We start from the raw sequence: 576,716 nt of genomic DNA on the forward strand, positions 1-576,716 counted from the left end.
CCCCCACTAGCAGTTAAAAGGAAGAAGCAGCTGCAATCTCACATCACTCTGAGAAGCAAGAGCCGAAGACAGAAGCCTGAAGATGATGAATGAGACTTCATCGAAACGTTGCCTAGATACTTCCAATCTTACGCGGGAGAAAACCCGAACAACCAAAGATCCACATACAAATACCCGCGAGAACCTCAGAAAACATACACACATATATATATATATATATGAATGATAGAATGCATATAATACAATTGGATTTTGAGGAATAAATGCTGGTTAATTGACTATAAATTTACAAATTAGGAGATGAAGATTCCTAAATTTATATGCTTGCATGCATGCAAAAATTGAAGAGTTAAGGTATTTAATTTAATATATAAATGTTTAATATTTGTTCTGTCATCAACTATCATAACAACATTTAAATACTGGTCCCATGAAGAAAAACAAGCAAGCAAGCAAACAGTGCAGAATCTGGTGCATGAATGTATCAGAAAATCTGTAACAATTCTAAACAACAGTGAGAAAAAAATGAAATAAAGAATAAATAAGCAATGTGCAATTAAGATGTGTCATGGATTTTTTTTTTGCGTGAGTAAGCAAAAAAGATATGTAATGTGATTTTAAAATTCACTTTGCTTAACTCAGAATAAATCTCTAAGCAAAGTGAACTTTTTTATGAATCAGAACTTTAAATGTTCTCTTTCTTTTAAAATCATCACCATTATAACTACTGTACTGTCCTCTTTGATATGAATGTTTTTGCTGTACCTTTTCCTAAGGCTATTACATCAAAACACACAATTTAAAGATAACCCTGAAAATGAGAAAGCAAGATGTATTAATTGTACATGATTTATATGCCTGTACATGTCAGCTGCAAAAAAATAATTAAAATAGTTTTTTAGTATTAGTTGTGATCATTGGTTGGAGACCTGAACTTCAGAATCTAGGTATGAGTGTTATTTATTTATTTGAGGGGTCCTTGATGCTCTCTAAGTTTGGGGGGGTTGCAGATGTTTCATTACCCAAAACTAGCATCATTACCCAAAACAGCATCATTGCTACATCAGAATATTGATTATGGTATCTAATTTGGCCCAACCAAGCTCAGAGTACCAAAGGCCCCTCATTTCAATCCTGGTGTGTGTGTGTGTGTGTGTGTGTGTGTGTGCATTTCTTATGTTTTCATGGGTATTTATATGTATGGTATTCAACTTTGTTCGGGTATTTTCCCACGTCTTTATAGTTCTGCTTTTAAAGTTGTAGCAACGTTTCAGCAGAATCTCATCTGCCATCATCAGGCTCATGTGTTGGGTTCGTCTTCGTCATGTGTGTCAGGCTGTTTTAAATTTGGTGCTAGCTTCGTGCTTTGTTTGAATGGTTTTTTCTTCATCCTGATTGGTTGGGAGTCTTGGTTTGTGTTTATCGGTCTTGGAGTTGGCTGTGTTCTGCTTGATTGGTCTTCTCTCTGTTTTGTAGCATTTTTTTGTCTTGATTAGCTGGTGACATTGTGTTTTGTGTATTGGGGGCTTTCAGGGTGGCTTGGCTTTGTGTGAATGGCCGGCTGTTGTTTATTAAGAAGCTAGGTTTCATCTGGGTGCCTGGTTGGGGTGTGGGCTGGAGGTATCAGGGGGTGTCACTTTGTGCCCAGGTGCTTGCTTGGCTTGTGGTGTGGAGATTTTTTTTTTGTTTGTGAGTGCAGGCTTTCAGATAAATGACAGTCTCGTGGAACTAGCAGAACACTGCTTAACCAACACATATTTCATATACAAAGGACAAAGATATAAGCAGACTGAAGGAGCCCCCATGGGATCACCACTGTCACCCGTTATTGCAAACCTGTTCATGAAAGAATTCAAATCCAGAGCCCTGGCCAATGCCATCCTCAAACCCAAACTATGGTTAAGATACATTGATGACACATTTGTTATTTGGTCCCATGGAAAAGAAAACCTGAACAATTTCCTAACACACCTAAACAGCACACATACCAAAATCAAATTCACCATGGAAACAGAAATAAACAAACAACTACCATTCCTAGATGTACTAATCTACAAAAAAACAGATGGCACACTAGGGCACACCATATACCAGAAGAAAACACACACCAACCACTACAACGCCCAATCCCACCACCACCCAGCACAGATAAACTCCGTGGCCAAAACACTAATCGCCAGAACCAAACGCCTGGCAGACAATACACACATAAAGACTGAACTATGCACCCTGACTAAAGTACTGACAGCCAACGGCTTCCACAAAAGCCAACTCACTGGCTTGATCCACAAAAACACACTGAGACATAATAGAGACCCAGAAGATGAACAGACCTAAGGAACAGCTGTCCTGCCCTACATAAGAGGTACTACAGACAAAATTAGTAAGATACTACACAGACATCACATCAAGACTGCCTTCAAAACAGACAGAAAAATAGCAGCCATCCTTAGAAACCCCAAAGATAAAATTGACCTGGAAAACCAAGGCATATACGAAGTCCCCTGTGCATCATGCCCTGCCACATACATTGGACAGACCAATAGAAGAATAAGTACCCGCCTGGATGAACACAAAAATGCAGTCAAAAAGCTGGAACACACCTCCTCACTAGTCCAACACATGGAAGCCACAGGTCATAGCATCAACTTCAATGGCACCAAAACCCTAGCCACTATAGAAAACCACAGCCACAGAATTATCAGAGAAGCCATAGAGATTGAAAAAAAGACCTGAAAGCATGAATAGAAGAGATGATTCCACCAGACTGTCAATCATTTGGAAACCTGCACTCACAAACAAAAAAATCTCCACACCACTAGCCAGGCAAACACCTGGGTACAAACAGATCCCCCCTGATACCTCCAGCTCAAACACACCCCAACCAGACACCCAGATGAAACCTAGCTTCCTAACTAATGATAGCCATCCATTTACCCAGAGCCAAGCTGCACTAAAGGCCTCCAATAAAGTAACACAATGTTGCCAGCCAATCAAGATACAAAAAGAGCCACAAAACAGACAGAAGATATTAGAAACACCAATCAAGCAGAACACAGCAAACTCCAAGACCAATAAACACAGACCAAGACTCCCAACCAATCAGGATGAAGAAAAAACCATTCTGGCACAGCAATAGGCTGCCCCAAATTTAAATCTGAAACCACTGGAAAAGTCTGACTCACAGATGAACACTATACAGAAGCCTGATGATGGCAGATGAGATTCTGCCGAAACGTTGCTCCAATTTTAAAAGCACAACTACAATGACGTGGGAAAATACCCCAACAAAGTCAAATGCCATATATATATATATATATATATATATATATATATATATATATATATATATATATATATATATATATATTTGATTCTGAGGTTCTCGCAGGTATTTGTATGTGGATTTCTGGTTATTCGGGTTTTCTCCCGCGTAAGATTGGAAGTATCTAGGCAACGTTTCGATGAAGTCTCATTCATCATCTTCAGGCTTCTGTCTCCGGCTCTGTGCTTCTCAGAGTAATGTGAGATTGCAGCTGCTTCCTCTTTTTAACTGCCAGTGGGGGTGGGACTTGATTGGGTGGGGGCTTGGCTGTGTTCTGATTGGGTGGGGGTGTGTTCTCATTGGTAGGGGGTTTGGCTGTGTTCTGATTGGTTGGGGGGTTAGCCGTGTTCTGATTGGTTGGAGGCGTGTTCTGTTCAGGTGGGGGCTTGGTTGTGCTCAGGTTAGTCTTAGTTGCTGGGGGATTTGAGCTGGTGAGTTGTGATCTTGCTGTTTGGCTTCTAGTTCGTGGTCCTGCTGCATCTTCATAGTGGGTGTTGGTTTGCTTCATGTATGGCTCGGGGGGGTTTGAAGTGGGTAGTGATGCAGCTGCAGTGCAGCTTATGGTCCATGGTCGTGTCTCATCTTCTGAGTGGGTGGGAGTCTGTTTTCTACATGGAAGTGTGGTGGTGGCATCTTGTGTGGCTCTCATGGGTGTGGGTCTGGTGTCCTTCTTCATGTTAGGTACTCGTCTGTTCATGAGGGCAGGTTTCCAAATGGCTGGAAGGCGGGAGGTGTCATCTCGTTTGTTCATGCTGTGTGGAAACAGAAGCCAACAACCAACTTCCCTTCCTAGATGTCTTGGTATACAAAAGATCCAATGGCTCCCTAGGACACACCATCTACCAGAAGAAAACACATACTAACCGCTATCTACATGCACTCTCACACCACCACCCAGCACAGATCAATTCCGTAGCCAAGACACTCATCTCCAGAACAAAATGCTTGGCCGATGAACAACACCAAAAAACCGAACTACACACTCTCACCAACGTACTCACAGCCAATGGATTCCAAAGAAAGAAGATTACCCACCTAATCCAAAAAGAAACCCCAACCAAAATCCAAGACAGAGAACAAGAAAACGGCAAAGCCCTCCTCCCATATATAAAAGGCACTACAGACAAAATTAGCAAGATCCTCCAAAAACACAACATCAAAACAGCATTCTGCACAAACAGAAAAATATCCACCATCCTAAGAAACCCCAAAGACAAAATCGAATTAGAAAACCAAGGAGTATACGAAATCCCCTGCACTGCCTGCCCTACCACATACATTGGACAAACTAACAAAAGAATAAGTGCACGCATTGAAGAACATAAGAACTCAATCAAAAAGAAGAAATGACCTCTTCCCTGGTCCAACACCTCAAAGCCACAGGACATGAAATTGATTTTAAAAATACCAGAACTATTGCCAAAACTGAACACTTCAACAGCAGAATAATCAGAGAAGCCATAGAGATAGAAAATGCCCACACAGCATGAACAAACGAGATGACACCTCCCGCCTTCCAGCCATTTGGAAACCCGCCTCATGAACAGACGAGTACCCAACATGAAGAAGGACACCAGACCCACACCCATGAGAGCCACACAAGATGCCACCACCACACTTCCATGTAGAAAACAGACTCACACCCACTCAGAAGATGAGACACCACCATGGACCAGAAGCTGCACTGCAGCTGCATCACTACCCACTTCAAACCCCCAGCCATACATGAAGCAAACCGACACCACTATGAAGATGCAGCAGGACCACGAACTAGAAGCCAAACAGCAAGATCACAACTCACCAGCTCAAATCCCAGCAACTAAGACTAACCTGAGCACAACCAAGCCCCCACCTGAACAGAACACGCTCCAACCAATCAGAACACGGCTAACCCCCAACCAATCAGAACACAGCCAAACCCCTACCAATGAGAACACACCCCACAATCAGAACACAGCCAAGCCCCCACCAATCAAGTCCCACCCCACTGGCAGTTAAAAGAGGAAGCAGCTGCAATCTCACATACTCTGAGAAGCACAGAGCCGGAGACAGAAGCCTGAAGATGATGAATGAGACTTCATCAAACGTTGCCTCAACCCCGCCACAGATACTTCAAACTCACCAGTCAAATCAACAAGACTAACCTACAACAAGCCCCACCGAACAGACACTACGCCCCACCCACGTCCCCCCCTCAGTTAAAAGAGGAAGCAGCTTCTCAAATCTGAGAAAACCCGCTAACAACCAAAAGATCACATCACCATATATATATATATATATATATATATATATATATATATATATATATATATATATATATATATATTTCAAGGCAGTAAACATATTTAATATTTCCTCATATTTTCCTCATAACAACAACGATTTGAAATGGGTTGGACTAAGAGACTGCGACTACTAGCTACATTTAGAAGGAACAATACTAATCACATTTATTAAGGTGTGAAGAGAAGAGAGAAGAGAAGACTTTATTTGGCTCTGATTAGACACACAAGAAGTTTGTCTCCCATGCAGAAGCTTTCAGTGTACATACAAAGCAACAGAATATTAATAATACTCATAATAATAATACCAATAGGAGGCTGGAGCAAAGAACATAGTAAAAAGGCTATCTTGACTAGCAAAAATATTTATCCTAAGCTATTACGCCATATGTAGAGCTCTTAGTTTTTCTGGTAGAGAGAAATTCCCTGAGGGTAGGCTCCAGTAGAAATCTGAAAGCTTGGAAGACTAAACCTCTGATCCCAGTGACTAAGCCAGATTGGATCCTGCAATACTGAGTTTCCCTGTTATAGATAGTTGGAGATAGAGGGCACACATGTTGAGATGATTCTTTCAGTGAGTTCCCAGGCCAGTTGAGATAAATGCCATCTAAAATGTGACCTCTTGAAAATTCTTCCTGAATTTCCTATCTTAACTAATACTGGGACATCATTTCAGAACATGTAAGATCTAAATATATTTTGTAAGAATAGGACACCAAATCCCAGCAACCCTTCTAAAATTATAAAATATCAACTCCTAAAATATTCAGAGATGGGACATTTAAAAAAAAACCAATGTGAACTGGATGAGACACAGGTTAAGTATGGCAAAAGGCTAAGTATGAAAAAACGGTATAAATAACTCCACTCAAAATGCAATTGGTGCTTCAAAATTCAGGAGCTAAAAATACTATTATGTTACACATTACAAAATGTACAAAGTCTTTGTTTACTTTTATAGGGAATAATGGATTTAAAAGTTAAGGTTTCTGCATCCCCATACTTCATTATTGTTAAGCTGGATTGATTTTTTCAGATCACCTTTGGCTGGGAAAGGATATATCCAGGAAAACATTCAAGAGATTTAACTTACTCAATTCCTTAATAAAGGTACCCTTTCTGAAATTATATCTAATTAATTTATACAAAGAATATTCTTTTCCCATGTTTCCCCAATTATAGTAATAATTCTATACATGTCTGCAGTCATTTCCTGTCAATATTCTTAATAGATTTTGACCTAATTCACATTGATATCATTAATTCTACACTAGAACCAAACTTTACTGGTTGACTTATTAAATAATATATACAGTACACACACAGAAGTACAGTGAGTAGAAAGAGAGGAAAAAGAGTAAAGCAAATGCACAATGTCTTAGAGAAATGAGCATGAAAATAATAAAATTTTGTAAACTATTTTGAAATTGAGTAACTCTTAGTTGTTCCCTTAATGGTCAACTATAGTAAACAAAAACAAGAAATGTACCAGAATGATATAATTCTGTAAGCACTTAACAGTAGAATGGAATTTTGTCAATATTTAAAATGGGGCCCACATAAAGACCCCATCAGGCATTTAGAAAACAACCAGCCCTTATAGACTTCAACTGCTTTTTCAAAATGTGAATGGAAAAAGTTTTATACCACTCCTTGAAGAGACAAAGGATGGAAAATGTCAAAGTAGAAAGAGTTAACCCTGTTAGAATAAACTCAAAAGAGCAGCCTCTAAAATCCCTGTTCTCAAGCAGACTATTTTCTACTGGGCTTGCGGCGATGAGGAAAGTGGTGCTTCTTCTCTTTTGCCCAGCACACCAGGTGTCTTTGACTGTCGTTGGCCACTTTAGAAAACACACTATCAACAGCACCAGCAGGAGATTCAAAACTGGAAAAAAAGACATGGCTTCAGTTTCATTTTTATAAGCATATGATTCATTTAAGTTCCTTTATGCTCCAACTTTTGAAAGACTTAAGCTGGACGAAAATCAATTGCGCCTTTGTACGGCTTTTCTGAATGCATCCTTGTTAAGAGACAGCTGAGGAACTTAATATTGTGAGCCTGGAAGCTGGGGTATCAGTTAAGGAATCACTTGATCTTCCCTTCATTCCAGGCTACCTACAATAAAGCTGCCAGGTCACCACTGCTGTCCTTGTAGAAATAAAAAAAAAACCGAATAGAGCTTTTGACAATAGCACATTGTTTCTTTCTCAGAGTAGTGGTATGTTCATGCTCTGCAACTTTTGATCACATTAATTTATTTTATTTAATATAGTCATTTATTATTACAATCCCAATTAATTTATTAAGATTGTAGCCACTCCAGCATTATTTTATCTTTGATGGCTAATTTGATCTTTTGTATAGTTTTGTGATCATATTAAAAGAGCCATGATGGTGCAGTGATTAGAATGCAGTATTGCAGGCTAATTCTGATGACTGCTGACTGCCAACAGTTCGATTCTCACCGGGTCAAGGTTGATTCAGCCTTCCATCCTTCCAAGGTGGATAAAATGAAGACCCAGGGCTATATGCTGACTCTGTAAACTGTTTACAGAGGGTTGAAAGCACTATGAAGCTGTATATAAGTCTAAGTGCTACTGCCATAAGCTTCTAATCATATGTGATCACAGTTCAGGCCATTCTTTTAATAATAAGGAATTGTTAGCTCAAGACAACATGGTCTATCTAAAGACTAAAATATATATTGAAAGATATATCATGGTAGAAGAATAACAGGAAAAAGAGGGGAATATTAATTCTCATATTAAAAAAAGTTGTATGAAGTTTCAATGGGCTGACCACATTTGAATAATATTAACTTGAAATACTTAATTGAAATTAAATAAACTTGAAATATTAAACCAAGCTAAGTGTTTTGAATACCGTAAAAGAGATTCATAAGCCATTGGTTAATTTAGTGGACATTCTAGCGTTGCACAGCCTCAAACATAGCTGCAGTTTTTACATGAGTTAAACAGCCATCCAATGAATTTTATTTCCACAATACCTGTCTGTTAAAATCTTTGGGGAATGTTGCTCTGCTATTTATGCCTGTTTCTTTGGTTAGAATTTATTTAGACAGGGAAAGAAAAACATGAGATAATTATATTGCTACTCTTCCACATTTCCTAAATCTTTGCAAAATTTCTTAACTCATAGACTATCTGCTCTGAACTTTAGTTTCTGTTAGATTCTATCAAGCTTTTCTTTATATCTCAAGAAAAAAAGTTTATTATTTAGACAAAATTAATAACACATTTCTCAGATGCCTAAGTAATTATTAAAGAAACAATATGTAATGTATAATTGCCAGAAGAAATTAACTCTGCCAATGAGCCATGTCAATCAGCAGATTTAAAAATATAAGCAATTAGTGATGATGGACTCTTAATCTTTGCTGAAGGTTTACTCTTTTTTTAATTAAAGTTTTGTTTTTGATCATCTCAAAATCTGTGACCGATTTTGGTCAAGTTGTTTCCATTTAAACAATTATTGATTTTAAAAACTAATAATTTAGAAACTGCCATGAACCAAATGGTCCAAAAATTCCTCTCTTTCTGAAGTTTTTATGATGCATTGTAATTATCTTTCTTTTACTAGTAAACTTAAATAGCTAATTGAAACAAACGGTTCTGTGACTATTGTGAAAGCCTTTCCCTTTTTAAGTTAGAGTAGAACTCTTAATGCGTGGTTTAGCATAACTCTTTTAGAAGATTTTCATTGCATTATTTGGAGCCTGCTATGCTTTCTTCATTTCCGCTATTACAACTTTAAAAGATGTGCAAAAGGAGTATTTCAAAAATTATCAGATTTACATATTCCAAGCTCTCTGGGTGAAGGTCTTATAGGCTTGCTATCCTTGAAAGGATCTGTTATTTTCAGTCTATAATGCCAAAAAAGAAATTACCTGTTTAAATGTTGTCCCTTCAGAGTCTAAAGATAAACCTGAAATGAAATCTTGAACAATTAAATTGGGATCTCATTGATTTTCAATTTCAAATTACAGATTTGAATGACGCCTTGCCAATTGTAAATCTTGAATTTGAACCGAACTTTTTCTGATCTGCATCTCCTTATCATATAATAGCCATCTGGCATAGATTGCAATGGTCCAACATTTTTTTAATGCAGAGATCATGTCCCAACAAAATATGAGCATTAAGATTCCTCTGCAAATTCAAGTTTATGCTAAATATTTTTAAGAAATATGAAGAAATATGGTCAATTAAAGAGGGACTGAGGAACCCTTAAGCTATTGAACTCAAACCAGTTCTCCTGGGTTAGCATATTGTTAGGGAAGCAGCTTCTCTCCCTTACTTAATTTTTTTCTACTCTCTTACTATAGCTTCAGCCTCATACTGAGTTATCTTATAAGATAAATTATGAGACCAAATTAGAATTGAAGCAACAGAAAAAGTTGGTATAGAGCATCCACTTCTTCCTTATGTGATAGAAGCTTTGCTGGCTTGGACTATTGAAGCTGCCCCTGATTTGCCTCTACACTCCAAACTCTTTCTGGCAAGGCTTCAGTTTCTCTGCCCTTTGCAGTTCTACTTCTGTAAATACTTTATTTCTTATTATAAATGAACATTGAACTGCTAACCTCTGTTCTATTATTTTTGATTCAGGATATTATTCTTTTCAGAACTTGTGCATTTATTTCAGATATTCTCCTCTTGTTGGACTTCATTTGTAATAACAGATCATTATTTCTTTGTTTTCAATCTTTGTATATGTGTGATGGATAAATCACTTTTCTTCCAGTAAACCTGCAGCTGCTGGGCTTGATTTTTCAGCTAAAATCCTGAGTTCTGAAGCCCGTTTGTCACAGATATCCAGGAATTCCAATACCTTAAGTTCTTCTGACCACAGGTGATGATCAATCCAGTATGGGTTCCTCTAAATTATGTCCCATCCTATTGTTTATGGGACAGACACTCTTTATCTGGTTCCTCTGAAGGGGCCTTTTCAATTACAGTTGAATTTCTCATTGTCATCAGAGCACATATGCTTCACAGTCATGGCAAGGTGGTGTCTCACAGAGGGATTATTAGTGCAATGAATTAGAGTAGTTGAATGAGGTTTTTATGACAATTCCATTATTAGAGGATCACTATAGAACAAATGCCAGGATAAACATTTGTCAAAATTGTTAATTGTAGGAATCATTGTCCAAAACTGATTCATGTCTTAATCAATAGGTTGGCAGAAGAGCATGGTAAAGTTGATTGACCAATCTTGTTGAGGGGAATGGGCAAGGAAGGGAAGTTTGAAAAGGCTAATGCAGAACTGAAATACATCAAAACAGATAAAAGTAATTTAGTGAAATGGCAGAATAAACATAACTGTCATGAAAGTACTTTTAGTACTATTTATTTACTCTCTCAGAAGAGAAAAGGTGTTATGAAGTTATTTAATTTGACAGAAATACAAAATGAAGCTTCTTTGCTGACATTTATATGTTCTTCAGTTTGCATCTCTAAATAAGAAAGCAAGTTCTCTGTCACCCTTTATTAAAAGGGTGGTGAAATGGCTATTGACAAGAAATTCTATCTAATTGCTTTCAGTGTGGGAAAGTTCATTTTTATGGCTTGTTTAGAATTCTCTGAAAAGTCCTTAATAATCCTACAATGTTTGTGGCCAGATTTATTTATTACTTGTAAAAGTAGACCAAAACAGTGAGGCATTTCTAGTAAATTATCTCAGTGTAAGATAATAAGCTGCATTCTATGTCATTAATGTAACATGTAGTGTGATCCTCTAACTCATAAAAGCAAACTGACTGGCCAAGACTTGATATATTAAGCTGAATGTAACTTTAAAATTTACCAATGCAATATATATACTAAAAAATGTAGGCACCTTGAGAGGCATTTATTGTGCTGTGTAAAGAACTGCAGGGGTTTTATGAATTCTCAAGATAAGAATTGGAACAAACAAAAAAGTAACCTGAAAAATTTATCAGAAGATATTTTAATGTAGATGACCTTCTGTTTTCACTGTTTAACGTAGATTTAAACAAACAAACAAACAACTATTGCTTTAAGACGGCTATCATTACTTCAAGTTATATTTAAACTTTTGTTCTACAGTACATGTATATGACACTGTGTATGCATTTGTGTGTGTGTGTATATATACATATACATATACACACACACATATATACACACAAACACACACACACACATGTGTGTGTGTGTGTGTGTGTATGTATATCTATGCATTTAAGCAATATTTATCAGCCTTCATAATCCATTCAGACTGTATGCATTGCAGAGTAGTAAAATACAATAAAACTAAGCACTAAAAGGTTTATATATCGGAAGAATAAATCTGCCTGGTTTGCTCTTGTAAACTCAAGTATTCTCAGTCTTCAGTTGGCAATTTCAACTAAAAACCAACCAAACAGAATTCTCACCACCAGCATCAAAACTGAGTTGATTAATGTTATGAAATTTCATGAAGAAGAGTAATCTATTTCAGTTGACTCTCATCTTAACTCTTCTCCTATGTTTGTACTTTGTGAGGAATTTCCTTCTTTGGTGCCTAATAATTTGCCTACTTTTAATAGTCTTTGAGAAGTAAAATTGCCTGGATGATATAGATTATTCAGGAATGCAATTTATATTGGTTGATAGAGCCTTGAGGAATAGAATTCAACAAGCTAGTCTCTTCTTCCATTTCAAGTATAGCCATATCAAGTTTGAGAAAATCTGATGAATTCCATTAATCATACTACATACCAGACTGAAGAATTTCTAGTATCACGCAGGGTGATATTAATCTTCTCTTCAACTGCCATCAACATTATGCTGCATAGATAGATAATATTGATCCCTGGAAGGTTATTTACTATATGAGTCACAGCTAAGGGTCAGCATGTGTTGTCAGAACAAGACAATTTCTGTTGGCATGTTCCAGTATCTAGATCATACTGTATATTGCACAATAGAAAGTGCATTCATGTGGTGGAACAGCCAATTATTATGAGCATTATCAAGACTGAGTTTTATAAATTTAAAGCAGCATGCTCGGGTTAAACAAATTAATTAAACAGCCAGGTACAGGCTGTTATCATGCTAAATTTACAATATATTTAGTATTAAGGCTGCATTCATATAATAAAATGAGGCATTAATTTTGCATGGGAGGAAATAAACTTGTATAAAAGCTGTAATGAACTTTTCAAAGGGGATTCGTAAAGGATAGACATGTTAAGCAAATGTTGTCCATCACTAATAGCGTGGTTTGATTTTCCTGGGAGGAGGGAGTGGTAAAACCAGCCAACCAAACAGAAACACCACCACCCCCTCGCAAATACAACTTAATTGCCAATTATTTGAAGCACTAGAGAGAAATCATTTTCTAGTTTAAGAAAGAAAAACATTATTTGCCATGGAACAAAACAATTTCTTTCCATTGAAATTAAATGGGAATTGTTAGACAAACACACAAAAATGATGCAGAATAAAATGTCAGTCCAACACTAACAAGGATCCAGAATAAAAATATTTCCTGGTCTAGAGGGACATGCAAAACAGGTCTGGAACTTATCAGTGGTTTCATGAGAGATCATTTAAGCTGAGTTCCATGAAAAAAAGGCTTTAAACAGAGCAATCTTTTTCATGTTTACTCCAAAATAAACCTATAGTTTCAGTGGTGTTATATCAAACTAAGTATATACATAAGACATTCTGAAACCATGCAATGGTAAATCAACATGTTTTCCCCTGAAATTCTATTTTCTCAGAATGAATGAATTGGCCTTTGAATTGGCAGGGTTGTCTGCTGAGTGGCTGAGAAGTGAACAGCAAAGTTGTTTGTCAATGACTCATCTCTTAACTACTCTACAAAAAAGGGATGTTACCAAATAATAATAGCAATGACAATAACAGCATAGCAGAAACAACAATAAAGCTGCAGCAAGCACTGCTTTCTCCAGAAACTTTTCCTCTGCCCTGAACAAGACACTATTCAGCTTTGGATCACTGCAACATGTTTGACAAAAGCCATCAAGGCATCATATTGTTCAGATCGCAACAGAGAAGGATGAACTTGCTAACATATATTTTATATTTCTGATGAGCTTTAGTGCACATGGATGTAACACTTGACAAATTGAAGCCTGTTCCATTTGTAAAGGAGGCAGACAGCCCTGTGCAAGAGTCTCTCAATGCTGCTATTGAGTCACAACTTTGACCTGCAATTCCTTCTGCTGCTTTGGGGCTTGGCCAAGCTTTAGAAGACAAGCCAGGCATGCTGAACTGGGCCAGACTCCAACAGACAGAAAAAAAATCCAGTGGCCTTCGGGAAAGGCTTGGAGTATTAATATTAATGGCTTAGCCACAATTGTAGGGAGGGAAAGCTTGCTAGAGTAAGGCAGGTGCTCTCTCCAGAGATACTGAAATGGGGGTTAGTTAAATTCCATTGTTTCTACTGTGGCTTGTTTATAAATGCTTGTTTGGACTCCATGGCTGAAGCCAGGTGATATTTCTCATTGTGAAGCTCCCCAGATAAGCTTTCATATTAATTGAGAGCAGATTTTTTTTTAATGAAATTCTACAGGAAAGATGGTTGTCACAGGGCATCTCAAAATAGATGACTATTATATTTTAGATAGCTACATTTCTGCATATAGTTATCATTTCAAAATATGCCTTCCAGTTTTCTTTTATGTTTATGGCCCTTCAAGACCTTTCTTTTCAAAGCAAGCTAGAAATATGATAGAGAAATAGATGTGCAAAAATGATAATTCTAAGAGTTCATGAATAAATTAAAATTTAGATGTACTTATTTTCCATACTGAAAGAGGCAGAAACTGTATCTGCAATAGTTAACCTGCGATGGCCATTTTACCCACTGATGTTACTGTATGATATCTGAAAGCAAGAATAGGGTTGATCCCAAATTGTTGGATATCTTTGGTAATTTTTTGTGGAAGATAAAACATGCTTCTGGTTTGTTAAAACTACTAATATTTTGTGTACAAAAGTGGTGGCAATGTTTGCACATTTCTCTTTCAACAACATTACTACCATTAGCTTCAAATATTCATATTAGTTTGCTTATTCAATTACCTGTAGTCCTATTTGACCACTAGCATCATGGTTAATTATTATCACATGATATAAAATGAATACAACCAGGGGTGGGCTGCTGGAGGTTTGCAGGAGTTCAGGAGAGCCCCTAGCTAAGATTCTGTGCAGTTCAGGGAACCCCAAAATCCCACTCCTGGCTGGACCCACCCACCACACTCCGCCCCTCCCAGGAGTCCCCACGCTGCCCATTTTGGATTCAGGTAAGTGCAGGGCATGTACGGACATTTGAGGAGGGTGAAAAAATGGGCCTCCTGGAAGTTCAGGAGCCATTTCTGGCTTCCAGAGAGCCTGCGGTACCAGGGGAAGCTGTTTTCTCCCTCCCGGAGGCTCGAGGAAAATATATGGAACACAGGGAGGACAAAAACATACCCCTCACTGTGGTGCAGGAGGCCGGCTAGGCCATGCCCACCATGGCCACACTCACCCAGCAACCAAGCAGAGAACCGTTTGCTAAAATTTTTGAAGCCCACCCCTGAATACAACTGCTTTGAGCTCCAAAGAAATTAAAATAACACAACATAAATAAGTGAGGCTGAGAATACGAGGAAACAATAAAATAGGCATATGCAAATTTGTGCCCACTACACCCCTTGATAGCTCAAAGTAACTATCAGAGAGGGAAGGTCTAACACTATAAAACTATTTTTGTGTTTTAGTGGGAGACTTGGTGGAGTTTTAAGTAACGTAGTAAGTTAATCTGGAAAGGATCAAGGCTTTTCCAACTGAGAGGATTAGAAAGCAAAACTGAAACTTTAGCCATCTGCAAGATGTGAGGTACAGGTGTCCTTGTATTTCAGCCACTCATTCAGAAACTATTCAAGCTTGCAACAGTTCTGATGGGGACTTAAAATGGGCCCTCAAAGTTCTGACCATAACATGATTACAGGTCCTTGTGGACATATGATCATGATTTCTGATATTCCCTGCCAGCTTCCCAAAAACAAAGTCAATGAGGAAGCGACCAGGAAGTCATGGGAGGTCCTCACTTAATTGCCTACATGGTTCTTGTTTAATAGGTAGTGAATTTGCCTCAATCAGGATGAACAAGGGCTGTTTCTGCTTGGCTTAATCATTGAAGGACTTTTTAGCTTGAGTTCTCATGTGAACAGAGAGTGCCCTGTTTCAGAAGGGGAAAATATTTTCATTTGTAACTAAGTATTTTTGGCTTTTAAATAGGGGTTTGTGTTACTTGTGAGTAAGTGATTTTTCATTGCTGGCAAAGGCTGGATCAGAACAATAAGTCAATTTTTTCAGAAACTTTAATTGGTCATTAAATGAATGGCTGTAAATTGAGAACTATCTGTAGAGTAATTTTATTATTTTCATCCACTTCAATTCTACCATTTTTTAAAAAAGAGATTAAAATTACAGAATATTTAGCCTTGTCATGATGAGCATATTGCATCAATTGCTTGTGTAATTAAGCATGAATGGCTTTGCTGAAAACATTAATTCAGACAGATAATTTGAATTAAATGAGATTTTAAGGTAACATACCTGCTCTGCTCTGTGATTTATTTTGAGTATAGGTTTCAGTTTTAAAAAATTGAAACTCTTCCATCATTTTGGAATTTCAGAATAGGCAGGCATCTGTCTCATGACTTACTTTGCCTGTCATATATAAAGGAATACATTATTTGGGGACAGCTATAGTCCCACAGCATGCCTGATGTTTCTTTCCAGTAATAGTTTGGGAAATGTAAAATTTGATTTTTGGGGGGTTGCGGGGGGGACTAGTATGTGCAATAAAAAAAGAGAAGCAACATGTCTTACAAGTTGCCATGATTTTTAATCACAACACATCTTAGATGTGTTTGATAGACTTCTCAAGCCACTCAAATTATACTATCACTTCTACAAAGATTGGAATCTTTAGAATAACAGGAGTAGGTTTCTGAAGCTTTGAATGCTGGATGGTATGCCTTCAGAGACTTATAAAATGGATGGGATGCCTTCAGAGGCTTATAAAAGGTTTGTGTATTTTGGTTTATAAAAGGTTTGTAGATTTTGATTTTTTTTTTTAACAATTTGGGTTAGCAGGGCTTCAAATGAGCATTTATATGAACTGAGATTGGGCAGGCACTAAATAACATGATGCCCATGAAGTTTTCTAATGGAAAAAAAGTCTTTTCCCCCTTCCTATTAGTTAGGATAATGTTAAATAAATAATTTCTTCTGGCAAAAGTGAGAACTGAATAATTTTTCAGAGAGTTATAACTATAGAAGTGAAAACCATTAATAACAACAGAAATGAAAGTAAACCATAACAGATAAGATGAATTTAACATTGATTCTTAGGAACTAGTTCTTCTACTAGATCAGGATTGTTCCGGACTAGCAGGCTCGAAAGCCTGCAACTCTGATTGGCCTGCGAATAGCAGATTGTGATTGGTCGCCACAGACTGATGCGATTGGTTAGTAAACGGGCTGCCGCGATTGGCCCTACCAAGAGCGGCAAACTCAAATCACTTTCATTGGCTGCCTAGCCGCAGCCAGCCCTATATAAGGGGCTGCTGTGGCTGGGATATTTCGCTCAGATCTGAAGTCACTAATAAAGAGCTGTTGTTGTTATCTGAGTCTTGCCTCCATTCTTGAACCATCCTCCCAGATCTAACAAGGATAGTCCATGAAGCCCTTCCTTCCTTCCTTCCTTCCTTCCTTCCTTCCTTCCTTCCTTCCTTCCTTCCTTCCTTCCTTCCTTCCTTCCTTCCTTCCTTTCCTTCCTTCCATGAAAGTGCTGTTGCTTGCATTTGCTGCAGAGGGTTTATGGATTTTTTTGAATCTGTGCATCAACATGCAACATTTTGTCCCATCAATTATTGACAAATTTTGTTTTTGTATTCTGCTTGGAAAATGAGATAAATGAATCGTTGGACATTAATTTGCATGTTTTTATTTAAGGAGATGAAAATAATTGTATTTCAGGAATTCTTATTGTTGCTTTGGTCCATAAATAATAAGAATGCAAAGGACTGAGAAGGACTGGTTGAGTTTTTGAATGACAAACAAAGACACTTTTATTTTTTTATTATTACTTTCAAAATAGCTTATTTCTTACCTATTTCAATTGGAACTGAATTTTTTCTGGCATCCTAACCCTACAGGAATTTCATCTTTATATATGTTTGGCAGACGATTCTGAGATGGAACAACCCAGCTGCTCCTAAGGTGGTGCCTGCCATTCTCATTTTTATCTCTTTGGAAGTAGGACCCAAAGTCCATTGGGCAGTGATATCCTCAGCTGTCTTTAGTTAAAAGAAGCCCCAATGTGACTACCTCTTCTGTGAAAGTTGTTCAGTATATTGTTCCCTTCTCTGTGCACAGTATGACTACTATCCTTTGGCTACTCCTTGCAATTGAACCCCAAACCTCAACTGGATTCCCAGGGGTACACTCTTCCCCTGAAATGTTCCCTTATCTTGTGATCTTTACCAAGGAATTGTCAACTAGTGCTTACTAGCTTCTGGGTCCTTGGTTGTCTGTCTCTTCTGAAGATGCCTAGGTGAACTCACCTTGTGCCAGCAGACATGTTCTTGACTGAGTCAGGCTGATTCAATCCTCACATTGCAATCCCGGATAATCCCCCAAATGTATTGCCTTTAAATCCAAGCATCTGAGTTTGGCTTGGAGATAATAAGAATCTGATCCCTGAATTTGAGAGCATTTATTGGGGTTGGGGCATATGTCTATGTCTTTTTATAGGACACAGAAACAAGTTATACAAATGTTCGATATATGTGATGTGTCAATAAACAAATGGTCAAACAATACATTGATTGTGTGTGAAGTAAAGTCAGGATAATGCAACTGACGATCCATCAGCAGTTTCCAATCAAGCATCACTATTAGGCAGAAGGAGGAGGGAAGATAAGATGGTTCCTGGGAACTCTACAGCAACAGGTCTCATGAAGAAGAGGTCGAATAAATGGAACCAAACTTCAGGACTCAAAGAAAAGAGGCAAATTAAAAGACAGGCAGCCATGATGAGAAAGAGGCAATGGGAAAGGAGGCAGCAGCAGCAGAGAGAGAGAGAGAGAGAGAGAGAGAGAGAGAGAGAGAGAGTGAGAGTGAGTCAACTTTACAGAAAAAGGAATATAGCATTACAGGGAACAATAGAGATACACAGGGAATAAGACAACAGAAATATAGAAGTCAGCTATAAATAAGTATATTAGAAATATAGAATGGAAAGGTATGATAATACACTGAAGTTGGACTTAGATGATTTTGGTATAGATAAACAGACTACAGAAAGTAGTTAAAAAGAATATAATTTTATTTTTGATACAATATAATCACAGATAAGCCTATTGATGGATAAATTAATCTTCATATTTTTCACCAAAATACCATGAAAAATTAGATTGGTTTATCTGTGGGTGGTGCATTGATTATGGTACTTTAGTTAGAAATTAAAGGCACACTCTGAAGCTTCAAACCATTATTTGAGACTCGGGTTTTTTTTCAAAAAAATATGTCATTTGGTATTGCAACCATGAAGAATGGAAAGGCAATATAGAGAAGAGTGCCAAGGAAGAGTGCCTAGTCATGTCTACAGGGATGATGGAAATAATTCATGTACTATAAAGACTGTGGCTCAGTTCTGTGGAAGAGATATCAGATGAAAGAATGCAGGTGGAAAACCTGAGGTAAGTAGGCTCATACATTGTTACTTGGTGGTATTAATGAGACATTTTTCTCAATTACCTTACTTCCAAGGCAAAGAAAGTAAAAGAAACGGGATTTTTATTTTTCTAGATCATTAAATTATAAATCTTATCACTTATTTTCAGTCTGTGACTGGAAAGCCTTGTTATCAAATTGGCAATATACACCTTGGCATATTAGAGATAGAGCAAGAGACATCAAGAGACAACATCCATGGAATTCCACCAAATTGACCCCAAAACTAGAAAGTCTAAAAGATTCTTACCTATCTTTTTTCTTCTTGTAATCAGTTATGAAAGAAATATAAAGGTAAAAAGGGAAGGGGGAGATGAAAGAATGCTCAGAGGAAAAGACACACCCAGATGATATCTTCTTTTCCTGAGATAAAATAATTCTTCCATTATTTGCACTTTCCCTCTGTACATTGAGCCTATTTCCATCAGTAGCCTCGGTGAGATAGAGTAAAATGTAATAGGCATTTGATGCAATTTCAGAGGCATCCACATATTTCTTATAATATGTGAAAAGTGAGCATATTTCTTAAAATGAGAGGAACATGTACATCAAGAATTCCTTCCATTTAGCATGCTTGCATTTGCAAAATGTATCTCCAGTACAAATAACATATAAAGAATTCTAATAAAGAAATGATTTCTTGATCTGTATAGTACACTAGAACGGTGGAATACATAATGGAAATTAGACAAAATTAAGCTAAAATTTCAAAATTGCATTTTCTCCAGCTTTAGGTTACTATCTATTGGTTTAGATGACATTTGCTTTTATATAAATGTCCTCTGGAAAATCAGAAATGGTCTTAACACCAGATCACATTTATCCTTGTATTGTCTGCTCTGAATGCCCTTGATGATCTCATTCTTTTTTTAAAACTGCTGACAGTAAAGCTTGAACTTGGGAATTCCTGCATGCAAAGCATGCTCTTGCCTACTGAGCTAAATGTCCATAAAATAGAAAATGCAGATGGTATATAGCCTTTCAACCCTGAATCACCACTGCTGGCTTGCTAGCTAGCATTCAGAACTCTAGTACTTTGACACGGGAAGCAATCACTCCAGAACAGAAGTTTTAGTTCACTCTGTTTGGGGGAAAATCAAACTCTTTCTGTCTTTCTGGCTCTCTCCCTCCATACAAGCTAGGCAGCTTTAGTGACAGATTTAATTTCTGGTTTTTCTTCCTGTAGGAATAAATACATCTTTCAACTGACAAAAATCCTTATGTTTTATATCTCTTCTAAAAATGAAAGACATTTCCAGTACAGCTATTCATTGGTCATTCAACTTTAATTGGCCAATTTTTGTTTAAAATCCAAGTTGCCTGTTTCCTGGGGAAGAGATAAGTCACTTGACAGTCAAATCTGTCCCAATTTTTCTTCCCTCCTCAATGTTTCATTGTATTACAGTGGATTTGTGAACTTTACAAAACATTCCTGTCTGATACACAAATATTAACCTAGAGAGATGTGGCACCCTGTGGTTGCTTGCATCTGCTATTCAATTGCTGAAGGATTCACAGTAACAAAGGAAACCAAATACTTTTACAAGCCAATATTCTCCAACTCTCTTGCTCTTAGCATGGATGAATGAGTAAGAAATAAATACAAATGTAGGCATTCAGAAAAGATATAATTCTTCAAAGAGCACATTTTGAAATAAGGAACTATAGAATGGATTTTAAAGAGGGGGAAATTCTCTCACCATGCAATCCATAGCAAACTCCACTTTGTAATGCCGGTGCTTACTATGCTACACTGAAAAGCACTAAGGGAAAAAGAATGTATGTCTAAAAGGAAATAGAAACAGGTTTAATTTTTAATCTTGTGCCAAAATTCATTTAACAATCACTTGGCCTGTGGCCATTCACAGTGGAAATCAACATGAAGATTTGTCAAAGTTGGTTAACATTAAGACTACTCTAAATTGGGTATGAATTGGAATCTTTATTTTTGGGAGAATAAGGAAGTGGGAGAAGGCAATATTTCCTTTAAAATGTTAGGGGAATGGAAATTGGGCAATTCAAATTGTATAGCAGACAGATACTCAAAATTTAAGAGGAATCAGAGCAAATGCATAAATATTATCAGATTTATTATTATTATTATTATTATTATTATTATTATTATTATTATTATTATTAATTTATGTAAGCATTTTTTCATCCATCGTGTTAAGAGAAGGAAATTATTGTTCCCAGCCACTTCGTGTTTAGTTTTCTTCTTACATATCAGGTTGCTATATATTCTCATTTGATGAACCAAACATGATGTTTATCTGAGTGGCAGCAACTCTTGTTATGTGATGCTCTTATTTATTTAAAGTTTTGAAATTCCTGTTGACTGAACTTTCATTATTTAGAACTATTGCAATGTTTCATGGACTCTGGAAGTATCATTTAGCTGTAGCTACTTCTATTCCATGGAGCAAAATGCTTCTCAATACTCAGCTTGCTACCTATCTAAACCCCACAACAAGACAATTAGCCCAACTATAGCATTAGTTAGTAACCTGGAATTTTAAGTACATGCAAAGATTGGGATGATAATACCTCCTGGCAGAATTCACAAGTATTCTTGCTAGAAGTATTAGAAAGGGGCAGGCAAAGAGTGGTGATGCACTATAATATCAAAATTCATAATCCTCTTAATATTTGTTTGCAAGATCAGGACCAAGTTTGACGTGAGATGACATGGCCATTTTATTTTCATGGTGGTTAAGACTTACACCTATAGCTCTTACTGTTTTAAGATTCTCTGTTCTAAAATCCTGAAACTCTTTGGGGACTATACTATGTAAGAATTAATATAGGAAACTGCATATGGGTGTTTTACCAGCTTTCCATGTACATCATGACTAAATGTTACTTATGATTGAAAAACATATCTGTATATAACATATCTGTATATAACAATTCAAGGCTAACAATTCAACAAGTACATTCACAAGGCATAGACACTAACCTAGCCTTAATTATAGAACCCTATCATTTTTCTATATAAAAAAAACATAAGCACACAATTCTGGATTTTGAGAGGAACCATATCATTCAATGATATTACAATACTTTGGATTGGTGGGAATTGTACTTAAAACCAGTGGTGAGATTCAATTTTTTTTTATTACTGGTTCTGTGGGCATGGCATGGTGGGTGCGGCATGGCTTGGTGGGTGTGGCATGGTGGGAGTAGCAAGGGAAGTATACTGCAAAACCTTCATTCCCACCCCACTCCAGTGGGAAGGTTACCACCAGTTCTCTGAACTTCTCAAAATTTCCACTACCGGTTCTCCAGAACTGGTCAGAACCTGCTGAATATCACCTCTGCTTAAAACTAAGTAACAGTAGAAATAGGAAGAGCCATTTATTTAATCTGGAGTTCATGGAGCAACAATGAAGTTTCCAATCTTCAACCCAAGTAATTACACAAGTTTATGCTTTTATGAATGAAATGAGGAGATATTCCGGATTCCATCTTGAAGTCTTTGAGACAAGAGGGAGATCAACATAACAATAAATTAATAAAACATAAATAATTGAACTTGTTGCTAGATTGAACAACCTCAAGTTTGCAGAAAAGAAACTGAAGTGAACCTGAGTTCATTTACCCTGCATTGGGCAACCTTATGACTCTTTCTATTGCTGAACAAAAATGATATTAAAACAAAGGGAGAATCTTATTAGACTACTTGCTCCTGAAGAAAATGCAGGGTAGCAATCTAATGAGCAAACAGGATTAAATAACATGGAAATGTTTGCATATTCATTTGCATATATGTGCACACATATGCATAAACATACTACTGTTGCGGTTGCCATAATATGATAGATAGAATATAGAATAACAGAGTTGGAAGGGACCTTGGAGGTCTTCCAGTCTAACCCGTGCTCAAACAAGAGAACCTAAACCACCATTCCAGACAAATGGCTGTCCAATTTCTTCTTAGAAACGTCTAGTGATGGAGCATTCACAACTTCTGAAAGCAAGCCATTCCACTGATGAATTGTTCTCAGTGATAGGAAATTTCTCTGATTCTAGTTTGGATCTTTCTTTATTTCCATCTGTTACTTCGTGTCTTGTTCTCAGGTGCTTTGGAGAATAGGTTGACATCCCACCCTTGACAGTCCCTTAAACATTGAAAGCCTGCTATCATGTCACTACGAGTCCTTCTCTTTGTTAGACTAGACATTCCCAGTTCCCACAAGCTATTTTTTCTTTTGTATTATTATTATTATATTTATTTTCAAAACATATATTCATTTACATTTTAATAGTGCTGTGTCAAGCATTTACATATATTTACAATTATTTTCCATATTAAACCTTATTTCTTTTCTCTAACCATATATACATTTCCCATACCTCATAAAACTCAGACTCCTCTTTACTTTTCAATATCTTCGTAAGCCTATCCATTTTGGCACAATCAAGTATTTTATTTATTATCATATTCTCAGAAGGCACATCCTCAACTTTCCAGCTCTGGGCATAAGCAATCCTTGCCGCTGTTATTATATGTTGTATGACATATTGGATACGTTTCTTTAAATTTCCTTTAATCATCCCCAAAATGTTTCTGGTTTAAGTTCAATATCATATCCTTTAATTTGTATCCATTTCCTCAATTTTTTTCCAGTATTTTTTTTTAGCTTTGGGGCATTGCCACCACATGTGATAGTATGTTCTGTCCATAAGCTTACATTTCCAGCATTCTGGTTTCATGCTTGGATATATTTTAGCCAACCTCGCTGGTGTCAAATGCCATTATAAAATCCCACAAGCTATTTCAATATACAGTTTAGCCTCCAGTCCCCTCATCATCTTGGTTGTTCTTCTCTGCACTCTTTCTAGAGTCTCAGCACCAGCACATATATTCTAGTGAATCTATCTGGTGAAACCTGCTGATTAGAACTTTGAGAAGCTATTGGGATAAAGAAAAAGTTTGTTTTAAGATCCACCAGTTGCTATATTTTAAATTATAAATGAAACTTTTCGCATCTGAAGGATGTTAATAGGAGTCTCCACTCAGAAGAGACGAAGGGCAGGGTTTCGGTTTTGCAAGCCTGGGTGCCATCTTGACTTTTGACATGCATGCCATGGCAGCTTCTGAATAGGAAGGAAGGAAGGGAGGGAGGGAGGGATTCTGTATTTGCATTGTACCAGTGTGTAAGGTAAAATAGGCAAATGCATAGTAATATCAATCTCGCCTTAAATTCCATAGAAGGATCTCCTCCTGATCTCTTCTTAATCTTTCTCTTATGAAAAAACTGATTTGCTCCCCAGACAAAGATTTGTTTTTTAAATCTCCCTGATTTTAGATTCTTAATATTTTTGCTTTCTTTCCTGCTTACATTTGGAATAGTTATAGTATTTCTCAACAACCAAGAGCCACAAAGGCAGAACTGGAAAGATGGATATTCCAAGACAATGATTGTTATGCATCCAACAACTAACCTGTGGTTTTCTGTTTCATATTGAATAATTGGCTTGGTTCATCAAAACATACTAAATCATAAACCTTAATTTGCAATTCAGAGTGCTGGGTTTAAAAATCCACAAACACACTATAGTATAGTGTACTGTGTTGTTTGAACACAGTCTGCATTATATATTTCTGACATATAGGGAAATAAATCGGGCATAATCCTTGTATGAATCATAATCTTTGGTTACTTTTCCTGGAAGATGGACAAATTTGTTGAGTTAATATCATAATCAGTAACCCTCAAAATTTAGAGATTTACAACTTTAGGATTTGATTTGAATTTTTCCCAATTCTCTGAATTTCATGATGGAAAGTATACAAAGGGACAACTATGAATAAAAATTATTCTTTCACTACCACCATGTAAAGGATATTCTTGTGAATTCTGGTAAAATTAAGATGTCTGCAAACATTCTTCAAGTTAGAATGGTGCAGGTTAATGTGTTAACACTCTTCTTATTTCAGCAAGTCAAATTATTCATTTCTTCTATATTTTCTAATTTGCCAAACATGCCAAGCATTGTTTTTTGAAGAGGGGGAATAAAGGGGAAAGCAGAACAGATGATAATATAAAAACTATATATTTAATATAAAATCTACTTTCCCCAGGGTAAATCTACTTTGCTTAAACCAATCATTTGGACACTGTTTTTCTGATCTTTCACATGACAAACACAGTCATAGTTTTAGGATAAAGAAAAAAATAAGAAATGTATTTCATTTCTTCACTGTCAGATACTGGATGTTATTCATCTGTGTTTCTATCATTAATTGGTATTGTTCTTAATGTCTAATAAATGGAGGTTCCTAACTCAGATTATACACATATTTATATGATGTTCAATTTAGCTTTTCCAGTCATGTTAGGGATGATAAATATCTTATGTTTATTTCAGTTTTTTATTTTTCTAACTTCTTGTTTAATTTTGGTAATTTTTGCATCAGTGTGTATATAGTTTTTCTTTTGTTTTTTTTACAAAACCTGGTATAGATATTTTTCAAAATATGTGTGTTTTTCAAATCATTCTCTTGGATGCATTTCTGTGCTTCCTTTTACCATTAGAACCACAATTTCCTTTCCTAGACATTTGGAGAATGTCCCATTGCAATTGGATAATAGCATTTCACTTCATATAGAGTGAGAGCTGAAATACAACCCCTCATCTCTACTCTGCAGAAGGGAACATTATCTGCACTAAAAAGATTCTAAGCTTGGTTTTTGACATTGAAGCTAAAAAGGTCAATTTATGAGAATGCCCTTTGCTTAGAGTCCAGTATCATCAATTAAAATTAAGATTATATTTGGCTAAATGAATATATACTCTGTCCTGGACTAAGTCAAGTTCTTATTTATAAGAACTATATAACCTCCTTAACTTTCTGCAAATAACCTCCTTGACTTTCTGCAAATTAGGGACAGATACCTAAAACAGGCATAAAGAGTTATATTTTTTTTCTTTCAAGTCAAAAAGGATAACTTTCTTAGATTTTTAGGAGGAAAAAAAACAGTTTGGTCCATATGCTGAGGCACTGTTTCATCCCAATGAAATTGGTCCACTGGCCTGAATCCCCAATGGGGTTGCTCTATGCCAGGCGTAGCTGACAGAGTAGAGAGAGGGTTCACCCCTATGTTGCTCATCCTCTTGATTTGTTGTTTCCATGTAATCCTTGTTAATTGCAATCATTTTATAGTATCTTTTTATCATTTTGCAAGCTGCACAGGATCTCTTCAACAGTGAGATGGGCAGCATATACATTTAATAAATAACTGAAATGCGTGTGCCATCAGCATGGATAAACATATTCTTGTCCTTGTTTCATTATTCAGATCCTCTGTACCTATTTATCTGCATTTTAAAGAAATGCAGTGTACTCACAATGAAAATAATGATGTCATGTTAATTCCAAGCCATCATTATTCAACTACTTTAACTTACCAACCACAGAACCTACCAGTTCTGAGTTGCAGACTGGAAGCTTATCTACATGTGAATAGGAGCTTTGCAAATGGAAGATTTTTTTTTTTAATCCTGGAATATAAGTCAAATACTGTAGTCGTCTCCATCACACCAACAAATTTGCAAAAGGGGGCTGAATAAAACCTTATGCAATTGGTGGTTACATGTGCTGGAACTGAATATATTTTGCAATGATTATGGTCCCTATGCATTTTGCAGGATTATATATAACGTTTCTAAACCACACATTTTTATATGGTTTCCAAATAGGACATGATTTTGGAGGATTATACGATTTGTTTTCACCAAAAGGTTCTGCAGCTATAGCTGCCATATCCAGTAAATTTGGACAAAAAGGCAGGTTTCATATTCTTAAGTCTTGCTATAAGAGGTCTGGATGTAATTAAAGAAAAATTGCATTTAAACAGATTGGGAATTGTAATTTACAGGAAGTGGGATTGTCTGGCTTTCTTTCAAACAAAGAATCCCTATACTCTAATTATTTAGGCAAGCCCCAAATTGTTTCTGTTTTGAGATTTGTTGAGAACATACCATGATTTAAAACTATTTATTTATATTTTCCATATGGAATTATGTGAAAAGGCATGGTTTTGTAGTCTGCCTTTTTACAGTCTTTTAAGACTTTTATTAGATAAAAAGCAAGTGAAAATTCTTCTAATGTTTGTTGTTTGTAATGTATATGTAGAAACATCTTATATCTACATATTACTTGTACATGGAATCTGTCTCTTCCACCAAGAAATCTTAAACGACTCCTTCATAACTAATATTTCCTTGTTGTCATTATTGTATGGAATTAAGTATTATTTGTTACTGGACTCAGTTGAATGGATAACTGAAATTGCATCCACTTAAAATGATCTAATAACCATGTTCTGTAGTACAATTTATATTATTGTAGCATTTTTAGAATTTTGCACATGATATATTTCTTATAATATGCAGAAGTGAACAATTTGTTTCACTGTCAGTTTCACAGGTGTCTGTTCTCCCCTATTCACAAATCAATCAATGAAATTAATTAAGTGCATCCAGCAAGAACACTAATTACATACCTTCAACAAGAGAGTGTAAAAAGTCACATTATTTTTAAACATATATTTCACAGAATGTGCTTGTATGTATCTTTTCCTGAGTTTTAACTTTAATACTTGTATTATATAATCCTGGATCTTTCCTTTTTAACAAGGAATTGAATTGTTCAATTCAGAGAAGTGCAAAACCAAAAGAAAAGTTCAACCCAAAGCAAGTATTAGTCCTAAAAATCTCTTTATATACCAATACTTACCTGATACAGGTAGTTCTTGACTTCTGACTGGTTGCTTAGCAAATGTTCAAAATTACAACAGGCCACGCAATAGGTACATACATTTCAAAATTATGGCACTTGCAGTATCTCCATGGTCTTTCACCTTTACAACTAATTGCAGGAATGCTACACCTCTACACTCTCCCCCCCGCCTCCCGCTGGCTCCTGCAGACCATCTGCCTGCTTCCACCACATCTACATCACTGATCATGCAATTTTGCCCCTTGATGTCCCTGGGCCTCTTGTCTTCATCCCAGAAGCAGGTGGTATTTTTCTGAGCACTAATGAAATAGCAACTTAATCACCTTCTCAAATGGCTTCCCTACCACTGTTTCCCTCCTGGTAATGGCTTTCCCTATCACAGCTTTTGCTTGTCTCCTCCACTACTGGGGTTGGATTTAGCCCCAAGCCGGCACAATTCAGGGCCTTGGTCCTACCCATTTGCCATTGTTATGGACTTTGCTATGGACTCCATTGCTATGGACTCTCTAAGGGCTACTAGTTCAAAAGAAATAAACAAAAATCCACCAGAGTCTACGGGGGGGGGGAGGGGCAGTGGGAGAAGAGCTTTCAAAAAAGATGAAGGCTTCTTTCAGAAGCATGTACAAACACACACACACACACACACACACACACACACAGTCACACACCTCAAATACTCCTGGCAGTGACTAAAGGAAGATGTGTGAGCATGTATGTGCCATTTCCCCAAAGAAGCTTTATTCTTTTCCTTCCAGGGCTTTAATGTCTAGTGGTTAAGACACCAATTCAAGTAAATTTTACTAATAATTTCCAAAGTATTTAATTGAACAAGACTGGTTATAAGTCAGAACTTGAAGAAAGGACACAATTGCAAAATGCATATTCATATTATGAAGGGAAGAAATACAAGTAATTTTCATTTAGTCATTGCAATTAGGACTCACAAAGTGGTTGCTAAGTGAAAAATTATATGATCAACAACTTCATTTATAATTATATTACAAGTTTCCTTTGCTTTACCGTGTCAGAAGGATACAACCTATACACCCAGGTGAACCCAAACATATAACATAGTCCTTGGAGATCTTCTAGTCAAATCCTCTGTTTGAGCAGGAGACCCTATACCATTTCAGACAAGTCTAATCTCTTCTTAAAAGCCTCCAGCAGTGGAGCGCCCACAACTTCTGAAGGCAAGGCATTCTACTGGTTAATTGTTCTTACTGTTAGAAAATTTCTCCTTTGTTCTAGGGTGCTTTTCTCCTTGAGTAGTTTCCATCCATTGTTTCTTGTCTTGCCTTCTGGTACTTTGGAAATTAAGTTGACCCACTCATCATTGTGGTAGACCCTCAAATATTGAAACACTGCTATCATGTCTTCCCATCTTTTCATTAGAATAGACATACCTAATCTTCAACCATTCTTCATAAGTTTTAGCTCCAGCCCCCTAAATTTCCTTGTTGCTCTTCTGTGCAATTTTTCAATTATTTTCCATTGTTTCAACATCCTTTTTATGTTGTTGTGACCAAAACTGGATGCAGTATTCCAAGTGTAGCCTTTGTACTAATACTTCAAGTGATCTTGATTTTATCTTGATTCAAATAGTGAGAAAGGTTGCTGGAACGTAACTCATAAAGAAGCTAAATAAAAGGGCAAATCTTACACCTTTTTCCCCCCACTCCCTGATCTTTGGAATGCTTCCCCCAAAAGTTGGGATAATTAGCAAGAAGAGAATTCATGTTTTATTTATATTTATTGGAGAGGAAGTGGTTATAAAAGACTAAGCAGGTACACAATACAGAATATACAAAGAAAGGAATGCACTAGTGCTGTTTGCCTGGTGCCCTTGCAGCTGTGAACCACTAGAGGCAGAGGAGGCAAAAAAGTCTTCAGTGTGAAATTTATTAAGGTCTTGCCAATATCAGGCAGCAAATGTGAGCAGCCAGAGGATTCTAATTATTTAATTAAGGTTATAGAGCTGAGCTTGTAGTTAGCAGTTTTTAGGGACAGGCTAAACTAGGATGAAAAGCAGCTCAAGAAAAAAAAAGGGGGGGGGGAACAGATAGGTATAAAATAATTCATATTAACTGATAATGGAAAACACATGACAGAGAAATCCTTCAAAAATGAGGGCATTGGTCAAAAAGTTACTTTTTCATTTGTAGCCACAAATGGTCACTGTCTGAGCTAATTTCTAAACTAGGATTACTTGTATATCTATATCTATATCTATATATCTATATATATTCTTAAGTTTTCGTGGGTACTTACATGTATGGCATTCAGCTTTGTTCGGGTATTTTCCCACGTCATTGTAGTTGTGCTTTTAAAGTTGTAGCAACGTTTTGGCAGAATCTCATCTGCCATCATCAGGGTTCTGTATACATATATATATTCAGTTTATACAAGTAATCCTAGTTATACACACACACACACACACACACACACACACACACACACACACACACACACACACACACACACACACAAATATATATATATATATATATTTATTTTCTGATATTTCATGTATTTGTATGTGTGGATCTTTGGTTGTTGGGTTTCTCGCGTAAGATTGAGTATCTAGGCAGCGTTTGATGAAGTCTCATTCATCATCTTCTGGCTTCTGTCTCCGGCTCTGTGCTTCTCAGAGTAAGCACTGAGAAGCACAGAGCCGGAGACAGAAGCCTGAAGATGATGAATGAGACTTCATCGAAACGCTGCTCAGATACTGAATCTTACGCGAGAAAACCCGAACAACAAAGATCATTATATATATATATATATATATATATATATATATATATATATATATATATATATATATATATATATATATATTCTGGAATCAGAGATCTTCCTGGAGTTAGAGATATATAGTGAGGAAGAGGGGTCAGCAATATCATAGTGATAAGTATGACTTAGAGATTAAAACACCACCCCTGTTCAATATGGATTGCATGTATCCTATGCAAGGAAAAAAGGTGGATCTTCAATCTTATCACAGCCCTTCATTATCAGTCATCATAATAAAAAATATAGAAATATTCATTCTCCTGGATTTGATGTGTTAGTTTTATTGGAAGGTTCCACAAAGCAAAAGGATACATTTGGAAGGAATGAGAGGGAGGGACGGAGGGAGGGAGGGAGGGAAGGAAGGAGAGAGAGAGAGCAAGAGAGAGAGAGAGAGAATCTTATTAAACTGAAGCTGTTATTGTCAGGCTGAACTGCAGGTCCAAATAAATATAGAATTCGAAACACTTTACAATTCATTTAGATATAAACAGGTAGGTTGCCTTATGATTGTTGAGACAGGATGTGTGTTCAGATACCAAACAAAATCTTGAATACCTCTAATAATACATCAGTCAAAACCCTGAATAGCAAGTACATATGTTAATTCATGAGGTAAGGCATTGGCTTTGTGTTCTAATTTTAAAATACATTTTTGTAATTATTAACTTAAATATATAATTATTCCTTTAGTTCTAGTTCCATATTTGCAATTTTATTTATTAACTTCATGACCAGCTCAGTAACTTTACAATCAAGAGTTGATACATTAAAATTGATACATGCTTTTTGTTGGAAACTGAATCCTAATTTAGATTATTATTAAGTTATTATGATTTGTTTTTTCCAAGAATAAATTGCAATTTATGCTCTTGATATATGAAAGAGGAAATTGTGGTTTAGACCATACTTTTCAGTTTACTGATTATATCTCTTAACATCTGTTTTCAGAATCAGTGCAGCACTTGATGGTTAGAACAGAGAATTGTTTTCACCATAACAGTGATAGCTTCATCCACCACACTGATAGCAATAATTTTTTTGAGAGGGAAAGGCTGCTAATGATTGGGACTTATGTCCTGAAGTATATGAATATTTAAAGTAGAGAATACTGAATACATTGAAGTCTTGGTTGTTTTAAAGTAAAATTTCAAATCTATATTTTACCATTTAGGTCAAAGTTCACATGCTTCTCATCTATTCAGCTCATTCTTTAAAAGCAGAGTGATCTGTTTGGGGAAATCCTTTATCAAATGGCCATAATACATAACCATTGATTCCTCAAAAGGGGTAGTTTTGAGAAACTCAATTGAAAATTATCCCTATTGGTAACTGATATGTCAGTGGCGAAAGCTGGAAGTTGAATATGACAACAGAGTAAATAAAGTAGTTTAAGTTAACTTTCCAAATCAGATGAAAGAAGATGTATTTTCTCTCCCATTTCCATTTAGCAATTTCAACATTTATATAGGCACACTGTCAGAGAATGAGACTAACTAGAGTACATATACAATACACATATACACTGTCTGCTAGTCTGTTCACATAGCACACTGTAGGTATATTCATCAAACACTGTTCAATCAGTGTCCACCTAGATATGTTAGATAAGAAAGAAGGAAATATTAGCCTAACTGGGATAGCTAACGCTGCAGTCAAACATTATTTTTATTTAGTTTAATTACCTTTTGATTTTGTTAACTATCATTTAAATATGTTGATTAAAATTTGCTGTTAATCTTTTCATTTATGATTTAATTTTTCTGTTAATTTTATGGTTACATATACTTTAGAATGTGAGCCATCCAAGCATCGGTTATGCTGTGGATTATGAATTCAGCTAAACTTGATATAAAAGTTTTGTGAACAGGAAATCAAAAATTATGCAAGAATTGATTCTAACAGACATCTCTCAAGAAATGTTATTCAGTTTGGCCCTTTCTTCACGATACAATATTCCTTATGAAAATAACCCTGGTGGTACAACTAGACTGTACATTTATTTATTATGATTATTTGCATATCGTTTACTCAAATCACCTTAGGCAGCTTATTATAGTTATATTTTAAAAAGTCATGTATTGCACATATGATTTATCTTTAAAATAACTACAAATGTTTATTATCCTGTCTGACAGTGTAAGGCAATTGGTTTCATGTTATTATTTCAAACACTGTCCCTGAGACTTCTATTTTAAATCATCACCCAAAAATTTAAATTTGCCTGGATACTCTTGATAGAATATCCTGGCTCTTTTCTAAGATTTACAACTATGAGGTTTTGGCTAAGACATATAGTCTATTTCTTAGAGTTTTATGTTTTGTCATTATTTAGCAGTTCTATTGATGGCAATAGATTTTACACTTGAATGTAAAAGTTTAGGCATCCTGATCAAACTGTATGTTTCAATGAAATCCCTAAGTGAACAGAAGCTGACACCACCTCTATATTGTACAAAATTAAATATGATACCTTTCTACAAATTTGAATGCATACTTACTATTTATGAGCAATTGTTCACAGATTCAAAATAAGAAAACATGAATCTGAAAAATGCAGAAGTTGGATTTTCTTTCAGTTTATTCATCTCTGTCTCTAAAGTTAATGCAGAAACATATGATTGACTCATTAGCCTACAATTAACCAGGTGAGGACAATTCTACAAATAACTTTTCATGTTGTGATTGATTGTTCTGTCTGCTTTAAACAATCATGGATTCCTCTAAGCAGCTTTCTTAACATTTGAAAATGAAGATAATCCACTCTTACAGTGTAACAAACAAGAATAGCTATTTGTTTGTGTTTGTTTGTGCGGTATAGAATCCAAAGAAGGAATGGATGACAAAACCTAAATAAGAAAAATCAGGAAAGATTTATTGATTCATTCTGCATACTTACATAGGAGACAATTCTTTTTCCAATCAACTACAATGGGTGCAAGCAGTGGAAAAAGTCAGCCATAGTGAAATGTGTTAGGAAAATTGTAAAGCTGTTCAGCCTGTCACATATATACACTCCTTCTGGATGCTGAGATTGCTTTTGGGAAAATAAGTCAGGAAATAGCTGCATAGCTTAGGCCTTAGGACCACTGATGGTGCAGTACTTAGAATACAGGATTGCAGGCTAACTCTGTCCACAGCCTGGAGTTCAATCCTGATGGGTTTAAGGTTGAGTCAGCCTTCCATCCATCTGAGACTGATAAAATGAAGACCCAGACAGTTGAGGGCAACATGCTAACATTGTAAACCGCTGAGAGTGCTGTAAAGCACTATGAAGAGGTATATAAGTCTAAGAGCTATCGTTATCAATAAGGGAAGATGGCAGCTTAGCAATAATTGGCTAATTATGACAGGTGTCGCTAATTGAGGGAAAATCAAGAAATAATTGTCTAAGTGGGGAATTGTGGAAGTCAAGGCAAGATCTAGAAAATCAAGACCAAGCAAAGCCTCTGCTAGGGCTGTCCGAATGTTGGTAAAATCGATAAAGGTCCAATAAGTAAAGGCAGACTGCTGAAAACTCTAGTTATTACTGGAATAGTTGTCCACCATACAGAATTATTTATACAGGATGACTTGCAAAAAGAGTTGTCAGGAGGAAATCTTTTATCTGACTCCATCACAAAAGTCATTATCTCAGATATTCAATAGAAAACCTTGATAAGCTTCAAAAGTTTTGGACAGATGAAACAAAAGTTGAATTGTTCAGCCAAAACTATCTACTGGAAGAATGCCAAGTTTGAAGTATTGGGGGTGAGGGGTGACTCAGTTAGGCTCTTCAGTGGTGGGGCAGCTGGTATTACAAGAAAAACTGAGCATATAGAAGGCAGAAGAGCTCCAGTTAAAATATCACCAAATCCCAGAAGCTATTACTCCACATTCAGTGAAAGAATTGAAAAAAAAAATAATGACTATTTCAGGAAGACAATGATCTGAAACATATCTCCAAATCTCCTATGAAGCATTTAGAGAAAAGAAGGCAAAGGTTTTGGAATAGTTTTCACATTTGCCAAACTTAAATATAATTGAAAATCTGTTGGGAGAGCTACATCATGCAGTGCATGCAAGAAATTGTTAAGAATATTTTTGAATTGGAAGAGTTCTGCAAAGAAAAGTAAGAAAAAAAATCCAAAAGTAGGAATAGAAAGATTTTTAGCCGGTTATAGGAAACATTTGGAAGCTGTTATTTCTGCCGAAGGAGGTGTTATAAAAAATACTGATGAAAAGGATGTCCAAACGTCTGCACTTGTAATAATCACCATGTCTAATTCTGAATCTGTTAACAACTGTGAATAAATTGTAAGCATGCATCAAATTTGGCAGATGTTATATTGGTATAATGTAAAGGTTGTGTCAGATTCTGTTCACTTAGGGATTAATTGAAATATATAATTTGTGCAGGAACATTCAAACTTTTGTGTGACTGGCTAAATCAATCTCTGGGACTACCTAACCTTGAGGAATCCCAAATTAATTTGATCCTGAATGTTGAATTTTTGAGCTATAACGGCATTAACAAAATCAAAACTGTTTGGGGTCCCCCCCCATACCACACATAGTTTAAGACATGTAGGTCTTCTTAGTGCAGTGAATTAATACCATGTTTGAATTTGCATTATTCAAAGTGGTATTTCTATAGAAAATAATGATGGTTTCTGGAAAATATTGATTCCAGATTGGTGGAAATAAAGAATGAAATTTTTAAACATAAAAATTTTCATATTACAGTAAAGGATATCAAGAATATACTTATAATTTAAATGTATGCTTAACCAAAAATAATTATAGAAGCTCATAACAAAAATATCTAACAATATCATTCCTAAAGGTAAGCTTACATTGACAAAAACAATTTTATTGCCCCTCAGAATATTTTAGCAGCACAGTTTGAACTGTTTGCACTTTCTTTAAATCTTCATACATATGCTGGTAGATGCAGAATACTTTAGCCATATCTCAGTCTATTTGTAGGTTTCCGTAGGGATAAGGTCAGCATTCATAATTGTTTGGTTCATGACTTCTACAGCTGAAAATGTAGCTTTAAATTTCTTGAAAGTGAACTCTTTTCTTTGCCCATTGCTATATTCCTCTGATGGAATCTTCCTTTCTTTCATTTAGCACACATAGAGGTTAGCAGCATCTAAAATCCCAACTGAAACTGCATATTCACTAGCCTCAATTGTGCATGCCCTGGCGTCATGTTAACTGACTTTTTGGTCACATTAAATTTGATCTGGTGTCAATTTTACAATTCATAGTAAATTAAATATCACATTATTCAAACTTGTACCAATTCCTATATCAAGGTAGAATTTATAATGCACTATACAAACATGGAAAAAAACGATCCTTACATGCTAAACAATATGTGATTGTATTACATTCTTTTGATATGTGCTAGGTCACTCTTACACATTGTTTTAAAATTGTGAAACCCATAAGCTTGGAGAACAAACCTTTACCCTAAAGCTATGATAAAGATATTACACAAAAACTGATTTACTTCCAAACAAAATGCAGACTTATGATCATTTTATATATATATAGAAAGAGTATGAAAAAAGAGGCAGAGAACCCAAAGTAGTGTAAAAAGAGATTGGATGAGGCCAAAGATCAAATAGTTGTGGAAAAGGGTACATTTCCTAACACTGCTTAAAACTTGCAGTCAAAATTGTTGTAGATGTGAAGCAACGAGTACCACAGAAATAGAGCAGTAAGCAAGAAAAGTTTTAAGGTGATCCAGGTTCACAAAGAAAGGAGAAGAAAAGATTAGAATGCAAGGAGGACAAGGGGAAAGAAAATAGAAGGCATATAGGAACAAACATAAATTGATTTAATAAAACCTTGTACTATGCATTTATGTTATATAACTTTTAGACTAAATTTCTCAAGGTGGTTCAGAGCATATTACAATATATTCATCATATTACAAGTCACAAAACCACAATCTATAAAGGACAAATGGCTGTAAAATATAATGATAGTATAATAGCAGCAGTTATATGGTATCAGTGGAGCGTGACAACATAAATACTTTTAAAAAAGAACAGATAGAGCTAACAATTTTAAAATAGCCAAATCTCACTTGTTGATCTGAATTATTAGAAAATGTGGTTTTTGGAAAATCTCACATAGAAATGTTGGGAGTTAGACATTGAAGTCATGGAGAAGACAAATTAAATCTTCTCTGTTTTCCATATTAGAGTCCAAATACTCTGAGTTATTTTAGCTTGAACTGTTATGCTCAGTTCCTCAGGAATAAGTCCCATTGACCTCAGAGTGACAAACTCTTGAGTCACATCTATAGGATGTGCAGTAGGAAAAATGGCCTATCTGTTAAGTTCATTTTTACAGTATCACATAACTTTGGCAATCCTAATGATAGACATGAGGTCAGAGGCATAGTTCCCATGACTAGTCTGCTTCATTTTAGAATAATAATTTTATATAGGATCCCATATTAGAGTAGATTAACTTTTCTCTAATGAATGTGAAAGAAAAGCAGGTGGATTTTTTAAAAAAAACAACAACAGAGAGGCTCTTTACTTTAGAGTCACAGCATAAACTTTCCAGGCTGAAGGTCCTATATTCAAACCTAACATGTGAGAAAATAAGTATTACCTTTCCCTGAGATATTGGGCTCAAAACAAACTAGATACTTCTACAATTAAATCTCATAAAATACAGACAAATTAAATCATTCCCATGAATAGCTACTAAAGCAGTGGAAAGTTTAGAATAAAATTATACTAATTTGCAACACTTCATTTAAGATAGAAAAAATATTTTGTCTAATATAGTACAGATGATTGATTTGTTTAGCTTGTGACAATGGAAAAAATGATATTCTGAAACTGGGATACAAATAAACACAAACGCTTTTCTTGCCTTTAGCTAATTTACTTCAGCATCATCTAGTTTGTTTTGAGCCCAATATCTCAGGGAAAGGTAATACTTATTTTCTCACATGAGATTTAATTGTAGAAGGATGTACTAGATTTCAAGGAGCTAGAAAGTCAATATTATTTATTCTCCCAGGTTTTAAAAAAATGAATAAAATAATAATGCACAGATGTGATCCAAAAACTTTATTGCATAACTATCACCCTGCACTGCACATGATCCTAAATTTTCACTTAGGAAAGAAGCACAGGAATAGAAACAGATTATTATTAAAATTATACAAGAAACAAAAGGGCAAAAGTTATTCATTTTGGCTTGATATCCATTATATAGTGATACAGAGAAAAACTCCTGTTCAGTAGCTATATTGCCTTTAAGCAAATGCTTAGTTTCTCAATCTAAAATTTCTAAACTTATGACACCTCTAGAAGTTCTTCAAAACATTTTGAATATTCCCAGCATTTATTTTTGCAGTATATGAAATGAATATAGTCCTGTTCCAATCAAAATATGCTCCATATATTTAAATACTTATCTAAATATGTCTAGTACATCCCAGAATACTGCATTTTGGTATGATTTTAGCCTCAAAAGCAGACCTCTTGCAGTCCATAGTAACTATGTCAGCCATGATATATCAAAGGTGTGTCTCTGAGTACATCTGCATTCTTTGCTAATGAATCTGATAGTTAGCAACTCCTGATAATTAAATATAGGGAGAAATTAATAACCTCATCAGTTATATCATATTATAATTAATCAGATAATTAATTACATCAAATCACATTCAGACATTTCCTTCTCATAACTTTGTTTACTTGGGGAATGTAAACCCCTCCCCAGCATATGAATAAACACCATTTAGAGCTTATTGTGCCCCTCTGTTCCAACCCAAAATTATTATCTCTGCTTCAGATTAATAATGATAGGATATTTTTTTAAAAAAATATTTAGTTCAGGTACTTCCTTGGAGGAATTAGTTATTGTCTTGAGAAATGTGGAAGAGAGCATGGTCTCTTCCTTCTTCAGGAAATATGCTGTGATCAATTAAAACATGGGAAGCAGATTCTCTTGTATACTTTGTATCATTACCAGTTCTGGTTTGGGCGGGGGTGTTCCTCTCCTTTTTTTCCCTTTTAGAATCTCTGTATATCTATTTCCCATCTATCATTCACCACAGAGGTAGGTATTCTTTGAGAAACAGTCACCATCTGCATTCCAAATATTGAGAGTTATGTACAGGTAATACCAATGAGGGAAAGCAGGTCTTCCTTAAAATATGAAAATGAAATGTTGATATCCATCATTGTGAAGGGCATCATACTGCAGAGTTATGGCTATGAGGCTTTCTGGGAAGTATGCATTATAACTCATAGCTTATTTTAGTCACAGGGAACATTTTTAAGAATGATGGTTTTAGCCACTAACCACAGTATATAAAAAATTTACGTTGTGCAACTGGAAATCCAGCTGTCAGACATAATCCACTCAGTCTGACGAGAGAAGAGTCATTACTGGTTCCCTCAATACAGATGCTATCTGTCCCCCAGCCCAGATGGCTTTGACTGTTCTTTTGTATGTGGTGGCCCTTTTGTCATTGGTTTTACAAATTCTGGGCTGCCTGGTGTAGGTAGGACTGCAGATGGACTGCATCTGGTTTTATTGCGCTGTTCAGCAGCCTATTTATTCAACAAATTCCCAAAACTTCATTTCCCTCAAATATGTTTTTTGAAACCAAAAACATTCAAGATTATTTCCCATCACTTGGAAGGTTCCTGAGAATTTCTCCTCTCCCGGATTCCCAAAATGAGTACTAGCAGTCACAAGCCAAAAACTTAATTTTGGATTTCTGCCTTAGAAACCATCTGGATGTTCATTTGAAGGACATAGGAGGGAACTTTCCATCAAGTAATGGAATTCCATGTCAACATCATGGAATTGGGCACTTTTCAACAATTTGCTGTGGGTAAGAGCCAGGTGTTAATCTATTTTGACTTAGTCTATGAAACTATAAAACAAATAATTGTTTTTGGAGAGTATCCCTGTCCTCCACAGATTTTAGCCTACATCCCCCAAAATCTCAGTCAGATAAGTTTTCTAAATAATCATACCATGCTACTATTTGTGAGTTATTACCTAATTTAGCTAACTATTCTTATGACAATAACTAGTTCTATCCTGATTCTTCGTCTTTCAGTTTAGCAAGCTACTGGATTCTTGTGCTGAATCTTATTTAGTGGAGTACTGGATTAGCCTTCTTCTTAAACTACAAGAAGACTTAAAGTGCATGGTTGTAGAGAAAGCAGCTAGTGATGCACAGCTAATTTTAATAGCTCAGTTCACTTTGAGTTTGTGAGTTCTCCATCCTTCCTCTTTGCTGAGTCTCTATCAGAGCAAGAATGTGGAACTGGTTTAGAGGAATCAGATCGAGCCATCTAGATATCATTTCCTTGCCTTCCTATGGAAAAATGTTGCTGATTTCTAGCTAACCAATATGGCAGAGAGAACTGACTCCATCTCACAATTGTAAGCATCTAGCCAATGAAGCAATGGTGTTGGGTGTAAACTATTGGGGGGGGGGGATATCCCATATGATAATTCTTAAAAGGAGGTATGAACACAATGTTTAATTAGGCTACTTGAAAGATTTCATAGTTTGGAAAAAAACATTATTTGGAATACAAAATATACTTGTTAAGAATATTAACAGATGACTTATAATTTCTATACATTTGAGGGAAAGAGTAAATATTTTAAGAGAAATTTCATTACCAATTCATTGGATATATTTTAAGAATATTGAAAACTATTGAGGAAATTTCTGTGGTTGAACTGGAATATCCAACAGGGGGTCACAAGCATCATAATAGAAGAGTTTGGGTTGAAGATATAAGTTTGATTTTTGTTCTTATAAGAAATGGACTCTCTGAAAGAATTACAATTTACATGTGGCATGTAATTTTTCTTTGGAGAGAGGGTAGGAAGCACCTGGATAGAAAGAGAATCAATACTTTTGATCAGTTGATCATTAAAGATTAAAGAAGCTAAGTTACTACAAAAAGAATTTGAATTGTCTAAAAATGTTTAATGGCCACATATCCAATTAAAACAATTACTGATCTCTCCGTTTTGATCTGACAGATTGTCAGCCTCTAAAACTCTTCAATTTTGGGGCATATTGGAAAAGATCTCAATGGACTCCAAACTCACAGATCAGTCATATTAATAATTAAACAGCATTATTAAAATAGTAATTGATAACTTTGCAACAAAGTTTAATTTCCTATTTTATCAAATCAGTAGTTTTGGGTTCTAAAGAATGTCAGATAGGTGTCTTAAGGTCTTAAGATGAGATGAATTCATCAACATTTATATGGTATATTTCATTTTGGACAATGCAGCAGATGTTCAAGAGAGGTTTCCTTCATTATTTTTTCTTTCTTTTATGCTAGTTTGAAGGAACTTTGTAACATATATGCTTTTGATTTGTTCTTTGGTTCTCCCATTTTGCTTGCTTATACACACCACTGAAAAATTTAAGGCTTAAAGTTGTGCATGGAATATTAAATTAAATACTAAAAATATGAAATGTATTACACTGTGAGAAACTTTGGGTATTAATCTTGGGTTATAGCAAAGAAGATAATAAAGCATAACTACAAAGAAGCTACATCTCAGCTGTAAAATCTGGGACTAAAAATATCTTCAGTTTTTGCTTTTGAACTGACCCTGGAAAGTCTGATCAATATGACTTTGGTCAAGTTCAGATATTTTTTGCTCAAAAAATAAGGCCCTCTGTAATGTATTTCTATTTTATATATAGGTTTTGATGTGTATCTTCTTCGTACGTATTATTTCTTCTTTTCTCTTGTATATTACAAAACAAAATAATAAAAAGATTTCTAAAATCAATTTAATCTATTTTATATAAATATATTAAATTCCCATTTCCCAGAACAAAATGAGGAACAGAATCTAAACTGAAATACGTATTGAAAATTATACTTTCCTGTATAATCCTTAAAACTAAATTGGTCCTGATCTGCCGACATTTGAAAAGCTTTAAAATCTTGGTTGTGTCACCTGTCTTAGAGGTCAAGCGGTTAGTCCATGTGGTGTTTTTCTTTAATTGTAGACTGGGTTTGACCTCAGCTGTCATTATTGGTTTTATATATAGTTTTCTTTCAATGCCATTTTTATGCTGTTTATATGCCACCCCAGGTCGCTATGACGAAATGGGTGGCCATCAAAATAAATAAATAAATATTCAGATTTTAAAAAGTATTTTAATAATTATTTAAAAAGTAAATGCATACCAAAATTAAACATATTAAGAGAAAATACATATAGATATTCTAGAAAAACCTATGCATAAATATGATCAGTTTCATAATAGAAGTGCTTTGATTGTCATTTGTTAAAAGGACTAATATACAACTAACTATATTTTATATAATTTGTCATTGTAATCTATGATTCAGTTTAATTTGCATACTCAAAATCAAAGTACTATTAAGGAAATGTGTCCTAAGTAGTGTTTGAGAAATTAAATGCAAATTTAACGCTTTTAAAATAAACTATTTCACTTATTCCTATGCTTTAGATTTAGATCAGCTATATCAGTACCAATAGACACACACGTGTGTGTGTGTGTGTGTGTGTGTGTGTGTGTAGTAGATCATGATTATTCAAATAACACTTGAAAAGTTGAAGGAAGAAGCGGGTAGCAAGGGATGAAATGAACATGACCTTGTGTGAGATTTAAGTGACATTTCAAAAAGTCTATGCTCCATATATCCATTAAAAAATAACTTGTGAGTATATGTAAGAGAGTATTAAGATGCAGAGGGCAGCTGGGCCTTTCTGCTTTGCACACAATATTGCTTTGCAGTTTTCAATCTAAGATCCAATCTAAACTAAAAAATAAATGTTCAAATCATGGATAAATAGAAAGAAAATTTTATAGACTGGCATTGGCTGCAAAGCATTGTTAGTTTGATCTGTGGTCCATTATCACTGTTATAATCACAGTGATAGATTGTCCATCACTGATGATGAATGGGCTGTGGGTAAAGTAGAAATGTGTGACACTTGATAGAATGAGCTTAACGTTGTGCCACAGTCAACAAACCATGCAACATTAGTCTGATGCAACATCAAGTTCTCAGGTAAAGAAACAATGACAGAAAATGGCAAAAGTGCTTTTAAGCTGAGAATTTTTGCTAGACTGATGCTTACTGCCTTTGGATGTCCTATGAACGATTAATCTTTATTTATTTATATTTCCTTTTTCTAAACTATCCATCTTGACAATATGTTCCAAGTTTATCTTGCATCCAACCTCCAAGCTTCTGCAGAAAAACCCAATCCCTCTGAACCCAACTCCTTTAAAAAAGAAAAGACTCATTTCCTCCACATTTCGAGGAGTGTTGTGCTTAAACGACATCCTCCCAAATCAGTTTAAAAATTTCAGTGCAAGTACACTTGTACCAAACCCAATAAGGATCTTGGTTTTGTTAATCAAAGGAACATATTGATGCAGATTAACAGAGTTGGAAGGGACCTTGTAAGTCAGCTAGTCCAACCCTCACCCAACCAGACCCTAAACCATTTTTGACAGATGGCAGTCCAGTCACCTTCTTGAAAGCTTCCAGTGATGAAGCTCCCATAACTTCTGAAGGCAAGCTGTTCCATTGGGTGATTGTTTTCACTGTCAGAAAATTTATCCTTATTTAGGACATAAATAAATTTAGGCATAAATAAATTTAGGGCATAAATTCCCTTTATATAGGACAAAGAGGTACCCATAAATTTCCTAGCCCTGAATGGGTCTGAGAGTAGAAGTAAGTAAGAAATGAAAGCACAGATTAACACTGAGAAATACTTCTTCAAAATAATTTCTGAGTTCATTGGACTTGCTTTCACGTAAGTAGGTATAAGATTATAAATAGAATGCCAATGATAGAGATAACCAGGCCAGATATACACCTATTCTAAAAGGTGTGCTACTTTTCAAAAGACATGATAAGCTGATCTTTTAAAGTTTGTCATATAATATACCTCAGATACCTTCAGTTTTGCTTATCGCACACACGGTAGGTGATGATTCAGTTATATTTATTGAAGCTGATTTCTTCTTCCACAGAGAAGAATTATTTAGTCACCAAGAGGGATCATTTCAAGATGGTAAGGCACAGTCAGGATTAGTAAAACAATTTATATGTCAAGCTAAAAAGAAAAAAAAATCCCAATCATTCTCTCCTATGAAATTATTTTGCCAAATTACATGATTCACTGATAAGATTAAATTTGCAGGTGACAGTAGAAATGATCAACTCACTGGCTAAATGGTCCATATGTTTAGCTTGTAAGTAGTGTATAAGATTGTGGGAAATAAAGAAATAAAAAGAATTGTTTGGCTCCTTGATTCTTTTAACTTTATGATGATAGAGACAAAATGATTACAAGATAATATGAAATTATGTATATCTTAATTTTTTGGGTTCATATATTTAATTGATATATTTAATTGTGGAAGAACATTTTTCTTTGCAGTTATAATCCTTTTCTCACACTGCCATTCTTTCCTATTCTTGCTTGGATATCATACTCATTGTTGATACTGTACATATGGTAGTACATTCTGTAGTCTCCTACAGAAAATAATCAGAAGTAGATAAAGATGTTCACTGTGACATAGCACTTCATGTTTCTGCTGTGAGACTAGTCTGCCTCGTTTTACAGTTGCTGGACCACTGTGAGAATAGATTTCTGGATGAGATAGCCAGTGGTCCCAAGTAGCATGTCACTGTTTATTATCTTTTGTTATTGTTGGCTAATTTGTAGATGTTTGCATGAATCAACGTAGAAAATGCAGATGAAGGACATACATCAAATGAAAATAAAATGGAGCCTCCTCTAAACAAGCAAAAGCTGTAATTATTCCCAGGGAATTGACTGTATAGTTTCTAAGCCTTCCTCTGCTTTGTATTATCCAGTTTCCTTTAAAAAGACCTGAGGCCACTAGAAAGACCAATAGACAAATTTTCCTGTCCCCTTTTCTCCCTTCTATTTCTAATTTATAAGATTATCACTGTGGTTGGGAGTAATAAAGAAACCATGGCTTTCTCTTTTATTTCACAGAGACAGTTCAGAGAGCATCCTTCTCTCTATCTGACAGCAGGAACTCAGCAGTCATATTCCCAGCAAGTGATTATGGATTTGCCTGTTTTGTTGCTTTGGGAACCTTTTTCCAATCCAATAGTACTTTCCAATCACCTACTACTCAGTTCCTAATCTTGATGTACTCCTGAATCGGTATAATTTTATATTAAAAATAAACACATTGGAAAATCAATGGAAGTAGTTTTAAATTGTGTATATAATGAAATTGAGGAAATCCACTAAGCAGCACTTCATGGAGAGAATTCATGAACACAATTAAATAAGTGCATATTGTACAAGTGGCAGTGCTATATGTAGCGGATTGGTGTTGTGCTTTCTAAGATGCATCTTAACTTTTTGATGAGCAGTAAACCTTTTGATGGCTGGAGGCTACATTTGACATTTTTAGGTTGGCTGAGATCTAGTGTGGCACAAGAATGCAAATGAGCTGATTGCATTATATACATGATCATCTTTCTTTCTTTCTTTCTTTCTTTCTTTCTTTCTTTCTTTCTTTCTTTCTTTCTTTCTTTCTTTCTTTCTTTCTTTCCTTTTTTCCTATATTTTTTTCTTCCCATGCTATAACAGTTCTATAGTGGCATATCAAAAAGACTCCAAAGCCCATTCAGAAAAAAGGCCAGAGGAGGATAGTTTATTTTCAAAAAGTAATGAGGGTGGGAGGAAGAAAGATCACTAAGTCTTTCCCTTCCAGATTTTTACCCCTTTATTGAAGAAATGTGAGTTTCTCGGGAAGGAAGGGGGTTAAGCAAGGAAAAGGTTTTGGGAAAATTGTCTTGAAATAGCTGCCTTTGCATGCAGGGGGCTGACTTCCCCAAAGAGCCAGGGGAGGTTTGGGATCTTCTGATGGCCAGCTGATTGGGGTAGAGGCCAGCCCACAAGCTCAACTTCATTGGCTAAGCATGGAGCTTCTTGGGGAACGTCTCTGGCATTAGAACGTGGCACCGGGCCCTAATCTACCTGAGCATTTCCCCCTGCTGACTTCTTTTTGGCTTTGCAAAACTTTTTGCTGCTTGTCTGTCTCCTCTATGGTCCCAGGTGGGCAGCAGGCCTCCCAGGGCTTCTCCTACTCATGAGATATCCCATGCTCACTTATGTTTATTTAATGGTGACATCAGGAAGAGCAAGGGCTGGGAATCTTTAGGGAGGTTGCTCGTTTAACAATTGTCACCGCTTGTGACTGTAATGGGACAGACACCATTGTGGTCAAGGACTGCCTAAATATTTCATCATGCAAGATACTTTACTACACCCTAGGTTCTGGGAAAGAACTTGATGCAAATGAAGACCAACATCAGTTAAATAATTGGCAGGCGTGATTTCATGTTGTTCAGTGGTGGGATTTAGCCAGTTTGCACCACTTTGAGAGAACTGGTTGTTAACTTTCTGAGCCGTTTGGTGAACTGGTTGTTGGAAGAAATCATTAGGGCAGAGAACTAGTTGTTAATTATTTGTATCCCACCTCTGATGTTGTTACATAAATAACAACATTTGCTTATCTCAGATCTTTGGGAAGGAGTTGGTAGGTGGATAAAAATATCAAATTCAGTTTAAATATCTGGCTGCCTATGTGAGTAACCATAAAAATAAAAATATCAATGTGCCAGTATGTTAACTCATTATTTTTAGTATTACTATTTTAGTATCAAATAATTTAAACAAAACTAAGAAATGTTTCACATTAGGACCATCTGGCCAGCTGAACTGAAGTTATTGTCAAGAGCAAGAATAAAAAAGGACCTTAACATTTGTAAGCAAAGAAGCCCTCCTTTGCCTTTAACAGCAGAATGCTATATGACCTTATCTAATAGGATCTCTCTGGCAAATTGAAAGAAAAAAAGGACAAGTACAAAAAATTAAAAGAAGGACATACAACTAAGGCAGAATATCAGCAGATAGCCAGAATCTGAAAGATGAAGTCAGAATAGCAAAGGCTCAGAATGAACAAAGACTTGCAACAAAAGTCAAAGATAATTAAAAAAAAGTTTCTTCCAACATATAAATAACAAGAAAAGAATCAAGGAAACAGTCGGTCCACTAAAGATAGAAGATGGCAAGGAAGTAACAGGCAACAGAGAGAAAGCAGAACTGCTTAACTCATTCTTTGCATCAGCCTTCACACAAAAAGAAACTATAGCTCAACCCACCCAAAACATAACTGTAAAAGATAGATCAGAAATAAAAGTTAAAATAAGCAAAAAAAAATAGTAAGAGAACACCTGTCTGAACTTGATGAAACAAATCACTGGGGCCTGATGGATTACATCCCAGAGTTTTAAAGGAGCTGGCAGAGGTCACCTCAGAACCACTGCACCATAGCTTTCAAAAATCCTGGAGCACTGGGGAACTACCAAGGACTAGAAAAGAGCTGATGTGGTTCCCATCTTCAAAAAAGGAAAAAAATACAGACCCAGGAAACTATAGACCAATCAGCCTAACATCAATACCCGGGAAGATACTGGAAAAGATAATAAAAAACCAGATCTGCCAACATCTAGAAACAAGGAAAGTAATAACTAGCAGTCAGCATGGGTTTGTTAAAAACAGATCATGCCAAACCAATCTTATTTCATTCTTCAACACAGTGACTAAATTAGTAGACCAGCAAAATACTGTGGACATAATATATTTAGATTTCAGCAAGACATTTGACAAAGAAAACTACAAGCTACTTCTTAGTAAGCTAGAAAAAAAGTGGAATAGATAGCACTATCACTAGATGGACTCACAACTGGCTGGCAAACTGTACTCAACGAGTAGTCTTTAATGGGTCTAAATCTACATGGACGGAAGTAAGTTGTGGGTGCCACAAGGTTCTGTCTTAGGCCCAGTACTCTTCAATATCTTCATTAACGACTTAGATGAGGGAATAGAAGGGGAACTTACCAAATTTGCAGATGATACTAAGCTGGCAGGAATAGCTAACACCCAAGAAGATAGGCTCAAGATCCAGATGGATCTTGACAGACTAGAACACTGGGCCATATCTAACTAAATGAAATTTATTGTAGAGAAAAGTAAAGTCCTACACTTATGCAAGAAAAACCAAAAGTACACATATAGACTGGATGAAACCAGGCTCAATAGCAGTAACTGTGAGAGGGATCTTGGAGTCTTAGTCGACAACCAGCTAAATATGAGCCAGCAGTGTGCAGCAGCAGCCAAAAAAGCTAATGCAATCCTAAATTGTATTAACAGAGGGATACAATCAAGATCAAGGGAAGTACTAATACCACTCTATAAATCCTTAGTAAGACCACACCTAGAGTACTGCATCCAATTTTGCTCACCATATTATAAAAAAAATGTTGAGACTCTAGAAAAAGTGCAGAGAAGAGCAACCAGGATGATTAGGGGACTGGAGGCTAAAACATACAACGAATGGTTGCAGGAACTGGACTTGGCTAGTCTAGTAAAGAGAAGGACCAGGGGAGACATAATCGGTCTTCCAATATTTGATGGGCTGCCACAGGGAGGAAGGGGTCAAGATATTTTCTAAAGTGCCTGTAGTCCAGACAAGGAACAATGGATGGAAACTGAACAAGGAGAGATTTAACCTGGAAATAAGGAGAAACTTTCTGACAGTGAGAACAATCAACCAATGGAACAGCTTGCCCTCGGAAGTTGTGGGAGTGCCATCACTTGAGGATCACATTTTAAGGGTCTGGCAGCAGGTGCTTTCCACATACTAATTTCTACTTACCATTCTGGCACTGTTCAGAACAACCAATATTTGACACACCTTAAGAGGTTACTAAAATATTATTTGTGCTTAAAACAAGAGCCTTATCCATAACATCCTCTCATTTTTATTTGTCTCCCCTCAGTGCAAGGAAGTCAAAATTCTACATATCCCTCATTATTACAATTTCTATTTTTACAAATTGGGGTGAAGTGCCAGGTAACTTACAGACTATCCAAAAGCCCTTGGAAATAAAAGGAAGATAATTTATTGACTCTGTAAAATTTCTGGTCAACTGCAGATGAACTCTGTTAAATACATGTGGCAAGCTCACTATTAATACCTTTGTCAATGTTTACAATGGAATTGATTATATCAAACCAGAATATTGCATTGGCCTGTATGATCTAGAGAGTGACACTGAAGTTGTACTTCTTAATCACTGTGGGCATTACCTCAATATTGCTAGTGGGTGTTTTAAGGAGAATAATAACATGGAAAAAACAGTAATGAAATTTCTATTCATGAAAGCTCTGGGTTCTAACTGTGTGTGTTGCTCAAATCTTCAAATGGTCAGTTTGCTAAGATGAAGATTCAAATAAAAGAGGCTTTTAAAAAGCTATGACATCCTGCTTCTCACTGGAGTGACTTTCTTTGCCAGTCTGAAGCAATACATGTTCCATTGGAGCAAAATAATGTTGATTGAATACGCCATGATTTATGTAGTTTAAATTGCTTTGTATTACAGATTGAAGATCTTTCAAGAAAAAAAAATCATGATTCTATTTTGCTCCACAACATATGTTATTATGTGCATATACAAGTTGTCCTCAATTTACAACTACAATTGAGCCCAAAATGTATGTTGTTAAGGAGAGAAAAATTTTCAGTGAATTCTGCCCCATTTTACAACTTTTCTCACCAGATTTTTAAGTAAATCACTGCGGTTCTTAAATAAGTAACACAGTTGTTTAGTGAATCTGATTTCCCCTTGACTTTGCTGGTAAGACGGCCACACAAGAGGATCACATGACTCTGGGACACTGAAACCATCATAAATGTGAGTCAATTATCAAGCATCCAAATGTAACCATGGGGGTGCTACAATTGTCATAAGTGTGAAAAATGGTAAAAAATGGCATTCAGTAACATTGTAACTTCAAACAGTCACTAAATGAATTGCTGTAAGTCAAGGACTACCTGTAGTGTAATACATTAATGTACTAATGTACATGTACTAATACTAAGGGACAAAATGTATGGTAGTATTCTGTATTAGTTCACAACAATAAAATATTTTCAAAACTCTTCTATCATAATATTTCTCTAATCATACTTTGCCTTCCAAAATTATGGCTGATCATGTTGCTATCTGTATTGGAGTGTTCCTTCCAAACTATATACATCCAACTAAATAAAGCTACAACAGCAGCCGTGAGAGCTAAGCTATGGTTGAAACTCCTTTTTTTCCAGGTGTTCCAATATTCCTTTTAATGAACTTAGTGAAATCACCACTTACAGAGACCAAAAACGGCCATTATCAAAATGTCCAACATTTGCAACATGCCCACAAAATTTAAAGTAAACCGGAACTCGTGCCCCAAATTATATCTTCACCTGGGGAGGGTTGAAATTCCCGTAGCTTATTATCTACATTAAGAATGTTGTGCTTCCTAAAAAAACTGAAAGCATTGGAAGCTCGGATACCAAAAGTTGTACAAAACACAAACCCTAGACAATCAAACAATATACATTGCTTTAAGACAAGGCCTTTAAGAACAGGAAACTAGAGAAATTTTTTATTGAAATGAAAGGAACAAAGGTAGAAACTATCATTGGTTGGCTTCTATTGAGAGCAGTGAATTTTTTTATGTAAAAATCTTATCTAAAATATAAAAATATAAAAAACGTATATAAAAATTTTATATGAATCTCCTTTTTTATATAACACTAGCTGTAGAAGAATACAAACCTTGATTTATTGCAGGCTTGTGGATAACACTAGGTTATCTGATGAGATGAACAGAATGATGACATTAATAGAAATATGCAGAAGGGCCAAAAATATTTCCCAAACTAGGTAATGTTTGGAAGTGATTCAAACAGACAGCACAATCAGACTTGCAAGATTCTCTCATTATAGCTAATCTCAATAAAAGTAGCTTTAGGACTTCCAGAGGAAAATGATGAACTGAAGAAAGTGAGGATCAACCATATGGTGTACTTAAAAGAAGTCTCAAGTCTTCTCCTTGTTAGAGTGGATTTGCAAAAGATTGATCTATTCTCTAGCTCTTCATTCTGCCACACTTGTGAGCCCTGCTTTTAATAGAGCTGTCTTCAGTTTTCCATTTCTTGCCTGGAAGTCCTTTTCTTTTTCTTATCTATATTCTTATTTTTCCTCTTTCTTTTCTTCTTTTCTGAATACTCTATATTTTTCTCTTTTTTTCCTGCATCTTATGCTTTTTGAAAAACTATTTTATTATTAGTTTGCATTAGTTTTTTAATCATTGGACATTTTTAATAATATCACTATTAAAAAATAATTAAAGTAGTTTGAGTCCTCCTATGAGGCTCAGGGTTTGGTTTAGCTCGTGGGACTAACAATAGGAATTAATTATTGAGAAAAAAAATGAGGTTAGATCTAGACTTAGAGTATACCTCTTGATCTCAATAGATTTGAATTATTCATTGTCAGTTCCAGTTTCACTGATTTCAGTCAGACTGTCTATTGATTTTAGCACATTTTTATTGCATAAATGACATTTTTCCCAAATAGACATTTCTATCTTTGACCATGCTGAATATCCTCTTGTGGTATCTTAGTGGCTGTTAGTGCTTGGATGGGATAGTCCCTTTTTACTGTTTGAAGATTGTATGCCACCTTACAATACATTAAGTATTGTCAGGGTTCCGACCAATGCCTCAGGCCAAACTTCAAAAGAAATCCAGTTGTTTATTAGCAGTTTCATGTTGGCACAGACCAAGTGAAAACAACTCTGACCTCTCTTAATTTGTACCTTGGCTTTGACTCTGTTTCCCCCTCCCCCCCAAGGTGTGCCATCCGTCACATTCCCCAACGAAGCAATTTCGCAGGTTGCAGAAGTCACTTTCCGGCCACTGTGGATCACCGTGGAGATGACCTTGATGTTGCCGCCCAAATGTGCTTTCTTTTGGCTGAAATGCAAATTCCTCGATACAGCTGCAAGGCTCGATTCCTCATCCCCCTGCCTATGGCAACTCAAGAGCAGGTCAGGAATGCTTCACAAGTTGACAGGCACAATTATTTTTGGAATAGAAATTAATCATTTCAAGAGAATTATCAATCCTTATGTGCAGAGGAAAATTACAGAAAGTAAGAGATTAACAGCCATGTCTGGATATTTCCGACTAAATCTCCTACAGAAGATTTAGATTTTTTTTAGATTTTGCCATGGGGTCAGTAAGAGTTAAAGTACAAAATGTCTTAAAATTACTTACCTTTTCTCTATACAAACTTGTATACATCTGTCTTTTTGATTTGGAAAAAAAGTCCTCTTTTCTTGAGAACAGTGAAAATGTATAGATGTAGCAAAGTTGCATTTAGGAACATTAACTGACTTACCTGATTTTCTTCTCACTTGAGATAAGATGTTTTATTTACATCTTACTTGTATCCACCTGGGATTCCATATTGACATAAAGAACCTTTGAAAAAGCTGTGCCACTCAAAGCAATACCTTTCAGTGTTTCAGTATTTGAATTGAGAATCTCTGTAGAAAATCAGAAAAATGCTCCAGATTGACTCTTGATATCCTAAGAACCCTAAAGCTTTTCAGGGATTTGTTGAAAACTATAGACCTCCAGAATATCTTGTGAAGGAGAACTACATGTCACATTTATATTGTGCTATTCTTCTTTTCCATTCTAATTGGGTTTGAAACCCAGTATTTCATAAACGTTCTGATGAATTAGTTTGTTGGGATAATTATTTTCAAAGACAAATCGTGTAAACCAAATAACATGTGTAACAAGATTAATTATGATTTTTCCCCTGATCATCATTCTCATTGTATTCTGAGGGCATTTTAGGTCACATCCTAAATGAAAATAGTTTAGATAGTTCTTGACTCTTGACTCTTTTATATATACTGACAGCATTTGCACCAAGACAAATTCCTTGTGTGTCCAATCACACTTGGCCAATAAAAAATTCTATTCTAGATTAGGAAGAAAACTACCCCAGTATTTTAAATGAATTAAAGAGGAAGCATATAAGTTCAATATAAATTTAAAAGCCTATTAGTTATATCATTTTGACAACAGCTTGGTTTAATCCTCTTGAGAACAAAGGTCTTGTGGCCTGACAGATTTGGACAGTGAGGAGGTTGGAGCATGGGCCAGTCCTGGAGTCCTGGAATCTGAGGAAGGCTCTGATGAGTGCTCTGTGCTGGAGGCAGAGATGGGGCCAAGGCCATCTGACAGTTATCAGCTGCCTTCGTAGTTAGACATCAGTGAGGCAGAAGAACAGTTAGAGCCTGTTCCCAATGTGTGCATGCACAGAGTTGCCACATGAAGGGAACAGCTGAGGAACAAGGACCAACTTGGGAGTAAAGCCATAGGTGGACAGTGAATGGCCCCTGCCCTAGAGTATAAAAGAGGAGCGAAAGGAGAGTTTTTCAGGAAACAATTAGTTCATTCTGGCATGCTTGCCAAGTATTGCGGCATCTGAAAGATATAGGCCTGGCCCCTCTCCAAGCCTGATAAAGGTTTGTAATTGGGAGCTATCATGAAAGATTGTTGGCCAGGACTTTGTTGGAGAGGAAATGCATTGTAAATCAAATAAAAGGGGTTTATCGGGATGAAGACTCAGCTTTGTGCTGTTGGGGGGAGCCTAGATCAGAACAAAAGGAGAAGAAAAAGAAATAGATTAGGCACATCCTAATTTAAGGAGGTATATATTCTATGAACAGTGGATATGTATGCAGACTGAAGAGCCAGTTTGGTGTAATGGCTTTGGCATTAAGCTAAAAACCAAGAGACCATTAGTTCTAGTCCCATGTTGGGCACAAAGCCATGCGTGAATTTGAGCCAATCATTTTTTTCTCAGTCCTAGGACAGAGGTAATGGCAAGCCACTTCCAAAAGTCTCTTTGATTCCTCTTTCAAACCAGTGGTCCAAAGTTCACATTCTGGTTTGAAAGAGGAATCAAAGAGGCCATCTATGTTAAAACTAAACAGCCTTCCCTCAACAGAGAGGTAGAGTTATGACACCACTTATTCCATTTACAACAGGCCAAGAAGATTCCACACCTATTTGTGCTCTGATTCAGGTGATTCTGAGGATACAGATAAACCCCCAAGTGGCCTCAACTACTCTCAGTCCTAATGACCAGAGGAATGCAAAGAATATAAATCCTTCCATTCCCATCCAGTAAATTTAGAACTGAAGAAGCTTTTTGGATGAGAAGTGAAATATTTTCAAAGTAAAAACAAAACAAAACAAAGTTGCCTTTTGGAAAAAAAAAACATCTTTGTGATTTTGCAATAAGACCACTAACTTAAAAAAAATGGTTATAATGAAATTGTAATGAAATAATTAGCATTTTTGCTTTAGGAAGTTATCTGTTTGATTTATTCTGAATAAATATAGTACGATTAGTTCACTGTATATCCTTGGTATGACTACTGCTGAGTAGTGTTCCTTGAAGGCAGCACTTCTATAGAAATATAACATGAGAATACTTTATTAACACAATAGAGTTTATTTCTGAATAGAATTGAATTGTCGGTTAAGGATGCTTCAGGCATTTGACCTGAATTTCAGTTCTAATTGACCAATTCTAATGGTTGGCATCACTATAGAGAGAAGCCTCTTTGGTTAAAGAGAGGCACTGAATCTATAGATCAGAGAAAAAAAATAACATTTGGAACAAATCTGATCAATGTGCCAGATTTCAAGTGTTTCTTATTATGGGCAAAGGTATCTCAAGAGAGAATGGGATATTTATTTAAATTGTATACTTAAATACATTATTGTGCAGACTTGTGTAAATATGCATGGAAATTATTTTGCAAAAAAAAAAAAGGGAGGGGTAAGATATATGGAGAAAAGGGAGAAACACAAAACTGAATGAATCATTCTGAAAAATGGAATAAGCCAATTCACCTTTTACTATCCTCAGTCTTCAGTCACATTTGAATTTTAAGTCAAACAGATGAAGACATTTATTAGTAATAAAATATACTTATATTTTAATATGCAATTCTGGCTATGGTTGATGAGGGTTTTAACATTCTGAATTTGACAGTTCTCATTTGGTAAATTTTCTGTTTGAAATGTCTTATGTGCAAAATGAACATAAGAGCATGTACATTCACACAATGTTGAACAGGTGGCTATAATGTGTCAATTACTATGCCAGAGTTCTCTCCCGAAACCTTGGATATTATTATTTCAACACATTACAAATTCATTGTGGTGGTAATTTACAATGACTGTACTTAATCTGTTCGACTGATGCCAGTAGCACATGGCTTTGCAGCTACTGTATTAAGACCTAAGCATTCACATTGTTTTTACAAAGTAAATCATGAAGTGTGAGCTGATGATGGATTTAATGACTGTGAGAATTTGAAATAAATTGAGTAGTCTAGTTGGTTTGTTAGTAATACTTGAAATATTTTGATTCTTATTAGAAACTAATATTTATCTATAATATGTTTAGTAGTTTTTCTCCATTTTAAAAATAATAGAGATTTTTGCACTTAGGTAAGATATTTAAATTCTTGCATCATTAAAACAATACATTTAAATATAATTTAATATTTGCATGATTAATTTCTAATCAAAGATATGAGATAAATTGATGGCTTCATGAATTTCCCGTAGCTTCTAGTTAAAACTACTTGAAACTGAATTAGCTCAATTTTATTTATGTACATTGGTGTGTGTGTGTGAGATACTGTATTTAGGCTCAGGTCACTGCAAATAGCAAAACCTTTTTCTAATAAAAATAAATCTAGTTATGATAGGCTACTCTTTAAATAAAACAAATGTTAAATTAGTTTATTAATTATTGCTCTTCTCAGTACTTTCATAGACATAATGTACCAGGAAACAGATGGTATTTGACTCCTTTCCTTCTTCTAAAAAAAGGAAATCACTTCAAATTTCAATCAACTTCCGTATTTGAATACTTCATAGAGACTCTCTACCAAAGTATATTCAGTATCTATAAATAAAGAAAACTTGATTCTTTAAAATGGTTGCTTATAATATATAACCAATAGGTTAGGAAACACTTGTTTTTAAATAATAGAAATAAATAATATTCTTAAATTGTTCATAGAACTCTTGTCCTAAATCCCTACCAAAGCTACAAACATCATTGAATTTGACTTGTCCACTAGGAAAAAAACATATTATTTTTTCCCTCTAATTCACTTCAAATAAATGACTTCTAGTACTTTTTGAACCTTATTTTGTACCTTCTTAATCCAAAAGTTATTCATCTCAATTCAACAACAAACCAAGCAGTACTAAAGGAGATAGTTTAAGGTCCAGTAAATCTTGACAAGCTCAAGAATAGCCAAATCTTTGAAATGGAAGTAAGTTTTTGAAAAATTTGTGGGACAGATATTTTTTTAATTTATGATTAAAAAAAGATTATATATCAACGTTTATAGAGTACTTCAGGGACCACTGTTAATATAATTATATTAGTCTGTCTTTGGCAAAAGGTTAAACAGACCCATAACAAAAAATGTTTAACTGCTAATATTAGATTAAAATGCTATGAAATTCCTTAACTGTACTTATTTCAGCTATTTTTGCTCAATAAAAATATGCAATAAATCTGTTTTTCAGAACTACACAGAATTCAAACCCATTTTTAAGATTACCAAAGCTACAACTGGCCTTAACTGGCAAAATGTAATTCCGCTTCTTTGCTGCTATTTCAAGGGGAAAAACAGATGAAAATTCTAATGTAGGAGTTCAGATATACATAAGAATTACCCCCCGAAATTGAACTTCCCTAAAAAATCTAGGAACAAACAAACAAACCCAGAGCTGCTGAGATGACTGAAGTATCTATATTGTTGCCAACCGATAGCCCTTGGCTTTTCAATAAACTTTTGTTATAGCTCTGTAACATTGCTTGTTCATGTTATAAAGCTTTGAGTTATTTTCTACATTCAGGACTTAATATCTGCTATGCACATCCCAGACTCCTTTGTATTTTTCATTCAACCCCTTTTTCTATTTATCTCAATTTCGGCTATTATAAAAACAGAATATTGGGTTTTGTTTCAAGAAAATGTAAGTGCAGGATGAGGAAATCTGTTATTTTTTCTATTTATTATTATTTTATTTCCAATTCCAATAAAATGATCACTTTGATTATGATAATGATGGTAATAATGATTTGTACTGTATGCTTAGTTCTAAAAAAACAATAATGGTTTTGTTGGATAGCAAGCTTGAACAATCAGAAAAATTACAAGTTATGACACAATGATAAATAGGAGCTTAGAAAAGGTATTTCCATGCTCAAATCACATTTCTCTGTGTAAAGGTTGATGTATATTTAGTATTTATAACAGGCAAGATTACTCCTAAATATGGGTAGGTTTTACATTAAACACTATGAAGATAGAGTAGGAAACTTAACATTTGGCTGCCATGGAAATAATTTATCTCAGGATATCAGAAAAATAGTTTTATATCCTAAAGTCTGTGGGTTTATAGCTCTCATAAAAAGATTTTAGCCGAACTCTTGCTGTTCTCATTATTCATATAAATGTCATATATATTTAATACATTCCAGTACTTTCATGTTTCAAAAATAGTTGAAGTATAATAACCAAACTAGAAAAGTGGTTAGGCAAGTAGCAATAATTCTTCTAGCGGTCATAGAGAAGAACATGTGATCTACAACCAAGCCAACATACCTAATGAGAAGGGATGCATCTCACCATTCACTTCAATAGGAATTTCACAGTATTCCTCCTCAAGTCCCCCCCCACCTGCATTAAACAGTGAATATAGTACAACTTTGGCTGATTCTTTCCCAAGTGGAAACACAAACCTATATTTCATTTTCATCTTGATGGATAAAAACTTTCTCTCGTAGTCAGTTTTATGTGAAATGAAAAGTGTGTCCATGGCCAGATCAATCTTTCATAATTCATACATGGATTTATGGAAGCAAATAGATTGTACAAAATAAGATGAATACATCCTTCTGCCAAAAAGAGAATAAAATATAGTTATCATGTGAATTTGCACTACTTTGGATTCAGTGTCTGTTTCTCTCAAACAATAAGTTGGACACAGTTTGATTATAAGTCATTGTAGGCAGGCCACAGGTTGCCAGTAAGATAAAAAGAGATCTTATTCTTCATCTTTGTTCTTAGAGGCTCATAAAAAGAAGGAAATTTATATTATCTAAATTGTTTGCTACAAAAAAGACAATGCTCTTTATTGTGACACGTACTCAGGAACTCATACTCAGTTCCTGTTGAAATACACATGTTCTCATACATCATCATTTTCTAAAAATGTAGTACCAAAAATGCACACCTATTATTTTTGAACAACAATAACTTGCAAACTTATCTTCAGATACAATGCAGAAGTTACTTTATTTTTTATCTCTTTTAATTATGCATCTTTTTACTTAACAAAAGCTGTAGCCTAGTGGTAGGAAATGTTGCCTGCAGTTGAAAATATGGTTCAAATCTCCTTTAAATTCCAGTTAAAAGATGAAAATTGCCTCCATCTGCGTAATCACTAGACAGCTTCTGCCAGGCAGAACAAATAGAGAAATAGCCTGATCTGATACTTTCTATATCCTTGATCTGAATAGTTAATTTTGCATGCATCTTTAATCCAAGTATTGATTCAGTTCACACACTTCCTTAATTTCACTAATCTTTTCAACTGCACACTTTATAGAGCAATCACTGGGCTTTATCCAATACTTTGCTCATCACTAAAGCATGCTTTGTGTACTTTCAGAGAAAGAGTTTGCTAGCCTGAAATCGCTACAGGGTAGCTCTGTGCCATGATGGTCAACACAGGGTGCCTGCTGCCTGCCCACCAGTCTGGCCTTGCCATTTCTTTTCTAAAAATGCCTGACTGAATGAATAAAACATTCATTTTAACCTTGTCATACCACAAATAGCCTTGCCATCCAAATATTAATTCATGACCCTCCAGCTTGAGTAACCTCTTATTCTGGAGAGTAACCCACTCTTTAAGCCAAACCAAACAACAAGCATCAAAGTACGATTTCAAATCTGGTAATTCCAATCCTTCTCTTTCTTTAGCATCTTGCAATAATTTTTATATCTAATGCTTGGGGTTTTTTTTTCCTTCTCTTGCCGTATGAACTTAGAGATCTCCATTTGCCATTGTTTAAATGGAATATCAATTATAAGTTGGTAAAGTCTGAAATAGAATACCTGGGAAGATCTCAAATGTGGTGATTACATGACTCCAGATTACATGACTCCACTGCAATCGTAAATACATACCAGTTGCCAAGCACTCAAATTTTGATCACGTGACAGTGCTTGATGCTATGATGGTCCTAAGTGTGAGGACCAATCATAAGTCACTTTTTTCAGTGCCATTGTAACTTCAAATAGTTACTAAACTAATGACTGTAACTCAAGGACTACTATCAAACCAGGTCTCCTTCATCTTGCACTTGTGCTTTTCATTTTCCCTACTCAGGTTCAGAACTTTCCTTTCTTGCTATTCAATTCTTTCATATTCATTCAGCTACTATTCAAACCTACCTAGATTCTTTTGATTATTATTATTATTTTTTGCTCTCTCTCCTCTGAAGTAATAGCCAACCCTCGCAGCTTTGTACCATCTGCAGACTTGATAAAAGACAAACCTACACTGGCTTTTGTTAATTGTAGCATGTATAGCCATATCTTCATAAATATACTACTTGATTGTTTGAAAGCTATTCAATACAGAATCAAGCTGAAAATCTCTAAAGTCCCAACTGATGTTTTAAGGTACCTTTGCCCAGTCTAACAACCTTAACAATCCCAAAATTCTGACCTCACAATACCCAAAATGTTTGGACAGTGCAGGATGATGAGGATTATTTTAAAAGTGGGGAGTGGAGGATAGGTAAAGAGAAGAGCAACAGTTTTGCTCTGGGAACTGTGGTTACAATGCATATTCACAACACAATTGCACATGAATATTCAAACACCTACCTATTCATACATTCAAGGTCTTTAGAAAGGGAGAATTCATGCTTTTCTTATCAGCTGCAGATTATTAATAGTAATAAAATAAGTCAACAGAAAGACTTCCATTTTATTTCTATTAACTAGTTTGTTGCTGATATTAGTGGTAGGAAAGCTTACTATCAACCCTGGTAAAACTGATAAAACTAATCCTCTTCCTGGAAAGAAGAGCAAATGGGATTCCTGATGGCAACTTCAAGGCATACGGGATTTCATGTGGCCACAGGTTGCCCATTTATGTTTTTAAGCAAAACTGCAATCTTTGTTTCTCTTTTTTTGGACTTCATATACCAGAATACTGAACAGATTTTGGGAACAAGGTTAACTCAGAAGATTAACAAATTTTATTAAGAATACACAGCAAACATCAATAAACTATATACATCTCCTTCACACTTCAGTCAGTTGAAAAAACTGAGTATGGCATTTATCCATGTCTTCTGTGCACTGCTATATGTGTGCAGAAAGCACTATTAGCAAAGAGAAGTAACCAATTGATGTAGATAGTGAAAAGGGGTTTGGCAAGGCATTTTGTCATGTTATGAGGAACTTCATGTTATAAGCACCTGAGGGACTTGTCCTTGGAGACTGTCAAATAAGCCCTTTTGAATGAGCTCTCTTGAAAGTGAACTACAGACATAAAGACTTCCCATTCAAGTGTTATTAAAGCAACATTGTTTATTGTGACACTGACATGAATTGTAGATTTAGAGTGTCAAACTGAGCTAGGCACAAGTCCTAAAGCCTGCCTGATATCTCACTAAATTGATTTATTCATAGAAGATCTCTCATCCTGATGGTACTTTTCCCTCTGTAGTGCTACGGAAGAGATATTACAAAAATTCCTTATTTAGAAATATTGTCTCTTATCAGGATGGGCAGGTAGAAACAACTGAACATATTTTAAGGTGGAAACTAACTGAGCACATCAATATTGTAGCTATTTATGAAATAAATGTATTATATCATTACCAGCAGATTTCCTGTTTTGCCCTTGCATTTTTATATATCTCTCCTAATGTTCAACATGAATACTACCTCAACATATAAGGTTGTGAAAATTTTAGTGTGGCAACATAAAAGATCAGGAAGATATTGGTTTCTATAAAATGTTAAGATTATTCTTCTCCTCAATATGTTTGCCCATTTTTATTTTTTTTTACTTTTTATGCTGTATGTTTATTTTTTATAATCTTTATGCAGTATGCTGATTTTATGATTTTTATTTTGCAATAATCAAATCATTTACTCCTAGGACTGCATATAATAGACAAATTTAAATAAAAATAATCATTAAAAGAAATCTGCCTCTTTCAAACCTACTTGGTTGGAACAGACAATCAGAAAATGAGTTAGAGAATGAAAATTTGGCAAAAGAGAAAAAAGTTTCAAAGAAGATTGGTGCATATATGTACATTTATGCTTCTGGATTAATCCGCTTCTTACTTTAATTCCATTCCTTCAATTCCTCAAATTTCCTGAAGGAAATTTAGCCCTCCATGAGAAAAAAAAAACTTGTTCTATTTTAAAGGTATAGAAACATTAATGGGAAAAAAAGTGAATGAGGGATATTGCAGACAAAACAAGCAAATATATCTACATTGTGGAGAGTTCAATTACAATAACTTAAGCTAGCACCATAGTGCTCGGGTTTTCAAGAAATGTAACCTGCTTCTCTATGCACTTTATTATACTGGAATAAAATGGTAGAGTGGCAACCTGACTATCTCCATTGTATACAGTGCTATAACAGATGCAATAGGTAAATGTTTCAAAGCCATCGAGAATGTGTTTCTTTTCACAAAAATCCTCTGCATCCATTGTGGTTAATCCAACAGCAAATGTCTTTTCTCACACTCTGATCTAGTAACTAGGTAGCTTGACTTTGAACTCCTTCCTTTTTTGTAGAAAGCAGAAAAGGTCAAACTAATTGATTAAAGTACCATCTAACAGAGTCCATATAATGTGGTTACAAGGAGGCCCCCAGTAGTTGCCATGTGTATCTCATTAGATCTAATTACATTGAAGTGAGCCTTAAGTTTCTTAATCAAAACCAGCTGACAGAAGAGATCTTCTTGCACAAAAGACATTCAGGTATGTGACTCCAGATAATTGTTACTGAGTGTACACTCAACATGCCCATCTTGGGTCTCAAATAAGTATTTTATATAACATCCAAGAACCAACCTGTTTTTGGTTCCTTTGCACATTACGTTTTAATATATACCTATGTCTCTGGAAATAATTAGGTCTAAACATTTGGGTTGCTTCAAAGAAAAATCCAGAATTTATTATATTAAAAAAAAAATTCCATCACAGATGAGGAAACAGAGCAATCATGATGTTCACCAATACCACTTCATAACCCCAATAATTAACAGGAGTCCACTTCAGAGTTTGCCTTCCAATATTTTTAATTGCTTCCTTCTATGGTTTTATGATAATGCTATCTTTAATATAAGGATCAATTTGATTAATTACTTCTATAATGTTTTAAAATGGGAGAGGGTTGCTGTTGAAAGAGGGCAGCATCCAAAGACTTCTGCTATATAAAATCTTATTTAAATGGATTAGCAAATAATTGAAAAATCTTCCTAACTGCAGCTCAAATATGGCCAAAACCCAGTATTTTCTGCTTATGTTCTCATGTCATTGTCTTTATCTCATCCCCAAGCTATAGCCCAGGCAATCCTATGTCACTGTTACATATTTTAATTTTAGTTAAATTTTAACTTTTTTCCTGGTATCATTTTTACTGTGGATACAATCTGGAAAAATTCATCCGTACTATAACTGTGGATGCAGTCAGGGGTTGAAATATATTATTGGCCACCTAAATTATTACAGATACGACCCCACCACTCCAGTTGCTGAAAGGTGCCATCCATGGCTAATTTGGCATGGTCTGCAAAACAAACCGCACATCTAGGTAGCACAGCTGTATACCAAGCCATCACTTTCTAAACTGCTTATCAGGTCTTATATAGACTCTTTAAAAATTGGTCTAACGCTATTTTGAAACAGCATTCCTTCTGCTCTTTAAACATAGAAGTAACATTCTTTTTTGTTTAAAAACAACTCTTAAGAGAGCACTAGTCATAAGCTATCAAGAAACATAGGTTTTACTAGTTTTTTGCTATTAAATTTGTCACTATATGTGCATTACAGGTGGCCATACTGTTTACATCAGGAAGTTGACTTTCTACTGATATAATTCCAGTTTTGACAAGGCATGGTGATGATTAAAGTAACCACAATTGTATATTCTCCATAAGTAGCTATCAGTTACTTCTGGGTATGAGGTCAGAACACTCTTTGCCAGAGGGAGTGTATACATCATCATTTCATTCCCCACCACCCACCCACATGCTTGTGAGTGGTGAGTTGGGTTACTTTAGGACACAATTTAAGCACTCTTTCAGAAGGACAATGGAATTAGCCAACCTGATAGGTCTCAGATATTGGGTGAGATTATACCAAGCAAAAACTTTGGAAAGAGGAAGGTGTCTGCCCTTCTTACTCCTCCTGCTTATGAAATTTTAGGTTGGCTTCTTGACAAATGACTAAAGCTGTTGCTTTAAGCAACTACCTACTACCACTCAATCATCCTCATGGAGAGGGATTAGTGAATGTTTTACCATCAGCATGGGAGGAGAAACAAAATAGAATAGAATACCTTTATTGTCATTGCATTCCACGAATACAATGAAATTTGAAAGCTACTCCAGAACAGTAAAGAAATCAACAATCCCTTCCTTAAGCTAACTGTCAGTAGATATATAATGATAAGGCCTTTCACCAGCCTCATTACTGTTTCAAAATTATGACTGGCAAAGGGATCAATTCAATTAATGTCAGCATATTTTTCTGCCAGATCAGGATTAGTGTATAGCATTTTAACATAATCAATTCTGAAGGAGATGGGTGGTTCAGAATTGTGGGGAAAAAAAGTAAACTCTTGGAGTTAAGGCAAAGGACACTCCCTAATTTGAGGCTTAAATACCTAAGTCGGGAATAGCAAGTTATGGTTATGGCTTTCAAATGCTTTGGATTTTTATTTCCATAACTTTCAGACAACATTGGCCATAGTTCTGTTGTTGTGGAAATTACAGCTCCAGCCATCTGGAATGTTATACCTACCCTTCTTATGTAGTTGATTACAAGTACATCTTATGAAATGCTTTAAGTGTAACTGGTTTTTACTATCTAGTAAGCTATTTATAAAATGGTTTAAAAATGAATAAGATCTAAGACTGCAATTCTTGATTTGATGAAGTATTAGGTGGGAAGACAGCCTGGAGATAATAATAATTAGGCAAGGAGAAATTATGGAGATAATAACTTGTGTCTTATAAAAGTAATTTTTGTAGACTTCAGCTTGGGATTCAACACCATTATCCAGAAATTCTTCAGTCTAAACAGACTCAGCTAGCTGTGCCTGTCCACACCTGTAGGTGGATTATAAGCTTTCTGACACATAGAAGGCAGCAGATGAAGCTAGGTAAAATTGAACACCCACAGGTGCCCCCACCCCTTGTGTGCTCTCTCCATTACTCTTTTCTCTATATATCAATGACTGCATCTCAAAGAATCCCTCTGTTATACTGGAGTTTGCAGATGATACAATGGTCATCGGTCTCATTCAAGATCATGATGAGTCTGCATATAGACAGGAAGTTAAACAAGTGGCCCTGGGGTACAGCCAGAACAAACTGGAGCTGAACACACTTAAAACTGTAGAGATGAAGGTTTTAGAGGGGTTTTCCTATTCTACCACCTCTTACAATATAAGACCACATGATATCAACAGTTTCTGGGTTTTATAATCTTCCAGGATTTGAAATGGACACCTAACATTATAACTATCATTAAAAAGACAGTAAGAGTGTTCTTTCTGTGTCAACTCAGAAACTTCAGATTGCCCCAGGAGATGTTGATATAGTTCTACAGAGGAATTATTGAATCTGTCATTTGTACTTTGATACCTATCTGGTTTGATACAGCAATCAAACGGGGCAGGTACAGACTTCTGTGGATAGTTAGGACTACAGAAAATACAATTGCAACCATCCTGCTTTCCATTGAGGACCTGTACATTGCACAGGTTAGAAAGAGAGCTGAGAAAATATTTACAGACCCCACTGTTTCAACTCCTCCCCTCTGGATGCCGCTGTAGAGCATTGTATGCCAAAACAACTAGACACAAAGACAATTTCCCCCCTCATGCCATCACTCTGCTAAACACCTAATTGCCATAATACTGTCTTATGTCTAAGGATATTTTCTCATATAGTACGGCTATATTACTATTATCCTTCTTATCTTTTCTATTAGCTTCTCCTACTGGTATCTTATGATTCGATTACTTTGTTGTTTGTATATACACTGAGAGTTTATGCACCAGAGACAAATTCATTGAATGTCCAATCACACTTGGTCAATAAAGTATTCTATTCTACTATATTCTATTTTCTATTAATTATATGGAGGAAGGATTTGAGGCTGCATTCTCTGGATTCATTTTCACTCCATATCACCCTTGAAACAGACTCTTAAGATTACAATGACTTATCCAATATAAATGATAAAAGATGTTCAAAGATTAAAGCAAGGTAGGACTATAAATTAGGAGCAACCTTTCTGTCCAGTTATTGTGACTAAATCATAAGATTATAAGTTACATGGGATCAACAAAAGGATCATATGACTGGCAAAGTTCATGTCATTGTGCGCTTTCAAGCATTGTTAATTCCAATGCAGAATGAAATCTTTAAAAATAATAATATTGAAAATGATAATATTGAAAAGGCCAATAACTCTCTAGACAAAACCAAAGCAAAGAGGTGAGAAGGCTAGTACAAAATAAAGGTGGTTGTATTTCATTTCAATATAATTTTTAAAGGGGATATACTTTTATAATGACATTTCTGTAGCATTAATAATTGCAATTTGGTAGCAACTTGTATGGGAATTCTGGAGGCTACACTCAAGTCTTCAATGGAAGCCAAAATATATCCACCCCTGTGTTTAGGCATAGATTTCAGATAATACGGCCTTTGACTAGTTAATCAATGAATCGATCTCATCTTTATTTTGGTAACTGACAGCGTAGCATTATGCAATGAACCTAATAATTTGATCAGAACAAAATTGTCAAAGCCAGAAACTCTGATCTTGAAGATGAGATCAGATCAGTAAGTAACAGAATGAAACAAAATACGTATTTTCACTAAGACTAAAATAACTTTTAATGATAGTTATGATGTAATAATGAAAATATATTCTGTAATTCCAATTCATCTTGTATGTATGAATCTATGACTATGTAAACTGGTGGTTAGACTTAAGATACATAAGTCAAGAAAAAAACTTAAATTTAAATTTTCCATAATCATGAAGCCAAAGGAGCAATCATTTTTCTTCTAACTTAACTAGCATTATAAAGTTTACCAGCATCATAAATCTCGCAATCCTCAGAGAAATACTAATTGATCTGATAAGAGGAATTCTATATAAAATAAATAGGCACAATTTAGATATTTTCTTAAAAGGGATAAAATAAAATGAACAATTTCTTCATAGAACTAGCAGTAGAGTAATATGTTCCATATCACCTATATCATATTGTCATAATGGAAGGGCATATGGCACTTTCTAGTATCGTTCTTCAAGGACTACTGAGGGTAAAGTATTAAATTGATTCAGCATAAAGTCTCTCCTCAAATTAGAAACTATGATGGAATTTAATTATCTCCCTTAATCAAAGGTTTGGCTATTCAGAAAAAGCATTTTTGGGCAGGCAGGACTGATCTTGTTTTTCTATGCTGAGAACATGTATCATTATCTCTTGCATGCTTATACTTCATAGGCAGTAGGGCTTCCTGAAAGAGTCTGTAAAAATGATATTTATTATAAATTTGGGAGCTGAGACATGATTTGATTGGAGGACTTTAATTAGAGGGAAATTGTGCAAGAAAAATATTCTATTGTTTCTCAAAATCTCAGTAAGCAAATATTTTTCTTTTAACAGTAATCTCAGAACAAGGCCCCTTATCCTAAAAAGGAATCACTGCTATTCAGTAAGTTCTGTTTCAGTGTCTCATCAAATGGCAGCCCTTAGCTGACACTGCCTAGATTCTGATATTAAGCAGGGTTGGATCTAAGTAGAACTTGGAAAGGAGGTGTCTAGGAAATGCCTAGAATTTTCAGACAATACGTATTTTGACAACTCATGTACCAATTAAACAGTGGCAGAGGGAAAAGCATGAGTTAAATATAGGTTGTTACAAGAGGCAAAAGAAAAAGGTTGGTAAATGAGATAGAACTCATTGAAATGGCCAGACGTTTACATTCACTGCTGATTGGAAATTCCTTATGGTCTTTTTTTGGTAAATAAGAAGAAAATGAATTGTTGTTGTTGTTATTGTTGTTGTTTGTTATTATTATTATTTAGCATAGATTATAGAAAGAATAGAGTCATGATGCAACTTTAGAGAAAGAGATAAATTTATAATTATATTTGTAACTGCTGTAAAGAAGATTGGAAGCCTCTTTCTTTCTTTCTTTCTTTCTTTCTTTCTTTCTTTCTTTCTTTCTTTCTTTCTTTCTTTCTTTTCTTTTCTTTCTTTCTCTCTCTTCCTACCATCTCTCTGTCTCGGTCTCTGTCTCTCTCTCTCTCTCTGTCTCTCTCTTTCTCAAAGGACATTTTATTTTAATGCTTTGAGAAGTTGCCAATATCCTCTATGTAAAAGAAAAACACTAACCACGAAAGTGCTAATGCAAGAAGTTTGAGCAGTCTTCTAGGTTCATTAGCCAACATTTTTTTAAACAAATTTCAATTATATCCCAACATAGCTTGACGATTTAAAAAAAGACTTCATAACCTTTAAAAAAAGTTACAAGCTAGATAATACCATCCTTCCTTTTCAATATGAGTACACACACACACACACACACACACACACACAGAGTACTCATGGCACAGGAATTCCTTCATAATTTTATATGCTGTGGCCTTTTAGAAAGAGATGCAATACTTGTTAAATGTCCCCAAAGAAGACATAAAAACCCAAAATATATCAATAAATGTGTAAGTACTCCCTGGAAAGACAATGACAGTCATACAGAAATGTCTTTATAGTACCACCATCATCAGTAGATTTAGATACCGAACATGAGGGGGAAATAAATATTGATCACTCCATGCTTATGAACTAACTTGCTTATCTGAAAAGGTTACTTTTGAATTCAGTTTTGGGTGCTCCCACATTTTTATAGCTATACATTATCATTTTAAAAAATGCAGAAAGAATTTTGTTGTCATGTAGCAACTAGTAACATGTTGAAACTTGTTCTACAAACAATATTTTATGTATAAAAGAACACTAAAATAAATTGCAGAGCTCAGATTCTAAGCAGTACAACTTCGACCATCATTGGTTAAACATCAGTCTGTCACCTGTCAAAAAATCACAACTGTGCTAGGATGTTCTCCACATACAGTATTACTGGACAGTCTCTCTCAGTAGTTTCATGTATTTTTGTTTGCTAACAAAAATTATAAATGGTACCTTGCAGTCACCAATGATCAATAGTCTTATATACTAGTGATAGTGAACTTTGGCAACTTTAAAAAGTGTGGACTTCAGCTTCCACAATTCCCCAGTCAGCATGCTTGGGAATTGTGGGAGGGGAAATCCATACATCTTAAAGGTTGAGAAACACTGGTATATACCACACCTTTCAGTCAATTATTAGATGTTCATGTATAAAAGTTATATGATTGCAGAAGGTGGCACTTGGTTAGGGAAATAGAATCATGAAATAAATATGGGCACCTCACTGCCCAGATCTTTATCATCTCACTGCCCAGATCTTCTCTGCTGCTATATGAAGAATTCAGATTTATAAACATGGAGGGAAAGGGTCTTATTATCACCAGTCCTGTTTTTTTAAGGCATCCTATATGGCTGCTATATAACTATTAGTGAACCCAGTTTTTATCAGCAGTGCTCTCATAAAATTGAGATTGCCACTAAAGCTACTTTAATTCTGTGATTTTGAAAGACAATCTGATTCAACTAGTCTAAGTGTAATGCGTAGAATGAATAACTCTTGAGGAACAGAAGAAGAGCCACAACCAAGGTAATGATCAGATAAAAGAAATCTGAGCATGGAACAGAAATATAAATTGAGAAAGCATCCCAGACATAACCGCCCCTAAGTCTCAGGAAGATAAAAGGAAGGAAGGGAGAAGTACATTCCAACTTGCATGATCTACCCTGAAAGACAAACCAAACTTGGAAACCAATAGTACACAAAGCCAATCTAAGGCATCAGGTAGTAACTAATTCAAGGTCACTCTATTGACTTTGTGCCTAAGGCAGGACTAGATTTGGTCCTGCCTTAGGCACACAACCAATGGGGTGACCTTGAACCAGTCACTCGTTCCCAGCCCTAGGAAGCAGGTAATGGCAGTCCACTTCCAAAATCTTGCCAAGAAAACTGCAAATATCAGTCTAGAGTCTAAACAGCTGCCAGGAGTCAAAACTGACTCAAAGGTACAAAACAAACAAAAAGAAATTGGACTGGAAACCCTTATTCTTTCATTCATGCATCCTCCACCCTTCTACTGTATTAAGGCAGTGGGAAATACAGAGATATTCAATAATTAATAATAGGAAAACAAATTATCCCATTCCTTTTCACATTTATATTGTTAAAAGGAAAAGGGGAAAGAAGGAAAATAAGAAAGAAGGAAAGGCCAATTCTAACTTAGCCCTCATCTGCCAAATTTCACCCCTGAGGAATTTTCACAGCAGAGCTATAAATCCTTGAAATAAGGGATTTGCAGCATAAACACTGACAGAAGCTGAACTATAATAGTTATTGTAGGCCTGGCTATAATATGATTCCTTTATACATCATATATTTGGTTTTTACAAACTTCCACATAATTAAGGTATCTTTTGAATAAAGCCCAAGTATGCCATTGATGAAGGACAAATAGGGGGTTTGCTACTTTATAACTCAGTGCACCTGGAAAGATAACCTAGCCTGTGAATAAAAGAGAATTTGCTTTGAATCCCTGTTTTAGAAAGTGGTTTGAATAAAGTACTGTATATTGTAGGAAGTATGCAGGGGTGGATTTCTACTGGTTCTGTCCACCTTTGTAGAACCGGTAGCTCTGAAGAGCAACCAGTTCTATGGCTGCTGATGTTTTTGCCCACCTGCTCACCTGGGCTCTTACCTGATCTTTATTTCCTGATTTTTCAACTTCAGCTGCCGAACAAGGCACAGCTGCAGTTAAAAAAAGCAGAGAAAGAGGACTGTTTCAAAGGCTGTGTCTTTGCACACAGCATGCTGATGATGATTTACAGGCGCACAGCTCACAGCGTTCAGGGAAGCTCATAAATCCCAAACTGGTAGTTAACCCTGTTGTATCCCCCCCTGGAAGTACGTAGCTAACTTTGAAGAAGGAATGCAACAGTAGTTAAGTAAACATTAACTTAGCCTGGGAAAGAAAAGCAGCTGAGAAAGAAAGATAGACCCATTTTGATTCTCTTTGGTTATAAAAAGGAGTAGAGGGAAGGGCTTTCGATATTATTTAGTATAAAGAAGACCAAGCTAATGACAACAGGTATACCAACCACTTGACAATTAAGACACTGAAGTGGTGGATACCTTCTGCCTTTCCGGATTATTGATCAACAGTAAAGGAACCAGCAGTCAAGAAATATGCTACAAACTAACATTTGGTGTACTAACAGTGGAAATCTGAGATTGGTATGATAGTCAAGAAGACAAACACTTTAGGCACAAATTATCAGGTTCAAATGATCATATTTTGGACACATTGTGTAACAATAGAGCCTCTTTGAGAAGTTCATAACTGTATTGCTTCTTTCTGTATCAGACCATGCCCTCATCAAGCAGTTTTAAGAGCCAAAAGTGGGTTCAGTACATGCACACAAATTCCTTTCAGTTCTTCTAATCAGCTACTGGAAGTTCCCAAACAGTTTATGTTCATGCTTAGCCTTGCTAGCTTTTGTGGGTGCCATGAAAGGTCTTGAAAAGATGCCAAATATTTTAAAATCATGTCATCTGCAATCTTGTTACTTCCATGGAAGTAAGCTTGTCATAATACAATAGAACCTCTGGTCATGACCATAATTCATTGCATAACTTTGGTGATTTCTTCATCTTCTAATGTTTCATCTTCAGAAATTTCTGGGTTAGGGATCATGTTTGATCCCCACCCAAGTATGTATTCATGATCAGATTCAAAAATTTTATGAATTTTTGGGTCGGAACCCGATTTGGTCATGATCAGAAGCATTCATGACAGAGGTTCTACTGTAAATCGTTGCCATCTTACATGGGCTTAATATCCATTCAAAAATCACACAAAGCATTAACATTTTTAAAAAGAATTTTAAATGAGTAGCTCCATAGGAGATAAAATCGGATAATATGTGAACATCTGACACTACGAACTGAAATTCAACTGCTATGAACTGAATTTAAACTGATACAGATAGTCTTATGTGTCTGTCAACCCCCCCAACCATACCTGAGAGGGAAAAAGTTCATTTAAAGAAATTAAAGTCAGTAGCTTCTGACTGTTAGAAAGCTCAGTTGGGGTGCAGAGGTGAGCAAAAAAACCAGTGATGGAGAATGGAGTAGAATAAAACCATTGCATTTTGGCTGCACAAATCACATAATCACTAAACAGCTGAAGGGAAATTTAGTAGTTGCCTGCATGTTTGCAATCTTAGTATGGTAGCCTATATGTTTCATATTTTATGCCAAATCTCCATTAATATTTGTATCGGTGTATTGTGATGATAATATTACTGGTAGGACTGCCAATAATTTTAGTTTAATTTTTATTATCCCATTTCTGCCTTAACAGGCTTTTTTCCCCCAATTTCACCCATTTTGAACCCTTTCATATAATCTTTTGTGGCTTTCCTAATATAATCCTGTTTTCCTTCTGTCTCCTCCCTCAGCTACATTTTGATGTAATGATTTTTTTTGCATTATTTTTCTTGCTGCTCTTTTCCACTCTTTTTTTATAATCTTAATTCTTTGGTATAATGAACACAATTGCCATAATTCTAGACCATTTTTGCTGTAGATTCATTAAATATGAAAAAGACATTACCAAATGAAAATAAATAGGATTTTTTTTTTCATAATCTATTGAAAGATGAGCATTTGTAACAGGCAAAAAATGGACTATCCCCAATTTTCCCTACAGATTTGAACTTTCCTTCTTTTTTGTCCCCAGAAGGATAAAAATATCTCATTCTCTCTTCAAACAAGTCAGATACATTCAGCTCAGATCACAATGACACTGGCTTTGCAGATCCCTAACAGTTGCTTAGCTCTTTGTGAAACTTAGATTCTAAGATTCTTAGATATTTACAACACAGCTAATACTTCTCATACTAATTACAGACCTGTTCATTGGAAAGAGAAGTTGATCTGGTGACCTATAGATGAAATCACTTACGAATCTCCTGAGCTTTTGGATAGACTTCTGTAACCCCTTAACCTACTTAGTGTAAACCTGGATGCATTTTCTTCCCAATCTTCCCAATTCTTTTTTTTATTCTAGTTGAGTTGGAAAACATAGGTCACAACTACTTAAAGCAGTACATCACAGTCAATGGCCACCAGCACATTGTTTTCTCCACAGGGAATACTGGTTGTCTTCTAATTAGTTAATTCACACACACTGCCAGCCAATTCTGACTCTTCCGGAACGGCCTGAGGATGAGTAGAATGCATGGAAGTAAACCAAATACATGATGAATGGCTGGAAAGCAGAGAGAGCAGCCGAAAACTCCTGCAGAGCCAAAACAATCCAGCCAAAGCCAAATAAACAACTGTCAACATACACGGCAGCAGCTGCAGAAAAAGACTAGTGAAAACCCAACTGTGAACAAGTGTTAGCCAGCTCATGGCATTAATCTTGTAGCAACTGATGCTGACACAAGAAGTACTAGCTAATCTACATATGGCCTCTCTCCTTGCACTCCACTTTCTATACAACGTGATGTCTTCATCTTGGATTATATGGTTTATAACAGCAGGTTGCGAGTCAAGAGAATGGGGAAAAATTCATGTTGACCTAATGAATTGTAAATTTGCCATGGAGGACGACAGAACAAAAACATATCATGGGGAAGAACTGTTTCATTTCTTTGGGAAGAACATCCCTCAGTTGTCATGTAATTGAGGAAGGGCCTACATAACACCCCCTGGAATTCTTTGGTGTGTGTGATAACAATATACCAAGCAGTCTTTGCCTGTAGTTCTTCAGACTGAAGGAACATAGTGTTTTCATAGAGAGTAGCACTGTTAGTACTTCTCTTTTGTCTGCCTTAAATTTCCCACCATTCATCTTCTCTGGATAACCACAGTTTTAATGAAAGACAGACAGAATCATATTTCTAATTATGACATAAACCATTAAGAAGTTCCTCCTTTTGCTTGCTTTTCTTTTTTAAATCAGGGCCTTAAGTAACAAGTTGCAAGGTAGACTAGATGCAGGGTAGAATATCATAATTAGTTGCAATCCACCATCCAAAATCCTGTGGGCAACATTTCCAAAGCCCCTTCAAAAATCTACAGTATAATTGTATAACTTTGTAATATAATTCTTTTATTATTAAATTATAATGTAAGTTACATAGTAACAGCATAATTATCCAATATATAAGAGAAAGTGATTACATACATCAAAACTAATGATATTAACTGTTTTTCATTATTTTAATGTAAATTACATTTATGTTTGAATTACACCTAGTTACATTTTTGTTCTAGCTACTTTTTTGCCTTTGCCTCATTCAGACAAATCAGCCATCCACGAACACTATTTAAATCCCATTTTAAAGATACAATGTATCTTTAAAGTGTAAAGGAAGCAAACAAACAGCCCATAATACATCCTCCCTAACAGTCAATATCTAGATATGCAGAAAACAGCAGTATATAAACAATTGAAGAAGATATAACACAATATTCAAGGAATTGTCAATGAAAAAAAACCACACTACGACCAGCAAACTCCATTCTCTGATGATACCAACTAAGCTGATAATAAAATGTCTCTAAGGAAACAACCAGGTTCGGAGAACACTAATATCCTAACATTGGGTCAATGTTAACTACCAACTATATATCACAACTGCAAAATTCCTTTTTGAACAGTTATTCCATCTAAATTTCTACCAGTTTATGTAGTTAAGTTCAATCAGATCTTACATTAATGCCCTGATCCTTAAAAATAATATTAAACTGAAGGTTCTGTGCTTTAACTAAAAATTTGGATACATTAATTCATTTTGCACTGTGGTTGAAATGGACTAAGAGTATACTTAGTAGCTACTGAATGTGGCCTGTGGATCTCAATCCAGAAAATGAATGGCTAGCAATATTAAAACAGATTCAATAGTTTTGTTGAAGATTTTGTCTACTCCACGTTTGGGGGAAAAGTCCACAAAGTGCACCAAAGTGAGACCTGGAGAAAAAGTCACAAAAAGGAAAAGCAGTATAGGATGTAATGGTTTGGGAACTACCATAATAGCCCCAGACAGGTGGAAGATAAGAAGATTGAAGAGAGTCACCAATATCACCATATGATCTAAGTCAGATGCCAAGTCATTTGTCTGAGAGAGAAGAAATGTTTACCAGCAAGTTCTGGAAGCCCTTTTTAAAAATCTGTAGGAATAATTGTTAAAATTAGCAACATAATTTTAGATACACTTTGAAGTTAAACTCATACAATAGTTTCCTAAAATATGATTGCTTAAAATTGTTCTGAAGTTACAAATAAAGAGTACACAAATATATCTGTTTGGTACTTTTTCATCAGGCTAGCATTCAAAAAGGGGAAGTGTTAGTGAAAAACACAAAACTATTACTGAAGTCCAGAGCTGGGAGATGAAACTGCTGCACTGTTCTGATAAAGCTTGGCTGAATTTTTTTTTTCTCATTGTCTTTTATCTGAACTTTTTTTAAAAAAGTAGAGAGGCTGAAGAACTATGTAGCCTGCTTCTTTCAATGAAATCCCTCAAAAGCTTCCACATATCCTGTCACAGTTTAAGGGGTTTATTAATTCCTTTAAAATCAGGTACATTCCAAATCTATTATGTTTACATGGAGTGGGGGGGAGTTTATAGAAAAAGGTTAATACCCGTTTTGTGCAAAATCAACATAAAATTTATATATATTTTAATATATTTTGCACAATATGTTAAGAGCCATGCTATGCCATCTCCTCAGTTATCACACTCCAGAATAATTTGTTGCAAATAGGTCCCTCTATAGATTTTACACACTGTATCTAACAAAATAGTGTTAGCACTAGAATGCTTTTGCAGGAAATGAAAGGAGGTAGCCAGGATAGCTTAGTTCAATTCTTCCTATTACCAAGAGAACAGCTTCAAAAGCTGATGGTTGATTATCTTAAAATAAATCAGTTTGTATTCCTGGTCTGCACTGTGTTAAATATTAAAGCAAAGGCAGGCAATTAGTTCCATGTCTTAATCTCAGCAGGTGGCAGCATCCAGTCAACCTCAGCTGATCTTGGAAGCCAAGCACAACCCCATCTCATAAATGTTCTTGGCAAGAAAACAAGAGGGAATTTTAGAGCTGTTGGTTGGAGTTGAAAGCGGAAAAACCACTGTGGTTCCCCCAACCCCTGGGCTGTGGCCTATTTGCAACTGCACCATGGGCAGTGCACACACACACCTGCACACTTCAACTTACATAAGCAGTAGGCCAGCGCACATGCATATATGTGCTTAGTTCAATTTGCAGCCAAGCTACCTATGCATGCTTATGCATGCTGACCCAGCCCTCATGCAAATTGAACTCCATGCATATGTGCACCAGTCTGCCACTCGTGTGGCCTGATTTCTCTCTCTCTCCCCTGGCCAGGCTGCTAAGCCACATACTGCTTCTGTACAAGACAGCAGCAAAACCAGTTCACAGATCATTAGTAGTATTATGAGTTGAGGGCATTTTTTCCTGTATTTTTATTTCAGTTTCAAACGCTGCTGTATTGATTGGTTGCTTTACAATTAACATTGTATTATCCATCAAATTTACCCACTTTTATGATTTACAGAATAATCTGATTTTACTTAGACTGAATCAGAAGCTACCAAACTGACTTTGGGATCTGAGATAAAACAAGGTCTATGACTCTCATAGACCAGCATGAGAAAAATCTCAACGGAGAAAAATCTCAAGAAGGAATAAAATTTCCATGAACAGAAGATTCATGTGATGACATCAAGTTTGACTGTGTCATTGGAAATAAGTGCAGTGACCTTGAACTTATGCTTCTTTGAATTCTTTTTAAGAAAAAGAACATTATAATGCACTTATCAGGGTTAAGCACTATACAGACTTAATTATCTTTACTTAATGAAAAACACTTTCTAAATACTTGACAAATAAGATCACAAATGTCATTTGAAGAAAAACATGAGAAGTTTTGGATAGTAAAAAAAATGCACAACTATTTATTTAGTAATATTTATCAAAACTGCAAAAATAATAAAAACAGAACCAGATACTTCTAGATAAAAAGGTACAAATATTTGAAATTAGACTTATTTAAATTATGACTTTAAACAATAAATAGCTATAATCTATTGCAGGAGTAGGATAGAATTAAATTCTACTTGTAAATAAATTTGCCCTACTGGGGAGAATGTTGTTCAGTTGTTTAATTCTTCCAACTCTTTGAGTCCCAATGGCCATCCTGTGATTGACCCACATTTTAAATCAATACTTAGAAAAGAGGCTGTTTTTCCAAACTCTGCTTCAACCCTTGTTAGATAATTGTTTTCCTCTTTTGAGTTAACTAGTTACCCAATACCTGCTAAGCATTTAACAATGTAGCTAATTCTCACTCATATGTAATCTTCACTTTCTGGTGTCCAAATTTAGCCACTTGGGAAAGTAGGAAGAGAGAGACATTGATGGACTATAATACCTTCCCAATGAAAGCAACCTCTTTTTGAGTAGATGCCATAGCATTGTCTTCTTGCTCTACTCTGGTTGAGCACAGCAGGCTCTCTGAAGATATAAGTATGAATAAACTTCTATTATTTTTAATCATCTTGGTATCTTCCCCTGTGTATACTGTCTTGGCTACGGAATTGATCTGTGCTGGGTGGTGGTGTGAGAGTGCATGTAGATAGCGGTTGGTATGTGTTTTCTTCTGGTAGATGGTGTGTCCTAGGGAGCCATTGGATCTTTTGTATACCAAGACGTCTAGGAAGGGAAGTTGATTGTTGGCTTCTGTTTCCATGGTGAATTGTATTTTGGGGTGTAGGCTGTTGAGGTGTATGAGGAAGTTGTTCAGTTTTTCTTTCCCGTGTGGCCAGATTATGAAGGTGTCATCTACGTATCTGAGCCAGAGTTTGGGTTTGTAGTCGTATTTTTCTAGAGCTTGTGTTTCAAAGTGTTCCATGTAGAGGTTTGCGATGACAGGTGAGTGGGGTGATCCCATGGGTGCTCCTTCTATTTGTTTGTATTTTTGTCCATTGTAGGTGAAGTATGTATTGGATAGGCAGTGGTTGGTCAGATCTAGGATGTGCTTGGGGGGGTTGTACTTGTTTTGGATGGCTGTCAAGGCTTCTTTTATTGGCACTTGGGTGAAGAGGGATATGACATCGAAGCTTACTAGTAGGTCGCTGGGTTGTAAGTTTTGTTTCTTTATGATCTCGATGAACTGGAATGAGTTTCTTACGTGTGAGTTGATGGATTCTGCATAGGGTTGTAGTTGTTTCGCGAGAAATTTGGCCAGGTTTTGTAGAGGTGAGCCTATGGAGCTGACTATTGGTCTGAGTGGGGTTCCTTCTTTGTGTATCTTGGGGAGACCATAAAGCTTAGGGCATCTGGATGATTTCTCTCTGGGTATGATTCTTTGCTGGATTTCTTCACTGATGGGGAGGCTTTTATTTTGGATTTGGTAGTTTTTCTAGGTAGGTGGTGGGGTCTGTCTTTAGGGGTTTGTATGTGGGGTCTTGGAGTAGGTTGGTTAACTTGGTTTGGTAGTCAGGTGTGTTCATAACCACTGTCGCGTTGCCCTTGTCTGCTGGTAGGATTATTATGCTGGTGTCTTCTTTCAGGTTAAGTAGTGCAGTTAGTTCTTCTTTGGATAAGTTGCTTTTGGGTGGTTTGCTAGTGCAGAGGATGTTGGTGATTTCGAGTCTGATTTTGTTAGCATCGTCAGGGTTGGTTTTGGTCAGGCTGGTTTCAACTCCGCATATGATGGTTTCTGTGGGGATGTGTTTGGGAGTGACAGCAAAGTTGAATCCTTTTGAAAGGACCTTGGTTTCAGCTTCAGTGAGGATCTTGTCTGAGATGTTGTGCACTGTTTGTTTCATGTGTGGCTGTGGGGGGGGGAGGAGTTGGTTTCTGGCGTTGTTGTAGTTTCCTGAGTTTGTTGGTGTGTGTGTCTGTCTTGAGAGTGGTCTGTGTTTCGGCTCTCCAGACAGCGAGTTGTTTGGATTTGTCCCAAAGTAGGGGGTGAATCTTGTTGCTGAGTCTGAGGTGGAGTGTGAGGAGATCTTTGTTGATTTGGTCTAGGAGAAACCTTTTTGTGTGAAGTTCATTTCTAATTAGGGCCAATTCTGTTCTTTTTAGGATGGTTTGGTGGCTGCTGTGTTGGTGTGGAATTTCAATTGGAAGCTTGTGGGAATTAAATTTTGATCTCGACAGTTGCATAGGAATGCAAGGTCACATAAAATGGAAGCTCTTTGGACTTCAAGTTTTTCAATCAAGTCCCACCCCCACTAGCAGTTAAAAGGAAGAAGCAGCTGCAATCTCACATCACTCTGAGAAGCAAGAGCCGAAGACAGAAGCCTGAAGATGATGAATGAGACTTCATCGAAACGTTGCCTAGATACTTCGAATCTTACGCGGGAGAAAACCCGAACAACCAAAGATCCACATACAAATACCCGCGAGAACCTCAGAAAACAAATATATATATTTGTTATACACACACACACACATGCACACACTCACTCACACACACACACACACACATAGTTCATTCATTTTCCAATTTTGAATCATTTAGATCAGGGGTCTGCAACCTTAAACACTCAAAGAGCCATTTGGACCCATTTCTCACAGAAAAGAATTGTTTCCCACAGAAAAGAAAACACCAGGTGCCTCAGAACCTCAACTCAATGTCACTCCCACCCAGTCACATGAACCACCCACCCACCACACTTACCCAGGTTTTGTGGCTCCCAGTGTTTCTGTAAGAAATAGGTCTCTCTCCCTCCCTCTCATTTCTGTTTTACCTTCTCAGGCCAGGCGAGAAGTGACTGGGAGGGGAGGGTGAGGGGCAGGACCAGCCAATGGTGGGATCACCCAACAGGGGCCACAGCAGAGGGCCCAAAGAGCTGCATGTGGCTCCAGAGCCATGTGTTGCTGACACCCAATTTAAGTGCTAGGTATTCCATTTGCTTCTTGATGATTATATAAATTCTTCAATACGGCAGCTGAGATAGTCCAGTTCATCTATGTTTTTAGAGGCTAGTCAGAATTTGTTATGATTTACATAAGGCTCTTTGTATAATAAAAAAGCAGATTTTATGGGTCTTTTAATGTCCATGTCTTTTTTCATGTTATTATTATTCATGGGGTGATCTTGGGTGCTCCTGACTCTTCTGAATCTATACTTACTTTCCAAAACATACACTGACTCTAATTTAGTAATCATAATATATAATCAACTGTAGGATCTTTTCCTCCCAATCCTGGAATATAATTATGCAATATCTTCTTTATATCTTATTTCTACTGTAGGTTTTTTTTTCCCTTCTGACTTTTGTCATATCCTTACATAGAAGAATCAATCCTGGAAGATTAATGGGGTGACAGATGTTACAACCAGATCACCCTCACATCCTTGCATCTAAGATTTCCTTTATTTTTGCAATTTCCTGAAATATCTTTTCATAACATTCTTGTGTGATTATTTTATTTCTTTCTTTTTTTAAAAAATATCCTACTTATTTAGATATAAGTTCTTGAGTGTTCCTGCTCTTTTCTGGCACTCAGCATTTTTTCTGTCTCCTTTGCCCTTTGCTTTCTACTTTTCAGTTATTTTTAATGTATCAGCAGGCACCCATTTTATTTTATTTTGCTTTTTGCATTTCAGAATATTTTTGCTTGCTTCATCTCTAATGATGTCATGAATTCAGAATTCACAGTTCTTCAGGCGGTCTGCTGATCAAATCTAACCTATTAAATCTTTTGTTTAATCTTACTCCATAATCATATGGAATATTTTAGACTGTTGGCAGGAGATATTTGAAATAAACATTGCATTTTCTTGGCAGAGCTCTGTTATTCAGTCTCTTACTTTTTTCATATCTCGAAGTCAAATTTTCCTATTATTCTAACAAAATGTTACCTTTAGTTTTAGTATTTAAGTCTCCCAATTATCTTATTGTGGCATTGTGTTGACAAAGTGCTGCAAACAGAACTTTGCAACTTCCATTTCCTTTGTAGTGATTGGTTTGCTTTAACTTGAACTTAAATCATTCTATCATCAAGGGTGTTGTATCCAAGCATTGACTCTAACACTTTTGGTTCAAAATGATAGCAACTCTATGATCTCTTTGCCCACAGTAAAACATCTGATGCTCTGTGGATGCAAAATAACCCATTCTAAACCATGTTCAGTCTTGGCTTTGCAGCACTGAAAACCTCAACCCTTCCTTAGTTCATGGTTATGACATTCTGCGTAGAAATTTGTGTATGTATGTGTGTATGTATGTGTATGTGTGTATATATATATATATATATATATATATGTTTTCTGAGGTTCTCGCGGGTATTTGTATGTGGATCTTTGGTTGTTGGGTTTTCTCCAGCGTAAGATTCGAGTATCTAGCAAGCGTTTCGATGAAGTCTCATTCATCATCTTCAGGCTTCTGTCTCCGGCTCTGTGCTTCTCAGAGTAATGTGAGATTGCAGCTGCTTCCTCCTTTTAACTGCCAGTAGGGGTGGGACTTGATTGGGTGGGGGCTTGGCTGTGTTCTGATTGGGTGGGGTGTGTTCTCATTGGTAGGGGTTTGGCTGTGTTCTGATTGGTTGGGGGTTAGCCGTGTTCTGATTGGTTGGAGCGTGTTCTGTTCAGGTGGGGGCTTGGTTGTGCTCAGGTTAGTCTTAGTTGCTGGGGATTTGAGCTGGTGAGTTGTGATCTTGCTGTTTGGCTTCTAGTTCGTGGTCCTGCTGCATCTTCATAGTGGGTGTCGGTTTGCTTCATGTATGGCTCAGAGGGGTTTGAAGTGGGTAGTGATGCAGCTGCAGTGCAGCTTCTGGTCCATGGGTGTCTCATTTTCTGAATGGGTGGGAGTCTGTTTTCTATATGGAAGTGTGGTGGTGGCATCTTGTGTGGCTCTCATGGGTGTGGGTCTGGTGTCCTTCTTCATGTTAGGTACTCGTCTGTTCATGAGGGCGGGTTTCCAAATGGCTGGAAGGCGGGAGGTGTCATCTCGCCCACACAGCATGAACAAGCGAGATGACACCTCCCGCCTTCCAGCCATTTGGAAACCCGCCCTCATGAACAGGCGAGTACCTAACATGAAGAAGGACACCAGACCCACACCCATGAGAGCCACACAAAATGCCACCAACACACTTCCATATAGAAAACAGACTCCCACCCATTCAGAAAATGAGACACGACCATGGACCAGAAGCTGCACTGCAGCTGCATCACTACCCACTTCAAACCCCTCTGAGCCATACATGAAGCAAACCGACACCCACTATGAAGATGCAGCAGGACCACGAACTAGAAGCCAAACAGCAAGATCACAACTCACCAGCTCAAATCCCCAGCAACTAAGACTAACCTGAGCACAACCAAGCCCCCACCTGAACAGAACACGCCTCCAACCAATCAGAACAGGCTAACCCCCAACCAATCAGAACACAGCCAAACCCCCTACCAATGAGAACACACCCCCACCCAATCAGAACACAGCCAAGCCCCCACCCAATCAAGTCCCACCCCTACTGGCAGTTAAAAGGAGGAAGCAGCTGCAATCTCACATTACTCTGAGAAGCACAGAGCCGGAGACAGAAGCCTGAAGATGATGAATGAGACTTCATCGAAGCGTTGCCTAGATACTTGAATCTTACGCGGAGAAAACCCGAACAACCAAAGATCCATATATATATATATATATATATATATATATATATATATATATATATATATATATATATATATATATATATATATATATATATATTCTTAAATTTTGGGTACTTACATGTATGGCATTCAACTTTGTTCGGATATTTTCCCAGGTCATTGTAGTTGTGCTTTTAAAGTTGTAGCAATGTTTTGGCAGAATCTCATCTGCCATCATCAGCTTCTGTATTGTATTTGTCTGTGAGTCAGACTTTCACGGCCGTTTCTGTTTTAAATTTGGGGCTAGCCTACTGCTGTGCCAGAATTCTTCATCCTGATTGGTTGGGAGTCTTGGTCTGTGTTTATTGGTCTTGAGTTTGCTGTGTTCTGTTTGATTGGTGTTTCTAATATCTTCTGTCTGTTTTGTAGCTTTTTTTTTTGTCTTGATTGGCTGGCAACATTGTGTTTGCTGTATTGGAGGCTTTTAGTGCAGCTTGGCTCCGAGTAAATGGATGGCTATCATTTATTAGGAATCTAGGTTTCATCTGGGTGCCTGGTTGGGGTGTGTTTGAGCTGGAGGTATCAGGGGGGAATCTGTTTGTGCCCAGGTGTTTGCCTGGCTTGTGGTGTGGAGATTATTTTGTTTGAGAGTGCAGGATTCCAAATAATTGACAGTCTGGTGGAGTCATCTCTTCTATTCATGCTTTCAGGTCTTTTTTCAATCTCTATGGCTTCTCTGATAATTCTGTAGCTGGGGTCTGTAGCTGTGGTCATATAAACATCTAGATCTCATTTTGGCTTTAATTCAGCTATATCATAACCAGTATTACTTGCACTTGCTCTATATTTTTCCCTGTAGATTCTGAGATACCTACTGATCTCAGATGATCTGTGTCTTTCAGTATCATGATTGAGATTGGCAGTTTCCTTTTCTTAGCAGGATCCTGGAGTGGGTTGCCATTTTTTTTTTAGTACATTGTATTTAGTCTAGTTCTAAATTGTCTATGATCTGCCTGTCATAAGTAACTAATATTGGAATTCATAAGCTCCATTACAAGGTAACAATCTATGAAGGGGCTTGTAAAAACAAAGCGTATCAAACAATATAAAATAAATCATATGAAGCATCAGACAGATACATGAAAGAGTTTTGTTTTCTTTAGGGGAATTGGTATTTTAATTTAAGGATGTTTTAGAATAGGGGTTTCCAAGCTTGGCAACTTTAAGACTTGTGGACTTCAACTCCCAGAGTTCCTCAGCCAGCTCTGCTGGCTGAGGAACTCTGGGAGTTGAAGTCCACAAATCTTAAAGTTGCCAAGCTTGGAGACCCCTGTTTTAGAAAGTTACAAAATATTTTGATTTAGTGATGGTCTCTAAAATTGTCAGGGTAAACCTGAATGTAAGTGCCTCAAGCATATATTGGTTTTTGATTAACCTAATTCGGTCATAATCAGTCTGAGGTGTTTAATTCAACTTTGACTTTGAAACTGGATGAATCTGATTTTCTTCTCTAATTATATTAACATTTAGGATGAGTTCGGCTGCAAGAGCTTAGATTAGAGCTGTAACATAAAATACTATTTTATTTATATGTAAAGATAAATCTACAGAAGGTTATATACTGTATAAAGAGGGGGGAAATCATTATTGAGTAAAATACTTTTAAATAACTATTTAATACGCTAGTTCCTGCTTGATAGTATCAGGACTCATTAGAGAACTATTGTGAATGTAGTCCAATATTTTATCATTGCTCTGTAGATTGAAGATGATAAGGTGAGTAGCAAAAAAATTAGGGAATGGAAAGTATGAAAATCTACCGTTCTGTAGTAGCTTTGTGTATCTGCAATAAAGCAGCTTTTCTGTCCAAGCCACTCTTAGCTAGATGCAACCACCTAGCCAGCATGAGAAGAGAACTGCAAGTAGCTTTTATAAAAAAAAATGAAAGAAAGAAGGTTAACATAAAATAATGGGTGATGCTTACACATGCAACCAGATCCTTGAACTGTCAGAAGCTACTCTTCACATTAACTAGAACTATTTAGCCCCAATAAAGGACTTCAAGTTCAGTTTTTGGTTTTCACTGAAACTGCAATTTCCAGAGCCAATTCTTTCTTTCAGAGAAAGAATTATTGTGGGGTCCTGAGGGCAATCTTGTGACAACCGATTTACATTGTCAGCTGTGAGGACTGACAATGCACATGCTGGAAGCAAAGACCCTAAGACCAGACAGGATTACTTTCAAAACCTGAGGCAGGTGTATTGAATGTCCAAGGATGAGAAATGAACAGCATGAAATATGTTTAGCACATCAGGCCAGGAGAAAAAGATGTTAACTTTGAAGCCTTAGGGCTATTATATATAGCAGACTGGATTCCGAACTTCTGTAGTAGTTTTCTGTATCTGCAATAAAACAACTTATCTGTCCAAGCCACTCTTAGCTCCTGAGTGCTGGTTGAGAAATATTTATTGCCAATCCATATATGAAAATCTGATGTCATCCCTTTATATGAAGAAATTCTTAAAACAGGATCAAGGAACATTATTGTTATGCTGACTGTTTTTGTGACAATCATAATACCATAAATATATGAAAGTAATGATTCTCATATTCATTCATTGCACACAAAATAGAACAGACACTGGTGTTCTTAAGAATGCTGTCATTATCTAAGTCACCTTCAAGAATTTTGAACTATGGAAAGACCAAATGAATGGTCACATGTGATCTTTTCCCTAGAGATGAAACAAGTTCTGAAGAAAGCCTTCAGCTGATCAGAGACAGGTGAAGGGAGATTAGAGCATACAGTATGCTCCTCAGTTCCTCCATGGTTGTATATGAAGCAGATTGGAATAACAAACCAAAAGACGGAAACATATCCATAGTATTTTTAAAACTTGCTTATTAGGAAAAGGAAAGGAAATCTAGAAGTGGTAAACCAAGGAAAGCATGTGGAGGAGAAAACCTATATGACAGAATTGCTGTGATCAGACAATTCACAAATTACATTCTTTTATTTTGTGTATGCACGAAATGCTCTTTTCAAAACCTATAGGAGTATATATTTAAGAGGAGAAAAATGTGGTATTTAGTTTTACATTTTGATTTGATGTTAATTTTCCATAATTGATGCATTTTGATTGGCAGGTTTTATTTCTGTGTTGAGAAAGATATAATCAATAGAGGAAAGGATATTCAGTGATTAGAAGACACTTTTCCAAACAGCATCAAAATCTAAATCTGGATATTGGTCTCTAAAATTTATTTTACGGTACTTATTACTACTCTACCAAATCAGCACAAATATTTTTTTTTAAAAAAAAACTCCATGCATAATGGTTTTGGAGGTTGAAGCCTTCTTGAAAATTGCCACCCCTTGTTAAAGTGGGAAATAAACAACAACAACAACCTCTCACTCTGTGAAATAACATCCTGTTTTCTTAACATTCTGTTTTCTTCTGGGTTTTTTTCAGTTGTCTCTATTATTAGTTCATTAATATTTGTTCCAATGCTAAACAGAATATCTTCCAGAACATCTGTTGAACCAGGTTTTGGGGAATGACAATTGGCTACTTATAGCTGCAAAAAAGAAATTATGGGAAGATTGTTTCTGAAGCACAAATGTTTGCTGTTGCTGTTTTCCAACCGTGAATATGATGGGGTGGTGGCATACAAATAAACATTAAGATTGAAGCACTGGGTCTCCCTGCTGTCTGCTTCACATGTTCTATGAATAGGAGCATAATTTGTTACTGCGTATCTAAACAACTGCTTAAGTGATCGATAAAGACCATTATCTTAAATCATAGCATGAATTCCCAATATCATACATATAATCAATAAAACACACAAAGAACACGATGGAAATTTCTCACTAAAATAGAGCCTGCTGCTTTGGAAATAATATTTAGTGGGCTGTATTTTTTTTAATTCCCCCCCCCCCTCTACTAATTATGAGCTCAGTGGCAGTTTATTCTGCAGTAAATCTGCTGGTGTGAGATTAAACCTGTTATTGAACAGAGTTTTGAATCTACTGCAAGGCACTCATCACCGCTGGAGAGTGAACATTGCTGTTATCTCATTTAAAAGTTGGCCAGCAAAGCAGCCCATTTGTTTAAAATGCAATTAAGTCGGTGTCTTGAAGAGAAATTAGCAAGGAGTACTTCATTCTGAAGGCATAACAGGTCTGTTCATAGTCATATTGTCCCTATGATTTGAGTCGCTTTTGCAACCTGGGACCTCCCTTTGAATGAATTTCCTGAGTAGTAATCATGTTCAACTGTTTCAGCCAAAGAAACAAACTGTCTTATGGAACTATAGACAAACAAATCACTACTGCCGTTCAATAATACAAATATTTGCTATAACCATTTGTGTAGACTTCATAGAATTGCACGTCTCTATTTCTTTCATAAAAAGGTATGTACACTGCATAGTAAAATGCAAGAAGATATGTTTTTCACTGATATTTTACCATCCTATCACTCCAAATTATTCACAGGCCATCCTGAAAGTAGAAGTAAAATCTCCTTCAAACTGTGGTCAGTTTTGGGTGAACTTCATGCTGTGGTGTTGTTGTTGTTGTTTTAACAACATATACAAGTGATTTGCTATTGCCCTATTTTATATTTTTTATTTACTTTCCAGTCTAGTCCATCTCCTGATACTAACCATGTCCAATCCTTCTTAACTTTTCCAAGATCGGTCAAGACTAGTTAGGAGAGCCACCCATTGTAGAATCTTAGATGTAAAGATATAAAATAAAACTGTCACAGTTGTGTAAACTAAAATAAATGAGAATGAATATCTGTGGTTAATACAATAACAACAACAAAATTACCCATATCTCAGAATGTAGGCACAGTATTCATGCTCTCTGTATATGCAAATGGCATAGCTATTACCTCACAAAACTGAGTTGTCCTTAGATGATATCTTTGTTGACTTCCATGAAGAACAATAGTTGGCAATTAAATACCAGAAAACTGAAATAGTGATCTTTGATAAAAAGCTTAAAAAATATAAATGGATCATTGAAGGGAAATTGAACAAGTGAAGGATTTCAAATTCTTAAGAGTGGGAAAGTACTATATTTACATGTTACTAGTTCTTGGAAAACCCATATGAGTTACATGACATAAACTCAGCAGCAATAATGAGTTTCCATTACACCCAATTCAGGGAATGTATACTGAAGAGATTTGATGCAAATATTATGACCCAATGCTTTATGATGCTCAGTTAGCACCATTCCGAAATTATAATTCCCTAAGAACAGTCTAAAGTTATTTCCACCAGCAATTTTTAAATGTGTACCGATGGTTTCTGTGGTTGGATGTAGCATCCCCGAATGCAGAAGAAAGGGTGTAGCTACTCATAATTAATGTTTGACTTTCTATAAAAGGCCATTTTTTCCAACATTAATCTCTTGAGTTTTGACAGATCAATTTCAGTGCTCCTGGTAGTACTCAAATACCTTCTCTCTCTTGGTTTTCTTGAGCATGTACTGTCTTCAGAATATAAATAAACCTTCCAAATGATCAAGGCCAGATTGCTTGATATTGAACAACAAAATAAACTGAGTTTAATTTCACATCATTTAGAACACCCAAGATAGGAACCAGATAAATATTTAATCATTCTTATATCCCCGGCTCAGCAATGAGCCGTTTTAGAGCCAGACACGATGCTTTACCTACAGCAGTTCTCAGTGGCAGCTTAGCCAAAATTCCTTTTTCTATAAAAACACATCCCTGTAATTCAATTGCTGTAGAAACCACCCAACATGTTTTGTTGCATTGTTCATATTTTGTCAAGACAGCTGTCAATCTCTCATCTTTCTTGTTGGAACATCTGCCTGGATGATAAGTTTTAGCTTTCTTTTCTCTTATCTGACAATAAGCTAATTTCATATATAGGGGTGCTACATTTTGTGCTGTAGTTATTAAAGTATTCAAACAAATTACTACAGAATTATATCTGCTATAACAAAGAATAAATATTATGCCCAGGCTGAGCTGTGTTATAATATATCACTAGAATTTTACATATGGTTTTCAATTAGTTTTTATTATGCTTTTTTGTGCTTTCTAATCAATTTTTGACTCATGGCAACTGCTGTAGCTTTCTTGGCAAGATTTTGGATGTGGTTTGCCATTGCTGCCTTCTTCCCAGAGCTGAGAGAATGAAGGTCACCAACTTGGCTTTCTGCCTAAGGTGGAACTAGAATTACAGTCTCCTGATTTCTAGCCTGGTGTCTTAACCACTACACCAAACTGGCTCTCATTATTGTGACATAATTTAGCTGTTCAACTCTTTATTGTTTTGTTTATCAATTTGACTAGTGAGATGGTGGCATATAAATTTAATAAATAAATTAGCATGTGTGTGTGAGTGCATGCAGTAATGAATAATAACAAAAACCCCAATATTTATGATACAACTATTTTTCAAATTATATTATATTAAAAAAACACAAACAAAACTTATAGCTTTATTATCATTATTAATAATGATCTCTACATATTTGTGTGCAATCCCTATCAGTTTCACCTTTCACACATGGACAATTGTGCATCCTTTATTACCATGTAAGATAAGGTAAGCACAACCCAATTGCTTCACCATTTCTGTTTCAAATTTATTGAAGTTTTTTTGGTCCTTATTCCATATTGGATTTATTGGATAACAATCTAGATCTTAATCAGATTGTTCTTCTTGAGACCTGCTCATGTTATTTTAATGATCTCAATTCGAAACAACAAAAAATGGTGCTTCTTTTTGAATATGTAGAATAATGCAGGTTGATTAACATTATTTGCTGCAGCTTGACTGATATATATCAATTTCTGTCAGATACATTTTGTAGATAGAAACACACTTGATAAATAAAAATATCTTAAAACATTTTTATTTAAATGTGGGGACTACCAAAGAGGAAGTAGGAACAATAATATGTTACCATAAAGCAGACAGGAGTAAGTTTTGCAGATTTAGTGTGTTAAAAAACTTTTAAAGCAGCTGGGAATTCATCAAAATGATTCCTTACTATGTATTCTTGGTTTTGAATTACTGTTCTGGTATTGTTGACCTGTTTTGAGGCATGTTTATAAGGAACCATGACATATTGATAATACTGTAGTCTTCGTTCTCAAAGGATCTTTAAATATATGGAACCCAAGCTTCCATTCTTCCAAACTGTTTGGATATAAATTACAGTTTATACATTTGTACAAACTCTAGTCTTTCAGCTGTTCATCTGAGCTTTGACACCAGACTATTCCATATAACTTTTTCATCCTAGTTATAAACCCAAAGTTATAAGTTCATACTTTAAACCTATTTATTTGTTTCCCTTAAAGAAGCAAGGCAGTAGGTTAATTTTGAAACTAGTTTTAACATTTTCATGTATTCCTGCACTGATCTCCCATGGGAACATTTCATAACTTTCAAAAGGTACAAGACATAGTGAAGGACTCTGAACACTCTTTTTTGTAGGAAGGATTAAAAAAATAAAATAAAATCCATTTTCAGCACAGAGGAACCTGTGGATTGAAACACAACCTTGAATTTGTAGTGTCAACATGGAAGTCAGCAGAATTAAAATCTTTAACAGTTTCTTTCCCTTCCTTTCCTTCTGTAAAAGGTAGCTTCAAACTCAGATTTGTTTTGTTCAAAACAAAAGGAGCTGTAGCTGCTGTTCTAATGGAGAATGTGTCTCTTTGATAACCTGGAAATTTTATATTCCCAAGGCTTTTTATTCATTTATCTATGAATAAATGACGTACCAACAAAAGGATCTTATTGTTACAGTTACTCCAGACTTAATTCTATCAGGTCAACTCATATGAAACAGGAGTAACTGGAATGGTTGCTTTGCCTGAACCGAGCCCCCACACCTCAAACTACATGATTCCAAAATCTTCCATTGTCCCACCAATATGCAGAATCCCCCTGCCTTTGTGACCCTAAATCATTCTACATGATCTAAACAGCAGTCTGGCATAGTGAGTCAGCAGTTTAGACTAGCAAGGTGGGAATGAGCTTAGAGATCATTTAGTGCAACCTCTTGCTCATTGTAAAATTTGGCAAAGTATTTCTGACATATGACCATCCAAGCTCTTTTTGAGATATCCAACATAGATATCCAACATCACCATTTACAAATATTGATAGTTTATACAGTCCAGTTCCCTTCTTTTCAACTTTTTCACCAGCAAAACAGCAAACAAAATTAACCCCAGGAACAAAAAGAAGTAAGTACTTCTATAGACATGGTTGAGATACAACTTCTAACTTCCCAGGAAACGTGGGACAACAAGGAGGATTGTAGCTTTACAACACTTAGAGTCCCCCATCTTATCCTGTGTTCTTGAATAGGCTATTCAGTGTAGTCTATTCACAAAGGCCATCTAGGATGCCAGGTACACATTTCATTGGGAAAAAAACAAGTAGAAAAAAAATAATGGTGTTTTTTTTTTCATATGGGTATGAGCCTCCAGATAGGGTGGCTTGTCTAGAGTTCCAGCTGCTATTTTGAATGACTAATGGCTGCAGCTATAATGGCTAACTATTGTGTCTAACCATACATTTCATCAGGGCTGCTGCTCACTTTATTTCATAGACCATATCATTATTGTTACACAGTACAATGGTCCTTGTTGCTTACATCTTGAAGTGATTGACTGCATTCTTTTGAAAACTTTCCACAATTTTGGCTCTTTCTTTGTACATAGATTTAAGCTCCCAGTGATGATAGCTCTACTGACTGGGAAATTCTAGGAGTTGAAGACTGCCCAAATGGAAAGACTCCCATTTGGGAAAGAATGTTGTTCCACTTACAGCATTAACCAACCAATTTGATTATTTCTCAAATCCGATTCCTCAAAATGTGGCTACCCATTAAACAGCTACCCTTTTGTTAGGGTAGAACAAATGTCATTGCATTGGTTACAGCTCAAAGATTTCTGTCTTGCCAAGAAAATCTTAGTTGTGTTAAGAGGGCCTTGTACACAGTCAACAGAAATGGGAGTGAAAAGTAAAGGAAAGTTAATTTCTTTTTAATTATCTTTTCTTTCTTTTTAATTATCTTTTGATCACAGATAAGAGGAACAAATTACAAGTGTTTCTCCATTATCAGCAGAGCTTGAGTATGTCTGGGATAACACATTGGTAATGTTTCCAATTTTCTTCAAAACGCACTGACAAAATTGGCAGGGCAGAAGGAAGGGGAAGTGATATAAATTTCAGAAAAGAAAGAAAAATTCAACACACATTAAACTGCCAAGTGCCTTTAGAAAAATACCAGAGGTTAACTGACAATTAATAAAACTGTTAATGAACAGGGCCACTATCATTCATAGTGTTGTTGTTGCTATTTTAAAGAAATAACTATGTGTAAGAAATTTATTAGATACTATTAGCTAGGATGACCAAAAATGCTACCTCTTTTTTTTTTTAAGGAGCAATATATTGTAGCTGCCAAATGCTCTGTTTACAAAAAATAAAGAAAAGATTTCCAAGTGTATCACTGATGGAAAGATGACAGTAAGTACTGCATTTCAGAGTTTAATCTCTTGGGACATTCAACTGTGATGGGCAACAGCCTGCATTATGAAAAGTATGCCACTAACTGAGATAGGATGAGATACATCACAGCTAAATGAATAAACGGGAAACAGCACACAACAAGGATTCAAACCTATGCCCCATTATTGGTCCAAATACAAAACTCACTGATGATTTCAAACTTTGTATATTAGCCTGGGATCGTTAGGTCTGAACAATTCATCAGACAAAATAATGGTCATTTGGCCTTTTGGTATGTTTCTTTCCCATCCCTTGCTTTCCTAATTTATCACTTAGTTGGCATGGATGTTCATTCTGATATTTATATGGATTTTCTCCTTTAAGAGAACATACTCATGTCACTGTTGGACAGTCATTCTTCTTTTGTACACATCATCTGTAAAGACAGCTTGTCAGGTAGAAGTATGAGTGGGATGTGATGGCACTTGTAGATATGAGCAACTGACTTGCATGCAAGAGAAGTCAGGATAAATAAGTACATCCTTGTTCTGAATATATTAAATAGAGTAAATGACCCTGAATAGAATAGAGCCATGGTAGTGCAATGGTTAGAATGCAGTATTGCAGGCTATTTCCACAGACCTCTGGCTGCCAGCAGTTCGGCAGTTCAATTCTCACCAGATCAAGGTTGACTAAACCTGCTATCCTTCCAAAGTTGATAAAATGAAGACCAAGATTTTTGGGGTAAATATGTTGATTCTGTAAACCATTTAAGGCTATAAAGCACTGTGGAGCAGCATAAAAGTCTAAGTGCTATTGTTATGCTATCTCCCACCTTAGGAAAGATCCAGAGACTTACCTCAGAGCAGTATAATAGTGTTTTTGAGTCTGGATGTTTCAAGAATGAAGGCATCACGAAATAAACTCCATTTGTCCATCCATGAAGGTTAAATCTATTTTCCTGACCAGAAATGGTCCTGTTTCTGGCTTCTGGGGGGCCTCCAGAGCCTGGGGGAGGCGATTTTCACCTTCCCAGAGGCCAAAGGGAAGCCTCTGGACCCTTGGAACGGCAAAAAACACCCTTCCTGAAAGTTCTGGTAGGCCACGCCCACCATGGCCACACCCACCCAGCAACTAGGCAGTGAACCAGTTGCTGGGATTTTTGAATCCCACCCCTGTGTAGCATTTATAAAAATATTCTCTCCAGATTGCCTCTGACAATTTGGAAGCATAGATTGCTTTCTAACTACTCTCCATTTCCATGAGGAAGATTGAGATTTTGTCATTTTTAAGGCACCAAAAATATCTGCAAAGCTGAGATTATGACTGCTGCAATTAACTTTTCAGCTGTCAATTTTCAAATATAAGGGGTGCTCAAAAGTTGTGACATGCCTTGGGGATTGTAAATATATTTTGGTTACAGATAGGCTTGGTAAGTAACTACATAAATACCATAACTTTTTAAAATATTTTGTTTATTTCAAATGTGGTGGTACTTTCTTATTGCCACTTCTATTCAATCTCTGTGAGGCTATGGAGAGAAAGACATAAAATAAACTATCCAGAGAAGCCTGTTTCCATGGGGCTACCTAGGACTTCAACTTTACCTTAGAAAGAAGAATAGATAAATAACCCATAAGTAGACTATATATTATACTTAATGGTATATGTTTAGTTTTAAGCAGTGCTGAAGATGTTTTAAACTAAAATGAACTCCTTCTGAATTACAGTAATTATCACAATGATTGAATGAGTTAAGGTGTGTTCACAACACATGAAAACCTTCCGTTGCCCAGTTAAAGATATCATGCAAACATTGGTTGGATTCATGTAACTATCCCCCTAAACCCACATTAAGAAAATGCGCTTCTTTTGTTAATATGTCATGCTATATTTATATCTTCTTGTCTCAGGGGGACTGACTGCAAATGCCCCATGCTTCAAACCGTCCATGCTACCGTGTTTCTCCAACAATACAGCCTCCCCCAATAGGAAGACCCAGCATGTTTTCTAGGCATAAGGTTAAATTAAGCCTCCCCCCCAAAATTTAGGCTAGTTTAAAACATGCGAAATGGGGGGGAGGGTTGGGGGGGAACTTGCCATTAGGAGTGCCCCGCAGGCAGCCATGCCTCGCCACCAACCACTCCTAACGGCCGATCATGGCGGAGCTCGGAGAGCTCCCTACTCCCACCAAGTACCTTTGCTGCCAGGGACTCTTGTGCAGGAAAGATGGGGCCGCACCAAGAGGTGGATGCTTCTGCTTTCCCATCTGTGCAAAGGGCACTGGCTCCCCCCCTCTCCTCCCACAGCCCTGGCATGGGCATGGGAGCTGACTTTAAAATGGACTCCATCCACGTCCCCTCAGGCAGCCAGAGCAGGGCTCAGCAGAGATGCCTCTGGCAGGACCGCAGAAGAGTGAGCTGCCCAGCCTGCTGCTGCCACACCAACCTTTGACCAACACTTCGCTCTGGGCATAAGCGGGCACAGCAGCAACCCAGCCCAGTCCACATGTCCCACTCCTCTCAGGGACTGCAAGCTCACTTGCCCTGCTCAGCCTGGCTTCCAGCGCTACCGCCAGCTGCTCTTACCTTACACAGCAGCAACGCCTCCTCCTGCTGGCCACACCTTGCAGGCTGAAAGCTCAGTGCAGTGGCACCCAAGCCAGGCCTGCACACTTTTGCCCTTACACCCTGCAGAGCCGGAATCCACTGCCCACCACGCAAACCCCAATGAGCAGACTCGCTTGCGCTCAGGGGAAGAGAAACTGCACTCTGCCAGCTCCTTTTCCCCTCAAGCACGGGCGAGGCTGCTTATTGGGTTCGCGTGGCAGGCAGCAGATTCCAGCTTTGCTGGGTCCCAGGACAACAGCAAGCAGCCTCCACTTGGGCTGCACTTTCGGCCTTCCGAGCGCCTGAATGCATCCATTGTGTAGACTTTGGCGGGAGCTCTGTAAGCAGAGAGTCTGTATCCTGTGCATCTTTGGGAGTGCCTGAAGCTTGACAGGGCTTGGTGGTCCCATGCCCTGTTGTGAGCTTGGAGTCCATGGGTTGGAAAACAACCCCTGGACCTCCGAAGAGAACTTGTCAAGGGAAGAGGTCGGGGCAGGTTGGTCGTGGCCACTGCACCTGAATGGCGCAACTACATTCTTTTGGAAAGGTCTGGCTGAGAGACTTGGGAAAATGCCAGGAGGTTAGGGAGGGTAGAACAAAATTGGTGCGTGAGACCGGTCGGCTGGTGTTTGCACTGGGGGAAGAGGAGCTGGCAGAGCGCCAGCCGCAGCAGGAGTGAGTGCCAGAAAGGCAGCCTGCTTGCCTTTGTCTCTCGCGCAGTGACAGGAAGTCGGGCATTGCCAGGGCCAGGGGCTCTAAGCAACCCAGCAGTCAGCAGGGCAGGTTAAGAAAGCAGCCTCCTGAGTAACAGTTCCAAGTGCTACAGCTTAATCCAAGCTCCAGCATGTCCACATGGCATGCCGAATTTGGCGCTTAATGGAGCTCTGCAGGTTTGCCAATGCACTGGACCAAGAACTACCTGCACAGGCTGAGCTGGCATGATGCACAGGATGGAAAGTGGTTGGCTGCGTGGGTATCATGGGAACATGGCCATGCACTGATAAGGGTGTAAATACACACGCACATACACTACCACCAGGCTACGTGTGGGAGGAAAATTAAGACATCCTCGAAAAGACGGGCTAGCTGTTTTTTCGGTCTCAAAAAAAAATAAGACCCGGCCTTATTTTACGAGAAACATGGTACTTGAATTTCAGGATCGACTTTTTTCAGCCACCCTCTTTGAGAGTAAAAGGGTTGCCCACTAGAATAACAGAATAACAACAGAACATCAGAGAGATTCGGTTGGAGTCTCCAGTGGGCAACTCTTTCACCCCACCTGGGCAATTGTTTAACAACTGCAATGAGGGATGTTGGGTTTATAATTGTTGAGTGAAACAATTATATGACGTCTTGCTTAACGGCTGCTTTACTTCAATGGCTGAGAATTCTGATCTCAAACATGACTTGAGGACTATGTATTTGCCAAGTTCGTGGCAAGTTCATGGCAAACAATTAATTGTACCTATTATTATGCAAATGGAGCGCCTAGGGAGCACTGAAATGTTAATCTCTTCAGACAACACATTTCCCTACAAGCTGAATACATGGATTCCATGACTTGTCAATGGACCTGTTATTTTAAATGATGGAGTCTCAGTTGAAGAATAAATGTTACTATTATTTTGGTATTAATCAGAGATGATGTATCCATAGATCGATAGATAGAATATCGCTAACTCATAAATACTGTTTGTGGACATTTATAAAGATATACATTTGTTATCTGGATATACCAGTGAAATCATGTTTCCAAGCGCCTCCTGCAAGAACAGGTTTCCCTCTTCTATTTACTGGATTGGAACAGTCTAGGCACTTCCCCTGGTTTGGGAACAGTCAGAAGCTACAACCCTGGGGCTAGTCATAATAAATATTGGCATAATCAGCACATAATTGGCAGATAAAACAGAACAATTGATGTTGTGCTATGACAAAATGTATGTGGAGTGTTCAAGCATTGCAAGCTGAGATGTTTACATGCCTGGGAGTAAAATGTAATGTTTTCTTGGCCATATAAATATATGGATTTAGAGCTTGAACCAATCCATTCACAGAGCTATGAGGAAATGCAAGGGGAAAACCAAATGAAGTTCCTGGGACTCTTGCTGGTTGCAGATGAGATAATAAATAGGGTAAGAAAGGCTTCATGCAATCAGAAATTGGCTCTGGGCAGAAAAGGCAGCCATCGGTAGTTTATTTCCTCCTGTTAGAAGATTTGACAGGCTAAGCGGACCAGGCAGATTTGCATGCAATCAAAGACCCTAGAAACTATTGTGGCATGTGGATGTATTGCAGGGTCACTCTGCTTTGAAGATGAACAGAAATGCTACATCATAGTATGTTGCCACATGTCTGGAGTCCACTAAATTTATGGATATTCCTGGCTCTGAGCCTTTTGAGTTGGAACTAACACATCAATGGTGGGATTAAAAAAAAAAAATTACTGGTTCTGTGTGCGTGGCTTGGTGGATGTGGCATGGCTTGGTGGGCATGGCAGGGAAAGGATACTGTAAAAATCTCCATTCCCACTCCACTCCAGGTTAAGGATACTGCAAAATCTCATTCCCTTCCCATCCCACTAACCTGCTTTCCAGCTCCATTCTCCTGTGCAGGGCAACAAAAGAAGACCCAGCTGATCAGCTGGGACTCGGGAGGCAGAGAATAGATGTGGAGTGGGGGCAGTCAGAGGTGGCATTTGCTGGTTCTTTGAATTACTCAAAATTTCCACTACCGGTTCTCCAGAACTGGTCAGAACCTACTGAATATCACCTCTATAACTCATTAACCTGACAAATCAGATCTCAGGTGTTTAGAGCATCTGCTTGAAAATCAGTAATAGTATTCAGCAGGTTCTGACCAGTTCTGGAGAAGAAGTAGCAGAAATTTTGAATAGTTTGGAGAATAGGCAAATACCACCTCTGACTGGCCCCACCCCCATCTATTCTCTGCCTCCCGAGTCCCAGTTGATCAGCTGGGTCTTCATTTGTTGCCCTGCAGAGAACAGAGCTGGAAAGCAGGTTAGTGGGGTGGGGAGGGAATGGGGATTTTGCAGTAACCTTTCCCCAGGAGTAGGGAAGGAATGGAGATTTTACAGTATCCTTCCCCTGCCGTGCCCACCAAACCATGCCATGCCCAGCAGGCCATGCCCACAGAACTGGTAGTAAAAAAATTTGAATCCCACCACTGTTGAAAATGTTCCTGTTTCTCACAAGCATGGCACTTGGCTGTTATCTCAGAAGGGGAATCTTATCAGGTCATTTACATGAATAAAGATTCTCCATAATAGAAAAGAAAGAACTTTCATGCACTGTATTTAATTGGCATCTGATGGACCACATCAGTAAGGTACACTCCAAAGTGCAGAGGGTAGATTAGAGGGGGAGGAGTTTATGGCATGTAGAAGGGAATTAAAGAGACTAGTTGTGTCTTCATCTCTTGCCATCTATCAAGTCTGCAATATAGCCCCAAACAGAGTTGGATTACTATAGACCATCTCTCGAAGAATGAGCTTCTCACCTGTAAACTGCTTGTCTAAATGTTGCTCATTCCAGCCCTCATCCTGAGCTAATAAAAGTTGGTTACATAATTTACACATAACACTTAGACTTATTTAGATAGTAGACCTTATGGTTGACTTCATCTGTTTTGTAGAATTGTCAAAATCAGCCCTCACTATGTTGTTCGAATTCAGGCTGCTGTGCAGTAGAAGATTACCATTTCAAGTGTACTTCAGCTTGTAAGCCAACTATAAATCCTACAGTAATCTGTAGCAGTTCTCCAAACTTGAGAACTTGATGTTTGATTTGCATTGCATGAAAAAAGTCATACTTTCAGCAAAATTCCTAAAATATTTGTCAGAAAGGTTGGTATTCAACATCTAAGAACTGCTCTTTTTGCTATCACAGCTTGATTCTTGGTTCAGGGGGAGCCATCTGGGAAAATTTTGAGCCATTTGTTAAGGTATCTGATTTATAATCTTATTAATTGATTGATTTGAGTTGCTTTGTGATTCTGATCCTGGAGCAAGACATTATCAGTATATTCCTAGGGGGTCAGAAGCCAGTTTTAGTTCTGATGTTTTGTATATACTTCTCTTGTACAACTGGAAATAGAAAGATGATCTTCCTGTCAGGATATATTTTGGGTATGGCAATAAATTCATGAGATTAGCAAAGGATTCAAAAATGAAGTTTGAATATATATGTATGTATGTATGTATGTATGTATGTATGTATGTATATGTATATGTATATGTATATGTATATAAAATGTAGAGATCAATCTGTCCTATTTATGATGAAAAGTCTAAGAATCTAGCTTTCTGTTTAATTTATCTCAAGTTCTAAATTCAGAGTGTATTTATTCTTTTGCTTTATCATGTTCTTGCTTGTTCTTGCTCCTAGTTAATGGCACTTGGCCTCCATGTTACAATAACGGTCTTGCTTAATCTTAAACTTTTTGTTTCCAACTTGTTAGCTTTGTCATTCAGATTAGCAGTGGCTTTTGTAAAGCTGGAATTTTTGAGATAGCTTTGCAATTGGGTTGGATCAAGTCCCATTTAATTCTTTATTTAGATCAAGTGTCACGTTAGGACAAGATGCTGCACCAAGTTGAGAGGAAATAGCTTATGCCCTTCGGGTGCTTTTATGAACCTCTACTATCTAAACTATTACTGGAAAAACCATGCATTTTGGAAAACCAGGGAAATGGAATGAAAACTAGTCATGGTCTTCACTTCTGTGGCAATCAAATGATAGTTCATTGAAAACCCAGGAATTTTTCTTTCTTTCTTTGAGTATTAGCATTGGAGTTCCTCTGCATAAAGTATGCAACAGAAATATTGTGTCCTTAAAAAAGATGTTAGAGTACAAGCATCTTAGGTAAGCACTGCAGGTGAGCAATATGCTTTGCAAGCAGAATTCAGCTCAAGGAAGCCATACATGAAACTCTATAATAGAATTGCTAGCCATCATAGATCAAGGATAGGCATTAACTGGCATTGTTAATAACTTCCATTAACTGGCATTGTTGGCATAGGTTTGTTGGAGTTGTAATCCACTACAACTTTAAAAGCACAACTATAATGACATGGGAAAATACCCGAACAAAGCTGAGTACCATACATATAAATACCCGCAAAAACTTAAGAAATCACACAGATAGATAGATAGATAGATAGATAGATAGATAGATAGATAGATAGATAGATATAGATATAGATATAGATATAGATATAGATATAGATATAGATACAGATATAGATATAGATATAGATATAGATATAGATATACTGTAGATATAGAACTAATAAACAAACAATACGTAAACAGTTTCACTACTGGCAAAGATTTGAATGAGGGAGTATTTTAAAGAAGCCTCTGGTCATGGTCTTCACTTCTCTGGCAATCAAATGATAGTTCATTGAAAACCCAGGAATTTTTCTTTATTTCTTTGAGTATTAGCTTTGGAGTTCCTTTGCAGAAAAATAGCATTATTAGCTGTAAGATATCTTAGTGCACTCACTATGTGCTCAAGAAGGTCACTGGCACTATTTTATAAAAATCTATGCAATGAGAAATTGCTACTTTATCCCTTTAAGCCAAATTGGGATATCCTTAATCAGCAGCATTTCCTATGAGGAATGCTAGTACTGAGTATGATGGGTATTTATTTGGATTTTCAACATTTTACCTTAATTTTGTTGAATATAGGAAGGAGGGAGGGATGCTGCCAGTTCGAATATATAAGGGAGAAAAATCCTTTTATGATTTTTACCCTAAGCAAACAGAATGGATTCCCTCTAGTATAATTTATAGCACTTTGTCCCATCTTGTTTGAAAAGTGCCAAGCTATTTGGCATCTACTACCTCTGGGAGACTATCCCATGATTTAATAGATCTTGGTGTTAGGAAATATTCTCTGTACTGCCAGTTTATTCCTTCGGGTGTCTATTTTAGCTGAAGGGAGAAGTCAGATTCTGGATGCTTCTACTGATATTTCAAATACTGGGTTAAGGTAGCCAAACACCATCTGGTTCCCAGCTGGTATTTATATTTTGAGACACCTAAAATTCTTCCAAGCTTCTTTGGCTCATCTCTGCTTCTGAAAACAGCTCCTTAATCATTTTAATCACTGTATTATTTTGCTATCTGGAACATTCCTTTTGTGTATACAATTATTGGAAGGAAGAATTTAATTATAGTTCAGAACCTGTTATTATTATGAACAAAACAGTAGAGTAGCTTTTTTTCACTCTGCATTTCAGCTTAATTATCTTTAACAAGTTTTAATTGTCTTTCTTTCCCCACTCCCCAACAGAGAAATGTACAACATTTCTTGAAAGATATGGAGATGGTTGGAAAGGAATTGAAAACATGGTGCTTTATCTGTACATTACAAAAGGAAACAAACATGGATTTTTTTAAAAAATAAAAGACATAGTAAAATCTTAACAAGTTTTTAAATCTAAACATTTTAAATAATCAAATAGTGATACCAAACTGTGATACCAAATTGAAGAATAGGGAGGAAATTATTCTCCTACCATAAAATAAGAGATAAAAGTCCAAAATCATTTGTTGTTTTGCATGAAAAAGAGTAATAGCCCTTATAAGTGGAGAGTCTTAATTGTCAACCTTGACTGGCAGGGATTTCCAGAGGAAAAAATGGCTGACTGAGGTCAGCTCCATGAAAAGCAGAGCTGATGAAGAATGAACAGCTAATAAGAAGATCACTGTTCAGACCTTTCCAGACAAAAATAGGAGATCACCCACAAGTGTTCCAGAGAGTTGCTCCTCATGAGGGGATCACAAGACAGTAGTCTGCCATGATTTGAGCACTGAGTGATGAGGGAATAATTATCATGCTCGCAACTGCAGTCAGCGCCTTTGAAAGGAATCTACATTTGCAAACTTCCTTTTCTAATCATGTTAGAAAATTCCTTGTTAACTATTTTTCATCTATTGGAAAGACCTTTGGATCAACAAGTCTTAAAACACTGGGTCAGTCTGATTTCAATCCTTAATGAAATAAAATGCTAACTACAAGCTTTAAATACTTAAAAAGTGAAGTAAACAGCAAAAAGCCAATTAAGACATTGATTTTAGAAAGGTATAAATGGATTAAGGGTTCAGATAATTTTGAAATTTGATTTTTGGAATTAAGTATAAAGAATACTTCCCAAGAAAGAGCGGACTTGATTTTATTTTATTTTCTATGACATCATAAAGAAAAGCCATTTTAAAAATTGGATACTAAGCAGAACTAAATATTTTAATTAAAGGAAAAGAATATAAAGCTGATTAATAGCTTAATCCCAATTAAATACAAAATATTACAACACTGGAAATAGTGAGAGACACTTGAAAAATGGAATCAGAGTTTAAGATCAGCAATGTCAATAGAGATGTTTAGTTAACAGATAACAGATAATCAGAGTTGGAAGGGGCCTTGTAGGTCATCTAGTCCAACCCCCATCCAAGAGGGAGACCCTTCACCATTTCTGACAAATGGCAGTCCAATCTCTTTTTGAAAGTCTCAACTGATGGCGCTCCCACAACTTCCAAGGGCAAAATGTTCCATTGGTTGATTGTTCTCACTGGCAGAAAGTTTCTCTTTATTTCCAGGTTAAATCTCTCCTTGTTCAGTTTCCATCCATTATTCCTTGTCTGGTCTATAGGTGCTTTAGAAAATAGATTGACCTCTTTCTCTCCGTGGCAGCTCCTCAAATATTGGAAGACTGCTATCATGTGTCTCCTGGTCCTTCTCTTCACTAGACAAGACAAGCCCAGTTCCTTTAACTGTTCTTCATATGCCTTCTATGGATAGACTTCTATGGATAGACTGTGTCCAAAAGATGTTTGGAAGAAATGGGAGAAGAGGAACAGCAACAACAAAGCTTCTTCCTCAATTTTAGTCACTTTAACAATTCTAGTGGTGACAAGGATGTTTTCCTCTTTGTTTCAACTGTATATTAACTCTACCACTTGTGGTGGCAATAATGGATTTTTTTTCTGACAGCAACTAGCCTCCAACTATTCCAAAATGTTCCAGAGGTAGTCTCATTCTAAAGGGATTATGGGAATAAATTGCTTCACACCAAGTAAATACATATAGAGTGAGTGTCCTTATTAATTAGCCATAGAATGCTGCTGCTTTTATGACATTCAGCACTGGAATGGTAGTAACTAGCTGCTAAAAATTTTATTACAGGCGGGAAACTGATATATACTACTTAAAAGACAAATGAAAGAGAAAAATAATGGCAACTGAAACAACAGTGATGAACTCTTTAAATTTTTGAGGAATTACAATTCAACAAAACAATAAGCTTGCTAATTAAGAATTAATGAGAATGCATTATCTGAATAAATTTTTAAAAATTAATCAGAGATTAAATGCATAAAGATACTAACTATGGCTGTACACCACCTAAATTTACATTGTTTGAGTTGGGAAGCCCTATAGATCTATTAATAAATTAATTAATGATCAGTACTAAATGATTTTTCCACATATGTTTTTCTATGTAATTTAAACCATGAGTTTCAGTTCTAGTATATGAAAAAAATGCAATAACTGGTATTAGTATATCTGGGATACGCTAAGCCATGATTTTATGCAGAAAAGCTATCAATTGAATTATTAGGAGTTGAGCCAACTTGATGGGACACAATCAGTCCACACCATCATTAATGCTCACAAGAAAAAAGAAAAGCTTTCTTCCAGATAACAAAGGAAAGAAGGAAGGGAAGTGCATATATCTGAGCATGCAGTTTCTGCTCTGCTAGCTGTCGCTGATCGAGAAAGAGTTCTGTCTCTAGTAGCCCCAAAAGGAAATCAGTTCTTTTGCATGTGTGCAGCAGATTGGGAAATGATGTGGCATTCACATTAATGCAACAGCAATAAATGAAAGGAAAAAAATTGAACCCAGACTACCTCCACAAAGCAATTTCGCAACAACAGCAAAACTCAATGTCGGCTACCCTTTTAAATGTTCCTGCATTTTTAAGCACTGTTGTACTTCTTCTATCCTCCTTAATGTTTAACAAAAGAAATAGACAAAAGAAGAACCTTATTCAGATGTAAAATTCAGCTAATATGAAATAATTTTTTTGCCACTTTCATAGGCAGACTATGTACATTTTTTTAAAAAAGAACTACCATAAGGGCTGGTTGACTGTTGATGATTGTTCTTCCATTTCATCACCATATTCCAGAAAACCTCTTACTTTGCCTAGGAGCCAAAACCCATTTATCCTCCTAGAAGGCTGAAATCAACAGACTGTAGAGTTTAAGATGCTAAGATTTTATAACTTAATCATGTGCATTAGTAAGTACTATCTTTTTCCATCATGAAATGTATTTGGAAATTAGATGTGTGTGTGTGTGTATGTATGTGTGTGTATGTATGTATATATATATATATATATATATATGTATATATATATATATATATATATATTTATAATATAGCAGTTTGTAGCAGTCAACAAATGCTAATCCTAAAAAAAGTTTTGCTGATCCCATGTTTCTTCTAATGCATTAATTTCTCCAAATAATGGCACCTTCTCTCAAAAAGTTTAAGATGTTGACCCCCAATTTACACAACTTTCCATCATTATGGCCTTGATTAATTAGATCTGTCAAGCAGAAACTGCTGCAAATCCAGCACTTTCTGAGTTCAGGGCACTGAGTTGGGCCCTCATTATGGATATCTGACAGGATAACTCTTTGTTGATCTTTTGGAAGATTTTAAAAACCAGATTGTATCAGACAGCTTTTTTTCTGTTGTGAACATTAGAATTTTCATTTCTGTTTTATTGTTATTACTTTCTCTTCCATGTTTTTTTATTTCTAATGCATTCAGAGTTGTTTTTTTCATACTGCATTAATCTGTAATTGTTCTATAAAAGTCACTAAGAGTCTCTGGATTCTGTGGGTTTAAAAATGTGTTAAATAAAATATCAAATTAGGAACATTTTACTAGGTCAAATTCTTTTCAAAAGACTAGCATTGCTTGTTCTGACTTTCAGTGGCTGTCTAAGGAACCAGTTTTTTCTTCATCTCAGTTATCTGGTGCTTTAAATGGAGATATTCTTTAATTACAAAATGGCCATATAGAGAGAGGCATCTAACTGGATATTTTTGATTCCTAGCTATCCAAAATTCATAAAAACAGAAAAGAAAAAGAAATTACCTGGAACAGATTAAGGACCTGTTCATTCCAACATCCTGTTTCCCACAGAACGACCTGCCAGATGCCTCTAAAAGCTCATAAATAAGGCATGAGCACAATAGGTTCACCCTACCTCTTTTCCCATAACTGGTAGTCAAAGTTATGTCACCAGAGATACAATTATTCATTATGACTGATGGTCTTTCTCTTCACAAATCCCCCTTTTAGTTATATAGGTTGGGGCCCAGCACCTGGTGTTATGGTACCTGCAGAAGATGCTGTCTGCAATTTAAAGTAGGAACTCACTTGAATCCCCAAGTGAGATCACCTAGGCTCACTGAGATAATGCTAATCCATTCCTGTCAGTTTAAGCTTTTCAACAGTGTGGTATGATTTATTTTAATTTTCTCCATTGGATTCTGGAGTTTACTGGCGGGCACAACTTCTGTTTCTCGTTCAGCATTGAGTCGCCTTTGCCACAACTCCTGAATGCTGCTTCAACTTTTGCTATCAGCCTCTCTCCCTACTCCCCTCCCATCACCCAAACCTCCTACTTCAGCATACTTAAATTGTTCTCCCGTTCAACCTCAGGCAGATGCAAAGAGCTCCTGCTGTGCCTTTTGCCCACATTGCAGTAATGACAGGCAGCTTTGGGGCTTTCGAGAACAGCAGGGGTAAATTTTCCATCCTGTCAAAATCAATTCTGCCAGCCGGCTTCTTGATGGGGGATGGTGCTGCCCCCTTCCTTCATCCAGATGGCAATACACTTCTCACATCATCACAGCCCCCTTGAATCCCAATGCACACTCCCTGGGGCAGCCTTAAGCAGAACCAAAGACCATGTCTCCTTCTTTCCTCGAGCCATAGTTCTTCACTCTTTTCAGAATGAGGGAAAGGGGAATAAAGTGTCCTGATTCTGGGAATGTTTTGCTACGCTCGTTCCTGCCATTTCATGTGCTCCCCAGGCTTCTCAATTGACCAAAGATTCACCGTCAGATGCTTCTGATTGCAGCTTTACCCATGAAGTTTGTAGGGCAGGACTAATGTGTGCCATTAATGCATCATATAAAAGAGGATTCTGCAAAGATAGATTGAATCGGGGATGTCTTGTTTTGTTTATGTCTTTCATTAGTAGATTTCTAAATAAATCCCTCGGTGGATTACAAAGTTACTTTAAGCATGTTTTTTTTTTCCCTAAGCAAATGAAAAATGAAAAATAATGAACATGATAGAAAGTTGCAAATAAATAACATGTAAAGCATACAAAATCTGTATTTCGCTGTATAATAGATACCTAAAATCAGACTGGTAAAAGCATTGGAAACATCTAGGGTTAAAGGAATATCTTTGCTGGTGCCGAAAAGATATTAACAAAGCTTAAGCAATTTTATTCCCTCTTTTCCTAGATCAAAAGGGAAGGGAAGGAGGTGATCTTCATGTAGTACTTAACGGATCTACCCCCAAATTATATTACTCTATTAAGTTTAATCGGGAAAGAATAAGAGTCTACTAGTGAATTTTGTGTGAGAGAGAATTGGAGTAATTCTTGTTGCAAAAATTACTAGAATAACATTCCCCAAATTAATGCTTGCCAAATGGGTGTGACCTATGAGTTTCCCATATGTTGAGCCCCCTACACATGACAATGCAATGGGAAACAATCAAACCCAAAGCCCATTTTCCTTCAAGTGGTCAATCAAAATGAAGTGGCCAGATCTTTGCTCTTCTGGAAATGAGAATTACTTTAGCCCATGGTTAGCGACTATCATAGGGCCTAGAAAAGATTTCCTCCCAGTGCTAGATTACTTTGTTTATGCTATATATTGGGCTTGAGTGTTTTGTACTGCCATGTTTTTTGCCTTCCATATGAAATCACCTTATTTGTGCATTTTGATTTCATTTTATTTTCCAGATCAAACTGCATTTCTTTTCTTGTTTCTTTGTTTCGATAAAAGAATAGACATTGAAGAATTCAACCAGACGTCATATGATGGCTTCTGTTCATGTTATGCATGCATAGGAACAACTAAGTACAAATGTAGGATCACTATATCTAAGTTGGAAAAAATCCAGATGACCAAAAGATAGGTAAGAAGATAAATACTTTTACTGCCTTGTAATAATCAAATATATTTTCAGCTCATATATTTTAGTATTAACACATACGACCCCACTATATTTATCTCTGAGGCCAGGCTATGATGGCAATTTCTAATCAATCACTAGCAGTAAACTATCGATAACAGAGTTATAGAAGGATTGTATTTCAATAGGAAAGCACATGCTTTACATGCAGAAAATCCATGGACAATTTCTGGTATTTCTAACAAGATTTGAAAAAAGTCATGTTCACACTCTGCAGAGTTCCTGCCAGTCAATATTAACAATCCTGGAGTAAATGAACCAATCATTTGATTCAATAGAAAACATTGTGCTGTGGTCTTAAAAAGATAATAATGTGGTTTTTAACTGTCTCACTGCTGCCTGGGTACTATACAACCAATTCCTCTGAACATCTTATAAATAGGCATTAAAATTTCTTCATTAGTTTCAACTAAATCAAATTATGTTTTTTTTTCTATAAATGGGTTGTTTAACTAGTTTATTGCTATTTGGCTCTTTCTCCCAGAACTATAGCTAGGCATCGTGTTTATTTTTAATTTACCTGAATTGCATTTGAATTTATAAGTAACATGAATTTTCAAATATGGAAAAAAGTGACTACAAATGATTTTAAAATGCAGACAATGCGAAGCTTAACTCTTCAAGTAATATCTGTCACCCAGATAAGTATAAAATTAGACAATATTTTAATAGAGAACAGCACAAAGACTAATTTAAATAGAATATTTGGCATATATACACTATTAATTAATATAGTAATAGGTGGGCAAACCTTCAAAAACATACACATTCCTACAAAAAATAACACTGAAAGGTTTTAATGCACTTAATGTACTTTATATGACAAGGAATCATTCTGCTGACTTCATTATGTTTAAAACCAGCTTATAGAACTCTGTTATGGATCTTTTTTCTTCTTCTTATATTAACACATTCTACCCACTCTCTAATCTGCATCTATCCTTCCTTACATCTAATCAGCACAGCTTTTAAAAGAATGCAACAAATAAACAATTTCATTAAAAAAAAATCAGCTGTCTGCAATCTAATGATCTTTGTAATACCATGCTCTCTTGGTATGAAAGAGTGGTATTCAAATACATTTAGAGAATGGAAGATTGGAAAAAGCTATAGGATAGTCAATGAACTAAAAATCATAATATACAACAAAGCAGCATTAATATTAATTCTCCATCTGATCCAAAATAAGCCACTGCTGCTTTCTTAATATTGCTGAAACAGGAAGTCTTTCACTCATTTCTAGAAAGGGAGAAGGTAGAGTATGTTGGGAAGATAATATTATCTCAAATAATGTTTTTTAAAGTTTTTTATTAATGAACAACAAAAAGAAAAACACGAATGTGGTGCATACATAACAAAAAGTACAAATTTACATATGTACATAAATATTAATCATTGTTGATACAGTTACTCCTTTCTTTTTTAAACCAGTGGTAAAACTTCTCCCCAATTTTGTAATAATCAGATTCAGTCTTATCTTTTAATTCTTGAGTTACTCTATCCATTTCAGTGCATGTCCAAATTTTTCTGATTATTTCCATCTCTTTTGGCATACCATTACCTTTCCATCTTTGGGCAAGGGCTAATCTTGCAGCAGTGGTGACATGGACTATATAAAGAGATATATTATCTCTTTACTATATTTCCCCACATTGATTCCCAATAGAAAAATTTCAGGTCTAAATTCTATTTTAATCTTACACATCTTTTCTAACCAGTTTCTAATTTTCAGCCAGTATGTTTGGGCTTTTTCACATTTCCACCATTCGTGGTAGTATGTTCCAATTTCTTTGTTGCATTTCCAGCATTTAGGGGATAATTTCAGATACATTCTTGCCAATTTTGATGGTGTGATATGCTACAGGTAAAACATTTTATGTAAGTTTTCTTTATTCAATGCCGCCAAAGTTATTTTTCTATTCCTGTCCCATAACATTTGCCAATCCTCCAAATTTATACCATATCCAAAAATTTTCATCCAGGCCAACATCATCTCTTTTACCTTTTCCTCTTCCAATTTACATTCCAATAATACTTTGTAAAAAGTTTAAATCGATTTCTCATCCGTTCCTAATAATATTTTATCTAATTCTATTTTCCATCTACTAATATCCCATTCTTTCATATCTTTACTGTACCTCAACTAATTATAAATAGGCCCACCATTCTATCTCAAATCCCAAATCTCAAAGAATGTTGAATGTTATCCACACGTTCTCAGCAGACCTGTCACGGCTCAATTTGCTGACAGCTAAAATGATTTGCTTATCCAGAAAAGCTTCACTGAACAACAATGTGCAGCTTCAGAGCTGGCAGAGGAGTATGATTTGTGTGTGTGTGTGTGTGTTGGGAGGGAGTTGTCTTCGGTCAGTCCCACTGAGCTGGTCTTCACTTGGGCTCAGCCATATCTGTTGAATGTTATGTGATCATCTTTCAATCTGCTGCTTATAGTGCAGCATTGTCTGCAACACTTTGGATTACTGGAAAGAGGCCTGAACTCTAACCACTGGGGGACTGCTCCATACACTGCACAAACCTTTCCTTTGGCATATGCTGTTCATTGAGAAAGCAGGCACCACTGTGCTCAACTGTTGAGTGAGAATCACGCTGCATGAGACATTAAGTTAGCAAGTGATTTACATATGTAATTTATTAATGTGTGTGCACCACATGTGTGCCCGAACTAGGCTTTTCCAACACAGGCACACTGAGAAAATTTATGAAAGTTGAGGAATTGCATTTTCCTTCACATGGATTTATATGAACACTCAGGGCCACTCTGTCACAGTGGGGTGGGGTGGGGGGGTTCAGTTTTTTTTCTCTCACCCAACAAATTCCTTTTTCTTAGAAGAGCTAACAAGCATCCAGCAACAAATGACAAGGGGGAAATGCCTGCTTTGCTGCTTGTACATACAGCTCTAACAGTATTGCCCAATATGTGTTCATGTGCAAAATCAAACAAGGAAAGTAATAAATAATAGGTGAAGGTAAAGGTTCCCCTCGCACATACGTGCTAGTCATTTCCAGGTGGTGCTCATCTCTGTTACAAAGCCAAAGAGCCAGCACTGTCCAAAGACATCTCCGTGGTCATGTGGCCGGCATGACTAAATGCCAAAGGCACACGGAACCTTCCCACCAAAGTGATCCCTATTTTTCTAGTTGCATTTTTACATGCTTTCAAACTGCTAGATTGGCAGAAGCTGGGACAAGTAACAGGAGCTCACTCCATTATGTGGTGCTAGGGATTCAAACCGCCAAACTGCTGACCTTTCTGATCGACAAGCTCAGAGTCTTAGCCACTGAGCCACCGCATCCCTTCAATAAATGATAACATGCCAGAATTTACAAAGAGCACTATAGGTAGTCCATAACTGAGGCCAAGTTTCTGCTGCTAAGCAAAACATTTGTTAAGTGAGCTTTTCTCTCATTTTATGACCTTTCTTGCCAAAATTGTTAAGTGAATCACTGCAGTTGTTAAGTTGTTAATGAAGTTATTAAGTGAATCTGGCTTCCCCATTGATTTGCTTGTCAGTAGTTTGCCAAAGGGAATCCCGGTTTTTAATGGAAGGAAGGAGATTTATTTGCATTTCTGTTTTTGTTTTTATAATAATTGTTTCAATGTGGATTTTTATATTTTTGTATAAATGTATTTTAATTTCAAATTCTGTTTTTATATTTTTTTTTATTCAGTGTTTACACAGTGCACATTTTGTATGCTACACAGAGTTGTTTTTTGTAAGATGGGTGAGTATGCAAATTTGTTTAATAAAGGAAATAAATAAATGCAAGATTATTTTATTGCAAGTTCTGCACTTATTGCAATCCATACATTTCACTCCTCTTTCAATATACCCAACAAAGTGCTGCTTCCTTATATATTTCAACTAGAATAGGGTAGCCATTTTAATATAGTACACCAAAACAGCATTTTAAAATTACTGATTGATTATGCTATATAAAAAAAAAACACTATCAACTAAGACTGATAATAAAATTTGATGGATTGCAAGAGAAGAAAACAAGAACATGTTAGCATGGATCTCATTTGAGGTTAAAATCTCCTATGAAGAGTAATATTCAGTATAAGTGATAGCAGATCCGGAACAGATGAGAAAATAATTATGTATGCAGTCATTTTTTTCAGATTGTAAAATAGGAACAAAGGAAGAAGAAAAATATTTCCTTTTCAGTCATGACACTGAGCTTATAAAATGACAGCTTTCATGTAAAGATGTTCCAAATGTGTTACTTAGAAATGCAGAGTTTTTATCATTACATCATTCCTATTTTGAACTATCATATCATTCTTAACTTGACACATGTCTGTCTTGCTGATGGCCTGTTGTTTCCTTCCATTTAGAGTTGCAGTTAAAGATTAGACTATTCTAATTAACAAAATTGAGTATCAGAAGGGACATCTTTAAAGACAAAAACTCAGTCAACTAGAAAAGATTTGATTATTTTATTTTTCCTTCCATTATAGTGTGGTACAGTAGGAAAGACTTACGAGCAAAAAGTGATTCATCCTTTAAGAAATATCAAGCTTATGAGGATGATCTTGACTGGCCCAGACATAATATGAAGACATGATTTGCTTATCTCAACATGTATAGATCAGTCACAACTAATTATATATTGGGGGACAAGAAACCAAATCTGAATTTATAATTTAATGATATTGTATCTTGTAAAATTTAAGAATTCTAAATTTTTGCAGCTTTGAATTACTAATGCAAGGCAAGACTGGTTTGGAAGTGGACAATCAGACTCTGAAGCTGGCAGTTGCCACTCATAACTAAAATCTCAATTTCCCTTCACTTTTTCTTTCATGTGTTTTCCCAAATTGCTTTGCAAGATAATAAAATTCTAAACTGCAGCAATAACATATTCACGATGCCTTGCTCAGAAACTCTATGAAGACTTGTGGGTAAACATAAAGAATCACCAAGACAGCAGTAAATGTTTGCAGTGGGATCTACATTCTTAAATTGAGGGACTATACAATCCTGTTGGTAAAAAAAGGAGCAAATAAAATATAATTTGATGCTAAATTCTTTTAATTTAGACAAGTACATGGTGTACAATGTTTGTATGTATTACAATTTTATCTTGCATATATAAATATCTTATTTTGGAGGTCACACTTTGATGTTCTTTGCTTTAAAAAAAAAGCGCCTTCCCTTCTGACAGTCATAATTTAGTTTTTTCACAAAATTATGGCACATTTTTTTTTTAAAAAAGGAGTAGAAATAAACTGGAGCAACTCTCTGAAAAATGTTTGTAGGAAATCAGATTCCAAAATCTCTCTTTCTCTCTCCCCCTCCCTTCCTCCCTCTCTTTCACATTTCAGTTGTTATAACAGCAAAGAGTAACAATCCTAAATGCAGAAATATGAAATAAACATTCTTCCAGTTTGCACCAAGTTGTGAGCAAGAACATTCTTTTTCAAAGTAATATGTTGATAAACAATATTTATTGCATATTTATGTGAACTGCTTCTACATTATTTTACAGAGAACTCCTGTAGCTGGAGATTTTAGAAAAGAAGTGTATTTTTCTTTGGTTTTGGTTTCAGGGAGAGGACTACTATTGAAGACTGGCTGTACAACTTTTTGCTTGATATTTAAGTTCAAAAACATCTTTGTTCAAAATTTTTACAATCTGGAAGAGGCGACATGTTCTAGGAAAAACCTTTGACCTAGACCTCATTTTTAAAAATATTGCATTATTAAAAACAAGATTTATAAATGAAAAGAAAATCATAATTTTGCTAGTGGAATAATAATCACTTGAAATCACTAGGCAATCATTTGAGAAATGGAGCTGAAAAAGAGGGAAAAGTTCCAAATTAGGAAAGAAACACAAACAAAATAAAAATCATGAATATCAGTGGTGGGATTCAAATTTTTTTACTACCCGTTCTGTAGGCGTGGCTTGGTGGGTGTGGCAGGGGAAGGATACTGTAAAATATCCAGTCAGAGGTGGTATTTGCCGGTTTTCTGAACTACTCAAAATTTCTGCTACTGGTTGTCCAGAACTGGTCAGAACCTGCTGAACACCACCTCTGATAAGTATGAAAATAGAATAAAAGCTCTTGAGAATCTGGAAGGAAAACATAGAATATGAAAGAGTTAAAGTGAAGAAATTCTGTCTGTCTTTAACTGTTATAGCCTTAATAGTCTGCCATTTCCCTGAAAGGTCAAGTCCTCCTACCTATTGGTCCCTCCTAATTTTATCCAAACATTATCCTTGTAGGATGGACTGAACTTACATTCCTGGTCAAGTCTTCCCCTCCCCTGGTCCCTCCGTCTCAGTGTATCCAGAATAAATTTAAGAAAAAAGTTGTTCTCCAGGAGCAGGGTGTCTTTGTTAGAAACAGGCAGATTGGGTCTCTCAAAGGAAAGTGGAGCACTATGCCACTCAAATATTTATTAATTATTTGGGTTTTTTAATCATTAGTGTTAATATTGAACAATTAAAAAATCTCTTTTTCCTCCCCCTGATAATTGCTTCCTTTGAGTGGGTGAAACCCTTACCTTAAAGAAGGGAAACAACCCAAATTTCAATAGACACGTGTCCAGCTAAAGCTGAGATTGAATTCCCATTAGTTCTAGCTATCATGGCTAATGGCAAGAGATTGCTGGAGGTAGAGTTCAAAAGATTAAGAAGGCATCAGAATGCCTTGTCTTGCAGCAGATTGTTTATCAAAACAAAATTATCTCTTTGTGAACATGGATTCCCACTGAGTAGTGTTTTCCAGAAAGAGAAAACAAGATTCACAGCAAGATTCTTTGAGCTAATCTTGATTCCCCACTTTCTTTAAAATATGTTATTTATGATATTTCTATTCTGCTGTATGTAAAAAAAAAAAAAAACAAGGTAGTATACAATAATTCAGAGTCAAGAAACAATAAATATATCATAAAATATTAAAACAATATCCACAGTAATATATTAACATTTTATTTATGAATAAAACGTATTTAATATGCTGTATACATTGTTTTTCAGCCAGAGATTCCCCAATGTGATTTAGAAAATGATAAAATGTGTAAAATGACAAACAATAAAATATATCAGAAATATTTTATTATTTATTTGTGTACATCCCACACATTCATACATGCACACACATTCACGCAGGCATAAGTTTTGTATATTTATATAAAATACATAATATTTCTGTGGAATATTTCCCCTTTCGATCTCTAAGGCAACTAGAATATATTATCTCGGTTACTATATGTCTGCACGTGTCCAGGTGTTTGTATTCCTTATATAACAACTTTAACAATTTTACAAGATGTTTTATATGCACTTCTATGTATATAAAATTCCCTACTAGGTACCATATTTAAAATACATATTTTGATCAGAAAATCCATTCTCAAAATTTGCAGAAAGATGAAAGAGAAAGGTAACTGAATTCCTGTTTTTCTGTGGTAATGAAATATGTTGGGTTTAAACTAGATCTTCTTTGCTAACTCATGGCAATGAAGCTGTTCATTGATTTTACAATCTCAGGTATCTGCCTTCATTTGCAAATAAAACTGTATGCATTATTTCATTACCTTATCCATATTAAAGTTTGCCTAGGCTTTTAGAAAACTTGTGTCAACTGAAAGCAGGGGTGTATATGTAGTGTGTGTATGCATATGTACATATTGCACACACCTCTTAATATTCAAACAACCAATTAAAGACTCTTGAGGAGAGTGACCCCAAAACGTTGAATCATGAAATTTCAATGTCATTTTTTTCACATATTTCCTGCAATTTTTATACGTTTTGTCTAATTATTTTGGAAAGTACATCTGCTTTGACACCTGCAGAATTAATGCAAGCTGTCGTTTTCATTCTGGGGGGCGGGGGGGGATATTTAAATTTTAAATTTGGCACCTGTCAGGCTGTAGTACAACAAACCAGAAACCAGAGGGAGGATGGAATTCATGCTTGCAAATATTATTTTGCAATGGCTAATAATTGCCATGTTTCCGTCAGTCACCCAAAAATGACAAATGGCGCTGCTAGCGTGGAACTTCACGTCAGCAGGACGAGAAGAAAAGGGTGTCCTACAAAGTAACAACTCCTGACATCACAGATTTTATTCTGATTAGTCCACATAAAATGAATTGCTCCAGAAAGAAAACTAAACACTTGACAACACTTGCCTATCACCCACCCCCAAGTCCTGTCAAAAACATTTGCACTGGTCCCAGGAACATGAGTCTCAGTTATAGGTTCTGTTTGACAGACTAGGATATAGGGACCTGTCAGCTGAAGAACAGACGAAGATCATTGTGAAGGGGATTTTGTACTTTGTGTATTTTGCCTAATAGGGGAGCCTGTGCTCAGCATTTCCTGAAGTTAAAGAAGACAGATGAAATCTCTGGGCACTTCATTGCTGCTGCCTCTCAAAGATTTCCTGTCAAAATAGCCTATGAGGGGAGAAAGGGTTGCAATAACATTTTTTTTTAACCTGGCAGGATTTCTAGCCTTGCTATGAAGAGAGTTTGAAGGCGCTGCCTTTGTAAAAACCTCTGCTGCCAAGCTACCAGATGTAGTTGTGTTTAAAAATAAAAAAGCAATATGATTCACATTACCATAGTGTACACTATAAAAGTAGTTTTGATTGACAGCTTATCCATATTTTATGGAGTGCTTCCTACTCCCCACCCCCTTCACCCCATTAAACACAGCAAGGAACTTTGATGTTAGTGCAATTCTCAACTTAAATAAGCCAATGGTTGCCAACAACTTTAGTGGCAGGGTTTCAGCCAAGCATGAAGGGAATGCCATCTACTTTCTCCAAACTGGAAATTGTCTCTTTAGTTTTTCTTTTTCTTTCTGCCTCTCTCCCACTTCCAAGAGAGTAAAAAACAGCCCAACGGGATTCACTAAATTTTGAAGCATCCTCAAATTTGCAGGATAGAGGATTGGGAGCAGGCTGTTACTCATGGCAGAACACAATGGGAAGTGATCTCAACGTGGTTTCCATTGTTGTCCTAGTGTAAAATGAGATGTAGGGAAATCATTCTACATGGGTAGGATTTTCAAATCTATCTCAAAATCTAATTTTTGGACCAGGAGGAACTTTTTTTTTAAAAAAAATTGCATCTGTAGGGTAATGCAGCCTTAGGGGAGAAGGAACATTCATGATAATATAGCCATCTTCCTCTGTAACTTTTGTCAGTTAGAAAGAGGGGTGTTTTTTTTGAAGAATTGAGAATTGCAAACACAGATATTCAAACATTTTTGTAAGGTGGTGTTACTATACTTTCATAACACAGTCTGTCTCTTCATGCTTGCTTGGAAAAGAGCACTATGAAATCAATGAAATGGAGCTTATTTCTCAAGAAAGCTGAGAATTTTGTGATACATTTTTATTGAGACTTAGAGTTTTGGAGTTCAAAACACTAGCGTAGCACATTGATTATTATGTAGGATCAGCTTAAAGAGATACCTGGTACCTGATGTAATATACTCCAATCTTTTCAATTAGAAGAATCAAACTTAGGAGGACTGAAAACACTTAAAGAATGCATTCTTAAAGAACTACACAGTCATGATAGAAATGATTAGGTTACGCTGGTTTACGGGTATCTTAAATATTTTTATTCTGATTCTGTACAATTCATCAGAACAGCCTCTTAAGAGTTGAGATATGAGTTATTTAAAAAAAAAGGTGTGTGTGTGGGAGAATCAAAGGTCAAATTGCAAAGCCACACCATGCATGGACTCAGAAGAGTAAGCAGGATGAAGGCAGATCCAAAAACCTCTGGTCAGGAAATGTTTGCCATCCAACCAGTAGCTGTTTCTTTCTTTTTTATAACATATGTTTGCATTATGGAGAAGAGAAAGCAGAAAAGTAAACAGGCATGATAGTCTTTTATCAGGGAGGATGTAATGATTCCACATTTTGCAGGGGATTCAGCTTGATGGTCTCTTAGGTACTTTCTAACTCCATAATTTTATCATTCTAGGAGTACTGCTGTACATAATACATAATATGTAATGTTTATATGTATGCTAATGTTTATATAAATACTTGGAATCCATCTACAGAAGTACAAAAGTAAGATTTATAAAATAAATCCAGAAGGAAATTTGGTTAAACCCAAGTCATGTGCTAACTAGGAACAGAAGTACTAGCATCCTTGCTTTAAATTTTTATAGTAAGATTTCTGCATATTTCTCAGATATCTGATGAAGGAGGCTGGCTGATAACAGTCTGAGTTTTACTGATAACGTGCAGAAATTACTAAAGAAGGCTGAGTCTGATTCTTGTGAATATTTATGTTCTGTATTTTGCATAGAGGCAGTTAATTTTCCAATTGAAAAATTAATGCTAATTAATTTATTAAATAATTAAGTTGCATGTCTTTCATTTATTTCTTTTTTCTTTTTAATTCTTTAAAATCCTTGGTATTTAAATAAAAGGAAAATACCTTAATATTTGTTTCTCAAGGGCGGTCCTGCTCCAAATTCATCTTTATTTTAGCTATGTGAAACTGAATATATGGGAAACCATTTTGGGAAAGCAAATTTCTACAGATTTTGAATTATGTTAATCATGCCAATGCTACTGTTAGTCTAAATTACACAACAGCTGTTTCTCATTTCCTGTGAGTATTTTCTTCCTGCAGAAAGTCACTCAGGTTTGTAACATGATAGAATAGCCCTTAGACACAGAAACATTAAAACTTTCCTTTTTATAACTATTTCATTATATTTAAATATTTTTGTGAAATATCCTGCAAATATGCTTTTGTCTGGGCCCCTAATACCAAGTTTCTACTATAAAGTTCGAAGGCCTTCTATCAGGATTTGTGTGTATTTGTCTGGTTTTGTGTATTTGCAAAAACACAGAGATATGTTAGCCTGTAATTTGGCCCAATAGGGATCATTAAATTTATTTCTTGATCTGTCTGACAATATGTACAAGTGGTAGAAATATCCTGGAAAAAAAAGCATGGCAATGTGATAAGAAATTTTCTTAATCTGATGTTAGATACAGGTTATGGTAAAGAAAGTTATAAGATTTATATTAAATGATAACATATTATACTGTTGGGGATGGGCTGAAGTAATGAAAAAGCATGTTTAGTTTGTCTAAGAATTAGTTACAAAATTCAAGAACACTAAAATTATTATTACACTAAATTTTAGTGTAATAATACACTAAAATTTATTACACTAAATTTATTACAATAATACACTAAAATTTATTACACAGAATTTTATTACACTAAAATTCAAGAACACATTATTATTATTACAGTTCATAACACAGATGTTTAGACTGGATTTGGCATTTTTATCCATCTAATCAAGTCCTTCCTAAGGAACTGGGATAGGAAGATGTTCTTATTTGATGGTCTTAAGGCTATCATTGCAGCATGTAAGCTATTGTTGTTACTATTATGGTTTGTTGCATGGTGAGCCAACTGTTTAGGCTAGATTTGGCATTTTTATCCGTCTATCAAGTCCTTCCTTAGGACCTGAGATAGGCATATGTTTGATGGTGTTAAAGATAATTTTGAAGAAGAAGAAGAAGAAGAAGAAGAAGAAGAAGAAGAAGAAGAAGAAGAAGAAGAAGAAGAAGAAGAAGAAGAAGAAGAAGAAGAAGAAGAAGAAGAAGAAGAAGAAGAAGAAGAAGAAGAAGAAGAAGAAGAAGAAGAAGAAGAAGAAGATATGATGTATTTTTATATTATACTTGAGGGTAACATTTGCTTGGAATGCACATTTAAATGGTGGAAGTTTTGTTGATAATTTTGAATGTTATCTCCTCATAGATCATTGGAAATTTCTGCTAGTGATGGCTGGTTGGGTTAGTTGATGTCTTTTTGTTTTCTAAGAGATTGTCTTTTCCAGTCTATACTAATGTTCTAATATATAAGTCAGCCAAAACATCCTTGGGATATTTCCAAGAACTGCCTAGAGCCACAGCTGATCCATCATTTTTTTTAGGGCTCTTTGTACCCAGAATGACCCACTGCCCAGATAGGGTTCAAGGATTCAGGCTTAACTTGGAACGTCCTGTTGCTAACCTTTCCTTTAGTATATTGAATTAGCTCATATCAAGCAACACAATATAACAGGGTGGAACATCCTTCAGTCCCAGAGAGCTGGTTCAATGAAAACTGCCCTAAACAAATAAACAAACAGACCCCAAACCAAAGCCAAATGTTTCTTTTCAAAATCTCTTTGCACACGGTCTTTCTTAAAGCAACTTATTCAGCTTTTGGAAGTTTCAGGAAGCGCGGGGGCTAGTAGGGAGACAGTGAATAACTTAAGCCAGTCTATTCAAGAAATATTTTGTGCAATTTGTACTAATGGTGTTTTGAGTATCAGGCATAAATTCTAGCTCAATTCCACCACTAGATTAAGGCTGTAAAACATGGCTTTTATTTATCTTCGTTCTGTACCAAGCAGAGAATCGCTGCTATGGACAGGCATTTCTTAAAAATAAAGGGTAGTGAATTTCCACTTATAAAAATCAATGTAACATCTTGTTGCAGCATCTGGTCCCGTAACAAAGAAAGGTGACAGGATGTGCCTTCAAATGGTTTTCAAGGGTTCTTTTAATGATAAGATGTTTTACCCATTTAGTGAAACAATCAATGAGTTGTTTCAATATCCGTCAATATTCTTTTCTTTTAACTTCCTGGTCTTTGCTCATTTCTCTATTTGAAATACCTCCACAGAGGATGGTAAGTTACATAATGAGAACCATTGTATTTGTGATATCGCCATAAAGTTTCTGGCTGCGGTTTGGTTGCCTGTCTTGAGCTTCAAGCCACACAGCCAATATCATTTGATAGGGTGATCTCACACTATCCCTTGATGAAAATCTAACCACTGAGTTTTGTGAAAATGGATTTGCACTGAGTATAAAATTGCCAGTAGACTAGTTTAGCCTTTCCCAACTAGTATTCTAACAGAATGTCTAGGGAAGATGGGAATTGCAACTTAACATATCAGGAAGGCATCATCTGGACAAGAGATGAGGGAAGGCTGGACAATGGAAAAGCAACATGTTTGGTTTTGGTTTTTCTGAGACCAATTCCAGATACAAAACTAGTTTTTGTAAAAGGAGGCACAATGGAATGTCTTGGATTCCACACACACACCATTTTTTCCCCTTTAGAGTAATTGTATTCAACATTACAATTAAAAAGATTTTTTTTAAAATTAATACAAACTAATAAAAATAAAAGATCACTTCCAGTGAAGAAATAGCAAACTGAAGATGGCTCTGCCAAGAGCAAAGCCAATGACCGTAATAGAATGAAGAGTCAGTGACTGGACTGGCTCTTTAGGTTTCCCCTCTGGACAAGGAGACAACTTGGAATTATGCACAATTGCTTCAGACAGTTGTTCCTCATTACTAGACCCTCTCTGGTGGGTTAATGTCTGGATGACCTTTGGGGTACACAACAAAGAGATGGTGCCTAGGAAACATCAAACAAAAGAGATGGGACCCCTTGTGCAAGTTGTGCATTAATAGTCAAAAGAAGACTCTTAGAAAGGATCCACCTTAATTGATCAGGCAGTTAAAAGTGGTGGATAGGAAATTTGTACTTTCAAACTTGCAAGATTCTGTTACTGTAGCTTTAACATAAACATAAAATTAGCTCATCTAGTTGTATTTTAAAAAATAAAAAGAATAGAATAGAATACTTTTATTGGCCAAGTGTGATTGGACACACAAGAAATTTGTCATGGTGTAAATACTCTCAGTATACAAAAAGAAAAGGTACATTCGTTAAGAATCAAGAATCATAATGTACAACACTTAATGATAGTCATAGGGTACAATCAACAATCAAATCATACTAGGAAACAGTCAATATAAATCGTAAGGATACAAGCAACAAAGTTACAGTCCTAGAATTACAAGTGGGAGGGCATGATGAGGAGTGATGAGAAGATTAACAGTAACAGTAGTGCAGACTTTGTAATAGCTGAACAGTGTTGAGGGAATTATTTGTTTAGCAGAGTGATGGCTTTCGGGGGAAAAACTATTCTTGTGTCTAGTTGTTCTGGTGTGCAGTGCTCTATTGCATCCTTTTGAGGGAAGGAGTTGAAACAGTTTATGTCCGGAATGTGAGGGGTCTCTAAATATTTTCACAGCCCATTTTTTTGACTCGTGCAGTATACAGGTCCTCGATTGAAGGCAGGTGGGTAGTAATTTTTTTTTTCTGCAGTCCTAATTATCCTCTGAAGTCTGTGTCTGTCCTGTTGGGTTGCAGAAACAAAACAGACAGATATAGAGGTACACTTTTCTGTCTGGTTTACCTAGAGGGGTTGATATCAGTCCTGCATTGCTTGTAGTGCTGTACCAATATATTTGTGAACTTGTATGCATTGATTAAATATGATAGGGAAACAAAGTAGTACAGTTTTACTTCACTGTTATAATTTATTTATTGAATTTTAACATTTGCCTGAATAATATCCTATAGTACACAAAAAGAATCACAATTGTTCACTACATTTATCATTATGCAGACATGCATTTTCTCTACATAAAGAGAAGTAAGGCTAGCGTTACTAATCCAAATCTTGGAATTGGAACCAAAGAACTTATCTCATCCACAGGTAGGCTACAAATTAATAAAACGATAGATTTGACCTGTCATGTAGAGTTAAATTAAGCATTCTTATAACGTCAATATTATTAAGAACAAAGCAACAATAATACCCAGGGAAAAGAAGTTTTGAGAGTTAATCTAAATGTGTAGCAATAATGAGGCTTGAACATAACGTTGATGAAATGTTGGCCCGAACGCTACCCTGGTGAGAAAAGCTAAGAAATAAAGCTTGTGCTCTTTTCTCAGTAGTGGAAGCTGCTGTTGAATGTGTGGAACCCTGGTGGAGGCAACCCAAATAAACTTTTTAAGCCCATGAACAGTTCCATTTATTAATTAATCTGCAATTATCCCCTGAGGATAGTTTGCAGCATAGTATATAGGTAAAGCAAATTTTAAACCATGATTGCACAATTAAGTAAATGAAGCACAGAGCTGATTGCTCTGATCAGTAATGAACTTTCAGGAATGCTAGATCACAAAGTTATAGCTTCACATGGAGAGTCGGCTCTAGCAGGGGCTTGGGAAATTGTTGGAATACTGCCAGAATAAAACACATTGTGCTCAGACCAGCCATCTCTAACTTTAGGAAAATAAATAATGTGACTTTCAGTTTTATAAAGTAACTCTTCTGAAATGGTCAGATGATTCCCAAAAAATTTTGGGTGGGGAAATCAGAAATGAAGAAGAAATCTTGTCTGTTTTATTGAGGACTACTTAACTGTTAAGGCAAAGTAAAGATTTGGGAGATCACCAGTGGTGTGATTCAATCAATATAACAACCGGTTTGGTGAGCGTACACTTTGTGTGCTCTGCATTTAAAAAAGCCCGTTTTAAAGTCTAATACTTACCTTCTACTGCAGCACAGTAGTGACTAAAACAGCTTAGGCATGGCAAACTTCTCTATCGCGTGAATCAGCTGTGCTGAAAAACCAGGAAATAAAGCACAGGAAAAAGCAGGGGTGAGGGGAAGGGCGCAAATGCTCACCTGAACTACCAGTTCACCTGAACTGGTTGAACCGGTAGAATCCCACCACTGGAAATCACTACCCTAAATCCTATAGCTCTTAGAAATAGGCCACCTGTTTCTTGTTCAATTAACACTAATATAATTTTTAAGCAGTGCTTCTCTTCCATGGGATTTTGTTTTGCTTAGAATTTATCTGCCGGCATCTGGACAATATAAGAGAGTGGTAATGATTTAGATTTTTCTATATCTCTTTGCTGCCATGTGGTAATATACCAAATTTTTGCAGTCCTAACCTGGCAGTTCATTTAAGATGTTATGCTAAAAGACAGACTATAATAATGAGATAAAATAATAATTGTGGAATCTTGCTTCATAACAGATCACACTCTTTATGATCAGAATCATCAATTCCTACCTGGTTCTTAAATTAGAAAGGGTAGAATAGTATACCTTTTACAACTGAGCTATAGTTGCTTTTCTTCATTCCTGGCATTTGACAAACATTTTTCAGAAGGCACCCTTTGGCCTATCCATTTGTTGCTGGACTCCAGTTCCTGTTATCATTGGCCATGATGTGGGTAATCACACCAACAGCATCTAACACCCTGGTCCTCTTTTTCCTATACATACAGATATCAGATGATAAACCTACTCCAGTTTCCATGCTCCTACTATAACTGTAGCCTGGTTGAAATCCTCGACCATTTTTCTTGGTTAATAAATGTTTCATTTGAAGAGGCTCAAACAGTATCATTTTAATTCTGGTTAGCAGAAGAGCAGAAAAGATTTGGTAAGAGGTCCTTGGTACTCTCTCAGCTTGCTTGTTTTCTTTAAAATGTTTCATTACCCAAACTAGGTAATATCATTAGTGCTAATAAGGAGTGTGGCTTGCTGTCAGTTTATATTCTACTGGCCTGCCCTGTCAGAGTAGATGGGGACTGTTTGCTGTTGGCTTCTTTGGCAGTTTCTTGATTAGGGTATTGTTTACTAGATTGTTGGAGTGAATCTATGCTGATCTGGGTGCTGATTGCTGGTAGAGAGGTGCTTAGCAGAGGTGGTATTCAGCAGGTTCTGGCCAGTTCTGGAGAACCAGTAGCGGAAATTTTGAGTAGTTTGGAGAATCAACAAATACCACATCTGACTGGCCCTGTCTCCATCCATTCTTGATCTCCCAAGTCCCAGCTGATCGGCTGGGTCTTCTTTTGTTGCCCTGCACAGGAAAAAGGAGCTGGAAAGCAGTTTAGTAGGGTGGGGAAAGAATGGGATTTTGCAGTAACCTTCACCCAGGAGTGGGATGGGAATGGAGATTTTGCAGTAACCTTCCCCTGCCACGCCCACCAAGCCATGCCCACCAAGCCATGCCAATAGAACCAGTAGTAAAAAAAAATTGAATCCCACCATTGGTGCTTAGGTCTTTGGGGTATTTTTTAGATGTTGTTGAGTCTGTGTCTATTGAGGGTTAATTTGTCAGACTGTCGAACTCTGGCCTTTTGGGACTTGACTTGGACTAGGATGGTCACATTTTCCCAATTGAAATTATGGTTAAATCTGTTTCTTTGTTATGTAATTAAAAAATAATAATCATGTCTTCTGACGGCTGGTTGGTATTCATGGATGTGTTCGGCCAGTCTTCTGCCTGTTTGTCCTACATAGTAGTTGTTGCAGTCACTATGCTGCATGTTGTAGATGACACCTGGTTGTGTTTTCTTCTTCTGGGGTCTGGTGATATAACCTGTCTTGCCTACAATATTACAAAATACTGGCTAGATTTCCTATTCTTGCTAATCAATACTTCTGGGTTGAGATCCTGAAGTGGGCTTAAGTGTACAGCCTGTGTGCACCCTGTGTGGTGTCACCATACGTTCTTATGGCTATTCTCCATAATGTCATCTGAAAAACAACAGAGTTGGCAAAGCATTTTTAATTTATATAACATATATAGCAAAAAGATAAAAATAATTGAATGTGTCATTTTCCATCAATCTTTAGATTTCTGAGAGAAGAAATCATAATTTTAAATAACAATAATTGTTGTCAAAATTTAAAATTTCTAATTAATGCTGACATTTTAAGAGAAGGAATTTTAAAATGCCTGCTGAAATAAAAGGAGCTCATCTGTGTTCTCATACTAGAAGCTCTGGGAGTGATAATCGTTTTTTCCTTGGGTTATTGTAGATTTTTGCTCTTAATGTCAAGAACTGAGAGTTCTATTTAATGCTATAAAGCAACCCTGAATAAATACAAATAGTTTAATTTTCTTCTGCTGTTACATCCTCCCACAGTGGTGAGTGTAATTAGGAAAAAGCTACATTGCATGTTTGAATAGTGAATACATCTGATTGTTCATCATTATATTTACATAGTTTATATGAAAAATATTTGAATTCATGAATGCCTTGGCTTGCTTTCTTTCTTTCTTTCTTTCTTTCTTTCTTTCTTTCTTTCTTTCTTTCTTTCTTTCTTTCTTTCTTTCTTTCTTTCTTTCTTTCTTTCTTCTCATTAATATTTGAACTGAAGTATTGTAATATTACAAATACAGATTTACACTAAATCTGTAATGCTATATTTGTAGCTTGCTTTCTGCTTTACTGAAAAAAGAAGTAGACATATATTGGGAATATTGAAATAAAAATCAAAGAGACATTATTTGGAGAAACATAGCATCTTATAGAGAGGATAAAAAGAAACATGCATTAATATATGATATATTTGTTAAAGAAATGATAAACTACAATATTTTTTAAAGATAATGGAAAATTACCCCTCTGAAGTTTAATCTGCAAAATACAGAAAACTATCATTCATATTAATTTTATGTACTTTTTCATCAGAAATGTTATTGGTTTCTGTAAAAAGACATTAGATAAAGAATGTATGCAAGACAAAATCTCATCTGTGCAACAAATATAATAACTGTGCCTGCTTTATAAACTGAAGCACAAACAAAATGTAGGAATGCTGTAGCTATTTTTGAAATACAGTAAGACATGTAAACCAATTCCTTATCTTTCAACAACTTCCATCATCTAAAGAAGGGAGAAATTGGGGTAACTGATATTAATAAAACAGTTTAAATATGTCATTTTCATGTATGAAAGTTATATCTAAAATGAATAATGAGTATTGGAAAAGCAAAATGCTTTTGAGTTTTTCTCAGAAATACTGCCACTTTGTTCTGTGACTAAATATTTATTATTAATTTATTACCTTATTTTATTTATTAATTTTATGCCATTTATCTTCCCCCGCAACGTAACTTTTATTAAAAGTATTTTTCTTAATACCATTTTAAAATATCCTCCTGTGTACTTTAAAACATATTTTGGCCCATCATCACATTGCTAATGTAGACATTGAACATCTGTGAAATTACTTTTTCCCAAAAGCAGGCTTTGTAGTGAATATAGTGACATGATGACTTCAGATGAAAATGTTGCATTTTGACCAATGTTCTTTTGACAATTAATTGTTCCCCCCAAAGGATAAGATAGCTCTATAAACAACAATAAATTATATAACTTTAAAGATAAATTTACTGTGCAGATAAAAACATGACACTGATGGCAAAATGGTCTTCCATCAGTGTGCATTCCAATTCATTATTGCCTGTTATCCAATATTCCTAAAGATTTACTTTGCTGCATTCTAAGAAGAACTGCACTGCCTATGGTGGACTTAAGCATAGTACACAAAATTATCTGCTACAATGTCCTACCAGTCAATGACTACTTCAGCTTCAACCGTAACAATGCAAGAGCACACAACAGATACAAACTCAATGTTAATAGCTCTAAACATGATTGCAGAAAGTACGACTTCAGCAACAGAGTGGTCAATGCCTGGAATGCACTACCTGACTCTGTAGTTGCATCCTCAAACCCCCACTCCTTTAACCTCAAACTATCCACTATTGACCTCACCCCATTCCTAAGATGTCTGTAAGGGGCGTGCATAAGTGCACCATCGTGCCTCCTGTCCCCGTTCTATTGTCCCCATTTAATCATACCTGTTTTCTGTATTCTTACTCATGTTTATACTTATACCCATCATTTTTAAGTGATTGACAAATCAAATCAAATAAATAAAAAATAAAATAAAAAGAATGTTATAAATGGCAGTGAGAAGCCTGTTAGAGCCAATATCCAGCCTTCAGGAATCCAAGAGGAAAATATTATTCAGAATGCTTAAGTCCTGGCTGTAGCATCCTATTTCAAGCAACTGTGCTTTTATTAATTGCTACTGTGTAAATCCAGGAAGAGACATATATGGTGTAGGGAAAGTGAGTGTGATGAAAGGTGCTGTAAGTGTACCCATGTATGTGTGCACAGAGTCTTTCTCCCCTTTGCATTCAGATCACTAACTATTATTTAATATAGAATGTGTTAATTCCTCCGAGAGTTCTCTAGCACTTTTGGCTGCTGGCCCATATCTAGACTTTAGAAAATGTTTTTGCTTAAATTTTTGTCCCTCTTCTATTTTTAGCAAATTATCAAACTTGCCATTTATCATGATTTAATCCTATTAGTAGATTCAAGTTCTACTTGCCACACTTCTCCCAGGATCTTTAATAAAAAATTTGCCTTATTATTTTCTACTTTTGGTATCCAATAAACCTAATTTGGTCTGACCATAAGGATCAAAATGAAGTTTTGCTGCTCCAGGATCTGCCAGAATTGTGGGACTGCTGGATATCCTCCAATTTGTAAATGTTGCCAGATACATTGATTGCAAGATGGATTGACCCCTGAAGTTACATTTCCAGTAAGAAAAAACTGCCATTTATTAATTTGAGACAGTTAATTAATTTCAGAATTAATTCAAAGAGATCCTGGAGGTCATCTAGTCCATCTCCCTCCTCCCTGCTTACCCTACACCATTTCAGACAAGTGGCTGTTCAGTCTCTTCTTAGGAAGTTTCTCCTTAATTCTAGGTTGCTTCTCTACTTGATTAGTAACCGTCCCTTATTTCTTATCTTGCCTTCTGGTGCTATGGAAAATAAGTTGACCTACTTGTGGGAGCTCCTCAAATACTAGAACATTGTTATTTTGTCACTCTTAGTCCTTTTTTTCTCCCTCTAGACTAGCCACTGTTAGTTGTTAGAGAGCCAACAACTTACAATATAAATTTAAATCTGGCAGTCATGAGAGCAATTATATCAACTCAAATCTTAAAAGCACAATTGTTACACAATCTAACCAATGGATTAAAAAAATTGAAGATTTTATTTCTTGATTTAAAAGATTTGTATGGCTGCCCATTTTTAACCACAACTCTGGTCAGCTCACAATAATGATAAAAAGATAAAATTGTAAAAACAAAACCTCATAAAAATAAAAACAAAAATAATTGGTGCTTGTTAATGATGAGAAATATATGGGATACAAATATTATTTTCAAAACTAAAGGTATTTATTCAGTTTTATATCACTTTCTTTAAAAATGATAAGGCAACTGTAGAGTTGTAATTGCAGGAATGTTCCAATCTTGGATGGCAAACCTCAGATAAAGAATGTTTCCAAGCAAATACAACTCAGGCAAACAAAGTCACTAATCTATGGATAAAGGAGGATTAGAGAGGGGAAGTAAATATATGTTAGACTTTAACTAGAGATAATTAATTGTATGGATAACTGTACTAAACAGTAACGAAAGTTAAGCAGTAACCAAAGTTAACCAATGATGGAGGATAACTAAAAATGTATATAAATACAAGACTATACTCCAATAAAGATCATCATGATTCAGTTGTTCATGATCAAACAACTCGACCACCTCGTCATTACAACAGGCAACCATCCCTATAAAGTAATATTTGCAATGAAAAGAAAAAAAACATTCAAGGACAAATGCAAAGTATTGGATTAGATTTACAAAAATCAGTGTTTGCACATGCCCAGTTCTACATAGGAATGCGCAGGTCAGTTCAGGGGATAGCTTAATATACTAGAAACGTTTACTGTAAAGAAGGAATGCATATTTCAAAAGTAATCTTCAAAGAAATACTGGCCTTTACATAATGCATCGTTCTGACCTGAGGGAGAATGCTTCACTAGCATTCTTTTGCGTAACTAATTTCTAATATGAGGTGTACTTAAATAACATCCCAAGGCTTTTTAATGATAGCAAAAAAAAAAAGGATATCGGCACTATTTACCTGATGAGCTGAGGTTTCCAAATACCATACTAACTGTCTTGAGGACTGAATCAAAGTTTGCCAGCCCTGTTATTTATATCAGCAATCGAATATAGAATAGTCTTCATGCAGCCTTTACTGATGGCAAGATCTGAAAGTCATTCAAGTCAGATGAAATTTTATGCAGGAACATGTTCCAGCATAGAGGAAGGAAGCAAACAAAAGTGTATTGCTTTGTGCAAAATGCATGACTTTTGAATAAATTTGGATCTTTTGTCACCAGAACCAGGGTATGATGGTGATGATAATATACTGAGCTATATAATGTTTCCATTTCTAAGAAAACAAGTTCCAGAAACTAAGTTTGCAAATGCTGCATCCCCAAGAAAATGATTAGAATGTTAGTCCCCAGGGCATCATTATAGAGTGCAATTTGTATTTAAATTTCTATAACCCTTAAGCACAAAAAAAGTGCTTGTTTATAAGTATGGATATGCTGTTTCCCATTTATGGATGATGTTTATCCTTTTCCCAAGGATCAGCATTTTATTACTTAGGAAGTTTGCATTGCAGATCGCCATATGCTGTTAGCAGTAGTTGTTCTTTTGTTGCTATTTTTTTTTCTTGCTTTACTTTAACATTGTCTTTTCTTGTATGGCCAAGGCTTTTAGTTAAGCCTGTGGATATGATATATTTTTATTATTATTCAGACCCTTTCATTCTGCCTTGTAAAAGGGTAGAAAACAAAGAACTTTACTATGTTTTGAAAATAGCAACATTTTGAAAAGAATCCATACAACTTCAGAAATATTGGTATGATTAATCTGAAGTTATGAGCCAAATGGAAGGCAGAAAATCTGGTAGAGAAGTTGCTTCTTTTTAATTTTATGTTTCAGCAAAAGAAAGAAGGAATATTTGAAAGAACTGTAAATTACTCATGTGTCCATGGATGAAGAGGTCTTGACATTCTATTTTGATTTCAGAATACAAGGGAGAATTTATAAAGCACATTTTTTTAAAAATAAGCCAGCTATCCTCTAATAATATTGAATGAAATCTTCAAAGCAATCAGCACAGCCTTCTTTTTCTTTTGCAAAATCAACGGTAGTTTGTCATCAGGCAGGAATTGATTTTATTTTCTTTGCTATCCAACTTTCTTTTAACCTTTCAAATCGCTTGTATAATTATTTTAATGAAATTACCCCTACCGTTCTGCAGGCTCTGATTGTATTTTACACTGATTAAGAAGCAAAATAACCTCTTCTAAACAGAACACTTTTATGTTCCAACTGCTGTGTTTATGCAAGATAAGACAGAATCTAAATTGGACAACAGAGAATCAAATAATATAGGGAGATGTCCCAAACCCAGCATTTGCTGGCAATCAGTTCAATAGGATTTTCTTTCAGGTATCCATATGAGTGTATTTATGTAGCATTTCGCTAATCTTAGCTGATCCTAAAATGTTAAGCAGAATTGGACCATGTTGGCTTTTGAATGAGAAACCATTTGGGAATCCTACAGCTGTAGATTAGTCTGGAAAGTAAAACAAAACCAAACAAACAAACAAAAAAACCAACCAAAACCAGGAAATAGCACATGACATGCATAACATCGGCAAGAAAGCTACATAAATATGCCCACAGTTAAAGAATCCAGCTGTTCCATAAAATTGTGTTAACCACGTTATCAGAGAAGTAAAAAAATAATCTCCACCTGCTACCACAGTGCTTTAATTTTAGTATTTCTTACTGAAAGTCCACTTTATTTCATAAATGTTGGTCTGAAACAGAATAGTTTTGTGACTGAAAGGCATATCCTTCTTCAGTCTTTCTCTTTTTCAATGTATAGGGGTGTCTTTTTAATCTATTTATACTAGGGTTTTTCAACCTTTGCCACTTTAAGATGTGTGGACTTCAACTCCCCTGAATTCTCCAGCTTGCACAGCCAACTGGGAAATTCTGGGATCTGGAGTTTACACATCTTAAAGCTAAAGTAAGAAACACTGAATTATATAAATGGTTATTTTGGCTATTGCTTCTGCTAAGAGAATCCATACTGGCATCAGAGCTTCTCCCAGCTCTCAGAGCTCACTTTTTACTGACCTACAATATTCCTGTCATTGTATCATCGGTTTCATTGTGGTTGCCATAAAAATGCTTTAGCTACTGGGTATGAATGGAGCTGTAGATAAGACTCCCATTTCTTATTTCTTGCCTGCAATGCACAATGCACAAGTACATAATTGAATGGAATTCATTCAGCACTACTGTCAATGTATCCTAAATTGGACCTTCAGAACCATCTCTTTTGGTCAAGGGCCACATTTGATCAGGGAATGGCATATTAAGGGATCCAATAAAACAAGAAGAAGAAAGAAAGGAGATGCCTGTGTATATGTGAGTTAGTTTTGTGTGTGCAAAAAAGGGCTTAACTAAGAAATGAATTATATATGATGTGTGCATTTAATGAATTTCCCCCATCTGTCACATTACAACCACAATACAGCCACAACTTTTAGAGTCTCTCAGTGAGCCACACACAGTGTTTTTGGGGTGTTATAGGTTATGCTGCTTTAAATGAATCACATCTCTACTTAAAATGTCAGCTGCGGATTAATTGGATTGCTGCTTTATTCTATATACAGTAATGTCACCAGTGGCAAGCCTATATATGTTACTGTCAAAATACTGCACGTAGGTTACCCTCTTGTTCATGATACATAATAATATGCCTTGTTCTTTTTTCCCCCATTAAAAACATGAACAGGAGAGAAGGTTGTGTGAGGCAGAGAGAAAAAAAAAGAGTTTCTTTGGAAGTACAAAGAAAAGACTATTGCAGCGTAGCTTTTCTGTGAGGTTTCCTGTACTTTTCATCAATATGCTTTAAGCTTGATCCGCTTCAGTTGATGGAATAAAGTAATTAAGTCTCTCTGCTCATTACAAAGTAGGTACTTTTGTGAGCTGAGAAGGTCCTTTGAGCCAAACAGCCTGCCAGATGTACGGCAAAGCTCTGTGAAATGTAGGGTTAATACTCCAAGACAGGCAATGCAATCTCTTGGGAGGTGTGCTGGACACTGCAGCCACATCATCCCCTTAACCTATTTGAAAGAACACTACAACTCTTCTCAGCATCTTCTGAAGGTTTCTTTTCTCCTGTCACTTCCAATACTGGCAAAATATAAAGGCATTGAAAAGGCAGCTCTTGAAGTGTTAAAATAGATCAGTCTTTTTCAACCATGGCTACTTTAAGATAGGTACAGTTCAAGCTCCTAGAATCCCCCTATTGCTATCTGAGGGATTCTGGAAGTTGAATTCCAGACAGCTTAATGTTGCCAAGGAAACCATGAGATTACATTGCTGAGATGTGCAAACTAGACCCAATTTATTGAATCTGTAGTATGTAATCATTTGATATTCCAGGTAGTCCTCGACTTACAACAGTTCATTTAGTGACCATTTGAAGTTACAACAGCACTGAAAAAAGTGACTTACAACCATTTTTCACAGTTATGACCATTGCAGAATCCCCATAGTCATGTGATTTACATTCAGATGTTTTATAGCTTTTAAGGAAGGAGCTGAGGGAGACATTCAACAACTAACAATGTTTATTGTAACAAGGAAGCAGGTTACCCATGGCAGCCACTAACTAACAGAATGACCAGCTGACGGGCAACAGTGGATACCGTCTGACAGCTCCCTTTTATAGTTAGCTGTCAGATGGCTCATCCAATAAGAATGAACTCTGGCTCCTGCTCAAAATGCAGACTGGATTGGGAACTTCCATAGAACACAATACTCCTAGGAGCATGCATAGTCATTTAGGTAGGTGGGGCGTCTTCTAGCTCGCTCCAACCTACGCAGTTCAGTTTGAACAGCCGATGGAAAAGGATCTGCTGTAGGACCCACAATCTCTAGTAGAGGCGGCATTGGAGTTCTTGCCAGGGATGACTCAGGTTCGCAGGGAAGACCCTCAGATGGTAGGCCTGCTTCTGAGTGCAGCTAGTTCATCGTCGAGCTCCACGCTTTCTGGTTGCCTTTCCTCTGCATGCTCATTCCCTGAAAGGTGACCTGGGGATGTACTCCAATGACCTCTTAATTGGTCAATATGGCAACGCCATATTCTGCCATCTTGTAAAATTATTTTGTAAGTTTGTAAGTTTGGCCCGTAATAGCTACCATTTGGCCTGGTACCCACAGAGGACTACCTGCAAAATTCCTAGCATAGACAGGATCATCTACCTGGAAAGATCTAACCTTGCTATAAGAATCTGAGGGAATTGACGGTGCCTAGCCTGTCCAAATATTCCTAAGCCTCCTTTCCATTAGTAATTCTGATGGGGAATGATTCATCACCGAACTGGGGATGCTGTGCTGAGACAGTAAATGTTTGGCTAGTTTTGAATGCCAATTCTCACCTCCCAGTCACCCTAAAAATTTTGGCTGACCTCACGGTTCTCTCAGCCTGACCATTCGCTGCCAGATGATAAGGGGCTATCAGGGCATGTCTGACCCACTTCTTGGCTAAAAACAATTCAAAATTAGCCACTGTAAATTGTGAATCATTGTCCGACACAAGAATATCAGGGAACCCATGGATTACAAACAAACACTCTAGTGCTTTGATCATGGCTTCTGATGTAGTGGTGTGCCGGAGGGTTAACTCTACCCATTTGGAATAAGTGTCAACTATAATTAGGAATGTGCAGCCTTGGAAGGGGCCTTCTAAGTCTACATGGATGGTGAGCACAGGGACGTAGCTGATTCCCAGTCTCCTGGACTGGCCACTGGTGGGGCTGGTCTTGATAACTGACATGCTTGGCAAGTTTTGACCTTAGTTGTGATATCTGCATCTATGCCAGGCCACCAAACATAGTTTCTTGCCAGGGCCTTCATCCTGGCTATTCCTGGATGCCCCTCGTGCAGACTATCTATTCTGGGTCTCAATTGCCTAGGGACAATAACTCAGCAACCCCATAATAGACACCCTAGCTGGGTGGATAATTTATGCTGCCTGGCTTGGTGTCTAATGGTCCTTCCGGCCACCCTCTCCTCACCCAGTCCAAAACTTGCAGGATTACTTGTTCTTTAGATGAAAATTGTGCAATATCCGCAGCAGTTAATGGTAATTGTTGATTGTCCAGTAAAAGTACTGCTGTTGAAGGTGTGGGATCTACAACCTAGGTTGGCAAGGGGCAGTGTCTTAGAGCACCTACATGGCTAAGGTGTTTCCCTGCACTGTGTGATAATGTGTAGGAATAGGCAGCAAGGAATAGTGTCCATCGAGTCATTCTAGGAGATAAAACTGTAGGGCTTTGATGATCTCTGGACAGGATGCCTAACATGGGTTTATGGTCAGTCATAAGCTCAAATCAGTGACCATAAAAGAACTCATGAAACTTTTTTACAGAAGTGACGGCTGCTAGGACCTCTTTATCTGACATAATTTCTCTCAGTACTGGACAAAGTTCTTGAAAAATAAGCTGTTGGAGCTTCCAGGCCATTTGGCAATTTGTGTGCAAGAACAGTGCCAGTTTGGGCCATATCAAATTTTGCAAAATGGAGTCCTTTCCCAGTGAGTGCAATAAATGCTGAATTATTGGCATTGGATAGGCGTTGGTTTGCAGGGCCTTATTAATTGTACTCTTATAATCTGCACAAATTCTTATTGAGCCATTGTGCTTGAGTAGAGTTACAATAGGACAGTGATGGCTAACCTTTTCAGCTTGGTGTGTCGAAAATTGGGAAAAAGTGTAGCCTTCCTTGGGTCATGTGTCACTTCAAGAAATATCAATAATTTGGTTTATGACGGACTGGGCTGGGGTGATCACACAGGACTGTGAAACTCATCTCCCTGGTCTCAGGGCTGCAGGTGCAGGATGTGGGGATTGGAAGGCCACCTTACAGGGCTGTGAACCTCATGGATCTCCTTTCCTCCTGTAGCATTCCTGAGGTAATGAAACTGACAAACCTCAGTTTATGGCGGTTAAAACTGGTTCTCTGCTACAAAGATCTTGCGGCAGCAGTGACACCACGCCTCCACGCAACAAGCAGGGAGCAGGGATTGGAGCAGAGCACAGTCAGCCTCTAAATGTGCTGGTTTTCCCCACACCAACAGGCGTGTCAGTCAAAGTGCCTCGGCGTGTCACGAGTGACATGCGTGTCATAGGTTAGCCATCACTGCAATAGGAGTTTCCCATTTTGCAAAATCTATGGGCTCAAGAACCCCTTGGGATTTTAATTTATCCAATTCTTCATCCACTTTTGGCCTTAAGGCAAAAGGGACTCTTCTAGGCTTTAACCTAATTGGTGCTATCTTAGCATCCAAGGTAAATGAAATTGGAGTTCCTACACAGTGACCTAATTCACCATTAAAGTCATTTAACATTTTTAAAGTCATTTAGCAAAATTTCTAGATCCTGGTTTTGAATGGAATGCATTCCAGTTACTTTTAAACCCAATGATTCAAACCAATCTAAACCTAATAAACTAGGTAAGGTGCATTCTACCACTGTAAGGGGTAGGCACCCTTAAATACCTGAAATTGGATACCAAACTTGCCTGTCCCAATGACTGGAATAGAGCGCCCTTGGTAGTCTCTGAGGGACAGTTTGCAGGGTTGGAGCCTTTTCTTTGAGATCATAGGAACCAACCTCTTTAAGGTGCTCCAGAAAATGATGGAAAGAGATGAGCCGGTGTCCATCTCCATCTGGCACTGCTTACCTTCTAAAGAAACATTGACATAAATTTTGTTAGTACATAACTGGTTTGCAAAGTTATTTAGTGATTCAGCATTGTAAGAAGCCCTGGTAATGGTAAAGCATTCCTCTTTTTGATTTTGTGATCTTAGTTGAGGCTGGTATTGAAGAGGTTAATTAAAATTTCTGCTGGATCTGCATACCCTAGCCAAATATCCTTTTCATTGACATTTTAAACAAATGACATTTCTAAATCTGCATGTGGATCTTAGGTGGTTCCCACCACAACTCATGCAGCTCACTAGAGGCTGCATAGATTTTTTTAATCTGGAACTCACTTCTTTTGTTGAGTTGTCTGTTGTCCTCTGAGGCGATTGATGTCTTTGCTGTTATCCAAAAACTCGTCAGTAAAAAAGTCATCGTAATGAATGGCTGTGTTAGGTTTGGCCCCAGCAGTGATGCTACAGCCTTGTATTTCAGCTGCAGAGAGAGTGGACATCTTTACAGCTTGAGACTCTTCAGTAGCCATTTTAAGAGTAAGATCGCCTTTGGCTAAAAGACTCTGAAATCTGAAGTCCCTCACACTACATACCAACTGATCTGTAGCATATCATCAAGATCTCAGAACCCACAATGGAGCACAGCTGTTTGGAGGGCAGCCATGTACATGGTGATGGTCTCTCCTTCAGCTTGGGTTCTCCTTCTGAATGCATGCCATCTCACAATCCGGGAAGGTTTTGGCACATAATGATTGCTGAGAATTTCTTGTGGGTCTTCCCAAGATAGAGCCTTAACTGTCTGAGGCACCAACTGTGCTGTGGTAGTATCAAAAACTGAAGCTCCACAAAAACTTTAAAAGTACACTTTTTTTTTCTGTGATTAGAAATCTCTGTCAGATCAGCGGCATCCAGAAAACAGTCAAAACGATTAATATAAGAGTCCCAAGTTTCTGATGATGGGTGGAAACATGGAATGATGGAGAGGACAACATTTTGTCCTTCAATGAGGGAATGGAGCGATGGTGTCTTCAGCTTTAATTAGTGACCTCAGCTCTTAAATGCCTCCCTTGTTGCCAATTTTATAGCTTTTAAGGAAGGAGCTGAGGCAGACATTCAACAACTAAAAATGTTTATTGTAACAAGGAAACAGGTTAACTGCGGCAGCCGCTAACTAACATGGCCAGCTGACGGGCAACAGCTGATACCATCTGAAAGCTCCCTTTTATAGTTAACTGTTAGATAACTCAGCCAATAGGAATGAATTCCGGCTCCCGCTCGAAGTGTAGACCGGATTGGGAACTTCCATAGACACAATAAGATGCTTGACAGCTGGTTCATATTTATGATGGCTGCAGTGTCCAGAAGGTCACAAAAGGTGACCTTCTGGTAAGCAAAGTCAACAGGAAGGTCAGATTCAATTAACAATGGCATTATTAATTTAATATCTGCAGTGATTCATTTAACAAAATGTAGTAAGAAAAGTTGTAAAATGGGGCAAAACTCACATAACAAATTTCTCACTTAGCAATATAAATTTTGGGCTTGATTGTGGTCATAAGTCGAGGACTACCTGTACTATTTTCTCATCCTGTGTTCTCATCCTGCTGTTACCCTTTTAATATACCCATATAAGAGGTATATTAAAAGCCCTTGGATCATAGGTGGTATTCAGCAGGTTCTGACCAATTCTGGAGAATCAGTAGCAAAAATTTTGAGTAGTTCAGAGAACCAGCAAATACCACCTCTGACTGGAGATTTTACAGTATCCTTCCCCTGCCATGCCCACCAAGCCATGCCCACAGAACCGGTAGTAAAAAATTTGAATCCCATCACTGCCTTAGATAATTTATTGTATAAATTACAGGTAGTTCTCAACTTAAAACTATTCATTTGTTGATTGACAGCAGTGAAAAAAGAGACCTTCGGCTGATCCTCACACTTACAAACATCGCAGCCTCCCAACAGTCATGTGATCAAAACTTGAGCACTTAGTAACATATTTATGAAGGTTGCAAAATCCTAGAGTCATGTGATCACCATTTGTGATCTTCCCAGCTGGCTTCCAACAAGCAAAGTCAATGGAGGAAGCTGGATTGATGTGATTTGCTTCTTCCACAGCAAATAAAGGTCATCAAATTAACCACAATTCACTTAAAACTTAGCAACAGAAATTCTGGTCCCAATTGTGGTTACAAGCCAAAGACTACCTGTAAATTAAGGGATGTGGTGGCTCAGTGGTTAAGACTCTGAGCTTGTCAATCAGAAAGATCAGCAGTTCGGCGGTTCAAATCCCTAGCACCGCTTAATGGAGTGAGCTCCCATTACTTGTCCCAGCTTCTGCCAACCTAGCAGTTCAAAAGCATGTAAAATGCAAGTAGAAAAATAGGGACCGCTTTGGTAACAGCATTCTGTGCGCCTTCAGCATTTAGTCATGCTGGCCACATGACCACAGAGATGTCTTTAGATGGTGTGGGCGCTTCAGCTTTGTAACGGAGATGAGCACCACACCTACAGCCAGAAATCACTAGAATGTATGTGCGAAAGGAACTTTACTTTTACCTTTACATGCTTGAATTGGTTGTCATTTTCTAACAAACACTTCCTTACTTATTTGACAAATGACATTTGAATATTCCTAGAATATTAATTAAGAATAATAATTTGATTAGTCTACAGAGATTGAGTTTTGATAGGCCCTATATAGCCCCAGTGTACTGGGCTTGTGAGATTCTTATCTGTAATGCAATTGAATATTTTTTACCTACCTTTACTCACTGCTTCTCATTCTTTTCCAGCACTTTGCATAATGATGCTTATTTTTCCAAAATGGAATTCTTCTTCTTCTTCTTCTTCTTTTTCTTCAGCGTTTGTCTCGCGCTCGGGCGAGGTCCGCTAATGTCCTTGAGTACTGCTTCCACACCTCTCTGTCTGCCACGTGTGTCGGGTCTGCCTTCACGATCTCTAGGTCGGCCTTGATCGTGTCCATCCAGCGTTGTTTAGGTCTACCACGCGGTCTCGCTCCTCCGACAGTCACCTTCATTACAGATTTGATGATGGATTCTTCCTTGGCGCGGCTCACGTGGCCGAACCATCGTAGCCGGGACTGCCTCATGACCGTGGGGATGGGCACGACGTTGAACCGTCTACGCACTTCTTCGTTCCTGACGCGATCGAGTAGGGTGAGGCCTACCGACCATCGGAGCATTCGCATCTCCATTATCTGGAGTCTGCTTTCGACTTCTTTGGTCGTCGGCCAGCACTCTGCGCCGTATATGGCCACGGGCGCACCACAGAGTTATAGATTTTCGCCTTCAGGCGCATCGGCATCTTCTTGTCACAGAGGACGCCCGTGACGGACTTCCATTTGCCCCACGCTGCATTGATCCTGGCTGCCACCTCAGTTTGTAGTAGGCCTTCTTCCCAAGAGTAGTTCCCAGGTACTTGAAGGTGGAGGCGCGCGGTAGCTCCTGCCCGTTCACGTGGATGGAGCCTGTCATTTCATTGTCAGTGGTCAGGTATTCGGACTTCTTTAGGTTCAGCCGGAGCCCGAACTGCTCGAGGCGGTCATGCCACTGTTGGACTCGGCCAGGAACACATCATCGGCGTAGAGCAGCGTCCATGGGGCGGGCGTGTACAGGTCGTGTGTAATTGTGTCCATCACCAGAATGAACAGCAGTGGTGAGAGAGCAGAGCCCTGGTGTACGCCGACGGTAATATTAAACTCCTCTGATATCCCCGCTGCCGCTTTTACACGGCTTTTGTGACATCTGTATAGGAGTTGGACCCATTGTACGAGCAGCTCAGGCACGCCGTGATCTCACAGTGCGTACCAGATGAGATCGTGCGGGACTCGGTCGAAGGCCTTTTCCAAGTCTAGGAAGGCGGTGTGGAGCGGGATTTTCTTCTCTCTGTGAGCCTCCATCAGCATCCGCACACCGAAGATGGCGTCGGTGGTGCCGCAGTTCTTGATGAATCCAGCCTGGTTGACGCTGATGTCGACGATGTCCCGAATGCGCTTATCAAGGACGCGTTCAAAGATCTTCATAGTGTGTGACAGTAACCTGACCGGTCTGTAGTTGGAGCAGTCCGCTGGGCTGCCCTTTCCCTTCCAGATCGGAACAGTGGTGCTGCGGTACCAGTCGTGTGGCACTTTTCCCGTGGAGACGATGTTGTTGAACAGCTCGCACAGCCACAATGCCGAGCCCGGTAGTGCCTTTTTCCAGAAGTCGGCAGGGATGTCGTCTGGTCCTGTTGCCTTACCGTTTTTCATGGCCCTGATGGCGTCGGCGACCTCGCTGGCATAAATGCCTGAGACTGGGCCTTCAACTGGGTCACCTCGCGGGGTTCGTGGGTGTGGGAACTCCTCGGTGGAGATCTTCTCGAAGTATTGCCGCCACCTCTCTGCAGCGTCTCTGGGGTTGACGATCAAATTTCCCCTTTCGTCGTTGATCCCATGAAACTGGTCAATGTCCAGGGTCTTCCTGTGTTTGCTTTTGGCTAGGCGGTAGATCTCATTCTCGCCTTCTCGCGTGTTCAGCTTCTCGTAGATGTCATCGTAGTGGGAGCTTCTGGCTGTCGCTACTGCTTTCTTGGCTGCCTTTTGGCCACCTTGTATTCGCAGAGCTTCTCGCTGGTCTTGTCCTGAAGAAAGGCCTTGTAGAGCCGTTTCTTCAGGTGTACGGCATCTTGTACTTCCGGTGTCCAGAGCCATGTATCTCGTTCGATGCGTCTCCGTCCTGGCTTGGTGCAACCAAGCTGTTGGCAGCCGGCAGTGTGAACAGTGCTCTTCAGCATGGACCACGCTTCCTGTGGCCCGTCGACCATCTGCAGGAACTGCTCCGGTTTGATGAGGGGTCCCGCCATCTTCTTCTGGTTCCACCACTTGATTCGTGGCTGGTCTGCATTCCTTTTGTCAATCCTGGTCTTGGGCTTGCTGATCCTGATCTTCGCCATCAGCGGCCTGTGCTGACTGCTCGATAAATACGGGTACACCTTGGCGTTGAGCACGTTTTTAGCGGCTCTTGTCAAATGCGATGATGTAGTCGATCTGTGTGTGGTGGCTCCCGTTTCTGCTATGGTAGGTGAGGAGTTGAGATTCTCGCCTAATGAAGCAGGTATTCGTGATGGTCATATCATGGGAGTCGGCAAAGTCCAGGATCCTCTGGCCATTCTCATTCGTATCGCCTGTGCCGTGCCCACCGTGGCACTGGTGTCCGTTTTGTCCCGCCCTACATGACCATTCAGGTGCGCCGAGATGATGATGTCGTCTTCGTGTGGGATCTGCCTGAGTTGGATGTCGAGCAGTTCCCAGAAGGTATCCTTCTCCTCCTCGTGACATCCGGTCTGAGGGCGTGGCGGACAAGATGTGTGGCGCTGCCTCTCGGTCGCTACGACGATTATCATCAGTCGTTCTGTGAGGCGCTTAACTTCTGCGACGGAACTTTGCCAGCTTGGACTGACAACCACAGCTACACCGCCGCGGTTTTCCTTACAGCTGGTGTATATGATCTTGTAGCCGTCTATAGTCGTAGCCTTGTTGCCCTTCCAGCGAGTTTCCTGGAGGCAGCAGATGTCCAGCTTCCTGTCCCGCATGGCCCTGACGATCTCGGTCGAGCGTCCAGTCAGCGAATCCACGTTCCAGGTGGCCACCTTGAGCGTCTGGCAGTCCTCTGTTCCCCGCTTGCGTTTTTTCACACGGATCGGGTAGTCTCCGTGCGCATCGGACCCGGACGCAGTCGCCCCGAACGCGGTAGCATTGGACGTGTGTTTTGTAGTGGACGTTTCCACCATGTTGATGCGGCATTTGAGTACTCCAGCCGGCCTGTCGCGTGGGCCTGTCGTCGGAGGGTCTGCTCTCAGTTACGGTCAGCGTTTGACAGCTTCGCGCATCCAGGGGACACCACTTGGAGGTGGCAGACTGCTCGTCCCCCTTTTCCAAATTTTGGATTTTTTTCCAAAATGGAATTGTGTAATGGATATATAAATATGTATGTATTTCTTGTCTGGTGCTTCTACATCCTTAAGAAAGATTAAGAGAACACTTTCAACTGTTCCTCCCAGGGAAGTATACTTTAAAATATCAAATTTCTCCAGTGGAAGTTGTTGGTTTCTTAAAATCCTTACCTATCCCACCAAGCCTCAAAATACGATTATCTTAATATAAAACAGTAGCTGGTGAAATTGTTTTAAGAGGAAAAACACATATTCTGTATAATCTCTTCTGATGAATACTGTGGTCATAGCATTGCAGATAAGCAGAAGTTTCTTTAGAAATTCTTTTTAAAAGACAACTTCATGCACAGTTTGTAAATGTTAAGTTTTCCTGCCCATTCTGCTCCTTATTTGATATTTATATTTCACATTCTTTTTTTGTTAAGCTGCCATTCACTTCAGCAGATAGAAACTGTGTGGGCAAGTTAATCCTGTGCTTAGTTAGATGCCCTAGACTTAATTTTGAGTACAAAAAGGTGACATATTACAGAGTACAAAAAGGTGATATATTAAAGGGAGCAAATAGTTTCCATGTAATGAAAAAATCAGAAATAATGCAGCAGGCTCTTTCCACTCGATGAGACTTTCTGTGGGTGGGAAAACTCACCCCTGCTCCTGGTGACAGGAAGCATCTCCAGTGTTTTCATGTTACTACTTCAATTCAGACATGATGGGTCAGAGGGTGGAAAAGAAAACCTGGCTCCTCAGAAAAAAATGTCAATGTTTTTTAAAATGTTGTTAAGTTTTTCCAAAGCTGTGTGTGCACCCTCGATGCAGAGGATCAATAGTATGTGGGAGACTGCTTGTGAACGCAATGAACTGAAGTGTGATAAACTCAATAACTATTTCTGGAATGAAGCTTCCCCATTAAAATAGGGGCCACTGAGTTCAAGAAATGTTTTTCAAGCATCCACTGAGATCTTCCTGGCTCCTACATTATTTTTCCTTTTCTAATCATTAGAGTGTCAGTATAATATATCCACCAAAACTGGGGCTTTAAATGAAACACTGGCCACTCCTTTTATTTGGGTGTTCAAATAAAAAAAAAAAAACAGGATTATTTTAATTGTTAGCAAAAAGCCATTCATTGTTGTTGTTATTATCCAAACTGATCCACATAAATCAAACAGTTAAAACAAGAAAGCCTTAGTATTTTTCTTCAAGTTCATTTGCGTGATAATAAGAATAAAATTAAGACTTATTAGGAATAAATGTGTTAAAGCCTATTTTGTCTCAGTAGAGGAGAAGTGCTGAAGAACTTGCAATTAATTCCCTTCCCTATGTAAACACTTGCTCACACCCCTATATATGCTCCAAGTCAGAGTCAGTCCCCTAGTTATCTTGAGTCTTGGCCAGTTGCTGAAGGCTTGCTGTGTCTTAAAGGAACAGGCTGATCATCTAACCAACTGCACTTATTTCACTGATCCAAAATTTTTGTAGTTGTAGTCACCCTCAGATTCCTGCCACCTTCCTGCTTGTTTTGTTCATTGTCATCTTGTGTGATTAAAAAAAAAGACTTTCATAAGAAAGACTTTCATACATTTCTGCAAAGTTTCCTGGAGGAGACAGGGAGAAAGAGAGTGGGGGACGGAAGGAGGTGGGAGGGGGAGAGAGAAATGTAGTGCAGTGTAATGTAAGGTTGCTTGATGTAGCACTGGCAATGCAGTGTTGAACATTAAGGTGATGTCAACCCTAAGGTGGACTTGACTGAGGCCAACTTTCTGGCTTTAGGGTTGCCACAAGGCAGAAGAGGGGATGGGGAGGGGGAAATAGTTAGCTGGGGTTTGCAGTCAAAACAAAAAGTTTTTTCTGTGGGAACCAAGGTCATTCCAATAGGTGGTTGGGAGAGGAGGATTGAAATAACCAGGCAACCAGCCAGCACCTCTGTTGGACAATGTGGCTTGAAGGAAGAGAAAAACTTTCATTTTTAATCAGGTGAAAACCGCAGGAACTTTCAAAGTTAGTTTTCACCAGTTGTGCCAATATGATGTATCCAATAAATTGTTCTTTGAGGAATCTATGTGCCTCGGAGTTCTGCTTTCAATGGATGCATTACTTGGAGTGTTGACAGGTGACATATTTCACTGAAGCTGAAACTAGCTTCTAAATACATGATGGCTGTCACACATTTACAAATTCTGGTATGATACAATTTGGTATTGCAGAAAAGTTGAGCACAAGGCAAGAAAGGATGAATCATTAAACTAAATATGTAGAATGCAGGATGCAAGACTGAAAGATTAGGGAAGAAAAGTATTCCCAGATATATAGGCTTATATTATAGCTTAATTTGTCCTAGCCCCAAGAGGCCTGGCAGTGGGAGTGAGAAAGGATGAATGGATGGGAAAGAAGCAAGCAAATTACTTTGGAGAAGATAAAGAGAGCTAGTTGAGAAATGGGAGTCCATAGAGATGGCTCAAGAGTTTCAAAATGGCAGGCTGTAAGGAGTGACTGTTGACTCTTGAAAACAAAACTCTTGAATATATATATATGTTTTCTTAAGTTTTCACGGGTATTTATATGTATGGTATTCGGCTTTGTTTGGGTATTTTCCCATGTCATTATAGTTGTGCTTTTAAAGTTGTAGCAATGTTTCAGCAGAATGTCATCTGCCATCATTAATACAGAAGCCTGATGATGGCAGATGAGATTCTGCCAAGCGTTGCTACAACTTTAAAAGCACAACTATAATGACGGAAAATACCCAAACAAACTGAATAATATATATATATATATATATATATATATATATATATATATATATATATATATACACACACACACACACACACACACACACACATATGTGTGTGTGTGTGTGTGTGTGTGTGTGTGTGTGCATGTTCCAGCATAACTCTGGAATGCCTCGAGCAATTTGGTACACAGATGACTTAACCTCTGGAAACAAATACTGTGGGGGTAAGACACCCTAACCCCCCGTGTGCATGTGTGCATGTGTGTGTGTGTGTGTGTGTGCGCCTTAAAATGGCTTCTACTGTGCAGCACAGTGGACTTGCCATGGTAATGGCTTCATAGTACGCCACAAGGGGGCTCCCTCTCAGTCCTCCAAGGAAACGTCAGGTGATTGGCCAAGTGCAATCAAAAAAATGAAACACCAACATAGATAAGAAACTCCCAAGGAAAGGAATAGAAGACTTGCTGCGCAAGAGACAGTACAACAGCATGAGTCCCAACTACAGGAGTTTTCTGTCTAATACAGGATTGGGATAAATAAATACCCGAGCAATGCTGGGTTATCAGCTAGTCTAGCTATAATACTGGAATCAGTCCTGACTTTCAAGAGCTTCCTAAAAATGTGGCTATTCTAAGCAGAATCTCTTCCAGCGCATATATAATTTAATTTTATCAAGGCTGTTGTAAAATTTTCAAACACAGCAGGCAGAGCTTTAAGGGACAACTCTCCGGAAATGTCTGTAGGTTGTGTCCAAAATCGTCATCATCACCATCATCACCACCACCACCATCATCCTAGCTTGGATGGTGCAATTGAGCTCCACTCCTTTTCTGTGTGCATATAATAAGAAGGGTAGTTTCAGTTGCACTGTTGGGGATATCACTGTTTTTGGTTTTTCATAAGATGTTATGCAAACAGAGCTAGCATGCTTTATAAACTAGATGACAAAGAATGTAGTGAATCAATGGATAAGAAAAAAATGTAATAAATCAGTAAATATTTTATTTATAGAACATGGGAATTAAAGGCATACTTTGGAATGCTACCAGTGTTATACTTTTGATTTTCACTAAAGCACACTTTGTTTTACTGTCCATAACTACACAGAATATTACAACAAGACACCGTATGGGTAGAAATGTGTGATGATCACTGAGGTATTCAAGACTTGAAAAAAAAATCCTCATGCCTTCTCACCATATGGCAGCCCTGAATTAATTATTAAATGAAACAGCCCTTTGTTTAATACATCAAGGAAAGAAGGGAAACAATTTCCCTTCCCCCAAACTATCAGGCCATCTTAATTTTTTTAATGTTAGTCTTGACTTTAGTTTTCTTTTTCTTTTTTGTATTTGCATTTTCTTCCTGTTATAGAAATTTTATTAAAAGAGTACATTAAAAGGTGTGGACACCACAAATGTTTTCTATTGGTCCAGTTATCAACAAATAATTTGCAGGTATTGTTTACTGCTGTTTATTGTTAAATAAACATTTTTAAAACAAATTTTAAATATGAGAAAATAAATAATAAGTATTTAATATAATGGGGGTGGAAGAGTATCCATCCACCCTCAGGGATGATTTGGGAAAAAATGAATAGGAATAGGAATAGAATGAATGGATAGATAGGTAGATAGATGATAGATAGATAGATAGATAGATAGATAGATAGATAGATAGATAGATGATAGATAGATAGATATGGAAGGCTGACCATTGGTGGGTTGTGTTTAGGGTATTAGTTAACCTTAATCTGGCTCTGTCATATGAGAAAGAGTAGCCAATAGTGTATCAGACCAGCCTAGTGCACACTTATATCCAAACAGCATCCTGATGTCTACACCCAATATTTCTCTTACTCACATGTAGATGCTTCATTTTTTCATCTGCTTTGAAAACACCTCTCAATACATTAAAACTCAAAAAAGTAACAACAGCTATCAACAGTTTCCAACATGTAGTTATTCCAAGTAAAATCGCAAAACATTTATTCAGTCATTTGTGACTAATTTACCCTGCCCTCCACAAAACATTTTTCAGGCAGTGCATAGAGATATAAACAAAAAACCTAAACTAAACAGCTTCGGAAAAAGATTAGTAACAAGAAACAATAGCAAAATTCTATTTAAAAACCCTTATTGTAAAAAATAATAACCCAAAAGTGGGGGAAACTCCAAATCTTAACCTGTTGGGGGAAAAAATAAAGTCTATGTTGTATCTTGCTGATGAATTTTCTTGGCTTCAGCAACATATCTGGATTACCCAAATCCAATGACAAAACTTTTAGTTAACACAGAAGTAAGCAGCATTTGATTCCACAAACAGTAAAGATCTGTGACAAAATACAGGTTGTCCTTGACTTATGATGCCAGTTGAGCCCAAAATTTATGTAGGTAAGTGAGAAATTTGTAAAGTGAATTCTGCCCCATTTTATGACTTTTCTTGCTACATTTGTTAAGTGAATCATTGCAGTTGTTAAGTTATAATTCATTTGAGGTATGGAAAGCCAGAGGAGTTGCAAGCTGGTGAAGAGACAATAATTCAATGAATAAAAAAATATTTATACACACATAGCTCTGAACTTATGACTTCATCAAAGAAACAATTTGATGACTCTTTTTTTTTACTTTTCCAGTTGTGACAAATAAAATGTATCCCTGTTGCTTTCCATTATTCGAAATAATCCTCAGACTTCAGAAATGAACTTTATAAGGAAAAGACAGAATGTCTAACTTGGTCTTTTTCTTTAGAGTCTAGATTTGTCTTGTGATACTCTTCTTCAATCACTGCAACTTGATTGGTTTTCTTTCTCCTGAATTTCTTTGTCCTATCAGGCTTCTAAAGAAAGGTGTGGAGATGCTGCCATTTTGGGAAGGCATTGCTTCTTTAAAATTCACAGCAATTCCTGAAAGAAAGAAAGAAACAAAGATCTTTCCAACATTTACTAACCAACAAGGGAACCAAAACAACCATTTTAGGTGACCAAATCTTATTACAGCCAAATTAACTGTGCTGTCCTTTTAAAAAGTAAACAATACGTGCTACTTGCACACTAAAATCAATCCCACTAGGTCAAAGCAGTCAAATACCAATAAGGAAAATTTTGGTATTTGGCCTTGTCTACATTTTAGAGGAAAAAAATTCCTAATTTTCTCTATGAGAAATCAGGTGACCATTTTATTAGGACCAGAAATCCCTAATAAAAATAAAAAAAGAAAACCACAGTTCCCATCATCCCTGTTAAGCTGGACAGAGAGGTAGAATTAATCTAAAATATCTGACAAATATTGGGCTGCCCACCCTTTCTTTAGGTTATGTTCTTATCCAGATATACTAATTTGGGAGGGGTGGGGTGGATTAAGGGCAATTTAAAATATTTTTTTTAAATAAAATGTATAATTTAGGTTCATGTATATGGACACAAGCACATGTAGATTTTCATGAGGTGCTTTTGAAAGAAAATGCTACTAATTTACAGAAACAAGATGCAGTAGTCTAGACTGATGAAAAACAAAGGTGAATTGATGTAGACCGGAATTAGTGTGATGTATCTATTCTATTTTGTTCCCCTTGTTGTCCTACTGTTAACAGCATTAACATGTAGATAAGAAAAACAGGATGACGAGAATCAGCACTCCAGATGAATCCTTTCCATCATTTGCTTTTCATTTGTTTTGTTTTAAAACAAGGGAATGCTCTTGGCTACAATTCCCCAAAGTCTTCCTAGAGAATAAATCTTATTGAATTCTTGAAGGTTTACACAACTGGAATTTTATTGATAACCAGAGATCTCACATTTGGTTTGGCCCAGAGGATGTACCAGGGAGAACTGATCTATTTTATGCTTTTGAATACATTTCTCTGCTGTCTAATTAAGGAACATGTGCAAGATAAGTCATTGCTTATTTTGTTCTCACAAGCTGGGGCTGGAGAATGAGGTGGGGGGAGTACCAGTTTGCTCGCAAGCTAATATTAGTCTGGTAAGATGACACCATCATTGTATTCCTATCAGCTGGAAGGATGTCACACATTCTCTTGTAAGGAAATTTGCTTTCTCGCTTCCCCCCTCTCATTCTTTTTTATTCAACACAAAGATTTAGCCACAATCTGTGATGCCAGTACTTTGCTGGAAGGAATAGTTCAGGAGCTCTACTGCTGTGTTATTATCTGGGATCCATTATGTTTTACATTTTTCAAAAATCTTTAAGCTAGATCTTTGACATTCAACTGCCTATAAAGACATACACCACCTGATGGGAAGCTTTGATGTGCATTTTGAGGATTAAATAATCTAGATGGAAGGCAATGTGTTTCCAGCCAAGAAGAAAACCATGGAGGAAATTTTGCCTCCTGCCGTTAAGCACCACTGGCAGTCAATACCTTTTAGCTTACCCTCTAAATTTGATTTCATACATATTTACAGACTATTTCTTCCTCTTACGATTAATTCTTTGGAGACCAAATTAAGAACAAAGATAGCAAGAAGAGGCTTCATCAAATAAAAATGTAAATATGCTGCATCTCATTTGCAGATGAAGAAGCTTTATTTAAATATTTTCTCAAACAGAATATCATTATCACTTGCAACTGAAGAACAGTAATAGCCTAACAAGCCAGCAAAAACCCATTGGGATGTCAAGGAATGTATGTGTTCTGGTAATGTCGTTTAAATCCATCCCCCTCCCTGGATTTTTCTGCCTCTTTAGCCAAGCCAGGGGAAAGAAAGATGGTAGGAAAAGCATCAATAATTCTGTGCCAGTGCCGGATACCTAACCTCATTAAGGCAGATGGAATTACAGGATTATTATTGTTATTACTGTTGTCACTTTTAAAATATCACGAGGTATCCTTTGTCATACAAAAGTATCAGTTAGTAATATGACCTTTCAAAACTTGTGAATATATATATATATATATATATATATATATATATATATATATATATATATATATTAGAGTGACTTAAAAGGATATCCCTATTTTGTGGATTATCAGCATCCTGAATGCTTTTAAAGTCAGGTTTTCTTCCTTGTCATGCATTATGCTAAAACATACTTAAAATAAATCATTAGTCTTTTTCCAATCAAGTCCTACTGAAGTTTTTTTTTTTTAAAAAAAACCCAATATTTCAAATTCCAGAATCCTCTTATCAATGGTTAAGATGATTTAAGGAACCCCAGGGAACCTGCATTCTAATTGTTATCATTTTATTTGGTGTATTGTAAAACGGGATTAAAACATGTTAGAACATTAAAAACATAAAATAGAGTATCATTATTTCAATGTTAAAACTTAATAGGAGAAGTCAGTTAATACAAATTTTAAGTGCAGAAAAACTGACATTAGCCAGATTTAGTTTATTCCCTGCCTACTTGAATAATAGGGAATCAGGCCACGGAGAGAATAATGTTATTTACACTTATCCTCTCAATCCTTTTAATTGTGTGCATTTTCTCCAGTATAATACCTCTGAGTCAGTGGTGGGATTCAAATTTTTTTACTACCCGTTCTGTGGGCGTGGCTTGGCCATGACATGGCTTGGTGGGTGTTGCTTGGTGGGCGTAACAGGAGGAGGATACTGCAAAATCCCCATTCCCTCCCCACCCCACTAACCTGCTTTCCAGCTCCATTCTCCAGTGCAGGGCAACAAAAGAAGACCTAGCTTTGACTTGGTAGAGAATAGATGGGGGTGGGGCCAGTTAGAGGTGGCATTTGCCGGTTTTCTGAACTACTCAAAATTTCCACTACCGGTTCTCCAGAACTGGTCAGAACCTGCTAAATACCACCTCTGCTCTGGATGCATACAGTGTTGTGCTCTTCTGAATACTCAGAAAGTTACAGTCAGCATTGCAAAATTCAGAGTAATATACACGGCTGTTGAATAACTATACAATTTTAGAAAATACAAAATAGGCATATTTGTATGAAATCCAATTAATTTGCCCACTTTTGGTCTGTAGAATAGAATAGAGCCGGAAGGGACCTTGGAGGTCTTTTAGTCCAAATCTTGTTCAAACAGGAGAACTGATCCCATTTCAGACAAGTGGCTGTCCAATCTCTTCTTAAAAAGCTCCAGTGATGAAGCACCCATAACATTTTGAAAGCAAACTTTTCCACTGGTTAATTGTTCCCACTATTAGGAAGTTTCTCCTTAATTTGAGGTTGCTTCACTTCTTGATTAGTTTATACCCATTGTTTCTTGTTATGCCCACTGGTTCTTTGGAAAATAAGTTGACCCCCTGTTCTTTGTGGAAGCCCCTCAAATACTAGAATACTACTATCATGTCCTTCATTTCTCTAGGCTACCCAAATCCTATAATTGAATTGATTGAATTGAATTGAATACTTTATTGGCCAAGTGTGATTGGACACACAAGGAATTTGTCTTGGTGTAAATACTCTCACTATACATAAAAGAAAAGATACATTCGTTAAGAATCAAGAATCATAATGTACAACACTTAATGATAGTCATAGGGTACAATCAGCAAACAAATCATACTAGGAAACAGTCAATATAAATTGTAAGGATAGAAGTGACAAAGTTACAGTCCTACAATCACAAGTAGGAGGGGATGGATGATAAGGAATGATGAGAAGATTAACAATAATAGTAGTGCAGACTTTGTAATAGTTAAACAGTGTTGAGGGAATTATTTGTTTAGCAGAGTGATGGCTTTCGGGAAAAATATTCTTGTGTCTAGTTGTTCCGGTGTGCAGTGCTCTATAGCATCGTTTTGAGGGAAGGAGTTGAAACAGTTTATGTCCGGGATGTGAGGGGTCTGTAAATATTTTCACAGCCCTCTTTTTGACTCATGCAGTATACAGGTCCTCGATTGAAGGCAGGTGGGTAGTAATTGTTTTTTCAGTCCTAATTATCCTCTGAAGTCTGTGTCTGTCATGTTGGGTTGCAGAAACAAACCAGACAGTTATAAAGGTGCAGATGATAGACTCAATAATTCCTCTGTACAACTGTATCAGCAGCTCCTCGGACAGTTTGAGCTTTCTGAGTTGGTGCAGAAAGAACATTCTTTATTGTGCTTTAAAAAAAAAAATATTGGTTTTTAAAACAAACATAAACAACCAAAACATAAAAACATCAAACTATCTTCCCTATGTGTACATACAGTGTGCCGGTTGGTTTACAAATTGTTTTGTGCTTCCATTTCGTAGTCTTCAATTACAATTACATTGCATATAATCTCACATTTTCAATCAAAAATTAAATACCTTAGTATCATTATTAATCAATCATTTGACTATACTTTTATTCATTCATGTTTTACAAGATAATCATAATTTACTTAGTTTATTTTATAACAATTCATATTATCATCCCAAATATATCACAAAATATATTTTGTAGATATAATAAGAAAGAAGTACATCTTTATATATTTATTATTTTCTAAAAGTCTACATATTTCATTACTGTATTTTATTCTCTAACCATTGATAGAAAAGATCCCAAATTTTATAAAATTGTTTATCCTCTTGTTCTCTCATTTCAAATGTCAATCTACTCATTTCAGCACATTCCAATATTTTCTTAATGATTTCCTCCTGCGATGGTATTTTCTCATTTTTTCAGTTTTTAGCAAATACAATCCTAGTCACTGTCAATATATTTACAATCAGGTATTTCAAGTCTTTACTATATATTTCAGGTAAAATTCCCAATAAAAATATCTCTGGTTTCAAGTCTATATGTTTTTTTGTCATTTTTTCCAACCACGTGTGGATTTTAGTCCAGTATTTTTTAGCATCCTCACAAGTCCACCACATATGGTAATATGAGCCAGGTGTCTGATGACATTTCCAACATTTTTCGGATTTATTCTTGAACATTCTTGCTATTCTTGTCTGGGGGAAATGCCACCTGTAAAACATCTTATACAAATTTTCTTTATGTGCTGTTGACATTGTCATTTTATAATTTTGAGACCACAATTTTTGCCATTGCTCTAAATCGATCCCATATCCAAAATTCTTCCCCCAAGCAATAATAGTTTCTTTAACTTGTTCTTCTTCTAATTTAATTTCTAATAAATATGATTACAGTTTTTTAATCACCTTTTCATCAGTACCTGTCAAAATCTTATCTAAGTCAGTCAGTTTATCATAGAAACCTTCCATTTTAGAATCTTTATCATATCTTGAATGTATTTGGGCATATGAAAACCAATTCATCTTTATACCTTGTTCCTCTAGTTTTTGTATAGATTTGAGTTCACCCTTTTCATTCAGTTTTTCACCATATCTAACTGTTTGTTCCTTTTTGTATATTATAGGATAAGAAAATTCTTCAATAGTCGATAACCAGACTGGAATTTTCAAATAACATTGTCTTTTAATCTTCTCCCAGTTTAACCACAGAGACTGCCATATATAATGTCTTCTAAAATACCCCTGTGTTTTTTAGTTCCTTTATAACATAAAAAGCATGCCACCCCAACAACAAATCATGTCCTTCTAATTTCAACAATCTAGTATTTCTTAGTGTTATCCATTCCTTAACCCACATCAGATTTGTAGCTTGATAGTACAACTCCCAATTAGGCAAACCAAATCCTCCTCTAATTCTAGCATCTTCCAAAAGTTTTAACTTTATTCTCGCTTTCTTACCTTGCCATATATATTTCAACACAATTTTATTTAAATCTTCAAAGTAATCTTTTCCAAGCCTAATTGGAATTGTTTGAAACAAATATAAAATTCTGGGTAATATATTCATCTTGATTGTTGAAATTCTCCCTATTAGTGACAGTTGTAAATTTTCCCATTTTGCCAGATCTAGCGCTATCTGCTGTTGAAGTTTGATATAATTATTCTCTTTTAATGTACTACATCTTGCTGTCAAATATATCCCCAAGTACTTGATCTTATTCATGACCTGAATTTTCAATAGGTCTTCCAGTTCTTCCTTTTGTCTTAATAGCATATTCTTTGTCAAAATCTTTGTCTTATCTTTGTTTATTTTCAAACCGGCCACCTTTCCATATGTCTCTATCTTTTCTGCCAATTTTGATGCTGTTTCTAAAGGGTCTTCTAAGATGAAAACCAGATCATCTGCAAATGCTTGCAGCTTAAACTCTTCCTTTTTATTTTCATTCCTTTTATATTCTTTTCATCTCTAATATTTCTGTTTAGCACTTCCAAAGTTAACACAAACAACAAAGGTGATAGTAGGCACCCTTGTCTTGTTCCTTTTCTTATATTGATAGAGTCTGTCAGTTCTCCCTCTATCATTACCTTTGTCGTTTGCTTATAGTATATAGCTTCTATTGCTTGAATAAATTTTCTAGCAAAACCCATCTGTTCCAACAATAATAACATGAATCGCCAATTCACATTATCAAATGCCTTCTGTGCATCTAGAAATATCAGAGCCATTTGTTTTTCAGGATGTGCCTCGTAGTATTCCAAGGTGTCCAAGATTACTCTCATATTGTCTTTAATTTGTCTCTTTGGCAGAAATCCATTTTGATCAGGATGAATAAAATTATTTAAATATTTTTTAAGCCTTTCTGCCAATATTGAAGCAAAGATTTTATAATCTGCATTTAGTAGAGAAATGGGTCTATACTTCTTAATTTGTAATGGATCGGCCTCCTCTTTTGGAATAAGTGTAATATAGGCTTCTGACCATGATTTAGGTATCTTCTTTAACATAACTTCATTCATAAGTTCTAGCAATGGAAGATTCAACGATTCTTGTAATGTTTTGTAAAATTCTGCCGGAAGTCCATCTGGGCCTGGTGCCTTTCCATTATTTTGCTTCTTGAGTGCTTCAGTTAACTCCATCATCGTTATACTGCTTTCTAACATTGTTTCAGTCTCTTTAGGTATCCGAGGTAAATTAGCATTCTGTAAGTTAACTCTTTCCTCATCAATATTCTCTCTTATATATAATTTCCCATAGAAGTCTCAAATGATTTCCTTCTTCTCTTTACTACCATAGCAAACTTGGCCTTGGTCATCTATTAATTGTAATATTTTCCTTGATTCTTTCTCCTTTCTCAATTTGTATGCTAACCATCTACCTGGTTTGTTTACGTCTTCAAAGTAGTTCTGTTTAGCACCTCTAATTTTCTGTGCTAATTCTTCTTTTTCTATTTGACCCATTTTGTGTTTAATTATATCCAATTTTAGTTTGATGTCCTTTTCCTGTGGCATTTTCTGTAACTCTTTTTCAAGTCTTTTATACTCATCCTCTAAGGCCTTAGAGGCTAGTCTTTTCATAGTGTTCCTTTTCCTTGTATAGTCTATTATCAAGCCTCTAACATATGCCTTCATTGTATCCCATACATTCTGAATTGATGTATCTTCTTTTTTGTTTTCTCTAAAGAAAAAAGCCAATTCTTTCTCCAATCACTGTGTGAAGTCTTTTTCCTTTAAAATAATATTATTTAACGTCCATCTAGATCTTCTTTTTTGTCCTTTCCATTTAATTGTCATTGGATTGTGATCTGCCCAAGTACTTCTTTCAATATTTATTTCTTGAATGTTAGTTATTAATTCTGTTGACATCCATATCATATCTATTCTGGACCATGATAATTGTCTGTTTGAATAGAAGGTGTATTGTTTAGCTTTAGCATTTCTTCTCTCCATGTATCTTTTAAGTTTATTTCATCTACCATTTTAAAAAAAGATTTAGGGAGAGTCTTTCTGTTTTGCTTTGTTGTTTTCTGTGCTTTTATGGTCCAATTTATTGTCTACAATTCCATTAAAATCTCCCATCATAACTATATTAGCATAGTCCAGTTCAATGATTTTCATATGTAATTTTTTATAGAATTCTTCCTGTTTGTCATTTGGAGCATAGATTGCAATCAGGAGTGTTTTCGTATTATTGTCCATTATTTCCACCATTAGTATTCTTCCATCATCATCGGTATAAATCAATTTTGCTGGGGTGGTCTCTTTAATATATAAAACCACTCCTCTTTTCTTACATTGGGTCAAGGAAGTAAATATTTTCCCTAATTTTGGCTGTATCAACAATTGTTCATATTGTTTTTTAATATGTACTTCTTGTAGACAAATTATATCAAATTTTAATTTCTCTAATTTATGAAAAGTTTTCCTTCTTTTAACAGCTGAGTTAAGTCCATTTATATTAATTGTAATCAGTTTTTTCTCTTCCATGGTTATATTTTGTAGTTAAGTTTAGCAGCTCTTGTAGATCTTAGTTCACATTGTTCTTTGGCTTTCTCCTTTCCACCTACTGCACCTTCTTCTTTTTCAGTCGCCATTTGGCAGTCCTCTTGGATTTCAGTTAGTGAGATCTCTTTTTCTGCCTCTTCCTCTTTCCCTCCCAAAAACTCTGTATAAAATAATTCCGCTTTCTCAATTGAGTCAATTCTATGTCTCTGTTCTTGCCATATGAACATTAAACCTTCTGGAATCAGCCATCTATAATTCACCTCTTTTTTAAGTAGCATTTTAGTCAGGAATCGGTATTCTCTTCTCATCTCTCTCACTCTTCTGGGTATTTGTTTCAAGACCACAATCTCCTTATCTTTATATTTCAATGTTTTCTCTTTTGCCACTTTCAATATTTGCATTTTAATGGCTTTCTTTGTAAATCTAATGTGAACTTCTCTTGGTAAGCTATTTCTCATCGCATATCTTGTGAAAACTCGATAAACCTCATCTATTCCATCCATTATCTTCTCTTGAGTTATTTCCAAAGCTTCAGCCAGTATTTCTATCATTATCTCAGCTAAGTTTTGTCCTTTTTCTTCCTCTACATTTTGGAATCTAAGATAGAATTCTGATCTATCCATCTCCCATCTCAACATACCACTTTTACCTTGTTCAACCACCGTTAATCTATTATTAATATCTCCAATCTTCTTCACTCTTTGTTTATCTTCTTCTTCAATTTTTTGGAATCTCTCATCATACTTCAACATCATTTGTTGGATGTTCTCCACTTTTTCATCAGTTTTCCCTGTTCTTTGTTCAATGTTTTCTGTTCTTTGTTCAATGTTCTCTGTTTTTTGTTCAATGTTCTCTATCCTCTTTTCAGTATTCTCTGATCTTGCTTGAATATTTTGAATTCCTTGCATAATCATCAGCAGAGTCACTTTTTCTTGTTCTTTTTCTTGCTTTAACATTGTCTGTATTGAACGTTGTCCTCCAGATGGTGGAGAGGAAGAAGTAGAAGTTGAAGAACCAGGAGCATTTCCTACTCATTTTAAGCAATTCAAAATCTTCAGGTTCTTCTCAACCTTAATCCAATTGTGAAGTAACCAATTATAGTTCAAAATAAAAATAGTAGAAAAAAGAAGCCCAATAATAATGATAAAAAAGAGGGAAAAAAGGGGAGGACAAAATTTCTTCAGGTTCTTGTATACCTTAATCCAATCAGTAGTTAGATGAAGAAAAAGGCTTAAAAAGGGTGGGGGGGAGGAAAAGGAAAAATTATTCAGGTTCTTCAGCACCTTAATACAATTGAAAGGTCTCAAATAGAAAGAGTGCATAAGAATAAACCAGAAAGGTAGATGAAAAAACAAAAATACCAGGAAAGGGAAAAAAAAAGGCTATTCCCTTAAAAAAAAAAAAGAAAACATTAATACTAAAGGTTTTCCTTTAAAATTAAAAGCAAACATAGAGATTGGACTTCCAAAGAAAAAAAGAAAAACAAAGACAAGTTCCAACAAAGCCAAAAACCCAAATAGTTATTACAAGAAAAAAAAGATAAAATGAAAAACAATAAAGCTGGTGAGGAGGGATAGCAAAACTTAGAAAAAGTAAAAAGAGCACACTGCACTTTGTTTGATTATCCAAGGCTCTTATTATGGCTCTCTTCTCCAAAAACTTATCACCTTTTTTCCCCGAGGTTTCAACACCAGACTCCAGCTGTTGATAAAAACCCAGAAGAGCACCTGCAATAATACTCTCCTATGCTCTTCCCTCTATCTTATCAAATAGCAATGTCCTTGAAAAACAGTCTCAGTTCTTCCTTTCTCAGCTTTGTCTGGTCACAGGGAAATAGAATATTTTCAAGCCTCTAGTTGGCAGTGTTACAAAGTTTCTTTGCTCTCACTTTCCTCCTCCTTTTCCAAGAAAGATATAATAAGAATTAATAAAAAAAGAAAAATATATTTTTTAAAAAAGAAATAACTAAAAGGGAGCCTCTAGCCTAAAATATTACAAAATCAAAAAGGAGAAAAAAAAATAGATGTAAAAGAAAAAACCAGTCCAGTTTCAAAATATAAGATCGTGTATAGAAAATCCAGCAATGAGAAAAAAAAAAACATTACTTTGACATTCCTGTTTAAAATTGCCGCTTAATCACTTCTGTCAAAAACTTTTGCAGATTCTTTCTTTGCCTTAGGGTGTCCTTTCAGATCTTAGAAAAAGAAAAAGTTCTCACCAAACCGGCACACTCTTTCTGTTCTCTTCTGTTTCGGAGCTGTCCCAACTTCAGCAGCTTTAATGGCTGCCCCTTTGCCGCTGGCAAGAAGAGCTTCTCCTGGATCTACCAGGGACTTTGCAGTATCCCTGGGATCAACAGGATACGCTCTTCACATTTACCATCTCTTCGGGATGGTTTAAATCCGATAGGACCGTCCAGGAGCAAAGATATTGGCAGCAATCTCAGACCTCCAAGATCTCATGCCGTATCATCGTGACGCCAGCTCCGCCCTCTTTATTGTGCTTTTTTGATGACCTTTTTGATGTTAGGTGTCCATTTTAGGTCATGTGATATAGTAGAACCTAGAAATTTGAAGGTCTCTACTGTTGATACTGTGTTGTCTAGTATTGTAAGAGGTGGTAGTATGGGAGGGTTTCTTCTAAAGTCTACAGCCATTGCTACGGTTTTGAGTGTGTTCAGTTCCAAATTGTTCCGGTTACACCATGAGGCAAGTTGTATAACCTCCTGTCTTTATGTGGATTTGTCGTTGTCTCAAATGAGACCAATCACTGTTGTGTCATCAGCAAACTTCAGCATTTTAACAGATGGATTGTTTGAGATGCAGTCATTGGTATATAGGGAGAAGAGAAGTAGAGAAAGCACACAGCCTTGGGGGGGGGACTGTGCTGATTGTACAGGTATCGGATGTGATTCTGTCTAGCTTCACCTGCTGCTTCCTGTCTGTTAGGAAGCTTTTGATCCACTTACAAGTGTGTTCAGATACCGCTAGTTGGATTAATTTACTTAGAAGAATGATGTCTGGAATGATGGCATTGAATGAAGTCTACAAAGAGGACCCTTGTGTGGGTATTTGGAGATTCAAGGTGTTGTAGGATGTAATGCAGAACCATGTTAACAACATCATCTGTCAATCTATTTGCTCAGTATGCAAACTGCATGGGATCTAACAGTGGATCTGTGATGGTTTTCAGGTGGGATAGCAAAAGCCTTTCAAAGATTTTCATAACTACAGATGTTAGAGCAACTGGTCTAATTGCTGCAGAGCAAGTGAATACCAGATCATTATGGGATAACTGAGTGAACAAATGAGAAAAAGAGTAAGTGAATAATTAAGTAAATAATGGATAAGCTAAAATATTGCTAAGTAAATGATGAAACTGCACTCCAGAAGGATCTGATTTCAGCTCCCATAGGTTTGGGGTTGTGCGAAATAAAATCAATATGTACATGGATTGTTTTGAATTCTGCAAGATTTATTTATATAATGCTTCTCCTTTTTGTCATTGGAACTTCTTATATATCTTCAAAGATGGCTAAAGTCAAAAACTCAGAAATGGTCATCTAAGCTGCACAACTTCAGATCCAGACAATGACACTTATTTCTCTCTCTCTCTCTCTCTATATATATATACCAACATTTTCAGAAGTTATACTGACGCAGCCCTGTGTAGTTTAGTTAGTCTGAATCTCATCTAAACTCTGTTTTTTAAAAATCCATATTGATGTTCAAATGTAAAAAGTGTCACTGACTAGCTAGTATGGTTCCCTACCCATGATTTCAGAGTAAGCCAATGATTTCAATGTTTGCAAGTTAGTGAACAGAGAGTGAACCAACATTCATTGAGATGTTGGTTATCTCTAAAGCCAAATAAAAATATTTGCTCTATTCAGTCAAGAATGGTAAGAGTAAGGTGTTATATGGTAGGTCTTGCGTTTTCTGGCAAGTGATCCAGGTCAACAGAGAGAGAAATTGAAAGGATAACCATTTCTACCATGTCTCTGAATGAAAAGTAGCATTTTAAGTATTTAAATAAACAAGTAAGAGAATAAGTACTTTGATTAACTAAATCAGTGCTGATGAATTCCATTGTTCTCCTTTCTGAATACTTGATAGGAAGTATTCACATATGGATGATCCCCTTATCAATAGATTCTGGAGATTATTGTTAATTGTTTGTTTTGACTTACATTTCTCTGATGCATATTTTTTTTTAAAAAAGAATGGAACATAATTAGTAAAGGGGAAAAATCATTTTAGTCAGATAATAATAACAACTTTCCAAAGCAAATGTTGCATAAATAGTGAAACAAAATACAATTTTTAACAATATATTATATATTAGACCCCCTTAGTGCTTCATGTTTAGTTTCAAAAACCTGCTTCAAAAATTCAGGAGTTGAAATGTTATTAAAGCAATTGTCTCTTTTCAGTTCAGATAATAACTCCAGAGGTCATCCTCATGATCAGGATAAAAGAAATAGCAGTTGTAAGGTTATGTGGATTGGTGCTATGCTCATAGTTTGCATGTTCCACCACACCTTTCTAGAACCAAAAATGAACTCTGGCAGAACAGTGGTATATATCTTAGATGAAACACATTGATATAAATATTTGAAAAAGAAGAAGAACTAGAAAAACAATCCCTAATTATTCAGAAAAAAAGACCTCTGAACCATTTATACCTTTTTCAAGATTTGTAAAAGGTAAAAATAATATAACTTGGATTTTTATAGTTTAAAAAAATGCTTTGGCATATCCCAAACCTAAAAAGCCATAATATAAACTGACAAGGCTCTAGAACTTTGGTTTGATGAGTTTCACCCAGAGAGAGAGAGAGAGAGGGAGGGAGGGAGGGAGGGAGAGAGAGGGGAGAGAGAGAGAGAGAGAGAGAGAGAGAGAGATGCCCTATTACAATTTTGTAATTGTATTCAGAGAGCAAATATTTTAAATAACCCAGGTTCCTATCACCTGACTTAACAGATGTCACTTTTTGCCAAAATGCAAATTCCTTGAGAAGCAGCATGTGTTCAGGACTCTTTGCCCTGACTGAATTTTTTATATATTTTTTTCTTTTTCTTATTATGGATGCATATTCTTTTGGCTGGCTAAATAGTTGGGTATTCTTACTTTTTATTAATAGTGTCAGTATTTAAGTCTATTAATTCCCTTCAAATTTAATGTCTTTGCCATTGAAAAAAAACAAATCAAAAATTTAAAATGCCTCCTCAAAAACTTACCCTCAAAACTTCCAATGGGTTTTAAATTTATGTGATGCTTAGACTTAAGAACCTGTTTAATGTCTTTGTCACTGCTGGTATATCCATAATTTATGATCTTGACCCAAAGGTTACATCTGCAGATGCAACAAAGGGTAAATAGATTTACAAGATGTCTCTGAACACTGAATCGGTAGAATCTATGTCATCACCAAACTATTGCTAAAAAAATTTAGGGGCAGAATACAGTATGAGTCAGTGGATGAGCACATAATTAAAGTATGTAATTAAAAAAAAATCCAAGTTGGGCAGATTGAAATGATGATACTCTGGTTCTGTAGAAGCTATGGATAGGAATCCATGGACAAAATTATAAACAGTTGAAATCTCCTTTTGTTCTTCTATTATAATTGTGCTTTCAAGATGACTTTTCCAGCTTTCAACTGGAAATCATTGCTCTGATGGCCCTGCATAAATAAACCAAGCCCAGAAATGTATAAATCTCCATCTTTTTAGGAAAATTTTGACAGTAGATAGTAATATATTTGAGGTACAAGGCAGAAGAAAGGGAATGGTGTTTTGATCATGAGAAAGAAAGGGTTAAGGTTGACCTTTTTAGAAATATATTTCATTCAGCCTTTTTTTAAAAAAGTACTAAATTTTCCATTTCTGTGGATGAAATGTGTTCCATGTTAATAAGAAGTTTCCTCAAATGTTAATGTCTAATTCATGAGAGAGAGAAATTGTCACCTACAAGGGTATATTAAAAAAAGGAGAAAGAATATAACTATACAAATAGTTTGTATAATGACTTTACAAACATGAATTATACAAATGAGCATTTCCATATCCTCGAAAGTTTTTTACCAGTAGTAATGAAAAGGAGAATTAAATTGTGCTTTTATTTTGCTGTTCTTATCTCCTGAGGCTAATTTAGGCCTTAAGGAAAAAAAAAGTGTAATACTCATTCATTTTTCTCTGCCATGTTGTATGTTATTTTAAAGGTAATATCTAGGGTGTCCTTGCTTTTAAATGTAGATTTATTCTCTCTGGATGAAGGTAGGTGAAGCAGCTGCAGTAGAAAATATGAAAAATTATCATTATTTTTTTTCTTTGGGAAGCCATCCTTTATCTTACTTCTTCAGATAAAATTAAATCATTGTTAGTGGTTGTAGAGTTGGATGGCCTTAGGCATCAAATGACAGTGTGCCACTGAGACCTTTTGGTATAAACAGTTAACTTTAATTTTAGCCTATATTTTACACCTAGCCAATCCAGCCTGATCTCCAAAAGGTAAGCAGATTGATATTCAAGGAGCTCTATGGTGCAGTGGCATCCATAACAAAGCAGTGACATTAAAATGACATGTCTATCATGATTTCATCCTGCAAATGATGTGATTATGGAGTTACCATAGGGCATCTGATACAAGAATGTGTTATTTGCAAGATCACATCAGGACGCATCATTTCTCTCTTTTTGCTCCCCCATGGATACTGAACTTTGTATGAGCAAATACCAGGGCATTTTTGTGAAGAAGGAAGGAAGGAAGGAAGGAAGGAAGGAAGGAAGGAAGGAAGGAAGGAAGGAAGGACTTGCATATGGCTTCCAGGAACATTGCATACATTTTAGAAACAGCATATAGGATTTATTGTACATTTTCATCACATCTAGAAAATATATTCTTTGGCAGGACAAGCAAGTAGTATATAATGGATATTTTGTGTGTGTGTGTGTTTGTGTGTGTGTGTGTTGTATGTGCGTATACAACTATATATGTCACTCCAGACCTACATTGAAATGGCTTGTGGTTGCAGCATTTAACTAGTGGCCACCCTGACAAGATTTCAGAAACTCAAGTGGGACAAAATTAGTGCCTTAAGCTTTGCAAAAAATATATATATGCATTAATACATAAATAAACTAGATTCATCTGCATAATCTATTTAGGACATATCATCATTACCTTGGTGCAGAATGTTGTTTCCATATTTTTTTTAAAGGAATAGCATATACACACATAATTGCTGTTAAATCATTTAAACTGATACGAATGGACATAGAAGCAAGCATATTTGAGGTCTTGTTTTTCAAAAAGTGATTTTTTTTCTTACAGATTTAATTCACTGTACAGGAAAATTATGTATCCTAGGAAAGATTTAAATGCATCCAAGACTGTGCATGGAATTTGATTTAAAACATTTCCCATTCTGACAAAACTAAATTTATTTGGAAAATACATTAGGAAGAGGAAACCATTTTAAGGCTGACCTGAACAATTTAGGAAATGCTCAAGAATATCATTTTAGCAGTATGCATTTCTGCTTGGAACAATAAATACCTGACATCATTTTTAAACTAAACATTTTTTAAAAATGCACTTGGATCGAGTATTCAAATTGAGGAGAAACTTAAAAAACCAATACAGTGATAGATAATCCATAAGGATAATTTTCTTCCCTCTGAACACAAGCAACTACTTGAAAATGCAATAGTAATAATAAAACAAGTAGCATTATCAATGTATTATTTGGCAACCATTTAGTGTGTTGGCATTTCTTAGTGGATATAAATATTCTGTAAATATGAGAAAAGAGAAGGGAATAACATGGACCACTTAAACCACAAACAAACCCCAATTCAAGCAACTGCGAACTATATTGCTTTAATTTATTAGTTTATTATGTTAGTAATATATACCATAAGACACTCCGAAGTATAAGACGCACCTAGCTTTTGGGGAGGAAAACAAGAAAAAAAAATCTGCCTCTGCCTCCCGTCAATTTGCCCCCTTGTAGCAAACAGCAAACAGCCTGTTTCAGCTTCAGCACAGCCTGATTAACACAAGCAGCTGATTGGATCGGCCTCCTAACAATCAGTTGTTTCAGGCTGCAGGGATTGCCCACTGCTGCTTCCACATCCCATTTTCAGCGTCTGCATGCCCTGTTTTTTGGCCTCTGCATGCCCCATTTTTGCCCCATTCCAGGTGGCAGGGATCGGACCGGCCAGAGAATGGGGCACACAGAGGCCAAAAACGGGACCCACGGAGACTGAAAATGGTATACAGAGGCCAAAAATAGGGTGTATGGATAGGCTATGAAGCAGCCTGAAACAGCTGATCATTGGGAAGTCGATCCTACCAGTAATCAGCTGCTTGTAATCTGCTGCTGTGCTGAAGCTGAAACAGGTTGTTTGCTGTTTGCTTCAAAGAGGCAAATTGCTGGGAGGCAGAAACCAAAGGGTGGGGGCTGGTGGTTAGGTGGGGCTTCAGCAACACTCACTGAAAAGATGCACAGACATTTCCACCCACTTTTGGGATGGAAACAGTGTGTCTTATACTCTGAAAAATATGGTAGTTTCCATTACATGACATTGTAATAGACTATAGTTCAGGGTTTTTTTTTATGGCCCCATTCATTGTCTTTGAAGTGAAAATAGGAACATAAACAATATCCTGCTGAGTCATACCAGATCCCTGGCCCATCTAATACAGCAGTTGTGGGGGGGGGGGGATTTGTCATAGTACACTCTCTCATAGTACACCTGCACAAGGAAGCTCACTAGTTTCCCAATAGACACAATCACACTTTCATGAAGACTAATAGCTATTGATATTCATGACTTCCAACTCTTTTTCTTAAGCCCACCAAAGCTGATGGCCAAAATGTGCTACTTTATACATTATCTTTTTTTAAAAAAACTTTTGTTTGTTCTGATTCTTCCAGAATTTAGGTTCATTGAGTGACCTCAGATTCTAGTACTTTGGGAAGGGAAAAATAGCTTTTCCTCATCCACCTTATCCACACAATGTATGATTTTGTACACCCAAGCAGATCCCTCTTCACTTCCTTTCTATACTAAAAAGCTTCTAATATTGTAACCTTCCTTCAAAGAAATTCTGTTCCAGTCTATTGAACATCTTAGTTGCCTTCATCTAAATCTTATCTAGCTCTGTTGAATACTTTTTTTGACATGTGTCTATGGAGATTCTTAGTTATCCTGGTCATGGTTGTCCAAAAGTACTTTTTTCAAAAGGCAGTTGGACTTTTCCTTGCAGACATTTCACTTTTCATCCAAAAAGCTTTTTCAGTTCAAGAAATTTTGATCCTCTGTACACTTAATTCCATACTTATGGATTTGCTTTCATCAGAATCTCATAGAGATGTCATGGTTGAATAAGATATTCCATAGTCTTTATAAGTCGATGAAAATTTGATCATTCCTTTCCAGCCATGACATTGTGAATTATCTACTCTAGGTTTAGAGAATGGATCTGTCCAGCCTAAGAACCACTGGTCACATTCAGTCAACTATATCCCTTGCATCTTAAGGAAAAAAGCCTGAAGTAAGTGGTCTCCTTTCTATTATACATTCATCTCTAACACACCTTGGAACATTATAATGTGAACCATGCAGAATAAACCAAGTTTTTAATAGTAGAAAAAGCAAAGAACCTGCCAATGATCTGTAGATTATCTGAAGACTGAAGCTTACTAAGTGCAGCAGTAACTCAAAGTTTAACTTGTATTGCAAAGACATACACATACATTACATGGAATGAGTACATCTTTTAAAATAGAAAAGTTCAAGTGAAATGTTTAAAAAAAAGAAATATATCAAACTTTATCTTGTATCAAAATTACAAGTGCTTTAAACTGATACATGTTGTATCAGTAATGTACTTTTGAAATTGATTTCTTTTCCTCTGGTTCAATGGTGAAAGCACTACTTATTGATAGAGCTCATTAATTCAAACTCTTAATTAAGTAGATTAAATGAGGTTTAAATTTAGATTTATTAGTGTACGTCTTTGATGCTAATTAAAGACCAATTGATTATTTTAAAAGATTTTTGCTGAATTTTTAGCTGTTACAACATATAAGTTAGCACAGAGGAAGTGGATGGGAAAGAAGGGAGGGAAAAAGTATTTATTTTTAAGGTAACAACTTAGGTACATGCAACAGTAGAAATGGGTTCAACAAATGCATTTTTCCTTGTCTAATGCTTGTATAACATATAATTGTTCTGTAACACAATTTACAAATCAAAAGTTCTGCTAAATCCATTTAGATTATTTAAAGTGTTAAAATACATTATTAATTATCCAGATACTGTAATCCTGTAAAAATACCAATAAATGTCTATCTGTATTTATTAAGTTTTATAGCTTGGTTTAATGTATGCAGTTGCTAAATTTTATTGGCACATGAGCACAAAGCACAACTATTTAACCATACATAAAGTAAAGATGCTAAAACCAATTCGAGCAGATGGCCAATGATCACAGCAATATAGAAATTCTTGGTATACATCTTATTATATACAATTCATATAACTTTATGCAAATGGTTGTTCAGTCTCTTCTTAAAAACCTCCAGTGATGAAGCACCCACAGCTTCTGAAGGCAAGCTGTTCCACTGGTAAATTGCTCTCACTGTTAGGAAGTTTCTCCTTAATTCTACATTGCGTCTTTCCTTGATTAGTTTCCATTCATTGTTTCTTGTCTTGCTTTCTGGTGTTGTAGAAAATAAGTTGACCCCCTCTTCCTTTTTGGCAGCCCTTCAAATACTGGAACACAGCTAAGATGTCACCCCTAGCCCTTCTTTTATGTTGGCCAGCCATGTTCAATTCTTACTCCTGTTCTTCTTAAGTTTTACTCTCCAGGCCCTTAAACGTCTTAGTTGCTCTTTTTTTAACTTTTCTCAAAGTCTCAATATCTTTTTTGTAATGCGGTGACTAAAACTAGATACAGTTTTCCAGGTATGGTTTCAATAAGCTTTTATAAAGTGGTACTAATACTTCATGTGATCTTGACTCTATGCCTCTGTTTATGGAACCAAAGATTGCATTAGCTTCTGCTGCTGCTGAACATTGCTGTCTCATATTTAAGTGATCCACTAGGTCAACAGAGTACCTCTCACAGTTATTATTTTTGAGCCAGGTTTCACTTAATATGTACTTATACCTTTGGTTTTTCCTGCTTAAGTGTAAAACCTTGTTTTTTTTTTTCTACATAGCATTTCATTTTGTTGGTTCGGGACCATTGTTCAGGTCTGTCAAAATCCTTTTGGATCCTTAGCTTATCTTCTGAGGTGTTGACTATTCCTATTTCATTTAGTGTCAAATGAAAATTTGATGAGTTCCTCTTCCGTTCCCTCATCTAAGTCATTTATGAAGATATTGAAGAGCAACAGTACTAGCCTAAAATGGAACCTTGTGGTACTGCTTACTTCCCCCCATGCAGATGTAATAGCATTAAGGACTACTTATTGAGTATGGTTTGTTAGCCAGCTACAAATCCATCTGGCGGTGATGCTGTCTGTCTTACATTTTTCTTGTTTACCAAGGAGTACATTGTGGTCTATTTTATTGAATGGCTTACTGAAATGTAAGTATACAATGACTACAGCATTTCACATGGACTGGACAAGAACAAATTATGCAATACTAGAGGAAATAAACTAAAACAGTCCAGGAAGCTCTAATAAAGAAACTAGGGCTTAAATATTTTTGACACAGTGTGAAAATAAGAATTATTATCAACAATCCTGATGCTTTAAAAAATTGAAGGTAATTGGAAAGAAGCTGACAAAATACATGATGACTAGTTACTAATGGCACAAGCTAACAAGAATTAAAAGAAAACATTTAATTTAATTTAATTTACATCACACTTTTATTACTTTATTATACTACCTAATACTCCTACTCTTGTGAGATGGATTGGATGGAGAGGAGATGTTGTGAAATTAAAATTTTTAACAACTGCAATTTTGAAAGCCTACCAATGAGACAAATTTTGCAATAATCTTGACACTTGCTCACATCTCTGCTTCAGTTGTTACCTTATCAAAATATTAGTAGGAAGAAGCAATAATAAAAATAAAACTACTTTCCCCAACTTCCTGTCCTCCTCATATATTGGACTTCAAGTCTCCCAAATCTTAGACAAGATAGCCTTTTATTTCAGTTATGACAACTGGAGCCAAGTACCCTTACAGGACACAGATTGAGGAAAAGCTTTTCTAAATGGACATTATATTGAGGCTGTTTATTCATATTGGATGTTGTACAGTAGTAATGTTACTCCCTTGTCACAGGAAATTACACCATCTGCTTAATTCTGTTTAATTCATGTGTCAATACTGAGCTTTTTAGCTGTGACAGAGATGATAGGATTGATTGTCAAAAGAAAAAAAAGAGAAAAATACATTTGTTAAAAAGAACAATATCAGGGGTTTTACTGTTTTACTTTACATTAATGTATAAAAAGTTCATATAGGTCCAAATTCATTCCAGGGTCCCATTTGCTTATGATTTCTCTACTCAAGGATCAAACAAAAGTCCCACATAAGTTGGAACAGATTCTGTACATCAACTTACCCATTAAACCCAATTCATATCCAGAAAATACATGGTCAATAAGATCAAAATAAGATCAAATCAAAAAGAGAACAAAAAGGCCTCTCTTGGGTTGTCTTTCTCCAGGCTATCTATTAAGTGATCAAAACTATTTATTTGTGGACAATTTTAGTTTGAATTTATTTGTCAAAGATGACAATCCTTTAAAAATCCTCAGGCAAGATTGAAACAAAGAGTGAATTAGGTTAGAGACAAAGGTGGGTAAAGGTACATCCTTTGCTGATACCCCCTTATTTATTAACATTAACATTTTATTTAAAAAGCATAAACTTTCATGAGCAGCAATATTCTCTATGATCTGATAACAAAAGCTGCAACTGAAAAAGCCAATGCCTTATTTTTATTTTATTTTATTTTTGCCACTGTAGACTAACACAGTCCTCCTCTTATAAATGTCTTCTTATTTGCTTTATCTTTATAGCAGTCTCCTCTCCCCAGGTAGCTGGCTTGTAGGATAACAGACCATTCCAGAGGTCCGGTGTGATTTTTGTATAGGCCAGAGGACAATATTCACAATCAGAAAGATAGGCTGCTGGGCTCTGGTCTGGATAATCAATGTCCAATAAAAGGCTGGTGTTGGATTGACACCAGTCACTCTTGTTGCTGACTTTACAGTTCAACTATTATTGCTGCTGCCCTGAGATGAGAAATGTGGAAGCTAAATTATTAACTGAACAAATAGTATTAAATAGTCTGCACACAAGATAGCAAGAAACTGCAAAGCTTATAAACAAACATTTATTGATAGAACACAGGGTATGCCTGAACTTATTGTGGTAGGTTGTACACAAAAAGGAACAAAACAATCCTGGCTGAATCCATTCCTGCCTAATCCCATGTTTAACTTCCAGCCTGCAATTAGAATCTGTGACCTTACCTTAAAGTAACACAATCTTAACTCCTTACATAAGGCATAGCATAGTTTCTCACTTCCAGACCGAGTAATCAATTGTTTTGATAATGTTGTTTCCTTTAGGATCTCATTGTGGTACTCATCCTTAACATAGGCACAGGGGGAGAAATAGTTGGGGCCACCTGTTAAGGACTATCTCTGCAGTGCCTTCTTTGGAACAGATTGTATGAGGTTGTGTAAATGATACTTGGCTGATAAAGAAAAGAAGGAAAAGTTGGTCATGAAAAACTGCACCTTGGGACTGAAAAAGTCACTACTTGACTCAAATGAAAAGTCAAGGGCAGGTGAGTGCCTTGCTGGTAGGCATTGTGTCATCTCCAAATCTGTCTATTTCCTATTTGCAAACAGGAGTCCAGGAAATCCCATTGTTGTGGATGTGCCCTACTGTAATTCCCATCATAATTCAGAGTCCTATGGATAAAACAAGTGTAAATTTAAAGACACCAGTACTAGATCTAAATCTCCCTCTCTTTTGAGTTGTGAATCTTTGACTAGAAGTTTCAGACTACAGCTGTATGCTTCAGAAGCGTTAGAATGTTGTCCTTTCAATTATATTTTCCACTACATATGTTAACATGAGGGACTGGCTAAATTAATTCAGGGCTTCCCAGAGGGTTATATGGGTTTTTGTTGAAGGAAATAACCACTCTTTAAGTTAACTGACTGACCAACCAAGGTCAGAAAGAAACTAAAAAAGAAGTGGCCGTGGAACCTGGGTTTCTGATATCACTCATAACCAAAAACTACATTGTAGAATAATCGTCAAGCCCAGAGACCGAGTGGAAGGAAGTGTTTCCACAGCAGAGTTGTCAGATCAATTTTAGCCAAACAAATTATCATCTCCAATCATAGCACCTCAGGACTCTTTCTTCCAGCATCATATGAAAGGTCAGGTGCCAGCGTGAAAGAACAAGTGTCTTTTCACACTGGGACACTTAAAGCCAGACTTAAGCCACCTGAGAAATGGACTGGCAATGGTATAAGGATGGAGTTGTGAGGACACATGTCATTAGAAAACATTAAATGGGGCATGTTCATGCCACAGTAACTAGGATGTATGAGTGAGTCCTTGGAGCAATATTATGCAGGCTTTCGTTGATGTTTTGTGGACTCCATATAGCTTGGTAGCACAACATAGTCTCAATTACTATAGACCTCCTGTGGAGCTTAGGATAGATGAACTTGTCTGGGCTGCATTACTTCTACTCTTTCTTCTTTAAAAAAAAAACTTACAAAAATATATGGATGATTACTTGGCTGAGTTTTCCCTGGTTTTTGGGGAGCACTTCTTGTTCAGTTTGATGAGAATAACTGCTTTTAACATTTCTTGATAATGAGGAAAAAATGAGTAAAATACTCATGGATGAAGTGTAAGATACTTATACTTAGAAAATGGTTGCAACCTGAAAAAGAAATAGAAATACAATCCTATATAGATAACTCATGAAAAGTCCTCAAGACTCAGGCTGAAAAACAGAAGTCTATTTCATAAGATTAGACAAGGTCGAAGAAACTAAATGACAAATTTCAATACAGTATCCATGTAAATACAGCATATAAATGTGTATATTTTCTCTAGAATATTTATTTTTCCAAATGTATGCACACACACACACATGCATACAATATATTTTATTTGTTTAAATACATACAATATATTTTATTTGTTTAAATGGAGAAATTGTTTCAATTGTTGGTGGTGGGGATTGTGAATGTAGGTGAAATTAGCATGAACTACTTGATTTCTAAAGAACAAAGTTTCCAAGTTTCCAGGCTCAAAGCAGTTAAGAAACCAAATATTTACCATCTTTTAAAAGTGTGCACTTCCTGCACACTTAGATAAAATACAGATGCTAAGTCACTGGCCCGCAAGAGCCTTCCACAAATCTATAATAAAAATAATTAAATCAGTGAGCTGTGTTTAGATCAGTTTTTCTTGCCAGTTTCTGAGAACTCTGGGAATTCAGGATCACAAAAGGATCATTTGGAGTCCATTTGGCAAAAATGTCAGAAACTTACTGCTCCTGGGAACATCCTTTTTCAATAACATTAATAGCTCTAGATGGAAGTGAAAAGCACCATACATTAAGAGTTTCCTGCAAAGTTCCCAATAAGAAAGGAAATAAATTCAACTTGTCAGATCAGTTTGTGGGCCAGTCAAGTAGGATTTTATCAGAGCCTTAAGTGGTTTGCAAAACTGTGCAGGTATCAACCAAAAGGTGGATGTAGTTTTTGACATTTCATTTCCCCACCCTTTTCCTGAACGTTCTTATAATCTCAATTATTCAGTGATGTATAATTCACTAGCATTCAGTGTTACAACTTACTTGTGTTTTCTTCAGAACAAGAATTATTTATGATTTTCCATCTGTAAATTCTATTACAGTTCTAGAAAAAATGCCAGCTCACGGAATGTACTGAAGTTACTTAGATAATGAACTCCAGGTTCAGCGTATGGTTTTAGTTCTTTTCTTTCTGTACTGAATTTGCTGCTTTTCAGATGCTCTAAATGTCTGCACTTCTTTCCCACTAGATATTATCAGAACTTCAGAACTTCAACTTGGATCTTGCTACTTTCCAAAAGGAGCCTGAGTGAACAAATAGCACCAAGAGTTAGTGCTTGTTTCATTCATTTCAATATTCTTAGACCAAACTATCATATCTGCTTGTTAGTATGAATCTCCTGTATTTTTAAAGCTTCAATAACTTAAATGTTTCTAAAACCGGGGGTGGGGGGTGGGGGATAGATAGGTTCTGAGTTTATTTCCAATGTAATATTCAGCCTCACAGGGAAAAAGAAAGGTAGTTGTGTTTTCTATTGATTAAACAGTTAGGAAGAATTAGGGCTAGGAAAAAAACGTTAAACTGTTTTTAGACAAATAATCAACTGACAGAAAATTGCTTCTTTAAAAATAAAAATTTGTCCTCTAATCTGGGTGCATTTATGGAACTGATTTCATTTGCACACACAGTATTTAAATACATATCTTTATGGACAGGTATATGTAGATGCATATACAGACACTGCCCTTTGTGTCCTTAGCTTTGACTTGTGCTAATGGAAGTCTGATACCAATTTGGAAACATATCCCTGAGAGCTCCTTGATTTCACTCCATCACTGCACACTAAGCACAGGAGAGAGTTGAAGGAGCGCATTGTCTCACATCCAATATTCATGCTGTTATTGAAGAACACTGCAGTTCTACATTTGCAAACTGTCCATAATAATTTAATTTTGCCTCTTCAATTTATAATATGTTAATTAGACATGAAATTAAATGCTTTTTAACATACAACTGATTATGCCATAATGTATCCAACAAGGTTGATTACTGAATAATAAATTGTGATTTGCATAAGTGTTTTATTTATTTTCTTACCCAAAAGATAACACATTCTGTGAGAGTGGATAGAATATGGAAAAAGGTAGGATCTCAAAACTTGACCAAATAACACATTGTTGGGGTAACAATAACAGTAACAATAATAGATACTTCAGAGTAGCATGTTTGATAAAACAGAGAGGTAGGAATAATGCTTTCAAACAACAATGACAATAATAAGAGAAAGAACTGGAGAATATAACAATATAAAAACACCTGCAAATAGAAATAGAATGGCTGTGGTAAAAGAAAGCAAAAGTAGTGCCAATAATAATAGGTACCTTGGGTGGAATCCCCAAACATCTGGAGTACCATTTGAACACCACTGACATTGACAAAGTCACCATCCATCAATTGTAAAAGGCAGCTTTACTTGGAACAGCTTATATCCTGTAATGGTACTTTTAACATCATCAAACAACAACACCTGCCTGTTCCAAGTCCTTGGGAAGGATTTGATAGGTGGATAAAAAATGCCTGATCCAAACATCTGACTATATGACATAATAATTTTTCTATCTCTATTTATTAAATAAATAAACTAACAAGAGTCCTGCAGGACTGGTACAGAAGGTAACAGCTAGATAGGAACTCAACACTTCCTCAAACAACCACATTTGTTAAAAAAAAATAACAGTAATTCTATGAAAAGAATTATTATCTTCAGGATGTGTTCTTTTCCCTGGCAAAATATCCAAGGTAAACAATAAGACAAAAGAGTGCTGGGATCCATAGACCTGGTGGTTCCCACATATGACACTTCTGCAAGGCCATTGCTCTTCGTGATTCATTTTTATTCTCAGCCCAAATGGTACATATAAGTATTATATCAGTAGAATGCTTTTTAATTTTATTATGAAATACAAAGGAGAGAGCATTTAGGAGGAAAAAAACAAGATAAAAATAATTTCAAAGTACTCTGGGAATTATATTTTATATTTCTTTGATCTCCTGACCACAATATGTATATTGTACTAATGGATACAATAATTATATTCAATTATTGTGGTCTACCCTGGAGACAGCTGCAATGTATGGCTATGAAAGTTGGACCATAAGAAAGGCTGAGCGCCAAAGAATATGGCAGAATATGGCGCCTTTGAACTATGGTGCTGGAGAAGACTCCTGTGAGTCCCTTGGACTGCAAGGTGATCAAACCAGTCAGCCCTAGAGAAGGTCAACCCTGACTATTCTTTAGAAGGCCAGATCCTGAAGTTGAAACCTAATCAGAAGGAAGGACTCACTGGAGAAGAGCCAGGAAAAGTTTGAGGGCAATAGAAGAAGGGGACGACAGAGAATGAGATAGCTGGATGGAATCACTGAAGCAGTAGGTGTTAGCTTAAATGGACTCCAGAGGATGGTAGAGGACAGAAAGGCCTGGAGGAACGTTGTCCATGGGGTCATGATGTGTCAGACATGACTTCACAACTAACAACAACAACCCTGGAGACTAACTAGAGAGATCGGAGCTGGTTTAGTGTAGCTGGTATAACACCAGACTAGAAACCAGGAGACTGTGAGTTATAGTTCTGCCATAAGCATGAAGCCAACTGCGTGACCTTGAGCCAGTCACCACCTCTCAGCCTTAGGAACAAAAATCTTGCCAAGAAATCTTCAGGGACTGGTCCAGGAGTCAACACTGACTGCAAGATTAAACGTCTTTTAATGCTATGGGCTTCTTAGAGGCTAGAAAAGCAGAAAACCCATAGCCAATTTCTCCAGTTCCCCTTTTGTCCAATCCTTTCAATCTGACCTGATGGAACGGAATGTCTTAACATATAAAAGGCTATGCGTTATTACAATTAGCTGAGAAGGGAGTATCACTAGGCACAGATGTTTCCCTAGCAATTTGGAAGTTTGTTTGGGAACTTCCTCCCCACATTATGAATAAGGAGGAAATGTGGACATGCATTAAAAAAAACCCCTCCTTTTTACAGAGGACTCCTATCCTTCAGAAAGGCGATTCTCTCAGAATACCTCAAATCAATAAGGAGATTGTTTGGAGCAGCTGTTGACTTTCCCTGGTTTAGAGCACCCTCAGGCAAGGCTATACTTAGACATAACAGAATACCACAATTTCTCCTCTTCCTCCTCCCTCCTCCCCAAATGCTTGCCTACTGTATTGGGCATAGTTAATAGACAATGACTGGAAATACCATTGCTCTGGCTTCATAAAGACAGCTTTGTCCTTAATCTGGGTGAGGTCACATGGCAGATGCTTGGAGACAGAAGGAAGGCTTAGAGGAAGGGAACTTTTGCTCTGAGTGTTAAAGGTTCAAGAAGCAGATCAGTTGGGATATTAAATAAATAATGAATACACTGTCCACCTTTAAGTGAACTTCTGACCATGACTTAGAGGAAAAGACATTGTGCCATTGCCAGTAATGATGGACATTTCTATAGCTCTTCTAATCCAGAGGCAGGGAACGATGGCCCTTTAGGATTTGTGAACTCCAACTCCCAGAATTCCTAAGCCAGCATGACTGACTCAGGAATTCTGGGAATTGAAGTCTATAAGTCATAAAAGGATCGTTGTCCCCCATCCCTGATCTAATCAGTTATGAAAATAGAATGAGAGATAGTATTTCCTTATTTGCTAGAGTCAACCTTGGATGCCTTACGATTGATTACCCATACTTCTTACAGTCTGATATTTCACGTGGAAAGAAGAAGGAACAGATCAGATGGTTTTAATGCTGTTTTCTTAATTGTGGAATAATTTCCCCTAAGACAATCATTTGATGATATGCTTTGTAGGATTCATCTGAAAGACTCCAAATTATTGAGATCAACTCTATATTATATAAATTCAGCCCAAGGTAAAACTCATCAATAAAAACTGGCAGGACAACGTTTTAATTTATATGTAAAATTCAACAAGGTAAGAAATTCCAAATGGCACAGCTGAAATTTATAAGGGACAGAGACAATTGATTATCTTTTGGGAAGGGAGTGGGGGGAAGTTCCACAATCTGGATGCCAGTGACCGAAAAGGCCGCACATCTTCTCACTTTTATAGTTGGTATTTCCTGTACTTTGACTTTGCATTTATTTATTTATTTGCTGGAAGCTGCTTTGAATTATTAACAGAAAAAGCAAACTATAAATCACAATTCTTCTAACCACAACATTTCTGATATGGCACATGAAGCTGAATAAGCAGAGGCAGCTGTGTCTGCAGGGAGGTGAAAAAAAAAAAGGAGTTGCTGCAGTGTGATCCAAACCCTGCCTCTCCTAAGCCTGTGTGATGTTGACATCTATAAAAAAAGGTGAGGCTTAAATTTCACTGCAACAACTGCCATCTTGATTTTATTAATAACCTCCCTCGTAGATACTGCTAAGTAGAGAGAATTAGAACTTGTTGGTTTTAAAGTGCTTTATAGAGGAGCGTCTCAGATTGAAAAAAATCAGGTTATAGCTCATACAAATTTTCATTAAAGTCCTTTTCATTTCTCAGTCCCAATGAAGAACTAAATTTAAGAAAAGTTTTCTATTTAACCTTCTCATGCTCTTCATCCCGCCCCCCACCAAATTTCTCTGTTCCTGTTTCTCTAACTTCCAAATTCTCCCAGATTATCTCATATGAAAGTCAAAAGAAAATGCACATCTTTGTGTTGCAAAAGGGGGGGAGAGATTATATATATTGACCTTCCAGTAGGCATAATACACTACTTGTGTATTCTCCCACTCCAAAGTGTGACCCCGCCCACAATTAAAATATTTTAGTTCTGTTTTCTTCAGTTATGGCCCTGCAACACTATCACATACCCTGTAACAGCTTGAAATCAATTAAAATGAGTGCAAGGGAATTCTGGGAATTGACGTCCGCACATTTCAAAGTTGCTGAGGCTGAGAAATACCATTTTAGAGTGCTCCATGGACTAGACAAGGGGTGTCCAACCTGGGCAACTTTAAGACTTGTGGACTTCAATTCCCAGAGTTCCTTAGCCAGCTTTGCTGGCTGAGGAACTCTGGGAGTTGAAGTCCACAAGTCTTAAAGTTGCCACGGTTGGACACCCCTGGACTAGACCATTCACACAAGCAATTATTTTCTCGAACCCTCATGGTGCAGATCAGGATGCTGTCTATTTATTTTATTTTTTTCTCCATTTTATTGTGTGTTCTGGAAAGATTACAAAAGATAAACAGAATATAAAAATAAAAGAGGTAAATGTTCCGGACTAGCAGGCTCGTAGCCTGCAAATCTGATTGGCCCGCTGAAAGCCGATCGTGATTGGTCACCATAGACTGATGTGATTGGCCAGTAAACGGGCTGCCGCGATTGGCCCTGCCAAGAGCGGTAAACTCAAATCGCCTTCATTGGCTGCCTAGCCGCAGCCAGCCCTATATAAGGGGCTGCTGCGGCTGGAGTTAGTTGCTCAAATCTGAAGTCACAAATAAAGAGCTTTAGTTACTGTCTGAGTCTTGCCTCCGTTCTTGAACCATCCTCCCAGATATAACATTGGCGATGAGGATGGGATGCGGAGGCAATGAAAGCTATTGAAATTGAGCTAGCCGAAGGAGCAGGTGGCTGACAGAGCGCAACGACAGCGATATGGCCAGCAGCACTATACCACCCGCACCATTCGATCCAGCTAGCGAAGATTGGGACTCATACATGGACAGATTTCAAATGTTCCTGGAGTCCAACAACCTCAAAGATGCCACGCCCAGCAAGAAACGAGCCATTTTTCTAACCCATTGTGGACCAGCCGTTTTTAAGATGGCTAAAGCCTTAGCCAAGCCAGCTGAAGTTAAAACCATGGATTGGGACACCCCTGCTCCCATCCTGCGCAACCATTACGCCCCAGCCATGCCAACTCTCATTCGCAGGCATGAGTTCTACCAGAGGGACCAACGTGAAGGTGAGAGCGTTGGGGATTTTGTGGCAGACCTGAGGAACCTGGGTGGTTTGTGTGGCTTCGCCAACCTCGAAGAAGCCATGAGAGATCGCATCGTCCTTGGCCTCAGAGACCCCACCGTCCAGAGCAAGATCATGGCCAAGGGGGATATCTCGCTTGCAGATGCCATAGCAGACGCCACAGCAGCCGAAGCCACTCGTAAATCAGCAGTGCGAATGCGTCGAACCAGTGGGACCAACTGCCAACCCACCAACGATGCTGGGAAACCTTCAGACAAGTACACATCAACCACCCATCACGAATATGTTGAGTCATCCTCAGACAGCGAGGAAGAAGTTCACAGGCTCCGGTCAGAACGTGAGCAACGGGACCAGCGGGGTCGCAAGTCCAACTACCAATACGCCGGATGTGGGGGAAACCACCCCCGATCCGAATGCAGATTCTTAGATGCCATATGCCATTTTTGCGAGAAACGGGGACACATCACGAAGGTATGCAGAAACAAGAGGAATTCCAGCCCCAGACAGAGAGGGAGCAGCCCAAAGAGAAACGATGGCAATGCCACCACGCAGAGGGACCGCCCTAGCAACCAGTGGAACCGGTACAGCAGACCCCGAAGAACGACGCCCCCAGACGAGAGGAGGCTCATCAAACCATCACCATCGGCCACACTTCATCACTTGACGCTAAAAAGATCCGAGTAGAGGTCACGATTGAAAACAAACCGTGCAACATGGAAGTTGACTCTGGGTCATCTCTATCCATGGTATCCTGGAGAACACTCAAGCAGCTAATCCCCAACATCCGACGCCAAGACCTCAGCAGTCAGAGACTCATACTAAAAGACTATCAAGGCAACCGGATTCCAGTCGCAGGTACCCGCCATGTGCAGGTCTCATTCAAGGGACATAAGGCAATCCTACCACTCACCGTCGTAGACCGAGACCGGCCAAGTCTATTGGGTCTTCAGTGGTTCGCGCCATTAGGAATTGGAATGGCTGGCATCCATCATACTGAAGACAATGACTGGGAGGCGGCTCTCGTCCACGACTTCTGAGAAGTGTTCAACGAAAGCCTAGGCAAGTACAAGGGGTCCCCTATTTCATTTAATCTTTGCCCCGACATAGCACCCATTCGTCTAAAGCCACGCCGAGTTCCCTTTGCTCTTAAATCCAAAATTGACGAGCAACTGGACAAATTAATTGCGCAAGGCGTGTTAGAACCTATTGACCACGCCCGATGGGAGACACCAATTGTCACCCCCATAAAACCTGACGAGTCCATAAGAATCTGCGGTGACTACAAGGCCACCCTCAATCACGCACTACAGCAGAGCGCCTACCCAGTGCCAGTTGTTCAACATCTCCTGCATTCACTTGGGGGTGGCAAAATATTCGCAAAATTAGATCTGCCCAAGCGTATCAACAGCTACCAGTTGATCCCAAGACTGCAGAAGCCCAAACTATAGTCACACATCGTGGTGCATTCAAATGCAACAGGCTCCAGTTTGGTGTAAGCGTAGCCCCAGGCATCTTTCAAAGCCTGATGGAGAGACTATTACAAGGGATAAAAGGGGTCGTGCCCTATTTTGATGACGTACTAATAGCAGCACCCACAAAAACCAATTAGAAAAACGTCTCAGAACAGTCCTACAGAGGTTCAAAAATGCTGGCCTCAAGGTTAAGAAGGAAAAGTGCCAGCTATGCACAGAAAGGGTGGAGTTTCTTGGCTACCTCCTTGACAAGCAAGGAATCCACCCCACAGAAAAAAAATTGGCAGCTATCAAAAACGCCCCAAGACCTAAAAACAAAACCGACCTCCAAACCTTCCTGGGACTTATTAACTTTTATAACATCTTCCTACCCCAGAAGGCGACTGTTGCTGAGCCCCTCCATAGACTACTCGATAAAAGGGCATCCTAGATTTGGGGACGTCGGGAGGAACACGCCTTCCAGCAAGTAAAAGACCTCCTTACCTCAAAGGCAGTACTAATTCAGTATAACAAGACACTACCTTTGACTGTCACGTGTGATGCCTCACCGTTTGGGGTAGGGGCCATCCTGAGCCACGTCCTACCAAACGGCTCAGAAGCACCAATTGCATTTTTTTCACGAACTCTATCAAAAACAGAAAGAAACTATAGCCAATTAGATAAGGAAGCCCTTGCTATTGTCTCTGCAATAAAATGATTTCATGAATATGTTTATGGGAGACCATTTTCTATTATAACGGATCATAAGCCACTACTTGGGATCCTGGCGGGCGACAAACCTACTCCACACATTCTTTCCCCCAGAACGCGATGGTCAGAATTTCTCACCGCCTACGACTATCAATTAAAATACCACCCCGGGAAATCTATTCCCCATGCAGATGCCTTGAGCCGCTCACTGCTACCCGAGCCACAGGAAGACCCAGCTCCCACACTCCCGGTACTGCAAATAGAGACAATGCCATCGCCTCCACTAACGGCTCAAGACATCACCTTTGAAACCAAAAGAGACTCTTGTTTGGCACGAGTTCTTGGCTGGGTGGAGAGGGGATGGCCAGATTATGACACTAAGGAACTGTTTAAGCCATTTAAAAACAGACAAACGGAACTTTTTTCACAAAAAGGGTGCATTTTGTAGGGAGACCGAGTTGTTGTACCAACTAAGTTACAAAAATGGGTCTTGCAAATGCTACACGATGGACACCCGGGCATCGTGCGCATGAAAGCGCTGGCAAGAAGTTACGCCTGGTGGCCTGGTATAGACAAACAAGTCGAAACCTGGGTCGCCTCTTGTAACAAATGCCAGGAAAACCACTCAGCACCACCTAAAGCCCCACCAACAGAATGGGAAACACCCAGGGGTCCTTGGTCTCGCATTCATATTGACTTTGCGGGACCTACAAGAGGCCACACCTTCTTAATAACTGTTGATGCCTACTCAAACTGGCTTGAAGTCAATAAAATGAAAGCAACCACTACTGAGGCGGTCATTAAAAAACTGAACAGACTCTTCGCCACACATGGGTTACCAGATGTCCTGGTTTCTGACAATGGGCCCCAATTTACTGCCTTAGCCTTTGAACAGTATTTAGCGGAACGGGGCATCCGACACGCACTCACATCGCAGGCTCATCCTGCGGCGAATGGCCGGGCTGAACGAATGATTCAGTTTACAAAGAAAACCCTGCAGAAAATGGATCAAAGCAACATCCACGACAAAGTCACTAGAATGCTGCTCCTGCAACACATCACACCAAACAGCACGACCAACAAGAGCCCAGCTGAACTCCTGATGGCCAGGAAACTCAGATCACCTCTAGATCGTTTGCACCCTGCCTACACCCCGGAAAAGCCCCTGGGTTCCAGCAGCAAGCACCGTGTTTTCAAGGTAGGAGACCTTGTTTTCGCAAAAAAATTTCTGGGGATCCCCTTTGGATTCCTGCCCAGGTAACTCAAGTTACGGGTCCCCGCTCCTAACGTCTACTCACCACTGATGGCAGACCATGGAAACACCATATTGACCAACTGCGCTCCAGACTAACCACATTTTCCAACCCTGACCCTAACTTTGACACTAGGGGGGGAGGGGAAGCAGTGAACTCAGAATTAGAACCAACACCTGTTTATTCCGAGCTAACACCGAGATCACCGCACCATGGTTGGCAACACTCACCAGCTGCACCTGAGACTGGACAGTCGAACGCTTCGCCAAGAAGCAGCAACCAGGCTGGTTCAGCGAGCCCCGGGAGCCATGGCAGTAACAGCGAGGCTGAGGACTCCATCATCCCGGGAGCACCAGAGGAGAGCCCTAACCATGACACCGGTTCACCGTTCCTGTTTGATCCAGCAAGTAGTCCATCTGAACCCGGGTTTGAACAGGGTTAAGCGGAACTGCATAAGTCAGGCAGACAGGTGCGAAGACCTGCCTACCTGCGAGACTATATTACTCCACCCCTTAAACGGAACCGAGAGGGGAGGGGTGTTCCGGACTAGCAGGCTCGTAGCCTGCAAATCTGATTGGCCCGCTGAAAGCCGATCGTGATTGGTCGCCATAGACTGATGCGATTGGCCAGTAAACGGGCTGCCGCGATTGGCCCTGCCAAGAGCGGCAAACTCAAATCGCCTTCATTGGCTGCCTAGCCGCAGCCAGCCCTATATAAGAGGCTGCTGCGGCTGGAGTTAGTTGCTCAGATCTGAAGTCACAAATAAAGAGCTTTAGTTACTGTCTGAGTCTTGCCTCCGTTCTTGAACCGTCCTCCCAGATATAACAGTAAACAAACAATAAAGTACTTAAAAGAAGAAAAATAATGAACATTTCAAAAATGTGTTTAATGAGATGATGTTATATTATGTATATTTCTTTCGTTCTCTTTCTCTCTTTTTTAACGAGGAGGTAGATTTAAGGAAGCATGCTCAAGCTCTTATAAAATGTGAATTTCCTTGTTCTGGAAGTGGAATCAAAATAGCCGAACAATATTTTTCCCAGGCCTTGCTGTGTACGGATTGTTCTTATCGGGAGAAAATCCTGAAGAGTTGGGGTGGTATGGAGTGATCTCTCTTGGCCAAGGAAAAGGACATCTGGATTCCACATCAGCCCCACAGTGGATCAGTCAACCCCAATTTTACAGACACAAAATAGGAACACTTAAGAACAATAAGAAGGCAGAATCTGTAACATCTGCATAGCAAATATTCTCCAACTAAATGTCTGCAAGTGCCAAAAAGAAAGATATTATATTCTGCTTGAAGCCATTATATGTCCTCACCCTCATTGGTTCAGACCCTTGTAAGATCAAATCTTTCAAACTCTATATTGTTTGCATTGTCAAGGCTTCTCTAAATCTAAATAGGGCTTAATTTGCAACTCAAAAAACCAGCAAGAAGAAAACAGGGCCCCCATATGAAGAGTTTTAAGGTATCCAATTGGGGAAAGCCTTGGAGGGCAAAAATTTCCCCTGACTGATGATGAGATCATAGGCAAAAACAAATTAACTACATCAACAACACTTGTATCCGGAGAGCATTGTGCAAAATGAAGCTGTGCAATGTCAATGAGAAAGACATCATTGTAATATCCTCTTAGTCAAGATGATAGAATATCAATCCTGTTTTATAACAGGGCAATCCAACATGTCTTTTCAGGGTTTTGAAAAACCGTTTGAAGCCTATCTTGAAACTTACATTATGTTTGTGTGTGTGTGTGTGTGTGTTTGCTGCTTTAAATATTCAAATTATAAAATATTATCTGTAATGAAATCCCTTTGCTGTCTAATGATGCAATTAGGTAAGAGACCCCATCCCTCATCAGTCTTGGATGAAGAGTATGTACCTCCCACAAGATTCCACTCTGCATGACAATTGACTTTAATATGAGTAAATGGAGAAAGTGTGGTTTTTGGATTCTTGCTAAGGAATATAAAATTCTGAAGTCATTTTACTGTCTTCCCATTAAATTGACTAAATCAGTGGTTCTGAACCTATGACATGGTGATCTACCCTTGACATTTCAGGTGAGATGCCATCATTTACTGGCACTCAACAACTATTCTTGAAAGCATGCCCTGCTCTGGCACAATTTTTGGAGGCTAAAAAGGTAACACAGGAATGGGGTGAGCTCTTGCTCAGCCCCTGGGACCCTCCAAAAATAATGCAAGAATGTTCTCTTTTCAAACACTCTTAGTGGCCTCCAGACCCTCCAGACATTGCAAGAGGGCTGTGTTCTCATCTGGCCTTTGGATCCTCGAAAACTCATGGAGAATGAAGAGTGCTTTCATGTGGTTTTCGGAGGCTGAGGAGGCTGCAGAAGAGTATTCTCTGAAACCGCTTCAAAAACAAAAAGGCCTCATACAACCTGGAGCTGCTTTGGGCAGGCCATAGGGACCTGTCATCAGAAAGAGAATACTACCTGAAAGTAACAGTGCACATGAAATCCTGAGGAGAGTTGGGCCTCAGAGCAATTGCACCTTGGTGAATGGCATGAGGTGGCCTCTTTGAGAGACTGCAATGGGACCAAGGGCTCAGGGCCTCTACTTTAGGCCTAGCCTTGGCAGCTGTCACTAAGTGTCAGCTTGTTTCTCTTTTGTTCATGTGTATGTGTGTGTGTTTGTGAGGCATGCCAGCAGAGTCAAATTTGGCATTTTCAGAATTTACTGACATACCCAGTTCATAAGATTTGTTATCACTGGTCTAAACCCACTTCCACGTGAGATCTCTGCTAAAGAATAATAACCAGCACACTAGCCTGGCTAAATCAAATCTCTTCTTGATATTACCTCTATATTATTAGGAAGCAATGGTACAAAAACAAAAACTATATGGAGATCATTACTGAATCTGTTGAAGGATGCAAGTCAACTTACATCTATTGAAATAGTCCCGGGGTGCACTTAGAAGTCTTTCATATAAGAAACACATACATCTTAGAGCTTTCTCAACAAATTCTACTTAACATTCTTCTCAAGGCAAAGAGGACCAATGGATGGGAGAGAGGTGACAGTAGGATAATTCAATAATCACAATTAGTTGTACCCAATAATTTTCTCCTCGCAATCTAACTGTTTTGATTTGGCTTCATGCACACAATGAAGATCCAGGTACACAATCCATGTAACATAAATTAAGGATCCTAAACAAGCATTACGGTATACAACAGAATATCAAAAGGAATTTGAGATTTTTTTTGTACTACGAGCAATACTATTAATACTGTAACAGAACAGTCAATACTCGTTTTTGTATAGGTACATAAAGATAGTAACATAGAAAATAACTTGGGTCAGATTGGCAGGTACCCATTTAATTATTTGAGAGAATACTCTGAGCGCAGAGGGAGAAGAGAGGAACAGGAAGAGACAGGTTGAAGATGCAGACAGTGAGGGGGGAAAGTTGCTTCTTGAATAGACAGAAAGACAGGAAAGTATTTTAAGAGCAAAATTGCTACTTATGATCAGTAGTTGATGGATAAATTCAATCAGAACATAGGCCTTTTTATATACCCTAAAGTTAAGTCAAACAAAATGCACCTGCTGGTAGAAAAACATTCCCCCAGGATCTGGATGGTTTTTCTAATGTCTTAAAAGACCTGTGTCTTGTCATTCATTTAAGTACAGAGGCTGAAAAATAATGCAAGGGTGACTTTTTCATTGCTTTTCAAAAATTAAATGCATTGCATTGTAAACAAAACTGACATGCTTACAACATGGCCAGACAACTAGCTTGTAAAATGTCTGTTTCTGGAAATGAGCTCAAATTCCCTAAAGAGCTTTGCAAAGGCTCAAATGTTTGATTCTTCGGATTCTCTGCTTCAAGGGAACTTGCCACCGAAAAGGTATGAATTGCTTGCTACTAGGTAATCTATCGAGCTGGAGAAGAAGAAAAGAAGCAGACCCATTAAACTGCCATCAGCACAGGCATTTTAATTGCATGCAAACAACAGTACACCTTTTATTATTATGTGTGCTGGGCCCAGCACAGCAGGAGTTCACATTAAGTAAAGACATTCTAGCTGGATTGTATTGTAATTTGAATTTTGGAATCCCAGCCTGAAGTTCCAAGCTCAGTTTTCAGGTCTGAAATTTAATGATTTTGCATTAGCAAAACTGACCAGTCCAAGGAACAGGAATGAGGTGAGGGACACATTGTTGGCTCTCTGATATTTTTCAAAAGAGTGTGAAAACAGCCGTACAATGTATCCTAAAATTTACTTACTGTAGAAGTATTTCCAGTGAAAAACAATAGTGTTGGCCAATGTAATTTAATGTTTTTACAATCTATTGTTATTATGGCAGAAATTCCAGGTAATTAATTTTGCAAACTTTCTACATCTAACATGTAAAATTTTGGTATAGGGAATTGGAGATTATTAAAGGCTGTACGGGTAGTAATCCTAGTTTTTTTTTCTCCTTTCTTCCTAAGTAAGTTCTTGTAACGTAAGCAGGGAGAGATAATCAGCTTTGGAGAAAGTTGAAAATCATAGCAGAGTGAATATTATCAAATAGTTCTCATTATATGCAGGAATTCTATTCCAGCTTAACCCTGAGGATTTCCCAATTGTGGTTAATGAGACTTTGAATGTGGGAATGAGGAGTTAAGTTCCAGAGCTACAGAAGGTGCAATGAAGGTGGCAGATTTGCACAGGGAAGTTTGCAGCAGGATAAGGTGTTGGGAAGACTGGTGGCAAAATGGGGAATTGATCAGAACCACATGCTAAAAATCGTGAATCTATGCAGAAAATGAATCAAATCTGTATTTACCAGAAAAAAATATTCAAAGGGTAGACGATGAGGTAACACATCACAAGGGCCATCCATACTTTATATATATATAAAGTATACATATATATATCTCCAAAATTTGTTTGATTAGAAGATACAGTGTAACAAATGCTGTACTATTATAGTGGAATCACCAGCTGAAGGGGAGGGCCCTGCTAGGGAGAGTAAAGGCTCAGAAATTGTTTAGGGGAGGAAACATCTGAGATCAAATCCTTACATTTATATCTGGCAGATATAGGAAGGTGAAATTCTTGTAATATAGGTGATCTCCAATAAAATATCTGTTTAGACTTATCCATGAGTGGTTCTGGTTGCTTGCGCATGACAATTATACTGCTGTTCTTAGGCTTGTTTTATACAAGGCTTTTGGGACTAAGACCACCGGACTTAGTTTTTTCCCCCTAAATCAGAGGTGGTATCTAGCAGGTTCTGACCAGTTCTGGAGAAGTGGTAGTGGAAATTTTGAGTAGTTCGGAAAACTGGCAAATACCACCTCTAATTGGCCCCGCCCAATCTATTCTCTGGCTCCCGAGTCCCAGCTGATTGGCTGGGTCTTCTTTTGTTGCCCTGCACAGGAAAAAGGAGCTGGAAAGCAGGTTAGTGGAGTGAGGAGGGAATGGGATTTTGCAGTAACCATCCCCCAGGAGTGGGGTGGAAATGGAGATTTTGCAGTAACCTTTCCCTGACATGCCCACCAAGCCATGCCCACCAAGCCACACCCACAGAACTGGTAGTAAAAAAATTTGAATCTCACCACTGCCCTAAATATTAAAGAAGATACAGGAAACACAGTTCTGTATTGAGACCAAGATCTATGAAGACACCACGGGTTACATGCAATTCAAAGGAGAAAGTCTGTAGAGATTCTCAGGCATCCAGGTCATGGTTGTCCCAAAGGTGGTGTTTTCGGGAAGCAACTGGACTTTCTTGTTTTTTCTTTTGAAGACGTTTCACTTCTCATCCAAGAAGCTTCTTCAGCTCTGACAGGATAGTGGAGAATGGAAGGATTTATATTCCTTGCAGACATCTGGTAATCTGCATCCTTTTAGAAGGTCATTGAAATCACTTCTCAGTTGAGAAGTGCTCCTGGTTCCCGTAGTCTTCAATTTTTCCTCTGAAAATCCATTTCTACTCCCACACCATTCAAAGGATGCTCATCCCAAATTGTATAGCTAAAAGACTTTTAGCTATAGTCTTCAAAAAAAAAAACCCACCAAGAAACTTCAATTGCCTCCTGAAAAAGCACCTTTGGAACAATTCAAAAGGGACATTACATTTGCATTGGTTCTAAATAGGCACAGGTAGTCCTCAACATATGGCTGTAACAGAAACTTCTCATTACAGACGTATTTTATATCACATCAGCTATGAAACAGATTAGTCCCACGACTGACCCAATTTTGCTATCTTTTTTGAGGTGTTCATTAAGAGAATGCAATGGCTGTGAAGCAAATGCCGCGGATGTTAAGCAAACCAATGATTCATTATGGACACGATTTTGTCGAAAGCCAGAAGTGCCAGTTGTAAGCAAAAAAAAAAAGTCAGCTTCCACAAAATTGGGAAGGATGTGGTCACTATGTTGAATTCAGGTTTTAATTACTGCAAATCTTATATAAATACATATGGCCTGAAATAAGGCTTGTATTGATATTATAAGCTACCAACCTTGTTATATTACAAAATATGTTGAAACATAAAAGAATACAGGGATGAGGTTCCTTTCACCACTAGAAAAAAAAGCTGCCAAGCTATAATGTACACACTGAAGTTAGGTGTTCCTAATCTGAACTCAGGCTAATTGAGTTTTGTCTATCAGACTAGCAATTTTGTCCATAAATAAAGTATCTCCTGAGTAACTGTGTTCTGACCAAGGCTTCTGAGACTGTAATTACCCATAAACTTATTTTAAAAACAAGTCTTGTTTTATTGCAATGCTGGAAATTATTTTCATTCCCAGGCGGTAATGAATCTTGAACAATCCCTCAAGACAAGCACCCACCTTTCTTTTCTGTGAAGTGCTGCCAATAACAAGTGTCCAGTGAACTAGAAAAAAAACCAAGAATGAATCTGAACCAAATGAACGACTTTGCTTCCTGCAAAGGTTTCATCATCTTTGCCTGTCCTTTATACCTTATGGGAGGAGCAATCTCCTCCCAGCCTTACTCCCAAGTCATCCCTTTTGTTTCAGCTGCTCTTGCCTTCTAGCAGCTCTGCACACATGTGCACTGAGAACAGGCTCCCCTGGGTCCTCTGTGTCACTGCTGCCAGACTCCAAAAGCTCCGGAGGCATCACTCTACTCCCAGATGATCCTGGCCCCATCTCCGCATCAGATGCAGGTCCCTCGTCCAAATTCTCTCCAGACTCCTGGACTGATCCCCTTTCTTCCCCACTGTCCAATTCTGCTGCCGTCTGCACAGGCTACTGGCAAACAACAACAACTGGATGTAAGCAGAACAGATCAGATCTATGGACAAAATGGTTGTCTGGTCATCTACACCAAACATTCTACTTATACGATTGGAGTGACCTGGCAGGTCTTTAATTTTTCATAAATCTGAACTTCAACTAAAGGACACCATTAACCTATTTACTATTCCAATTGGGGTCTCTTCCTTCTCAGGTTGCTTTTCAGATTGACTCTTCCCTTCTTCACCTTGTTATAAAAAGTCACTTCCTCCTTCAATGCTAATCTTCTTTCTCTTCGGAAATGAAAAATTGATGGTCTGACTCCCTTTTCCCCCTTCAGACATGCTTGTGCCATCAATTAAAACACTGTGCCACCTCTGCCTTCAGCCTATTTCAAACAAGCAATATTCATTATTAAGAAATCGCACAAAGTACGAAAACTTGAATACTCTCTTGACATACAATGCTGATTGTTTCCCATTTATATCCATACTTTTTTCAAAAATCGGTCTCAAGACTGGCAAATGAGGGCAATATGCTGACTCTGTAAATTACTTAGAGTACTATAAAACACTGTGAAGCAATATATAAGTCTCAGTACTATTGCCATTTTATTTTGTCCTTGTTGCCTTGATAGCATCAGCTTATACAAGATATAATAAATGTGGGTATCACAGTTAGTATTCATCTATCTATAGACTGACCAGGAATACAATATTCAGATGCACTCCACAATAGAACTCACAGCTTTCCAAAATTAAATAAAAATAATTATATTTTGTTAGTGGCAAACATCATATTAGATTGTCAACTTTAATGACGTTTTCATGAGATTTTGTGCAAGAACACAAACAAGATGTCTCAAGGAGACATCTCATGAAATGTAAGCATTCTTGCATGAGATCTTGGAAAGTCACCAATACATAGAGAGGGGGGACATTTTCAGATGTTGAAATGTGAAATCTGAATATGTTTATGATCGCTAGGTTACCTTGTAATTCTGCCCTCTTAGTAAAAAAAAACATAGGATACACATCCTAAGATCTGGAAAGTAATGGTGACTACAGTCCTATGTATACCTGCGTGTAAAATCCATTGAATCTAAGAAAGCTTCATTCTGAATAGACACAGAGAGAATTCCTCTGTGAGTGAGGTATTTAAAATGAGATAGCAGGTGTGCAGCACGCTCCAGGAGTTGGCATTTTGTTAATGTAGAAATCTGGAGATAGAGTTTTCATTTATCTTTAAAATCCTTTTTTAAGACAGTAATTTCAGCCCACTTTTTCCTCCAAACATCTCCCCTGTCCCCAACAATAGATGCTACATTTTTTCATACCAAAACCACAACCAGTGCAACTTCAAAGAAAAATGCTGGAAACTGGAGCAGGCTAATATTAGCTTCAGACTGTCTCTCCTCCTGAAAGATACTGACTGATAGGTGGGGAGAAGAGAGGAAGATGTCCTTAATTCTCTTTCCCTTTTTCAGGGAGAACACATTATACACATGTTATTTGCATGTCTTACATATGAGCCATTACTCAATGTAAAACATCTTGTTACCATAGTAACTGCCACACACCTGCTGTCTGAGGCTACTGCCATCACCCTAGTTAATGCAGAAATGCAGAGTCACCACAGTAAGTCATAAGAATGTCAGTTTTCATTGGCTATATGAGAAGGACAAAGTACCTTTCATTCCCACCAGCTGTCCCTTCTTTTCTTCCACCCTCCTGATACAGGTTTAAGACACGGTTTTTGTGTCGGAAGAATATTTTTCTTCCCTTCTCCACCATGCAGCAATATGAAAAGAAAATGTGTGCAACTTTAAATGTTCATTTGGATGCCTTGCCAATAATATCGGCATCCTCTCTGCAGTCAGATCCAGCAAATTATGTCAGAACATTTGGTGCTATGGTTTCCTCTCTCCAAGGACATGATTAGTATGAAAATTATGGTAATTAGGGATGTGAAAGACCCATTAGGATATTGGATTTGTGCTCTGCTAAAGTGGAACTGTTCTTTCTGATATAGATCTGTGGTAGAGTTCCAGGAAACCAGTAGTATGTTCCATTCAAGGATGCTACAGTAGGAAATAATTCCGGTTCTCGATACATTACTAAATCTTTGCATCTAAGTTTCCTTTCATAAGCCCAGATAGATGGAAGCAGGTAGATGACCTTGGCTCTTTTTGAAAAGCTGAACACAGTGCAACCTGGCTGGTATTCTGATGAAAGGCAATGAGGACATTCCAGAGCTGTATGCTCTACTGGGAAACTAAGAAAAAAGAAACCACATCCTTCAAGAAAGCAATATCAGACCATTAACTGTGGCCAAGAAAACTGCATGGATATGTCCCCAGGATCACCTGAACTTTGACTCAAACCTTTTTTTTTAGTATTATTTTATAGACCATCTGAAGTAGATTTAATTCCACTTTGTTTTGCATCAATTACTGATGCTAATAACTATTGTTTTTATTGTTTCTATCATTAAATCCCTTTATATTCCATCTTTCATCTGAAAGAAGTGAAAGATAGCCCACAACATGGAACAGCTGACAATCACAGCGAACAAGTATGCTGGAAGGAGATTGCATAATGCAAAGGGAGGGAGGAATCTGCAATACAGGTAGTTCTCAAGTTACCACCATAATGGAGCCCTAGACTTCTGTTGCTAAGCAAGGCATTTAAGTGAACTTTGCCCTATTTTATGATCTTTCTTGCCAGAGTTATTAAGTGAATCACTGCAGGTAAGTTAGTGACATGGTTGTTAAGAGCCACGGTGGTGCAGTGGTTAGAATGCAGTATTGCAGGCTAATTCTGCAGACTGCCAGCAGTTCAGTTCTGTCTGGGTCAAGTTGGAGTCAGCCTTCCATCCTTCTGAGGCCAGTAAAATGAGGACCCAGATTGTTGGGGTGACTCTGTAAACTGCTTATCGGAGGGATGTAAAATACTGTGAAGTAGTATATAAGTCTAAGTGCTATTACTAAGTGAATCTGGCTCCCCCATTGACATTGCTTGTCAGAAGGTCACAAAATGTGATCCAATGACCCCAGAACACAGCAACCGTTATAAATACATGCCAATTGCCAATCATCCAAATTTTGATCATATAACCAGCATGGAGATTGTTATAGTTCGGAACAAAGGGGAGGCCACACCAGAGCATCTCAATAACACACTTTATTCAGGGGAATAAAGGGGGCTGTCGCGTCTGTAAGCTAACAACAGACCTTCCAGCGAACAGCGGCTGGCTCGACCTAGCAGCCGGCTTTTATAGCCGGCTGTCGAAGGGAGCCAGCCAATGGGGGCTGCAAACGCCCCCGCAGTATGAACGGACCTGAGGGGGAACTTGTGTCAGCCCCGAGGACATAACACCCCTTCCCCCTAGATACGAACACGAATAGTCCTTTAAGTAAGCTGGTGGTTTGTGTGAGCGCCCCGACCGGCGCAGTTCTGGCGATGCACAAAGTGGCATAGAGTTCTGGGAGTCAGTAACTGGCCTTGCCGGGCAACAGGGTTGATCTGGAGTCCAGACTGGAGTCTGGGAGTGGTCACAGTCCTCGGGTTGGATTGTTAAATTGTCATTGTCACGCAACCCGGTGGTGTCGTCGGTTGGTACGGCTGATGACTCTGTAGGACGGTCCCGGTCTCACCGTCCGTTCCTCGATTCGGCTGGTGGCGACTGGTCACTCTGGAGGTCCCAGCTAGGATTCGGGTGCGGCGATTGGAGGGTCACTGAAGTCCCTGGGTCAGCGTCGGCATGTTCGCCCTGGCGACTTCTTATCTGGTCCAGATGCCTCCGCCAGATGCACCCGTCCCCCAACTGGATGCGGTATGACCTTGGCCCGGTGATGGCCACGATCTTCCCAGGTACCCACAGGGGATCGCCTGCGTAGTTCCTGACATAAACTTGGTCCTGTAATACAAAACTCCTGACCCTAGTGTTAGAGCCCAATGGTGTGTCTGGGCAATAGTGGGGATGCAGTCTATCCAGCACTGTCCTTAGCCGTCTGCCCATCAGTAATTCGGCTGGGGACTTGTTTGTGACAGTACATGGGGTCGAGTGTTGGCTTAAGAGAAAACGAGAGAGTCTGGAGTGCCAGTCGTCTTGAGTGAATCTTGCCAACGCCTCTTTTGCTGACCTAACGGCTCTCTCCGCCAACCCATTGCTAGCGGGATGGAAAGGGGCCGTTAGGATATGCCGGATGCCCAGGTTGGTGGCATACCGGCTGAATTCTGTGGACGTAAATTGGGGGCCATTGTCTGAGACTATGGTGTCAGGCAGACCGTGTGTGACAAATAAGCGGGTCAGAGCCTGGGCAATTGCTCGGGTGGTGGTTGTGGGTAGGAGAGCTACATCAATCCATTTGGAGAACGAATCCACGCCCACCAGGAAGGTCTTGCCGTGGAATGGCCCGGCCAAGTCAATGTGCAACCGTGACCACGGTGCGTTGGTACTTTCCCATTTGGTTGGGGTGGTGATCGGTGGTGCTGGCCTGGATTGTTGACAGGGGTGGCAGGAGATTACCCATTTCGTGATCTCGTCGTCCATGCCCGGCCACCAGACGTAACTCCGAGCCAACGCTTTCATCCGGACGATGCCAGGGTGCCCCTCGTGTAACGCCTTCAGGACGGGTGTGCGCAGAGGTTTTGGAATGACAACTCTGGTCCTCCATAACAGGCAGCCCTGTAAACTGGAAAGTTCTTGCTGGCGGGTTTTGAACGGTGAGAATTCAGTTGAGAGATTACCGCCCGGCCACCCCCTCCGTACCCAGTCCAGAACCTGGGCGATAAGTTTATCTTTTTTGGAGTGGAGAGCAATGTCGCCAGTGGTGACTGGGATGTCGAACTCACTGGCATCGAAAATGGCATGGACCGGGGCCGGGTCCTCCACGGGTGCTGGCAACGGGCAGCGGCTGAGGGCGTCGGCATGGCTGAGGTTTTTTCCTGGGCGGTGAACCAGTTTGTACGAGTAGGCCACCAGGAATAGGGTCCACCTAGTCATCCTGGGGGACAGGACTTGCGGTGTTTGTTTTTCTCCTGAGAGGAGCCCCAACAGTGGTTTGTGATCTGTGACAAGTTCGAAGTTGTGACCAAAAAGAAATTCATGGAATTTTTTGACCGCAGCAACGGCGGCTAGGGCCTCTTTGTCAATTTGGCTATAATTATGCTCGGTTGTTGACAAGGTTCTAGAAAAGAATGTGATTGGCGCTTCGGAGCCGTTGGGAAGTCTGTGGCTTAAGACAGCCCCGATCCCGAAAGGTGAGGCATCTGCAGCTAAGACTAGAGGAAGGTGCTGGTCAAATTGTATTAGGACAGCGTCCGAAGTGAGTAGCGATTTGACTGCCTTAAAGGCGTATTCCTCTTTGGGACCCCAATGCCACGGAGTGTTTTTGTCTAGAAGTCTATGCAACGGTTCTGCTACTGAGGCTTTGTGGGGTAGGAATGACGCATAGAAGTTTAGCAAACCCAGGAAAGCTTGTAATTCTGATTTGGAAGACGGAGTGGGTGCCTCGTGAATGGCTTTGACTTTAGACTCCACAGGGTGGATGTCAGAGGCGTCTATTTTATACCCAAGAAAGTCCACCTGCCTAGTGGCGATGGCACACTTCTCCCTTTTTAGTTTGAGGCCATGCTGCCTGAACCTATCCAATACCGCTCTGACTCTGAGAAAAAGTTGGGGCCTGTCCCTGGCTGAAATCAAAATGTCATCAAAGTATGGAACTATGCCAGGGAGGCCTTGCAGTATCCGTTCCATTAATGACTGGAAGATTCCTGGGGCGACGCTAACGCCAAATTGGAGGCGCTTGCATCGAAACGCCCCTCTGTGGGTGACAATAGTTTGTAGTTCGGCCGTTTGGTTATCCACAGGAAATTGCTGATAAGCCTGTGACATATCCAATTTGGCGAATATGGATCCCGGCTCAAATGTGTGTAGTAAGTGTTGGATTACTGGGACTGGGTATGCGCTAGTCTGTAGATAGCGGTTAATTGTGGTTTTATAGTCAGAACACATTCTGATACTACCATCTTTTTTAAGGGGTGTGACAATTGGAGTCTCCCATTTAGCAAAATCCGTGGGCTCGATCACCCCTTGTTGGAGCAATTTGTCCAGTTCTGCATCCAGCTTAGCGCGCAGAGCAAATGGTACTCTGCGCGGTTTTAAACGGACGGGAACTGCTTTGGGGTCCACCGAAAAGGAAATGGGCGTACCATTATAACAACCCAATTCATTGCTGAACACATCAGCATAGTCTGAAAATAGTGAGTCGATATCGGAAGGTGAGACAGCATGTACTCCCGTTAAGCTAAGGCCGAGATAGGGGAACCAATCCAACCCCAAAAGGCTAGGGAGGGCACCATCTACCACCACTAAAGGCAGATGGCCTTTAAAGGATTTGAATCTAACGAGGAACTTGCCTGTTCCGAGTACTGGAATATTCTTCCCCTGGTAATCCCTCAAGGTGAGACGACTCTTCTGGAGTTGCTTCCTGGACAGGTTGGGTCGTATTTTCTTAAGTGTGCTCCAAGAGATGATCGATAGTGCCGATCCGGTATCGACTTCCATAAGACAGGGTTTACCTTCTAAATGAATAGAGAGGGTAATTTTATTAGGTGTCAAAAAAGTGTGGTTAGCTTGGTAGCACGTATAACAATTTTCTACTTGCCTGGGTGGCCCCGGAGGGGAGTAAGGGGACGATGACTTTTGTGGAGCCGCGTGCATTGCCTGGCAGGCCCTGGCAATGTGGCCTTTCTTGTCGCAATTGTTGCAGGTGGCATTCCTGAACCTGCAAGTCGTTCTGGCATGGGGCCCCCCCCGCAGGAGAGGCACAACAGGATGTGTTTAGGCACGTTGCCGTTTTTTGGCCTAGCTCCTACCTGTGGCTGTTTGAAAGGTTTGAGGCAATGCACTTCTAAGTGTTCGGTGGGGTCTTCTTCACTCACTGCTTCCTCGGAATGAACAGTGACCGGACTGGGTTTGGCTGCGCTTCCTTGTATTTCAGTGGCCGATTGTGTCGCTAGTTCAGCGGCCAAAGCTTCCTCGATTGCCTGGGTGAGGTTGAGATCTTTTCTGGCCAGCAACCGCCTCTGTAACCTTACATCTCTGACTCCACAGACAAGTTGATCCAGGAGCATGTCGTCTAGGTAATTTTTTAATTCACAGTGGAGAGCTGCGGTTCTCAGGGCGGCCATAAACTGCTTGATAGATTCTCCATCTGTTTGTTTCCTCATACGAAAGGCAAAACCTCTCGCTATCTGCGATGGCTTTGGGGAATAATGGTTAGAGAGTGTCTCCAACAGCTCGGACCACGGAACGTTCTTTAATTCCCTGGGGGCGAGTAGCGCTGTGGCGGTATCGAATACTGTGGCCCTGCAGTAACTCAGGAAGTACGATTTCTTCCTGTTCTCTGTAGCGTCGGCCAGACCGATGGCATCAAGGTAGTGATTGAAGCGGTTTCTGTAAGAGTCCCACTTGTCTTCATCTGGCTTAAATGGCGGAAACGCCGGATTTGAATTCATATTGGGTGTTCAGTCTGTTGGTAGACTGACCAATCTCTCTCTGGGAATACAAGGCCCTGATAAGAATGGCAGCTGCAGTTTGCAGCGCTGCTTCAGCTCTAAAGGATCTCTCTGGGTTACACGCTCTGTGTGATTATGGCGGCTATTGCTGTAGCGCCGTAACTGACTTCCGTTTGAATTTTGCGCCCTTACAAGGGCGTAGGCGGCTATAGCTGTAGCGTCGTGCTGACAGCTATTCAAATCGCGCGCCTATGTGTTCTGGCGGCTGTGAGCGCAGCGCCGAAAGCTTCGCTAACAAGCAGAATCCGAACAGCAGCGGTTGGTTTCTGTGCTTAATGCTGGGCGGCTGAGGTTCTCAGTGCCCCACTTCTCTCACGTAGCTTTTTTTTTAACTGAGCGGCTACACGCTCCACTTTCACTTCCGCAATCAACGACTGACCGAGCTCTCAAACGGCGCGGCTACGGTTCAGCGTTTTGGTGTGTGTTTCAGCTCTTTTGGTATTGCTGCTGGTTGGCCAGATCCCATCCTCGTCGCCAATGTTATAGTTCGGAACAAAGGGGAGGCCACACCAGAGCATCTCAATAACACACTTTATTCAGGGGAATAAAGGGGGCTGTCACGTCTGTAAGCTAACAACAGACCTTCCAGCGAACAGCGGCTGGCTCGACCTAGCAGCCGGCTTTTATAGCCGGCTGTCGAAGGGAGCCAGCCAATGGGGGCTGCAAACACCCCCGCAGTATGAACGGACCTGAGGGGGAACTTGTGTCAGCCCCGAGGACATAACAGAGATGCTGCAGGATCATAAGTGTTGAAGTTACTTACAATCAGTCACTTTGTTTTTCAGTACAATTGTAACTCCAAACTGCCACTAAACAAATAGTTCTAAGTCTAGGACTATCTGCATTATGCAAATTCCCTAATTCCTACCAGCTGGTCCTTGGTTTCCTTCCTGTATGGTCTCCTGGAATGTTTCATCATTTCCCAGCAGTACCTTTCCCAAAAGAAAAGTTATTCAGAACATATCCTTTTCTATTCCAGGACCCTTACTGCTAGTATATTACAAGCCACCTGTAAAAGGAGCAGCTGGATGCTTTCCAGGCGAAAAAGGGAAGAATCCTATATTTATGGAACAAAAAGGTTTGCAATCAATCACTGAGATATAAAAACTGCCTTAGTCCTACCATAATGAATGGATAAAGCCCAGTGCATAACTGCAGCTAGAATGCAAAAGCTGGATATGCAAAAGGAAAATATTCTGCATCAAAAGCCAGGACATTATTTATATTTAATAATAATATATCTAATATATTAAATGTATTAAATCAGCACAATCTAATTCTTAGAATCATAAATTCAGTTAAAGAATGCAATAAATAGACCCTTCCAACCTTATAGAAGAAACTATTTAGGCCATCAAGTCCAACTCTCTCTTCATATGGAAACAAACATTGGTGCCAGATGGGAGGGAACAAGGAAGGAATTATCCTGGCTGAAGTAAAAGAAAGAAAGGCTGAGTTCTTATAGTGATTTGTTTGCTTGGGGCAGTGAGTGTATGCATATAACAATTGTAATTATTAAACCATGGTTCAGCATCAGGGGTGAGCTGCTACTGGTTTGCACCGGTTCGGACAAACTGGATGTTAACTTTAAATCCGTTTTGCTGAATGTAATTGATTGCAAACCTTTTTGTTCCATAAATATAGGATTCTTCCCTTTTTCTCCTAGAAAACATCCAGCTGCTCCTTTTACAGGTGGCTTGTAATATACTAGCAGTAAGGAATAGAAAAGGATATGTTCTGAATAACTTTGTACTTGTAACTGTAGTTGCAATGACTACAATGGCCCCTGCCCACCCACCCCACCCCACCCCATCCCTCCCAGGAATCTCTATGCAGCCCATTTTTTATCCCAGGTAAGTGCAGGGCCTGCACAAAAGCTTGGGGAGGGGGAAAATGGGCCTCCCGGAGGCTCTGGAAGGCCAGAAACAGGCCCATTTCTGGTCTCTGGAGAGCCTCTAGAGCCCAGGGAGGCTGTTTTTGTCCTCTTGGAGACTAGAAGAAAGCCTCTGGAGCCTGGGGAGGGTGAAAAACAGGTCTCCCAGAAGTTCCGGAAGACCAGAAATGGGCCTATTTCCAGCCTCCAGAGGGCCTCTGGAGCCCAGGGAAGCTGTTTTGCCCTCCTAGAGGCTTGAGAAAAGCCTCTGGAGTCCAGGGAGGGCAAAAATGGGGCCCCTACTATGGTTCAGGAGATTGACTAGGCCACACCCACCATGGCCATGCCAAGCTAGCAACTGGGCAGAGAACTGGTTGCTAAATTTTTTGAAGCCCACCCCTGTTCAGTATGTTGTGTGAAAAGCTAATTCAGGTTTATTTAGGAAATCACAGTTAAAGAGACTTGGTTTACTGTGTCATATGAACCCAATTAATATTAAACAATCTTTGGTTTCTATCTTAGGCACACTTTCCTAAGTTTAAGCCACAATGTATTTGCTGAACCTTACTTCAGAGCAGATATCTATTCTTAATCAGAAATGTAATAAGCCCTTCAGTTTATCCTGTAGTTTATATCATTAGTCTCTCAATAAATAATTGAGACAACATTTTTGTAGCATTTTTATTTTGCTCTTCAGCTTGGCACAGATAAAATATGAGTTTCTGACATCAAAAGGAAATGAGCTCAGTCCCCAGACAGACAGGGGAAGCTATAGACGCCTACTTTCCATGTTGGTTCAGCCCTGAAATGTTCCTGCTGATGCTATAAAAATGCCAACAGTCTCCATTATCTGATTCTTTCTCTGTAAACAGATGCTCTAACTATCTTAGTAAAGAAATAAAAAGTATTTAGTAAAGAAACTTCCATGGATTTCTATAAGTTTTTACCAGCTTGTTGCATTCAATCAGCATTGTTCATTTGTCTTTCTCCAACATTTTAACTCTGACACGCCGTTCCATATGTCTAAATGTTTCCTCTAATTCAAAAGAGGTGATCTCTGCAGTGAGCAGATCAAAGACTGCAATCTGATGCCCTCAGGCCACCCTTAAGCCCCACCCAAGCCCCTGCGAAATTGCTACCAGACTATCATTTAAATATGGCAACATGGATAAAGATTTTAATAAATAACCAGAAAATAATTACATTAAATATGTAAAGGTTTAATTACATTTAAATGCAAATAAAAGAAATCAAATTTAGTTTCCCACTCTGCACTCTCATTACTTTATAGAATACAGACCTCAGCATATCACTCAAAGTGCCAAGAAATGGAACCTGCCTCAGAAAAGTTCTTTGTATAGCACAGAATCCGAGAGTGGGGAGGATGCAATGAGAACTTCTGTTTGGTTACACTTAGTAGTAAAGGCCAAGAAAATATCCTTCCATGGTTAATCCATAGATCAGATCCTGAAGGTACACACACAAAAAAAATCTTGCTACAAATAACTCTTATATTACCATGAGATGACTTCATAGGTTACCCTTGGAATGTGACAACTTGGTACAGCCAACTTGTCATGGCCAACTCGCTGTGGCTATCTTGTAGTGGGACAAATCACTGTGACCAACTCACTGCAGGACAATTCTCTGCAGGTCAATTCAACAATTCAGTTTAAGTATTTTAAAAAAAATTTTTTAATATTTTTATTATTCACATTTCATTTAGTCTCTCCTTTTTTTCCCCTTTCTTTAATGGTCCTATTCTACAATTTCTTCAATATTTGTGTAACTCTTGTCCTGCAGCTACTTGTCCTGTGACAAGTTGGCCATGGCAAGTTGTCCTGCAACAAGTTGGCTATAGCAAGTTGGACATGGCAAGTTGGCCAAAGCAAGTTGGACATGGTGAGTTGGCTGTGCCGAATTGTCCCAGATCTGATTAACTTAGTGGTTGATAACATAGCATTTCTATGGCAGGTCTCATTATAATCTCAAGATAGAAGGTCACTGTTGGTGTCATAACCAAAATGGTTCAGCAACCAAGCACATGTTATTTGTCCTTGTGAAAATTCCACAGGACCTTTACGCTGATACAGTAATTCATAACCAGCCAATGATATTTACTAGGTTACCTGTGTGACTAAGTTAAGACTGGGCTTATACATGAACCATGAGGGGTGGTGTTTCTGGAAGTTCTGTGATCAGTGGAAGCTTATCTTACATAGGAGATATCCGAGTGGGTTGCCGTCTTTGCATCCCACTTTATCTTTCTCACAGCTGTTACACAGATTGTTGCTTAAAAGAGACGGCTGATAAAACCAACATTTACAAGCAGCAATTTGTGTTCTTAACAGATTTAAATGTGGAATGATGTGATTGCTTATTTCCTTATAATGTCACCAGAAGCATCTTGTTTCTAATCAGCAGACAAGTTTTTGCACCTAAGAAAATCTTGCATTTAAATTGCAACCCAAAAGTGACAAATGAGTGGCTAAATCCATGGCTTTTATGTGCCTGAATGGAGATTTGAAAGCTTTTTGGTAAGGGGCAGAAACAGGAAGAAATAGTGAAAAATGCAGGATCCAATCTTGGTCAGTGACTGGGACCAGAGGTTTGGACTTCTGAGATTTTGGGAAACTCTAAAAAGTATGATCATAGAAGCCCAGACCAGCACAATACTACTGAGAAAGAAAAACATTCAAGAAGAAACCAGCATGGCTGCACAAAGATTTCTCTGGCAAGGAAAAAAGGACAAGTACAAAAAATGGAAAGAAGGACATGCAACTAAGGCAGAATATCAGCAGATAGCCAGAATCTGCAAAGTCGAAGTCAGGATAGCAAAGGCTCAGAATGAACAAAGACTTGCAACAAAAGTCAAAGATAATTTAAAAAATATCTTCCAACATATAAATAACAAGAAAAAAATCAAGGAAACAGTTGGTCCACTAAAGAGAGAAGGTGGCAAGGAAGTAAGAGGCAACAGAGAGAAAGCAGAACTGCTTAACTCATTCTTTGCATCAGTCTTCACTCAAAAAGAAACTATAGCTCAACACACCAAAAACATAACTGTAAAAGACAGACCAGAAATAAAACTTAAAGTAAGAAAAAAAATAGTAAGAGAACACCTGTCTGATCTTGATGAACACAAATCACAGGGGCCTGATGGATTACATCCCAGAGTTTTAAAGGAGCTGGCAGAGGTCATCTCAGAACCACTGCACCATATCTTTCAAAAATCCTGGAGCACCGGGGAACTGCCAGAGGACTGGAAAAGAGCTGATGTGGTTCCCATCTTCAAAAAAGGAAAAAAAAACCAGACCCAGGAAACTATAGATCAATCAGCCTAACATCAATACCTGGGAAGATACTGGAAAAGATAATTAAAAAAAAACAGATCTGCCAACATCTAGAAACAAGTAAAGTAATAATTAGCAGTCAACATCCAACCAAACTTATTTCATTCTTCAACAAGTGACTCAATTAGTAGACCAGCAAAATACTGTGGTCATACTGTATTTAGATTTCAACAAGGCATTTGACAAAGTAGACCACAAGCTAGAAAAAAGTGGAATAGATTGCATCACCACTAGATGGACTTGCAACTGGCTGACAAACTGTACTCAACGAGTAGTCCTTAATGGGTCTAAGTCTACATGGAGGGAAGTAAGCAGTGGGGTGTCACAAGGTTCCGTCTTACGCCCAGTACTCTTCAATATCTTTATTAAAGACTTAGATGAGGGAGTAGAAGGGGAACTTACCAAATTTGCAGATGATACTAAGCTGGCAGGAATAGCTAACACCCAAGAAGATAGGCTCAAGATCCAGATGGATCTTAACAGACTAGAACACTGGGCTGTATCTAACAAAATGAAATTAAATATAGAGAAAAGTAAAGTCCTACACTTAGTCAAGAAAAACCAAAAGTACACATATAGACTGGGTGAAACCAGGCTCAATAGCAGTAACTGTGAGAGGGATCTTGGAGTCTTAGTGGACAACCAGCTAAATATGAACCAGCAGTGTGCAGCAGCAGTCAAAAAAGCTAATGCAATCCTAAATTGTATTAACTGAGGGATACAATCAAGATCAAGGGAAGTATTAATACCACTCTATAAAGCCTTAGTAAGACCACACCTAGAGTACTGCATCCAGTTTTGTTCACCACATTATAAAAAAGATGTTGAGACTCTAGAAAAAGTGCAGAGAAGAGCAACCAGGATGATTAGGGGATTGGAGGCTAAAACATACAACGAACAGTTGCAGGGAACTGGGCTTGGCTAGTCTAGTAAAGAGAAGGACCAGTAGTAGTCTTCCAATATTTGAGAGGCTGCCACAGGGAGGAAGGGGTCAAGCTATTTTTTTAAATGCCTGTAGGCCAGATAAGGAATAATGGATGGAAACTGAACAAGGAGAGATTTAACCTGGAAATAAGGAGAAACTTTCGGAAAGTGAGAACAATCAACCAATGGAACAGCTTGCCCTCAGAAGTTATGGGAGCGCCATCACTTGAGACTTTCAAGGAGAGATTGGACTGCCATTTGTCAGAAATTGTGTAAATCCTGCTTGGGTGGGGGGTTGGAACAGATTACCTACAAGGTCCCTTCCAACTCTGTTTATCTATTAGGGACTCATGGTAGAGTCCATCTTCAGGAAACTTCTCTCTAGCCGAGTGTGTCAGTAGTGGGATCCTACCTTACTTGCTATCGGTTTGGTGGGTGATCATGCATGTGCATGCATCTAACAAGTCAATCAGCTAGGAGGATGAAGAATGAAAAGCTAGGAGTGACCCTCCTACCCTCTGATGCACTTTTCGGTCTTTTATCCTCTCAGCTGATTGTCAGAGGCTTTTTTTCCTTTTTTCAGCCGATAGGAGGCTCTTTTTTACTACCAGTTTGGCTGAAGTAGTCGTGAATTTTACTACTGGTTTGACTGAACTGTGCCGAACCAGTAGCATACCATCACTGGAGTGTGTGCTAAATAGTGAAGAGTGCTTGAAAAGGTATTTCATATATGGTTTACTGTTTCTGAATTTTCATTCTGAGTTGGAGAATCGAACAGTTTCCTCAGTGGATGAGGAACACCTTGTAATCTGATTTAATAAACTCTGTATTATCTATGATCAAACTTAGCTTGACCCTTTTCCCTATTATCTTTTTAATATATTTGCCAATAACTATATAACTTCTAACCTAAATATTCTAGCCCTTCGGTGATGGTTAAATCTCCAGTTTCTGTTGACCATAATAAGCAAAAAGAAAAGAAAAAAAAAACATATCAAAAGCATATAATTTCTTGTCTCAGGGCTACTGCCAACCTGACATCTCCAAACTTTTTATCAAACTATTATTTTGACAGTTGTGACAAAAGGGAATGTATTCTAAATCTGACTTGAAAGGATGCTATTATAGTTAATTTTATTTGAATGTACATATAGATGAAATCAAATCCATTTTAAGACTGCAATCCACAGCATGTGATTTGATGGCCATAAATCTCACAACAGGAGAAGCTGTACACCTTTGATGTGGATCTGTAGTATGGAATGGGAATTCTGGGATTTATAGCCCACAAAAATATGAAGACTGCATGGATCCGAGCTAAGGGAGGGAGACTTTTAAACTGAACTCCATGCTTTTTTTTTAGAGTCCAGATTAAATACTCTCACGCTGGTCATGCAGAAAACATTGAAAATATACAAAACTGAGACTTATTTGGCAATGAAAGTTACAGCTGCTTGGCAACTTGCAACTGATAGTCCTTTGTGGCAATTTCTTGACAATGTTCTACATGCTTGGTTTTATTTGTGCAATTCCTCTTGATCCCAGAGATACACACATTCGTAGGCATGCCTACGTTTTAACTAACCCCATAACTGGCCCCAAGACAGCCTTGGGTATTCATGGTAGTTTCACCAGGATTAGATATGTCTAAATGGAAATATAACTATATAACTAGGAAGCAATCAATTCCTACATAAGTTTCTTCTCCTTTTCTTTCCATTCCAAGGAAGAGGAAATATTACTTTATAAATATGTATGTGTGCTATGAGTGTGTCTGGAGTGTTGTTGTACTGAGGTAAATGACACTTACATTACCTACAATAAGATATTTCTCTTCAATAGTATTTGAACATAAATATAGTTACTTACTATTATCCCAGACTCCTTTACTCTGTAGTCCTCAATCACCCTATTGTTGAAGCTTGCTACATATAAAAAAATACAAGATTTTTTTTTTAACTAGCAAAAACTTCAGCAGCAACAACAACAAAACCCCTCAGAATCAGACATGGATGCTTTTAGAATTTCCTGCCCAACTCATTCTGAATTTTTAATGATTTGGATAGTGTGAGTAGTTGAAACAGATGCTATCAGCTCTGCATTTTGGCGAAAGATGAAGCAACAGAGGCTAATATATTCATGCTGTTTGCAAACTGAAAACACAACAGTTCACCATTCCAGAACACACTTATGGAGAAGAGAAGTTATCCAGTCTTTAGTATTACTCAGGGCTATCATTAATATCTAAATATAACCATGATTTCTGGGGCTGGAATCCAATAGACCTTTGTGGAATGAAAAAGCACTGAAAATTGAAAGAGAAGTGCACCTCCTGCTCTATAATCCAGAAGACAACAGGCAGCAGAGAGGTGTACAGATAACCATATTTTAAATTATAATTGAAGAAGTTTAAATTTGAACAGCCTGGTGTTAGACAGACCCTGATGAGTTTGAGCACTGTGCCTCCATTTCCTTAAATACATTCACAAAAAGAATGGGAAAGAAGAATCACATGGCCCTCTTGGAACCAAGTGTCATAGAAGCCATAGCAAATAATAAAATAAAAATAAATGAGATAATAAATGAAGAAGGAAATAAGTAAAACATGTATACTAGCTCGATACTCATGCTTTGCTACAAAAGTATGTGATCAGCTTAGTTTGAGGGGAGGAAAATAAGGGGAAAAATGTGCCTCTGTGTACCAGCATCTATCAGTATTCATCTGGCTAGTATCCTTTCAGTGTGTGAGGGCTGTTTGGAAAGTGAAATAGTATTTGCTGTGTGAGCAAGAAGGAGACAGCAAGGAGCCTGGGCATGGCTTAGCTCAACTGTTCAGTACTAAAGCAGCTTGGTGCTGTGAAACCGAAACTGAAACTCCTCTCCTTTGCTTGTGTTTTGCATTTGGAAGAGATTGCTTTTCAGGTGGGGAGAGGGAGTATAACTCCTTAGCATCAGAGTGTGTTACTAATAATATAGGAAATATTAATGTTTTGATGGTCATTTCAAAAAATCCTTTCTTAGTGAGCACCTAGAAGCCAAGAGGAACATATGTGCCAAATTTCAAGTTTGTAGGGTTTACGGTTCTGGAGATTTTTTGCATGATATGTGAGTGGCATTTCACTTTTATATACTATATATAGATTGGAAAGTCTCAGACATATGGCTTGGGTAAAACAAATTATCATCATTAATTTAATTTTCATTTACATAAGGGTTTTTTTTTGTGTGTGTGATGCTTACAAAGATTCAATTTTGTCTTCTGAGTTATGGTAGGTCTCAGAGGCATCAGGTATGAGCCTCAAGTCACCTAAACTAGATGTGTTAAAGTGCCAGTTTCAGTTCACTTGTTCTGGTGGTTTCAGTGGGACTACAACACCACTTGCTTTAACGGGACCATTAGTTTTAATAGACACTTGAATTTCTTCCCAAGATGGGGCATGCAATATTTCTTCTTTTACCACACTCTCTTCTTAAATACCCCATTCCCATTGCATTCAATTCACTTTCTTTTGACATATCAATTTATAACAAATTAAGCAGGAGCAAGTACTCATACCCAGTCATTTTCTTTTCTTTTAACAAACATGCGTTCCTTTCCATGGACTACACATTGCTCACTAACGTTTTGCCTGCTTTTGAACAGCTTCCCATTTTTCTATTTACCAGGTAGTCCTCAATTTACAACACAGTTCATTTAAGTTACAATGGGAAAGAGTGACTTATAACCATTTGTTTGCACTTACGACCTTTCTAGCATCCCCGTGATCAAAATTCAGATGCTTGGCAACTGGCTCATACTTATGACTGTTGCTGTGTCCCAAGATCATGGGATCCCCTTTGGCAGCCTTTTGACAAGCAAAGTCAATGGAGAAGCCGATTCACTTAACAACCATGTTGTTTGTTGGCGCAGTGGTTAGAGTGCAGTACTATAGGCTACTTCTGCTGACAGCTGGCTGCCTGCAATTTGTTCAAATCTCACCAAGCTCAAGCCTTCCACCCTTCTGAGGCTAGTAAAATGAGGACCCAGATTTGTTGGGGGAAAGATGCTGACTCTGTGAACCGCTTAGAGAGGGTTCTAAAGCATTGCAAAGCAGTATATAAGTCTAAGTGCGAGTGCTACTAACTTACCAATTGCAGCGATTCAATTAACAACCGTGGCAAGGAAGGTCATAAAATGGGGCAAAACTCTTTTCTCACTTTGGGCTCAATTGTGGCCATAAGTCAAGGACTACCTGTACTTTGCCATCTTTAATCAACGTTCTTCCACTAAGTATGAATTGCAATTGTTCTCCTCATTTTCCATATTAAACAACTATCTTCTTCCTGGCTACATTTTCCAATCTGTAATCTTTGTTGAATCAAATGTATTCAAGCTGTTAACCAACAATACCATATCATCTGCATATGAAAGTACAAGTACATTCATTTTCTAACTGACACAGCTATCATAAGCATTCCCATAAATACAGTAAACATGCAAGAGGACAATGTACATCTTTATCTTCCTCTCTATTCGGTGTTGAACTACTTGTTAAGTCTTCCATTTACTCCCACATATCCTTTATTTCCATCCCATATCATTCTTATTGTATTAAGCAACCAACCATCAACTCCATATTCATGCAAAACATTCCATCCTTCCATGTAATTCATTCTATTATCTGATGTCTCTAAATGAATATACATTAAACATTCTTTCTCACATCCATATATTTCTCAGTCAGTTGCTGAAAAGCAGAAGTATAGTCCAAGAAAAAAATTACATTGTAATTTCTAACATTTGCTAATTGTCCCCAGAGTTTTGCAGAACACTTTTCCAGGGATACTTAGCAAATCACTTGCCCTGTAGTTTTTGGTTTACTCTTTCAATCTTTTCCTTTGCACAGGAAAACTGTATACTTCCTATCACCAGGCACAAATGCAGCCGTAACACATGTAAAAATGACTTTCACACACCTATAAGCAAACAATATTTATAGTTAATATTTTTTTATTCTAGTTTATATATTTGCATATTATAAACCTGCATGTTTCTTCTTCTACCTGCATATTACCTTCATATATTCTGTTCGTGTGTGTATGTGTGTGTGTGTGTGTGTGTGTGGGCATCTGGGTGTGTGTGTATATTAATTATATCTGCCATATGTGTCATCGGACGTTGGTGATCATGTTGGTGAGATAGATAGATAGATAGATAGATAGATAGATAGATAGATAGATAGATGATAGATAGATAGATAATATCTTTTTAATGTGCTGTTGGACACTGACATACATAGAATTAGTATCAATTCCACTTTTCAATGTACCACTATCGTTCAGTTATTTCTAACTCATTGTGATCCATGAATATCATTTCATTAGGGTTGTTTGTCAGTGACTGATATCTTGTGTTCTTGCAAACTTATTCTTTCACTTCCAGTGATAATATCTTGTCTACTAGACCTTTTTATTTTTCCCAAGCATCAAGGTTTTCTCCAATGATTTTTTATTTGCAATTAGGTGCTCAAAAGATTTAAGCTTGAGACTCATTATTAATGCTTTCAGTAAGCCCTTTTATTTTATTTTACCTAGTTCTGAATTATTTGTTTTTCTTGTAAGCCAAGGTTTTCACAACAATTTTATCCAGCACCACAATTCAGTCATCCATTTTTCTTTATTAGGTCTTTCTGTTCATCCAGCTTTCGCAACTATAACTTAATACTGGGCATACCATAGCCTTGACATCATGTATCTTTGTTGTCAATGTGATGTCTCTCTGCATCAAAAGTTAGTCATAGTTTTTCTCTTAAATAGAAAATGTGTATTTATTTCAGGGCTGTAGTCACTATCCTTGTGCACTTTGAGTCTAAGAAGGTAACATCTGCTACTACTTCAGCACAGTCAAAAGCATTTGAATAATAAAGAATATAGCAAAAAACATATGTCTTTTTGGAACTCCTTTTCTTTTTCCATTACCCATGTGATGTCATTTGTCCTTGTTCTTTTAAATCTAACTTGTAAAGTTGGCAATTCTTGTTATTTATAATTATAAGTTCAGACTACAAAATCTTGAAAAATACCTTACCAACATGTAAAATAAGAGCAACAGTTTGATACTTTAAGTGTCCTTTAGTATGATCCTTTTTAGCAGCGAAAAATAAATTAGTTTTCCATATCTCCTTATAGGTGTCATATAGCACTTTAACTACATCATCTTATAATAGTTTAAACACTTTGGCTGCTGTTTGATTAACTCCTGCAGTGTTATTGTTAGTAATATTATCTAGGGTCCATTTAATTTCACTTTTCAGAATGTCTCTCACTAATTCAGTGAACAAGCCTTCATACAAATAACTGATTGTTTTTGTACAGGGCTTCACATATTTGCATCATCTCTTCTTTGTATCTTTTTTCTCTCCTGGATCCTTTTCATTTGTAGCCTTTTCTCTGACCCATTTTTTTTTAAATTACATTCTATCCTGATTTCTGTGATTTTCTTAGATCAAACAGTTGTTCCTGTTTGACTATTGCCCTCAATTTCTTTGCATTCCTTATTTAAATATAACTCAGTACTCTCCTGTGGAACTCATTGTATAGTTATTTTCTTTTACTTCTGATATGTTTTGCTTTCTATCTTTCCTGAGCTATTTTCAACGTATCAGCAAATTACCATTTCAGTTTCCCTTGCTTATTGCCTTTCAGATTGTTTTTGTTCGTTTCATCTTTAATAATGTCCCAAATTTCAGTCCAGAGTTTTTCAGGCACTCGATTAATCAAATGGAATCCATTGATTTTATTACTTACCTTCATGGAATAATCATATAGAATATTGCTGAGCTTGTATCTTGTTGGTCTGATTATTATTTGGTTTTTTTTTATTTAGTTTATGTTGAAATTTTGCAAAGCAGAGTTTATGATTTGAGTTATAGTTAGTAGTCTTGTTTATTGATATCTGAATAAAGCTTTGCTTGCAGAGTGTATGGTTAATTTTCTTTTGATATTGTCCATCTGTCAAGTCCAGACATTGTTTTTTAGATTATTAGAAGTAAGCATTTGCAATATACATTAAAATTTTATGACATAACTCTAGTGCCCTCCCTCCTGTTATATTTCATGCAACAACATTATTATTTTTAGTTCTTCCTGATGCAAATTTCTTTCCAATCTTAGCATTCCAGTTTCCCAGAATCAATGTGTGTTCAGTGGTGGGATTCAATGTTTTTTACTACCAGTTCTGTGGGTGTGGATTGGTGGGTGTGGTGTGGCTTGGTGGGCATGGCAGGGGGACTATACTCTAAAATCTCCATCCCCACCTGACTCCAGGAGAAAGTTACTGCAAAATCCCATTATCCCCACCCCACTAACCTGCTTTCCAGCTCCGTCCTCTTGTGCAGGACAACAAAAGAAGACCCAGCCAATCAGCTGGGATTCAGAAGGCAGAGAATAGATGGGGCCAGGGCCAGTCAAAGGTGATATTCCAAACTACTCAAAATTTCCACTACTGGTTCTCCGAACTATTCAAAATTTCTGCTACTGGTTCTCCAGAACTGGTCAGAACCTGCTGAATACCACCTCTGGTTGTATTGACAAAATGTTGCAAATCATCATAAAACTATTCAACTTTTACTTCTTCTCTATCTGTAGCTTTGTCACTGCAATACAGATGACTTCACTCGGACACCAAGTGAATGCATTCTGTCATGGGAAGGGTGTTGTATCAAAGCATTGATTTTGACACACTTAAAAAAAATAATTATCAATATTCCATTGCTTCAATATTTTTAATTATTTATTTATTTGTCTATTTATATCTATTTATATAGCTACCTATCACATAAAGGTGATTTGCCGATTTCCAAACTTGATGCTCTTCTCATGTGAAGTGACCCATCGCAGTCCATTTCAGTTTGTTGATTTCCCAAATTACACTGTTGAATCATTACACTTCCTTTCTGATAATATCAAGGCTGCCCAACTTCATGGTTCTGACACTCCATGGGCCAACTGTATACATTTCTTTGCAGTGTCAAATTTTCCTTTCGTGTTGGGCATAGCTGGACATCCTTTTGGCCTCAATCCAGTCATATTATAAACACCATTGTCAACCTGGGGGTGGGTTTCGCCTTCCAGTATTATATTGGTACTGTGGTGGTTGTGAATGTCCATTTAATTGTCCTTGAAATAGTTGGGTTGCCTTTGTTCCTCCAGTGAATTATGCATTAGCCTGCCCCTTTGCCCACGAGCTGCCTATCACAAGTGAATATTCTTGGAATGCACATTGCTAGCATCATTGGGATATGCAACCCCCTTCACTACTCCAAAACAATATTACAGGAAAGGAACCATTCACATACAAAACTTTAAAGTTAATTTTTCCGGCATTATCTCATGTCAGATTTCATTCTGTCATTTCATCATTTTTATTTCAAATTCATTTTACTCTGCTGGAGGTTGTTTAGCTCTTTCCACCCACTTCCAAAGCATTTTCTTTTCCATCAAATTGCTTTACATATCCTCTGCCCCTTTTTATTCTTAACAGCTCCTCACTCTTTTATGCTATAACAATCCTTTTCTCTGTAAACCTAATGTACAATACCTTTCCCAGTTTTCATTTTTCCCCATAACAATCAATCTATTATATATAGTTCATTCCTTCTTCATTATTCTTTATTTAATGTATAATTTCATCAAAGATTTTTTAAAAAATACTTCTTATTGTTAGTGTAACTTCCAGGGATTGTAGAGACAATCATAGCATCTACTGTATCTGTGGGTATGAATGCATATTATAACGTATGATATATATCATATATGAGAAAGACATCTACAGATTTGTGAATACATGTGACATATTAAAAAGGGTATTCAAACAACCCGTTTCATTTTAATAACCTTTTTGGGAATACCCCTGTTACATGATATAATAGGGCTAATTGAAGAATTACCTGAGATATTCAGTTAGGTCAATGAAAGTATGTTCTGCCTTCTAATGACTCCAATTAGTCAATGGCTATTTGCATATGAACTTGACCAATCCCCTCCCCCCAAAAAAAACCTCAAATTGAATCAATTTGCATAGTCAAGTTTGTCTTAATTTGATGATTCATTCAGGCATTTGAATATAATTGATTGTTTGAATTGAATGTAATTTCAATATTTTTCTGAATCAAATTGTGGGATAACAATAACAATCAGTCCAGATCAATCTGCTGCTGGATGACAGCTTTTTTTTAAAGTTTATAGGCTGTAATCCATCATATTGATCAAATGTAGATTGGAAGATAGATGATTTTCAATTTCCAGATTATGGCTGAGAAAAAGTGATGGGCCCAAGGTCACCCAGCTGGCTTTCATGCCTAGAAGGAGACTAGAGCCTGGATCTTATTGATCTTAGTCTGGCAAGTTAACCACTACACTATATTGCCTTTCCATACACACATATGAAATATTGTGTACTATCAAGTCATTATCAATTCTTAGCCACATAGATTGATTTTCTCCATGATAATTCGTCCCTAACCTGGTTTTTCAGGATTTCCAACAGGGCGCTCGTTGTAATTTTATCCAGCCACATTGCTGCTGGTCATTCACTTCTTCAACTTCCTTACATCTTTTCCAGGTAGCTAGATCTTCACATAATGTGTCCAGAGTTGGATATTTTGAGCCTGACTATTGTGTTTCAAGTAAGAACTGTGGGTTGAATCATTCAATAATTCTCTGGTTTGTTTCGAGGAGCAGGGGGTTTGGCTTACACTGACATCCTTAAGAGTTTTCTTCAACACCAAATAAGCACAGAATATCTTTTGTGACATGTAGTCTTGGACACTAGATCGAAAAAGAATAGATGCTCTTGAGTGCATTATTAAAGCTTCTGTGGTCAGCAGTCTTTATACACTGAGAATATACCCACACATTTATTTCAAAGAGAGCTGCTTCTCCAGGCCTTAGATTTCTTTATAGGCCTTTTAGTTATTTATAAATTTGCTCCTGCTCCTTTCCTATGTCTGTGTAAAGTTTAAAATGCTTTGTGATCTTCAGTTTTATTCTTTATTATGGTTACTGAACGATACGTGCTTTGTGGTGGAAGAAAAGTGGTTTTAAATTGTAAGCTTGTTACAATTACTAATTAAGTATAGGGAACACTATTTCTAATATATTTTTAGAATATAAAAAGAGAAAAGAGGAGGAAAGTGTTAAACTACTCAAAGAATAGAACAATAATCTTGCTAAATTGTTTAAAGACTAAGCACTCCATTTTCTGTACTTAAAAAGAACTATGTTAGATGACCATGAGGACTAGAAGGTTACATCTTACTGCTGTGTCCTTGGATTCCAGATATTTTTCGTGTTTGATTCTCTCTTTTCAGATATTTCAGCTTCCAAGAGTTCCAACATAATATTTTTATTTTGTTTCCAAACCATAAATTTTATCCCTAGATCAAATTGACATTACTGATTGTATCCCAAACAAAATATCAATGATGATAAGGAAGACAAGGGCATACTCGGTCTTTGTGTAGGGTAGGTTGGGGAAATCAATATGAAACTCATTGGGGCAATGAGCAAAAGATTAGAGAGTAAATTGATGATATTTTAAAACTGTTTCAAAAGTATAATCAATACTAGGACCAAGAGAAGAAAAAAGACCCATTCTCTGGGAATGATTTCTGATTGATAGGATGTATATATTTTAGCTGACATCATGAATGGGAGGACATTTTTGTATTTTTAATGGAAATACATTTATTTATTAAGGAACTGTTTTCAACTGTAATATTTGAAAAAAAAGAGTTCTAAGACAACAAGACACAAGGTGACTGAAAGCATGGGTTAATATTTTAAGTTAAGAAAAGATGAACCTGGAGGTGGCTGGGGGTTAAATAAAAGAGATCAGTTAGGAACCAACCATGATATCCATATAAATATGGATTAAGGATTAAGGCCAAATTAAATTAAAGGATATATGGAATATATAAAACTAGATTTCCATAAACGTAAGAGAACATCAATAAAACCTACAATGACAGCCTATCAATAGGCTGGATGAGATTATCATTTCAAAGGCTGATGTAATGATATGTGGGAATGACTTTGGAGACAGGAAGGAGGGGAAGATAACCTGCTAGGGAGTAATTAGATAAGAGAGGGCACAGCTCACAGCTGTATAACTGGGTAGAGAAAGAAACTCAGAAAGGAATGTCCTAATTTATCAGGCTGTAAAAAGAGAAACAGAAGTTTTGTATTATCAGACTGGCAAGATTTGCTTAATGTAGTCTTACAATAAAGTAGAATTAGCTTTCTGAATTTCTTTCTTTGCCCATTATGTAGCTGTGGGCTACACCCTCTCTTATTTTTATGTTGTCTTTGTTCTTTGCTTTTTGATGGAGGGCTTATTCCACTATTCTTGAGAAGAAGGACTAATTTTAGTCCAATCTTTCTTTCCTGATCATTGTAGGAATTATATCATCTTTGGTGTGTACTGGCATTTGTCAGAATTTCTGCACATTTTATACATATGTTTTTTCAAATTACTTTTGTTGTGCTTGAACTTTAATCCAGGTTCCCTTTCCCCACTTTTTAACTTGGGTATATATTGTTTCTTTAAGATAGCAGTATAGTATTTTCCTAATTATAGCAATCTACTTGCTATATCTATCTATCTATCTATCTATCTATCTATCTATCTATCTATCTATCTATCTATCTATCTCTCTCTCTCTCTCTCTCTCTCTCTCTCTCTCTCTCTGCTCTGCTTTCTTGTAATTAGTTACCTTTGACAGAATGATTAGTTCAGTGTTTTAAAATTACAAGATGGACCATTAAAGTAGATAAATATTAATTATTCTTGAACTTTTAAGAGGTTTTGGTATATTATATTTGCCTTATCAAGAGGTATAAGTTTCTGCCTGAGTATAGATGTCTAAGGAGCCCTGTATATCTTGGTTAATGGATCTCGATGTATTTTATTTATTTCACTGTATTATTTAGGAAGTTTCTACATGAATAGGTTTACTCCTTTGATGGTAAAGTTGTTGTTGACAAAGATGATTCCATTAACTATTTCTCCAATCTATAAATTCTTTCACCAAGATTATATCCAATTTAAAAAAAAATTGTGTTACATGATGTTCTTATTTCCATGTCATGGTCAGCAACCGGAAATCCTATTCCTTCCTCCAATCCTCCATTAGGCTGTTTTATCTTTTCAGTACAATCAATGAAGTCTTATAAGCAGTAGCCACTCTCCTGCCTACTGTTTCCCATCCTTTGAAGAAGACAGAAGAGCTCAAAAAGGAACCTCAGTCAAAGGAAAAAGGAACCTCAGTCAAAGTGGTTTGAACATTCCCCTCAGTATGATTCAGAGCAGTTAGTCCTTCGCTCTGAGTGAGATTAACAAGAACCTCATTACTTTCTACATCCTGTTGAAAAATTCAAGATCCTTTTCTGCCAGATATATCCCAAGTATCCCAAGGAATCCACCACAGAAAATATAACATGTGGTGATGAAAATATGTAGTCACAGATATGTCACAAGGCTGTAGGGAAATGTTAAAATATGTGATTCCATCTGAACCTGCATTTTTCAATGGACTAATCTGGAAAAAAACCTCACCAGATTTGGGGGATAATCTTGCAGCAAACTGCCCAAATTATTCCATTAATCCTATGCTATCGTGTAAATAATTTTCACTGATAGGTTGTGTAAAGTCGGTGCACTGTGTTTCCTCAGAAGAATAGGTCCTCTCCTCTTGCATTTCTCTGAAAAATTAAAAGACAGTGGCCAAACAGCAAAGGATAAGAATTGATTCTACAATTGCTATGTTATTGCTAATTTGTGGCAATTGATGTACAAAAGAGTTACCATGGCAATTAGCTGACTGAAATTTGCTTTACTTTGCTTCTCAAACAAATCTGTTTTGGTAGAAAAGACTGAGTAGGCATGCAATGCCAAAAGAATGAGAGAAATAAGATTTTTTTTCTCCAACCCATCCCCATTTTGTTGTCGTAGGTACTATAGTTAATTTCTCTTCTGTTTATATGCCTGAGACTGTAAATCCCACCAGTTAAACCTTTCACCTTTCTTATTCAAAGATGGACAAAGCTTATGACAGCAAATGCCATCTTTATTGAATCATAATCCTTAGTATTTTCCTGAAATAAATAAGTAGTAATCAAAATGTAAAAGGATTGGGGAAAGAGAAAGGAGAGAGGAACAAAGGACAGCACAGCACAGGACAGCACAGGAAAGGAAAGGAAAGGAAAGGAAAGGAAAGGAAAGGAAAGGAAAGGAAAGGAAAGGAAAGGAAAGGAAAGGAAAGGAAAGGAAAGGAAAGGAAAGGAAAGGAAAGGAAAGGAAAGGAAAAGCTTTCTAAACTACAGTGTTTAACATGCTGCTGCCAAAGCATATTTGGCAGATAGTCTTTCTGGATCTTTAAACAACTATCTGTATATTGTGTACATTCATTGTCCAACCTCTGATAGTCTTCGAAACGTGGAAATATGACTGGCTCAGTCTCTCATATATAATATTCTCAGGGCTCCATCAGTTTCTTCACCTCCTCTGCCCTTTGCCATGTCCTTACAACTTCCTTGTCATATTAACTATATTTCTTATTTCAGTAGTTTGTTTTGGCCTGACAAGAAGAGAAGTTTGCTCTTTTTTAAAACAGAAGCCATCTGTTTTTCTACCTCAGATTGGACATAAAACATCAGCAGATTTTTTTTTTCTCTTATGTATTCAGAGAAATAGTGGGAAAAGTAATTTAAGGAAACTTGCTGAGAAAGCCAGAGATAGAGATGTTGTATAATCTGTAATGTTCCATCTGTGAGTTTAAGTTTGTAATCTGTTACATTCATAAAGTTAGGGAAGGAAATTTTTCCCTTTCTAAACTGAACTGAAGCTGCATGATGAGATATCTATTTTGTTGATTTATTTTTCACCCATTTTGCTCAAGTCCTGATCCTTCAATGACCATCATAGCCATCCTCAGCGTCAGATAATCTTCCAATCTTTCTCCAGAGGAATGAAAAATAATATTAGTTTTTTAAAAGGACTATTAGAGTGCTTCTGGAATCCAGCACCTTAGATAAGCACTACAAGAGCCCTGATGGCACAGCAGTTAAAATGCAATACATGAGCTCAGTGGTGCAGTGGTTAGAGTAAAGTACTGCAAGCTACCTCTGCTGTAGCCAGCTGCCTGAAGTTTGGCAGATCGAATCTCACCAGGATCAAAGTTGACACAGCCTTCCATCCTTCTGAGGTGGGTAAAATGAAGACCCAAATTATTGGGGACAATATACTGACTCTGTAAACCACTTAGAGAGGGCTATAAAGCACTATAAAGTGGTATATCAGTCTATGTGCTATTGCGAGTGCTATTGCAAGCAAACTCTGCCCCCAGCCTAGAGTTCAGTCCTAACAGGGCTCAGCTTTCTATCCTTCCCAGGTTAGTAAAGTGAGGACCCTGATTGTTAGGGACAATATGCTGATGTTGTAAACAACCCAGGGAGTGTTGTAAAGGCCTGTATGGCAATATATAAGTGCTATTGCTATATCAGAGGAAGAATTCTGCAATTCTGTGACCATTCCCTTATTATCAGAACATGCTCACAATAACTCAAAAATCTTGAAATACAACATACAGCTATCATTAATAATATTTAAACAATAAATGTATATTAAAAATTGCTTGTCCAAAAGCAATTCTGAATACTGGAGCAGCTTTACTGAAATCACTTCAGTAATACTCAAATATAAACATCTCTACAGATTCTGAGTAATAAAGCAGTAAGTGTAGAAGATAGTCTTGAATACTCTTCCAATTAATGAGTGGGAGTGTTTGTTTTATTCTAAGCTGTTAAGTAGATGATTGATTCATTAGGCCTAATTTTCTTCATTAGGCAGATGAAGAAAATTCTACAGGTGTGCAAATGCAGTGATCCTTCTAACCCAGGGCTGTCAAACTTGCGGACCACGGATCAAATGCGTCACGTGCTGGCCATGCCCATACCCAATTTAGTGAAGGGGGGAAAAGTCCTGATATGTCAAGTGACACCACCATGATGACATGAGTTTGACACCCCTGTTCTAACCTCTCAGATTGTGACTGAACTTCTGCCTAGTTTTAACAATCATGCTGCTGTCATCATTGAAAAAAGAAAGCATGGTTCATTCATGAGGGGTCCTTGGTATTCTCTGAGCTTGATTGTTTCCTTGAAGATGTTTCATTACCCAAACTAGGGAACATCATGAAGCACTGATTTACCATGAAGCACCGAGTTATCTAGTTTGGGTAATGAAACGTCTGCAAGAAAACAAGCAGACTCAGAGAACACCAAATATCCTTCCTTTCAACCCTGAACTAGAAAAATTCTCCTTTATTGATACCGTCATTCATTCTTAAAAAGCAGGGGAAATCACTTTTTTTTAAAAAAAAAATCTAAACTCTTTCATGTTTCAATTTCAACTGTGAGAAGCACTGTTAAAAATGGAAGCCACATAGAAGGAAAAGCAAGATATGAAAAACAAAGAAAAATCTTTGCTAGAGCTGCCTGAAAGCTGGTCAGACATGCCAAACAGATTTCACTGTAAATGACCTGCTGTAAACTTTAACTGATCCTAGATTAATTGTTTATAGGTCCATAGCACTTGTGTTGTTTATAAAATAAGATCTACATCAGAGAATGTCCAGAAGGAAACATTTTCTCTGGCAAACCAGAGTATTTAAAATCTTGGTAAGCCTAAAATAGAATGCTTTGGACTAATAGAATAACACTGGACCATTAAAAGCACGCAACATGCATTTGGAGAAAAATAGGTAATAGGTTTAATGAAAAAAACTCCTTACTTGTTAAGCAGGGAATGGCCTTGTATGCTTTTGAGTAGTGAGACACCCAGTGACCCAAGAAACAAGTTGTAGATGGAACAAAGAATGATTTCAACTAAATATCATACTTGGGAAATTAATGTTCCATGTTCCATGAAGAAACTGAAACTAAAAAAATGTTAGATACTTCAGTAACAACAATATAGGTAGTCCTTGATATACAACTACAACTGAGCCCAAAATTTCCATTGCTAAGCAAGACTAAATGAGTTGTGTTTCATTTTAGGACCTTTTTTGGCAGAATTGTTAAATGAATCATTGCTGTTGTTAAGTGAATCTGGCTTCCCCAATTGATTTCTCTTGTCAGAAGTCATCTGGAAAGGTTGTAAATGGTAATCACATGACCCTAGGACACTGCCACTGTCATAAATCCATGCCAGTTGCCCAGCACCCAAATTTTGATCATGTGATCATGGGGATGCTGCAATGGTTGTTAAGTATGAAAACTGGTCATAAGTCACTTTTTTCAGTGACATTGTGACTTCAAATGGTGACTAAAGGAATGGTTCAAGTCAAGGACTTCCAGCACAAAAGGAATTGCCAAGCCAAACAGAAAGTATTTAAAGGAAGTATAAAGGTTTGGAATGATCTTTACAGTTACTACGAGAACTTGAGTATCATCAGTGGTGGTATTCTACCAGTTTGACCCAGTTTGGGCAAACCAGTAGTAAAAAATGTTACTGTTCGTGTTGAGGTAATTCCCTGTTAGGAGAATGAGCGCATATAGGGAGACGTATTTGAGACAAGTGTTTGAATAATACACATACAGCACACAGATACACTGTACAGTAAATGTAGGTTTTTACTTCCAGAAATGTTAAGCAAAGTCCAAAATAGGCAGTCCAAAATCATTCACAGGTTAAATCAGTCAGTTTTCAATCCAGAGATAATCCAAATATCAAAGTCCACTCTCTTCTGAGATTAAGACTAAGACTAAAACAACCCAGGTTTCTGGCTCCATCTTATGGCCGTTTGAGTAACCCAATTGCAGTTTTTAGCATGCTCTTAAAGCCATAGTACTAAAATGTTTATCCTGGTTTATATATTTCTAACCCAAATATCTGTTAGGTGACTTATATTCCTAACAGTTCAGCCGATCTGGTAGTAAAAAAAACAGCTACTGTTTTGGCCAAACCGGTCTTTCTTTTTTTTCTCCTGACGATCAGCTGTTCTGGTGATCAGCTATGCCAGGATCCCCTCACTGCCTTACTGCTTCACCCAGGAGGCTTTCCTGAGGCCCAGGAGGCAAAAAAAAAAAAAAATGGAGCGCAGGGAGTTTGCTGCACTGGTCCCCTTTGTTGTATTTTTGGCCTCCTGGGCCTCAAGGAAGCCTCCTGGGAGCAAAAAGCCCCTCCTATGAGATTTCCTTGAGGCCCAGGAGGCAAAAAAAAGGGGGAGTGTGGGGGGGGGTGCAGAAGAAGAAGAAGAAGAAGAAGAAGAAGAAGAAGAAGAAGAAGAAGAAGAAGAAGAAGAAGAAGAAGAAGAAGAAGAAGAAGAAGAAGAAGAAGAAGAAGAAGAAGAAGAAGAAGAAGAAGAAGAAGAAGAAGAAGAAGAAGAAGAAGAAATAATCCCCACCCAGTCACAGAACTGGTAGTAAAAATATTTGCATCCCAACTTTGAGTACTATTGAAAATATGTGGGATCTCATATATACAGTGTCTGCAAGAAGAATGAAGAATATTTGTAAACTAAAAGAATTCTGCAAAAAAGGGTGGAAGGAAAAATCTAAAAGCAAATCTAAGAGCAAAAATACAAATAGTTTACTATTGGAACTATCTGGAAGCTTTTATTTCTATTAAAAAGGAGTTGGAAAGTAGTAGCTGAAAGAGTATACTTCTGCATCTGCTATATTTACCATTTTCTCACTTTATAACTAAACATAAATCGGGATTCAGATTTTGCTGAAAAATGTCATGTTTAATTTTATATAGCAATAGCACTTAGACTTATATACCACTTCACAGTACTTTACAACCCTCTCTAAGCGGTTTACAGAGTCAGCATATTGCCCCAACAAGCTGAGTCCTCATTTTACTGACCTCAGAAGGATGGAAGGCTGAGTCAATCTTGAGCCTGATGAGATTTGACTGCCAAATTGCAGGCAACGGGCAGTCAGCAGAAGTAGCCTGCAGTGCTGCACTCTAACCACTGTGCCACCATGGCTCATGTGAAAGCTATCTACTTAGGGTCAGAGTTATATTGAAACAACTTTGACCAGGCATGTTTAATCTTTTACATTAAATTATATTTTTAGAATGGCAGAAAATGATCCATTGTCATGACTATTTTTAAAAATTAATAATAAAAAATAAAATAAAACATATTGTATATTCTGAGCATCCATTACTCGCCTTCCTACAGTTTTCTTGCTGCGGTTTCTCTGATTCCACATCATATTTCAGACTGTTGAGGCTTATATGCTCTGTTAAAAGGATAACAATGGTAAAACACAGTTAAAGGCCAGCTGGGAAAAGAATTTAGGGGAGCCTCAGAGGAAAACTGATGAATGGGGTTAAGCATCACATCACATGAGTTGCTCCTTCCTGTGTCCACTGTAGGAACTGTGAGGCAAACTGGGGCTTCAGGAAATGAGGACGATACGGACCGTATTCTCCTCACCAAGGAATGAAGCAATTCAAACAAACAAGACAAATCGATTCCAGTTCAGATGTATTCTGACAGACGTAAATCACTTAAGCTGCATAAGGATAAGAGAGAGGAGTTCAAAAACCATCCACCCTAAAACTTTCCATATGATATAGTTTATAAACAAGCACTACATTCTGGGAATGAGAATAATCAAAACAGACCCATGTCATCGGAACATTGTCTCAAATTCTTTATGGCTAATTACATAGAAGAAAGAAGATCAGGTTTACAGTTAGGTTAAAGAAGAAGAAATTGTATTCAAAAGAATGCAAACTTAATGTTATTGGATAATGAGAGCAGGCTTATGTGCTCTGCCAGCCATATGCAATTACTAACAATACTGCTTCTGGAGAAAAATATCCTAAACCTTTCAACATAAGTTCCTCTACCAAAACAAATAAAGAAAAATGCTGATTACAAAAGATAATGCTCTTATGAAGTCCAAATGTCTGATGGTCTTTCAGAGATCAGAACAAATATGAGAACTTGCATTATACAGTATTTATCTTAATATATCTTAACAAGCTTCCAGAAGTTTTATAAATGAAACTGCAAAATATGCTGAATACTGATAAGTGCCAGAGATATTCAAAAACAGATATATTTCTTGCATTGTTTCTAATACAGTATATTTCTAAATTAGTAACACTAAGTTATTTGCATTTAATAGATACAAAAATAAACAGAGATGGATAAGAATGCTATTCCTTTGGCATATCTCATTGAAGCATGCGCTCACACCAAACCAATAGGATTTTTTTTTTGAAACCCACCACTGCTTCCACCAATGTAATAGCTAGGTCTATCATTTATTTATATATTTGAGATAAATTAGTTAGTTGATAACCTCTGCTTTGGTATATTAATCATAAACTAATGGGATATATTTGCTCTGTGAGTCAAGTTTTGCGGTTGCCTATGGAAATAGCATTTTATAATACATTGCATAGCTAACAAGCCACCCCTCCAACTCCAAGGTGCCTCCTCTGGGATATTAGTAGGGTAGGACTATAATTTACATGAGACAGAAACAGATTGCATATCAAATCCCCTGACATTAAATGTATAACATAGTTACCTCCATAGAGTTTTTTTCCAAGAAGGCCAACAATTGCAGGGAGAAGGCCTCTGTACAAATAAAGCTTTATAATTCTTGAAAAGAGTGTCTCCTCCCCTTCCCCTCCCCCTCCCTCTCCTCCTCTTTCTCTTCCTCTTCTGCTTCTTTAGTGGAATATCATTTAGCATCTGTCTTCTTCTTTGAATAGGTCTGCTAATACAACCAAAGAAAGAAGCAGAATTCCGAGGTGGTAAAATGAATATACCATCAGAATATATAACATCAGAAACAATAAAGAGCCAACAAGGATGGCACAAAGTTTCTGCCTTGGTTTTGCTATGCTACTGGTCTCCTGAGAAGCACTGAGAAATTCTTCTAAAGTGGGACCATTAAACTAAGAAGAGCACCCTCTATATAAACTGGCAGTTGATTCCCCTGGGTAAACAGAGATTAAGAATGGAGATATTGGAATGATAAGGAGACGTGATGAAATATACACTGTGGCATTTGCAAGGCCAATTCTTCCCCTCATACGCTTAGGTGAAGTGTTGTAATGCAAATATGAAAGGGCAAAACATGCATCTTGAGACTAGATGAAATACTGATGCTTTTTGGTAAAGCAAAACCAATGGATAGATAGATCGATAGATCGATAGATAGATAGATAAATTGATGAATGGATGGATAGATAGATAGATAGACAGGTAGATGATAGATAGATAGATAGATAGATAGATAGATAGATAGATTTGGTTGGCTATCTATCTCATATAATGATTCTAGGTGGGTCACAACCATCCCCCCCCCCCCAAAAAAAACCCAAAGCTAAAAAGAGAAATATCTTTGCTCCCCGATACTACACCAAATAGCCTCCCAATTCAGATCTCATTTAAACTTAATGCTCAGGGAAAGAGTCAGGTATTTATAATCCCCAGAAGGCTAAAAGTGTAGGGCTCTCTCAGATCTCAGGTGGGAGTTACTCCATTTGAGTGAGTGGACCTGGAGGTGAATATGTCCACTGTATCTAACCTAGTAGTATGAGCTTCAGGAAAAGGTGGTCTCACAGTTTAATATACACAGATAGGACAATTTATAGATGTCACATATGCCTGATAAAAACTGGGGATAATGATATTCAGTTATCTATTTAATGCAACAAATCTATATCCTAACTTTCAGAACTAAATCTTTTCAAGGGACAAAAATGTTCAGAATGAGTGGCCAATGGTATTCTGAATGGCCAGCATATATCTATCTCTTAGGCCATTAAGCTGGAAGATCCCCGACAGTTCAAAAATGGAGCTGAAATATCTTTCTGGCTGATAACTCCATTTGGGATGATGTTACAGTGTTTATCTAGTGAGCCTCAGCATTCTTCCTGAGCCATTATTAGATTGATAGTCCCCTCAGGTACCTGGCAGGTGGCTCATAAATGCTTAAACATATTCAGATTACTTGGCAGATGATAGCCATCCCTTGTGAAGTTTTGGTCATCTTAATGTGATTTTCTATTTCAAACAAAACTAAATAGATGTGTAAGGAGGGGGGAAAGTTATTAATGGATGAGAACGCAAATAGTTTGTAACCCACTGCTAAGGTTAGAGATGTCATGGTTTGCTGCCGTTATCATGGAACTTATATATAAATAAATAAATAAATCTCAAATGCATTACGGTATCCACAGGTAGTCAAGATAAGTTACTATTACCACATATGTTGATAGGCAGATAGGATTCGGCTCATTGGGATGGGACAGGACTTATGTGTGAACTGGGAGAGGGAAGTAGCAGTGGGCTGTTGTTTTCTTCTTTTTGTTCCTTTGTGCATATTAAACCAGTTTTCTGACATTTCTTCACAGCACTGTGATTGCACCAAGTGAAGGCGGAGTGAATTAACTCATTCATTAATTTCAAATATTTCTATAAATCACTAAATGTACTAATAAATATAATGTGGTTTATCATGTATGACAAAATCTCTCTAATGAGTGAAAGTATCCCATTAGAACTTTCACAGGAATTAGAAAATTCATATCCTGCTTTTTTCTTTTTAAAAGAAGCAGAGGTAGTCTCCTTTTTGAAATCTTAAAAATCCAGTTTCAATAAGTTCTATAATCAAACTGGAAAACCCTTGCCCAATTGATAATTATTTCAGAGATAGTTCCTTACCTAAACAGAGAAACAGAATGTCCATAGGTGAGGGGGGGAAAACAACAACCAGTGGGAGTAGGAGCCACTTCTGACTTCTTCCAAGCTTCTTTATAGAATTTCCTTGTGGGAATCTGGTCGAAAACATCATAAATCTTCCTCCTTTCCTTTCCTTTCCTTTCCTTTCCTTTCTTTCACTTCCCTTTCCTCCTCTTCCCTCTCCTCCCCTCTCTTCCGCTCCCCTCCTTTCCCTTTCTCTCCTGCCTTTCCCTTCTCAGCAGACTGGTAAGTGGCTATGGCTATTGCTGAGCAGGGGAGGGAACAAGGGATTGTGAGACTGTCTGGGAAACTGTCAGAATGTTGAAAATTGAAATTACAGCACCTTTACAGCAGCAACTGTCAATAGCACAAATTTCATTCCTCTTCATGGATTTTAGACGCATTCTATAAATTAGGCTATTTGAGGTAACTTGCTCCAAAAATTGTTGCCCTACAATGCACCATTTTGCCCACTTAAAGGTCATGACAATGAGTGGCTTAGTAGTATATAAATAAATGGATATCTAGGTGGTTTTTTTAAGTCAATATTCAAAATATTCTCCTTAATTACACCTCAATTAAAACTAGAAGACACTGCATAATTCCAAATCATCCACACACACCCATAGACAATTGAAATGTGTCTCAGAAACATTTTTAACTACAGCAGCTTAGTCATCATTTGTTACAAATCAAGGCAACCTGATCTGATATGTCCCATGCAATGTTGAAAATTAGTTTCTTGTTTAAGAAAAACACCACAGCTGAAAACTTTCTAAGGGATTATCTAGCTTTAAATTTGTTTTTAGGTCAGATTGTCTTTCTTTCCATCTTTCCTAAGAAATAACAGCCACTTGTATGACCTATATTTCCCCGCCTATGATCTGGTGAAATTTGGAATTATGTTTAGGCTCAGCTGACACATTCTTTTTTTCATTCAGAATCACTACCCCAAATATGAAATTTGATCTTACTCCATTCAAGTTGCCTGGCAAAGCACTAATTGGAAATCCAGACATCCGGATGCCTGCTGGTCATAGGCGTTTGAAATCCACCAGCTAGCTTATTTCAAATGAAACAACAATATTGAGTTGGTAAGTATGTTTCAATATCTTATATGGAGGCAGTGATTCCAAGTCCTTGAACCACAAAAGGCTAGTGCTGGAGGATATCCTTTGGGATTAAACTAAAGCAAAGGAGATAGCACTCCATTAGAGAGAAAAATTGTAGTAAAAAAGACCCACCCGGGCAGGCACTGCATAACTAAAGTAAATGCCAAGGCAGCCTAGCAAAGGATTGCAGAGATATTTTTCTTCCTGAGGGGGAAAAGCACAATGTCTTTTCCATTAAATTGAAGTGAGCAGGATGGAAAAAATGGACTTTCAGTTAACTTAGGCCACTTCAAAATAAGGAAGGAATACGGTAAATAGGCAAGTGCTTCATGGAATTCCTTCAGAGCCACCTCCATAGAAAATGCCCTCCCCCCCCCTTTTTTTTTTTTGGTTTCCTAAAAGTTGAAAAGCAGTTACTTCAAATATGGTAAAAACATTTTAATGACCTCTTAGGCCTTGGGTTTTTTTTCCCTGTTTTCTTTATCATAACATCATTTAAAGCCATGTTATATTCGTCACATAAAGAGCACAGATGGGTGTTGGTGTTAGAGAGTTATAGTTAAATGTTACTAACTTGACTTGCATCTTTTTCTGATCCACAGACAATGTAAACATAACAAGGGAACATTCAGGATATTATATAAATGAAATTTTATTAATATAAAATACAAATGAAAATAAAGACAACAGGAAAGGGGATGAGGGGAAAAAGGAAAAGGAATAGAAAAGGAAAATAGAAAAGAAAAATAGGACAAAAAAGCAGTTACTTACAACCTATTTCAGTGAAGTAAATTACACAATAAGAATATAACCTCAACTTTTTATTTATACAAAAAAATAATACTAGCTATTTCTTTAACAACAACCTTCTTAATGATCAAAACCCAAAATCAAAATCTCATTTTTATCTCTTTTGAAAATCCAGAAGTGATTTCCAAGTGGGAACAAAGCTAGTTACATTCTTTTCCCTGATTAGCAGGGGTGGGATTCTTCCGGTTCTGTCCACTTCTGTAGAACCGGTTTCTCTGAAGAGCAGCGAACAGAGAGCATACATAGAACTGGCTCTATGTCTGCTGCTGTTTTGGCCCACCCACCCGTCTGGGCTCTTACCTGACGTTTATTTCCTGTGTTTTCAACCGCAGCTGCTTTGCATGACACAGCTGCGGTTGAAAAAGCAGGAAAAAAGGGCTTTCCCAACCGCTGCGCACTTGCACGCAGAGCTGCTCAGCTGTCCAGGCAGCTCAGCAGGACGTAAATTTCACTCTCATGACTCGCACGCATGCTCACAGAACTGGTAGTTATACCGGTCAGATCCCATCCCTGCTGATTAGCATAGTTACACTGCCCTTTCTGCCAATTCTATCAATTTCACTCAATTTAGCAATTTAGCATGTTGTGCTAAAAAAAAAAAAAATGCAAAGCTGACTTTTGAAAGGAAAAAAGTGTGTTTTAGTGTGGCCTGCTAGGCATTTATATTTATTTATATTTCACATTTCTGAACCACCCATGTCTCTCAAAGAGGGACTCTGGGCAGTGTACAATAAAATATCAAAATAGAAAACAGGATATAAAAATTAAACGGTTAAAGCTAAAATGTTAAATTAAAAAAGTAAAAATATAAGATATTTTAAGGAGACAAGAATAATTAATAATTAAACTTATTTTTCAACTTATTTTTCTTTGGTTGTTTTTTTTAAATCTTAAATTCTCCATCCTCTTTCCCCCCTTTCCTTTTTCTTCCCCACATAGAGTTACTTGTTCATTAAAGATGGCTTCTTCTTTGTCCCAGTCTTCTTGTTTTGCAGTCTTTTCTTGTTGTTTCTCATAGTTCCAAATCTCCATTTCTAAGAATTGAAAAACGAAGCCAAAGGAATCCTTCCCTTCTTGTGCATCTTCTTTGAACTTTTTAAGTTCCATTTTCAATTCATCAAAAAGTGATGCCATTGTAAAAAAAATTTAAACAACCACCCGATTGATTTTAGTTATTTCTTATTCTTAAATTGTCAATATAAGGAAAGAGACAGAAGAAAAAAAAAAGGCAAACCTTTCCCTTTTCACTTTCTTTCACTGCTTCCAACTCTTCTTTGGGAGCGATGTTATTTCTTGTAAAATTTAAATTCCATGGTACCTTAGTTATTGCTTTTTCAACCTAGCCCGGTCAGCCAAAACTTTCACTTCTTATCTTCCTCCTGCATGTTCTTTTCCAGCTGAGTACTTCTTTGAGGTGGCCATTTCTGACCACCGCTCCTACTGCCTTTGGAAAAGGGAGTTTGACCAGCTGAGGAGGAGAGATGCGGCTCTCCTCGACCCTGCTGGCAGTCTCCCCCTTCTTCACCACCTCTACAGGGTGGCTTAGCCCTGAAACCAGCTGTCTCGGGGTGCTCCAGTGGCGAGCCCAGGCAGAAACCGCACACAATTGTGGATTGCTGTCTGTTACTGAAGCCCTTCAAACTGGTAATACTGGAAAACAACAGAAATGGGGAATACAGAAGAGAGAAATAGAGGTAGAGAGACAAGGGGGTAAAAAGGGGAGGGAGAAGAATAGAGGAAAGAAGGAAAGGAAAAGAAGTCACAAAGATCCGGAGCAAGATATAAAGAAACAGGACCTATTTAGAGATAATGGGTGAAAATTTAACTGAAAAGGGGATTCTGTAAAGGTACATGAGATTGTGTTGTTATATTTGTAATAGAAATAACCTTAGAAAATTGGAAACAACATATGATTAGAATGAGGGATAGAATGGTTAGTGTAACTTAGTGAAATGTTTGTGAATAAAGTAAATGAAATAAAATAAATGAGAAAATTGAATTGGGAAGGAATGGGAACACTTTAATTAATCAATGTTTTATAAAATATAAGTGAAGAGGGGCGAATTGATTAATAATTGTTCCCATAGAGGTATGACATTTAATTGAAAAGTAACGTGAAAAATGTTAACACTTTAATGAATTTTAATATTAATGATAGAATTGAATTGAAATGGAATGTTGTTTTAACTATATACATTTATAAAAAATTTTTTTAAGAATACTGTGTGTAGTTTAAGAATGTACCAAACAGAATCCGAATGGAAGCTATGTATTATATTGAGTGTTATAACTTTAGGGGAAAGATACAAAGGCGTCATACTCTAATCAGTAACTACAGGAGAAATTTTGTTTAATGAGAAAAGATAATAGACAATTGAAACAGGACAAACAAAAAATATAAATATAATGATTTGAATTGAGATGAAATAAATAAAATAAAATTGAGGAAATTAAAAGAGGGGAGAAGCTATGCAGAAAATGTAAAATTGTAATAAGATATGGAATAGAATATAAAAATGAGCATGAACTTGAATTTGTGTCTGTATAAAAGAGATTGGGATCAAGCTGCTTTCAAAAAAGATGTTTTATGTTTTTATGTTTTATATTTTGTTTGTCTATGTTTGTTTTTAAACATTAATAAAATTTTCAAAAAAAGCCCCATCTTTTTTATAGTGTGGTGACCAAAACTGGATGCAGTACTCTAGGTGTGGTCTTACTAAGACTTTAAAGAGTGGTATTATATCTCACTTGATCTTGATGCAACCATCATAAATATGAGTCATATTTATGTCAAACATTTGAATTTTGATCATGTGACGATGGGTATACTGCAACAGTGTGAAAAATGGTCATAATAATCATAATAAGATATGGAATAGAATATAAAAATGAGCATGAACCTAAAATTGTGTCTGCACAAAGAAATGTAACCCAGGATTATGCTGCTTTCAAAAAAGATGTTTTAATTGTGTTTCTTTTCTTTTTGTGAAAACTCAAATAAAACTTACCAAAAAAATAATAATAATTAATAATTAAAGAATAATTAAACCTTGTTAAAATTAGTTGACAAGGGGAAGGAGAGGGCTCTCATGGCACAACTGTGTATCTTCGGGTTCCCCACACAAAGCTGCAGAACCATGTTTTAAGCCCTTTTCAGAAGGTCAGGAGACTGGTGCTAATCTCACTCAGAGTGGGGGATTTGGCAGAGAAGGCTATCTTCCTAGACCACAGGTGTCAAACTTGCGTTGTCACAGCGGCATCATGTGACATATTGGGACTTTTTCCCCCTTTGCTAAACTGGGTGAGGGTAGGGCTAGCAGATGACACATCCAGCTCACAGGCTGTGAGTTTGATACCCCTGTCCTAAACACTGCCAGTTGGAGTCCTTTAACTCACAGGGTCCATATCATACTTTTCAGTCAGACAGAGTGGGACATGCCAATGTAATGTTAATGCTTCCTTTCTATGAATGCAGACATTTTAGCTTGAGCCAGGCAGCATGGAAATCCATTCAACAATGCTCTCTATACTAGCTTGTGACGTTTAAAAGATTTTCTGTTTACACATTTGGCTATATGGTTGGAGAAATGATTTTCTTTCCTCTTGATGCATATCACAGTCCCTAAAATTGAACTGCTTATTTTTATGTTCGTTGAAATGCTGGTATGAAAGGCAGATCTTCTAAAATAAAACCAAAATTGGGTGAGAAGGTGTGGAGGAACCATCACGAAAGAAAATGATGTCCTTTGTGAGCTCATAGCCCAGATTCAAACAACAGGGTCTGCTAAAGCCATTTATTTCTAATGAAAAGTCTGTTTAGATAAATTTCATCACAATTTTATCTAAATCTTTAAAGAATTTTTGTCCAGTAATATCGGAATTGTTTGAAATAAATATAATATTTTAGGTAGAACATTCATTTTGATTGTTGCTATTCAGCCTAATAATGAAATTTGCATCTTATTCCAATTTTCCAAGTCCTTTTCAATCTGTTTCAATAATTTGGTATAATTATCCTCTCACAGATTTAATGTTCTAGCTCTTAACCAGATTCCTAAATATTTAATTTTATTTACAATTTGTAATCCCGTCTTTTCTTCCAATTTTTTTGTTTACTATTTGTTTTGTTTTTAACTAGCATTTTGGTTTTTTCCTTATTGATTTTTAATCCTGCTAATTTACCGAATTTATGTATTTCATTTAGTAGAGCTGGTCCTGAGCCTATTGGGTCTTCTATGACAAAAACCATATCATCTGCGAAGGCTTGTAATTTATATTCTTGATTTTTAATTTTAATTCCTTTAATTTCCTTATTTAATCTAATTCGGTCCAGCAAACTGTCCAAAATAGTTACAAAAAGCAGAGGTGAGAGCAGACATCCCTGTCTGACCTCCTTCCTTATCTACAATGATTTGGTAATTTTTCCATTTAATAATACATTGGCCTTTTATGTGGCATAGATTGCATTCAACATTTTTACAAAATTATCTCCAGAATCCATCAGATTAATCTGCTTTTTCATAAAGTCCCAATTTAAGTTATCAAAGGCCTTTTGTGCATCCAGGAAGACCAAAGCCACTTGGCTTCCTGGATGCTTTTCATAATATTCCAATATAACTATTGTTCTTCTGTTATATCTGATCTGCCTCGTGGGAAGAAATCCATTTTGATCCGGGTGAATTTTATTACTGAGTATTTTCTTAAATCTTTCCACCATTACTGCCATCAGAATTTTGTAATCTGAGTTTAAAAGGGATATTGGTTTGTAATTCTTTGTTTGATTGACATCTGTGCCCTCTTTTGGAATCAATGTTATGTATGCTTCCTTCTAAAATTATGGTATTTTGGCTTCCAGTAATACCCCATTGCAAAGCTCTAGTAACATTATCTCTAGTATATGGCCTATTTCTTTATATAGCTCATTTGGTAACCCATCTGGGCCTGGCATTTTGTTTCTTTTTTGTTTTTGAATTGCCTCCTTTAGCTCGTCTAAAGTTATTTCTTTATTCAACATCTCTTTTTTATCCTCTAATATTGGATAGAGAGTTCCTTCTTTCAAATATTCTTCTATTTTATTTAAATCAACTACTTCTTGTTTGTAAGGATCTTCGAAGTATTCTCTTACAATTTCCTTTTTTTCTCCTGATCTGTCTCTATTATTCCATTTTTATGCTGTAATATGCTGATTTTCTTTTCTTAATTTATATGCCAGCCACCTTCCATGTTTATTTGCATGTTCAAAATAATTTTGTTTTGTATATAATATTTTTTTAATTAGTTCCTCTTGATCTAAAATATTCATCTCATGTTTAGATAATGCTAGTTCATTTCTGATATACTCATCTCCCGGGGTTTCCATTTCCTTATTTTCTAATTTCTCTATCCTTTTTGTTAGGGCTTTCCGCTTCCTTTCTCTTTCCTTGTTTCTATTTGCTATATAATCTATCAATATTCCCCTTAAGTCATTGTATCCCATAGGTTCTGCAATGACTATCCTGTTTTTTATTAAATTTTAAAAATCTAATCAATTCTTCCCTAACTTTTTGAATATATTCTTCCTCTTTCAGTACTTGGGAATTAAGTGTCCATCTACCTTTTTTATAATGACTATTTTTCCAAACTATCTGTATCACATTGTGATCTGCCCACGTATTAGCTAAAATTTTTATGTCCTGAATCTCTTTATATACAGTAGCTTGCTATTTACCCAGGCCATATCTATCCTGGACCATGATTTGTGTGGGCTGGAGTAGAAAGTGAACTGTGATATTTCTGGGTTCCTTTTTCTCCACGCATCCACTAATTCTAATTTTTCAGCCATCTCTATAAATTTCTTAGGTAATGTATTCCATTTCTTATATTGTCTTTTTTCACAAGCATAATCTTGTCTATTATCTGTTATTGCATTATAGTCTCCTATTATGCAAATTCTTGGGTTTCCAAATTCTATTAATTTTTCATATAAGCTTTTGTAAAATTCACTCTGGTTTTTGTTAGGGGCATATATCCCCACCAATAGTGTCTTTTTATTTTGTATTACCACTTCTACCATTACTATTCTTCCCAATTCATCTTTGTAAATCAATTCTGAGGCTATATCTTCTTTTATATATAATACCAGGCCTCTTTTTTTTTCTTCCGCCAATGTTGCATACATTTTCTCCAACTTTTTATTTAATAGGTACCCTTTATCGCTATTTTTTATATGAACCTTTTGAATACATATTATATCCGCTTTTTGTTTTTCTAACTTAAAAAATATTATTTTTCTCTTAGCTGGGTCATTTAACCCATTAATATTTATAGATATCAAATTCACTCCAAATTCTTTCTTACTTCTATCCCTCAATATTTTTACCCGTCACTTGACTTCTCATCCTCACTCCTATTTCTTCTCTTCCCAACATCTCCACATCTCCTTCCCTCTCCTTCTCCTTCTCCCTCCCCCTACTTCTAGATTGTAGCTCTTCTTGGCTTGGAATTAATGGTCATCTCTGCTACTCAGTTCTTCCTCTGTTCCTCCTATTTGGTCAAAAAATTCTTGAGCTTTGGTTAGGTTATATATTCTCACCCTTTTTTCCTTCCATATTGCTAGCATACCCTCTGGGGTAATCCATCTGAAAGATATTTTTTGTTTTTGTTTTAGTAATTCGTGAGAAATCAATAGTCTTTTTCTTTGTTCACGAATTCTCCTCAGCACCTCTTTTAGAACAATCGCTTCTGGTGGGTGGATGGTGTTACTGCTGGTGTCAGTTTTCTTCCTACTTTAGTAATGGTGGTAGATGTGCTGGTCATATCTTTAATAATTCTTTGTTGTTTCTCCACTATCATAGCTATATTCTCCCAAGTTGTATTGCCTACTACCATCAATTTTCTCAATTCTCTAAGCTTTTATACTACTATTTATCTACTTGATTTAATTTCTTAGCACCGTTAGGTGAGGAGATTCTTATCAGTTACTTAATTATGTTTTCAAATTTTCCAGCCCACTTTACTCATTATTACTCTGATTGTTCACTTCACATTCTATTAGTATTGTATCTAGTATTAATAAATTCAATAAATCATCACTTCTTAAATCATCTAACAGGTCAAAAAATCATTCAACTATGTTGAAATATATAACAGTGTTACAAGCCCAATTTCTTCTTTAAATTAATTGCTATACTTCAGTTAATATTACCTTAAATATATAATAGGAATTTAAATTTCTAATTAATATTTTTCATATATATATATATATATATATATATATATATATATATATATATATATATATATATATTTTCTCTCTCACTTTTCTTCTTTCCCAAAAGATGAAAGAATAAAAAAGTCACACAAACACAGGCAGGCAAGCTGACTCGGACTTCACAGAGTTAATTCTTTGGAACTGATAATATCCTTGGCATTCCAACATGCTCTGCCTGCCAAGTCCGAACTGATAACAAATAAAAATCTACTCACAGAAAATTACAAGGCAGTCCACAAAAATTGTTCACGAAGAAACTCTGAAGTAAGATTAAACTTTGTTCCATACAAAGTTCCAGCTGAAAACACACTCACTTTTATCCCCTGTGGGGTGTGGCTCAATGACTCAGCTCACTCTCTGACCCTCCCATGCCTCCTATGTTGCTGCTCACATTTCTCCATACAACGCTGCTTAGGATCAAGCCAACACTCTTCCTGTTTACTCCCTGTCAGGGGCTGTTCCAATATGCCTTCCTCCTGATTAATCTCAGGCTGTTCCTCTCGGTTGTCTGATGAAACCTGAGGCATTATCAGGGAGGAAGGCATTGCCAGAGAGGAAGGTCCTGGGGAGGAAGGCATTCCCAGTTCCTCCTCCTCATCTTCCAGGTCTTCTTCCTCTGACAGCATAGGCTCGGGAATCAGGGCCACAACATACATACATATATATATATATATATATATATATATATATATATATATATATATTTCAATAATTCATAGTATTTAATGTAAGGAGGGTAGGAGAAAGAGAGGAAAAGAACAATTAATTATCTCATCTTTATATTAATCAATATATTAAGGTCATTAATCTATAGTCAATCAAATATATGTAAAGAGTAAAAGAAAGAAAAAATATAAAATATACTCCAAAGGGGTTAAATATTACTTATTTAAATTAAATCCTATTTCAAACTAACCAATCAATCTTTTTTTCTTATTAATTAAATATATACCTCAAGTCAATAGAAAGTGAGATTATATAATTCCAATCAATTTAGAGGGGGAAAAAAAGAGAACAAAATTAACACTCAATGAGGAGACGATTTACGATCTCCTTTTTTCCTAGTGTTTCCTTAGTAATCCAATTATATCCAGAAACAACTTCAAGTCTCAATTCTCAGTTCTCTGTTCTCAGTTCAGTCTGGTACCTCTGCCACTTTACTCCGCTCCCCCTGTCACAACGTCTGCCTCCATGAATTTCATTGACACTCCTCTGATCACTTTCAAAAATTTCAAAGTTTCACAGTTCCTCTCCGCTATAAAATACTCTCCGCGGTATATTCATGTGACTGGAAATACAAAACTTTCCTCATCAATAGACACTCTCTTCTTTTATTTCCACTTTCCTTCAACCATTTTCAACAACAATAACAATGGATCCAAAAACTTCAACCATAACAACACAAGAGCAAACAATAGATACAAACTTAAGGTTAATCGCACCAAACTTGATTGCAGGAAATATGACTTCAGCAACAGAGTGGTCAATGTCTGGAATACTCTACCTGACTCTCTGGTTTCTTCCCCAAACCCCAAAAACTTTAACCTTAGACTGTTTCCTATTGACCTCACCCCTTTCCTAAGAGGTCTGTAGGAGGGCGTGCATAAGCACACCACGTGCCTACCGTCCCTGTCCTATTGTTTCTTTTATTTTTATTTTTTTTATATGTATCCATGTATTCATAACTATGTTTTTACTTATACCTATTATCTTGTAAGCAATTCACAAATTAAAAAAAAACAAGAACAACAAAAAGCAAAGGCAGAGGTTAAAAATACATTTCCAGAAATATTTTTAGAAATGCTCTTTTTCAACAAAGAGTGATAATCTATACAAGATTATAAATTCCTGATTATCTGTCAACAGTTCAAACCTTTTGGATCTGAGAAAGTGGGCAGGGTCCTTAGGACTGTGAGCTCAGCCAATTGCTGTTTAGATTTAAGACATCTTGGCTTGTTAAAATAACCTGAGGGTGTTGTGGGAGTGAGTTCTGGTCATGGGATCAGGTTATCTAAGACACCACCTAATTAGATCTGGCAGAGAAGGTGTGCCATAAGTACCATTGCTAGGGACTTGATTTTTGTGGGTCCCAAGACTTGGTCTCCTTTGCCATGATGCCTGCCTTATGGAACATTCTTCTCCTCAAAATCAGGTTAGGAACAATATTATCTTTTAGAAACATTTACCACTCCATGTTCTGTTCCTTTTTTCCCATCATACCTTGCAAACTTTTTGAAAAAAAAAACATGTTTAACCTCTGCTCCATTTTCACCAGCAAAGACAATCCAAAACAGTTGTTCAAAATGCCATTAAAAAGCTGTAATACACATTAGGGTTCTCCATCTGAGACAAATAGTTTTATAAATTACTTGTCATAGGAGGCTTGTTCTTTTAATTTTCCTCTTCCCGTCAGAAAAAGAGAAGGAGAACAAGGAAAGAAGAAGAACAGCAAAAAAAAAGAAAAAGAAAAAAAGATGGATGATTTTCAAGGGCCAAACAAGAATCTGATGAAAAGCAGATCTCAAGAAAGATATTTCATAAAGTTTGGCAGTCCAAGGACAGAAATATTTTGTTAATAAAATAAATTAAATGCCATCCTAGGAATCTCTTCATCTTTCATGGTATAGAAATAGATTTTGTAATGATGGAGAGCAAGGATAGTAAGGAAGTATCAAATACATGGCTATGATGGATGATAGTTTGGGGGTCAATAAGTGCTTAAAGTTGCTCCTCCCCATCCTAATTTTTCCAAATCAAAGTAATGCTGTAGAAATAAATAAATGCTTAGCTCAGCCTAATGATTCAGACCAAGTTGACATGGTGGCTGGAAACAGCGTTTCAGAAGCGTAAAACACTCTAATGATTGAGATATAAAGGAGTCACTTTTAAGTGTTTCATTAAAATCCTGGCAAATACTATGCAAAGCAATTTGTGGTATACTACCAAAGACTCAGAAAGCTGTTTGTGTAATAAATGAGGTTCATCTGTAGGAAATGGCTTGGTGCTACACAAGTGGCCCTAATCAAATTTGGGATAGATGAGTTCTGTAGATTTGGTTTATTTTCTTAATTTACTACTACTTAGTACTCAGAGTAGAACGTCAATTGATATTATTTGTGAGAATGCTAAATAAAATCTTGCAAGGATGGTGGGTGGGGAATAAGGAACGTGATATATTACCGAGATAAATCACAATTCAGAAGGTAAGCAGAGGAAAACCTTTGGCAGCATCATTCTGCATACACCATTTGATTCTCATTTGTCAGCTTTAGTGCCAAAGTCTTAAAAGAGAATACAAAGGTAAAAGTCTACATGTGTCCATGTTCCTACACAGAGAAATGCATGCCTCTCTATGATCTGCAATACCCTAAAAAAAATCCAATTTCCAAATGTTTTCATTAAAACTTTAACATTGTTCAAGCAGAAGATTTGAATATACATTTAAATAAAAATAAAATTAATACAGAGGCAGGTGTGGAAAAAAACTAATAGATATTTGAGCATTTTCACACCCCTGCCAGGAACTGGCACTCCATTTTTATTTTTCATAGAATAAGTATTAGTGCATTGATATGGCTATCAATAGCATTGGCATTAGCTGGTCTGTTTATAAAATAACTTCTTTGGATGTCATTTCTGTTTTTGCAAACCTTCATAATATTTTGTGAAACCTAAACTCTCCTTTGTTGAAATCCCCACCAACTTCATTGAAACAATAAAGATGCCCTGACTTCATTTCTATCTACCTTTGTTGGCTACAAAATGCTAATTTCTCTGATAACTATTTTGGAAACAGGTCCTTCAGATGAAGGAGTGAGAAGTGTAGATTTTGGTAGCAACCAGAAAATGCAGGGATAGCTATTTTCTGCATTATGCCTGTAAGGCATCATTTTAGACCAAAGTCTGCTTTTAGTTTCAAAGTGCTGTGGTACATTCATAATGGAGTCTGATTGGAGCTTTGAAGCCATTGTTTTAAAAGAGGACAGTGATTAGTATTAAACCAATGTTTTTGAAATGCTGGCTGAGGAATTCTGGAAGTTGAAATCCAGACATCATACTTGCTGAGTGTTAAGTTTGAGCAATGAGAGGCTGAACCAGAGCATGAGTGCAACAGTACTTTATTTTACAAATAAAGGGCTGACCGTGCTTGCCAAGCCTGGAACTGGCTCGCAGCAATCAGCAACCGGTTGGACCCCGCAGCCTGCTTTTATAGCTGGCTGCTGGGGAGAACCAACCAATGGGAATGGGGGAATAACGCCCACATAAAGTGAGTGGACCTGAGTGAGAACTCCTTGAGTCCTCAGGACATAACACCCCTTCCCCCCAGATGCAAACATGCATAGTCCTTGAGGTAGACAGGGGGGTTGTGTTGGCGCCCGGAACGGCGCAACTCGGGGACATTGTCTGTCTGTTCGGTATCAGTCTGTGATGGTCGAGCCGGCATAGTGTCGCTAACACTCTCTCTGGACAGGGCATCCTCGGAAACCACCGGGTTGGTTACTGGGGTCGAGCTCTCGTGGGCTGGATCAGGCTGGTCAACTCTCTGGGTGCTGTTGTCCGAGTTTGGGCTGACCGGAACGACCGCTGGTGCAGACTGGTCGCTGGGTACGATGTGGCTGGGCGGCGGATGAGGCGGTTCCCCTTCGACTGGAGACTCTGGATTCTTGTTGGCAAGGGTGCTGGTCTATGTGTCTCCTCCAGACGCGACCATCCTCCAGCCTGACTCTATACGATCTCGGCCCGGTGATGGCGATGACCTCGCCTGGAATCCAAAGTGGGTCCCCAGCGAAATTCCTGGCGAATATCGGCTCCTGTAACATAAAATGTCTAACCCCCGAAGTAGAAGCGAGGGGTGAGTCAGGGCAATATTGTGGGTGCAGTCTGTCCAATACAGTCCTCAGGCGCCGGCCCATCAGAAGTTCCGCTGGGGACTTATTGGTGACTGTACAGGGGGTTGAGTGCTGGCTCATCAGGAACCGTGCGAGTTTGTGGTGCCAGTCATCCCTGCCAAACCTAGCGAGGGCCTCTTTGGTGGTCCTGACGGCCCTTTCAGCCAACCCATTACTGGCAGGGTGAAATGGGGCTGTGAAAATGTGGCGAATGCCCAGGTTGGCAGCAAAGCGGCTGAATTCTACTGATGCGAATTGTGGGCCATTATCGGAGACAATGGAGTCGGGTAGTCCATGTGTAACGAACAGGCGCGTTAACACGCTGGTGATTGCTAGTGTGGTGGTCGTGGATAGCTGTGCCACGTCTATCCATTTGGAATAAGCGTCCACGACCACTAGGAACATCTTTCCATGCACGGGGCCGGCCAGATCGATATGGATTCTAGACCAAGGGGCGCTGGCGCTATCCCATCTGGTAGGGGTGGCGATGGGGGGAGCAGGATGGGATTCCTGGCAAATGCTGCAGGAACTTACCCAATTGACAATGTCCTCGTCTAGACCCGGCCACCACACATAGCTGCGTGCTAATGCCTTCATTCTCACAATGCCGGGGTGTCCCTCGTGCAACGCCTCCAGGACTCGGGTTCGCAGCGAGGTCGGAATGACCACTCGAGTGCCCCACAGTAGACAACCCTGCAAACTTGACAGCTCCTGCATGCGAGTCTTAAAGGATGCGAATTTGTTATCAACGTTGCCTCCCGGCCACCCCCTCCTCACCCAGTCGAGCACCTGGGCGAGCGTTTGGTCTGCCTTGGTTTTAGCGGCGATGTCAAGGGCGGTGATGGGCAGGTCCAACTGGGTGATTTCAAAAATGGCGTTGACAGGAGCTGGGTCTTCAGCCGGAGCGGGTAAGGGGCAGCGACTGAGAGCGTCGGCGTGGGATAGAGTTTTGCCCGGGCGGTGAATAAGTTTGTATGAGTAGGCCGCTAAGAAAAGTGTCCACCTAGTCATCCTAGGGGAAAGGACTTGAGGTGTCTGCTTGTCGCCGGCCAGTAGGCCCAGGAGGGGCTTATGGTCGGTGACCAGTTCGAAGAAGTGGCCAAAAAGGAATTCGTGAAACTTTTTCACGGCTGCAACAGCTGCTAGGGCTTCCTTGTCTATTTGACTGTAATTTCGCTCCGTGGCCGAGAACGTCCTGGAGAAAAAGGCGATGAGGGCCTCGGCGCCATTGGGAAGTCTGTGACTAAGGACCGCCCCAATTCCAAAAGGGGATGCGTCTGCTGCCAGTACTAAAGGAAGGTTGGGGTCAAATTGGATGAGCACTGCCTCTGACGTAAGTAGTGATTTGACGGCATTAAACGCCTGGTCTTCTTTGTGCCCCCAGTGCCACGGTGACTTTTTGTCTAGCAATCTGTGTAGGGGCTCGGCTACTGAGGCTTTATGGGGCAAGAAGGATGCATAAAAGTTCAGCAGCCCTAAGAAAGCTTGTAGCTCCGTTTTGGAGGTTGGTGTGGGAGCTTCGTGGATTGCCCTAACCTTGGACTCCAGGGGGTGAATGCCAGAGGCATCAATTTTATAACCCAGAAAGTCCACCTGTCTAGTGGCAATGGCGCATTTTTCTTTTTTTAACTTGAGGCCATGCTGTCTGAACCTCTCTAACACTGCTCGCACTCTCTGGAAGAGTTGGGGTCTGTCCCTGGCCGAGACCAAGATGTCGTCGAAGTAGGGTACTACACCAGGGAGGCCCTGTAAAATCCGCTCCATGAGGGATTGAAAAATACCCGGGCAACACTTACGCCAAATTGGAGACGCTTGCATCGGAAAGCACCCCTGTGAGTGACGATGGTCTGAAGTTCTGCTGTTTGGTTATCAACAGGGAACTGCTGATATGCTTGAGACATGTCCAATTTAGCAAAAATACTGCCCGGCTCGAATGTGTGCAATAAGTGCTGAATGACGGGCACAGGGTAGGCGCTAACTTGTAAATATTTATTGATTGTTGTCTTGTAGTCCGAGCAAATTCTCAGGCTACCATCTTTTTTGAGGGGTGTGACAATGGGCGTCTCCCACTTGGCGAAATCTGTTGGCTCAATGACCCCTTGTTTTAGTAGTTTATCCAATTCAGCGTCTAGTTTAGGTCGAATAGCAAACGGAACTCTACGTGGTTTTAATCTGATTGGGGCTGCCTGGGGGTCAACTGTGAACGAGATGGGGGTTCCATTATAACACCCCAGCTCCTCGCTGAACACATCTGCGTAGTCAGCGAATAAGGAGTCAGTGTCTGAGGTTGAGACAGCATGGACTCCTGTTAACCCAAGGCCGAGGTGGGGAAACCAATCAAGCCCCAATAAGGTGGGTAGATTGCCGTTAACTACCACTAGAGGTAGGTGGCCTTTAAAAGCTCTAAAACTGACAAAGAACTTGCCTCTGCCAATCACGGGAATGGCCTTCCCCTGGTAGTCCTTCAGACCGAACTGGCATCTCTGAAGCCGGGTAGTAGATAGGCTGGGGTGGAGTCTCTTGAGGGTGTTCCACGAGATTATTGAGAGCGCTGACCCTGTGTCAACCTCCATGTGGCACGGTTTACCTTCTAGGGAAACGGAGAGAGAAATTTTACTAACAGTGTGGCAAGTACACCTGGCAAGGCGGTGCGTGCGACAGTTTAATACTTGCCTCTGTGGTCCCGAGTGCGAGGACGGGTGTCTGTGTGCAGCGCTTTGGGGGGCTTGGCAGACTCTCGCGATGTGCCCCCTCTTATGGCAGTTGTTGCACGTGGCTCCTTTAAACTTGCAGGTGGCCCTTTGATGCGATCCCCCACAGGCTAGGCACAATGTGATGTGCTTGGGTGGACCGGTGTATTCTTGTTTGGCCCCTACCTGCGACCGTCTGTCGTTTGCGAGGCGGTGGACGTCGTTTTCATCGTTGTGGGTTTCCTCCGCTTCCACCTCTTCGGAATGGATGGGGAACGATGCTAGCTTGGCACTTGGGCCCTGAATTTCGGTGGCTGAGTTCGTTGCTAGTTCGGCTGCTAGGGCCTCCTCGACCGCTTGCGCGAGGTTGAGGTCTTTTTTAGCTAGCAGGCGCCTCTGTAGGTTGAGATCCTTGACCCCACAAACTAATTGATCGAGGAGCATGTCCTCCAGGTATGTTCCAAACCTGCAGTGCAGGGCTGCTGTTCTGAGGGTGGCCATATATTGATTGATGGTTTCCTTACTAGACTGCTTCCTTATACGGAACGTGAACCTCCTGGCGATTTGTGAAGGCCTGGGAGCGTAGTGGTTAGTGAGGATCTCAAGCAACTCGGACCACGGAACGTTTTTCAATTCTCTCGGCGCCACGAGTGCTGCGGCTGTATCATAAACGGTGGCTCCGCAGTAGATTAGGAAATAGGATTTTTTCCAATGTTCTCCCGCGTCCGCCAGGCCGACCGCGTCGATGTAATGGTTGAAGCGGTTCTTATACGATTCCCACTTCTCTTCGTCTGGTTTAAACGCCGGGAATACTGGGTTGGAACTCATGGTGCTGGAACGGCTGGGCTACCTGCGGAAAAAATCTCTCTGGGACTACGAGCGCTCGTGCGTATTAGTGATATCAGCTCTGGAGAGGTTTTTTGCTACCCTCTCATACTCTCTCTGGGTTACCACGTTGGCTGCTAGCCGTTGGAGGTGTCTTGATTCGCGCCAAAAAGTGGGCGTTAGTGACTACCTACAGCGCTGTGCTGTGTTTCCTACTGGCTCGAAATTCAAATGACACCCGTTTGAATTTGCGCGCCAAATGCAGAGCGGCTGCGGCTTGCAGCGCTTCACTTTCCCGTAAGCGGGGCTAACAAGCGGCTACAGACGCTTCTAACTATTTGACTCAGACCGCTTTCTCTGGCTGCGGATCTGCGTTTGCTTTTTTGATCGCTCGTTTCGCTAGCTGACCGCTCTCTCTGGCTGCGGATCAGCGTTTCCCTTATCGCCAGCCGATCGCTCTCTCTGGGCTGCGAATCGGTGGCTAGTGACTCAGCGGTTGCAAGGTGCTTCTGGTAGCCATCCCATCCTCGTCGCCAGTGTTAAGTTTGAGCAATGAGAGGCTGAACCAGAGCATGAGTGCAACAGTACTTTATTTTACAAATAAAGGGCTGACCGTGCTTGCCAAGCCTGGAACTGGCTCGCAGCAATCAGCAACCGGTTGGACCCCGCAGCCTGCTTTTATAGCTGGCTGCTGGGGAGAACCAACCAATGGGAATGGGGGAATAACGCCCACATAAAGTGAGTGGACCTGAGTGAGAACTCCTTGAGTCCTCAGGACATAACACTGAGCTTGAAAAACACCTCGCTAGATGTCTCCTGGAGTGGACATCCAAAATTTATTCCAAGGAAATTCTGATTATTTTTTTTATTATGAGCGTGTGCTCACACACACATGCATAAGCACATAGATAATGGTCCTTTCATTACAAAGCAGAAGTTTTTGGCAACTACTCTTTAAACAGAGATGGATAAGCTAACTAGAAACTATGAATAAAGGAATGAATTATTTTTAAAGATATTAGATATTAACAACATAATAAAAGCAATCAACTATACAGGATGAAGTTAAAGTGCTTCTTTTATTTTCTTGAGCACAGTTTGTATCTTAAATACAATTCATCTGCAGCTTGAAATGTGTTCATTTTTGTCACTGAATACAGCTGTATGCTTCTATGGATTAGTAGGCGTCAAATATTCACTTTGAAAAATCCCTATTTGATCAGGAAATCAGATTAATTATGTTTTTATGACCAAGTATTCTATTTTAAGACTTTAATTTCTGATTGACTGCAACAGTCCACATCATCTATGACATCATATTGTGATATCATAATATTACTGGGAATCATGTATCATCTTTGAATAATGGAGATAAAAGATAGCGTAGGAAAATTAAAGCCTCTTTTGTAATAAAAGTAAGGCAGAGGTAGAAAGAAGTAATTTCTAGGGGTGTAAAATCTGTTTTAAACATCATTCTTAGTTTCATCTGAAATGGGATAATTTTCAACAGTTAAGTACCAAAATCATTTAGAATTAATTGTGTTAAAGGTATTAGGAAATATCAGTGCAAAGCTGGTTTCCTGAAAATTACATCAATATGCAAACAAAATCTCTATGTTAGAGACAATAAATATAAAAAACAAAGGGGCAATTCTTTAAAAAATAATTTGCAAAAAAAAAATCATTGCAGAATGGAATAATAAAGCATTACATATGACATTAATGCAAAACAGATTCATGTATGAACTTTCACTGAAATCTTCCCTTTTATTTTCTGTGGAAATTCTATTTCTAATTCTCTGTATAGATGATTTTGCAGATAGAATTGCCTATACAATTTGGTTAGATATTCTGATTTTTTTCCATGGGGTTGCCTTGCTTTGATGTGTAAAATAGAGGAAAGTTAATGAAGGCAGAAGAATTATGAGAACTGAAACTTGGCAAGGCAAACTGGTCCCAGAATGTCACATATCATATAGCATAGTTGACCGCCCTATATTTAATTTTAACCACCCTAAATGTAATACCCCTAAATCAGGGGTCCCCAACCTATGGACCAAAGCCCACTACCAGGCTCTGGGGTAATCGACACTGGGCTGCACAAGTGGCTGGCCTGTCCATGCACCCACGGCTCCACTTCTGTGAGAATCATTGCAAGCACTCATGGCCCCACTCATTCAAGCATCATCGCAGATGGCCAAAGCTCATTGCAATCCCATTCATACAGCCTCATTCCAGCCCCATCCATATGAGCCTCATTGCAGGTGCTTATGGCATCACTCGTGCGAGCATTGCTGCAAACATTGTGGGTGTTCATGCCCATGGAAGCATGCAGACATGTGCTTGCCCCTCCCACAAAATAATCCCCTCTTTTCCCCCCTGCCCCTGCTCCAGGCACAAACCCAGAAAGATTAGGGAACTCTGCCCTAGATTGGTCTACTAAGTTTTAATCAGAAAATCATAGCACTAATTAGCTCTTTTTAAAATCACCTGCACATCCATTTTTTCAGTGCTAAAATAAGAGACAGAACCTTCCAGACTCCAATCGAAGGCTGAAAAATTCCAATCGTTATAACCATAAAGGGAAGAATATAAACACAGAGTCTAATGGTGGATATGTGAAGTCAGGTTCTTTTTTTTCCAGTCTCTCCTTCTAACATGTTCAGGCATTTGCACTTTCCCCTCAATGGACAGGAGATCACATCAAATCAAACATGAATATAATTATTCACATTGACAGAACAATAATGTCCCCAGCAGAAAATCAACCTGGCAGAGACTGTGACATTCAATAAAGGAAAATGATGCTAAGAACTGCAGGATCAAAACAATGCAATTATATTCATGAGTACCAAAGGCAAATCATGCTCCCAAGAATCATAGGTGCTTTCTGATACCCAGCAACAACAACAACAACAAAATAACCTGTGGGTGTTTTTCTCTGCACTGTTAGGTTGTATTTATCCCTCCATTTTTCTAAATGGCATGGTAGTCTTCAGTGTCTGAAAAAATGGATAAATATAAAGGGCTACTGGGACTGAGCCTTTTAGTTCAGTATACTCCAAATGCACAAACACTCGAGTTGCCTCATGCTGCATGCAATAACAATTCTGTGCATAGATGTCATTTTCAAAATAATATTTCCAACTTAGAAAGCTCCTTTGTTTTCCTTGTTTTCAATGCCAGATTAACAATGGGCTGGGTTCAATCATCAGTAGTTCTTATTAAAATTCATTATTATAAACATTCTGCAATGATTCAAGTATTAGTCCTTCGCTTCCAGAAAGCCTGGAGATTAAATAAGCCAAGGCTACCATTCAATTGCTTTTAATTTTTCTGTATTCACATTCAAACAGTTGTTAGCATAATTTTATGCCAGTTCTCTGGCCTGTATTTTTGCAAAACTACAACAGAACAATATAACAAAATTTAATACAATTCCAGAACTCAGTAAAAAATTGTCTGTGAATGAAAAAAAATTCATTTGTTCAGAAATGGTAATTTCTAAGCACTAGGCTCTCTTCTCTCATTTTTATATTTTTTATTGTGGCAGAATTTTATTGGTTATTTTGACTATTGCTTCTTATTTATTCAAACAGCTGTTATAAACTTACATATCAGAGGAAATGAATTATTAACAATTCTAGACTTTCAATTCTAGGTTTCAAACATGTGCATTAATTCAGATCATTCTAAAGACTAACATGCAATTGAAGCCAGAACATTGATTCCTTTGGAATAGATGGACAAACAGCAGAAAAACCCTATGGAATTTTGTTGTTATACATGATAAGAGCAGTAAGATTTACATATATGCATAGTGTGGGAAGATTTGATATTATCCACAATTGAAGAATAGATTCTGAAATTGATGGAGCTGGCTGAGATAGCAAAACTGACAGCTTTAATTAGAGAAAAGACATTGATTAATTTTAATGCTGAATTGGAAGCCCCTTCTGGACTTTCTGCATGAAAAGAAAAAAATGAAATTATGATATATGGAATTTTCAATTAATAAAAATAGTAGATAATAGAAAGAAGGAAAGTCAGGTTATAAACTTAGAGCTAACTATAAATTTATACTTATATCTGTATAAATAAAATTTGAATCATTCCTTTGTATTTCTTTTTTCTTTCTGCACTTTTGGCTTTTTTCTTTTATTCTTTGCTTTTCTAACTATTATCTTTTACTAATACCAATTATTATTAGTTGTTAGTTTTTATCTCCTTATCTTAAAATTTAATGTTATTCAAAAAAAAAAAAAACCCTCCCCCTTTCAATATTAGACTTCCTGAACTATACGAAAGTAAAGTTTAAGCATTTCAGTGTGTATTAGCAAACTGTCACTCATATTTCTGGAAAATACATTTTTATGCTAAAAAAAATCCCCTTGCTCTTTCAGAGAGCCTTCAGGAAAAAAAAGCAGTTGATGGATTTATTATTGTCATGCAGCTATTTGTATTTATTTATTTTGTTGCTTTATGATTTGAATGTTAAAAATTGTACAGCTCTTCTCACAATTGGTAGCCATCTGAGACAATGAACATTCCCATGACTTATCTTTATGATTTCAATCAACAAGAATCATGATAGATTTAAAGACAAACTGATAGTAACAAAGCTCTGGAAAAGTAGACATTCCTTAATTTGAAAGAAATCTGATTCAAATTCCATACTAAAGAATTTACATTAAGTTAAACATTCTGACTGATACCTTGGAATGTCAGCCTGATCCTGAACCATACACAATGCAAATGGCTTGGTCATAATAGTAACCTCTGCACCTCCAGATGTTATAACCACAATCTACCAATTTAACAAAGAATCCCATATATTTGATATATTTTCAGAATTATTCTTTCACAAATTATTTTAGCAAAGTATAGAAATGACTTCAAAAAATACATCTGTGTGCCTAAAACCAGTCTCACTCAAACAACACAGCCAAATCTTACATTCAGCTAACAAAGGGCTTCTTAAGCCAAAATAAAGCACTTTAACATCACTGGGAGAATCCACTAAATCATAGGACCAAATGATTCTGACTATTTCATTTTCAGAGGCAAGGTCTTGCTACATTTATAATCTCAGTTATCTCAGATTAAGAACATTTACTCTTTCTACAAAAGTCTCTCTGGTCTCCTCTATTTCCTTCATCTCTCCCCCCACCCCCGCATAATTCTATTTATCTGTGGTTTTATGGGACTACAAAGCAATTATGAAACTAGATAAAATCGTTTCCCCTGGCTTATATAGAAGTCCTAAAATTGTTTCCCTGGCTTATATAGAAGTCCTAAAAAGCTTTCATTGAGAACATAAGGATTTGTATAACAAAATATTAGGCAGCATATGTGCGAAATACAAGGATGAGGAACAGATGTTATTGACCTACAGATCTTTTTATTCTTCACCAGTGCCATGTCAGCTTGGGCTATTAATTTTTTTTAATACATCATGATCTGAAGGATCACAGGTTCCCTCTAAGAACTCTTAATTTGAAATAAACTGTTTAAAATCTGAACCTACAATTCAACTTTCATTGACCTGGCCCAGGAACACATAGACCTGCCCCCACCCCTAAACCAATAAAACATTAATAATAGGTTGAGAATTATGCAGATCACTACAAAATACTGGGCTATGACCTGTAGATGGAAAACAAGTCATAAAACATGTTTCAGTTTAGACCAGAATTCTTCAAACTTGGTAACTTTAAGATATGTGGACTTCAACTTTCAGAATTCCTCTATCAGCCAAGGGAGCAACATCTTAAAGTTGACAAGTTTGAAAAAATATTGATTTAGATAAACAGGGAAATGCATGTTCCTCTTTGAGTGGTTTACTTTTAGCTCTAGAAGGAAAACAAGGATAAGTGTTTCGAGGTTATGGAACTGATCCCTTACCTCTTTCACAAAATGTGGCATAATGGGAAGAACTTTTGTTAAAACTGGTTAATCTAACTTAAACCATAACGACCTCAAACAAACCAGTATTTCTTGACTTGGCTGGCCTGCTCAATTCTGTAACTTGGGGACAATAATAAAATGGAGAAAAATTTAAAGACTGATTGGCAAGATTGGCATGATAATGCATGTGAAATAGATTTTAATAGTAAATATCTTTCCCACCAACCTCCTTTTTCATAAACATAAGCACACATATTAATTATTATATAATTAAACATACAAGGGATAATGCTAGCTTTAGCAATCCTTCACACTCCTGCTTGATTCACATTCACTCTAAACACAAACTTCCAGGCTTCTGTACAAAATCAAACCAGATATTCCAGCATACAATATCATTTGAAGGACCTCTACAATGTATTGGAGAAGCCTGAGTCCTAAATGAGAATGTGCCAAAATATTCTACTTCTATATCTAGCAACGATGACTTGTTAAGCAGTCATGGATTGTGCCTGCCACAATCTTGATAAAATAAAGATGACAACCAAATTTTGCAATGTAGCTGAGACACATCATCTTCAGCAGTTGCATAAATACACCCGGGGGAAATACTGCCTGCCTTGGGGCTTGCAGGGTTTTCAAGCTTTTTTTTTAAGTGGATAGGACCTATTGTAGGGCCAAAATATGGAACCAAGGCATTTTCTAGGGTGACAAAGTAACAAGCAAAATGTGTACTAATTAATCAATGTGTACTAATTAAAGCCACCAGTAGGTGGTGCCAAAGAGATACAAAATATTCTCTTTTCTCCCACCTAGTGGTCATGTGGATTTTATTTTTTTTATTTTATTTTTTGCAACCAACAATTAGTGCAACCTGCAGACACTGCTCTGTCCCAAGAAAATTCCCAAACTACCACTTTTCTGGTTTATGCAAGACCTGGTCATTGGAACCTATGTGCTTGTTCAAATGTAGCTACTAGCTCTTTAACTGATATTAAATATTGAGAGAGCATGTTCATGGAGAGATCTGCATGAGATCTTAAAGAGCTTAATTTGTTATATACCTCTGATTTTAAGTGAGGAAGACTGTGGGCTACTATGTGTAGATGACTTGGCATATCAGATTATTCTTACCCAACCTAGTGATTGTTTTAAATTTATTTTGACAGAACTACATGTTAATCAGACTGAGATTACAAACATGTAAAAGTAATAAAAGTAAAGAAAAAACAGATTTGTTTTGGTTTCTACATTAAAGCAAATTGAAAAGGTAAATAGGGAAAAATAGCAGATGCACCTTCTTTTAACAGAACAATCTGCATGACCTCCTGCCCCTAAGTTAAAAGAAACCAAATTAAAATGAACATTTATTTCACTTTATTCTGTACAAGAAAGTCAGTTCAGGATTTCTAACAAATCGTTCCCATGAGGCAGTTTATGTACAGAATTAATAATTGATAACTAATCTCTTATTTACTCACATTTATTTTCTGTTCTTCATAAAGCTCTACTTATAGTTTGTGGGTTTTTTTCCTAATGCATTTATCTCAGTCTCTATTCCACATGCACACTGCAATATGTTCTCATTCCATTCATTTTCACATTGTGCTGAAACTAGCATTCAAACTTGACAATCTACAATAGACCTCAAACGTAGCACTTTTAATATTTTTTCATGAGTTGGGAAAATAATTCCTTAACATTTATATGAGTGGCTTAACATGATGACTTTGATATACCATGTTACATGTGAATATGCATGAACATATTTTATTTAGAAGGAGGAAAAAATCCAGGAAAAATCAGAATGTTGACAAGGGATTATTAGCCCTGTTGAAGTACTATTCCCCTGATGATTCCATATGGGAAACACAGTGAATGACCTCTTGGTTCTCCAAATCATGTTGAAATAACTATGAAGAGTTGGTCTCCACGGATACAGATGATTATCTGTAATAGGGAGTATTTTTTAGTATATCATACTTATTTTGAAAGATTATCAGGTTTTTAGCTAATGATAGAAGAGACAGGCTGTTCATAGATTCCTGTATGTTCAATTCAACACAAGAATGTGTTGCATAAACAGAGCATGTATATGGGAAGATGGTTTGTTCAGAAGTTTTTTTAAAAAAGAATATATAAAGAGGTAAGACGTGCATGTGGTTTTCTGTTTAGCATTATTCCTAAAAAAAAATGAGGTGCAAAAGTGTGCTTACATCTTTCTCTCAACTTTAATAAGTTCTAGAGAGGCTTAGGCCTGGAAGACATAAAAATATCACAACAATCCTAAGGTTTTCATGGCTCTGGAAAACCACTGAAATCATAAACACCACTAAGCAAAGAGAAACAACTGACTGATCAAGTAAAAGATTGCAGGTAGAATCATGCAGAGTACAATTCCATGAAATGAATGAAGCTACAGGTAGAAAGGAAAGGTCAGACCAAGTTATGCTTTCCCTTTGTGTCCCAATATGCTGCTGAAAACTGTACAAAAAGTGATTCTAAGAACTTTAAAGGAAAGATGGATTTGGCCAGTGATTAGATCCCAATGATTAGATCCCAATGGAAGAAATTTTTCCATTCCTGTTTTGTGGTTCGCCAGCTGCAGGTGCGGCCAGCAGCAGTCTCTGAGAGCAAGGACAGATGGGGCCAGGTCTATCCGAGAGTGGGATGCTGCCTTCAGAGGTTGTGGAGTCTGGCAACAGTGACGAAGAGGACCCCATCAGTGCTTGTGCGCGCAGGCCTGCTCGAAGGAAAGAGCAGCTGAAGCAGCACGGGCAATTCAGGAATAAGGCTGGAAGATCATGGCCCCTTCCATAATGGATAAAAGCCAGCCTTCAGGGTTGGTTTCTTTGCAGGAAGCAAAGAATTTCTTTATGCTCAGAGTTCTCATCCTCCAGTTTGTTTTTGGAAACTTCTGGCTAGGGATATTTATCTGCAATTAGTCTTTTGTTCTTGGCAGCCTTTTGTCACCTTGAAAGGGCTTGCTCTTATCTGGGACAATTAGTTTGAAATGACTCTCGGCTGTGAATGCATGGCATTCACAACGTCACAGTAAAACAGATTTGTTTTTATGAACAATTTGTGTTTGTTTGATTTGAACAAGGCTTGGGTCAGAACATCCTGGAAGTGTGATGTGGAAATTGGTATAATGGACCTAGTTCCTAGGCAAGTGTTTCAAATAACTCCTCTGTTTATCTGTAGATTACAGCCATAGCTACAGCAGTGGGGCATGAGGTTAGGATGCTGGGCTGACAATTGGCAGGCTCATGTTCAAGGCCTGGTTGCTGTTGAGAGATGGTGTGAGTGCCTGTCACACACTCCAGCTCCTGCTGACCCAGCAGTTCAAAAGTGGGCAACCCCCGAGTAGATAAATGGGCAACTTCAGCAGGCAACTTAATGGAGACATGAAAGGAGCCCCCACTGGCTGTTCCCCAGACAATGGTGATGTCACTATTCAATCTTTTCAACCCAGAAGCTCTTTGGCACTCCTGACATGACAGTAGTAGTAGTAGTAATGGCATTAGAGGAGCAATAGCTACAGGATGTGGTCAGAGGAAACATACCTAGGCTGGGGATCACCAGAACAATCTTCCTTTGAAATTTTGGCATTACCAGAAAGACTATAGTCCATTATTTCTAAGATCTGAACTAAGACTAATGATACTAATAAACGTCTCGAGTTTTGTCCATAAAATATCCATCAGTCTAACATGCATGTGCAACAGAATTATTAGCTTAAAAGATCATGGTCAGGGATTAAGGCCAACCTATGAGCCATCTATAAGCAAAATCAATAGCTGTCTAATTAGCTGGTGCCCTGTACTACAAAAATTAAAACACAACCTGAGTGGAGGCATGGAAATCGATAAAATAATTTGTAATTATAATAGGTTGCGAATCAGTATCTAAGCAGAAAGCTACCTATGCTGGAACAGTAGAACTGAGTACAAACATTGGGTTTTGTACTCCGAATTGGGTATTTTTTTAAGGAACCATTTAGTAATTCCAATCTAAGGAAATTTTGTCCCATTCTAAACTAATAAAGTGTCTTTATTTGAGTACAAATAGGTTCAAAGAGTTGCAGTTGAAGGATAAATTCATATATTATTATTTTCATTTTGACCAAAATCATAACTAAGCTCATAGACAAATTAGAATGGATGAATAAACCATGTTTAACTTCCCTGAATTTATATTATAGATTTATGGTTCAAAAAAATGCATTTAAAATATGAATAAAGAAGATATACATAAAGTCTACAAAAATCTGTAGTGGTGAAAATTTCTACAAACTTATTAGGAATTTTCATGCAGACTGATGGGAAAATGGAAATGAACTTGCTCTTAAAAATGAATTTATACTACAAAATATTATAGAAATATAGTATATCCATCTCTCCTCCTTGCACACCATGCTATAAAATAATAGTCAAAGCTGAGTTACTACTTTTCAACTATCAAAGAATAAAATGAAAAATCAGTGTAATGGTAAACTTGGGAATGAAACTCCGAAGATGGAGAAATCTTAGAAGATAATATGTGGAAAGTTTTGTTGTTGTTTGCTTTATTTATCTATCTATTTATTTATTAAAACAGATTGGATGTAATAAAAAATAGGAAAAAAAGCAATAAAAGATTAATTGTATACAGTATATGAGGGCTTTTCATGCATCTATAGATGCATCTACATCAACTGTTGTATATCAGTAAAAGATAATCATATTTCATTACAATTATCCATGCATATTTTATGTCTGTAGAATTTTATGTTAAAGTTGCCAAGGATGGAGACTCTTGCTATAGACAACTTGTTTGTCGGATGCAAGTAACATCAGACTTTCAATTCACCCAGTAACGAGGTCATATATCTTCTTTCCACTGTTGAAGAACTAACCACGTGGCAATAATAAGACCTCAGAGAATACATTTCCCTTGTCCAACTGTCAGTATTGTATACACCTGAAAACACTAAAGTTTGTTTCAAAATCAAATTAAAATAGGTAATTGTTAATTTTCAGAACATAACTTTAGTACATTTCTAAAACATATCAAATCACATCTTTCTTATGGTAACAGAGTGTCATAGGAGAGAGGGGTATTGTCAATTAGAAAGCATAGAAGAACATTTATTTAAGAATATGTTGATGGTCATCCAAGTAGAATTGTTTAGAAGTTGAGTCATGGCAGCTAGACGTGTTTATTTGGTTTGAGATGTTTCACTGTCCTTCCAAGCAACTTCTTCAGTCTAAACAAGTTGATTAGCAGAATCTGAGTTGCCATACACTTTGGGGAAGAAACCTTGAGGTTGATGTTAGAATACCCCTAAGCATTTTAGGAGTTGGCACATTCCAATGATTTTTTATCTACTCAATTTCCCCTAACCACTTGTTTGGACTGAAGAAGTTGATTGGCAAAATATTTCAAATCAACAAGAAAATAAGTCCAGTTGCCATGATTCAACTTACAGGCATTGATTTGAAAACTTTTCCAGACCATATATTTTTAAAAAGTGTCATTTTGATTGTATTTCCAGCAACAGGATGATTGTTTTGTTCTTTTCTGTACAAAATAGAATGGTATACCCATAAATCTAAACAGTATCTTTTTGTTGTATATACCATATTTCAAAATATGATTAGGTTTCTAATAGTGACAATTTTTCATTCTTTAGGGAAAAAACTATTCCTGAGATTTAAACATCACTTATCAAAATTATTTACTGATAACAGATATTTATAGATTGGTTGTGAATTTTTGGATTTAATTTCTCTAATTATGAGCCTGAAAATGGCTGCTGGTTCAAATTCAGATCACAATAAATGTTGTAATCATAAATAATGCCAGTGAGTGGTAAGTAATAAATGGTACTTGGTTTTTATAGATGATAAAAACAGCATTATTACCCACTGCAAATAGCTCTGGACTTACAACTGGTTGTTTGATGACTATTCAGAGTTACTAAAGCTTCAAAAAGGATGTGTTATGACCTGTAAAACACTTCCAGTTATAATATGTCACACTGCTCCCCCATGGTCGCATGACCACAATTTCTAATGGTTTTATTTTTTTTTTTTTTCAGTTTCTATATCGTTTGCTCTTTTCTGATTTATTTATTTTTTGTCCAGACAATAGATTTACATTTATGGCTATATGATTTGCTGAATGGCTGCAAATTGTGTTTATATAAGCCAGGGGAAAACTAATAGTGGTAAATTAGGCCCCATGACATGGGTACATTGATTTATGTCTATAATGACAAATGACAAAAATTCCTACTGGTGGACAAAATGTCCATCTGGGTTCAGTTCCAAGTGGGGAGAAAGACACTAGAAACATAGAGGCTACTTGAAAGAATAGTTTAATGGTGAACAGGACTACATGGGTTTGAAGTCCTGGATAGCTGACCACATGGAGTGGAGAGTGAGGGTTATTTATACCCTCTCTTGGGCTTTGAACTTGAGTTTCTTGTTCCTGTGGCAAGGGCATGTATCCTATTAATTGCATTCAGACTCCCATGTGGAGTCAAGTTTGTCTGAATCAAGTTTGGTGGAACCTTGCTGGATGATGTAATATCACCCATAGGTGCCATGCGATGAGTTTTGTTGCTAGATGGGAAGATGGCTAATCCTATTATATCCTTGGGGTTATGTCTTAATATCATCAGCCTGGAGCTGAAGGTCTAATTGTCTTGTAAATAGGCTGGCAGTCTCTTTTTCTTGTTGATAAGCTGGCACCAAAATGCTCGGGGCAGGGAGCTGGGGCTGAATTTTTGTCTCCAAGAGCATGTCTCTCAATTTTTCATCCAGGGAAATATAATATTCTGCCTTTTCAATATTTCCTAAAATATTTCATTCTTCTAAGAGGATAGATGCTAACTTTCTTCATGATCATAATTGCAATTATAAATTGAAGACTACCTGTAGATAATCCCATCATTAAGGATCCCAGCAGTTATCCAATACTTTGGTAAAACCAGCTGTTTATCAATTGTGAAATTTACACTAGTTTAACACATCGCATCAATTCAGCCTAAAAATAAGGAATCCTTTTTTTAACCAGAAATATATGCCAGACTTTTAAATTGATATCACAGTGATAGGAGATACAGTAAATATATTATCTTTTTAACATCAAACAGATGTTATACACAAAACAATATATACAAAATGTTCAAAAGGGCTCAGTATGTAGAATTTGCATTAAGTGGAGATATACAGTGCATTTTTTTATTCCAATCAAAGGATACCTTTAGGAGTATAATTCAAAACCTCCATCTGTAACTGACAATTCTTAGTTATTTCTGAAGGATATGAGAATTTTCTACCATCAGTAACTCTTTTTAACCACATTAACAACTGCGGGTATCTTATTCCTTCTGTATTTTGAAAAAGAAAAGAAAAATTCTTTTTTGTTCTTTGTACTTAATTGTGTATCATTGACAATAGGTAATTTCTTTGTACTGCCTTGACAATGGATAATTTCCCTCCAACATTTTGTCTGAGGGGAAAAAAGAGTAACTTGCTTTATTCTTAGTAGGTATTACTTCAAGTAACAAGGGAAAACTGGTCCTAACATGTGCTGTTCCAGTCTCTGAAAGAACAAAGGACATAAAATATTTTGTGTATGCCTAAAAGAAAAAAAATGCCAGGTGGAAACAATGCTATAATTTAGAAAGCAGAAACTAGCATGACTTTTTTTTTAAAAAAAAATGAAGCTCCAGACCTTGAAAATTAGCCATTTTGATGGGAGGGAGGGAAGAGGAGAAAAATGGAATTCTAACAAAGACAGCGCCAAAGATAAAAATAGACCCAAGCTAGTGCCTTTTAGATGTCTTGGGACTGTCAGTATTTTTAATTGATAACTCATTTTTTTAAGTTCTCTACAGAATTTCATTTTGTTTCCCCTCACAATGTTCTCTTAACTTGCAGTCTGGACTCCTTATTGTTGGTCACTCAGTATCCATTTTTGCCTTGAGAACTAATCCAAGTTTTCAAACTTCCAATCTGCCTGCAGTGATGCTTTATTCACCAATTCTTACTTTCTTTGAAGAAAATGCCATTGCCAATTTTACAAAAAGCAAACTCCAGGCGAATTATAAATGCGATAAAGCCAACCTCCTGCAGGGTATGAATATGAAGAGTGTTACTCAGGTGAACTTTAAAGAAAGTTCAGAACCACTTCAAACTGCCACCAAATTCAAAATTGGAAATGAATGAGGCTAAAATTAAGTAATTTTCTTAAGGCTTAAGAAATAGCTCAGAGCTTTCATATATCTGTGTTGATTTGCTTGCCTATAACTACAAATGAATTCATATCTAAGTCAATAATCCAAATCTGTATGCATCTGGGGGGCACATTCTGGCTTTAAACAAGCATTATTTTATTTCTAAAAAAAGGACAGAGAGAGATTTCAAATGAAGAGCTGCAAACAAAAGGCCAAAGCAACATTTATTTTGTGTTTTCTTTATCCCAAGGAGAATATTTGCTTAAATAATAGCCACATTTCCAAAGAAGGTAAAGTGTAATTCTAAAAGCTATTACAATGGTTACAGACTCTTAAAAATCAAGGGCATACAAATATCTCCATGCGATAAACGGAAGAGGAGGACAGCAACCAAGAAATTAACAGATATTCACAAGTTCATTTAACTTTGAAGACACCCTTGGGGACTGAAAAGTGGTGAATGTAACAAAGTTATTTAAAAAGTGCCTGGAGACATAACAGGAAACCAGAGACCCGTTAGCAGGAGAGACGGTGTGGAGAAAGACCTAGAATATCAAGTGAAGAAACAGTCGGAGAAGCACAGCTTGATTAAACATTGGCAGTATATGGGTGTCAGGGAGTGTGGTGAAAAACATGGCTCACTAACTTGCTGGAATCCAATGCAAAGGCATTATTCTCGGAGCGCTTTATCGTCTTAGAAAAAAAATGTGGCTTTTAGTAAAGAGTTAAGCCTTCTATTAGCTTCTTTGTTGAAATGTAGTAGCTGTAGCTACTTAGTGCTACAAAAAATACTATAGGTGTGGGTAAGTATGTCTGAAAGAGAAAGGTCATTGTTAAATTAAAAACAGTCTTAAAAAAAGAAACCTCTGCCTTCAGTCTGGACCACACTCAAAAACTCTTGGTGCCTTTAAAATTACAATTCTATATTCTAAACATGATGGGATTATTAATTTGGTCTATAAATTGTTGTGGAAGGGGAGGTCTCAAGGAGTTATATTCAGGTCACAATAATATCCGTGCCAAAATATTCATAAATGAAATCAATCCTATGGATTTCAGTGGTGGTAAAAGGTAACTTAATCTGCAGCCAAAGCTGAAATGTTGTTCAGTGCAATCCGATGCCCAATTATTTCAAAGGTAAGTGCCACCCGACTCAAGAAGGTGTGTTCTGGTGGGTTTAGGTAAAACTAAAGCCACATAATGTTGTATTCCATGGGAGGAATGGTAATGTATAAAATGTGTTCTGTCACCAGTAAAGAGACTCACAGACCGGAGTTGACTTCAGCTCTTTAATAATAAACAATAACTTCAACTACTGTCAAACCGCAGCAGCCCTTTTTATAGCGGCTGCTCCACAGCTCGCAACCAATGACATTTAGTTAAACTTCCCACCACTATAGGCGGCCAATCAGATACTACCTTTACTAACCAATCGTAGCGTTGCTTTTGCTAACCAATAGGAACATCGCCCTAGAAGTCTCTATTTAAATACACTATAAAATGCTAGAAATGCAGTATTTCCCAGGTATAGATATCAAACTAAGTGGATTTGTATTTTCTGGTGTGATTTTCCCTGGAATAGGATAGTACTGGACGCGTAGAAAATTAAGCTCCAGAATGGGCAATGTTTGCTTATCTGTCCCACCAGTGGGAAAGTGGGAAATGGGACACAAAAGTTTGACAATTTACCCACCGCTTAGGCTATGTTTTTGGTGCAGCAGCTGATGCACCTGCATTTCCTCATTTCTTTACTGCTAGAAAATGGAGGGGGAAAAACCTCTGGTTTCCATTTCAAATTCAAGTGTCAGCATCTTCTCCGCACACATCAGCAGTAGTCTGCTTGCTCACTGTTGAGCAGTGAGTTTCTTTATGCAATCAACTATTTTCAGCTTCTTCCTCCACATTTTCTCCAAACTCTCTGAAGTGTTGACATATTTTCTTCAGTGCCGAATATTTATAATGGGTTTTTTCAGAGAGAGTGACAAAATGTGGTTCCTTTTTCCGTCAAGGTTTTAATAGGCATAAGTAGCCAACTCATTTGGCATTACCATGAAAGCATTTAAACAGTTTCTTTCTGAAAAAACAACAACAATAAATTATTATTAAAAATGAAGACTTTCCTGCCTTGTAAGGTACACTGGAGTCTAATAGACCCATTCTGTTATATACTGTAGTTCTTTATAAGCAAAATATGAGAGTAAACATACAAGCACAGCAAGTTGGGTGAGTTAAATCTACTTACTGATCGAAGTCTGATTGATTATCACTTTTCAAAAGTAATGACCAAATAGAAAGTATAAATTCAAGGCAGAGACAGTACCCACAGACAGTAATAGACTCTTAGTGATCCTTCTTTTGCCAGTTTTTTTCTCTCTGTAGTAAATTTGGTTCTGTTCTGTTTAAATTTCAAAGATATAAATAATGGCCACAGTTCCAAGCCTCTTTCAATTATTTATTTCCAAGATTCCATTAGTTTGGAAAAATACAAAGACAATTTTTATATAAATAGTAACAATAAATAAGAAGGTGGTATGCTGTAAAGCAAGCTATTAGCCACCAGCATCATCTTTACTTCCAACACAGTCTCTAAATTCTTTGGTACTATTAGAAAATATAAAGGAGTTGGTAGCCAGCAGTGTACACAGCAAACTGTAATGACACCAAAATCATGGTACATGAACAGTGATATCATCATACAAATGCTTTCATTACATGTGATTGTCATGTTCCAACACATGTCATGACAATTGTCTGATGAGGCCACCACACATATTTCATCCCTGTGATTTGGAATTTAGCAGGAGCAGCAGAATATTAAGGCAGCTAGAAGAATCATTGGAATATGGAGGATAAGGTTTTAGAACTTTAGGAATTTCCAGAAAGCCAAAAACTAGACCAAAATTCTGCCTGGTTCATGAAGCTATTACTAACAGATTATCTCCTCTTTAATCACATGGCGCAAACAAGAATTCATTGCTACCTATGGCAATCTATTCCGCTGTTGAACAATTCAACATTACGTTAGAGAAATTCTGACACAGATCCAATAAAAATTCACTTCCTTGTAATTTACAACCCATTGTTTCTGCTTTCTGGACCAACATAGGAGTCTTTTGGATATGTAATGGTGACTGCTCTGGAAACCAAGCTCTGCAAGGAACACTTAAAGAATAGGCATATGTTGTGCCTGTAGAGGAGACCACTGAGCCAAGATATCATGCCAGTCTTCAAACATCTGTGGAGTTGGCATCTAGAAAAGGAAACAGGTTTAGCCTCTGTCCCTTTAGAAGAAAACATGAGAACCAGTGGGTTAAAACGGAAGAAAGGAAGTCAGTTCCAGCTAGATATCAAAAGGTACTTTTTGACTGTGTTAGCTGTAAGCCAACTATGCCAATGCCTAATACAGGACTTTTTGTGACTCTCTCTGTCCTATTAAAAACAACTAAAGTAGGCAAGATACTAGTTTGTCAATTTTCAACATTCCAAATGTATTATTAAACCCTCAAAAGTTATATAATCTGTGCTTCTCAGCAATGTCAACCTCACAATCACAAAACAATTGCGAGTGTAATATTTATCCCTGCAAATGTTTGTAAAAATAGGGGACAAGGGAGTGTGTTTGCCTGCGTGGGCGGGGGGTACTCACTTGTATTAAATTCTCAATACAATTGTGGTTCTCAGTGCTTATTCATAAGGAGAGGTGAAAGCTATATGCTCTATAATTAACATATGTTTGATCCTTATAATTCAGTTCTCTGTTATCATAGCCTAGAACTAATTCATTCTATGTCCCCATTAATTTCTGCTCTTACTGATGTTATATTTGCAGTTTGGACCTAATAGATGTTCTTACCACCATGCTATTAAATTATTGTCACAGGCCATTGTTCAAACTTCAGAGAGCCAATGTTGTACTGCTATAATTTCATTCTTTTAGTTTCCGCCAAGCTGCATTCCCTCCTTCACTGAAGATTTTTAGTACCCTGTAGGACACCCCTGAACTAAATAAAATGTCTATTGCTCTACATTTCTACACATTCCACACTCCAATTTTATTCTTTTTTCTAAAGGTTTGACAAGTGATACATCAACCAGGTGTTCAAAAAAGAATAGTGCCTTGAGCCTTGTTTTTTTTTTTTTCATATGGCTCAATTCCCAGATGAATTTTGTGTATGACCTCCAGAATTTCTTGTGTTAAGCATTTTTTTTATACTGTGCTTAAGAAAAAACAATTGTGTGGTCATGTACATTTAATTGAATAAACTCATGTCTTTGACTGAAGGAAGATATAATAGCAATCTTCAAATGCCCGAAGAACTGCAAATTAGGAAAAGTAGTGGACTTATTTACAGGTATCCCATAGGACAAGAGTACAACTGGTGGGTTAAAACAACAAAGAAACAGTCCATGAGAGGTCTCAGGAGGAACCTTTTGACTGTGACAACTGGTATTTTATAACTTGTATCCTGGTGCCAAAGTGCCCTGAGATTTTCTTACCTTTTGGGGAGTGTAGAGGGGGGAGGGTCATGTGGGTTGTTTCACTTTGAAAGCCAGTGGAAGATAGCCATGGGAATGTATGCTTATTTGTTGCTCAGAGCAGCTGGTACAATAACATCTTCACACCTGTGGATTGGCTGAGTCCGCATTTGGCTAAAGGGAGGGGTTTCTACTGCCTTAATTCTACTTGTCATGCCTAAGAATATTCAGACTCTGCTTTGAATGTATTGCTATCACCTCTGCTTAATAAAAGGTTCCTTTTGAAATACTTCATTTCAAGATTTTTTGCTTCTTAAGTTAGAAGGAGAGGCAATCCTTACATTCTCAGTCATCCAGGTCATCGTTGTCTCAAAGGTGCCTTTCTGGACTTTCTTTGTTTTTTGTTTGAAGATGTTTCACTTCTTACCCAGAAAGCTTCATTGTTTCTGGCAGAATGGTAGGAGCATGGAAGGATTAGTTCTGACAGGAATGTGGGGAAGAAGGGGGATGGAAGGATCAGATTTGTTTGCAGTAATCTGGTCATTAGCACTCTCTCTGAGGGATTAGATCCTTTCCAACTATTACGACTGTTGAAATTATTCTAAGTAATAATTTCAAGATGTTCTAGATGAGAACTAGTACATTATTTAAAAACTTTAATTTTCTTCCTGGTTCTTACTGACAGTTTCAGCTTCTGAAAATATTTTGTACCTTGTTTCTAAAGAGCCTTGGTGGCGCAGTGGTTAGAGTGCAGTACTGCAGGCTACTTCTGCTGACAGCCGTCTGCCTGCAATTTGGCAGATCAAATCTCACCAGGCTCAAGGTTGACTCAGCCTTCCATTCTTCCAAGGTGAGTAAAATGAGGATCCAGATTGTTGGGGCCAATATGCTGATTCTGTAAACCACCAGTTTATAAGTCTATTGCTATTGGTATTGCTAAATACTTGACATCTGGATGCTCTTTATTTAACCACCCTTCCCCCCCCCCTTCCACAACATATACTGTCCATATGCAGGCAATCTTAAACTTACAACCATTTATTTAGTGACCATACAAACAGCACTGAAAAACATGACTTACAACCAATCCTCACACTTATGCCTGTTGCGGCAGGCTCTGATGTGATCAAAATTTGGGCACTTCACAGTTAGCATGCATTTACATTGATAAAAGTTGCAGTGCCCCATGGCCATGTGATCACCACTTGCAACCCCTCCAGTCAGCTTCTGACAGGCAAAGTCAGTGGAGCAAAGCTAGATTTGCTTAGTGACTATGAGGTTCACTTCACAAGTGCAGATATTTGCTTAAAAATGTCTCCAAAAAAAGCTAATAAAATCAGACCCTACTCACTCAACAATTACCTTGCTTAGTAACAGAAATTCTGTGCCCCTTTATAGTCATAAGTTGAAGGGTACCTGTAATCCTATAATGTGTTATAAATGAAGGATCTACTTTGGAATCTTAACTGATTTCATTTTTTAAAAAAATGCCAAGAGACATTCTCATTCTCAGCCACTGGTCTGGATGCTCATAGATAGAAATATGAGTCAGCAAACTGTAAAGTTTGAAATTCCTTTATTCTTCTACACACACAGCATTTGGCAAGAGTGGATTAAATCCAAACCAGGTTAGCACTGGGAGCATTTGCCTTCCAGTGTATTTTATTCCTTTACCCCACCCACCTAATCGCTTCTAACTCCACCCTTTGCTCATTTCCTAATTACCCTTTCCTATTATGTCTAACTTCCTTTAAACCTTGTATCCTGATGCACCTGTTTTCCTATCACCGATCCCCACCTACTCCCCTTTCCCCATCCTGCAGTATACACAAATCTCCTCCCAGGAGTTCAAGCCAACAGCAATGCTTAGCAGCGATTTAGGATTCCCACCATGGGGATTTGCACCCCAGCCGTCTCGTCCCAGCTGGGTCTTGCTCCTTGGCAGCCAAATCCTAGTTAATGTCAGGGACTTCCCCATCTAGTCGTCATCTGCAATGGATTGACATCAGGGCTTCACCACCCAGCCATCGCTTCTCAGCTGTCGCCTCCCAGGTGATTCATCGACGTCATATGAGAGTGTCAAGTCTTCCGGGATCTTCCGTGGCTGTCGGGTGCTGATACAGACGGGGCCCGACACTCATATTATTCATTTATTTTAAAGATTTTATATGGTCATCCATCTCATAAGACACAACTCCAAGCAACTAACAATAATAAAACTGACAATAAAACAATGCAGCAAGTGAACAAGAAAAAGGCAACACCCAATCAATAATTATATGCTATTGTAGTATAGCCACCCCTTTACACTGCCGTCATCTGCTCCTGAATCCAAAAATTAATGAGGCAAGTTTGGAGAAGAGAGCAGAGAATTTAATCAGCAATCAAGATGTGATTCTCAGATTCTTTTGCCCCACAGGCATCTATAGGGGGGTCAGCCAGACTCACTAATGAATCCTGGCATCAGTGCAAGAAAGCATCTTATGCATGGATTCCTCCAAATGGCTGGCACATTGCCTTCCTACATCAACCTCACAATGGAAAAGAAGAGTTTATTCACATCATCATAGTGCTGAACATATTGCCAATTGAACTGTCACATTCTTCATGCTGATGATATTATTTAACCCCAAATGTTGTCTGTATCAAAGCCATCTCCATTGCTAGATCTCTAGACTGTGCTTGCTGTTGTGTTCATTTGGATACCAGAAGTAGCTTTTGCTAGTGAAAGAGGAAAACTTCCTTCTTATTGCCCCTCTTTTTTTTTCATAGTTTTTTCCTGTTAATTTCAGAAAGGCCTTTTTGTTTTCTCTGTCTGTAATTGAATGAGATTTTGCTATATGCCAGGTTCTGTATACTCTCTCTATATATAATATTTTGCAGATTGCCGGTGGGTGCTGAATTCTAAACAAAATCTTTGTGTGTTTTTAGGAAAAGTTATTTTGTCAGGGGATACGTTGATGTGTAGATACATGCATGGTCACAAACCCAAATTCTTAATTGTGTGATCAACATGAGGCATCTTTGATGTGAAAGAGTATCCTGCTTTATGTGGGGTACAAGAATGTGGGGAGCAAGAATGACTGTGAAAAGACAAACCTTGGACCACTCTTCAGATGAAGAGATGCAGAGGATATTATCTTTGTTCACCGCAATTACAGCTAAAAGAAACAAAAGGAAAAAGGAAACTGATGCTTGTTGAGGGTGTAATTGTGTTCTCCTCTGTCTTGCTCTCTCAAGTGTTTGGAGCTTATAGTTTTCACTTTCTATGCTACATTAAGAATAATCAACCTTAGCACACCAGCCATATTGGGCAAAACTTAATGGGTTCCATTTGCAAGGAATCTATTGAAATCATTGCCTTTTTTTTCTTTCTTTATTTTAAACGTCCAGTTCTTCCTCCAAATGTTGTTTAAATTCCAAACTTGAACAAAGCCAAGAACGCTCCATGAAACTCAGCTGTAAGGATAATATTTGGCCTGGTTTCAAACAGCAACCATGTAAAACTAGGCACAGATGACTTTCACTGCAGCTGTGGCTCTACTTGTAGGACCTGGAGAAGTTGGACAAATAGGACCCCAAGCACACATTAAAGTCATTTATTCAATCTGTTTGGTTTCCTTCTCCTTTAAGATTTTATTAGATACCTATGATTTTCTTCCATTTAGCCTCTTCCTGGTTAATTTGGACAAGATTAGTTCTTCTATTTCATTTTTTTTTCTGCTTGCCACAAAGCAATCCCTCTTCTCCTTTGAATTTACAAATAGGAAACATCTTGGTAGTCCTAAGGTTTCCTGGTGTAGGATATCTTGGTTAAGTAAAACGTCTTTGAAAATTAAATAAGAATTTGGGGAGATAAATTCAGTAAAATAATATTGTAGAATACATGTAATATGGGAAGAATATACTAGTGTTATAATTTATGGAAGGATGTTAGCTTATTTTTCTTTTTTTAAATAAACAAAACAAAAACAAATTAATGCAGAAATCAAAGTAAGCAAATACAAGTTTAGCAGAAAATGCAAAGAAGAGTGAAAGCAACATGGACCAAACTGTTTCATTACAAACTGATAAACACAGGAACTTTTACAAACCTTAGGGGAAAAATTTGGTGTGGAAGAATACTTTGTTCAACGTTTACATGTCCCTCATGCTTTTCTCCAGTTCTAAAATACTAAAATCCAGAACATTGCAACCCACCTTTTTAATTAACATTCAGTTTTTCTCACTACAGCCAAATTAGTCCCGATCAGAGTATGAGGCAGTAAGTAAAGTTTCTGTTAAATTTCACCCAAACATTTGTTAAGGCTCTAACAGCTTTAAAATTTGTTTAACAGCTCTAACATTTGTAAACATTTTTACCATCTCTAACAAACATTAGAGCAAAAGTGTGTCCTTTAAAATGCTATAAAATGCAAAATAAATGTTTTACAAGCCAGGCAACAGCCAATGTTTTTGCTGCAGGTCCTTCCAGTTCATATAATTTTTAGTGAAGTTTGCATTTCATCAAGCCACTCAGAAATTACAATTCTTCAAATGGAAAAGTATCTACTTGCAACACAGATATGATCTCACACACCCAACAAAATTAAAGGAATGAGTTAAGGAGAAAGAAAATTCAAGGAGATTCTTATAGAGCAGGGGTATCAAACCTGCGTGTCACATTGTTGTCATGTGAAATATTGCAACTTTCCCTGCTTCACTAAAATGGGAGTGGGCATAGCCAGTGCGTGATGCATCTAGCCCATAGCCCAAGAGTTTGACACCCCTGTTATAGAATCAACTACAAGATACAGAGTAAGGACTGTAACAGCTATTATGTAGCAGAAGAAGACTAGCAGAGGACATCCATGAACACCAACTAGCAGTCAGAAGACATAATGAAAACCCCTTGATCTCACAACACGTGGAAAAACTCAACCAAATCCAAATATGCTGGAAGACAAATCAGGCATTAACAGACACATAGAAATAACCCATATTTATATAACATTCTAAGTATACAATTAAAAGATTAAGAAGGAAACAAAAAGATGAGAACATACCTTTTACAGCAGCCAATACTCAGTTAAGCAGGCATTAAAAGCAGATAATCAAGAAGAAAAAATATCATAATCAAGAAATTACCAAGGAGAAAACCACACCCTTACGGACACTGACAGGGCAAGCTACTAAACACAATATAAGCAGTGAGCAAACCCCCATACTCACTAGCATTGAGGGTGTTATTTAGTTGGGTAATGAAACATCTGCAAACAAACAAAAACTCAGAGAAGACCAAGGACTCCACAACATACTTACTTTGTCTTTGACTGACTGAATGACTAAATGGGCCATCCAGCTGGTGTAAACTTTTAGTAACAACATAGATAGCTCTTCTCGAGATTAATACTTTCATTTACTCTAATTCTATGAGATATAAAGCATAATGATAAAAACAATCCATTCATGACCCCTAACTTGCTTGGATTGCCTATGTGATTAACAGAGGTATTTTTTAAAAAAAGTGATACTAAAAAAGCTACCAAATACAAGCAAGCTAGAAAAAATAGAGATAGCAGTTAGGACTGAATGTGGAAAATTTGCTCTTCAGACCTCTTCTTACCCATGACTTAAAGTTTAATTTGGACAATATTGATGCCACCCTTCAAACCCAAATACAACTTTTCAACACTTTGATGTTATAAATGGTTTACTGAAAACATTCTGCTGAAAACAAAGATTTGTTATCACTGGTTCCCACCCCAAATCTTGAATCAGGGGTGACTTCACTTGAGAATCTATCAGGAGAAGTAATGTTTTGTCCAAACACCCACTGTAAGTGAAGCTGATGCTCAAACCTTAAAAACAAGCTTTTTTCCCCAAAATCACTTGGAAGTGGAGGAAGAAAGGTATGGAGGAGACTGCTTACTGGTGTCTTAGCTAAATCCAACCATGGTTTTAAAACAAATTTTTCTCCATTCAGTTTCAGTTAACAGATCTGGATGGACAAAAGGAGACAGCATATTTCAAACAGCTAATTCATTACCAGATATTCCTTTGGGGGGAGTAGGCTGTTTTCCCAGGCCACTCATTATTATGGAAATGCAAAATGCTGAAGGAAGGTAGGAACTTGAGTTTCAGCAAAGTTATCTGTGGAAAGAGAATGAGCTCATTCAGCAAGGGAGATGAACCTTTCCCTTTAAACCAGAACATTTCTTATGCATCTTATGTGCTATAATATACAGCCCTGATAAAATTTATGCAATTTAACTACAGCAAGTTGTCAAGTACTCAGTTAAACTTTTTATATAAAAAAACCTCTTCTTCATTGTTTTTCTCCTTTGCACACCACAGTGTAGAATTACTAAGACCACACACACACACACACACACTCACACACACACACACACACACACACAATTAGCCTTTTCTACGTATCTATCTATTACCTGTAAATTTGTCCCATATCCAACTACCCTCTGCTAAAATATGATAATCCATGAAGGACAGAAATTAAGGAGCTATAAATTAGCATTCCTGGATCCATCAGCCACCTAATTAATCATTAGTTCACCATAAACATGGGACTTCCATACTGACCAGCTATTTATTATGAGGGATTTTAGACATGTTGCCATCCTATGCATCAGGTCCTGTTTTTTGCTAAAACAATCTAATTGTTTAGAGTTTACACTCTTCCTCTTTATTTGCCAGTCCGTGCTTTCATCCCTTTGGCTTCTGGCTTTGTGCTACTGCCTCATTGGATTTTCTGAAATTTTGCTTATTTCTCTTACTGAATTTTAAGGCTGTTCCATGTGGGATCCGCTGATATATAACAGGAGTCTCATTGAACAAATAACACTATTATGTGGTACTTGTTTCACCATGCAACACATAGGTGTGAAAACTAAAAATTGATTGATTGACTGTTAATTTCAGGAATTGGTTGTACTACCTTAGCTGTAATAATTGCAACTAAGACTTATTGTAATTGATGATTAGTCTCTCACTTGTAAGAATTATGACTGGGGTGGGGGGTTAGATCTGTACTTCAGAGTGATCAATCTAAAACAGCGGTCACCAACCAGTGGGCCACGGTGGGTTGTGAGAAAATTTTGGTGGGCCGCAGAGAAATCTCACCCCCCAGAGCACCCCCGCAAAGCAATTAATCCAGGCTATGCAGAAATACAAGGCTGCGCCACCCACATGGCCCATGGAAACCCTCCTCCTTATCCAGCAAACTTGCCTGCTAAATTGCTATTTTTCCTTTTTCCAACCATCATCTGTTCTACTGTGCCAGGAGATTTAGATTAGCTAGGAAGCAGGAAATCATTGCATTTCTTGCTTTCTAGCTAGTCTTTAGATATTCAGCTCTGCTTTTAAGCACAACCGAACCTCCCTTAGGACTGAAGGTTTTGTTAATCAGTGCAGACTCATGGCAAGCAAATTTTATGTGACAGATTCAGGTAGCCGATGGCAGATAGATAGATCACTGAATGATTCTGTGAGCAACTCAATCTGCCTGCCTGCTTTGCCTGATTTTAAGTAAAAGTTGCTCTTTTTTAATAAAAAAATTCAATATTTATATAAATATTTATAATATTTACATATAAGCCATGCCCAGAGAGTCATATGGCCACCAAGCCACACCCACAAATTAGGCCACACCCCCAGAACCGGTTAGTGGTCCCTGGGATTTAAAATTATGAGTTTGGCGGCTCCTGAGGTCCAAAAGGTTGGTGACCCCTGTTCTAAAACACTGGTTTTGTTCCTCATCCCCTTTTTTTTTCTTGCATTCTTGGGATCATTTTCGTCCTCCATGAACCACTCATGCTTCAGATTTAACAGGGTGGCCAGATGACCTAATAGTCTCCTGTGCCATTCATTATTACAAGAAGAATGTTTGCTTTCTTCAGTAACTACAAGTTACCCAGGGCTTGAGGCAGCAAACCATTCCCAAACCATGACAATAGTAAGCTGCTGTCATGAGATTCTCATCATGGAGTGATTGCTTTCTATTAGACACAATATCATCAGCAAGATACCTTGAAAACAGGGGTGGGATTCTACCAGTTCAGCCCAGTTCAGCCAAATTGGTAGCTCTGAAGATTATCTTGGAGTGAACCAATTCTCTCCGATGATCTGCTGTTGGGCCCATCTGTCCATGCGGGCTCCCATACTGACCTTTATTTCCTGCTTTTGAAACGTAGCTGCTTTGCGTGGCACAACAGATTGCTGTGCGTCAGCTGTTAAATACACACGGGGGAGTGTACGATTGCAAGAGATGTGCATGCTCAAAGTGTGTGTTTGGTGCACGCACACATGCAAAATGTGTGTGCATGCACAAAGCACGCCCACCAAGCCACGCCCACCAAACCAGTGGTAAACCACTTTGAAACCCATCACTGTTTGAAAATGTCTGCTTTAAATTCATCTTGGTCCTTTTTGGTTGTTCTCTGATAAATCGCATTTCAAAATCGCATTTTTCTGAAAGTGTCATCATGAACATTACGTTCAGTCCAGATAAGAGAAGCCAGCCAATCTTTGGGTGCTGTGAAGTTCTTTGTGTCTTCTTGGACAGTTTTTTGATGAAACCTTTTGAGAAGAATTGAAATCGTCCCAAATCCCCATTTCAAGACTTGTCTGGTAGTGAATTGGGGAAGCCACAAAGCCTCAGAAATAACTTCTTAACTTCTTCCAAACCAATAAGGCACACATTCCTCTTTATAAAAGGAGGAATTAAGACAATTCACTTGATCAGGCCATGACGCTCCTTGAGAATCTCAATTGAAATAAGATGAGCCAAAGTTTTTGAGGTTTATAGTACAGGTTGCTAAATCATCCCATTTTGATATGTTAACACAAATATCCCTAGTTATCCCTATAATTAAAGGGGGGGGTGTTTTTAAAGAGTGGTACATGTCATTTTCTCACTAATTTTCTTTGAGCTTTCCTGTTTTTTCTGATCCCAGTCTTAATGCTTGTCTGGTTCTTCCCCATTATTGTAGACTGCCCTTCCCATGATAAACTGCTTGATTATCTGGAGAGGTTCTACCAAGTTAGCTATGCAGAAGTTCTTGGCATGCTCTTTCTCTTAACGGTTGAAAACTCTATTCTGTTCTAGAGGCTGGTCTTTTTTCACCCAGGCCTGACTAGCAGAATATGATTTTTATTTCATTTTTTTCCCCATTTTCCCATCTGTTTCCCCTTTTTATTATTTTTTGTTTTGTTTTAGTACTGTTTTTCATCCTAATGATAATGTACTTGGAAATATTTTATGGCAGGGCTGTCAAACTCCTCGCCCATAGGCTGGATGCATCACACACCCGGCCCGGTTTAGCAAAGGGGAAAAAAGTCCTGATACATCATATGACACCGCCATGTTGACACAAGTTTAACACTCCTGTTTATGGGAAGAGGTACATAAATATTTTAAAGAAATCAGTCAATGCCAATTTCAAGCTGTTTAGGTTGTCAAGCTTTCCAATCTCATGTCTTGGTGATACTTGACGATATCTCTATTGACAGTTCCCAGAAAATTGTAATTTAAATTGTAATTTATAGGAAGTTTGATACTGGAAAATGGAATTCTTGTGCTTTATAAACATTCCTTTAACCCAATCCCTATTCTCTATCTTCCCTTTCCTTGCCTCAATGCACCCCTTCCCTTTTCCACTTTTTCTAAGAACTTTCATTTGCTCAGCTATTTAGGCTCTGGTAATTAAATGTTTAAAATTACTTTTAGTTTGTATTATGTATTAACAGTTGCAGTATTAGTTGTGGTTTGTTATTTATTACAGAATATTAATTATTATATCTTCTGTAGGGTTAATTTGAATTATATTTCTAACAATAAAGAAATTACAATATCTGGAAATAATGCTAAAATTTGTCTAGCAAAACTCACTTTTTTGGCTTTCTTCTATCACCATCTTAAGTAGAAACAGCCTATACTTTCTTTTGATAAAAATCCATAAACAGTTGTCTCTTTTTTTGAAGACAGAATGGAACTGACTTTTATAGTCTACAATTCTGTCACTATTTCCTGGAAATCAGGAAAATAGTAATAATATTGGGCCATTTGTGCTGCCTATATTTTGAAATAAAGCAAGAAATAGATTTTTTTTTCTTCCATTCTTGCTTTCAAGTGGTTTTTGCAGCATCAATCTGTCCCCACTCTCATAAAAAACAAAAGAAAGAAAATAATTCTTGTTACAATCAACTTTATGTTCTCTTCTAGTCCTCTTTATCATGCTATGGTTGAAATTTTGGATTTCATTTTCTATTATGCTATTAATTGCCTTGAGCATTATTCAGCTGGAAAGTAGGATACAAATTAGATATAAGCATAAATACATAAAAATTAGAAATGGATTACTTTTATGAATTTCAGATTGTGAACAGTAAGACACACTAGGGATTAGCCAGAGCAAATATGATATTTATATCTTATTTTTAAACAGTAAGGAAAATCCACGATCCTCCAGAGATCAGTTTAACCACTCCAAAGCTGATTGAAATTGACACAAACAGCAGTCTCACAAGATTTGGAGGAACAGATAATCTGAACCTTGTTTTCAAGCAAAGAATAACAATAGATACTGATTGGTCCTAATGTTGTCCTCAGTGTCAGCTTTGAAAGCCATATTGACACCAGACGCTTCCACACTGCCACATACTTGAGCCTAGGAAAGTGAGAGGGAGGAGTTTCTTAGAGTGTATGTAGTCAGACATAATAGCATTATTCTTCTAAGTCAAGGTCATGTTATTCTGCATATGGGTGAGGGGAAGTCTCAAGTTGATACGAATGGTGATTGGGGCATGTGATGCAATGATGGGTGCAGGGAATGGATTTGTAGTTTTTTACTTGTTGCAAGGAAGGACAGAACTTTCAGATTTGGGATTCCCCAGATGTGCCAGTTTACTATCCAATTAAACAGAACTTTTGACAAGATGTTTGTCTCGGAGTTATTTGTTGGAGTGGCAGTTTTCTGGAATGCTGACACAATTTATCAGAGCTAGAATTCTACAGTATCAATTTTCACTTAAGAATTTTTCAAAAATGGGATACTTTTATTGGGAAACTCATCTGTTGCACTGGGGATGGTACTTTAGATAAGAGATGGAATATCCAGCAGGGCCTCTTCTAACAATCAAAGTGCAATAGAATGTTGGGATGAACATGGATTTGGAGAATTGTATCTTCAAGAAAAATGCATTGTAACTGATCAGAAACATCTCTCTCTTGTCTACATACCCCAGTTCCCAGCATCATTCAGTGATTGGTTGAAGGAAAGATTTTCTTTCTTTCTTTCTTTCTTTCTTTCTTTCTTTCTTTCTTTCTTTCTTTCTTTCTTTCTTTCTTTCTTTCTTTCTTTCTTCCTTCCTTCCTTCCTTCCTTCCTTCCTTCCTTCCTTCCTTCCTTCCTTCCTTCCTTTCTTGTAAAAGAGCCAACTCTCAGCAACTTGGTTAAAATAAACAACTTCCTTGGAGACAGTGGACAGAATATTCTAATACTAAAGTTTAGATGAACATGCTAGAATTCTAATGTATGTATTAAGTAGCAATGAGATGAAATGGAAATGTAAGCACATTTTTGCCATTTTGAATAGGAATCTTATGCACATCCTTTAAAATTATTGTTCCAAAAAGGACCAGAATGATTTCAAAATAGTGTTGTAAATCTTCTCCTAGCCAGAGAATCCTATGAGATTACATGTCCTAAAGTGTATCATGCCTCATGAAACCACAGGAAACGACAGGAATTGACAGGAAGTACTGTCTAATTCTCAACATAGATTGTCCACTAATATGATTATCACTTCCAATAAATCCTGGGAAATAAACAACACTTTTTCAGATTGTACCAATTATTCAGATAGCTATAATTTAATGCTTTTAGAAAGAGACAGACCGACAGACAGAAAACTGCCCATAAATCTGGACAGCACACAATAATTAAAGAAACAATATATACAGAAAACAAGCATTTAAAAATATTAAAAAACTCTGCATTAAAAATTAACGTAGATTAAAAGTAAATTATATACAATCCCCAGGCAGACAGAGAATGAGTATATCTACCTTAATAGTGAAGCCATCTAATCATATCACTGGTTCCCTGGGATCTTGGCTATTCATTAGATTTGACAGTGTCTGTTTTCTTCTGATTACATAGATTTGAGAGATTATCATTGTTGTGAAAAGACTAAAGATAATTTCCCAAAGTAGTGTCTTCCATAGCCAACAATTTCTGATTGTTTTAGTCAATTTTGCTGCATAAGAACTCAGAATAATAATTCAGAACTATTATTTGCTTTATTTGCAATGTAAAAGTCAAGTGGTTATTCAGAAAACAATAACACATTTTGTCATAAGCATAAACAATAAAAGAGTGCAAAGAAAATTGTATGGACAATGGGGAAAATGTGGCACCTGTCTCCTAGCTATCTTTGATAGTTATGTTAATTGAAGGGTCAGGGACAGCCTATGAGAGCAGAGACCATTAAGTGCCCTTACCAAAACTGAATGGGTTTTCAAATACACACACACACGCACGCGCACACACACACACACACACACACACACTCATATATGTATGCGTGTGTGTGTGTCTTCTTAAGTTTTCATGGGTACTTACATGTATGGTATTCAGCTTTGTTCAGGTATTTTCCCACGTCGTTATAGTTGTGCTTTTAAAGTTGTAGCAACATTTCGGCAGAATCTCATCTGCCATCATCAGGCTTGCGTATTGTGTTCGTCTGTGAGTCAGGCTTTCACAGGTGTTTCTGTTTTAAATTTGGTGCTAGCCTACTGCTGTGCCAGAATGATTTTTTTCCTCATCCTGATTGGTTGGGAGTCTTGGTGTGTGTTTATTGGTCTTGGAGTTTGCTGTGTTCTGCTTGATTGGTGTTTCTAATATATTCTGTTTGTTTTGTAGCATTTTTTTGTTGTTGTTGTCTTGATTGGCTGGCAACATTGTGTTTCCTGTATTGGAGGCTTTTAGTGTGGCTTGGCTCCGAGTAAATGGATGGCTATCATTTATTAGGAAGTTAGGTTTCATCTGGGTGCCTGGTTGGGGTGTGTTTGAGCTGGAGGTATCGTGGGAGTCTGTTTGTGCCCAGATGTTTGCTTGGCTTGTGATGTGGAGATTTTTTTGTTTGTGAGTGCAGGCTTCCAGATAATTGACAGTCTGGTGGAGTCATCTCTTCTATTCATGCTTTCAGGTCTTTCTTCAATCTTTATGGTTTCTCTGATAATTCTGTAGCTGGGGTTTTCTATAACGGCTAGGGTTTTGGTGCCATTGAAGTCGATGCTATGACCTGTGGCTTTCATGTGTTGGACTAGTGAGGAAGTGTGTTCCAGCTTTTTTACTGCATTTTTGTCTTCATCCAGGCAGGTACTTATTCTTCTATTGGTCTGTCCAATGTATGTGGCAGGGCATGATGCACAGGGGACTTCATATATGCTAGGTTTTCCAGGTCAATTTTATCTTTGGGGTTTCTTAGGATGGCTGCTATTTTTCTGTCTGTTTTGAAGACAGTCTTGATGTGATGCCTGTGTAGTGTCTTACTGATTTTGTCTGTAATAGCTGTTATGTGGGGCAAGACAGCTGTTCCTTAGGTCTGTTCATCTTCTAGGTCTCCATTATGTCTCAGTGTATTTTTGTGGATCAAGCCAGTCATTTTGCTTTTGTGGAAGCCATTGGCTGTCAGTACTTTAGTCAGTCTTTATGCGTGGTTCTGGCAATTAGTGTTTTGGCTACAGAGTTTATCTGTGCTGGGTGGTGGTGGGATTGGGCGTTGAGGTAGCGGTTGGTGTGTGTTTTCTTCTGGTATATAGTGTGTCCTAGTGTGCCATCTGTTTTTTGGTAGATTAGTACATCTAGGAATGGTAGTTGTTGTTCATTTCCGTTTCCATAGTGAATGTGATTTTGGGGTGTGTGCTGTTTAGGTGTGTTAGGAAATTGTTTAGGTTTTCTTTTCCATGGGACCAAATAACAAATGTGTCATCGATGTATTTTAACCATAGTTTGGGTTTGTGGGTGGCATTGGCTAGGGCTCTGGATTTGAATTCTTCCATGAACAGGTTTGCAATGACAAAGGGGCTCCTCCCATAGGGGCTCCTTCAATTTGCTTATATCTTTGTCCTTTGTATATGAAATATGTGTTGGTTAAGCAGTGTTCTGTTAGTTCCATGAGGTGTTTAGATTGTTGGTATTTATTTTTGATGATTTCTAGGGTTTCTTTTATCGGGACTTGAGTGAATAGTGAAACTACATTGAAACTTACAAGCAGATCTTTTCGTTCCACATGTAGATCTTTGATCACTTCGAAGAGGTGGTATGAGTTTTGTACATGTGAAGCTGCTGCTTCAGCATGGGCTGTAGCTGCTTTACTAGGTGTTTGACTAGGTTATGTAGTGGTGCTCCTCTGGAGCTGACTATGGGTCTGAGAGGTATGCCTTCTTTGTGTATTTTGTATTTTGGGGAGGCCATATAGTTTGGGCATCAGGAAGATTTTTCTCTTGGGATGATCATCTGTTGGATCTCTTTGCTCATGTTGCTGGTTATAATTTTCTTCTTGGTTATTTTTGACAGATATGTGGTTGGTTCCATGTTTATGGGTTTGTATGTGGAGTCTTGGAGTAAATCTTTCAATTTTGTTTAGTAGTCTTTTCTATCCATTACTACTGTGGCGCATATATATATATATATATATATATATATATATATATATATATATATATATATATATATATATATACACATACATACATACATATACACACACACATACACATACACACACACACACACACACACACACATATGTATATGTATATACAATCAACTTCCCTTCCTAGATGTCTTAGTATACAAAAAATCCAATGGCTCCCTAGGACACACCATCTACCAGAAGAAAACACATACTAACCGCTATCTACAGGCACTCTCACACCACCACCCAGCACAGATCAATTCCGTAGCCAAGACACTCATCTCCAGAACAAAATGCTTCGCTGATGAACAACACCTAAAAACCGAACTACATACTCTCACTAACGTACTAACAGCCAATGGAGTCCAAAGAAAGAAGATTACCCACCTAATCCAAAAAGAAACCCCAACCAAAATCCAAGACAGAGAACAAGAGAATGGCACAGCCCTCCTCCCATATATAAAAGACACTACAGACAAAATCAGCAAGATCCTCCAAAAGCACAACATTAACACAGCATTCTGCAGAAACAGAAAAATATCCACTATCCTAAGAAACCCTAAAGACAAAATTGAGTTAGAAAACCAAGGAGTATACGAAATCCCTTGCACCACCTGCCCCACCACATACATCAGACAAACTAACAGAAGAATAAGTGCACGCATTGAAGAACACAAGAACTCAATCAAAAAAGAAGAACCGACCTCTTCCCTGGTTCAACCCCTCAAAGCCACAGGACATGAGATTGACTTTAAAAATACCAGAACTATCACCAAAACCGAACACTTCAACAACAGAATAATCAGAGAAGCCATAGAGATAGAAAAATGCCCACATAGCATGAATGAACGAGATGATACCTCCCACCTACCAGCCATTTGGAAACCCACCCTCATGAACAAATGAATACCTAACATGAAGAATGACACCAGACCTACACGCACGAAGGCCACACAAGATGCTACCACCACACTTCCACGTAGAAAGCCAACTCACACCCACACAGAAGATGAGACACAACCATGGACCAGAAGCCATACTCCAGCTGCATCACTACCCACTTCAAACCCCTCCGACCCATACATGAAGCGAACTGACACCCACCATGAAGCTGTGGCACGACCACGAATGCGAAACCAAACAGCAGGATCACAGCTCACCAGCTCAAATCCCCAGCAACTAAGACTAACCTAAACACAACCAAGCCCCCACCTGAACAAAACACACCCCCAGAAAATCAGAACACAGCCAACCCCCCAACCAATCAGAACACAGCCAAACCCCAACCAATGAGAACACACCCCACCCAATCAGAACACAGCCAAACCCCCAACCAATCAAGTCACACCCCCACTAGCAGTTAAAAGGAAGAAGCTGCTGCAAGCTCACATTACTCTGAGAAGCACAAAGCTGAAGACACAAGCCTGAAGATGATGAATGAGACTTCATCGAAACGTCGCCTAGATATGTCCAATTTTATGTGGGAGAAAACCTGAATAATCAAAGATCCACCTACAAATACCCGTGAAAACCTCAGAAAACAAATATATACATATATATACATATATGAGATATATACATATATATAGACAGTCACCTTTCCAAACAAGACCGTGACCAAATGTAGCCACAAATCTTACCACTATAGGCATAGAGATAAGTATTTTTAATAAACTATTTTTTTCAATATATGCATAATGGTATTACAAAGAGATTGAATTTTACAAGAGAAACTATAACACATTAAATGTATTAATTGGAAGATCAGTAATAGATGGAAAATATTGGTTGGGGTCAAAATCAGAAAAGAAAATGGCATATAGGAACGAAGGTTATAATTTCCAAATTTGTAAGTCATATCTTGAATGCCACTTTATTTCATCTAGCCTGAAAATAGAGTGACCCTAATTCCAGACTAGAGGAAAATATCTCTTGAAAATAATGACCTGACTTCAAACCTAGTAATTCTCATTTGTCAAAATTAATGATAGTTTTCTTCAGTAATTATTACTTCTATTCACTCTACTATTAATTCTATTGTTTCATGCTTTTACATGTTGCAATTTACACAGAGATCATCTACAACTTTCTCTTCACAATCACACCCCCATGGAGATAGCTTAGGGTCACAAAACATTTCACCCAAATCACCTAGTGAGCTCCATGGTTGCATCCAAGTACAATACTTGTGTCTGCAATATTGTATCCATTAAAAGTCAACCTTTTAAACCACTTCTGAAGTTGGGTTAAGATTTTATTTTAGCACATGTGCTCTTCAAATATGTGTTTAATCTTAGCCCAGTGTTGATTTGATCATGATTCATTTGGATTAATTTAGACTGGGCAGCTTGTTTAAAGTAATGTTTTGTATACTTCCCAGATCCCAATACAGTTGTACTGCCAATAAATTTAAATAAATAATAAAATCATCATCATCATCAGTGTAAGCCAGGGGTCTCCAACCTGGGCAACTTTAAGACTTGTGGACTGCAACTCCCAGAATTCCTCAGCCAGCGTTGCTGGCTAAGGAACTCTGGGAGTTGAAGTCCACAAGTCTTAAAGTTGCCCAGGTTGGAGACCCCTGTTCTAAGCATATCTGCAAAATAATACTGATTCACACACACTTTTAAAAAAAGAACAGAAAGTGTTGGAAGAGATCTTGGAGGCCTTCTAGTCCAACCCCAAGCTCAAGCAAGAGATCCTATATCATTAACGGACAAGTGGTTGTCCAATCTCTTCTTAAAAACCTTCAGTGCTGGAGCACCCACAACTTCTGAAGTCAAGCCATTCCACTGATTAATTATTCTTTCAGGGAATTTCTCATTTCTAGGCTTGTTCTTTCCTTGATTAATTCCAACTATTGCTTCTTGTCCTGCTTTCAGATGCTTTGGAGAAAGGTTGCCTCTTCTTTGTGGCAGCCTTTAGATATTAGAAGATTCCTATCATATCAGTACTAATCGTTCTTTTCATTAAACCAATTCCTACAATCATTCTTCATATATTTTAGTTTCCAGATGCCTAATCATCATTGTTACTGTTTTCTGCAGTAGAAATTCTCTACAATTTTGACATCTTTTTTTATCATGATGTCCAAACCTAGTTCCAATACTCCAACTGTGATCTTACCAAGGCATTATAATAACCCCATAGTCACACTTCACATGATCTTGATTCTAATTCTCCATCTTAGAAGAAAAATAACCAATTTGTTTCACCTTATACCCATCTTCAACCCAGAATTTTCAAAAATAAACGAGAAGAGGGTTGTATGAATAAGGACACAAAAGCTTTCTTTTGGCTACTGGAAGTATGGAGTCAAGGTGAAAGAAAGTGCAAAGCACTTCATCACATAAACAGGAGTAATTAAACTTGAAAAATGTATCTACAATAGTGAGTCATTATTTTCACTGTTGCTGTTAAATATATTAGCTTGTTAAATATATAGACACACAGACCCATGCACAAACAGTCAATGTTTGCTGATTGCTTGTGGAGAAACTAAGGCATAAATTCTTGAGGGGAGATTCAATTAGCTGTAATAATACAGATAACGTAATACTGGTTAATCATTTAAGAAAGTCACACAACTAAATGTAAGCAATATAAAATGCATCCATCAGACAGCATGGAAAACAAATGAAAGGGATACCACCTTCCGGAAACTCCAAAATCAAAGAGTGATTATATAGGCTTGACAGGAACTGGCAGAAAACCAAATGAAGGTCACTGAAGTGGAGGCAATACAGGTGGATTGGCAAGGAAGAGCCAGAGGAATGAAGTTAGGCAAGGGGAGGCATTGTAATGAAGAAAGAGAACATATATTGCTTTTATCCTTTGTTGGTATATCCCAAGTTTCCTATTTGAGAAAGACATAGAATAATAGATTGGAAGGGACCTTGGTGGTCTTTTAGTCCAACTTCCTGCTCAAGCAGGAGACCCTATACAGATAAATGGTTGTCCGGTCTCTTTTTGAAAATCTCCAGTGATGGAGCCCCCACAACTTCTGAAGGCAAGCTGTTCTATTTCTCCATTAGGAAATGTCTCCTTAGTTCTAGGTGGCTACTCTCTTTGGTTGGTTTCCTACCATTGTTTCTTGTCTTGCTTTTTGGTGCTTTGGAAAATAGTTTGACACCCCTCCTCCTCTTTATAGGAGCCCCTCAAATACTGCTTTTTCATGCCTCCCCTAGTTATTCTTTCTTGACTAAACATACCCAATTCCTATAAACATTCTTCATACATTTTAGGTTCCAGCCCCCTGATCATTCTTGTAGCTTTCCTCTGCACTCTTTCCAGAGTCTGAATATCTATTTTACATTGAGGTGACCAGAATGGAAATGTTGAAAAAGAGAAGGGAAAAGCTGGAATTTGAATATGGATCCTGTATTTGTGAAACCAGAACTCCTTTTCTGAGAGGGGTTGGGGGGTTTTTTTTGGAAAAAGTTAAGTTTATAAACCCTGCTGGAACAATATAACATACTCATCTAGCCCAACATTTTGCATCACAGAATGGCCAACTGGGTGCTTTGGGAGATTGGCAAGCCTCTTTCCAATGCTATTCTCTAGCCAATCAATATTTTAAAATCTGCTGTCTTACTATTCAGGTGATAGTAAAGAGCAATCCATATGAGAAGCTAATGATAGCTGGGTCTTTGATAATCTGTCCAATCCTGTTTTGTAATCAATACAGTGGATTGGCAGCATTATTGTATCTACTAGAAGGAAATTATTCCATGAGTTAGTTATGTAAATGAAATCAGCTTGAACTATTGGGAGATTCTGGGCTGGAATATAGATAGTTCTCAACTTACAGCAGTTCATTTACTGACTGTTTAAAGGTACAATGGCATTGAAAAAAATGACTTATGACCATTTTTCACACTGTTTCAGTATACCCATCGTCACATGATCAAAATTCAGATGTTTGACAGCTGACTCATATTTATGATGGTTGCATCAAGATCAAGTGAGATATAATACCACTCTCTAAAGCCTTAGTAAGACCACACCTAGAGTACTGCATCCAGTTTTGGTCACCACACTATAAAAAAGATGTTGAGACACCAGAAAGAGTGCAGAGAAGAGCAAACAAGATGTTTAGGGTTGCAAATACTCGGTATGGCTAGTCTATTGAAGAGAAGGACCAGGGGAGACATGATAGCAGTATGTGAGGGGCAGCCACAGAGAGGAAGGGGTCGAGCTATTTTCCAAGGTACCTAAAGGCCAAACAAGGGATAGTGGATGGAAGCTGATGAAGGAGAGATTCAACCAAGAAGTAAGGAGAAGTTTTTTGACAGTGAAAACAATCAAATAATGGAACAGCTTGCCTTTGGAAGTTGTAGGAACTTCATCATTGGAGGCTTTCAAGAAGAGATTGTAGTGCTATTTGTCAGAAATGGTGTCAGGTCTCCTGCTTGGGCACGGGGTTCTAACTCTGTTAATCTGTATCTGTATCTACCTTTTGCAATCTTCTGACAAGCAAAGTCAATGGGGAAGCCAGATTCACTTAACAGCTATGTTACTAACTTGACAGCTGCATTGATTCACTTAACAACTGTGATAAGAAAGGTCGCAACATGGGACAAAACACACTCAGTACATGTCTCGCTTAGCAACACAAATGTTGGGCCCAATTGTTGTCAGGAACTACCTGAATTATAATCAGCATGAAAGAAAACCCAAAGCATTGTGATTCTCTTTGTCAAGAGACATTGAACTCTAGAAGTCAGGTTTTCAACCAGCCGTGGTTTAGAAATGTCATGAATGAGAAATAGGCAAGAAAGAAAGAATATATTCCACAATAATGGAAAGGATTTTCTTCAGGCAGATGGACTAGGCAAAAGGGAATAGCCCCAAACACAGATATAAGGCAGAACACCTCCAAGATCATTCTTCACTGACTCAATTCCACCTATATAATATCTCCTGCCATTCCAATTACTTTAAAGAAAGACAGAGCTTCTCAATGCAAGTTTCCTCTTTCAACTAATATTTGTCTTCCTCAATGTTTGGAGTGAATATGGTTCATGTTACAAATGTAAGAATTTCCCAGGTAAATACAGGTCTCCAAAGTCTGATGAAGCTTTTGTTTATTTGAAGCCAACCTTCACAGTTCCCAAAGGAATTCAAAGTGCAGTTTTTTTTTAAGTAGCAGATTGACTGGCAATGAAAATGTCCCAATTTCCCTGTTTCCAACAGAGGCTTTCCTCATGATTGCACATAAATTACTGCTTCCTTCAAAGTCAAGCTGTCTAAAAACACACACATGACCAGTTGGTGCATTTCCTTCCATTTTACCTGCTGAGCTTGTACTTGGACCAAGATGCACCTCCTAAGGTGCGGACTATACTGCTCTTGCTCCCAGAGATTGTTTTTGGCCACAAGTCCCCATAGTTTCACAGTTCCTGGAATCAGTTTTCCTTTCTGACTCTAGGTCAGAGTCCTCTGTCCTCACTCAATAATAACCTTTGCTTCAAGCTGCCATTTCCATAAAGTCTTTGTCTATGCAGCAAATCTCCTGTGCATGGTCAGGCCACACGCCAAGTTTCTCCTCATTACAAATTTAAAATGGGTACATTTTTGTACTAATGCCTAGTAATGCCTTTATGGAAAATACATGTTTTTAAAATAAGTGCTTTTGATACTCAATTCTCATCTAAACCATCTCCTCAGCCTTGTTCCACATTTTTTGAATTACCTTTGTCATTCTTTTAAAATACTGATTTGTCCTACTCCACTTGAAACAAGATCAGCTGGACTTTTTGGGAAAGATAGATCAACTTTGGAGAATGGATTTTACTACATTTAACTAGAAAATAATTGATAAGAGATGTTATTAAGAAACAATATGGATATTTGATCCAGGACAAATCAGAGTTAATTGTTAGAATGTTTGGGGATAGATTAATTTGTTAACGGAGGGTTTTGATAGTTTACTTTTGCCTTTTTTGTTTGTTTGTTGTTCTATCTGTTAACTATTTGGTCATTAATATAGTAGATCAGGGGTGTCAAACTCGCATCATCATGGTGTCATCATGTGATGTATCAGGGCTTTTTTCCCCTTCACTAAACTGGGCAGGGGCAGGGCCAGCACATGATGCATCCGGCCCGTGGGCCACAAGCTTGACATCCCTGTAGTAGATAGGTGACAGATTAATAATTTGAAAAACAGAATTAGAAGTTTGAAAAAGTTTTGGGCCAGATTCGCAAGGAGTGGGAAACTAATATTGTTGTAATATATTTATCAATATTCAGCTAGGGGGAATAATGTGTGAATATGTGTTTTGGGAGAGTGTTAATGCACTTTTTAAATGCTTTGGGTTTGGGGTTTTTTTATTTGTTTGTTTGTTCCTGTGAATTTTCCTTTAATTTTTTTTTTTTTTTGGACTTTTGTATTTTAACATTTTTAAGAAGTAAAAATAAAAATCATTGTGAAAAAAATTAAATACTGAACTGTGCCTATTTGTTTTTCTCTTACTTTCTATCTCATCTGATCAAAGAAAATTGTGATGATACTGCTGAACTATCTTACATTGAGGCTGAAGGTCAATGCTCTAAAAGTATCATTTTGCTAAACCACTTATGTGGCAATGACAAGTAGCATTGCCATCTGCAACAAGTAACCTACGGATCAATGTTATGTAGTCCTTGACAAATTTTTGGTTGGTTGCATAGTCAGCCAGATGTTTAGACTGGATTGCATATTTTCATCCACCTATCAAGTCTTTCCCAAGCACCTGGGATGGCCACATATTGTGGTTTGATGGAGTTGAAGGTATTGTTGCAGGAATGTAAGCCATTCCAAGTAAAACTGCCTTTTGCAATTGACTGATGATTTTTTTCAATGCCAGTGTTTTGGGATTGCACCATTCTATTGTAAAATGTTAGTCTCAAGCCTCTTCTGAAAGGTATTTATACCATCTAACCCTAAGAAAATATAGATGGGCCTTTTCAAAAGTTGACTTTGATGCGTTTTAATCATCATTTTTGTGGGGAAGATTTCATGGAACTCCTTATTAAAAGAGACTTTGCTCCATCATACACTCTGGGGTCTAGTCTTCTTTGCTTAAATCACATCCAAAATCAGCATTGCTTCACTACAGAGTGTTTTACAAGCTATAAAGGGAATTGCAACTTGTTAGGAAAAAGTTGTTTCATGATTGCTCAGAATAATCATATTCTCCTTGACTTTCTCAAGTACTTTATTCTTCTAACAGGCTGCTCTCCTTCTTCATAATGACTTATTGTATTGCATAGGCTAAAACAAAATAATAAGACTCTCAAGAATGTTTGTACAAAAGTTGATGACCTCTTCACCTTAATTTTTTTCTGCTAGCTGTGGTGGCATGACAATCCTTTTGTTTATTATTGCCAGACTGAAGTATTCAATCCACTTATTTGGATTCTTTTAAAAATAGGGCAGCACTTTTTCTCTGAAGTTGTTATAAAATTCTGGAAAAGAAAACAGCAATGTTGTTGGCTTTCATTGGCTTTAAGCTAACATACAACCATTATTTCCCTCTAGAAATACCATTGGAATTTATATCACATTATCAAGTAACATTAGTTCCAGAGTGATTTTGCTCCATGCTGTGAAATGGAATGGCAGCCAGGTATCCATGTGTTAGTTTGTGTAAAATTAAATGACAAAAAATTACAACCAATAATCTTCACATCTGATAAAAAATATCAATACCACTTTCCACTATTCTACAGTGAATGTGACACTGTGACAAGGTAATATTATAATTCATAATGAATATACTTTTAGAAGCATGCATTCTTATACATATGTTTTCTTACACTCAGATTGCTTTGATTCAAAAACAGTGAGGTAATGTCAACACATTTCATTTCAAAACTGGTATTTTTAGTTTAACTTCTAGAGTCAACTTCTCTCAAGATAGCTCATGGGATAAAATAATGCAACAACAGACTTCAGGGTTAATTTAAAAAATCCAGCGACAATAATAGAAAAAAAATTACATTAGTGACAAAAGACAGTATAATAAATCAAATAGAAATAATTAATTAGCATAAATAAAAATATTATGGTGAACTTTCTACAGTACTGATACATTCTCCTCTTCTCCTTCAGTTTTTCCCCCAGCTCTGATTGAAACATTTGTTTTAACAATATTTTATTGTTTCAACAATAAAAATGTCTTTAGAGTGCAAATAATTGTAATGAAACAGCTCGCCTCCAGAATATTAAAAAGAAAAGTGCCCAAGTACATTTTAAACCATAAAAAATACAACAGAAAAAAAAGCAGCTCATGGAAAAGACATGAAGAAGAAATGGCAGGATAATACTAATTACAAAGGAGAGCTTTAAAATCAGAGGAATTCTTCAAACAAAGTATACCCACATGAACAATCAGAAGATTGCATTGTCCTGAAATTTAGAGTCAAACTGCTTTGAGGTCTTCTCAAGTTTTATCTATGTTCACATGGGCAACAAAGCAGTGTGACTGATGTTCCATTTCAGGTGAAATACAAGCATATTTTGTGCAGGCACATATCTGTGAGACAGTGTGGAATGCAGTTGAAGGACCTTGAAATGACTGTGCCAAACCTTTGAAGACTGATATTTCCATTGTGTCCTTCGTATGATCAAACCATATTCCAAAGAAAAGGTTTTGAGTGCTTTCCCAAAGGCTAATAGTGATACAGCCTGATGAACCTCTGTTGCTTTGAACAAAAAATATCAATCCATCTGATCTTTTCCATATTAAGTTGTATTTTGGTTGGGGTATTTTTTCATTTTTATTTATAGGGCTTTTTAAAAATTTATGCTAGCTTGCTTGTTCAGAGGAGACAGCAGTGTGCAGCAGCCAAAAAAGCTAATACTATCCTTGGTTGTATCAAGAGAGGCATAGAATCACATGAAGTATTAGTACCGCTTTATAAAACCTTAGTAAACCATACCTGGAATACTGAATCCACTTTTGGTCACCACATTACAACAAAGATGTTGAGACTTTGGAAAAAGAACAGAGAAGAGTAACTAGAATGATTAAAGGCCTAAAGACTAAAACATATGAAGAACAGTTGCAGAAATTGGATACGGCTAGTCTAAAGAAAATGAGGATTGGGGTGATATGATAGCATTTGAGGGGCTGCCACAAAGAAGATGGGGTCAACTTATTTTCCAGAGCACCAGAAGTTAAGAGAAATTCCTAACAGTGAGAACAATTAACCGGTGGAACATCTTGTGTTCAGAAGTTGTGGGTGCTTTATCATTGGAGGTTTCTATAAAGAGACTAGACAGCCACATGTCTCAAGCTGTATAGGTTGGTTTGACTACAAAACCTCAAAGTACCTTCCAGCTCTATTCTAATGTATTGATTGAGTTACCAAAAGGGCTGGAAATATCACTCTTCAGGACTTTATGACCTACTAACCACAAACAGAGTATATATAGAATGGTTGCAAACCCATGGTGTCATAACATGATGTTTCATGATGTTTTTCCCCCTTCGTGGAGCTGGGGTGGGTGTGACCTGTGTGTGACACATCTGGCCCACAGGCCACCAGTGTGATCCCCTAATATATACAGACTTCAGGATTATTCTGTGTCTACTTTTAATCACTTATTTTTTTTATTGAAAAGAATGTATATCTGAAGGCATTTCTTTTTGTTTGCCTTCAAAGGCACACCCCCACCTCCCAACCCAAGCATCAACTCTTTGACTTTCTTGCTGGTAGGATGTTGTTAGCCGGGTGTTAGGTTTTGCTTGTCCAAGTATGTATTTCCTATAAATAATCTCTTTCCATTACAGTTATAATCACTAATCATTCTTCAAGTGAAATTCCTATTCTCAGGAATGCTGGCACACACAGAGAGATTGATTCAACCTCATCCATAAAATGGAGGCAAGCTAGTATGGGGGAAGCCTATTATTCAGAGAAACTCAGTCCCAAGCTGTTTAAGATATCAAACCCAGAATTTACAATTGGATTCTGAAATTGTAGCCTTCTTTTTCAGGTCAGATCACCTTGGAAGTAATTACTCCCCATAGTTTTAATGGGTGCCTTGCTTTATCTTTTCATCCTTTCATTAAATATGTAACTAGCAATCATAAGTAACGTCAGGGAGCCTCCCTGCTTCAAAATAATACTGATTGTATTCCAAATGGAACAAGGTTTCTCTATTGTAGTACCCTGAAGCAGAACCACATTCAGAAGGTCAGGCTTGCCATCAACACAAAACTATGTTGCTGCACCTGTAGAATGTCTGCCATTTTCTGAATGCTCCTTTTACTAACACTCTGTTCTTGTGATTGGTTTATCTTCTACTAATTTATAAAAGAAGGGGATTGAAATCTGTAGTTAAATCTGTAGTTAATTGGGAATGAGTGCCTGAGAAAGAAACACCAGTTTCATTCAAAATATACTGTAGAAACTAACAAGTCCCATATTTAATCTTGCATTGATATTGAAGATGGCACAGCATCTTCCACTGCACTGTCCCTTGCCTTTCAAAATCTCAATATTGCTAGCTGAAATCTTGGTTTGCTGATTCCCTATTAATGGAGAAGCATTTAGAAGATACCATGAGCAAGCAGAGCTCTCTTTCATTTTTCACCTCAAACTTAATGATGGACATGTTTGACATTGTTCCACATATATAGCATTTTTGTTCCATTGTTGAAGAAATTTTCAACTTTTGGTAAGCAGTTCAAGGAAAGGCATCCATCTGGCCGAGTGCAGTTCAAAGGATCCAGTTAAATCCAGCATACATCTGTCTGCCATCTTCATCTCTGAAAATGAGCAACTGGTTTGAAAAAAAGAAAGAAAGCACCAGTCCACAATATGAACATGAATGAGTATACAGAAATTCAAACCAGACTTTGAATCTACTCCCTAAATGAATACATTGTGTGTATTTATGCTGCTTTTTTAAAAAAAATCATTAATTCTCTCAATCTTCCTTTCTCCCTTGTCCCCAACCAACTATATTTTGACGATCTTTTTCAGCTGATGGGATATGGAGCCAATCTCACTAGTACTAGTAATAATATTTAAAAATATATGAAGAAGATTTAAGCCTTTAAGAGTTAAGAATTAGGGATTAAGAGAACTTGCCTGATTTTAACTTTAAAGCACAGTTCTCCCCTTATTGTTAGGGATAGCAAAATCAATAAAGGAGAATATTTGTAGCTCAGGGCTGAAATGAGGGGTCATTGGTGCTCTCAGTTTGGTTGTTTCATTGTAAACATTTCATTGTCCAAACTAGGTAACATCATTAGTGCTAGTTAGTGATGAGAATGTTACCTAGCTTGGATAATGAAACATCTGCAAGAAAACAACCAAGCTTAGAAAGCAGCAAGGATCCCTAATAACACAACCAACCCCCCCAGAAAAGAAAAAGCATTAATATAATAACTATTATAATATACAGTATACAGGTTTGTTGATTTGCTGTGGTCCTTTTAACAGATTAACATAGTTGGAAGGTACCTTGTAAGTCATCTAGTCAAAAAAAACTTTAAAGCAGGGTTCCCCACATTTTGGGGGGAGTGGAAGCATTTGTAATTTTTTAGATTATGTGTGGTGATCTCAGAAAATGGAACCAGGTTAAGATCTTGCTCTTTTGCAAAATGGCTGCCATGGGGGACAAAATTAAAAGATAAATTTACCTTAAGTGTACCTGCTACCTCTTCTAGGCTCTCACTTTGGACACTCCCAACACACACATTCCCTCCCCCCCATATCATTATCTATCTATCTATCTACCTATCTATCTATCTATCTATCTATCTAACAAAGTTAAAGTACAAAACTAAAAAAAAAGAAAAAAATCTCCACAAAATACAAAACAATCAAAGCATTAAAAAGGTGAATAAAAAAACCCCTTACCTTATACACATATTATTCCCTCTAGTTGAACACTGATTAATATATTACTACAACATGAGTTCCCTACTAATCTTACTTAACTTTTTCCTTTTTGGAGGGGGCAAATTTCCATTCCAAACTACCATTGGCTGCAGCTCCCATTAGTTTCATTTTCTAAGAAACCTTATGAGGCCCATTTGTGACATGGTGAAATAGATGTATGCTGGAAATTTGCATTTTGTTTTGCAGCAGGTCAGCTTTCCTTAAAAAACAAAGAAAATTTCATTTTAGATGTTAAAAAAAAGGATAGGATAGACAACACACTGGGCACTGTGGGGAATTATTCTGGAGACATTCATGCCTTAGGAACCATGCCAAGATACCCACATTTACAGAATTGTTGGTATGTGAGTCTCCTGGCAGACAGGAAATTCCCAAATTCAATTCCAATCTTCCCTATCAAACTGTTTTTCACCTCTACTACTATTATGGCTTCTGCTTTAGAAAAAACAACTATCATTCAATACAGAGAAATGGAGGTGCTTTTCCTGATTCTTCACATCTTGAAGCTTTCAGTAATCTATTCTCTCGTCCTCAGATATGGGTTTCAGGAGGTGCCATGGGGTGATCATATGTATTTTTCAAAACAGAATGTTGAAAAACTCACAAAGGTTTTTAACTAACAAGGGGGCTGTGTTGTGCTGGAGAGGGAATACTCACCAAGACATTTTCTATTTCTAAAGAGGACATTAAAAAAATGCTACAGCAAGCAATAACCAACACACCGCAGGCAACAAAAATGGGTATCATATTTCATGTCGGTCCCCTGTTAGTTTTCCTACCTGTCAGAGTCAACAGATCATGTCAACAGAATTCTACATTTCTGAAAGGAAACTCATGAAATAACCTTTGATTCACCCCAATCATTTTACCTGAAAATAAATAGGCTTCCCAAAATGTTATAGTTTTCTTTGAATGTTGAAGTTTATAGGACATGTGTGAGAATCATGCCCTTGAACATTGCACTTCTTAAGGCTTTCCTACAAGTGTGGGAAAATCACTCATCTCAAAATGTAGCTCTTAAAAGAGTCAGCCACATGCTTCTGTTTATGGCTTGACACATGGCATTCTCTTCTGCAACACTGGTCCTCCTAGGTAGGGATAGAAAGCTTTACAATATTGAGAAGTAACATTATCCTTAGATTTTACTACTCTATTCTTCTTCTCTGCTCTGAGGAATCACTGAAAATCCATGCTCCAATCAACCAGTCAACCAATCATATCAATGTTCTAGTAAAAATATTGGGTCCAGAGCTCTGCACATTTCCTTTTAGATGAGAGTGATTTAGAAAGGGAAATTTATCCCACAAGTCTGAACCTATGAAAATCTTAAGATCATCCTGTCACAATATCCCTAGAATTCCCCCCCCCAGCTTTTTTTTTTTTTTGTTTCTTTTAATTATGGCAGATTCTCAGAAACTGCCTGGACATGCTCCAGAAATTTTCTTGGCAAGGTTTTTCAGAAGTAGTTTGCCATTGCTTTCTTCCTAGGGATAAGAGAAAGTGACTGGCTCACAGATGGATTTGTGCCCAAGGCAGGACTTAAATTAAAATTCCCAATTTCTATCCTGAATACCTTAAGCACTGAATCAAACTGACACTCAGAGTATTCTTATGTGATATGATCAATATTGCATAAATAATATTTCAAAAAAGAGGGCATAGATGTTGCTAAGATCTTCCACTGGGCTTGCGGCTGTCTTAAAAAAAAACTTTCATATCCAAAATCCAGGCATTACAACATATGATTGAACAAAATAAATATTTTCTAGTGCAAATTTCATAAATTAAGGAATATCACTACTGTCTTTAAATAATACTATCAACCTGATGTGGATAAATGGTTCAAATTCAGTTTTTATAATTTGCATTGTTCAACTGCTAACCTAAATATAGGTGGAGTATGCAAAGGGTATGTAGAGTAGGTCAATATATTATGTTATCTCCATGCCCCAAGTTCCCATTTTCTGCACCTTCAAATTCATAAAAATAGTACTTTTACATACCTTTATATAGATTTCTCTTCATAGACGTATTTTATTTCCTGTTTAGCATGCATAACTTTGCAAACAATATTCTCAAATACAGTATTATGTGAACTATAGTTTTGTTTCTGAGCTATAATTCAACATTCTGATTTCTGATGTAATTTGCAGTTCTCTTCTAGCTTTCTTACAGAGCCAGACATATAAAGTTGGATAAATATATATTAAAAAGTTTAATTCCGCCAAAATCTTTAATTGCAACGGAAAGGGCAAATGAGACTAAGAATTAGCCTGAAGTTACAGGACTAAGAGTGAGTCAGAATTCTTATTTGGGTATTAAAAAAATCCAAGAGAACTTTGGTTTCAGGTGTTTAGTTAGAAGTCTAAGCTAATGAAGACTGAAATCACTTCCTTTTTTCTTTCATTTTGTGGACATTTTTAGAGTTATTTACCACCATTCATTTTTTTAAATAATTAAAACCATCTCTACATTTAGCTGATGAGGAATATAGATCTGTCCTGGCACTATTGATTTTTTTTTTCAGTCTCCCAACATGAATGAAGATCATTGGAATTCAGATACTGGAATTTTCTGAAGTTAAGCCAAAAGAGGATCGTGGAAGCTGAAAAAACTAAGTGTTTAATAATCATAGAATGGCATCATTCAAATTGGAACAAAAAATAGAACAGTGTAGGTAGTAATCCAGTCAAAGACAGTATATTCAAAGTGGGGGGTGTATAATGTATGTATGAATATACTGTATATATGTAAGTATACAAAAATATGTGGGGAGGTTTTGCACAGCCCAGTAAATCCTTCTATTGTGTGTAATTAAATTACAAGGAAATGCAAAACACATGCTTATAAAGCTATGTTTTCCCCATTTAAAGAGTAAAACTAGAATATTCATTCATAATTATATAGAGGCTAAATAGTGAAATGGAGGAGGAAAAGTATATTACCAAACCAAGGCAATTACTGAAAAAAAGAGGGGGGAAAAGCAACAGCCCATAGAAAGTATGGAACTGCAGAAGAAAATCTTGCCCCACATGGCAACCAAACAGCTGTTTATCATTGGCCTAATTATCAAGTTAATGAGATACTAATTTCTATATTCATAAAGTATGCATGAGCAAACATGAGCATATGCAAAGCAGAGCTTACTGACAAACCTAATAAATAAAATAACAAGGTATTGGTAAATAAACATTAATGAGCTTTAAAGCAAAGACTGGAGTTTTATTTTATAGAAACCTCCATGTACAGAGTTTCATACCAGCAAGACACTTATAGATGTATATATCAGCGGCATCACTCATTCATAGCTTGCTGTCTGAATTTATGGTGAAGAGTTTATACATGTTAAGAGATCTATTTTCTTCAAGAGCAGTAAGATACTTGAGGGGCTCCAGATGTTCTAAACTTCACTTCTAGGCAACCTCAGGTGTGGTTGATGATGATGAGGGATGCTGGGAGTTGTAGGTCTGTGACATTGTTAGAAGGCCAAAGGTTCCCCAGCCTTGGCTCTCAGTTAAAAAAATCCTCTTCCAGAATAGAAGAGAGTTATTCTCAAAATAAAAATAGAAACAATGTATGGGTGTGAGAGTTGGACACTAAGAATGGCTAATCTAAGAATTGATCCCTTTGAACTGTGGTGCTGGCTTCAATTGTTTATACCATGGACAGCCAAAGCAACCAATAGAGAGGTGCTGAACTGTATAAAACCTCTTCACTTGAACCAAAATCACAAGACTATGTCTGATTTACTTTGGCCATGCCATGTGTGTAAATTTACTGGAGAAGTCACTGATGCTAGGAATGGTTAGTGGAACAAGAAGAAGCGACAAGCAAAAAACACACCAGCTGGATACTATCAAAACTGATACAAAGATGAAAGAAGCTGTTCTTGACAGGATAGCATAGAGAACACTTGCCTATGAAGTCTCCAAAAGTTGGACACAACTGAATGGTTGAAACAACAATTCTCAAAATCAATTGTTATTGCTTGTGAATGGACAGGTTACATATGATACATCCTCACCATGCATCATAGGTGCTTCAGAAATGCTTTTAGAGGATATGAACAGATGTTAACATCCCCACACCCTTGTCCCACTAATGGATCTCATGTCACCTTGATTTACTTTTAAAGAGGGTTTTCAGCTTCTGCTGGCATTAGACACAAATGCAGTCAGTCTTCAGCAGCTTGCAACTTGCATCAATTTAGGGAAAAAGAACTTGACAAAAGAATCTTTTCCTTTTGGCCCCCTGAGGCTGCCTGTCCCTTGCTACTGTCTTTCACAATTTGGCAGTGGGAAATATCTGGTAGCAGGTTCAGAAGTATATATAGGAAGGAAGTTACCATTTAGCTATCCATTCTCCTAGCCCACAGAGCTGTTCCATAGGATCAAAGGACTGTTTTATTTTATTTAGTTTAGTTTGTCAAGCATGTATGAGAAAACAAGTATAAGTATGAACATAACCTATAAACATGTAAGTACAAACAGATATGAGTATATACATAATACATGAGTACAAGTAAATGGGAACAGTAGGACAGGGACGGCAGTAGGACAGGGACAGCAGGCATGCTGGTGCGCTTATGCACTTCCCCTACAGACCTCTTAGGAATGTAGTGAGGTCCACGGTAGACAGTTTAAGGTTAAAGTTTTGGGGATTTGAGGATGTAACAACAGAGTCAGGTAGTGAGTTCCAGGCATTGACCGCTCTGTTGCTGAAGTCATATTTTCTGCAATCGAGTTTGGAGCAGTTTACTTTGAGTTTGAATTTATTGTTTTCCTGTGTGTTATTGTGGTTGAAGCTGAAGTAGTCATTGACAGGTAGGATGTTGTAGCAAACAATTTTGTGTACTAAGCTTAGGTCGTCAGACCATAGGTGGACTAGTTCTAAGTTGTCTAGGTCCAATTATTTCAAGCCTGGTGGCATAAGGTGTTCTACTGTGAGTGGAGGAGTGGAGTAATCTTCTTGTGAAATACCTCTGGACTCACTCAATTGTATTAATGTCCACTATATAGTGTGGATTCCAGGCAGATGAGCTGTATTCAAGAATTGGTCTGGCAAAGGTTTCATATGTCCTGGTTTGCAGTTCAATGCAAACTAGGAAGATGAGGAAGATGAGGAAGGGAAAGTTGGAAAGTGGGGGGTAGCCATAATTCCACTGGTTAAAGTTGTATCTGATTTGAGGGGCTACTCCTTACCAGGGGATATGTTTTCCAGATAAGAGAGATGGGACAAAGAAGCATCTAATGGCAACAGTGTTGTTCTCTGAGGTTTCTGCAGGACCAAAGCAAGTGACTCTTGTGTTGATAACTTCAGGAAGTCCATAGAAGCTCACACTCCATATAATAACTCAGAAATTAGATCCCTTAATTCTAGGCAGAAGCATGTAATGAAGGTGCTGGATTAGACAACTCAACTTCAGGAATATGAAAGGCTAGCAAAGAGGCATGTCAGTCTTGACAGGGGGGACAGAGCTGTTTCATGAGTTCATGTAATCAGTAATTCTTCAATCTGGGTCCTTTGCTGCTGGGTCTATATTGTAATATTTCTTTATTGCTGCCATGTAGAAGAGACCAAAGTGAAGCTGCTCTGAATTAACCATGAGCACCTCAACCATGTCATCCAACTATGAATCAACTATTTTTGTTTCTCCTAGAATTTGTCAGTGGGATGGTGTTCTTTTGAGGGGCAGAGAATTTGAGCCTTTTGTATTTTTGGAGGATGATTTTATGAATTTGGGAAAATGTGTAGAAAGAAAGAAAGAATAGACTTTTTTGCTATTATCGCAGGGCACTTTTGATTATCTACAATGTTTTGAAGGAAAGTTCCAGTTCCAACCTAAAACAAAGTTTGACAGAGGGCAATAGCTGAAAGTTGCACTGTACCATTTTTGCAGAGGTGGTATTCAGCAGGTACTGACCAGTTCTGGAGAACCAGTAGCAGAAATTTTGAGTAGTTTGGAAAACCAGCAAATGCCACCTCTGACTGGCCCCACCCACATCTGTTATCTGCCTCCTGAGTCCCAGCTGATTAGCTGGGTCTTCTTTTGTTGCCCTGCACAGGAGAATGGCGCTGGAAAGCAGGTTAGTGCGGTGGGGAGGGAAAGGGGACTCTGCAGTAACCTTCCCCCAGGAGTGGGGAGGGAATGGGGATTTTGCAGTATCCTTCCCCTGCCATGCCCACCAAGCCACACCCACCAAGTCACGCCCACAGAACCGATAGTAAAAAAATTTGAATCCCACCACTGCATCTCTGGTAGTTCTTTTGAGAAAAACTTAACTTATTCAGAAATGCATTTTATACATTTCAATTCAAATGTTCTTTTAAAAAGAATATGTTGCAATAAATTCAGAAAGAGTCTATTCAAAACAAACCCAAATGATCATTTCTTTGTGGGGGAGATGAAAAGAGGTGCGGGTGAAGTCTCATTGAATACTACGCATGTCAGATCACAAGTAAACTCTATTAAGTTTATACTCCCAGGAGTAAATGAGATGGAGAATCAACATAATGATTAGGAGGAAAGGAAAGTGTGGGAAAGACTATTTTACAAGATAATTTACAAGTTCAGAATCACAAAATATTAGGCAAAATACTCTTTTCTCCTTTAGTCATAATAAAACTTATAAAACTGAACCAGAAAATAATCTCCCTATGGCAAACCCCTATTTTATATGATAAGGTAGCTTTTTTCTGATTAGGCACGGGGATGACAGCTCCAAGAATTCTGTACAATAGTCAAATGCAGCTTGGAGACTACTAAAATAGTTTCTGGATGTATCATTAGATGACATCTTATCAGAAATTAATCCTTGTGTAGAAAATCCAGGCTGTAGCTTGAACCACAGGGACTGCATACTGACTTCCTTTCTACATTTGAATTCCCAACATTTAGCACTTTGATTGGGCAAAGGGGAATGGAGGAAAACAGAACATCTCCTGATTACTTTGGTAATTAGAATTTACAGCTTTAGAGCAAGAGCCTAAAGAACTGTAAATGTAGCACCATCCCACAATACCGCTTTATTCAAATAGTTTGCAAAGGTTTTTTCCCCAAGATACAAAACATTTTCTCTTTACACTTCTTCCTCCTCCTCCTAACCCTGTCTTTTGGTTTTAACAAAATTTGTGAGGAAATGACCAGGTTCCCCACTCCTACCCCAACATTGGAGAGAACAAAAGATTCCATTAAAATAAGGAGCTCACCACATGTACATATAATATATGTACTGTATGTTTTTGTCTATAGTTATAGTTTTATATGGATTTAAGTGGATTTAATTGTTTTGTTAGCATTGTGTGTACTGTCTAGAATCACATATGTGAGATGGATGGCTGTATACATTTAAATCAATAAAGTAAGTAAAATAACCAGGAACTACAACTAAATGAAAAAGAGAACTCCTGATTAATTAGAGGAAGGAAGGAAGGAAGGAAGGAAGGAAGGAAGGAAGGAAGGAAGGAAGGAAGGAAGGAAGGAAGGAAGGAAGGAAGGAAGGAAGGAAGGAAGGAAGGGTGAGACTGTTTTTATCTTTTTTTTATACACAAAGTATGATGTGCTGATGCCAACATAGCTTTGCAAAGCCCAGCTCTAAAAGAGACTAACAATAACTAGCAGTTTAAGGACAAGTGAAGGGCTGGTCTTTTAGCAATAATTAATGCATTGGGTATGTTTTTGTGGTTCCTTCTTAATTAAATAGGACAGGAAACAATCTGGTTTGTTCTTGGTGATAATTATAATGTTTGGGAACTGACCCATTCTTCCTTCCTTCATTCGCATGGTTACAGGTAGGGTTTTCTTCCCCTGCAAGCACACTGGCAGTGCAGTTCATCATTTCTTCATTATGAAGTGGCTGTAGTTACCTTGTAGTTGAAAGCCATCATCTATTATAATCTGCTTTTCAGAATTTTACACGTATGCTAACCAAGTAAGCAGAGTGTGTTCAAATGCTAGACACTCTCCAGTGCTTGGATATCTTGGATGTGACCATTTTGTAAACTCAGGACGGAGAGAGAATCAACAAGAGGCACCTAATTTCAAGTTGTCTGAATGGCAGAATCAAAGGCTGGTTTGTTTGCTGTTTTAAAAGAAGGCTGCACTTCTCAAACTCATAGTTGGCACATGTGTTCTTTCTGAAAGGTTATAATTCTGACTCTCAAAAGCCACTTTTCAGCTGTAAATAGGAGTTGTCAAATAGGAGCTGATGACCCCTGTTAAGAGAGAGGCTGTGGCTCAATGGGAAAACACCTGCCTTTGGGCCTTCCATTCAATTCCTGGTTTCTCTCCACCGGGGTGAGATAATCCTGCTTGAGAACCTGAAGAATTGCTAACAGTATTAAAGTTAGAGAGACCAATTCTTTCCATCAATCTGTGGCAACATTGCTGTTCCTATAGATCTCAGTTTGTGTCAGCATATGTACATCCATTTGTTCCTTGCTTGTCACAAATAAATTCCTTATGAAGCCAACCAAATCAAGCAACCACTGAAACAAGCATTCACAATTTGAACTCCTGCATTTGCAAATGGTGATCATACAGCTTTCCCATATAATATGAAAAGCCAACTTCCTGAGGGTTTTTCCTTGAGCAACATCTGTGTTACTTTCAGAATGGCAGAATCATCCTAATTGCCTGATTGTTGTTTTCTGGGGGAATATCAGTTAATCTCCTAGATTGATGGTAATCCCTCCTTTTCCTAAAGTATCTAATTTTAAAAATCAGTCTCTGACAACATTGGTCTGACTCAGATTTAGTTTTTCTTGTTGTTGAAGGCAGTAAAAGTTGAAAAAAAATGTTTTAAAATAAATATTTTTGAAATATCAATTGCTTCTAATGAGCTATTGCATATGCAAGCTCATGCACAAAATATTTATTACTCTTTCAAGCATCTTTGTTGTTCTAAGAAAAAAATGAAAGGAATGAACCAACTCTCTTAAATTTCCTGATTCTACCAGGAATTGTTGGTGATTAATATTTAGAGGAACGAGTTTCTGGTATTGTTTATAAGAGAAATCAAGGTAAATGATTATTAACAATAACAGAATAATTTGGAAGGAACCTTAGAAGTCTTCTAGTTCAAACCCTTGCTCAAGTAGGAGACCCTATCCCCAGGGGTGGGATCTGACAGGGTTAGGTGATTTACGATGTGCTTCCCTGGACACTGCACATGTGTAGAAATCTTCATCAGCTTGCTGCCTGGACAGCTGAGCAGCGCTGCGTACAGGGAAGCATCGTTTGAAAAAGCACTTTTTTCCTGCTTTTTCAACTGCAGCTGTGCCTCGCCCAGCAGCTGAGGTTGAAAAAACAGGAAATAAAGGTCAGGTAAGAGCCTGGGCAGGCGGGTGGGCCAAAACAGCAGCAGACATAGAACTGGTTCTATATCTGCTCCTCTTCAGAGGTTCTACAGAGCCAGACAGAACCAGTAGAATCCCACTCCTGCCTATCCCATTTCAGATAAATGGCTGTCCAGCCTCTTTTTAAAAAGTTTCCAGTGATGGAGTACCCACAACTTCTGAAGGAAAGCGATGCCACTGGTTTATTGTTCTGCACTGTCGGGAAATTTCTCCAAAGTTCTAGGTTGCTTCTCTTCTTGATTAGTTTCCCTCCATTCCTTCTTCTCTTGATCCTTGGTGCTTTGGAAAATAGGTTGACCCCACCTTCATCTTTGTCACAGCCCCTCAAATATTGGAACACTGCTATCATGTCACCTCTAATCCTTCTTTTCAGGACCCAAATCCTGCAACTGTTCTTCATATGTTTTAGCCTCCAGGCCTCTAATCATCTTTGGTGTTCTTCTCTGCATTCTTTCCAGAGTCTCAACATCTTTTTGATATTCTGGTGACCAAAACTGAACACAGTATTCCAAGTGTGGTCTTACCAAGACTTTATAAAGTGGTCATGTGATCTTCATTTTATCTTTTGTTGAGGCAGCCAAGGATTGCATTGGCTTTTTTTTTTTTTTGGTGGTTGCAGCACACTGCTGGCTCATATTTAAGTGATTATCTATTAGGACTCCCACATCCCTCTCTCACAGTTACTACTACTAATGAGCCATGTTTCACCTAATCTGTACCTGTACATTTGAATTTTCTTGCCTAAGTGTAAAACCTGAATATTGAATTTTACTTTGTTAAATAGGGTCAATGTTTAAGTCTCTTCTTCAAATCTCATCTGGATCTTGAGCCTACCTTCTGGCTTCAGAGTGGTATCATCTTCAAATTTGATGAATTCCATTTTCATCCTGTCATCCAAATTGTTTATGAAGACATTGAATAGTATTGGGCATAAGACTATTTACTTCCCTCCATGTAGATAAAATTCCATTAAGGATTACATGTTGAATGTGGTTTGTCAGCCAGTTTCAAATCCATTTTATTTAGACTATGGTTTCATATGAATTCTGTGGGGTAGGGTGTATTCCTATCATATGTTCCTACTTCTGCTGACCCGGTGGTTTGAAAGTGGGGCAACTGCAAGTAGATAAATGGGTACTACTTCAGTAGGCATCTTCACAGAGATATGAAAGTTTATGGGATCTTTTTTAAAGAAAGTTGTTCCTAACATCTTTTTAAGAAGATGTATTCCCTAGATTTAATTCTGTTTCATTATAATCCTTAATGTGTAAGCCTAAACATGTATTATATCTCTAATGTCTGCATTGTCAAAATTATGTATTTGTCTCTGCATTCATCTGTATTTTATTTTATTTAAATTTTGGCACCACCCAATTACTTCTGACTACCAGTATCTTAAAATATAATATACTGTAAATTGATGCATCACTTATTCTCAATAGTGAAATACTTTAGTTTTTTAACAAAAAAAAACCATTGGGTTAGAGCAGCAGTAGGGGGAACCAAGATTAAAAAATTATTTCTAGCAACACCTGGTTGTATACGAATGATGAAGGATGGAGAGCATTTGACAGAACATGGCATTTACAGATGCATGTAAATGTGCTCTTTCACTAATACACAAATATGTTTCTTGATGGGGTTTATAAGCTTTAAATGCATTATATACACTAGTAAAATGTTTTTGAAGTTTCATGCAGATTTTTTTTCCTTATGGATCTACCTAGAAATACAGGAGATTAAACCTAATATGTTTTCCAAGTAGAGCATATGACTAAAGCAAAATAAGTCATGAGCTGAGTTAGATGAATATTGTTTAAAAATAGATGAAGAAATAACTTCCGTACATTGGATTTATTAACAGCTGGCCGGATCCTCAGACACCCTAATGCTGAAATCTGAAACATCTGAAGGAAAAAAACAACACTATTGCTAGAGCTAGAAAGTCAATCATTGAGAAGCATAGACTGGAAAAAATGATGGATTGGAACTGTCGGTGTTAAAATCAGGGAAAATGAGACCAATCTGTTTACAGATGGGTGAAAGAATGTACTAATGATCTGGCCCAGAAAACTATGAAGGCTGGCATATATATATTTTTTGAGAAAGTTAAACTTTAAACCCTGGATCTTTCTTATATATTATTTATTTGTGTGTGTGTGTGTGTGTGTGTGTGTGTGTGTGTGTGAAGGAATTAGGAAGATCTCTCCACAATTTGCTTTATTCTTAAATTAACAATTTTCAAACCAACATGCACATAAACTTTATTACCTATGTAATAAAAAGAGGAAAAGAGAAATACTTGACATCCTTGAAAGGTTAATTAATCTGGTAATTAACTTAATACTTAGATCTTAAGCATTTTTTTCATTATCAATTATTCAGCAGGATGTGTGATGTGGAAATATTGGCTGATAAACCAGTTTGGCACTTTTTCCACAGTCGTAGTATTTCCAATGACGTAAATTGCATTCTTGTTTTATTCAGTATCTCTTTAAAGTTAATATTCTGTTACAATAGTTTTAAAAGTTTCCTCTTCTATTTCATGCTTTTATCAATCAACTGGAATAAAACATATTGATTTAATATAATATTGATGTGATTTAACTTTTCTTAGTATTAGACTGGCTTTTAGTTTAAGGCAACATACTAATCAAATGAATCATCATACCTTACAATTCTTTCTCTGGGAAGAAATGTAGTTTTTCCCCAATATGAAAGTGTAAATTTAGGGAAATACTACCTGTTGAATTTATCTCCAGTTACAGTCATATGTGAAAAGAGTGACAGGAAAGTCAAAAGTGCAATATGTTTGGGCTTAGAGTTTATAGTAGGCTTGTCCAACCCGCGTCCCACGGGCCGCATGTGGCCCAGGTCGCCTTGTAATGCGGCCCAGTGCCCACCCCAACCTTCGTGCCAGAGCCAGCGAGGAGGAGGAGAGGCAGGCGCGAGGTGGGGCGAGGCAAGTGCCAGGCCAAGCAGCAAGAGAAAAGGCGGGTGCCGTCAGAGCGCCACCTCCTGCTGTTGCCGCCGCTGGCACCGCCGCTGCTTCTGCCCCCACCGCCGCTGCCCCTGCCGCTGCCACTGCTGCCCCCACCGCCGCCGCTTCTTCCCCCGCCACCACCGCCGCTTCTGCCCCCGCTGCCGCTTCTGCCCCTGCTGCCGCTTCTGCCCCTGCCGCTGCTTCTTCCCCCGCCACCGCTGCTGCTTCTGCCCCCGCCGCCACTTCTGCCCCCACCTGGTTTACAGAAAGGGGCAGCCCTACTTCTTCGTCTTTACCTATTAACTCAATAAACTTCTACTAAACAGAAATCCTGCAGTCATGCTTCTAATACTCATGGCTTTAGAATAAGCTTCTCCTTTTAGGGCTCAATCAAGATCCACTTATGAATGGAAGACTTGCCACTTTTATCACCAGCCTAAGTGAGATTTCCAATTTTCCATCTGGAAAGCAGGAAGTGTACATTTGGCTCTGAGGCAGTTCCAAAGAGTATCAGTAGCTGGGTGATAATAAGGCAGGCTGGCACTTTTGAAAGGTGCTGCTGGAATTAAATACTTTAATTTAGCTTCAATACTGAAGCAGAGAAATCCAAATGCAGGAGCCGGATTTGATGGCATCTTTCCATATACCTTTTCAAGTTTTCCCAAACAAATGAATTAAGGTACAATTACAATAAAGAGATGGGACAAATCCACTTGAAACTCTGCAGCAACAAGAAATGTTAAATTTTAACAATACAAATAGCGGAGAGTGCGCTTGTAGGTCTGCTTGCTTGCTTTTTTTCCTGCATTTCTGTAATAATCATATTTTTATATGGTTGAAAATGCATAGCAGAGGGCCACCCTCTCTGTCTGAATTTCTATCAAAGCATGTTAAAGATTTAAAAATTAATCCAGGATTTAGCATACAGCAGAAAATAATAGTGTTACAACTGCTAGAAAATAATTTTTTCTCACTTGCATCTTCTGTTTGCTATAGCTATTGCTCAATGATAAGGGGAAAGTTGAAACAACAGTGAAGAGAAAGCTGAGTGAAGGATCCAGAAATTCTGGCTCTTCCAATGGGCCCATTTCTGGGATGTGAACGTTGTCAGCATTTTGTTTAATGCAACAACATTGTCCTAGAGCTGCATTCAAATTCTATATAAATCCTTCCATTCTCCACCATTCAGTCAGAGTTGAAGAAGCTTCTTGGTTGAGAAGTGAAACATTTTCAAAGAAAAAACAAGAAAGTTCAGTTGCCTCCTGAAAAAGCACCTTTGGGATAACCATGACCTAGATGAGTGAGAATCTCTACAGACTTTCAAATTCTACCACTTGCAACGGCATACAGCAATGTAATCAATAAGCAAAATATTTGAGTAGATTGTATGGGAGCATTTCTGAAAGCTATGAAGGAATGAATTAAATGTACTGAAAGAAAAATAAATGTTTAGTCATTGCCATCACTCCCAGTGTATGTGGGGAGGGAGCAGAAATCTCTACTCCTCTTTTTTCCTAGAACCATGTTGATGAACCTATGGCACATGTGGGCATGTGAGCTGTCACCCCAGCTCAGCTCTGCCGGGCATGCATGCGTGCCTCCTGCCAACCAGCTGGTATTCGGGTTTCCGTCATGCATGCATGGGAGGCCGGGCACATGCAGGTGGGGGCATGGTGCATGTGCCTGGCACATGCACAGGGTGCATGCACACACATTGCATTTTGGGGATGCGCGTGCACATTTTGGGCCCTCGGTGCCGAAAGGGTTAGTCATCATTGTCCTAGAATTTGTTCTGAAACTCTCCACCACCTTTGTGGGGAAATAAATTGAACAGATGACTTCTCCTACACTCTCCAGAGGAAGGAAAAATTGTCCATCAACTGTTCAAGGATACCAGTACTGAAAAGCGGAGTGGGAAGAAATCCTTTGTGAGAGATTCCTTTGGTTATGAAAGGGAAGGGAAGCATACATAGATTTATCCAACTCTAATGGACTTGGAACCAAAAGCTAAATCTTTTGCCTCAACTGACTGAAAAATTGAAAAAATGAATTACATGATGGTGGGGGGAATGGTGAAATGATGAATCAAGAGGGTTTTCTGAAAAAGAAAAGGCAGATGAAAAATAAGAATTTCCCCAAAGCAAACAAAACTCTCTCAGGGTTTCAACCAACTACCTTTATAGGACAAGAATGATATCTATTGTGCTATTGTAGTAGCAATAGCAATAGTACTTAGACTTATGTACCACTTCACAGTGCTTTACAGTCCTCTCTAAGCAGTTTACAGAGTCAGCATATTGCCCCAATAATCTGGGTCCTCATTTTATCTATCTCAGAGGGGTGACAGGTTGAGTCAACCTTGAGCCAGTGAGAATCGAACTGCAACAGGCAGGCAGCAGAAGTAGCCTGCAGTACTGCATTCTAACCACCGCTCTAATATTGGTGGAAAGGAAAAATCTAATATAGGTAGTCCTCAACTTGCAACCATAATTAAGCCCAAAATTTATGTTGTTAAATGTTGTGGTTGAGAAATTTGTTAAGTGAGTTTTACCCCATTTTGCCACTTTTCTTACCACATTTGTTAAGTTGTTAAATTAGTAACATGATTGTTAAGTGAAGCTGGTTTCCCCATTGATTTGTTTGTTAGATGCTCACAAAAGGGAATCACATGACCCTGGGACGCTGCAACAATCAGAAATGCAAGTCAATTGTGGACCATCTGAATGTAAATCATGTGACCATGGGGACGCTATAATGGTTATAAGTGTGAAAAGTGGTCATGTCACATTTTTCAGTGCCGCTGTAATTTTGCACACTCACTGAAGAAAACTATTGTAAGCCAAGGACTATCAGTATAGGAAAGTAGGAATCAAAGTAGTATGGAAATATTATTTTATTTTATTTTAAAATAAACTTTATTAATTTTACAATTAAAACAGACAAACACATACATAAATGTGAAAGAGAAAAAAGAAATAAAGAAGAAAAAGTGAAAAAGAAAATTCAGGAGACAATTAAAAACCGTTTCACAGAACACAGCCAAGCCCCCACCCAATCAAGTCCCACCCCCCACTAGCAGTTAAAAGGAAGAAGCAGCTGCAATCTCACATCACTCTGAGAAGCACAGAGCCGGAGACAGAAGCCTGAAGATGATGAATGAGACTTCATCGAAACGTTGCCTAGATACTTCAAATCTTACGCGGGAGAAAACCCGAACAACCAAAAGATATATATATATATATATATATATATATATATATATATATATATATATATATATATATATATATATTTTTTTTCATATTCACTACTACAATTATAACCTATTTTCTTTTGCCCTTTGTTGTTTACTCAATCTTTGTTCCATCCATTCGTACCAGCAGTTCCAGCTGTCATAATACACTGATGTATCTTTTCCTTTTAATGCCAAACTTAATTTGTCCATCTCTGCACAGTTTGCTATTTTTTGAATAATCATTTCCTCTGATGGAATATGAGGTTGCTTCCAACATTGTCCAAAGGCCAGTCTGGCTGCATTTTGTACTTGCATGTTGGTGTATGTTGATGCTTTAACACTGTGTATATAAATTCTACCTAATTTGCATTTGTACATTTGCATACCCAAATGCAGATACATACACTTATACGTCTATTTATAAAACTATATGTTTTTTTCATCAAGACCACCCATGGGAAGGAAATTGAAAAGAGAAGTAGGAAGGTACCAGAGGAAGACAATTCTCCATTGGAATGATGTGGAGTGGACTAAACATCTTACAAGCTGATCCTAAAATGTCTCGATCCAGACATTTAAACCAGATCAAGCAACCATAGGCACAAGGCTAGAGCATCTTATATGATGTGTATGGCTATGCCCTTAATTTTTAAGGCGTGTGTGTGTGTGTGTGTGTGTGTGTGTGTGTGTGTGTGTGTATTCTTCCTTTCCTTTTCTTCATTAATGTATATGCTTTACAATTTATTCCGCACAAAATGCAAATCACAAGCTCCCATATTCAGTGACGTCCCCAGAGAGATATTAGCCTCCTGCTATCCATTATGTTTTTTGATCAATTGAGGATTTCACATAATGCCTTTTCATTAAGGGAGAGAAAATATGTAAACCATCTTTATTTAAACTGTGCCACATGCTGGGTTCCCAACCAATAGGGAGGATGGTATCAATCAGTTTGGATACATTTTAGCCAGATCATCACAAGCATAATATAAAGCCAGGGGTATTTTCAAAAGGGGCGGGTAGCTCAAAAAAGGGAAAGTTGCAGTTGCATGATTGAAGCTTCCCCTTTTTACATGCTTCAGACATACAACGGCATTAGCCAGGTGACTTTTGTCATACATTCTGCCCTCCACATAACCAGGTCTTCATGGCCTTATGAAAAGCCAACAGGTTGGGTCATTCTGGTCTTTGAAGGAAGAATGTTCCAGAAGGCAGGCTCTATGGCAGAGAAGGCACATCTTCTTGTCCCCGCTGGCTGACATTTCTTGGCTTCAGGACTCAAAACTTCCCAACTTGCTGGACCACATTGGGTAAAAATGACTGGGAGATGATGGTCCCTTAGAAAGTCCATTGCCAAATCATTAAGGGCTTTAAAGATAATAATGAGCAATTTGAATTCTACCCAGACGCACACTGGCAGTCAATGTAGCTCACTTAGTCCTAGTATTACATATGCTCAATATCAGGCACCATTTAATACCTATGCAGCTGCATTTTGCACTGGTTGAAGTTTCTAAATGGTCTTCAAGGGCAGCTCCATGTAGAGCATGTTGCCATAATTCAGACAAGAGGTCACAAGGACACGAGTGAATGAGGACAATTGGTGCATAACCCTAAGTATATCCTGGATACAGCTTCCACCTACTCTTCTAGCAAGAGCCAGGAGTCCAAGAAGAGTCCCAAATTGTGCACTCAATCCATATGGACCAGTGCCACACCATACAGGATCACCAATGGAAAAACCTTGCCACTGGAAGGCTCAACTACCCTTAGCTCTCTATATTGCTTTACTTGAGTTGAAGCCCATTGCATTCCATCTCTTCTCCTAGGAAATCATTCCACAACAATTTTTTTCCAATTTCAGATTTAATAAGAACTGGTAAAGAAAAAAATGCAATTTTTCTCAGCCCCCAAAGAACTCACTCATTCCCAAAGCATATAAGAATCTCTTTTACCCTCATTATCACTTACTGTTGGAAATTAAAGAAAGAAAGAAGATGCTTTAGATGGATTAGTTATGAAGAGTCAGTTTGGTATAGTTGTTAAAGCATCAGGCTAGAAACTAGGAGACCAAGAGTTCTAGTCCCACCTTAAGCACAAACCCAGCTGGGTGATCTTGCAAGATTTCAGACTTGCAAGATTTTATTAATGAAGCTTTACACTAAAGTAGACTTAGCTTATCTGATCATGTTTCCTGCCTGGTCTACCTGGTATGACTGAAATCAATCTTGCAAGTCTGAAATTACAATTTTCCATCATCAATCCAACTTTTATACAGCCTGATAACCTAGGGAGGATCCATCCTGAATCTCTTGTTCTGTCCATTCTGCACCTGCAAGCTATTGTCTCTCTTAAGTGATTGCTCCCTAGACAACATCTCTTCACCAGCTCTCCCAAGGTTATTCCCACATACCATTAACCCATTTGCCCAGTACAGCAGGAAATTTCACAACATTATATAAAATTGATGCCTCTGTTATCCTTGTTCTGGACAATCATGTTGCTTTGTTTACATTAATATACTTTTGAAGTCATAGCAGCAAGTCCCCTTTTAATATGCTGTGAGTTGAGAAAACTAAATGCCGTGCAGTCTCAGAAACAGTTGTTAACTCTCCTATTGTGCACAACAGTTGTAATCTGCACAACCACAATTAAGTACTAAAGGATGTTTCTTGTACATTGATTGATTCCTGTTATTATTGATTTCTCCTGTTATTGATCCCCACTCCTAAACTATAAGATAATACAGGGAAATAGGAATCTTCTTGTATGCAATGATTTGAATAAATATTGAAATTAAATACTGTGATAATTGTAGGGTTGACACCTAGGTGATCTTGTTTGTCCTTGAAACCCTAAGCAAGAGTGCGACATTGCTGGAAAATCCCAGGCTTAGACTGAAATGTACCTCATGTGGTATAGATTGGACTGAAAAAGAATTGGCTTAAAGTTAGTCATTTAGACTCAATTATACAGCATGAACTTTAGTCATAGTCTAAATATCTTATTCTATTTTGTAGTCTATCAAAAGTACTGATCTACCACCTCTGCCTGGTTCATCTTACTCCTGGCTATCTATAGGAATGTGAAATTGAAAGGTCCATTTGATTATTGGGTTTTTAGAAACACCAGCATTTGTTGAAATCCAAACAATATGTAAATCAGGTTTAATTCCCTCACCCATCCATCTTTGCCCAAGAATTGGGATCGCTTTTCCCAATGATGATATGAGAAAAGGATAAGCCAGAATAGCACATTGCTAGGGAATATATTCAAAGTAGGTAATGTGAAGAGCATTGGTCTCAAGAGTGGCAATCATTCATCTGTTCCGTAGAACCACAGAATGTCAAGATGTTGCTTCTCCAAAAAGAATGGAAGAAAAGCTAACTGATAACTCAAAAGCAGAGAGATCAGGCAGAGACATGAAAAGTAAGATGATTGATACTTAGTTGGCTTTTCTTGATGCACTGTGGTCAATTAATATAATCAAGGCTTTCCAAATTGCTAGGGACAACACATTGGCTAGTCTTTAGATCTCTTGACAAGAGTATCATTGTTAGCAATGAGATGAAGAAATGGGCTCCTCAAAATGAAAGAGTGATGATTATATAGGAACCACTATTCCTATTAAAAATAATAATTTTGCACTTGAAAATCCACTCTGCTATTAAGCTAAAACATCTCCCTGGAGAGTTGCTATTCTAAGCAACCATATCTGCCACTTAAAATGAAATATCATTTAGAAGAGGGGAGAAGTGGTTGTGTTTTCCACTGCTGTTGACTTTTTGTTGTTACGTTTATGATATTCATACAAAAGAGGAATTTTAGGAAATGATTTTTGTTTTCATTTCATAAATGCTATAGAACTCTATTTACTGGCAATCACTTTGAACTTGTTCATTCTCAGAAAAGTATGAGTTTGAACTGCGGGGGGGAAAAACATTTGTCTCTCAGCCTTTTATAAACTGGATCCCATGATTTTCAAACAATTTAAACCAGTTTAGGAAACAAACATAAGAGCCATTGGGTAGGCCCCAAATATAATATGATCTTCTAATAGGTCTTCAAACAGAGCAGGATTGGAAAACTCTAATGTACCTCAGAGAGGCAGCCTGAAATGATGTGTTATGTGCCAGTAATCTTGTAACCCCAATTGGTTCTGCCTGTTGGGAGAATTCCACAGGACAGGATCTTCAGATATGAAAGTCAGTGATTAGAGAAATTGATAGAAGTACTTCAGCAGTGTCTGGAAAGCCACAGATCTTTGAACTGGAAGTCTATTCTATATAATACGGTTCAGAATCAGATTGTCACTGAGATAATATCTGCCCACCTTACAAGCCCTGAGGGTGGGGACAGGACCCTACTAGTAAGGACCATTAACATCAAGGAAAATATGGTATAACTTTTTCTGACGTTGCCTTTTATGGGAATATGACACTCAAAAACAAATCCTCTTCGGATTTTGAAAAAATATTCTTAGTTGTTGTTTTTTTCCATTTTTGGCTTTGGGATCAGAGTATATTTTCTTTGGCAATGGAAATGTTGGTCTGTTTACTGCTTATTGTTTCTTGGTGGTTTTATATAATCATTGTTTAAATGTTTTATCACTTTTATTCTTGCTACCCAATGGGAGAATAACTGCTTAGAATTGCACATGACTGATATGTCATGTAAATCCAAGCAAATAAATATGTAAGTAATTTTTTAGCAGTCCTACAAATAGTTACCACATTGGAAAATTACCCTATGTAGACTGAGGTTCACTGAAACTCAATATGTAAAATAAATCTACATAAAATAAATAAAATAAAAATAAAATAAATCTAATAAATCTATATTCCTCTGAGAGACAATATGCACCATTAACTTTCAATGAATTTTACAGTGGCACAAATAATCCACAAAACCATATGCATACACACTCACACACCCATTCCCTTATTTATTATAACTAAGGGGAAATGGAGACCAAAAAATCAAGAAGGCCCAACTCATAGACTGAATCAAAGACCTGCCCCTTTATCAGCCCTTCCAGGTCATCTAAACAGGCAACTTGGCCAGATGAGCTAGTTCTACTTTAAGCCTACAGGAACAGAATCTTGCAAATTTGAAAGTACAGTTCTCACACCATCTCTTTTTACAGCCTGATCAATTAAGATGGATCATTCCTAGGTTTCTTTCTCTGGCTATTAATCCAAAGGAGGCTCATCCCTCTCCTGTCTGATTGTTTCCTAAGCAGCATCTCTTTCCTTTGTCCCTCAAGGTCATTCCCACACATATTGCATCCTTTTTTAAATGTGCAGGGCATAGGGTGGACTTTTGAAAAATGGAAATCATATGCACGGCCAGGATAGTTTATTTGAAATAATGCAACACACTTCTTAACTTGATTCCTACAGAAAGTTCGTGATGAACTACTCCTGACACAAGGACACATTCATTCCTGATAAAGGATCTTAGCAAAATTGCCTGCTAATAGAACAAAAGGGAGAATATTAAAGCATTTTCTAAAGTCTGAGACAAGACTCTTTATAAGAGTTGAGCAGTTCAATGTGATAACAATATGTTTAACTGGCTGTGAAACTGAGCTCAGCCTCTAGGACCTGACCCAATTGGTCATTAGATTTAACTTCTTTTCCTCTCAGTATTCATGACTCACTCTTAATAGAGTTATCTTATGGTAAGATGGGAGGCCAATAAATTTTATAAATAAATAAATAGTCCTCCTGGCTTGAACATTGCCCATGGACAGCGGAAGTTCCAGGGAGGAGTTGCAGATCATCAGTTTATCTATTAAGGTCTTCTAAGAGTGTGAATAAACATGATCAAAAAAATTTTTTACAGGTGACTAATACTTTTTCAACGAGTTTTAATCCAACATGAGTCTCTACCTTGGTTAAACTAGCATCCAACCATAAGATGACATCAGGGATGCACTTGAGAATCTGTAACACTATTCCCAGGACTTTGGCACTGTTTGGAGGAAGGAATAATTAGAAGGAATTACCCTGGAGATGAATTATTCTAATTCTTGTCCTTTACAAAGAGGCCATACTTCCAGTTTTAAGTAACCTTCATTCCGGGGGAGTATTGATATTTTCCTTACGTTATGAAAATTAATACTTTTTAAGATATGAAGCATATGCATATGTATAAATATTCATTCATTTATTTGTATTTTGATGCATACCTTTTTTTAGAATGTAAGTACTATTTTCTATATAAAGTTTTTAAAAAATATACCATATTCTCTGGACCATTCTTTGCATCTTTTAGAAATGCAAAAAAAATTTGCCTGCAGAGATTTGACTAGGGAAAGGAAAAGAAAAATAGCCAGTGCTATTGGCTACTTGTTTCCAAAGTGGAATTCATGTTAGCAGATTGTCAGGGCTCCGACAATACACCCCAATTCAATTATAAATCCACCAGCATAAAAGTCTTTGGGTGTGGTTGTTTGTTAGAACACCATGCAATGTTGGTTAGCAGGATGAAAATAATAAATTTTTCTCCTCTTTTTCATAAGACAGTATAAGAACTTGGCTTCAATGAGCTTCAGGACTGAGAAAATATTTATTTACATTATAGTGATGTGGTGATTACTGAGAAGTTAGATGGTTTTAGAAGTAGGAAATTTATGGAAGATAGATTTCCCAATGGCTACAAGCCTACTAGCTATGGGCTGAAAAAGCAATTGGACAGCTACTAGATGGCAACAGAGTTAGAGCTTTCTATATCTCTTTTGCTGTCATCTAAGTGATGATATGGATTTTCTTGACTCGGGTCCATTAAATTTCATCTTGATGATTTTATTTATTTATTTATCAAGCAAGTATTAGATAACAGGTGTAAGTATAACCTTTGTTATGAATACATGAAATGGATACAAATAAAAAAAGAAACAAGAAACAAGAAATAAAAAAATAAAGAAGAATGATTCCACTACCTCCCAAATCAATGCAGTGTCCTTTAAATCTCACTTGCTAGGAAGTAACAGGGGGTGCATCACCAGTTTCTCAACTTGGCCAATGGGTGACACAGCACTATGTGCCATCCTGAGCAACAGGAGCAGAAGCTCTTACCAGAGGGATTTTGGCCACAAAATATTCAAAGGCCATTAGAAAGCATACCTTGCATATCAAAAGCCCCGAGTTCCAATAGTTCAGTCTTTGTTTCATGCATGATAATAATGCTCATTCCATTGAGTGTGTTATTTTCATCATATGAGTTATGCATTGAATCCTTCAAAACATCAGGTATGGAAGTGCAAAAACAGCAGCTTTCCAGCCAATTGAGACCTTGACTAGACTATCTAACTTAGCTTTCTGTTTTTTGAAACTGAATGAGGTTGAAATCATTTTGGTTTTGTTAAAAAAAACCCCACTCTGAAATTCTTCCTAGAACAAGTACATTGTCTTGATCGAGGTTGTATTATTGTCTCTCAAAAAATAAATGATAAAGGATTCCACAGAGTAATATTGCCCCTAGGTGGTCTGTGGAAAAGAAGAATGAGAAGGGTGCTAGCCTGCTGAGTGAAGCTGTTTGAGAAAGAGTTCGAAAGTATTGTCTGCAGGTTTCTTTAAATCTTTTCCTTCAGTGTTAAAAGCAGGTTCTTTAAAAGTGCTGTAAGTGTTGATCGGTTGCAACTGAACATAATGAAGAGTTTTAACCTCGTGAAGGCATATCATTCTGCACTGATGAAGGATCACAGTGAGATTGATCTGACTTGATTGACTGTGTGGCATGAGTTTCTCTGCATGCAAAGGTCCCCTTTTGTTCATCAGATGATGGTGAAACTTCACACCATTGCAATAAGTCATTTGGAGGGAGAGCTTTATGGCATCATCTAAAAAACATCCTCTTAGAGCCCTATAGATACCCTAATATAGTTCCTTCTTTCCTTCCTTCCTCCTATCCCATTCTGTCTCATCCTATCCCCAAAATGCATACACATAAATAGAGAGGATTCTAAAGATACTGATTATTTGAATTTGTTAAAAAGGGAAACAAAGCTCATAGTTTTAATTTATCTGGACCTATTCCTATTAAGGGAGAGCAGATTCATCCATGAGATCAAGTTTCATCCTATAAGCATTTTCAGTTTGAGACATATTGCTTCCATGTTAAGATCTGGAATGAAATGTGATCAACTTGAGCATTTACGTAAATTCATAACCATAAAAAAAATTTACACTGACAGCAAAGCAAGAATACTGCAAAGATGATGTCCAGAAGGACTAGATCTAATCATTTGCTTTCTGGACTTGGTTTCCAGAATTGTCAGTTTGTTTTAAAAAGCAGCACATATGTGGAAAAGGTCTGGGAAGTTTGGGTTTGAATATCAAATAATGGAATACATCCTCTGAGAGTCTTAAAAGTGAAACATTTTCAACAACATCTTAATTTCTCCTAAGATTTCCACATCTCGATGCTTTTGGAGCATTTTTATCTTATCTTAATTCCCATGATTTCACCATCTGCATAGCATTTTTTTTAAATAAAAGGTAATTCTATCTTCCTCTGCCAACCCACTTCCCTAGCAAGGAAAGATTTATTAGTTTCCATTACATTTTTTTTCTTCCTGAGTTTTTGAGCCACTAACACGATTTCCTAATTTTATAAATGAAAGCAGAAAAATTGTGCATTAATAAAAACTAATTCTCACTAGTTTTTGACATTTGGTTTTCCTCCTCTTGCATCTCCATCTGCTGAGGGAAGGAGCAGAAATTTCTGATAAATTTAGGAACCTAACAAGACATGAGAGGTCTCAGATTTAGGAATCTTTCTCATTTCTTTCAGATCTTCAACATGAATCCAATTAAATGGTCAGCTGAAAATATTGAATCCTTGAGCAAGAGCTATATAATCCTTTCATTTCATCAAGCTCTGAGGGATGTGTGTTTGAGTATGTGGGTTCAAAGTGAACACAAACTAATAATTATGCATAGTGTGTATACTTATTTTATTGATGTTGAATTTACTAATATGAGCTATTCAGCCAAAAATTAAAAGCAAGAATAGAGGAAGGGGCAAGACCTATGTATTTCTTAAAGTTAGTTGAGTTTAAGGTCAACATCAGATGTTGGATTTGATGTGACACTATTAGTGTGGCTCTAATAGCCATTGCCTGTCCCTTTCCTGATTAGCAGGAGCAGAAATTCCCATTAGCGGGACTTTATTTGGTCACCAAATATGTAAAGGCCACCAGAAGCATATTTTGCACGTGAAACCCCCTGGGTTCAAATGCTGTCTTCTCCATAAGACTGGGGGCGGGGGGGGGACCATCCTGCCTGAAGACACTGGTGCTTCACAATGGGAAGTTCCACAAGGTGAAAGTTGATGGAAAGGAAAAAAGATACTTAGTGACAAGGCAGACAAAATCTATTCAGCTTTTTGACTCTGAGAAGCTGACATTAAAGGTATCATTTTTCTCCCACAGAACAGCCACCCTAAGAGGCAGTCTGAGCTGAAAAAGAGACTAGCCGAAAGTCATCAATAAGCTTCTGTGGATAAGGTTGGAACTGAACCCAACTCTCCCTGGTTTGAGTCCAGTATCTAAACTTCTAAACTAAACTGGATGTAACATAGAGGGCGCCTAATTAGTGACCCCAAATTATGACCAAATTGCTAAGCGCTTTGAAGCTAGGTTTCTTTTCAGTGCCTGGAATGTGTCAACACATTGCAGTTCAGGAGGCATGTGAATAAATATGTTTATTCTTTATTTACCTCCCCTACTAACAGTTCTGCTCACTGTCAATTCAGAATGTTCTGCTTAGTTTAAATATAGCTCATTTTCCAATATAATCTGTTTAGACTATCATGAGAGCTGACATTTAACTTCCCTTCCTCGACTGGGTTTACAAACTTCCCATTGGAGTCTAATTAACATAGTAAACCAGTTTCTTTAGGCAGAATCCCCAAACATTTTTTCCCCCTGGTATGGCTGCACTGATGGTATAGTGCATCTGCTTTTCTCAGCTTGTCCAGATTGGTGGATTTCAAACAATAACAAGTCTGGCCTATGTTAAGTTAGACTATCAGTCTTCCTAAACCAGTATCTTTATTTGACACAAACAGGTCTCCAGTATTTTAAACCAGAATTCTCTAATCCTATCTGGGGATTGAACTGGGGAGATTATGCATACAAATCCTTGTAAAAGTTCCTGATTTATTTTGTTTCCTTTTCATGTCATCTGTTTGCAAAATGTCTTATTGTGCAGGTTGCTCCTGACTTTCTTCCTAAATTGATGTCCAATTTAGCTGATGTGTTTAGAGTTATATATTCAGCATTTTTAGTTTGAAATAGGCAATCCTATTTGGCTGATGGATGCTGGGTTGCTTTATAGGAGCTTATCGAACTTTTTGTGAAATGTGTATCTTCTTCCTCACTCATACCCCCATAATGTACAAAGTTTCAAGAGATTTTACCACAGCCTCTCTGTGAAAGGAAGTTTCAAACATTTGTTCATAGGCCTTGATTTCATTCCAGCTAATGAATTGTAACTTTATGACATCTTATCATTCAGAAATGTTGTTTGAGATTTTGTGAAACATTCTACAGAACATTCTAGGCTATAGAAACATTCAATCTTTCATACTTGACCAAGAATAGGCAGTCTGATCTGCAGGTATATTGAATTGAGTTCCCCAAATTCTTTTCTACTACCCATGTTTTTGGAAGACTGATGGTTGGTGAGAGCTCAAATCTTTGGGAATTTCCCTAGTATGATCTAAATTGCTTGTTCCTGGGTGTGATACAACAGCTGATTATAATCAAACCATCCAGTTGGCTTCATGCCATACTATGGACCAAATCGATAATAAATTCAGTAATAAGATCATGCCGAGTTTTTTTATATTTACCATTGCTTGCTCAGTTCACTTCCATAGTATAATGTATGGTGAAAGAAAAGAAGCAAAGGAAGATTGGAGAGAATCAAGAGAGAATGGGAAAAGGTATGAGCAAAATATTTAAAATTAAATGTTTATAAAAAAAGAATTTGTATTATTAAAATATTTTTATTTATAATTATTAAAAAATATTAAATTATTGTCAATTGAATGTACTTTTTTTCATAAACTAAGAAGAAACTTTCTGACGGTGAGAATAATTAACCAGTGGACCTGCTTGTCCCCAGAAGTTCTGGGTGATCAATCACTGGAAATTTTTAAAAGACTGGACAGCCATTTCTCTGAAATGATATAGGGTTCCCCCAAAAGTCCCTTCTAAGTGTTATTCTGACACCTTTCCCAGGATCTATACTCAGAGTTTGGCATCCTCAGTTTTCCTGCCTGAGCAGGGGCTTGGACTAGAAGACCTCCAAATTCCCTTTCAACTCTGTTAAATATACATGTATTTATGCTCTAAACTATAGACATTGAATGCATGTAAACCCTGAAAAATAAGTGGTAGCCCTGGGCAAAAGAAAGGCAGTAGTATCACTCTAGATGTAGGGACACTGTAAAATATTAACACATGATAAATAATGGAACAATTTAAAATAATAGCACAGAGTTTTCTCTGTCTCTCTCACTCTCTCTCCCTTCTTTCCTATTTCTCTTTCTTTCTCTTTGTCTCTTTCTGTCTTTCTCTCCCTTTCTTTTTCTCTCTCTCTCACACACACAACACACACTCTCTCTCCCCATTTCCTTTTCTTTCTTTCTTTCTTTCTTTCTTTCTTTCTTTCTTTCTTTCTTTCTTTCTTTCTTTCTTTCTTTCTTTCTTTCTTTCTTTCTCTTTCTTCTTCTTTTTCTCCCTTCCTCTTTCTTTCTTGTTTACTTTCTTTCTTTCTTTCTTCTCTCTCTCTCTCTCTCTCTCTCTCTCTCTCTCTCTCTCTCTCTCTCACACACACACACACACACACACACACACACCTGTCAGCCTTCATTCCCTCTCACTCCAGGCAGGGACTTGCATTTGCAGCTCCTGCAAACTTCCCCATGGCTGGATTTCCCCACCTCCCGCTGCATTCTTTCCCTCTCCCTCCAGGCACTTTACTCACAAAGGGGAGTGAATCCAGCATTGGAGAAGTTCTGCAGGTAAACGGACTTGCATTTGCAGCTCCTGCAAACTTCCCCATGGCTGGATCCCCCCGCCCCCGCCCCCCCAGCATTCTTTCTCTCTCGCTCCAGGCACTTTACTCACAAGGGGAAGCGATACTTCTAGTGTCCATGAAGAATCCAGCCTTGGAACAGTTTTGCAGGTTAACAGACTGCGCTCTGCCCACAGTCATGTGTTTTCAAGTGGCTGCTCAAAAATGCATGGCTAGGGCAGGGGAGCAGTCCTCCTTTAAACTGGGCCAGCGAGCATTGGGTGGATGGGGCAAGCGAGTGAGCAGATACCAGGCGACCAGGTTGGGGGGCGTGGCCAGCTACCGGTTCGGCAACCCACGCCAAATTCTTGCTACCGGTTCGCCCGAGTAGGTGCGAACCGGCTAAATAGCACCTCTGGAAGTCAACCTATTTTTCAAAGCACCAGAAGGCAAACTAAGAAACAATGGAGAGAAACCAAGGAGATAAGCAATCTAAAACTAAGGAGACATTTCCTAACAGTGAGAACAATTAACCAATAGAACATTTCCCTTCAGTGAGTGGGGGTGATCCATCACTGAAGTCTTTTAAGAAGAGACCTAGACAGCCATTTCTCTGGAATGATATAGGGTCTCCTGCTGGAGCAAGGGGTTGAACTAGAACACTTCCAAGATTCCTTCCAGCTCTGTTATTGTGACCTAAATTCTGAGGCAGTAGGCCTCATGCAATGTTGCATGAAGGACTGCTTTAGAAATGCTTGGCATCTAAAATATTCTTTCTTGAGTGCCACATATGCTAAGCCTAAGGCCGGGCGGGGGGGGGTGTTAAAAGAGGAAAAAAAGAAAGGAAAACCTTCAAGTATTATTATCTGAAGCAAAAAGGCATCTCTCTTATTACATATATGCTATTGATATGGATGCACCTAATTCCCCTTTGCTTTAATTATTGTTTGTTTGTTTGTTTAATGCATTTATATCTTTCTGAAATCCAGGAATGTATATTCTTTCTTCCTACCTGTCTGTCATGCCCTTGGTAGAGTTGGACTCTGAGGGAGAGGAGGAACAGCTGACAGGGAGTGGAGGTGTGGCTCCGGAGGTTGTGGAGGAGTCTGGGGATAGGCAGAGGCCAGCTGGCAGTCAGAAGAAGAACCAGACCCATCCCCTCTACATCCTAGGACACGCAGGGAGGAATGGAAAAGGCAACAACTTGGCTTTCGAGAGAGAAAGTGACCATGATCTTCCTCATTGGTTGCAGCTGGGGAGACAAGTATATAAGAGAGAGATGGTTAAAACACAGGCTGCCAGAAGCAAAGCATGTTTTATTTTGGTCTGAAGTTATCTTGATTGGCGTCCTTCCAACAGACTGTGCCTTGTATCTCCTTGAATTTGGTAAATACTTCTGTTCCGTTGTGGAAATTTTGTCACTGTAGTTCGTTTGGTTTTTTATTTCACCTCTATCTGCTCATTAAATTTGGACTGTATTGCTTTCTTTTGAAGACTATTTTTGAGTGTGTTTTATCTCCAACTGAGTATTATTGAACAGTGGGGCCACATTGGAAGCATTAAAGGACATTTATTTATGTTTTGGATTTTGTTATGTTTGTGTTACACTGTGGGTCATCACACTGTCCCTAGCTAAGTGTGTTATTGAAAGTTATTGAACAGCTAAAATATAAGTGCACAACCTCACTACATTTGGAATTAGAAAACCAAAGAATCATATTTGCAGGTTAGAAACCCACTCTTGAAATATAGACAGAGTCAGTGCCAAAATGTGTAAGACTTGGAATGAAACAGCACCAAACTCAGTTACACCAACCATGCAACTCCCTCTTCATTTTATAAAATGTTTCTCCTTTGTTATATTATAAATCAGAAGCACTATTTTCAGGGTCTTTTAGGAAGCATGCAAAATGGCACACAGTGGTGGGAGTCACCATTTTTTACTATCGGTTCTATGAGAGAACACTTCACGCATGTGTGCAGCGTCCACAAACCACCAATTTTAAGCTTCAAAACTGACCTTGTATTCAGCGCTGATGAGTAAAACAGCTGATATGCAGCAGTCTGCTCTGCCGTGTGAATCAGCTAAGCTTACAAACAAGCAAATAATGGAAACGGCAGCGGTGGGTGGGTGGGGCCAACTGCTCACCAGTGCTACTTGTTCGATAGAACCTCTATGAACCAGCAGCATCCCACCACTGATGGTATATGAAGCCTCAGATTATAATTCTCAGGGCAAAAGGAATAGAAGATGTTGGCAACAAATTGACTGAGACTGCAAACTGCACTGACTAAATCTTTCTTATTAATTCATTTCCCCCAGTGATGTGTCTGTTGACCATTATCATCTGTTTTGAGGCCCCAGGTGGCTGAAGGAATCATTTAAAGAATCCAGCACAATAGAAATACAACAGTACAAGGTGAAACAGAAAAGGGAAAATTAGGCTGTCAAAATGTTAGAAGACGAAAACTCGAAATGCTTCATGACCAACATACCACTTCAGGAAGATCACCGCTGCAAGCTAAAATCAGTTTCAGGGCAGGGAGAACAAATAATATCACAACAATAAGCTACAAAGTCACAAAGTTTTATTTTCTCTTATTTTGATTAACAGGCTGCTCAAATAGTATCTGACAGCTGAGAGTTAAAGTCTATAATTTGCTTTTGGTTGGAAAAACAATGGTGCAGAAAGTATATGGTGCACAAGTGTGTGAGACCATTCCAAAATGACTATATGATACTGAGATATTCATAACTTTAGAAAATATAACAAAAAGCTTGCGTAGAACGATGGTTTGGTTTTAGACAATACCTATTTTGACAACTGATACACCACTTAAACAATGGCAAATGCATGTGTATAAGTTTGTGTGGCAAGGACAAAAACACAGAAATTAAATACAACAGGTGTTGGAAGATGCAAATAAAAAAGAGGATTGGGTTTACTTGATTTGAAATTATTTTGCAGCTTGCTGTTTGATTTGGGTAAAAGAATGGGTTCTGCTGAGAAACAAAAGGCTTTTGGAGTTAGAAAGAACTTGAAATTTGGGGAGCAAATTTGGGGTACAATAAATGCAATGTTGATGTGGTTTTAAAAGAATCATTATGTCAGACTTGCTGACTGGAGAATATGGAAAAGATACAAGCTCAGGTTGTATCAAGAGACCCTTATGTAGTTCTTAGCACAAGAATCAGAACATAGGCAAACACAAAGGATTAAAATATTGTGAGATGCTAAATTTTTGTCAAGGGGAAATACAAAATAAAATGAAGAGAAAAACGTGACATTTGAAATAGAATTGTGCACAAATAACAGAAATATCATTGGTAGAATGTATGGCCTTTTATTGAAATTTGTACAAATGTATGATACAATGGGCTAAAATGTTTAGTTATAATATAGAGATGGAAAATGTGTGATTGACAGGACTGAAATTTACTTTATGCTATAATGTTAAAGAGAAGTTTTATAAAATGATGTGCCATTGGTAAATGACATCAGAGAACTTGTCTAGAATGTTTAAAAGCACTTAAGATTTATGTTGGAAATCTTAACTAGAAGAAAGATAGAAAGATGGAAAGATTTGGTAATTTTATGATGGAGGAAAGGTTGGTGAAGACGATGACATAGTAACAGCTAGATAATGTAGTTATAAAATCTAAAGTTTACAGGTGAAACTCAAAAATTAGAATATCGTGCAAAAGTTCATTTATTTCAGTAATGCAACTTAAAAGGTGAAACTAATATATGAGATAGACTCATTACATGCAAAGCAAGATAGTTCAAGCCGTGATTTGTCATAATTGAGACGATTATGGCTTACAGCTCATGAAAACCCCAAATCCACAATCTCAGAAAATTAGAATATTATATGCAATCAACAAAACAAGGATTGTACACAGAACAATATCGGAACTCTGAAAAGTATAAGCATGCATGTGTACTCAGTACTTGGCCCCTTTTGCAGCAATTACTGCCTCAATGCGGTGTTGCACGGAAGCTATCAGCCTGTGGCACTGCTGAGGTGTTATGGAAGACCAGGATGCTTCAATAGGGACCTTCAGCTCTTCTGCATTGTTCAGTCTTATGTCTCTCATCTTTCTATTGGCAATGCCCCGTAGATTCTCTATGGGGTTCAGGTCAAGCGAGTTTGCTGGCCAATCAAGCACAGTAATCCCATGGTCATTGAACCAGGTTTTGGTGCTTTTGGCAGTATGGGCAGGTGCCAAGTCCTGCTGGAAAATGAAGTCAGCATCCCTATAAAGCTCATCTGCAGAAGGCAGCATGAATTGCTCCAAAATCTCCTGTAGTCTCCTGGCAACACAGACTGTGGAAACTTCACACTGGACTTCAAGCATCTTGCAGTGTGTGCCTCTCCATTCTTCCTCCAGACTCTAGGTCCTTGGTTTCCAAATGAGATGCAAAAGTTGCTCTCAACAGAAAAGAGGACTTTTCTGAGCAACAGACCAGTTCTGTTTTTCTTTAGCCAGGTAAGAAGCTTCTGATGTTGTTTGTTGTTCAGGAGCAGCTTGACAAGAGGAATTCGACATTTGAAGCCCATGTCCAGGATCCGTCTGTGTGTGGTGGCTCTTGATGCACTGACTCCAGCCTCAGTCCACTCCTTGTGAAAGTCCCCAATACTTTTGAATGGCCTTTTCCTGACAATCCTCTCCAGGCTGTGGTCATCCCTGCTGTTTATGCATCTTTTTCTCCCACACTTTTCCCTTCCACATAACTTTCTATTAATGTGCTTTGATACAGCACTTTGGGAACATCCAACTTCTTTTGCAATTACCTTTTGAGGCTTTCCCTCCTTATGAAAGGTGTCAATGATGGTTTTCTGTGCAACTGTCAGATCAGCAGTCTTTCCCATGATTGTGATTCCTACTGAACCAGTCTGAGAGACCATTTAAAGGCTCAGGAAGCCTTTGCAGGTGTTTTGGCTTAATTAGCTGATTAGAATGGGACACTTTGAGCCTAGAATATTGAACCTTTTCACAATATTCTAATTTTTTTGAGATTGTGGATTTGGGGTTTTCATGAAATATAAGCCATAATCATCTCAATTATGACAAATCACGGCTTGAACTATCTTGCTTTGCATGTGTTGAGGTAATTCCTCATTAGGAGAATGAGCGCATACAGGGAGACGTAGTGAGAGAAATGTTTGAATAATGCACATACACAGCACACAGATATACTGTACATTAAATGTAGGTTTTTACTTCCGGAAACATTAAGCAAAGTCCAAACAAGCAATCCAAAGTCATTCACAGGTATATCAGTCATTTTTAAATCCAGGGATAATCCAGTAACAAAGTCCAGTGTCAAAAATAGTTCAGTATCAGACTTACATCAAATCCAGAAATACCAGTCAATTATGAGGAACGGCAAAACTCTCCAACAGAAGGAAACAGAGATACTCACTCAGACACACTCTCTTCTGAGACTAAGACTAAACAACCCAGCTTTCTGGCTCCATCTTATGCCCATTTGTGAAACCACACCCAATTGCATGCTCTTGCATTCCCTTAAAGAGACAGTACTAAAATGTCTATCCTGATTTATATATCTCTAACCCAAATACCTGTTAGGTGACTTATATTCCTAACAGCATGTAATAAATCTATCTCATATATTAGGTTCACCTTTTAAGTTGCATTCCTGAAATAAATGAACTTTTGCACGATATTCTAATTTTTCAAGTTTCACCTGTAGTCTTCCTCTCAGAACCTTGATTGCAGAAGCAATGATTATTAGTAGAGATTAAGACAATAAACTATATGTTCCTGGGACAAAAAAAAGTAATGATACATTATTGTAAGAAAACAAAGGCTGGCTACATGTCAACTGTTTCCTACAATGGTGAAGCATAAAGCTCCTGGTCTGACTGATAAGGCAAACGTTAAGAAATATGGGCTCAATTTTTAGCTATTGAATTATAAAAAGATTGAAGCCAAAATGTGGACTGATGATAGGTGATGAACCCCTGAAGGTGAAGAGTTCTTCAATAGCTAGGACCCATTACAATGTAGTCATACTTGAGGCTGGAGAAAATCAAGGATATAACTGCAGAAGTGTATTATCAATCACATTTTCCATTTTCATTAGTTAAAGACGGAGTGTGAAATTTTAGTTTTGAAACATTTTAATTTCAGGTTTGGTGTGTTTTTTTAAAATATTTTTGATAACTCCCAATTCTTTGGATTTGGATATGCTTCAAAAGTAATATTTTAAAAGGTCTCAAGCTCCCGTACTATATATTTTTATTTGACAGTAAATCCATATTTTAGATTTTCTTATAGGATTATGCTAAAATCATTCCTGAATAAATTAGCTATAGCATGAGATTTGCTGCTGGCACCTAGTACAACTTATATCTAAGTAAAGGAAAAAACATGCAGGGTTGCTTTGCAAGGATCTCTATAAGCTAATTACCAAATATGCTAAACACCATAAAAAAAATTACAATTTTTATTGCATATCTACTCTTTGATACTGTTGAATACTACATATCATTAGTCATTAATGGCCCAGTGTCGGAGATAGGAATCCACTTGCTTGCCAAATGCAGATATGTAACATTTGATATGCTTTCACAGTTATTGGCAAATATTCAAGACAATTGCACACTCCAGCTTGTGGTACAGAGTTTTAAGGAGAGCTTTGGAAGACAATGCACTGCAGCTGCCCATCTCCTGCAGCTCAGACAAGTATGCCAACATCATTTCAAATAGAAAGGATAAAGCTTGCTATTATTTCTATAGGCTTGTCACAGACAGAATAGCTGGTTACGGTCCAAGAAGAAAAGGACATATGGATTTACCAACCTACTCAAGATGCAGTTTTCAGAGAGATAAGAGAACATGACCAATGCTAGCTCAAAGGAGAAAGGCTACATATCTATGGAGATTCTCAGTCATCCAAGTCATGGTTGTCCCAAAAGTGAAGACATTTCATTTCTCATCCAAGAAGCTTCTTCAGAAGCAAAATGTCTTCAAGGAAAGGCACCTTTGGGAAAGGTAGCCTGTACTTGTTCTTGATTGATCACTTCTTCAAGTGGCCGAGATTGAAAAGAAAAGCTGTGAATATGCCAAGACTGTTAATACCAGTCTCTATATCATACCAAACATGAGGCAACATGTCCAAACCTAGTTTCTGTAGAAGTGGTGGATAGCATGGCATGAATAATGAAGTATTATAGAAAAAGAGAGAATGTATGTGAAAGGGGGGAGGTGTTTGATGTCTCACCACTACCACCCGACACTTAAGATTTTTGAAAGATTGAACTGGCAATTTATTTGAGTGTTGAAAGACTATAAAAATACATTTCAACAGTTCAGCTGAACCAATACTTAAACATGCTATTACTGAAGGGGCAAAAAGGATGGCGTTCGCCGTTCAAAAATGTGAAAGAGCATAATAAGCTCTTTTTTTTTTTCCAGCAAGGGGGTTTGCCTGGGAATGTTTTCTTGCAAACAATTATCCAATACTGTACAATATGCACCAGCTGGCTTTTGTAAGAAAATGCTGTGAAATTACTGCAGAGATAAGCAGAGCAAATATCCTTAATGCATTTCAAGCCAAACTTAAATAACACAATTGTTTAATCGCTTCTGTTTGCCTGTTCTTCTTGTTTTTTTTTTAAAAAAAGTCATTTTTGTTGATGAGCAAGTAATATTTCCCTCGCTGCTTCATTATCAGCACTGTAAATGTTAGTGAGACATTTGTGTCAAAATCTGATACATCTGTTCTGACAATATCTCCACATATACAAAGAACTAAAGAACATTACTATTTCTCTGGTACAGCTACCCCTCACTAGGGAAAAGGTGGGTGGGCTGAAAATAGGCTGAACCTGAACCTGACCAAAATCAATCAATCAATCAGAATAGAACTGGAAAAGACATTGGAGGTCTTCTAGTCTAACCCCCTGTTCAATCAGGAGACCCTATCCCATTTCAGACAAGTGACTGTCCTGTCTCTTCTTAAAAATCTCCAGTGATGAGGCACCCACTACTTCTGAGGGTAAGATGTTTCACTGGTTAATTATCCTCGCTGTTAGGAAGTCTCTCCTTAGTTTCAGGTTGCTTCTGTCTTTAATTAGTTTCCATCCATTGTTTCTTGTATTACCTTCTGGTGTTTTGGAAAATAAATTGACTCACTCTTCTTTGTGGCAGACTCTCAAACATTGGAACACTGCTGTCATGTCACCCCTACACTAGACTAGATATACCTAATTCCTGCAACCATTCTTCATTTATTTTAGCCTGCAGCCCCAAAATCATTTTTGTTGCTCTTTTCTGCACTCTTTCCAGAGTCTCAACAACTTTTTTATACTATAATGACCAACACTGGATGCAGCATTCTAAGTGTAGTCTAACTAAGGCACACACACACACACACACACACACACACACACACACACACACACACCAATCCTTGTAGTCCATATTACATTGGACACGTTGCTGGCGTTTCTTCACGCCTAGCAAGGTAGAATTAACATCCCAGATAGATAACCCTGAGAATATTAATCATCTTATCATATATGCAATCATAACAAAAAATAATTAAATGTTTTCATGTGAATGGAAATTCCACTGATTGCTAAATTTGGATTGCCTTGAGATAAAGTTACAGCCGAATTCAAACTATCTCTGAACCGAAAAACAAACAGCTTGATACCTGCTCTCCTAGGCTTGTGGCTCAATAATAACTAAAAGCATATGCTATGGTCATCAAACACTAAGCAAATTCAGGAAGCGCACAGAAATTGCCTGCTGTTGCCTGTTCCTACTGTTTTCCCCATTTTCAATCAGAATCAAAACAGAATTTGGTAGGATGGTCCACATTTCATGAATAGAGCAAATGCAAGGAAGAGGGAATTTTTGAAGAAATGTGGGGATCAAGCAACTGGGAAGTAATCCCTTGAAAACAGACAAGCCAAAGAATCTGTTCTCTTTTTTGAGGGGACAAGAATTAAACTATACTAGCTTTTGGGAGATAGGAAAACTAACCACATGTTCAGGGAGTAAAATTACACCCGTTCCAAATTTGACTATATTTGTCACCTCTGAACTGTAAATAATTATGTCAGTGATAGGAACACTCTTATTTTATATGACATGCTGAGGGTCCTCATGTGAAAAGGTGAGGTTTTTCTTGAAAGCAATGCTATAGCACAGGGGTGTCAAACTCACCTCATCATGTTGCCATCATGTGATGTTTGATGATGTTTTTCCCATTCATGGAACTGGGGAGGGTGTCACCTGTGTGTGATGCATCTGGTCCATGGGCCACCAGTTTGACACCCCGGCTATAGCAGAACTGAAATGTATATGAGTGCAACTCATCATGTACTCTTTTTTTTTTGCCTCCAAAGAATGTCCACAGCTCACAACATTGCAAATGGTGGAGGTACAGATGAGCCAGTACCTTTGACTTGATGAAGTTTGTCAAGAAAATAAATTGGCTCTTAGCCTGATGGCCTTCCTAGGGAGATTTTTTTCAAGGAGTTAGCCTCCTTATTGTTGTTCTTCAATGGAACTCATTCTCAGAGGTGAACTCGTTTGGATTCTTTTAAACTTCAAAAGTAGGAAGTTAATTCAATCCTGAGCAAGCATTGCCAGTTCAGTCAAATTTGTACTTGAAAGTTTGAGTTACAGTAAAGTTTATGTAACTACTGGTATAATGCAGATTATGCTAATATGACCATGGCTAATGAGCATTTTCATAAATTCTGTGAAATGAAAGACTTTTGTACACATTCTGGAACGACAAATGTTAGGGTGGTGTTTAGCTATAGAACTTTTTTTTTTCTCTGTGTCTTCTTGGGTACTCACATTCACCAATAAGCTCCTGTGATCTTATGGTGTGCTCAAAATTGGATGACCATTATTGGATGCAGACCAATTGACTGGAGCATAAAGTCCTAGCTGATCTGATCGAGCAGAGCAAACTTTGAAAATGTAAAAGAAAAGAATTACTGGTTCTTAGTTTTTATCTTGAGACACAGCATGAAGGTGGAAAAAAAATCTTTTCAGGATCTGACAAATATAAAGTATATATCTATATATTCCTAGCTGCAGGGTATCAGGTGGTATTAGCATAGAAAAGCAAGCAAGTAAAACTTGGCATTAAAGTTAGCCAACCAACAAATGGACTTGTTTAAAAAGAGAGAGAAAGAGAAATGAATCAGATGATATTGCCCTTATACCACTTGGCAGTGTTTGGAATTGACTTGTGAAAAATAATTAGATAAACATTAACACATCATAATTTTTTATTGGAAATTCAACAAAAGTGTTGGTGAAAAAACTCTACTTGCCTTTATGATAATTGGAATGCGTGGTATAATTGGTTATCTCAGAGATAAACTGTTCAATGAACAATGGGTAATTTAAGCATAAATAGTGATAAGATGTGTATATTTAAAGTAAGGTAGGAGAATTGGATCTTGCAGACTGTCAAAAAGGATATCTGACTGTTTTTAATGTATTTTCTTTTTTCTTCTGTTTCTTTGTTTTCTTCTTTCTTTTATACCTCTTTTTCTCCTTTTTCGGTTCGCAAGACCGAGCGTTTTTTTTTCCCTTTTTTCTTTTTCCTTTTTCTCCCCCTGTTGTATATGTAATGTTGTTATGTTTTTAATTGTAAATTCAATAAAATTTATTCAAAAAAAAAAAAAAAGAAAGTAGGATTTTAAAGGAATCTTTAAATAATTATACAAATTACAGCCATTTGACAGTGTTCAACAACATTTGAAAGAATCTGGACTGTGTTCTTTCTCTTCAATTACATTACAACATGAATTAATTACAGGTAGTCCTCAACTTATGACCACAATGGAGCTCAAAATTTAAGTGCTAAGTAAGAAATTTGTTAAGTGAGTTTTGCCCCATTTTATGACTTTTCTTGCCACAAGGTCAAGGACCTCGGAGTTCTCATATCAAATGATCTAAGTGCCAGAGCTCACTGTAACAGCATTGCCAAAAAGGCATTAAGAGTTGTAAATCTAATTTTACGAAGCTTCTCCTCCGGAAATATTGAATTGCTAACTAGAGCATACAAAACTTTTGCCAGACCAATACTAGAAGTCTAGAATCCACACTGCATGTTGGACATTAATACAATCGAGCGAGTCCAGAAGTATTTCACGAGGAGAGTATTACACTCCTCTACTCGCAACAGAATACCCTATATCACCAAGCTTGAGATTTTGCGCTTGGACAACCTTGAACTACACTGCCTATGGTTAGACTTAAGCATAGCACACAAAATTATCTCCTACAATGTCCTACCAGTCAATGACTACTTCAGCTTCAACCACAACAATACAAGATCACACAACAGATACAAACTGAATATAAACTGCTTCAAACTCGATTACAGAAAGTACAACTTCAGCAACAGAGAGGTCAATGCCTGAAATGTACTACCAGACTCTGTTGTTACATCCTCTAACCCCCACTCCTTTAACCTCAAACTATCCACTATTGACCTCACCCCATTCCTAAGAGGTCTGTAAGGAGCATGCATGTGCACCATTGTGCCTACCGTCCCTGTCCTATTGTCCCCATTTATTCATACCTATTTCCTGTATTCTTACTCAGGTTTATACTTATACCTATTATCTTGTAACAAATCATTTGTTGACAAATCAAATAACTAAATAAAAATAAATAAATAAATAAAATTTGTTAAATGAATCACAGCAGTTGTTAAATTAGTAACCCAGTTGTTAAGTGAATCTGGTTTCCCCATTGACTTTGCTTGTCAGAAGGTGGCAAAAGGTGATCACACACCCTGGTAAACTGCAACTGTCATAAATGTGAGACAGCTGTCAAGTATCCCAATGTAAATCATGTGACCATAGGGATGCCGCAACAGTCATAAATGTGAAAAATGATCATAAGTCACCTTTTTCAGTCACTAAGCAAGCTGTTGTAAGTAAGGATTATCTGTATTCACCTATGTCAAAATATAATGAATCCATTTTGAGTGCAAATCTTCATAATTCTTGACATTTTTTTGACTACTGGATGTCTACAGATTATTTGCTTGCTTCGTTATAGATTTATTTATTTAAAATCTCTTTGCTACATAACTTGCTCTCCTACTCAATTCTGAGTATATACTTACACCTGTACCCAGTACTACTAATGTTTAATCACAGCAATATCTACAACCAATATGCTTGTGTTTGATGACAGCACTATAATTATGTGCACTGATGAGTCTATTATCCTGTTTATCTAATAATTTCCTTTTGTTTCCTTAAAGCAGTAATGTAGATACTGCAAAATCAAACCTTTGCCAAATTAAGATGTTCAGTCTAAAAGCAGCCTCTATCACCCTTCTTCTGCCATCATTTGTCAATAAAATGGCAAGGTTTTAGCAGCATTTATTTAGCAGCAAATATTAGGTGACATCTGGAAGTCTGAAATCTTCTCCCATTAACCATTCTTAAAATCTATCAAAGGAGTATTTAAAAATTGCTCAAATTACGGTTCTAAAACTTAGGGCCAAAATAACTAAATTTTAACAATGAAATTTGGGCTGATTTGGGAGGAATTAAGAGATTTTAGGAATGGAAAGGATGTTTTGCCTCCCAAGCCCCTGACTCTCATTCCTAGCTTTAATATTCACCTCCCCCTATATCATAATTAAATAGAATCCAACTTATTTCGAGATTACTAGAAGGCTTCCTGCAAGTAAGATGCAGCTTCTTTTTTCTGTTTATAACAATTTTATTAATTTATAATATAATATACATAAAAATATACAAAAGCAAAAAGAAGGAGAAATAGAGAAGGGGAAGGGGAAAGGAAAAGTGTGGAAAAGAAGGGGGGAAAGAAAAAAATTCCATTAACTTTCAACTCCCTTTGGTGTAGTAGAGTAGGTTAATAATATCAAACCCCAACTTGCCCCCAGTGTCCCTGAATGCCAGCTCCTGTAGAGATTGTAAGAAACTTTTACTGACTTCTACTTCCAAAGGTTTTCCTTTCATCCCGGGGAAGGAAATCGGGCCAAATGGCCATACATGTATATTGACATCATTATGTAAATCCCAGAATTTACATACTTGCTCAGACATCACAACACACATATGAAATGACCAGGTTTGTATGAAAAAGAAGAAGATTGATGATGATGATCATTCAGTTCAACTCTTGGCTCTTGGCTTTCTATGAACCAGGTCTCTCCACATCTTTCAATTTTTCACTTCTTTGGTTTGTATGAAGGCAAATTCACAAATGAATACACCATTATCTTGGTATCATTGACCACTTTGTAAGTGCTGCAGTCTTATATGTGCTTTGGTCTTATATGTATCATATACAAAACATTGTCGTCGTCGTCATCATCATCATCATCATCATCATCATCATCATCATCATCATGCATATACCCCACTAATTGTATTAGTAAGTATTTAAACAAAAGCTAATGTCTAAGATATATTTAATTCTACCAGGTTTGAATTAGAATCTTAATATATGAAATCGGAAAGTGCTGAAAGCACTCAATGTTTGGCATGTCCCATTAAGTTAAATCATAATATGTATTGCTTGGTTTTGGTTTAACATGCTGTCTGAACCATTGTGACTTGTATGTTACAGTTTGCGACTTAGCATGTAGACATTGTGATTTATCCAGCAAAACAGTATGGTATATCAACTAGAGTCACTAGACGAATGTGTTTGCAAATAGATCAGGAACATTTCATCACACTCGTGTGACTCAGGCTGATTCTCCTTCTCTATTTCTGAAGAGGTAATATTTGTGTGCTTTTTAAACATGCTACCCTGTTTTTGATTTTTTGGCAACAGGGTGGCTTGTGATAAAAATTAACTAAAAAATAAATTAATCTATGAAGAAGCCACCTGTCCTGTACTTTACCCATTTCCCCTTTTTTAAAAACCTCAAAAGTGGAAAGATTGCTTGAACAAATTATTTTCCAAAGTGGCTTTTCTTTCATAATGTGGCACCTCACTAACAAGCACTATCCACAAACTAACAAGTTCCAGTCTGTGACCTTAGTAAGTAAATTAGTTACCTCTGGTGCTGGCAAGTAACAAAATCCCTGCCTTGATCTTAATAAGTTAATAACTGAGAACTTTTGCTTCCAGAGTGGCTTGTGGCTTATTGCTGTGAGGCAAACAGCCAGGGCTATTGCATTCCTTTCTATGTATGAGCACCCAATAATATACTTATGTAATCCTTTTCTCCCACCCACCCCTTCACTGTATGTACACAAAACACTAATTTCCACTGGTTAATCAACCTGAATAAAGGGTATAAGATCTGTTTCATGGAACTGACTTTGTTGTGAATGAAATTCCAAGCACCAAACTTGCTGCTTAGGCCCTGTCTTCCTTCCCAGGAAGACCAGACAGGCAACATGAGCAGATGAGCTAATTACATTTTATTGTCAGGCTGCATTAAGAGAATTGTTATGTCCCTGGAACTCTAAGGAGTTCCTACTCAGGTCCGTTCGCGCTGCGGGGGCGGCTGCCCCCTCGCTCATTGGTTGGTTCTCCCCATCAGCCAGCTATAAAAGCAGGCTGCGGGGTCCAACCAGTTGCTGATCGCTGCGAGCCAGTTCCAGGCTTGGCTAGCACGTCAGTCCTTTATTATCTTAATAAAGTATTTGTTGCACCCATGCCCTGGTTCAGCCTCTCATTACCCAAACTTAACACTGGCGACGAAGGTGGGATGGCTACCAGAGGCACATTGCAACCGCTGAGTCACTAGCCGCTGATCCGCAGCCAGAGAGAGCGATCAGCAGGCAATAAGAGCAAAACGCTGATCCACAGCTAGAGAGAACGATCAGCAAACAACGAAAGCGAACGCTGATCCGCAGCCAGAGAGAGCGGTCAGCAAGCAGCGAGAGTGAGAAGCGTCTGTAGCCGCTTGTTAGCCAAGCTACAGGGAAAGTGAAGCGCTGCGAGCCGCAGCCGCTCGTTTCTTTAGGCGCGAAATTCAAACGGCTGTCATTTGAATTCTGCCCTAAAAGTACAGCGCGGTGCTGTAATTCAAAGTCACTGACGCCCACGCAGGCGCGAATTTCAAAACGCTGCCAACGGCCGTGCAGCCTAACCTCGTGTTAGCCCAGAGAGAGAGAGAGAGTTGTGAAAAGCCTCTCCAGAGCTGAATTCACTTGCCTGCCACAGGCACAAGAAACCGTCCTGCTGCTGCCCCAGAGAGATTTTTTCCAACAGATTATACAACCTGAATTCCTCACTATGAATTCCAACCCAGTCTTCCCAGCGTTCAAACCGGATGAGGAGAAGTGGGAGTCATACAAGAACCGCTTTAACCATTACATCGACGCAATTGGGCTGGCTGATGCAGGGGAGCACCGGAAAAAATCATATTTCCTGATCTACTGTGGAGCCATCGTCTTTGACACTGCCACAGCACTCGTGGCTCCACGTGAGTTAAAAAACGTTCCATGGTCAGAACTGTTAGAAATCCTTACTAACCACTATTCTCCCAGACCCTCACAGATTGCCAGGCGATTCACCTTCCGTATGAGGAAGCAATCAGACAAAGAGACCATCAACCAGTACATGGCCGCCCTCAGGACTGCAGCACTCCATTGTGGGTTTGGAACCTACCTGGAGGACATGCTCCTCGATCAGCTAGTCTGCGGAGTCAAGGATCTTCACCTTCAAAGGCGCCTACTCGCTAAGAAGGACCTCAACCTCGCACAAGCCGTCGAGGAGGCCCTGGCAGCAGAACTGGCAGCACACTCAGCCACCGAAATCCATGGCCCAACTTCCAAGCTAAGGGCAGTTCCAGTCCACTCCGAAGAGGTGGTCATAGAAGAAGACTCCAGTGAGGCAACCGACATCCACCGCCTCGCCAACGCCAGACAACCACAGGTAGGAGCCAAGCAAGAAATCATCAGTCCACCCAAGCACATCACCCTGTGCCTATCCTGTGGTGGATCTCACCCGAGGGCCACCTGCAAATTCAAAGGAGCCACCTGCAACATCTGCCACAAAAAGGGGCACATCGCTAGAGTCTGCCAAGCCTCTCACAACTCGGCACAAAGGCACCCTCCCTTCTCACAGTCTGGACCCCAGAGGCAAGTATTGAACTGTCGCACTCACCACCATGCCAAGCACACTTGCCATACCATTAGTAAAATCTCTCTCTCCGTTTTGTTAGAAGGTAAACCTTGTCGCATGGAGGTTGACACGGGGTCAGCGCTCTCAATTATCTTGTGGAGCACCCTCAAGAGGCTACAGCCCAGTCTATCAAGAAGCCGGCTCCAGAAGTGCCAGTTTAGCCTGAAGGACTACCAGGGGAAGGACATTCCTGTAATCGGCAGAGGCAAGTTCCTTGTCAATTTTAAAACTTTCAAAGGCCACCTACCTCTAGTGGTAGTTAACGGCAACCTCCCCACACTCTTGGGGCTTGATTGGTTTCCCCATCTCGGCCTAGGGCTAACAGGAGTCCATGCTGTCTCAACCTCTGACACTGACTCCTTATTCGCTGACTACTCAGATGTATTCAGCGATGAGCTGGGGTGTTATAACGGTACCCCTATCTCATTCTCAGTCGACCCCCAAGCAGTCCCAATCAGGCTAAAACTGCGTAGAGTCCCATTCGCTATTCGGCCTAAATTAGATGCGGAATTGGATAAATTACTAAAACAAGGGGTCATTGAGCCAACAGATTTCGCCAAGTGGGAGACGCCCATTGTCACACCCCTCAAAAAAGACGGTAGCCTGAGAATTTGCTCGGACTACAAAACCACAATTAATAAGTTTTTACAAGTTAGCGCTTACCCAGTGCCCGTCATTCAGCATCTATTACACACTTTTGAACCTGGCAGCATTTTTGCCAAATTGGACATGTCTCAAGCGTATCAACAGTTCCCTGTTGACAACCAAACAGCGGAACTCCAGACCATTGTCACCCACAGGGGTGCTTTCCGGTGCAAGCGTCTCCAATTTGGCGTAAGTGTTGCCCCAGGCATTTTTCAATCCCTCATGGAGCAGATTTTGCAGGGCCTCCTGGTGTAGTACCCTACTGACGACATCTTAGTCTCGGCCAGGGACAGACCCCAACTCTTCCAGAGAGTTCGAGCAGTGTTAGAGAGGTTCAGACAGCATGGCCTCAAATTAAAAAGAAAAATGTGCCATTGCCACTAGACAGGTGGACTTTCTGGGTTATAAAATTGACGCCTCAGGCATTCACCCCCTGGAGTCCAAGGTTAAGGCAATTCACGAGGCACCCACTCCAACCTCCAAAGCGGAACTGCAGGCCTTCTTGGGGCTATTGAATTTTTACGCATCCTTCCTGCCCCCTAAAGCATCAGTGGCAGAACCCCTGCACAGACTTTTGGATAAAAAATCGCCTTGGCACTGGGAACACAAAGAAGACTCCGCTTTTCGCGCAGTCAAATCACTACTCACGTCAGAGGCGGTCCTTATTCAGTTCGACCCCAACCTTCCATTAGTGCTAGCAGCAGACGCATCCCCTTTTGGAATTGGGGCAGTGTTAAGCCACAGGCTCCCCAATGGCTCCGAGGCTCCCATCGCTTTTTTTTCCAGGACGCTCTCTGCGACAGAGCGAAATTATAACCAAATCGATAAGGAAGCTCTAGCTGCTGTCGCAGCAGTGAAGAAATTTCACGAATTTCTCTTTGGCCACTTTTTCGAGCTGGTCACGGATCATAAGCCTCTCCTGGGTCTACTAGCTGGGGACAAACAGACCCCTCAAGTCCTGTCTCCTAGAATGACGAGATGGACTCTTTTCCTAGCGGCATACTCGTATAGACTCACACACCGTCCAGGTAAAACATTGTCCCACGCAGACGCCCTCAGCCGCTGCCCCCTGCCTGCTCCAGCTGAAGACCCTGCACCGGTCCATGCTATCTTTGAGGTCACCCAATTGGACCTCCCCATCACTGCCCTTGACATTGCGGCCAAATCCAAGATTGACACAACGATCGCCCAGGTACTGGACTGGGTGAGGAGGGGGTGGCCGGGCGGTGATGTTGAAACCAAATTTACACCTTTCAAGACCCGCCTACAGGAATTATCCAGTTTGCAGGGCTGTTTGCTGTGGGGCACACGAGTGGTCATCCCGACCTCACTGCGTACCCGAGTTCTGGAGGCGTTGCACGAGGGGCACCCTGGCGTCGTCAGAATGAAGGCATTAGCACGCAGCTACGTATGGTGGCCGGGCCTTGACGAAGACATCATCAGATGGGTAAGCTCCTGCCATCCCTGCCAGGAATCCCATCCAGCCCCCCCAATTGCCACCCCCACTAAGTGGGAAAGCGCCAGCACTCCGTGGTCCAGAATTCACATCGACCTAGCCGGCCCGTTGCACGGAAAAATGTTCCTGGTGGCCGTGGACTCCTATTCGAAGTGGATAGACGTGGCACAACTATCCACAACCACCACACAAGTGATTACCAAGGTATTGACTCGCCTGTTTGTAACACACGGGCTTCCAGACTCTATTGTTTCCGACAATGGCCCCCAGTTCGCATCAGCTGAGTTCAGCCGTTTCGCTGCCAACCTGGGCATCCGCCACATCTTCATGGCCCCAGGCTAGCACGTTAGTCCTTTATTATCTTAATAAAGTATTTGTTGCACCCATGCCCTGGTTCAGCCTCTCATTACCCAAACTTAACAAGAATCTTGCAAGTCTGAAAGTACAAATCTCCCACTGTCTCCTTTGCAGCCTGAAAAGTTAGGGAGGCTCCCCTCTGAGTCTCTTTTATCACCCATTATGCAGCCTCTTTCATCTGTTTCCTAGGCAGCATTTCTTCATTCCATCTCTCAAGGTCTTTCTCATTTACTATTACAGGCTCACTGTAGCCGATTGAGGAAGAACTTCCTGGCACCATGAACATATTTACGACCAGTTATTTAATAAATATTTTGAAATGTTGTTCCCATCCTGGCATCTCCTTTTATGTTCCCTTTCTTTGGTGTGCATCCTGAAAATTCTAAACTAAGCATCAATGAACAAATTACTGGAAAGACCATACTAGCAGAACAGCAGTAATATCTGAACTACCGCAATGTGTTAAATATGACTTTCTTTTCAGAACTGTTGATGTATTAGAATATGACAGATTAATAATTGGGAACGAGCATTCTGAATCCATTAGTCCAGTACTTTGTCATCTTCACAATTCACAGTCTATTTTTGGTTCCAATTCAAAATAGTACTTTGGATTTCTGACACCCTTCAGGATTTGATGCTGTGCTACCTTAGTAATTGCCACTTGTATGGATCCTTAGATTTTCTTAAAAGAAAGTTCAGATCCAAAGTTAATGGTATGATTCAAGGGGCTTTTTAAACTTACCTGACGTGAACAAGGAGAAAGCTACTGCAACCACAAGTAAAAGGCTGAGGGGAATTACCCATTTTAGCCTGGGGTGATTAAGAATGATGATTGATACCTCAAATCAATTCTATTGGAAGGACTATTGGGAATGGCTTGTTCAAGTTGCATATAGTTGTCATAGTCAAAAGGCCATGTCTTGAAAATCTCTGCCCTGATTCTGTCTGTCCGTATGTCTGTCTATCTACTCCACTCCTACAAACTGCAAGCAGTATACATATGCTACAATCAAGCAATTTAAAAAGACAAGTATAATTCAAAAAGAAATAGCCCATCAAAACAAGAGCTTCAAGACCCAGGTTATTATCCTGCAAACCTTAATAGTGCATTTATTGCCTCCTGGGACCTTATGGACCAGAGACAAATTCCTTCTGTATCCAACCACACTTGGCCAATAAAGAATATTCTATTCTTGCATTTTCTGTGAGCAGACATTTCTAAATTGACTCTCCAGACTCCCCATAAAAAATATTTTTTTGCTGAAAAGAAGGGAAAAAAAGTTCTGGGCACTGATATAACATGAGTGTGTAAAGGATTATAACTTCAACCTTATAGTGCTTTCTTCATTATTCATCCCATCGACAAACACGGGGCTAAAAAACAGAGAAGCAAAGCCCATGCAAAATATTTGCATTTATTGTTTGCTTTGGTCAAATGGTTTGTTTGCTTGTTTCCCAGAGACTAAACTATATGGTATGTAAATTTCATACTGTGCAGCTTCATTTGTGTTTATTATTTACTCCACTAAGCATAAGGTGGCCTGATTCTCTGGGACCACCACAAATGGGATGATACAGCCTAATTTCCCCCAGAGGCTTTGTTTACAAAGATCTTTACTCCAAACAGCTTTCTTTTTCTAATGATATCATCTGGAAGAACAGAAGTTAAATTTTCTCCAGAGAATGCTACCATTTCATTCACTCTAATAAAAGACTTCTAAACCTGAAGAGAAGCACAAAATATTGTCTTGTTTTAAACCTTGTACTTTGCCCAGAGTCACTATTGCATCCGTATGAATGATTTACCAGCAAATCAAACCAATTCAAATCTAAATTGCCAGGTAGCACCATATGGACGTTCCTTTATAATCCCAAATCCTTAGTCAAAGCTAACGGATACCTTGAGATGCAACTATCAGGCTTATTTTTTGTTGGTTGTATCCCTAGTGATGGGTTAATAGATTCTTGATTTGTGCATGAGAGGAGAATTCAGTGGTGGTATTTGACCGGTTCTGCCCAGTTCTGGAGAGCCAGTAGGAGTGATGAACAGCGGAGACTGAACCAGTTCTCTCCTCTACTCTGCTGTGTTGGGCCCATCCGCACCTGCGCAAAGTGCGCATTTGGCCTACGCATGCATGCAAAGTGTGTGCATGCACGCAAAGTGCGCCCACCAAGCCACACAAACCAAACCGGTGGCAATGCTATTTGAATCTCATCCCTGGGAAAATTGTTTCTTTATAATTTCAGCCATTCTCCTAATAACATAATTGTAAATCAGTACTGTTGTCTGTACATATTAGTGAAAAAAGAAAGTATATGCTTTTCAAAATCCAGTGTTGGGAAGGATGGACACAAATGATAATTTTTAGCTAATCCAACATCCTTCTTAGTGACTAATAACCTATTAGTCCTATTCCTGTTAGTCCTATTCCTATACCTATTCCTCATACATTTTTTCTTATGTTTCTAAGAAGTGATATCCATATCATTTGATGAATGAGAAACTGGAGTATTAAACTAGACACAAAATCATGCTGCTGGTTATTTATTTATTTTTGCCGTTTGTCACAGCCTTTCTGCATGTATTTTAGATCTAAGTTTTCAGAATTGTTGACTTCTTTTCAGAAGTCATCTAATCACAAGTATGTTTTAGTACTTTCTGTACATGGACAGAAAGTTTCCTTAAACTTTGAAATATTAACATGGTTTGAGTGCAAAACAATTCAATAAATGGAATAAAGTGTAATTAGCAATAATATTCTTAATTATTCCATGAATTTCTTAGTCTCTAATTACAAGAAGAATTAAAATATGAATTATTCACTAAATAATATCTCCATATAATTATTAGTTTGCAACTCTGCACAAAAAGCCTCTTATAATCATGAAACAATCTCGCAGGATAGTATATAAGGGTTATTTTGACAGCAGATAGATGGAAAACACCTGAGAATCCAAATAATATATTTGTGGGGAATTATCTTTCACAAAATTTGGACTAAGGTAGGATAAATTAATCGAAGATGCTGAGAATGTTCCATAAATTTATGGACTTTGGCTACTTTTTAAAATGTAGTTAATGACAAGAATAGGAGACCACAGGAAATTAATCAATCTGCTGATCAATAAGTCAGATTCGTCATTCTGTCTTAAGGTGTATTTACTAATTGGTCAGACTGCAACACATACTTAAGCACATAAAGATTCACTGAAATCATTGGATTGTGCCTGTTTCTTTTGGCATTGGGTGGTGCCTGATGTATTTTAGCTCTGCAGCAATCCCAGGAAAATTGTGGAAGTTCAAGAATGAATAATTTCAGTTCAGAAGATATGTTTTATTACACAACAAAACCAGAGTCATTACAGCGGCCACTATATTATTATTATTATTATTATTATTATTATTATTATTATTATTATTATTATTATTATTATCATTATCATTATTATCATCATCATCATCATCATCATCATTATCAAAGTGGCCCAACTCTGTCTTGAGGCATCACTTCAGTCCAGGCCATCCCAGATATTGTGTCATGTCAGTTTGAAAAATCAATAATTCAAATTGAATCCTGAAAACAAGATGTTTCAATTGAATGCTTTGAGGGATTTCACCTCTTTAATCCAGTACCTTACTTTGAAGGGGTGCTTCAAGCTTCTTTGACCTGATTACATCTCACATCCCTGTGCATAGGGCTAATATTTTATCTAAGCTTCAGTTTGGAGATCTCTGCAAATTGATTTGACAGTTCAAATGGGCTTTTGGGCATGCGCAAATAACTCTTTTTTCCAAATCAATTTGACTTACCACATTGAATCAATCCTATTTGACAATTTGGTCTGATGTGTCAATCTAATCAGCTCAAATGTATGAACTGAGCTGAGATTTTGAAGCAAATTGACTCAGCAATCTAAATCAATAATTCAGATCCAATCAGAACCAATTCACATTCATCTACTTTACGCTCCTTTTCAACAGAAAAATCTCTGAGCAGTTTCATGTTAACACTAAGCATAAGACATACATGTTGTCTTAGGAAGTGAATCTTGTTTTTTTTAAAAAAAAAATGAATGCATTTAAAAGAAATGTACAGTTTTATGAAACATCTTGGCTAATTCCTATGAACATAGTACATCTAATAATATATGTAGCTACAAACACTGCAGCCATTAACATTACAAAATAATATACATAGCTACTAACATTACAGAAATATAATTAAAACAAGAGACCGTGGTACACACCTACTGTACTACAATTTAAAATTTCTATGTGATTTGGACCAATCTGTTCTGCAGATCATACAAATAGAGCTATTTTCTTTAACAATATTTTTTATTAAAATTAGATACAGGAAAGCTTTTCTTTTCTTCATCCAAAGTGAGAAGAGAAAGTGTCCTTTCTATTTCTTATGAACCAATAAACATAATGGGAAATATAAAAGATAATAACTAAATTGCCAGTCTGTAAGTGACCATAAAGGCAAGAGTCTTTTACCACGGAAATTGGCTTCTATTTACCCATGTTGAAGGCATGTTAGCAATGTGAAACTGTAAATGCCTTCCAGTGAAATTAACTAAATACTCAGCTCTTTTATGGTCAAGTTTCAATTTGCTGTATCAAAGTGGCAACCTAATAGCAAGGGCAAATGAAGCAACAAATGCTTATTGAAACAATGCAATGTGCATTGTGACACAATAACATAACCCTCTCCCTTATTTGTGTATGACATTCTTGTGCAAGTATACGTCATGACATGCTTCCTTATTTGTCTCCACACAACTATCCCTGCTTAGTTGTCACTCTGTGCACATGTCATATCTGGACATACCCCAATGTCCAAATCATCAGTTAACTTTCATAGTTTCTCAGATTAGGAAGGAATAGTTGTTACTGGAAGTAAATATTTATCCAACAATTCATGTACGTCACATTCCAACCACTGTTTGTGACATTAACAAATCCCAGCACCTAATAACTAGAAATTCGGCCTCACTTAGAGAGATATAACCTAAGTGGGAAAATGCTGCCCTTTTCATTCCCTGTTTTACAGTTCCAGATTTATAGGTAATTTCTGTAATCATCTTTTTAAAAAGAGGATCACTAGCAGGTGGCTAAATTGGGTCTAAGTTCTTTGATAATGGAAGATTTCAAGATAAGCATTTCAGTGTAATAATTAAACAGAGTGTATGTGGTTTATTTATTATATTCCATACTTCTTAACTACCCATTTCCCTCAGATATTTACACACCTACACGCACGCACACACTATATGCAGTAGGTGTGTGCAGGGCTGGGATTCTACCAGTTCGCACCTATTCACTAGAACCAGTTGTTAACATTCTAAGCAGTTTGGAGAACCGGTTGTTAGAAGAAATTACTGGCCTAATCCTATAAGGAAGGCAGGAAGGAAACATTCTGGTGTTGCTTACAGAAACTGCCTCTCCGTTAACCCTTATTACGTTCTTGGCAGGACTAGACTTCCCGTCTCAGGAACTTCTCTGGAGTTTTTCCCCCTCCTTTGCTGGTACTTTGCTTGTGTGGAGTGACCATTCAAAGTTACAATGGCACTGAAAAAAGTGACTTATGATCATTTTTCACACTTACGACTGTTGCAGCATCTCCACAGTCATGAGAGGCCAGGCGAGGAGATGCGTGCCTCGATGTGAGTAATATTGAGTTGGCCACACCCAGCCAATAACATGACCAAGCCACATGCACCAACTTAGCCATGCCCACAAAACCAGTTGTTAAAAGTTTTGAATCCCACCCCTGGGTGTGTGTCTGCCTGTAATCTCTGTGTGCATGCATGTATGTGTTGTATGTGTATATATACAGTATATATACAGCATATATATTTGTTAAGAAAACAATATATATATATATATATGTATTCATCTTTGTTTGGGTATTTTCCCACATCATTATAGTTGTGCTTTTAAAGTTGTAGCAACGTTTCGGCAGAATCTCATCTGCCATCATCAGTCTTCTGTATTGTGTTTGTCAGACGAACCACAGATGAACACAATATAGAAGCCTGATGATGGCAGATGAGATTCTGCCAAAACGTTGCTACAACTTTAAAAGCACAACTATAATGACGTGGGAAAATACCCAAACAAAGATGAATACCATACATGTAAGTACCTGTAAAAACTTAAGAAAACATAGATATAGATATAGATATAGATATATACACATGCACACAAACAGATATAGTATATAGTATATAGTACACATATATCTTGGCTTTGGGGAAAATCAATCTTCCTCCACCTTTAGTGATGACTCTTTTGGGCGATGAAATCAGTGACAGAACTTTTCAAACTGTTTTGCCTCCATTCCTGAAGAGTCTCCAGAGAAGTTGGTGATATCTAGGTAAATAAACCTGAAACTTTTAAATGATCAGTGGAACTGATGGCTTTACTTTAGAATCCTTTTTTTTTTTCTTCCTGACACAAGATTTTAAATGATTGCTTCCTGGCAAGCTTGTGTTTCCACTCAGGCAAAATCTGGGTATTCCCAATTGTGTGAAAGGAAGACATTCCAACTCCCTTTTCCTCAATAGGAAGTAAATCTCCTTTCTATAGCCCTGAAAACCTTTTGACTTTGTTTAGAACATAGTAGTCAATGGTTCCTGGAGGACTTTCCTGCAGATTTAGGAAGCTATTTAATTAGCCAAGAAGACCATTGACATTTTTCATATATTCCTTTTTGAAAGTACCTTCTTTCCCATCATCCTATCCCAACCTCATTCCAAAGAGAAAATTTTATTATTGTATTTTTTTGTTTTTTGAAAATTAGAAACAATTGTGGGAAGGTTAAGATCTTTCTCAAACCCCGGTGACTATTATTGTAGCAGCTGTCTCTTCACATGGCCTCATTGCTCATCCATCATACTGTCACACATCCATTCAGTGTACAATTGGCAGGGAACAAGATGGAAATGATCCATCAATCTAATGTCACAGCTGTAATAAAAATCTACAGAAAACCTATAAACAATATCCTCAGTTACAGCTCTGGTGTGTTGACTGGTATAAAGAGGTCTGCAGAGATAAAGTAAAGACATTCAGGAAGCTGAAGAGGGAAGAGAAAGAGAAGCATTTTGGAAGCACTAAAGATTGTGAGTCACAGTCTCAGAAATACAACGGGAATAAAAAAAAATATTGAAAAAGTTTGGACAGACAGAGAGAAAGTAATTTCACGGCCTCCCTGGTGACAGGTGGTATGGTTTTATTATGTCAAAAATGTCCAGGCAGCATCAGAACATAGAAATAGATATTCAGACTCCACGCCAGCCACAAAGCAGAGAATTGGGATAGATCATCATACCACTTATAAATATAGAGATTAACAATATCTTATACAAAATTCTTACAGTCCAAATTATGCTTTTCTTTGTATATACTGTATATATACATAATTTTATTTCAAAAATTTATGGGGGAAATTAACACAAAGTAACATAAAGTAAGAAAAAGAAAACAAATCAAAGAGAAAGCTAAAAATGCAATAAAAGAGAGCAAAGAGAAAAAAAAGAAAAAAAGAAACCAAAAAGTAGCAATATCAACAGCACTTAGGCTTATATACTACTTCACAGTACTTTATAGCCCTCTCTAAGCAATTTACAGAGTCAGCATATTGCCTCTAACAATCTGGGTCCTCATTTTACCCACCTCAGAAGGGTGGAAGGCTATGTAATCATGTTCACAAGTAAAATTCCTCTCGCCTCTTTATAGTTCCCGCTGCCTTAAGAAAGTTCAAAATATTCTCAGAGATCCATCTCATCCTGGGCACCCTTTTTTTTTTTTTTTGAATTATTACCATATGGCAGACGGTACAGAATAATAAAAACAAGGACTAATAGGCTGAAAAACAGCTTCTATCCCAGGGCAGTAGCTCTTTTGAATACTGCAGTATTGGTGTCGAGGGGTTCGGTTCAATGTGTGGAGGGTGAAGGATGTGTGTGTTTATTTTCATGGTGATGGTCATGATGTGCACTGAAGATGGTGTTTGATTTTGTTGTACAAGGTGCAATGACAATAAAGTAAGCAAGTAAGTAAAATTATGTATTTATCTTTTACTCCATGGTTACAATATACAGATAGTCCTTGACTATCTATATATTGGACTATCACAACCGAGCCCAACATTTCTGTTGTTAAGCAAGTCTGTTGTTAAATGGATTTTGCCCCATTTTGCAATCTTTTGCCCGCAGTTGTTAAGTAAATTGCTGCAGTTATTAAGTGAATCCCATGGTCATTAAGCCAATCTGGCTTCCCCTATTGACTTTGCTTGCCCAGAAGCTGGCTGAGAAGGTTACAGATGGTGATCACATGGTATCAAGAGAGTGCAACTGTCATGCATGCATGCTAGTTGTTGACTACCCAAATTTCAACCATGTGACAATGAGGTTGCTGCAACAGTTGTTAGTGGGTAACCCAGTCCTAAGTCCCTTTTTTTTCAGTGCTTTTGTCAGTTCAAATGGTCGCTAAACAAAGGATTATTCGTCAAGGATTACTTGTGACCTTTTCTTTCTACAATCAACCCTTTTTTATTATCATAACCAAACATCATAAGTATATTTTTTTCTGTTTAAGAAAAAAAAAGGCGGTGAGGGGTTTCTACTCACCAATAAATATAGATACGATCTTTTTCTCTAATCAAAGTAGTCAATTTAACCGTCTTTGCAAGTTTCACCCTTTTCACCAACCATGCTTCCATTTGGATAATGTTAATGTTGAATCTTTCCATAAGTATGCATACAATAATCCTGCTGCAGTTATTATAGGCAAAAAATTTTATAAACTTTTTCCAATTTTGTGTATTTGTCCAATTTCTTCCCCCCCGCCTTAAAAAAAATATTTTTTTGCAAAATACAATGCTCAGACACTTGTTTTTACAGAGCTTTTTCACTCTTAGCTTTTTTTCCTCCTCTATCATTTTTACAATTCTTTCATCCATTCTTTTTTGAAAAGCTGTCAATTTAGTATTAAATAATTTAGCTAACATGCTTCAAACATTTTCTGAAGCAAATCTGGTGCAATTTGTCTTTCTCTGTAGGTTGCTCTAACAATTCTTTCTTCTTGCTGGATTTTTTTTAATGGTTGCCATTATGACCTTCTAATCCAAAAATGAAAGTATTTCAAAGAAGAAAAAAAGAAAAGGCAAGCTTCCTCCTCCTCTCCCCCTTTTGTATTCTTATGATCTTGTTACTTTTATTTCAAATAGCACTCTGGATTTTAAAGTAAGCAACACAGAAACCATAGTTACAGTGAGCATCACTTCTGGCTCATATTTACCTTTAACTTTTATTTTATAAAACCCATCAATTGTATGCATTCTTTAATAGTAAACAAAAAAAACCCCATTGCTTACAAAGATTGATTTGTTTGTCCAATTTTATTTCAATTTGTTCAAAAGCACTTTCATCAAAAAATATTCCGCCATCCTATATTCCTTTATCTGTTTTAAACTTTCTTACATTGACTTCTTGTTAGGCTTTTTGCTAAATGCTTTTCTTAAATGCTTTTAAAGCTTTTCTCTTCTATTCCTTTGTAATCTAAAAAATATATATAATAGTCCATCAAGTAGAATTTTATTATTCTACCACTCAGAAAATCTCAGAAATTAGTTACATCCATAAACAGTTAAGAAATGGGAGTCCCACAAATCTTATGTCCATATAGACTGTATTATGGTTGCAGTTGGAAATCCGCAACATCTGACTGCACAATTCCTGAGCCAACTGCAAAAATATTTTCTCCGACAATTTACTCACAAGGAGTGGTTGTCCACAGTGCAAGCAGATAACCTCACAATCTTTCCTTTCTCTGGAGAGACTTTGCTGATTTGAATTTGCCACCTGCTGCCAATCTCCACCACAATGCCATCCCTGCTCCTTCACCAAAAGCTCTCAAATTATACTTTTCTACAGCTAGGAAAAGGGGAAATTGCAAACAGAGGTAATAAGTAGCTTAGGCTTTAGTCTCACTGAATTCAGTTGTACCTAAGCTGTTAGCTGAACTCTTATATACTATTGATTTACCTACTTAAGAGCACCTTACTTTTTATGAAGTGTACCTAATTGACTTTGATGTCTGCATTTAGGAATGGATCTTGATAAGTGTGCATTAGTTTGCTGAACATAAGTCTTCAACAAGGGAAAGATCTGCTTTTTACATTGATTTCTTCTTAATGACTCTTAAAGAGTTAGTGTTTCTTGATTCAGCCTTGGTGTGTTGTGCTGGAGAAATGGTTTAAAATATTTAAATTCAGTTGTCTTCATATGTCTTTCATGCCCACTGGAAGACTTGCCAGATATATTTGAGACATGTTTCTGTTTAGGAAATCGTAATCAGATACTTCTGGGGTGACTTAGCTGTGCAGTTGTTGACAGATGTGTCTTGGGCTTTTGTGTAGCAAAATAATGGTTTTGGTTAAAAAAAAATGTTTAGATGAAGGCATGGTTTCTTTCAGCATCAAACAAAAGACTGCAATCTGAATAATAAAGATCAGCAGAAATGGCCTCATGAGTTTTGTAAGAACAAACACACACAGAGAGAAAGGCTAAATTTAAAAAGGCTAAGCTATTGCAGTAGGTTTTTCCTTATTGTCTATAAGTATAGTCCACATCTCATCAATTTGTTTTCCATGCTGAATTTTGGGCTAGTGTGTGTTCTACAGCAAAAACTCACCAAATGTCAAGTGCAGATTATAGGATTTTACATAATTATCTGCCCAGAAGGATAGCAGTGGTTATATTGCTTGATAAATATAACAAAGTACACCCCCCCCCTCTCTCCTCCTCTCTCCTTTTCTGACAAGGGTGATAATCTAAACCAATGTATATCACCTAGTATTAGGCTTCTTTATTTGTAGTCAGAAACTCAGTGGATTGCTTGAGCAGTCCATTTGAAATATGTTCTTACAGAAGCCATATTTTTAGAAAGTAATTTCTTTTCAGTCATGTATGGTTCATCTTAACCACTTAATCCATCCTCCAAACATTTGTGATAAACACTTTTAGTGTATAGTAAAAAAAAAAAGGCCATATCATTTTCCAATGAGTATGTCTCAGAGACAGTTTTGGTGTAATATAGAAATATTTGATAATTACAAGCTCCCAGAACAATTCCTGTGAAACAGAATCAGTCACCCAAATTTCTCTATCATTCAATAATAATATAAAAAGCCCCTTGAGGGTGTGGCAGAGATGTTTGTGGTATCACAAAGCTAAGGTTAGTGTACTTTTTTTTAATCATTATGTTAGATGTGTCTTTTTTAGGATATGGAACAAACCTAAATCTAGATCTACAAACTAGATTGTACCTGAGTAGACCTTTGCAATTCTCAGTACAAGAAGCATTTCATAGACAAGATGTGATAAGTAAACATAAAATACTTAATTTACAGTGATGTACTAGAATTTGCTCAAGTGGGTTATAAAATAATTCAAGATCTGGCAACAGATGGATATATCAGTGGTTTTATCATGTACGGTTAACAGAATGGTTTACAGTGGATAAAATATTTTATGATTTTGAACAAAGTAAAACTTAATTTGAAACAGAAGTGTGTTCAAATGATGAACATGCAATTGCTAAAAATATTTAAACTTTGGTTGAAATTTGAGAAAGAAGAGGAACAAGTGAAAGAATATATGATAAAATAGTCTAAAAATGTTGCCTAGAGTACACACAAATGATACAATGGATAAATATGTGACTGAAAAGCCTGACATTTGCCATGATGTAGTCTTAAAGAGATTTTTTTTAATAAAATGATGCACTGTCACCAGAGAAATTGTCTAGAATACATAAAGGCACTTTGAATTTATGTTGAAAATGTGAACCACATGACCGGACATTTTATCATGTTTGGTGGATGTGTAAAAATGCCAGAAACTTTTGAAAACAAACACACACTAATTCAGAAGATTTTTTAAAGATTAATGTGCAATTGGAATGACAGCCCTTTCTTTTGGGATTAATGGCAGACAGCTTTGAAAAAAGACCCAGAACTGTGATTTTATATATGCAGTAAGATTATTATACGCTCAAAAGTGGAAAGGTTCTACATTATCTTCAGTAGAGGATAATCAAAATGAGACCAAAAGAAAGAGAAATGCCTATATTCTACTGTATTCACAATATTTTTGAAGTTGTAAGTTATACTCTGGATAGACACTTACATAACCTTTAAGTAGTTTATCAGGGTATCACCCCTAAAACAGGGGTGAGCAACTATTGTGTAGTCTCTTTATGATCTGTGGACTTCAACTCCCAGAATTCCTGATCACAGGTCATAAAGGGGCCATAGTTTCCTGTCCCTGCTCTAAAAAAATGGATGGTACAGCTAACACAGGAGAAAATGATTATATTTCATTCATATCTAAATAATTAAAATATTATTTATATTACTTTTTAAACCATGTATTTAGAAAATTACTCCTTCTGTTATATTACATATTATAGTTTGGTAGCACCTTCTGGAGACCTATAGGGTTCCAGCCAAGGCTGTAGTCCCATGCCAAACATGAATCATATAATGGACAGGTCTCATTCTTATTTTCATCTTGCATCTTGCAAAATTTGGAGATCTCATGAGTTTTAATGTGACTGCTTGTTCAAGACCACTCCCATACTGGTAAAGGTTATTGGCCTTAATATTTGAGGCCATTCCCTTTCTCATTTTGATTCTCAAGGTGGATATGCCCAATACAGATTCTGTAGTCTTAAAGTGGGGAAAGAAAATGTTAATTGTTTATTTATAGAAGATTTTAATGTTCTTTTGGTAATAGCATCAACTGTTTTCATTTGCCACGCTGTTTTGGGGAGCATTTTGGAATTCTGAGTATAATACTGCAAAGCCATCTTATGCAAAAATATATTCCAATAGTCAAAAAAATCTGAAATAATTAGTACAGTGATATTCAACTGCTTTGAAACTCATCAAATTTGGTACTCAGTGCATTTTGACATACAAATTTTGTCTCTGTACTCATTGTTTCTTTGGTACTCAAGCTAGAAATTGTTGGTGTGGCTAACTTGTGACTCATTACATTATTCCTTATGGGGAAAGTGGGTTTAAAACTCATCATTTTTGGTATTCATTAAGCCTCCCAGAACCAACTAACAATGAGTACTGAGTTACCACTATATTTCAAAAATCATTACATCTATATATTTATTAAGAATGTTAATCAAACTCAAGTGTATGTTAGAAATGTTTTTTACCATCAGATCTGTATTTTTAAAAATATAAATTATAAAATTGGAAGAATGGGGTATGAATAAGCACTGTAGGTAGTAAGTGTTACTTTGAGCAATTCTCTTTCTTTTAAATTAAAGCCTGGTTTTTATTTTTAAATTGCTGTTAAGCTTTGTTAGATTTTCATTCATTGGATTATGTTTATCTGTGTTTATGGTATTATATTATATAGTATTCTTTGAGTATTTCTTTATTTTGCATGTGGGAGATAAAAATTTAAGAAAAGATTTGTGAAAAGGTTTGCTTTCAAGGACATAAGGGAGTGTTAATTGTTAAAATAGCTTCAAAATGCCTTTGCCATTAAGAATAAAGAACATGGTCATTATATTTCAAATTCTGAAAGAGGTACAATTTAGATGCTAGAAACTGTATTCCCTTTGTTAGTGCTGAAATGAATGAAATATGTTGTTAGTCAGCATACAGATGGCCTTCTATTTCTACACCAAATTAGTAATAGTTTTTCTCCACCCTTTAACATCTGCCCCAGTTTAAAAACTGTTCTCTTGTAGTTAACTTCCTTAATTAGAGGCAAGACAAAAGTACAAAAGCCTAGCTAGAATTCATTTTATAAATTGAACCACCAGGGGAATATTCTCATATTTGGGGCTAGTGGACTACTGGTAAGATTACATCTTAATTTAGTTGAAAGACTCTGTTCCCAGTGCCTTCTCATTATCGTATACTTCTTAAGATCTGAGTGCTCATCAATAACAGTCTAGTTTTCTATCCAGAATAGTTTCCATAATGCATTGTAGATATCAAAGCAAGGCTTTTATCAATATTAGCCTAAGCCAAAGGTCTCTTCAAATTCTAGATTTTTAATGTATTTTAGAAATGCTACCTTATCTTAAACAAAATATTAACCACAGCCATTTTATCCAATGTTAATTTCCTTTCATTTACATGAATTTTATACCAGCTCCACCTACCCCATGGGACAACTCAATTTATCTATGATTGAGGAAAAGATCAATCATTCAAATACAGATAAGCAGCTTTTCATATCTTTACAGAACATCATAAGTTAAAGAGATAATAGCTAAAGTTTATGGGTTTTAAGAATCTTCCAGGCCCCACAACATGGGGAATTTTTGAAGAAGCAATGATGATGCATCTCTCACCAACGTTTCTTAGGAAGCTTTCTTGCTCTGTCCCAAACTTTTCAGTATTCTCAAGAAACTCTGCTCAATAATGAGTCCAAGTTCTACAAAAGTGAATTTCTAAGCCTTTCAGATACCTGGAAGATTATGTAGAAGATAGCAGGTTTAGGATTCCTGGAGCAAGCATGCTCCAACTTCTTCAACTCAGCTTCTTTTATTTTCTTTGAGGTAGGAACTCTTTGAAGACTTACCTTCTTCACACTTCTTGAAACTAAGGACCTCCTTTGCTGCTGGGTTGGCTTTTTTCTACTTGCTCTTCCTGAAAGTATGTATTCTCAATTTCAGGAGACCAAAAAAGACTCTACCTCTTCCATCTAACGTTAGCAGACTGGTTTAGATTACTCTCTGTGCTCATTTATCTGTTTCATTAGTGGGCTAGTATATTAACAATGGGGAAACCCCTTTTATGGCATAGCAATGCCTTCTTTACTGGGCTTTTTTAAAAAGATCAACAATTTGGACCATATTGATTTTATTACGTTTCTTGCTTTATTGCCTGAAAATGCTTTTCTGTTTCATTTCTGTTCACTTCACAAACGCCTTCAAAAAAACTCTGCAAATATCTTCCAATGAAACTCCATGCATACTTCTAACATAAATAGATTGAAATGAAACAAAAAAAAACATTATTTGTGAAAAAGAAGCTAGATATATGCTTAACAATGTTGAACAATAATACAAAAGGCAATAAATGAATGTAGGCTAACATCCACATATCAAAGGTTACTGACATAACCAAGATAAAAATAGGATGGTGATTTAGTGCTCAATTTACAAACATTGCTTTGTGGTGCACTCCACATGCTGTCATTTTGAAAATTTTGCAACATGTATAATAAAATCATTTTTATCTAACATAAATAAGGATGCATAGTCTTACCCTGATCAACATGGAAATTACAACAGAAGTGCTATGATATATGAAGGTCCAATAGAATAAAGCATCATCAGCAATTTCCATCATTTCCAATAAAATGGAAGAGCTGCTTTGATGCTTTGAAATCCACTTCATAAGACAGATTTTTATTAGATTTTTTCTTTCACTTTTATCTATCAGTTTAGATATAAGAAAATGTGTTTTCCCAATTTTTTTAATGTGTGTACATTTTCTATAAATGGACAATTGCTTGTATAGAAAATACATTAATTATATCACAAAATTCTGAATAATGCTGAAACAAGTGTGCATGTAAATACCAGATTCAGCTCTTAGAATCTTCTAAGTTTTTCTGGCAGAAATATTAGTATAGTAATTCTAGACAGAGCAAATGAAACATTAGTTTTAAAACACATTTATATTTATGCAAATAGTGTCCTGTGTTGGTAAGTTTGATTGAATTTTTAAATTACAAAGATTTTCCAGTAGTCTCATTTCCAAGATTTTTACTTTGAGAAGTAACAACAACAATAAAACACAATCAAAATAATTCATTCAGCAAGCACACTTGATATGGCCCATTTCTCAATGCATAGTTTTTTTTCAGAGCTGCTTGTATTTGAAAGTAAATTCATCTCCCACCTTTTTGCAAACTTATCACTATAAAGAATTGTGAATTTGCACATCTCTGATTAATAAGATTTTTTTTAATCAATTGAATTAAGTTTTTATTGAAAGACCTGGAGTGGCACCTGGAAGATTCTCTTCAACAATTTCTTAAACCTTAAATCATTTATAATCTTTTATAAATTTAAAATATGGAGAATCTGACCCTTTTATTGGCCAGATGAATGATAGACTCTATCAAAGAAAAAAGACATTTCTAATCAAATATATTTCCTACATTCCTTCTAAGAAACAGCTTCCTTAGTCTTCTAAAATCTGGTGGTATTTTAAGTATATATTAAATGAAACATTCATTTCTAAAAATAAAATAGATGCAGCAAGGCTTTGAAGGTATTTTTAATTTAATGCATTTTTATACTTTATTGGTTGTTTGGGATTTCTTTTAGTTGTGCATATATACAGAATATTCAAATTCCATAAATTATGGAAAATGCACATTCATTATCCATCCTGTACAATAAGTTTTTATTAAAGGTTCTAAACTATTTGTGACCTTCTAAACATTGAAATCAGCAATGGATTACAATAGCTAAGGTGCAATGGACATTTTTTGATCAAGTGTTGCCTTTATATTTAGTTTTTCTGAAAAACAAGAGTCAGTGTTTAATGTTTTCTACGATTACTACAAATGGAACAATTTCCTCCTTTATCCATATATAGCATGGAACTAATCAAAGATGTTCTTTATCAGATTTTATTTTTACAGTAATTTGATAGTAGAGCCCTTGACCAGTTCCATTAGACAAATGGAAGACATTTCAATTATAAAAATGATAAATTGTGACTCAATGCAAATAGTATATTTTTTTATTGATAATTCTAATTTTCTTTCTCAGCATTTTCTGATATTGGTAGTTTAACAATTATTCTGTATTTTTTGACATGGCAGGAAATTGTCTTTAGATTCAATTGTTCTATTGAATCTCCATCAGTAAAAGTTCCAAGACAGATTTTCAGGATGTTGGAATGCAATATTGGTCCTTATTCACATAATGACAAAGCTGCAATTATCTCAAATAATGAGTGATTCATTTAAAAATAATCATGTCATAGGCAGGACGATGATTAATACTTTGGATTACTTTATCTTAAATCTTATTTTAACCATTTGAGCTATACCAGAAAAAATTGAATTGTCTCAATTGCAAACTGGTAGTCTATTCAATTAAAATATTTTTCGATTTCACAATTTCCTCCAGAAACTTTAGCAGTATTTATGGCTCCAGTTTTACTCTCAGTACTGGATTGTTCTAAGTCTAAACTATTCAAAATCTGCAGTATTTTTTTAATAAACAATGAAAGTATATTCCTGTGGTGGATATTAATTTTGACATATAATTTCAAAGTGAACAGTGAAAAGAAGAAAGAATGTCTGTGCTTGCTTCTATAAAGCAGCTGTTCATAGAATGTTATGGTGATCATGAAGATTGATTTTATTTGAATTTTAATACAAATCAACCTAATTTGCACTTTGTTGAGCTATAGAACAATCTTCCAGTTTTCAAGTGTTTCCAAATGTTGAAATACAAGCATCGATACAAAAGAAAAGTGTAAGATGTCTTTATACATTAGGGAAATTGAATATAAAAAGGCAAATATTTTAGGAAAATCCTTATAAATGCACATATTGGAAAAATCAATGGATGAAAACGCACACAGAAATGTATATAAATTTTTATGCATTCTTTTAATGTCATTTTCAAACAGAGATGGAAACACTACAAACTGAATTTGTACCTGAAAATATGCTGACTATATGGAAAATGAAATAGGGAAATTTCGTCCTTCCTAATTATTAAGTTTTTCTTCCCCAGAAATAAATCTGTAACAGCAATACTTTTAAAATAACATACACAGCGAACCAATCTTCATTGTGCTATCAGCCAGGAAAAAAAAGTTTTAAATTCTGGAATAAGGAAAAAGCATTTTGTGCATGTGAGAATTGTACAGGTTATGAAGAAGACTGTGAAGGGACCTCACAAGAGAAATGGAAACGCAGTTGCTCAACAGAACAGAAGCAGGAAGAAGGATGTCTTTCTAGGTCAATGAGACACAGAGGGGAATGAAAATGCAGCTAATGAGAATGCATGAAAAGGAGAATTAAAAGAACAGCTATACCATAAGACCATGTTGAAATACATATGAGCTTGTCACTCAAAAAGTAAGAGAAAGGATTTGAACATTTAAAGACTAGGTTTAGGGGTTGTCCATCATGTTGATTTGGGTGGAGAAGGGAGCCCAAAAATTATGGACCCTGGAACAGAAGTTTTTCCAAAGCAAATTATTAGGAAGGATAAGTTTAAAATCTTGCACTCATGAGCCATAGTCTCAGTTAGTATTAGAACCCTTTGTTTATCCTAGAGAAAACTCTCAAGGCATCTGTGTTCTATATTATTTTAGGACTCTTAATTCTCAGTAATCTGCTGGTTATCTGGGGGACTTCTCAAAACATAGGCACTGTTCTCCCCCATGAAAGAAAAGGGGTAGAATTCATGGGAGAGGAAGTTAATGCTTAATGATTCTCAGCTGGAAATACCTCCAGGAAATAAACACCTGAAGAAAACAGATTTCACACAAGTGTACTGAATATTTAAGGCCCAGTGCCCCAAAGCTGTGGGAAAACTAGAACCAGTCAAGTACCTTTAGCAGAAAATCTAACTGTTATGTCCTGAGGACTCAAGGAGTTCTCACTCAGGTCCACTCACTTGTGTGGGCGTTATTCCCCCATTCCCATTGGTCAGTTCTCCCCAGCAGCCAGCTATAAAAGCAGGCTGCGGGGTCCAACTGGCTGCTGATTGCTGCGAGCCAGTTCCAGGCTTGGCAAGCACGGTCAGCCCTTTATTTGTAAATAAAGTACTGTTGCACTCATGCTCTGGTTCAGCCTCTCATTGCTCAAACTTAACACTGGCGACGAGGATGGGATGGCTACCAGAAGCACCTTGCAACCGCTGAGTCACTAGCCACCGATCTACAGCCCAGAGAGAGCGATCGGCTGGCAACAAGGGAAACGCTGATCCGCAGCCAGAGAGAGCGGTCAGCTAGCGAAACGAGCGATCAAAAGAGCAAACGCAGATCCGCAGCCAGAGAAAGCGGTCTGAGTCAAATAGTTAGAAGCGTCTGTAGCCGTTTGTTAGCCTCGCTACGGGGAAAGTGAAGCGCTGCGAGCCGCAGCCGCTCTGCATTTGGCGCGAAATTCAAACGGGTGTCATTTGAATTTCGAGCCAGTAGGAATCACAGCACAGCGCTGTAGAGAGTCACTAACGCCCACTTTTTTTGGCGCGAATCAAGACACCTCCAACGGCTAGCAGCCAACGTGGTAACCCAGAGAGAGAGAAAGAGAGGGTAGCAAAAAACCTCTCCAGAGCTGATATCACTAGTAACTCACGAGCGTTCGTAGTCCCAGAGAGATTTCTCCCGCAGGTAGCCCAGCCGTTCCAGCACCATGAGTTCCAATCCAGTATTCCCGGCGTTTAAACCAGACGAAGAGAAGTGGGAATCGTATAAGAACCGTTTCAATCATTACATCGATGCGGTCGGCCTGTCGGATGCGGGAGAGCATCGGAAAAAATCCTATTTCCTAATCTACTGCGGAGCCACCGTTTACGATACCGCTGCAGCACTCGTGGCGCCGAGAGAATTAAAAAACGTTCCATGGTCCGAGTTGCTTGAGATCCTCACAAACCACTACGCTCCCAGGCCTTCACAAATCGCCAGGAGGTTCACGTTCCGAATGAGGAAGCAATCAAGTAAGGAGACCATCAACCAATATATGGCCGCCCTCAGAACAGCAGCCCTGCACTGCGGGTTTGGAACATACCTGGAGGACATGCTCCTCGATTAATTGGTTTGTGGGGTCAAGGATCTCAACCTACAGAGGCGACTGCTAGCTAAAAAAGACCTCAACCTCGCGCAAGCAGTAGAGGAGGCCCTAGCAGCCGAGCTAGCTACGAACTCAGCCACCGAAATTCAGGGCCCAAGCGCCAAGCTAGCAGCGTTCCCAGTCCATTCCGAAGAGGTGGAAGCGGAGGAAGGCCACAACGATGAGAACGATGTCCATCGCCTCACCAATGACAGACGGTCGCAGGTAAGGGCCAAACAAGAATACACCGGTCCACCCAAGCACATCACCCTGTGCCTAGCCTGTGGGGGATCACATCAAAGGGCCACCTGCAAGTTTAAAGGAGCCGTTTGCAACAACTGCCATAAGAGGGGCACATTGCGAGAGTCTGCCAAGCCCCCAAAGCGCTGCACAAAGACCCCCGTCCTCGCACTCGGGACCACAGAGGCAAGTATTAAACTGTCGCACGCACCGCCTTGCCAGGCGTACTTGCCACTCTGTTAGTAAAATTTCTCTCTCCGTTTCCCTAGAAGGTAAACCGTGCCACATGGAGGTTGACACAGGGTCAGCGCTCTCAATAATCTCGTGGAACACCCTCAAGAGACTCCACCCCAGCCTATCTACTACCCGGCTTCAGAGATGCCAGTTCGGTCTGAAGGACTACCAGGGGAAGGCCATTCCCGTGATCGGCAGAGGCAAGTTCTTTGTCAGTTTTGGAGCTTTTAAAGGCCACCTACCTCTAGTGGTAGTTAACGACAATCTACCCACCTTATTGGGGCTCGATTGGTTTCCCCACCTCGGCCTAGGGTTAACAGGAGTCCATGCTGTCTCAACCTCAGACACTGACTCCTTATTCACTGACTACGCAGATGTGTTCAGCAAGGAGCTGGGGTGTTATAATGGAACCCCATCTCGTTCACCGTTGACCCCCAGGCAGTCCCAATCAGATTAAAACCACGTAGAGTTCCATTTGCTATTCGACCAAAACTAGACGCTGAATTGGATAAACTACTAAAACAAGGGGTCATTGAGCCAACAGATTTCGCCAAGTGGGAGACGCCCATTGTCACACCCTCAAAAAAGATGGTAGCCTGAGAATTTGCTCGGACTACAAGACAACAATCAATAAATATTTACAAGTTAGCGCCTATCCGTGCCCGTCATTCAGCACTTATTGCACACATTCGAACCGGGCAGTATTTTTGCTAAATTGGACATGTCTCAAGCATATCAACAGTTCCCTGTTGATAACCAAACAGCGGAACTTCAGACCATCGTCACTCACAGGGGTGCCTTCCGATGCAAGCGTCTCCAATTTGGCGTGTTGCCCCGGGTATTTTTCAATCCCTCATGGAGCGGATTTTACAGGGCCTCCCTGGTGTAGTACCCTACTTCGACGACATCTTGGTCTCGGCCAGGGACAGACCCCAACTCTTCCAGAGAGTGCGAGCAGTGTTAGAGAGGTTCAGACAGCATGGCCTCAAGTTAAAAAAAGAAAAATGCGCCATTGCCACTAGACAGGTGGACTTTCTGGGTTATAAAATTGACGCCTCTGGCATTCACCCCTGAGTCCAAGGTCAGGGCGATCCACGAAGCTCCCACACCGACCTCCAAAACGGAGCTACAAGCTTTCTTGGGACTCCTAAACTTTTATGCATCCTTTTGCCCCATAAAGCCTCAGTAGCCGAACCCCTACACAGATTACTAGACAAAAAGTCACCGTGGCACTGGGGGCACAAAGAAGACCAGGCGTTTAACACCGTCAAATCACTACTTACGTCAGAGGCAGTGCTCATCCAATTCGACCCCAACCTTCCTTTAGTACTGGCAGCAGACGCATCCCCTTTTGGAATTGGGGCGGTCCTTAGTCACCGACTCGCCAATGGCGCCGAGGCCCCCATCGCCTTTTTCTCCAGGACGCTCTCGGCCACGGAGCGAAATTACAGCCAAATAGACAAGGAAGCCCTAGCAGCTGTTGCAGCCGTGAAAAAGTTTCACGAATTCCTTTTTGGCCACTTCTTCGAACTGGTCACCGACCATAAGCCCCTCCTGGGCCTACTGGCCAGCGACAAACAGACACCTCAAGTCCTCTCCCCTCGGATGACAAGGTGGACGCTTTTCCTAGCGGCCTACTCATACAAACTTATCCACCGCCCGGGCAAAACTCTATCCCACGCTGACGCACTCAGTCGCTGCCCCTTACCCGCTCCGGCTGAAGACCCAGCTCCTGTCAATGCCATTTTTGAAATCACCCAGTTGGACCTGCCCATCACCGCCCTTGACATCGCCGCCAAAACCAAGGCAGACCAAACGCTCGCCCAGGTGCTCGACTGGGTGAGGAGGGGTGGCCGGGAGGCAATGTTGATAACAAATTCGCACCCTTTAAGACTCGCATGCAGGAGCTGTCCAGTTTGCAGGGTTGTCTACTGTGGGGCACTCGAGTGATCATCCCGACCTTGCTGCGCACTCCGAGTCCTGGAGGCGTTGCCCAGGGACACCCCGGCATTGTGAGAATGAAGGCGTTGGCACGCAGCTACGTGTGGTGGCCGGGTCTAGACGAGGACATTGTCAATTGGGTAAGTTCCTGCAGCATTTGCCAGGAATCCCGTCCTGCTCCCCCCATCGCCACCCCTACCAGATGGGAGAGCGCCAGCGCCCCTTGGTCTAGAATCCATATCGATCTGGCCGGCCCCGTGCATGGAAAGATGTTCCTAGTGGTCGTGGACGCTTATTCCAAGTGGATAGACGTGGCGCAGCTATCCACGACCACCACACTAGCAATCACCAACGTGTTAACGCGCCTGTTCGTTACCCATGGACTACCCGACTCCTTGGTCTCCGATAATGGCCCACAGTTCGCATCAGTAGAATTCAGCCGTTTTGCAGCCAACCTAGGCATTCGCCACATTTTCACAGCCCCATTTCACCCTGCGAGTAATGGGTTGGCTGAAAGGGCCGTCAGGACCACAAAAGAGGCCCTCGCTAGGTTTGGCAGAGATGACTGGCACCACAAACTCTCACGGTTCCTGATGAGCCAGCACTCAACCCCCTGTGCAGTCACCAATAAGTCCCCAGCGGAACTTCTGATGGGCCGGCGCCTGAGGACTGTATTAGATAGGCTGCACCCACAATACTGCCCTGACTCTCCCCTCGCTTCCACTTCGGGGGTTAGACATTTTATGTTACAGGAGCCGATATTCGCAAGGAATTTCGCTGGGGACCCACTTTGGATTCCGGGCGAGGTCATCGCCGTCACCGGGCCGAGATCATATAGAGTCAGGCTGGAGGATGGTCGCGTCTGGAGGAGACACATAGACCAACTCAGAAGGCGCCTCAGCAACCTCGCAAACAAGAATCCAGAGTCTCCAGTCGAAGGGGAACCGTCCCATCCGCCACCCAGCCACATCGCACCCAGTGACCAGTCTGCGCCAGCGGTCGTTCCGGTCAGCCCAAACCCAGACAACAGCGCCCAGAGAGTTGATCAACCGGATCCAACCCACGAGAGTTTGACTCCAGAAACCAACCCGGTGGTTTCCGAGGATGCCCAGTCCAGAGAGAGTGTTGGCGACACTATGCCAGCTCAACCGTCACAGACTGATACCGAACAGTCAGACAATGTTCCCGAGTTGCGCCGCTCGGGCGCCAACACAAACCCCCCATCTACCTCAAGGACTATGCGTGTTCGCATCTGGGGGGAAGGGGTGTTATGTCCTGAGGACTCAAGGAGTTCTCACTCAGGTCCACTCACTTGTGTGGGCGTTATTCCCCCATTCCCATTGGTCAGTTCTCCCCAGCAGCCAGCTATAAAAGCAGGCTGCGGGGTCCAACTGGCTGCTGATTGCTGCGAGCCAGTTCCAGGCTTGGCAAGCACGGTCAGCCCTTTATTTGTAAATAAAGTACTGTTGCACTCATGCTCTGGTTCAGCCTCTCATTGCTCAAACTTAACACTAACGATAAGATCTGTTTTGGGCATAAATTTATATCTACTGCAGTGATCTTTGACTGTTCAAACTGTTTACCGATTCCTGAGAAGTGGCTTTAGAATGCCAGTCACAGCATCGTGTAGTTTGTTGAAATTCAACATTTCTCCCAAATTATTATGTTGCTGCATTTATTAAACTAACACAGCCTTCTTTTCTTGATTACACCAGTATTGGATTTTTAATCCGGCACAGCATACTGGGCTTCATAAAAAGAGTCAAAGAGGACTCATTGGTTTCCAAATATTTCCCTATTGGAGAACAAGTCTAGTAACATAAGAATATTATAAGGGGTTATACCATACAGGGTTATAACTTATGGGAAATTGGGAGGGCAGAGATCCCAAGGAAGAAATATTATGGATAATTAGGTAGATGGTGTCGGTGGTTGCTGCCATACACCCCTGCCTTCCCCCATTTCTATCTCCAAAGCATCATTCAGAAATATCTAACATATTTTCAAAGCAAACAAGCCATCTAGAGAGAGGCTAATAGCAGCTGCCAGTTCCAGCAACCATCTCATATGATACTGGATAGTGTTAGCCATTATTAAAGATTAGATTACATGCTTCAATTATATTATTCATCTATATTTAAATCTATCAGCTTCAAACCAGCTCTTTCAATATATCCATTCTTACATGCAAAATCTTTCATTGTGTCAGCTTAATATTCAGTCATATCAGTAATATGGCATGTTCATTTTTATCTACATTCTGGTTTCATTTGTAAGATAAATATATCATCCTGAACTTCATGAATAAACATAGCTTCTTAAAGTACAGAGGGACAGGGGGTGTTTATTTTGTTTCTGTTTGTTTTGCTTTTGACACTGGCTTCCTCCGAGAGCTTCAAGAATAAAATAAGAAAATATTGTATAAAATCTACTCTAGACATTTCTTATATAATACCAAGAATTTTTTAAAAAAAGAAATCAGTAATGTTGCCTTCCCCTGACCTTCACTTCCCAGATGTATATGAAAATATTAATGCCATTCCAAGTACATCTGATCTGCTAGCCTTTGTCCTCAGGTCGTGCAGTTCCATTCCACTGAAAGCTAACGTTTGTTATGTTCTATACTTTAAGACTCCTTTAAATCTCAACTCTGCATTACACAAGATTGCTAAGATTTCTATGTAGTTCAAATTCAGCACCAAATAAGGGAATTTCACAAACAAGAGTATATTTATCTAAACCCTGGAAAAAAATAATCCCTACGTCTGGGTTTTCTGTTAACTCAGTAAAATACAAAATTCTCAAATTACTTGGAGACAAATAAAACAGTCATTAGAAACATTAGTTACTTGTTTGTTTTGTTTACTTGAGGGCACTCTCCAAAATAGTTTTCTACTGCACACCGTACTAAAAAGAAAGCTGGAACAACTCCCTTTTTTTTCTGTAGATCTTATTATTTTATTTATTTGTTCGATTTATATGGCTACCCATCTTGCTTAAGCAACTGAAAGGGAGAGCACAGTTAAAAACAGCAAATAACATTAAAGAAGATAAACATAGATACACAAAGGGAATGAAACAAAAAATGTCAGTGGATTAAACATTAACGATAAATTAAGAACATTTCCTACATGAAAAATGAATGAATGAATGAATGCAGGCATGTCTATGTAATAAGGGCTTTCAAAAAAATCAGCAAGGTTAGGACCAGTCCAGTATCAGTAGGATCATTTTTGGTGTTCCAGAAAGCAGGCATAATATGATGATCCAGGGCGTGACACAAAAACAACCAAGCCACAAAAGTAGGTAAAGTCCCCTTAATACCTCCAACTTGGTCCCCAATGTCCAGTTATCATCAGCTGGAGAAAAAAGCTCTCCCAAGAATAGTTTTTAAAGGAAAGAAATACAATCCGAACCCAAAGTACACATAGATTATAAATAAAAACTAACACAAACCATGCTGCAGCAATTAACAAGACAGGCAGGATAAGGAATTGAACACTTCAAAAGATAATGAAACACAAACTGTTGGGACGCCAGAACCCAGATAAGACTTGACAAACCAAATAATTCATGCTTTGCTTCCAGCAAGGAGCAGTGTGCAAACACTCTTATTTTCCCAGCTGCAACTAATGAAGGGAATCAGGGCCTTTTTCTCCCCATAAACCCACATTGCTCCCTTATCCATTCCTCCCTGCATGCCCTAGGTTGAAGGGAGGGGGGCTGGGTCTTCTTCTGAATGCCCAGCTGGACTATGCCCTTCCCACTTTCCTCCATAGCCACCAGAGCCACACTCCCACACCCTGTCAGCTATTCAACCTCTCCCTCAGAATCAGATTCCAGTAGGGGCATGACACATAGTAACATAACAAGTTCATTTCCTAGATCCCACCAGATGACACTCTTCAATAGATGGGACCTGAAACATGTCCAGATTGTGATGAGGCAGGTAGAGACAATTAGTGAAAGAGAAAAATTCTACATAAAATTTCAGCTAAAGACAAAACCTGGAGTTGTATGTCCTGCTTGCTGTAAGCTATTGCAGGTCTATCTGCAAAACCTATCCAAATGAGTTAGAGCAGCATACATATGTGACTGACTGACTGACTGACTGACTGAATGAACAAATGAATGATACATTATTGTTTCTCAAATGAAATTAAGCAATTTGGTTTTGGAAGTATGTATAACTTATCTTGTACTTAAATTAAGGAAGTTTACACATAAATAGTATTCAAAGACATCAAAGGAGGGAAGAGGGTAAGCCTCTTCATAAGAAAACAATTTTTATACAACACAGAATAGTTCAAAAAAAAAAAAAAACCCTGCAGAAATAATCTTTAATGTTTAAAGAAAAACATAGAGATTCAAATAACTTCAGAAGGTTTTGGCCATACATTGTTTATCTTTTGCTCCGAGGATATTGCATACTACAGTTCTTTGGCATGAATATCTTATCTTGGAGATGTAGTACATATACATATATGCATATGCATACACATACATACATATACATATACATATTAATCCAAAAAAAGATATTTATTCCAAATAACTGTAGTAATTAAGACATAAGCTTGGCAAATAGGCTTGCTTCTCTCAAACCTTCTGAATAAATAAGCATTCAGGATTTAGCTTGCAATATTAATTTAAAAAATAATTTATTTCTAAAGATTTTCCTATTTCAGATGGTTTTTTCATGTTTAAACATTTGTGTCACAAAAGCAAGCACTGGATTTTGTATGTCATATACATTTTGAAACAACGGTTATACCTTAAGGATGCAATCCTATTATCATTTTCCTGGGAATAAGCTTCATTGCATTCAACAGGGTTTAATTCCAACTGAAATACCTTGGAATGTGCTGTAAAAGAAGAAAAGGATTAGGAGAAATCCCCATTGAGCAGCACAAATACCCAAAGGGTCTTTTTGACTAGCATGCATACCCAAGGGGTCCTTTGAGTATCATCACAATATTAAAGAATCATTCTTTTTATTGTCACACTCATGATTAAACCCAGGTAGGTATCTCTATTAAATTCCAGAATGAAGAGCAGAAATCACACAACAGAGAACAAAACTCAGTCTGTTGCAGTTCTTTTTGCAGTAAAATTCACTCTTCTATGAGGAATTTCCCCACACAAAAGCTATTTGGCTGAAATTAAAAAATGCTCGATAAAATGAGCATGTCTGACTTGGATGAATACATTACAGCACAATTCTGATTCTCAGACATTTCTCAGTTTGAGAGGAGATCCAATTCCAGAGTCCATGGACAAAGCAACTACTGTCAGCATGGCTTCAGCTTGGGTCAAGTTGGATAGGTTAGGTTAACTGGTTGCTTTGTTCCAGGTTTCCCCCTCATCACCCTGTAGGCAGGGATGGGATTCCTCTGGTATAACAACCGGTTTGATGATTGCATGCTTTGTGCACATGCTCCACATTTCAAAAAGGTTTTATTCTTACCTTCTTCTGCAGTCCCTGTGACTAAAACAGCTGAGGTGTGGCAAACCACTCTCCCGCACAAATCAGCCATGCTCTCACAAAAGGGAATAAAGCATAGGAAAGAGCTGGGGCAGGCGGGTGGTGGCCCCACATGCTCATCGCAGCAAACTGGTTCACTGCCATCTGATCTTTGGAGCAAGGGGTTCGCCTGAACCGGTCCAAACCAATAGAATCCCACCCCTGGCTTTAGAGGACCTAAGCCTCCTGTTTAGAAATACTGCAACATTACATTGTGTTGTCTGTTTAAATAACTCCTTAATATGAACCTGGTATTTCACCCCAGACCATACTTTGAGGTAAGATGCCAACAAAATGTGAAATTGCACAAAATAATAATGGGAAAACTAAATGGATCCACAGCAAATAATATAGTATAGCAGGATAGCGCAGGGACACTTTGCATGTTTCTTAGATTTATTGCTCATTCAAGACCTTTCCTGAGGTGGTGAAGATTGATTCTGGGAAACTCCGACTCAGTTTCCTTTGGTGACTTGACTACCCTCATGAAGGCTGGCATATCAAGAACGGCTTTAGGTATATGACTTCCACAATAAACTCATGTGTATCCTGATAGTCACGATACATCCTAAGACATTGTTCTCTTAGAACAATAGCAAAAGGGAAAATGTTCCCTATTGTCAAAGTTGATTGTTGCTTAAATTTCTTTTAAATATATTTTGTTAAATTTCCACAATTTATAAAACAAAAAGCAAAGCAAGAATTTGAAATGAAAAGAATAGCGGGGGGGAGTTGAAGAAGAATAGACAGGAAAAAATTAAGAACGGAGTAACTTCTTTCCTTGATAGTGATACAAATACTGTATAAAATACATTTGATCTGAAATTTAATGATGCACAGTATATCTATAATCATAATGACCCCCTCTTCTTTGTTGCAACCCCTCAAATATTGGAACACTGCTAGCATGTCACCCTTAGTCCTTCTTTTATCTAGACTATCCATATTCAGTTCCTGTAACTGTTCTTCATACATTTTAGTATCCAGGACTTTAATCATCCTAGTTGCTCTTCTCTGCACTTTTTCCAAAGCTTCAACATCTTTTTTTGAATGTGGTGACCTCCCATTATCTTACTACAGAGCTAGATAGATTATTGTATGAAAGATGATTGGAGAACTGAATGTAAATTTAAATTCATTGCAGATGTTTATCATCTCAGTATTTCTTCTGCTTAACTGATGATTTCTTCACTTTTTAAAATTGAGATACAGTATATTTGAATTCTGCCACTGAAAAATAAGGTCAGTGTTTGCTGCAATATACATATGGGATTTTTTTTTTGGGGGGAGCTTTTTTGTTGTCATTGTGGTTATTGTTAATTCAGTGAATGATAGTAACAGCAGCAACCAGAAACACAAAAAATAATGTGGCTAAACTGGAAGTTTAAAAAAATCTCAGAAGAAGGAAGTGAGTTACTACTTCCATAAATCCAGCCCATAAAACTGTGTGGATGCAGTTGCCAAGAATGAGGCTCAGGGGTATCCTTATCTTTGTTATTTACAATACAAATATGCATTTATGCATAAAGTTACCAATAATAAGAATAACAACAGTGTTACTAATACTTCCTCCACAGCATATTTGCTTACATATGCTTTACCACTGAGCTGCGTAGATATAGATTTTTTTAGTACAAACTCAATTTATAGAAAGTCCATTATGACCAAATTAAATATAACATTTTTGTCGTCTGTTCAATCTTCTGCAAGTTGTTTCAAATTAAACAAGAAAGTCCTCATTTATTTTTGAACATGCTGCTTGCATTTGCTATATATGTTGCATGCAATTTTTTGATAGAATATTTTTAGTTTAAAGTTCAACTATGGGATCCTTGGTGCTCTCTGAGCTTGGTTGCCTTCTTGCTTACCAATTAAGTAATATCGTCAGTGTGACTTTTTTCCACTAATGTGCAGAATTTTTATTCAATGTTTCTAATGCCTGTTGTTCATTTATTAAATTCGTACGATATAGCCACTAACTAGCCATGCAACTATTGATGGCTGCCAGAGATTTTGAAAAATGTAGTGGAAATAATTTAAATGTTTTGCAACTGAAGCAATTGACACAACATTAGAAACAGTCTCAAGTAATATCCTGGTCCAGTGCCTGGGGGAAGAGCTACTGTATTCTTACTGGCCTTTTGAGTAGTTGAGGCCTGTCCAAATTTTGAGGGAAGTTTATTGCCTTGTACAAGCATAGCAACAGAAAAGGCACATCTCTCCTTAGTGATAGGACTTAGAACATGCAAACCATGTCAGATCTTTTCAGATTTTAAAGACAGATAGTCCAACAAATATTAACTATCAAACAAGTAATACTTAATATTATTAGTAATAAACAGCACAAAATTAATTATTATCAAAATTATGAAACAGCATATACTGGTTGCTACATGATATGCCACAAGTTGAATGACTGAATTCCAAGGTAATTATTCCAATTATTCCACTGAAGGTTCAGTGCTCCAGTATGCTGTAGTGTGTGCTCTGTGCTTGTTCTTGCCAGCAAATCCAACTATATTCTATGAGTCTTACACTTTAGTAAGTATGGGTCAGATTGTAAACCAAATATGTTTGCTTTGGGCTCAGAGTCAACACTCACCTTGTATTATCCTGAAAATTTATTGAAATTTGTCCAAGACATAATAAACCAGCTCTTATTAGGATGACTGCAGAAAATCCAAAGCAGGGCAGCACAAAATAAATCTTGTTGTGTATGGTATACATATTCTATATTTCTCAGGGTGAAGGATCTGCATCATTTCCACAAATATCTGACTGAAATGATGAAACTATAGTATGTACTGTATTACATTATGTACTGTATTACAGAGAAGTTATACCTCTCCCATATTTGGCTATCTGAAAATGCTTGAGCCCTTCTTAACTTTCACTGGGTTTTACCTACTCCTTGCATTGATAACTTACTCAACCGATATTTTAGTATTTATTTGATTTGTCAATCACTTACAAGATACAGGTATAAGAATAAACATAGTTTTGAATACATACTTATAAGAAAAATAAAAAGAAACAATAGCACAGGGATGGTAGGCACGATTGGTGCACTTATGCATGCCCCCTACAGGCCTCTTAGGAAGGGGGCGAGGTCGATAGTAGACAGTGTAAGGTTAAAGTTTTGGGGGTTTGGGGAAGAAACCACAGAGTCAAGTAGAGTTTTCCAAACACTGACCACTCTGTTGCTGAAGTCGTATTTTCTTCAGTCAAGTTTGGTGCAGTTAACCTTGAGTTTGTATCTATTGTGTGCTCTTGTATTGTTATAGTTGATGCTGAAGTATTCTTTGACAGGTAGGACATTGCAATGTATGATTTTATATACTATACTTAGATCAGACCAAAGACAGCATAGTTCTAGGTTTTCTAGGTCTAGAATTTCAAGTCTGGTGGCATAAGGTATTCTGCAATGAGTAGAGGAGTGGAGATCTCTTCTTGTGAAATATTTCTGGACTTTCTCAGCTGTGTTAATATCAGATACGTAATGTGGGTTCCAGACTGATGAGCTGTATTCAAGTTTCAGCCTAGCAAATGTTCGTATGCTCTAGTTAATAGTGTGATATTACCAGAGAAGAAGATACGTAGGATTAGGTTAACAACTCTTAATGTCTTTTTGGCTATGTAGTTACAGTGGGCTGTAGCACTTAGATCATTAGAGATGAGTACTCCAAGGTCCTTCACAAAGTTTGGATTCTCAACAAGGTCTTGATTATTTAGCTTGTATTTTATTTTCTGATTTTTTTTGCCAATATATATGACAGAGCATTTATTTGTTGAGATTTGAAGTTGCCATTTGATTGATCATTTTGATACATAGCCAGGTCTTTTTGGAGGGTAGTAGTATTGTCTGTGGTGTTGTATAGCTTTACATCATCAGCGAAGAGAACGAAGTTGCTCTTAATATGATCACAGAGGTCTTTTATGTAGAGTATGAAGAGAGTTGGTCCTAAAACACTGCCTTGGGGGACACCACTGTTGACAGTGATATGGCCGAAACCTGTGAAAACAAAATAAGCTGATCATCTTTAAAGGGTCATTATTCTAAAAGCCAACATATAGAATAGAGGCAAGCAAAATGTTCCAAGATTAAAATATTCTGACTCTGAAATATCTAGCACTGTTCATGAAGCAGGCTTTTCCAACATTATAAGAATATTTCCCACTTGCCTTTCTTGGAAGAGATTCTACCTCAAAACTGTCACTATCTGTCATGCAGACCATTCCTGTGAAAATGGAGATCACAACAGAATTTTTCTGAGTCAGAACTTATCTGGAAATGTTGGGATGATGATGGAGAAGTGTTGGAACAATTCTGAAAAGATCAGAAGTTATGTACAAACAAGCTGTATAGAAGGAAATGTTACACATTTTTTAAAAAATAGATTTTTAATAATTTTTCCCTTTACAAATTATGAGCTCAATTCTTTCCTACTAACATGAACAGTAAAATAAACTGGATTTATATACATTCCCAGTGAAGTTCAGGTGGAGCCAAATCATATATACAGATAAAACATGAATTCTTTTAAACATTTAGCTTTATTGTGACTTAAAAACATAAGACTTATGATTAATAAAGCAGCTTTAGTATCACTTCAACATTCCTGGCTCTTGGGTATGTTTTCCAAATGTGCAATTCAGCTTCAGTATATCAGCTAACATTATTCAAAATATGTGAGTAAATCACTTATCTTTTAACTATGCAACAGTTGAACAAGATACACCCAAGTGATGCTAATAGAAGGCACAAATGACAAAAATGTCATTTCCTGAAGTCGGCATTTACTCTTTACCCAGATGTAACATTACCCATCACATTGATGAAAGGATTGAGTGTAACATTACTAACTCGAGGAACTGGATATCTTTCTGGATATGGAACTTGTGCTATTAACTCAGAAATTCCATCAGAAAACATTATATTATTTTATTAACAGAAATTTTTCCGTGTCTCCCTAGTTTGTCAAATGTCACTTTTCCTGATAGAGACAAGCTTTACACATTTCTGGCTACTCTATCAAGTTATGAGAACAAATATATCAACTCCACATACTGTTCTCCCATATAATGAAAAATTGATTTCAAGTGAAGAATTGCATACAGCGCGAGAGTAGTAAATTGCTTCCTTAGTGGCTTTTTGCATTGCCTCTGAACATAATTGAATGTCACTCATTCACATGGTCCTTGTTGGTAGGGAGTGACCATGCAGAAGATGGTCATATAGCTGTAGACTAGAATTATCCTATCCTCAAATTATTACAGAAATCTTCTGGTGACTTTCAGCTGACTTCTAATGGTTCACCTACATCTAACCTTTCAAGATGTGATTCTCACTAAGAGTCATGAAAATGAGACAGGCAGAATAGAAATGTGATGAATAAATAAATAAAATGTTGCTGGAATTGTTTTGTAACAGCTACACAGCTACTGCAGCTCTTACAAGCTTGTGTTCTATTGTTCATCATACAAGTAGCCATCAGCATATGATCATTCATTTGGTGACCAATGCCATTCAAAATTATAATGGTACTGAATAAAGAGATGTAAGGCCCATGCTTGAAGTTATGGCCATTGCGGTGCTCCTGCAGTCACATGATCAAATTTTAGATGCTTGGCAGCCCACCAGCACTTAGAACCTTTGTGTTGTGACTCCACCAACCAACCCCTCAATCTATGCCTTTTCGGCTAACTTGCATACTGGCACTTATTGATAGCAAGACTTGGGCTGGACACGATGTAGATGCCCAGGGCCTTCAGCATGTCCCAGGCAGCTAACACAGCCACCAGGTTTGACTTCAGACCCAGTACCACTGCTGCCACTGAAAAATACTGCCCATCTCCTCACTCTCACCTATGTCTCCCTGATCTAATACATTCTACACAGTGGCATTATGTGGCAGCAGCAACACCGGATCTGAAATAGAGGCCCAAGGCCTTCATCAGTATCAGCCAGCTATCCTTCCTCATCCCACATCTCTATTTCAGCCCCAGCATTGCACTGCCACTGAATAATTCTGTCCCAAGACCCATACTGTAGCCAGTAACACCAGCCCAACCCAATTTCCCCAGCAGTCCAGAACTGCATAGGATCTGCTGTAACATTCATCTTCAGCTCTTTTTCTGTTGCTACTGACAGGCCTATGCAGCCTATATGAGGCAGTTTCTTGGCATGGCAGGCCTTCTACTGAGGCCACTTCATGCCATTCTCCAAACTGGTATCTGATTCCCATGATTCTTCAGAAACATTATTTTCCAAGTCACACCTGTAATTCCATGTCTAAAACATGCAACGTGGGGAATGCAGCTTCAAAATTATTCTGATAATGGGTTCCTGCCATCCTCCATGCTGGCATTTTATTCTATTAAACATCAAGGCTGCCTTCCCCAAGAATTGTTTGCCCCACCTCCTATCATATCTCCTCATGCCATCACTTACATAATCTTTCCCCCATCATTTTCTTTCTCTCTTTAGCTGGCTCCTCTCTTCCCGAGCCTCCCATTCCTAAGGCATTGTGAACAATTGCCATTCTATTTTAACAATCTAGATAGATAGGGTCTAGTCAAATTCTGGCACTTTGGGTACAAACTAAGTATCTCTAACCAAAAAGGCCTTTTATCTAAACACCATACCCACCCTTCCTTCCTCCCAGACTCTCAGCATCCAAAAATTGGCACTCCCCAAGGGACCATCCCCAACTCTCCTCTATAGTTACAGTGTCACATGAATGGAGCAAAACAGGGTTCAACAAAACCTAGACCCCATTCCAATTATCAAACCTATGCAAAAAACCTTGGCACATGCAATAAACTAAATCTGGGTACCAGCACCTTCAGTGCCAGATCAATCCTTACAGATTAGCAAGGGAAGTCACCAAAATGGCTGCTTTAACATATGGTCACTTGAATGTTACCTGCAAGACACAAAGCAGTTCCTCCACAGGACTTGCTACCCTGGTTACCAGAGATTTCAGTTCTACTGGGTACTCCAATGGCCAGGATTCTGCAGCTACTGCCACCTCATCTTGTCCCAGTCAAGTCTGTTGTGATTTCATCAACTTCCACAATTTTGTTGTTAGCAATATTTGTCAGGGCCCTTTTCATTTTCTAGAATGCCTGACTCTGGTTCAGTTATCAAACCTTCATATGTATCGTTCATTTGGGAATCTCTTTATGTAATATTTCCATACCAAACCAGTTACACTGTTTCTTCTTTCTATCCTCTTTGTCCAATAGAACTTTGACTTCTTTGCATCTTGCTCAGATTTCCCTTGATTTCTCCTGTAATTGTCTGATATAAATTTGTTGGAGGTGGCATTGTCTCTTTCTACATTGACTTGTTTTGACCGGCAAGACAAATTACAAGAGACAGGTGAAGGAAGTGGTTTTCACATGGTATATTATATCCATTTCTCAGTTGACCTGCTTGTTTGTTTTAACCATATAGTCATGTCCGACTCTTGGTGACTTTACAGGCAAGTGCTCTCCATGCCACCCTGTCATGCACAGCTTCTTTTATTTGTTGGATGTTTAACTTTGTATCAGATTTGATGTTATCAAGCCAGCATGTTCTTTGCTTGCCATTTGTTCAGTTGACCTATTGTTAATTAAATGAGGGTATGTGTTTAAAGTAAAAGGCACTTACTATTTTTTGCACTATTGCTTGTACTCCCCTCCTTGGAAAGTATAGTTTGGGTAAAGTGAGGTGTTTCTATCCTCATGTATTTCTTTTAAAAAAAACCTTGTTAGTATTCATAGATAGTGTGGGTAAATCCATGTAATTTAGAAGTATTTTTATTCTGCAGCCTAACTATTCAGTATTCTTTCAGCTCTCTGCTCATGTCAAGGCCACAATATCTAACTAGGATTTCTGTTGAATTCAACACAATTTCTTATCCCTAATATTACTATAGAGTCACAAAGGGCCAATCTCTTCTTCTAAGAATTAGACAGCATCTGGTTTTAGCAGTTCTCTGTGATTATTGTCTAAAATGCAAGTGAAACCAGGGAAGCCACAGACAGAACATTGTACCATAAAAGGCAAAATGGTCAAACATTTTTAGCAAGAACATCCCACGCTACAAGACTTCACAGGGCAAAAATTTATAAAATGCTGAAGATGCAACTGTAAAGCAAAAGAAATATTTGATACCTGTTTTTCCCTGACAATACCGAATCTTATATTATTTTTTGCTCCAAAAGATGCATTTGAGCTTATTTTCAGGTGAGGCCTTATTTGGGGGAGCAAATGGTATTAAATGTGTCCATCTGGCTGACAATCTTAACTGGGGTTTATTTTTAGGGTAGGGCTTATATTACGAGCATCCTAAAAATCATGCTAGGACTTATTTTCTGATTGGGTCTTATTTTGGGGGAAACATGATATAATAGACCATCAAAATCATATTAGATTTTAGTGCCAAGGATGTTTTCCTAATATCTCATTATTTCAACATGTCAGTTAGAATGGTCCATACAACTGCATGATCAGCCTGTATTTTGTACTCAAACATCCCTTGATAGTCTTTGAGTCTTCCCATGGGAAGCTGACTTCAGATTTGTTTAGAGTAACTGGCCTTGGATTTTCAGGGCTTTAGAGAAGTTTCTTTCCTTATGGGACTTGGAGATGTTGCAGACTTTCCCTCTGCAAATGATGCAAAGCTGCCACTAAACTATAAGTGGTCTCAACTGGAAAAAAACAATCCCATTGGAATCATAACCTCTCTATGCTCTGTTTCACTTTCTTTGTGTCCTTGCTTTGAGTCTGCAGTATTTCCGTCATCTCTGTTACTCTTCACATTTCTTCCAAGGTTGATATTATGGCATTGTAATCTATTTCTGTTTGCTCTGCAATGCTTTCTACTTAACATAGTTCCATTGTTTGTGTGCAGATCATACAGCAGAAAAAGTCCAATATTAGTTTTCAGGAGTCTATGTCATTTTGTAGAGAAAACGCTGGAGCCTTAGCATATCCTTGGGAAACCTCTGTTTATGCATTTAGAGGTTGAAAATGAATAAATGGAAAATAAGAGAACAGCAATCAACCCAGCCAGAGTTAGCCTCAAGGCAGCAAGGCAGCAAGTGCAAAATGAAACACATTACCAGACTCATTGCTATGGAAAACAATGTATTGTGTCTCCTCCTAATAAAAATCAGGTGGGTGAAAAACTTTTCCCATTAGATCTAACATTTAACTTTTCTTGGGTAAATAAAAATGGCTCAATTTTTTTCTGAACAACCACCAAGGCAAAACCTCAGTGAGATATCTATTTAAAAGAATTTTACTCTTTGTTCAAAATGTATGTCTAATTTAAAACAATTAGCTTCATCTCAGTCTTTCAGTACCCAGGATGGTTTAAAAGAAAAATGATTATAAACTGCATTTTTTCCTCAAACCATCATGGGTTTCAGAGTATCTTCAATGCAGAGTAGGCCACATCTAGGCATGGGAAGATTGTTACCCACTATTTTTTGTTAAAATTTGCCTGCTGGATCATTGTACACAATAGCTGGGTCATTGTTGGGCCATTGTACACAATAGCAATAGCACTTAGACACACATACTGCTTCATAGGCCTTTACAGCCCTGTCTAAGCAGTTTACAGAGTTAGAATATTGCCCCCAACAATCTAGGTCTTCATTTTACCCACCTCAGAAGGATAAAAGTTTGAGTCAACCTTGAGGTGGTCAGGATCAAACTACTGGCAGTCGGCAGTCAGCAGAATTAGCCTGCAGTACTGCACTCTAAACACTGTGCCACCATAGCTCTTTCAGTTTTTTCACATTTAGGAAAAATTTCTTTTTCAATACAATATTTAAAATTCTTAATAATTACTCTTTTGACCAGTTATCCCATCTCCATATTTTCGTATCTCTATTTTGATTCTTTTTCTCTGCTTGATTATATTGTTTAAGGAGCTATACTATAATGCTACCAATTGCTGATTAAATATTGAGACCATTCATTTGTATTGTTTGTTTTGTATAATTTAGTATAGTTTGTTTGATCTTCTCCAGATTGTGGAGAGCTTCACTGGATCCACTCAGTTTTTGGTCTTAAAGGGAACTTAGAATCTTTAAATTTAAAGCTCTAAAAAGCAGAGTGTCAACTCTTGAAATGACTCTAGCTGGAGCCATATTTTTCTTGCTCTGTTTCTTAGTTGCCATACATATTATGGAATGTAGAATGTTTTTCTCCAATGTGCCAGACATAACAAAGATTAAGATTCTTGAGAATCAAGGCTAGATTATATGCCCTAGCAATGGCAGAAGAGAGTGATGAGAAGTTCATCACCTGCTTGGTTGGCTAATGTAACCTGTGACACAAGAGGGTGGGCGTGCCCAGTATCTATTATTTAATTTTACCAAAAATGTGGGAATTATTTAGTTAGTTTCACATTTGACCATGCCAATTTGATGTACCCAATAAACTGGATTTCTGAGAAAGCCACGGCCTCAGATTCTTGAATTGATTGTGAACATTACTCAGAACCAAGAAAGAGTATATTTATTCCCAAATCAGAATTTTCAGTATCAATAATATGTCCCAGTTTAACCAAATAGGGTCCATCATAAACTGGGCTTAAGATATAAAGTGTTTATATAAAATGAAATGCTTAATGCAAATTTAATTACGAGACATATCACAGAGCATTTGATATGACAGAAAGAAAATTGCCATATGCTTTATAGTTTTTTACATTTTTATCCATTATGCTTTTTGCCAATTGTGGAAATGTGGAAGAAAATTAAACATGTTTTAAATAAAGCAATATTTTAATATAATTCAAACATATTGTTTGTTCTATAGCTTTTTGCGTGTTTGTTTGTATTTTGGTAATCCATTTGTTTGTTTAGTGACAACTCTGTTCTAAATATTTATCATATAAATTAAGTTATGAATTGGAACTTATAAAAGGAGCAAAAGGTGGTCTACCATGGTTATTAAAACTTGGAATAAAATATTTTCAGTAGGCATTTAAAAAAAAATAACTAACCTCAGAATGCTTTTGAAATGGGATAGCTTTTGTATCTTTAACGTTTTCAGCAGGATTTCTTCTTTATGAAAGTAAAAAACTCAGATGTGAATCTGCATGAACTCAACACCTGCTAAAAATACCAGACTGAAGAATGAAAGGAAATGATTGTCATTATTTGATTAGATTTGAAAAAGTGAGAATTTAAGTGGGCAGAAAAACTACCAGGAAGTTGTTCAGTTACAGAACATGACGCTACTCTAAAGTAAGTGAATTCATCTTTCTTTTCCCTTCTCTTATTTTTGCAACAAAAGGCTAGCTAAAATATATCCTAAAATACTTTTTAAATTGATAACCTCAAAATGACTGGACATCAGCCAGATTGAAGTAATTCATTCTATTTTGAATAGAATAAAATGGTTGAAATCTGGTTCTGTAAAGTGATAGCCTGCTGTTAGGACATATTGAAAAGATAAAACCATTCTTTCAAATGAACTCTTTTAAGTGAAATTGATCTAGAAGACAAAAAATATTCAAGTTGCTGGCTGACCTTTTCCATCCTATAGACGAGGATGTGCATAATGCATTATTCTGCAGGATATGCATTTCTTATTACAAAGTAATAGGGGCCCTCTGTGCTTTACATGTGACTGTTAGAAAGATAAGAACATAGCCCCAGCTTTCATAATGTAATTGAGTGCTTCAAAAATATCTCTAATGATTAATATACCAGACATTATGCAATGCTCCTACAAGGTAATTTTGGCTTGACACAGAATAATGAATGTTACAGAACTTCAGTAGCTTAGGAGACATTAGGGCCTCAGGCAGCCAAAGCCCATCCTGAGCCAATCATAATACTCAATATGAGTATAAAGAGATACATCATTAATATCTGCAAGGGACTAGTTCCTGTTTATATTAACCTACCCAGATAAAATCCCGTGCTCAACAAGCACAAACTTAATAAGTTCAGCCTAATATTAATATTAAATATTAATATTAAATTAACATTAAGCAACTAGAATTAAGGAAAAATTTCCTGACAGAACAATCAGCCAGTGAAACAACTTGCCTTCAAAAGTTGTGGCTGCTCCATCATTGGAGGCTTTTAAGAAGAGACTGGAAAGTCATTTGTCTGATATAATGTAGGGAAGTTGGGACAAGAAAATCTCCAAGGTTACTTGCAGTTCTGAGGATGTTCTGATGTTCTAAAAGCTACTGTTCAGATGTTCAACTTTTCTTCCCACTGCTTTGATGTTTGAGTCACTATTCGGTTTCTATCTCTTCTATCCTTTTCCCTATTCCATCTATCTGTTCCATCAGGTCAGACAAGAAAAGCATATTACGGACTCATCAGCCAAGGAGTGGCATTTGATTGGACTTAAAAGGCAGCCTTTTTCTGCCATAAGACTTGCTCCCTACACCAAGGTCAGATTAATCCCAACACCATTGGGCTTCTAGAGATATCTCAAGAAGTGTTTTTTTCCAAAAGAACTGGAGATTCCTTGGGAACAACAAAAAAAAAACCCTGCAATTGAGTTCTATTATGTCTGAGTTTTTAAACACTCCTCTCTGTTATATGCATGTTTCTTTTTCGTATAACCATATTAAGATGTGTTTTTTAATTCTTTTTTTTTATTTGGTTTGTCAATTGCTTACGAGATAATATGTATAAGTAAAAACATAGTTATGAATACATGGATACATATAAGAAAAATAAAAGAAACAATAGGACAGGGATGGCAGGCACATTGGTGTGCTTATGCATGCCCCCTACAGACCTCTTACGAAAGGGGTGAGGTCAATAGTAGAAAGTCTAAGGTTAAAGTTTCTGGGGTTTGGGAAAGAAACCACAGGGTCAGGTAGAGTATTCCAGACATTGATCACTCTATTACTGAAGTCGTATTTCCTGCAATCAAGTTTGGTGCAGTTAACCTTGAGTTTGTATCTATTGTTTGCTCTAGTATTGTTATGTTTGAAGCTGAAGTATTCATTGACAGGTAGGACATTGCAATGTATGATTTTATATACTATACTTAGATCAGACCGAAGGCGGCATAGTTCTATGTTTTCTAGCTCTAGAATTTCAAGTCTGGCGACATAAGGTATTCTGCAATGAGTAGAGGAGTGGAGAACTCTTGCTGTGAAATATTTCTGGATTTTCTCAACTGTGTTAATATCGGATACATAATGGGGGTTCCAGACTGATGAGCTGTATTCGAGTATTGGTCTAGCAAATGTTTTGTATGCTCTAGTTAGTAGTGTAATATTACCAGAGAAAAAGCTATGTAAGATTAGGTTAACAACTTTTAATGCCTTTTTGGCTATGTAGTTACAGTGGGCTCTAGCACTTAGATCATTAGAGATGAGTACTCCAATATCCTTGACAGAATTTGGATCATCAACAAGGTCTTGACTATTCAGCCTGTATTTTATTTTCTGATTATTATTATTATTGCCAATATGTAAGACAGAGCATTTATTTGTTGAGATTTGAAGTTGCCGTTTGTTTGACCATTCTGATACATAGTCAAGGTCTTTTGGGAGGGTAGCAGTATTGTCTGTGGTGTTGAATTGTTTTACATCATCAGCATCATTACATCATTAAGCTGTTCTTAATATGATCACAGAGGTCATTTATGTAGAGTATGAAAAGAGTTGGTCCTAGAACACTGCCTTGGGGGACACCACTGTTGACAGGTACAGAATTTCATAGGATGCTCCCAATTTTGACCATTTGTTGTCTGTTTGACAGGAATGCTTCTATCCAGTTATGCAGGTGTCCAGTGATACCATAAGATTTTAGTTTTAGGAGTAGTTTGTCATATACCACTGAATCAAAGGCTTTACAGAAGTCTATGTAGATTGCGCCTATTGCTTCACCCTGATCGAGTTGTGTAGTCCATATGTTTTTGCAGTGTAAGAGTTGCAGATTGCAGGATAGGTTTTTTTTTTCTGGCTTCTGGTTTGAAGGGCTTCAGCAGCAGGCAGGAATCCGTGATCATGCACAGTTTCTGCCTGGGCTCGCCACTGGAGCGCCCCAAGCCAGCTGATTTCGGGGTTAAGCCACCCCGTAGAGGTGGTGAAGAGTGGGGAGATTGCCAGCAGGGTCGAGGAGAGCCGCATCTCTCCTCCTCAGCTGGCCAAACTCCCTTTCCCGAAGGCGGTAGGAGCGGTGGTCAGAAATGGCCACCTCAAAGAAGCACTCAACCGAAAAAGAAAGTGCAGGAGGAAGATAAGAAGTGAAAGTTTGGCTGACCGGGTTAAAAAGCAACAACTAAGGTACCCTGGAATTTAAATTTTATAAAAGATAACATCGTTCCCAAAAGAAGAGTCGGAAGCAGCAAAAGAAAGTGAAAAGGGAAAGTTTTCTTTTTTCTTCTCTCTCCTTCCTTACATTGACAACTAAGAGATCTGAATAAGAAATCAGAAAAACCCACTTTGGCATTAATAGGCAATTAAGCTGAAAATATAATTAAATGCCAAAGGGATAATAAAGATTTCTGGACACTAAAATTTTTTTTTCTATAAGCAGGAAGGGAGAGGAAAAGAATAAGGGCAGGATCTGGAGGCAGGAGACTGCCTGGACTTCAAAAGAATCTAAAGTAAAATCTCAATAAGATTTTGAAAGATACATTTTAACTGGAACTTTGCAACTAAATAGTAACCCCAGGAAGAGAAAGTGAAAAAAGAAGAAAGTGTAAAAAGAAACAGCTTTTGTGTATTTGGATTGCTTGGTGACTTTTGGATTTTTGGTTATTATATTTGAATGACTAAAAACAATTGGGTGGTTGTTTAAAAAATTACTACAATGGCATCACTTCTGGATGAATTGAAAATGGAATGTAAAAAATATAAAGAAGATGCACAAGAAGGGGAGGGCTCTTTTGGCTTTGTTTTTCAATTCTTAGAAATGGAGATCTGTAACTATGAGAAACAACAAGAAAAGACTACGCAACAAGAAGATTGGGACAAAGAAGAAGCCATCTTTAATGAACAAGTAACTCTATGTGGGAAGAAAGGGGAAAGGGGGGAAAGAGAATGGAGAATTTAAGACTTAAAAAAAACAGCCAAAAAAGGGAAAAATAATTTGAAAAGTGGATATAATGTTGGAAAGCAACAGAAAAGGGGAATACAGAAGAGGGAAATGGAGGTGGAGAGATGGGGAGAGAGAAGAAGAGAGGGAAGAAGGAAAGGAAGAGAAGTTACAAAGGTTTGGAGCAAGTTGTAAAGAAACAGGACCTATTTAGAGATAATGGATGAAACAGGACCTATTTTTTAAAAAAATAATTTTTTTTAATTTTTTAATAACAAGATAAACATAAACATACATAACAAAATAAACATAAACATACCACAAAAAACATAAAAAGATCCTTCTTCATAAATTTACATACAGTGCATCGATTGGTTTACCACTTTTTTTTGTGCATCCATTTCCTAGTCACCAGTATAATTATATTACATAATAGCTCATATTATCAATCAATAATTATATAACCTAATATCATCACTAAAAAAAAAAATCATTTATAATTTTGTTAATTCATATTTTAACGAGATAACTATAGTTTGCTTAATTTATTTTGCAATAAATCATAAGATCATACCAAATCTACCTTAATAATGTTTTATAAAGATAATATTAAGAAAAAAAAAATTTTTATGCTAAATCTGAATATTCTATCATTATGTTTTATTATCTAACCATTGATAAAAAAGATCCCAAACTTCATAAAATTGTTTATCTTCTTGTTCTCTGATTTCAAATGTCAATTTGCTCATTTCAGCACAATCCAATATTTTCTTAATAATTTCTTCTTCTGATGGAATTTTCTCACTCTTCCAATTCTTAGCAAATACAATCCTAGCCGCTGTTAATATATTTACAATCAAATACTTCAAATTTTTATTATATATATCGGGTAAGATTCCCAATAAAAAAAATCTCTGGTTTCAAGTCTATATGTGTCTTTGTCATTTTTTCCAACCATATGCGAATTTTAGTCCAATATTTTCTAGCGTCCTCACAAGTCCACCACATATGGTAGTATGAGCCAGGTATCTGATGACATTTCCAACATTTTTCAGATTTGTTCTTAAACATTCTTGCAATTCTTGTCAGGGGAAAATGCCACCTGTAAAACATCTTATACAAGTTTTCTTTATAAGCTGTTGACATTGTCATTTTATAATTTTGAGACCACAATTTTTCCCAATTCTCCAAATCAATCCCATGTCCAAAATTCTTCCCCCAAACAATCGTTTCTTTAACTTGTTCCTCCTCTAATAAAATTTCCAACAAATAAGTGTATAATTTTTTAATCATTTTTTCATCAGTACCTGTCAAGATCCTGTCTAGATCAGTCAATTTATCATAAAATCCCTCCGCTTTAGAATCTATAAGATACCTTGAATGTATTGCGCATATGAAAACCAATTCATCTTTATGCCTTGTTCTTCTAGTTTTTGCATTGTTTTAAGTTCACTCTTTTCATCCAATATTTCCCCATATCTAACTGTTTGTTCCTTCTCATATATTATAGGATAAGAAAAAGCTTCAATAGTTGATAACCAGACTGGGATTTTCAAATAACATTTTCTCTTAATTTTCTCCCAATTCAACCATAAAGACTCCCTTATATAATGCCTTCTAAAATAGCCCTGCGATTTGGTTCCCTTATACCACAGAAAAGCATGCCATCCCAGTAATAAATCATGCCCCTCTAGAGTCAACAATCTAGTCTTTCTTAATGTTATCCAATCCTTAACCCACATTAAATTTGCAGCTTGGTAATACAACTCCCAATTCGGGAGGCCAAAACCTCCTCTAATTCTAGCATCTTGCAGGAGTTTTAATTTTATTCTGGCTTTCTTACCTTGCCATATGAACTTCAACACAATTTTATTTAATTCTTCAAAGTAATCTTTACCAAGCCTGATTGGTATGGTTTGGAATAAATATAAAATTCTGGGTAAAATATTCATCTTGATTGTTGATATTCTACCTATCAATGACAATTGTAGATTTTCCCATTTTTTCAAATCAGATGCTATCTGTTGTTTAAGTTTGATATAGTTATTCTCTTTCAATGTAGTACATCTTGACGTCAAATATATCCCCAGATATTTGACCTTATTCGTAACTTGAATTTTCAATAAATCTGCCAGTTCATCTCTTTGTTTTAATAACATATTCTTTGTCAAGATCTTTGTTTTATCTTTGTTTATTTTCAAACCGGCCATCTCACCATAAATCTCTATCTTTTCCAGTAGCTTTAAAGCTGTTCCTAGAGGATCTTCCAAAATAAAAACCAAATGATCCGCAAAGGCTTGCAATTTAAATTCCTCCTTCTTAATTTTCATTCCTTTTATATTTGGATCCTCTCTAATGTTTCTATTCAGCACTTCCAAAGTCAATACAAATAACAAAGGTGATAATGGGCAACCTTGTCTTGTGCCTTTTCTTATATTAATAGAATCTGTAAAATCTCCCTCTATCATCACTCTCGCTGTTTGTTTGTCATATATGGCTTCTATTGCTTGAATAAATTTTCTAGCAAAGCCCATCTGTTCCAATAACAAAAACATGAATCTCCAATTCACATTATCAAATGCTTTTTGGGCATCTAAAATACCAAAGCCATTTGTTTTTCAGGGTGTGCCTCGTAATATTCCAAAGTGTCCAGAATTACCCTCATATTATCCCTAATTTGTCTCCTTGGCAGGAATCCATTCTGGTCAGGATGAATAAAGTTATTTAGATATCTTTTGAGCCTTTCTGCCAAGATGGAAGCAAAGATTTTGTAATCTGCATTCAGTAAAGAAATAGGTCTATAGTTCTTAATTTGTGATGGATCAGCCCCTTCTTTTGGAATAAGTGTGATATAAGCTTCTGACCATGCTTTAGGTATTTTCTTATTTAACATGGCTTCATTCATAACTTCTAACAATGGAATGCTCAACGATTCTTGTAATGTTTTATAAAATTCTGCCGGGAGCCCATCTGGGCCTGGTGCTTTCCATTATTCTGCCTATTAAGTGCTTCCATTAGTTCCATCATTGTTATGGTACTTTCTAACATTTTTTCAGTCTCTTCAGGTATCTTGGGTAGGTTAGCATTTTGTAGATAAAGCTTAATTCTTTCCTCATCAAAATCCTCCTGTTTATATAATTGTCCATAAAAGTCTTGGATAATTATCTTTTCTCCTTGTTACCATAACAAATTTGACCTTTATCATCTATTAACTGTACTATTCTCCTAGATTCTTTCTCCTTTCTCAATTTGTATGCTAGCCACCTACCTGGTTTATTTGCATCTTCAAAATAGTTCTGTTTAGCACTTCTAATTTTTGTGCCAACTCCTCTTTCTCCGCCTGACCCATCTTATGTTTAATTATATCCATTTTGAATTTAATATCTTTTTTCTGTGGCATATTCTGCAATTCTTTTTCCAGTTTTTTATAATCATCTTCTAAAGCTTTAATAGTTTGCCTCTTCCTAATATTTTTTTTCTTTGTATAGTCCATTATTAATCCTCTCGCATATGCCTTCATTGTATCCCAAACATTCTGCATTGAAGTATCTTCTTTTTTATTTTTAATGAAAAAGAAGGCCAATTCTTTGTCCATCCATTGTGTAAAGTCTTTTTCCTTTAAGATAGCATTATTTAATGTCCATCTAGATCTTCTTCTTTGTCCTTTCCATTTAATTGTCATAGGGTTATGGTCTGCCCATATACCCGTTTCTATATTTATTTCTTGAATGTTAGATATTAGTTCTGATGAGGTCCAAATCATATCTATTCTGGACCATGATAAATGAAACAGGACCTATTTAGAGATAATGGATGAAAATTTAATTGAAAAAGGGATTATGTGAAGTTACATAAGATTGTATTGTTATATTTGTAATAGAAATAATGTTAGAAAATTGGAAACAACATATGATTAAAAAGAGGGATAAAATAGTTAGTGTAATTTAGTGAAATGTTTGTGAATAAAATAAATGAAATAAAATAAATGAGAAAATTGAATTAGGAAGGAACGGAAACATTTTAATTAGGCAATGTTGTATAAAACATAAGTGAAATGGGGGGAGAATGAACTATGGAAAGTTTATAATTGTTCCCATAGAAGTATGATATTTATTTGAAAAGTAATGTGCAAAATGTTAAGATTTAAATGAATATTAATATTAATGATAGAATTGAATTGGAATGGATTGTTGTTTTAATTATATTATACATTTATAATTTTTTTCTTTTTTCAAGAATACAGTATGTAGTTTTAGAATGTACCAAGCAGAATCCGAATGGAAGTTATGTATTATATTAAGTGTTATAATTTTAGGGGAAAGATATAAAGGCGTCATATTCCAATCATGATTACAGGAGAAATTTTGTTTAATGAGAAAAGATAGTAGACAGTTGAAACAGGACAAAGAATATAAATAAAATGATTTGAATTGAGATGAAATAAATAAAATAAAATTAAGAAAGTTAAAATAGGGGAGAAGCTAGATAGAAAATGTAGAATAGTAATAAGCTATGGAATGGAATATAAAAATGAGCATGAACTTGAATTTGTGTCTGTACGAAGAGATGTAACCCAGGATTATGCTGCTTTCAAAAAAGATGTTTATGTTTTTATGTTTTGTTTGTTTCTTTTTAAAAACCAATAAAATTTACCCCCCAAAAGGATAGTTTTTTTTCTGAAACCAAATTGTTTATTAGAGATTGGTCTGTAATTTTCAACTAGGCTGGGGTCTCCCTTTTTGAAGATGGGGATGACGGTGGCTTGTGACCATAGATTTGGCAAGGAGCTGGTCCTGAAAGATTTTACAAAGATTATGCTTAGAGGTTCAGCTATGGCAGTGGATAGCGTTTTTTAAGAAGTAGGCACATATTCCATCTGGTCCAATGAATAGAGATGGTTTTAGATTGTGTAGTGCTTTTTCAATATTGTCTTCTGTAAAATCGATATATATTAGATCATTGTAGTTGCCTGTGGTTCAACTAGGAAATACTGGGCATGATCCATTGCTGTTTACAAATACTGAGCCAAAGAATGTGTTAAAGATGATGGCTTTAGTGGTGTCATCACTGCAGTCTTTATCATTAGGTCCTATCAGGGGTGGGATGGACCTTGAGTCTTTTAGTTTGTTGTTTATAAAATTGTAGAAAGCGTGGGTGGAATTGGTGCATAGAAGGTTTTCCTCTTGTTTAATGTAATAATTGGTGTATTCGGTCTTTATCTGGTGGCATAAATTTTTGTATCAGCTTTTGAAGTTGGCAATGTGACCAGATTTGTTTTTCCGCCAAAGTGATCTCTTTTTGGATTGAAGCTTCTTTATTGTTATGGGTAATCTGTTTTTTTTCTGGTTTTTGGAGTTGTTATTGGTACATATAGTTTGATGACTCGTTTGACTTCAAGTAAAAATATGTTGTAATAGTCTTCAACAATATTGCATCCAGTGAATAGAAATTGCCAATCAAGGGATGAGAGATTGCTGTCTATAAGATCATAGTTGCCTTTTTTGAAGTTATAATTGTGGATCACATTGTTGTGTTGATTTTTGTGTGGACATACGAGACAAAAGTCAATCATGTTGTGATCACTGTTGGAAAAGTGTTCTTTAATTTGTATTCTGTAAATTGCAGAAGATGAGATTGAGGCAGTTGTTAAGTCCAGTATTGCTGGTTACTAATTGTTCCAGTCCCAGGTTTGTTACAGCATTGTAGAAGGTTGCATGTATGGGTTCAGTTTTACATTCATTTAGGGTCCAGTTAATGTGAGGTAGATTGAAGTCACCAAGAAAGATAAAAGTGTGTGGGCAGGATGTTGCCCATGTTAGTAGTGAATTTAGCTTGTTTGCATGTTCGATATCATAATCAGTAAGAATCGAAATGTGATATTTAAGGACAGTTCACAGATGATGGTCTCAGGAAGAGCAAGCTCTTGGGTAACTTGGATATTTTTTTAGATGTAAGGGCTTTTTATAGAAGATAGCAACACCACCTCCTCTACGGATTTCACGATCTGATCGGTAAACATGATAGTCTCTAACTGTGGTAATGGAGTCAGGGATAGATGCATTGAGCCATGTTGCACAGACAAATATGATGTTGAATTTAGCCATATTTAGTAAGAGGAGAAATTCAGGTATTTTATTCACAAGGCTTCTTGCATTGAGTAGCTTGCATTTAAGGCCAGTTGTAGTTGGAATTGAGGTAGTTAGGGGTGTGCGTGCCTAGTTTTGAGTGATGGTTGGTTGGATGAGGTAGGGTTGGATGTGAAGTTGTGGGTTGTGTGACTTACTTTTGATACAATCTGCATGGTAGTCAATGTAGAGATCCTTTTCTCCATTGTCTAGACGTCTTTTCTAAAATTCTCTAAAATTCTAAAATAAAATAATATTTTCTAAAATTCTGTTTTTATTATATGCCACCCAGAGTCACATTTGTGACATAAGTGATTTGATAAAGAATAACATTTATTTAAATAAATTAGATTTATTTTAATTATCAATTAATTATTTAAATTATTACCAATGGCAAACCCATGTTGCCTTCTGAAAATGGCATGCTCATGAGTAGCAAGAATTTGTTACCTCTGTATTTCAGAAGCCACAGCTGGACTAAGCTGTTGTTTGTAGCTTGTATATTCATAATCATTTCTTCTGGCATTGCTTTTTTTTTTTTTAAACATGCCAGTTGACTTTTGCCTCTGCCATTGTCTCTTGGTTAAATAATATCCAAGCATGTAAACTGAGATACAGATAGGAATGCAAGAAATATATTCAAGTATTCACTATACAGTGAGAAGAGCAAAGTACAGTATGAAATGGAGATCTTGGAACAAAAATAACTTTCCTAGAAAGCTTTGGTGCTTTCAACACAAGGTCATTTTAGTAAGTTTCTGATGTAAACATTGATTGCTGAGTCTCTGTTGACCTTTCATTATCTACACAATTGCCTGTGATATTTTGTCAAATTGCCACAAATTCAGAAACGAACGGAAAATGTGGGGGAGAGATTTAAATTCTGATGTCATTAAAGACAATCAAAGTGTTCAGAACATTAAAGAAAATCTTACAAACTGCATTTATTCTAGCAAGCCTGACTATATGAGATAGATTTAGTTGTGAATACATTTCCTAAAACTATTCCTAACCATTCTTTTTAAGGCATTGTAGCAGAGTTACATTTTAGATGCAATATAACCTACAGATCAAGAGGCTGAATGCTTTTCCTTTGGCATTTACAGTTAAATGCAGTTCTTGAGATATTTATTAAATGAACTATACAGTCCTAGGGTGCTAAGCTTATTATATATAGCTTAGATTCAACCTATCTGATTTAATACTGTATCTCTAAGCTATAAGTGACAATGTTTAACAAGGTTACAAATTTCTGTTTTATCCTGTGTTCTTAACTGCCTGTCTTTTCTAGCAATAAGCAGTACTGGCATAGTTCTTTCTTTAGCTTTCTCCTTTAAGGACTGCAAATTATATTCCATTTACCCAGGGCTTAATCTACTTTCAACTTTCACTTAGCCTTATATTTTCTCCAATTCTGCAGCCCCTATAGTTCAGTAGGTCCTCATCAGGTTGGAATTGCCCAGTAATTGTCCCCATTGACCCAGTTGCTTCTCCATCTTTCAGTCCTTGTCCGTTTGTAGGAGAAATGAAAAAAGTACACATCTGATTTGCTAGCTGTAGCTGGTATGCATCTTTGGAAGACTTGTGAAGAAGTTGTGCTACTCTTTATTCGGTTAGTTTTAGGCTCTTATTGCCTCCTGCACAAACTGTTGATGTTCAGGTTCTCCTTCAGTAATCTGACTCAACTCCATTCTCTTTTTATCTCTCTGAAATACAAGTTTGGTCCTTTAGCCTCCTAAATTCCCAAGAGACACCAAACTGTCAAGAAGGAAAGCTCATATCAGGATATCGATGAAGATTCTCAATCATCCAGGTCATGGTTGTCCCAAAAGTGCTTTTCAGAAAGCAACTGGACTTTCTTGGCTTTTTCCTAGAAAATGTTTCACTTGTCATCCAAGAAGCTTCTTCAATTCCGAAGAAGATCACATCCGGAGCGTTGAGTCTTTCCTTCCACAGGCATATAAAATTCAAAATAACTGCAGTAAGATTTATGTATACGCTTATGATTTTAGCCTTAATATTCAGAAATGTTACTCTTCAGCTTTTTGTTATTATAAATTTTAAAATCTAAATCATTATCTACTGATGAAGAATTAATAACATCTTCAAAGACAGTGAAGATTATCACTTATAGCTTATAGTACACTGAGAGTTTATGCAACAAAGACAAATTCCTTATATGTCCAATCACAATTGGCCAATAAAAAATTCTATTCTATTATTCTATTCTATTCTACTCTAAGATAGAGGACATCTTTCAGATGGGAAAATAGCAAATTGACCTTTGAGTGGTGTACTAAAAAATGAGCTGGGCCAGGACAAAAACTCCAATGGATTTAAATTTAAATTAAATGTACACTCTGTTTATAGGAATAATAATTTCTTGCTGTCATGTTAAGGAACAAAATTCAGTGGCAAGTGTGGAGAAACATTGGTGGCAACACAGTTGTACATTCATTAGCAGATCACTTCCACTAATTATATTTACAATAGTAAGTTACCTCTTTGTCAAATGCAGTTTTCTGTCCTATTATAATATTATATAACTGTAAGGTTGTCGAGGTATATTATGCAGAAGATAACCAGCGAAGGCTGATAAAAATATGAGCAATTTCAGCCCTAAATCAATCATATGAGGGGAAAAAGGACACTTGAAATAACTGATAATTACAGAGTAATGCAAACCACAATTTCATGAACTTTTCAGTTGACTATAGTTAAAAGTAAGACACATCAAAAGCCAAGAGAGGTGAAGACAGATCGAAGAATTCAATAGGATAATCAGCTAATGTAATTTTAATTCTGTTCAGATACTGCAAAAGGAAAAAAAGAAAGAACTTCTATAATGGATAGGTTTCTTAAATATATGGGGCTTATGGTTCATTTTGAGAATAGGAAATGGAAAAAAATATGTTTGTACTTGGGAATAAAAAGTATATAACAGGAGATTTGGAATGAATGAGACCAGAATAAAATAAAATAAAATATTTCTGGCAAGATGTATTAAGAGCATTAGATAAAAAGGGCATATTAAAAGGAAGACAGAATGCATAAAGAGCTTTCTGGCAAGAATAAAGCATCTGTCTATTTTATTTTCTTAATATAATTGTTATTAAGAATTTTAATTACAATAATAAAAACTAATACAAACTAAACTTAGAGGAGAAGTGTATGGAAAGAATAAAAAGTGCAGGAGAAAAACTAAAAAGGGAATATAATAAAGAAAAGAAAAGAAATATATAAGGAAGTGATTTCCAACCTTCGTCAGAAGTGTAAACTAACCCCCCCTATGGTGTTAAACAGACATCTCTTCATCCCAATTTCCCATTTCCCATTTCCCAACTGCAAGAAAATTCATAAAACATCAACTTTTCAATCCTGGTGTCAGCAACAAATTATACAGGGTTGCCACAACATTGCAAAAAACAAAAAAACCTCTGAATTTAACCTTGATCAAACAAGCCAACTCTATATTCTTTCCACTTACTTCTAAAAAATTTGATCTTTAATTCAATCAAATGCGTCATAGGATTTAATTTCTGTTCAGTTCTTCTTTATCCCATCACACAGATTTCTTCAAGGCTTTAACAAGCCACTTTTGTAAATTCAGTATCAAAACATTCCTTCATTAACATATTTTAGACATAGTTTATCCATAGAAGAAGACATAATTATTGACAATGATGATGTTGTGGAACTCCTGGCTCCGTTTTTCAAAGTTTTCCTTTAATAAATTTGATGGTATAACATTCTGCATCATTTTTTAAGTCCCAGTATTAACTAATATCAGGCTTGTGCAGGTAGTCTTTGACTTATGACCACGAATGAACCCAAAATATATTAACCCAAAATATATGTTGCTTAGTGACACATTTGTTTAGTGAGTTCTGCCCCATTTTGTGACCTTTTTGCCACATTTCTTAAGTGAATCACTGCAGTTGTTAAATTAGTAACACTATTGTTAAGTGACTCTGACTTTTCCATTGACTTTGCTTATCAGAAAGTCACAAAATATGATCAGATGACTCTGGGACACCGCAACTGTCATAAATATGAATCAGTTGTCAAGCATCCAAATGTAAATCACATGACTATGGGGATGCTGCAATGGCCATAAGTGTGAAAAGGGGGAATAAGTCACTTTTTTCAACGCTGTTGTAACTTTGAATAGTCATGAAATGAACTGTTGTAAGTTGAGGACTAGCTGTATTTCTTTTCCCTTCAGCTTAAAATCTTCAGTCCCCCTTAGTGTCTAGTTTCTAAAATCACCACATATTTTATTATGACTTGTAACCGCCAGGAGAACCTGTTTCCCATTAAAAGTTGACCATTAATCCATTTATAACTTTCTTAGAACAAAATCCTATTTAGTTTTTTACTGTTTATTTCTGTCAGCACTCCCAGGCAAGCCAAACAGGAAACATGACAAGTCAAATTAATTATATCTTATTGTAAAGCTACATTAGCTGAATCTTGCAAGTCTGAAAGAACAAGCTTTTAACCTCTTGGTCAATTAAGACAGGAGCTTCCTCAGTTTCTTCCTCTGACTTGTGGGCAACTGCTTCTCTTGTCTGATTGTTTCCTAGGCAGTATATCTTCCCCTTGTTCCTCAAGGTCATCCACACATTCCATTGCAATTTCAAATTCTTTAACTTCTTAAGCTTTCAAATATTTTTTTTCCCTTTGTTCAGAGTTGAAGATAAAGTCACTTGAAGATTTTTCAGACTAAAGAAGGCCTCTTTAGAATAGTTATTAGGCAGTTTCTGAAAGTGATTAGAAAGTGAGGTTTGCAAACTTTAAGCAATATAGTTGATCCCATTATGTCTCAGAACTTAAACCTGCAGAAAACAATTGTCCTGTGTTCTCCTTGTGAGAAGGACCTATCTGGAACACCTGTGAGCAATTTTCTTCTTATCTGAAGAGGTCCCAAGGAACTGGAACATTTCTTTTGCACCAGTCACCAGCTCCACTTTCAGAGAACAATTTTCAGTTCACCATCCCTCTCCTAGAAATTCCCCAACAAAGGAAATGTCTAAATGTGGAAAGAGAAATATCAGTAAAGGAAAGCAAAGGAAAGAAACAAAGCAGTGATGCCTTTTGTTTTTCTTTGTTTGAGTTTTCCATGAATACATAATTGGCCCTTTCTTATTATTTTTGGACTTCTCTGAGGAGTTGGAAATTAGAATTCCCCACACAAAGTCTTATGCTTTTAATATACTTTATATAGTATTAAAATATTTTATACTGCTTTTAAGTATAACAAGCTTAAACAAATCTCTTAGTCAGGATCACAAAAATCATCTTAACCATAGTTACAAAAGCAAAAATACAAAAGGCACAATGCTAGCCATTAAATGAAGTTCAACCCACAGAAAAATAGCAGGAAAGAGCTACAGCTTAACCAACTAGCCTTTTAGAGCCCTTTACATTAGTAACAAGTGAATAAACTGCATTGATCACGGAAGAGTGTTCACAAATGAGAAATCCACTAATCTGATAGACCTTAGTATCTCACCCTTGAGCAGAACTTTTCTAATTAGTCCTGAGACTTAGACAAACACAGATAAGTAGATGTATTCCTGGTGCCAAGCTCTTTGGGAATTTAAAGCTCATAATTATGCCTTGATGTTTCCAAAGTAAACTGATGTTATACTCCTTGATGTTTTGATCCCTGCAAGCAATGAGGAGACTGCATTCTGAACTAAACTTCTTAATCATCTTAATAGGAAGATCTTTCAAAAGTGGTCTCCTCCAACCTGGATATAATAATCCAAGTCTGACTGCCTGTGGCAGCAAGATTTTATTGGCCAATATATTGATTTTATTATATCTCAGCTGTTCACAGACTTTTTATCAGGAGCTAGGGAATTTCACATGAAGGGAAAAATATTATTTACCTAAATAACTTATCAAAATAAAGTGCTAACTAGAACTGATTGTAAATTTTAGAAGGCCGCTAAATGGCAGGGAAGGGTTAGCATGTTCTGTGTCTCTTTGCTGATTTATTTAGCAGCTGTTTATTTTTTGTAGATAGTATAATCCTATAGAAATATCACATCAAAACATTTTTTAAAAAAGAAAAGAAAATGGTAGGGAGAATTGGAGGATTCATTAAAGAAGATGCCTAAAGAACAACATTAGGAGTTCCTAAGTGAAGAATGCATCAGTTCCAAGTGGTTATTTCTTCTGGATTGTATGGCTGGAGTACTATTTTCAAACCACTAATTCTGAAAGAGTTTTAGAGGGATAATTGGAGCCTTTTCAGTTTGTGGTGCTTGGACAATAATGGATCACCTATGTGGTTTTGTTTATGTATCACAGTGTGAGATAGAAAATACACTGAGTAGTTACAAAGATCCACAAATATAATTAAACCTCATGGTTTCTACTGATGTTAAGACATTCTTACCGTGTAGAAACAAGAGCAATTGTGTTCTTTTGTGACAATCTGTGACATTTTGCCATTTCCTCAATTTAATTTCATGTACAGGTGACTGAAGAAAAGTGATAATAGCAGCTGCACAGAGATTTCATCAAGGAGTGCTGAGGAAACAAATTTCACTTCAAACTGTTTTTATTGCTTTTCTTATTTAGGCAGTATAATTGGTAAAAAATTTTCCTCCCATGGAAGAGCTACAAGAACATGTATTTCTTGTATTACCTCAAGACGTGCATGATAGTTTAGCTTGTTATGGGGCTACAAAAAAAGCCAAATAAGAATATCTGCTACCTGTATATGCAAAGATATTCCCATTAGTGGACATGTGGTCTATTTTGGTTGCTGTGAAAACCAGAGGTGGTATTCAGCAGGTTCTGACCAGTTTTGGAGAACCGGTAGCGTAAATTTTGAGTAGTTCGGAGAACTGGCAAATACCACCTCTGACTGGAGATTTTACAGTATCCTTCCCCTGCCACACCCACCAGGCCACGCCCACAGAACCGGTAGTAAAAAAAATTGAATCCCACCACTGCTGTATCTCACTTTAATCTCTTTGTATGCTGCAGGCAGTTCAGATCTCAAAATCCTTCCTTACATCTATTCATTATCTCAGAGATTCCAACTTCTTCAAACTATCCAGAATACTTTGATATTTCTCAGTTGCACTGTACATACTCAAAATGCCTCTATTGCTTTGGACTCTTGGCACAATAACATGAAAAAAATATCTGTTGGGCCTAACCAGATCTCCAAAATATCAAGGAAGAAGATTGTAGCAGTTGATGGAACATACACTAAAATCCATTGTGGACAGAAATCCCAAAGAGTGGGATTTCTAATACCAATTTCTGTGGTATTTAAGAGCTATATTTTCATACATTTGAATGAGAGAAAACAGAAGGAAGGGACTATAATGGGAGCAACTCAGTTTAAGTTACAGATCTAGATATAATGCACAAGCCGAGTCTTCTTCTACCATCAACATGGTTTGATAAATTGATAGAGGAACAAACTGCAAATTTTATAATGGCCCTTCCCTGCTTTGACAAGAGTGGAATTGTGTCTTATCACTAAGTAGTCCATGCTTCATAAGATTGTGCAATGTAGTTGAATACTGTCCATAATACTTGCATTAATAGAAAGTTGTTATCCAGCATATTTTCCTGTGATGTTTACAAATAGCAGCAGCTACATGACCTTGTCTAATTCCCCCCCAAAAGCTAAATAGCCTCAGATTTGATTAATATTTGGACAGAGACCACCAGGAAATTCAAGTACTGTAAGCCAAGTCAGAGAAATTGAAAATAACTCTTAGAATACAACGGGAAGTCATTTTTTTTTACTTTGTTGCCAAGGGAAATATCTGGATAGGACCATGGAGATACCAGAGATCTGGCTTCAAGTAGAAGAAATCTTTATCTTTGCATTTTCAAATCCATAGAAAGTTTAACAACACATGGAAGCATTATATATTTCCTCCTTTAAATTATATAACAAGTGTTGTAAATAGCCAAAGATCTTTTTTTTAGTGCAAATCGCTCCCACTGTCTTTCAGCATTACACAAATATCTCTAATGCAGGGTTTTCAAAATACAATTCCCATACAAGCTCTTTTTCAGACCTAAATATTGTTGTCCGTACAAAACTTTCAGCAGAGGTTTACTGTTCTATTTTGTATCTATGTGTGCTGGTATTATGTTTTGTGAATTCATAGAGAAAAAACACAAGTGTTAAGTGGGCTTATTTCAATAGTGTCCACACCACTATAATGTTCAATGACAATACAAGTTCTCAATTCTCTGCTCATGGTCCCAAAGGCAGAACATGAAGGAATAAAAGAGGTAGATCTGCTTTTTCAAAATTCTCTCAGTCTACTCAGAAAATTAGGAACATGAAACAGAATCTTCCAGTACTTAAAAATGGGATTTTCAGTGTTTAAAAAATGTATTATGTCCTGACCAGATAAAATGGGTGTAGAGATAAGGAAGTTAATAAAATAGTTGACAATTTGACCCAGAAAGGAGAAAACATATCAAAGAATTTACATAGACAAAGACTTTCAAATATTAAAAGCAGATCCTTTGCTTCCTTCTCCTGTGATAAATAGGGTGTCACTCTGGAAACATAGATATTGCATCCAGCCCATCCATTCTATTTGGGATACATGTTCCTTTATTCTAATACTTAACAAACTGTGGCTATTCTCTTATGTATGTCTCATTCCTTCCATCTCCTTCCTTCCTCCTTTCACAAAAAAACCGCCCAAAAATTATAAAAGAAAAAAAACAAAGGTACAAAAAACATACAGGGCATATATTCACAAATATACATAATGTTATAGAATAAACATTTCAATAAATGGAAGGTATAATTTGTTAAATCATCCATAGTTAATCTATATTAATCAGTACACTTACCTTACATATAGCCAGAAGATTTCTTGTTCAGCATTGGAAAAATAAACATATGGACCAGTTTAGTTGCATGCTACTAACCTAAGTAGGATTCACCTAAGAAGCATTGCTTGCTTAATGCATAGTTGATATTATAAATTTGTGAAGGTGTCCTTGGACCCTTACCTGCATCATGCATCCCATCTTGTCCTAGTGCAATATGCCAATGTACACACATTTTTGCAATCAAGGACTATTATATCTTGCTAAGAACAAGATAGATTTGAAACATCCAAACACCAATCATAAAAATTACATTTATCCTTTCACCAATACTGGGTTTCTCCTGAAGGAATCAATTGTAGATTTGTACTGTCAGGTTAAATGAATACTGTATTTGTATAGGCAATCTCTAAATGAATCCACAAGATAGGTAAAGTGGGAATGCATGCACACCATTTTTTTCCTGATATGATAATTGGATAACTCCAATGTTGTATTGTGATATATGTACAATAAATATTTCTCAGTATTTTGGCTATATACCGTACTATTAAGTATTTATATATTATTAAGTATAATAGTAGTGTATAAATTCAGAACATTTTATGCTCTTGAATAAAGAAATCAAGGAAGTTTTGCTTGTTATGTATGTTTGTGTTACATTTCTTTGCTGTCTTTCAAGTAATCTAAGAATGTTGCCTCTAGCCTATATTGATTAATTATAAAGCAGTAGAGGTTTTTTTTTTTAAAGCATCATGCATACACTTACACAACACTGAAGCTCTTTTGCCTATGGCCAAAACCTTCCTATTGATTTAAATGTTTTCTTAATTTTTTTCTTTAATTTTTTTTAAGAGAATTTAAGAATCCTACTTAAATCAGTTAAAGAACTGTATTTTCTTGCAGTTTCATGAAGTAGCTTCTGAGCAAATACGATCTAAACTTTTTTTTAAAAAAAATCATCTATTTCCATGTGTTAACAATATCTATAATTTTTCAGGATGGGAATTTCTTGTCCTCTGCCTTCTCCCGTTTAAATGGAAAAACAGCAGAAAAATTGCTGCCTGTCAGATATACACAAGTCAAATATTCGTAATTGGAGAAATCACTTTAGAACATTATAATTTAGGAGTCTTTCAGAACGTCATTTTCCATACTTTATTTATTTAGGGGAAAGGCACTACAAGTTAGTGTTGAATCCTGCTATTGCCTGGACTTCTTGTCACAAATTGGTTGCCATTGCCTCCTTTGGGGCTGGCCCACAGTCACATAGCAGTTTTTGTGCCTAAGACAGGACTATATTTTTAACCATCAATCGTCTTAATTTAACCATGTAATCTCACTTTGACTTGTAGCTAATTCATATAGAGCTAATAGAATATTAGAGTTAGGATTAGGAATGCATAGTACTGTATTATGAACTTAATTGATTTTTTTGGTTTTGTAGCTGGATGCTTATCAAAAGAAAGCCTTTGTTTTTATTCAGTGAAATTTACTTTTTTTCCCCTGAATGATAGAAATGTAACATTAAAGTGCCAGCTAGCCAGGAAATAAGGAGATTTGCCAGTCCCGTTGCTTCCTGAAGGAGAGGAAAACAGTTTACATACAATGCACATGATGTAGGATTGAGTTAATTTTGCTCCTTTCTACCCTACCCACCGGCCTTCCTTTCTATCCTTCCCTTCCCTCTTTTTTCCTTCCAGCCTCCTCCCTCCTCTTGCACTCCCTCTGTCTCTTCCACTTCCTGCCAAAACTTCCTTTTATTCCTTCTCTCCCTTCCCCTGCTACATTTATTTACTATTTTATTTATATGATTCAAATGATGTGGGTGGTTTGCATTTTAAAAGCAAGAAGCAACAACAATATTGATCTGCTCATTCCTTTAAGAAACTTTCTACTCTGTTAGGAGAAAAAGTGCCTACATATGTGGACTACTGTGTGGGATATAATGATAGAAGAGATAGAAGGAAGCAAGACAATAAAGTAAAAGCAGAAAGAGCTGAGGGTGGAAATATGGGTTACAGTCTTGGAGTCCCTAAGGATGTTTGTCAGCAGAGAAGAGAGACTTGCAGAAAAGATCCAGCTGGTTAAAAATCTGCCCACTGCAGGAGGCAAAGGAGAAATCATGGCGGAATCAAAACCATTGAGCCACTTGGTGGGCATTTGGTGCCTGGGGACTGACACACCACAGAATGAAGACCAAAGATTTACATATCTGCCATGAGATATTGTAAGGCCCTCAATATTTTTGCAGGTGAGAAATGGAAACCAAGATACATTTTCTGGTACGTGTCAAGATGCCTCATTTCCTGAGTCCCCAGTATTCTTCAGTATTCCCCAGTATGCATGCTGGAGACCCAAGGGAGTGAACCGAAAGCTCCATCATTATCGCACTGCTTTCCCACTTGACTTTTGTTTTCCCATAGATGCACCATCTCCCTGCCCTCTCCATCAGGAGCTGCTTCAGAGCACACCCTTGGAGTCAAGAGGTAGACAGATTCCTTTGAAACAGTTGGCACCGCATGGGACCAGTCAGTAGGGAGGCCCACTAATGAGGCCATCTGTATCATTTCCATCTTACCCAAAAGAATTAGCTCTGTTATGCTACAAGATCCAACGAGAGCTTGCAGCTTCGAATGGAAGTTGTAATGAGATGTGCTTTGATTTGTTCTTTATATAGGAAGGAAAGAGGAGAGAGAGAGGAATGACTTGGTTTGGAATGTCACCAGAATGATCAGACATAAATACAAATTAAGCCACGATTAACTGTTAACAAGTGGCAACTCCTAACTACGGGCTAAAGATTAGTTAGAGCAGAACAAAAACACTATTGAAGGAAATTGGAAATGCAAGATAAGAAAGAAATATTATGCTAATGTATTCCAACTCCATTGTGTAGTAATAATCTTAATAAATTCTAAGAATCCTTGCCCTATAATTTTGTTAGGCTCCTCGTTATTATACCGTGAAAGCTGAATTATAATGCTGAGGTGATGTAAAACTGGGAGATGCCACTCTGAGAGATAAGAAGGCCTAAGGTGAAAGACAACTATGCCATCTCTGACAGCATCATGTACAGTTAGCTGTGGATAGATGTAATGGCATATTATTAAAAGGGGAAATGGCCATCCCATAAACAAGGGAAGACCAGTTATTTCTGGTGATCATTATGCAAGGCATAGGAATTTGCATTTTGCTGGGCAGATGATTGGCACCATACTGAACCAATCAAACCACAAGAGACAATTCAAGCTTATTGGCCAACTTTGGAGAGTTGTCTCATATTTCCCATTCTCATCAAAACATTTCCATGCTGCCTTGTTGCCTGATTCTCTTGTTCCTTCTCTAACCCTTTTTAGGCAATCTTGTTAAGAAGTTGTGTTGTCTTCTCTTCCCTAATGTTTTGATTGATGGGTATGAGTGGTGTTTTTGAACTATTAAAACTATTTTATTGGAATAGCTATTTTGATTGTTCTTTTGGTGTGTGAAAAACAAAACCTGACTGTCTAAAGACTTTTGTTCTTCAGGAAGTACAAAGCACAATTTTTCCCACCATCAGAACAAAATGTGGAAAATCTGCCAAATATATTGGTTGACCCGGCTAAATAGGTGGGATGATATTGGCAAATAGTGGTTTTTTCCCCCAATGGCAACATAATGAAAGTTTCTTAGGAATGAAAGAAAATATACTCTGTATTATTAATGTGCATCATTAAGAATTTCAGTGTAGAAACATTTTATTTTCTATATGTTGTTTTACTCCTATTGATATTCACCTTCCCTTCAAAGAAAAACATACTTGTATTTCAATACAATCAAAATTAATAATACATTTAATATAGTATAGCCATGGATTGTTTTGGAAATCATTAGCAAAAGGATCTTCCAAATGAGTGGGAAGATGGATGTAGCACTCCTGTGTTTTCTTTGGGTCATGTTAGCCTGGGGAAAGATGTGGCTTTTCTGAGATCTGCAGATCCTATGGTTGGACCTCCCTGATTTCCAATGTACCTTTTTGAAATTAAAACTAAATCATCACCCAGTTTTCTAACATGCTAATGTATACTAACATACACATACATAACATGCTAGCACATACTAGCATAACATGCTAACGCATACTCAGCTATGGGTGCAGATTGACAAGATTTGCAGCAAAACGTTTTTTTTCCCCCAGACCTCTGTGGAGGCAACAGGACTAAACCTAGGATAAAGCCTTTCCTGCTAGAGGCATGACCATGTTATTTCAGGTGGGACCTAAGAAGAACACGAGGTTACAAAGTTGTGTAGATGAGCAAAGTTTTGAATAAAAGAACAATTTTTTTTGCCAAAAAAAGCAAATAGTTTAGCTCGAGTCTCTCTGTCTGCAGAAGTGTTGTGAGTGTCATAGAATATATAAGTGGCAGGAAGCCATATTTATCCTACGTCAAAGTATAGTCAAGAAACTGAATTAAGTGACTCACCTGGCACTGCTGTGTTTGAAATAATTTATGACACTTGCTCAGTTGGAGGAGAGGATGTGACTGCTCTTTGTCTTCATTCTGGCATGAATTGTGACATGAGAGATTAAGTAAACACTGACTCCGGCTGGCCTGAAAGTTGACTGAATTCAGAACTTGAGCCTGAATTATTACTCTATCCTATTACTCCAGATAATTTTAATTTTACTTTATTTCTCCCTAAACGAAATGGACTTTGCTCGTAATGAGTCTCTGGGATCTGTTTTAACTTCAGTGAATTTTCTAAAGAAAAACAACTGCAAGTTGCCATTCTACATAACTCAGTAGCTTTGTTTCAAGTGGACTTTGCCCATTGAATTGTGTGTTCCACATCAACCTCCAGCACCGCATTTTCCTTGATGCCTTATTCTTTGGCTAAAACTCAGTTTCAGATGACTTGTAATAAACTCTCAGCTGAATCATGCTGAGATGGAACTGTTATTGATTGATTTAAAGCAACAAAGTAGAAGGGTACATTCCCCCAAACTTACATCTTGAAAGGGTCAGATATTTGGGAGTTGACTTTGTTAGTAATATTAGGGTCATTTTGGAGCTCAAAGTTTTATATAACCAGCATTCTTCTCTCCTGTAACTTGATCTTATCTGATGGGGTGACTATCAGTGAAGATATTTTATTATACAGATATAGAATCCTACAGATAATAAATATTTCTTCTCTAAAATGACTCCTGATTTTGAATAAAATATATTAAACATTTGTAATTGAGTAGCTTTTATATATTTCAACTAAGTTTGGGTAAGAATTGTGCTTCTGACCCCTATGAGTGCCCATGGGTGAATGGTGACTCATCTGTAGGTGACATCTCTGGCCTATTAAAATATCATATTGCTCTTTATGGCATTACTTATTACCTGGGGTAAAACATGAGTGACAAAGTCAATTGAAAGCAAAGATACTTACTTCTGCTCTAAATAAATAGAAGTATATACATGAATGAAGGCAAACTTGGAGAATGCTTAGAGTGGATGAATAAGGAGATATTTAACACAGTGGAGTCTGAGACATTTCCTACCTGAAGTAGGTCTCCCATCATTTTGTTCTGTTGGCTTCCCCTGGAGTTACAATTGTTTCTTGGTCCCTAAAATTCTTTCTTTAGCACTGTTGCCAAGACTTCTATCTGTAATTAGGGTTTAAGACTTCGATTCAAATATATAGTGAACTGTTGAGTAAGAATCATTTGTTCATTCAGATGCTAAGTAGAGTAACTTCTCATTAGGTTCTAGAAACCTAAATGGAACTTGGACAATTGCTGACCTAATTCAACCATTTCATCAGTTGGTAAAACTGGTGATTGAGTTAAATCGATTCTGCCAATTGGATTGACTGAATCTAACTGATAGAATGTATACTGTGGCAAATGTGTTATTTATCCATCTGCTTAATGTCTATGGAGATTCTCAGTCATCCAGATCATGGTTGTCACAAAGGTGCATTTTTTAAAAAAGCAACTCTTTTTCCTTGAAGATGTTTTACTTGTCATCCAGGAAGCTTCTTCCATCCAGAACAGTTTCCTTTTGAAAAAGCATATTTGGAACACTATCCACTTGTTTCTATATCGCCAAACTATGCAATCTGTAGGTTAAAAGACTGTAAATCCTTCTTCATTTATTTTACCTCTTCAATTCTGCCCCATAAACACCAACCATAGTTTCCCTTAACATATGATCATATTATATGAGGGATTATGCATGCTGTAAAAGAGTATTGAGAATATTGAAATGTGTTTTTATTATTATACTCGCATAAGTATAAGGCAGCTTGGGCTTCCTTCACTGTGAATTTAATTACTCTATAATGTTATTTACTTGTACAGTATTTAGTAATACCATATAGAATTATCAATACTCTTTAATACTTTTCCTCTCTCCACTCCATTCTGTCTTTTAGAAAAAAAACAAACTAAATTCTTCATCTGACTCTCCTATATAGCTACTTATTTTTTTAAGAGTGATGCTCTTTTAAAAAAAACTAACTTTACTCTCTATGGAACGCTTCTTTCCTGAGAAAAAAACTGAAGAGCTGTACCTTTTCAAGGAAGAGCAACTTACTCAGAGGCCAAGTTAAAGCCAAAGAAAAATCAGAATCAGATCTTCTAAAGATGTTCTACTTCCTGAGGCCAACTGAGTGTGGTGATTATTCTGTTCAGAAGCTACCCTGGAAATATACCTTCAAAATCTTTTTTCCTAATTGGTCCCAATATATTTTCCATTTATTTTACAAGCTCTCCTTTTTTAACTCCTATTTTTGCTGACCACCAGAAAATTTTGCTCTAGCTGACCTATGTTAGTTTCAGGATAAACAACAGATTGTATTAATCATCATACTGTCCTTTTTATTTACTATCAAATAAATGTGTCAAATCCTGACTTGGCCTGGGTTCATGGTGCACTTCTTAGGGAGTATTAAACTTTTCCCAAGCTAGTTCACTTTTGAAAGCTACCAAGTGAGACTTTTAAAAGTACAATTTTCATCAGTTAAGATGTTTTCCTCCTTTTAAAAAAATGTCTGGGTGATAATAGAAGAATTTTGGCAGTGAAGTGACTGCAGGATGTGAAATATTTAACTCTCCAAGTTACATATGATAATCCACATGAAAGTAAGCGATCAGTCACTTGCTATTAGTTAAATCATTGACCTAGCATTTATCAATATTGATCAGTGTGCTGGCCAATGAAAGCCAAATGAATGTTTTTAAATAAGCTATCAAAGCATGACCTTTATTGGATCTTCCTGTGTAATGTTTGTTGGGCCAGTTTTAATTGTAAGCTAGTAAGCTCCAAACAGTTTCCTTAGCTTCATAGCAATTTAAAAAATAGCTTTATTGGTGGTTGATGGCTGTCAGGAGTAGGCCTCAGTCGCAAAGTATATTAACCTCAGTTAGAAATAGGTTTTTCACCTCTACCAATTAATTGTTATAAATCTTAATATACCACACTACGGAACACTATGATTTATTGTGGCAGTAATTTAAATTGGCTCAAATAGGGGGTCAGTTTCATCCATAACTAACCTTGGAGACACAGCAATATAGGGTCATTTTAGAGAACTTCGTTGAGGTAATTCCCTGTTAGGAGAATGAGCACATACAGGGAGACGTAGTGAGAGTAGTGAAGAATAACACACACACAGCACACAGATACACTGTACAGTAAATGTAGGTTTTTACTTCCCATAAACGTTTAAGCAAAGTCCAAGATAAGCAGTCCAAGTCATTCACAGGTAAAGTTCAGGGACAATCCAAATATCAAAGTCCAATATCAAAAAACAGTTCAGTAACAGACTTACATCAACAATCAGTAACAGTCATTAGGAGGAATGGCAACTCTCTCCAACAGAAAGAATAAAGACTCACTCACACTTTTCAAAACAACCCAGGTTTCTGGCTCCGTCTTATGGCCATTTGCGGAACCACACCCAATTACAGTTTTAGCATTCTCTTAAAGACATAGTATTAAAATGTCTATCCTGCTTTATATATTTCCAACCCAAATAACTGTTAGGTGACTTACATTCCTAACAAACTTGATCAACAAGAACCCCCTCCCACACACAATGTGATTTCCTCCTGACTTGAGACAAGAGGAAAGTATGTTGTTTGAAAAACCTACCATAGGAGATGACCAGGCGGAATCCAAGAGAGGGGTCAAACACATAATTAGTTGTGAGCCCCTTTGCACCCACAAGAGATCTAAGTCCAGCCCACCTTGAATGCCTTTGACTCTTATCTACCTCCATTTTGTTTGGACTATTAACAGTTCAGATTTTTATAGAGAGCTTAAGCTTGCAATAAATCTTTATACCCATTTGAATTGCCTGGACCTCCTGATTTCCCTGGTGCTTAACATCTACTTTGGAGCTCGTGGTAGTTCTTGCTCTGCTTCCAAAAAAACAAGGCCAACAGAAGATCTGCTCCTGCTATCAAAAGATGAGAAGCAGAGAACAGAAATCTTTCATTTCTGCACTGCTGGACTTAGTCTCCAGCCTGCCAAAGACTTTCCCTGCTTCTCTCATCTGTTACTTCTTCACTTCCTGAAGACTATTGCTACCAATTGCAACATTCTTCCACTATAAAGAATGGACTTCACAAGAGTGATGGCTAGCATGGTTGCTGTGGTTGAGACCATTGGGAGGGTCTCTGCATCAAGCACAAAGGAAATGCAAGAAGAAGCAGACAGGAGAAGAGCAGAAAAGATAAAGGTGTTGTATTCCATGAAGATGAGAGAGAGCCAGGTAAACAGGAGAAAAATGAAGCAGGATTAACCTGTCAGGATATCTGTTGGGAGGTGGTAGCAGGCTTGGTGGTAAGAATAGAAACCTAGCATTCAAAAATTTAAAAAAAACTATTTTTAAAATAATTTTTACTCAACATTTATGCAATTAAAAACAAACATGCATACATACATACATACATATATATACATACATACATTTTACAGCAAGCTTTGAGCGATAGTTACACTTATGCTTTTCTATTATTGACATGTTCTACCTCCAGGACATTGGGCTTCCATTGTTGAGAGCCACAATGGGACTTTGGGATAATGGTTCCTTTTTATTTTTTTCCAGGTATAAACAGAACATTTCTCATCCAATGCCTTTGAAAATATGAGTGTTGTTTACTCTTCCCGTTCCAAGTGAAAAGTTTAAAAAAAATTTTGGTGGCCAGAGTCATTCAAAGGAGAAATGGTCATGGGGGCAGCACCTTGTGGCAAAATGGGGAGTAAAGTAGTTTTGCAGAATGCCAACTACCAATTTCCTCCATGTCATAAGTAAGAGCAACATGCAGAAGGTTTTGTTCTAGTTTCCAATAGCCATCTGTTTCCTATCAATTACCATGACCTAGTTTTAGTTCCACAGGGTGAGGTTGATTAATAAAAAGAAAAATACAAAAGAAGCAGTCTATGGCAGGAACCGGATATTCCTGGGTAGTGTCCTGGAATTAAGTCTAGCTGATCTGATGAACTGGCAGAACCAACATAGTTTATAACTGGTCACAACCACTTTATATCTGCTGTCATTTAAAAAATGTTTGTGCAGTATGCAAGCATAAAGAAGCAGAATGTAGCATTTCCAGAAGACTTAACCTTGCCATAACCATAATAATATGTCTGCCCAAACCAGGGGTCCTCAAACTTGGCAACTTTCAGACTTGTGAACTTCAACTCTCAGAATTCCCCAGCCAGCTAGCTGGGGAATTCTGGGAATTGAAGTCCACAAGTCTGAAAGTTGCCAAGTTTGGAGACCTCTGGTTCAAACCAACAAGTTTTCAGAAGGTGGTAGATTTCTTCTAAGAATATACTTCTTACATAGTAATTAAAAAGTACATTCACCATTAGTTCAACCCAACTTCTCTAGATGTCCAATAGTTTATGGAGTCTATGGGCTATAATTTTCTTCATCTTTCTATCTCTGTCTTTAAAAAGATAAAGATGTTGCCTCAAGATTATCCTCTAAAACAGGATTTTGCAAGGAATCCCAAGGTTCCTCAAGAACTTGATGGGGTTCTATGCCAGGCTAAGAATGAGAAAAAGTTATACATTTACAGTTTTGCTTCTTGACCAAGTGTTTCAAGACTTTTTTTAAAAAAACAAAAAACCTAACATTTCAGAATTTTGAAAAACCCTGTTCTGAAGGATCTACTATTCCTGCATTTGCATTCCATCCTGCCAAAAATAGAAGTAACTGCATATTTAGATGCTTCTCCACTGTAGCCTATGATCAGTTTAAAGCTTTAGTTATTTCAGAAAGAATCTTGTTCCTTTTTAATCTTTAATTCCAAATACAAATGGGACCTTCCTAATTTGTATACTACAACAAGAGTGTTACAGAGTTCCACACCTAGAAAATCCTTTATGCTCTACTAAATGTTCATTACTTGTATTCAAGGCTGAAATTAGTGTGAAAAAAATTCTTCCTAGCACACTCCTGTACTTCTTGTAAACATGAAAAGTAAAATAAGGTAAGATGATGCAAAAATGGTTGGATTGATGGATGAATGATAGATGGATGGATAGGTAGATAACAGATATCTTAACTAAGATGAATCAATTAAGGATGAATTTAATTGATTCTCTTGCATTAAATATATTGAATCCAGTTTAGTTTTATATTCATGCATATAAATCTCAAATATATATTATGTTGTCACAAAGTTGTTTTACTTGAGAAGATATATTGATGCAATTAGTAGCATTCAACTTATTTTATTGCTATCTCTTTGATTTAGGTTGCAACCAGTGCAAAAATCATAATTTCAAAGTGAAGTATATAATTGTTTCCATTGCCCATTGGAATTTATCAGGGGCTTGGGGTCTAATTAGGATAAAGTAATTTATTTTGAATCTCTGTTGTTTAATTGAGCTAATATTGTCTGCAGCTCATTGAATAGCTGGAAAGCGAGCTGAGCTACTGTGAATGGAAGAAAGAAATCTGAAGGGCGATCTATCCTCCAGGCATTATTTTGCTATCCAGAAAAATGAAAGTTTTGTGTTAACAGACCTTTCCCTTTTTTATTTTTATTTCCTTTCTTCTTTTTTCTCTTATTGTTCTCTCCTGGGTTAAATTCCGTTCTCTTTGGTCTGCCAGAATTCTTACTCCTCATACTGTTCCAACATAATAATTGTACCTGCCCTATCAATAGCATAAAACCACCATGGAGTTCATGGAAAAGTCCACTTTTTGTCTTAGCTTCATTGCTAATAGGAGTCCAACGCTGATAGCTTCATAGCAACAGTAAAGAGATGTCTGGAGTGTATATTCAACTCAGCAGGATTAAACAATGGTGCAAGACCGGTGACTGGCCAGCCAGCCAGCTGGCTTTTTATGTTGCTATCTAGAAAAATGGCTTAGATTCCAGCTGCATGATGTTGGAATTGTTGAATTTACACATTACATGCTGTTAAAGTCCCCATACCTTTTGAAAGGGGGGGACCATGCATAATGCTTTCATTCATTTCAGAGGAGAAACACAACCACTACCCGCTGTGAGTTCCACAGGAGCATAGAAAGGGCTTCCTTTCTATGGAGGAGGGATGAGTGTTATGCTTAAATTAATCTATGACCATGAGCAAAGATCCATCATTTTCACAATACTACTCCAATAAACAACAAAACTACTCCAATAAACAGAGCATTTGAATGGTCTCCAGCTACTGAGCTGGATACAAAGACAATTAAGAGTTTCCCAAATAATCCCTTCTTTCAGCATGGAGCTACTTTTATCACATGTGTCTTATTGTGAGTATCGAACAAGGATTATGTAGACCCAAGTAAAACATTCTTCCTGACCCATTCCTCTCCATGTTTTTGACTGAGCAGTATCTTTTAGCCTAAATTTCTTTATAGAATTGCAGTAAGGGTAAGGAGCCATCAATGCATTTTTAGGATTTTTGGCAAAGTGTGGAAAATAAAATACGTTCAAGGATTTGTTTGGTTGTATTTGTAAAGGAGAAAGAAAGAGTTGGTATCAATTTTTTCCAACTAATAAATTTTATTGAATAATATAAGCTTTTTTGAGCTGTAACACAGACTAACACAGCTCTTCTACAATCTACTAAGGGAGAAAATATATGTGTCTACTGGTATTACAGTAAAGATATGCAGTGGACATTTACAAAGAGACCTTCTACATGCTCTGTCAGAGAGCCTTTAAGTGGTACAGAATAATGAAGAATTGTAAAACATCTAACAGGCCTCTTTCAGAATCAGTTTCACTGCTATTCTTTTTAATCACAACATGTAGTTGATCATATGAAAACCCAGGAGGAATTCTAGCATTTAATAACTTCTTACCTTAGCTGTTTTCAGAATCATATATATATGATATATATATACATATATATACATATACATACATATATACATATACATATACATATACATATACATATATATATATATATATATATATATATATATTCTCCTTCAGAATAAATGTTAGTATTGGTACTGCTGGGCCATACTACATCCATGTTGTTGCATTACACAAATGTCATGTGGCATTGCTGGAAGATGAGTTTTCCAGTGACACTTTCATGAATGTGGCAATATTAAACTGGGTCTAGGATGCAAGTCTCTAATAGGGGGGTTAAATTTTTCAGCAAACATTATTAACTCAATTAATCAGAAAAGAAAGAAATTAAATTACTAATTACTAATTATCCAAAAATAGTTAAACTCAAACAGGCAACACAAAATGAACAATTGGGTAATTTGCCCTAGAAATTAAGATTTTTTAAGCCAACAACATTTTAAATCAAAGTGATGGTATGAAAATAAGTGTAATGTTACTAATTGCACCAATTCATCATCTCAAGTCAAGTATGTAAATCCATAGCGACCTTTTGCATTTTGACTAATGAACACAAAGAGAACAAAAGGCTCTTCAACATACTAACCTCCCTAATAAAGAGATAAAGGCTAGACCAGAAGCGTATACTTACCCCTGTCTCTTCACAGCCTTTAAACAATGGTACCAGAGAAGCATTAACAAAAAAATCCTTATCAGAACTGACAAAAACTTGTCAATTCAAAAGAATATCCTGTTAGTATGTCCCCCCACATCTCTTCATCTTGCTTTTTTTGTGATGAATTAAATTAAAATTTTAATTTGCAGTACACTTTATGTGCCAAGATTCTGCCTGATTATTATTTCTTATTATAAATGCACATTCACTCTTTACCACCGTTCATTAGCCTTTTCTCTCAAACACTCAGGAAGAAGGTTAACCACTTCAATAATCTAGTAATCAGCTTTTCCTTACACTGATTTTAATTTGGGGCCTGTGTGTATATTAGTGCATGTGAGTATGCATGTGAGTGAACTGTACATAAAATAGTCATCTTCTTTGTGTAATTTGTAAACTGCATATTGCATTATGAGGTTAGAGTGATTTTATATCATTAATCAAGGAGGTGATGTCATAGAGAATTAAGCAATAACTATAGACAGTTAACCCTAGTAGGTTCAGATGCCATGTTTTCAAACTTAGGAGGTTGTTATAATCAACAGTGTGTCACATTAAAACTTTCCAAGTTAACAGCAAGAAAAACACGTTGAAATAAATTGGCTTGGATCCTAAAGTTTGCTCCAGGAACAGAAGGAGAATTCTGTTCACAAAGCAAAATCTTAGGACTCAAGCCATTAGTGAAAAAACAAGGTTTCTATCCAAGCAATGGACTCATTCCAGATTGACTTTACAGTAGGACTTAGAAAATCTAAGTCACAGCTAACAAAGTTGGCATTTAACTCAGTACCTTTTAAGATGGATATGTTAAAATGAATAATGAGTATGTTAATATGAATGGTTAATGTTTTACATCATTGAGAATTTTCTTCTACCTCAGAGGTATAAAACCTGAGACCTCAAGGCTTCAAAAAAATAATAACTTGAGTGCACCCCATAAACATCTTCAGAAATTATTAGTATGTTCTAATGTTTATGTTTCAGAGGAGGAAAATTATTAAATACATAACTGTGATGACATTCATTCAATTCAAGATTAATTAAATTTCCAGGTAGAAGAATTGAAATCAAATTTAATGTTGTCCTGCCTCACCCACTATTTTTGTAACACTTCCCCCAGCAAAGACCAAATGTTGCCTCTACCAAATTAATTGGAAGAGATGTAGAAAAAGCATAGGGTAGGCAAATAGCCAAAAAGTATGTAAAATATTCACAGTAAATTGAAGGGCAATTCCAGAGATGGTATTCAGCAGATTCTGACCAGTTCTGGAGAACCATAGTGGAAATTTTTAGTAGTTCGGAGAACCTGCAAATACCACCTCTGACTGGAGATTTTACAGTATCCTTCCCCTGCCATGCCCACCAAGCCATGGGCATTAATAAAAATATTTGAATCCCACCACTGGACAATTCAATAATTTCTGAAAAAATCTACAAAGGCCAAATCCAAAATCCTTTTCTTCAACTTTTCATTTAACCAATCAAATGTTCTACTAAGCAAAAATCTCATTAGTTAACATTAATAGGGATAAAATATCAATGTGAACATTTCTACTCAGTTGCAAATACACTTTTCTAATGTAGGCATTTTCTTCGTTGTTTAAATGTTGCATCATGCTTTTCTGTATTGCACTTGTCTTGATATATATGTTTTTATATTTAGGAAGTGGTGATCTTAAGAAAGCCATCATTGTCTAATCTCAAAGAGGCAAGCAAGTTTAATCCTAGTTAGTGCTTACCCCCAGAAAAATAAGGGAAGAGAGGGAGGGAGGGAGGGAGGGAGGGAGGAAGGAAGGAAAGAAAGAAGGAAGGATTTTATAATGGCAAATCACTTTCATGGTGCTGCCAGGAACATTCAATGAAATCACCAGAAATCACATTTAACTTGAAGAAAGACTAAGCAGCTATCTTGGATAGCTTGTGAAAGAAATTTGTGTCAAAGCTGTGCTTCTTCCCTTCAAAGTTGCATTATGAACCAAGCTCTTCTGCTCCACTTTTGACACTGAAGTGAATTGGACTTTGTTGCTTGAGTCCATCTCATTTCTGATACTCCCTATTCCAAAAGCTAAAATAGGTTTTGTGCAAGTGTAACCCAAGTGCATAAGCTTTGTCCAGCTATTACTGCTCAAAGCATTAAAGTGAATGAAGTATGTTCTCTAGAAAGATCACACTGCCACTTCCCCTTGGGAGGAAGAAAATTGCATCACCTCCATGACACAAAGCATCCCATAACACAAGTATAATGTTAATGAAAGCTTTAAAAATAGAGTTAAAATTAATACAAACTAAAATAGAATAAGAGGAGGAAAAGGTAAAGGAAGAAATGAAAGAGAATGATAAAAGGCAAAAAATCCTTCTGATCTTTTTTTCCACAATTATAAATGCAAGTATAGATTTACCTCTTTCTCTAAAATTAAAGCCTGACTCTATTCTTTCTATAATTTATCCTATCTAATCATAAGTTCTTTTGTTTATGTTTTGCATAAAAAGTCCCTAAGGGATTTACAGAGGCAATACATATAGACACTGTTTTTTCTCTAATCAAACAAGTCTATTTGGCCATCTCAACAACTTCTATTATCTTCATCATTCCTCCACTGTGAGTATTTCCAAATCTTTTTATCCTTGTACATACAATAATCTGACCCAAAACACTTTTGTATGAGATGCTCAGCAACCTACTTACTAGGTTATGTTAGAGGGGTACATCTTGAGATTCTAACCTGATGTTATGTTTTTCTGAGCTATATAGCCCAAGTTATTACTAGACTAAACTTGTGACCTATTGGTCAATTGTTTCAGAGTTTTTTCCTTACCTAAATAGAGAAACAGAATGACCATGAATGGGCAAAAAAAGTACTGGAAGTAGAAAGGAGTGGAAAGCTGGCAGAAAGCATTGGAAATCTTTCCTTCCCTCCTTCTTTCCTTCCTTCCTCCCTTCCTCCTTCAAGTTCCTGAAGAAACATGAGAAATAAATATGTGTGTGTGTTTGTGTGCCAGAAAAAACGTAAAGTAATAAAAAAAAATATCCAGACTTTTCTTGACGAAGTTTAAAATTATTTCTTCTTTAAGAGAAGAAGAAATGACAAATCAGATCCTTGCTTTTGGGTGGGAGAGAGAGAAAGGAATTGTGAGGTAGAATCGGGATTCTTTAGGAAGCTCTTTGAGCAGGAGCCAGAGCCTTCCCTGATTGGCTGATTCCATTTGAGAGCTAAATATAAAAGGAGCTGTCAAATGGAATCAGCTGTTCTCTGTCAGCAGGCTGCCTTGTTAGCTTGTGGCAAGCTGCGGCTGTTTTACTTTGTAACAATAAAGCCTGTTAGCCTTTACTTTTGCCTCTGCCTCTTATTCCCACGCTCCAGTTACAAAAACCATCATGTGACTGCAACAGCCATAACTTTCCCAAATTTCATTCCTTCATGTGTGGTGGGTCCCAGATACTGGATGCATTCTGTCTGTTATCCCATTTGAGGTAATTTATTTCAAAAATGGTTGTCCTATGATGCACTGTTTTGGCCAGTTAATGGAAGTAACACCAAAAGTTTTAGTCACATGTAGATTGTGATTTTCAATGAGATAAGAAGGAAACATTATTACACAGTTGAGTAGAGAGTGATTGTACTAGCTATATTTAACTTTAAATACAATTTAAATCTAAGTGACAGCAAATCCAACTTGTTTTCCTACCATTATTATTCTTAGCACAGAAAAAGTTTATGAATTCCTACTGCAAAGCCACTTTAGTGTTGCTGGCATAGAAACCAGGAGGTTGTGAGTGCTAGCCCCACCTTAGGCATGAAAGAGGCTGGGTGACCTTGTGTCACTGTCTCACAGAGTTGTGAGGAAAAAGAAGAAGAGTATAGGAGTATTATGTATGTTCACCATCTTGAGTTATTTATAAAGTAATAAAGGGAGATAAAAAAAATCTTATCAATAAGATGTTCATCCAATATTATTTTGATTTATTTAAACTATTGGAGAGATGGGAATACCTCACAATTTGGGAAGGGGTGTTTGCCAGAGCACTAAATGAGCCAATTTCAACCTCCTATCCACATATATTTATTGGCAGGGGGATGGTTTTAATTGCAGACATTGGCAGGAACTGAAATCTCTTTAGAAATATCCATCAATCGAATTATAGGAGAAAGGCAGGCACCACTCCTTAATTTAATCAATTGCAGAGATGCGTGGATAATGGTAATTATGATTCTTGAGCATGCCAGTGCTATCAGCTTCTTCCCAGCTGGTCTGTCTTCCCTGGAACAAAACAGAAACTTTTAAGCCAGAATGTTTGGATAACATCCAAATGAAAACACGAAACATAATAACATGAGAACGCTGATTCAGTACATCTGAACTTTAGATTTTTCTACAGCATAGTTTCCATGCTGTTACCATGAAAGACTTGGGATACTGCTATGGAAATAATTACCATGATTTAAAGTAAGTCATTTAGATCTCTCTGTGCTTCCTGTGTGATGTAGCAGCCAACATACCACACAGAGGAAATTTCCCCCAACATCCCCTGTTGGGAGAAATCAAACATTTCAAATTTAACATGAATATAACGTGCTTTTTAAAATTCATAAAATGTATTTGTTTAGTATAGGTAATTTCATACTGCTTCCTTCAAATGAATCTCAACAACTTACAAAAGCTATATAAAGAGCAACATGCATATATGATCTAGAATCATACTTTACTGACTCCTTAAATCCTTGATACTTGCCTAATCAACCAGATTTTAAGAATCTTTCCAAAATGTATCAGTGAGGATGCTGATCTTATTTCCCAAAGTAATTGATTTTCCAGGAGGGGAACTCCTGCAGGGACCTACTCTTCTCTTGCAATGCCTCATGAGGAGTAGTAACTTTTAATATTACACTTTGGGCAGATAAGATTCTACTAGAGGAAGTAATTTCAACTGATACCTGGGTCCCAAGCCATGTGGGACTTATAAATTATAACCAGCCACTTATACCGCATGGAGAACCAGTTGCTCCTATAGCAGGAGTCTTCAATTACCAGGCCATGGCCCATTTGAAACCAGACAGCGTAAACAGTGGACAAGTGTGCATACATACTCAACTCCACTTGAACAAGCAACAGGTGCTTGGACTTGCGTGCAAAGATCTGCTTGCACAAATGGAGCTGTGTGTGCATGGACACCTGCCACTCACATGGAACCATCCCTTCTCCCCCATGCTGCCAAACTGAAAAATGTTGGAGACTGCTGTCCTATAGAATTGTGACATTATAGACACATTCCCATTATTGAACAGTGTCTAAGTGAACTTCACGGAAAACTCCATCTCATCTGGAATGATATGTCCCATACTGGTAAATATTGTGGTGAACAACCTTTTGAGATAGTATATCAACGCTAAAAATGAATCTCTACAAAATCAGTTTAACTATAGCTCCATAATACTGCAGTATTCTTTTTCAGCTTCCCATTCCTTATCATTGCATGGCATTGCAATACACTATTGCTAACAGCAAATTGCGATGGTTATTGCATCTCTATGTTCATCTCTTCTGTGGAAAGTAACTGTGATAGCATTCAAAGAAGACGTAAAAATATTATTATTAATAATAATAATATTAACAATCAATAGTTCATACCAGCGGCCGGCTGTGGCTTTAAGAGGATATTGCTGATGCTACCTGAGCTAAATGGGAACAGCAAGCTCATGGCAACATGTGAGATCAATCACAATGAATTTGTGTAAGCTTATTTATTGATAGGAATAGCATCTTTTTCACCCTTCCATTCATCCAGGTCAGCAGTGAGATACAGAGCTGCCCAGAGAAAGGATAAAATAGAAAAGTGCCGATGTCCCTTTCCTTTAAGGTCATGGAGCTCCTGCCGAGTGTGCCAGATTCCTTCTGCGAATCCTGACTCAAAGACATTGTTCTACCCAGCAGGGGTCTGTAAACTCAGCACTAACCTGAAGGAACAGGCTAGGCACATTATAGCAATAACCAGTGCAGTTAAAGCAACAACTTTTCCAAGAAGTCTCGGGAAGTGTGTTTTCTTCTGAAACTGTTGAAGGGATGGAGCTGGCATTGGAGGTGGTTTAAAAGCAGATTTTGTTATAAACCTACAAAAGGGCAGTTACAACTTCTCTGCACAGAGATTCATTCTTTTGAAACTCTGGATTAAGGATTCCTGGTTTTTTCCCATTGCCCAAATTAATGGCATGGCATGCCATGGCATGGCATAGCATAGCATAGCATAGCATAGCATAGCATAGCATAGCATAGCATAGCATAGCATAGCATAGCATAGAATGGAATGCTCAAGCAGGAGTTCCTATAGCATTTCAGACAAGTCCAATCTCTTCTTAAAGACCTCCAATGATGAAGCACCCACAACTTCTGAAGGCAAGCTGTTCCACTACTTAATTGTCCTCATTGTTAGGAAGTTTCTCCTTATTTCTCCAGGTAACAATAGCAATAGCACTTAGACTTATATACTACTTCATAGTGCTTTACAGCCCTCTCTAAGCATTTTACAGAGTCGGCATATTTCCCCCAACAATTTGGGTCCTCATTTTACTGACCTTGGAAGGATTAAAGGCTGAGTCAATCTTGAGCTGGTCAGGATCAAACTCCTGGCTGTGGGAATGCAGATTTAGCCTGCAAGACTGCATTCTAACCACTGTCGCAACATAATCAAATTTGAACCAACATGATAGTGTTAGTTTTTATGTCTGAGTAGTAAAGTCATTTTATTGTAGTCAGCCTTTGGCATATTTGCTGAAGAATTTGCCCTCTGCTGAACTAATGCAACCACAGGAGTATCCTGTGATGGGCATTTGGCAGTTGGTTTACTCTGAAAGGATGATTGGTCAGTGCAAATTGAAATCAGAACATTGTGTAGAATTTCCATGATCTAAATCAATCAAACACATCATCTGTTTGGTTATGAGCTGCCTCATTTCCTCCATTACAGTCCTATTTTATTAATATTACAAGTTTTCCAGATTGGAAAAATAACCTTGTTTTTTGTTGGATTCTATTTTGGTTGTGGGTGAGAGAAATTATAGCAATCTCTTAATGGGAACAAGCTTCAAACAAATGCAAGCTGCGTCATTCATATATATATGCATCATTCACATATGCATCATATATATGTACATGTATGCATCATTCATACATACATACATACATACATACATACATACATGTATGAATGATATGTGTATTGGATTTTTGAATTTAAAAAGAAATCTAAGGAGGAAAAAGAGTGTATGCTATTGCTTTGCATAGAAAAACATCATGATTCAGGCCTTTGGTGGACTATTTTATATCAACATTTGACCTGATAATTTTATGTTAGTCCTCAACTTAGTACTGCAGTTGGGAGCTGAATTTCCATTGCTAAGCAAGGCAAGTGAGTCGATTTTACAACCTTTTTTTGCCACAATTAAGTGAATCATTGCATGTGCCCAGTGAATCATACAGCTGTTAAGCGAGTTGGACTAACCCCATTGACTTTGCTTGTCAGAAGCTGGCTGGGATGGTTGCAAATGACCAATAACATGAGCCCACCCACCCCAGACGCTGCAACTGTTATAAAATCATGCCAGTTGCCAAACCCCCTAATTTTGATCATGTGACCATGGGGATACTGAAACAGTCATGAATGCGAGGACCAGTTGTAAGTCACTTTTTTCAGTGCTGCTGTAATTCGAATTGTCACTAAATAAAGGGCTGTTAAGTCAAGGTTTGCCTGTACTAAGAAATACCACAGCAGTGTTTTCTTTTCTTTTTTAAAAAAAATCTTTTTATTTATAAAGGGAAGGGGACAGATGCATGAAATGTGGGATGAAGCAGGATTAGCAATCAGGAACTGCTTGGCCTCTCTGGACGAAAAAAAAATCAACCTACATCTATCCACACTGAGCAATTACCACAAGGAGTTTTGGTTTGTTATTCAGCCCAGTGGACACATTTTCAATTTTCCTCATGATTAGTAGCCCATCAATTATTTTACTGAAAACCACGTGTATCCCATTGAGCCAATCACACTTGGAACATGTGATGAAGAACTGGTAGCTGTTGGTGCTGGGACCACTGTTGACCATGGAGAGCAAGCCGGGCACTGAGTATTTCAGTTTGAAGTTCTCATCGGCAAAGTTTCCTCAATAGATGCTGGCCACACCAGTTCCATCTCCATTTACAAAATCATCTCCTTGGATCATGAAATCGTTCATAATCCTGTGAAAAGTGCTGCCTTTGTAACCAATGGGAACACCATCTTTCTTTGAATTCACCAATTCAAATTTGCCTGAAGTTCTCGGTTCTCTTGGGCACCAGGTCAGCGAAGAGCTCCAACTTCATGTGGCCCAACTCCTGCCTGCCGTTGGTGACATCGAAGAAGACCACGGAGTTTTTAGGGTTAGAAGCCAGCACCACCATGGCGACTGCCTCTCACCACAGCAGTGTTTTTGTGGTATTATTTTTACACTAGTTCTCAAGCTATAGAGTCCCATCCCATTTGCCTCCTATATTAACATTAGACTTAATCGGGATTTTATTTCAACTCACGAGAAGTCTATTCCATATATCCACCTGGACAATCACTTTCAGCTTGTTCTCCCTGACGTCCTGTTGAACACAAAGGTCTGAAGAACAGCCATCTTCATTTCCAGATCATAGCAGAAAACATTTTCTTTCCCTGAATTTATTTCTGACCTGCAATGCAGGCTGATTGTGCTATCTTCAAAATGACCAAGAGCATATCTGTCATTTCAGAACCTCTCATCCAACTTTCAGAGTAAATCACATGATTTCTGTATCCAACTGTTAGTTTGGCTGATTCTTGCACTGGAAACAAAGTGACACAGTGACTTCACTTAAGCCAGGCCAAAATACACACACACACACACACACACACACACACAGAGAGAGAGAGAGAGAGAGAGAGAGCGCCTTGGGAAGTGCATAGTTGTTGCTTACTACCATTTCTCCTAGAAGCTGGTTACAAGAAATGGTCAGGAATAAGGGATGTAGAAATCCACTACAAATAAGGAGTCCCAATGGAAAGATAACTCATCTGGCAATGTTCTGTCACTCAATGTAGAGCACGTATTTCTCTACTGAGAAAAAAAAAACCAGGTGGAGTGACAGTCCCAAATGAGATGTATTTGTGGTCTAACTTAGACCCCTAAATTCCATAATGTTGTTAGTGAAAGTGAACGCATTGGCAGCAAAGGATGGCTGTAGGTTAAATTTTAGACCAACAGGGCATACAACAAGAAAATCCAGCTACATATGCCTCTCAAGTTCATATGCGGTGCTCAAACTTTCCTGGAGCTTGTAGTTTTTAATGGAACAGAATTGAAAAATATTGTGTAGATTGGGGTTAATATAATTTACATTAGAAAAATGTTTTGCCTGCTTCTGTTCATTTCTTTGCATTTCCCCTTTCATCTTTTGCATGGGTATATTGTAGCATGCAGTCCCTAGTATGCTATTGATAAGCTAAGTTACTGATCCAACCTACAAAACACCAAAACACAGAAAGAGAGACAAACCTCCACCTCTTTCCTTCCAATGAATGATTGTCCATATTTCCAGATATCAGGTCTAGTAGCTTTAGCTGAGTAGGGCCTGGGCACAAAACTTGGGTCTTCAGGCAACAGTTTAGAATAAAGAAGAATCAGGGAAACCTCACCTTGTGTTTTTGTGTCTGAATTACATTACTTCTGATGATCGTGAACTATACTCCAAAATGCAAAGCATGTAGCACCTATGGGGTTCTCTTTAAAGAACTGTATTCATGAAGCTCCTTCAAAGATAATAAAACAAGTTGAAATTCTCTGCTTCTGTGTTCTTCCTTCATTCTCTTCCACTGAGCCAGCTGCAAAGGTGAGAAACCTGTCACCTCCCCTGCAGGCAACCTGCAAAGTGGATGATCAGAAAGAGGCAGAAATAGCCAACATGCTTTCAAATGGATTAGCAGTTCAACTCTGGTAGGTTTCAGAGGGAGTCCTTTCCCCCTTCCTCCTGTCTCTTTCCTCTTTCCTTCAGCAATACACAGACTTTCATGCATTGCAGGATTAGCTTTAAATGCATAAAGTTAAACCTCCAAGGATTTAAAAAAAAACCATTGTCTTGCTTCTCTTTCATCCCTTCATCTCTGACTATTAATTTAAATGAGAGTCTGGAGAGATTGAACTGGAAGGGAGAAACTTTCAGCTGACAATCTTTGGTTAAATTCCCCCAAGAGAAGGTTATCTAGATGCTGTCTGATTGCAAGCAAGTGTGAGCAGTTCATGGCTGCCGACAAATCTGGAGAGCATCAGGAGGGCAGAGATGTTCTATGCAAAGAGCAGAGGGGAAGACTGTACAGCAGAGCAGTGAAAAATGATGGCAAAGGAGACTGCCATATAGAAAGCAGGCTTCAAAACTATCTGCCCCCATCCTGTAGTCTGACAAGACAGATGCAAAACAAGGGAATAAAGTCAGGATATAAAGCACGCTCACAGAATCTGACAAGATAAACAAGAATTGGAATGGAGAGGGCCACAGGAGAGAGAAGAGCAGAACTGCCAGTGCTGCCCCCTGTAAATCTGTGAGATGAAATGGTACTTTGAGGACAGGAGATGGATGGGAAAACTCAGAGGCAAGCAACATAGATTGAAAAGGAACAGCAAAATGAAAATCCACTTTACTGCTTTCCTGTGTGATACAGCCTGGACTGACATTCTGACCATTTGTTGTCTTTGGGGTGCATGAAAGCTGTCCTTGCTTCCTTCTAGTCATTGTGCTAAACTAATACCTAAATAGAGCACCATATATAAAGTCTTGACATCACATTTCCAGAAGGATATTATCAAGTTAAAGATAGTTTGGAGGAAAGCAACAAAAATGATACCGGAGCTTGAAGATGTATCTCATGGATGCTCAATCTGAGGAAAAGGAGACTTAGGAGAATAGCCATATTCAGATAGATATATAAAAGGAAGCTACAGGAAAGATGGGCAAGGATTATTCTTCATGATTATAGAAACTAAGGACAAAAATAATGGATATGTTAGATTTCATTTAAATATAAGGAAAAAAAGTTTCCAAAGGCAAATTCTGTAAAGCAATGGAAAAGCTATGAAGGTTGTGGGTTCTCCATTTCTGTTTTTATGAAAAAGTTGAACGGCAACCTCTCATGAATGTTTTTACTGAAATTCAGTACTGAAATTATCAGATGATCCTTATTTACTGTCCCTGAACTAAAAGTTCCAACCCTCTAATCCTAGGCTTCTTTGGTGTTTATCTCTTGGCTGTATCAGAATACATGGCAAATGGGTAAAATATATGTTAAAGAAAATACTGGATTAGTTTCACTTTGACATTATTTTGCACCGAGACAAATTCTTTGTGTGTCCAATCACACTTAACCAATAAAGAATTCAATTCTATTCTATTTTGACTTTTTGTGCCTACTTGAACTTGATAAAACTCTGGCAGTTGTGAAGTTTAAAGAAGCCCTGTTGTTCTAAAAACTGAAAGATTGTAAGAACATAACATCAACTCTATACCCATTCTAGTACAATATTTTGTTTTTTACAGTGGCCCAATGGATAATTCTAGGATGCTCACAAGAAGAAGTTGAAGCTATAGTCCTCTCACATTGTTATTTCTGCATGTCTGATATTTGGAGGCTTGCTAGCTTGCTTTCAAATGGGAAGTAATTGACTTATAGTCTTTAGAGTTGTCAGTGTATTTATCCAAATCTCTTTTCAAAATTATCATGGAGGGGGCTATTGCTATACTTTGTGATAATGAATTCTCCAGATGAATTACTATATGAGCTGTGGGGGGAGGGGTCCTTTTGTTTGTTTTAAATTTCCCTCTAATGAACTTGACTGTATGGCACGTCCTAGTATCTGAAGAGAAAAAGAAAAGCTTCTTGATACAATTGTTGATTTATATACCTTAATAACATCTTCCCGTGGATTTTTTTTTCTAAGCAATTTTTAGCTCATCCCTGGACATTAGTTTGCAAAATTAATACATTGTCATAATATTTTCTTCAGATTTTTCTTTCTTCTAAAATTTTCACAGTTTTGTGAAAAAAGTACCCTCTTTCCTTTTCCAGATGATTGATGGTACTCTATTTTCTTCCTTACTAATCACTAAAATTCTTTTAGGTGTTAACAGTTAGGTCTCATCAGATTTTCATGATATTGAAAAGACTCCTTTTTAATGAAAACTCAGGAAATTCAACATGTTTTTTTAAGTTACAAGTTCTTGAATAATTAGTTGTAGAAATGTGACTAATTAGAATTATCACAATGATGTTATTGTGTGTTTTCTACTTACCATATGGATTTGAAAATACATGTTTGTGTACATAGAGGTAAAATGATAGGCTGCATTTTCTAGTATAACAGAATGCATATCCGCTTAATATATTTAAATATTTGGCATAGAGAACTGTCTCCTGATTAAATGTGACTTGGTGAAAGGAGGACTATTGGAAACAGGAAAAACCTCTAAGTGAGGGCTGTCAAACTCCCAGGCTGTGTGCTGGATGTGTCACACACTGGCTATGTGCATGCCTGGTTTAGCAAGGGCGTGGGGGGAGTCCTGATATGTTACATGATGACTCCATGATGATGTGAGTTTGACACCCCACTCTAAGTGATTCACTTTTAAACCTCCTCCCCAATTATCTAATTAGATTAGATAAAATAATTTCAATCTATTTGATACATGAAATAATCAATGAAAGTAATATTTTTAAATAACATGGTCAGACAACATGTTTTAGTATCAAATTAGGAATATACACCACATCTTTAACAAATTAGTACTTCTTCACTGAATGTGAAGGGTGCCTTTCAAATGCAGATAGAACAGCAGCCATAGCAAAGCCAGATTTCCTGTGATCCAGTTCTATAAGGCAGCTATCACCAGAAGGCAAAGTCTATTAAGAACATAGAGGTTACATATATCTTTAATAGGCCGCTAACGTAAGCATGTTGAGTGAAAGAGAAAAAAGAAAGGAAGAAAGAAAGAAAATGACTCCTACTTTTCTTTTTTATGGGGATAATTGGCAGAAGAAGTTTTACAAAGTTCTGAAAACTGCAGCTGTCTTGTAGAAATCAAGACAAGCTTGGAGGCTAAAGGACCTTGAGAAATGTCAGAAAGGGATTCAGCATTTATTCCAAACCATGAGCTCTAAATAAAGGAAGAATATAGCTAGTCAGGTCAGCAAAGAAGCATTTTGAAATTTATTAGAGCTGCTCCTTATACATGCTAACAGGACAGTCTTTCTGATGTAACCAACAAAAGAATTCAGCAGCTTTGTTCTTTTCTCTTTAACTATTTGATCTTTGCCTTTCTCCACTTCCAAAACACAACAGTGTTCCCAGCCTTGCTCTGCTGTTAGAAAGTTTTCCCAAAGTTTTCAAGTCTGCTAAATTTGATATCTACCGTATAACTGAACCACCTTGAACATTGCCTTTAAAATATTTCTAAATAAATACTCTCTTTGTCAGATCTTTAAAAAATACAGGATATGCTGTGAAGGTCTATGTGTGTAGTTGGGATTGTATATGAGATACACAACCATCAACATTTCTAAAACCTTTAGATAAGCTGAAATCCAGCTTTAATAAGCTAAAATTCACCTTTTGGGAGAAGAATATGTGCAAATATGAAAATGCCTCACAATGAATAAATTCATATCATTATATTTGCATAATTAAATGCTGGATGTGGTATGATATTTGGCTCTCCAAAACAGAGGATACAAGAACATATTTCTCCTTGGAAAGACCAGATAATAAAATGGCTGATTAGCAGCACAGAACACTGTGACAGAGATGTCTGCTACAGCTGAGGGCATAAACATAGCAATGAAAGTAATTATCTGCATATCAGAACAAAGCTCTGTTCTAGCTGCATAGAACATTCTTTCATTTGCTATTAACATCAAAAATTGATGCATTGATATAGTTGAACAAATGACTAAAAAGACGTCCTTGCTAAGCATTGGTGTCACTTCAATATCGTAGCATCAATTTGCTTGCAGGTTGCTGCTTGTTGTTAGAAATGTGGTCTTTATCTTTCTTTGTCAACTGTCTCATTTGCTCAGACTGTCCTATAATCCTGCTGACTGTTATGTCCTATGCAGTTTTAGGAGCCTGCAATGCTACAAGCAGATCTAGCCAGCATGGAGATCGCATGGGGAAACACACCCAAATACAGCTGAATGGCTAATCTGAAAGACGCAGCAAGAAAATAAAAATGGGGCTGCAAACAATTTGTGCCCAGTTCTAAAATGAAAGGTGTCAGACAGTTTTGCTTGGTTTTCATTTTTCTGAAAAGCAAAATGACTCACTTTACATTTTATGAACCATGTATAAATGAGAACAGAGTTCTTTATCAATTTTTTACTCCTATATTTTTTGGGGGGTGCAAGGCTTGGCTCAAACATGCATACATACAGTGTGTGTGTGTGTGTGTGTGTGTGCATATGTGTGTATGGTATTCAGCTTTGTTCGGGTATTTTCCCATGTCATTGTAGTTGTGCTTTTAAAGTTGTAGCAACATTTCGGCAGAATCTCATCTGCCATCATCAGGCTCATCACACACACACACACACACACACACACACACACACACACACATGAAATTTGGAACCAAATGTTCTATATTTGATATTTGTGAGAAAATCAATACAAAGGCACATTTTTGTATCACAAAATAATGTGCAAATTTACCAGAATGGATGTATGAGTGAGTACAGGTAAGATGTAAATGACTGCAATACAGACTAATCCATACTGATTTTGATTTATCAAGCAGGACCGGTTGTTTCTGTTGTCTTTTTCATATGCTACTCTATAAATTTAATGTTTAATATAGTCTTCTAAATAATCAATTTACAATCGTTTGGATGAAAGTTGGCATTTAAATCTACACATAAATACAGATGCAAAACATACACACACATAAAATCATGTTTTAACCTGAGCATGCATTTTAAAAGGTGTTTTTATATGCCTATTTTTGTTGAGGGATGGTTTGGATTCTTTGGGGAGTGCAAAAATTGGTTGGTCATATTTCTTTGACCTGAATTTTGGTCCAGGAGGGGATAGCGCAGGTGAGTTTTCAGCCAGAATATACAAATATTAAACACGAGAAACATCTGAAGTAATTTCATCCTATCATTATTTGTACTTACCCACAGTGTTCTTTATGCGAGAAGCAAAGTTTAAAACATCGTCTAGAGTTTCTCTGAATCTATGGCTGTGCAACTTCAAACATTTTTTTAAGTACTATCTCAGGCTTAATAAAACAACCCTGGAGACACATTGAAAATGTATTCATATTAAAAAGCCAGCATGCAGACGACTGGACTTACACTTGATTGCAAATGCACCTCTGTGCATTGTCTCCCTGAAAAATTGGCAGTAACTTTCAGAAACAAGGGTAATGGCCCTCTCTTATCTGCAGGCTTAACAAAGATCGCTTTTCAAAGCTGTGTGACCAAATTAATGTGCAGTCTTCCCCCTCCCCCAAGGTCTTTCCCCTGGTTTTATTAGTGGTGATAATATTGTAAGAGGGGTGTGAAACAGCTAATTCACACATGTGCCGTGTTCTGCATGCTGCCTGGACCTGCTGGAACATGATTTTCAGAAGAATGATGAGAGTAATAAACATTTTCTGGCAGAGGCTTGCAAAACTGCACCCATTTTAGTCACTCAATAATGGGCCATAAAACTCTTTGAGAACTGCAGGAGCAAAACAATGTATAAAGGAATGCATAAATTAAAGTGAGGAATGCAGGCTCAATGGCATGTTACAACTTCCAAGTACCAAATGGAAGTGGAGGTAGAATCATATTTGCGTGTTCAAAAATGCAACAAAACCAAAGAAACACATTTGCTCTTCCAAACATTGGTCTACATAGCTATGGAAAATAGTCAAAACTATCGTCCCAATCAGATAAATTAATCTTCCCAACAACAATAAAAGCTACTAATGACCAAGAGGAATGAGTTAACCAGCAAGTTCTGCTCTCCTAGTTTTCTTTCTTTCTTTTTTCTTTCTTTCTTTTTTCTTTTTGGTTTTCAGCTTATTTGCCTGACAAAAAATAGCAAGTGATGAGAATAAAAGTGGATAGACATCTGGACTAGTATCACCCAGGAAAGCAACCCAATGAAACCATCTGGAAGAAAGCTAGAATGTTGATACAGGAAACAAATTTATGAATTTAGGACATAACTGTGATTCAAAAGCCAGTTTGCCTATTTGGCTCTTCTCAAGGTTTTGGGAGGAATTCTCTTCAGAATCAAGCAGCACAATCTTACACAGGTTTAATCCAATAAGTCTCAATGGTTTAAATCAGCCCAAGGTAACTATGTACAAGTTAAATCTTTCAGAAATATTTCCATGGATTATATCAAAAGAGAAAATGTAGGTGCCTTGTTAAACAGTGTAATAAAATTATTTAGTTTCTACACGAAAGAGTAAAATTAGGAGCTCTCTAAAAGCTCACAGGCATAGAAAAAATGGGAGAAAAAATTTGCTTTTAAATTTATAGTACATACCTAAAGTAAGGCTGTTCAGATACTTGTGAAATACACACACACCACACACACACACATCTCAAAACATTAAATATGTCATTAGTTCATGCCCAGTCCAGAAATCATCTTAGAATAATACATGGACAAAATGACAGTGAAATGGACTAAGGAATAGCCCTGTTCACATCACACAATCATTTAATTAGTTTCCTGATTTGGATGTTCAAACCTATCCTTTTCAGGTTTGTTTGGTTTCTTAGATGTCTAACGTTACATTGATTGTGGTTTATTTCTGTTTTAATTTGAGAATTGTTTTCAAAATAAATCTACATAAATATGAACACATTGCCAATCTACCTTATTATGCATATAGTTATATGACATTTGGCCTAACAGGCATCTTTTGGAAATAATTGTCACTAACATAATATCTATATTGACATTTTTTTTTTCAATATAATGCACATTTGGGGGTATGTATTTTCTTAAGAGAAACAATTTGTGTAAATGATTTTAGATGGGATACCTTCCCAGAGAGATTTAGGCAAGTTATTAGAAAAGTTAAGGTCAGTTCTTCCAAATATGACTTGAGCTAGGTTTCCATTTCTGGTTCAAAGACAAAGTGCTAGCTACCAAAATGCCATTCTTGGCAATCAGAAAATAGAGGAAGAAATTTAATTTTAATCTAGTCAGGAAAAGGTGAACTGTGGGTTGAGACTTTAAGAGTCGATGATGGGGTGATAATATTGTTATACTGTGTACAATACAAAACAATTAAGAACAAATACAAAACAACAAGGAATGCATTAATTCTAAAGTGCTTTAAAAGCAAGAACAAATAGCCCAAGGTGATTATTTTATTTAATCTAATCTCAGTCTGTGAACCCAACTAAATTGAAATGATGGGGAGCCTTGCTGCAGAGGAGACAGCTAATGTTTCAGCTTGTCAAAGCAACAGGTGTTGAGTTCCATAAGAATTGAACAGTTGAAAAATGTTTAGATATTTTCAAGATAATTTTAATTTTGATAAAATTATTTAAGGATCAGAAGGGTAATCCAACACTAGGGCATCAAATCTATTTTGGGCTTGGAAGAAAGTATTCTGCATCTTTCAGATTTATATGGAAAAATTAGATATAATTGTAGAAAGATTTATTGCAATAAAAGGTTATTCAAATTGCATTTCAGTAACTGTTTTTTTTTCCAAATAATCATATATTAATAGTATACAGTTCTAAACATGTTGACTTAGTGCTCTCTCTCTCACTCTCTCTCTCTCTCTCTCTCTCTCTTTCAAATGAAAAGTCTTTCTTCCATCTAGGGATATAAAAAAATGTTAAATTCTTCTGGAATCAGATATGTTGTGCAATCCATGTTGAAATGAAAGCAAACTCTAGCTAATATTTCTGTTAGATCTGGGAGGATGGTTCAAGAACGGAGGCAAGACTCAGATAATAACAACAGCTCTTTATTAGTGACTTCAGATCTGAGCAAACTATCCCGGCCGCAGCAGCCCCTTATATAGGGCTGGCTGCGGCTAGGCAGCCAATGAAAGCGATTTGAGTTTGCCGCACTTGGCAGGGCCAATCGCGGCAGCCCGTTTACTAGCCAATCGCATCAGTCTGCGGTGACCAATCATGATCTGCTATTCGCGGGCCTATCAGAGTTGCAGGCTTTCGAGCCTACTAGTCCGGAACACCCCTCCCCTCTCAGTTCCATTTAAGGGGTGGAGTTATATAGTCTCGCAGGTAGGCAGGTCTTCGCACCTGTCTACCTGACTTACGCAATTCCAATTGTCCATGTTCAAATTCGGGTTCAGATGGAACCCTGGATCTAGCAGGAACGGTGAACCGGTGCCATGGTTGGGGCTCTCCTCTGATGCCCCCAGGGTGATAGAGTCCTCAGCTTCGTTGCTACTGCTATAGCTCCCTGGGCTCGCTGAACCTGCTTGGCTGCTGCTTCTTGGTGAAGTGTTCGTCTGCCCAGGTTTAACTACAGCTGGTGAGTATTGCAAGCTATGGTGTGGTGATCTTGGTGTTAGTTCAGAATAAACAGGTGTTGGTTCTATTTCCGGGCTCACGGCTTCCCCTCCCCCCCTGGTGTCAAGGCTGGGGTCAGGGATGGAAGTTGTGGTCAGTCGGGAGCGTAGCTGGTCAATATGGCATTTCCACGCTCTGCCATCAGTGGTGAGTAGACGGTAGGAGAGGGGACCCATGACTTGAGTTACTTGAGCAGGAATCCAGAGGGGATCCCCAGAAAATTTTTTTGCAAATACAAGGTCTCCTACCTTAAAGGCGCAATGCTTGCTGCTGGAACCCAGGGGCTTTTCCAGGGTGTAGGCAGGGTGCAAGCGGTCTAGAGGCGATCTGAGTTTCCTGGCCATCAGGAGTTCAGCTGGGCTCTTGTTGGTCGTGATGTTAAGTGTGATGTGTTGAAGAAGCAGGATTCTAGTGACTTTATCATGGATATTACCTTGTTCCATTTTCTGTAGGGTTTTCTTTGTGAACTGAACTATTCGTTCAGCCCTACCATTCGCCACTGGATGAGCCGGCGATGTGAGTGCGTGTCGGATGCCCCATTCAGCTAGGTATTGTTCAAAGGCTAAGGCAGTAAATTGGGGCCCATTGTCAGAAACCAGGATATCAGGTAGGCCGTGTGTGGCAAAGAGTCTGTTCAATTTCTTGATGACTGCCTCAGTAGTGGTTGTTTTCATTTTATTGACCTCAAGCCAGTTAGAATACGCATCTACAGTTATTAGGAAAGTGTGGCCTCTAGTAGGTCCCGCAAAGTCAATATGAATGCATGACCAGGGACCCCTGGGTGTTTCCCATTCTGTTGGTGGGGCTTTAGGTGGTGCTGAGTGGTTTTCCTGGCATTTGTTACAAGAGGCGACCCAGGTTTCGACTTGTTTGTCTATACCAGGCCACCAGGCGTAACTTCTTGCCAGCGCTTTCATACGCACGATGCCCGGGTGTCCATCGTGTAGCATTTGCAGGACTTTTTTTGTAGTTTAGTTGGTATGACAACTCGGTCTCCCCATAAAATGCACCCTCTTTGTGAGAAAAGCTCTGTCTGTCTGTTTTTGAATGGCTTAAAGGTTTCCTTGGGGTTGTAGTCTGGCCATCCCCTCTCCACCCAGCCAAGAACTCGTGCCAAACAAGAGTCTTTTTTGGTTTCAAAGGCGATGTCCTGGGTCATTAGTGGAGGTGAGGGAATTGTCTCGATTTGTAATATTGGGAGCGTGGGAGCTGGATCTTCCTGTGGCTCGGGTAGTGGTGAGTGGCTCAAGGCATCAGCGTGAGGAATAGATTTCACCGGGCGATATTTTAGTTGATAGTCGTAGGCAGCTAGGAATTCCGACCATCGAGTCATTCTGGGGGAGAGAATGTGTGGGGTAGGTTTGTCGCCCGCCAGAATGCCAAGTAATGGCTTATGATCCATGATAATAGAAAATGATCTCCCATATACATATTCATGAAACCTTTTAATCGCAGAGACAATAGCAAGGGCTTCCTTATCTAAGTGGCTATAGTTTCTTTCTGTTTTTGACAGAGTTCTTGAAAAATATGCAATTGGTGCCTCTGAGCCGTTTGGTAGAACGTGGCTCAGGATGGCCCCCTCTCCAAATGGTGAGGCATCACAAGTAACAGTCAAGGGGAGTGTCTCGTTATATTGAATTAGCACTGCATCAGAGGTAAGGTGGTCTTTTACTTGCTGGAAGGCATGTTCCTCCCGACCTCCCCAAATCCAGGAGGCTCTTTTATCGAGTAGTCTATGAAGGGGCTCTGCAACAGTTGCCTTCTGGGGTAGGAAAATGTTATAAAAGTTAATAAGTCCCAGGAAGGCTGGGAGGTCAGTTTTGTTTTTAGGTCTTGGGGCATTTTTGATAGCTGCCAATTTCTTTTCTATAGGGTGGATTCCTTGTTTGTCAAGAAGGTAGCCAAGAAACTCCACCCTTTCTGTGCATAGCTGGCACTTTTCCTTCTTAACCTTGAGGCCAGAATCTTTGAACCTTTGTAGGACTGTTCAGAGGCATTTCTCTAATTGACTTTTTGTTGGGGCTGCTATTAGTACGTCATCAAAATAGGGCACGACCCCTTTTAAACCTTGTAATAGTCTCTCCATCAGGCTTTGAAAGATGCCTGGGGCTATGCTTACTCCAAACTGGAGCCTGTTGCATTTGAATGCACCATGATGTGTGACTATAGTTTGGACTTCTGCAGTCTCGGAATCAACTGGCAGCTGTTGATACGCTTGGGCCAGATCTAATTTTGTGAATATTCTGCCACCCCCAAGTGAATGCAGGAGATGCTGAATGACTGGTACCGGATAGGCGCTCTGCTGTAGCGCGTGATTGAGGGTGGCCTTGTAGTCACCACAGATTCTCAAGGACCCGTCAGGCTTTATGGGGGTGACAATTGGTGTCTCCCATCAGGCGTGGTCAATAGGCTCTAACACGCCTTGTGCAATTAATTTGTCCAGTTGCTCGTCAATTTTGGGTTTGAGAGCAAAGGGAACTCGGCGTGGCTTTAGGCGAATGGGCGCAATGTCAGGGCGAAGATTAAATGAAATAGGGGACCCCTTGTACTTGCCCAAGTTTTCGCTGAACACTTCTCAGAAATCGTGGACGAGGGCTGCCTCCCAGTCATCGTCTTCAGTATGATGGATGCCAGCCATTCCGATTCCTAATGGCGTGAACCACTGAAGGCCCAATAGACTTGGCCGGTCTCTGTCTACGATGGTGAGTGGTAGAATTGCATTATGTCCCTTGAAAGAGACCTGGAAATGGCGGGTACCTGCGACTGGAATCCGGTTGCCTTGATAATCTTTCAGTATGAGTCTCTGACTGCTGAGGTCTTGGCGTCGGATGTTGAGAATCAGTTGCTTGAGCATTTTCCAGGATACCATGGATAGTGAGGACCCAGAGTCGACTTCCATGATGCATGGTTTATTTTCAATGGTGACCTTTACACGGATTTTTTTAGTGTCAAGCGATGAAGCGTGGCCGATGGTGATGGTTTGATGAGCCTCTTCTCATCTGGGTGTGTCGTTAAACCTTCGGGGTCTGCTGTACTGGTTCCACTGGTTGCTAGGGCAGTCCCTCTGTGTGGTGGAGTTGCCATCATTCCTTTTTGGGCTGCTCCTTCTCCGTCTGGGGCTGGAATTTCTTTTGTTTCTGCATACTTTCGCAATATGCCCTTGTTTTTCGCAAAAACGACACATGGCGTCTAAGAATCTGCATTTGGATTGAGGATGGTTTCCCCCACATCCGGCGCATTGGTAGTTGGGTTTACGACCCCGCTGGTCTCGTTGCTCACGTTCTGACCAGAGTCTTTGGACTTCTTCCTCCTCGCTGTCTGAGGATGACTCGACATCTTCATGATGGGTGGTTGATGTGTACTTGTCTGAAGGTTTCCCAGCATCATCAGTGGGTTGGCGGTTGGTTCCGCTGGTTCGGCACATTCGTGCTGCTGATTTACGAGTGGCTTCAGCTGCGGTGGCATCTGCTATGGAGTCTGCAAGTGAGATGTCTCCCTTGGCCATGATCTTGCTCTGGACAGTTGGATCTCTAAGGCCAAGGACAATTCAGTCTCTCATGGCTTCTTCGAGATTAGCGAAGCCACATAAACCGCCCAGGTTCCTCAGGTCTGCCACAAAATCCCCAATGCTCTCACCTTCACGCTGGTCCCTCTCATAGAACTTGTGTCTGTGAATGAGAGTTGGTACTGCTGGGGCGTAATGGTTGCGCAGGATGGGAGCAAGGGTGTCCCAACCATCGTATCTAGGAAACATTAGATCCCTTTCCTAAGAAATTATGGTTTTTGCCTTCAGAGACATCTTTTTTGTTTCCCTGGAAATTCCAAAAATATTATTCAATCAGGAGATTTTTTTAGGAAATGTTTTTTTTTAAAGAAAACCAGAGGTAAATATGGATATATTTCTTTTCCCAATATTGAAGTAGGTCTATAATGTCAATTAGAGTCCTCTTCATAAATCTTAAAGACTGCATGAATATTCAAATTTTGAAGCAGGAGGGTCCAAAACTCGATGTCTTTTATGTTGATCTGCCCTGGTCTCTATGATTAAGACCTCCTTCCATTCATCTGAATACAAGTAGGACAATTTTTATGATTACAGATATTGTGAGGAGAATTTCAGCCAGGTTCAGATGAGGCCAGAGCAAGTGCATGTACTGATGAAACAGGAAATGGGCATGATCCTCTCCCCTTCTGTGATTTGAATTGTCATGCAATCTTAATAAAAGAAATGATGTTTTTGGAGTACAATCACAAAACTATTCCCATATGTTCCATTTAAGTGATTTCATATTTAAAAAATCCAAAACTTGCAATGGGCCTATAAAATGATTTCTGTACATATGAATTGCAAATGTCACTAGATTCTTATTATTAGAATTGCAGGATAAAGCCTTGAAGTCATTTGAAGTAAAACAACATTGCCATTTGGTTTCACTTTTGGAAATAGGAGACTCGCGTTGCTTTGTGTAATAGTTTTGAAGGATTCTGTACAAAACATTGTCAAGGAGAAGCACCCTTTTGAATCTTTCCACACCTTTAGACTATTCGTATAATTTCTACCTAAACTGCACTTCCTGAATTAAGATGCAACTTAAAAATGCAGGTATTAATATGAAGTAGACAAAAATATGCATATTGGGAAGATATGCATAACATTGCAGTATCCTAGAGTAGAAGTAGGGAATTTCTATGTCACCCAAAACCTGCATGCTTCTGAATAATGTGTTTACCACAGCAATGGTGAAGAAACAGTGCAGGGGGCCAAAGTCAAAAGTAAACAGGGCTACCAATATATATTTAATTAGAGATCAATTTTATCTAATTCAGTGGGACTTATTCCGAGACAAATTGGCTTGGAATCATATGCATGTATATCTTTATGATGTTCTGCTCTTTTATATGCAGGTTTGTGCTTGACTAATTATTGAGCATTGACATATGATTAACTTGTATCACTGTGGAACTCATTCCAAAGACTTGTGGCATTTAAATACCAACTAGCCATTGACTTTACAGTCCATTTTATGGCACTCATGGACTGAAGGGAGAAGAGGGAAAAGGGTCAAGAAGTGCATTTTTCAGAATGACTTCATAACTTCCACTATCCCATAACCTGTGATCCGTGATCTATTCTTGTCCTGATATTATTTTACAGATCCCCAAAGGGAATTCCTGTGGAGGATCTGTGCCTCTGTTTGAAGGCAGAGATTTCTCCTTTTTTTCAGTTGCCTGAGACAAAGTGACTGATTATTACACGGGAAGAGAAACTGAAGGACATCAACATACTCTAACCTATTTTGGCACAAGACAATAATACAGTAGATTACAATCCTTCTCACAGCTGATTGAGCAAAATGAATAAAAGAAGCAGAGAAGGCTGGTTCCTCCTTCATGCTCACATGGCTGCACTTCAAAACACAAAGGGCCCCCTTCTTTTCATTCATACACCTCAAATCATAACTTTGAATCACAGGAATGCCTCCTATATCTTTTGCAAGAGTTATGAGCTAGCTGAACCTGAGATGATGACAGCTCTGCTCTGAAAAGATATTGCATGCCATCTTGGATCATCTTATTATCCTTTTCCCATTTACTTATGAATTGATCACCAATTTAACACCTAAGGCACCTGAAATAGTGTCTCATTATTATTTCCAATTTTACAAATGGGAGAGAACTTTCCTGTGCTGTGTCAGTCAATACTAAATTACAACGTCCTTATACAATTTCTTTAAAGTATATCCCTGTGCAAAAGGCCATCTTTGTTCAGCGTGAAGAAGTGAGGGAAAATGTAAGAATAGCCAGCTTGACCCAAATCAGAAACAGGCAAACTGAAGTTCCAGGTTAAATATATTTGCCGGCCTGTTTGGGGAATTTATGACTAATGCTATCCCCACATCTATTCTAAACAGAATTGACAAAAATTGGAATTGGGGTAGCTTGCCCTTTTGAGTAGGAGATACATGGGCATTCAAGCATTTAAATTGGATTTAAAAAACAAGAAAACCTACTTCATCAACATATCCAAAACAATCCAAAGGAAAACCTGCTGAAAATTCTAAGGATTTTTTCCCTTACACATGTGATACAGTATAGGAAACATTGCTGTTTACTTGGCTGATAACTTTATACAGCTTGCATGTGTGCATGCAGACACAAATTTACAACAATTAGCATCCATTCACCAAGAAATTAACATCTTAGGGCATTACTGGAGCTCTTAGACTTCAGCAAGGCATTTGACAAAGTAGACCACAACCTACTTCTTGGTAAGTTAGACAATGTGGGGTAGACAGCATCACCACCAGATGGATTTGTAACTGGATGACAAACCATACTCAATGAGTTGTCCTTAATGGTACTACATCTACATGGAGGGAAGTAAGGAGCGGGGTACCACAAGGTTCCATCTTAGACCCAGTACTTTTCAACATCTTCATAAATGATTTAGATGAGGCAATAGAAGGGGAACTCATCAAATTTTCAGATGACAATAAGCTGACAATAGCCAACATCCCAGAAGACAAGCTCCAGGATCCAAAAAAGATCATGACAGATTTGAACAATGAGCCCTATCCAACAAAATGAATTTTAATGTGGAGAAAATCAAGGTTTTACATTTAGGCACGAAAAAACAAAAGTACAAGCATAGTTTAGGTGAAACCTAGCTCAAAAACAGTAACTGTGAGAAGGACCTTGGAGTCCTAGTGGACAATCACTTAAAATGAGCCAGCAGTGTGTGGCAGCAGCCAAAAGAGCTAATACAATCCTTGGTTGTTTAAAAAGAGGCATATAATTAAAACCACGTGAACTATTAGTACAGCTTTATAAAGCCTTAGTAAAGCCATACCTGGATTACTGAATCCAGTGCTGGTCACCACATTACAAAAAAGATGTTGAGACTTGGAAAAAGTGCAAAGAAGAGCAGTTAAGATGATTAAAGGCCTGGAGACAAAAATATATGAAGAATGGTTGCAGGATTTGGGTTTGGCTAGTCTAGAGAAAAGAAGGACTAGGAAGATATGATAGCAATATTTCAGTATTTGTGAGTACGCCACTTATTTTCCAAAGCACCAGAGGGCAAGACAAGAAACAATGGATGGAAACTATTCAAAGAGAGAAGCAATCTGGAATTAACGAGGACAATTAACCGGTGGAACAGCTTGGCATCAAAAATTGTAGGTGTTTCATCACTGGAGGCTTTTAAGAAGAGACAGATAACAGATAATCAGAGTTGGAAGGGACCTTATAGGTCATCTAGTCCAACCCCCCGCCCAAGCAGGAGACCCTACACCATTTCTGACAAATGGCAGTCCAGTCTCTTCTTCAAGGTCTCAAGTGATGGTGCTCCCACAACTTCCGAGGGCAAGCTGTTCCATTGGTTGATTGTTCTCACTGTCAGAAAGTTTCTCCTTATTTCCAGACTGGACAGTCGCTTGTCTGAAATGGGATAGGGTCTCCTGCTTGGGCGGGGGGTTGGACTATAAGGTCTCTTCCAGCTCTATTCTGGTTGATTGATTGACTGATCATCAGCCATTCTACAGAAATTTACAAGCAAATTAATCTGCGGATTGCCTTCTACTTGTTTTTTAAAAATCTAAAGTATGTTATAGAAAAACATATTTTTTTTATTTCTAATTTCTAGTTCCTAATCGAAATTTTATTCTGTTCTGTTCCTGCATAAAATCAAGAGTGCTTTTTAAAAATGTATTAAAATGCTTATTCCTGTTTTTCTCTTCATATATTCATATTGACGTATATATAACCAGCGCAGCACATACATCTCAATGATAGCATAATAGTAAAACCAGCAGAAAACAAGTTGATTTTGACCACTGCTAATTTATTTATTTTTTAAATAAATTTTATTAAGTTTCCAAATTTTAAAAACATAAAATAAAACTTTATACATTGTTATCAACATCAAGATATCTTTTGCATCTCCTCACATTTTTCAGTATATGGATTTACTTATTCCTTTACCATTACATCTTACTCTTACTATAAATCAATAACTTTTATCCTTACGTCTCAATCTTCTCCATGGTATATTTACATATTCCCTCATTCTTTTCCCAATTGCCATTTGACTACTGCTAATTTCTACAAACACTAAAAAATAGCTTTTAGAATATCTGGGATAGAAAAAAAAAGTTATTACCAGAGACCAAAGAACTATCGCATAGATACCAAGAGAATCCTAGTTTGGATGCCAGCGGTGAAAAGATTTTCTCTTCTAGAAAATATTGGAAACCAAAGTGACAGGAAAGCATATAGACATACAGTCAGGGCAGAATGGTACTTTAATTGTTAGGGATAGGGATAGGGTAGAGTCAAGCCTTCTGCCGGTCATGGAGAGAGAATCACTAGGTAGCTTGGGTTTAATCACTCACTTTTTTCACCTAACTTACTTCACATAGGGAAAGTCTGAAGAAGAGAATTCCATGGATACCACTTGAGCATCTAAAGAAAAAGTGGGGTATCAATTGGACAAATAAAAACTATTTGGAAGAAATATATAAACAACATTAAAACGAGCAACAACTGAAATGCAAACCATCAGGTGAAGCTGCTCTCCCAAGCCAAAATCTAGTTCTAAGTAATAGACTTTCCAATCCACCAGTGTTGAGCCGAGTGGTGGGATTCAAATATTTTTGCCACCAGTTCGGTGGGCGTGGCTTGGTGGGGGTGCTTTGAGCATGTGCACACACTTTGAGTGCATGCGCATACCAAATACTCACTTTGCGCAGGCGCAGAGGCATTTGCACAGGTGTTCTAACTCGCCTCCTGCAAGCCTGCATGATCCCGTCGCTTCAGCAGCACTACCAGTTCAGTCTCCGTTGCTCATCACTCCTACCGGCTCACCAGAACCAGCCTAACCTGTCAAATACCACCACTGGTTGAGCCTCACTGAAAGCAGAACTTTCATGTTGTGATAGTACCTATACACTGCTTGCTATATAAGATGTGTTGATTTCCTCTTATCAAAAGATATTTCCTGTGCTTTCGGGGTAATTGAGATAACGGCTGATGGTATTGACAACAATTGTGCATTGAGTATATTTTCTGGCTTAAGGTAAAAAGACCCCTGCTGTGTGCAGAAGCAATGTCTATTGAAAGCATTGTCATTTCACAACACTACTTACAGCCAGTACCTGCAAAATATGGATGGAAATAATGTCATGTCATGTTTGCTTTTATCTGCAATTCTTTATGTCCAGAGTAGAGTGACATCCTAATTGAACATTTTCAAGCAATCTACTACAACTAGTGCTCTCTGGATTAGGTCGCAAATCCTAGAATTTTCCGTCTGCATGACCAAAGACCTAGCATAACTAGAAATGTTATGAGTTTAAAATTCAGAACATGCCATAACATGTTCACTACATTTTATTAGATGTCTTGTGTTGCTGAACTCTTCGTAAAATGAAACTAGAGGAACTTAGTTTCTTTTCCTTTTTCACACAATATATAATTATTCAGATTTCACTTACAAATCTTAGATTTTTTTTTATATTGTAAGAAAACATATATTCAATGCAATTAATCATAAAAGCGGGAGAGGTTTCAAGTTACAAAACTTGGAAGCATTATTTTTAATTTAAGGTCCTGCATACTCTCAGGAGTTAGGGATTCCTATTGCTTGAAGGAGAAATTTTCTTAGCTTTTTACATTAATGAAACAATTTGTGCTTTCATGCATAACTGCATGCTAGAGAAACGAGGGGAAATCAGAAATTATATTCCTTGGAACTGCTAATACATAATAAAGCTTGTTTATTTCAATTGAATTCACTCATTCATTCATTCATTTGATTTATGGACTACATTTGTGCCGTGATACTGTAGTTTGAGGAAGCTGACAGAGAGATCTTCCTCCACTGTATTCCAAAATAGCAGTAAAGTAAGTAGTTTGGACTGATAGTGGCTGACTCAAACTTTCCCATTGAGGGACTTGAACCAACATTTCCCCAGTTTCAGTTCAACACTTAATCATTATCCCATACTGACTCTCTGTGCTATAACTCTATACATTAAAGTCTGATGTAGATATAAAACATTAGGAAGATTCTATCTCACTGAAGCAGAAATGGCAGGATTTAAGAGTCACATTAAAGACTCAATTGCTTTAATTATTCAATTCATTACAGCAACTGCATTTTTAGGCTCTTGTAGAAGCCTAGAAAAAGACTAGCTTGCTTTAATGAACAGTAGAGAAGTAATGTATTCATGCTTGTTCTTGTGCAAAGTCTGAAGCATTTCTTTCAAATCATTTTCAAACTCTGCAGAGCTCTAGTCTATATCCTGGATCAAGGGTGCAAGTTATTTCCATTTTGTTCCATTCTGCCATAATATGGGTGAATCTGAAACAAAAGAAAAAAAAATGCATGTGCTTTTACTTTCATACACAACATTTCCCATCCTACCTTTCTGTACATGTTTGTGTGCAAGTATTTCTCAAAAGTACATGTTTGTATCTAATATTCTCATAGTATCCATTTTTACAGCCAAATTTACACAGGCTCTATGCACCTTTCCAAAATCGACGGATGCTTTTTGAAATATATGGTTGAGTCAAGAATTATAAACACCAGCAGACTGTATTTCACTACAGCCCATACAGAATCCATATTGGCTGAAAATGCCCCTTTAACCTAAAATAAATCAATGGCAAATGTCTTCTATGTACCTAAAATATTTGAATAAAAAGATGCAGAATGGACATTCTGTCCATCTTTTCCAGATAAGCCCAACATTTTGTATGGCCATTGGACTCTGACAAATGTTGGAGACCGAGTGGGAGGGCTTTGTAGAGTTGCCTATTTGGCCAAGTTCTACATGGGTGAGATGTGGGGGGAAACCCACAAGGAATCATGATTTATACATGTGGTGCATCATGCATTCACTCTGTGGGCAAATAAAGTTTTGAAGGAGCCATGTTCAATTGTGTTCTATATCACAAGGTACATTAATGTCTTCCAGAAGTAACTGCATGGCAGAAATGGGAGAATTCCAGAAGTCTGGCTGCTCCTACAGAAAAACTCATGTCAACTATTTTTTATTTCTCTTTCTCAGGTTTAATTTAAATTTGATACCATGGAAGATGGTGGGAGTGGAGCACCGAGGAAGAATCTGGGCAAAGCAATCAAGTCATGTTCATAAGAGTGAAGGATGCTTGAAAAGTGCCACAAGGACTGCAGTTCCATCCCACACAAGGGATGCCAGGTACCAGAGAACACAAGGAAGACATGAGAGGGTGCAGCCTAAAACAGTGTTTAACAGGTAGTATTAATCACTCTCATTTTTGTCTCAAAAGTGCTTTTTCAAGGGGAAATTGGACTTTCATAGTTTTCTTTGAAGACATTTCACTTCTCATCCAAGAAGCTTCTTCAGCTCTGACTAGATGGTGTGGAATGGAAGGATTTATATTACTTGCAGACAGCTGGTCTTTTGCACTCTTTTGAGTTGTTGAGACCACTTGGAGGTTTGTCTTTGTCCTCAGGGTCACCTGAGTAGTGCAAATGGATGTGGAGCCTTCTTGGAACTGCTGAAAGGACTGTGTTGTAGACTGGAGATAGATGGTGTCATATCTCTCCCCTCTGTTGAGAGAGGGCTGTATTGACATAGTTGGCCTCTTTCACACCTCTTTCAAACCAGAAATAAAACCAATCTTCAAAGAAAAACAAGAAAGTCCTCTTGAAAAAGCAACTTTGGGACAACCAGGATCTGGATGACTGAGAATCTCATTTTTCTTGGTTAACTTGATTTCAGATCAAAATCAGGATGGAAAAAGCAAAACCAGCAGAATGTAGTTCTTTTTCCAGAGTACTAACTACTGGTTTTTCTTCCTCTCAGAGACTGGAGACTGTATCTTAACAAATAGGCAGTTACACCCTGAGTCAAAATGTTCATGTAGGAAAACAAGAAGCAGGATGTTCTGCAGTGAGCAGAGTATCTACAAGACTCCTTTCAGACCTGTGGTTGGGTGCTCATTTGTGCTGCTTTCTTTAAAGCAACAACAAATCTGCCCTCCATTCGTTTATTCCTTTATTGGTAGAATAGATCTGACTTGAGTCTTGGGAACAATAGAAAGATGTTACCATGGCTATTAGCTATGGTTATGTCTCAGCAACATTACACATAGAAGAAATGTCTTTCTGTCAGAGAAATGCTGCTCACAAAACTTTTTAAGTACATAAAATGTCGGGGAGGGGAGAAAAGCCCCAACAATTATAAATGCTGGCAAAAGCTAATTAAGTATAACCTAATTCTTCTAGAAAAAGAAAATACATTTCATTTGAACTAATACCACCATAAATCAATGAAGTAAAATGTTGCTTTAAAAAGTTGATTTTTTAAAAAGAACAAATCAACAAATCATTAGCATCAAGAATATTGCCCAGCAAAGACAATTAATGCTGCACATGGCATAAATTTCATGTCAAAGGCATAAAAGACACTAAGGAGTCCACACAGGAAAGAATAGCATTCAGGGTCTCCCAATTAGCCACTCTGACTTCCAATACGTAGAAGAGAAGGGCAATTATAAACTGTGGGCTGCAGTAACAATAAAAAAAGATAACTTGTGAGTGGTTTTGCTTATAATAAGAGCAGCAGTTAAAGACCAATCTTCAAAGCAGGCTAGATGGGTCATGAGATACATGCACATCAAAGGTGGCATTCAGCAAGTTCTGACCAGTTCTAGAGAACCAGTAGTGGAAATTTTGAGTAGTTTGGAGAACCAGCAAATACCAGCTCTGACTGGAGATTTTACACTATCTTTCCTGTACCACGCCCACCAAGCCACGCCCATAGAAGCAGTAGTAAAAAAATTAGAATCCCACCACTGATGCACACTGTTTCTGATACTTGATCTCAGCAGAATTCTCAGATCCAAGACACATTGTTGGGAAAGGTATGAACACTTACTTTTTCAAACAGTGGCAGGCAGCCTTTCAGCATTTGTGGCACAATTACAAAATTATTTGGGGACGGCAAAAGATCTCAACTGCAAAAATCTGGATAAGCATGAGATGGCTGCAAAAAGTTGGGGTTTATTGGCTTTTGAATTACTGAGTTTCTAGATAACCTCTCTCCACTATTCTAAGTGTGCTAAACTTATCTTAGACTTAATACCACTTTCTCTCATAAATACCTTCTATTTTTTTAAATATTATCTTTGCACAATAACCCCAAATATCCCGATTTGAATTGTGGGAAGATTTATTCTCACAGCGGGAGTACCCATTCCTTCAGTTGTGATCAAATCTTATGGAAAAACAATAAAGTGCCAGGCACTTAACTGTTCCTTCAAAACCCACATTAACATTTAAAGGACTCAAATTCCAGAGTCTACACCTTATTGTCTAGAACAGGTGACTCATCCACATATATATACACCTATATATTTGGTGCCTTTATGTCAGGGTTAATTTCTGGAGATTTCTTGGACAAGTCCCATCAGCTTTCTTGGAAAGGTTTCTGGAAGTGGTTTTGCTATTGCTTTCTTTTCCTTAGGACTGAGGGAGAGGGCACAGGGGCAGAGCTAGAACTCACAGCCTCCTGGTTTCAAGCTAGATAACTTGACCACTACCCAAACTGACTGTCTTCATAGATATACCCTACTTTAAATTTTTGTTCCATCCTGCTAAAATACTAAGGAGTTTCAGCTATTTGTGTTTTTCTCTCTGTTCTAGTCAGCCAAGGAACTTTGAATGTAGCCCTAAATCAAATCAGTTAGTTTCTAATTTGATCTGAGTCAACTGGGCTATTTTATAAAGAAACAAATGGAGCCAAAACTGAATGTGAAGGTCAGTTGGCTTGTCTAATATCTAGGAAGTCCCAGACTGAGTGTATTTTCCAATCTCTTTCTTTGTTTTTACATTGGCTTGGTTGTTTGTTTTTGTGAAAGAAATTGTTTCTCTCTGTGTGCATCTAATTTGGATGAGGGCTATGAGAATAAGAAGACATTTATCTTTTACCCCTGTTTCAACTCCCTGTGTGTCTCTTATATAAGCAGTAGTGGTAGATAAACGGAATCAATAAAAAGATAGATGCTGATATAGAATGCTATTTTTCATAGATTTAGGGTGGCTCCAAGTGGAAATGAATGAGAAGCATCTATGAGATTTAAACGTATCAAATGATTTTACAACAGGAAGCAGCTTTGTTTCTTTGTTCTTTCACTGAGAGTGTTTTGTTTCTGTGTGCATATATATACACTATGCATGCTACCTACATTTTATTTGAATATGTACTATAATATATGGTATATATTCAAATGTGGGAAAATACAGGCAGCTGAGAATATGCTTAGTCCTGGATTTTAGCAAACAGTGTTCATTTGGATTCCACAGGGTGATAAGTCGCTGCCAAGACCATCACATTTGATTAGTCTGTCATCTTTCATCCCCCAGTACTGCCCTGATACACTGCAGGCTCACTATCTAGTTCTGTTTCTCCATGCAAAGTTCCCAGACCATAGAATTGTTGTAGAAAGATGATGGAGAATGACCGTACATCTTTGGCTAAAGCGCCTCATTATTTATTCACCTAACAAGAAATTTGGGCTCAAAGAGGCAAAGATGGATTACAACATTTCAGTATTTTTATTTATTTATTTATTTATTTATTGCATTCAGCATGCCCATTCTTGCTATTTTTCTTGCTGACTCTACATTAGAAATTTACAAATTTGGGCTTTTGCAATTGTATATATAGACTCTGTAGAATTTTCAACTTATATGTAGCATGTGAGTTTGGGATATACCTTTCCCCAAGACAACTGATGGCTGCTAGTGAGGACTGCATGGACAACTTAGTTTGTAGTAGTTTGTATATAGTTTGTAGTTTGTATATAAAAAAATAAGCATTAACAAAATGTTGACCCAATTAAGAGCCATTGCTATTATGATCCATGGTGGTAATTCCATCATAACGGCTTCCAAGGTCCCAATCCAAAGTCAGCACCAGAAAAATCTCTTGAAAATTAAAATGATGTACACCAGCTGCAATTATCTGAGTTCCTATTTTATTTTATTTTTTAAAAAATCATATTTATATTATAGCCTCTGACATCAGGCCTGGGATTCATCCATGAACTATGGGATGGGAGTAGCAATGTTCTATTTTAGTTAAGGAGCAGTTTAATTGATTAAAATCATACTTTGGTAAGGAATCTGAATGAAAGATTATTTTCTGGGCAGAACAATGGAAATTATTTATAATTAATGTATCAGATTTGTGTTCAGGATGAAGAGGTTCTTGGATAGAAAACAGTTGATTTTCCATTCTTTCCGGGTTGTGCTATATTTTCTGCTGCCTACATACTTGATGTATTTACTCGTATCTGTAAACTCATGCATACACAGAAAACCAAACATCTGTATCTAGATTTAAAGTTTTCAACCACTGTTTTGTTGTTGTTAGTTGGGAAGACGTGTCTGATCCATTGCGACCCCATGGACAATGTTCCTCCAGGCCTTCCTGTCCTCTACCATCTGGCAGAGTCCATTTAAGCTCACACTGACTGCTTCAAGTGATTCCATCCAGTCACTTCATTCTCTTGTCATCTCCTTATTTTTTTTGGCCTCAATCTTTCCCAGCATTAGGCTGTTCTCCAGTGAGTGCTTTCTTCTCATTAGATGGCCAAAGTATTTGAGTTTCATCTTCAGTCAACCACTTACCTTTCATTAAACTTAGCACATCTTGCTTTACTTGTCTTGCCTTTTTTAAAAAATTGAAAAACATATTTTTTTTAATTAGAAGATACTTTCTATCATGTGAGTTTCAGATATAGTCTGAGATGATAAAGTCAGCTTAATGAGATGTAGATCTTCAGTAGTCAAAAAAGTTTTTTGCTCATTTGTACTGACAAAAACATAGAGTGGATTAAGCAGTAAGTCTCATAAGGAGGCTTCTGTATTTACGAGGTGGAAGTACTAAAATTACCATTCAGGTTTTAGAACACAGTCCACTTTATATTTTAATTTGAAACTTAGTAGCATCTTGATCTATTGTCCCTGGTTGTAGCTAGATGGAAGTGTGACTCATTAAAGAGTTTGTGATTAACAAGGAATTCTCAGGGGTAGGATCATAGCAATAAGCAGAGTTCCAAAAAGTGTTTTGGGGAAAATAGATTAAGCTCATAATAGGAAACCAAAGACACACTACAATTCTGGTGTTGGATATAGAGTTAAAAAGGAATACTAGGCTGATGGGGGCCAGTTACTCAAACATCTTCTGTTTCTGGGTGAAATGGGAGGACAGCAGCTCCCATATGAGGTATTTTGTGAATCTTGACAAATAACAGGAAAATATGTTTTCTTCCTGCTTCATTAGGGGCACCAGTAGTTAATGCTTGCAGAATATCAATAATGCAGTGTGTAGTGCTGCATAATTAAAGGCAACCCTACGTTAATAAAATAAGTTGGGAGAAAAGTGCCAAATAGAAGGCGTAAATACATTGGTGCCTTTGGCCTTATTTCAGACAAGCTTAATTACACCCAGGCAGCTGCATCCTAGCTTGCAAGGCGATTCCTCCTGTCACTTAGATCTCTCAAGCCCTACACCCAGTTATGACATTTATGAAGAAGAGCAAACAGCTTCCCAATGGCCCACATGTGAATACTTGCAGTTTATGGCTGTCTAGACTGCACATTTGCAAATAGTTGTTCCCATAAATGGAGTCAGCTTGCCTTATACAAAGAGCTGCCATCAATTATTTGAAACCTTCTCTCTCACTGAGAGAGCCACAATTACCCTTGCTTTATGCACCAGGAACTGGAAATTCAGGAAAGACAAGTTCTCCCCTCAAATCAGTCTTGCAGGGTGACCTGATAGGAAGGTTACAGGTTGGTCAATTGAAAATATCTGCTTTAATAGGGGACTTCAGTCTCAAGAGAAAACAAAGATACAATTAGTTTTCCTATTATTATTGTAGCCACCTTGAATTATGCACATTGGAATGCTCTCTGGGTGAGGCTGCCTTTGAGAATTCAAAAAGTCGAGTTGGTATGCAACCTTGTGAAGCTAGGCATTTGGAATGCTTGGACTAACTCTCTGTCATTTACAGAAATTCGTATTAAATTGTCAAATTCTTATAAAATGGCAGTCTTGATTTTTGTGCAGCACGAGGAAACTATCTGTGTCCTCCAATGAGCTTTAGAGCCATGTTTCAACTTCCCTCTTATAAAGACTAGAATGTTAGGAGGCAAAACCAATGATGTTTCCTTATATCAGTGAAAGTTGCCCGGTGGAAGTAAATATGTTCTTTCCTAGTAACTTTCAACAACTTTGTTTTATTCTATTTTGTTCAACTCAGTGGCTGGATCTGGCCTAAGCTTTGCTGCATTTGTCCAGGAGGAAAAAGTTATTTTTGAAAGTCTTCCTCAGTCTGAGATCTGAGATTCTGAGATCTGAACACAGCTCTAGCTTGATTGAAATGATTTTTATATATTGGCTAATCCAGCTCTGTGCAGCACCCTCTTTCCATTCCATTCCCAGTTCATTCCACTTTGACTATTAATTAGGGGAAGTGGTCACTGCAGAACAGAGAAGAAAATTGTGGTATTCACAGAACTAACGGCAGTCCCCACTCAGGTCCGCAGTTCTGGCGGGAGCGCCGATTGCTCCCATTGGCTGATGCCGTTTGACAGCTGGCTATAAAAGGAGCTGTCAAACGGCATCAGTTGTTGCAGCCAGCTGATCTGCCTTGTTAGCCTCGGCAGCCGCGGCAACCCTTTATTCATTGAATAAAGCTTTCTAACCGAACGCCTCATCTGCCTCATATCTCCGCCGCTCTACAACAAAAATCAATTTTTGTAACTTGCTTCTTTTCATAGTATCATCTTTTATGATGTTGTTATCATAAATGTTGTTATCATAAATCAGTCATTGATTTCATCAACTAGTTAGTCTAGTCAGTCATGTACCATCATCATTTTAATTATATTACTTGAATTAATCACAGTTACTATTCATAAAATACTTGAACCTATCTCAACTCCATCAGATAAAACAATGATGACAGATATGTCACAGATGCAGAAACAAACATGGCCAAATAGTGCTTTATTTAATATGAATAATCCTACTTTTCCAGTAGGCTTGCAGTTTAAAATAAAAATTCTCAAGTAAAAGCTTCTAATTTACAATCTCCAAGCTTTTGGAAGGGTTTGCATAAATTATTGAATGAGTCCAGTTGGATTTACTAAATTTTTCAATTTTCCTTAATTTCTAGTGTTGTGCAATTAAAAAATAATAATTTGGGAATACCTGGAGTGGAAACACAGCACATGTTTGTGAGATATTAAAACAGACGTCTTTTGTTTAATAGCAAATAACATGACTACTTTAATAACTCACAGATAGATGTTGCATCTGTACTGTCAAGTGATTCAAAGCACCCCTCTGAATGAAATCTGAAGCAATGCACCACCCTATTAATTTCTCCTTTTCCAGAGGAGAAATGCATTAAAATTTGTTTGTATATATTTCCTAATATCTTTTTTTTTTGCTCTACCTATATTTTACTGTGTACAATTTTTGCTGTTTATCTTTCTGTCTTATATTTTGTTTTTCTGTATATTTTTTGTGTGTCCCTTTCTTTAAGATATGCATTATGTGCAATTTTAACATTCCAAACTGCATTATGAAATTCTGCAAAGTATGTTGAGTTTCTGCGTATAGTTCTATCCAATTTGCATATAGATTTTAGTACATGCCTGTGAAAATCACAAAGAATGAATTTTTCCAACATTCCACAATTACTCATTATCCCCCAAAATAACCCTCTGCCACCACCTACTGATTTACACAGAGTAGTAGGACTCTTCCTTTATCAAATCCAGCATGTGAAGTGAAATGTGCTAATCTTATAGTCCATCAGGTGATGATTTACTGCAGAACATTAAAAATGAATCACATATTTATTACCACAGAACACATATTCTCCAAAAATTAGTACTGAGAAGAGCCGCTGCTTGCAATGCTCAGATATAGACATCATTCCTGATAGTCACTGACTATGTTTTCAGCCATGAATTTGTTCAATTTCCCTTTCAAGCAATCCATGCTTGCAGGAGTGGGCTTCAAAAATTTAGCAAAGGGTTCTCTGCCCAGTTGCTGGGTGGCCATGGCCATGGTAGGCGTGGCCTAGTCAGCCTGCTGCACCATGGCAGAGAGGGGCATTTTTGCCCTCCCCAGGCTCCAGGGGCTTTCGTCAAGGCTCTGGGAAGGTGAAAACAGTCTCCCCGGGCTCTGGAGGATCTCTGGAAGCCAGAAACAGGGCCATTTTCAGCCTTCCCAAACTTCTGGGAGGCCCGTTTTTCGCCCTCCCCAAGCCTCCATGCGCGCCCTGCACTTACCTGCATCCAAAATGGGCCACATGGGGACTCCTGGGAGGGGCGGTGTGGGGTGAGCGGGACCAGCCAGGACTAGGATATGGAGGTTCTCTGAACTGCACAGAATCTTAGCTAGGGGCTCTCTTGAACCCCTGCAAACCCCCAGCAGCCCATCCCTGCATGCTGGTGACCATCACTACAAATTCCACAGGTTCAATGGAGGCAAAGCAAAGAAGTATTTCCTATGTTTTTTGCTAACGTTCAACAATTCACTTTCATTGGATAAGCCCAGGTTAGTGCCTTTTTTTCTCCCCTTGCATCAATTTAAAGTTCTCTCCTACACTTCTTTATTTGCCTTCTTTCTAAGCCCCAAAATTGTTATATAAGGAATTTAAATTTTTTTAGTTGTTTCAAACCAAAAGAAAGCATAGAACAGTGGTTCTCAACCTGTGGTCCATGGACCCCTGGGGGCAGTGATGTCATCACAGGAACATTAAACATTTTAATTTAAATCTTGCATTAAGTCTTGGTGGTTCATGGCCACAAAAGGTATTTAAAGACATGGTGAAGAAATGGTTGAGAACCACTGGCATAGAACATTCCTATGTTTCTTCTGGCATGTGGGAAGTATTTTTTTTTCTTCCAAACTACTAAATAATGCACTCTCTTTAAAACTAGCAGACACCACATCTTCTTTTGCCATTTGGAAAATAGTAGAGGCCAATGTCTTAATCTGGCCTTTACCTGGCTTTCAATATTCTGTTATGTTTATAGTGAGGTGTGTCTAGAGATGTATATATGTATGTTTTATTATTGGCTATATGTTTTGCAGTTTTTCGTAAAAGGAGGGTACTAAATAAACAAATAAATTTTCACTGTGAATTTTACATTCCCCCCACACCCTAAATAAAGCTGCAAATTGGGTTGGGGATTTTATCAAACCATGAAGGAAATTATCCAGTCTAACCTCATGATCGGGATCTCCCTCTCCCTCTCCCTCCCCCCTCCTCTGATGGAGAGAAAGAGGGAGGGAGGGAGGGAGCATTTCCTTGCTTACGTGGAGTTCTTCACCAATTTTTGTGACTAAACAACTAGATCAGAGTTTCCCAGTCAACAGGATGGGAGTTGAACTCACACACATTATCTTAAAATTGTCAAGGTTGGGAAATATTACACTACATTAACTAGTTTGGTATCATTCCCACCTTTACTATCCTGGAACATTTTTGCACATATTAAACAGGTGAGAATGCCCTTGCCAAACGGCCACTTGTGAGGGAGGACAGCATGCCTATCTCAGTATGGCTGTCATGGGAGATATAGCTAGTTACAAAACTCACTTATATCAAGATGTTTCAAAATGTTTTGTACTTCTTCACAGAGAAGCAAAAGGATTATATAAGGGTATAAAATACTGTAGAATTAGACTCCTAAAGGGGGATTTCCCTGGAACTGTATTTTCTTCCTTCCCCTGCCATTTTTGTTCCAAAATTACTGGATGGTAGAGGTGGGCAGATCAAAAGAAAACCTATCTCTGTTTTTAAAACTGCAGCTTCCTACAAAGACTCTTCTTTCCTTTTTTTTCTTTCCTTTTTTTTCTTTTTTTCCCAGGGAGAAATGCATATTATGAGACTAATCTTTAACAAATGCTACAGCAGAAAATAAGCTTCCCCCTGCCCTTCAGTGGAAAATGGAGACCCTTGCTCTTTCCGCTGCTTTCCTCCAATTAAACAAGCCAGCTCAGCAGAAGCTTATGGATTAAAATTTGTGCACTGAGGAGACTACTGTGCCTAAATATGTTCTATATTTATGGCCTGCAATGAAAAGTCAGGGCATGGGGTCTGATCTTAAATCTAATAAAAGTACATGGAAGTCAGTGGGTTTTCAATCAAGCCAATTAGAGCACTTGTGTGGCTAAGCATCAGTAATTAGGATAAAGAATCAGAAGCCTTATGGTATTTGAAGTCCTCTCATTTATTTGCCTTAGGTTGTCTATAACTTTGATGATCCAATTGTCTCATTGCCCCAAAATATGGGGGGTGAGGGTGGGGTTATTTCCCTTAAGGGTTTGAATAACATTGATTATACAACATAGTCCAGCTACCACAAAATATGCAGAATTGTTTCCTCACATTTGTTCTTTTCCCCCAAACTGGCCACATCAAGGCATAAGAAGAAAGTGCCATTCATTGGGAAAAGGATTTTAATTAATTGCAAGATTAAAGTATTGTCATGAAAACAGATGAAGAGCCCTCATGGGCCCATACTGTATTTCCAGAGCAGTAGTTGTAGACAGAATGACTGTTTTCTAAGAGTGCTTCCATTATATTTCACAGGAGGAGAAAGAGGGGGAGCTAAACTAAGAGAATACTACACATTTGCACAGTTGATCATTCAAACTTCAGGAAATGGCAGCGTTTGGGGTTCACATTTAATCTTAATCTTGCTCCCTTGGGCCTGTACAATATTATTCAGTCTTTAATTATGTGATTGATTAAATTTCACACACCAAGTAATGCAAGGCCCTGGGGCTTCTTCCAAATTTGTAGAAACAAATAATATATTAGATAATGTTCTTTTTTTACAGTAATCTTTTCACAATCCATTAACTCGGTGGTTTGCAGACAATGGTCTGTAGGGCACTGGTGGCCTGAGGTAACGCACAAGGAGGTCCATCAAAACCACACCTTATTCCATGCCAGAGCCTGCTTACCAACCTGCCTGTCTACATTCATCACCCATTAGTTGCCAAGACAAGAATGAGAAATTGTCACTGTAATTAGTTCTCAGTAATGGACCAATAACTGAAAACAGTTCATTAAACAAATAATACAAGTAGTATTTGTATTATAGTATTCAAAGCTTTGCTTCGAAGCAAAAACATGAATACTTCATGGCAAAAACAACAGGTAAGATTTACCCCTGCAAATTTTGTAAAGACGATCGCAATGTCTGCTTTCATATGGCTCAGAGAGAGGCAGAACAACCTATTGACAAAATTATCTGGTCATAATAACGTAACATTGTACAAAATTTATGGCAGATCATGTGGTGGAACAGTTATCATGTGTGCCTGCTAGCAAATATTTTACATTGCAGTTATACATAACCTGTGTGCAAAGCATAAATCAGCTCTTAGATTATGTGCAGTATATATGAGAGGGTTAAAGGCTCTAAGTCATTTTATTCTGCTTATCAGTGAAAAACCAACAATAAGGGAAATAAATTCTAACAACTATTTTGGAAAAGTTATATTGGGATAAGTACTACTAAAGTATCAACCATTTGCAGCATAAATGAGATTGCTACTATACATGTGAAATAAGTTTCACCTAAATGCTCTAATTACAGAATAGATGGCCTCATGCCCCCACCCATTACCCCCAAATATTCTCTGCTATCAATCCAGCACTGAATTATGCACTCTGATGTCAGAATTTGGAAAGGTTCCATCTTCCCATGGATTGTTGAAGGAAACATACTTTTCAAAGTTCAAACACTATGCATGGCTATATTTATTATAGGAGAAAAAACAAGCTACAAAGCAAATGATTCATAAATAGGAATGACTGTATACAACAAACATCTTCCAAGTCACAGTTTGCTGGCAGCAATCCCAGCTCCAACTAGAAATGTATTTTAATCTAGCTGCTCCAGTTTGACAGGACCCTATTCCACATAAAATCTCACTGTTAAGTAGACTTCTGCCCAAACAGGCCACTACATGATCCATTTCAGCTTGTTCTGCTCTTCTCTTATTCCATCAAACACAGTTACCACCACACCAATCCTTATCAAACAAACTGAGTTTCCTTTTCTATTTCTATCTTGCTGTCAAAAAAGCCTCACATGACATAGGTGTTGAAGGATCTTTCAGGCTTCCTACTATGTCAGGGGTGTCAAACAGGTGACCTATGGGTCTGATGTGTCACATGCAGGCCACGCCCACCCCAACTTTATGGGGGGGGGGGAAATTTCATGATACATCATGTGACAGCAATGTGACATTGTGAGTTTGACATCCATGTACTATCTTAACCAATGGATCAATCTTTCACGAACTACATTGCTCAGGCAAAACTGGGACATATGAGGTAGTGCAGGTCTAGGCAACTTTTTTCTCCACTTATTTTGAAGTGCTCAACAAGCAATTTTACGGAGTGGTTTGTAGATTCTTAGCGGCCTTCACTTCCACAAATGAACAATAAAACTGTGAGCTTTGGGTATATGTATGTTCAGTGTGCAATGTGCAATGTGAGGAAATATGTCCTATTTTACCACACAGAATTATGGATGCTGTCATGTTGAAATGACTTCCCAAAAGCTGTTGTGTTGAAGAAAGAGATATTTTTATTACAATAATGAGGCCACTGAAGACATTCCCTGTGATTTCAAGGAGCATGTTAAATAATGTGGTTTGCTCTGTGATATATTCATATCAAGGTCACAATACTAGAATTGTTCATTCCAGGACAAGATTTCAGCGTTTCTTCCAAAGTTCTGAATTATGGTGAAAATACCTTGACTGATAAGAATATGACTCCTTGCTCTTGATAATTTTTCTCTATTCTTCCCTGGAAAACCTCAACATTGTACTAATAGGAACATTTAAAAACACAATCCAGATGCTGCAGCAGAGGAACGCTGAACCAGATGTAGCCAAGGAATGCATAGGAATCCATTTGCAGCTATCTGTTAACCTGACTCCCATGGCCTTCTAGGTTACAAGTACAATATGCTTGTTGACTTTTAGGGCACTGAAAATAATGTTTGGTGAGAAATGTCTTCTGAACTACAGCATAGACTGCTCATTGTTAGACCAAATATCAATGTCTTGGTATGAAAGCAGAAAGAACACTACTATTCCTGATATATTGTCAGAGATTTCTATTGAAGAAAATTCTTGAATGGCAACTTTAAACTAAGAAGTACCCTGTATGACACAGAGTATATAAAGAAATTAGAGTACGCAATTACTTGAGAACCAGTTTGGAGTAAAGGTTAGTGTTAAGTTTGAGCAATGAGAGGCTGAACCAGAGCATGAGTGCAACAATACTTTATTTTACAATAAAGGGCTGACCGTGCTTGCCAAGCCTGGAACTGGCTCGCAGCAATCAGCAACCGGTTGGACCCCGCAGCCTGCTTTTATAGCTGGCTGCTGGGGAGAACCAACCAATGGGAATGGGGGAATAACGCCCACATAAAGTGAGTGGACCTGAGTGAGAACTCCTTGAGTCCTCAGGACATAACACCCCTTCCCCCCAGATGCGAACATACATAGTCCTTGAGGTAGACGGGGGGTTTGTGTTGGCGCCCGGAACGGCGCAACTCGGGAACATTGTCTGTCTGTTCGGTATCAGTCTGTGATGGTCGAGCCGGCATAGTGTCGCCAACACTCTCTCTGGACTGGGCATCCTCGGAAACCACCGGGTTGGTTACTGGGGTCGAGCTCTCGTGGGTTGGATCAGGTTGGTCAACACTCTGGGCGCTGTTGTCCGAGTTTGGGCTGACCGGAACGACCGCTGGTGCAGACGGGTCGCTGGGTACGATGTGGCTGGGCGGCGGATGAGGCGGTTCCCCTTCGACTGGAGACTCTGGATTCTTGTTGGCAAGGGTGCTGAGGCGCCTTCTAAGCTGGTCTATGTGTCTCCTCCAGACGCGACCATCCTCCAGCCTGACTCTATACGATCTCGGCCCGGTGATGGCGATGACCTCGCCTGGAATCCAAAGTGGGTCCCCAGCGAAATTCCTTGCGAATATCGGCTCCTGTAACATAAAATGTCTAACCCCCGAAGTAGAAGCGAGGGGAGAGTCAGGGCAGTATTGTGGGTGCAATCTGTCCAATACAGTCCTCAGGCGCGGCCCATCAGAAGTTCCGCTGGGGACTTATTGGTGACTGCACAGGGGTTGAGTGCTGGCTCATCAGGAACCGTGTGAGTTTGTGGTGCCAGTCATCCCTGCCAAACCTAGCGAGGGCCTCTTTGGTGGTCCTGACGGCCCTTTCAGCCAACCCATTACTGGCAGGGTGAAATGGGGCTGTGAAAATGTGGCGAATGCCCAGGTTGGCAGCAAAACGGCTGAATTCTACTGATGCGAACTGTGGGCCATTATCAGAGACAATGGAGTCGGGTAGTCCATGTGTAACGAACAGGCGCGTTAACACGTTGGTGATTGCTAGTGTGGTGGTCGTGGATAGCTGTGCCACGTCTATCCATTTGGAATAAGCGTCCACGACCACTAGGAACATCTTTCCATGCACGGGGCCGGCCAGATCGATATGGATTCTAGACCAAGGGGCGCTGGGGCTCTCCCATCTGGTAGGGGTGGCGATGGGGGGAGCAGGACGGGATTCCTGGCAAATGCTGCAGGAACTTACCCAATTGACAATGTCCTCGTCTAGACCCGGCCACCACACGTAGCTGCGTGCTAATGCCTTCATTCTCACAATGCCGGGTGTCCCTCGTGCAACGCCTCCAGGACTCGGGTACGCAGCGAGGTCAGAATGACCACTCGAGTGCCCCACAGTAGACAACCCTGCAAACTGGACAGCTCCTGCATGCGAGTCTTAAAGGGTGCGAATTTGTTATCAACGTTGCCTCCCGGCCACCCCCTCCTCACCCAGTCGAGCACCTGGGCGAGCGTTTGGTCTGCCTTGGTTTTAGCGGCGATGTCAAGGGCGGTGATGGGCAGGTCCAACTGGGTGATTTCGAAAATGGCGTTGACAGGAGCTGGGTCTTCAGCCGGAGCGGGTAAGGGGCAGCGACTGAGAGCGTCGGCGTGGGATAGAGTTTTGCCCGGGCGGTGAATAAGTTTGTATGAGTAGGCCGCTAGGAAAAGTGTCCACCTTGTCATCCTAGGGGAAAGGACTTGAGGTGTCTGTTTGTCGCCGGCCAGTAGGCCCAGGAGGGGCTTATGGTCGGTGACCAGTTCAAGAAGTGGCCAAAAGGAATTCGTGAAACTTTTTCACGGCTGCAACAGCTGCTAGGGCTTTCTTGTCTATTTGGCTGTAATTTCGCTCCGTGGCCGAGAGCGTCCTGGAGAAGAAGGCGATGGGGGCCTCGGCGCCATTGGGGAGTCTGTGACTAAGGACCGCCCCAATTCCAAAAGGGGATGCGTCTGCTGCCAGTACTAAAGGAAGGTTGGGGTCGAATTGGATGAGCACTGCCTCTGACGTAAGTAGTGATTTGACGGCGTTAAACGCCTGGTCTTCTTTGTGCCCCCAGTGCCACGGTGATTTTTTGTCTAGTAATCTGTGTAGGGGTTCGGCTACTGAGGCTTTATGGGGCAAGAAGGATGCATAAAAGTTCAGCAGCCCCAAGAAAGCTTGTAGCTCCGTTTTGGAGGTTGGTGTGGGAGCTTCGTGGATTGCTCTAACCTTGGACTCCAGGGGGTGAATGCCAGAGGCGTCAATTTTATAACCCAGAAAGTCCACCTGTCTAGTGGCAATGGCACATTTTTCTTTTTTTAACTTGAGGCCATGCTGTCTGAACCTCTCTAACACTGCTCGCACTCTCTGGAAGAGTTGGGGTCTGTCCCTGGCCGAGACCAAGATGTCGTCGAAGTAGGGTACTACACCAGGGAGGCCCTGCAAAATCCGCTCCATGAGGGATTGAAAAATACCCGGGGCAACACTTACGCCAAATTGGAGACGCTTGCATCGGAGGGCACCCCTGTGAGTGACGATGGTCTGAAGTTCCGCTGTTTGGTTATCAACAGGGAACTGCTGATATGCTTGAGACATGTCCAATTTAGCAAAAATACTGCCCGGCTCGAATGTGTGCAATAAGTGCTGAATGACGGGCACAGGGTAGGCGCTAACTTGTAAATATTTATTGATTGTTGTCTTGTAGTCCGAGCAAATTCTCAGGCTACCATCTTTTTTAAGGGGTGTGACGATGGGTGTCTCCCACTTGGCGAAATCTGTTGGCTCAATGACCCCTTGTTTTAGTAGTTTATCCAATTCAGCGTCTAGTTTTGGTCGAATAGCAAATGGAACTCTACGTGGTTTTAATCTGATTGGGACTGCCTGGGGGTCAACGGTGAACGAGATGGGGGTTCCATTATAACACCCCAGCTCCTCGCTGAACACATCTGCGTAGTCAGCGAATAAGGAGTCAGTGCCTGAGGTTGAGACAGCATGGACTCCTGTTAACCCTAGGCCGAGGTGGGGAAACCAATCGAGCCCCAATAAGGTGGGTAGATTGCCGTTAACTACCACTAGAGGTAGGTGGCCTTTAAAAGCTCTAAAACTGACAAAGAACTTGCCTCTGCCGATCACGGGAATGGCCTTCCCCTGGTAGTCCTTCAGACCGAACTGGCATCTCTGAAGCCGGGTAGTAGATAGGCTGGGGTGGAGTCTCTTGAGGGTGTTCCACGAGATTATTGAGAGCGCTGACCCTGTGTCAACCTCCATGTGGCACGGTTTACCTTCTAGGGAAACGGAGAGATAAATTTTACTAACAGTGTGGCAAGTACGCCTGGCAAGGCGGTGCGTGCTACAGTTTAATACTTGCCTCTGTGGCCCCGAGTGCGAGGACGGGGGTCTGTGTGCAGCGCTTTGGGGGCTTGGCAGACTCTCGCGATGTGCCCCTCTTATGGCAGTTGTTGCAAGTGGCTCCTTTAAACTTGCAGGTGGCCCTTTGATGCGATCCCCCACAGGCTAGGCACAATGTGATGTGCTTGGATGGACCGGTGTATTCTTGTTTGGCCCCTACCTGCGACCGTCTGTCGTTGGCGAGGCGGTGGACGTCGTTTTCATCGTTGTGGGTTTCCTCTGCTTCCACCTCTTCGGAATGGACTGGGAATGATGCTAGCTTGGCACTTGGGCCCTGAATTTCGGTGGCTGAGTTCGTTGCTAGCTCGGCTGCTAGGGCCTCCTCGACCGCTTGCGCGAGGTTGAGGTCTTTTTTTGCTAACAGGCGCCTCTGTAGGTTGAGATCCTTGACCCCACAAACTAATTGATCGAGGAGCATGTCCTCCAGGTATGTTCCAAACCCGCAGTGCAGGGCTGCTGTTCTGAGGGCGGCCATATATTGATTGATGGTCTCCTTACTAGATTGCTTCCTCATACGGAACGTGAACCTCCTGGCGATTTGTGAAGGTCTGGGAGCGTAGTGGTTAGTGAGGATCTCAAGTAACTCGGACCATGGAACGTTTTTCAATTCTCTCGGTGCTACGAGTGCTGCGGCGGTATCGTAAACGGTGGCTCCGCAGTAGATTAGGAAATAGGATTTTTTCCGATGCTCTCCCGCGTCCGCCAGGCCGACCGCATCGATGTAATGATTGAAGCGGTTCTTATACGACTCCCACTTCTCTTCGTCTGGTTTAAACGCCGGGAACACTGGGTTGGAACTCATGGTGCTGGAACGGCTGGGCTACCTGCGGAAAAAAATCTCTCTGGGACTACGGGCACTCATGAGTTACTAGTGATATCAGCTCTGGAGAGGTTTTTTGCTACCCTCTCTTTCTCTCTCTGGGTTACCACGTTGGCTGCTAGCCGTTGGAGGTGTCTTGATTCGCGCCAAAAAGTGGGCGTTAGTGACTTCCTACAGCGCTGTGCTGTGTCTCCTACTGGCTCGAAATTCAAATGACACCCGTTTGAATTTCGCGCCAAATACAGAGCGGCTGCGGCTCGCAGCGCTTCACTTTCCCTGCAGCGGGGCTAACAAGCGGCTACAGACGCTTCTAACTTTTGAATCAGACCGCTTTCTCTGGCTGCGGATCAGCGTTTGCTCTTTTTTGATCGCTCGTTTTGTTGGCTGACCGCTCTCTCTCTGGCTGCGGATCAGCGTTTCCCTTGTCGCCAGCCGATCGCTCTCTCTGGGCTGCGGATCGGTGTCTAGTGACTCAGCGGTTGCAAGGTGCTTCTGGTAGCCATCCCATCCTCGTCGCCAGTGTTAAGTTTGAGCAATGAGAGGCTGAACCAGAGCATGAGTGCAACAATACTTTATTTTACAATAAAGGGCTGACCGTGCTTGCCAAGCCTGGAACTGGCTCGCAGCAATCAGCAACCGGTTGGACCCCGCAGCCTGCTTTTATAGCTGGCTGCTGGGGAGAACCAACCAATGGGAATGGGGGAATAACGCCCACATAAAGTGAGTGGACCTGAGTGAGAACTCCTTGAGTCCTCAGGACATAACAGTTAGGATATCAGATTAAACATTGGGAAGCCTTGAGTTCTTACCTTAGGCACAAAACCATCAGGATGATCTTGGGCCAGTCATTCCCTCTCAGACCCAGGAAACAGGTAATGGCAAACTATTTCCAAAATTTTGCCAAGAAAACTGCAGGGGTTCATCCAGGCATTTGCTAGGAGATTTGTGGCTAAGATGCTGAGTTTGTCGATCAGAAAGGTCAGCAGTTTGGCAGTTTGAATTCCTAGTACCACATAAAGGAGTGGGCTCCCGTTACTTGTCCCAGCTTCTGCCAACCTAGCATTTCGAAAGCATGTAAAAATGCAAGTAGAAAAATACGGACCACTTTGGTGGGAAGGTAACAGCGTTCCATGCACCTTCAGCATTTAGTCATGCCAGCCACATGACCACAGAGATGTCTTCAGACAGTGCTGGCTCTTTGGCTTTGTAACAGAGATGAGGACCACCCTTACAGCTGGAAGCAACTAGCACGTATGTGTGAGGGGGACCTTTACCTTTACTTGAAGGCACATGATAATTATTGGATTATATTTTTCATACCAAATCAATATAGATTTTTAAAATGGAGATGATAGGAAGGCAACTAAAAAGCATAAAATAACCTTATTTGGTGAAAAATACAAACATCCCTATTTTCTTGAGACCAAAAATGGGGAAAAGTTGCTTATTTAGTAAACAATGATTATAGAAAGTTTGAAAAAATATATAGTTTCTCTCTCTCCCCTCCCTTTTTGCTTTTTAAGGCAGTCTGAAAACCCAAAAGTTAGACAACATTGGGGGATCAGCACAAAGTATATTACTATAACCTGAACTATCCCATTACTTATTTCCAATTAGGAAATGTTACACTATACTAGAGGAGAGAGTTGAGCTTGTTAAATCTCTCTGCATATGTGGAAATTGGATTTGGATCTACTAAAATTTTATGGATGATTTCAGTAAATCAGTGGAATGAGTTCCCAGTGTTCCTTTAAGAAGATTGTCTTTGGTAGGAGCTTTTTAAAAATTTACTTATTTTTATTACTTAAGAATTTATAGACCACCTCTCAAAACAAATTTTCCCCAAGAAAAGCTTAGAGAATGTTTTAAAATTAAGTCTCTAAAAATGCACACTAAAAAAGCAGAAGATAGATTATAAGAACATCTTGAAAATAGATGGTATACATAGTAAAACAAGTTAAACAAAGGATTAAAATTAATCACTCAATTACAGAAACTAAACCAGGAGAAACAAGATTAATACATGACAGCAGAAACAGCTAAGAGAAGAAAATAAGATAGATCAAATTAAACCCATCTAATATCCTCTGTTGAAGCAGAAGCAACACCGAATAAAGGCACAACACAAAGGAGTGCATAGAACCTAACTAAATGGTTTCTTAATTTATTAAACTAAATTTAGTAGATGATATTCAGGGCACAAAGCAGATTGGGAACTAGTGATGGTTGTGTTTTCACAGCTGAAGGATGCATTCATTTCTTTTGTCTCCAAAGATTCCATGGAACAAGATCCTCAAAATATCCAACCCAAACTACACAATCAATCCACAGCCTCCATTTTGAGATTAATTTCTGTAAAAGGTTAGCACCCACCCCTCTCCTAGAAGAATGAAATATTCTAGGAAATATTAAAAAGGCAGAATATTATACCTTCCTGGAGAGGAAACGAGAAACATGCTCTTGGAAAGTGCCCCCCCCCCCCCACCTTTGTTAATAGCCCCAGAAAGACAAAAGATGCCTTATCTGCAACACAAAAGACCTTCAGCTTCAGGGTGATGGGATTTGGACATGGCCCTCAGGACATGATAGGATTAGCCCTCTTCCCATCTCACCACATGGCACCTGGGAAGATTACATCACCCAGCAAGATTCAACCAAATTTAGGACTCATGACAACCTACAAAGTTACCCCTGCATGGCCCCATGGGAGGCTGAAACCAATCAGGATACATTTCTTGCCACAGGAACAGGAAGCAAGTTCAGAGCCCAAGAGAGGTTATAAATCTCTCTCACTTTCTAACCCATGTGCTCTTTCTGCCCAGAACCTCAAATCATGTGGTCCTGCTGTCCACCATCTTTCCAAGCAATTTCCATGTTTCCAATGTCTTTCTTCCCTCCTGGAACTCAACCCAGATGGACATTTCTTCCAACATTTCAAACTGAAGTCCTCATTCAATAACAATATAGCCAACCTGTTGGACTTTCTTCCTTATCACCTGTTTTTTTATTGTTTAGTTGGCTTGGGGGGGGGGTGTGTGTGCATGTGTTTGCATCTTTCCTGATAAATAAATTCTGGAGAACACAAAAGCTTATGTATAATTTTGTGTCATTTTAATTAGCCCAGTAAAGATAGTGGCCAACTGTGGATTTTGAATATCTGAGCAAAAAATTAAAAACACCCTATCATCAGTGTCCTATGCAAAGAATTAGAGCTGTATTTGGGGCTGAGAAGTCACCTTCACCATTATTACAGAAATAGCTTGCATAAAGGAAGCTTATTATCAAAAGACGCCCTTTGGGTTAATAACTCCTTTGCACTTGCACAGAGGCAAAGTTATTTGTATTCCTTTTCCTGTGAAGTTGCTTTTGCGTGACGTCCTGTTTTTTAAGATTCCTAGCAAGAACTCCAGAGAACTGCTCAGCTGTTTCATGACAAACTTACAGTTATGCAATTAATTAAGAAAAAAAATCTCTTAGCAATATAAAAATCTTCCCAGCTGCTCAAGCTCCAAGCAGGATACGTCCTCTTGGGCACCTGGCAAAGTCTCTAGGGACTTTGTCACAACATCATCCTCGTTGATAAGGATAACACCACAGGATACAATAGTTAAGTCCTTGTAAAACAGTAAGCAGTTTAATACATGCTTTTACTGGTGAGTGGGGAAAGCAACTACTCTCAATCAAATGAATCCAGAGGAACTCAGAATATCAGCATCTCCTTTTAGCAATGAGCCTTGCTCTTCAGCTCTTTAGCAGTTTAAAGTGTTGGCTCAGGACATATTCGTTTCCTCGACTTCGATAAATAATGCAAGAAAATGTAGCAAATGGCTGGGCTGTGGTATTTTTTTTCCCTGACACCTCTTAAAAGCCTCTGAATTCTTTCCCACTCCATTTTCTGTCACCAGCTAACATTACCATATGACATGTACAGAAAATGGTCTGTCTCATAAAAATCAAAACCTGGTCCTTGTCCAGAAGTGGCTGGTCTTATTTAATATGGCCTTTTCTTTCTTTTTTAACTGAGGGGTGAGCAAATAGGTAGGAGTCTTTCTTAATGGAACTGTTCTTTTGATGCATGTATTAAACCAAGGGTGGGGAACGATGGCCCTTCTATAACTTGTGGACTTCAATTCCCAGAATTCCTGAGCCAGCCCAGTTCTTTGCATGAGTGAGTGTGGGGAAGAGAGCCTATATATTTATTTATTGGGGGGGGGGGGTGAAGTCACAGCCTACTTTTCCTTTAGAAGTTCAAAGAGGCATATATAATACACCCTTTCCCGCATTTTATCCACAGCAAAAAGTCTTAGAGCAAGGGTGTCAAAGTCAAACTCACGTCATCACAGCAGCATCACATGATGTATTGGGACTTTTTTCCCCTTTACTAAACCAGATGTGGGCATGTCCAGCACATGATTCATCTGGCCCACAGTCTGGGAGTTTGACAGCCCTGCCTTAGAGCAACCCTGGCTGGGGAATTCTGGGAGTTGAAGTCCATTTATTTTAAAACCGACCTGGTTGAAAAACACTGCTTGAAAATTGGGTTCTATTTTCCATTAAAAAATCCCCTGCTAAACCTCTATGACTGAAGATGGACTAGAATCCAGAATAGTATACCTTAACCACCACAACATATTTGCTTGGTTTTCCCTTTCTAAAATGGTTTGTGCATGAAAGGCTCTTTTTTAAAAAATGTATTCTTTATTTTTATTTTTATTATTATTATATTTTATTATTTATTTATTCAATGTATCTCTCTGCTTCTGCTGCTTATTCAGTGTATTTCTATGCTGCTGCAGTCACAAAAAGGAAAAAAGACCCTAGCAGCTAATCTAAAACAAATTAAATAGACAAGGCAAAAATGAAAATTGGGGGGAACCCCATATAATACAAATGACAAAAAGTGGCAGCATTTACTTTAGGAGAGAGTTCTCAGAAGCAATTTGGTTTTCAGGAGATCCCAAACAACCAGCAATAGGGAACTGGTCTGATCTCCTTGGGGAGGCTTTTCCACAATGTTGACACTGTTACATAGAAGCAATGCCACTTCACATCAGCCTCCTCAACCTCCCCAAAATGTCTCATTTGCAGCAGGTTGTCCTTCTTTGTTCTCCCTGATTTAATTGGTCAGGCTGGGAATAAGGGTCCTGATTGGTTAATAGCTTCCCTTATGGTCTTGGAGACCCTCAATCCAAATTAAATGATGTGCCTAATGCTGTGCTGATCTGAAATCTAGTTTCCTAGTTTATTCGTTTATTTTATCTCACCTTTATTATTTTTATAAATAACTCAAGGCAGCGAACATATCTAATGCCGCTTCCTTCTCCTAGTTTCTCCACAACAACAACCCTGTGAGGTGAATTGGGGCTGAGAGAGAATGATTGCCTCAAAGTTACCCAGCAAGCTTTCATGCCAAAGGTGGGACTAGAACTCACTGTCTTTTAGCCTAGAATATTGATCAGTAGCCCTCACTCTCTTTCTCTCTCTCTCTCCCTTCTTCCTTCCTTCCTTCTTTCTTTCCTTCCTTCTTTCCTTCCTTCCTTAATGTATACAGTTACCCATGTCACAAAATAAATGACTCTAAGTGGTGCTTCACAAAAATAAAAAAAACAGTAAGTTACTATATATATAGCAAACAGCTATAATTATTATGATCTTTTAAACATTTGTGTACTATCCGACCCTATGCAATATTAGACAAATAGCTTTTTGTCAACTCCTACTCTGCTTATTACAATGGTGGGCGATATTGTCTCATGTGCAGGTTCACAGCTTCAGAGTAAATATGAATGACAGCCAATGTCCTCAGTGATGAATATAAGAAAATGTTTACCTCCCTTACATGGACCACTTTCAAATGAGGTAGGAGATAAAATAAGTTTGTGAAAGCAAACTGATAGAATTGGTTATTGCTGGGTAAATTAGTCAGAGAGAAAAAGAGAGTTATTTAAGGGCCCAATCTCAAAAATACTGATTTTACAGTAGCTGCATGAATGCTTTCAGTCCTTTTGCAGGTGCACGAGTTACATATTGTCCCTAGATCAACTGTTGTGCATTGCCAACATACGGCAATTTCTCAGCAGCTATAATCCAACTAGCTGTACTTTGCTCCTCTCTCTCTCTCTCTCTCTCTCTCTCTCATCATATCAATAGCAATCTTGGTAGTCTTCCCACTGATCTGATTCAAAACACATTTTATGACACAAAATGGCATATTTAAAAGCTGGACCTGATGGAAGCTGAAAAACATAAAAAGGCTGGGAAGTTTACACTTAATTCTTCCGTGATCTTCACAGTGCCACCTGTGGGACCCAAACTACATTCAACAAAGCAGCAAGCGCAGACAACAAACACTCATACATACATACATTTATTCAGAATGAAGCCTGATCAACCCTTACTCTTCCCACACACACACACACTCCAGTTATCAGACTTGAATTTGACTCATACCTTTAATCTTCAACAGTATTAGTGAAACAATTATAAGAGCACATTAAAGCCATGTAAAAGTTTGAAGGATGGATGATCAAAGGAGGTGGATATTTAAGAACAAGATGGAAGGCTGGCTTTGAGATTCAAAGCTTTTTTTGTGCTGTAATCATTTCACTAGCATTCATAAATCTTTAACATCCTTTTTTCAACTCTTTGATTTTTATGTATTCAATTAATTTCAACAGAATGTGTTCTAAATACATTATGTGCATTGAAGCCATGGAGGAGGCCTATAGAAGACATACAGAAGACAAGTATTTCCACATGGCCAAGCAAGATACATGGTAGATAACCTTCACTTTTATAGAAGTTCCACTGGTCTGAATAGAATAAATTCTGAGTAGATATTGCCCTATTTATTTTATGAGTTTATTTTTAATTAATTTTATTAATAAAATGTATAAGGCTGCCCATCTCATGGAAAATGACTCTCCAATCCAAACAATCCAATACAAAACTAAATATAAAAATCATGACCTAAAATCATTATAAATAATTATTAAAACATTAAAAACTATAAAAGCAGAACTAAACAAAAAGGAAACATTGATGGAGGAATCATAATAATAATGGAGCCAACTCATGAATTCACTTGTCCTTTGGGGTCCCCAGGACTGTTGGCCTAACCAGGTCTTGGGAGATCTTTGAAAGCTTCAAAGATCATGCCCAACTGATCTCTGGGGGAAGAAGATTCCTCTGTGTGGGTGCCAAAGCAGAAAAGGCCCACCACTAAGTGACTGCCATATGTAGCTGCCTAGACAGTGGAACTCCTAACATACCCTTTCTGTTGAATCTGGTGAGGTGACAAGATAAAATAGGGAAGAGGTAGCCCTTTCCAGTCCCATGCCATGAAGGGCTTTAAAGATCAATGCCAACACCTTGATTTAGACCTGTAAACAATTTGGCAACCAATGCAGATCATGCAACAGAGGTGTTATGTGTTAGACTCTACCAGAAACATAACAAAACCCATGCCACTATATTTTGCACTACCTGAAGTTTTCAAATGCTTTTCAAGAGCAGTCCCATTAGAGCTCATTGCAATTTGGAGGTCACCAGGACATGGTATGTTGGACCCTTTGATATATAGTAGGTGACATTTATGTCCTGAATCAGCTTTTCTTTTGATAGTGATGGTCCAATCTGATAGCCAAATCAAAAAGAAGATTCATTAAATTGGAGAGGGTATTTGTACTTCTCATGAAAAATCTGACATAAATAGTTCTCTGTGGGGTTTTTTCCCTGTTCTTTCCTCAAATAACATCCATTGCAGGTTACACAGATGCCAAAATTTCTGTACATCCTCCTGGCATATTCAAATAGAATAATTACACAATGATGTCATGATGCCTGATGTGAGACACTTGAATGACAATGACAGAATGCATTTGTTGTCATTTAACTTTCCTGCCAGCAGCCCATGATTTTTTTTTTAAAGTTATTGTAGCTCTCTGATCCAGGACCAGAGTTTCATTAACACCCAGATATAAATTAAAACTGCATTGCATTGAATTGAAAGCAGAAAGCTGTTTGAGTACCCTACTTTGTTTCTGGATTCTATATTGGTTTGAATCCAAGACACACGTGTACTATAAAAGCAAGATCTGATCCTGCAAGGATCAAAGGAGGAACGGTTCTTATTCTACATTGTTAGCACCATGGAGATGGCATGAAGACCATTCCAGCCTCTCCTGAGGCATCTAATTTTATTTTTATCCACAGGTATTCTTAAAATTTGGAAACTGTCTGAATTGGGGAGGAAGATATTGCCATCATAACTAGGCAGAAACCTCACCTCACTACCATCTAATGTAGAGGTAGTATTCAGCAGGTTCTGACCAGTTCTGGAGAACCAGTAGTGGTAATTTTGAGTAGTTCAGAGAACTGGCAAATGCCACTCTGAATGGCCCTGTCCTCATCTATTCTCTGCCTCCCAAGTCCCAGCTGATCGGCTGGGTCTTCTTTTGTTGCCCTGCACAGGAGAACAGAGCTGGAAAGCAGGTTAGTTGGGTGTGGAGGGAATGGGATTTTGCAGTAACCTTCCCCCAGAGTGGGGAAGGATGGGATTTTGCAGTATCCTTTCCCTGCCACGCCCACCAAGCCACACCATGTCCACCAAGTCATGCCCACAGAACCAGTACTAAAAATGTTTGAATCCCACCACTGATCTAATAATAAAATATATAGTTCAGTTAGTTCTGGTGTACAGACTCACATAAACAAAAAGAAAAAAAATGACCCCTTCCCTTTCCCAGTGCCTAAAATCTGTCCACAAAACAATCAAAATAGGAGCCTGCGGCTGAAGATATATTTGCAAACTCCTGGAAATGTAGCTTTCACAGAACAGCCTGAAATGTGGTACGCTTCTGTATAATTATTCAGCCTCCTGACATGACAGTTTTTATGGTGCCTGTTTCTTGATGACAAGTCAGCAAATATACAGGATGTTCCCTTGTAATCATGCCAAGCTGCCATACAGAAACATATCTCTGCATTCTCTAAGGATACAGAACCAGCAGCTAAGGTGTCTCATTTACTCGTGTTCAGTGAACCAGGTCTATTTATTTATTTACTGATTGATATTGACTTTACAGATGTAGGCAACAACAAGGCTGCCATTTCAGAAATGCCAATATTTATATGGCAATCTTCGCGGGCTTTGTGTTTGGCAGTTGGACACCTTTTGTCCCCTCTGCTGCTTCTTCTGGTGAACTGTAAATTATGTCATTAGACAACTGTTTCCAAAATGCACCCATTTGTCATGGTCCAGGAACAAAGGCATTTTTAATGCACGCACTTAGCCTATTATACCTGGCGGCACTGATGCAAGATTGTCATCTTATGTGTCGCTATTTAGGTAATAAATATACAGGGACTGTATAACTTATCTCCTGTGCTTGAGTCCCAGTGAGTGATCACTAATCAAATCAAAAATGTTCAATAAAGCAAAGTCTAGTCAAATTCATGTGAAACAGGCCAGAGCTAATGGTGCCATTACTTCTAATTTCCAAAAATGGTTGTACATTTTGAAGACCCAAAATACAGACTTTCAGCATTCTCAATTCTAGTAACATGATGCTAAATGGATTATATATTTTGGAATTTCTAATAGGGGCAATGATTCTAAAGATAACCATCCTAATGTGTAACCTGGGATTCTGATATGTTTATGATTCAAATCATAGTCCAGTGTGGAATCAGGAAATGCTTCCCTTTCTGAAACTGCCTATAATTTGTTGAGATTAAATAAAGCATAATTCCTTGGCCACAGTGGAGGGGACAAAATAAAAGTCCACCTTTTGCTAGTGGAAAGCAAAACAGAAGTCAAACTTTACCAAAAAGAGCTCTTACTGTAACTAGACACAACTTATCCTGCATCAGATAATAACATTTAACTCCTCAACTCTCTTACTTATCACTCAAGCATGTAATTGGAACAGCTCTAACATCAGCTAAAAATACGTATATATCTTCCCCTCTCCTCTATTTTAGGACTTTTAATCACTATCTCTAAGATGAAGAGTTTTAATGAACTTGAAAGCTTGCAACAATTCTATAACTTTGATTGAATCAATAGAGATGATAGCCCTGCAGGTTCAAGATGAAGAGAGGGTGCCATTATTGCAAACCTCCTAATTATGATGAGTCAGTGTCTGGTTTTGTTGATCTTTTCTTCCCTTGTGTCTGTGTGAGACAGTTCCACATCACCCTGGAAGATGGGTTAATTGCTTCTCTGCCCAGTCACGACCTCAAAGCCCTTATCCACAAGTCTAACCTCGTTGTCTTGCTCTCTGAAATTATACCATACGATTACATATAAGTACTGCTTTCTGTTATTAGTTCTAGGCTACAAAGACAACCATTCAATGACAGGAAAGGTGCATAGAAATCTCTACCCTTTGCTTCCATCTTTAACACTGATCATCCAGAGTTTTCTAGCCCAGCTGAGGTAAGTGTAATAATGCTGCTTCTACTGCTATTGAAAATGTTGTTTCTGTGGAAATAAATCATTTATTTTGTCTCCAGCTCTGCAAACACCTTCCTTTTTATTCAATTCTCTTCACTTTCACTGCCAAAATTCTGTCATCTCATTCACCAGCACATACATGTTCTTTCCTGGCACAATGGAATCAACTGAATCAATCTCCCTTCCTCAGTTGCTATAGAATACAATGTGTTTGGGGTTTAAATATTCTATTTGCAAAGGGTCTCTAGCATAAAAAACATTTCCCATTTGAGACAGCTGTGCCAGAGTTAGAGGACATCACAGATGTTTCTTAAATATTATTGCTGCTCTCCTTCACAGGAAGCATGTGGATTACAGCAGGGCGAGAACACCAATACAAAGTGTACTCATACAATGTTTTAAGTAATGATTCATCACCTCCTCTTAAACAAATAACTAACTGAAATGGAAGTAAACTGGTTACCATTTAATTTTCACCCTTTTATCATCCCTCACACACTGCTTTCCCTTGTAAGGGATATCTCCTTTTCTATCCTCTAATTTCTGCACTCAGTTATACATTTTTCTCCTATTCTCTCTATATAAAATCCTCTTGTGATACAAGAGAGTTCGCTCCCACTTAAAATTACAACTCAGCTACTATGATTACTCTACTACTTTATAATAGAGAGAATCAGTCGATGTAGGTATGTTGTACATATGCACAACATACTGTATAACAGACCCATTCCCTAAAGAGTACTGTGAAACCAAATGTAAGTTGAGAGAGAGAAGAGAAAAGAAGAGGAGAGTTTAACATAACTGAAGAGCATAGAAATTCATTCTGAATAGTATATAGTTTCAGCCTGTTGATAAGTGTTGTATAAACAGAAACCATAAACATCTCTACAACCTAGGCATTCATCTCTCTCTCCCTCTCTCTCTCTCTCTCTCCCTCCCTCCCTCCCTCATTGATGTATCCCAGGGAAGTGGTCTTCTTTAATTATGAAGAAATAACTGTCAGTCATTGAGTTTACTTCCTACCCCAGTCTCCATATCCAGATATTTTTCCTACATGGAATTTTTTTTGAAAAAGCAGAAGGATACAAAAACTCCTGTCTTCATCCAGTGTCAGGCTGCTCATAGCAGCACCTTGGGCACGTCTCAGAGTAGGTCTGGATACTTTGAGGAAAACCCTACCTGCTCTCAGAAGACCCTAAGAAACTTTGAATTCAGGATTTGGTTAAAACAAATACATATTTTAGACTATTAGGGGTTTGTTTGTTTGTTTTTTTGCTAAGTTTGGAGGCATGTAGTTTGATTTGGGAAAGAGGCTTAGCACTGTACTTTTGCAGCATGTTTCACAACTGCCTGTCCACCAGCAATCATTTAGGAACTACATCAGGTCGGGTATAAGAAGCCACATCCTGTATTGACAGTGACATCTAGTGTTGCCCAATGGGATACTTATTATGGGATATGAGGGATCCTGTTTCCTCCGGATTTATTACATGATCAGAAGAAATGATCTGAGCACAAAAGTGCTGGGGAAAGTGACAACATATCTCACAACACTTTGGGGGTTGCTATGCTGTCAAGAGTTGAGACAATTGCTTTGTTTTGAATCGTTATAACCTCTGCAACAAGATTATAATAATTTTGCTAAGAGGGATGCCATACATCTGAATAAACAATCTGTGGGTGAGATTGGAAAGAATCAGACCTGCATGAAAAAAAAAAAATGGAAACATGAGAAAATGCAACTTTTATGCTGTGTTTGTTTGTTTTTGCACTGGTATAAAAAAGCCTCCTGACTTTCTAAATTCCTAGCAAGTACAAGTTCCCGACACCTCTGCTTTTATACTCTATTCAAAAGGTACAGCATGTGTTTTTAACAGAAAGAGACGGTGACTCAATATGTTGTGGCCTTTGTCGCCTGATTCTAACACAATAGTACAATCAAAATATTGGTATGCTGCCAATGATCTCATCATTCCTGAAAGTGGATGCTAAAGCTGCTCATGGCATTTTCTTTACTTTGCCAGGAGATCTGGCAGGATGTTGGTAGCTATGGTGACTCCTTCATTCCATTCAATTTCTCATTGTTCCTTGCTGCCCTAAATGAACCAAGACAGATGTATAGTCTCTAATATGGTATGCTCATTCATTGTTTTTCATGTCTACAGTGGAAATGCCCTGGAAGGAAACCTTTACATATAACAGCTAAACAACTGAAAACTTCCCCAAGGACTGGCTTCCAATTACACAATGAGAAATTACCTGAAGATGTATGCCCTGCAGATGTTCATTCTTTAAGCAGAACACCAAGGGACATGGCTAGGCAAAATTTAACATACCGAGGGTGAAAATACTCCATGTGAAATCATTCCCCACAGTCATATTAAAGGAATGTTTAAATCAGGACCTGATGGATCTCATATAATGACATGTATTATTTTTCTACTTTCTGAGTATTCCCTACCTTAATTTCTTGTGTTCTGCTTGTCTATTATTTTTAAATTTTAGTCTAAAGACACTTTGTAATTATTATTCTTGTTATTATTACTGAAATATGAAATTATCTCTGCCACGTAGCTTTTAGACTCATAGATTTTTAAGGCACGCAGTCTGAATCCAAGAGACAATAGAAAAAAATAGCTTCCATTTAAATGAGGCCTGGTTTATTACTTAACACTGCCAAAGAACCATAGTGTGAAAAAACAATATATCTCAGGTGTAATAGGAAATAAGAATAATGGGGCATCTAAGCAATATTTAATTGGATTAAATGAATTTGGTTGGGGAATGTTGAATCTATAAAATCTCTTGCACTGTGAAATTAAATTATAGATAATATACAGTACCTATGGCTGTGAGCCACAAGCCCTTGCTGGGATTAATCAATGAGCAATATATTTTCCAAATAACACCATAAAAATAAACATCTCAGCAAAATTACTGTAAATGAAATGAAAAAGAATGGTTAATTCTGGATAAGCTCAAATGAATACAATTTAAGAGGACCAGTCTTTTATTTCAGGGAGTGTCTTGCAAAACTGTCGTTTATCGCTCATAGATCATTCAACCATATAGATTGCTTCGAGTACCATAAATAGTTACACGGGAATAATTGTAAATTTTAAAAAGCAAGATACGCACTTGAGATCTCTATGTGGGGATGACTAATCAAAATTATTTCTGAAGTCTGCTCCCAAAAAAGAATATCAGATAGTCAGAACAGTGGCCTGTCCATAGTAAAATGGAGGAATGCTATATTTTATGGGCATTTTTAAAGGTACTTGCCTATACATCTACAAGGTTACATAGATAGGTACAGTGTATATAAATATTTGTAGAACTATAAAGTTGCACCCAGGTTAATATGAAAGATGGGTGAAACTATATAGAATAATAGTCTGGAGATTCATACTTTCATTATGTTTCCTTATTTCAGTACATACCTACTTTGAGGATGTGCCAACAATATAATTAATATACATCTTTGCCCTTAGCAGGGAAGTTTCACAATCCCAGATAGACTATTTCAGGAATGTGGAGGTTGACTAGGCCTAGTGAGCTTAAGATCTTTCTGACTGATCCTATGAACACAATTTTACTTTCTTCTGAGGAACTGCAGACTTCTTGAAGCTTTGTCTGAAAGGTATTAATCTAGGTGACTAGTTTGCAAATGTGAATCATGAAATCTTTTCATATGTGGAGTGGAGCAAATGATCACATGAAGGTCTGAAAACCTGTAAGTTATTTTTATCCTCACTTCAAGTCCTTTCCACTACATACCATGGAGACACATTTATATTTTATTTATACATTCAAATAAAAAAAAAGTTGAGTGGTCTGGAACCACAGTGAAAACCAAGAAACACAAAGACAATTGGACATGATCAATAGCCATAGAAACCACAGAAGGCAAGAAGTCAGTATTTATTTTAGGAAATGCAGGAAGGAAATTAGAAATCAACTTTTGGTCAGTAAGAGTCCATCAGACTTGGAAGGTAGATTTGGAACAGTATATATCATAAGAATATATGTTCTCTGAGTATTAATTATATGGATGTTTCCAAACTAAATGATACAAAAGTTACTTTTCTCCTTCTCATTCCTCAGTAGCTTGCAATCAGTGGAATCAGTGGACAGATTCCAAAAAATAGGAGAAAAATAGGCAATTTTCCCCTAGTTTTCTATCCCCCCTCCCCCCAAAAATCATTCTTCAAAATCTTGAAGTAGACATTTTTCGATGGAGACACCTTTAACCTTCTTTGAGAATCCTAGTTCCCCATTAATTCACATCACAAAACCCTACAAAATACATATTTCCTGGCTCTGAAACGTTCCTGCGGTTTGCCAGGGGCTCACGTGGTTTTGTGCAATTATTCAATCTCCTGACATGACGGTTTCCACAGTGCTGTTTGTTGATGAGGAGTCAGCAGATCTCCAGGATGTTCCCTTGTAATCATGCCAAACTGCCACATCGAAACATCTCCGCACTCTCTGAGGACCAACAGCTAAGATGTTTACTGGTGGCCTGTGAAATGGATTTTTTGTTTGTTTCATGATTGATGTAGCTTAGCGATGCTGATGGTGACAATTCAAACATTTTTCGGAAGCGCCAACATTTACATGGCATTCTCTGCATGCTCCACCATGCCATGAAGTTACTTTTTGTCATATTTTCCGCTGTTCTCAGTAAACTGTACATCATGTTGTTAAGCAACTGCTTCTAAAGGGCCCAAAGGAATTAATGAGCATATTTATGGAGGAGAGAATAATTTATCATGTTGTATCAAATTATTTCAAGACTCTTTCCTTTGCATCCCATAGAAATATCTAATAACCACCAAAAGACAAACAAAGGTTTGGCACTGTGGTAATGGCCTCAGTCTACATTACTTTGTCCTACACCAATTTTTCATGACTGAAGAAGGAATTGGATATACTATATTTCCATTGTGAAAACTTCTATTTAGTCAATTGGAGAAGCCATAGTTAACCTATAACTGTTCTTCCAAGGACATCGAGTGACATGGAGGTTCTGACTATCATAAGACTACAACCACAACAGCACTGTATTACTAGCATGAGAATGGATTTATGCAAGTTTTAGGGTGAATAAGTTATATAAATCATAATCTATGAAACATAGGATATATAGCAGATCTCTATTGTTTGATGATTAGTGGGGGGGGGGGGTTAAGTTTCTTTCAAAAAGTTTTTTTTTTAAACTTAAAGTAATCTTTTGGAAGTACAGTTAAAAAGTTATTTCTAATGAGGAGACTTATGGGATTTTTGTCATTGAAGAGTAATATAGGATGTACTCTGGAAAATTAGAATTTGATAAGAAAAATAATTGTTATTCCCAAGTAGATAATTTGGTGCTGTTAGATGGACACAAAGATTATAACTGGGATTCATCAGTTATAACAATACCATTAACAATACCATTACTCCATTAACAAATTATCAGCGTTCTCAATAAACAGTGAGGATAAAACTAAATAGGCCTTGTTTTTAGACTAAAGCCCTCTAGGTATTCTTTTGAATAAAGTATCTCTCGATCTCAGTTTCATTTATATCATTCATTTCTTTTCTTATTATGCTAAGCAGATAGATTATTGGTAACATTTTCTATTTCTATTAGACAAGATTGTTAGTAAGAATCCAATGCCCACATTAATACTTCTTTCAGCTAACTACACAGAATTGTAATTTCCGAGAATCTGAAATCCTGGAAAGAGACTAACAGCTTCCAATCTAGATACTAGCGTATCCATTTTAATAAGTTGTGGACTTCCTGCCTGCAAAGTATTTCCCTAAATGCATTTTTAAAAGCAATTGTCCAAAATATTCTGAAGGTGATGTGTTCTTAATTATAGAAAATTAAAGAGACTTTCATCATTAAGAAAAATGCAATTACACAAAAGCCATAAGCTTTTCCGTGAACCTCTAGTCTCAGATCTTGAGTAAATGATGGACAAAGTGTGGTGGAAAGCTCTGACACATGCTGCTGATTTAGATAAAATGACAGCCAGAAGCTTACAAGTATTATTGCCAAACAACATATATTAAAAATCATAGCAATCAAAAGAAGGTTATGTGCTCCTCTTGGAGCCAAGACATTTTGCTAACCAAGAGACAAGATGGTGCCCCCTCCATAGTACCTACAGAAACTGACTCTGTTGGAGTAGAACTGGAATCTTTGTGCTGTATAACACTACACTAGAATGGTCAGAGGTACAGTTCTCTCTTTCAAGAGCAAAAAATGGTCAGGAGAATCATTAGTGCTTTAAAGCATCTTCCAACTTTAAGAAAGTTCAAAACATTCTCAAACATCCACCTCATCCTGGGCACCCTTTTTTTGAACTATTACCATCTGGCAGACAGTAACAGGATAATAAAAACAAGGACAAATAGGCTGAAAAACAGCTTCTATCTCAGGGCAGTAACTCTACTGAATTCTACTATATAGTGCAATATTAATGCAATAACAAGGGTTTTCAATTCAATGCCTAGAATGTGAAGGATGTGTGTTTGTGTTTATTTTCATAGTCATAATGTACACTGAAGATGGTATTTAATTTTGTTGAACGAGGTGCAATGACAATAAAGTAAACTAAACAAAATGGTCAGGAGAATCATTACTGGTTCAAAGCATCTTCCAACTTTGGCAATGGCTTCAACAGCTCTTCTATCTATGCATTTTGAGAAAGATTTAATAAGGAACAACAGAATGTGAGATAAAATGCTTCTTTCTATTTTTGATTTGCTAGGTAAGTTCCTAAATTATTTATATGAGTTTTATTATGGTTTCAGAAGAATTCAAATTTATAGCACCTTGTGGCCTCCTACAAATATAAGTAGTCTTCATTTAGGGAAAATTGGGACCTGCAACTTGATAATTAAACAAAGCAGTCACTAGGTGAAACCATAGCAAGAATTTATAATCTTTCTTCTGCTTTCTTTTGCTTTACAGACCTGCAAAAGTTGCAGATGCAAGGATAGTCTATAAAGTTATTTTTTTTCATTACTCTAGTAACTGCAAGCTGTCACAGACTGAGCTAAACAGGAAATACCATACATATTTCTTACTTTAAACATTGCATTTTATTTGAGCTAACTGAATGTTCTTACACTTGTGTATGTGGGATTATAGATAGTCCTCAATTAACCATAATCAGGACCAGAAACTCCATCACTAACTGACACGGTCATTAAGTATGACAGTACATGACTGTGAGAGACTTACCTTATTTCCATCACAATTATTAAGCAAATCATTTCCAATCTGTAACGGACTGCGAGTTGCAATGTTACTGTTGGCTTCTCCATTGTGTGTGCTTGTTGGAAGCCAGCTGTGAAGCATACAAATGGTGATCACATGACAACAGGGATGCTGCAACAGTCATAAGAGTGAGGACCAAGCATAGCGTTACTTTTCAGTGCTGTTGCACTGAATTTATTATGAGGGACCAAAATAACAATCTAATTGTGTGTCTTTTTCAGTGGAATTGGCCATTTCTACAGGGGAAACAATTCATAATGACAACCTTCTTAGGACCACACGAGCAGTTCTTGGACAAGTTGTGAATATATGAAAAGCACCATCTTGGTGCCCATTTTTGATGACCATCATCCTGCTTTGATAAAAACCTACATTTTCTACTAACACTTTGGTACAAAAAAGTACTTAGCAGCTAAGAAGTACCACTCAGTTTTTTGAGCAGCATTTTTTTTCTTTAGCTATTTAAAATATCAGTATTTGCAAATGTCAACATTCCCGTGTCAATTAAACCATGACATATGCACACAAGGGAAAAATAATTGTGATGGTTCAATGTATTTTCTCCTACAGCAGAAGTTGGAAAACTATAGCTTATAGCTCATGTGAAATTCCATGTTATTTTCAGCCAAATCTCAAAACTCTTTTGCAATTCAGTCCTTTGGCAAGAATTGTTTCTTCTCAAGCAGATAGAAGCAGGCAGAAAACTGAAAGAAGGGAAAGAGTTCCAGAAAGGGGTAAGGGGAGTGGCACAGACAGACTTTAATCTTGTTTGTTGCCAGCATGTAACCTTGCAGCTTACAATGGCCAAATTTCATCCTAAATAGAAAGTGCCTTCTCCACCCTGATATAGGTGCTGCAGTGCTAAAATGTACTGTTTAAATATCATAGGCTAAGAATATAGTTGTGGGCTAAGAAGTGTCTTTTCTGGAAATCAGCAATAACCAAAAAAAAAATGGTGATGCTTCTTGAAGTTTTCAATAAACTGAAGGATGTTGTTAGATTCATTGGGAATCAGGCGGGTATACATTCAATAAATAAATGAATAAATCTGGGGGCCATGAGTATTTGGGGTGTAGTCTTTTCCCAGGAGACATTTGTAGCATTCCCAAAGTATGGTGTGAAGGATTCAGTTAATGTGGAAAGGCTGAGCATCATATGGTAATTAGATCTTGGCAGCTATATACATCAACAAGAACAACAAAGTCAATTTATAGGCACACATGTTATTTATGTTGACTTTTTAATAGCCATTATGTAGGAAGGCTGTGAATGGGGCAGGGTGGTGGTGGTGTCCCATTTATTCATTAACCAGCAGTGTCCTGCCTGAGGTTATTCATCAATAAGGTGAAGTCCTCAAGAAATCAAAGGGTCTGTAAGGAATGGCTTTTGCATTTGATAAATCTGTCTGATTAACAAAAAAGACCTTGTGTTGTTGCTTAAAATATTTTTGTAACATAAAAGTGATGTTAAAAAGAGTTCAGGGGAGGGGATTGCATTTGTTTGAAACTTGTGTTCAAAGTAAAGTTCTAGGCAAAAATCTGTCTTTCATTTCTTGCAGATGGAATTGTTTGGTCTTCTGGGTGCTACTGTTAGTTTTACCAATATTTATTTCTCAACAGTCCCAAAAGGATTCTCTTTGCTTTTATCATTTCCAGCCTTTGAGAAGAGATGCTTGAGCAATTCAATCTTTTGCAAAATCCTAAACAAAATGAACTGATCGGTACTTCTCAGATATGAGAGAGAGAGAGAGAGAAAGAGAGAGAGAGAGAAAGTGTTATATTAGGTGTATATATCTTTGATTGTTGCAAAATATTTTAGAAGATTACATTTAACACCACAAAATTTGACTGAACATATATCCTTAATGAGAATACAAGTCTAAACAACACACAAAACTACAAAAAAGTGGAAGGGGCAGGCAAATAAACACTTGGGAACACAACAGGTGCCCTTTAGCCAAGGATTTGTGCAGAGATCATACACACGCTTTGCTTTTTAGCATTTTGGATATAATACATTCAGAATAGGAAGGAAAACTAACTTCAAGCCAACAGTGGTAGTTTGTCTGGCTCAGGACTCTTTAGGAATGATAGAACTTCCAAAGCACAAATTTCAGATGGTTGAAACTAGCACAGAATGAGGAGCACAAACATATTGTATTTCCTTTTACTAAACTTCTAATGCTTGAGTTGAGGTTTGTCTGAGGCATTCAAAGGTGCTGAAATTAATCTCCTGAAACTGAACAGTTAGAATAATTCACCTGGAATCAGAAGGTAATGTATTGTAATATTCTAAACCTTTTCCCACTTAATTTCTTATTCTTTAGATGTTCACATCTTGTCTACTGGCACATTAGAGATCCAGCTGTTCAAAATAATTTAATAGCAGAGGTGTCTCAGCAGCAGTGCCTGGCTGATCTTCTGTGAACTTGTAAGCTAAGCTAAGAAATGTTTTGCTGGTTGGTATTTGGGTGGAAAACACGAGATAATTCGTGTGCTATAAGCTAGACTAGAAAATTGATAAAACATTTCAGAAAATGGCAATAGCCAACCACTTTTTACTGTTGCCATACTGCTCTATCCCAAAATAGTAACTGATTCCTTTGTGGCTGTGATCCTACGAAACAGCCACAGTTTCTAATTTCATGTTTTCCTTCATTAACACTGTTCCAACAGAAATTTGAACTTGTTGCTTCCATGATTCAAAAACACTAGCCCATCACTACATATATGAACCTGCTTCTGTAATTTCCACCCAAATGTGATATACAATTGCAATGCCCCATTTGGACACATTGGATTGTTTTTTTTTCTCTCTCTCTCCAGTTATAGTTCAACACAGAATCCAGTTTCCCACTTCCAGGATATTTAATCTTGTCCCCAACCAATGTTCATCTATCCCTCTTCATTTTCAATAGTCAACTGGCATCCACAACTGCAGAACTTGTTCAACACTCATCTTGATCTGGAATTATCTTTCATGAGCTCTTTTTTGTTTAATGTTGTGACAGCTCTGAGACTTTTTACACTTCCTTCCAGCGTGGGATGGAAACCTGTTATCAGAAGAAGACTCTATGCCTTGAAAGCACTAACCCTCTTCATTTAATCCATAGAGTATTCTTTTTATTTATTTTTATGCAAACACAATGGAATTGAAATTGGGGGAGTAAGTTGGAGAGAAGAGAAATGACCATTTGACAGCATTTGTCTAAATTAATTACATGTGGTCTATCAGATTTTAGTTTTGTCATCAGAGCTGTCAGTTGACTAGAATGCCAACTCCTCACAATGAGGGATATACATCTCTGTTCTACCCCAAACTTTTCTTTCCTTCTTATTGGCAGAGCAAGTAATTCCACAGTAGAAGATTGGGAAATGACCACTTGTAACGATGAAATTTACATAAATAAATGCTGATAGCACAAAACAGATATTATGCTATGGGCATCATCACAATAAGTTGTCTCCCACTGACATGCAGTCTAACTTAAAAGTGTGTGTTATGCAAATCAAGCTAATGCCCATTCCTCATTACTGTCATGGTGGTGGAAGGAAAAAAAACAGATATCTTCTACAGACAGCTTGCGTCTGGGTCAAAGCCAAAATGTTTAATTCTGTGTGCTGACATAGGAACTGAGTCAACAAAAATAGGATGTAATAGTCATACATCAGAAGAATCCATATTGGGGCAGACCTGAAACTTAATGGACTGTGAATCTGATGTCTGTACAGAGGGCCTTTCATTGGTATTGACCTATAATAAGTCTGCTTCCTCTTTTGCCAATTCTATAGGAATAGATTGCAGAGGCAATTTCTGAGGTTCACATGTCTGCAAATAATCTATTCGCTTTCCTTGTAAATAGATGAGTTGACATTTATTAATGCTTAAATAATATTGTGGAACCCAAAGCAGAAAAGGGGAAAAAGGGGGTGGGAGAAAACCTTGCCAGAATAACCTATAGATAACTTGAGGCTGATGGCTATGTCAAGTTTCATTAGAATACCAACCAGTTTTTCAAGCAATACTATGTCCTTCAGTCTCTTTGCTGATCATTCACAGGTATGCCTCCCACTGCTACTAGTTAAGCAAAGCCCTAAATTGTTTCTGAACAAAGAAACAAGAACCTTTGGTCAAAAGTTCTTCAGTCTTAGGAATGCTGAGAAGGGCAAGGACAGAGACAATTGTCTTCTTTCTCCTTTCCTTTCCTTTCCTTTCTGTTCTTGTTTACTATTTTCTTCTGATCCCCTCAGCTATTCCAGTCAGTGGTGTATTAACAATTAAGCAGACTAAGCACGGGCTTAGGGCACCAGGCCCAAAGGGGGCACCACAGAGTTGAGAATATGGCTTCGTTTGTACAAAAGAGAGGGAACACCAAGATTTGTCCGTGCTTAGGGCACTAGTGAGCCTTAATCCATCACTGACTCCAGTTAAACATAAAAGCAATTCCTAAAGATACATTTGGAAGTTTTGCTTTTTTTATGATGTTATTTTCGGTTTTGATTTCAAGCTTTTTCATCTCATTAATAGAGAAAATTAAGATTTTTTTAAAAAAAACAAAACTTCAACTGAACAAAAAGTGTATTTTCCAAAGTTAGGCAGAAATTATTAAAATAAAGATCAGGTTACATCTGCCTGCCATGTATAGCATAACTATGAAAGATGAATAGCCTAAAAAAGGGAAGGGAGAATATGAAGTAACATCAAAACTTAATTATTGTCCCTTCCCTCCAATTAGCGCTGACAAACTTATAGGATGCAAGAGTGGCATTGGCCATACATGGCAGCTAGCTGCTAAAAACATTCTCACACTTCCAACTTGTCTACCCTTGTCATTTCCAAGCCAGGATGCTGAGTTGTTCCACACATCTTGAAGTTACTGAGGCTGAGAAACACCCATTTAGGTATCACTCCAAATTTGCTTTATTGGCCAAATGAATCTGCTGCATATACCAAATATGAAGAAAGTTATTCTGGCGTGATTCCCCAAAACTCAAATTCTTATGAAAAAAAATAGTAACTGACAGCTATCTTTAAAAAAACTGGTAGGTTCTTTTTTTAAACCCCTGGTGAATATTGCAAACACTTTTCCGAAACTATAGAGAGTTTCAATGATTTTATTCTTTTTTAATATTAATCTGACATTATTTTATTATTTTATTAATTACTGTTGACTGTTTTATTGTCCTCCTGATAAGTTACATTATATTATGGCCTACAGGTTGAAACAATAAATAAAATTATTAATAATTCATAATAATGGTGCCACTATCTTAGTATAAAATGAAAAAAAAATAAAAAATATTATTTCAAATATTGTTCTAACCCCAGAGGTGGGATTCAATTTTTTTAACAACCGGTGCTGTGGGCATGGCTAAGTTGGTGGGCGTGGCTTGGTGGTCATGTTATTGGCTGGACGTGGCCAACTCAATATCACTCACACCGAGGCACGCATCTCCTCGCCTGGCCTCTCATGACTGGGGATGCTGCAACACTCGTAAGCGTGAAAAATGGTTGTAAGTCACTTTTTTCAGTGCCATTGAAACTTTGAATGGTCACTCCACACAAGCAAAGTACCAGCAAAGGAGGGGGAAAAAAACTCCAGAGATGTTCCTGAGGTAGGAAGTCTAGTCCTGCCAAGAATGTAATAAGGGTTAACAGAGAGGCAGTTTCTGTAAGCAACACCAAAATGTTTCCTTCCTGCCTTCCTTACAGGATTAGGCCAGTAATTTCTTCTAACAACTGGTTCTCCGAACTGCTTAGAATGTTAACAACCAGTTCTAGCGAATAGGTGAGAACTGGTAGAATCCCGCCCCTGTCTAACCCACATATTTATTTCTTTTGCTAAAAAAAAATAGATGCATTAATATATATTTTCCCCAAAAAAACAAATAAGTCATGCGCTCAAAGAATCTGACTGGATGAATTAATCTATCAGTCATGGAATTGTTTAAAACACAAATTCCTTCTGTCCTCTTTCAAAGATATTGGTGAATTTGGATATTTTTTTAAAAATAAAACTGTAAGTCAAGTAAAATATTCACTTCCTAACTCCTGTTTGTTACTGATAAAGTTAAGAGTTATATCTTAAGTAGAAATAGTGTGCCCCTGTAGGTCATTGGAGAATGTGGCTTCTTTTCAGTTCTTAAAGCTAAGTACTGGAAACCCATATCGCACATACTTACAGTTAGTATAATCTGAAAAAAAAAATGGAAGAGGCATCAGACATTATTTTTTTACATTGTGGAATTTAGTGATCCTAAGGCTAAGCAGATGAGTACTCTCTTAATTTGGTAGACAGGTTCATCAGTAAACTTGCCAGAAATCAGATTTGGAGCTGGAATTGAGCCATCCATTATTTTCCCGGTGGGAAAATCATATGTAAAGAGATACTTGGTAAGCTGCATCCTTCAATGATGGATTATTTTTCCAGAAATTCTCTTTTCCAGAAACTCCTTCCCACCCTCCAGTTTTCCTTCTCAGATGAACAAATGCTTGGTGAAATATTATGGCATTCCTTTTTCTCGATTCATTTATTCAAATCAGTTTTCCCCCCCTTTGGAACAGATAATATACAATTCATAAGGGTATTAATTCAAAAATGCACTGATTACAGTTTGATATAAAAAGTTTAAACATGTAGGTCACAATCTACATTTCTCAAGCTTCTATGCCTGAGGAGAAACAAAGGAACGGTAGCAAGGAAGAAGGAAAAATATTGGCATGGACCTTGAGTTAAGTTTATGTATGAAAGTTCAAGGAAAAAAGGATTTTCTTTAGGGTGTGCAAAACTATTCAAAAAGTCTTTTTCAAGTCAGCTGTCTGACACCCCAGAAGCTTTCTGAGTTCAAAACAACCCACAGTTTGCCTCAAATACAGAAGAACTTTAAAAAAAAAAAACCAACTTCTGGCACGGTCAGGGTAAGTTGCTTTTCCAGTACAAAATCCAAACAGGGCATTTCAAGCTTTAAATGCTTTGAATTCAAAAACACTTTGCACTCCCATTATTTTCCTTCTCTGCAGCCCCCAAAATGTTATCAGTGAACAGATGGAAAGAAGGCTCTTCAGAACAAGGTGTGGAATTGGTGTGAGGACATGCTGGGTAAGATGGAGATCTTCAATCAACAAAGAGAAAATTCCTATAATTTTCCCATGTGTACTGAAAAATAAAAGCCATCGAGTTCATTGCAACAGATTCACTCACAGCTAAATCTATATAGAACTGCAGTCTAAAATAGAGCCATAGTGGAAAGATTTCCACGGTGCAACCTACATTGTTCAGAGGGGACTTCTAAAAGTCCTAGCATCCTTTTTTCAAGAATTGTTAAGTTCCTGCTCAAAGAAAGGAAAATATTCATTCTGGAAATGTCCTCATGTTGAATTTAATTTCAAATCTGAGCTCTCAGGTGTGAGCATTACCACCTACAAAAACCCATCAGTATTGACAAAAGAATGGAGTATATGCTTAAATCTCTCTCATGGAATTAAGTTGGACTAAAGCACATTAGTCATAACTGTTGGTATTTATGATTGCCACAGGACTTTTAATGTGTATTGAGGTTACCATAGTAACCTTTTTAGATTTTGCAATGATTCTCTGAGGATAGTTACTACACTCGCAGTTTTATAGATGAAGGAATAAATCATTAAAAAGAGTAACAATTACCATTGTAGAGAACCAGCAAGAATGTAAGGGCTAGGTCAAGGGCACAACTCCACGAACTCTACTAGTTTGATCTCTAGCTAGAGAAAAAATTTAAATTTATAACTACCTTTATCAAGAGACAGAAGCAAAAGATTAAGAAAAAAATACAAGAATACAATACAATGAGAATATGATTCTGATAGGATTTGATTTTGAATTACAACCAGATTAAATTCCCTAGAGCCAGGTTTTCCTGAATTAGGTATTCTTCTTATCAAATTTATAGTCTTATAATAGTTTCAGAAATGCACTTTTTCAAATGGCAACTGGACTTCTCTGTTTTTTTCTCTGAAGACATTTTGTTTCTCATTCAAGAAGCTTCTTCATCTCTGACTAGATGGAGGAAATGGAAGGATTTAAATTCCTTGTAGCCAGCTGATCATTTGCCTTCTTTTAGAAGAGTCATTGAGGCTACTTGGAGATTTATCTGTGTCCTTAGGGGCACCTGAGTACTGCAAATGGGTGTGGAGCCTTCTTGAAACTGTTGAAAGGACTGTGTTGTAGACTGGAGATAAATGATTTGTATCCCTTCCCCTCTGTTGAGAAAAGGCTGTTCAATTTTTTTTTCCAACCATTTTTTATTAAGTTATAAAATATGATAAAACACAAAAGTAAGCAAAAAAGCAGTGAGGGGAAAGGGGAAAGAAAAGTGAGGAAAGGTAGGGGAAAGAAAAGAAAAAGATACATTGACTTCCAACTCTTTTTGTTGCAGTAGAATAAGCATTAGCACCAAATCACAGGTTTTTGCTTTTCCATAATAATATGAAATTTTGATGTGGATGGTTTCTTTGACCTGTCTTTCAAACCAGTATCCTCTCTGTCCAAAATGTGGATTTTGCTATTTTCAGAAAAATGGCCTTTGTCTTTTAAATGCTGATGGACTGCTAAATCTTGTCCTGATGGGTTTGTTCAACTTTGTTTTGCCATGTGTTTATGAAGTAGTTGTTTTGTTTCTCAATGTACAGATCTGCACATGGCTCACTGCATTGTACTGCATATGCCGAATTGCTCAGTTTGTATCTGGGTTTTTATCTTGGATTGGACAAGCTTTGCCTTAGTGTACTCTTGGGTTTAAAGTGTATGCTGTGTTGGCTGAAGATCCTCCTGTGCTTTTCAGATATTCCTATGACATGTCATGACGTATGAAATGACAACATTACTTTGTTTATTATTTTCTTTTTGTCCGTTATGGAGGCACTCCTGCAGGGTGGTTTTTGAGGATTTAGTGAAGGCCTACTTGGGATAGCCACACATTCTGAGGGCTTCCTTGATATGTTTTAGTTATTTTTTCCACTCATCTTTCCTGGTGGGCAGGCCTTCAGTTCGGTGATGTAAGATATTGATAACTCCCATTTTCTACTCCAGTAGGTGAGAATCAAAATGTAAATATTAATCTGTATGTGTTTGGGAAAGGGTTGTGTTAACTTCAGTGTTAAGGCTTCTGTCTTCCTTAATGTGTACTGTACAGTCCAGGAAGGCTAGACTATTTTCCTTAACAACTGTTGAGGTTAATTTGATGTATCTGTCCACAGAGTTGATATATTTGGTGAATGCTTCCAATTCCTGTGTCTTGATCCAAGTATAGCACACATATCTATACCAGTGAGTGGGTGAAATTCCTGTGAAGGAGTTTAGGGCTTTGGTTTCTACCTCTTCCATTGGCCACAATGGAGGACACAGGTGAACCAATGGCACAGCCATGTTTTTGTCTGCAGAAACCTTCATTGTATTTAAAATAGGTAATAGCTAGACAGAGGTCCAGCATGGCACATATATGGTCTGGTATGAGATTGGTTCTGACACCTAAGGTGCTTTCTTGTAGTGGTAGTTTCTTAACTACTGTGACAGTATTCAGTATCTGGAATGCAGGTAAAGAGGGAAGTCACATCATATGAAACCATGGTCTTATCAGGGTCCACTTTTTAATTTTACTGCATCATCTATCTCTAGTCTACAATAGTCCTTTTAGCACTTCCAAGAAGGCTCCACATCCATTGTACTGCTCAGTGACACTTGAGGACACATATAAACCTCCAAGTGGTCTCAACAACTCTCTAAAAGAATGCAAATGACCAGCTATCTTCAAGGAATATAAATCCTTCCATTCCCCACCATCCAGTATAGAGCTGAAGAAGCTTCTTGGATGACAAGTGAAATGTCTTCAAAGAAAAACAAAAAACTCCAGTTGCCACTTGAAAAAGCACCTTTGGGACAACCATGACCTGGATGACTAAGTATCTCCACAGACTTTCAGAAATGCAGCGATTTTAACCACGGATCAGTTATTATGTATGCATCTATCAACATGATTGCTTTCAGGAATCCTGTGTTCCTGTTCTGAGTAGGAAGAGTAGAAACAGAGTAGTTATGAATTGGATTCTCCTTCCACTAGCCCACCTGCTTGTGAAAAAAATCATTATGGCTTCAAATCACCATTTCATTTTTACAGTATCCCATATGCACCTCTGGTTGAGATGTGTAGCATGTCAGAATTCCCTTTTATGACTCCTGCCTAAAAGCAGATATGTTCTATTGTCTTCTCTCAGAAGTAGAGATTGTTTTTATCCCCTCAGGGAAAACACTCACCCCAAATTTGCAAATCAGCCAGGAGAATCTCAAATTAAGAAAGATATTGAGACAGGTGATTGGTTTGGTACAAACTTGGGTTAAAAAAGAGGAGGCTACAAAAAAAGAACATGGTGATATATAACAGATCAGTAGCACACACCATTTCGATATTTCATTTCTGTCAGATATATCCTTTCTGGGTTGAGTTTTTGGCCTCAAATAAGCATGTACACCTAACAGCCTTTTATCTTGCCTCTGTCATATTGATCTAGAAGTGAATCTATAATAGAAGATGCGGGTTTGAAACACTAAAATGTAATAACCATTGAAATGGTTAGCCAGAGCAAAAATATAGTTTCAACAGGACACTTAGTGCAAAGAATAGTACATTCAGGTTGGAGCCATATGCACCCCCTTCAAAGTTGATGGTTGAAAACACCTAGTGCACAGATGACCTGCCTTCAGTCTATGATATGTTTTTATATTGATTTTTCAGAGTTTCAGAACAACAGGAAACAGCCAAGTGAAAGTTTCTTTGCAGAGCAGTAAAAGTAATTTACCTCCTTCTTTTGATTTCAGCTTTGTATTTTTGTTTTATGGTTCAAAAGTGTAAGTAGGTTTTTTTTTTTTAAATCATTCCTGACAATAGAGGAACAGGCAGGGGTTTTGAGAGAGTGCCAGAGCCAGAGGGCCTTGTGGAAGAAAGGCACCATTACATAATGGATCCAAACCAGTGCAGAAACATGTCATGTCTTTCTGCAGTCATTTCAACCAACAGCCCATAGCTTTAAATGAAGGACTTTTAACATTCTCTGAGATATTTTTTTTAAAAAAAGAACAGCTAAAGAATCTTACAAAATGTATTCTGCCAACTTTATGACAAATATACAAATATTTAAATACATAAAGATTTGTTGGAAGGGAAGAGAAGGGAGGGGAAGAGAATTATGTCGACAGAAAATTCAATTCTGGCATTTTTTGAACCCATGATAGCATATCCCGTACACTGTGAGAAAAGTATGACACTAGCATTGGAGGATGGCCCACTGCAAGAAGGGTGTATCTCTTTTCCATATATTCTGCCTTATGTTCTGCAAGAGAGTAAAGAAGAAATGGAAATGGAAATGGGCTGGTCACATAGCAAGAAGAATTGATGGACCAAGACAGTCATAGAATGGATCCCACTTGATTTTAAAAAAGGTCCATGAAAGAGACCTAAAACAAGATGAATCAATACCACCAGCAAGTACTGAGGGTCCAATTGGCAAAAGAAAACTCAGGACTGTGTAGGTTGGAAACATGCAGAATCCTGCAGAGGATAGACAATTGCTGATAGGATGATACTCTGTATTAAGTTTATCTATATGTGTCAGGTAACACCAGAAAAAGACAATCTCTTATCCAGAAACCTACCAGTTTAAGAAGTAGACATTGAACACAGAACAGAATGGGTTTTTAGGGGTATATCACCACCTAACTACATGGAAAACATAATTTCCTACAGGAGACAGCCTGGATTAAATTTGCATTTTGCTGGAATACCCTGCATGAATGACAATGGGCAATTTTAATGTCGGCATGCAGATCACAATTTGTTTTTCTGTTTCTTGAACTTTTAACTTCTTTAATGTGGGAGCTATTAAAAAGACCCAACCTGAATGAATCAGGATGGAACAGAATAGTTTCCTTAATGCATCAGGCCACACATTGTGGAAAAAATTCCGAGTGAAACAGCTGGGAAAATGACCTATCAATTTCTAAATAACAAAGTAAACTTTTATATATGAAGCTATCAGATGCAATTCATCTCTTTAAAAGCATAGAGAAGACTACAGGATGCAAGCAGGAGTTTAATCCTGAGTCTGTTGCAATCATTGGTAGCAGAGAGTATCCACAAGGAGTTCTGTACCAGATCACTATTATATTTGGTGTGTCCCAGGATGTGGCCTTCTCTGTTGTGTACCCACTCTGTGGGATATTCTATTCTCCTGCACCAAGTCAGATTACTTCTATCCCTGTTTTTCTTCTGAAAGACCCTCAAAACCTGGTTATGTCTCCAACTAGGACATTCTTAGATGGCTCCATTGTAGGTGATCTTTTACTCTCTTGTGTGGCTTGAACTCTTTCCATTTTATAGTGTCTTTTCATTTTTAATAATAAATTTATATTTTTATAATGGCTGTTTTGTACATTTTTAGTTTTTCTTAATTGTTGTACATCATCCAGAGTTGTTTCTGTAGCCATATAAATCTGATAGAGATAGAGATAGAGATAGAGATAGAGATAGAGATAGAGATAGAGATAGAGATGGAGATGGAGATGGAGGTGGAGGTGGAGGTGGAGGTGGAGGTGGAGGTGGAGGTGGAGATGGAGATGGAGATGGAGATGGAGATGGAGATGGAGATAGAGATAGAGATAGATAGATGATAGATAGATAGATAGATAGATAGATAGATAGATAGATAGATAGATAGATAGATAGATAGATAGATAGATAGATAGATAGATAGATAGATAGATAGACAGGCAGGCAGGCAGGCAGACATAGTCATACACACATACATACAGGTGTGTGTGTGTGTGTGTGTGTGTGTGTTTAATGTATGTGTGTATGTATGCATGTAAAAGAAGAAACATACATCCTGCAATCTCCGGAACTTAAAATTACATTTAATGTACTTACTAAGCTTTCATCAGCCTCTGCTGACGTCATCAGAGTATTAAGCTACCATTACAGAGATCTTTGCCTTTATATGTCATTAATCAATTTAACCCTTTCACATGTAATAGGCCTTCTCAGCTGCCTCCCAAATGTGATTAGCTCTGTTGTTTTTGCTTCCATCACGTTGGTTAAAGGAGACTTATCTCTTGTTGTTGCTTTCTCGCGTGCTGGACCCTGCCTGGAATGCTTATCTCTAGGAAGTGATGTTAACAGGCCAGCTATTGCAATTTGTTGCTTTGCTCATGACCGTATAGTTGGCCTGGCTCATTCTTCATTATTCCTGTTTGCTATAACTTGAGGCAGCTCTGCCAAGCTCTTCTGTATTTGGACAGGCCTGGCTGTGCCTTCATATGCCCAGGGATGGGAGGGGTGCCATCAGACCCTGCTCCCAATGGGAAGTGGTCTCTGCTCTTCCTACAGGGTCTTTCCTGGTGTCTCAGTGCTTGGTAGGCCGGTGGTAGTTCGATATGCCTATTGATATTGTTATGTCTGTGGCACTGGTTGGAGTTCCCAACCAGGTCCGCTGTTTGAGCGGGAGCACCAGCCGCTCCCATTGGCTGGCTCCGTTTGACAGTCGGTTATAAAAGCCGGCTGTCGAGCAGAGCCAGCTCCGTTGTCGCCCGCTGGTCTGCCAGTTAGCAAGCAGACGCGACAACCCTTTATTCTCTGCAATAAAGCCTTGTTAGTTGTACGCTCTGGCTTCTGCCTCTTCCTTACCATCGCTCTACAACACTGGCGACGAGGATGGGATCGGTCGAAGGCTAGTCAGACGCGTTTGCTTCAAAGAGCTGTAATCACGAAGAGCGAAGTCATGGGCGCTGAAGCCACAGCCGCCAACGCTCACTAAGAGCGCGAAATTCAAACCGCCATTGCTTGAGCTGTATTCACTGAAGCGAGCCGCGGGCGCTGTAAACGCGGCCGCCGACGCTCACAAAGAGCGCAAAATTCAAAAAGAGCCACGTAGCCCAGAGAGACAGTCACAGCCTGTGCTCTTTTAAGAGCACGAATTCAAAAGACGCCTGAAGAAGACGAACCCTGCACACTCACGATGAATGCTAATCCAGCATTTCCGCCATTCAAGCCCAACGAGGAGACGTGGGACTCCTACAAAAATCGTTTCAGCCATTTCCTCGATGCCATCGGGTTGGCTGACGCTGCTGAACATAGGAAGAAGTCCTATTTCCTCAGCTATTGCGGGGCTGCCGTTTTTGACACTGCTACAGCGTTAGTCGCTCCACGCGCCATCAGAAGTGTTCCCTGGGATGAGCTACAAGAAATACTCTCCAACCACTACTCACCTAAACCATCCCAGATAGCCAGAAGGTACGCCTTCAGAATTAGGAAACAGGCAGTAGGGGAGTCAATCAACGAATACATGGCAGCCCTGAGGACAGCTGCCTTGCAGTGCGGTTTCAAAGACTACTTGGAAGACATGCTGCTGGACCAGATCGTCTGTGGGGTTAGAGACCTGAGGCTCCAAAGATGTTTGCTGGCAAAAAAGGACTTGAATCTATCCTTAGCCATGGAGGAAGCCCTAGCTGCTGAGCTCTCTGCCCAATCAGCAGCTGAGATTCAAGGCACTCCAGTAAAGCCCAGCAATCCCACAGTCCATTCAGAAGAAGTGCTCAGTGAAGAAGACCCCACAGACCCATCAGACATGAACTGCCTTAACCATCAGAAGCCTCCACAGGTAGGAGCGGGGCAGAGAAACAACTTCGCCCCCAAACAATCTCCCATTTGCCTAACCTGCAGAGGCTCCCACTCTAGGGCATCCTGCAGGTTTAGAAACGCCATCTGCCTGAACTGCCAAAAGGGTCACCTCGCTAGAGTCTGCCAAGCAGGGCGCACTTTGCCTCAAAGACCTCCACCACCTTCTAATTCCCAAAGGCAAGTGGAGGACTGCTATACCAGCTACCAACCGCCCCCAACTCATTCAGAGGGTCAGGACAGTGCTAGAGAAGTTTAGGCAGCATGGCCTCAAACTTAAAAGGGAGAAGTGCGCCATCGCCACTAGGCAGGTGGACTTTCTGGGTTATAGGATTGATGCCTCTGGCATCCACCCAATTGAGTCCAAGGTGAAGGCCATCCACGAGGCACCCACACCAACCAACAAGACTGAACTACAAGCTTTTCTGGGGCTACTAAACTTTTACACCTCATTTCTCCCGCACAAAGATTCTGTCGCTGAACCCTTGCATAGACTATTAGATAAAGACTCACCCTGGCATTGGGGACCCAAAGAAGCCCATGCTTTCAAGTCAGTCAAATCCTTACTCACATCGGAAGCAGTCTTAATTCAGTTCGATCAACGTCTTCCCCTGGTCTTGGCGGCTGACACATCCCCTTTTGGGATTGGGGCTGTCCTTAGCCACAGACTCCCCAACGGCTCCGAGGCACCAATTGCCTTCTTTTCTAGGACCTTCTCTTCAGCAGAAAGGAACTACAGCCAGATCGATAAAGAAGCCCTGGCTGCGGTTGCTGCAGTTAAAAAGTTCCACGAATTCTTGTTTGGCCACCACTTTGAACTTGTGACTGACCATAAACCTCTCCTAGGACTCTTATCTGGAGATAAGCAAACCCCGCAGGTACTTTCACCCAGAATGACCAGATGGACTTTGTTTCTGGCCGCTTACTCATTCAAGTTGGTGCATCGTCCTGGCAAGAACTTAAGTCACACCGATGCCCTTAGTCGCTGCCCCCTGCCAGTTCCAGTCGAAGACCCAGCACCGATTCACGCCATCTTTGAGGTCAACGAACTCAAGCTGCCAGTGACAGCCGAGGACATTGCGGCACACTCAAAAAAAGACAAGATAATTGCCCAGGTTCTGGACTGGGTGGGAAGCGGGTGTCCGGAAACTTTGTTCCTTTTAAAACCTGCCAGCAGGAACTGTCGAAGCTACAGGGATGTCTATTGTGGGGTACAAGAGTAGTCATCCCAGCCACCCTTCGTGTACCCATCCTGAAGGTGCTTCACGAGGGCCATCCGGGCATCGTAAGGATGAAGGCTTTGGCCCGCAGCTACGTTTGGTGGCCCGGCATGGATGCCCAAATCGCCAACTGGGTAAGCTCTTGCCAACCTTGCCAAGAAACCAGGGCTGCCCCACCAGCTGCCACGCCCACCAGGTGGGAAAGTGCTAGTGCCCCTTGGTCTCGCCTACACATCGACCTGGCTGGACCGGTGCATGGCAGGACTTTCTTGGTGGTTGTGGACTCCTACTCCAAGTGGATAGACTTGGCCCTGCTTCCCATGACCACCACCCAGGCAATAGTTAAGGCCCTGACCCGTTTATTTGTCACCCATGGACTTCCAGACACGCTGGTGTCTGACAATGGCCCGCAGTTCACCTCATGCGAGTTCAGTATGTACGTTGCTAATTTGGGCATCAGACACGTCCTTACAGCCCCCTTTCACCCCGCTAGCAACGGGATGGCGGAGAGAGCAGTTAGGTCAGCCAAGGAGGCACTCGCCAGGTTTGGCCAGGAAAACTGGCACTCTAAACTGTCTCGTTACCTGCTCAGCCAACATATGACGCCTTGCACCACTACTAACAAATCCCCGGCCGAACTTTTAATGGGGAGAGGCCTTAGAACCACCCTGGACAGGTTACACCCCCACTACTGCCCAGACACCCCTTTAGGGTCTGACAGTCTGGTCAGAGACTTTGCCTTGCAAGACCTTGTGTACGCCAGGAACTATGCGGGGGATCCTTTGTGGGTACCAGGTCAAATCGTGTCAGTCACAGGTCCGAGATCCTACAGGGTCCTCCTGGAAGATGGACGTTTGTGGCGGAGACATGTGGACCAACTCAGAAGGCGACGGAGAAGTGCGACCGATACCAACCCAACCCGACCTGCCAACGTCTCCCTACCAGTGCCAGACGAAAGCTCCCTGAGGAACCCGGTCTTCCCCGTCGATCAGGAGGGTTTGCTGGAGGACCCGAGTTTCCGGCTAGGATCACCGACCCCGCAGCCGAGCGAGCCAGTTTGCCAACCGGACATCGCGACTCGCCCAGGTCAGCCCGAGCAAGGGAAATCGCCGACTTCTCAGAACACTAAGCCAGGGCAAGCCCATGCCCCAACGACCGTCGAGGCATGTCCCGAGGGCCTGGACTTGTCACCAGCCAGCAGTTCACCCAAACTGCGACGTTCTGGTCGCCAGCGCAGACAGCCAACTTACCTACAAGACTACGCATGTTCCCAGCTGGGGGAAAGGAGTGTTATGTCTGTGGAACTGGTTGGAGTTCCCAATCAGGTCCGCTGTTTGAGCGGAAGCACCAGCCGCTCCCATTGGCTGGCTCCATTTGACAGTCGGCTATAAAAGCCCGCTGGTCTGCCAGTTAGCAAGCAGACGCGACAACCCTTTATTCTCTGCAATAAAGCCTTGTTAGTTGTACGCTCTGGCTTCTGCCTCTTCCTTACCATCGCTCTACAACAGATATAATTGCTGTTGGAAAACCAGGCTTCTTTTAAAAGGTGTCCTCCTTTAGTTATTTCACAGGCAACAACCTCAGCTTCTTGAAAGCTGAATGTGTGATTATGCTCCTGCATATGTGCCCAGATCTGAGAGCACTGTTCTTTGCCCTGGACAGTCAATTCATGTTTGTGTACCCTGGGATGTAGCCGCTTGGTCATTTCTCCTACATAGTTGCTTGCATAATGAATACAGTTGATGCGGTAAACCACCAAAGATGTCTCCTCCTTGGGTAGTGCTTCTGTTGATACACACACACACACACATTTTTTTTTGTAGATTTTTACGGGTACAGGTATGCAGGTCTTGGCGTGTTCGAGTCTTTTCCCATGTAAAATGGAGAGTATCTTGGTGACGTCAAGATACTCACCATCTTCAGGCTGGTGAGCAAAGTGTGATTGGAGCTGCTGTCTCCCTATGGGTGGGGAGGTTGGTGGGGAGGTTAGCTGTGTTGTCATTTCTTGATTGGTTGATGGAGTTGATGTTTGCAGATTGGCTGGCTTTTTCTTAAGAACATGTGTGGCTGAGGTATTGGCTGTGTATCTATCAGCCTCCTGTGTTGTAACGACCTGGGCAATGGGCTGTGTGATGACCTTCTGAGTTCTATTGTTGTGGCATCCTGGGTCTTGTGCTACAATCTCCTGGGTTGTCGGCTGTGTTGTAACATCCTGAGGTTTTGTGGTGTAACCTTCTGAGTTCCATGATGTGATATCCTCAGCAGGTGGCTGTGATGTGACGTTCTGGGTTTTGGTTTGGCTCCCAGTTTGAGGCCTGGCTATGTGTTCATGGAGTGTGTCAGTTTGCTTGGTTTGGGGGTCGGGCTGTGTGGCAGCTGGTGATGCAGCTGTGGTCTGGTTTCTGGACAGTGGTTGTCTTTCGTCTATGGGATGGGTTTGGGTTTGAGTCTGGTGAGGGAGATTGGTGTCATGTGTTGTTTTGGGTCCGGTGCTGGTTTTCATGGCTGGGAGTCATTGGTTGATAAGGGCTAGTTTCCAAATGTCTGGTAGGCAAGAGGTATCATCCAGTTTATTCATGTTATGGGGGTGTTTCTCTATTTCGATGACTTCCCTGATTATTCTCTTGTTGAAGTGTTCAGTATTGGAGATTAATTTGGTTCCCTCAAAATTAATTTCATGTCCTATGGCTTTAAGATGCTGGAAAAGAGAGGAAGTTATTTTCTTCTTTTCTGACTGCATTCTTGTGTTCTGCAATGCATGCATTTATTCTCCTGTTGGTTTGCCCAATGTATGTGGCTGGGCAATTGTTGCATGGTATTTCATAAACTCCTTGGTTTTCTAGCTGGATCTTGTCTTTGGGGTTTCTTAGGATGTTGGCTACTTTTTGTTCAGTGCTGAAGGCTTTCCTGATATTGTGTTTGTGGAGAATTTTGCTGATTTTATCTATGGTCCCTTTGATGTAGAGGAGGAGGGCGATACCGTTGTCCTGTTCTACGTGTCGGTTTCTGGGGGGGTGTCTCCCTTAGGATTAGGTTGGTAATTGTGTTTCTTTGGAATCCGTTGGAAATTAATACATTAGTGAGGGTGTGTAATTCTGTTTTCAGGTAGTCTTTGTCAACTAGCCATTTGGTTCTGGAGATGGCCATTATGTCTTCTTTGTCTTCCAGGTAGTATAATGCTGCCCATCTCATTTAATGAGTATCTGTAGGTCAACTATTTTATTATAAAGAAATGTGTGATACAAGGTAAGACTTCAAGTCTAGATGATATAGCTCAAAGTATCCTTGATTAGCAGAGCTTTCCATTAAAAGAATCCTGCACACAAAAAATATTGGAGGGCCAGTGACATGTGTATAGTCGATATATATCTAATTTGCATTGCATTAGCTTCATCTGCTATATTTCTTCTCTATCAGACTGCAAGACTGTCTGACCAGCAACTATTAATAAATGGTATTGTTGCTAAAATCTTACAAGGGGCTTTATGCCTCTGCCTTGTGATAAATATGAGGTCTGAAAGCAAGCTGATTGATCTCTCCACCAATGCTTTGTCAGAGATTGTATACTAATTCCACCTCCAGCTGTTCAGAGAGCAGGCCCCAGATTCGTTGCACAAAGCCAAAGGGAAAGAATTTGTCATCGTTCACATTATTTTACTATTGCTGCATTGGGTTAGCAAGAAAAAGTCCACATTTAAAAATAGCTCCCCTTGCAAATTAACCAATACTTATCTACATTTGGGACAAAGCCCGGAAGCATCCAAGCTTATCAATATATTACTATGTGCATTAATTTCTTGACACGAAACATTAAGTAGTGGAACTTCAGCAAAGTGACTTCGGTATGGTTATATCTAGTCTGCTTTTCAAAATATCCCTACATTGAATTAAAAAAATAAAAATAAAAATTGAATAACAACTTGTTTAAAAGAAATGCTTATATGTTTCAAATCAAATCAAAACTTTATTATGGTCCAACACCAGTAAAAGGCAAGTAAGATACAAAAAAAATTAAAATCATAAAAATCATATGCTCATTTACTTCTATAATATTTTTATTAAATATTATAATGAAAAAGATAAAAGCTGATAGAACTAAAAAATAAAGTATAAAAACAGTGTAAAGAAAAAAAGAAAAGAGAAAGGAAAAAATAACAATATGATGAAGAAAAATAAAAAAGTACAATATAAAAAAAGTACAGCATATGCTATAACTAGTATCAACAATTTTAGGAATCTATTACCCTCTCTTAAAATATGATGATCTCTTCTTCCAATCTCTTATCTATAAACAAAACCTCACCATTTTGTCCTGGTCAGTAAAAGTCAATTTAGGGTATTCAAAGATAGTAATATAACCTTAACATTGATCAAACAAACTAACCTTATATTCCTTCCCATTACTGTGAACAATCTTGGTTTTTAATTCCTTCAAATAATGTACTCCCCCCCCCTTTTTTTTTTTTTGTCCCATCTCACAACTTCCTTCAAAAATTTAATGGATCCTTTTTGTAAGCCCAATATAGCAAAGATATCCAGCTCATTCTTCTGGTTTGTTTTTGTAGTTCACTTTTTCTTATTGAGATAGTTTTGTTTGTAAATCCAATTATATCTTTTCCAGTTCTTTCTCGTAGACTGTCATTTTTAAATCCATATGCTAATCAATTTCAGTCTTATCAGGTAAAACCTGTTCCTCTTCCATAACATTATTTACACACAGTCTATCTGTAATAGCAGACATTCTTAAAATTTACTTCTGAGTCATTGTTCAGAAATATCTTTCAATAGATCCAGTGTTAAAGCATTTCACACCATTGTGTGTCACCAAGTCGAATTTAAGCGTTCTTTTCCTTTAATTGTAATCTTTAGTTCCTTTTGGTTTCCTCTAGTGTCCAACATTCAAAATTCATCATATATTTTTTTCCCAAATTCAAAATTAGAGCCATTTCTCACAAGAGGGATTTTTACAATAAATTTTAAAATTTTATTTGAAATCCATCTGGACCGTTATATTCATTAATAACTTTTCAAAAACAACAGTGTAGTCTTCATTTTGCCTTTTATTCTCTCCTCATACAAAAAAGATTTTTTTCTATGTCCTTAAACTCATATTTAAAACTTATTTTGATAAGGATTGAAGGAAATTCACTCACAGAATGCTATAAAACTTGCCATTCCAAAGGTCCTTAATGTTTAAAAAGCAGTGGAAAAAGTAATTGCAAATATGATAAAGAAATTAGACTCTGCTGAGCTATGTGTCCATGTAGAGAACATTAAAACTGTGAGCTGTGTTGGAGTACCCAAATCTTCCCAGACTCTTTATTCATTAGCCAACCACAAACCCCCAGTTCCTGAAATCTACTCGCTAGAAGCAGCTATCCAGGGTACATGTGGGTGATCTCATTACCTTTCTTTTCTGTGGAAAGATTTCACCACCCAAGGCTCATCCTCTGATCACTCATCTCCAGCATAAGGCTGTTCCTATTTCCCCAGGATGTGTAACTCCAAATGTCCTCACCATACTTAGACTCTGTGAGGATGGAGAAGGGAAGAACCATATCTGACTTAACCATAGTAAGGTTTTTCTGGGTGCAATCTAAGGTGCTTTAAAGCTTGCATAGATCAGAACCGGCAGGAATACCTCTCCCTGAGGGTACCTGCCCTGCCACCAGGTTGAATAGGGTGGGCTTATTCCCTTTTCTTAAATATTGACTTCTATGAAGACCTAGAAAATACATCTGCTCTGTAGAGGCCCCTGTCTTGTGGAAAATCCTTCACACTGAGGTCTGGCCAAACCATCAGCCAGAAAGCATAGGAACTGAGAAGTGGTCTGTGGTCACCACCTGCAGAACCATTCCTTTATTGGGGATGTCTTGCTAACTGCCTATGCTTTCCACCTGTTGTCTATTCCATTTGCACAACAGCATGTGAAATTGATTGTCAGTCAGTGTTGCTACCGAAGTGGACAGTTTGATTTCACAGAAGTGTGATTGACTTGGAGTTACATTGTGTTGTTTAAGTGTTCCCTTTTTTTTTTTTTTTTTGAGCAGTGTGTATGTATATATATATATATATATATATATATATATATATATATATATATTTGTTTTCTTAAGTTTTCATGGGTATTTATATGTATGGTATTTTCCCATGTTATTATAGTTGTGCTTTTAAAGTTGTAGCAACATTTCGGCAGAATCTCATCTGCCATCATCAGGCTTCTGCATTGTGTTCGTCTGTGAGTCAGACTTTCACAGCAGAAAGAAACACCTGTGAAAGTCTGACTCACTGACAAACACAATACAGAAGCCTGATGATGGTAGATGAGATTCTGCTGAAATGTTGCTACAACTTTAAAAGCACAGCTATAATGATGTGGGAAAATACCTGAACAAAGCTGAATACTGTATGTATGCATGTATGTATGTATGTGTGTGTGTGTGTATGTATGTATGCATACACACACACCATATATATACACACACCATATATATACATATACACACATATACATACATACACATACACACACACACACATACAATATATATTTTACATGTGGTCCAAGGCAATTTCTCTTCACCCAATACAACCCAATACAATCCTTCATTTGGCCCACAAGCTGTGGGTTGGACATGCCTCTACTACTCTGTTCTATTCTATTCTATTCTATTCTGTTCTGTTCTGTTCTGTTCTGTTCTGTTCTGTTCTATTCTATTCTATTCTATTCTATTCTATATGCAATAAAGGTTTTACTACATGCAGAAGCCCTTTTCCTGTCATTCTGAAAGTGACCAGCCCAACTCTTAATTCTCCTTAAGGAAGTCATCAAACACCATGCTACATATGCAATTCAACCATTTGCGACCACTATATGGAGTATGGCTTGCAGTTGTTGTTTTTTCATATCTCAATCCCACCACTGAACTTGGATTTGGAAAGGGGTTGTTTGGTTATGTGTTTTTGAACTATTAGAAAAAAGAAATGACAAAACATTAGATGCAATTTTAATTTTAATTTAATTTTAAAATATTTATTTATGAAATTTATCTCAGTGTCTGAAAGCAGCTGGACTCTTGCAGCTTGGAGAACTTTGCTGAATTTTAAAACTACTTCCAGAAGCCTTTAAAGAAAACTAAATCTTATGTCGTTGTTATGAATTCATAAGCCAATGAAATATTAACATGCTAAATATAATGCTCCTGTTTGACTTTTATAATTATATTTCTATATTCATAATTGGAATGTTGAAAGTGGTAATAGTTATAATAGAAGTAGTCAAGAGGAAGGAGAATGAACAATTAGATATAATCCTACAGGCAGAATTCTGATTATTTTTCATTTTTATACATAATCTAATAGAATGTTGGTGTTTTGAAAGTAATTAATGGTACCTTTCATATCAAACAAGAGTTAAAAACCTTTGCTAGAGATATTTTTAAGCCATCCATCCCTCCTTTAGGCATTTGTTACTCATTGGGAACTTACAAGAATCCTTTGCTTAAAAGGGGCATTTGGATCAAACCACAACTTTGTTAGAGGGACAAAACACTCACTGAGGTAGCATGACATAAACTCTGTCTGTTACACACAGGTAGTCCTTGATTTACAATCATTCATTTAGTGACTGTTTCAGCAGTGCTGAAAATGGACGCTTAGAACTGGTCCTTACACTTGTCAGCAGTTCATGATGACAATAGCAAAAGCACTTAGACTTATATACCGCTTCATAGTGCTTTTCAGCCTTCTCTAAGCAATTTACACAGTCAGCATATTGCCCCCAATAATCTGGGTCCTCATTTTACCGATCTTGGAATGAGGGAAGGCTGAGCCAACCTTGAGCCAGTAAGAATTGAACTGCCAAACTTCTGGCAGCCAGCAGTCAGCAGAAGTAGCCTGCAATACTGCATTCTAACCACTGTGACAGCCTTTCTAAATTAACTGAATCCTTCACACCATACTTTGGGAATGCTAGAAATGACTCCTGGGAAAGACTCCACCACAAATACTCATGGTCCCTAGATTTATTCATTTATTTATTTAATATATACCCACCTGGTTCCCAATGAATCTAACAACATCCTTCAGTTTATTGAAAACTTCAAGAGGCATCACCATTTTTTTCAGTTATTGCTGATTTCCAGAAAGGACACTTATAGCCCACAACTATATTCTTAGCCTATGATATTTAGACAGTACATTTTAGCACTGCATCACAATATATCAGGGTGGAGAAGGCATTTTCTACTCAGGATGATATTTGGCCATTGTAAGCTGCAAGTTCGCATGCTGGCAACAAACAAAATTAAAATGTAAGGCATCGAGAAAGTATCCATGATATCAAGCACTCCGAGACGTTATCTCTACAATTGATTTATTAGAAACAGATCTGGCATGTCAAAAGCAATTTCCCAAGTGAAAGTTTTTTCACGCATTACACAGAATCCACCTTCTCTCCTCCCTTCTCTCCTCCCATTTCTACACTTCATAAATCACGAGAACCAAATAACTGCAACTGGAAATTCTTAATACAACATACAGAATAACCTTGAACTTTTCAACTCCTCTAACTCTCTAAAAAAATGTGGCAGCTGAATTTCGAAGCTGACATAAAGTCTCTCTGTGCCATTCCCCTTTCCCCTTTCTGGAACTCCTTCTTCCCTTCTTTCAGTTTTCTGCCTGCTTCTATCTGCTTGAGAAGAAACAGTTCTTGCCAAAGGACTGAATTGCAAAAGAGTTTTGAGATTTGGCTGAAAGTAACATGGAATTTCACATGAGATATAAGCCATAGTTTTCCAACTTCTGCTGTAGAAGAAAATACATTCAACCATCATAATTATTTTGTCCTTGTGTGCATATGTCATGGTTTAATTGACACAGGAATGTTGACATTTGCCAATACTGATATTTTAAATAGCTAAAGAAAAAAATGCTGCTCAGAATACTGAGTGGTACATCTTAGTTGCTAAATACTTAAAATGGGCACCAAGATGGTGCTTTTCATATATTCACAACTTGTCCAAGAACTGCTCGTGTGGTCCTAAGGGGGTTGTCATTATGAATTGTTTCCCCTGTAGAAATGACCAATTCCACTGAAAAAAGACACACAATTAGATTGTTATTTTGGTCCCTCATAATAAATTCCCAGTGCTCATACATTGTTTATGTAAGGAACAATAGCGTTACAGGTTGTCACTGCTTACTATGTCATACTTAGCAACATTTGAAGTTGCAACAGCACTGAAAAGTAATTTTATGCCCGGTCCTCACTCTTATGACTGTTGCAGCATCCCTGTTGTCATATGATCACCATTTGTATGCTTCACAGCTGGCTTCCAACAAGCACAGACAATGGAGAAGCCAACAGCAACATTGCAACTCACAGTCCCTTACAGATTGGAAATGATTTGCTTAATAATTGTGATGGAAATAAGGTAAGTCTCTCAAAGTCCCATGTCACTTAGGGATGGAGTTGCTGGTCCCGATTATGCTTGTTAATTGAGGATTATTTATAGTCCCACAGATAGCATGGATCCCCACAGTCATGTAATCAACCTTATTTATTTTATTTATTTATTTTTTAAATTGCTTACAAGATAATAGGTATAAGTAAAAACATACATGGATACATATAAGAAAAATAAAAAAATAAAAGAAACAATAGGACAGGGACTGTAGGCATGTTGGTGCACTTATGCATGCCCCCTACAGACCTCTTAGGAAAAGGGTGAGGTCTAAGGTTAAAGCTTTTGGGTTTGGGGAAAGAAACCACAGAGTAAGGTAGAGTATTCCAGACATTGACCACTCTGTTACTGAAGTCGTATTTCCTGCAATCAAGTTTGATGCGATTAACCTTGAGTTTGTATCTATTGTTTGCTCTTCTGTTGTTATGGTTGAAGCTGAAATATTCATTGACAGGTAGGACATTGCAATGTATGATTTTATATACTATACTTAAATCGGACTGAAGGCGGCGTAGTTCTAGGTTTTCTAGGTCTAGAATTTCGAGTCTGGTGGCATAAGGTATTCTGCAACGAGTAGAGGAGTGGAGAACTCTTCTTGTGAAATATTTCGGGAATATTTCTCAACTGTGTTAATATCAGATACATAATGTGGGTTCCAGACTGATGAGCTATATTCGAGTATTGGTCTAGCAAATGTTTTGTATGCCCTAGTTAGTAGTGTGATATTACCAGAGAAAAAGCTACATAGGATTAGGTTAACAACTCTTAATGCCCTTTTGACTATGTAGTTACAGTGGGCTCTAGCACTTAGGTCATTAGAGATGAGTACTCTAAGATCCTTGACAGAGTTTGGATCATCAACAAGGTCTTGACTATTCAGCCTGTATTTTATTTTCTGAATTTTTTTTTACCTTCAAATGCTTGGCCACCGGTATGTATTTAGAATAGTTGCAGCATCTCAGGGTCATGTGATTGTCATTGGTGATTTCCCCAGCTGGCTTCCAAGAAGCAAAGTCAATGGGAAAAGTGAGATTCACTTAACAACCATGTGATTCACTTAACAACTGCAGTGATTCATTGAACAACCATGGCAAAAAAGGTGGTACAATTGGATGTAACTCATTTAACAACCACCTTGTTTAGTAACCAAAATTCTGGTCCCAATTGTGGTCATATGTCAGAGACTAACTGTACTTGTGCCATGTTTTGATGTATTTCTGAAGGGGTAGGGTTTGCATTGTGACATCAAATGTTTTGTACTTTGTCTTCCTTTATCCAAACAACTGATAGGCCATTTCAGGTCTTCCAAATAATTTGGATTATATTTCTCACAATCTTTTCCCATTAGCTACTCTTAAAGGTGACAGAAACTGAAGTTCAATACCAAGTGTCCACCCCAGCCCTGCCATCATAAATAATCAGTTTAGTAAAGAATATTAAATCTGCATGTTTATTAACTGCTACTTTGTTCCATTTACATCCACAACAATAACTGGTAATGATTTGACATACAAATCAACACAAAAGTAACTTGCCTGATGACAAATCAATGAATATTATCTATGTGAATAATCAATTCACTTCAACTGTATATAGCTTAAGATTATCAAAATATATCACTGTCCAATTGCAGGAGTTGTACTCAAACCAGAGGTGGTATTCAGCAGGTTCTGACCAGTTCTGGAAAACTGATAGCAAAAATTTTGAGTAGTTCAGAGAACAGGTAGCAGAAATTTTGAGTAGTTCAGAGAACAGGTAGCAGAAATTTTGAGTAGTTCGGAATACCACCTCTGACTGGCTCTGTCCCATCTATTCTCTGCCTCCTGAGTCCCAGCTGATTGGCTGGGTCTTCTTTTGTTGCCCTGCACAAGAGAACAGAGCTGGAAAGCAGGTTAGTGGGGTGAGAAGAGAATGGGGATTTTGGAGTATCCTTCCCCTGCCATGCCCACCAAGCCATGCCCACCAAGCCACACCCACAGAACCAGTAGTAAAAAAAAAATTGAATAGCACCACTGACTCAAACACTGCTGGCCAGAAAGCAAGCTAGAAGAAACTCGATATTCTTCACAGCTTCCTCTGCATGAATAAATCTCCTTCTCAATTTTTCTAAAAAAAATTGAACAAGCATAGTTTTTCTTTCCTAGTAGACTCCACTACCTTCCACAAGATAAAAGGAAGACTTTAGACAGTACAAATCCAGAGCTTGAAGGTAATAGTTCTCTTATATAGGCACAAGAAGTTAACTATTTAAAATTTTTAAGATGTTTTGTTTCAGGTATGAAGAGCCCCATATTATCCTTAATCAGAGTCTCAACTTCAAAACAGATTGGCAGCCATTTTCTCTGTTTCTCAACTTTGGTGTGGAGGGAGCTCTGGAATGTCAGACCAGACATCGACAATTTACTCTCTCATGAGAACCAAGATCATCTGAACAGGTGCTGGCCAGAAACTGGAAGAGGTTACCAAGGAGATGCCAGAACACAGAATTGGATAATGTAGCCTGTGATGGGGGGGGGAACCTGTCTATTATTTAAGTATACTGAAATCACTGGAAATAGCCACAGCTGATTTTACTTTCAAATGTGCCAATATGATGTACTCAATAAACCAGTCCTTTCAGAAAACTGAAAGTCTTGGAGTGCTGAATTGGTTGGGTTCACTAGTCAGAACTTTGCTACAGTGGGTGTAAAGATGAACTAAGAATGAAGTAAATCTATTGATTTTATCTTCAAAACAATGGCTGTAGTCATTGTTCATGTTTAAAAATGAAAGGAGCCCTGTGTATTAACATAGAATCCATACGAAGACACGAGTAAGATTTAAAATATTAGTTCTGCCCACTCATGTGCTTCCTTTCAAAATGGATTGACAGCTGGTACCAGGAATGCTTATAATTAAACATCCTTGTGACAGGGCATGTATGGCCGATCAGTTATGTGCACCTTGCAAATAGTGAAAACGTTGCCATTTGGTCTGAGAAATGGGTCTTGAACATAATCAGACAGAGCATGCTACTCCATTCAAGATCATCTTTGTGATTTTTGCATATAATCAACTCCAAAGCTTGCCAGTGCTGATCAGTGAGGTGGGAGTGAGGTGGGGAATTCATTAGTCACATTTCTGGCAGGATATTCTCTCTTTCTCTCTCTCTTTTTTTTATAAGACTCTACAACAAAGGTGGCAAGGAGATTATTAGGCAGGGTAGCAAATTCAAAGTTTTATTAGCAGTAAACTGCAAAAGCTAATGGTGATGCCGACTCTCCATAAAATCATTGTCACAGTTAATTCTGAACTCCTTATTTCAAGCTTAATAATAGGAAACTCAATGGAGAAGATATTACACGGCCCATATCACTCATGAGTGCCCCAGGCCTGAGTAACTTGTTATTTTGCTCATGAGTGAAATAAAATGCAGATTATACTGCCTGATATCAGGGGCATTGTTTTAATTGAGGGTTTAGGCATGGTGACTGGGGGAGGGGAAAGCTTTATGAATAGATTTCATTTTCTTAAGTGTTCCAAGAATTATCTTTTCACATTTTGCTCCAGCTTACCAAATCCTCTATTATTTCTTTCCTTAAAACAATCCATCCCTATATATCTTAACATTATAAAAGAAATGCCTTTGTAGACTCAGTGAGATTTATCTCTGAATAATTGGGTGGTGGCTTGGTCAGAATTTTTCCTAACTCTTGCAGGTCAATTGGTGGGAGACAGTAATTTCTGCCTTTGTATATTCTGTGCATGGACTTTGCTATGCCTAAAAGGGGCTGCAAGCACACAATGCTTGGTTTCATTATTTCCACTGACCAAAAAGATGTAAATGAAAAAAAGGGGACAATGATAATAGTGCCTAGTCACAGACAGTGAGAGGAAAGAACAACATTATTTGAAGATTGTGAGAAGATAAGGTTTCTGTGGATAAGTGTTTTTCTTTATTTCCCCTTCTTTCATATCTGGAAGTGCCTATTTCACTTTTCTTGATAACCCCTAGGGGACAGATGTGGTTTGCCCTTGAGAGCTTGTCATCAAAACAAAAATGTCTAGTCCACTATTCCAGTGCTATACCTAATGACTGGAATTGCCCAGGTGTTAATTGCCTTGATGGACTTTGGACTTTATGATCTTCTTCACTCTCATGATGTATACACATCTAACCTTCTTCTTGACTACTGTGTATGATGTTGTTACCTTGAAGGATACCCAGGTATTTGTACTGATCTTCTTGACTCTGGATGTTATGTTGATAGGTCATCTTGAATCTAGGGGTGGGATTCTACAGGTTTGCACCTATTCTCTAGAACCAGTTGTTAACATTCTAAGCAATTCAGAGAACCAGTTCTTAGAAGAAATTACTGGCCTAATCCTGTAAGGAAGGCAGGAACACATTCTGGTGTTGCTTACAGAAACTGCCACTCCTTTAACCCTTTTTACATTCTTGGCAAGACTAGACTTCCTGTCTCTGGAACCTCTCTGGATTTTTCTTCCCTTGCTGGTACTTTGCTAGTGTGGAGTGACCATTCAAAGTAACAACGGCACTGAAAAAAGTGACTTATGACCATTTTTCACACTTACGACTATTGCAGCATCCTCACAGTCATGAGAATCCAGGTGAGGAGATGCATGCCTCGATGTGAATGATGTTGAGTTGGCCACACCCAGCCAGTCACATTACCACCAAGCCATGCTCACCAACTAAGCCACGCCCACAGAACTGGTTGTTAAAAAAATTGAATCCCACCCCTGCTTGAATCCTTCAATTTTCACTATTTCCTCCCTATTATTATTATTTCTCCTACTTCTACCTTGAGTATAAATTGATTGTGTATTATGTATATCTTGATATGCAGGGGTTGGTGGGTCTTACAAAGACACACACAATTTATACATGTGCAATTTGCCTGAGAAATTATATAAATGATAGTCAACAAATAGTAATTGATTTTATTTCTCACTAGATTTATATTCCACCTATTTTCCTGGATATAGAAAGTTATTCCAGAGAAAGGGGTGGAGAACCATGCTGTTCCACTGACTGATCATTTAAAATTGGTCCAGAAGCATTGAGTTACAACAGTCCGCTTTCCAAAATGTTATATATGTTTTCACAATTAATGATTTAATACATATATAGAATAGAATGATATGGACAACCAAAGCAATAGTTTATGTATCTCCATGTCTATAAATTTGTAGAAAAAGTATTTGCGTGTATATGTTCATTCCCTTTGGAATTATCCTGCTTGGAAATCAAAATTTCATAGCAGAAGACTAAGCATGCCAACTGACATAATCAAACAAGACATAACTGACATAATCAAACAAGGCCAGAACTACAACACATATTGCTTACCCTTTGATACATTGCTAAGAGCCATTCTCCTTATGAGTAACTTGAATCCAGAACTGAACCATATCTCTGCCCTATGGAGTGAAATGCCATCAACTGCTTTAGATCTGACTAAAAATGTTGTGTATGAGTTGTCACCATAGGAAAATATTCCCATTGAAATCAAGGTGCGTAAATGCGTAGAGTGAAGTAGAAAAGGTGACTGATGCAATAGAGCTTTCACCAAGGACAAGAACTACTCACTACTGAAGAAAAGGAATGCATGAAATGTCTTGGAAGAATCCAAAGGTGCTTTTTCAAGAGGCAACTGGACTTTCTAGTTTTTCTTTGAAGACATTTCTCTTCTCATCAAGAAGCTTCTTAGATGAGAAGTGAAATGACTTCAGAGAAAAATCAGAAAGTTCAGTTGCCACTTAAAAAAGCACCTTTGGGACAACCATGACCTGGATAATCTCTGTAGACATTCCTGGAAGGACCTGCTTCTGACAAGTAACCAAGGACTCAATAGTATTATCACAGTTTTGTTTCTAAAAGTCATAAATTTTAGATAGATTTTTCAATCTATCAGATGAATGGAAGCATTTGAAGAGAAGTCGATAAGTAAGCTTAATAAATGATACAGATAACAAAGGATGACATGAAAAGCATGGCTGGAGTGACTAGGTGACTAACCAACATAAGTTGCTAGATTCTTGATGTGTGGTTCCCTATTTTAACAATAGGATTTAGGAACTTGTGAAGTGATGTCTTAAAACGTATCTTGATTGTCTCCAACCAGATCTGAGAATTTATTTAATAAATAGGAATATGCCATAGACTACTTCATTTATGTTACTGTGATTCATTTTTGTCATTAGGCAATGTGTTTGTAAGGAAGCATGAGTCCAACACATGCAGGTTCACTGAGGGTATCATACAAAGTTCAGTGTGAAGATGACTTAATATAGACATTAATATAGACATTCAGTGTCTACCAGTTATCTTTTATCAGAATCATAGTACAGTAAGTAATTTTCCAGAAGATTTTCATTTGTAGCAAGGTGAAATGCTGAACATGGATATAGCAAATTGATCATAAGGTTAGGATTTTTAGGTGTTTGTCAGTTGTCAGTTCTTTGCAAAGTGTCATATAGATACCAAGAAGCTTCTTGCCAAATTAAGACTGCAGTCGGACAATATACTGCATAAAGTATAGAAAAGGCCCGATCTGTTATGCAATGGGAGTTACTAGTGTTATATTTGTGCTGTGTGGACTGAAGGTGCTTTGGAATCAAGACACACTGGAATTCAGGCACATTGGAATCATTTTATTCATGCATTCATGCATTCCTGCAAGCATTCATGCATTCATGCATTTGATTCATAGTTGTATGTTTTGGGCTTTATTAGTTCCTACTACGATGGTCAGAGAGGAGGTGTAAGAGGGTAGTTGTCAAATTCTGTTATTCTGAATAGAGGAGCAAGTTGAAATCTTGTATGTATTAGCTCTTTTATTTATGCTACAGGGTTAACAGGGATATTGTGAACCTCCATTCAGCAGTACCTTGAACAATCATTTCCAATTTTCCAAGCCAGGATCTTCACATCTTACATTTTCCGTCAGGAAAGGGGAGAAAGAAGTGAAATTTCCATAATGCAGAGACAGGATAAAGTGGCATTTCATTCAGAAGCTGTTTTTCTTGTTTCCTCTTTCTTTCTGTAAAGGTTGAGGAATTTAGAATTTTAACAGGGTCTCAATATCTCAGGTAGAATCACCTGGAAGACTGAATTCAGACAATTGCTCCCAACAATCTCCCCACTCATTTTGATGCTCAAGGTAAACTACTATGTAAGTGTGCCAATATAGACAATAGAACATAATATTAACATGCCCCTAATCTTACTTTTCACAGACTGAGAGGGAAGATCAGGCCACGCTTCAGCTAATGGGATTTTTAAAAATTGAAAACCTTGGGATTATGTAAAGTCCTTGCTGTAAACATCTCTTCAGTTCAAACATCCAGGAATCTGTCTCAAATATTGTTTCTTGCCATTTTTCTAGGCTGATTTAATTAGGACACCTAGAACCTCCATGATATTTTGGAACAGGGCAAGAAACCATCCCTCACTTAGTGGGCATTTACTATTCAACAAGAAATATGTTCAGTTATTTAGATTGCTAGGATAATAATCTCCTTTTGGTGTAAAGTACTGAGGGATAAGCTTTAGCATACTCAAGAGATTTGGCCTCTAAACAGGCCTCTACATATAAATATCAAAGTTATTTAGTCTCTAGCTAGAAGAATAGGCTAGCAGTTAAATATATGCACAATTTCCCCCAAAATATATACTCTATCCAAGAAAAGGAGACACTGCCTAAAAATGAAGTGTCTCTCAGTTGTGTCTGAGCTGTCATACAATCATCATTATCCAACAATTCACTTCCCTCCCCATAGCCCTTCAACAGATGAAGTTTAAAGTGTTTACTTAATAACAAGGTAGGAATCAAAGTTATGGAAAGAGTTATAACTACTGTTACTGTTAATTTTCTCATCACTCCTTATCACCCATCTGCTCCTACTTGTGACTATATGACTGTAACTTTGTCGCTTGTATTCTCACGATTTATATCGACTGTTTCCTAGTATGATTTGATTGCTTATTGTACCCTATGACTATCATTAAGTGTTGTACCTGATGATTCTTGATGAATGTATCTTTTCTTTTATGTATACAGCACCAAGACAAATTCCTTGTATGTCCAACCATACTTGGCCAATAAAGAATTCTATTCTATTCTATTCTATTCTATTCTATTCTATTCTATTCTATTCTATCCTATCCTATCCTATCCTATTCTATTCTATTCTAGAAATGCCTGGGTCTTTGCCCCTAAGTGCTCCTTCCCAATGTTCACATTTTCAGTAGGCAGGAACAAATTGGAACAAAACAAAACATGAAGTGTGAATTCAGTTGTGTTCTTTTGCCATTTCTTTTTATACGGAATAGGACAAGACCTAAGACCAAAAGACTTAGCAAAAAATGGCAGGACAGTCTTTCCCTCAAAGGCAGCTCAGATGGATGCACTGAACTAAATGAAGGTATTACAGTAGGAAAGTTGTAACAACATTAAGTATGGAGTTAGTTTAGACTTACCTAATTGTGGTAATATTCCAGAAAAGCCCTGAACAGCAGTATGGGAGGAAATGAGTGGGTTTTGTGAATTCTGCTTTTAAAATTCAATATATCTGAAAAACAGATAAAGTGCACCCCATTCACAGCATGAGGTCATAATGACAAGACTACAAAATGTAAGTTATTTTCATTCTACCCTAACTGACAAGGACACAATTATTAGTTGCTTATAGACAGACTTTGGAGGAGTAGGTTTGGGGTGGGAGAGATCATTTAGGGAAAGTTTGTTTAATTTATTTTTTGCATAGACTCTTGTACAACAGTTATATTTCCTGGCACCCCATGTGGGAGCTATTGTTTTATTGTCTGAGGTCAACTTGACAGTAAGTATTTATAGCACTAAGAAAAAGGAAACATACACAGAGAAAAATCCCAACATTTTTCTCAATTAAAAATAACAAAAACAAAATTATTTAAAATGTTTATGATTTTGTACACAAATGCAAGTAATTAAAACTGTTTTAACAAGATATAAATATACCACAAACTTTAGTAGTGCTTTTTTTTTGGTGGCTTTTCCTGCATGCTAATTAATTTCATGATCCAGAAAGCTGATTACAAAATGTTGCATCTGAGGATAAATTGTTGATGCTATGCAGTGACACATTGCTCATAAATTTAATTTCAAAATCACTTTTATTGCATGTACTTTAAGGGGGAGAGAGAACATACTGGAAATGAACCATTTATAAAACCTGCTGCTTTCATTGCTGTGTTTCTACTGAAATATTGTAAAAATGAAATGTATCTTATTTTAAAGCTTTTACTCACTGACTAATTCTATCTACCAGAGCAAATATTTTATAGCATTATCAGAAGGAATCTGCTTAATGGCTGTCTATGCATCTATATCAGCAGAGGGTGCAAGTATTTCTAAGATATATATTTTATGCTGCGAAGAAAATGTTATTTGCACAGTCTCTCCTTCTAAACTCCTTGTGCTAATATAATACACAATACACTTTCAGTTCTTTCTCTGCTACTTTATATGCCAACCCAGAAATTCCCTCCCTCTCAATCCCCCCCAAAATCACTCAATAACTTGAGTATTCTGTATAAATTTTAAAATGACCTTTTAAACATGAAGTTTAATTTTAGTACAAAGAAATGGAAGTAACTTATTTGAGTGAGCATAAGAATATAAAGCACAAATATATTCATTTGGAGCATTTTACTTCCATCCCCTGAGAAGTGAGTTTTATTTTATGCAAATTTTGCAAAGTACCTCTATGGTATGCCTAAGCCAAAAGAGCTCCAGGTTGTCTTTCACTGTTCAACATTTCAGTGAACAAATGACACCTCATCCCTATTGCAATAATTTTTTAGCTATTGCTTTGAAATCATTCTCCTATTTAGGGAACATTACTAACATCCCAAATAGGCTATAAGTACTGTTGATGATACCATCTTGTACCTACTGTAATTAATTCTCTAGTTATATGACAGGGCTTCTCAAACTTGGGAACTTTAAGACTTGTGGACTTCAACTCCCAAAATTCCTCAGCCAGCAAAGGTGGCTGAGGAATTCTGGGAGTTGAAGTCCACAAGTCTTAAAGTTGCCAAGTTTGGAGACCTCTGTCATATGATGTTATCCTGTTGGCTGGCATTACATGTGTTTGATCCAAGACTGTTCATAACTAAGTTAGTGACATTGCCACAATGCTGGGTATGGTGTTACCATGAAGGTGAATCAAAGCCCACCTGTCGGGATCTACATCTTACCAGCGTCCTGAATCCCGACATTACAGCTGTGCCTTGGAGCTCTGAATCCCCGATAGCTGTGAATCCCTGATCTGCACTTCGAGTCCGCCATTGCAACTTGGCAGGCAGCCAATCCAGACCAGCAGAGAAGGGAGGGAGGGCTGTGGGTGACATTTCACAGCCTCAGAAGTCAACTTCAGAATGTGGGAGGGCTGTGTAGCCTTGGAACTCAGATAATACAGATGGATGTATTTTTGCAATGTTTGGCTTTAACACTGTTTGGCTTTAACACAGTGCTGGGCTTGAGGCTAAGTAATCATTGTTATTTAGGATACTAATGGTAGGTAGGGTAAAGGGAGGAATGTAATATTAGCTTACATATGGTGTAATTAGGCACAGGGTGGTAGCGTGGATAATTAGGTAATGGGCAGTTTAGGGTGGGGTAGAGGTAATTGGGCAGGGATGGATAAAACAATGTTGGGAGTTAACTGTTTTCAATGCTGACTTTACACGGACATCCATTGTTACAGCTCTTAGCCACGATTGGGAATACAGAACTCTTCAATTTCAACTCTACAAGTGTGAGTAACATGGTTTATTGATTGAAGTCTCCAGTTCTTTGCAGAGATCGACAGAAAGCCAGCATTGCCTTATTTTACTAGTAAGCCTACCAATTGTGGTTAGTGGCAATGATAAAGGAAGGATGGCAGAAGGGACAGATCCCAAATGGCCTGTGGAAGTAACAGCCAAGGAGGCAGTGGAAGGCTGTGTAGACAGCAGAAGCCCTTTGGAGCAAGAGGAGGAGAAAGAAGAGGAACAAACTGTGATAACCCCTGAACCATTAGTGGTTCATCCTAAGGTTCACAAAGAAAAGAAAGGAGTGAAATTGAGTCTGCCTGGTGGAATAGGTGTAGGAGATAAAGACACTGATGGAGATAAATCCCAGACACCAGATTGAAAGGTGAAACATTGGTATGGTGTGGGAGATAATAAATGGACTGTTCCTGGGAGCGACACTTTGGATATGTTATGTTTACAGCTTGGTGAAATGACTGTTAGGGATTCGCCAATTGGGAAGTTGTGGCCTCCAAGGTACATTTCTGTTTCTGCCTGGGACCTATTATATAGTTCCAGCCCCATGGGTTTACATGATATAGTTACGAATTGGAGTTTGGAACATTCCAGGTTAGGGTCACGGAGGCCGGACAGTATCCATAGGACATCCCAGCATGGTACTAGTAGAGCCAAGGATGTTAAATCTTGAGATATAATGGAATGGAGCTTGGAACGGGAACTGGACCTAGATGGCATAGTTCTCAAGGGAGTGTGGAAGGGGACCAGAGAGAAGGGTCTAATGTAATACTATAGGGTGGCCCAGTACAGTGGAGGTGGGGGACCCCCTTCCCTGAATGCTGTGTTCGATGGAAATGCCAATAAAGTGTCAGTATTTTTAGGACAAGTCATAATCCATTTTGACTTAGATGGTCATTGTTACCCCTCTCATTGGTCAATGGTCATAGCAGTTACAGGTATACTGCAGGGGGAGGCTAGTGACTGGGCAGCAGATATGCACCACAAGAGATCAGAGGCATTATGCGATATTGGAATTTTCCTAGGGGCTCTACAAGCTTGGTTTGAAGACAAATCCACAGAACAGCAAGCAGAGGATGGTCTACTGGCATAAAACAAAAAGGCCAACAAGCTCGTGAATATCTGCAGGACTTTGGGTGACTAGCTGGGAAGATCACATAATAGTCTGAGCATTTATCCATCCATTTGTTTAGGGATGGCCTAGATTATAAACTAGGTCAGGCTTGTTTGTACAGGGATTTACCCAGAAGATTTCAAGAATGGTACCATACTGCCATACAATTGGATACTGGATTACGCAGATTATGTCCTAAACCAGAAGCCACATCGGGGATATGTAAAATGGGGCTATAAGGACAAAAAGCTGGAATATGAGGTGTATCTCCAATTCAGAATCAAGGTACCAGAGGAGTGTTTAAGTGTCTCCGATGCAACTTACCTGGACATTGAGCTTTAGACTGCCCTATACCACCTTTAGCAACACCACATACATCTCAAGATACTCCCACTTTAAGGGTAGGAAGATCACAACCTAAAGGTTGGCCAACTCCGGAACAGTCTAGGTGATTGGAGAATCCATTACAAGGGGGACGAGTCTTGGACAGCGAAAAAATAGTTGAACATTCTATAACTGAACAAAGGGATTTTGAAACAGAAGAGGTGGCTGGCGATGATCCAACGGTAAGTATGCCAATACGTCCATTCATAATACCTTTCACTCTATGAAATAGAAGGACAAATCAAAGGATTAAGTTGGGTGCATTAATTGATTCCGGGTGTACATGATATTTAGTAACCCAGGCAGTGGTGGACAAATTAGGGCTCAGTGTAATAAGATTAGTCAACCCAATTAAATTTGAGCAGGTGGATGGGTCTTTATTGGGAGGGGTTCCTGCTACACATAGTATTGAATATATTAAACTGATGATGGGTGAACCCTGGGAGTGGATCTCATTGGTAGTGGTGCCTCATATGACAGAAGCCCTAATATTAGGATTGGCTTGGCTGGACAAGTGAGAGCCAACCATTAAGTGGGAAGGAGGCTTTCGCAAGATATGTTTGGCCATAGGACCATCACCATTACAAAATGATTGGCCATCTGAGACATATGTAAAGATACTCCAAGATACTGAATCAACTATCCCAGAACCTAAATATCCTCAGGAATATGTGGACTTAGCGGAGGTCTTTAGTGAAGATGGGACCGATTGCCTGCCTCCACATAGACCAACTGATTGTGCAATAGAGTTAATTCTGGGAGCCAACATACCAAAACCTTGTATGTATTCCATGACCCCCAAAGAAATGGAAGAAATGAGAAAGTATATTGACAAGAATCTAAAACATGGATTTATTATGCCTGGCAGGTCTCATATAGCTGCTCCAGTATTATTTAGAGAAAAGAAAGATGGTGGTTTGCGTCAATGTGTTGACTTCCGAGGTCTTAATGCGATATGCGTTGAACCTTTATACCCACTCCCATTGATAAAAGACTTGTTATGTATGTTGCCACAGGGCTATATTTTTACCAAACTGGACTCACAGGAGGCTACTATCAGGTACACATCCGTGCTGGTGACAAGTGGAAAACCACTCTCAATTGCTCATTGGGAAGCTATCATTTTAATGTCATGCCATTTGGATTACAAGGAGCTCCCGCGGTTTTTATGCAATTAATAAATGGCATATTGCATTCCTAATACTCCATATTCCTTCCTGCACCAGGGTAGAATCTTCTTTTTCCCACATCTATTCTTTCCACTTTGAAACACAGTCAACATCTGGTCAAGGGCTTGTGCTAGTGTGAAAAAAGCTAATTTGTCAACATGACATACTGTATGAGACACATCCAGTTGAATAGGATCTACCAGTTGGGGCAAATGCAATCATGCTTGCTACTGTCAGTTAAAGTTAATTTCTCTTCTGCAAAATTCATATTCAGATTATTAATGTGACATACACAGTTTGCTTCATTTTACTTTTCAAAACTCTGCTCCTACAACAAGTACAACCTAGTCAGCCACTAACACAATACAGACCCCTCACTAGCAGCTTTGCATTATACAATTACATTAACTGGGTTAAAATCATCACTTGGGTCATACAAAGTGCCTAACCACTTTCCTCAGGAAATGGCAGGATCCACAAGCATTTGTGTGAGGAGCATAATGCCAAGGCTTCATATTATCACTACATCCTTTAACCTTACACAACAGGCTACAATACTTGTGATTTGGGACTTGTAGCAAACAATGGTCTAGAAGTGTGCTTTGTGCTGCTTGGCCATAAACTATAAACTTGGCCATAAACACTTTCTGTCACTTACTCCTTCTGTACAGCAACTCTTCTCACTAACCCTTGCTCAGTTCAATGTATCTTGGGAAGACAGTTAGCAATCTTGCTTTTTTATTTTCTCCAGGAAAAAAATTACCTTGCTTCTCTCAGGAACTGCTGTTTCTTTATAGTGTTTCCAGAATTAACCATGTGACCACAAGGTGTTCGTAAAGTGCTGTGGCAGAAAAACACTCCCTGTAGACAAGCTACACATTGCTTTGAGCACATTTTTGCTACAGCAATGATGACTATCTCATACCATTCAAAAGGTCAGATTATTTTTTTCTTCAGGAGGGAATAACAGAATTGGAAGGGATCTTGGAAGTTTCCTAATCCAACCCCTGCTCAAGCTGGACACCCTGTACCATTTCAGACAAATGGCTATCCAGTCTCTTTTTTTAAAGGTTCCACAACTTCTGAAGGCAAGATGTTCCACTGGTTTATTGTTCTACTGCCTGGAAATCTCTCCTTAATTCTAGATTGCTTCTTTCCTTGGTTAGTTTCCTACCATTGCCTCTTGTTTGGCCTTCTGATCCAGATTCTATGATTAAATCCCTAGTTGATGGTCGCATTCCTTAATTTTATTATTTCATTTTTGCTCATGTCTGATTTCCTCATACTACACTTCTCAATATCAGCCGATGCAAAACTCATGCTTATATTTGTTCTTGCATTAAATACCCATACTAAGCCATAGCATGCGTACATGGCATATGTTTCTATAGCTATGTCGAGATTAATTATATTTCTAAGTTCTTCTAAAACAACCAAAAGCTTCACAACTACTTGAAAAATGCTTTAAAAATTCATTACATGCCTTTGGAGAATACATATTATCCCCATGAATTCCTGCAGCCTATCTTTATTTTCTAACCATTTTTCCAACAATATTAATCACATTTGTTTTAATGAAACCTCTTCTCTGAGCCTGTATGAAAGTATTATCCAGGCTAGTTCATGAATAATTACACCAGACACTGAATGGTAGCTCCTGAACACAACAGCTCCTTAAAATCAAAACAACACTATCAAACGCCATCTTATTCTTCACCCGAGGCTCGTTGCCACTCAATGTTTATCATGCCTCATGCCTTTGAAATCTTAAAAGAAGAAATAAAATAAAACAAGAATACTGAATGTTGGAACTCTTCACGTACACCTCCTGCCAAGCAGAAAAGCAACCCTACTTATTGGACTTTTTTGTTTCCCAAACACAGACTTTTGACATCAAACAACTGATCCCACAATATTACGCGTTTCCTCTGTTGCAAGTTGTTTATGTCTTTCCCTGACAATGACCATTCTGAAGTATAACCAGCGTGAACTGTAAGCAATTAATAACTAGAAAGCTCGGGATGATTTTCACTTTGATCATTCGTATGTAAAGAGGAGTGCTGCTCATTGCCCTTTAATAACTTGCCTGGCTCAGATTTCTACCCACAAAACCTAAGATGCCACACTAATTTTTGTAAGCTTCTAGACCTCAAGGATATGAAAATAAATACAAGATGGCAACTTGTTTTAAAAGCAAGCTAGGTGTAAGCCTACAATTCGTATAAAGAACTTGTTGGTTTGTGTGTGTGTGTGTGTGTGTGTGTGTGTGTGTGTGTGTGTGTAAGAGAGGGAGGGAGGGAGAAAGGGAGAGGGAGAGAGAGAGAGAGAGAAACTCTTTACATTTTGAAAATCAATGCTGCAAGAGTTGCACCTTAATACCTAGAATCGTATTTCAAAAGTTGTGAAATAGCCATTGAATGCTTAATAAGTAGCTTTGGCCGCACAAGTAAAACAAATTACCAACAAGTAAAGCTCCCTGTGGAATGGCCTTTATTGATTGTGTTAGTGGTAATCACAAAGAGATATCCATACCACATAACATTTGGTTTTTTTATGGAAACTTTTTTTTGTAATTAATCTATTTATATAGCTGCAATTTAGACATGAACGATGCCACAAACACCCACTGAAGATAATTCAACTTAAAAGTCTAACAAATGGCCCTCTCATTAAGATTCTGTTTCTGCATGACAGATTGGTTAGCAGCTTTAAAAAAAAGAACAAACCCTCGGCAATTCATTGCTCTTATGGTTCCTAAGCAAAAGGGACCTGTTCCATCCAAACTTAATGAGCTTGCTTCCCAAATATTATCTCTTTCCATGTCTATCTTCATCACCCATGCTTATTTTACTTATACATATATATGTATGGACTGTATATATATGGTATTCAGCTTTGTTCGGATATTTTCCCACGTCATTATAGTTGTGCTTTTAAAGTTGTAGTAACGTTTCAGCAGAATCTCATCTGCCATCATTAGGCTTCTGTATTGTGTTCGTCTGTGAATCAGACTTTCAGAGCCATTTCAGTTTTAAATTTGGGCCTAGCCTATTGCTGTGCCAGAATGTTTTTTTCTTAATCCGATTGGTTGGGAGTCTTGGTCTGTGTTTATTGGTCTTGGAGTTTGCTGTGTTCTGCTTGATTGGTGTTTCTAATACCTTTTGTCTGTTTTGTGGCTTTTTTTGTCTTGATTGGCTGGCAACATTGTGTTCCTGTATTGGAGGCTTTTAGTGCAGCTTGGCTCCAAGTAAATGGACGGCTATCATTTATTAGGAAGCTAGGTTTCATCTGGGTGCCTGGTTGGGGTGTGTTTGAGCTGGAGGTATCAGGCAGGATCTGTTTGTGCCCAGGTGTTTGTCTGGCTTGTGGTGTGGATATTTTTTTGTTTGTGAGTGCAGGCTTCCAAATAATTGACAGTCTGGTTGGAATCATCGTGTGTGTGTGTGTGTGTGTGTGTGTGTGTGTATAATTCAGCTTTGTTCAGGTATTTTCCCATGTCATTGTAGTTGTGCTTTAAAGTTGTAGCAACATTTTGACAGAATCTCATCTGCCATCATCAGGCTTCTGTATAGTGTATAGAACACTATAGTGTATAGAACACTATACAGAAGCCTGATGATGGCAGATGAGATTCTGGCGAAACGTTGCTACAACTTAAAAAGCACAACTACAATGACGTGGGAAAATACCCAAACAAAGCTGAATGCCATACATGTAAGTACCTGCAAAAACTTAAGAATATATATATTCTTAAGAAAAACTTAAGAATATATATATATATAAATTGGAAGTATTTTGGTGATGTTTTGACCACACTTCCATGTAGAAAGCAGATTCACACCCACACAGATGATGAGACACGACCACAGACCAGAAGCCATACTGCAGCTGCATCACTACCCGCTTCAAACCCCTCCAACCCATACATGAAGCAAATTGACGCCCAACATGAAGATGTTCATGTTCACAAACACGACGCCAAACAACAAGATCGCAGCTCACCAGCTCAACCCCCCCAACAACTAAGACCAATCTGAACACAGCCAAGCCCCCACCTGAACTGAACACCCCCAGCCAATCAGAACACAGCCAGCCCCCAACCTATAAGAACAAACCCCCAGCCAATCAGAACACAGCCAAGCCCCCACCCAGTCAAGTCGCACTCCCACTGGCAGTTTAAAAAAAAAAACAGCTGCAAGCTCACATTACTCCAAGAAGCACAAAGCCGAAAACACAAGCCTGAGGATGACTCCAATTTTACACGGGAGAAAACCCGAATAACCAAAGATCCATATATATATATATATGGTATACAGCTTTGTTCGGGTATTTTCCCATGTCATTATAGTTGTGCTTTTAAAATTGTTTCGGCAGAATCTCATCTGCCATCATCAGGCTTCTGTATTGTGTTCATCTGTGTTCATCCATATATATATTCTGTTTTTCAACTTTCCCAGCAGATTGTACAAGAAGATGCTTGTGTTCATTTAGGAATTTGAAGTGTAGCTGTAATTTTTCAAAAATGCCAAGCTCTTATTTTGCTCACATTGGCAAGTTACCAGAGATCAGCATGTGGCATAAATGCAATCTAATTGCAAGCACTAAGCTACAGACTGACAGAGGCCAGGGGAATCATCCCATATTTGATAATTATTTGGTCTACAATTCATCTAAAAATCAATATTATTAACCCAAGGGAAAGGCTTGTTTCATTGCAAAGAAATATTTATACAACAGATGTCATTGGAGGAATCAACGTTTTAATATCTAAGTGCTCTCTGATATTACTGTAGAACATTTTCCTAATCCTGTTTGTCCACATGACCTGACATTTGTCTGCAAGTTATTTACTAAATAGGCAGGTCATTTATGCAAATACCCTTTTGATTCAGATTTTCTGCTTTCTCTGCCTCTGTTCATTTTGGGAAATAATTGAGAACAAAACAACTTTTGGCATTGTTGAACAAAACTCAATAGAAATTCTAGAAATAGAAAACAAAATTCATCCATCTTTTGGCCAGCACAAAGCAATGCTGGCCGGAATCTGCTGACCTTGTTGCCATTGTTTTGTTCTTCCAATATTGTTTTTGTTTTGAGTCATTTTCCAGTGATTGTTATCCTGCTTTGTGAGTCTGTCACTTGTTAGAGGCAAAGTTACTCCTTTTACTTCTCTGTCCCCTTTCTGCCTGTCACTAGTTAGCAGACTAGCCATCCTCCAAGATAGCGCGACAGTGAAAATTAGATGGACCTGACTTCAGGTCTCAGCCTGGACTTCTCAAGGTATCAAGAGCAGGGGTGTCAAACAGAAGACCCATAGACTGGATCCAGCCCACAGGGTGCTTAGATCTGTCCCGCAGAGCCACCCTGGAAACAGCAAAGGACTGGCCTGTGGTATCTCTGCCAGTGAAAATGGAGCTTTCATGTAGCCTCCCCAGGCTCCCCACGATGGCCTCCTGCAGCCCTCTGACAGAGAGTCTGGGTTGGCTGCATGCTATTTTGGGGGCAGTTTTTCAGCTGTTTTCAGGCTGTTTTCCATGCCATTTTTGCCCATTTTGGGGGTGAAAAACGGCTTGAAAAATGGCCAAAAAACAGGCTGAAAATGAAGGAAGGAAGGAAGGAAGGAAGGAAGGAAGGAAGGAAGGAAGGAAGGAAGGAAGGAAGGAAGGAAGGAAGGAGAGAGAGAGATGGGAATGAGGAGAAGGAGGAAAAGAAGGAAGGAGATGGGAATGAGGAAAAGGAAGGATGGAAAGAAGGAAGGAAGGAGAGAAGCAAGGAAGGAAAGATGGGAATGGGAAGAAGAAAGAAAAAAGAAGGAAGGAAGGAAGGAAGGAAGGAAGGAAGGAAGGAAGGAAGGAAGGAAGGAAGGAAGGAAGGAAGGAAGGAAGGAAGGAAGGGTTAATCCAGCTTTAGCTTAGCCTCTTTCAGAATTGCCTGCACAGAAGTATTGTCAATCATTCTCCTTCTGCTATTTATTTATTATTTTGGGGGTGCAATGGGCTTTAATTGTAAATTGCTTCAGAGGAGTCAATGGGATTTATTGCCTCTGTTACCTCAGGTGTGAAATGTTGGCTGTTATGACACAATATATTGCTTTTTAATAAGCTCAGGCTCCAGTGTCTTACTTTCCTTGGTGATGGGAGCAGAATGTTTTGGAAAGGGTTTCCTTTCATTTCTGGAAGTGTTGCATATAGGCCCAAGGCCTGAGGAAAGGAGAGTGGCCGGGAGGTGGGGCTGTTTGTGATGAGTGATGTCAAGTTGGCCATGCCCACCCAGTCACATAACCACCCAACCATGCCCACCTAGCCAGTCATTAGGGCAGAGAACAGTTGTTAAATTATTTGAATCCCACCACTCATTCAGCCCTCAATGAAATTGAGTTTGACACCCGTGATGTAGAGAAACAAAGAAATATATGAGGATGAAGTTAGAAAGCCCCACAAAAGATGCAGGGAGACCCTACCAAAACTATGCAAAACTATCTGAGTCTTAACATTAAACAATAAGAAATGCTAAGCAACCACCTCCACCTTCAAGTGGTTGGGAGAGAGAAAAAATTAAGGAATATACAAAGTTTGATAAATAAGCACTGAAAGACCAGTTTGATATCCATTATTTCTGGATGCAATAATTAAAAAACCGAGACTGACCAGCCCTACAGAAATCCAAGCAGAGCTGTGCATTTTGTGGTATCTTCAAGAGAAAGACCAAAAGGTCAGGATGGCAGTCACAGTAACACAAAGCCTTTCCCTCTCTCGAAGCCAATACATATAAAGATAGTCCTTGCCTATTACCACAACTTGGAGCAGAATTTCCATTGCTAAACAATTGGTTATTAAGTAAGTCTCACCCAGTTTTACTAGCTTTTATTTTTGTTGGCTGTCAAGTGAATCATGCAGTTGTTAAGTGAATCCAGATTCCCCCATTGACTTTGCTTGTCAGAAGCCAACTGGGAAGGTCACACATGGAGACACATGGCCCCAGGATTCTGCGACTGTTATAAATACATGCCAGATGACAAGCAGACAGATTTTGATCATGTGACAGTGGAGATCCTGTGATGGTCGTAAGTTCAAGGACTGGTCATAAGTCACTTTCTTTGATGCTGCTGTAACTTTGAAAAGTCACTAAATGAATTGTTGTAAGTTGAGGACTATCTGTTCCAATGGTGCAGAGCTTTGGTCGCACTGTACTGGCCATTCTTGTAACTATTTTTTGTAGTTTATATAGAGTCACAGTGGCACAGTGGTTAGAATGCAGTACTGCAGGCTATTTTTGTTGACTGCCGGCTGCCAGCAATTTGGCAGACTAAATCTCACCAGGCTCAAGATTGATTCAGCTTTCCATCCTTCTGAGGTCAGTAAAATGAGGACCCAGATTATTGGGGGCAATATGCTGATTCTGTAAACCGCTTAGAGAGGGCTGTAAAAGCACTGTGAAGTGGTATATAAGTCTAAGTGCTATTGCTATTCCCCCACTCCCATCTACAGGTAAAGATATATATTGATACAATTTCAGAATACTATTGATGGAACAGAATTAAATTCTACTGCAAATGAAACAATGGTAGTCTGGCCATTTCAGAATACTGTTAAAGGGAATAACACCATTATGCCCCTCTCTTCAGGGGTGGGATTCAAATTTTTAACAACTGCTTCTGTGGGCGTGGCTTAGGTGGTGGACATGGCTTGATGGTCATGTGACTGGCTGGGTGTGGCCCACTCAACATCACTCACATTGAGGCACGCATCTCCTCGCCTGGCCTCTCATGACTGTGGGGGTGCTGCAACAGTTGTAAGTGTGAAAAATGGTCATAAGTCACTTTTTTCAGTGCCATTGTAACTTTGAATGGTCATTCCACACAAGCAAAGTACCAGCAAAGGAAGGGAAAAAAACTCCAGAGACATTCCTGAGACAGGAAGTCTAGTGCTGCCAAGAACATAATAAGGGTTAATGGAGAGGCAGTTTCTGTAAGCAACACCAGAATGTTTCCTTCCTGCCTTCCTTACAGGATTAGGCCAGTAATTTGTTCTAACAACCGGTTCTCCGAACTGCTTAGAATGTTAACAACCGGTTCTAGCAAATAGGTGCGAACCTGTAGAATCCCACCCCTGCCTCTCTTCCCCAAATACAATAGTGATGTTCTACTCTCTTCTCTTGTGACTTGTTGGAGACATGGAGAGTGGTAGGTTTCAGAAGCAGGGGAAGAAAATAATTTGGTGCTAATGGAGAAGGGAAACAAATAGGAAGAAATGGCCCCGGCTTCTAATAACAAGAGAAATGACATCTGGTCACATCCATCACAGGCCACCGACAAGATAGTGGATAAAAAGTTATATACATCTTTTTTATAAAATATATCAATCACCAGTTGAATCCACTTGTTAACCACATGAATACAAATGGTATATCCACTCAGGCTAGACATTTCCTTTAGCCTGTATCATCCATTTCCTACACAGTGAATAGAAATGCTACAATGCGATGGCTAAAATGAAAAGAGAATTTTTTTTAGGCTTAGTCCTTCTGCTAGTTCAGAGACAAGTTTACCTCTTTACATAATCCTGTCACACCTCAGTTAAACCATTCCTTTTCTAGAGCAAAGCTCCTGATCCTTCCCTTGCCTAAAAGAAAGGGATATTGCTTACCTTAATAAAGGCAGAATGATATTGACCAATGGCAGCAGAGACCTAGCCAGCTCTATCTTATTGTCTGAAGCAAACCTAATAAGGAAAGCATCAACCATATAACTTAGCAAAAGTGCCAATGTTTTCTGTAATTTGGAGACATGAGGCAAATTCTATCAAGGTTCCAACGTTAGCAAGGATGCAAGAACTATTTCCAGCACTACTACTACCTTTAAAAGTGTGGCTTTTCCTAACAATAAAAATTTTTTGTTTATGTAGGCAAAACTTATCTGCTTTTCCTTTTGTGGTCCTAAAATCCTAACTGGAGCCCAAGAATGTCCTGCTCCGCAGTTCAAAATTCTCATAAAAGGTCTTACCATTTTATTGTTTTCTGTTCCTCTTTTTTGCAAGTTGCAATGCAACGATCATTGTCTCAATTAAATGAGTGATCTTCCTCCTTAGAGTTGTGCTCATTTTTTTGCCTTCCATGACAATAGGAGACAAATTATCAGGAAGGAAATAAATAGTACTGGTATATACTCTACATTCTACTTTGGATATTTTGCAAACTGGGGAAGTGAATTGTAACTTTTACCAAAACTAGTTTGGAAATCCATATCCTATCAGTCACCTTGTACTATCTTGGATAAAGTACTCAGAATTCAGTAGGTCCATAACTAAATCTCAGCTTCTAAAAATACAACCTGTTCACCCCAAAACCTACTGAGGAGCTAGAAGTCTCAAGTGCTGCAACATTATGAGGGCACCACAACAATGAGAAAAGTATATTCCATCTGGCAGGAAGCCTCTATTGAATAAATGCTTTTGTTTTACTGAGAGTTACCTGTCCAAATGTGAGTAAGGAGGCACAGGAGAATAATTAACTGCAGCAATTGAATGTATTGGCTGACTATGTTGGAGAAGGTGAGACCTTAACATCCATAATCTCGTCAAGTCTTTGCCTCCTGTAAAGAGTTGCTGAATAGGGATATATTCTTAATGGATCAAAGACGTCTGTTTGTTTGTTTCCTTCTTAACTGAGCATTAATATCTAAAGGATCATCAAAAGATTGAATGGATTATTATTTTTTAAAACAGAAGAAATCACTTGTAGGCTATTAGTGTCTTTCTTACTAAAGCCATATTGGGGAGAATATGAGGTTGAGATTTCAAATGTGATTAACCTATTGCCTCAGCATACATCATGCTAATAACCATTTGCATAGAAGATAGTCTGATATTAAAATGAGCAATGAATATTTAGAACCGGGTCAATCCAACTATATCTTAAGGTTAAAATGAAAAATTCCCAAATCATGTGTGTGGATTGCCTCCCCATCATTTTGTCTCAACAGATCTCAACATCATGTTTTATAGTTGGCTGAGATTTATATTAAATCAAACAGTTTTAAATAGAACTGTGATGAACATACTTTCAAATAAAAGAAAAGAAGTCAGCAACATAGTTTCTCATATATAACCCTTTCTAAAGCACCTCGGATTCAGTCTATGGGAGGTTGAAAAGAAACAACAGAACTCACTCCACCAAATAAAAAATGTAAAAAATTTATTGTTCACTTTTTTCCCCATATCTAAGGGTAACAGTAGAATAACCTCTTTCCTTGTTTTCAGGATAGAGAGCTGGGAATGCATAAAATAAAACCTCATCTAAAGATATCCATTTTTTCCTTGATATTCCTCTTGTATGGTTCATTAAACCCTGAGGAAACTATCTATTTAATGCATGAATATTTAAATAAGTTAGTGTTCTGGCTTATGTATTGTGTATCTATTGTGTTATGCTTAATTATGCACCAATTTTTCAGACATGGTAACACTGAACAAATGATGAGCACGCTTGGGGTAAAACGGGAAGGTGTTAAGTATTTAGAGAATATATCTGAAAGAATATTGCCATAGGATTACAAATTAGGGATATGACCCTGACAACTTGATGTCTGAAATTGTATTTTCTCTTCATTCCATATTTCATAAGATGCCATCCTTCAAAGGTAGTGCCATCTAGTTCCTTTTCTGTTGTAATACATTCTTATAATTTTGAGGTCAAGTTAGATCATCTAATGGGAATTCTGTGTGAGAATTATTAAGCTGATTTGTGTGAATCTGTGATATTATGAGATATAAATCTTTTAAGTGATTGCTGGTATCTTTATCACTTAAGATGAACCCCTCTGAAGAGAAAAATCAATATCCCTGTCTGTATGTAATTTTTGTCTGTGCTCTTATCTGTGGGTATTTACCCACAATAGACCAAAAAGGTGCAGAACCTTTAAAGCAAAATCCACAGGAATTTGACAAATTTCACATCAATGATTGTAGCATACTGAATACAGGAATAATGGGATTTTTCTAGCATTCTAATAATGTCTTTGGAAAAAACTTACTATAAAATCAGCTGTGGCACCTCCTTAAATTGGTTTATAAGAGAGATAATAGATAAGTATATACTGAAGACCAACACACACAAAATGGATCTTGGTTTGGTGCCAGAAGGACATGATTCTTTTTTCTTGACATCAGATCAGTTGATATTCTTCAGAAAAGGTCTTATCTGCAGGCTCATATCTAAATAATGTTTTTTAGTTTTCTTAAGTTTTCGCAGGTACTTACATGTATGTTATTCAGCTTTGTTCAGGTACTTTCCCACGTCATTATAGTTGTGCTTTTAAAGTTGTAGCAACGTTTCGGCAGAATCTCATCTGCCATCATCAAGCTTCTGTATTGTGTTCGTCTGTGAGTCAGACTTTCATAGACGTTTCAGTTTTAAATTTGGGGCTAGCCTACTGCTGTGCCAGAATGTTTTTTTCTTCATCCTGATTGGTTGGGAGTCTTGGTCTGTGTTTATTGGTCTTGGAGTTTGCTGTGTTCTACTTGATTGGTGTTTCTAATATCTTCTGTCTGTTTTGTGGCTTTTTTTTTTCTTGATTGGCTGGCAACATTGTGTTTCCTGTATTGGAGGCTTTTAGTGCGGCTTGGCTCCGAGTAAATGGAGCTATCATTTATTAGGAAGCTAGGTTTCATCTGGGTGCCTGGTTGGGGTGTGTTTGAGCTGGAGGTATCAGGCAGGATCTGTTTGTACCCAGGTGTTTGTCTGGCTTGTGGTGTGGACATTTTTTTGTTTGAGAGTGCAGGCTTCCAAATGATTGACAGTCTGGTGGAATTGTCTCTTCTATTCATGCTTTCAGGTCTTTTTTCAATCTCTATGGCTTCTCTGATAATTCTGTAGCTGGGGTTTTCTATAGTGGCTAAGGTTTTGGTGCCATTGAAGTCGATGCTATGACCTGTTGCTTTCATGTGTTGGACTAGTGAGGAAGTGTGTTCCAGCTTTTTTACTGCATTTTTGTGTTCATCCAGGAGGGTACTTATTCTTCTATTGGTCTGTCCAATGTATGTGGCAGGGCATGATGCACAGGGGACTTCATATATGCCTTAGTTTTCCAGGTCAATTTTATCTTTGGGATTTCTTAGGATGGCTGCTATTTTTCTGTCTGTTTTGAAGGCAGTCTTTATGTGATGCCTGTGTAGTATCTTACTGATTTTGTCTGTAGTGCCTCTTATGTAGGGCAGGACAGCTGTTCCATAGGTCTGTTCATCTTCTAGGTCTCCATTATGTCTCAGTGTGTTTTGTGGATCAAGCCAGTGATTTTGCTTTTGGGGAAGCTGTTAGCTGTCAGTACTTTAGTTGGGGTGCATAGTTCAGTCTTTATGTGTGTCTTGTCTGCCAGGCATTTGGTTCTGGTGATTAATGTTTTGGCCACTGAGTTTATCTGTGCTGGGTGGTGGTGGGGATTGGGCATTGAGGTAACAGTGTGTGTTTTCTTTGGTATATGGTGTGTCCTAGTGTGCCATCTGTTTTTTTGTAGATTAGTACATCTAGGAATGGTAGTTGTTAGTTTGTTTCCATTTTCATGGTGAACTTGATTTTGGGGTGTGTGCTGCTTAGGTATGTTAGGAAATTGTTTAGGTTTTCTTTTCCATGGGGCCAAATCACAATTGTGTCATCGATGTATCTTAACCATAGTTTGGGTTTGTGGGTGGCATTAGCTAGGGCTCTGGATTCGAATTCTTCCATGAACAGGTTTGCAATGATGGGTGACAGTGGTGATCCCATAGGGGCTCCTTCAATTTGCTTGTATCTTTGTCCTTTGTGTATGAAATATGTGTTGGTTAAGCAGTGTTCTGCTAGTTCCATGAGGTGTTTAGCTGGTTGGTATTTATTTTTGATGAATTCAAGAGTTTCTTTTATCGGGATTTGAGTGAATAATGAAACCACGTCGAAACTTACAAACAGATCTTCTTGTTCCACGTGTAGAGCTTTGATCATTTCCAAGAAGTGGTATGAGTTTTGTACATGTGAAGCTGCTGCTTCAGCATGGGGCTGTAGCTGCTTTGCTAAGTGTTTAGCTAGGCTTTGTAGTATATATATATATATATATTTGTAGTATATATATATATATTGTAGCATTTGTTTTCTTAAGTTTTCACAGGTACTCACATGTATGGTATTCAGCTTTGTTCGGGTATTTTGTAGTATATATATATTTTGTAGTATATATATATATTTGTTTTCTTAAGTTTTCGCAGGTATTTATATTCAGCTTTGTTGGTATTCAGCTTTGTTCGGGTATTTTCCCATGTCATTATAGTTGTGCTGGGATAATGACATGGGAAAATACCGGAACAAAGCTGAATACCACACACACATACACACACACACACACACACACACACACACACGTTTAATAATTATAATTATAAATAAAATAAAATTCAGAATTTTATTGCAATATATACATACATACATACATAGATACATACACACACACACACACACACAAAGTTCCCATTTGAACACTCTATGAGAGAGATGGGTGACCTCCAAATATAATTAATAAATAAATAAAAATATACTATACTTTTCTGTCAGATTGTTAGATAGTCTGATAAGAGGGGTTTTTTTTGTTGTTGTTGTTATAAAGCTCTGCTGGAACCTGCAAAATAATGCATCCTTTTCTAAATGTTCATGGATAGCTGCTTAATAATCTGTTGCATATTTTTGTTCCAGGTTGATTTCAAGCTGATCATATAGTTATTTAGATAGCCTTTTAAAAACCCTTTCGAAAACAAGATTAACTTCTCCTTCTTCAGTCCTCTGATACTATATCTGTCCTTCATGATTTTGTAAACGTCATTGAAAGAGTCACTTGGGTGACATCTTGAAACTCCTTCAGGGTTGTTGAATGTGATTGTGATATGGTCCTAAAGACTTCAACTTATTAGCTGTGATCTTCCTCACCATATCTTTATTTAGTTTGGCCAATTATTCTGGTCTGACCTATTTTAATATAATTCTATATTAATTCTACATAGAACCAAAGCAAAATAATGTTAAAAAGTTCTGTCAGTTGATCTGTGCTGTAGGAATCTCATAGCAAAGGATACACCACTTTCCTTTTTGTTCCTACTGATTTAGTCCTGAAAAGTCTCTGTTGTTGTTGTTGCTTCTAGCTTCTGTCCCAAGTCTAATTTCATTATGCACTTTAGCATCTCAAATCTTCTTTCTGCAGATATTAGCTTTTTGATTATATATCTCCTTGCTGATTATAGCCCACTTCCATTTCCTATATACAGTATGTCCCTTTTTATTCCTGGCTCAGTCAAAAGCTCAAATGAGCATACAAATATGAACAAATTTAATTTGATATGCAACAACTAAGAGGAAGCCAGTCTCAGTGTTGATAAACATGACTACTCCTTTCAGACTTGTATGGCTGTCAGCCAAAAACATTATTAATATATATTCTCTTGAATGGGAATCTTCAATAAGATCAAAATAGGACTACATTATTTATGCTTTATGGGAAGATGTATTTAATGTTTGTAAATCCATTTGGATAATAACATTGATTTTAATAGGTTGACAAATGCATGTGTCTTTTAATGTCCATTACAATAACGATCGTCTTGAGTCTATAAAAAATTCATCATTTACTTGTTGATTAGGCTTATTCTTTGGCTTGCTACTTAACCAAAGTTTGCCCAAAGTTCCTAAACTTTACAGCATGCATGAATTGACATTTGTACAAAATGATCTAAGACTTCGTGTTCTACCCAGAGGCATTGTTGAACCTGAAGTCCATGAATCCATGTTAAAAGGTTTTTGAGCTACTTGGATTGCAAAGAATGCTGACCTAATTTGATCTATCAAGGCATATCGCAGGCTGACTCTGCTCATTGCCAGGAGTTTGATCCTGACAGGCTCAAGATTGACTCAGTGTTCTATTCTTCCAAGGTCAGTAAAATGAGGCCCCGGATTGCTGTGGGCAATATGCAAACTCTGTAAACTGTTTAGAGAGTGCTGTAAAGCACTATGAAATGATATATAAGTCTAAGTGCTATTAATGTTGCTTTCCTTGAAAAGTGGCCATAGCAACATTTAATTAATTTAAGACTTTATTGTGAAATCTGAGGATCTGTTCTGGAAGGAAGGAAGGAAGGAAGGAAGGAAGGAAGGAAGGAAGGAAGGAAGGAAGGAAGGAAGGAAGGAAGGAAGGAAGGAAGGAAGGAAGGAAGGAAGGCTTACTAAAGAATGAGATCAGTTCACTTTGGCAAAGGTAACACCAATATATAACAGTATTTCACCTGATTAAATGCAACGGTGTGGGGGGGACTATTTCTCAAAAGTAGCTGAGTGTTTCCAAATAAAAAAGATTAATTCCTATCAACTTCCTGCTGACCAGACCATTTGTCAATTATTGTTGCACATGAATCATATACCTTTATTTTTCCAAAGAATTAGCTAATAAGCTTTATAAGACTTCCTCGTGAAATCACCATTTTTAACATACATAGAGAAGAGACACTGAGAATTTACCCAGAGCCCATAGGTGATAAAAAGGCATTGACTAATATCTTAATAATATCATATGATATTCTGGCATGAGAAATAAATACTTTCATTTCCATGTTTAAATAATGCCAGGACTGAATTCAGAGTAAAGATATTACCATTATTTGTATTTGGTGGGTTTTCTTTTTTCCACCAATCAAATTTTCTACAAGCACTGTGTTTCCTTAGCTTTAGAAAATACGGATTTGGTAGAAATAGAAAGCTTATAGCTATCCTAAATAGGCTCAGTGACATTGTTTGGTAAACTCCAATTGTACCAATGAAGGCTCAACTCAAATCTCTCAAAGCTTTTTCAAAGTTATCCTTTGGATGCAGCTACCTTGAGGATTACCTGAATCCACAGTAATGGATGATATTTCCAACTGAATTCAGGACAGTGTGAGAACTAAAATGCACTTCTCTCGCTGATTCTTTATTATGCATAAAAGATTACAAATTCTGCTTAAAATTTGTTTTCAATTAAAGATCCAATCTTCTGAAAAAAAAAAAAACAAGGAAAACTGTTTCACTTCAGTTAAATTTGAACCTTGCCTATTACATTTTCCAAAGTAACTTCATATGAGAAAAAAGTAATTAACATGCAGATTAATAACAAGCCAGGATAAAAATATGTTAACAATGATAGGTTAAAATGTCCAACAGATTGGCAAAGTCATTTGAAAATATTCTGCTAATGTTTACTTAGTAATTGTCAACCTTTAATTTTTTAGGTTATATCCTATTATCAGTTTGGGGGGGAGCCAAAGTGAAATAGAACTTAAAATATTGCTTCAATATTTATAAGCAATTGTTCCTTTTTCTTTTAGATTTTAACTCTAAAAACTCGGATGAATTATATCTAAACAACAGTAGGCCTTATTTTAATTAGTCACATCTCATGCAAACATATCTGTGTTTCATTTCATTTAATAATAGAATGATGCAGAAATTGGATGCTGTGGGTTTATGAATGAACACAAGAAAATCTAATATAGATAAGGAATAGATTAATTTCTCCATTCTTAGATTTAGCATCACTTTCCCTGTGTACATTTCTCTAACAGAAAATATAAAGAAATCTTCCAACAAAGAAAAGCAGATGGATGGGCATTATGGAACTGGTGTCCATTCTCCAATATCTGAATGCTTCAATCCCTATTCCAAGGGAAAAAAATGAGTCCAAAATTGGTGTGCTTCCTCTCTAACAAGGAGATTCTGACACATACAATTTTTTCCACTGGCCAGTCATTTGCGATGCAGCCTAAAATCAATTTCCCTGCACTTTCAGAGTGATCTGCAAATCTAAAAAGGTTCATCCTATACCCTTGCAAATCTAGGACTCTCAGGAAACATCTTCAAACAATTATTACTGAATGCAGAGAATACCAGCCAATCATTTTTTATTCTTTATGACCACTCACCAGGATACTGGCCCCAAAATTTCCAGTGTTCTATGAATTAACAAATACCTTTTCATCCTTTAAAATCTACCACATACAATGTTGCAACATTTATGCACATATATTTGTGAACACTTGTACATTTGAAACTATTCTGGAAATGGCTATAGAGGAGGGTTTATTTTTAAAGCTATTAATAAATGTTAATAAATCTGAGGCACTGAGAAGCTTTTCTGTATCTTGTACAAGGGTGGATTCATAAACTGTACAGATGCAGAGAGATAACGCAACAAGACATCCATAACAAAGAAATCTTCCAACAAAGAAAAGCAGATGGATGGGCATTATGGAACTAGTGTCCATTTATTGGTTCATCAGGTATCCTCATAACTCATGTTTGTGATGAAGTTCTTTTTTGACTAATCCTTTGTATATTTGCCTTGTAGTAAAAGATGCTTATCTCCTAACCCATCTCGTAGCGATAGAAAGAAGGTGCTATGAGTCCATGATTTCAGGCAAAGAACGAGGGAAACCTCCCCCAACCCACCAAGGGTCAATCCAGTGACCAATCAGGATTACAGATGTGGTCATGTGACATGGACTTCATTTCCCAGGATACCTTTAACTACATTTACCATGATGCATTCCCTTAAGGGGACAGCTCACAATTCCTAAGTGACTATCCAATTCCTATAGACTGACTGGGACAGCACAGAAGCCTCAGATGTTAATTATTTGTCATGGCAACCCCACCGGTATTGCAGAACAAAGCCTGTGAACCCCATTTAAATGAGCTCTCCACTTTGAACCCTAGCAAGAAAACAGAGAACCAAAAATGCAGGATGAAGAAAAGCCAAAAAACAGAGATTTTGGAAATTTACCTTGGTGCATTTTTCAAGGATTTGCTACCAAAGAAGTGGAAGAAAAATCATCAGCTGTGGGGAAAAAGAACCTTTGAGACAACTATGACCCGGATAACTGAGAATCTCTATAGACACCATACAGAAAGTGCTCACATTCTTTTTATTCAGGACAACCTGGGGGGCAAAAAAACAGCCAACAGTGGGGTGGGGATGGAAAAGTTTTGCTAAGCAAACAATGAAAAAAAATATTCAATCAGTATACAATATTTTTAAAAACTTCCCCTCATTGCCTTTATGTTAAAATGTCCTCATTATCATGACTGGCAATACTTTGCATGTATTTCCATTGTTCTTCTTATATCCATTAACCTTTTTAAAAAATTAAAAAGCAGTGAAAAATGGCAAACTGGACTACAGAAAGTTACTTCCGGTAATGGGGATGATAAATGGTGACTTAGGTGTTCTGACAACAAAAGAATTGAGAAGAGCAAGTGGGTTTTTAAATCATCTGTCAGAGACCTAAGCTTAAAACCATTGTGGGATATATTTGAATGCTTGTCATAATTTAGTACAATTCCATTGTAGGATTTGATGGAGAAATGGCACGAATAAAATCCATATAATGTCTCCAACTCAGCAGGAAGGCAAATAGAAGCACAAGAACAATTAAAGCACAGATTCTTGAGGATGCACTTTAAGGATGGATTCATGGAATATTTGGAAGTAAACATCACACCTGTAAGAATACTTCCAATGAAATATCATACATCAAGTCTTTATTTCTATTTGTTTTGAGTCTTATGGCTTCTGACATGGAAAACAGTGTGAGAACTATTGCATTACCCTGCTTTCATGACAAAAATTTGAGGTGCATTATTTTTTAGTGACAAAAGCATTATTTTGTCTATTCTGCTGGAACCACTACATGTGCAGACATGGGTATGCATTTCTATCTTTGATTTCAACTCCTGCAGTAGATTATTATATTCTTATCTCCAGAAACTTAGCTTGACTTGGTGAAGAAAAAACATGAAGCACAAGTCTTGAAACTTGCTAGTGCAGAACCCCATATGATAATAAATTTTTATATATGTCAAATTAAAAATGAAAACCACTGGATTTAGTGGGATTCAGAAATAGATATAAGAGAGTATATAAAATATAAGGCTATTACCACATTTGAGAGGTAAATCTTACACAGGTAAATGTTGGTATCAAAGTTATTACTCTGGCTTCATTAGATTTAGTTATTCATTACAGATCTGCATACAAAAGTCAAAACTTCTTTGTCTACCTACAAAATCTTTTGGCATTAATAATCAAGATTCCAGTCTCAGTGTCGTCAATCTTCATTGTACAGTATTCCTTTCCTAGAATGACTAGTTGTCTCCCCTATTTCCAAATCCTCAAGTTGCACAGAACATTTTTGCTCAACACTTCTTTACATACAGCATGTATCCCAAATCCTCTTGTTCTTCAATACAGCATTGGTTCTATTTTGGAAGAGTCACCAATAGATATCATCATCATCAAACCAAAAACAATATATTTATTGTGATTAAAAATAAACTGTTATTTAGAGAATGCCTTTAATAACAAATCATTCTCTCTTTCAGAATAAAAGAGAGAATAATTTGGTTGACTCTTCTTCCATAATCAAGATTCAGGTTGAATTAAAGTACATTCATGGTGACCTTCTGTGGTTTTCTCCCACTTATCAGCAAAGAAATGAGTCAACAAAACTAAAAGAAGAAAGAAATCAGTTATTTCAATTAAAAAAAAAACATTAACAACATTTATCCTTTTTCAATTTCGCTACTTAAGTCTCTAATCATGTTGTTTACCAAGGATTTCAGGTAATCCTCAAGTTACAAGTGGTCACTTAATGACCATTCAAGTTACATTAAACCCCCCAAAGGGGGACTTATAACAGGGATTCAAAGCTCTGACAGTCAGTGCTTCCTCTTTAGTCACATGGCCAAACTTTGTATGCCTAGCAACATTTATAGCAATTTGCAGTGGTCCTGCAATCACACAATTTTATGACTGTTTTGCCAAAAACAAAGCACTTTTTACCATTTCTGTTTTTTGATGAAACAGTCACCATAGCAAATTATTGGTTCACTTAATGACCATCTCATGCTTAACAAGTACCACAAAAATCAGGTCAGTCACATGACTGATCCATGTTATGACTGTTATTACATATGGCTTGTAATGCTTCATTATGGTTGTAAGTCAAGGACTTCCTGTTCATGCAGTATCCACAATTACACAGTACTAATGTACTGCAACACAAATCCTATTGCATGTACACGTGTCCATCCTGTTTTGTTTTTCACCATGCTCAATAAGATGCTTCTTTGGTGCTCATCAGCAGGGGTGGGATTCAACCAGTATGGACCAGTTTGGGCAAACCAGTAGTTCTGGTGATCATTTGGCCCCACCCACCCGCCCCTGCTCTATTCTATGCTATTATTGTTGTTGTTGTTGTTGTTGTTGTTGTTGTTGTTATCTTTATTGTCAAAGTACAACATGTGTACAATGAGATTCGCTGAACCTCCCTTCATGCACAACACAACTCATAGTGAAGACAGAAGTCCCTAACCCAGTCCCAATCTTATTACACTATGTGACCTTGTTTGATTTGATTTATTTGATTTGTCAATTACTTATAAGATAATAGATATAAGTATAAACATAGTTATGAATACATGAAATGGATACATATAAGAAAAATAAAAGAAACAATAGGACAGGGACAGTAGACATGCCGGTGCACTCATGCACGCCCCCTGCAGACCTCTTAGGAAAGGGGTGAGGTCAATAGTAGACAGTCTAAGGTTAAAGCTTTTGGGATTTGGGGAAGAAACCACAGAGTCAGGTAGAGTATTCCAGACACTGACCACTCTGTTACTGAAGTCGTATTTCCTGCAATCAAGTTTGGTGCAGTTACCCTTGAGTTTGTATCTATTGTGTGCTCTTGTATTGTTATAGTTGATGCTGAAGTATTCTTTGACAGGTAGGACATTGCAATGTATGATTTTATATACTATACTTAGATCAGACCGAAGACAGCATAGTTCTAGGTTTTCTAGGTCTAGAATTTCAAGTCTGGTGGCATAAGGTATTCTGCAATGAGTAGAGGAGTGTAGAACTCTTCTTGTGAAATATTTCTGGACTTTCTCAACTGTGTTAATATCAGATACGTAATGTGGGTTCCAGACTGATGAGCTGTATTCGAGTATTGGTCTAGCAAATGTTATGTATGCTCTAGTTAGTAGTGTGATATTACCAGAGAAAAAGCTACGTAGGATTAGGTTAACAACTCTTAATGCCTATTTGGCTATGCAGTAACAGTGGGCTCTAGCACTTAGATCATTAGAGATGAGTATTCCAAGGTCCTTGACAGAGTTTGGATCACAACACACTAGCCCCGCAAGTCTATCAGACTATGTTGACATGAAGTCATTTTCCATTCAGAAGTTTCAGGGTAGAAACTGTTCTTCAGCCTCTTGGTGCAGCTGGCTATACTTCTATATCTCCTACCTGATGGTAGGAGAGTGAAGAAGTGCTGACCGGGATGTGAGTCATCCCTGAGAATTTTCCTCACTCTTCTAAGGCAGCAAGCCCTAGCGATGTCATCTAGTGGTATCAGGGAACAGCCCACGATGTTTTGTGCTGTGCTCACCATGGTCTGTAATGTCTTTCTATCCGCAGCTGTCAAGCCAGCATAACACACCATAATATAGTATATGAGGACGCTTTTTATTGTGGACCAGTAAAAGGTCCACAGTCATTGTTCCACTTTATTCTTTCGCAAGACCCTAAGGAAATGGAGTCTCTGTTGGGCCTTTCTGGCCACCTGGGTTGTGTTGATTTTCCAGGTAAGATCTTTGCCGAGGTAGACTCCCAAGAATTTAAAGGTGGAAGCTTTCTCCACACAGCCTCCCTCCAGATGTAAAGTGGGGTAGGTTCCTCTCTCTTCTTCCGGAGGTCTAACTCCATCTTCTTTGTCTTGCTGATGTTTAGGTGCAGGTTGTTTTACCATGAGGATAATTTTTGAGGCCGCCCCTGCTGTATTCTTTGCTATATTTCCTTTGTTTGAAGCCCAGCTGATTTGCTCGGCAGCCTGGATTGCCAGACCTCAGTTGTTTTTACTCACCCGGGCTGCAGTAAAAGCTAAGTTTTCCTTCTATTTTAAAAAAGCATTGTGCATGCACAGTGTGTGTTTGCCGTGCACGTGCACAGAGCACATGTGTGCACGCAAAGCACATGCCCACCGAACTAGTTGTTATACTGGTTGTATCCCAGCACTGCTCATAAGCAGGTGATGGAAATGTTAGCATATGATTTCCGGGGGGGGGGCAACCCAACCCAGAGATAACATTGTCCCAAATCTGAAAGTGATATACTGTCTTGAAACTGGTAGCCCTTGATAGATCCATTCTCCATGAGCTTCTGCAAGATCCTTTTAAAGCCACCCAAGCTAGTGGTGTTCACCGTGCCTTGTGGTAATGAATTCCAAGGTTAATTACATGCTTTGTGAAGAAGTGCTTTCTTTTGTCTGTTCTAATTCTCCTTCCAATCAGCAGTGGGGAAGAGGGAGGCAAAGAAGAGAAAGAAACAGCAGCTTTAAGGATTTGCAAAACTGGTTGAATAATCTTGCCTTGATTGAAGTTTTCAAGGATGGTGCAGAATTTTATTAAAATCTCTTTAATGTGTATACACACACACACACACACACACCACAGACAAAAGGCAAAAAGAATCTAAAAGAATATTTAATGAAAGAAAGAACAATGAGCAAGAAGACTACATTAGGATTTCACACCCATGTTGCAGCTCAGGTTCACTTGCAGTTGTTCTACTCTTCCTCATCTCTTAAAAAGAAAAAGAAAAGAAACCCACTGAATATCAGTCATTACAATGGAGATCCAAATATAATTTACTTTACTAACACTGGCTGTGAGAAATCGTGGGGATTCAGTCCGAACATGATGGTAAATTTTAAATCACCTTTCCTTCCTCTAAATACCAAAAGTCTTAAAATTAATCCTACTTTATTTGAAAAACACTAAATTAGGGAAGCCTGTTTTTAACCATCAGAGCTTAGAGAAGCTCCTGAGGGCAATTAATTGGCCCTTAACTGTGATTTGGGAGTTATGGAATGTGAAGTACAGCTATGCTTATAACAGACTACATACTACTATATAGCATTAAGTGAAGTAAACTATTCAAAATAGAGTATTCTTATGGAAAACTACTCATAAACTTCTATTACTGGGAGAAACCCTGCTAACTACTGTTGGGACCTATGTGAACATGAATCATCTGGGCCTTTATGCTCAGCTTTTTGAACCTCCTTCATTAACAGCTCCAACTGATATCTTTTCTTCTTGCATTTTAGGAACAACGGGAAAGCTATTTGCATATACACATACACATATACGTATACGTATACATATACATTTGTTTTCTAATGTTTTCACAGGTATTTGTATGTGGATCTTTGGTTATTTGGGTTTTCTCCCGCGTAAAATTGGAAGTATTTTGGTGACATTTTGACGAAATCTCATTCGTCATCTTCAGGCTTGTGTCTTCGGCTTTGTGTTTCTTGGAGTAATGTGAGCTTGCAGCTGTTTTTTCTTTTAACTGCCAGTGGGAGTGCGACTTGACTGGGTGGGGGCTTGGCTGTGTTCTGATTGGCTGGGGATGGGTTCTGTTCAGGTGGGGGCTTGGCTGTGTTCAGGTTAGTCTTAGTTGTCAGGGGATTTGAGCTGGTGAGCTGTGATCCTGTTGTTTGGCTTCGCATTCGTGGTCGTGCCACATCTTCATGTTGGGCGTCAGTTCGCTTCATGTATGGGTCGGAGGGGTTTGAAGCGGGTAGTGATGCAGCTGCTGTACGGCTTCTGGTCCGTGGTCGTGTCTCATCATCTGTGTGGGTGTGAAACTGCTTTCTACATGGAAGTGTGGTGGTAGCATCTTGTGTGGCCCTCGTGGGTGTGGGTCTGGTGTCATTCTTCATGTTAGGTACTCGTTTGTTAATGAGGGCGGGTTTCCAAATGGCTGGTAACTGAAAAACACCCACATAGCATGAATAAACAAGATGATACCTCCCAGCTACCAGCCATGTGACTTATGACCATTTTTCACACATATGACTGTTGCAGCATCCCCACAGTCATGAGAGGCCAGGAGAGGAGATGGCGCCTCGATGTGAGTGATATTGAGTTGGCCATGCCCAGCCAATAACATGACCACCAAGCCATGTCCACCAAGTCACATGACCACCAAGCCACACCCACCAACTAAGCCACACCCACAGAATTGGTTGTTAAAAAAATTGAATCCCACCCCTGGCCTTGCCCATGCAGACTGTCTGACAAGACAAACATTTGTTTTCCAAAATTAAATGCTATTGCTATGTCACTTGAAAATTACAGCAACATATGTGCTGATTTTGTTTCAAGCAAAACTAGAATAACCCACATGAATAATATTCAAGGCCTAGGGTGCACCATAATTGGGAAATAATTGCATATAATCCTGGAACAGGAGCCATGTGTCTCTCTCAAAAGTGGAATTTTTATTCTCTGTGTGTGGACATTTATTAAAAATTAAATGGGGCTAAATAATTCACAGATACCAAATCTGAATGAAGTGTCATAGTTTGGGAGGACTCTAAAGCAGCTTTTAATTGTGTAACTAATGTCTTTGTCTCTTTTCCCCACTAAGGACTGAAAACTCAGGTTCGTGATAACATAGTACATAACTCTATTCTTCTTTCAACAATGATCAAGTGGGAGTTGAAACTCTACAGGCCTTTTATTCTGCCAAGGGCAAGCACCTGATTACTGCTTGCAGCATATGGTAGCATTTTATTTCAGATTTCTATTTATAAATACTTCGTTATTACTTACAAAATGAGCTAGCAGCACATTACACTAAGTAGTTCACAGCTTTGCCGCAAGACAAACTGGAGTTCTTTGTACACGCTTGCCTCAGCAAAATGTCCAGGTACAACAACCATTATTATAATTATAGCCTTTTTCTTATATCTCCATGTGTTAATTATTAAAAAATAAAACATGTTATAAAATCTTAATTCCTTATTAACTTTTACAGCTAACAACTGGGGGAGTGTAATGAGCTTCATTTTCATTCTCTGCAATCCTATTACATATGATATCTAAAGCAAATATTACGCTTATGCTGAATGGACAGTATTTGTCAGATTATTCAAGACATAACTCTACAATAAGCAGTTTCCTCCAGAGTTAGAGTAGTGAGTAGGGTCTGAGTAGCAGATAGGCACAGAAGGTAGCAAAAAACCAAATAAGATGTTCATCTCAGAGGAAGACAAGATGATGATGAAAGCACAAAAGTGGATGTTGAGTTATATAAAAGAGGCATGTATAAAGCATACCTCAGGCATGTATAAAAATAATCTCTTGTAATCTCTTGAGAAGGAAGGGGCATATTGATCCCCACCTAATTCCTGAAGGTTCATTTTTCTCTATGGAAAAAGCTTATATGGCAAGAAGCCAACAACACTGTACAACATTTTTTGAGCCAGCAACTCCGTTTGGCCCATGAATTAAATTCTATTAGCCATACTCCCAAAAGTGGGTAAAACTTGAACAAATATGAAGGCAAGACCAAAACAAAAATTATTTTCAATTTATTCAAATGCGAATGTATTTAAAATTAAATTAACTAATGACAGCATTTTTAACCTTTTCTTTTTTACTGGTGGTTCATTAAAGATTGTAATTTTGGAGAAACAAATTTTGGAGAGGCTCTACATCAGGAGCATCAAACTCACGGTCCATGGGCCAGATGCATCACGTGCTGGCCAGGCCCTCCCCCATTTTAGTGAAGGGGGGGAAAGTCACATGATGACAACATGATGCTGCGGGTTTGACACCCCTGTTCTAAACCTATACCGTTCAAAGCAATCACAAATGGGTCCTGGATAACAGATTGCATATATCTCTATATTAAACAGAGACACTAACTTTTTGGTAGGATTCAAATCTGCATTGAACTGACTATGAAGCCACTGAAAGCTTTTTCCAGAAGTAGTTGGGAGTTCTTCTCAAGCATATGATGTGACTTTTGCAGTAAATTAAAAGATTGCAAAGGGTGTTCATTTGACCACAAAATAGTGTAACCTTTGTAACTGCAAGCTGATTGACAAGTGCCCAAATCAGAATCACATGATCTTGGGTGTGCTGTGATGGCTACAATATAAGGAACAATCATAAGTCTCCTCTTTTACCGTCATTGTAACTTCAAATGGTTGTTGAATGACTGAAAGAAGATGAATGAAGACTACCTGTAATTAGACACAAATGTAGATAATAACCACAATCATAGCAAAGTCTGTCTTCAAATTGCAATGGTAAGAAAAGCAGACTTCAAGCTACTGCTGAAGAAGCAGATATTTTTAGCCCAGTAACGTATTTGTTTATTCTTCTACAGTATATTCATATTTTCTGTTTCTATGATCAAGAACTGTAGAGAACACATTTACCTCTGTCTGAAAGACTTTCATCTTGTATGACTCATTTCAAACCAAACCTGGCAAAGAACTGAAAAATAGCCTTTTTAAAAATACCACAGGGAGCAATACTGTATTAGCAAAGAAATGTACTAAATGATCTGTAAGGAATTTTCCATTTCTAACTTCTGTTACTGGAGCTGTATTTTTTTTTAAATTAATGTAGTTTTCAAATTCAATCTGGTCCCCATAGAAAAATAATTAATGAAAGCTACTGAAAGCTGTGGAACAATAGGTTATTGTTAACATTAATCTCTAACTGAAAGGAAAATTATATTAGCTTGTTTGCAAAGAAAAGCTTGTTTTTTAAAAATTAAGCCATATTTCTTTTAAAACCGAACGTTCAAGGTAGCTCTTGCTGTGAATTTAATAAAAGGCTTGAAAAAGAGGTTTCATTTGATTGAAGAGAATAAGTTGGATCAAAACTTAGTCTTAGAGCAGACCTATTGAGATCAGTAAGATTCATGTTTGTCAAAACAAAGTGCTGTTGATTTCTCTCAGTCTCCTTTACCTAAGTTTGGATTCTGCTTAGTGTCATTTCATCCTACCTGGAGGAAAATGTTTAAAAATGTTTAAAAACAGATTTTAAAAGATAGTGTAGTTCTAGAATATACTGTAGAAGAACCAGATAGTTCAGTCCTAATCATAAATTGGGAAAAAATATGGAGGAATGCAAAAAAGAAAAAACAATCTGAAGCAAAAAACCTTAAAGATGGAATTTTTATGGAGATCTTCAAGGGGAAAAGATGGGAGGTGGGGTGACAAATGATGATACATGGATAACAAAAGTTAAAAGTTAAAAGTTATTAACTTTCTTCAATCAGACATCAGGAAACAAGCAGGTAGTAACAAGATTTGTTTTGTGGTGCCATTGAATAACCTGTCTTCATTTTAGCTTTTTTGTAATTTGCTATGAACACCACTTACCCAAAGAACCAGCAGATAATCAACAACCACAACTGTGCAGCCTTCAAGATATCTTGGGCTATAAGTATTAAACTTCGCAGTCCATCACCTGTAAGGCATCAAACTGATATATTACCATCTGCTCATTTGCCCAAAGCAAAAAAATACAGATAGACACTTTCCAAAGATTTTGAAAAGTGCTTGGTTCATTTCATACGATTTATGTCAACTGTTTTCACCCTGTTTTTCAGCCTCATAGTTTTCAAAGTAGTTTTTGGTTCACTATTTAAAACAAGATTCATAGAAACCACCCAGTCACAATCAAAATAATTTTTTGAGGTAGTGGGAGAGTTGCAAGTTCCATTCTACAATGATCAGAATTTCACGTGGTACTAAAGTATTTTGAGAAGAAAACAAATTCTCTTGGAGACTACTTCTTTACTTGACTGGAAATCTCTTCCAGTACTTCAGAAACATAATAGTTCCTAAACTATTATGTTTCTGAAGTACTGGAAGAGATTTATTTTTATAGAATTGGCAAGAGAATAATACTTTCCCGAGGTCATCTGACTGGGAGAAAAAGAAAATTAAAAATAGTCTAGCAAGGATAAACCTGTACTGTTAGCAATAAAAAAAAAATGTTTCATTTCAGAGGTAGACTACAGAAGTACTATTTACCTGCTTATATTTGTAAGTAGGCCTGATTTGCATATCAAGCTACTTACTGACGTTTGTAAACTATATTTTATAAACCACAATGGCTGGGTTCATACAATATACTAAGCCAAGGACAGGCAAACCTGTGGCCACAGGGCTAACATGAAACCCTCTAAGTTTTCTCTTGAGTGTTATTCCCAAAATTGGGGAGGCATTCTTTCATCAGGTTAAGGTAGAAGTTGCATTTAAACTGTACTGCAAGTCCTACAATAGGCATACCGGAGCTTTTTAAAGCAAAGACTCTCCCAAATTTTTATCCTTTCTCCCCAATGAGGGTAAAAATATCTTCTCATTCCCCACACACTGTGCCCTCTGACCTCTACATGTGGCGTATGGCCACAAATTTTTTTTGACCTCATTTCATAATTAAACAAATACTCAATCACTCATTCAGTGTTAATTTACCCCCAAATATATTCTTGAATTTTAAAAATGTATTTTAAGAACAAAATAAGGCTGCATCATGTTGCCTCAAACACCACAAACAGTTAAGACCTATAAGAAGTTCTAACTGAATTATCCCATGATTTGTGATGATACATTGCAATGTCATAGTTCTTTTTCTTTTCAACTCACAATTTCTATCTCCACATTGTCATGGTTACATTTAGATGAAGACAAAATGCCTTTGCTGGGGTCTCCAACATGTCTTGGCCCAGTGTTCCTTATAAAACAACTAGACCACATTCAAATTTTTATTTAGGTCAACTTATATTTGGTATATTTGTAATCCATATCAAGTAACTCACTAACTGCAAAACTCCCAAGTGATTTACCTCCCCCAAAATACATAATTTCATAATAAGCAAATAGATTTATCTGTAATAAAAATATTACTAAATGGTCCAAGAAGTACTTACAGCGTGTATAAAGGATCACATACCTGCAACGCAAAGACTTATTTTAGCCACAGACACACAGTGGGAGTTAATCTTCTTGGAACAATCAACCATAACGTATTAAAAACTGTTTAAACATGGTTTGGCCAAGCTATATGGGGGCTACTCTTTGAGGAAACCTAGTTCAATGCCTTTCAGAGGACATGCAATGAGATGGATTTAGTAACAGTCTAAAAAAATGTTACTATTGCTTCTGCTTTATTCTCCTAAATCTGCTCTTATAAGGAATCTACTCAGATAGCAGTAGTACTGTGTACATAATTTTCTCAGACTGGTGTATATACTGGCATATACACAGGTGCTACAATACAGCCAGATGGAACTCATTGAAAACTTTTCTCCATTATTTGAAAAATTATAAGATGCAAGGAAAGAATATATTGGGACAATCTGACTTACATATTTGCTCAACCCATTGCAGTAACATCTGCACAGTGATTATAGGGGCAGATAATACAGCAATCTGTTGCTACAATTTCCCACAGATGACATGGCACCTTTGGGAGACCATCCTCTTCTCCTCACTTCTCAGCATTAGTCATTTATCTAAAGAGCAAAATCTTTGCATAATAGATCTGAAATAGGATAAGCTGAGCCTGATCAATTGTGCCTCTAGTGAAAACTCTCAGTTGATTTGTTTGATAATCTGTTTGTAGTGAAAAGAAGAATTATGGGTGTCATGATAGCAGTGTTCTAATATTTGATGGGCTGGCAGAAAGAAGAGGTCAACCTACTTTCCAAAACATCAGAAGGCAAGACAAGATCAATGGATGGAAACTAATCAAGGAAAGAACCAAGCAAGAACTAGGGAGAAAAGTCCTAACAATGAGACCATTTTAACTAGTGGAACAGCTTGCCTTCAGATGTTGTAGGTGCTCAATCACTGGAGGTTTTTAAAAAGAGACTGGGCACTGGGCAGCCACTTGTCTGGAATGATATGCGGTCTCCTGCCTGAGCAAGGGGTTAGACTAGAAAACTTCCAAGGTCCCTTCCAACTCTGTTATTCTGTATTCTGTTTTCTTGCCCAGCCATAGTATTTTCAGGTGTTTTCTCAAACACCAACATTCCAAAGCATCAAAATTCTTCCTAGCCTGCTTCAAAGTCCAACTTTCACTTCCATACAGTGTCACAAGGAGTATCACAGTTTGCACAGATCTGATCTTTGTAGGCATACAGAGCAAAGCTGGCAATTAGATTGTTACAATGACAAATGAGTGCACTGTTGGAAAAACTGAAAGACCAGATTAGGAGCAGATTGTCAGGGAGAAAATCTATTTATTAGGAGTCAAAAATAACTTACCAGCACAACATCAGTCAATCAATCAATGGAATTCAATGAAGCTAAGTCATATTTCTGGGACTCTGGTCTTAGAATAGTCAACAACCCCAGGTGTTTTTTCTCCCTTCCCTCCTCAAAAATATATTTATAGGCAGAAGGATGCTTCTGATCCAAAACATAAATAACAAGAACAAAGTCAGAAAGAGATTTGCAATACAAGGCAGACAGCTTATTTCATAAAAAGCTCATTCTCTTTCTAATCTCTTGAGCTTCACTTTCACAAATATTGGGGAAGGATTGGGTACAAGGCCAGGAAATGTGACACCTGCATCAATAGAATGGAATGGGGCAGGATCCAGAAGGCAGAAAAGAGGCTATTGAATATGCTGCTTCTCCATAACAACAGCCTTCTCCCCCTTCTGGAAAATAATAGATGGCACAAAGCCATAAAAGAACTGTATCTTCCCCCAAAAAAGTATGGGGGTGGGTTTACAAATCAAACACACAGCCACAGTCAACTTGTACCAGATAAGGAATATGGCTGTTCTTAATTCACACAAATCAATTTCAGTTGTATTCAGCAGAAAATTTGTATTCAGAAATCCAGAGTTAAGTTAAATAAATAAAAAATATTCAGCAAAAGAAGTCATATCAAAAAATTCTTTTTTCTGTTCTTATGTCTACTTTCCATGGCAGAAAAAATCAACGCCAAACCCATTTGCACCTTTCCTTTATTTCCCCCTTTCTCTTTTGAAGGCAAGCATCCTTTTCCTTCTTTATCATGGGTAAGCTTAACTGATTCAACGAGTCAGAGAGAGCACTTGTTTTAAAAGCCTGCTCTGCAAGGAAGTGCCAGGTGCCATCAAACAAAACCTGATAAGCCAAGAAATAAGATTTCTCATTATCTGTTCAGTCCTTTTTTTCCAGACACAAAATATTTACAAATTTGGGTGGTTCCAGAATGGCATGGGTTTTCCACTCTCCAAGATTTCCGTTCCATTTTCTTTCTCCCAAGATCCCCTAGGAATGTTCTTCACTTAAAGATTCCAACTTAGAAGAAAGAGGTCCTACATCAGCTTTCTTCTTGCGCTTAACTTTACTTTTTTTCCCTGTTTATATGCCTTTCTCCATTGCAAAGTGCTGCCACCCATCTTTCAGCAAATTATATCAGCATCGTATTTGCTATTCCATCCTGTCAATTTACATTCAAATTTACATTCATTGTCAGCCACCAGACTTTCCTCCAAAATACAGTTGACAATGGGTTTTTTTTCACGGTCACAATGAAGTGTTTTCATCCAGTCCTTGAGGCAATACCATACTGTAGGGAACCACAGAGTTAGTTTTGGGGAAGCTATCTAGAAGCTTTTATGACAACAACAAAAGAATAGTAGTCAAATCCTAAACTCCTGTCTGTGGGATATCACAGCATTCAATGTTCTCACCCATGCGGCTTACATGCAGCTATAGTGAGGTCATCCATCAACATGAACACATTAATTTGTATACCTTGACAAGCAACACTATAAAAATCTGATAAGCAGAGGTATTACATGGACACTCCATGAATGCCCATAACTGTTTACACTGCCAGATTCTGGACCAACTGGAGCTTCCAAATGACTTTCAGTATTATTACCCTTTGTGAACATCATCTGGAACCACAGAGACCACAAAGAATGGAGGGGAACCACCAGAACACCATTCTTCCTACTTCCAAATCTATACTTGCTCCACGAACATATCATGATCAATAATATTAAAAGCTGCTGAGATATTAGAAGACAGATATATTATATCTGTTCCAAATCTGCCAAGGATTTAAACTAGTGCAACTGATGCCATTACCATGGGGTTGAAATTTACTGAAACGAGGTAAAATAATCTGCTTTACCCAAGGCTCTATGAAGCTGTAAATCCAACCATTCTCTCAACATTCCCTAAAAAATGGAAGGTTGGAGATAGATTGAAAATTGCTTGGAATTGTTGAGTCCAGTGGTGGTTTATTGAGAAGGAAATAAATTACCACCTCCTACAAGGCAGGTGAAACTATCACTTACTCAAGGAGAAATTTGCTGCCACATGGACCCAACTATATGTCCTGGATCTAATAAACAGGTAATTGGATTTTCTCATCTATCAAAAGTTATAGGATCAAGGAGTTCAGTACATTAAAATATGGAACTTTCATTCAGAAGTTTCAACATTAAACCCTGAGAATGCCTTCTTGGGCAGCTCTTTCAGCCAATGCACAACAGACTAGGAACAACTACAAGATAATGAATATATAGTTCTACTTAAGAACTACCTCCATCCTCTTTAGCAATATACCAAGAAAGGCAGGAAACCATGGATTCCCACATTACAGACTTCCATTCTTCTGCCTACTGAGCCAATTCATTAACACTCTGCCTGATGAATACGATGCTTCTCCTATAAGATTATTACGGAAGAAGTTGCACATTTCCCAGATGGTTAGATATAAAAGTTCATAGTGGCTAAATTTCCCCCTAATGACTTTCTGTCTCCTCCTTTTTCTATTCCCCACCTTTTTTCTCCTTATTCTTTTCCTTAAATCTCTCCTCTCTTTTTTTTTAGGCTTTTATCCAGAAACCCTTAGCCAGTGCTGAAAGGAATGGGATTAACAGTAAGAACTCCCAGTGGTTGCTGACTTTCTATAAACCCATTTCAGATCAAGCAGAATAGAACATCTGTGCCTTTGGTCTGACATACTTTCATGAGAGAATAAGACTACTATGCTTTATTAAAATACTGTAGTATTTACTCTGACTTGTGCAGATCCTGAGCACATCGGTCACACAGTAAACTAAGCTCCCCAATGGACTATACTCAGACTGTATGAGGAAAATGGACACGATCTACTGCTGGTTCTCATGTTTTCTTTTCTGGAGAGAATATTGCAGATCACCTGTGGATGATGAGCGCCTTGTTTTCTTGTTTTTGTTTTTGGAAAGGCTCCTTTCCTTTCTGAAGTTCTTAAGAATATTTGAAAAAGAGTTGGATCAAATGACTCATTGACAACCAGTGCTTCTTCCTATGACAATCTTATATTATGGGATGCCTATTAAAATATTAAACAAAGTCTAGTTCCAGTAGTTACTTCATTTTCAATTAAGTGTAGTTAGCAAGAAAGCCTGAGAAACCCATTCTTTTATGGCACCTTTTTTTTCAACACCCCTCCCCTCCGGTGCATGGATTCCCAATCAAAGCACCCAAGCTATCCAATTACAAGGCAGCCTTAAGAAGATATAAATAGGAAGCTTTGCATTTATATTCAATATAATTTGAATCTATGTTCATATTAATCTGAAGTTCAGTATTTATGCAAGGACATGTTTTATTTTATTCATAAAGCTTTGTGTAGGATTTAATGCGCCTCAGACATTAAAGAACTCATTTTGCATTAAAAATGCAGGGGTGATAGGCATATGAGGCCAACAAAAAAAAAAGTTGTTTTACATATAAGGAAAGAAAAGGAACTAGAATGACTCCAGATATGTCTGCTTATTTATCCCAGAGGTAAAGGTGGGGGGGAAATAAATCAGTATTACAGAAAGGGGGCCACCAAAGAGGAAAAATAACCTGTATAACATTAAAAGCCTCCAACTCCTAACAGAAAGCACTGCATTAAAATTGTGTTTTAATGAAAAGCCAGCAAGAACAGTAAAATACCCTCACAACATCAGGCCTGAGGAGAGCAGGGGTTCAGACGATTCATTGTTCCGGGGCCCATGGAACTCAAAGGTGGCCCATGAAGGGGATTTTTTTTAAAAAAAAAATGTTTTACAAAACCAAATTTTTAAAAAGAAAAATAGTGGGATGGTGTGTCAACCTGGACGCACCCGGGCGGAAGTGGTTTGAGTGGTTCACAGGCTGCGAGCAAAACACTCCAAAGCTACATCAAATCAACTCATCAGAGGGCAAATGGCAAGGAAGGCAGGCATGTCCTTCCTGCGCAGCAGCGGCAGCAATGATCGCCCCGCCTCCACCTCCTCTTCTCTCTTTCTCCCCAGTTCTTGAAGAATGAACTTTCACTTCTCACCCTGTCAAAATCTTTCACGTGAAAAGGAAGGAGGTGCCCCTGTTGGCTTAGTCGGAGGATCTATGCCCGCCAGCCATGCCAAAGAGCAAGAGGTGACTTTAAAACGCAGGAGGATAAACCAGAGGAGGAGAAGGGGGGCAGACGAGGGAAGTGTTACTTTCCTTTCATTCGTATAGACTAGAGTAATCATTCTTCTCCCAGTCGGAAAAAAAAATCTACTTGTAAGCTGTGCGGACTCCATGCCGCTTCTCCGTTCTTCGTCCTCACCCCACCTCCCGCTTCCCGATCTGCTTTGCTGCCCTGGCCGCAGCCCCCCGCCCCAATTTTTAAAAATGAGCCTCTCACAGGATAGTTGGTAGGGGGAGGGGAGACCCTATGGTCATGTTAACTTAATGTGTAGGTGAGGGGGGCCATATTAATCTTGTTCCAGCACTTAATAATCTTCTCAGTGGCCCTGTACAGCATTCCAGAATTTGCTCACTCCACAAGTATCTCTTTTAATATTGAGGTTTCCTGAATTAAATCTACCCTGTGGCATCGGAATTGAGGCAGGAAGAGGAAAAGCAAGAACATTTCTGCAGTACTTTGCTACAGATATCAAGAATTACATATTTCTAAGAAACATCTAATGAAGTGAGATAGACAAAAAGTTCAATACCCTTTGTCTTCTCCTTCCCAAAACTTAACAGTCTAACAGCTATATAACAATTCAACAATTTTGTGCTTAGATAGTTGTGCGCAACTATATAACAGTTCACAAATTTGTGCTTAGATAGTTGTGTGTGTGTGTGTATGCATGTGTATGTATATATACACAGACACACACATTATGTGTGTGTATGTGATCATCACTATACGTGATGTATGAAAAGAGAAAGTAGGAAGAAAATTGCTTCCAGATGGCCACCTGAAAGTAGTTTTTAGCTTTAAATGAAAGCATAGAGTAATAGAGTCCCTTATGAGTATATCCACATCTGAAATAATTTCTCATTTCATCAGTCACACAATAGATGTTCATGATTTTTCCAGTGCAACTATTAAGCAGTGTTGGCAAGAATAACATGAATGCATAGAAACCATTTATTAGCTTTTTTAAAAATGACCATTGTGTTCTCACCAAATGAGCATATTAGTGAATCACTTAAACAGGTTGCTATTTTTTCTGAAAATCACCTGTCTTGTCTTTTAGATAATTACCGAAGGCTAATTGGTGTTTCTCTTTTTTTTGTTCTCTCAAAGAAAAGATTGTCTTTTTTTTCCTGGCTGATCACATTACTGTATGTAGGTATTTGATTCTGCTTTCTCTGTTTTAATCATTCAGTGTAGAGTACTGTGCCTTCGTAATGCTTTCTTAGAATATCTAATTATGGTGTGAAATAGAATAGATGTCTTCTGCCCCTCCCTGCCCTAACCTCAAGTGATTGTTTTTCCAACTATACATTCCATTTTCTCCAAGTGTCAAAACAGAGGAAATTCTAATGTGCAAGATGAATTATTAAACCTTTTTAATTATGGAAGGGTTTACACTGTCCTGCCCATCTAAGCATGGTTTAATTGAAGGACAAAAAAGATCTCCAGTTGATAATATATAGTTTTCAATTTGCAGATAATTATCACACTACGTTCTGGGGAGAGTTCTTTTTAAATATCAACATATGTCTTTATGTTAAACAATTAAACTACATCTGGATGCAGAAAGCAGATCAGTACATCCCTTGGAGGGCAATGTAAGGGGAAAGATTCATTGGGCTGAAGGCTAGAAGAAGAAAAGAAAGAGAGTTATAACCTTGGATGGAAGAGAATGCTGAAATTTAAAAAAAACGAGCAGGTGTTTGGAAGCAAATTCCCACAATGAAATATATAACTTTAAACTGGCAAGGGCATTTAAGCAATAATGAGGAAATTTCATGCATTTGATGCAAAAGCACCAGAGGGAAATATTTTGCTGGAAGAATTATATTCATACAGAGATTTTTCTAAACTTAAGCATGTAGCCTAAGGGTCTCACCATTCAGCTTGCTTCCCCCTTAAGAATGATTGCAACAGGAGATGACAAAATGTCTTAGAGCATGTGGTGAGTGAAAGCTCCTTTTCTTTTTTGGCCCATCACTAAGCCTCCACCCCTCTCTGTTTCGCGAGCTTATAGTGGTCTCCCTATCAGGCTGTGCTTCTGTGACAGGAAATGCTTGAATGTAAATCCATATTTAATTTTCATACGATTGTTGTTGCTGGCACACATATATCTACACAGAGAGAGATTCCTTCCATATTCATGTTAGTATAAGGAGAGCTGAGGCACCTATTAAACAATACTGATGATATCAAGGGGATATGAGATATGGGAACATCTGGTGCTTTTTAGACTCCACTCCTTACCCAACGTTTCCTTTAAGAAGAAAAGGATTTTCACAGGGTTCCTATTGATTTTCTTTGGCTCTACAATTTAAGCAGATAAGGATTATAAGAAGTTGCTTTAGATTAAATTAGATGATTGATTGACTATCCAGTATTGCAGAGGTGGTATTCAGTAGGTTCTGACCAGTTCTGGAGAACCAGTAGCAGAAATTATAACTTCAAAAAAAACCTTTAAAAAAGGCAACTATGATCTTATAGACAATGATCTCTCATCTCTTGATTGGCAATTTCTATTCACTGGATGCAATACTGTAGAAGACCATTACAACATATTTTTACTTGAAGTCAAAAGAGTCATCAAACTATATGTACCAATAACAACTCCCAAAACCAGAAAAAACAAATTACTCATAACAATAAGGAAGCTTCAATCTAAAAAGAAATCACTTTGGCAGAAAAACAAATCTGGTCACATTGCCAACTTCAAAAGCCAATACAAAAATTTATGCCACCAGATAAAGACAATGCACCAATTATCACATTAAACAAGAGGAAAACCTACGCACTGATTCCACCCACGCTTTCTACAATTTTGTAAACAACAAGCTAAAAGACTCAAGGTCCATCCCACTCCTGAAAGGACCTAATGGTAAAGACTGCAACAATGATACCATTAAAGCCAACCTCTTTAACACATTCTTTGACTCAGTATTTGTAAACAGCAATGGATCGTGCCCAGTATTTCCTAGTCAAACCACAGGCAACTACAGTGATCTAATACATATCAATTTTACAAAAGACAATGTTGAAAAAGCACTATGCAATCTAAAACCATCTCTATCTATTGGACTGGACAGAATATGTGCCTACTTCTTATAAAAACTATCCACTGCCATAGCCGAACCTCTAAGCATAATCTTTGAAAAATCTTTCAGGACCAGGTCCTTGCCAAATCTATGGTCACTAGCCACAGTCATCCCCATCTTCAAAAAGGGAGACCCGAGCCTAGTTGAAAATTACAGACCAATCTGCTTATGCTGCGCTACCTGTAAAGTCATGGAATCAATTATTAACCAATCCATTATCCTGCACTTAGAGACAAACAACCTATTCTCTAATAAACAATTTGGTTTCAGAAAAAAACTATCCTGTAATCTGCAACTCTTACACTGCAAAAACATATGGACTACACAACTCGATCAGGGCAAAACAATAGACACAATCTACATAGACTTCTGTAAAGCCTTTGATTCAGTGGTACATGACAAACTACTCCTAAAACTAAAATCTTATAGTATCTCTGGACACCTGCATAACTGGATAGAAGCATTCCTATCAAACAGATAACAAATGGTCAAAATTGGGAGTGTCCTATCAAATTCTGTACCTGTCAATAGTGGTGTCCCCCCAGGCAGTGTTCTAGGACCAACTCTCTTCATACTGTACATAAATGACCTCTGTGATCATATCAAGAGCAACTGGATTCTCTTCACTGACAATATATAGCTATTCAACACCACAGACAATACTGCTACCCTTCAAAAAGACCTGACTATGTATCAGAATGGTCAAACAAATGACGACTTCAAATCTCAACAAATAAATGCTCTGTCTTACATATTGGCAAAAAAAATCAGAAAATAAGTTACAAACTGAATAGTCAAGACCTTGTTGATGATCCAAACTCTGTCAAGGACCTTGGAGTACTCATCTCTAATGATCTAAGTGCTAGAGCCCACTGTAACTACAGAGCCAAAAAGGCATTAAGAGTTGTTAACCTAATCCTACGTAGCTTTTTCTCTGGTAATACCACACTACTAACTAGAGCATACAAAACATTTGCTAGACCAATACTCAAATACAGCTCATCAGTCTGGAACCCACATTACGTATCTGATATTAACACAGTGGAGAAAGTCCAGAAATATTTCACAAGAAGAGTTCTCCACTCCTCTCCTTGTTGCAGAATACCTTATGCCAACAGACTCGAAATTCTAGACCTAGAAAACCTAGAACTACGCTGCTTTCAATGCGATCTAAGTGTAGTATATAAAATCATACATTGCAATGTCCCACCTGTCAAAGAATACTTCAGCATCAACCATAACAATACAAGAGCACACAATAGATACAAACTCAAGGTAAACCATCCCAAACTTGATTGCAGGAAATACGACTTCAGCAACAGAGTGGTCAATGTCTGGAATACTCTACCTGACTGTAGTTTCTTCCCCAAACCCCAAAAACTTTAACCTTGGACTGTCTAATATTGACTTGACCCCTTTCCTAAGAAGTCTGTAGGGGGCGTGCATAAGTGCACTGTCCCTGTCCTCTTGTTTCTTTTTATTTTTCTTATATGTATCCATTTCATGTATTCATAACTATGTTTATGCTTATATCTGTTATCTTATAATTGCTTGACAAAATAAATAAATAAATAATAAAAATAAATTTTGAGTAGTTCGAAGAACTGGTAAATGCCACCTCTGATTGGCTCCGCCCCCATCTATTATCTGCCTCCTGAGTCCTAGCTGATCGGCTGGGTCTTCTTTTGTTGCCCTGCACAGGAGAACAGCGCTGTAAAGCAGGTTAGTGGGGTGGGGAGATTTTATAGTATCCTTTCCCTGCCATGCTCACCAAGCCACGCCCATAGAACCAGTAGTAAAAAAAAATTGAATCCCACCAATGCAGTATTGTCTATGTAGATTGGCAATGGGTCTCCAGAATTTCAAGCCACAATCCTTTCCAGCTATATTCAGAGATGCAGGATTGAATCAGAAACAATCCACAGGATGCAACACTTTTGTTAAAATACTGAAAGTAGCATTGTGATGCAGGCCCTGCTCCTTTTGTACTTACATGTGTGTGTCATATCATCATGCAAATTCAATGGAGGTGTGACACTAATGTCATCATTTGCCTATATCTCCTGTGGATGCCTCTTGCTCGTGGAGTTCACAGGTAAAATTTCAAGGACCAGAGGTCCCAACCCCGCTGAAACTTCCTCACTTACAAAGAGGTGGCACACTCTTGGATCTTGCCATCCCTCATTACGTGCCATTTTATTTTTATTTTTTTTTTTAAATATAGTTTATTAATTTTTACAATTAAAACCAGTCACAATACATACACAAATAAGCAAAAGAAAGAAAGAAAGAAAAGAAAGAAAAGAGAAGAGGAAGAGAGGGAAAGAATTTTAAGAAAAGAAAGAAAGAGGTTACAGGATTAAAATTATTCTTATTTAACAGTTTGCAAGATCTTCTTTTGTTTTCATCACCTTAACTTGTGTCATAAAACCACACCTGTTTTTAACTTATATCGCTACCTCGTTGTTATGTATTGGTACTTTCCTTTTATGCCTTATAATATATTATTTATCTTTGGTCAATCCAATTATACCAACAATTCCAGCTGTCATAGTATAGTGAAGTGTCTTTGTTTTTAGCGCCAAAGTCAATTTATCCATTTCTGCGCATCTTGAGATTTTTTCAATAATCATTTCTTCTGATGGAATTTGGTGTTGTTTCCAATGTTGAGCGAAGGCTAATCTGGCCGCTGTTAAAATGTGTATTGTTATGTATTTAGTTTTTTTGGAAATTTGCTTATCAAAAATCCCTAGTAGGAAGGACTCTGGTTTGTATTCGATCTGCTCTTTGGTGATTTCTTCCAACCAAGTTTTGATTTTCTTCCAATACTTTTGGGTTTCTGCACAGGACCACCACATATGGAAAAAGGTTCCTTCTTTTTTCCTACACTTCCAGCAATGCGGACTCATGTTGGGGTGCATCTTCGCTAACCTCGAAGGGGGGAGATGCCATCTATAGAACATTTTATAAAGATTTTCCTTGTATGCTGCCGATTTGGTAATCTTATTGTTTCTGCCCCAAACTTTCTCCCATTCCGCTAATGTGATGCTGCGCCCTACATTCTTACTCCAAGCAATCATATTTCCTTTTACGATTTCTTCTTCTAGTTCTGTTTCTAATAAGTAGTTATAAAATTTTGTTATGTTTTTTTTATTTGATCCTAATAAATGTAAAAGCAATGCAGGATATGAAGAGCAGGGGAGGGTTAGCATTTCCAAACTGGGAGTTATACCATATGGCCACCTCATTAGTTTGGTTGAAGGATTGGGTGAGTTTAACCAATAAAAGAATACTATTTCTAGAAGGCCATGATTTACAAAGGGGGTGGCACGCCTTTCTATGGGACGTAGGGAAAACCAGTCAAAAATATTTCCATAGACATTTAATTAGAGACGCACTATTAACAATTTGGAGGAAATAAGGAAAAAACATTATACAAAAGTACCAGTATGGATTTCAACAATGGAGGCAATGATTCACCCAAACAATTTGGAGCTTACTAAAATGATTAAATACAAAGACTTATTAGACCCACAAGGAAATTTGAAACCGAGGCTGGATCTTCAAGAGCAAGGACATAAAATTGATCAATGGGTTTATCTTCAGATTCAAAGCAGGTATAAACAAGACAAAAAAGAATTCGGAATTAATAACAAACTACAACATTACGTGCCATTTTAAATGCAAAACATGGGTACCTATAAGTAATTTCTCAGTATGGAACTTTTGGGAAGTTCCAAACATTTTTTGAACAGACATAAAAGAAACACCAAAGAGGTGGACTACCATTGTGACTGCCCTTTTCACTTTTTTGACCACCCTGAAGACACCCCTGAGACAGAAAGAAAGGTCTCCAATTTATGGAGACTGGTTGTATAGAAAATGGTATGTTTAAAGAACAGGAAATTATAATAATAAATATAGAACCACTGTGGCTAAGCAAAGGTGGTACTAATAGTAATAAGTGCCTTGCATTCAATCCCAAAACAATTGGAGTACCACTTGAACACCAACAGGATTTGACCAATTCACTATCAGTCAATTGCAAAAGGCAGCTTTACTCAGAACAGCTTACATCCTGCGATGATATCTATAACACCATCAAACATCCGCATCTGACTCCCAGGCCCCAGGAAATGATACACAGATAAAAATGCCAAATCTAGTCTGGACACCTGACTGACTGTGTGATGGACTATAATAACAGTAAATAGAAAGAAAAAAGCTGTGGACAGAAAAAATAATAGAAAATGAGAATCCAAGACAGGAAGTCAGAAACAATGTTTGAGTGTATTAGTAGCAATCTGCGAATCACATTAATTGACTGATATCCCACCTTTATTATTTTTACAAATAAAGCAAATATACCTAATACTCCCTATTTTCTTTATAAGAACAACCCTGTGGAATGATTAGGCTGAGAGATAGATAATTCACCCAACCAACTTTCATGCCTAAGGTGAGAACAGAACTCACAGTTTCCTGATTTCTAGCCTGGTGCCTTAACCACTAGAACAAATTATATGTATATGTCCTGTATAGTGTATTTAGTTTCGAGGTTGATCACCACAGATTAAATGATTTAAAGACACAAGACTTCAGGAGTGGTTGGTGATATTGAGAAATCTCTTAAATTTCTTTCTATCTTCCTTCCTTTCATTCTATTCTCTGTCTCTCTCTCTCCCTCCCTCCCTCCCTCCCTCTCTCTCTCCCTCCCTCTCCATGTTGTTATCCATATGTTTTGAATTATAACTCTCATAATTTTCAACCAAGAAGATTCATGATTGCATATTTTGTCTAAAATCTCTGGAGGACATCTGGTTCAGCTGATCAACAAAAAGAAGTCGTCATTATGATGTATGCTTCATTTGTTCTATCTGATTGGGAAAGAAAGATGCAATAACATTGTATTTTTTTTAAAAAAAATCATTAGATATATTAAATAAGTGTTTCCTGCCATTTCACACTCCAAGAAATCTTAGAAATCATATAACAAAAGACAAAATGTTTATCTTTCTCTCCCTCATACAAGGACTTAACTGTAAAGCACTCTTTTAAGCAAGTATTTTACACCAGTATTATTTCAGTAGAAATTCCGTAACACACTGTTGTTTTATTGCTTCAGCTTACTGTATTTTTCCTTACATTTGACACGTTTTATTGTGATGTTGTTTTATTGGTGTTGTCATTAGCTTCATCATGACTTTCCTGCAAAGAAAATAAGGGTATACAAGTGGTATCACAATTAATAGAAATTCAGCCGCTAGTACAACAAAATGCTGCCCCTGCTAACAAAAGTCAAATTCCAAACAGCAACTCTGGAAAATGCAAAAGCTTTCTGAAATAAGGCTTCTTTCTCCCATCCCCAAAATTAGGTTTTCACTGCCATTATATCTTGATAAAATGACTTCTAGGGAATGCCTAGAATGTATGAGATAATGAATATGTGCTGATGTGCATTGCTAATGAAATGTCAGCACTTACTCATTGTCTCATGTGGCATTACCCAGAAATCATTTCATCAAAGTTCTTTTCAAAAAAAAAAAAAACCTTGGCCCGAAAAGAATAGCAACAAGAGCACAGATTCTATTTTTTCCAATAATAAGTTCCAAAACTTTGGCCAGCATGGAAGAAAAAGTAAAAGACACCAAAACAAGTTCTGTGAATAGTAGACAGATCCATAACAGTAAAGCTGGCCTTTAGTTAGCGTAGATTTTGGGAGGTTGAAAACAGTGGCTGGCATTCTGAATTGACTCTGAAAAGAAAATGAAAGATTAGTGAGTGACATGCTGCTGTTAACAACTTGGCAGGATTTTATACTAACTGAAGAACGCTTGAAAAACAGCTCCTCATAAAATGTGTTATAGTCTGGTTTTGCCAAATGCGTAAATGATGGAATGGGCAGTTTTCATATAGGAAAGAAAATAATTATGACTCTAGTTCCTACTGCTAAAACATGTTTATGACTACCACTTCTGCTTTCACATTCAAGAACAGCATTGGACCCAAAACTAACCTGACTTTTTGGGAGGAATAAAATACTGTCCCAATTTTAGTCTGCCAGATTCAAACTACAAAACCACAGATAATCATGAGGCAATAAAGAGATTCGGGAAATTCACTTTATTGCCAACTCATAATCTCCAAATTTTTGTAGCCCAGGTAGGATAATATCTCTCCAATTGCCTACTATTTTTTTTTCATTCTTCTAAGCAGAGCTATATTTGGTTTGTTGTGGTCTGTTACAGGTATGAGCACCTGAGACTAAATATTTCTCAGTCTCTTTCATTGAAAATCAGTCCATTCTGATGTCTGAAACACAAATAATCTGCAGTTTAACCTTTAAATAATATTTTAAAAAACAAAGATTCTTCCCCTACTAAAACTAAATTTCCATAAAACACTGTTCTGACTCAAATGAATAATGTGCTTCATTCCTTTTTGCATTTTCACCCCACTCCCTCTGCCTCTTCCAAATCCTAAATGTAAACCCTGATCACTGGTCGTCCTTTACAGCCAAAAAAAACTCACATTCAGTAATCCATTCCCAAAGGTGCTTTCAAAAGGCAACTGGCCTTTGTTTTTCCTTGAAGACATTTCACTTCACATCCAAGAAGCTTCTTAATTCTTCAGAGAACTGAAGAAGCTTCTTGGATGAGAAGCAAAATGTCTTCAAGGAAAAACAAAGTCCAGTTGCCTTTTGAAAAAGCACCTTTGACACAACCATGACATGGATGACTGAGAATCTCCATAGACATTCACATACAGTAAATTGATCAGGCAGGATAGAAGAAAGACACTGCACTGCCAAATATTGGTGATGTTGATGTTTGATTCTTTTCAAAGATGCTATATAAATGTTTGATGGACTATATCCAATTAACATTAGGGTATATGTATCAGCCACCAGATTCTATTTGAGCCTGATTTGGTGATACAGAAATCTGCCTTCAGTTCAGCTGAATCCAAAGCTGCTGAAGAAGAATTTTTTAATTAAGTGTTGTATCTTCCACTGAATGGCACAAGCTATCCATAAGTACATATAAAATTGTTTAGTCTTTAATAAAAGATAATGAAATTTGCAGATATAATAGTTTCTTTTAAAGGATTAAATCTGTTAAATTCATAGAAACAGATGTAGAGGCTTTGAAATTATTAAATTGATGGGATTATGTTAGAAAAAGAAAGTTGCAGTGGTCTACAACACTGCAGGCTATGGTGAATCTTCATGAAAAGCCATCTGCCAACTGTTAAGTATTCTATCACCCCTGTGAGAGATTGCAGAAAGCAGGAGGGAAGATCTAAACAATCAAGAATTACAACAACTGAAGTACAAGAAACCTGTCAAAAAAATCAATTCAAAGGAGTCTCATCTTAATGAACTACAAATGAATCTTGGAAATTCTTATTATCTACTTCCAAGATTCTGGTTTTTACCCCAAAGCTAGCATTAAAGCTACGTGGCTGGAATCAGTGTAGTTCTTCCTTATTGTTGCACAGCTGTGTTGGAATTGACTTACTTAAAAACTCTGCCATTCTCCAAAGAGAAGTAGGGTGGGATTCCAGGGGACAGTTTTTCTGATGTTTTGTTGTTTCCAGCCATTCAGAGAACCAAGGATAGGAGGAGGCGATTCCTTAATGGAACCTGTAATTCAAACCTTGATGCCCAAATGCTCCAGTTAGGAGTTAGTGAGGAACAATTGGCAAGGAAAGTATAAATAGTTGTGTGCTGTTGCTGTTGCTCAGTTGTGTAACTTTTTAACCCCCTTCTGTTTTCTGCCCCTCTGTCTCTTTGTTTTCTTAGTCTACTTACTGGTTAGTGACTGCTAGCTTTGATGTCTATTTAAGGCACATATCAGAAAGCAATTATCCTAAATCCTTACCTTATTTTTTTAAAGATTTTTCAAATTGTTCTTTGTTACTGTAATATTGGGCTTGGTAATAATCTCCCACCCTCAAAATTACTTGCAAGTGGTTAAAAGATAAACATGGAGACACTTAATAGGATGAGAGTGAAGGTTCATTCTCCCAGTTTGTGGGTTGGTTTCCCAGCATTTCATGACCAGGCTAGCTACTCCCCTAAATTCTGCTGAAGTTATTACCTAGCCTGGTAAGGAAACTGTTGTAGTTGAGCAATGAGAGGCTGAACCAGGGCATAGATGCAACAATACTTTATTTAAGAAATAAAGGACTGAACATGCTTGCCAAGCCTGGAACTGGCTCGCAGCGAACAGCGACTGGTTGGACCCCGCAGCCAGCTTTTATAGCTGGCTGCTGGGGAGGACCAGCCAATGAGAGAGGGCAACCACCCCCGCAGCGCGAATGGACCTGGGTGGGAACTTCTTTAAGTTCCAGGGACGTAACACCCCTTCCCCCCAGATGCGAACACGCATAGTCCTTAAGGTACGCGGGAGGCTTATGCTGGCGCCCAGAACGGCGCAACTCTGGTGAGTTGTCTGGTAGTTCAGAGTCTGCAGAGGAAGGTCGGACCGGTGGGGTGTCACGAACGCGTTCCTCGGTCAGTGCTGGTTCGGGACTCGTAGGGCTGGTCACTGGGGATGTGCTCTCATTGACTGGTTCGGACTGGTCAGCCGTCTGGTGGTCACGGTTCGTGTTCGGGCCCCCCGGCTCGGCTGCAGGTGTAAACAGGTCACCGGAATTGGTGCTGATGTGGGGTTGATGCTGTAGCCTCGCACCGGTCTGCAACCATGAGTCACTGCTGACGTGAGTGCCTTGGCGCCTCCGCAGCTGATCCAGGTGCCTTTTTCCAGATTGGCCATCCTCCAGTCTGACTCGATACGACCTGGGTCCGGTGATGGCCACGATCTTGCCCGGGATCCACAGAGGGTCTCCAGCGAAGTTCCTCGCGAACACGGTTTCCTGTAAGACAAAATGCCTAACCCCCGATGTGGAAGCGAGGGGAGAGTCAGGACAGTAATGTGGGTGAAGCCTGTCCAATACAGTCCGCAGGCGTCTACCCATCAGGAGTTCAGCCGGGGACTTATTAGTGACTGTGCACGGGGTTGAGTGCTGGCTCAGCAAGAAACGGGAGAGTCTGTGGTGCCAGTCTTCCTTGCTGAACCTAGCTAGAGCTTCTTTAGTGGTCCTAACGGCTCTTTCTGCCAATCCGTTACTGGCAGGATGAAAGGGAGCCGTGAAGATGTGGCGGATGCCCAGATTGGCAGCGAAGCGACTGAACTCGGCCGATGCGAACTGGGGGCCATTGTCGGAAACAATAGAGTCTGGTAGCCCGTGGGTTACGAACAGGCGAGTCAATACCTTGGTAACCGCTTGCGTGGTGGTTGTGGATAGTTGTGCCATGTCAATCCATTTAGAGTAAGAGTCCACGACCACCAGGAACATTTTGCCGTGCATCGGGCCCGCTAGGTCGATGTGAATCCTGGACCAAGGTGCGCTGGCGCTTTCCCACTTAGTGGGGGTGGCAATTGGAGGGGATGGACGGGATTCCTGGCAGGGATGGCAGGAGCTTACCCATCTGATGATCCCATCCTCGTCGCCAGTGTTGTAGTTGAGCAATGAGAGGCTGAACCAGGGCATAGATGCAACAATACTTTATTTAAGAAATAAAGGACTGAACGTGCTTGCCAAGCCTGGAACTGGCTCGCAGCGAACAGCGACTGGTTGGACCCCGCAGCCAGCTTTTATAGCTGGCTGCTGGGGAGGACCAGCCAATGAGAGAGGGCAACCACCCCCGCAGCACGAACGGACCTGGGTGGGAACTTCTTTAAGTTCCAGGGACATAACAGAAACACTTGGAAACCAATCCACAAACTCAGAGAACGAACCTTCACTCCACTCTCATCCTACACAGAACTACAGACAGGATTACAGAACTACACAAAGGGGTTGATTTGTTTGTGCTGCTGCTGCTATGGGGTGGTGGTAGGATTTTTATGTAGTGGATTTTTAATATCATAAGCTACCCAGAGTTACCTGTGAGTGAATTGGGCAGCCATACGGAGTACATTTGGGGAGGGGGGGGAAGGGAGAGAGAGAGCAGAAGAGAGAGGGAGGGAGAGGGAGAGACTGCTACTGACCAGGAAATGCGAAAAGCCCAGCCTCACATTTAAAAAAAAAATCTTTCTTTCTCTCTTTTTCTTTCTTTTTTTCTTTTTTCTTTCTTCCTTTCCTTTCTTTTTAATTCTCTTACTCCTCTTTCTTTCTCTCTTTCTAAAGCAAAAACAGAATTATGATTCAAATCCAAGAGAGTGAAGAAGCTTAACTTGAGCATAAGCAGCACTAGCTTAATGAGAGATTTCATCATGATTATTGGTCGAGTCAATGGAGTATAAGAATAAGACTAACCCAATTAGTCTCAGAGTTGAATGACTGTGCCAGGCATGCAGGCAGGTAGGTAAGTAGGCTGGCAAGCTATGAAGCTGGCAGTAATGGGCAAGCTAGCTTTGTGAAAAGATCAGAGTTGGGAAATCTCAAGACAGGCAGACTGATGGTACAGCTGGCTTAGGAAGAGTTGGAAGTGACACACAAATACATCCACTGAAGTGTTTTATTCAACTGCCATTGTATTTGTCTGGCAGAGAAAGAGAGATGAGATGGTAGAGGAACACTGATAAATGAGGTAAAAATGGCTGTCAGGAGCAGTACAAAAACTATAAAACTGGCATAGGACCCCAGAGGGAATTCTTGCATAAAGAATTTGGGGGAAAAGGCCTATTTGCTGCCATGTTTCCTAATCTTAATAGAACAAACGTTTAGGGTCAAGGTCTCCTAGGTTTGAGTTTACTTTTAGAAATATAAATAGTTCCAGATGAGGCTCTATGAAAATATAATGGACTATAGCAACAGTGTCTGCTGGACAGAAATCCTCTTACCTGGAATACTGTTTGGCACACTCAACACGTGTTTCTTAGTAACCATGACTAGATTCTGTCACACTGGCCTTCAACTTCCCAACAGTTTTGAAGATTGCTGGACAATTCCTTCACTTCTTCAGAATTCTTCAGCAGTACCTGTCTTCATTGTATCTCTTTATTCAGTGCCTAGAACCTTATTCTAAAGATGAGACCCTGACCCACGTGGTAGATGGATGTAGATGGATGTAAAAAAGCCCCTTCCTGCTATTTTTTTTAATTAAAGATGTTGATTGGTAGAATGGGTGATAGGATGGCTCAGAAGAGAAAGTTGAAGTATCCCTTTCCACATTTACTGTAGTTGACCTAGAAAGGCTGACAATTCCAGCCCATTCATTCTTGTATTGCAAAAAGGAGGTGATGCTTACACATATTCTTCCCTCTAAATCTGGGTGGGCAACTATGGCAACTTTAGGACCTGTGGACTTCAACTCCCGGAATTCTTGAGCCAACCATGCTGGCTCTGGGAACTGAAATCCATAGCTCCAAAAGTTGCCATAGTTACCCACCTCTGTTTTAGATAAAGGTTTCTTCAATAGTACTTTCATTGCCTTCTGGTATGCTGGTACTCTTACTCAACTGCTTTATACATTATTACACAGTGATGAAGGGAGTGGCTTTCCCAGCTATGGAAAGATGACATAAGGATAGTTTTCATCTGCTAGTGGGAAGGCTTCACAAGGCAAAGTACCTGGCTGAGCCAAATGGCCTTCACTCTTATTAGGTTGTGGGTTTGAGAAAAAATATGAGTGCCAATAGAGATTATAAAATGGTGCTCTACTCCTGTCTCCTGATTGGATCATTTTTACCAGTCTTCCCCACTGCACTGCTTTACTTTCTCATGATGGAACATATGTTGTGGTTGTTGATTTGAGATTAGGAGCTTAAAAAATAGTAAAACAAAATGCTTCGCTTCACTTAACCCTCGGTATTTAAATTCACTGCCAAACTAAAGGCCAACTTTGAAGTCATGGAAAGGAATACAAAATGGAGCAGTGGATATTCCTGACTAATGTATAATTACTCAGGGCAAATGTAGATGCTGTTGATTTACAAACAATTGTAAACAGTCTGTAGCTAATGGAGCCTTGGTGGTGCAGTGGTTAAGTGCAGTATTGCAGGCTAATACTACCCACAGTTTGGAGTTTAATCCTGACAGGACTCAAAATTGATTCAGCTTTCCATCATTCTGAGGCTGGTAAAATTGTTGGGGCAAAATATTCAAATAATGCTTACATTGTAAACATTTCAGGGGGTTCTGTAAAGTGATATGTGATGGTATATAAGTCTAAATGCTATCATTATGCTAACGTGCATTTAATCTTTTTAAACACTTTCTAAACATATTTTTAAATTCATTTTAAACTCATGCTCATTTAAACATACATAGTTTTGTTTTAATCCCAGAGATGAAGGTAGGATCAATCAAGTAGTTATGGGAAACTGCTTCCATAGTAGCAAGAACTAGTTCAGGCCCAGTTACAAGAGAATTGCTGTGGTATATCTATCATTAAGGGCAGCCGTGTAAAACTCAATTTCATTGAGGGCCGTATCAGGGTTATGTTTGGGGCACGGGGCTGTGGCTGGGTGGGCATGACCAGCTTGACATCACTCATGTTGGGGGCACCTGTGATGGCCAAGTGCTAAGGCAGGACTTCCCTCAGACCCTGTCTCACTCTCATTATAATCTCCTCCCTCCCTCTCCCCTTCCTTCCTTTTCTTCCCTCTTCATTCTCCTTTCTTATTCCTTCCCCTCTTTCCTTATTTTTGCTTCTTTGCTCTCTTCCCATCTTCGCTTCTTCTTCTTTCCTCTTTTCCTTTCTCCTTTCCTGTCCCTTCCTATATGCTCAAATGCAAAAGGGGAAACATTTCTGCTTTTGTTTTTCTAGTTCTCTGCCAGTGAAAAGGGAGCAGGGGGGGCATGCACAGCCAAGCTCTGTTTTTGCTGGCAGAGGTACCATGGACTCGTCCTACGCTGTTTCCAGGGCAACCCAGCAGGCCAGATCTAAGCACCCCATGGGCTGAATCCAGCCCACAAGCCGTGAGTTTGACACCCCTGACTTAGGGTTTGAGAGGTCAAAGGGAAAAAAAGAGAAGAATGCAGACTTTAGGCCAAATAAATGTAAACCAGAGCTCAGTGTCATTGGGTGCTGTATTAACTCTAGTAGGATAGCAGTTATCTGAGCAATGATAGGAGTGAAAAATGAAATCATCATGGCCAACTTAGACAGACTGTGCACACTGAGATATGCATGGTTTAATTTTTGAGAGGAACATTTGTGACTGGCAGGATCATATACTGGCAGATATTTAGCGAAAAGTGCTTCCACATATTACTCAGGAATATTGCACAGAGTGTCATGAAAGAGAAATTGTGTTTTGAAACGCTGCTTCATCCCATGTAAGTTCTTAAAGATGGTAGTTTAGAGAGGTGGTTTCTTTGTTTTTGTTTTGCTTTTTTATGATTTGAGCTTAGAAGGCTATTCCCGCAATAGCAAACACCGTAGAAGAACCCTAACTGATTTAATGAGTCATAAACACTTAGGCATGAATGCTTAATTTACAAGACAACCTATGATTTTGTACTAGTTTCTGGTGTCTTATTCTGTTGATTTTGTAATTTGAGAGTCAGTGTATGTAGTGCTAGGAAGGCAGGGGAGAAAGGAAAAAAGTAAAACAAGTTTACTGTGCTATACAACACTGAGAATTTTTTTAAATGTGCACTAAAGACATATCCTGTTATTCACAGTAATTTCATTTTAGAAACCTCTGAGAATAATTCTGTGGATTCAACACAGGCATCCATTTATTTATGGAGAGAGATGCACATTCCTCTATACTTTCATGTGTAGAATAATATTTCTAGAAGGGGGCCTTTCTAGAAATTTGAAAACATGCGGTAAGCATGTTCACAAAATGACTACCCATAACATTTGTTTATTCACAAAATGGCACCATGGATAGGTCCATTCTTAGAAGTCATGCCAGATCTCTCTATCATCCCAGTAGGCACAAGGGCATTACTGCTGATAAACATGATGCTAAAAGCTTTCTCTTTAATCATTCATATTTAATTTACAATCTGGGATAAAGAGGCCAGTGGGCATCAATAAGGTTTATGAAACTATTCTGAGCCCATGAACACCATATTAAATACACATTTACTCCGTAGTTGAAAAACAGATAATTCTATGTACATAGTCAATATGGTTTGTGCATAGTTTGCTGACTGGATAAACCATATTTGTTGGGTGCCACACCTTGCATTAATCCATAAACTCATAGTTTCCATATAATTATGACTATATTAACATTCTACATTATGCTGAAAGCAAACAACCCCAACATGATGGATTTGTCAGATGTGAGAATGTAATCCCAAACCTTCAGATAACCAATGTAAGTCAAATAGATTCCTAGGAAGGGGAGACAACAGGAGTAATATAACTTTGAAACAAAAGATGACCGAGATGGATTAAAAATCAGGCAAATAACCCTTTATTTACCTACTTATTTACCTACATATACTGCCATTTTTTAAAAAACAAATCAACCCCGATGCAGTGAAGCAGAAAATAAAGAGTAAAAACATGTTTAAAACATCTTTAAAAAACCCAGTAGACAACAAAGCATACAGTAAGGGATCAAAAAATAGAAGTCCTCAAACTCTTCAACTCATCCAGCCCTTCATTAATTTTTCATCTATCTCCCAACATTATTACATGATTTTTTTTAAATACTACTTTAATTAATAGTATTACATATAATAAACATTACAACAACATTGACTCCTTGGATAGTCCCTTTGGGACAATCCCATTGGGGAACCCGGATTTAAAAGGCATGTGAAAGTAAGGAATTCAAGGTAGAGATGATTGAGTTAAGTTTGCTTATGGATATCAATTGTTAGATTTTAAGCTTGTAGTTAAAAGACCAAAAGACAATCACCCCAACAGAAAAATGAAATAATATTCACACAAAATTAAGATATTTTATTCTACATATTTTTAATATCTGACATTGAAAAGAGATGCAAACGCAACAAATGGAAATGGGACCATCTATTATTCCAGGGTTTTTTCCATTTCCAATTTTTCTAATTTTGATATATATATTTTTTTAAAAAAATGCTTTTTGTAGTCTTTTTCCATGCACATTGACCTACAGTTCATACTTTATACTTGATATTACTAATATATGCATTTTATAAGGAAATTTCAAAACAATTTGTCTTCATTTTCTGAAATTCATACATTTTTATATACAGGAATCATAATTTCTAGCCTACACATTCAAAGTTAAAAATAGCCCTAAGGAACTCCAGTTGGTCTAGTGGTTAAATGTCTGGACTAGAAGGAAGGAAACCTTGCATTCTAGTATTGTTTTAGGAACAGATCCCAACTGAGTAACCTTGGGCCAGTCACTCTCAGTCCTAAAATGAAGGTAATGGACTTGGGAAATTTTGTCAAGGGAACCATGGAGTAGTTGTCCAGGCAATTGCCAGGAGTCAAGATTGACTAAAAGACACAGAATAAACAAAATTATTCAATAGCAGTCCATTGCAATCTTCAGGGTAGTATATAATTTTAAAAAGGATTGTGTTTCAGTTTTAAAACTGAGAAATTAGGGGATTCTGTATTAATATATCCACCCCCAGACAAAGATTAACATCCCAATTCATTTCTGCTTTATGTTACTTTCCTGTGTGCTTCTTTACAACTGTTCTATCCCATTTCCACATTAAGTGAAATACTTAATCCAAATTATGGTTAGCACAAATAAACTAGAAGACAGAGTCACAATCTATCAGAAACATAATTTTACATGAATTCTGATGCAAAATAAACATGTTTCTGTAGATTGAAAACCAATCTAAAGATTAGATAATGGCTGAAATTATGCAATTTGTTGAAGTTCAATTGATGCCTTAGTCAATTCAGTTAATTTAAAAAGAACAAATACAAGCTTTAAGCATCTCCATTATCAATTGTGTTGTGAACAAGTCCTTTTTTTAAAAAAATCATAAAATGATATTCAGAATGTTACCCAAGAGTTCCTTCAACAATTCATTAAAGTTGTATAGCAAAACCCAGTCTGGCAAGCAAATTCTTTAGATTTACAGATCAATAATCTAATAAACTATAATGGCTACTTCAGTTCAAAGTCATTACTGTCCATTGTACAACTCCATGTGCTATTAATCTAACAGACTCCATTATGTCTACATGTTAGTAAATGGCTAGATGGTTTAATGCTAAGACACTGGGCTCCATAGAATATTTTTCAGGTCTGTGGTCCATAGAGTTACAACAATGATGTCTATAGAAATAAAAGCACTTCTGATTTTATGGCAAGGAAAAGAGGCTTCCAAATCCCGTCTGCAGTTATATATGTTAAAATAATAGCTCATCTAAATAGCTTCATAAACTGATTATAATTGAACTGATCTACTTCTGTAGCTTCCCCAAACTTCATTATCTTGCAATATAAATTAAGCATTTGAAAAGAGAGAAAACATTTTCCATAATTAAAACCTGCAGACTCAAACATAATAAAGATTCAAAAGAAAAGGTGCTTAATCAAAGAAATCTCACTACCATTCATGGATTATTTTCAAGTTTTGGAAATGAAATGAAATTTCAATGATCACTAATGACATGGTTTGCTAAATGTTTTAGTTTTTAACAAGGAAGTTATGAAACTGTTGACTGTGGCAAAGAGAAGACCAGTGAAAATGTTCAGAAAATGGGCTTGCTTCTATTGTTGTCAGTGATAACTTAAATACCAGAAATGTAATGCAGATAATGGTTTCTGATGTATTTTTGTTGATCCACATACTTCTAATTAAACTCTTTCCTTTGTGAAATTCAAATGTATTTGGAATTCTGAAAAGTATCGTTGGATGGTGAAAATAATGAAGCTCAGCAATATCCAAATATGGATGGGTGTTGTACGAAGGGTGAAGCTTCTGCTTACTCTTTATATGCTTGATTGAATGTTCTATATTTAACCTGGCTCTTGATAGAGAGGTTTCATTTGAAGAGCAACTGATGACCTGTAAATAAAATTTCAGAGACACAAAATAACAACATTCTAGCCTTTAAGAAATAGATCATGAATTTCTGCAATCAGACTAAGGTTATGGAACAACCTCTTGCTGCCTATTATATTAACGGGTCTAACTAGATTTTTTTTTCTGCTTGTGATATAATTGCTATCCACAAGGCAAGAATAAACCAGCAGATATACTATTATCAAGCATTAGGAAGCATCTCACAAAATCTGGAGATGAACTGGAGCATTGAGTTCCTACAATCCAAACTATCTCTTTTTCATATTCATTCCCTCTCCTGAAAATATTAAATCTTTACATGGTAAACCCTTGGTCTGAAGACGAATCTTTCTGACTTCTGCAATTTTCCATCTAGCATGTCTATAATGCTGAAAAAATTCTAGTTATGTCAATATTATTTGATTCCTTACATGAATCAGACTTGGGAAAATGCATACAGCAATAGTACTTAGACTTATACATTGCTCCATAATGCTGGGCAGTTTAGAGCTTCAACATATTGCCCCCCCAGCAATCTGGGTCTTCATTTTATCAATGTCAGAAGGATGAAAGGCTGAGTCAACCTTGAGCTACATCAAGATCGAACTTCAGGCTGTGGGCAGAGTTAGCTTGCAATACTGCATTCTACCACTGAACCACCAGGGAAACAAGACCCCAGATTTTCCTGTTTTGATTCTGCACTTAAAGACAAGAAACTACTGTAATTACACTAAGAACAAGCCATCTTCTGAGGATGATGTTTTTGACTTAGAGTTCTGTCATATTCACTCCAATTTATACAGAACACTGAATCTATTAAAAAATATCATACCCCGGTGATTTTATTCATGGTTGCATAAGAAGTCAAAGCATTAAAGCAAATCTGTAAGTCATTTGCATATACTATGATGCCAATCTGGTATATACAATGCAGTTTGGGAATTGATGTAGAAACATTCTAAAGCTATCTTTAAAGTTACTTGTCTCTTCTTTTTTAAATATTCATTTGGACATTGTTACCGAAAAAAATGTTCAGAATGCATCAATAAACTTAATTTAACAGAATATTTTGTATATGAAAATTAACTTTAATATTTTGGTAGAGATAACATTAATGAAAGTAATGGTGTTCCTTCTGAAGTTTTTGAACTTTAATTTTATATCCCTTGAAAGAAAAAGGATTATGTATTAGTTGGTGCATCAGTAAAATTCAACCTAACATCTGTTGTGTACGTTGTGTTTTATATGATTACTCTGAACACATTAAACTGTCATGGTATTGGACATAGATTTTCTTATCTATTTCATGTATATTTGTTTTGTTTTCTTACTTCCTGGGGAGTTAAAATATTTTTTTTTATTCTGACCTATATAAATGCACATGTTTATTGAAGAAAATATTTTCTCTCTCTTAGTATTCTGATAATCAAGATGCTTTTGGTTTAGAATTTGTCTGGGAGTGGACCCATATTTTCAAACGCATAGCCTCAGCCAGTTACATTTAAACCCACCACTCAATTTAACAAGGGATGCCACTGGCCGACTCCAACAGATTAAAAAAATTAAAATGTAAAATGTGGTCATTTTGTTGCTAGTAGGGCATTAAAGCTTCAAGAAGTGGGCAAAAAATGTAGGGCATAATATAAATTTAGAAGATTGGGAAAAAATGTGGACTGATAACTTTAAATTGACATTGTCAACAGCATTTAAAGAAAATCAATATAAAATGTTTTGTAGCCCCAGCAAGACTGGCCAAAATGTATCCAAACACAAAAGCAGAATGTCAGAAGTGTAAATATAAAGAAGGAACGTTCTTCCATATGTGGTGGCAGTGTCCAGACTAAAAAATATTGGATGAGGGTACAAAGATGGTTATTAGAAATTACAGATTACAAATTAGAACTCAAACCGGAAATATTCTTATTAGGAATAATTAAGGGAAAGTTGAGCAAGGTCATCCGATACATCATTATAAATATTATAACTGCAGCAAGAATAGCCTGCGCACAGGGATGGAAGAAAGAAGATACTATCTGAAGAAGACTTGACACAAAAAATAATGGATTGTGCGGAACTGAATAAATTAACAATGGAATTAAGAGGCAAAGATGACTCGGACTATTATGCGGTTTGGGATAGGTGATACAAATGGCTGGAGGATAGAAACAGGAGCTGATGATTATGTATAAAAGGAGATGTATGTATTAATAATGACATGAACACTGTTAATGTGAATAGAGATTTGTATTTTTATTTAAAAAAAATAAAATAATAATTTTTAAAAAGCTTCAGGAAGTGGTATATCATGAGTTGTACAAAGCAGTCAAAAGAGTATTTGTAAAAACTCATTCAATTGCTTCTAAGGACTTTCTGAGAAGCAACTTGGAATATTCTAAGAGCACCCTTACAGTGGAACCATCACTGAAGAAAAGCAGATGGCCATGTCCTTACTGCACATAAATGAAGAGCCAAGGCAGCATTTAAAGCATTTGCACCAAACCTTCCAAAGGATGCAGCTATTTTAATGCTTTGAAGAAGTGTTCACATATGTTAATGCTTCTTCCCATTATCAGATGTGGTCCTCCCAGTTGAATGATCCATAACTCCAAGCCAAGGGTCTTCAAACTTGACAGCTTTAAGACTTGTGGACTTCAACTCCCAGAATTCCTCCTCCAGTCATGTTAACTTGGGAATTCTAGGAATTGAAATCCACAAGTCTTAAACTTGCCAAGTTCGAAGACCCTTGCTCCAAGCACTTCGAAGCTACAGTAACTCATTCAATGTATACTCAATTTCTCTATGTAAGGCTGGAAACTTATACCTTTCCAGCCTTGTCCCATATTATTCATACCAGCTTGTTTTTTCCCCTCCTATAAAAAAGGCAGAAAGAGACAGAATTTTTCACAAACTGGAAGCAGAAAATAACTGGATATGAATATATATCCATATCATTCAAATTAAATAAAAATGTAAACATAACATCCGTGGAGCCCCCACAAACTTAATAAGGAAAAATTTGCTGTGCCCTGCCTTATTGCTAATTGGCTAAATAACCTGAGCACTTTGTTTTGGATTCCTGCCAAATTAGTTATGCAGCACATAATTGCACACATATAACTTCTCTATCCACTGATCATAATTTTATAAACAGAAGGGAATGATATATTGGATTTCTGGAGAGAAGGAGACAGTTCAGTTCAGTGATGGAGAGTATGTGTAGTTTGGTGTTTAAATCTGTTTGGATCTTGGTATTTACTAAACCTGATGTTACATCATCAATGTTTGACACAAAGCAGTGGATGTTTGTCAAAGCACTGATACAGTTTCCTTGTTCAATAATGATAATGTTTGCAAGAAAAAAAATCAAACTCAGCAAACACCAACAGCTCAGCAGCAATGGTGGGATTCAATTTTTTTTACTACCGGTTCTGTGGGTGTGGCTTGGGGGCATGGCAGGGGAAGGATACTGCAAAATCTCCATCCCCATCCCACTCCAGGGGAAGGATACTGCAAAATCCCATTCCATCCCCACTCCAGGGAAGGTTACTGCAAAATCCCATTCCCTCCCCACCCCACTAACCTGCTTTCCAGCTCTGTTCTCCTTTGCAGGGGAACAAAAGAAGACCCAGCCGATCAGCTGGGACTCAGGAGGCAGAGAATAGATGGGGATAGGGCCATTCAAAGGTCGTATTTGCCGGTACTCTGAACTACTCAAAATTTCCACTGCCAGTTCTCCAGAACTGGTCAGAACCTGCCGAATACCATCTCTGTTCAGCAGTCCAGTTACTCACTTTTTTCAAAAATCTTGAGATCTTGGTGTTTACTGAAGTTGTAGCCAGAGTTGACCAAGATTTGATTAAGCCAGGAAAAAAAATCCTATTCTTAATAAATAATTTATTGTGAAGAGTAATTCATCCTAAATCACCTAAGTCAGAAATGAGCACTTTGGCTTACCTTCCTGCTGAAAAGGAAACTGGTAGAAAATAGTAATCAGGTAGTTTATCTCCACCAAAGATGCAAATTTATTTCAATTAGAGTAATTACTGAATAATAACTAAAGCAAAGGGATATGAACACAATGTGAATTATAGACTTTCAAAGCTCTATTTTTGGGGCTGTCGCATGCTATAAAATAATCACAATGTCATACATGAGCACAAAGATAGATGCAAAAGTTTTTGCTATATTAAGTACATTGCATCTAAATCCAATTTAGCACAGAATTTTCCCCAGATTATTCTATTAATTCTCTAAGCAGCATAATATTTCAGGGCTAATGCAAGTGGCAAAATGAAAGTTATGTACTTATTAGAAGGCCATGAATGCAGATTCATTGGAATGAGTTAAGGCTGGCTCATGCATTCTAAATCTGCAGAATTTATAAACTTGCAATTAAAGCAAAAAAACTTCTATCCAGAAGCAGGACCTGCCAACCCTTTGTAGTTGCCGCTCCAGCAGTGGCATTGTTGTCATGCAAAAAACTTAGTACTTTGGTTCTGTTTAACAGCACTAATTAGAGACTTTCCTTTTGCAAGCTCTTGCCCACATTTGAGGCATGAAATGAGGCACAATTATGCCAGCACTAGAAGTAAGGAAGTAAAGCCATGGTTATCCATGTAGGCCTTGCTGTTGTTAACAAGCTGCTAGGAGAAAAAGGATGAAAATATAAAAAGATATGTACATAGTTCAATCCGTATATCACCCATTTTGCTTTTTTTCACTGGATAGTTGTCAGGCCTGCCATGGATTACTGCTTAAGCAAGAGAAAGGATTTATATTATATTTATTATTACATTACATTACATTACATTACATTACATTTTTATTTATGCAATTATTATTAGTAGTAGTAGTATTACTATTACTATTATTACTATTATTATTATTTAATCTTTAGTGAGATTCACAGCCTTTGGAGCTGGTTGGTAGCTCAACAGCTTGAGTCCTAACCAAGGACCTAGGAACTGTTCAAGTAGCATCGGGAGATATAAGCTGTTCCAAGTAGGATGGTTTTTTGTAGAATCAGGGTATTCAAGTCTGATAAATTCAGGATTTCCAAATAGTGAGGTAGCCCTTTAGGTATTGCTCCAAGGGCTCCAATTTCAATTGGTATAACATACAATTTCTTTTTCCAAAGTCGCTCAATTTCAATTTGTAAGTCCCGATACTTTGTGATTTTTTCTTGCTGCATGTCTGCAATTCGTGCATCACCAGGTATTGCAATGTCAATGAACCAAACCCTTTTCTTCTCAACTATTGTTATATCAGGCATGTTGTGGGCCAAATGCCTGTCTGTCTGAATTCTGAAGTCCCACAAGGTCTTGATTTTTTCATTTTCCGGAACCTTCTCAACCTGATGTTCCCAGTAGTTGTTACTATACTCAAATATAAACATTTGGCATAGTTTCTAGTGAATGATTTTAGCAACTCAGTTATGAAGTTCTAAATAGTCAATTTGTGAAATTTTGCTGCATCCACTAATTAAATGGTCAACTGTTTCATCTTTCTCATTACAGAGGTGGCATTTGCTGTTGGTGGTGACATGCTGAATCTTTGCCTTCATGCAATTTGTGGCTAAGGCTTGCTCTTGAGCAACCAAATAAAGCCTTCGGTTTCTTTTTTCAGTATTCCTGATTTTAGCAAATTCTAAGTAAGCTTTTGGTCAGCTTTGCCTTCAATACTTTTCAGGTATTGACCATGCATAGCTTTGCTTTTCCAATTTTCAATTCACTTCTCTATTACTTCTTTTTTGTATTCAGCTTTTGACTTGGTTGTCTTCAAAAGGCCTCTTTTATGTACATCCTTAATCATTGGCTCTTCACTTTTCTGGATGTAGTCATTCAAGCCGTGTCTTTCTTCTTCTACAGTCTGCTTTACTTGTCGGAGACCTTGACCACCCTCTGCTCTCGGTAGATATAATCGATCAACATCACTTTTAGGATGCAAGGCATGATTCATAGTCATAAGCTTCCTTGTTTTTCTGTCCAAATTGTCCAGCTCCATCTGGGTCTAGTCAATTATTCCTGCAGAGTATCGAATCACAGGTATAGCCCAGGTGTTTATTGCTTTTAGCATGTTTCCACCACACAATTTGGACTTTAAAATCTTGCAAATTCTTCAGAAGTACTTGGCTGAAGTTGATTCCTTTACTTTATTATATATTAAATCAGAAGCTTCTAACATCCCTAAGTACTTGTAGCCTGCTTTTGGTTTCATTGCCTTTATATTATTATTATTATTATTATTATTATTATTATTATTATTATTATTATTATTATTATTATTATTATTATTATTATTGCTGTTGTTGTTGTTCACAAAAATGGCAGTATACACAGTAGACGAGATAACAATGCTGGGTTTTGTATCACAAATCATTAGTCGAACACTTCCCAACTGTTTAGGACTGCGTGATATATCGGCGGATTATGCGAGCAAATTCTAGTAAGGTGGCCTTCTGCAGCTGACCAATGGTGATCTTGTCAGCACCAATTGTTTTTAAGTGCTTGCCTAGGTCTTTAGGCACAGCACCAGTGTGCCGAGTACCACTGGAGTATGCCAGAGTCTTTGCAGTTCGATTCTCAAGTCCTGATATCTGGTGACTTTTTCAAGTTGTTTCTCATCGATTCTGCTATCACCAGGTATGGCAATGTCGATGATCTTCACGTTCGTGATATCCGGGGTATTGTGATCATGATATCTGGGGTATTGTGTTCCAGAACGTTGTCAGTCTGTATTCGGAAGTCCCACCACTTTTTCAGGCTTATAATCCCACCAGTTCTTTGCTACAGGCAGATGGTAGTTGTGACACAAGTTCCAGTGGACCATCTGAGCGATTGTACTGTGATGTTGTTTGTAGTCAGTCTGAGCTATTGTCTTGCAACAGCTCAGTATGTGATCAATGGTTTCATCCGCTTCTTTGCAGAGTGTATTTGGGGTCATCAGCAGATTTTTCTATTCTGGCTTTGATTACATTCGTTCTGATGGCTTGTTCTTTGGCTGCAAGAATCAGGCCTTCTGTTTCTTTCTTCAGTGTTCCATTGGTATTTTTTATTATTGTTGTTGTTGTTCTTCTTCTTCTTCTTAAGTCACGGGAATGAGACTCAGGACACCAGCATGATCGCCAATGAGTCCTAAGAAAGCTTGCAGATCAGTTTTATTTGTGGGTCTGGGGGCTTCTTTAATTGCTCTGACTTTATTGCCTGTGGGGTGGATTCCTTCACTGTCTGTCAGATATCCTAGGAATTCAACTATGCCGGCGGCTAATTGGCACTTCTCCTTTTTTACTTTTAGTCCCTCCTCCTTGAATTTGCCTAGGACTTCCCTTAGGCGGTCTCGCAGTTGTTCTTTGTCCTTGGCTGATACCAGGACATCATCAAAATATGGTAGCACCCCTTTTATCCCTTGCAATAGGTGTTCCATTAAGCTCTGGAAACACCCCTGGGGCAACGCTGACCCCAAATTGTAGTCTGTTGCATTTGAATGCCCCCCTGTGTGTCATGATTGTCTGGGCTTCCGCTGTTTCGGGGTCAATGGGCAACTGTTGGTACTACTGTGCAAGGTCTAGTTTCACAAAGATTCCCCCCCCCCCAAGGGAATGTAATAGATGCTGTACCACTGGAACCAGGTATGCACTTTGTTGGACCGCGTGGTTAAGGGTTGCTTTGTAGACCCTGCACATGCACACCGACCCATCAGATTTAATTGGTGTAACAATTGGGGTTTCCCACTTTGTGTGGTCAATTGGTTCTAAAACCCCTTGTGCCATGAGCTTATCCAATTGCTCTTCGATTTTTGGTTTTAGTGCAAAAGGAACCGCCTCACCTTTAATCTTATAGGGGCTATGTTTAGGTTTAGACTAAAAGAAATTGGGGACCCCCAGTACTTGTCCAGTTCTCCGTGGAACATGTCCCAGAATTCTTCCATCAGGTCCTCTTCCCACTCTGTTTTGGTGATGCTGTTTATCCCTGTGACTTCGATTCCTAATGGTGCAAACCATTAGAGTCTCAATAGGCTGGGTTGATTTCAATTGACTATGATTAGTGGAAGGACTATGGTTAGTGGAAGGTGTATTTTTTGAATTTTACTGTGAATTGTCCGGTACCTACTATGGGAATTTTGTTCTCCTGGTAGTCTTTCAGCGTTAGTGTTTGTCTTTCGAGTCCTTCCTGGCTTATGTCTGGTATCAGTCTTTTTATGGTGTCCTACAATACCATTGATAAGTATGAGCCTGAGTCCACTTCCATCCGGCATGGCTGGCCTTCTATGGTGACCTGGACATATACCTTCCTGGCATTTGTCGTGTTGGAGTGTCCGATGGTCACCGTTTGATGTGTTTCATCTCTTCCATTGCTTGTCTGTTTCCCTCACCTGTTTCTGTTGTCTTGGTTCCAGCGGCTCCTTGTTTGTTTCTCCCTCTCTCGGGGGAGGGGAGTGTTCCATCATTGTCTAGGGCTGTAGTTTTTTCTTGCTCAGCATGCCCTAGCAATATGTCCCTGCCATTCACAATGTTTGCAGATTGCATCTAGGAAACGGCACTCAGAACGTGGATGGTTCCCCTCACAGCCGACACAATGAAATTCCTTCCTTTTTCCATTCCGGTCTCTTCTTCCCTGTTCCAAATGGAGTTGATTTACCCCTTCTTCTTCCTCGTCATCTTCTGATGAGGACTCAATGTCCTCATGGTGGGTTGTGGTGGTGTTTTGGGGGGTTTCCGGTGGTGCTTTGTTCATTTTCCACATGGCCGCCACCGATTTCTGCATTGCTTCTGCTGCGGTAGCTTCTTCTATTGCTTCTTGGAGCATTATTTTGGGTTTTCTTGATAATCGACCCTGTAGTGTAAGATCCCTCAGCCCTAGGACCACTCAGTCTCTCATGGCTTCATCCATATTTAGGAATTTGCATGCCCTGGCAATGTCCCTCAGAGTTGCAATGAAATCACTCTTACCTTCTTTTTGGATACACCGATAAAATTCATGTGTTTTGATGAGGCAGGAGACAGTTGGTGTGTAGTGAGCCCTCAGTATTCTTTCCAGGCCAGGCCATTGCTTTAATATCAGTGGGTGCCGCTAACGCTTTGGCCATCTTGAATACCACGGGCCTACAATGTGTGAGGAAAATGGCTCTCTTCCTGTGTTCAGATATATCATGGAGGTCACTCCCTTTAAGGAACATGAGGAATTGGTCAATGTACGATTCCCAGTCTTCGGTTGCTGGATCAAACGGTGCGAGTGGCGTGTTGTTACCGGCCATTTTGTCTCAATGTGTTGCTGGTGTTCATCGGTCGCCACATGCTCGCTGGTTCCTTTTGTCTCACTATCCCATCCTCGTTGCCAGTGTTAAGTCGCGGGAATGAGACTCAGGACACCAATTGATCACCAATTGTTTTTACTTGCTTCTAGGACTGATCACCAATTGTTTTTACTTGCTTCTAGGACTGAGCACTGGAGAAACCATGGCAGTCTTTTTTATATTCAGGCTGCTTGTGGCTGTGGCCAATGATGGCTCTTCAAATTTCCCACCACCGTGGACCAACCAATTGCAGGTGAGTATGCTAATACATAACTATTATTGTTGTTGTTGTTATTGTTGTTATTATTATACAAATAACTCAAGGTAGTGATTATATCCAACTCACCTTGGCCTCCTATTTTCCCCACAACAACTATCCTGTGAGGTGAGTTAGACTGAGAGAGAGGGACTGGCCTAAATTCACCCAGCTGACTTTCATGGCTAAAGACTGAACTTGAACTCACAGTCACACACTTTCTAAGCTGCTGCCTTAAAGACAAGACCACGGTGGCTCCCTCAGTTCTCAGGATGTCTGACAAAGCTTTTTCTTTAGGAAGCAATTTATTTGGACACCATGATTCCCATCAGTTCACCATCTACATCTTTAGTCTATATACTTTTCATGGGTAAAATCATGTAGGCCCTGTGTTTCTAAAAACCGTGGCATTGGGCTGAGTGCTGTGAACACAATGTATGCTTCATGCTGAGTTGTAATCTTATCAGACACAAAATGAAGTTTGCACTGATCACCATTACCCTAATAAATATAAACTCCTTTGGAGGGGGGACAATCAGCCACTATTCACCCATTCAGCTACTATTTACAGGCAATGGCTTTGACCTTAAAGTAAAAGGAGTTTCTAACATATTGTCATAAAAGATTTATACTTTGTTATTTATAAAGCAAAATTTCCACTAAAAAAACCAGTCTTTTCCAACATATGGACCTTGCCTATAATTTTATTAACTGGGTAGGATTGATTTATATTTCTCAGTAAGCATAAATAATTGTTAATGGAAAGCTAACAAAACCTTGTGAGGTTCAAAACGCATAAGATGAGAGTTTCTACTGTCTCCATTTTTGAGCATTTTGGTTCTTGAGGCATTGAATAGAGATGTAAGGCAGGATGAATTATGAGAGTCAAGATTTTAAAAAGTTAATCTTAAATTTAGAGTTAAATTTAGATATGGAGAAAACTGGTTTTAATATTGTTGAAAAATACACTTGGACATTATTGTGATAAACATGAATTGCATATCTCTTCAAAATAATTATGTTAAGACATGGGCTGAAATTGAGATGGACATTTTAAGAGGAGAGAAATTACAATTGTCACTTTGGGGAAGAATTTCTTTAACAAAAATGAATGTTTTCCCAATACTTTTGTTTCAGTGCCAGTTTTGACAATAGATGTACCATTATGGTGGCACAAACATGTATTTAATTTGCACAGCAAGGTAAAAACCATGAGTTAAATACAAAGTATTTCTAAAGGCAAGGGAAAGATATATGATTTGCTGGATTTGAAGTTTTGCTAGTTATTTTTTAGGTCTGGATGAAATAATGAATGTTGCTAAAAAACAAGAGTCAGAAGGTCATGCTCTGAGGATTGGATGGCATGGGTATTTATGGAACAATAAAGTTAAAATTAATGTGGACTTTAAAAATCATCTTATTAGCAGCTAATCATCTTATTAGCAGCTAATTGATGCTTCTTTACAGATTTTCTAAATGCAGAAAGACTAAGGGCCAGATGCAGCCACCAAGAATGTTCTTCTTAACAAGACAGGAGATGGTCTTCTCCCACCTGCCAGAAGAATGAATCTCCAACAGCAGCAGAAAACTGCTTATCCAACATATCTTAATGTCTGAGCATGTTTGCAATGGAAGAGGCAGTCTATAAGCTTTTTAGGCTTTCTATCTTATTATAATTACAATTTGTTGGTTAGTTTTGCAGGATCCCTGGCGCTGTACTCAAAACATTGCCAATCACCCTAGACTAGAGGTCCCAGTGGTTAACTCTCTGGATTACACAGTCTGGCCATCATATGATCAAATGCTGAAATTTCCATCTTTTCTCTTTAAAACAGCATCTGCCTTGCCTATGCAAATGCCATTCATCTCTTAGCACATGATGATTTATTTTATACGGATGTGTGCCATATTCTATCTTCCCATATGCAGCTAGGCTAAATGGTCTTTCAAATTTCCTCACCAAATTTTTGACTATGGAAACTGGGTAGCACATTTCTCTAGGTGAAAGAAAAAAATAAAGGGCAAAAATCCAGTTTAGCAAAAAAGAAAGACATGATTATCCCTGCTTCAAAAAAGACTATAAGGGCAAGTCACCACATAATGTATTCCCTTGGGATTTAGTTGAAGAGTTGGAAACAAAGAGGCAGAAAATCAATAGGGAGAGTATTTTTAACAATGAAAAACAGGACATTCGGACACACCCCTTGAATAATACCTTATAACTAAACACTACGCTACACCCGTGGGTTTCCTCCCCCCACACACACACACATTTTCTGCCTCTTTGAAAGAATTTCTAAGCACAAACTCTTTCATCAAACTGAATGAAAATTGATAGGAGAAGATTCAGGAAGATATCTTTGCCCAGAGCTAATGCAAATACTTAATGGGAAATTTTGCAGCGCATGAGTGTATGCAGACCCAGCTATATATAATAAAGGCCAAAAGGCTAATGAAAATCTCTCACTGAAACTTTGCTCTGGGAGGCTCCTGATAATTGTCGATCATAAAATTGCAAACCAAGAGAACTATGGAGTATGGACAGTGGTAGGGCCCTCATTCTAAAATAAGTTATTGCTGCAGTAAAATATGGAATTCCATAAAAGCTTCCAGTGAGAGAGAAAGAGAAAGTGAAAGAAATCTATAAAGAGCAGAGGGGGAAGTTGCAAGGATAAGTTAACCAACTCAAGCTCCAGTCATTTCAGTGGGCACTGATTTTAGTTAAGTAAAAGATTTCCAATATTTATGAAAAATTTGGAACAGACTGAAATATCAGCTAGTGGTACAGGTAGTTCTCATTTATCAACTGCCTCATTTAGTGAACATTCATGACAGTTATGAAAAAGTAATTTTGCAACCAGTCCTTGCATTTATGACTTTTATATACCTGTAAAGAAAAGAAAAGCTGAAGTACATCTTAAGTACAGTTGCAGTTTTATTTATGACTGCTTTGTTTAATGACTAAATTAGCACTCCTAGTTGTATCTACTAAATGAGGATTACCTGAATAACCTCGCAAAAGATTAAGAAGCATTATCTGAATAAACTGAATCACAAATCAGAATGGCTATTTACTTCACATGTTGTAATAAAATGGTTGCACATAATAACCTAGAAAACTGAGAAAAGTTCTGAGCTCAGTTGGAAATCTCACAAGCCTATGAGGTCCTCACTTTCTCAAACCATTTTACCAGATGATAACAGGAAACCAGTTTAAAAAGTGGTAGGCATGCACACTTGATGACAAAATTACCACAAAATAACAGAATAGCATAGTTGGAAGGGACCTTGGAGGTCTTTTAATCCAATCGTTGCTCAGACAGGAGAGCCTATGCCATCCCAGACAAATGACTGTCCAATCTCTTCTTAAAAGCCTCCAATGATGGAGTACCACAACTTTTAAAGGCAAGCTGTTCCATTGGTTTATTGTTCTCACTCTTAGGAAATTTCTCCTTAGTTCTATGTAGCTTCTCTACTTGATTATTTTCCATCCATTGTTTCTTGACTTGCCTTCTCGTGTTTTGGAAAATAGGCTGCCTCCCTCTTCTTTATGGCAACCCCTCAAATATTAGAACACCACAATCGTGTCACCCCTAATCCTTTTCACTATATTAGACATACCCAGTTCTTGCAACCATTCTTCATTTGTTTTAGCCTCCGGGCCCCTAGTAATCTTTGTTGCTCTGTTCTGCACTCTTTCCAGAGTCTGAACATAACTGATGCAATATTACTAAGGCTTTATAAAGTGATGCTAACATTTCACATTCTGTCCCAAATTATAACCGGTTCACCATTAAGCACACAGATACTTGCAATAAAATAAATTATCTCCATTATTTAATAAAACAATTCACATGGAAAATTTACTCACCAGTATTATATTTACATAGATTAAGACCACTACAATGGTGCCTTTTGGTGAAAAGACTAAGTTTTGCCTACAGTGGCTGATAAAACCTGATGCTACAGTTTTGCTACTACAAGCAACAATTTCACTGTTTTCCTATGAAATCCATCTTGAAAAAAAGGCATGTTGCCACCATTAATTTACACTGATAGCTCCACTGAGTACTATTTCTCTTTCTTAGCATTATAAAAACTCTTCTAATGTTGCTGTTCATTAAAACTGACAACACTTTGGGTTGTCCACTGTATATTCTTTTCACATGGGCCTATTATTAACAGTTATTTGCCTTTCTATTTATACATACAGAGTATAACATATCCCAACCAGTCTGCCAATTCAAAGTGTAAAATGATTCAGAACTGGAGTCCCACAGATTCAGCCTGAAGGCTACTAGCAACCAACCCTTCTCTAATGGAATAGAGTCCACCCTGTGACAAATCAAAGATGAGAACGGTTGAATTAAATATCCTTTATACTTGCAATGACAGAAGCCTTGAAGCAAAGATATCCTCTCAGTTTTTCAGAGGTTTTTCTAACTGTCCTTTTCTTCTGAGTGATATCTATGTTGCTAATATGTCTCTCTCCAAATTATTTTCCTGTTCTAAGTAAGTGACACAACATAATCTTGATTCAAATAAATCTGTAATATATATTCATCTACAACAGGGACTAAATTACAACAGTTTAGTGATTTTAGCCACAAAATCTCAAAATGGAGAGCAGAGCTGCTAAAAGACTTAAACCCATCAGTTAAGACATATTTCATAGGTGAACAATTCTGACAGTCAAGGAAAAGAAATTGACAAAAAAAATATCATGAGAGAGATTTTCTTTAAAAAAAACAACAACTTTCAGTGTTTCCTACTTTTGTAAAATAGTGTGTGTATGTGTGTATGTGTCCTTGATAATCAGTTGCAGTTCATCAAGAGATGTTCCAATTTCTTTTCTCTCTTTTTCTTCAGTCATCTGAAACTGAGGAGAAAGAAGGAATAAGATGCAAGACCAAATAATATGAGCACCTGGAACCAAGGACCAGAACAATAAAAGGACCCATAATTTAAACCATAATCCAGACTCTGTTATCAAACAGCTAGATCTGCTTCAGTGGTATCATATCAGGACTTAGTAAAACTCCTACAGTCCCATGCTTTCTTTAGAAAGGTTCCCACTTAGTCAAGAAAACAGGGAAAAATTATAGGGGGAGAAAGTATTTAAAGGGTCATGGGAAGATAAGAAGAATATCCCCATTGGTTTGTTCCTGATGAACATGCACTTTGTGAATAGTTATGCCGGCATGACACTCAGTTTTTGAATCAGTCAAGTATTTTTGTCAATACCCCATAGCATGCTTCAAATATTCCAAATA

At 37.9% G+C, this 576,716-nt stretch overlaps 1 long non-coding RNA gene and 1 pseudogene across 1 annotated transcript; one reads left to right on the top strand and one right to left on the bottom strand.

The window, feature by feature from the left end:
* Window positions 1–170,965: 170,965 nt before the first annotated feature.
* On the top strand, window positions 170,966–433,285 carry LOC148126161 (uncharacterized). The gene is made up of 3 exons (XR_015742571.1): window positions 170,966–171,024; window positions 223,766–223,918; window positions 433,263–433,285. It is a non-coding gene; the product is annotated as an uncharacterized LOC148126161 (long non-coding RNA).
* On the bottom strand, window positions 411,497–412,025 carry LOC113435995 (peptidyl-prolyl cis-trans isomerase H pseudogene; annotated as a pseudogene).
* Window positions 433,286–576,716: the final 143,431 nt, after the last annotated feature.

The sequence above is a fragment of the Pseudonaja textilis genome, chromosome 3 (assembly GCF_049901715.1).
Source record: "Pseudonaja textilis isolate UNSWEBS1 chromosome 3, rPseTex1.2, whole genome shotgun sequence".
NCBI lineage: Eukaryota > Metazoa > Chordata > Lepidosauria > Squamata > Elapidae > Pseudonaja > Pseudonaja textilis.